Source organism: Taudactylus pleione, unplaced genomic scaffold (assembly GCF_031769625.1).
Source record: "Taudactylus pleione unplaced genomic scaffold, aTauple2 ptg000555l, whole genome shotgun sequence".
Classification (NCBI taxonomy): domain Eukaryota; kingdom Metazoa; phylum Chordata; class Amphibia; order Anura; family Myobatrachidae; genus Taudactylus; species Taudactylus pleione.
This window is the reverse complement of record NW_028284957.1, coordinates 712,538-1,140,000: the sequence shown is the minus strand read 5'-3', so window position 1 is coordinate 1,140,000 and position 427,463 is coordinate 712,538. Positions and strand designations below refer to the sequence as shown.

At 46.3% G+C, this 427,463-nt stretch overlaps 4 protein-coding genes and 1 long non-coding RNA gene across 7 annotated transcripts; 3 read left to right on the top strand and 2 right to left on the bottom strand.

The window, feature by feature from the left end:
• Positions 1-1,145: 1,145 nt before the first annotated feature.
• Positions 1,146-217,778, top strand: ALX4 (ALX homeobox 4). The gene is made up of 4 exons (XM_088452631.1): positions 1,146-1,976; positions 137,180-137,469; positions 192,730-192,858; positions 215,391-217,778. The coding sequence occupies exons 1-4, from the start codon at positions 1,598-1,600 to the stop codon at positions 215,712-215,714; spliced, it is 1,122 nt and encodes a 373-aa protein (XP_088308757.1). The 5' UTR covers positions 1,146-1,597; the 3' UTR covers positions 215,715-217,778.
• Positions 217,779-223,629: 5,851 nt separating this feature from the next.
• Positions 223,630-314,413, bottom strand: EXT2 (exostosin glycosyltransferase 2). 2 transcript variants are annotated; one of them, XM_088452629.1, is made up of 14 exons: positions 314,170-314,413; positions 312,846-313,412; positions 309,943-310,032; positions 288,677-288,790; positions 287,878-288,073; positions 281,199-281,338; positions 278,543-278,636; positions 261,351-261,482; positions 246,469-246,658; positions 239,868-240,034; positions 232,293-232,436; positions 230,471-230,599; positions 229,335-229,417; positions 223,630-225,085 (listed from the first exon to the last, which is right to left on the bottom strand). In XM_088452629.1, exons 2-14 carry the CDS (start codon positions 313,379-313,381, stop codon positions 224,947-224,949), a joined length of 2,154 nt encoding a protein of 717 aa, XP_088308755.1. In that variant the 5' UTR covers positions 313,382-313,412; positions 314,170-314,413; the 3' UTR covers positions 223,630-224,946. The 2 variants fall into 2 exon arrangements, with proteins under 2 accessions (XP_088308755.1, XP_088308756.1); XM_088452630.1 differs by having other exon boundaries at positions 312,846-313,409.
• LOC148482033 (uncharacterized) lies at positions 314,075-319,563 on the top strand. The gene is made up of 3 exons (XR_015871803.1): positions 314,075-314,114; positions 318,042-318,223; positions 318,305-319,563. It is a non-coding gene; the product is annotated as an uncharacterized LOC148482033 (long non-coding RNA).
• An 8,409-nt stretch (positions 319,564-327,972) lies between these two features.
• Positions 327,973-365,939, top strand: ELF5 (E74 like ETS transcription factor 5). 2 transcript variants are annotated; one of them, XM_088452642.1, is made up of 8 exons: positions 327,978-328,035; positions 337,866-337,961; positions 339,322-339,439; positions 352,924-353,157; positions 353,619-353,672; positions 355,540-355,608; positions 363,051-363,246; positions 364,146-365,939. In XM_088452642.1, the coding sequence occupies exons 3-8, from the start codon at positions 339,325-339,327 to the stop codon at positions 364,228-364,230; spliced, it is 753 nt and encodes a 250-aa protein (XP_088308768.1). In that variant the 5' UTR covers positions 327,978-328,035; positions 337,866-337,961; positions 339,322-339,324; the 3' UTR covers positions 364,231-365,939. The 2 variants fall into 2 exon arrangements, with proteins under 2 accessions (XP_088308767.1, XP_088308768.1); XM_088452641.1 differs by lacking the exon at positions 337,866-337,961 and having other exon boundaries at positions 327,973-328,035.
• Positions 365,940-369,547: 3,608 nt separating this feature from the next.
• Positions 369,548-422,492, bottom strand: LOC148482031 (catalase-like). Its single transcript, XM_088452640.1, has 14 exons — positions 422,406-422,492; positions 412,755-412,859; positions 410,895-411,066; positions 409,103-409,213; positions 408,339-408,469; positions 404,951-405,055; positions 398,873-398,998; positions 397,594-397,785; positions 392,442-392,594; positions 391,346-391,484; positions 386,152-386,282; positions 382,716-382,823; positions 378,049-378,135; positions 369,548-369,867 (listed from the first exon to the last, which is right to left on the bottom strand). Exons 2-14 carry the CDS (start codon positions 412,827-412,829, stop codon positions 369,820-369,822), a joined length of 1,578 nt encoding a protein of 525 aa, XP_088308766.1. The 5' UTR covers positions 412,830-412,859; positions 422,406-422,492; the 3' UTR covers positions 369,548-369,819.
• Between the last annotated feature and the right edge of the window lie 4,971 nt (positions 422,493-427,463).

Genomic DNA, 427,463 nt, shown 5'->3' with positions numbered 1-427,463 from the left:
AGTAATTCAGCCATCTATGTAAAGTACATGGTATACAAAGTTAGGCCTGTTTATAGACCTTATATCACTGGGTGGTTGTCAAATCTTACTTGACACCCAATGACTGCAATAGTCAATGCTACCATAAAATATGGGATGGTAATTATGTTACACTACAGCCTCCATAACCCGGTTTAATAATTTGATATCTATTGTCAAATTCTGCTTTGAGTATCCTCATCAGGGTCATATAAACATATAATAGTCATATCTGATTTATCCGGCCAGTGATTCGCTGAAACATGTGGCATAACACATATTATTGCCCCACAGATGGGCAGTTTGGGGTATATCTCATTCTATTGCCCCCACAAACTGGGAACTTTGGTAGTTTATACAGTACAATACTGACTCAGATATTAGAAGTGGGGTAGTTCAATAAATACTGCCCCACAGACTGAGATATTGGATTAATCCATATAATATTGTCACAACATGGGGCATGGGACAAATTATATTGACCTAAGGACTGGTGGCTTGGAGAAAAATATAATACTTCCCTGCAAGCTTGGATCATGGGGTAAATAATATAATAATGCCCTTATGTTAACCATACAATACTGCCTCACAGACTGGGAAATTGGGGGATATAATACAATACAGCCTCACAGACTGGGAACTTGGGTTATATTATACAATATTGCCCCTCAGTTTGTAAGGTAAGGATGTAACAATGTAATAAGACCCCAGAGGCTTCAGCTAAATAAAGATATTAATGCAAACAGATTTAGGTCACTAGAGAAGATAGAATAACTTGTAGTATCCGAACCGAGGACTCACAGGAGTGTATATATTAAATTTGATATATAGTAAATATAACCACCCCCTGCCCCCCACATACACACCAGTCCCTCTTTATTCTGTATTGGGAGCACACAGAGCAAATGAAGTGTGACCTTTTCCGGATAGAACCCCTCACACAGGCTCGCATTCACCTCCTAATAACATTAATGTCATGTGTCTTTTTCCTTATTTTTATCTAAAAGGCTTTTTTATGGAGAACGTTTAATGGTCCATATACCCCGCACCCTCCCCCTGTGTCACCACCCTCTTATTAACCAGACTGAGGAGGATTCCTGCGCTTGGTGAATGGACAGTGAGGCGCATCTTGCGTCTGGATCAGGGGAAAGGTACCAGCTCTGCCTGCAAGTCCCAGATCCCAAAATCCGGGCAGGGACACACAGGGAAAGGGGCAGAGATAGAGCGAGACTGAGAAGGGAAGAGGGGAGTGAGAGGGAGACAGACAAGGAAAAGGGGAGACAAAGAGGGAAACACAAGAGGGAGGGAGCCAGGACGCGTAGAGAAAGCGCACAGGGCGCATTGAGAGAGCGCACAGGGCGCATAGGGAGAGCGCACAGGGCGCACAGAGAGAGCATCGGAATTCAGAGAGAGAGGAGACCAGAAGGAGGGAAAGAGAGAGAGAGTGCCAGTGCTTTACTGAAACTTAGGAGAGAGGAAGCAAGAGCAGAGGGGTAGAGGGAAGGGAGCTAGTGGAGACTCCTAGCGCGCTGGTGCCCCTCCAAAAATTAAAGGACTCATCGGGCCTTTTATTTTAGGAATGAATGCTGATCCATGTGTCTCTTATTGTGAACCCCCTACCATGGATTGTTACTACAGCCCGGTTCCTCAAGGCAGAGAGCTTCAGAGTTCTCCTTTTAGGGCATTCCAGCCCAGTGATAAGTTTAGTCCTGCTTTCCTGGCCAGCAAAGGACAAGGCTTTGGGGACAAGTCCAGGGGCACCTACCAGCCGGAGTGCCAGTCTTTGGATGGCAACGTGAGCGAGCAGCAACAAGGCAACTTTACCAAGTACCAGCCTCACCATTCCCAGCCCCAGCAACAGCAGCCTCATATCTACATGCAGAACAGCTCCTGCAAGTCTCCATCCGACAGCCTGAAACTGCAGGACAGCCCCGGGGACCCTCTGATATCCTGCTACGGTAAGAGAAGCCCCTCCATGCCCCCTGCACCCCCTTCTCTGAGCATGCCTTCCACTTACCCCACATTGGACTTTAATGATAGCAACTTCTCTAAAGTGTGTGGAGAGGTAACACAGGGCTCCCTCCACATCCACAGGGCACCCATCCAGTGCAGCCGTCCGACCTGTTTCATATTACCCAGAGACAACACAGAATTCTGAATTATGGTTGAAATCAGTGTTTTCACTTTCCGCTGTAAACTACAATCCCTTCTCATGTGGTTACATTGTATCAATGGTGTTTATTTCTAATCAGTTTAAGCTTACATTTGAAATATTTGTGTTGTACAAATGTCAATTAAGTTTAAGGTTTATCAGATCTCCCATCAGTTTTATTAGATACGTTTCACTTGACTCCTGGCTTTATAAACGCGAGCACTTAAAATCTAACGCATCCAAACGAATGGATTAATGAAATAGCTGCGTTTTATCTGCTAGTTTAATTTGTAGAATAATTTTGTTATTTATGTGTTTATATATGGGTGGTGGGGGAGGGGTGTATTTGAACTTTTTTATGGTTTTGCATGAAAATCCATAGCAATGGTCATTTCTATTGGTGACTATTAATAATTCTGACGGTGATGTTTCCTGATGGATAATTGATTTTATTTTTAGAAATTATTTATTCAGGCTATTAATATCAGTTTTAATCCTCTGTGAGCCACTAAATGATCCAAATTACCCCAAGGTACTAATTTTAGGCCAGCATCAATTTTACAGCCTTTTATCCTTGATTAGACACATTTACAGACTAGTTTACTTTCTTCTCAAAATTAATGGGGATTACATGTCATTTAACGCGCGGTGCCCCCGTTGGGTGTTTGCACTGGAAAAGGGTTGTGCTTTATTTATAAAGAACTTAGGTCACCCTGCAGCAAAGGTCTAATATCCCCATTGATGCAAGTGACCGACAGCTGCTTACTGCGGTGAGTACACGTTAATGACCAATATTATCATTAATTATAGTTAAGTCCATCACAATAAGTTGAAAATTTTACATGTTATATATATATATATGTGTGTGTGTGTGTGTGTGTGTGTGTGTGTGTGTGTGTGTGTGTGTGTGTGTGTGTGTGTGTGTGTGTGTGTGTGTGTGTGTTTCATTTCTGGCTTTTTAGAAGACTTTAAACTTTTTTCTCCACCTTTATCACATCAAATTTCTATATAAAGAATGGGGAGCCAGCAATGACTAGCGTGCCAACCCCTCACATAAAAGATACTGTTTATAGTCAAATGATTAATAAATCTGTGCAACATAAAACAAGTAGTCATATTATATACACCATGTTTTTAATCTAATTTATTATTTATTGAATTATATTATTATTATTGTTATTATTTATTATTATTATTATTATTATTATTATTATTACTATTATTACTGTTATTATATTTATTACTATCATTATTTTTATAATTATGTTATTATGCAGTGTTACATTTTACTAGCTCCTGACAATAATGTTAAATAGGATTAGCGCTATATGTATTTTAATTGTTCATTTTGCAATAGTTTAAATCCTACTTTTATAACTGCCAGATGAAATTGACCAAAACATTGAAATCTGAATTGATTGGAATTATATGACTAATGAGCAAACAACACTGTTCAGGTTATACTTTCCAACCTTCATAAATCAAGGACACTGCTTAATTGCCAGCGATAAACTAAGGTAGCGCTCACTGTAATATTGATTTGTTGCTGTCAGACGGTTAAATACTGTTTCTTTTCCTAAAACCCACATACTGTAATATGATCCGAGTACTGGCCCCAGATGCCTGGCTTACTACTGATAAATCTGGCGCTTTGCGTTCTCCAGTGCGCACACATGACGCAATAATATTAGTATTTGCAAAGCTAAATATATCTCATGTACCTGTATAAGCAAATAAATATTTTGTTTGTCAGTAGAGATGAAGATAGACAAATCCAATACTAGGACATCTGCGACAATATTTTGCCCAGTTTTCTTTCTGATGACTTCCAGGGTATTTACGCAATTAAAGGACGCAGCGCACAGCTATACCTGCTCTACAAGGGAGACATTCAACAGAAGCAAGTTTGGTGATTCATTTGAAATAAAACGAATATTAGACCAATGTACCTAAAAAGTGATAAAATAATAATAATAATAATAATAATAATAATATTAATAATAATGTAATAAATGGTCTAGATATCATTATCCAGAATCAGAGAGGAGTAGAGGCGAAATCCATTAAAGATCTGTCACAGACAATACATCTCACATTAGTTATAATAAAGATTGGAAAAGTTATGGGTCATGTGACTGCTACATTCAGTTGCCTTAAGTTGTATACAAACATGGATACAGTAACAAGATAATTAAATATTATATAGCTTAATTGATAGCATGTCTATCTTGAAAATGTTTAAATATTTAAGGTTTGTAAAATAATTTGTTAGTTAACCCTTTAAATTCTGTAGTTTTCTATGTTATTTTATTAACACTATACCTAATCTATGCACTTTAGGAGTAGTTGCGGTCATTTAATGATTGTCCACTATACTGTACTCCCCATCCCACCCCTGAGTTCATTAATAGGGGTTATGACTGACTCAGCCATAAAGTAATCTCACATCATCCCAAAAAAAAGAGGGATGTAGTCTTAAATCTGTCCTTCAAACACTCAGATTATTTATTAGGGCATGAAAACTGCTTCTGATTTAACAAAGAAAAAAATTATATATATCCCTCTGGATTTAGATCAGACGGTTTTTATTTAGCTGAGATCTGCCCCAGTTCGTGAAGAAAGGCGTACTATAGATTACAGAAAACTAATTTAAGAGACTGACAAGTTCTCTGAGAGCTTTTAATACAACATAGACAGAGATTTTTAATTATTTATTTAACTAACACAAAAATTCTGTATGCAGATCATAATTTTATGTTCCGAATTAACCAGAAAATTATTGTGTGTGAGGTAGGCACATATTTTTAATTTTACATATACGCCTATTGCAGTTCTAAATACACTGACTATTGAGAGATAGGGTAATATTTATATTTGAGGTTGCATAAAAAATAATTTAAAGAACAGTTAATTATTAGTATGGATTTGGTAAAAATATGTAAGTTATTCCTATATTTTGTAATTTCTCTTCTAAAGTCCTGACTAATTTATTGCTTCACTTTCTATTAATGAATTCATATGGTTGTAGAGCTTTTTGAGATGATTTTAATACAGGTTTGCCCTTAGATCAGTAGATAGGATTGATTTTGTACTTTATAGGAATTATAGAAATGTTTACCATTATCTTAGCAAATTTTTTTTTTCTAGATACTGCTATTTTGGCCTGTTCAATATCTTTCTTCTTTTTTTTTTTAATTCTACCATGATTGTTTGGAGGATCCCACCCGCTGGAGTAAATAGTAAATATATGCCCTTAGTAAATTACAACATAATGTTCATTCACATGTACCTCAAACATACAAAAAAAAAGTAAGAGATATGTTAAATAGAATTGTGGAGGTGGTTGTATACTGTTTACATTTTTTGTGATATGATTGTGCATTGGAAGCTAACACAAGCCCGCCAAGCAGAGAAACAGTTATGCCTTTTGTAAATTATACCCTCTGTTTTTTTCTTTAAAAACATAATTGTTGCAGGCATCTATATATTTTTACTATGGTTCAGAAAGTTGATAAATCACTCTCCTACTTGTATATGGTGGTTTCTTTATTTTTGTTAAAAAAATGCAATAAAAATTTTGCAATTTGACCAACTTTTAAAGTAGTCACACAAAACAACAGCAAATTTGTAACCCAATGTACAGAAATTTTTCTTGGGGCAATATTTGCACTTTGTGCCTTTCTTTGATATCATCCATTCGCACACTGTCACTACATACCATTATTCACATAATTTATAAAGGGATACTCATGACAGTAATAAAAAAAAACAGTTGTCATTTTTTTATGAAAATTAATCTAGCAATTTATAAATTGTTTATATTTACCAAAGTGTCTACTTGATTAATCTAAATTTGCTGTATTTTGAAATAGATTTTTTTTGTCCGCTGTACTGTGCTATTGATACCTTTATTGCACAAATTCAAATAAAAACAGTCCTTAATGTAGGCTGATTCTACATTTAATGTACTTAATGTGATTTAAAGTCTATTCTCTTCTATACATTTTGTTCCTATTACAATAAATTAATAAGTATCTTTAAATTGTTTTTGGCTGTAAGATTTAACAGATTTGTTATTTTTAAAAACATTTTTTAGATCCTGCAGCACAGTAGACAGTTACTGTAAAAAAAATACTCGTAAATTCTGCATCTTTAGTTGTACACCATGTTGGAAGAACAAACTATCTGTTTACATGTACAAAAAGTAGCCACTGCATTTGGCTTGCAATAATCAGTGGGAGACAAATCCAATCAATTATTTAGGCATGTGAGATTTTATATCTGCAGTTCAGTTTTTACTCTTTAGCATATATATATATATATATATATATATATATATAAAGGATATCACATCTACTATACGTAGAGATAAAGCACTCACCAGACTTTTGAAGTCAAAAACATACTTTAAGCTTTATTAGCATGCACATAATCCATAGTTGCCAATGTTTCGGTTGCAACTATATATTTATTAGATTAGCAACTTGCAAATCATTCATGTAAATCTAAGGCATTAGTTTGGCTTGTATGAGAGATAAATATGATTTCTGTGGAATTCCTTATTATAAACTCCATATAAGTGAAAACCGTTATATTTTTCAATGATAAAGCTGACACCCATGCCTTTTATTTTAAAACTTTTTGACCTGATTGACCATAAATAAATAAATAAATCTATAGGTTATTTTATGAAACCATTTTCCATAGATTCACATCTAAAGTAAGGGAAAGTTATTGTCTTTTGTACTTTATACATGTTATCCTTTTATTGTCCCAGTGTAACTCAAATCTTTTTATAGCTGACCCATTTCTGTGCATTCCGTTATCAGGAAGAAGAGTTATTTTATTGGTGTCCACACTATATATTTTAAAAAAATAATTATGTTTTTTTTTATTAAGTTACTTATGATAGTCAATCTCTAGCATTTCACTTGGCTTCCATGACTTTTATTATTATTATTATTATTATTATTATTATTATTATTATATTTATTATTATTATTATTTGAAACCTTTAAAAAAATGAAATGTTATAAAAAATAATCTTTATGGGTTAGTTAAAACAATCAATTTAATTAATTATTATTATTTTGTTTTATCAATTTACATACTAAATGTATATAACAAACATTGAAAGGAAGTAAAACAACCTCCTTGTATTCCTGTGGCATGTTTTTGCTACAATACAAGCTATCAAATGAGATTATTTTTTTTAATTAAGCAGAAAAGACATAAAAAAGTAAATATGTTTAGGACAGGTCATAGGCCGTCTGATTGTTGAAGTCACATTAGTAGTTTACTGTGTCTAAACAACATATGTATACATATGTGTATATATATATATATATATATATATATATGCCAAATCTGCCGGAACTCCTTTATATATTGAACATCTGGTCCCAGTGCCTGTAATAAGAGATATATATTTAAATTCAGTACAGAAAAATCAGCACTCTTCCCAAGTTATACTGTATAACCCTTTCTGAATATTTTGCCACTTTACAAATAATTAATGATAGTAGCAAAAGTGTTGCCTAATAGAAACTCAGCTGTATTGGTTTATATATGACATTGTAGCTCAAGACAGATTCATACGGATCCATTGAGCCTTTATTTTATACCCCTGTAATTTTAATTGTTTGCATCAGACAGAAGGATTTGAAGATCATAAACAATAATCTCAGAAACCTTTTTTTTGCTTTGCAAACCACCTGCACTCCTTCCACCAGCCAAGTCTGTATACATATGTACGACTGCCACAAGAGATATCTATTCCATATGTGCACACACAAGGTAGATATAAATATTACATTAGGAATTAGGAATGTATTGTTGGTGCACGTTTCAAGACAACTGTCTTGTGAGCAATAATATAAAGCACCCCAAATGTTCATGCCCGATTCCTGCCCGAGAGCGGCCTGGAACATATTACCGAACACAGCATGGTATACGATTCAAATCTTGCAAAGAAGGAGGGCAGCACAGCAACCCCCGTCACACAGACATCTACGGGTTTCGCATTAGTAACGCTAGAGATGTTTACACTACTTGAATAAAAAAATCTATATTTTTTTCTTGTAAAAATCTGAAACACTAAAAGACACTAAAACACGAAAATGTGTAGAGCTGAAGAGAGACAGAGAGTGACAATGATTTGAAAAAGATGTAATTGTGACAGACAGCTGTGGGGACAGGGTAAGTTTTGCCCTACAGTTCTGTAAAATTAAAAAAATAAAAGACCAAAAACTAGCAGCAGAGAGATTAAGGGGAACGAAGCTCACATTTCAACTTGTGGGTAAGAAGAACAGCATATCTGCAACTCAATCGCATGGATACAGTGGGTTCAATTTGGCTCTTTGTGGTCGCTATTATGTTGAAGTTGAATAAGCCAGCCTATCAGTCTTGATTGCTGGTAGTGTCACACATCTTGTCCCCTGAATAATTAGAGTCGTGGGTAGGCTGGACAACACTGGTGCTCACCGTGTTACCATCTTACTTACCCATGCGCCACTTATATGGGTATAGTGGACAAAATTAATCACTCTTATACATAGGTCTCATTATCCAACACATAGTCAATCCTTGAATCAAAATAACTGATAAAATAGGAGAATGATGAATGCAGGACACCGAAATGTCTGCCATGGGCTAACTTGATGATGAGAGGCCAGCTCTGTATAAAACTGGGCTGATTACTAACAGAGGTGCTGATATATGGGAAACAATTTACTGTATGTTATGTATGTTTTTTCCGAATTTGTGCACTCTCTTGAGTACAGAGTTTTCGCTTTCTTTCATTAAAGCCACATTTTCTATTGTAAGAAACATAACTGTATACTTCTGGATGTAAATCACTACTTATTGTTAGATTGTTTTTGCCAACTGTTTGCAATTTCCAGATTTTAAATATTTATCTAGGTAAAAAACAATTTCTTAGAAATTTATTTATATTTCACTATTGACCAATTTTAGTGTGCAATTCTTCATTTTACGCATATCAAATGCAATTCACACCTTCTAGTCTTATTGCCTGGATTTTATAGGTTAATATTTGAAATGCTTAAATATTAAAATAAATAAACAAGGTCCATTTACACTGTGCTGTGCATGATGTACTTAGATGAGCCAGCTAAGAAACACTGGCCACTGGAAGTTACTTTAAAATCATAATAAGTGAAAATAATTAGTAATCACTGAGTAATGTAGTTGTGTACATAGAAAAAATATCTAGTACTTTGTCATTTCAGCAGGTTTAAAGGAATTTCTACATTAATATGGTCCTCATAAGGTTTGGCGCGCTTTGAGAGAGGTGTCATGCACAAGCTGAGAAGGTATATATCCAGTCAGTACAAGTGCCTTGTGTAATTTATTTTGCCCCCTAATGGTTTGGCATGAAGCATGTTGAAATCTGGTTACCCACAATCTGTTTTTATTAGGAGGTGATCTGGTGTAGCTATAGAATTTCTCTGACTCAATAACCTTCTAATCTTCCTTATTACTCCGCACAGCTTCATGTTTTTAGGGATCCTTAAAAACAAAAAATTAGTATGAATTTGGCTTCCCTGCCCTGCAGATTCAGGCTTAATATTGTATTTTTATTTAAATAACAGAAACATTTCTCCTTATACAATTATTCGATCACACTTATTAGAACGTTTGAGATAAATAAATATATTATTATTATATTATTATTATTATTATTATTATTATTATTATTATTATTATTATTATTACTACTAATAAGAATTTTTTTGAAACCATTGAAATAAATCTGCAGAGTGCAGGTGTGTGCTTGCTCATCTTGACACTAACTTTGACACTGAGTGCGGGATCTTGCCCGCAAAAAATTATGCAAACCTTGCAACCAATTTTGGATGACATGTTGGATTGGATGTACATGCTATCTCTTGTCTTTAAGCCTGATTCAGAGACGGACACAATGCCAATATTTTCACAGAAATATAGATTGTTAGATTGTTTGCTATTGCGCATGTGAAAATTCACTGCGCACGCGCAGCGATTGCATTGAGATTACTCTCGTACATAGGAATCACTTGCAATGTGAGTGACAGATAGTCAGCGTTTGGGGGTGGATTGAAAATGCAGACGTGTCTGACAGTTTAAACGCTGTTTTATGGGCGTGCATAAATTGCCAGTGAGATCGCCTTCGGAGTATGAGAGCTGCAGCGTTTGCGGCTGGTCAGACTTGACTTACATGCTGCGTTTATCGATAGTACCGATATTTCCTTAAAAAAATTAAATTAAATTGAAAAAAAATTGTGTGGATCTGGCTTGCCCTGCAGAATCAGGATTAAAATTGTAATTTTATTTGAATAACAGAAATTTTCCTGCTTATGCAATTATTCTATCACACTTAATTAGAATGTTTGAAATACTTAAATATATTATTATTTATATTATTACTAATAAGAATTTTTTGAAACCATTGAAATAAATCTGCAGACAGCAGGCGTATGCTTGCTCACTTAGACACTTAGGGGCATATCCAATTGAGTGCGGGATCTTGCCAGCAAAAATCTACGCAGACCATGCAACCAATTCTGGATTACCGTAGGTATGCGCGTTCCCGATACCCTCGCTATTAAATTTTAAAAAATTGGTTGCAGAGTTTTTTTGCCGGCAAAATCCTGCAGGGGAGCCAGACACTTACCGATGTGAGGGAGTGCAGGGTTAGCAGCAGTAGTGTAGTGCGGTGTAGAGTAATGTGTGCCGGGAAGGTGTTCAGAGTTAGGGATAGTGGGATGCAGGGTTAGGGATACTACCTGTCCTGTGCCCAGCCAGTCCATGGAAGCTGTCTGTGACGCTGGAGAAGAGACGGAGGAGGAGGGCAGCTCTGCAGATGGTGAGTACTTAAGGACTAATTAAGTTCATCGGAAACTTACAATTGCTTAATTGGGGTGCAGTGTCCAAATGGGCCCAGAGCAGGTGAAGCCAATTTTTCCTTAAAATGTGGGTTGGAGGAAAAATTGGACCTACTCTGGAGGCAATCCAAAAAAAAAATTTGAACCCTCAAAAATAAAAATAAAAACTTGCACCCTTTTGGATACCAAAAATCTCACACCCGCGGTAAAAATCCTGCAGTTGCGAGATTTTTTTGTAAACTCACACCTAATTGGATAGGCCTCTTAGGGCTTGCTACTGAGCTGGGAGTAAGGTCAAAAAGTAATTGTGCAACTTGGTAAAACCATGTTGCACTACAGGTGGCACAGATGTAAAATGTGCAGAGAGATTTGAGAGGGACGTGTTCTAACTCAAATCTAAATTGCAGTGAAAGAATAAAGCATTTGTGGGCTACATGTAAAAGCCGCCAGTATTTACCCTGCATACAAAAAAACATAAAAAAATATATATATATTTGCACCTCTTGCATTGCAGCATGGTTTATCTATGTGTACAGTTACTTGTTCTTTTTTTATTTACCCCCCGACTTAGAATCAGGCCCATATTGACAAAAATCAACATGTATTTTCTATTTCTAGAACCAGATCTTCAGACCTGACAGCTTGAGGGGTTTCACATTGAGCTTGTTGGGAATGAGCACTGGCAGAGTACACGGGAAAATGATTTGCATGTCATAGAGTAACTGTTACATGACAGTAAAACAGAAAAATGAACTGAGCAGGCAAAATAGGGCAAACTTGATATACAGTGAACTACATGGGAAAGTCATTAAGTAATTCTGTACAGTAGGCAGGGTTAATGCAAATGTTACATTGGAATGTTACTACAGTATAGATGGATGAATAGAGCGAGAGAGATGGGTATTCTTGGTTCCTCGCATATTAAAGTTAAAGGGGTCTATTTACTAAGCAGTGTTATGAGACAGACTGAAGAGTGATAAGTCTGTGATAAGGTGCCAGCCAATCTGCTCCCAACTGTCATCTCACAGGCTGTGTTTGAAAAATGACAGTTGGGAGCTGATTGGCTGGCACCTTATCACTTTTCACTCTGTCTCCTAACACTGCTTAGTAAATAGACCCCACAGACCCACCTTCCGTGATCTAGTCTTTGGTATAGCGCGGGGGTCAATGCCGCTCTTGTTTTCCCTTTACATGCTACCTCTTGTCTTTGTCATTAAATCCATTAGATTTAGCTATCACATATGCCGCAGTCATACAGATCTACTTGTTAGAAGTAAAAATGGCACCAGTGGTACAAGCAACAATTACTAAATGCCTATCAGAAATGTCCATGTTGATGGGTTTCTGATGTCTGAAGGTCACATGAATAACACAGAGGCCATAAATCATTCCACCTAAATCCCAAAGTTGTTTTAGCACATATAGGGGAGTAGGGGGGTTCTAATTTGGCAAGGTCTGCGGAGTGGTGGAAATGCTGGCTCCTTACGCCCACCAACTTCACTATTGTTCCCTTGCAACTCAACTTCAAATTGATCCAAGGATGCTGGAACTGTGGATGACCAAGTCTCAGGAGCCAGGTACATATGGCGCCTTCTGTATGACTCCTTGACATTTTTATAGAGGCAAAATGAGAGCGAAATTTTGGAAGAGCTGTTCCCACTCGTCTCAACCAAATCGTTTTCTTGAGAAAACAGCGCTAATTGTGTAAAAATTGTTATGCAGCAATTTTGATTTCAAGACGCGCCCTTCTCTTTTGCGATCAGCGCAAGTGCACGAGTTCAAAATAGCGAGTTTGAAACATCTCCTCTAATTGAATGGACCCCATAGAAGTGCAAACAAAAGTTAGCGATGTTGGCCTATCATAATTCTGGGGGTTGCGTGCAGCCCCACATCGCAGCGCACTGAGGAGATGATTTAGACCCACTCGCTAGGATGGGATCGCTCGTAGCTGGCTGATATTTGCAATCTGCGCATGCGTATGTATCGCAATGCGCGTGCGCGAACCTATGCGAAAGAACGGGAAGCGCTCGCCCTGCATAGACAGCCCAGTTGAATGAGTGACAGGAGAGGCCGTTTGTGGGTGGTAACAAGGGCAGGCGCCACTAGAAACGGGGGAGTGGAGGTACGAACGCAGGCATACCTGAGTGTTTCAATGCCGTTTGCATACACAAAGTCATCGCACGCCAAGACATAGTGGGCGTACTAATGCCTTGCCGTACGATAGCCTGCCTTGCTGGGCATGCTTTAGATTTGCATATGCTGGGAGCGAGCGAATGCATCTAGCGACCGGGTCTGAATCGGCCGCTGAATTCCGTCACACCTCGCGGCGAGCCCCCGTCTTTCAGCATCCAGAGTGGTTGACAGTTATGCACCGTTTGTGGGTGGGAATGGACAGGGGCGTAGAGAGTCCTGCCGGGCCCAGGTGACATAGGGGCATGGCCTAATTGAGGGAGGCGTGGCCACACCCCCATGAGCACAAAAAAACCCCACAAAAACACATTTTTGCAGCGCCGCAAAGTGGCGCTGCGTGCTGGGGAGGGGGGGTGCTGTGAGCCCCTCAGCCCGGCGCAAAGTCATGGGGGAGTGATCAGTTGATCGCTACCCCCCACAGGCATAGGAGACTGCTGCTCAGTAGCCATGACCAGGCTCCCACTGCAGCTCAGCACACGCTGTGTGCTGGGCTGCTGTGAGGAAGGGAGGGGGAGCTGCGCAGGACCTGGGCCCCCGCCGGGCCCCTCAGGAAGCCCGGGCCCGGGTTAATAGTACTTGCTCTACCCCCTCTCGGCGCCCCTGGGAATGGAGGGGTTGTTAGAAAAACGTGGACGTGTTGCAATCGTCTTATAGGAGCGTCGGATTCAGCGATTGCGTCTTTGTTTGCAGTTTCACTGGTGCTGGCGCATTACTTTCGTTGGCCATTCCGAGTAGCCATAATATTACACAAAAGGCGGATGATGGACTGATCTGCGTCCTATGCTGTGTCTTTGTATGCAGATGCTGCGACTTTTTACGCCAGTGGGTATCCCATGCATCTCCCGGCAGCAGCGACATTTGCATATTTTCACATAGCAGCTGCGTGACAGTTATGGGAGATATCATCTTTGTTCCCTATTATGATCTCAAATGCTATTCAGGAAACCATCGTTGCAGGGACGAACCTTGCGTTAACAGGCTGGCTCTGCGAAGTCTCCACCAGCATTTTTTACGTCCAGCCTAAAGTAATTTTCTCCCCTATCATCTATTGCGCAGGCTCCATCCTCATTCCAGGCATGGCGCATAATAATGCAAATAAAAATTCGATTTTTTTTTTTTATTTTTTTTTTTATATGAATATATACACTGGAAAGGGAATTTAGCGTCTGTCTGGTAGACACAAGCTGATTGGCAGCTTTGATTGCTAGATCATCTGTGAGAGGTTTCTAAAGGGTGTGAAGGGCCCCATACATCAGCGACGGATTGCCGCGATCCTGCGATGCTGCAAGCCGACATCACAGGATCGTAGAAATCCAACATGTTGGATTCTCCCAATTTGATGATCGCAATCAAAAAATTATCGTGATTGTCTAATCGGTGACATTTAACATGTATAATTTCAGAAACTCTGCAACGGATCGCTGAACATCGATGGTGGGCGGTTGGCGTTTCCACCCGGAAGATCGCCATTTCCAATCGCATTACTACATCGCGACAATCCGTCGCAGATGTATGGGCACCTTTAGTCTCTGTAGTCTGTCTCTCACTGGGGAGAGACCTGCAGAGAGAAAGATTCCATTGTTTGTGACTGTGGGTCTCATTCAGTCCCGCTTGCAAGAGGGTCGATGTAGAGGCTTGCGCACGCTCAGTGGCCGCACTGAGCGTGCGCAAGCCCCGGAGCGAGAGAGAAATTCTCTCGCTCCGGGGCTTACTACAAAAGGGACGGCTGTCGATGGTGATCGACAGCTCGCTACGTTTTGTAGGCAGGGTGGGGGGGTGGCTTGCCAAACGGAGGCATTTTGCGAGTGCCTCTGAATGAGGTCCTGTAAGTGCTGTGCTAAATGCTGTTTTGTGAGTTGGACACTATGGGGTCCATGTATCGTTGCATATTTGCAGCTTAACCCCTATAAAACACCCATTTTCGGTTAACCGCAAATATTAGGTTTCCCCTAGATATATATGAAGGAGAGACCGCAGCAGGTACCTCCGATTCCTGCTGTGATCCCTACCTTCCCAGAGGCAGCTGGGGGATGCGATGCTGCCAGATACCTGCCCCCGCAGCTAACTCCATCTGAAGATGGCATTAGCCGTGGTAACCTATGGCCACACGTCGCATAATTAACCGGGAGAAGGTTCCTCTGGAACCCTCCCCCGGCAATGGCGGCCGTGCATGTGCCGTCCGCGGGACTGCGCATGTGCAGCAGCCCGAGCAGCTCTCCGGGCACATTGCAGGGACAGGCTCCTTTCTGAGCCCCTCTCCCTGCTCGTGCCGGATGGTACATTCAGATGATATAATCGCATCTTGCAATGCGATAATGGGTGGTAATGTCATGCCCAGGTCACATTGCAAATACGATCAGTAATAAATGAGAGAGGGAATTGTATGTTAGTAAGAGCCGGACAGGCAAGGATTTATTTTTATGTTTTGTTTATTTTGTGCTCTCAAATAAAACTAGCTGTGGATACCTGAAGCAAGGCCCTGGACTGGTGTGCAATTGGCTGCTGCATGTAAGGTACTGCCATTTACCCCAGGAGATAGCAACCCTAACCTGATCACATTGCCGGGCACATTATGCTAATGAGGGGAGAGGAGTCGGTCGTTAACGAAGAAGATAATTACATTACCTTCACCTTTAAGCCGTTCCTACATAACTGTGATACTTAAAACATGTGGAAACTTTTGTTTCCACATAATTTAAGTAACAGATTTGCTTGTTACAGGGCATAAACTTAGCTATAGGGGCGTAAAGTTAGCTATAGGGGCATAAACTTAGCTATAGGGGCGTAAAGTTAGCTACAGTGGAAAAATAAATGCAGAAACATATTTTGGTATGACTGATATAAGATCTGCTACCTATGATTCTAGCGAACACTGTTGGGATAGGGAAGGAGACTTGGTAATGAAGAAAACATGGCTGTGGTTTGATAAATATCCATGAACTTGTTTGCCGGGTCCGTATGGCTAGGAGTTGGATTGGAAAATGGATATGCATGTGTTTGTTCTTCAGCAAATAAGGGAATGGCGGAAGTGGGACAAACACTACCCCTTCTCAGCCTTTCTGGAGCAATCTCAGGGCCTGATTCAGAGCTGGACGCTCTGACAGAGCGCTCGCTCTGAATCAGGGCCGTCCTTCTTGTTTTTCAGAGCGGTCTCCTGGCCACTCGCATAGCTGTGGGTGACCACCCACAGCTATAGCGAGCGGCCAGGAAGATGGTCGCGATGGTCAAGACCATCGCGACCATCGGGCTTGCGACGAGACCCTTGTGGTAGGGTCTCGTTGCCGCAAGCCCTAGAGTGCTTTTGGCTCTACCAGAGCCGAAAGCACTCCCACTGACATCACTTGTGATGTCAGGGGGTGCCGGGCCCAGACGGTAGGCGTTCCCATGGGAATGCCTCCGTCTGGGCAGCCACACCCCCGGCCCGCCCACCAAAGGGGGCGTGCTGTCACTCAACATCGACAGCACTCCCCCTTTGGTACGAGACCCGGAGTGACGGTTTGCCCGTCGCTACCCGGGTCTCGCACATGCGCACGACGGAGCCGGCTCCGTCGTCCGCATGTGCACTGGGCCACCATCGACCCGCTTGCGACCGGGTTTGAATCATCGACTCGCTTGCGACCGGGTTTGAATCAGGCCCAGTATCCGTGATTCTATGGCGCATATTTATCAAGCTAATTATGACCTTAAAACGTGGAAACGGCTGTTTCTGAATATTTAAACACAGAGTTAAGTGTCGCCAGTATTTACCAAAATAGGAGATGTCTTGTGCTCTGTGGGCCTGATTCAGCAAGGAACGCAGTTTCTAATACGCACGCAATCAGCTGATTGTTGCGTACAGCGCATGCATCGCAGTCATCGAACCAGCCACTGGGATCGTAGTGACTGCGCAGACCCATCATAGAGTGATTGACAGGAAGTACCGTTTATGGGTGGTGACGGGGGAGGGGCGTGCCAGTGCGTTTGAACACCGTTGCAGAGGCGTGCATAAATTAGCCACTGTGATGCCGTACGCAGCCTGAGTACTCATAGCGTGCGCTGAAGTTAGCAATTCCTGAGTAAGGTCGGAGCTTGTGCAAGTGTGCGTGAGGCTGCGATGGTACTCGATTGTACCAATGTTTTCGCACTCTTGCTAAACATCACGGATATGTGTAAGGTAAAGCGGGCGTCCTAATGTAGTGCAGCAGCAGCATTGCAATCGTAATGGATTAGCATACCATCGCAGTTGAACTGCGTGCGGAATGGCTATTGCATTCGCAGTTGCGTTCCTGGCTGAATCAAGCCCTGTGACCGTTAGCCATCCGGATACGGTTAAGGAGCACTGGGGGGGATCCTGGATACAACAGAACCAATGTGCATAGGTGACACTTCAGCTGTTGTGGAACAACATGTCCCAGCATGCCATGCCATCGGAGAGAACATGGGACTCTTGGGGTTTATTCAGTAACAGTGACGATATTGCCCAGAATATTATCGGGCAACATCGTCACGATTTTTTATCAATTATTGATATGTATGTTAGCTATGCAGCAATATTTTGAGCTGGGACAGCGGTTGCGGTAACAGGCTGTCCCTGCGATGTTATAGAAGGCATTGTTTCCAGAAACCGAAAACAATACCTTCTGTTCCTGCTTCTGTGCATGCTCAGTCATGTGCTCGGGAACAGTCTCCGTCCATGCTTTGCAGAGACCGCAGACGGATAAGTCCAAATACAGCCAATCCAAATTGATTGACGTGTGTATGCAGGCTTTATATTATAAAGTATGTACTTTTATATTTAACATTTATATATAAATGTTAAATATAATAGCACATAAATATACATGTATACAGGCTAATACAAAGCATGTATACACATGTCAAACACTTTCGGCAGGTTTAACAGACTCTAGTTGCTCTTACCTGCTGGCGATCACTGCAAACCAGGGGCGGAGACCGGGCGTTGTTACATGATGCTGCTGGGACTTATGGGAGAATTTCCCTCTGTCCCTGCAGTTTTCGGGGAATTTAATGTAATTTTCTGATATAACGCCATTCCAAGATGGCGTTATATAAAGTAAGGATTTTTCGAGTAATTTAACGCTTTCTGCTTTGCAAAAAGCGTTAAAGCACTGTAGAGATCAATGGCTGATCCCTACAGTGCGGTACTCTGCGAGATGGGAATTAATGGAGAAGATAATTGCGCTATCTTCTCCATTATCCCATTGCTGAATATGAATAGGGGAGTTACATTAAAAAATACGGAGATTATGATTTCCGAATTTTTTATGTAAAAAGAAAATCATTGCTGAATAGACCCCTTAGCTTCACAGCAGCTGGAGGCCCCAGGTTGTCTAAGCTCGTTTTAAGTGAACAATTTTCACTCTGTTTTTATGATATACTGTTCCAAAAACATTTTAGCTGAACCTTTTTACACAGGAAATAATCCCCGCAGGGCACTTTCTGAAGCTTTCCTCAAAAGCCATTATGCTCAATTAACAACATAAAGTCTGCTGATACCGTGCCCATATTCATGCAGGCGTAGAAACTGTTACAGCACACGGTGCAGAAAATTTGCGTTGCCCCCATTAATTGTTCTCAGGGCGTCGAGCACCAGTGCTCCCTCTAAACTGACCAATCCAGAAAGATAAAGAGTTAAAAGGTTCATTCAACGAGGAAACCACCCGAGGGGCTGCAGAATGTTTCCTAGCAAGTTTCGATGTTATTATAATTTCCTGATTGCCCAGATTAGACGGAGTAGCGATGATGGCAATGTATGCTTTACGACAAATAACTATAATTATAAAATGCCCAATATTACGGCGAGAATTGAACTTTACACCAAGGATGGAGATATCACGGATCATTTACTACCAGAGAATGCAATGAGGATAAAAGCTTTGTTTTATCTCCTGTGTCTTGTTTTATTTCAGTTCTGTGACTTTGTGCAATGTTATTATTATGCACCCCTCAGTAATATACCACAACAGCCTCTCTGTGATTTGTGTGCACAGTTTGGGGTAGATGTACTAAGTCTTGGAGAGAGATAAAATGAAGAGAGATAAAGTACCAACCAATCAGCTCCTAACTGTCAAAATGGAGAGAAAGTACCAACCAATCAGCTCCTAACTGGCATTTTTTCAAACACAGCATGCAAAGTGACTGTTAGGGGCTGATTGGTTGGTACTTTATCTCTCTCTACTTTATCTCTCTCCAAAGCTTAGTACATCTCCTCCTATGGGCAGTGATGGGAATCGAACCCAAGACCTCAGTGCTGTGAGGCAGTAATGCTAAGCATTACACCAACTGTGCTGTAAATTGTCTTTATTCAATTCACAATGGGGGACCCTGTCTCTGTATCAACAGATGCGCCTTGTAGCATTCGCTCCCCCTGCTCTATCTCTGGCTATGCCACTACTGGAGGCAGTTCTAGTCCTAAAATGCCCTGGGAAGTGGCCACGCCCCATCGATGACACCCATTTCAAAGCCCCCAACCACTTCTTCTTTCCTTACATCTCCAGTCTTATTTCCACATTTAATCCGTCCCGCCCTCTCCCCGCTCATCCAGTGACTGCCACCTCTCCCCCAATATGTTCATCACACCCATACCCGACTCTAGGATTTCTCCCGTGTGCCACCTCTCACTCTGTCAGACTCTCATCTAGCTGCTCAGACTTCATATGTGCCCTAAAAACTCATCTCTGCGCCTCAGCCTACCTGTCCCTCCGCCTAACGTTCCTGCCTCTGCAATACCCAACTCTGCTCTCCTTTTATGTGTCCATCCATAGCCCCTCCAGAGTGTAAGCTCTTGTGAGCAGGGCTCTCTATTCCTCTGTTGTCTCTATGTAAGCATATAATGTGCAGATTAAAATTACAGATGTTTATAAAGTTTTGAACTTGCCTGTTACTGTCCTGTATGATCACCTATGTACTATGTATTTATCCTATATGTTCTTTTGTATGGCATTATGGAACCCTGGTAGCACTGCATAAATAATAGTAATAATAATTTTGCAGAACAGTTTTTCTGAAGGACAGATGGACGGCGAGTGTTTTTTATGCATAAGGCTTAGTGCAACATCGTAATAGGTAATTAGGGAAAGGCTCACCTTTTTGTCTGAAGTCTACATTACTGCTAGAATTATAATTAAGCTTTCATCTATCTTAGATTTTATCTAACAGAACATTTGAACAACTGGGCCTAGATTCTCCTGAGATCCAATGTTGGAAGAATTAACCCCAGTTCCTTTGAATGAGGATTCTCTTGTTTCGCTGGGTTACTTGTTGGGCTAAAATTATTATTACTATTATTATTATTATTATTATTAGTTATTTATATAGCGCACACATATTCAGCAGTGCTTTACAGTCATTCACATCAGTCCCTGCACCAGTGGAGCTTGCAATCTATATTCTCTACCACATGTAAACTCACATACACACCAGGGGTTTTGTGTTGGGAACCAATTAAGGTATCAGTATATATTTGGAGAGTGGGAGTAAACCAGAGCACCAATAGGATAGCCAGGCAAACAAGGGGAGAACATACAAACTCCACACAGTTAGGGCAGTGATAGTAATCGAACCCAAGACCTCAGTGCTGTGAGGCAGTAATGTTAAGCATTACACCAACAGTGTTGTAAATTGTCTTTATTATTACTGGCTCCTCACATCAAAGCTCCACTGCTAATTTATTGGGGGTACCCTGTTACTGTATCAACCTCAAATGTACCTTTTAGCTGCTTTAATAATTGATTTAATTGAATTCTTGCTGTAACGTTCGTTGTCATCTGATATCATATGAAAATAAATCAGTTTAGAAGCTCAGCGTTATTTAAGGGATTGCAAAGTTCGATATTGGCTTCATATCATAATAATATTATTAACTACTCAATTCCACTGTACAAATTAGTGGGGTCCTTCTCCAAACGTTATTAGGAATCTCACTCTGCAGAACCTAAGGTGCGGGATGATTCACCAGTAACAGCTGCCTTTCCTGGAACTACAATTGGTCACTGGTACTCAGATGCCCCCTGGACATAGATCCCAGTAGTAGCACAATGGAGCTACACGCAGACTGGACAGGACAGACAAACACCATCAGGATGGCCGGGGACAGGCCGGATCACTGGGAGAAAGGTCAAGATTCAGGCAATGGGACTTGGCAGGCAGATATCCAGAAACGGTGGTCAGTAAACGAGCAAGAGGGTCAAAGGGCAGGCAGTGATCCAAGAAACGCAGCAGAGGTCATATACAGCAAAGTAGAATATGATATCTCTCAAGGAACATCCAAATGTAAATGTGCCCCAAAGCAGTTAGTAAGATCTGTTTGTTGATGAAAACACACTAATACTTTTCAGAAAATGCCTGTAGCCATAGGGATCATTGGCCCTCATTCAGAGCCGTTCGCTGTTTGCGGTCGTTCGTTTAAAAACAAGGGGTGGCTATTCAAATGATCCGTACGCACATTGCAGTCTGTTCACACCTCTAAGTCTGAACGAACGAGCAAAACATCCGCTCGTTTATTTGTTAAAAACGCCCCCTGGCCGCTCGCATCCTACGTCATGTCCGCTATTTATTAGATTAATCGAGTACATCGACAAGGGTATGAACTGCTCGCTATTCTTGTGGTTGGTGTTTGCTACCACAAATTTGCGAGCAGTTCTGGCTCTAAAATAACCCAGTGACGTGATCAATGACGCTGCTGTTTTAAATATACACACCCATAAAACGCCCGTTTTGACCTTTAAGCACGCCTGCGTTCGGATCTCCACTCCCCATTTTCAAGCACCTTCCCCTGTTACCACCCACATACGCCTCATTCTGTCACTCAAAATAGCAGGCACTCGCTATATAGCGTACAAACGATTTTCGGCCGCACTGACTGGTTCGCGCATGCGTACTAAAAAGCGTACGCATGCGCAGATGTGCAAACATCGCTCGGAACGAGCGTACTGCCGCTAACGAGCGGCTCTGAATGAGGGCCATTGTGCCTTATAAGTAACCAATGCAGGGAAATGATACTAATGATCACATTTGAGTGTATATATCTGTTTTTTTTTTTATATATAACAGCTTCATAATGGGGGTAAGGAGCAATCAGGGAGATTACTAGACTCTTCAGGGAGTCAGGGAGATTGCTATTTCAGGGAGTCCCCCTGACAATGAGGGAGAGCTGGCAGGTATGCCCCACAGTTACCTGGTAGATATTACTGAATGACAGGATGAAAAGTGCGGACGTATCATGCTGGAAGCAGCCCTTGGTGAGAGACTGACATGTCTACCGATGGAAGGTGCGCAGTGATTGAAGCACCTGATTGGACGAAAGTCATGTCCACCCAATCACGTGCTGCGTTCAGACACCTCTCCAGTAGTGTAGCAATTCCAGAGCAGAGATTCCCATCATGTGCTGCGCTGGGGAGTAGTTACTAGTTTAGAAAGGCTTAGTATAAAATGTACAATCCTTCATATAAAATAGTCTCTGGCAGTGGCGTCCCTCCCTGCGGTGACATCCAGTACGGGAAGGGATGCCATGCGCGCAGCGGTGCCGAAAAGGGGGTGTGGCCCCGGGAAGGGGCGTGGCCGTACGGCCCGAGCCCTGGCCCGCGATTATCAATGGGGTGGTGAGGGGTGCCGGAGGTGCGGGCGGCAGTGTTGGCTCCCTCACTGTGACAGGAGCCGAGTGCTGCACTTAGTGCTACCGTTTAGCACCCGGCTCCTGTCACTGGGGGGGGGAGCCTGCACCTTGGTGTCACCCCTCGGCAGGTGACACCCGGGTGTGGCCCGCACCCCCCTTGTGATGCCACTGGTCTCTGGTATCATTTACAAGGAGAAATATTGATTTGTGCATCTATAGACGCCACCATCGTAACTTGCACTAGCCCTATGGCAGTATCAGGGACGTACAGTCAGGGGAGGCAGAGCCTGCCCTGTCATACTCCTGAGATTTGATATAAAAATGATTAGAGTAATACAAAGAAGATATTTATAACTTATAAACATCTCCTTTGTTTATTGTAATCATTTTATAGTTATCACTCACCAGCTTTGTGGAGCTCCCTGGGACTGCAGGGAGAAGAGAGATGAGGCAGCAACAGCTCAGCCTCACTTCTGTATAGTCAGACACTGCTTGCAGAGCTGGGGAAGGGGCCACACCACATGCAGCAAGCTGCACAGAAAGAGAGCTAATAGAGGCATGCCTCTGAGTATGGGGGGGGGCGTGCCTTGAGCACTGATGGACAATTGGATGTGTTATGTGACCAGGAAGTGCACTGCAGTGTTTAGAGATCGGATCTCAGTCAGCAGCAGCAGCAAGAGGACACAGTTATGCAGGTAGAAGAATCAATGGACACTGAAGCTAAGTGTAGTGAGGGGAGAGTTACAGTGAATAGGGCCAGATACAGGCTCCCAGCACTCAGACCAATCTCCATGTGTGCCTCTCCAGCCTTTCACGTCACCGCACGTCACAGGGCAGTATGGCTGTGTGATCGGTTGAGCCTCTCTTTACATGACTACTTTCAATGACACACCTGCAACACTCCCATAACATGCCTCCTGGACCGGAGCAGGGAGGTTTAAGGCATCTCTCCGCCAGGCCAGTCTCAGGGGATATGTGCGTGGGGGACCTGGATAGTCGCTTTGCTCATCTACAATGGATCTGGAAGCTCAGAATTGGTGATTAAAAATATAATAAAAAAATATAAAATATATGGAAAAAAAAATTGAGGTTCAAATTAAGAAGTAATTTTTGCAATGATTTTCTCCTGTTATCACCATCCTGAGATGGCGATAACACAACATATACTGCACATTTTTTATTAAATAGGTTTCCCCATATAAAGTATCAATTTTTTTGTATGTTATACACTCTTTTCACCCTTTGGTAAATAGCCCCATGGCCTAAATATTTCAGGTGTCATATAGCATCAACCTAAAACGATAAGTTAGTAAAATGGTAATTAATCTTTAATACCGTGATTTGTTCTTTCTTTGCCAGCCATAATGATGGCAATTACGTAGAATTTGAGTCATATTTACAGGCATTGGACTATCAGGCTCAGGGGCCTATGTATTAATAATCGCGGTACTGGCGCGGTTATTATCAATCCAACTCTCGCCGTGAATATTTTCATTTTTAATGAAAATATCCTGGCTATGTACTACCGGGAACTCACAGGGACAGCGGTTGCAGTATATCCCCAGCATTTCCCCGGGGGAAGCTTACACTGTGCATGCACACAGCGTCAGCTTCCGGGACTGGTCAGGGCTGCAGGGGGAGAGTTTGAAAGATCTCTCTCCTTCCCCTGGAGCCCCATAGACAAACAGTAGTTATCACTATCTGAAGATAGTGTAAAAACTACCAAGACTAAACTCCAAAAAGCTTTGTTTTTTGGAGTTTAGTACACAGGAGTCAGATCATAGGGCCTGATTCAGGGGGTACTGCGCACGCGCGGCGTGCTCAAGCCCCAGAGAGAGAGAGAAAAGACCTCATTCAGAGGCGGTCGGAGGATGCAAGCGGTCGCTCAGAAACTGGGCGGCCACTTGCATCCTGACCGGCCGCCTCTGTTGCGGTCATTAGGCTGTGGGTTTACACTCACAGCTCTAACAACCGCTCGGGTGATGGTCGCGATACCATCGGGGCTTATGACGAGACCCTAGGGTAGGGTCTCACTTGTCGTAAGCCCCGGAGAGCTTCTGGCTCTGTCAAAGCCGGAAGCTCTCCACTAGTGATGTCAGTGGGGCTTCCCCCAAATGGTAGGCGTTCCCATGGAAAGCCTCCGTTTGGGCTGCCACCCCCCTAGCCCGCCTTCCAAACGAGGCGAGCTGTCAATCAACATTGACAGCTCGCCCCCTTTGGAAAGAGACCTGCTACGACCAGCGCTGTCGGTCGTAGCGGGTCTCACGCATGCGCACGGGGAGCCGGCTCCCTCGTGCGCATGCGCACTGGCCAAACATCGAGGCGGCCATGCGGTAGTAGACCGTACGGCCACCTCTGAATAAGGTCCAAATTCTCTTGCTCCGGAGCTCACTACAAAAGGGGCGGCTGTCGATGTTGATCAACAGCTCGCACCGTTTTGTAGGCGGGGAGGGGGGGTGGCTACACAAACGGAGGCGTTCCCGAAGGAACGCCTGCCGTTTGTGGGAGGCACCACTGACATCACCAGTGATGTCAGTGGAGAGCTTCCTGCTCTGTTAGACACAAGGGTCCTACCACAAGGGTCTCGTCGCAAGCACTGATGGTCGCGACCATAACCTGGCTGCTCGCAAAAGCTGTGGGTGGTCACTCACAGCTTAGCGAGCGGCCAGGAGGCCGCAACTAAAAAAAAACGCCCTGATTCAGAGCGAGCGCTCTTAAAGAGCGTCCAGATTCAGGCCCATAGTCCCCTTTGATAATAATGGGGACTGTGATCTGAAGTGCTGATTAGCACTTTGCGGGAGATTTCTGGTAAATCCCCTGCATTGTGCCATTAGTACATAGGTTCGATACATAAATTTATGCAGAAACTACAGTTTCTGCCTAATTTTATGTAAATACTGGATTGATACATAGGCCCCTCAGTGCCGGATATATATATTATCGCAAACACATTGCCATACATCCCTCCCGCTTTCGTCTGCATACCAGTGGCGCTGTATGCAGGACGACTTACCTGCCAGGACATCTCTTCTGATAAAGAGCTGTCCCAGCGATGTACACGCTTCCGGGTTTATGACCTGAGAGTCCAAATGTACCTGCGTGGCCATCAACCTGGGCGTGCGCCAGCCGCGGGGAACGTAGAGGGGACCCTCGGAGCTCCCAGCAGTCTTCTGAGGTTTTACCACAACTTCCGTCCTGAGTAACAGATTAGAGACAGATACATTTTATGGTGACATTTCCAGACAGTTGTTTCCATTTATATACAATGTCTATCTGAGTCTGTGTGGTCTTATAAAGCAGTCATAGATGTCGTCACCAGAGTGGTGTTACCAGTTACCAGCTGATCAATAGGCTGCAATCACCAGTATATGTGTTCAGTTTGCAGAGTAGCTGCCTTTATTCAGGAGGGGAGATGTACTAAGGCTTGGGGAGAGATAAAGGGGTATATTTAATAACAAGTGATATTCTTGTGATCACTTGTTACTAATCTGAAATGGTGCGCCAATCAATAAGCTCCTAAACTGTTATGTGTTTGGAAAATGACAGTTAGGAGCTAATTGGTTGGAGCGCCATTTCAGATTCGTAACAAGAGATAGTAAGAATGGGATACGTTCAGGAAGTCGGCGGCCGCGATACCGACTGCCGGCTTTCCGAATCCTCAATCCCGGCTAGGGTTAAATGACAGGCGTCTAAAATCTAGACGCCTGTCATTTTCCCGACGCCGGGAGACAGGTGCCCGGCATCCCGATAGAGCGGATGCCGGGCACCGCAAGCGGACAGCCGCGGAGGGGGAGGGTTAGGTTTAGGGCACCCGGGGGGGACTTAGGGTCAGGCTCCCCCCCGGGAGGGTTAGGCTAGGGGGAGGGAAGGTTAGGGTTAGGCACCCCCCCCGGGGGACTTAGGTATAGGCAGCGGGGAAGGGGGGGTTAGGCACTTAGAGGGGGGAGGTTAGGGTTAGGCACCCCTAAGGAGGGTTAGGGGGGTTGGTTAGGATAGTAAGTACTTACCTTAGGGATGATCGGGATTTCCAGTGCTGCCGGGCTCTCCTCTTTTGTCGGGCTGCCGCTGCCGAGAATCGAACTGTCGGCCATGCGGCAGCCGGCATTTCATACCGAATGCAGTAAGAATATCACTTGTTATTGAATATGCACCAAGGTACCAACCAATCAGCTCCCAAAGCCGAATATCCACTACACGACTAATGAACGATTGAACGATAAATCGTTATCGTTCAATCGTTCATTATACTGTGCAGTGGCTATTGTGCCCACACTGAACGATATGTCGTTCAGTGCCGACACCCTCCCTCATCCCCGTACCTGCACAACCTGAAGACATCGCCAGGTTCGACAGTAGGTTCAGGCGATGACAGATGCCAACAACGACCATCGCTGGTCAATCGTTCATTTATATCGTCTAGTGGATACGTGGCTTAACTGTCACTTTACAGGCTGTGTTTGAAAAATAACAGTTAGGAGCTGATTGGGTGGTATTTTATCTCTCTCTACTTTATCTGGGTATTATAAAGCTTTAAAAAAAATATCGGATGGCTTTATTCAGATATTTTGGCAATTTAACGGACAAAGGAAATCGGGAGAGAAAATAACCAGGGTGTGGGAATGTGCAGCTTTTAAAACTTTTTCAAAAAGTTTCAGGATTGTCCTGTGAAGAGGGAACATTTTATTCACAGAATTCACAGAGATAACAGAGCAAACTGCAGTGATCTGCGCTCATCTCCCTCCCATCGACTCTAAATAAGAAACTGTGGTCTGCAAATAAACACGACGTACTCTTGGGGAAAAGGAGTTTATTGCGAACTGAAGACTTTGGAAAACATTTTTACAGTGTTGTTTCAGCGATGTATATTTGGTTCCTGTTTTATGAAGAGATGACATTAGATGATATCACACAAACAGATGTTTCTTCACACTGCTCAAAGTTTCTCATTATAAATACTAACACAGTAATGGCCAACAGGCGGCCCCCGGCTCTTATTATCTAATAACGCTTTTATACTTAAAATTCCGGGTCGGACCTGGAGGTTGAACAGGGTTCCAAACCGGATCAGACCCAGAATTTAGCCGGCACTGATCCAGGATATTCCCGAGACGGCGCCGTTCACGGCGGAGCCAAGTCTGCAGAGACCCGGCTCTTCCGGCATTGAAGTGGACGCTTGGAGATGACGTGGCGCACTCCAGGTCACCGTGACCCGGATCGCGCCGTTTACACTGCAGGGTTTCTCAGGTCATTCCCGTGTTAAACCCTTCAAGTTACCTGGGTTAGATTGCCGGGTACCCCTGCAATAACCCAGGTTTTAGCTCTGGTGTAAAAGGGGTATAAATGAGTGGGAAGGGTGAGGAGCGTGTCTTAGGGTTAGTGGGAGGTACGAGAGTCGTTTTGGGTGGGATCGGTATGATTTATCGCCAGCCATTCAAATCCCAACATGGATGAAAATCCCAAACAGTGATTAAAGTAAGTAACCCTAATCTTTCCCCCCCCCTAAACCTACCCTAAGCCCTCCCAGGGAGCCCCTAACCTAACCCTCCCCACCATGGCTCTTGGCGCCCGGCTTACCTTCGATCGGGATGCCAGGCGTCGGGCTCCCAGCATAGGTAAGGTAACAGGCGGCGGGATTTCAACGCCTGTCATTTAACCCTTGCCGGGATTAGACAGTCGGGAAGCCGGCAGTCGGGATTTCGTCTGTCGGCTTCCCGACTGCTTCCCCTGTGGGGTATATCGGTTCTTATGGGCATATGGGGATGTTTTGGTTGAAATTGACATTATGAGGGGATCTGAGCAGCACATGTTATTTGTAAATATATTGCTTTAATTCATCACCGAGATTAAGGGTTATGGCCCATGAAGTTGCCCACCACTGGTCTTCAACCTTGGCCCTCCAGCTGCTGTGGAACTACACATCCCAGCATGCACTGCCATAGTTTTACCATGCTGTTATATCAAAAAGGTGGCAGTGCATGCTGGGATGTGTAGTTCCACAGCAGCTGGAGGGCCAAGGTTGAAGACCCCTGCTATAGGCAATTATTCTTTTTATAACGCACCCACACACATACATACATACATACATACATACATACACACATACATACACACATACATACATACACACATACATACATACACACATACATACACACATACATACATACATACATACATACATACACACATACACACATACATACATACATACATACACACATACATACATACATGATGAACAATGTTTTATTATTGATCTTTTTGATGCAATCTTTAGCACGTTTCCCAGTGGAATTTGGCTTTACGTGTCCCGATTTTACCCCATCCAAACACAATTGGCACAAAATGTTGCTCATCTATACATAAAGATAAGTAAGATGTGAAAGTTGCCGGAAGGCAGCGCATGCTCTAGATAAAAACAAAAAACACCTGAAGGTGGAAACAACCTGTAATAGCGGCTGCACTATAATAGCTGAAACCAATAGAAAACGGAGGTGCACTTAAAGTGCGTACACACACAACGATTTTTTTAACTATTTAACTATAATGGCGTCGTTATCGTTAAATCGTTTGTAAAATCGTTCATCTTTTTAAGCTGAACGATGAACGATAATCGTTCATGCGCGTTCACGTTTGTAGTTCATCGTCCATTCTGACTGTCCAACAAACGATTTTCGTTCTGAAAATCGTTCATGTTGTGCATGCATGATTAAAAAATCGTTCATCGTTTTGTGAAAATCATTCATTATTTTAGTAACCAACGATTTTAGTGAACGATTTTCATTCACTTTATCAACGGAAAATCTGAACGAAAATCGTTCACTAAAATCGTTGGTTACTAACATCGGTGTGTGTGTATGCAGCCTAAGCCTTGGAGAGGGATGAAGTACCAACCAATCAGCTACTGTCAGTTTACAGTCAGTGTTTAAAAAATGACAGTTAGGAGATGATTGGTTTGTAGTTTGTCTCCTGCTGCTAGAACGTTGCTGCTGGTGAGCAGGAGATTATTATAACTCTGCTCTGTAGAGTTACAGCTCCCCCTGTTCTGCAGACTAAACACAGTTACATCAGCAGGTTCAGGGCCTGATTCAGACCCACTCGCGAGCGGCTGTCCGCTCGCAAGTGGGTCGATGTTATGGACTGAGCATGCGCACGACGGAGGGAGCTCGGCCCTCATTCAGAGCGTGCGCTCTGCTCAGAGCGTACGGCTCTGAATGAGGGCCTATATGATTAAGGACAATCTGTATAAACACAAACACAAGTCTGATCTTTGCAAGCAGGAAATTGACTCTCCAAGCGTGCAATCTACTAGTGGCTTACCAAGGGCGCTGCAGATCAGGAATTCCCAAGCTGACAGTCACCCTCTCCTTAACTAATTCACCTCCAGCACCAGAATACAATGTCCAAGACATGCTGCTGTCTGTCCTGTTCTGCGTCATTTGTCATTCCTTTGAAAGTAAAGGCCTGTTTGCTGACGGTCAGTTTATCGGTGACTAACGTTTCAGAATAGCAACAGAATTTTCATAAAGGGGTCAATCCAATTAGGTGCGAATTGCGAGTTTGTTTCATGAAACTTGCAGACTTCGCATCAATGCGCGCTCCCGAGAACTCTCCAAACCAATTAAAAATGCCTATTCGCATTACTTGCAGCGGAGGGGTGCAAATTGACTGCCAAATGAGATGTGAGAGAAGTGCATAAAAAATTGGGGAGACCATCCTGGACCCCCCAAAATGGATAATTCCGTTAGCAGGATCGTATAGAAGGCTGTATGTGGGCATTAGGAAGGTACTGTAGGTTTTTTAATGGTGTCAAATGGCTGATTTGTGCTTTTTTAATGCAAAAAAATTATAAAACAAACTTTTTTTTTCATTTAATCTCAAACAAATTAAATGAAAAATGCTACATAAAGTAAGAAAAAAAGGTGATTTTTTTTTTTGAGGGCACCTTGAAAAATTGTAAAAAAATTATGTAAAAAATTATATATATATTTTCCAATTAAAAAAAATATTGTAATTAACTTTGAGGTGCCTAAGCTAACGAAAAAGTTGAATTGGGGGCAATTTGAGGACTTTTTCCCAAAAAAAATTACATGTAATTATTGAACTAATTAAGCTAATTGGAAACCTGCAATTGCCACATTTTAACCTTAATATAAAGATTTTTCTTTCCATCTCTCACTCTCAGGGAGGTGTGAGTGGAAAAATGCGAATTCACTCTGAGTGGTTCAGTGCGAGTTGCTAATTGGATTGCAAAATTAATTCGCTATGCGAATTCGAAGCGAAAATAGCAACTCGCAATTCGCACCTAATAGGATTGACCCCCTAGAATAGTAAATTTACTAAAGTGCGGGTCTTTAAGAATGGAGATGCTGCTCATAGCAACCAATCAGATTCTAGCTATTATATTCTAGAAGGTGCTAGGTAAATGATAAGTAGAATCTGATTGGTTGCTATGGGCAACATCTCCACTTTTAAAAACCTGCACAGTTTCAGGGGCGTAACTAGGTATCTGAAGGCCCCATAGCAAAAAGTTTGTAAGGGCCTCTATGTACCACCCTGTGGTGAAAAATTTATATCACATGTAACTTTGACAAGGAATATGGGCCCCCCTCAGCTCTGGGCCCCATAGCAGCTGCACCCCTTGAACCTATGGTAGTTACGCCCTTCCAGTACTTTAGTAAACATACCCCCTAGTCTCTGAGATAGTAATAAGGGACACGGATTGGGAAGGTTGGGGTAAAAGTGTGGGATGGTAGATCATTAAAATTATATAAAAGCTATAATAGTTTGATTTTAAAATTGGGGAACATAAAAGTTTCTAAACTTTGAGGACAACTTAGTTTAATAGCTTTGACAACGTAACAAGTTATTGCATTTGAGGAGGTAACAGTATTTTAACTTTGAGGACGTAAAAGTTTATGAAGTTGGAGGACATATCAGTTTTTAAAATTTTCAGGCGTAATAGTTTATTAGATTTGGTTATAGCTGTCCATCAAATTTGGATCTTAAATGACCACAAATCTATGATACAGGTTTCTTGATATAATTGAGCTATTAATATGATTCAGAAATACACTTAGAAAAGTTCTCACAGATTGACAGGTTTGCCATTGTATTTAAATGTGCCGCGTAGTTTAGTGCAAGACATGATGCAGACGTCAGATATTTTCTCCAAAATTAGGCTGACCGACTTGCCTGTCTGTGGATTACGGGCAACCCCTCTGCTGTGTGTAGAGGACAATCCAACGTTATCTGAACTATCCTGAGATCTGATATATGAGCTGGTATAGTCAAACCCAAAGCCCATGTTTTTCACCTGTACAAAAGTAAGAAAAAATGTTTTTTGTTTGTTTTTGAAAAAAAATCATAAAAAATCCCATAAACATTATTTAATAAAAAAATTGATATTAGACTTTTAAAAAATGATTTACCCAAATAATAAAGCAGTTATTCTGCGTTTCATGTTATCAGGGCAATAAGAATAATTATAACTTTGTCTTTCTGAGTTTTTGGAACTTTTTGGGTAATGCATATTTCTGGATAAGACCCCATGTACGGGGGGGGACCCGTACATGAGCAGTATAATTAAATAATTTACGCTGTTGCTCGTATACTTCAGTCTTATTATATGACTCTGTTGAATTATTAACTCATCCTAGAATACCTGCGCGTCTGCCTGAATTCAGTTCTAAGCGCAATACCAGAGGAATGTCTGAGACTGCAGATGTGGATAAATAAATTGCATATTATTCCCACACCTGGGAGGCTGTGATGAATGAGACTGAGCCCTGCACACTGCACGGCACGTGGAAAGCATTGAGTTACAGGGACCCTGGAAGGGATAGGCTTGATATCACAAGGCCCGAGGAGGCTGAAGCAAATCAGCGTCTCTTTCATATAGTCAGAGATGTCGGTTCTCCTCGTCCTTAGTTATTGAATATCTGAGAGTTCAGCTCTGGAGTCAGGGACTCTCAATTTCTCTCCATTTGCTTCCCATGTGTGATTGACTTTAAAGGAAAAAGTTTTCTTGCCACATCTGGCTCTCTCAAAGAATGAAGGGGTGGGGGGCGCAAAAGCAGAAATCGGAACCTTTTAACATGTGGTTTCCAGTCCTCTGTATCTGTCAGTCTTAACTCTGTCCAAAACTTCAAAACAGGGAGATATATATAAAGCAACACTGGCTGGAGAGAGGGATCTCCGGGGCGCAGCTGAGAGGGTATCGCACACAGCCAAAATCCCTTTGTGTGGTTCACATATTTTATCAATAAGGAAGTGCGGAGAGAGCCAAGAGGGATGATGGAGCAGTGATTACAGACACAAACAAACAAGGTCTCCTGTCCGTCTTTCTGTCCTCCTGAGACGCACGCGTTATTCTCCTGGTGCGCTGTTCAGGCATGCAGAACTGGTAGTGGGTAGAAGCCTGATGTCATATATACCGATAAAGCTGGATCCACGCTACATTCACACACACGCAAGTCTCCTGCTGGAGCCAGGCCCGTAGGGAGGGGTGGACAAATGGTGCCACTGCAAAGCGGAAGGGCAGCACCATTGCTAAGTCAGTGGCACCCTTATTTGGCATGTAGGGTGCTTAGAATGCCAACCCGAAGCTTGGACACGCAGCGGCTAAATAGAGGGTCCTGACCTGGCCCCCTCTTAGTGAACTTATGACATCATGAGGTCTATTTACTAAGCAGTGTTAGGAGACAGAGTGAAAAGTGATAAGGTACCAGCCAATCAGCTCCCAACTGTCGTCTCACAGGCTGTATTTGAAAAATGACAGTTGGGAGCTGATTGGCTGGTACCTTATCACAGACTTATCACTTTTCACTCTGTCTCTTATCACTGCTTAGTACATAGACCCCCATATGTTCTGAGACAGGGGATACCGGCACAGGCCCTGACGTGTCCTATGGCGGCCCTGGCTGGAGCCACACTAAGGGCCAGATTCAGAGGTGGCGCTATCCCCATTCGGTAGCAATTGACCATTTTTTTCAGCGCATGCGTCAGAGCCACAGTGCTCATGTGACAAGATGGTGCTGACAGCAGTAGGGTCTTTTTTATATATATATAAATATATATATATATATATATATATGACGACTCCTGCAGTATTTGCATAATTTCTCAGATCCGCTGCTACCGAAGACGCGGCAGCATCGCAGACCATGCCCACCTCTAAGTCAGGCCCTAAATTCACAGAAACACCACGTCAGAGAGAATAATTAATCCACTTCTGTATAATTCACATTATTTAATATATGTTTTGCATATTTTTTATACAAGGGGTGGTAGGCAAAGAGCGAGCGCTCAATTTAAACAGCCGGCCCCTTTTTCTGACCGAGCGAGCGCAAATAGCGTCCAGCTCTGAATCAGGCCCAGTGTGTCCTAGGCTTCTCACCATCGCCACTGCTGAAATCCCGGTAGTGACACAATGCCAAACGGTAATTAAAGGGAGTTTTAAAGTATTAGGCAAAAGCTGAACATTGTAAAGAGACTTAAATGGGGACAGTGCCCTAACAGCGGAGCTATGAAAATATTATTAATGAATTTCTTTAAAGCTGATACGCCCACATGCAACGCCTTGCGCCTATGGGAATACATCACGATGCTTCATTATTTACACTATTGGTGCACCATACGCCGCACCAACAAAACTTGCACTAGCCCTATGGTACTGTAGGTGCAATTTCTTGATCTGAAGGTGCCATCCTGTGTGAGTGGCTGTGCGCCTCTAGTCACACCCGCATCTGTCTAACTACCCCCCTCTTATTTCCCAGGTTTGCCCACAAAAATACGCATTCCCCATACTTAACGATCTTGGTGCCCCCTCCTCCGAGAGGTGGCAGAGAGGGGGCATGACGGCCGGGAAAGTGGGCGCTGTGGGGCAGGGGCGTTTCTAGAGAGGAGGGGGCCCTTGTGCAGTCTCCGACACGGGCCCCCTCCTCTCCGCCCGGCGGCCGGCAGCGCACTGAGCTGTGCGCCACTGTTGCCAAATCTGAAATGAGAAACAAGCAACTCTTGAGTGAAAAACAAGCCCAAAACAAGCCCAACCCAATCCGATAAAGCCCAAAACATAAGCCCAACGTAAAATGGTGTTACTGGTGTGGGGGTAATTTAATGAAACCACAAACATTGTTTATTGTTCATTTTATTAAAATACATATAAATATTTGCAAAGCACGGCTTTTCCCTGCTCTACGATTAAACTCCACTGTGCGAAGTAAAGCGCAGGGCACTCAGGGCCTGATTTGGCATAGGACGGAATTGCAAAGCCGCATACAAGCAGCTTTGTAGTTCTGTCCTTGCTAAAATGCAAATGCAGCAGAAGGTGCCTGAAATCTCCTTGCTGCATCTGCCATCCCAGGTTGCGACCAAGGTTGCAGTCTGGGATCACCATTGCAACCATCGATCGCGATGGTTGCACCTTTGGTCAGGCTGCGGCAGCTGAAGCTGGCCGTGTTCTGTCATCCTGCAAGGCCAGGAAGTCTGCGTCCATGGATGCAGATCCTAGCCTTGCCACTCCCGGAAAATGGGGGCTACATGCCCTCGTTTCCGGGAATGCAGAAAACAGAGGCAACATGCCCCCGTTTCCAGGAACGCAGGCCATCTCTGCCCTGCAAACTCCTCTGCCTGTCAATCAGGCAAATGCATACAGGTGCCTGTGCGATATAGCGGGACCCGCTCTGCACATGCGCAGAATGGGTCCTGCGCAGATTCCCAATAACTAGTGTGCACTGGTGAATCAGGACCTCTGCGTGGTAAAGTACAGGACAAAAGAGTCATTTACACAAACATATCAAAACAAAATAACCGACATATGGGAAAATGTAACTTCTATTCATCATTTAAACGAGTCATTCTAGTTACCCAAATCTATATAACTACATATACAGAGAGATATACATACAGACAGACAGCTAAACAGAAATGGATTGGTGAAGGAGCTATGGGCCTGATTCAGAGCCACTCGTAAGCGGCCGCTCGTTCGCTCCGAGCGATGTTTGCCCAACTGCGCATGCGTACGGATCGGAATACGCATGCGCGAACCAGTCAGTGCGGTCGAAATTCATGTACTCGCAAAATAGCGAATGCCTGCTATTTTGAGTGACAGAATGAGGCGTATGTGGGTGGTAACAGGGGAAGGTGCTTGAAAACGGGGAGTGGAGATCCGATCGCAGGCGTGCTTAAAGGTCAAAACAGGCGTTTTATGGGTGTGCATAATTAATACAGCAGCGTCATTGACCACGTCACTGGGTTATTTTATAGTCAGAACTGCTCGCATGATTGTGGTAGCAAAAACCAACCCCAAGAATAGCGAGCAGTTCAGTCCCTGTTCGATGTACTCGATTAATCTAATAAATAGCGGACATGACGTAGGATGCGAGCGGCCAGGGGGCGTTTTTTTCAAAATTACGTTCGCATGTTTTGTTCGCTCGTTCAGACCTAGAGGTGTGAACAGACCGCAAACAGCGAACGGTTCATTTGAATAGCCACCCCTATTTTCTGGACGAGCGAGCGCTAATTGCGTCCGGCTCTGAATCAGGCCCTATATTACATTTGCTCACCTTAGTAGTGGGACCTGGCTAACAAGCCCAAAAACAAGCTACCAAAAAAAAATAAGCCCAAAAACAAGCAACAAGCAACCATCCAAAAAAAACAAGCAACTGTGGAAAAAAAACAAGCCCAATTCCGCTTGTTATAAGCGGACTTGGCAACTATACTGTGCGCGGCCAGCACTGGAGTTATAGACTCTAGGCACCAGTCATTATGCGGACATTCACAATGTTGGCACCAGCGTGCGTAGATTGTAGAAAGTGTTTGGAAAGCAGCTCAGTGTTCTGTTAGTTTGGGGTCACTTCAATTAGCCAGGAGGGGGGCAAGCTGCTGTTATTGTAACCTTTTGGAAATGCCGCCAAACGTACCGCAAACCCCTCCCATCACGGCCTGATCTGGCACCAGACTTGTGGATTTTCGATACACAGCTCTATGGGGCTGCAAATAAAAAGCCATGAATCCAGAGGTCCCAACATTGCGGCACATAGACACACTAACGCAAGCCGCGAGGGGACTCGCAACTAATATAATTAACCCGTTTTTGTTTGGAGAACGATAACACTGTGATATGCTGTGTAAGTTATCTTGTCACACACAACCTTAGGATGCAAAATGTGGTATTCCGTTAGAATGTCGACTCTAGAATGTCAACATGTTCAGAATATTGACATTTAGAATGTCGACATATAAAATATCGACATTTCCAAATGTCAACATTGTCAAAACATAGACACCAGAATTTCGACAGTATATTTTAGTGTTATTTTATTGATTTAGGGTCAGGTTTAGGCTAAAATGTGTAAAAATAAATTGTATGTCGACACTCTGGTGTTGACATATTGAATGGCATTATTATCAGCATGTCGTCATTTTGAACATGTCAACATTTTTTTTTCTTGTGTCGACCTAACATCCAGGTCCACATTCAGAACATGTTGACATTTTGGTGTCGACATTCTGAATGTCAGCTTTTCATACCACTCCCCAACATATATACGTTGCTGCCGACGTGTGATGCTGCACTGGGTATGCTGCTGACAGGTCATTACACAGATTAGGTCTGATGCAATAAAGAATTTGCATTGGTGAAATACAGAAGCTGCTGATTTCCTGTATTGCTCCAGCTTTGCGTAATTGTACTTATATTAATAGAATAGCACTATATGCACCAGATGTTGGGCAGACCCTGATAGACATGGGCCAGCCAGGGTGTGATAACTGTAATATAAAACACTGCATTCTGTTTAGAAACTATGGCCCTGATTCAGAGCCGGACGCTCTGACCAGAGCGCTCGCTCTGAATCAGGGCCCACCTCCATTAATATGGAGCGTCCTCCTGGACGTTCGTATAGCTGTGGGTCACCACCCACAGCATATACGAGCATGCAGGATGATGGTCGCGATGGTCTTGACCATCGTGACCATCGAAACTGCGAGCAGAAGCCTGCGGTTGAGTTTTTCAACCGCAAGGCCAGGAGTGATTTGGGCTCTATCAGAGCCAAAATCACTCCCACTGACATCACTAGTGATGTCAGTGGGGCCGGCTTCAGACGGTAGGCGTTCCCTTGGGAACGCCTCCGTCTGGCAGGCACGCCCCCGGCACACCCACCAAAGGGGGCGTGCTGTCAGTCAACATCGACAGCACGCCCCCTTTGATGAGACACTCCGAGCGAAGGAAAGTCCTTCGCTCGTAGGGTCTCACGCATGCGCACGACGGAGCTCCCTCCGTCGTGCGCATGCGCAGTGCGGACCATCGACCCACTTGCGAGCGGACAGCCGCTCGCAAGTGGGTCTGAATGAGGGCCTATGAGTTTTCCAGCAGGTGGATTATAATAATATTTAAGTGCCATAATTGGGGACTAACATATAACATCACAGCAGTCCCCAGAGATGCGAAAACTGAATAAATAGGCGCAACGCCTCAGAAATTGTGGCAATCAGTTGTTATCCACTAAAATCAATGGGATACATTTTTAATTAAAAGCAGCAACGATGCACAGATTAATATACCAATAAATAAAAAATAAATAAATAACACTTGAATAAATAAATTCAGATCACTTGCCACATTGTTACTACCAGGCTGCTGTAATCGCAGGAATGTGCATGTAAATCACTGGCCAGAAATCTGCAAAGATTTCAAAAAGTGTCTTTATAGATAGGGCGTGATTCAAGTGCGATAATCGGCAAACTGACCATGCGTCTAATTCGCACTGCGCATGTGTCAAGGGAAATTACCGTAGCCGCTAACAGCAACTATTTACTCACAGTGTGACTGACAGTCAGGGAGCGTTTATGGGAGGTAACGAGGAGTTCCCGTACGCAAGAAAGATGGCTCCTTCGTCACTTTCCGCGGCCATTCTGCGCGATTACAGGGTTACTCAGAAGAGCGATAATCGAATGATCGGCAATCGATGCTGCGTCTTTGTACGCATATGTTTTGCAAAGCTGCAGGTGGGTGTCTCAACACAATCCTCGGTATCTGCGACATTTGCATATTTTCACACATCCACTACGTACACAGGGGCAGGCGCAGCAGAGGCGGCGGCATTAGCGTACAGCTGTGATTTAGGCCCATAGTCCCCGAAAATGCATAATGAAGACAGTCACCTACTATTGGTCCAGTTCTACAGAACAAAATGTGTCGTGTGATTGTGGAGAAAAAAAAATTACTGCTTCAAATGAAAAACAAAAATGTTCTGCCTGACTGGAATGAGGAATACCTAGGGGGTAAATTTACTAAAGTGAGAGTTTTTAGAAGTGAGTTTTAGAAGTGATGTTGCCCATAGCAACCAATCAGATTCTAGCTATTATCTTCTAGAAGGTGCTAGCTAAATGTTAAGTAGAATCTGATTGGTTGCTATGGGCAACATCTCTTCTAAAACTCACTTCTAAAAACTCTCACTTTAGTAAATTTACCCCCTCGTCTGTGAATTACATACACTGCTTTACACTTTATTATTATTTTTTAAAGCACTGTCTTTATTTTACCAGTGATGTCACATACAACATTTTCAAAGCTCTCTTAAGCAGGGGCGTATCTATAATGGGTGCAGGGTGTCCGCACCGCACACGCTGCACCCATAATATTACTTACCTCTCCAGAGTACCACGTCGGCGCGGGGGTCTGGCGCTGTAAAACGACTGGAAAATGGCCGTGGCTGCCATTTTCCAGTTGTTTGCGCATGGCCTCCGTGGCCATTTTCCCGGTGACCTGTACATACATTATAGACTCTGGGCACACTCTAGTGCCCAGCGTCTATAACTCCGGCGCTGGCTGCGCACAGCTCAGTGCGCAGCCAGGCGGAGAGGAGGGGGCCTGTGTCGGAGACTGCAGACGGGCCCCCTCCTCTCTAGAAATGCCCCTGCTCTTAAGTAAAAAGTGATATATACTAAAACCTGCAGCAAAGGACAGGACAAAGGGCCTGATTCACTACGGATCGCAATTCTGCTTATACGCACGCAACGTAGTTGCTAATATCAGCGGTGATATGTAAATGTTTGAATTCGCAGCCTAACATAAGGACGCCCACTTCCCCTTACTCACACCGATATACTTGTCCAACATAGCAAAACAATCGGTAACATCGAGTAACATCGGACCTATACGCACAGGTAAGGCAGGTCAGACCTCATTCAGGAATTGCTGACCTCAGCGCACGTTATGAGGCCTCAGGCTGCTTATGGTATCACAGTGGCTAATTTATGCACGCCCCTGCAACGCTGTTGAAATGCACTGGCACGCCTGCGTTCACCCGACCACCCCCCGTCACCATCCACAAACGACACTTCATGTCAATCACTCTGCGATGGGTCTGCATGGTCACTGCGCTCGCAGTCCTGATCGCAGCGTCTGGTGACCACACGCGCACTACAATGCGTACGCATCCGCAGTGCGCAATACTCAGCCGATTGCGTGCGTATAAGCAACCCAATCCTTGCTGAATCAGGCCCAAAGTGTTATATTTCATTGTGCACTTTTTTCAAACTTGCGAAGAGTTCTATTGGTGAAATATTATCAGTTGCACAATTGCAGCAAGCTTGTCACACAGCCCTGAGGTCATGAGTTCGATACCCGACCAAAGAATCTTATGTGTGGAGTTTGTATGTTCTCCAGGTGTTTGTGTGGGTTTCTTCCTGGTGCTCTAGTTTACCAATAAACCCTACTTTGGGTTGGTTATAGAAATCTCCATAAAAGTCAAAAGGCTTCTGATGGCGTCACATGGGTAATATGTGTTATGTTTATGTGATGGGTGTTATATGTAATAAACAAAATTCCGCAACAATATATTCCATACAAGTATCCCTAGCTGACATCTGTTCTGCAGTATTTTTGTATGTCACTAATTCAGTACATAGCTAAATTTGGATTTAACTGCAATAAGTAATTTCTATTGTTAACAGTTATTTATATAGTGCACATATATCCAGCACTTCACAGAGAATATATCAGTCCCTTTCCCAGAGGAGCTTATAATCTATATTCCCTATAACATGGACACAGATATTAATACAAGGGTTAGTTTTGTGTCAGAAGCCAATTAACCTATCAGTATGCTATTGGATTGTGCGCATTCTCAGAAGGTAACAGGGTGGTGGGTCCGAAAACGAGGCAAAACGTCAACTTTCATGGGCATATTGGATCTAGCGTGACGGAAAAATTATGTTTAGACTAATTTTCAGATCCGAGCAAATAGAGTCAAATCCGAACTGCTCATCGCTAGTAAATATCAGGTCACTCTCTATTGGGATAGAGGGCCTGATTCAGACCCCCACGCGAGCGCATAGCGCTCTCAAGCGGGTCGATGGTGGCCCAGTGCGCACGAGTGCCACGCGCGTGCGCAAGCCCGTAGCGAGTGAGAACTTCACTCGCTCCGGGGCTCGCAACAAAACGTGGCAGCTGTCGATGTTGATCGACAACTCACCCCGTTTTGCAGGCGGGTAGGGGGGGTGGCTACACAAACGGAGGCGTTCCCAAAGGAACGTCTGCCGTTTGTGGGCAGACCTACTGACATCACTTGTGATGTCAGTAGTGGACTTCCGGCTCTATTAGAGCCGGAAGTCCACTCGGCATTGCGAGTGCTGAGAACCTACCTTAGGGTCTCCTCGCAATCACAGACGCAATTCTATGATTTACACAGATTGAGCAATTATTTGACATTGCACATGCGTGTAAGTCGCACTGTGCATGCGACGCAATCGCTTTGCGATTAAATACACACATTAGTTGAATGGCGTGTGGTCAGCGTTTGGGAGAGGTAACGGGAGGTGGTTAGGTGACCGTACGTGTGTCTGACCATTTAAACGCCGTTCCATGGGCGTGCATAAATTAGCCATTGCTTTTGCAGCATGAAACGAATCTGCGTGTGAGGAGAGCTGCAGTATTTGAGACAGGTCAGACCTGCCGCAATGGCCTCATGTCTGTTCAAGCCGCGTCGATGTTACCGATGTTTACAATGGTACAAGACATCGGGCGCAGATGAGAAGGCAGCAGTGGGCGTCCCTATGCCAGAGTAAGCTTTTCAACTATTAGCGTTATCGCAGCTGCGTTCCGTGGGAAATCGCAGCGGCGATCGCATTAGCGTCCTGTGCGGAATTAGGCCCCTGGCATGTATCCAGCATAGAAATCCCCGTTTTATTTTTCATCGAAAAGCGACATGGTATCCTTGAATTCCTAACGTGCTAAGCCAAGAACAATCTATGGGCGAAACGGTACCAAAATAGGTCCATTATGTCATGAAATTCATAAATGCCCCTTAGGCTCATAAAAAATGACTGATTTTGTAATAGTTTTCAGCACGAAATCACCAGATCTGTTTCATGCTCTGCATGTCTGTAAATCATCGCAATACTTTCTGGATAAAGATATGTGCTTCCATAAATGTTTATGAACCATAAAATGCCTGAGTACCATTCTAAGCTACTTATGTTTGTTCTGATACAAAGAATCATGTCTATTATTTCTGGGTCTCGGCCACGTTCAACATCTGTAAAGTGCAGACACGTGACTAATACGTTTTCCATTTAACCATTCGGTTGACGGTAATGCTCTTGCACTCATATGGTTAATGCATAACGTTTACTGTACGTTACTAAGGACGACGCGAGGTGGGAGTAGCCAGGTGACTGCAGCGAAACTGTTCTGGGATCTTATCGAAACTAGCAAGCAGAGAAATCTGGGCCTGATTCAGAGCCGGTCGCTATTTGCGCTCGCTCGTCCAGAAAATAGGGGTGGCTATTCAAATGAACCGTTCGCTGTTTGCGGTCTGTTTACGCCTCTAGGTCTGAACGAGCGAACAAAACTTGCGGTCGTTTTTTGGGAAACTACGCCCCCTGGCCGCTCGCATCCTACGTCATGTCCGCTATTTATTAGATTAATCGAGTACATCGAACAGGGTATGACCTGCTCGCTATTCTTGTGGTTGGTTTTTGCTACCACAATTTTGCGAGCAGTTCTGGCTAAAAAAAAAACCCAGTGACGTGGTCAATGACGCTGCTGTTTTAACTATGCACACCCATAAAACGCCCGTTTTGACCTTTAAGCACGCCTGCGATCGGATCTCCACTCCCCGTTTTCAAGCACCTTCCCCTGTTACCACCCACATACGCCTCCTCCAGTCACTCAAATTAGCAGGCATTCGCTATTTTGCGAGCACATGAATTTCGGCCGCACTGACTGGTTCGCGCATGCGTATATCGATCCGTACGCATGCGCAGTTTGGCAAACATCGCTCGGAGCGAACGAGCTGCCGCTTACGAGAGGCTCTGAATCAGGCCCTCTGTCTGCTATTCCAGGTTGTACAGGGGGAGATTTCAGTGCCAGCAAATCAGCTGGAATCACTGCTGATTGCAGAGAGAACACATAAGCTCACACGTCAATGGACAGCTCAGCCTGAGCGCTGCCAGAATAGAGACAGGTCTGGAACGTCTCTAGGAATTCATGTTAGGAAAAAAAAAAATCTAGTTTTCATGAGCTTAGGGGTTTTCGTTTGCAACCCAAACTAACAAACAGCAGTGTTACTATGGGGCAAATTTATCAAAATGTATTTGCGGGATATCCCCCATAAACACTCATTTTCGGGAGCTACCTGCAAATTTTAAGCACCCCCAAGATGTATGTTATAATAAACATGCCTATAAAAAGTTGCAGTTCCTCTCTGTCCTCATATATTATGGTAAGTGCTACAAACATTACATTGCTCAGCAGGTTTCTACCAGTATCATATACTTCTACAGTTCTCACTGGATGCTTTTGTTCATTGTCGTTCTGGCTCTGTGATTGGCCTCGCTGACTCTTGCATTGTGGTTCGGATGCCCTCATAGGCCGTTTTTAGTGGGTGCAGATACAAAATGGCCGCCAGGCCAGTTCGGCAGATGGCTGAGGAGGACGTTCGTATGTTGTTGGAGAGAAGTGGAAAATTAGTTTGGAGTATGGTCAGCATCTCGTTGCCCCCACATGTTAGCTTGGACTTGGTGATCTGGCTGTTTTGTCTGAGCGCCACACAGTTAATTCCATTGGTTTACCTTGAGACTCCGCGGCCTTGGTGCAAGAACTGGGCCAGAAGTCGGACCGCCTAACCCCCATTAGTCCTTAAGATGGCCTCAGTATAATGCAGCCTCCAGTAACGTGAACCTCTGAATCAGGTTCTATAACTGACCTCTAATGACTAAGTAGAAGCTTTTGTACTGTGCCGTCATTACTGAAATACTAGTGAGCCCCAGGGATGGCCATTGAAATCCGATGGTTCATGACCATCAGTGTTTTTTTCCGATGGTAAGATTTTTTCTATTTGATTCCTTGTAAGTGATGGTTGTCATCATTATTTACCTTCATTTCCGATGGTCTTTCTAATGGTTCCCCTACGCTATCAAAGCACTGACTCAACGGCAGTGCTTCTTTTGGATTGTGCAAACTAACTTTTCTCATCTCCACCAGTGCACCAGTGTACCAGTGTACCAGTGTACCACCAATGGATCAAACATTGAAGGGTTTCAAAACAGTAGTCACATGCCACTGCAAGACATGATGTAACTAATAGATTTACCAATACAATGCCGCCCTTCCAATGGCCATCCCTAGACGAGCCCCACTCCCCAATCTGACAGTAGCCGTAGGATCACCAATGTGCCTAGTTTTGGAGTGAGATTATTACAACAGTGGTGGAGATGGTGCATTTTTAGGGGCCTTTCTTGCTTTGCGTTAGGAAAAGTCCAATAATACACGGGTATGTGACATAGGGTGCTGACACTACCATGTGCGTTCTGCATGATTTCTTCCATCAGGTGTGTTGGCATTTGAGCTCACACTCATTAGTAGGTACAGTTATGTTTCATTGTCCCGCAAGACCAGTCCCTGCCTTTCAAATGGTTGGTATACCTGCCTACAAATCAGTATTTACCGCGACCAGGGTTGGACTGGCCCACAGGGGTATAGGGGAAATCCGCGGTGGGGCCCCACTGCCTGAGGTCCCCACCAAATCAGGTGACTGGCCACACTCCCTCTGATGGCTGGCCACATCCCTTAAGCTTGGGCCCCTACCACTGCATTCCCTGATTGGCCCTTCATGCCCGAGTCCAACACGTACTGCAACATTCTTGTTCTTTAATGGATAAAGTAGTGTTGTGGGATCATGTAAATGGTATACAATCGGGAAACCGGCTGCCTTGATACCGGCAGCCGGCTTTCCGACTGTCATATCCCGGTGAGGGTGAAATGTCGGGAGTCTAGATGTAGACGCCTGACATTTCCCACCGGCGCCCGGCATCCTGATCGAAGGGATGCTGGGCGCCACGAGTTGACAGCCGTGGGGGGGGGGTTAAGGGCACCCGGGGGGGACTTAGGGTCAGGCACCCCCCGGGAGGGTTAGGGTTAGGCTAGGGGAGGGAGGGTTAGGCTTAGGCACCCCTGGGGGGGCTTAGAGTTAGGCACCCCCCCGGGGGACTTAGGTTTAGGCAGCGGGGAAGGGGGTGGTTAGGGTTAGGCACTTAGAGGGGGGATTAGGGTTAGGCACTTGGGGGGGTGGTTAGGGTTAGGCACCCCTAAGGAGGCCGGCCGGCAGCATTTCATACCGATTCCATGTATATTGGGCACAATTTGGGTGCATCTGGGTGTGAGTTGGATGAACCAGGAGCATGACATAATTCATCCTGATGTTTTGTTATTGGAAATGTCGGTAGGTATGTATTGCTCTCTGGGGTGGGCGCACCAGTACAAATCTAGACCGCTGCATATTTTCACACAGCCGCTGCATACAAAGAGGCAGCAGATGCAGCATTAGCGTACGTCTCTGAATCAGGCCCACAGCTACGTAGAGATGCAGCTCCACAGCAATGCTGGCTGAGGAGAGATAGTCCTTTTGAATCCCTCTGCCCCGTCCAGCTCCTTCCACCGGATACTGGGTCTCTGTGTGCCTGCGGAAGCCCAGTTTACGCAGGTGCACTACCACTGGCAAGTGATACATGGCAGTGCTAAGTTTCACTGGTACGGAAGCAGCAGTTTCACAGATAGAGCCGCAAACACCTATAATCTCAGCTCGGAGAGCACTGATAAAAGCTAAGTACAGTGATTGAGCGGCTTCATAAAATACGGCTGCTAACCCAAACCACAGGCCATGCCAAAGACAATATCATGAATTGTTATTTTGCCAGAGATAAAAGGGATTTTACTGTCATTTCCAATACACACATTATGCACACAGAAGCCACATCATCACCTCCTCACAGGGAAATGACTGTGATCATAATTTACAAGTCTTTTAACTCCGTCACTTCCTAGACTTCGATGTGAATGTGTGAATCATTTGTTGCCATATTATGCCTGTAGTATAAAGTGCACAACATTACAAAGTAATTCCCAGGACCCTGGGCTACTGCTGCTGGAGCATGTCAGCTTGTACAGTATTGGGGAGGTGAGCTCACTACATGGCATTATCCATAATGACTCCTTCAGTCAAGGCTATAGTTCACGCAAGCGCACTAGTTTCACTGCTCCGAAAGGAGCAATGAAAAGATTCAGGGAGACAGATGATTTTCGGATCAGCCGTCTCCGCGCCAGGGCAATGATGAACTGCTCTGGTGCTCACGTTGAGTTAGAATGTTAATTATCGGGGTCCCCGATAATTAATATAATGTATTGAACCCTCAATCTTACAATTATTTTTTCTCTTATCCTCCTCTTCCTACAATAAATGTTAACTTGTAAAGGTTAGAAAATCAGAATAGATACAGTAGCAAGAACTGCACCCAGCACAGTAAGCAATGGGAACTACACATCATACAGTACTTGGTAAGCAATGAAAAATCTTTTCTGATTTCTGGGGACAAATCTCTAAAACTTGGGGCCTGATTCAGACCCACTCGCGAGCGGCTGTCCGCTCGCAAGTGGGTCGATGGTCTGCACTGAGCATGCGCACGACGGAGGGAGCTCCGTCGTGCGCATGCGCCAGACACGACGAGCGAAGGACTTTCCTTCGCTCGTTGTGTCCGATCAAAGGGGGCGTGCTGTCAATGTTGATTGACAGCACGCCCCCTTTGGTGGGCGTGCCGGGGGCGTTCCCACGGGAACGCCTCCCGTCAGAAGCCGGCCCACTGACATCACTAGTGATGTCAGTGGGAGTGATTTTGGCTCTGATAGAGCCAAAATCACTCCGGAGCTTGCGGTTGAAAACCTCAACCGCAGGCTCCGGCTCGCAATTTCGATGGTCGCGATGGTCACGACCATTGCGGCCATCAAAATGCACGCTCGTATAGCCTGTGGGTGGTGACCCACAGCTATACGAGCGTCCAGGAGGACGCTCCATGAAAATGGAGCCCGGCCCTCATTCAGAGCGTGCGCTCTGCTCAGAGCGTACGGCTCTGAATGAGGGCCTTGGAGCGGTCTCTGGAATTTAGGAACAATTCACATTTATAATACTATATTTAGGGGTCTTTTTTACAAAAAGAGATTTTCTGTTACAGTGATAAATATTATTCTTCCATCATTGCAATGGTATACCTTCATAATGCTGACATGTTAAATGTCAGCGTTCAGAATTTCGACACCAGAATGTCAACATGGCTGCGATTAGGGTTAGGGTCAGACTGTGGTTAGGGTTAGGGATACTTACCTTGCCAATGCAATACCGCATGATTCACAATGTCAACATCCTGGCAATATTTACCTCAGGTCAATGATGACATGGTCCATGTTGACATTCTGGTATTAACATTCAGAAGGGGGGAGATGCACTAAGCCGTGGAGAGAGATAAAGCACAGACCAATCAGCTCCTAATTGTCACTTTACTGGCTGTGTTTGAAAAATGACAGTTAAGAGCTGGTTGGTACTTTATATCTTTCCATTTTATCTCTCTTCAAGCCTTAGTACATCTCCCCCTGAAAGTCAATATTTTGGACCACAACCACTGCACAGGCTGGTTAGTTGGTGTCGCTGGCCAGTTGGGGCACAAATACCAAAGATACACATTGCTGCGATCCTTGATAAATAGTCTTACACATGCTTTGTATGGGGAGGCAATGGAAGGATTCAGCCGGAAAAGGCTTTCACTGGCAATATCTAACATGCCGTCCGCCGGTTTGATAACTACATCCCGAATGTACAGAGTATATCACAGATATCTCCCGCGGTCAGCTAAGTAATGCAGAATACCGCAGGCTGCATTATTCTTAATGGGGTCTGCCGTCTTAGGCAACTTACCAAGCTCTGGAAACCTTAGTTTTCTGGAGCTTGGCCCTGATAGCTAACATCATATTCAGTTGGCATTAGCTGATGTACCCTAAAGGCTTCAGTTTTGCTGGAGAGGGATTTGTGCTACACCCTCATGCCTGTTAAATGAAGTCTTTCGCTTCTACATTAGGCTGGCAGCGAATGATTTCACTCTTCTCGGATGCGCTATCCCGGTAAACAGTTTCATAAACAGCTTTGATAGGGAAATAAAAAATAGGTGACTTTTGTGACTTGTCCACCTTTACGTACGAATACGAGGAGGCCCCCCCAACCCACAACATTGGCAATTCTGCAAAACATACACAATCTAAGAAGTTGGGCTGTAAACAAATTTTTAAAATATTTTATGATTCCAATAAGCGCAGAATATTTGAAATCTGTAGCAGCAGGTTACTGTCATCCAGGTTCTCTGGGGGATGGGGTTATAGGTAACAGATAATAACCCAGTTCTGGGCTCTCTTTGTAACACATACTGTCCTGTGCCCAGTCACATACAATGAGATATTTACATAGCCCACTGGTGTCAGCTTGCAGCCCCCCAGGATGCCTCAAATGTGTCTCTCTCTTATGACCGAACTGCAAGAAATTTACTGCAAGGGAAAGACTAAAGCAGCCGTTTTTAATATTATTTACCAGGCATTTTATTGTTGTGACGCGAGTGTCGTTCCCTATCTAGGAAGTAATTTGACATAACTATTAATGAGAGGCTACTGACATAATTTGCTTTTCGTGCTGTCTAATCCAGATGTATTTAATGATAGCAATTCAGCCGTAAACGGAGCCAGTAGTTTAGATGGTCTATTTAAAAAGGAGACGTTTTTCTCATTTATATATTTAGATCTCATCGGAAGCTGGTTGAGACTGAAGAAAGGCCACACATCACCACAAGAGTGTTATAATATCAGGGGATCCGTCGTCCGACATACCGGGCGGTCCGCACACACGGTGCAAGCGGGTGGCCGACCGCCCAATATGCCGGCTCCCCCCTCTCTCATACAATACCAATCCATGGGATCGCACATTGCATCCCCTGATCTTATGGTTCTGCAGAAAGATCAGGGGGTGCAATGTACAACCCCATAGGAGTGAGCTCGGCCCGAAATCAGGGCCATACATGGTGCGATATAGCAGGCAAATCGCACCAATCAGTCGGATCACCGGCTTTATGGCCCCATGTATGGGGCCTTAAATACATATAATTGTTGATGGTGTTAAGAACATACCTTAAATTAGGACAATTTCCTCATTTTTCACATAATGCAACTTGTAATTACATTAGTTTGCCCTGTTAGTCTATTCCGTTTTACATCACTATGAATTATATTTATATATTTCAAAAGAATACACAGAAAACCTTATAATACGTCTTTTAGACCAGAGATAGGCTCCGCAGTTGCTGGCAGTGCATGCTGGGACTTGTAGTGTCACACCAGCTGGATAGACACTCTCCTTGAGATCTACCAGTCCCAATCCTCCTACATAACTTCAACACAGAACCAATCGGCAAAACTAAAGCTTTGTTATGTGCATTGGCAGACTGTGTTATCATTTAAGGTTGATGCCTGGGCAGATGGGTGGACAATTAACGCGTAATTAAAGCCTTAAGGGCCCCATACATCAGTGACGGATTGCTGTGATCCTGCGATGCTGCAACCCGGCATCGCAGAAATCCAAACATGTTGGATTTTCCCGATATGACAATCGCGATCAAAAAATTATCGTGATTGTCTAATCTGGTACATTTAACATGTAAAATTTCAGCGATCCTGCGACGGGTCGCTGAACATCGATGGTGGACGGTCAGCATTTGTACCCAGCTGATCGGCATTTCCGATCACATTGCTACATCGCGACAATCCATTGCAGATGTATGGGCACCATTAGCCCTATCCTGGGTGCAAGAGGTCTGCCTGACATCACCAGCAATTTGCGTACACTTGTCTCTGAATAGCCCGCAGATGTCAGTCTACATTCCCACGGCAAATGTGCTCAGGGGGTCATTCAGACCCGCTCGTGAGCGTCAGGACGCTCGCAAGCGGGTCGATGTTCCCCACTGCGCATGCGCACGACGGAGGGAGCTCCGTCGTGCGCATGCGCGAGACCCGGGGAGCGACAGGCTTTCCATCGCTCCGGGTCTCGCACCAAAGGGGGCGTGCTGTCGATGTTGATTGACAGCACGCCCCCTTCGGTGGGCGTGCCGGGGGCGTGCCTGCCAGACGGAGGCGTTCCCATGGGAATGCCTACCGTCTGAAGCCGGCCCCACTGACATCACTAGTGATGTCAGTGGGAGTGATTTTGGCTCTGATAGAGCCAAAATCACTCCAGGGCTTGTGGCAGGGAGACCCTACCGCAGGGTCTCCGTCGCAAGCCCGATGGTCGCAATGGTCAAGACCATCGCGACCATCTTTTTGGCCGCTCGCATATGCTGTGGGTGGTCACCCACAGCTATACGAGCGGCCAGGAGGCCGCTCCATTTTCATGGAGGAGGGCCCTGATTCAGAGCGAGCGCTCTGGTCAGAGCGTTCAGCTCTGAATCAGGCCCTCAATGTGAACGCCCCAATTACAACCATTTAGCCAGAAGTGGAGATCCGTCTGACTTCCGCGCTATTCTATAGCCCCACAGAGATGAGTAAGTACACCTCGTGAGCATGCGCTGTGCGAAGAATCTCAGATGTGCCCCCTTTGCGTGTGACTGAGTGAGACCCTTAGGGGCTTATTCAGTTGGTTGCGAGGTTTACCCGCATCCTCGCAAGTCCCAGAGGGTGCACTAAAGCAGATTTTTCCTCACGGCTCCTGAGGCACAGATGGCAAATGGAGGTCCTGGTGTCCGGTACGTGTTGTGATGACGTGATCGTGGCCATACCACACATGGTGGAGGTAGGGGCGTATTAAGAGAGGAGGGGCCCCTTGTGAAGTCTGTCTGGGGCCCCCTCCTCTCTCTCCGGCGGCCAGCAGCACACTGAGCACAGCTCCGCAGCAGCGGTTCCTGGGCACAAGTCTGTGCCCAGAGTCTACTGCGCATGCCCAGCTTACCGGGAAAATGGCGCGGCAGCCATTTCCCCGGCGATTTCCCTACTGGCCATGCGGAAAAATGCAGAGAAAATGGCAGCCAGCGGTACATTTTCCAGGCGATTTGTGCAGCGCTGATAGTGCTGTCGTGGGACTGCGGAGCGGTAAGTATTAAAAATATGGGTGTGCCCATTATAAATACATCCCTGGGTGAAGGGCGGGGCCATAATGATGCAAATTGTGTCATCACAGTCTCACCCCACCCACTTGAGACTAACGGGTGGGGTGAAACCCATAGATTCCAGCATTTAGCATGAAATCTAAGGGTTAATGCGCATTACCTGCGGGTTTTCCATGCGGGAAAATGAACCAATGAACCAACAATTGAATAGCTGTGAGCCTTAAACCCGGAGCTTACCCCGCATGGTAAACACCGCAGGTATTTGAATATACCCCATGGTGCTTGTCTATCAACACGCCAGGGCGAAAGTTTCAGACACAAATGACAACACCCCAATCCACCTAGACTATGCCCACAACTGCCCTTAAATCTTGCTCCTATCTTCCGGTATGAAGCCGGAGGACCTAATCCCGACAGCCGGCTTCCCGACTGTCATATCCCGGTTAGGGTCTAAAGACAGGCATCGATATGCCGACGCCTGGCATTAGACATACGGCAGGAGACCGGCGCCCGGCATCCCGATCGAAGAGTTAGGTTTAGGGCTCCCGTGAGGTTAGGGTTAGGCAACCCCCCGGGGGACTTAGGTTTAGGCTAGGGGAAGGGGGAGTTAGGTTTAGGCACTTAGAGGGGGGATTAGGGTTAGGTACTGGGGGGGGAGGTTAGGGTTAGGCACCCCATAGGGAGGGTTAGGGGAGGGAATTAAGTTAGTTAGTACTTACCTTCAGACGATTGGGATTTCCACTGCTGTTGGGCTGCTGGTGTCGGGATTCCAACCGCCGGAATGCGTCCGGCGGTAAATCATTCCTATCTGCCATATATGTAAGCCTTGCCTGTTGGAACCCAAATAATAGAAGTCCAGAAAATTCAGAACTGTTTCCATGTTTGTTAGTTGGATATCCTTATTTAATTTTGAATCGCATGGGGGAGTAGAGGTCCCGGTGTTGGGTGCGTGCTGTAATGACGTGATCGTTGCCATACCACACACACGGAGGAAGACGGGGCCATAATGACGAAAATTGTGTTATGACAGCCTCACCCCACCCACTTGCATACTCCCAGACATTGTGGAAGAGTAGGCGATGACGTAATTCACTGCGCCAAGCTATGGCACCTCCCTCGTCTCTCACCCGGAATGTCGACGCCCATGTGGAAAGTACACTATATTAAGAAGCCACTTAACTGACCAGTATGTCTTACGCAGAAAGCGGGAGAGCGTGAAATGGCGCGCATACGACACCCTGGACAGAATCCACCCTGGGCCCAATTTAATAAACTCTTCCTCCCAATACACAGCTGACATGAGAACCAGACAGAGGATACGGTTACACCTCAGTGATATTAAGGTCTCACACCTCTGTACGGAGACATGCTAGCCTTTGAACATACTCACCAGGTGAGGATCTGTCACCACATCGCCCTTATCTGCTGTGAGATACCTTTATTCATTGGGCCCTTTTATTGCCAGCGAGAAGAGCCAGTTACTTATGGCCTTTCCCATCCGCCTGGCTGTCTCGCGGTAAAATTCAAAGTCTTTGCTATCGGCAGGAAGGGAATCAAAGAGCAGAGTTATGGCCTAGTTAACAGGTTATCACAGGAAGGTGCCCCTGCTTCAGTTCAGTGCTGTCATTCCCCTCTTTAAAGTTAATACATTCCTCTAAAAAAAAAACCTTATTTACAGCTGGCGTAAAGCTGCACCACAGTTAGCTGCAAGACTTCCTTAAAGGAGAACTACAGCCAGACTTATCTTGAAATAACGTACGGCTTCCATTATATCCATAATAAATGAAAAGGGAAATCGGGAGGTATATAGTTGAAGTGGACAATTATTGAGATGTTTCACGGGCACCAAAAATGATTTAGTGACAATTTTATGTTCTAAGCAGCGATCTCAGGGACGGGCGGTAACTGCTTCAAATTGTAATTGAGGACCCGATTCAGACCCGCTCGCTAGGATGCGTTCGCTGGTAGCTGGGCGATTTAAGCATTGTGCGCATGCGTAGGCATCGCAATGCGCGTGCGAGAGATTGGTAAGCATTCGCTCGCTGCGCATAGACAGTCCAGCAGAGTGAGTGACAGGAGAAGCCGTTTGTGGGTGGTGAGAAGGGCTGGCTATTAACAACGGGGGAGTGGAGGTGCGAACGCAGGCGTGCCGGAGCGTCTTAACGCCGTTTCAGAGGCGTGCATAATTAAGAGGCAGCGTCATAGTACACGTCACCTGGCTGTATTTCACACTGAAGTGATCGCAGTGCTTTCGGTAGGGAATAGTCAACCTCAATCGCTGCGTTCGCTTCCGATGGTTCCCGATGTACCGATGGTTGTATACACTTCCTGGAGATGACGTGCGCAAGTGGGCATCTTAAGACAGGCTGGTGGGCGTCTGCATACACAAAGCGATCGCACGCCAAGACATAGTGGGTTGTGCTAATGACTTGCCGTGCGATCGCCTGCCTTGCTGGGTGTGTGCTGAATTTGCATACGCTGGGTGCAAGCGAACGCATCTAGCGAGCGAGTCTGAATGAGCTCCTGAGTTACACCATACTTGCCTACCCTCCCGATTTGGTCGGGAGCCTCCCGAAAATCGGGTGCCGCTCCCGACCTCCTGGGAAGGCAGGCAATCCTCCCGGCCCCGGCGACGTGCCCGCACTTTTAGGTAAAAACACCGGCAGCAGGGGGCCGGTGACGCGATTCGCGCTGAATCGCGTCATCGTGGCTCTGCCCCCGGCTGCACAATGCCATTAATCACGGCATTGTGCAGAGGGGGCGGAGCCACGATGACGCGATCGCGCTGTCACGCCCATGCTCCGCCCCCAACAACACGTCAGGTGCCGGGCCCCGCCCCCTTTTGCCACGTCACGCCCCCAGCCCTGTAAGCCCGACAGCTCCCTCCCGGAAGTAGGGAGCTAAAAGTCGGCAAGCCTGAGTTACACCCAGAGAGCCGGATTGGGGGGTGGCCAGGGGCGGGTAAGCGGAAACTGGATACATTAAATGTGATATAATTAGACGAGGACACATCCCCAGATACGCATTTTAGGCGGCGTGTATCTTGCGCGTGCGGATGATTCATGATGATGGCGACGATGACATCAGCAGCAAGAAGTACCCATTTCTGACTGGCTGGTTGTGTACGGACCTCCCCAGCTGTCCTTCATTTATAATCATCGTTCGTGGCAGCTTATTCGTATTACTCATTTGTCGCGTCCATTTGGACTACCGCAGGAAAGAAAAACGATTTTTAATTAAAACCGCAACCAATTTCGCAGACACGCCCATAAGACGCCCATAAGACGCAGCACCTCCGTGCGTCTGATTAGCCACCTCCCAGTCACCACCCAATGCGAAACATTTCTAATACATTTTGGAGACCGTGCGTCTGTACACTAATAATCGGGACGCCTACGCTGTACGCACGTGCGCAGTAGAAAACATTGCTCCATTGCGTCCAGCACTGGCAAGGTGAGAGCCTAAGAATCAGCCCCGTAACCCTTTCCTGCCTATGTCTTTTTCTTGCATCAGTTTGATGTACGTATGTGTCTGCGTACTTTTGGCGCCAAATACCGGCGTATATAAAACATGTAAAGTCAGGATAAGTACTTCTTGTTATTCAGTGGCAGTTCCCTCATTTATTCAAACTTTAAATAAAACAATGTAAGTGAGGAGAGGTACCTAGGGGCCTTATTCAGCAGGTGCACGTATGAGATAGACAGTCTGCTGCCGTTTGGGGGCGGTGAGGTGATGGTGACAGCCTCCGTTTCCCCAAATGGAGGAGTGTCGCTGCCGTTTTGGGGAAGAGGCCAGGATCTCCGTTGGCTGACGGAGATTTCTTGGCCTCTTTGTTGTAACTGCGGCGGCCGGCTTGCCTGACCCCATGGGTCACTTAGCTGGCCAATGTTATAGCAAATGATCTGAAGCTGCGTTGATGCCTCCTGGTGCATTACCATATTTGCAGGACCTATGTATTATTGAATACTGAGGGGTCTATTTACTAAGCAGTGTTAGGAGACAGAGTGAAAAGTGATAAGAAAGTGATAAGGTGCCAGCCAATTCATTTATAACAACATATTTACTTTAACAGGGGATTAGGCAACCTGTGACTATTTCGTGATTTTAGAGCGACAAGATCCAATGCAGTGCACCAGGCTGGGATTATTAGGGACTGATTCAGAAATGTGCGCAATGCGGATATTGTCACAGGTGTGCGACTATCGGTAAACTGCATATGCTTCTATGTTACACCGCACATGCTTTTATGTTACACCGCACATGCTTCTATGTTACACCGCACATGCTTCTATGTTACACCGCACATGCTTCTATGTTACACCGCACATGCTTCTATGTTATACCGCACATGCTTCTATGTTACACCGCACATGCTTCTATGTTACACCGCACATGCTTCTATGTTACACCGCACATGCTTCTATGTTACACCGCACATGCTTCTATGTTATACCGCACAGGCTTCTATGTTACACCGCACAGGCTTCTATGTTACACCGCACACGCTTCTATGTTACACCGCACACGCTTCTATGTTACACCGCACACGCTTCTATGTTACACCGCACATGCTTCTATGTTATACCGCACATGCTTCTATGTTATACCGCACATGCTTCTATGTTATACCGCACATTCTATGTTACACCGCACACACTTCTATGTTACACCGCACATGCTTCTATGTTACACCGCGCATGCTTCTATGTTACACCGCGCATGCTTCTATGTTACACCGCGCATGCTTCTATGTTACACCGCGCATGCTTCTATGTTACACCACGCATGCTTCCATGTTACACCGCGCATGCTTCCATGTTACACCGCGCATGCTTCCATGTTACACCGCGCATGCTTCCATGTTACACCGCGCATGCTTCCATGTTACACCGCGCATGCTTCCATGTTACACCGCACATGCTTCTATGTTACACCGCGCATGCTTCTATGTTACACCGCGCATGCTTCTATGTTACACCACGCATGCTTCTATGTTACACCGCGCATGCTTCTATGTTACACCGCGCATGCTTCTATGTTACACCGCGCATTTTACACCGCGCATGCTTCTATGTTACACCGCACATGCTTCTATGTTACACCGCGCATGCTTCTATGTTACACCGCGCATGCTTCTATGTTACACCGCGCATGCTTCTATGTTACACCGCACATGCTTCTATGTTACACCGCACATGCTTCTATGTTACACCGCGCATGCTATGTTATACCGCGCATGCTTCTATGTTATACCGCGCATGCTTCTATGTTACACCGCACATGCTTCTATGTTACACCGCACATGCTTCTATGTTACACCGCGCATGCTTCTATGTTACACCGCACATGCTTCTATGTTATACCGCACATGCTTCTATGTTACACCGCACATGCTTCTATGTTACACCGCACATGCTTCTATGTTACACCGCGCATGTTACACCGCGCATGCTTCTATGTTACACCGCGCATGCTTCTATGTTATACCGCGCATTTTACACCGCGCATGCTTCTATGTTACACCGCGCATGCTTCTATGTTTTACCGCGCATTTTTCACCGCGCATGCTTCTATGTTATACTGCACATGCTTCTATGTTACACCGCGCATGCTTCTATGTTATACTGCACATGCTTCTATGTTACACCGCGCATGCTTCTATGTTATACCGCACATGCTTCTATGTTACACCGCACATGCTTCTATGTTACACCGCACATGCTTCTATGTTACACCGCGCATTTTACACCGCGCATGCTTCTATGTTACACCGCGCATGCTTCTATGTTATACCGCGCATTTTACACCGCGCATGCTTCTATGTTACACCGCACATGCTTCTATGTTATACCGCGCATGCTTCTATGTTATACCGCACATGCTTCTATGTTATACTGCACATGCTTCTATGTTATACTGCACATGCTTCTATGTTACACCGCGCATGCTTCTATGTTACACCGCGCATGCTTCTATGTTACACCGCGCATGCTTCTATGTTATACCGCGCATTTTACACCGCACATGCTTCTATGTTACACCGCGCATGCTTCTATGTTATACCGCGCATGCTTCTATGTTATACCGCGCATGCTTCTATGTTACACCGCGCATGCTTCTATGTTATACCGCGCATGCTTCTATGTTACACCGCGCATGCTTCTATGTTATACCGCGCATGCTTCTATGTTAAACCGCGCATGCTTCTATGTTACACCGCACATGCTTCTATGTTACACCGCACATGCTTCTATGTTATACCGCACATGCTTCTATGTTACACCGCACATGCTTCTGTGTTACACCGCACATGCTTCTGTGTTAGACCGCACATGCTTCTATGTTACACCGCACATGCTTCTATGTTACACCGCACATGCTTCTATGTTACACCGCACATGCTTCTATGTTACACCGCACATGCTTCTATGTTATACCGCGCATTTTACACCGCGCATGCTTCTATGTTACACCGCGCATGCTTCTATGTTTTACCGCGCATTTTACACCGCGCATGCTTCTATGTTATACTGCACATGCTTCTATGTTACACCGCGCATGCTTCTATGTTACACCGCGCATGCTTCTATGTTATACCGCGCATTTTACACCGCACATGCTTCTATGTTACACCGCACATGCTTCTATGTTATACCGCGCATGCTTCTATGTTACACCGCGCATGCTTCTATGTTACACCGCGCATGCTTCTATGTTACACCGCACATGCTTCCATGTTACACCGCACATGCTTCCATGTTACACCGCACATGCTTCTATGTTACACCGCACATGCTTCTATGTTATACCGCGCATGCTTCTATGTTACACCGCGCATGCTTCTATGTTATACCGCGCATTTTACACCGCGCATGCTTCTATGTTACACCGCACATGCTTCTATGTTACACCGCGCATGCTTCTATGTTACACCGCACATGCTTCTATGTTACACCGCACATGCTTCTATGTTACACCGCACATGCTTCTATGTTATACCGCGCATGCTTCTATGTTATACCGCGCATGCTTCTATGTTATACCGCACATTTTACACCGCGCATGCTTCTATGTTACACCGCACATGCTTCTATGTTACACCGCACATGCTTCTATGTTACACCGCGCATGCTTCTATGTTACATCGCACATGCTTCTATGTTACACCGCGCATGCTTCTATGTTATACCGCACATGCTTCTATGTTACACCGCACATGCTTCTATGTTACACCGCACATGCTTCTATGTTACACCGCGCATTTTACACCGCGCATGCTTCTATGTTACACAGCGCATGCTTCTATGTTATACCGCGCATTTTACACCGCGCATGCTTCTATGTTACACCGCGCATGCTTCTATGTTTTACCGCGCATTTTACACCGCGCATGCTTCTATGTTATACTGCACATGCTTCTATGTTACACCGCGCATGCTTCTATGTTACACCGCGCATGCTTCTATGTTACACCGCGCATGCTTCTATGTTATACCGCGCATTTTACACCGCGCATGCTTCTATGTTACACCGCACATGCTTCTATGTTATACCGCGCATGCTTCTATGTTACACCGCGCATGCTTCTATGTTATACCGCACATGCTTCTATGTTATACTGCACATGCTTCTATGTTACACCGCGCATGCTTCTATGTTACACCGCGCATGCTTCTATGTTACACCGCGCATGCTTCTATGTTATACCGCGCATTTTACACCGCACATGCTTCTATGTTACACCGCGCATGCTTCTATGTTACACCGCGCATGCTTCTATGTTACACCGCGCATGCTTCTATGTTATACCGCGCATGCTTCTATGTTATACCGCACATGCTTCTATGTTACACCGCACATGCTTCTGTGTTACACCGCACATGCTTCTGTGTTACACCGCACATGCTTCTGTGTTACACCGCACATGCTTCTGTGTTAGACCGCACATGATTCTATGTTACACCGCACATGCTTCTATGTTACACCGCACATGCTTCTATGTTTTACCGCGCATTTTACACCGCGCATGCTTCTATGTTATACTGCACATGCTTCTATGTTACACCGCGCATGCTTCTATGTTACACCGCGCATGCTTCTATGTTACACCGCGCATGCTTCTATGTTAAACCGCGCATTTTACACCGCGCATGCTTCTATGTTACACCGCACATGCTTCTATGTTATACCGCGCATGCTTCTATGTTACACCGCGCATGCTTCTATGTTATACCGCACATGCTTCTATGTTACACCGCGCATGCTTCTATGTTACACCGCGCATGCTTCTATGTTACACCGCGCATGCTTCTATGTTATACCGCGCATTTTACACCGCACATGCTTCTATGTTACACCGCGCATGCTTCTATGTTATACCGCGCATGCTTCTATGTTATACCGCGCATGCTTCTATGTTACACCGCGCATGCTTCTATGTTACACCGCGCATGCTTCTATGTTACACCGCGCATGCTTCTATGTTATACCGCGCATTTTACACCGCGCATGCTTCTATGTTACACCGCACATGCTTCTATGTTACACCGCACATGCTTCTATGTTACACCGCGCATGCTTCTATGTTACACCGCGCATGCTTCTATGTTACACCGCGCATGCTTCTATGTTATACCGCACATGCTTCTATGTTACACCGCACATGCTTCTATGTTACACCGCACATGCTTCTATGTTATACCGCGCATGCTTCTATGTTATACCACGCATTTTACACCGCGCATGCTTCTATGTTACACCGCACATGCTTCTATGTTACACCGCGCATGCTTCTATGTTACACCGCGCATGCTTCTATGTTACACCGCGCATGCTTCTATGTTACACCGCGCATGCTTCTATGTTACACCGCGCATGCTTCTATGTTACACCGCACATGCTTCTATGTTACACCGCACATGCTTCTATGTTACACCGCGCATGCTATGTTATACCGCGCATGCTTCTATGTTATACCGCGCATGCTTCTATGTTATACAGCGCATTTTACACCGCGCATGCTTCTATGTTACACCGCACATGCTTCTATGTTACACCGCACATGCTTCTATGTTACACCGCGCATGCTTCTATGTTACATCGCACATGCTTCTATGTTACACCGCGCATGCTTCTATGTTATACCGCACATGCTTCTATGTTACACCGCACATGCTTCTATGTTACACCGCACATGCTTCTATGTTACACCGCGCATTTTACACCGCGCATGCTTCTATGTTACACCGCGCATGCTTCTATGTTATTCCGCGCATTTTACACCGCGCATGCTTCTATGTTTTACCGCGCATTTTACACCGCGCATGCTTCTATGTTATACTGCACATGCTTCTATGTTACACCGCGCATGCTTCTATGTTACACCGCGCATGCTTCTATGTTATACCGCGCATTTTACACCGCGCATGCTTCTATGTTACACCGCACATGCTTCTATGTTATACCGCGCATGCTTCTATGTTACACCGCGCATGCTTCTATGTTATACCGCGCATGCTTCTATGTTACACCGCGCATGCTTCTATGTTACACCGCACATGCTTCTATGTTACACCGCACATGCTTCTGTGTTACACCGCACATGCTTCTGTGTTACACCGCACATGCTTCTGTGTTACACCGCACATGCTTCTGTGTTAGACCGCACATGCTTCTATGTTAGACCGCACATGCTTCTATGTTACACCGCACATGCTTCTATGTTACACCGCACATGCTTCTATGTTATACCGCACATGCTTCTATGTTACACCGCACATGCTTCTATGTTACACCGCACATGCTTCTATGTTACACCGCACATGCTTCTATGTTACACCGCACATGCTACTGTGCTACGCTGCCCATGCCTTTATGTTACGCCGCCAATGCCTTTATGTTACGCCGCCCATGCCGCAGAGTAGGCATCTTGATACAAACCCCGGTGGCTGCAGCATTTGCATATTTTGTCACAGCAGCTGCGTACGCAGACACCGCAGCGGTGGTATTAGAATACTTCTCTGATCTGGGCAGCACAGACGGTGTAATGGTTAGCATTACTGCCTCACAGCACTGAGGTCGTTGGTTCGATACCCAGTATGACCGTAACTGTGTGGAGTTTGTATATTCTCCCTGTGCTTGTGTGGGTTTCCTCCCACACTCCAAATATATACTGGTAGGTTAATTGGCTCCTAACAAATTTACCCCTAGTGTGTATGTGGTAGGGAATATAGATTGTAAGCTCCACTGGGGCAGGGACAGATGTGAGTGGACGAATATTCTCTGTACAGCGCTGTGGAATATGTGTGCACTATATAAATAACTGATAATAAATAATAAATAAATAAATCTAGGTTCCCTTTTTCCCACAATGAACTGAAGAGTCTGCCACCTGTACACTCTCCCGGGCAAGTCTCCCGGAGTCATCTGTCACCCGCGTGTGGCTGCCCCCTTCCAAGTGGGCGATCCGGGCAGCCGATGATGCGATTCGCCCTGAATCACTTCATCGTCGCCCGCCACCTGGTTCACAATGCCATCATTGTACAGCAGGGGACAGGGCCAAGATGACGCCATCACACACTTCCGACCTGTCCACTTCTGCCAAACCATGCCCCCTGCGGTGCCAGCATTGTACAGCAGGGGACAGGGCCAAGGATGATGCACTCACTCCATCACACACACCTGAACCGTCCACTGCTGCCAAACCATGCCCCCTGCAGTGCCAGCACGGCTGCCGCCCCCCAAGGGCGCAGCCCAAAGGTCGGCAAGTATGCATATGCAGTGACACATGAAATATAAATAGAGGTTAGAGGGGTATATTTATCATAGGCAAAAAGCCCTAAATCTTTTGGAAATATTTCTGAAAATATATTTGTGCAAAGTCCCATTATGAATACTCTCGTCGGATGACACAGACAATAACCTTCACCAGGGGGGGCTCCTGTGATTAACGCATGGGGCAGCATTTTTATCATGGTCAGCAAGAGTATGGCATCCTCCGATAGCTAACAGAATACCGACAAGCGGAATCCCGACACCCATAGGTAAGTATGCTAGCACTCACCCTAACGCTCCCTCCCCGGTGCCTAACCCTAACCTCCCCCTCCCCGGTGCCTAACCCTAACCCTTCCCCTACTGCCTGACCCGAACCCCACTCCCTATCTGCTGATACTCACCTTCGGGATGCTGGCAGTCGAGATAGTGGTGCCGGGATCCCGACGCAGTTGGGATTTCGGCGCCAGTATTTAGACCATCGGCATCCTGCACCCCGGGATGCCAACTACATCCCAACATCGACATTGGGTGGCGATAACCATGGGTGCCCACAGGTAACAAAGAAAAGCTTTATTACTAAAAAAACATCTGGAACTGGAAGCTATAGTTGGGCTTCGGTTCCAGTGTGCATGTGGGTAAGCTGACTGGTGCACGTGCTCATTAGAGTGACTGGCCTGGCAAGCGATAAGACTACTCCTGACGCTGCTGGCCAGCCCTGATGGGGAGATGAGCACAGTTAACCTACTTCACCCCCCCAAAAAAAAGATCTTCTATAGCTTCGATGAGCAGTAAAAGAAAATCTTCTTTCGGATTTGTTTAGAAATAAGTGCATAGCTCTGGAAAGTGAGAAATTGGAGAGAGATAAACTACCAACCGATCAGCTCCTGTCATTTTTCAAACACAGGCCCAGATTCAGAGGCGCTCACTAAGCTGTGGGTGACCACAAACGCTCTGAATGAGGGCGGGACAGTTTTTTTTTTCTTACCCTGGCCTCCAGGCCGCTCGCTAAGCTGTGGGTGACCACAAACGGCAGGGCGGCCTGGCGATGGTCACGATTATCGCGACCATCGGGGTTGCGACGAGACCCTTGTGGTAGGATCTAGTCCACTGCAAGCCCCAGTGAACTTCCTGCTCTAATAGAGCAAGAAGTTCACTACTGACATCACGAGTGATGTGAGTAGGGCCGCCCGCAAACGGCAGGCGTTGCTTCGGGAATGCCTCCGTTTGTGCAACCACCCCCCCCGACCCGCCTACAAAACGGAGCGAGCTGTCGATCACTATCGACAGCCGCCCGTTTGTAGCGAGCACCGGAGCGAGTGTTGTCTCACTCGCTCCGGGGATCGCGCGTGCGCACTGCCTGACCATTGGCCCGCTTGCGAGCTATGCGCTCGCGAGTGGGTCTGAATCAGGCCCACAGCCTGTAACATGACAGTTAGGAGCTGAGTGGCTGGTAGTTTACCACTCTCCATCACATCTCCCCCTATATCAGAACAAACTTATTGCAGCAGCCTGTTCTACTTTATCTGCACCTCACCTCTAGCAGAAACATCATAAAATCTGAGAGATAACTACAGTCAGGTCCCCCCAGCACTACTGGGATTAAATAAATCCTTCCAGGCTCTAGAAACCCATACATCTTCCTTCATTGCGATGTTTGTGGCTGCAATGAATCAGTGCCACCAGATGAGCTGACGATCTAATGTGCCGCTGTGGGCCCAGTAATACAGAAATGACTATCAGAGGTCACACAAAGTTGAGTTTCGAAATCTCGGTTCTAAATCCTCGAGCTCAGGGAGCATTTTATTTCGGCAAACTTTGACCCCCTCCCAGCACATACGTGTAGAACAAGAGAGAGTAGTGAAGCTTTGTACTGGCTGAGAGGGGAATATCGCTTGCGAGTGTTCCTGGGGCTATTGTCACACCTACATCCTGGAAACTGTGTTTTGTGAGTGTGTAACATAATGACGACATTGTGCACTTGGACATAACGTTTTTCTATTGTTAGAGCCCTAATGAGCGCTGTAACTGTGGATCCAGGCTCCCTGCAGGCCACACCTCCTTCGCATGATGTCATGCAGAGGAGGCTGGGCCACAATTGCTCAGGATGCTCCGGTGGACTGTAAGGGCAGCACTGTTGCAGAGATTCTGGCTGCAGGATACTGTTCCAGGCACCCTGCTAGCCAGATGCAGGAACTGTGGGTGAGCAGCGGTGCCACCCACAGGCCTCTGCACTCTGTGCGGTGGCACAGCTCGCAAACCCCTACTTACGGCACTGGCCCTAACCCTAATGGCTTCATAGCCCTATTCAGAAGCCTAAACCTGTAAAGTTGACATAACGACAACATACTGTACCATGTTTTATACAGTATGTAAATCAGTAATCATATTTGCATTTCAGGGACACTGTAAAAGCAACAGAGTTGATGTTTCTTTATTTTATAAGTTATATAGCAGCCAAGTAATGTGGGTAAGATGATGTATATGTGGTATGTGCCCTTGTGAACCAATTAGCGTGGGATGATTTACCATAGGCATAACTGTGCTTTAAAAATATGCTGTACTCTACTAGAATATTTTCTAGCACGTTATAGAATAACTTTCTCCCTTCCAAAAAGTTCCTGCAATTTGTCACACATCCCCTGTAATGCAGCATACATCCCCGGGCATAGATCCCCTGTAATGCAGCCCACATGCCCTGTAATGCAGCACACATCCCCTGTAATGCAGCACACATCCCTGGGCACAGATCCCCTGTAATGCAGTACCCATCCCGGGCACAGATCCCCTGTAATGAAGCACACATCCCCTGTAAAGCGGCACACATCCCCGGGCACAGATCCCCTGTAATGCAGCACATATCCCCTTTAATGCAGCACACATCCCCGGGCACAGATCCCCTGTAATGCAGCAAACATCCCCCGGCACAGATCCCCTGTAATGCAGCACCCATCCCCGGGCACAGATCCCCTGTAATGCAGCACACATGCCCTGTAATGCAGCACATATCCCCTGTAATGCAGCCCACAATCCCCTGTAATGCAGCCCACATCCCCTGTAATGCAGCCCACATGCCCTGTAATGCAGCACACATCTCCTGTAATGCAGCACACATCCCCTGTAATGCAGCACACATCCCCTGTAATGCAGCCCACATGCCCTGTAATGCAGCACACATCCCTGGTAGGTAATGCAGCACACACCCCCTGTAATGCAGCCCACACCTCCTGTAATGCAGCCCACATCCCCTGTAATGCAGCACACATCCCTGGGCACATATCCCCTGTAATGCAGCCGACATGCCCTGTAATGCAGCACACATCCCCGGGCACAGATCCCCTGTAATGCAGCCCACACCTCCTGTAATGCAGCACACACCTCCTGTATTGCAGCCCACATCCCCTGTAATGCAGCACACACCCCCTGTAATGCAGCCCACACCTCCTGTAATGCAGCCCACACCTCCTGTAATGCAGCCCACATCCCCTGTAATGTAGCACACATCCCCGGGCACATATCCCCTGTAATGCAGCCGACATGCCCTGTAATGCAGCACACATCCCCGGGCACAGATCCCCTGTAATGCAGCACCCATCCCCGGGCACAGATCCCCTGTAATGCAGCACACATGCCCTGTAATGCAGCCCACATGCCCTGTAATGCAGCCCACATCCCCTGTAATGCAGCCCACATCCCCTGTAATGCAGCCCACATGCCCTGTAATGCAGCACACATCCCCTGTAATGTAGCACACATCCCCTGTAATGCAGCACACATCCCCGGGCACATATCCCCTGTAATGCAGCCGACATGCCCTGTAATGCAGCACACATTCCCTGTAATGCAGCACACATCCCCGGGCATAGATCCCCTGTAATGCAGCACACATCATCGGGCACAGATCCCCTGTAATGCAGCACACACCCCCTGTAATGCAGCACACTTCCCCCTGTAATTCAGCACACGCCCCCTGTAACACAGCACACACCCCCTGTAATACAGCACACACCCCCTATAATACAGCACACACCCCCTGTAATACAGCACACACCCCCTATAGTACAGCACACACCCCCTGTAATACAGCACACACCCCCTGTAATGCAGGACACACCCCCTGTAATGCAGCACACACAACCTGTAATGCAGCACACACACCCCTGTAATGCAGCACACACACCCCTGTAATGCAGCACACACACCCCTGTAATGCAGCACACACACCCTGTAATACAGCACACACAACCTGTAATGCAGCACACACACGCTGTAATGCAGCACACACCCCCTGTAATACAGCACACACCCCCTGTAATGCACCCCTGTAATGTAGCACACATCCCCTGTAATACAGCACACACCCCCTGTAATGTACCCCTGTAATGCAGCACACACCCCCTGTAATGCAGCACACATCCCCTATAATGCACCCCTGTAATGTAGCACACATCCCCTGTAATACAGCACACACACCCTGTAATGCACCCCTGTAATGTAGCACACACCTCGTGTAATGCAGAACACACAACCTGTAATGTAGCACACACCCCCTGTAATGCATCACACACCCCCTGTAATACAGCACACACCCCCTGTAATGCAGCACACACAACCTGTAATGTAGCACACACCTCGTGTAATGTAGCACACACCCCCTGTAATGCATCACACACCTCCTGTAATACAGCACACATCCCCTGTAATGCAGCACACATCCCCTGTAATGCAGCACACGCCCCCTGTAATGCAGCACACGCCCCCTGTAATGCAGCACATGCCCCCTGTAATGCAGCACACACTCCCTGTAATGCAGCACACACCCCCTGTAATGCAGCACACACCTCCTGTAATGCAGCACACACCCCCTGTAATGTAGCACACATCCCCTGTAATGCAGCATACATCTCCGGGCATAGATCCCCTGTAATGCAGCCCACATGCCCTGTAATGCAGCACACATCCCCTGTAATGCAGTACACATCCCCGGGCACGGATCCCCTGTAATGCAGCACATATCCCCTTTAATGCAGCACTCATCCCCTGTAATGCAGCACACATCCCCGGGCACAGATCCCCTGTAATGCAGCACACATCCCCCGCACAGATCCCCTGTAATGCAGCACCCATCCCCGGGCACAGATCCCCTGTAATGCAGCACACATGCCCTGTAATGCAGCACACATGCCCTGTAATGCAGCCCATATCCCCTGTAATGCAGCCCACATCCCCTGTAATGCAGCCCACATGCCCTGTAATGCAGCACACATCTCCTGTAATGCAGCACATATCCCATGTAATGCAGCACACATCCCATGTAATGCAGCACACATCCCCTGTAATGCAGCCCACATCCCTGTAATGCAGCCCACATGCCCTGTAATGCAGCCCACATGCCCTGTAATGCAGCCCACACCCCCTGTAATGCAGCCCACACCTCCTGTAATGCAGCCCACATCCCCTGTAATGCAGCACACATCCCCGGGCACATATCCCCTGTAATGCAGCCGACATGCCCTGTAATGCAGCACACATCCCCGGGCACAGATCCCCTGTAATGCCGCACACATCCCCGGGCACAGATCCCCTGTAATGCAGCACACATGCCCTGTAATGCAGCACACATCCCCTGTAATGCAGCCCACATGCCCTGTAATGCAGCCCACATCCCCTGTAATGCAGCCCACATGCCCTGTAATGCAGCACACATCCCCAGTAATGTAGCACACATCCCCTGTAATGCAGCACACATCCCCGGGCACATATCCCCTGTAATGCAGCCGACATGCTCTGTAATGCAGCACACATTCCCTGTAATGCAGCACACATCCCCGGGCATAGATCCCCTGTAATGCAGCACACATCCCCGGGCACAGATCCCCTGTAATGCAGCACACGCCCCCTGTAATACAGCACACGCCCCCTGTAATACAGCACACGCCCCCTGTAATGCTGCACACATCCCCCTGTAATGCAGCACCCCCCCCTGTAATGTAGCACATGCCCCCTGCACACACCTCCTGTAATACAGCACACACCCCCTGTAATACAGCACACGCCCCCCTTAATGCAGCACACGCCCCCTTAATGCAGCACACGCCCCCTGTAATGCAGCACACGCCCCCTGTAATGCAGCACACGCCCCCTGTAATGCAGCACACGCCCCCTGTAATGCAGCACATGCCCCCTGTAATGTAGCACACGCCCCCTGTAATGCAGCACATGCCCCCTGTAATGTAGCACCCCCCCTGTAATGTAGCACACGCCCCCTGCACACACCTCCTGTAATACAGCACACACCCCCTGTAATACAGCACACTCCCCCTGTAATGCAGCACACTCCCCCTGTAATGTAGCACACGCCCCCTGTAATGCAGCACACGGCCCCTGTAATGCAGCACACATCCCCCTGTAATGCAACACACATCCCCCTGTAATGCAACACACATCCCCTGTAATGCAACACACACCCCCTGTAATGTAGCACACGCCCCCTGCACACACCTCTTGTAATACAGCACACACCCCCTGTAATACAGCACACACCCCCTGTAATGCACCATACGCCCCCTGTAATGTAGCACACGCCCCCTGTCATGCAGCACACGCCCCCTGTAATGTAGCACACACCCTCTGTAAAGAAGAACATACACCCTGTAATCATACTTACATACTCGTCTGGAATATCCAGGATACTCTCAAATAAGCAGGGAGTGCCATGGACTTCCGGAAAAGTAGGTGACCCTCCTCTAACCCACCTATTTTCTTTTACAATGGGCAGGACGGGGGGCATATTACAGCAAGTTGTGGGTCCATGAGAATGGGAGAGGATAATCTGATGTCATTCTGTAAGAGCCCTGCCCCTATTCATAGACCCACTTATCATGGCAATATACTGTACCACAAGTAGATGGGACCTAATGAAGAAAAGCATTCGGCACTGCCAATGTTAATAATCAGCGCTCTCTCGGTCGGAGGGGAGATATTGTAAGCAAGTATGCCTGTATGCAAATAAGTACAGTAAGTAAAGGTGCTTACACACATGGCGATTTTTAACCCGATCTGGCCGATTCTGACACATCGGAATGACAGATCATGTAAAATAAGCCCAAATCGTGAGTCCCAACTCACGATCACGATGCGATGCACGTCCCCACAGGTCGCACATCGCATCTTTAGATCTGCCGTGCTGTAGGGCAGATCTGACAATCTGAAGTCACGATGCACTGGAATAGTTTAGGAGGCTTTTTGGCTTTTTCAGACCAAGTCATGCCCACGACTGCCGGGGAGAGTTCAGGGGGAAATCGTACACATCGTGGGATTGTGAGCATATCGCTATGTGTGTAGGCACCTTGACAGTGACGTGCGATGAGGTCAATGGATGGGGAGGCACACATGTATAGAAACAGTTTTTATATCAAAACTCTGTAACATGGCGGCAGTATGATAGGGTCTACCCTGACTGCACTGGTAAGTAAGTATGTAACACATGCCTTATAATGGAGCACATACCTCCAGTAGATCAGCATACTTCTTTAGGCACACATCCAGTGGCGGAACTTCCGGAGACAATGGAGTCATTTGCCACCGGGCTCCAGCCCTTGGGGGGCACCTGGCTCCATTGTCCCCCGGGCCGTTCAGGGCACTGCTATGGAGATGGAGCGCCACTGATCGGCGCTCCACCTCCAGTGGCGTCAATACGGAGGGTGCGGTCGCAGCCCCTATTTGCTGGGCGCCAAATGAGTGTGTTGCCAGCGGGCGCCCAGCTCCTTCATTCCCTCCCGGCGGTAGCCGGAGGAACGGAGCTCACTCCTGAGCTCCGCTTCCGGGTCCCGCAATGCACTATGGGAGTGACGTCATGACGTCACTCCCATAGTTCCGCGGAGCGGGCGCCGGGGATGGAAGGCAGCAGCACTGGAGCGGGGTTTCAGGTAAGTATTTTTTTATTTTTTTTTTGTATGTGTGTGCGCTCGCTGGGGGGGGGGCTCACTACAGGGGGTATTGTTGGTGGCTCACTACAGGGGGTATTATTGGTGGCTCACTACAGGGGGCATTATTGGTGGCTCACTACAGGGGGCATTACTGGGGGCTCACTACAGGGGGCATTATTGGTGGGGGTCTCTCTACAGGGGGCATTACGGGGGCTTACTACAGGGAGCTTTTCTACAGGGGGCATTACAGGGGCTTACTACAGGGGACATTACGGGGGCTTACTACAGGGGGCATTACTGGGGGATTTCTACAGGGGGCATTACTGGGGGTTTTCTACAGGGGCTTACTACATGGGGCATTATGGGGGCTTACTACAGGGGGCATTACGGGGGCTTACTGCAGGGGGAATTACTGGGGGCTTTCTACAGGGGGCTTACTACAGGGAGCCATTATGGGGGTTTACTGCAGGGGGAATTACTGGGGGCTTTCTACAGGGGGCTTACTACAGGGGGCTTACTACATGGGGCATTACGGGGGCTTACTACAGGGGGCTTATTACAGGGGGCATTACTGGGGGATTACTACAGGGGGCATTACTGGGGCTTACTACTGGGGGCACTACAGGGAGTTTACTACAGGTGGCTTACTACTGGGAGCACTACAGGCGCCCTTACTACTGGGACACTGCAAAGGGGGACCACTACTGGAGGTACTGCATAGGGGGAACATTACTGGGGGGCACTACATAGGGGGCACTGCATAGGGAGACCTCTACTGGGGGAACTGCATAGGGGGGCGGCAGCTGGGGCTGGCATAGGTGCTGGGGGGGTGGTACATTTTAATTTGGGGGGGCACCAACATTTATCTTGCCTCCCGGCACCTGGGATGAAGTTACGCCACTGCACACATCCCATGTAATTCATCACACATCCACTCATCAGTTTGCTAGAGTGGCAGCCATTTTTTTGTAGAACACATCCTTCTACTTCTCCCCAGTGTTTCCTCCATGGTGGGCGAAAAGTGATGACATCAGTGGTGGCTCCAGTGGTGGGGCTGCAGCGCAGTCCAAAATTCAAATAGGGGAACCACACTAACTGCCATTTCAAATGCTGCCAAACATCGATGGCTGGGGCTCACTGGCAGTTGGTGTGGCTCCCCTATTTGAATTTTGGACTGTGCTGAAGCCCCACCCCTGGAGCCGCCACTGGATGACATCATCACTGTGTTGTACCCATCTCAGTGAGATTGCTAGCAGGGATGGCCATCGGTGGTTTTCCATCTATTGTCACCATCGATGGCAGTATAGGTGATAGCTATTGATGGTACAATAACCATCAATGGTTTACACGAGTCGATGGACACGCAGCCGGGTGCATGGCGAGCCGCGAGCCAATCAAAAAATGGGGGGGAGAGGCTTAGTGGGCCGCCAGGGGGCAAGGCTAAGCTTGTGTCGGGAGCAGGAAAAAAGAACCATCAGGGTCCACTTTGCCATCGATGGCGGAAAACCATTGGCTCTCTGCTGTCAATAGCAAAATCATCGACCATTGGTAGTAAATCATTGATATTTGTAAACTATCTAAGAGTCAGGAAGATCTCCACTATTTCAGGAAGTCTCCCAGACATTCAGGGAGAGATGACAAATATGGTAATGGTGTATTCAAAAAGCAGCTAAAATATATTAAAACTTGTCCACTGAAATGAATGAAAATTTCTTAAAGCTTTCACATATAAGTTGTAAAAAGTTACTGAAGTATCAATGCAACCACTGAAGGCATCAAACAGCCCATAGGAAGGGATTTGTGTAATCAAAGAGAGGGAGCCTCAATTTATTACAAATTATTTATATACAATATAACATTACCAATACAATAAGCCGGTTCTTTTTTTCTGATGGCACTCAATAGTACATAGTACAGACCGGTTTCGGGCGCGTGACCTAACTGTGGGAGGCGTGGCCACGCCCCCTTAGAAAAAAATATATATATTTGCAGTAGGCGTGCTCAGGAGCAGGGGCGCTGTGAGCCCCTTACCCTGTGGTAAATCAAGGGGAGGTGGGCGATCAATGTGATCGCTCCCCCACTCATCCCGGACAGCCTCCCTGGCCTCACTGCAGTCCAGCACACAGCAGCATGCACTACATTGTAAAGACACAGGCTTCTGACAGGTAAGAGGGAGAGAGGGGGGTGGACCAGGGTCCACCGTCAAGCCTGGGCCGGTGCGCCGGTGTCCAAAAAGGGGGCATGACCTTAAAAAGAGAGGTGTGGTCTCATAGTGGATCCCGATGACTTCATTCCGGGGGCAGCCTTGCATCGCCAGAGATGCTGTGCAGCCCCTGGAGACTGTACAGTCTGTACTGTCGGCTCCTCTTTTACGACAGGAGCCGGGTGCTGCAGGAGAATGTCAAACTGCAGCACCCAGCTCCTGTCACTGCAGAGGAGCCGGAACTTTCGTGTCACCCCATCCGAAGGTGACATCCGGGAGTGGACCACCCACCCCCCCTCATGACACCACTGATTACACGCAATTTTTTTTTAATGCATTAGTTCTAGTTCTCTAGACTAGTTCAGAAAACAGAACGACACCAAAAAAAATTCTTTCCGAACCTAATAAAATAAATGTCTAAAGCAGGAAAATTCAACATGCGGCCCTCCAGCTGTTGTGGAACTGCCACAGGTTTGCTATAAGGGCATGCTGAAACTGTAGCAGAACATGCTGGGATGTATAGTTCCACAGCAGGTAGAGAGTTGCATGTTGAATACCCTTTGGCTAAAGACTTGCACAGTGGATGGGAGCTAATATAAATATAGTACCACATTGTAAGTTTATGTAAGTACCGGCACCCATCTTCTGAGCAAAAAAACAAGGTAACAAGCAGGAGAAGAAATATGCATTGATGTTCCTAACATTGGGTGTGTAGTGTCCATGCTAACCTACTTGGCAGGGCACCTACCCTGGAGCCACCAGAGAGGACCTGCTGCTCTCATCTTCAGGGGCGGGGCCAGACTATAGCTGTCATTAGGTCCCACCCCCTTTACAGGAAAACCCCAAAATTCGAGGGTCAGTGAGGTGGGGGTTTTGCTAAATGACGCAAATCGCGTCATTTAGCCCCGCCCCCTTAATACGGACCTGCAAAGCAATGCACTGGGACCCCTACCCACCCATTCACAGGAAAAAAATGAAGTGCCCCTTATACAGTGCCCCCAGTAGTGGTCCTCCCTGTGCAGTTCCCCTTGTGCCCCCAGTAGTAAGCCCCATATATAGTGCCCCCAGTAGTAGTCCCCCCATGCAGTGCCCCCAGTAGTGGTACCCCCTATGCAGCGCCCTTTAAATAGTGGACCCAGTTCTAGTCCCCACCTATGCAGTACCCCCAGTATTTCCCTTTATATAGAGCCCCCAATAGTGGTCCTCCAAAGCAGTGCCCCCAGTGGTAGTCCCCCCCATGCAGTGCCCCTAGTAGTAGTCCCCTCCCCTTGTGGTGCCCCTAGTAGTAGTCCCCCCTTGTAGTGCCCTTAGTAGTAGTCTCCCCCCTTGTAGTGCCCCTAGTAGTAATCCCCCCCTTGTAGAGCCCCTAGTAGTAGTCCCCCTTGTAATGCCCCCAGTGGAGGTCCCCACCCTATGTAGTGCGCCCAGTAGTGTTCCCCCGATGCAGTGCCCCTAGTAGTAGTCTCCCCCTTGTAGTGCCCCTATTAGTAGTCCACCACTTGTAGTGCTCCCAGTAGCAGTCACCCCCTTGCAGTGCCCAAGTAGCGGTCCCCCTCTTGTAGTGCCCCCCACCCCTAGTAGACACACACGTAATAAAAATAAAAAAATAAAACACCTGAATCCCTACTCCTGCTCCCGCCACCGCCATCCACTTCTCCGTCCATCCTCCGGGGCCGGGCCGCTCTGCATTATGGGAGAGACGTCATGAACAGTGGGCAGGCCATGGTGAGGGTGTAGTGTCCTATGTCTGTATAGAGTAGGGATGTGCGCCGGACCATTTTTGCCGGATTTGGATCTGGTTCGTCTTCCGGATTTGGATTTGCCAAACTGCGGTGACTGGATTTGGATTTGGATTTTTTTTACAAAAATTTACGAAAAAAAAGCTAAAATCACATAAATTGGCCTTTTTTTTCTTCCTAGAGTTTTATTAACCTCAATAACCTTAATTTCCGGTCATTTACAGTCAATTTAGACCACCTCACAGTTTAATTTATAGTTTTCAACATTATTGGCCAAAGGTTGCAGCGAGCTGACTGGTTACCAAGCGACAAAGCAGCGACACAGACACCACAGTATAAAGCACCTCTATGACACATTGCCACACAGCAGTGGCAGAAATGAAAAGTAGTGCACCCACCCAGTGGGGTACAGCCAGCAGAATCACAGTACTTGTTTACATAGTGGGCTATGGCCCAAGGAGTCACAGTGCACAATCTTATTCACATTACACCACACATAGGGCTTCATTCAGAGGCGGCCGTACGGTCTACGACCGCACGGCCGCCTCAATGTTTGTCCAGTGCGCATGCGCACGAGGGAACCGGTTCCTTTGTGCGCATGCGTGAGACCCGCTACGACCGACAGCGCCGGTCGTAGCGGGTCTCTTTCCAAAGGGGGCGAGCTTGATTGACAGCTCGCCCCGTTTGGAAGGCGGGCCAGGGGGGTGGCAGCCCAAATGGAGGCGTTCCCATGGGAACGCCTGCTGTTTGGGGGAGGCCCCACTGACATCACTAGTGATGTCAGTGGAGAGCTTCCGGCTCTGACAGAACCAGAAGCTCTCCGGGGCTTACGACAAGTGAGACCCTACCCTAGTCTATGACCATCGCGACCATCACCCTAGCGGTCGTTAGAGCTGTGGGTGTAAACCCACAGCCTAACGACCGAAACAGAGGCGGCCGGTCAGGATGCAAGCGGCCGCCCAGTTTCTGAGCAACCGCTTGCATCCTCCGACCGCCACTGAATGAGGGCCATAGTGTCCCTGATTCACATTACACCATAACGTAGTGTCTCTTATTTATGTTATGACACACAGTAGTGCCCCTTTTACACAATGCCCACAGTAGTAACCCTTATACACAAAGCCCACAGTAGTAATGCCCCTTATACAATGCCCACAGTAGTAGTGCCACTTATACAATGCCCCCAGCAGTGGTGTCCCTTACACAATGCCCCCAGTAGTAGTGCCCCCCAGTGGCGTAACTATAAATTTTGCTTCCCCATGCCAAAAAAGTTTCAGGCGCCCCACCCACCCCCCCCACGCCCAAGATCAAACACACCCAAAGACTACGTTTAAGGTGTGTGGTTACATGATACAGCAACGTGCCTTACACATTATGACACACTAAGTAATGCCACTTATAACACAGTGTGCCACACCAGAATGCCCCTTACAACACATTATGCCACACAGCAATGCCCCTTACACATGCCACACAATAATGCCACATATAACACATAATGACATACAGTAAAGCGCTTATAACAAATTTATGCCACACTGTAATGTCCCTATTTCACATTATGCCACACTGTAATGCCCCTTACACATTATGCCACACAGTAATGCCCCTAAAAGCATTGTGCACACAGTAATGCCAAATACACATTATGCCAACCAGTAATGCCCATTACATACCACATTGACAGATCTACATCACCAACCCTCCTTTCTGCTCCTGCCAGTCCGTCACCTCAGCTCAAGACAGGTTGCACAGTTTTTATGTCCGTGTAGAACCAGATTATTGGGAACATAGTTTATAACCTGTAAACTGTGTATCAAATTAGTGCCCCTTATACAGTGCCCCCTGTAGTTGTGCCCCAAAATGCAATGCCCCCTATACTAGTGCCCCTTATGCAATGTCCCCTGTAGTAGTGCCCATTATGCAATGCCCCCTGTAGTAGTGCCCCTTATGCAATGTCCCCTGTAGTAGTGCCCATTATGCAATGTCCCCTGTAGTAGTACCCATTATGCAATGCCCCCTATAGTAGTGCCCCTTATGCAATGCCACCTGTAGTAGTGCCCCTTATGCAATGCCCCCTATAGTAGTGCCCCTTATGCAATGCCACCTGTAGTAGTGCCCCTTATGCAATGCCCCCTGTAGTAGTGTCCATTATGCAGGGCCCCCTGTAGTAGTGCCCATTATGCAGGGCCCCCTGTAGTAGTGCCCATTAAAGTAGTGCCCCCTGTAGTAGTGCCCATTAAAGTAGTGCCCCCTGTAGTAGTGCCCATTATGCAGGGCCCCCTGTAGTGCCCCTTCTAGTAGTTAGTCCCCTGTAGTGCCCCTTCTAGTAGTTAGCCCCCTGTAGTTAGCCCCCTGTAGTTAGCCCCCCGTAGTTAGCCGCCTGTAGTTAGCCGCCTGTAGTTAGCCGCCTGTAGTTAGCCCCCTGTAGTTGCTCCCCCCCCGCGTGCACACAAACAAACACACACACACAAAAGAAAAAAACACAAACACTTACCTTTATCCCCGCTCTAGTGCTGCTGCCGTCCATACCCCGGCGTCCGCTCCTCGGCACTATGGGAGTGACGTAATTACGTCACTCCCATAGTGCCCTGTGGGACCCGGAAGACGGAGGGAGCCCCATCCTCCGGCTGCCACCGGGGGTTTGAATAGGAGCCGGGCACCCGCTGGTAACACACTCAGCGGGTGCCCGGCAGATAGAGGGTGCAGGGGGTGCGACCGCGCCCCTGCACCCTCCGTAGTTATGGGAGTTCCGCCACTGACGTAACTACTGCCCCCGTCGCCCCCAAGCTACCCAGTGTCTCCAAGCCACCACGGGGGCTGCGGGGGCAGTAGTTACGCCACTGGTGCACCCTATGCAGTGCTCCCAGTAGTAGTATGCCCCCCAGTAGCAGTGCCCCCATTAGCAGGCCCCCAGTAGTAGTGCCCCCATTAGTAGGCCCCCAGTAGTAGTGCAACCAGTAGCAGTGCCTCCAGTAGCATGCCCACAGTAGTAGTGCCCCCATTAGCCGGGCCCCCAGTAGTAGTATGCCCCCAGTAGTATGCCCCCCGTAGCAGGCCCCCAGTAGTAGTGCCCCCATTAGCATGCCCCCAGTAGTAGTATGCCCCCAGTAGCAGTGCCCCCAGTACCAGTTCCCCCATTAGTCGTACCCCCATTAGCATGCCCCCAGTAGTGTGCCCCCCAGTAGCAGTGCCCCCAGTAGTAGTGCCCCCATTAGCATGCCCCCAGTAGTAGTATGCCACCCAGTAGTATGCCCCCAGTAGCAAGCCCCCAGTAGTAGTGCCCTCAGTAGCATGCCTGCAGTAGTAGTGCTCCCAGTAGCATGCCCGCAGTAGTAGTATGCCCCCCAGTAGCAGGCCCCCAGTAGCAGTGCCCCCAGTAACAGGCCCCCAGTAGTAGTATGCCCCCCAGTAGCAGAGCCTCTATTAGTAGGCTCCCAGTAGTAGTATGCCCCCCCAGTAGCAGTGCCCCCATTAGCAGGCCCCCAGTAGTATGCCCCCCAGTAGTAGTGCCCCCATTAGCAGGCCCCCAGTAGTAGTATGCCCCCCAGTAGCAGTGCCTCTATTAGCAGTCTCCTAGTAGCAGTATGCCCCCCAGTAGCAATGCCCCCATTAGCATGCCCCCAGTAGCCCCCCTTATAAACACACAAATAAAAAAGAAAAAAAAACTTACCTGAATCCCCGCTCCTGCCGCCGTCCACTCTGCTCTATTACGCGCGGAGGGAGCCGGAAGACGGAGCTCCAACCGCCTCCCTCTGTGCAGCAGCCAATGAGAGTCTGCCTGACTCTCATTGGCTGCTATTACAAACACACAGCTGCCGCTGGCGGCTGTGTGTTTGTTCTGTGTAGGGCGGAAAGCTATCACAGCATTCTGCCCTATACTAGAGGAGCCCTGACGTCGGATTCTCTCGCGAGAATCCGACATCAGGAGGCTCCCGTTCGGCCCCGAACGGGGATCCGAGTCAGCTGGGGAACACCCGAACAGGATTCGGGTGGACTCGGATCCCCTATGTTCGGAGCAGTTCAGATTCCACAGAATCCAAACCGCTCATATCTAGTATAGAGTTTAATAGATGTGTATTATGGTCATATGGTTGGGGGTGTAGTGACCTATGTCTGTATAAAGTGTAATAGAATTGTATTATGATCATGTACAGTGGTCAGGTCACGTTGGGGGTGTAGTGTCCTATGTCTGTATAAAGTGTAATAGATGTGTATTATGATCATGTACAGTGGTCATGTCATGTTGGCAGTGTAGTAACCTATGTCTGTATACAGTGTAATAGAATTGTATTATGGTCATGTACAGTCGGTAGGTCATGTTGGGGGTGTAGTGTCTGTATACAGTGTAATAGATGTGTATTATGATCATGTACAGTGGTCAGGTCATGTTGGGGGTGTAGTAACCTATGTCTGTATACAGTGTAATAGATGTGTATTATGATCATGTACAGTGGTCAGGTCATGTTGGGGGTGTAGTGTCCTATGTCTGTATACAGTGTAATAGATGTGTATTATAGTCATGTACAGTGGTCAGGTCATGTTGGGGGTGTAGGGTCCTATGTTTGTATACAGTGTAACAGAATTGTATTATGGTCATGTACAGTCGGTAGGTCATGTTGGGGGTGTAGTGTCTGTATACAGTGTAATAGATGTGTATTATGATCATGTACAGTGGTCAGGTCATGTTGGGGGTGTAGTGTCCTATTTCTGTATACAGTGTAATAGATGTGTATTATGATCATGTAAAGTGGTCATGTCATGTTGGGGATGTAGTGTCCTCTGTCTGTATATAGTATAAAAGTTTTGTATTATGATCATGTACAGTGGTCAGCTCATGTTGGGGGTGTAATGTCCTATGTCTGTATAGAGTGTAATAGATGTGTATTATTATGATCATGTACAGTGGTCAGGTCATGTTGGGGGTGTAGTGTCCTATTTCTGTATACAGTGTAATAGATGTGTATTATGATCATGTAAAGTGGTCATGTCATGTTGGGGATGTAGTGTCCTATGTCTGTATACAGTGTAATATATGTGTATTATGCTCATGTACAGTGGTCAGGTCACGTTGGGGGTGTAGTGTTCTATGTCTGTATGGGGTGTAATAGATGTGTATTATGGTCATGTACAGTGGTCAGGACATGTTGGGGGTGTAGTGTCCTATGTCTGTATAGAGTGTAATAGATGTGTATTATGATCATGTACAGTGGTCAGGTCATGTTGGGGGTGTAGTGTCCTATGTCTGTATACAGTGTAATATAATTGTATTATGGTCAAGTACAGTGGTCAGGACATGTTGGGGAAGTAGTGTCCTATGTCTGTATACAGTGTAATAGATGTGTATTATGATCATGTACAGTGGTCAGGTCATGTTGGGGGTGTAGTGTCCTATGTCTGTATACAGTGTAATAGATGTGTATTATAGTCATGTACAGTGGTCAGGTCATGTTGGGGGTGTAGGGTCCTATGTTTGTATACAGTGTAACAGAATTGTATTATGGTCATGTACAGTCGGTAGGTCATGTTGGGGGTGTAGTGTCTGTATACAGTGTAATAGATGTGTATTATGATCATGTACAGTGGTCAGGTCATGTTGGGGGTGTAGTGTCCTATTTCTGTATACAGTGTAATAGATGTGTATTATGATCATGTAAAGTGGTCATGTCATGTTGGGGATGTAGTGTCCTCTGTCTGTATATAGTATAAAAGTTTTGTATTATGATCATGTACAGTGGTCAGCTCATGTTGGGGGTGTAATGTCCTATGTCTGTATAGAGTGTAATAGATGTGTATTATGATCATGTACAGTGGTCAGGTCATGTTGGGGGTGTAGTGTCCTATTTCTGTATACAGTGTAATAGATGTGTATTATGATCATGTAAAGTGGTCATGTCATGTTGGGGATGTAGTGTCCTATGTCTGTATACAGTGTAATATATGTGTATTATGCTCATGTACAGTGGTCAGGTCACGTTGGGGGTGTAGTGTTCTATGTCTGTATGGGGTGTAATAGATGTGTATTATGGTCATGTACAGTGGTCAGGACATGTTGGGGGTGTAGTGTCCTATGTCTGTATAGAGTGTAATAGATGTGTATTATGATCATGTACAGTGGTCAGGTCATGTTGGGGGTGTAGTGTCCTATGTCTGTATACAGTGTAATATAATTGTATTATGGTCAAGTACAGTGGTCAGGACATGTTGGGGAAGTAGTGTCCTATGTCTGTATACAGTGTAATAGATGTGTACTATGATCATGTACAGTGGTCAAGTCATGTTGGGGGTGTAGGGTCCTATGTCTATATACAGTGTAATATAATTGTATTATCATATACAGTGGTCAGAACATGTTGGGGGTGTAATGCCCTATGTCTGTATACAGTGTAATAGATGTGTATTATGATCATGTACAGTGGTCAGGTCATGTTGGGGGTGTAGTGACCTATGTCTGTATAGTGTGTAATATAATTGTGTTATGATCATGGCAAATGGTCAGGTCATGTTGGGGGTGTAGTGTCCTATGTCTGTATACAGTGTAATAGATGTATTATGATCATGTACAGTGGTCAGGTCATGTTGGGGGTGTAGGGTCCTATGTTTGTATACAGTGTAATAGATGTGTATTATGGTCATGTACAGTGGTCAGGTCATGTTGGGGGTGTAGTGTCCTATGTCTGTATAGAGTCTAATATATGTATTATGGTCAAGTACAGTGGTCAGGTCATGTTGGAGTTGTAGTGTCCTATGTCTATATACAGTATAACAGAATTATATTATGATCGTGTACAGTGGTCAGGTCATGTTGGGGGTGTAGTGTCCTATGTCTGTATATAGTGTAATAGATTTGTATTATGGTCATGTACAGTGGTCAGGTCATGTTGGGAGTGTAGTGTCCTATGTCTGTATAGAGTGTAATATATGTGTATTATGGTCATGTACAGTGGTCAGGTCATGTTGGGAGTGTAGTGTCCTCTGTCTGTATAGAGTGTAATATATGTGTATTATGGTCATGTACAGTGGTCATGTCATGTTGGGGTTGTAGTGTCCTATGTCTCTATACAGTGTAATAGAATTGTATTATGGTCATGTACAGTGGTCAGCTCATGTTGGGGGTGTAGTGACCTATGACTGTATACTGTGTAATAGAATTGTATTATGGTCATGTACAGTGGTCAGCTCATGTTGGGGGTGTAGTGTCCTATGTCTGTATACAGTGTAATAGATGTATTATGGTCATGTACAGTGGTCAGGTCATGTTGGTGTGTAATGTCCTATATCTGTATAGTGTGTAATATAATTGGATTGGTGTAGTGGTCTATGTCTGTATAGAGCAGTGGTCGAAGTGGGAATTTCGAAGTGGGGGTATGGACGCGGCTACGTGTCATGAGGGGTGTGGCCACATATGGGCTTTGGAAGGAAAAAAAACACACACACACATTGGAGGCAATTCAATTAAATATGATGTGAATAGCATTGGGAAGGAGTTCCTGGAGCTATTCAATTGTTTCCTTTGCACCTGGAAGTCGGGAGATGCTGGTCAGCACGCCTTAAGCCAGATGTTTACGTGCGATAACTGGCATTTACCACCTGAAGTGCCGGTTGCAAAGCTGTTAGCACCGTGCTAAACTGAAAAACAGCATTGCGGCTGGCACTTTAGTTGAATTTCTGCTCGCACCCTCAGGAGGATGCGAGCATAAATTCTGTAATTAGACTAGCAGCGGGGTCAATTAAATAGCTCTGGGAACCCCTTCCCAGCACTATTCAACATCATGCTAAATTGAATAGCCCCTAATATCACCGATAGGACAATAAAGAAATACATTGGCCACAGGGAAAAAAAACACACACACACATATAGGCTTTGCATGAAAAAAAAGCACAAACACATTGGCGCCGATAAGAAAATGTTGTGGGGTACACAGGAGTGGTGAGTCACACAGGGGAGGTGGGGTACACAGGGGTGGTGATGCACACAGGGGTGGCGAGGCACACAGGGGAGGTGGGGTACACAGGGGTGGCGAGGCACACAGGGGAGGTGGGGTACACAAGGGGTGGAGGGGTACACACTACAGAGAAAGAACTGAAAGCTATTATTATTATTACTCACCGATTGCTGCTCTCAGCCAAGGAGTAGGCTGTCTGACCCCCAACTAGATGGAGTGGAGAGGGACCATCCAAAGGAGTGAGGAGGGAAGCAGGGAGAAGTGCAGGAGCTAGTGGCACCAACAGTTGTACTAGGGAGAGCCCCAGTGCTAGAATCCAGCTCCAGGTCTCCCTCAGCCAGCCACACAGTCGCCCTCACCGCGGAGGACAGTATGAGGGGCTGTCTGGCTGAGACTCCTGGTCCTGAATCCTGCAGGGGTTGGGGAGCGGCGAAGGCACAATGTCTCTGCAGCGAGTTGTGGATGCTGCAGAGACCTTCAATACAGGAAGGGGGGTGTACGGGCTCCCATGCGGGCGGAGGTTACTGGACTCTGCAGCATTGATGCTGCAGAGATCTTCTGGCGGGGGCGGGGAATGGCTCCCGCTACATGCCAGGTATTGGGCAGGCAGCGGCACACTGGCTGAGGCAGCCGCTGCCACAATCTGGCAGGGGACGGGCGGCGGTGGAGGCACAATGTCTCTGCAGCGTGTAATAGATGCTGCAGAGACTGTCAGGCACCAGGCACACGCGGGCAGGAGTTCGGAGGACAGGGGCGGGGGAAGGCTCCGGGTACACACTTGGGATTGCCCTGGCAGCGGCACCTTAAGCCAGTCGCACATACTGTGGCTGGCTATAGGGGCTGTGCTCCAGTGTCAGTCACTTACAGAAGCGGGCCGAACTTGTAGCTTTCCCGCTCAGCCCTCTTCCAAGTTCCAGCTAGGTACAAAAAATAAAGTTTATTGCTTGAAGTGCCGGTATGCCATACCGTTGCATACCGGCACACTTTGAGCACTAGTAGTGTAATAAATGTGTGTTATGATCATGTACAGTGGTCAGGTCATGTTGGGGATGTAGTGTCCTATATCTCTATAGAGTGTAATAGATGTGTATTATAGTCATGTACAGTGGTCAGGTCATGTTGGGGGTGTAGTGTCCTATGTCTGTATAGAGTGTAATAGATGTTAAATGATCATGTACAGTGGTCAGGTGATGTTGGGTGTGTTGTGTCCTATGTATGTATAGTGCAGGCTTGCCTACCTTCCCGATTTGGTCGGGAGCCTCCCGAATATCGGGTGCCGCTCCCGACCCCCCGGAAAGGCAGGCAAGCCTCCCGGCTGCCGCCTACCCCCCCAGACTAATAGTAAAAACCCCCGCTGGTGGGGGGCCCGATGACGCGATTCGCGCTGAATCACGTCATCGTGGCTCCGCCCCCTGCTTCACAATGCCTTTTTTCCGGCCCCCAAAACGGCATCATAGCCCGGCCACTCCCCCCACACAATGCAGGCATTCAGCTCCCTCCCGGAAGGAGGGAGCTGAATGTCGGCAAGTATGGTGTAGTGTGTAATAGAATTGGATTACAATCATGTCCAGTGCTCAGGTCATGTTGAGGGTGTAGTGTCTTTTGTCTATATAGGGTGTAATATATTTGTAATATGATCATGTACAGTGGTCAGGTCATGTTGGGGGTGTAGTGTAATTTTTCTATATAGGGCGTAATAAATTGTATGATGATCATGTACAGTGGTCAGGTCATGTTGGGGGGGGTAGTGTCCTATGTCTCTATAGAGTGTAATAGATGTGTATTATGATCATGTGCAGTGGTCCGGTCATGTTAGGGTTGTAGTGTCTTATGTCTATATAGGGTGTAATAGAATTGGATTATGATTAGAGATGAGCTGATGAGGAATTCCGAACCGCTCCGAACAGGTGGAATCCGAGTATACCCCAACACAAGTTCGGGTGTTCCCACCTGACTCGGATCCACCTCAAGGCCGAACGTCACCTAGCTGATTTCGGATTCTCGCGAGACCCAGTTGACGTTCGCCTCTATAAAAGGTGCGACGCCGAGACCATTTTGTCAGAGAGGAGAGACCTACTGTAATGTGTATACAAGCTCCATGACTGGGCATAAGCCCACTGTAGTGTGTGTATACAAGTTCCGTGACTGAGCTAAACCCACCATGTGTATACAAGCTCCGTGACTGGGCATAAGCCCACTGTAGTGTGTTTGTACAAGCACCGTGACTGGGCTAAGCCCACCATGTGTATACAAGCACCATGACTGGGCTAAGCCCACTGTGTGTATACAAGCTCCGTGACTGGGCATAAGCCCACCGTGTGTATACAAGCACCGTGACTGGGCTAAGACCACTGTGTGTATACAAGCTCCGTGACTATGCATAAGCCCACTGTGTGTATGCAAGCACCGTGACTGGGCATAAGCCCACTGTGTGTATACAAGCTCTGTGACTGGGTATAAGCCCACTGAGTGTATACAAGCTCCATAACTGGGCATAAGCTGACTGTGTATACAAGCTCCGTGACTTTACTGGGCATTAGCCCGCTGTGTGTATACAAGCGCCGTGACTGGGCTAAGACCACTGTGTGTATACAAGCTCTGTGACTGGGAATAAACCCACTGTGTGTATACAAGCTCTGTGACTGGGCATAAGCCCACTGTGTGTATACAAGCTCTGTGACTGGGTATAAGCCCACTGAGTGTATACAAGCTCCATAACTGGGCATAAGCTGACTGTGTATACAAGCTCCGTGACTTTACTGGACATTAGCCCGCTGTGTGTTTACAAGTTCCGTGACTGGGCATAAGCCCACTGTGTGTATACAAGCTCCGTTACTTTACTGGGCATTAGCCCACTGTGTGTATACAAGCTCTGTGACTGGGCATAAGCTGACTGTGTATACAAGCTCCGTGACTTTACTGGGCATTAGCCCACTGTGTGTTTACAAGCTCCGTGACTGGGCATAAGCCCACTGTGTGTATACAAGCGCCGTGACTGATCATAAGCCCACTGTGTGTTTACAAGCTCCGTGACTGGGCATAAGCCCACTGTGTGTATACAAGCTCCGTGACTGGGCATAAGCCCACTGTGTGTATACAAGCGCCGTGACTGGGCATAAGCCCACTGTGTGTTTACAAGCTCCGTGACTGGGCATAAGCCCACTGTGTGTATACAAGCTCCGTGACTGGGCATAAGCCTACTGTGTGTTTACAAGCTCCGTGACTGGGCATAAGCCCACTGTGTGTATACAAGCTCCGTGACTGGGCATAAGCCCACTGTGTGTTTACAAGCTCCGTGACTGGGCATAAGCCCACTGTGTGTATACAAGCTCCGTGACTGGGCATAAGCCCACTGTGTGTATACAAGCTCTGTGACTGCGCATAAACCCACTGTGTGTTTACAAGCTCCGTGACTGGGCATAAGCCCACTGTGTGTATACAAGCGCCGTGACTGGGCATAAGCCCACTGTGTGTATACAAGCGCCGTGACTGGGCATAAGCCCACTGTGTGTATACAAGCGCCGTGACTGGGCATAAGCCCACTGTGTGTTTACAAGCTCCATAACTGGGCATAAGCCCACTGTGTGTATACAAGCTCCGTGACTTTACTGGGCATTAGCCCGCTGTGTGTATACAAGCTCCGTGACTGGGCATAAGCCCACTGTGTGTATACAAGCTCCGTGACTGGGCATAAGCCCACTGGGTGTATACAAGCTCCGTGACTGGGCATAAGCCCACTGTGTGTATACAAGCTCCGTGACTGGGCATAAGCCCACTGTGTGTATACAAGCTCCGTGACAGGGCATAAGCCCACTGTGTGTATACAAGCTCTGTGACTGCGCATAAACCCACTGTGTGTATACAAGTTCCGCGACTGGGCATAAGCCCACTGTGTGTATACAAGCTCCGTGACTGGGCATAAGCCCACTGTGTATACAAGCACCGTGACTGGGCATAAGCCCACTGTGTGTATACAAGCTCCGTGACTGGGCATAAGCCCACTGTGTGTATACAAGCTCCGTGACTGGGCATAAGCCCACTGTGTGTATACAAGCTCCGTGACTGGGCATAAGCCCACTGTGTGTATACAAGCTCCGTGACTTTACTGGGCATAAGCCCACTGTGTGTATACAAGCTCCGTGACTTTACTGGGCATTAGCCCACTGTGTGTATACAAGCTCCGTGACATGGTATAAGCCCAATGTGTGTATACAAGCTCCGTGACTGGGTATAAGCCCAATGTGTGTATACAAGCTCCGTGACTGGGCATAAGCCCACTGTGTGTATACAAGCTCCGTGACTGGGCATAAGCCCACTGTGTGTATACAAGCTCCGTGACTGGGTATAAGCCCAATGTGTGTATACAAGCTCTGTGACTGGACATTAGCCCACTGTATATACAAGTTCCGTGACTTTACTGGGCATTAGCCCACTGTGTGTATAGAAGCTCCGTGACTGGGCATAAGCCCACTTTGTGTATACAAGCTCCGTGACTGGGCATAAGCCCACTATGTGTATACAAGCTCCGTGACTGGGCATAAACCCACTGTGTGTATACAAGCTCTGTGACTTTACTGGGCATAAGCCCACTGTGTATACAAGCTCCTTGACTGGGCATAAGCCCACTGTGTATACAAGCTCCGTGACAGGGCATAAGCCCACTGTGTGTATACAAGCTCTGTGACTTTACTGGGCATTAGCCCACTGTGTGTATAAAAGCTACCTGACTTCAGTTCACAGTGATAATTATTATGGATCACGGTCCGAGAGGAGAGCAGAAACAACAAGCAAATGCTAGCACTGCCGCTGCTGGAAGTCCATCACTATCATCTAAAGCAGATGCTCAAGGGCGTAGAGGCTCTAAGGGTATCTGAAATCAAAAAATCTAGATTTCAGAGGAGTAAAGACAAAAAAAAAACCTCTAAAGACTAGTCCAGAAAAACAGAAAATTGCATCTTGTACCTCTCATGACAATAAAAGACCTTTTCAATTTGACTATAGAAGAAGTGTAAAAAATGTTAAAACCAATAAGGCAGTAGATCAAACTGTGTTTTCAGAAACACAAATGTCAGAAATCCCTGAGGAGAGTCTAAGTGGGTCCTTGAGTGGTATTGCTATGTGTAAGCCTGACCTTTCAGAGAAGCCGCCCTCTACAGTTTCTGTTCCATCTGTATTAGTGGGGATGAGCAGCATTGCCGAGGACATAGAAATTGAGGATGCCACAGTGGAATTGAAAGAGGTTGAGGGGAATATGGCCTGAGCCTGAGCTGAGCGCTCGCAACCGGGTCGATGTTAAGGCCCTGCACATGCGCAGTGACCACACTGCACGTTCGCAAGCCCCGGAGCAAGAGAGAATTTCTCTCGCTCCGGAGCTCACTACAAAAGGGGGCGGCTGGCGATGGTGATCGATAGCTCGCCCCGTTTTGTAGGCGGGGTGGCTACACAAACGGAGGCATTCCTCACGGAATGCCTGCCGTTTTGTGGGCGGCCGCACTGACATCAGCAGTGATGTCAGTGGGGAGCTTCCTGCTCGATCAGAGCAGGAAGCTCCCTGGGGCTTGCGGTTGCCGAGACCCAACCTTAGGGTCTCGTCGCAAGCCCCGATGGTTGCGAAGGTCTTGACCATCGCGACCATCAACCTGGTCGGTTGCTAAAGCTGTGGGTGGTAACCCACAGCTTAGCTAGCGACCAGGAGGCCGCACTTAAAAAAAGAAGCAGCCGTCCTCATTCGGAACGAGTGCTCGCTTCTTGCGAGCGCCTCTGAATGAGGGCCTATATGTGCAGCTGACGCTGGCACTAATGAGGATGTTGAGGATGAGGATATTGTTTGTAGGCACCAGTGGAAGCAGCTCTTGGCTAAGATATGAAGGCCATTGCCATCAGGGCCGCCATCAGGGGGGGACTGCGGGGACTCCAGTCCCGGGCCCGGAGAGAGAGGGGGCCCGGGTAGCGGTGGGGTTACATGCAGTGATGTGCGGTACCGCACATCACTGCTGGAATGCATCGGGAACAGAGAAAGACCTAAAGAGACTTGGTGGCATTTAATACATGGAGCCCGCCGCAAGCCAATCATAGCAGCTCGCGGAACGGCAGCCAGCCAATCAGCAGCGGCCACTGCTGATTGGCTCCAGTTCCGCTAGCCAATCACAGTGGAACAGCATCTAGCCAATCAGCAGTGGCTGCTGCTGATTGGCTGGCTGCAGTTCAGTGAGCTGTGATTGGCTTGCGCCGGCTCCATGTATTAAATGCCACCGAGACGCTTCTTCTCTTCTCTGGCAGCTGCTGATGCATTCCACCACTGACACGCGGTACCTCACATATCACTGCGCTGGCTGTCCTCTGAGCTCCCAGAGTCACGGAGATGGCCGAATGTCCAGGTAAGTTTGGGCTCTGTTGTAGGGAGGGAGTGCCTACTTTATGTATTATGTACAGTGTGTATATATATATATATATATATATATATATATATATATTGGGGTATGGTTCGGCACTCAATATTCTTCAAAAAGAGATATGTAACCTGGGTGCTCGCACAAAAAAGGGTATAAGTGTCCAGGGTGTGCTGTCATGTAACAAGACAGACCACGGCGCGTCACTCCAGGATTTAGAAAATGAAACTGTTTAATCAACGTTTCAAGGCTCTACCGGCCCCGTCGTCAGGAATACAAACACATTCCTGTATTCCTGACGACGGGGCCGGTAGAGCCTTGAAACGTTGATTAAACAGTTTCATTTTCTAAATCCTGGAGTGACGCGCCGTGGTCTGTCTTGTTACATGACAGCACACCCTGGACACTTATATATATATATATATATATATATATATATAGTGTGTGTGTATGTATGTATGTATGTATAATATATATATATATATATATATATATATATACACAGTGTGTCTGTGTGCATGTATGTATATATAATATATATATATTATATATATATATATATCACACACATACATGTGGGTAAGTGCTGTTATATTACTTGCTGTGCTGACACTTACATGCTTTTAATTTAATATATCTAAGCACCAGAGGCTTTTGTTTGTGTATGTATGTTTTATTTATATATATATATATATATATATATATATATATATATTATATACACACACACAAAACATCTTGTGCTTAGATATATTGAATTAAAAACATGCAAATAAAAATGTCAGCACAGCAAGTAATATAACAGAACTTACGAACGATTAATCTGTGCCCCCAATAGGTCCAGCCCTCCCTATCTCTCACCCCCAAAGTAGCTCCGCCCACTTATGCCCCATACCCCAGGGCGAGGGGGGCCCTGCCTAATTTGTCTGTACCGGGCCCCACCATTTCTGATGGCAGCCTTGATTGCCATGTCTGTGCATAGAACCAACAAATCCACATCTTTTGTGTGGAATTATTTTTACCCAAATCTTGAAAACATTTGTCAAGCCATTTGTAGCCTTTGTGGGACCACAGTTAGTAGAGGTACGGACATTAAGCATCTAGTAACCTCCACACTATTACGTCATCTGCAGCGAGCTCATGACAAGTGTTTGATAACATCAGAAACTACTGCTAAAAAAAAAATAACAAGCAGTCCAGCAATAGCTAGATGCCTTCTCTGTACTAAATCCCAGCACCTGCAATCTCTGCCGACAACACCTTCATCCTTAGCCCAGCACAGTAGAGAGTACTTTCTGTCTTGTGAAAGGTGCTCAAACCATTTGAAGTTGCCACATGTGAAGTGAGTGTTGACACTGCTAGCTTGAGTAAGGTGATTCCCCTGATTAGGCTTTTGGAAAATCAGCTGGAGAAATTGAAGGAGGAGATTAAACAAAGTGATTCCACAAAATATGCTGGACTGATAGATCAAGTCCTTTATTCGCTCCGCCAGGATCCATGGGTGGTCAAGATCTTGAAATCTGATCATTCGGTGTCTTTCTTTACAACTGACCCAGATCTTAAAAGATCCACAGCGCACCTGGTGAGCAAGTTGGCAGCTGAAGTGACACATGGCGCTATGATGATGTCTCCTCCTTCAGTTTCTCAAGCAGCAGCCAGAAAAATTCACCTTTTCCAAAATACCCAGTGGTGATGCAGATAAGTCAAATCAACATTTTGACATCTGGTCGGGTCTAAAAGAATTGCCCAACACCAGTGACACCTCTACTGTAACTCCACCTAATATGATTAGCATCCAAAGAATGGTGGAGGATTATTTTCAGGACACCTTCGAATAGTGAAAGAAAAAAAAGGCAATTTGGAGACCCTTGTATATACTGGCTTTGCATTACTTAAGCTGCCCAGCCTCCAGTGTGTACTCGAAGAGAGTTTTCAGTACAGACGGGAACCTTGTCAGCGAGAGACGTAGGAGTCTACTTCCACAAAATGTAGAAAAAACTATGTTAATTAAAATGAACTGGAAATTTCACGAGGAAAACCTTTCCCGCCAATCACCTCACAGTACAGATACTTCTGTAATGGTTGATTCCAGTGGGGATGAATTCAAATTGTGTGAGGAATCAGATGATGTACACACTTATGAGAGTGAGGATGGCAATGATGGTGACATCTTGCCACTGTAGAGCTGTTGCCTTTAACCAATTGGTAGCTTTTTTTGTGGGGGCCCAAACAAACCAAGCACTTCAGCCATAAAGTGGCAGTCCCTGTTGCTGAAATGCTTGGTTTCTTAAAGTGTGCATGTCCATTTTAATATCCAACAGAATGGTGGGCGGGAGGGCCCAAGGACAATTCCATCTTGCACTACCTTTAATTTCTGCCACTGCTGTGTGGCAATGTTTCATAGATGTGCTTTAAACTGTGGTCTCTGTGCCGCTGCTCTGATGCTTAGTAACCAGTTAGCTCACTGCAACCTTTGGCCAATAATGGTGAAAAGAATATTATAAGCTGTGAGGTGGTCTAAATTGACTGTAAAAAACTGGAAATTAATGTTATTGAGGTTAATAACACTCTAGGAAGAAAAAAAAAGACCAATTTATGTGATTTTAGTTTTTTTGACAATTTTTGTAAAAACTCCAAATCCAAAGCCATTCACCGCAGTTTGGCAAATCCAAATCTAAAGCCGGACGACGAATTAGAAACAAATCCAAATCCGGCAAAAATGGTCCGGCGCACATCCTTAATTATGATCATGTACAGTGGTCAGGACATGTTGGGGTTGTAGTGCATTATGTATGTATAGTGTGCAATATAATTGTATGATGATCATGTACAGTGGTCAGGTCATGTTAGGGGTGTAGTGTCCTATGTCTGTATAAAGTGTAATAGATGTGTATTATGGTCATGTAAAGTGGTCAGGTCATTTTATGGGTGTACTGTTCTATGTCTGTATAGAGTATAATAGAATTATATTATGATCATGTCCAGTGGTCAGGTCATGTTGGGGGTGTAGTGTTCTAAGTCTGAATATCGTGTAATAGAATTATATTATGATCATGTCCAGTGGTCAGTTCAAGTTGGGGGTGTAGTGTCTTATGTCTATATAGAGTGTAATAGATGTGTATTATGATCACATCCAGTGGTTAGCTATATTGGGGAAGTAGTGTCCTATGTCTGTATAGAGTGTAATAGATGAGTATTATGATCATGTACAATGGTCAGGTCATGTTGGGGGTGTAGTGACCTATGTCTGTGTAGAGTATAATATATGTGTATTATGGTCATGTACAGTGGTCAGGTCATGTTGGGGGTGTAGTGTTCTATGTCTGAATATCGTGTAATAGAATTGTATTATGGTCATGTACAGTGGTCAGGTAATTTTATGGGTGTACTGTCCTATGTCTGTATAGAGTGTAATAGAATTATATTATGATCATGTCAAGTGGTCAGGTCAAGTTGGGGGTGTAGTGTCTCATGTCTGTATAGAGTGTAATAGATATGTATTATGATCATGTACAATGGTCAGGTCATGTTGGGGGTGTAGTGACCTATGTCTGTGTAGAGTGTAATAGATGTGTATTATGGTCATGTACAGTGGTCAGGTCATGTTGGGGGTGTAGTGTTCTATGTCTGTATAGAGTGTAATAGAATTATATTATGATCATGTCCAGTGGTCAGGTCATGTTGGGGGTGTAGTGTTCTAAGACTGAATATCGTGTAATAGAATTATATTATGATCATGTCAAGTGCTCAGGTCAAGTTGGGGGGTAGTGTCTCATGTCTGTATAGAGTGTAATAGATGTGTATTATGATCACATCCAGGTGTTAGGCTATATTGGGGAAGTAGTGTCCTATGTCTGTATAGAGTGTAAAAGATGTATGTTATAGTCATGTATAGTGGTCAAGTCATGTTGGGGGTGTAGTGTCCTATGTCTGTATAGAGTGTAATAGATGTGTATTATAGTCATGTACAGTTGTCAGATCATGTTGGGGGTGTAGTGTCCTATGTCTGTATATAGTGTAATAGATGTGTATTATGGTCATGTACAGTGGTCAGGTCATGTTGGGGTTGTAGTATCCTATGTCTGTATAGAATGTAATAGATGTGTATTATGATCATGTACAGTGGTCAGGTCATGTTGGGGGTGTAGTGTCCAATGTCTGTATACAGTGTAATAGATGTATTATGATCATGTACAGTGGTCAGGTCATGTTGGGGGTGTAGTGTCCTATATCTCTATACAGTGTAATAGATGTGTATTATGATCATGTACAGTGATCAGGCCATGTTGGGGGGTGTAGTGTCCTATGTCTGTATAGTGCGTAATAGATGTGGATTATGATCATGTTCAGTTGTCAGGTCATGTTGGGGGTATAGTGTCCTATGTCTCTATAGTGTGTAATATAATTGGATTATGATCATGTACAGTGGTCAGGTCATGTTGGGGGTGTAGTGTCCTATGTCTGTATACAGTGTAATAGATGTGTATTATGATCATCTATAGTGGTCAGGTCATGTTGGGGGTGTAGTGTCCTATGTCTATATAGAGTGTAATACATGTGTGTTATGGTCATGTACAGTGGTTAGGTCATGTTGGGGGTGTAGTGTCCTATGTCTGTATAGAGTGTAATAGATGTGTGTTATGGTCATGTACAGTGGTCAGGTAATGTTGGGGGTGTAGTGTCCTATGTCTGTATACAGTGTAATAGATGTGTGTTATGGTCATGTACTGTGGTCAGGTCATGTTGGGGGTGTAGTGTCCTATGTCTGTATACAGTGTAATAGATGTGTATTATGGTCATGTACAGTGGTCAGGTCATGTTGGGGATGTAGTGTCCTATGTCTGTATAGAGTGTAATAGATGTGTATTATGGTCATGTACAGTGGTCAGGACATGTTGGGGTTGTAGTGTCCTATGTCTGTGTAGAGTGTAATAGATGTGTGTTATAAACATGTACAGTTGTCAGGTCTTGTTGGGGGTGTAGTGTCCCATGTCTGTATACAGTGAAATAGATGTGTATTATGGTCAAGTACAGTGGTCAGGTCATGTTGGGGGTGTAGTGTCCTATGTCTGTATACAGTGTAATAGAATGTATTTTGATCATGTACAGTGGTAAAGGACATATTGGGGGTGTAGTGTCCTATATCTGTATAGTGTGTAATATAATTTTATTATGATCATCTACAGTGGTCAGGTCATGTTGGGGGTGTAGTGTTCTATGTCTGTATAGAGTGTAGTAAATGTGTGTTATGGTCATGTACAGTGGTCAGGTCTTGTTGGGGGTGTAGTGTCCTATGTCTGTATACAGTGTAATAGATGTATTATGATCATGTACAGTGGTCAGGTCATTTTGGGGGTGTAGTGTCCTATATCTATATACAGTGTAATAGATGTGTATTATGATCATATACAATGGTCAGGCCATGTTGGGGGGGGTAGTGTCCTATGTCTGTATATAGTGTAATAGATGTGTATTTTGATCATGTACAGTGGTCAGGTCATGCTGGGGGTGTAGTGACCTATGTCTGTATACAGTGTAATACATGTGTATTATGATCATCTACAGTGGTCAGGTCATGTTGGTGGTGTAGTGTCCTATGTCTGTATAGAGTGTAATACATGTGTGTTATGGTCCTGTACAGTGGTCAGGTCATGTTGGGGGTGTAGTGTCCTATGTCTGTATAGAGTGTAATACATGTGTGTTATGGTCATGTACAGTGGTCAGGTCATGTTGGGGATGTAGTGTCCTATGTCTGTATACAGTGTAATAGATGTGTATTATGGTCATGTACAGTGGTCAGGACATGTTGGGGGTGTAGTGTCCTATATCTGTATAAAGTGTAATAAATGTGTATTGAGTTCATGTACAGTGGTCAGGTCATGTTGGGGGTGTAGTGTCCTATGTCTGTATAGAGTGTAATAGATGTGTATTATGATCATGTACAGTGGTCAGGTCATGTTGGGGGTGTAGTGTCCTATATCTGTATACATTGTAATAGATGTGGATTATGATCATGTCCAGTTGTCAGGTCATGTTGGGGGTATAGTGTCCTATGTCTCTATAGTGTGTAATATAATTGGATTATGATCATGTACAGTAGTCAGGTCATGTTGGGGGTGTAGTGTCCTATGTCTGTATACAGTGTAATAGATGTGTATTATGATCATCTACAGTGGTCAGGTCATGTTTGGGGTGTAGTGTCCTATGTCTGTATAGAGTGTAATACATGTGTGTTATGGTCATGTACAGTGTTCAGGTCATGTTGGGGGTGTAGTGTCCTATGTCTGTATATAGTGTAATAGATGTGTATTATGGTCATGTACAGAGGTCAGGTCATGTTGGGGTTGTAGTATCCTATGTCTGTATAGAATGTAATAGATGTGTATTATGATCATGTACAGTGGTCAGGTCATGTTGGGGTGTAGTGTCCTATGTCTGTATACAGTGTAATAGATGTATTATGATCATGTACAGTGGTCAGGTCATTTTGGGGGTGTAGTGTCCTATATCTATATACAGTGTAATAGATGTGTATTATGATCATATACAATGGTCAGGCCATGTTGGGGGGGGTAGTGTCCTATGTCTGTATATAGTGTAATAGATGTGTATTTTGATCATGTACAGTGGTCAGGTCATGTTGGTGGTGTAGTGTCCTATGTCTGTATAGAGTGTAATACATGTGTGTTATGGTCATGTACAGTGGTCAGGTCATGTTGGGGGTGTAGTGTCCTATGTCTGTATAGAGTGTAATACATGTGTGTTATGGTCATGTACAGTGGTCAGGTAATGTTGGGGATGTAGTGTCCTATGTCTGTATACAGTGTAATAGATGTGTATTATGGTCATGTACAGTGGTCAGGACATGTTGGGGGTGTAGTGTCCTATATCTGTATAAAGTGTAATAGATGTGTATTGAGTTCATGTACAGTGGTCAGGTCATGTTGGGGGTGTAGTGTCCTATATCTGTATACATTGTAATAGATGTGGATTATGATCATGTCCAGTTGTCAGGTCATGTTGGGGGTATAGTGTCCTATGTCTCTATAGTGTGTAATATAATTGGATTATGATCATGTACAGTAGTCAGGTAATGTTGGGGGTGTAGTGTCCTATGTCTGTATACAGTGTAATAGATGTGTATTATGATCATCTACAGTGGTCAGGTCATGTTGGGGGTGTAGTGTCCTATGTCTGTATAGAGTGCAATACATGTGTGTTATGGTCATGTACAGTGTTCAGGTCATGTTGGGGGTGTAGTGTCCTATGTCTGTATAGAGTCTAATAGATGTGTGTTATGGTCATCTAGAGTGGTCAGGTCATGTTGGGGGTGTAGTGTCCTATATCTGTATATAGTGTAATAGATGTGTATTGAGTTCATGTACAGTGGTCAGGTCATGTTGGGGGTGTAGTGTCCTATGTCTGTATAGAGTGTAATAGATGTGTATTATGATCATGTACAGTGGTCAGGTCATGTTGTGGGTGTAGTGTCCTATATCTGTATACAGTGTAATAGATGTGGATTATGATCATGTCCAGTTGTGAGGTCATGTTGGGGGTATAGTGTCCTATGTCTCTATAGTGTGTAATATAATTGGATTATGATCATGTACAGTGGTCACGTCATGTTGGGGGTGTAGTGTCCTATGTCTGTATACAGTGTAATAGATGTGTATTATGATCATCTACAGTGGTCAGGTCATGTTGGGGTTGTAGTGTCCTATGTCTGTATAGAGTGTAATACATGTGTGTTATGGTCATGTACAGTGGTCAGGTCATGTTGGGGGTGTAGTGTCCTATGTCTGTATAGTGTGTAATATAATTTATTTATGATCATCTACAGTGGTCAGGACATGTTGGGGTTGTAGTGTCCTATGTCTGTGTAGAGTGTAATAGATGTGTGTTATAAACATGTACAGTGGTCAGGTCATGTTGGGGGTGTAGTGTCCTATGTCTGTATACAGTGTAATAGATGTGTATTATGGTCATGTACAGTGGTCAGGACATGTTGGGGGTGTAGTGTCCTATGTCTGTGTAGAGTGTAATAGATGTGTGTTATGAACATGTACAGTGGTCAGGTCATGTTGGGGGTGTAGTGTCCCATGTCTGTTTACAGTGTAATAGATGTGTATTATGGTCATGTACAGTGGTCAGGTAATGTTGGGGGTGTAGTGTCCTATGTCTGTATAGTGTGTAATAGATATGGATTATGATCATGTCCAGTTGTCACGTCATGTTGGGGGTGTAGTGTCCTATGTCTGTATAGTGTGTAATATAATTTATTTATGATCATCTACAGTGGTCAGGTCATGTTGGGGGTGTAGTGTCCTATGTCTGTATAGAGTGTAATAGATGTGTATTATGGTCATGTACAGTGGTCAGTTCATATTGGGGGTGTAGTGTCCTATGTCTGTATAGAGTGTAATAGAATTGTATTATGATCATGTACAGTGGTCAGGTCATGTTGGGGGTGTAGTGTCCTATGTCTGTATACAGTGTAATAGATGTGAATTATGGTCATGTACAGTGGTCAGTTCATGTTGGGGGTGTAGTGTCCTATGTCTGTATAGAGTGTAATAGATGTGTATTATGGTCATGTACAGTGGTCAGTTCATGTTGGGGGTGTAGTGTCCTATGTCTGTATAGAGTGTAATAGATGTGTATTATGGTCATGTACAGTGGTCAGTTCATGTTGGGGGTGTAGTGACCTAGGTCTGTATAGTGTGTAATAGATGTGGATTATGATCATGTCCAGTTGTTAGGTCATGTTGGGGGTATAGTGTCCTATGTCTGTATAGTGTGTAATCTAATTTTATTATGATCATCTACAGTGGTCAGGTCATGTTGGGGGTGTAGTGTTCTATGTCTGTATAGAGTGTAATAATTGTGTGTTATGGTCATGTACAGTGGTCAGGTCATGTTGGGGAAGTAGTGTCCTATGTCTGTATAGAGTGTAAAAGATGTATGTTATAGTCATGTATAGTGGTCAGGTCATGTTGGGGTTGTAGTGTCCAATGTCTGTATAGAGTGTAATAGATGTGTATTATGATCATGTACAATGGTCAGCTCATGTTGGGGGAGTAGAGACCTATGTCTGTATAGAGTGTAATAGATGTGTATTATAGTCATGTACAGTGGTCAGATCATGTTGGGGGTGTAGTGTCCTATGTCTGTATATAGTGTAATAGATGTGTATTATGGTCATGTACAGTGGTCAGGTCATGTTGGGGTTGTAGTATCCTATGTCTGTATAGAATGCAATAGATGTGTATTATGATCATGTACAGTGGTCAGGTCATGTTGGGGGTGTAGTGTCCTGTGTCTGTATACAGTGTAATAGATGTGTATTATAATCATGTACAATGGTCAGGTCATGTTGGGGAGTAGTGACCTATGTCTGTATAGAGTGTAATAGATGTGTATTATAGTCATGTACAGTGGTCAGATCATGTTGGGGGTGTAGTGTCCTATGTCTGTATATAGTGTAATAGATGTGTATTATGGTCATGTACAGTGGTCAGGTCATGTTGGGGTTGTAGTATCCTATGTCTGTATAGAATGCAATAGATGTGTATTATGATCATGTACAGTGGTCAGGTCATTTTGGGGGTGTTGCGTCATATATCTATATACAGTGTAATAGATGTGTATTATGATCATGTACAATGGTCAGGCCAAATTGGGGGGTGTAGTGTCCTCTGTCTGTATATAGTGTAATAGATGTGTATTTTGATCATGTACAGTGGTCAGGTCATGTTGGGGGTGTAGTGACCTATGTCTGTATACAGTGTAATACATGTGTAATATGATCATCTACAGTGGTCAGGTCATGTTGTGGGTGTAGTGTCCTATGTCTGTATAGAGTGTAATACATGTGTGTTATGGTCATGTACAGTGGTCAGGTCATGTTGGGGGTGTAGTGTCCTATGTCTGTATAGAGTGTAATAGATGTGTGTTATGGTCATGTACAGTGGTCAGGTCATGTTGGGGGTGTAGTGTCCTATGTCTGTATACAGTGTAATAGATGTGTGTTATGGTCATGTACAGTGGTCAGGTAATGTTGGGAGTGTAGTGTCCTATGTCTGTATACAGTGTAATAGATGTGTATTATGGTCATGTACAGTGGTCAGGACATGTTGGGGGTGTAGTGTCCTATATCTGTATATAGTGTAATAGATGTGTATTGAGTTCATGTACAGTGGTCAGGTCATGTTGGGGGTGTAGTGTCCTATGTCTGTATAGAGTGTAATAGATGTGTATTATGATCATGTACAGTGGTCAGGTCATGTTGGGGGTGTAGTGTCCTATATCTGTATACACTGTAATAGATGTGGATTATGATCATATCCAGTTGTCAGGTCATGTTGGGGGTATAGTGTCCTATGTCTCTATAGTGTGTAATATAATTGGATTATGATCATGTACAGTGGTCAGGTCATGTTGGGGGTGTAGTGTCCTATGTCTGTATACAGTGTAACAGATGTGTATTATGATCATCTACAGTGGTCAGGTCATGTTGGGGGTGTAGTGTCCTATGTCTGTATAGAGTGCAATACATGTGTGTTATGGTCATGTACAGTGGTCAGGTCATGCTGGGGGTGTAGTGTCCAATGTCTGTATAGAGTGTAATAGATGTGTGTTATGGTCATGTACAGTGGTCAGGTAATGTTGGGGGTGTAGTGTCCTATGTCTGTATACAGTGTAATAGATGTGTGTTATGGTCATGTACAGTGGTCAGGTCATGTTGGGGGTGTAGTGTCCTATGTCTGTATACAGTGTAATAGATGTGTATTATGGTCATGTACAGTGGTCAGGTCATGTTGGGGATGTAGTGTCCTATGTCTGTATAGAGTGTAATAGATGTGTATTATGGTCATGTACAGTGGTCAGGACATGTTGGGGTTGTAGTGTCCTATGTCTGTGTAGAGTGTAATAGATGTGTGTTATAAACATGTACAGTGGTCAGGTCATGTTGGGGGTGTAGTGTCCTATGTCTGTATACAGTGTAATAGATGTGTATTATGGTCATGTACAGTGGTCAGGACATGTTGGGGGTGTAGTGTCCTATGTCTGTGTAGAGTGTAATAGATGTGTGTTATGAACATGTACAGTGGTCAGGTCATGTTGGGGGTGTAGTGTCCCATGTCTGTTTACAGTGTAATAAATGTGTATTATGGTCATGTACAGTGGTCAGGTCATGTTGGGGGTTTAGTGTCCTATGTCTGTATAGAGTATAATAGATGTGTATTATGATCATGTACAGTGGTCAGGTCATGTTGGGGGTGTAGTGTCCTATATCTGTATATACTGTAATAGATGTGGATTATGATCATGTCCAGTTGTCAGGTCATGTTGGGGGTATAGTGTCCTATGTCTCTGTAGTGTGTAATATAATTGGATTATGATCATGTACAGTGGTCAGGTCATGTTGGGGGTGTAGTGTCCTATGTCTGTATACAGTGTAATAGATGTGTATTATGATCATCTACAGTGGTCAGGTCATGTTGGGGGTGTAGTGTCCTATGTCTGTATAGAGTGCAATACATGTGTGTTATGGTCATGTACAGTGGTCAGGTCATGCTGGGGGTGTAGTGTCCAATGTCTGTATAGAGTGTAATAGATGTGTGTTATGGTCATGTACAGTGGTCAGGTAATGTTGGGGGTGTAGTGTCCTATGTCTGTATACAGTGTAATAGATGTGTGTTATGGTCATGTACAGTGGTCAGGTCATGTTGGGGGTGTAGTGTCCTATGTCTGTATACAGTGTAATAGATGTGTATTATGGTCATGTACAGTGGTCAGGTCATGTTGGGGATGTAGTGTCCTATGTCTGTATAGAGTGTAATAGATGTGTATTATGGTCATGTACAGTGGTCAGGACATGTTGGGGTTGTAGTGTCCTATGTCTGTGTAGAGTGTAATAGATGTGTGTTATAAACATGTACAGTGGTCAGGTTATGTTGGGGGTGTAGTGTCCTATGTCTGTATACAGTGTAATAAATGTGTATTATGGTCATGTACAGTGGTCAGGACATGTTGGGGGTGTAGTGTCCTATGTCTGTGTAGAGTGTAATAGATGTGTGTTATGAACATGTACAGTGGTCAGGTCATGTTGGGGGTGTAGTGTCCCATGTCTGTTTACAGTGTAATAGATGTGTATTATGGTCATGTACAGTGGTCAGGTCATGTTGGGGGTGTAGTGTCCTATGTCTGTATAGTGTGTAATAGATATGGATTATGATCATGTACAGTGGTCAGGTCATGTTGGGGGTGTAGTGTCCTATGTCTGTATACAGTGTAATAGATGTGTATTATGATCATCTACAGTGGTCAGGTCATGTTGGGGGTGTAGTGTCCTATGTCTGTATAGAGTGTAATACATGTGTGTTATGGTCATGTACAGTGGTCAGGTCATGCTGGTGGTGTAGTGTCCTATGTCTGAATAGAGTGTAATAGATGTGTGTTATGGTCATGTACAGTGGTCAGGTAATGTTGGGGGTGTAGTGACCTATGTCTGTATACAGTGTAATAGATGTGTGTTATGGTCATGTACAGTGGTCAGGTAATGTTGGGGGTGTAGTGTCCTATGTCTGTATAGAGTGTAATAGATGTGTATTAAGGTCAAGTACAGTGGTCAGGACATGTTGGGGGTGTAGTGTCCTATATCTGTATATAGTGTAATAGATGTGTATTATGATCATGTACAGTAGTCAGGTCATGTTGGGGGTGTAGTGTCCTATATCTGTATACAGTGTAATAGATGTGGATTATGATCATGTCCAGTTGTCAGGTCATGTTGGGGGTATAGTGTCCTATCTCTCTAAAGTGTGTAATATAATTGGATTATGATCATGTACAGTGGTCAGGTCATGTTGGGGGTGTAGTGTCCTATGTCTATATATAGTATAATAGATGTGTATTATGATCATCTACAGTGGTCAGGTCATGTTGGGGTAGTAGTGTCCTATGTCTGTATAGAGTGTAATACATGTGTGTTATGGTCATGTACAGTGGTCAGGTCATGTTGGGGGTGTAGTGTCCTATGTCTGTATAGAGTGTAATAGATGTGTGTTATGGTCATGTACAGTGGTCAGGTAATGTTGGGGGTGTAGTGTCCTATGTCTGTATACAGTGTAATAGATGTATTATGATCATGTACAGTGGTCAGGTCATTTTGGGGGTGTAGTGTCCTATGTCTGTATAGTGTGTAATAGATATGGATTATGATCATGTACAGTGGTCAGGTCATGTTGGGGGTATAGTGTCCTATGTCTGTATACAGTGTAATAGATGTGTATTATGATCATCTACAGTGGTCAGGTCATGTTGGGGGTGTAGTGTCCTATGTCTGTAAAGAGTGTAATACATGTGTGTTATGGTCATGTACAGTGGTCAGGTCATGCTGGGGGTGTAGTGTCCTATGTCTGTATAGAGTGTAATAGATGTGTGTTATGGTCATGTACAGTGGTCAGGTCATGTTGGGGGTGTAGTGTCCTATGTCTGTATACAGTATAATAGATGTGTATTATGATCATCTACAGTGGTCAGGTCATGTTGGGGGTGTAGTGTCCTATGTCTGTATAGAGTGTAATAGATGTGTATTATGATCATGTACAGTAGTCAGGTCATGTTGGGGGTGTAGTGTCCTATATCTGTATACAGTGTAATAGATGTGGATTATGATCATGTCCAGTTGTCAGGTCATGTTGGGGGTATAGTGTCCTATGTCTCTATAGTGTGTAATATAATTGGATTATGATCATGTACAGTGGTCAGGTCATGTTGGGGGTGTAGTGTCCTATGTCTGTATACAGTATAATAGATGTGTATTATGATCATCTACAGTGGTCAGGTCATGTTGGGGTAGTAGTGTCCTATGTCTGTATAGCGTGTAATACATGTGTGTTATGGTCATGTACAGTGGTCAGGTCATGTTGGGGGTGTAGTGTCCTATGTCTGTATAGAGTGTAATAGATGTGTGTTATGGTCATGTACAGTGGTCAGGTCATGTTGGGGGTGTAGTGTCCTATGTCTGTATACAGTGTAATAGATGTGTATTATGGTCATGTACAGTGGTCAGGTCATGTTGGGGATGTAGTGTCCTATGTCTGTATAGAGTGTAATAGATGTGTATTATGGTCATGTACAGTGGTCAGGACATGTTGGGGTTGTAGTGTCCTATGTCTGTGTAGAGTGTAATAGATGTGTGTTATAAACATGTACAGTGGTCAGGTCATGTTGGGGGTGTAGTGTCCTATATCTGTATACAGTGTAATAGATGTGTATTATGGTCATGTACAGTGGTCAGGACATGTTGGGGGTGTAGTGTCCTATGTCTGTGTAGAGTGCAATAGATGTGTGTTATGAACATGTACAGTGGTCAGGTCATGTTGAGGGTGTAGTGTCCCATGTCTGTTTACAGTGTAATAGATGTGTATTATGGTCATGTACAGTGGTCAGGTCATGTTGGGGGTGTAGTGTCCTATGTCTGTATAGTGTGTAATAGATATGGATTATGATCATGTCCAGTTGTCAGGTCATGTTGGGGGTGTAGTGTCCTATGTCTGTATAGTGTGTAATATAATTTTATTATGATCATCTACAGTGGTCAGGTCATGTTGGGGGTGTAGTGTCCTATGTCTGTATAGAGTGTAATAGATATGTATTATGGTCATGTACTGTGGTCAGGTCATGTTGGGGTTGTAGTATCCTATGTCTGTATAGAATGTAATAGATGTGTATTATGATCATGTACAGTGGTCAGGTCATGTTGGGGGTGTAGTGTCCTGAGTCTGTATACAGTGTAATAGATGTATTATGATCATGTACAGTGGTCAGGTCATTTTGGGGGTGTAGTGTCCTATATCTATATACAGTGTAATAGATGTGTATTATGATCATGTACAATGGTCAGGCCATGTTGGGGGGTGTAGTGTCCTATGTTTGTATATAGTGTAATAGATGTGTATTTTGATCATGTACAGTGGTCATGTCATGTTGGGGGTGTAGTGTCCTATATCTGTATACAGTTTAATAGATGTGGATTATGATCATTTCCAGTTGTCAGGTCACGTTGGGGGTATAGTGTCCTATGTCTGTATAGAGTGTAATAGAATTGTATTATGATCATGTACAGTGGTCAGGTCATGTTGGGGGTATAGTGTCCTATGTCTGTATAGAGTGTAATACATGTGTGTTATGGTCATGTACAGTGGTCAGGTCATGTTGGGGGTGTAGTGTCCTATGTCTGTATAGAGTGTAATAGATGTGTGTTATGGTCATGTACAGTGGTCAGGTAATGTTGGGGGTGTAGTGTCCTATATCTGTATACAGTGTAATAGATGTGTATTATGGTCATGTACAGTGGTCAGGTCATGTTGGGGATGTAGTGTCCTAAGTCTGTGTAGAGTGTAATATATGTGTGTTATGAACATGTACAGTGGTCAGGTCATGTTGGGGGTGTAGTGTCGCATGTCTGTATACAGTGTAATAGATGTGTATTATGGTCATGAACAGTGGTCAGATCATGTTGGGGGTGTAGTGTCCTATGTCTGTATACAGTGTAATAGAATGTATTATGATCACGTACAGTGGTCAGGACATATTGGGGGTGTAGTGACCTATGTCTGTATAGTGTGTAATAGATATGGATTATGATCATGTCCAGTTGTCAGGTCATGTTGGGGGTGTAGTGTTCTATGTCTGTATAGAGTTTAATAGATGTGTATTATGGTCAAGTACAGTGGTCAGGTCATGTTGGGGGTGTAGTGTCCCATGTCTGTATAGAGTGTAATAGATGTGTATTATGATCATCTACAGTGGTCAGGTCATGTTGGGGGTGTAGTGTCCTATGTCTGTATAAAGTGTAATAGAATGTATTATGATCATGTACAGTGGTCTGGACATTTTGGGGGTGTAGTGACCTATGTCTGTATAGTGTGTAATAGATATGGATTATGATCATGTCCAGTTGTCAGGTCATGTTGGGCGTGTAGTGTCCTATATCTGTATAGTGTGTAATATAATTGTATTATGATCATCTACAGTGGTCAGGTCATGTTGGGGGTATAGTGTTCTATGTCTGTATAGAGTGTAATAGATCTGTATTATGACCATGTACAGTGGTCAGGACATGTTGGGGGCGTAGTGTCCTATGTCTGTATACAGTGTAATAGATGTGTATTATGGTCATGTACAGTGGTCAGTTCATGTTGGGGGTGTAGTGTCCTATGTCTATATAGAGTGTAATAGAATTGTATTATGATCATGTACAGTGGTCAGGTCATGTTGGGGGTGTAGTGTCCTATGTCTCTATACCGTGTAATAGATGTGTATCATGGTCTTGTACAGTGGTCAGTTCATGTTGGGGGTGTAGTGTCCTATGTCTGTATAGAGTGTAATAGATGTGTATTATGGTCAAGTACAGTGGTCAGGTCATGTTGGGGGTATAGTGTCCTATGTCTGTATACAGTGTAATAGAATGTATTATGATCATGTACAGTGGTCAGGACATGTTGGGGGTGTAGTGACCTAGGTCTGTATAGTGTGTTATAGATGTGGATTATGATCATGTCCAGTTGTCAGGTCATGTTGGGGGTGTAGTGTCCTATGTCTGTATAGTGTGTAATATAATTTTATTATGATCATCTACAGTGGTCAGGTCATGTTGGGGGTGTAGTGTTCTATGTCTGTATAGAGTGTAATAAATGTGTGTTATGGTCATGTTCAGTGGTCAGGTCATGTTGGGGATGTAGTGTCCTATGTCTGTATAGAGTGTAATAGATGTGTATTATGGTCATGTACAGTGGTCAGGACATGTTGGGGGTGTAGTGTCCTATGTCTGTATACAGTGTAATAGATGTGTGTTATGGTCATGTACAGTGGCCAGGACATGTTGGGGGTGTAGTGTCCTATGTCTGTATTGAGTGTAATAGATGTGTATTATGGTCATGTACAGTGGTCAGGACATGTTGGGGATGTAGTGTCCTATGTCTGTATACAGTGTAATAGATGTGTATTATGATCATGTACAGTGGTCAGGTCATGTTGGGGGTGTAGTTTCCTATGTCTGTATAGTAGTGTGTAATAGAATTAGATTATGATCATGTCCAGTGGTCTGGTCATGTTGGGGGTGTAGTGTCCTATGTCTGTATAGAGTGTAATAGATGTGTATTATGGTCATGTACAGTGGTCAGGTCATGTTGCAGGTGTAGTGTCCTATGTCTGTATACAGTGTAATAGATGTGTATAATGATCATGTACAGTGGTCAGGTCATGTTGGGGGTGTAGTGTCCTATGTCTGTATAGTGTGTAATAGATGTGGATTATGATCATGTAAAGCGGTCAGGTTATGTTGGGGGTGTAGTGTCCTATGTCTGTATAGTGTATAATATAATTGGATTATGATCATGTATAGTGGTCAGATCATGTTGGGGATGTAGTGGTCTATGTCTGTATAGAGTGTAATAAATGTGTGTTATGGTCATGTACAGTGGTCAGGTCATTTTGGGTATGTAGTGTCCTATATCTGTATAGATTGTAATAGACGTGTATTATGGTCATGTACAGTGGTCAGGTCATGTTGGGGGTGTAGTGTCCTATGTCTGTATAGAGTGTAATAGATGTTAAATGATCATGTACAGTGGTCAGGTCATGTTGGGTGTGTAGTGTCCTATGTATGTATAGTGTGTAATAGAATTGGATTGCAATCATGTGCAGTGCTCCGGTCATGTTGAGGGTGTAGTGTCCTTTGTCTATATATGGTGTAATATATTTGTAATATGATAATGTACAGTGGTCAGGTCATGTTGGGGGTGTAGTATAATTTGTCTATATAGGGCGTAATATAACTGTATGATGATCATGTACAGTGGTCAGGTCATGTTGGGGGGGTAGTGTCCTATGTCTGCATAGATTGTAATAGATGTGTATTATGATCATGTCCAGTGGTCAGGTCATGTTGGAGTTTTAGGGGTAAATTTACTAAAGGTCGATTTGATTGTTGATTTGAAGGTCGATTTAGCTAATCTCAAACCGACTCAAATTGAATTTTGACAACTTTGTGTTTTTTCCAGATTTACTATTGTTCGATTTGTAGTGCGAATTGCAAATCGAATTCGATTTGGTTCAGTTTTGAATAGTGATTTGCTGTTCGATTTGACATATTCATTTTCAAATCGAATGGCAAATCCCACTTGAAACTGAACTGCAAATCCCCGACAGCATAGAACTGTTTTATGCTTTCACTTTCAGCATGAGCAGTTCGTTTTCACACAGATACATGCAGACATCAGTGAGATGCCTGCTTGCATCTGACTGTAACAAGCAAACAAATAGTTAAATGTAAAAAAAAAATTACGTGAGGTCCCCCCCCAAAACACAACCAGCCCCGGACTTTTGAAAGCTAGTCCTGGTTGTTTAAGTACAGGGAAAAATTTGCATTGGATTCCACTGTACTTAATACAACCAGCACTGGGCTCTGGGAACCAGTCCTGGTTCTGAACTTACAGGGAAAAAAACGCTTAGGGTTCCACTGTAAGTTCCGGAACCAGCACCGGACCCTTTATAGCGGGGGGCTGATGCCATAGCCAGGGAAGCCCTATCACCGAGCTCCCCAGCTGCAGCATCAGTCCTGACCACTAGTCAGCCCAGGCCAGGGATCCCTAGGGAGTTGGGGACCCCCCCAATAAAGTGGTCCCCCCTCCAGGGCACCCCTAGCCTAGGCTGATAGCCCGGGCTATCTCTGCCACCCCTGGGTGGTGGGTGGCGGGTTGAGTGTTGAAATGTAGTGTAAAAATATATGCTCAGTCTCTGATTTCACTAATTCTCCTTTCCCTCTCTCAGATCATAACCTTATCACCTGCACACTCTCCTCCATTACATCAACCTCAATGCCAAGCAAATCAACCAAACCTACTCAAACCCGCAGAGATATTAATGCTATTAATTTTGAACAACTATCCACCTCTCTGCAACAATCACTCATACCTATTTCTAATTTCGCTTCTCCTGAGACTGCTGTATCACACCTGAACCAGACCATAGAACTAGCCCTTGATGAAGTAGCTCCAGCTACCCATCACATTCCGCGTAGACTTAGACGTCAACCGTGGCATTCCAAATTCACAAGACACCTACAAAAACTCTCACGTAAAGTAGAACGTCAGTGGCGAAAGTCTCATACTCCAAGTGACTTCCTCACATAAAAGACGATCTACCACTCTTATCGTAATGCACTGGATAATGCCAAACAGACATATTTCCAACCTGTTATCTCTGCCCAAGCCTCTAACCCCAAGCGACTTTTTAATACATTTAAATCGCTTCTTACCCCTTCATCACTCAACCCACCTGCTACTATCAGTGCACAAGATCTTGCTTCCTATTTCAAAAACAAGATTGATAATATCCGAAATTAAATGGTATGCACTTCCTCAGCCAGAGTCTTGTTCAACTCCCTACCTGAACCCAGTGGCATGTTCTCATCATTTGACCCAACTAATGAAGATGAAGTAGCTACACTCTTCTTATCCTCCTAATCTACTACCTCTCCTCTTGATCCTATACTCTCACAAATCAGTAAAGCTCTGTCTCCTGTGCTCATTCCACACTTAACTAAAATCTGTAATCTCTCTTTCTCTACTGGTATCTTTCCATCACTGTTCAAGCATGCAGTGATCACTCCCATTTTGAAAAAAAAAAATTCTGACCCTAACTCTCTCAAATTACCGTGCTATCTCCCAGCTACCTTGCCCCTCCAAGCTACTGAAGAGACTTGCCTACACTCGCCTCACACACTTTCTTAACACCCACAACTTATTGGATCCACTTCAGTCAGACTTTCGTTCCCAACACTCCACTGAGACAGCACTGACTAAGGTAGTAAATGATCTGGTCACTGCCAAGGCTAAAGGCCATTATTCTAATTTTTCTAGATCTCTCAGCTGCCTTTGACACTGTTGACCTCTCTCTTCTCATACAAACACTACAATCCATAGGTCTTCAAGACACAGCCCTTTCTTGGTTCTCATCCTACCTATCTAATCGCTCTTTCACTGTTCGTTTTTCTGATTCTACCTCCACTTCGCTACCTCTATCAGTTGGAGTACCACAAGGTTCAGTATTAGGTCCTCTGCTTTTCTCAATATATACCACCTCTCTTGGCAAACTAATCAGCTCTTTTGGTTTTCAGTATCATCTGTATGCGGACGATACTCAAATTTACCTATCCTCCCCAGATTTGTCACCATCTGTGCTGGTCCGTGTCACTGAATGTCTCTCTGCCATTTCATCTTGGATGTCATCTCGCCACCTCAAACTTAATACATCCAAAACAGAATTAATTATATTTCCACCGGCCAATAGCAGTTGCCAACCTGATATCTCTATTACTGTTGACAACTCGACAATCAACCCCACCCCACAAGCTCGCTGCCTAGGTGTGATCCTTGACTCTGAACTGTCTTTTGTTCCCCACATTCAATCTGTCTCTAAATCCTGTTACATACATCTAAGAAACATAGCCAAAATTCAACCATATCTTACGCAAGACATTGCAAAAACTCTAATACACGCACTCATAATTTCCCTCATTGACTATTGCAATAGTCTCCTTATTGGTCTTCCGAAAAACAGGCTCTCCCCACTACAATCCATTTTGAATGCAGCTGCAAGGTTGATCTTTCTCACCAAACGTTCAGTGTCTGCTGATCCACTCTGTCAGTCCCTCCATTGGCTGCCGGTCTTCTACCATATTCAATTTAAAATACTTACACTCACACATAAAGCTATTAACCAAACCACACCACCATACATCTCTTCACTTATCTCAAAATATCTTCCAACCCGACTTCTCCGTTCTGCACAAGATCTGCGTCTCTCATCCCCACGCATTACTTGTTCCCATGCACGGTTACAGGACTTTTTTCGGGCTGCACCCACCCTGTGGAATGCCCTCCCATGCACAATAAGACTTTCCACTAGTTTCCAAACATTCAAGCGTTTTCTGAAAACTCACCTCTTTAGACAAGCTTATCAGATTCTAGGACCGCCCACCTACCCTTTTATAGCTCCCTATCTAACTCTCTTCTTATAGTAAACACCTATCACATCTTCTCTGTCTTCAATTTAACATCTTCCTAACCCTAGGCCAACTTTCCAGTGTGATTGGATTATACAGCCCACCAAGAATATCTGCAAATGGGCTGGACCAATTTGCAATATGTAGCACCTCTCCTTGTGTATCAACACCTATTTCCCTATAGATTGTAAGCTTGCGAGCAGGGCCCTCTTACGTATGTCATGTATGTATGTCTTCTACAACCCAGTATAATGTTAATGTTGATTCAAATTGTAAAGCACAACGGACTTTGCTGCGCTATATAAGAAACTGTTAATAAATAAATATGTTAAACATTGTCTTTACATTAGAACTGCAGGTCCTAGCAAGCCTCCCCCACATGCTGGTACTTGGAGAACAACAAGTACCAGCAGACGGGGCATTAAGGGCCCAATGGGACCTGTAGTTCACCTGTAAAGAAATGTTGAAATAAGCATACACACTACACAGTATAAGTTTAATAAACATACATGCACTCACACATGTACACACACATGTACGCATACTCACCTATGTATCCCTGTAGCATCGGTCCCCTTCTCCAGTAGAAATTCCATGAGGTACCTGTGGAAAAAAAAACATACTCACCATCTCCTATGCGTGGTTTGGTCCTCTTCGGTCCAAAGTAGGCATCCATGGGTCTTCTTAAAATAACAAAATGAAAAATGTGAACTACGCACTAAGTAATAACCATCCTTAACCAAGATGGTTATTACTTCCCGAATGAAGTGCTCAGACTTGGCTTCCACCTTTGAAGGTCCATGTCTGAGCGTTCATTGGCTGAGAGAGGTCAGTCCACGCCTCTCTTAGCCAATGAATGGTTCCCTCCATTGAACTCAATGACGAGCCGCAGGGTAACTCAAATTTATACTGCAGTTCCCACCATTGAGATCAATGGAGGGAGCTGTTCATTGGCTGAGAGGTGGAGGCTGACCTCTTTCAGCCAATGAACGCTCAGACATGGACCTTCAAAGGAGGAAGTCGCGTCTGAGCGCTTCATTCGGGAAGCAATAACCATCCTGGTTATTACTTAGTGCGTGGTTCTTGTTTTTCATTTGGCTATTTTAAGAAGACCTTGGATGCCTACTGGACAAGGGGACCACTCCAGGTAATGTAGGAGAGTATGTATGTATGTATGTATGTATGAAACTTATACTGTGTAGTGTGTGTGTGTGTGTGTGTGTGTGTGTATTTATTTCAACATTTCTTTACAGGTGAACTACAGGTCCCAGTGGACCCTTAATGCCCTACTGTAAAGACAAAGTTTAACATATTCTATTTTTAAACTACATTTCAACAATCAACCTGCCACCCACCACCCAGGGGTGGCGGGGATAGCCCTGGGCTATGAACCTAGGCTACGGGTGCCCTGGAGAGGGGGACTCCTTTATTGGGGGGGGTTACCAACTCCCCAGGGATCCCTGGCCTGGGTTGACTAGCGGCCAGGACTGATGCTGCGGCTGGGGGTCCCGATGATAAGGTTCCCCTGACTGTGGCATCAGCCCCCCACTAGAAAGGGTCCGGAGCTGGTTCTGGATCTTACAGTGGAACCCTATGCATTTTTACCCTGTTAGTCCAGAACCAGGACTGGCTCCCAGACCCCAGTGATGGTTGTATTAGGTACAATGGAACCCTACGCAAATTTTTCCCTGTACTTAAACAACCAGGACTGGCATTCAAACGTCTGGGGCTGGTTGTGTATTGGGGGAAACCTCACCTAATTTTTTTATAACATTTAACTATTTGTTTACTTTTAACAGTCAGATACATACAGGTAGCTCACTGATGTCTGCATGTATCTGTGTTAATTCGACCTGCTTATGCTCAAATCGAAAGCATGAAGCATGTCTATTCATTTGGGAAATTGAATATCGATTTGAAGGTCTATTAGGTGGGCGAATTAAAATTGACTAATAGCAAATAAGGTTGCTCTGTGTGGTTCAATGAAATAGTACCAATATTTTGCCGATGTTCAATATAGAGTCGGTTTGTTGTGAAATTTAGGCTTTAGTAAATACTCAAAAGCAAATCGCATGTCAAAACACTAAAAATGCAAAATCGACCTTTAGTAAATTGTTGGGGTGTAATGTCCTATGGGGGTCATTTAGACCCGCTCGCGAGCGGCAGTACACTCGCAAGCGGGTCGATGTTCCCCACTGCGCATGCGCACGACGGAGGGAGCTCCGTCGTGCGCATGCGCGAGACCCGGGGAGCGACGGGCTTTCCAATGCTCCGGGTCTCGCACCAAAGGGGGCGTGCTGTCGATGTTGATTGACAGCATGCCCCCTTTGTTGGGCGTGCCGGGGCGTGCCTGCCAGATGGAGGCGTTCCCATGGGAACGCCTACCGTCTGAAGCCAGCCCCACTGACATCACTAGTGATGTCAGTGGGAGTGATTTTGGCTCTGAAACAGCCAAAATCACTCCAGGGCTTGTGGCAGGGAGACCCTACCGCAGGGTCTCCGTCACAAGTCCGATGGTCGCGATGGTCAAGACCATCGCAACCATCATCCTGGACGCTCGCTATAGCTGTGGGTGGTCACCCACAGCTATACGAGCGTCCAGGAGGCCGCTCCATTTTCATGGAGGAGGGCCCTGATTCAGAGCGAGCACTCTGGTCAGAGCGTTCAGCTCTGAATCAGGCCCTATGTCTGTATAGTAGTGTGTAAAAGAATTGTATTATGATCACATCTAGTGGTCTAGCCATATTGGTGTGCAGTGTCCTTTGTATCTATAGACTGTAATAGATGTGTATTATGAACAACATAACTGTATTATGGTCATGTACAGTGGTCAGGTCATGTTGGGGGTTGCAGTTTCCTATGTCTGTATAGAGTATAATTTAATTGAATAATGTTCATGTCCAGTGGTCAGGTCATGTTGGGGGTATAGTGTCCAATCTCTGTATAGAGTGTAATAGATGTGTATTATGATCATGTACAGTGGTCAGGTCATGTTAGGGATGTAGTGTCCTATGACTGTATAGAGTGTAATAGATGTATATTATAATCATGTACAGTGGTCAGGTCATGTTGGGGGTGTAGTGTCCTATGTCTGTATAGAGTGTAATAGATGTGTATTATGATCATGTACAGTGGTCAGGTCATGTTGGGAATGTAGTGTCCTATGTCTGTATACAGTGTAATGGATGTGTATAATTATTATGTACAGTGGTCAGGACATGTTGGGGATGTAGTGTCCTATGTCTGTATACAGTGTAATAGATGTGTATTATTTATGATCATGTACAGTAGTCAGGTCATGTTGGGGATGTAGTGTACAATGTATATTTACAGTGTAATAGATGTGTATTATGGTCATGTCTAGTGGTCAAATCATGTTAAAGGTGTAGTGTCCTATGTCTGTATAGAGTGTAATATAATTGTATTATGATTATGTCCAGTGGTCAGGTCCTGCTGGGGGTGTAGTGTCCTATGTATGTATAGAGTGTAATATAATTGTATTATGTTTATGTCCAGTGGTCAGGTCATGTTGGGGGGTGTAGTAGTGTTCCCGCTAGGCTGTTTTAGCGGGGCGCGGCGCCCTGCCCTCCTTCTGGAGGGCAAAAAGCACCCTGCCCTCCAGGAGGAGGGCAAAAAGCGACCTGCCCTAACAGCCTGCGGGAGCCGTTCTCACCCGCGGGACGTAGTGTCCCGCGGGTGGACAAACATGCGGTGATCCGGTCACCGCCGGAGAATAGACGCCGGGCGCATGCGCCCGGCATCTATTCTCCCTTTCTGCAGCGCTTGGGGGCTGCCCGGCATGTCCGTAAGTGCCGAGCACGGCCCCAAGTATGACGAAAAGGGGACGCATCTTATAGACATGCCCCCTTTTCATAACCACGCCCCCTTTTCGGCACGCGCACAAGATTGCCCTCTCTAGCTCTGGCGCCCTGCCTGCCGCCGGAGCTAGAGGGAACACTATGTAGTGTCCTATGTCTGTATACAGTGTAATAGATGTGTATTATGATCATGTACAGTGGTCAGGTCATGTTGGGTGTGTAGTGTCCTATATATGTATAGAGTGTAATAGATGTGTATTATGGTCATATACAGTGGTCAGGTCATGTTGGGGGTGTAGGGTCCTATGTCTGTATACAGTGTAATAGATTTGTATTATGGTCATGTACAGTGGTCAGGACATGTTGGGGGTGTAGTGTCCTATGTCTGTATACAGTGTAATAGATGTGTATTATGGTCATGTACAGTGGTCAGGACATGTTGGGGGTGTAGTGTCCTATGTCTGTATACAGTGTAATAGATGTGTATTATGGTCATGTACAGTGGTCAGGTCATGTTGGGAGTGTAATGTCCTATGTCTGTATATAGTGTAATAGATGGGTATTATGATCATGTACAGTAGTCAGGTCATGTTGGGAGTGTAGTGTCCTATGTCTGTATATTGTGTAATAAATGTGTATTATGGTCATGTACAGTGGTCAGGTCATGTTGGGGGTGTAGTGTCCTATGTCTGTATACGGTGTAATAGATGTGTATTATGGTCATGTACAGTGGTCAGGTCATGTTGGGGGTGTAGTGTCCTATGTCTGTATACGGTGTAATAGATGTGTATTATGGTCAAGTACAGTGGTCAGGTCATGTTGGGGGTGTAGTGTCCTATGTCTGTATACGGTGTAATAGATGTGTATTATGGTCATGTACAGTGGTCAGGTCATGTTGGGGGTGTAGGGTCCTATGTCTGTATACAGTGTAATAGATTTGTATTATGATCATGTACAGTGGTCAGGTCATGTTGGGGGTGTAGTGTCCTATGTCTGTATACAGTGTAATATAATTGTATTACGATCATGTACAGTGGTCAGGTCATGTTGGGGGTGTAGTGTCCTATGTCTGTATACAGTGTAATATAATTATGTTATGATCATGTCTTGTGGTCAGGTTGTGTTGGGGGTGCAGTGTCCTATGTCTGTATACAGTGTAATAGAAATGTATTATGGTCATGTACAGTGGTCAGGTCATGTTGGGGGTGTTGTGTCCTATATCTGTATAGAGTGTAATAGAAATGTATTATGGTCATCTACAGTGGTCAGGTCATCTTGGGGGTGTAGTGCCCTGTGCCTGTATAGAGCGTAATAGAAATGTATTAAGGTTATGTACAGTGGTCAGGTCATGTTGGGGGTGTAGTGTTCTATGTCTAATAATAGTGTAATATAATTGTATTATGGTCATGTACAGTGGTCAGGACATGTTGGGGATGTAGTGTCCTATGTCTGTATACAGTGTAATAGATGTGTATTATGGTCATGTACAGGGGTCAGGTCATGTTGGGGGTGTAGTGTCCTATGTCTGTATACAGTGTATTAGAATTGTATTATGGTCATGTACAGTGATCAGGTCATGTTGGGGGTGTAGTGTCCTATGTCTATATACAGGGCAATAGATGTGTATTATGATCATGTACAGTGATCAGGTCATGTTGGAGGTGTAGTGTCCTATGTCTGTATACAGTGTAATAGATGTGTATTATGGTCTTGTACAGTGGTCAGGTCATGTTGGGGGTTTAATGTCCTATGTCTGTATATAGTGTAATAGATGTGTATTATGATCATGTACTGTAGTCAGGTCATGTTGGGAGTGTAGTGTCCTATGTCTGTATATAGTGTAATAAATGTGTATTATGGTCATGTACAGTGATCAGGTGTTGTTGGTGGTGTAGTGTCCTATGTCTATATACAGTGTAATAGATGTGTATTATGGTCATGTACAGTGGTCAGGTCATGTTGGGGTGTAGTGTCCTATGTCTGTATACGGTGTAATAGATGTGTATTATGGTCATGTACAGTGGTCAGGTCATGTTGGGGGTGTAGTGTCCTATGTCTGTATACGGTGTAATAGATGTGTATTATGGTCAGGTACAGTGGTCAGGTCATGTTGGGGGTGTAGTGTCCTATGTCTGTATACAGTGTAATAGATTTGTATTATGATCATGTACAGTGGTCATGTCATGTTGGGGGTGTAGTATCCTATGTCTGTATACAGTGTAATATAATTGTATTACGATCATGTACAGTGGTCAGGTCATGTTGGGGGTGTAGTGTCCTATGTCTGTATACAGTGTAATATAATTATGTTATGATCATGTCTTGTGGTCAGGTCGTGTTGGGGGTGCAGTGTCCTATGTCTGTATACAGTGTAATAGAAATGTATTATGGTCATGTACAGTGGTCAGGTCATGTTGGGGGTGTAGTGTCCTATGTCTGTATACAGTGTATTAGAATTGTATTATGGTCATGTACAGTGATCAGGTCATGTTGGGGGTGTAGTGTCCTATGTCTATATACAGAGCAATAGATGTGTATTATGATCATGTACAGTGATCAGGTCATTTTGGGGGTGTAGTGTCCTATGTCTGTATAGAGTGTAATAGATGTGTATTATGGTCATGTAGAGTAGTCAGGTCATGTTGGGGTTGTAGTGTTTTATGTCTGATAAGAGTGTAATAGAATTGTATTATGGTCATGTACAGTGGTCAGGTCATGTTGGGGGTGTAGTGTCCTATGTCTGTATACAGTGTATTAGAATTGTATTATGGTCATGTACAGTGATCAGGTCATGTTGGGGGTGTAGTGTCCTATGTCTATATACAGGGCAATAGATGTGTATTATGATCATGTACAGTGATCAGGTCATGTTGGAGGTGTAGTGTCCTATGTCTGTATACAGTGTAATAGATGTGTATTATGGTCATGTACAGTGGTCAGGTCGTGTTGGGGGTGCAGTGTCCTATGTCTGTATACAGTGTAATAGAAATGTATTATGGTCATGTACAGTGGTCAGGTCATGTTGGGGGTGTTGTGTCCTATATCTGTATACAGTGTAATAGAATGTATTATGATCACGTACAGTGGTCAGGACATATTGGGGGTGTAGTGACCTATGTCTGTATAGTGTGTAATAGATATGGATTATGATCATGTCCAGTTGTCAGGTCATGTTGGGGGTGTAGTGTTCTATGTCTGTATAGAGTTTAATAGATGTGTATTATGGTCAAGTACAGTGGTCAGGTCATGTTGGGGGTGTAGTGTCCCATGTCTGTATAGAGTGTAATAGATGTGTATTATGATCATCTACAGTGGTCAGGTCATGTTGGGGGTGTAGTGTCCTATGTCTGTATAAAGTGTAATAGAATGTATTATGATCATGTACAGTGGTCTGGACATTTTGGGGGTGTAGTGACCTATGTCTGTATAGTGTGTAATAGATATGGATTATGATCATGTCCAGTTGTCAGGTCATGTTGGGCGTGTAGTGTCCTATATCTGTATAGTGTGTAATATAATTGTATTATGATCATCTACAGTGGTCAGGTCATGTTGGGGGTATAGTGTTCTATGTCTGTATAGAGTGTAATAGATCTGTATTATGACCATGTACAGTGGTCAGGACATGTTGGGGGCGTAGTGTCCTATGTCTGTATACAGTGTAATAGATGTGTATTATGGTCATGTACAGTGGTCAGTTCATGTTGGGGGTGTAGTGTCCTATGTCTATATAGAGTGTAATAGAATTGTATTATGATCATGTACAGTGGTCAGGTCATGTTGGGGGTGTAGTGTCCTATGTCTCTATACCGTGTAATAGATGTGTATCATGGTCTTGTACAGTGGTCAGTTCATGTTGGGGGTGTAGTGTCCTATGTCTGTATAGAGTGTAATAGATGTGTATTATGGTCAAGTACAGTGGTCAGGTCATGTTGGGGGTATAGTGTCCTATGTCTGTATACAGTGTAATAGAATGTATTATGATCATGTACAGTGGTCAGGACATGTTGGGGGTGTAGTGACCTAGGTCTGTATAGTGTGTTATAGATGTGGATTATGATCATGTCCAGTTGTCAGGTCATGTTGGGGGTGTAGTGTCCTATGTCTGTATAGTGTGTAATATAATTTTATTATGATCATCTACAGTGGTCAGGTCATGTTGGGGGTGTAGTGTTCTATGTCTGTATAGAGTGTAATAAATGTGTGTTATGGTCATGTTCAGTGGTCAGGTCATGTTGGGGATGTAGTGTCCTATGTCTGTATAGAGTGTAATAGATGTGTATTATGGTCATGTACAGTGGTCAGGACATGTTGGGGGTGTAGTGTCCTATGTCTGTATACAGTGTAATAGATGTGTGTTATGGTCATGTACAGTGGCCAGGACATGTTGGGGGTGTAGTGTCCTATGTCTGTATTGAGTGTAATAGATGTGTATTATGGTCATGTACAGTGGTCAGGACATGTTGGGGATGTAGTGTCCTATGTCTGTATACAGTGTAATAGATGTGTATTATGATCATGTACAGTGGTCAGGTCATGTTGGGGGTGTAGTTTCCTATGTCTGTATAGTAGTGTGTAATAGAATTAGATTATGATCATGTCCAGTGGTCTGGTCATGTTGGGGGTGTAGTGTCCTATGTCTGTATAGAGTGTAATAGATGTGTATTATGGTCATGTACAGTGGTCAGGTCATGTTGCAGGTGTAGTGTCCTATGTCTGTATACAGTGTAATAGATGTGTATAATGATCATGTACAGTGGTCAGGTCATGTTGGGGGTGTAGTGTCCTATGTCTGTATAGTGTGTAATAGATGTGGATTATGATCATGTAAAGCGGTCAGGTTATGTTGGGGGTGTAGTGTCCTATGTCTGTATAGTGTATAATATAATTGGATTATGATCATGTATAGTGGTCAGATCATGTTGGGGATGTAGTGGTCTATGTCTGTATAGAGTGTAATAAATGTGTGTTATGGTCATGTACAGTGGTCAGGTCATTTTGGGTATGTAGTGTCCTATATCTGTATAGATTGTAATAGACGTGTATTATGGTCATGTACAGTGGTCAGGTCATGTTGGGGGTGTAGTGTCCTATGTCTGTATAGAGTGTAATAGATGTTAAATGATCATGTACAGTGGTCAGGTCATGTTGGGTGTGTAGTGTCCTATGTATGTATAGTGTGTAATAGAATTGGATTGCAATCATGTGCAGTGCTCCGGTCATGTTGAGGGTGTAGTGTCCTTTGTCTATATATGGTGTAATATATTTGTAATATGATAATGTACAGTGGTCAGGTCATGTTGGGGGTGTAGTATAATTTGTCTATATAGGGCGTAATATAACTGTATGATGATCATGTACAGTGGTCAGGTCATGTTGGGGGGGTAGTGTCCTATGTCTGCATAGATTGTAATAGATGTGTATTATGATCATGTCCAGTGGTCAGGTCATGTTGGAGTTTTAGGGGTAAATTTACTAAAGGTCGATTTGATTGTTGATTTGAAGGTCGATTTAGCTAATCTCAAACCGACTCAAATTGAATTTTGACAACTTTGTGTTTTTTCCAGATTTACTATTGTTCGATTTGTAGTGCGAATTGCAAATCGAATTCGATTTGGTTCAGTTTTGAATAGTGATTTGCTGTTCGATTTGACATATTCATTTTCAAATCGAATGGCAAATCCCACTTGAAACTGAACTGCAAATCCCCGACAGCATAGAACTGTTTTATGCTTTCACTTTCAGCATGAGCAGTTCGTTTTCACACAGATACATGCAGACATCAGTGAGATGCCTGCTTGCATCTGACTGTAACAAGCAAACAAATAGTTAAATGTAAAAAAAAAATTACGTGAGGTCCCCCCCCCAAAACACAACCAGCCCCGGACTTTTGAAAGCTAGTCCTGGTTGTTTAAGTACAGGGAAAAATTTGCATTGGATTCCACTGTACTTAATACAACCAGCACTGGGCTCTGGGAACCAGTCCTGGTTCTGAACTTACAGGGAAAAAAACGCTTAGGGTTCCACTGTAAGTTCCGGAACCAGCACCGGACCCTTTATAGCGGGGGGCTGATGCCATAGCCAGGGAAGCCCTATCACCGAGCTCCCCAGCTGCAGCATCAGTCCTGACCACTAGTCAGCCCAGGCCAGGGATCCCTAGGGAGTTGGGGACCCCCCCAATAAAGTGGTCCCCCCTCCAGGGCACCCCTAGCCTAGGCTGATAGCCCGGGCTATCTCTGCCACCCCTGGGTGGTGGGTGGCGGGTTGAGTGTTGAAATGTAGTGTAAAAATATATGCTCAGTCTCTGATTTCACTAATTCTCCTTTCCCTCTCTCAGATCATAACCTTATCACCTGCACACTCTCCTCCATTACATCAACCTCAATGCCAAGCAAATCAACCAAACCTACTCAAACCCGCAGAGATATTAATGCTATTAATTTTGAACAACTATCCACCTCTCTGCAACAATCACTCATACCTATTTCTAATTTCGCTTCTCCTGAGACTGCTGTATCACACCTGAACCAGACCATAGAACTAGCCCTTGATGAAGTAGCTCCAGCTACCCATCACATTCCGCGTAGACTTAGACGTCAACCGTGGCATTCCAAATTCACAAGACACCTACAAAAACTCTCACGTAAAGTAGAACGTCAGTGGCGAAAGTCTCATACTCCAAGTGACTTCCTCACATAAAAGACGATCTACCACTCTTATCGTAATGCACTGGATAATGCCAAACAGACATATTTCCAACCTGTTATCTCTGCCCAAGCCTCTAACCCCAAGCGACTTTTTAATACATTTAAATCGCTTCTTACCCCTTCATCACTCAACCCACCTGCTACTATCAGTGCACAAGATCTTGCTTCCTATTTCAAAAACAAGATTGATAATATCCGAAATTAAATGGTATGCACTTCCTCAGCCAGAGTCTTGTTCAACTCCCTACCTGAACCCAGTGGCATGTTCTCATCATTTGACCCAACTAATGAAGATGAAGTAGCTACACTCTTCTTATCCTCCTAATCTACTACCTCTCCTCTTGATCCTATACTCTCACAAATCAGTAAAGCTCTGTCTCCTGTGCTCATTCCACACTTAACTAAAATCTGTAATCTCTCTTTCTCTACTGGTATCTTTCCATCACTGTTCAAGCATGCAGTGATCACTCCCATTTTGAAAAAAAAAAATTCTGACCCTAACTCTCTCAAATTACCGTGCTATCTCCCAGCTACCTTGCCCCTCCAAGCTACTGAAGAGACTTGCCTACACTCGCCTCACACACTTTCTTAACACCCACAACTTATTGGATCCACTTCAGTCAGACTTTCGTTCCCAACACTCCACTGAGACAGCACTGACTAAGGTAGTAAATGATCTGGTCACTGCCAAGGCTAAAGGCCATTATTCTAATTTTTCTAGATCTCTCAGCTGCCTTTGACACTGTTGACCTCTCTCTTCTCATACAAACACTACAATCCATAGGTCTTCAAGACACAGCCCTTTCTTGGTTCTCATCCTACCTATCTAATCGCTCTTTCACTGTTCGTTTTTCTGATTCTACCTCCACTTCGCTACCTCTATCAGTTGGAGTACCACAAGGTTCAGTATTAGGTCCTCTGCTTTTCTCAATATATACCACCTCTCTTGGCAAACTAATCAGCTCTTTTGGTTTTCAGTATCATCTGTATGCGGACGATACTCAAATTTACCTATCCTCCCCAGATTTGTCACCATCTGTGCTGGTCCGTGTCACTGAATGTCTCTCTGCCATTTCATCTTGGATGTCATCTCGCCACCTCAAACTTAATACATCCAAAACAGAATTAATTATATTTCCACCGGCCAATAGCAGTTGCCAACCTGATATCTCTATTACTGTTGACAACTCGACAATCAACCCCACCCCACAAGCTCGCTGCCTAGGTGTGATCCTTGACTCTGAACTGTCTTTTGTTCCCCACATTCAATCTGTCTCTAAATCCTGTTACATACATCTAAGAAACATAGCCAAAATTCAACCATATCTTACGCAAGACATTGCAAAAACTCTAATACACGCACTCATAATTTCCCTCATTGACTATTGCAATAGTCTCCTTATTGGTCTTCCGAAAAACAGGCTCTCCCCACTACAATCCATTTTGAATGCAGCTGCAAGGTTGATCTTTCTCACCAAACGTTCAGTGTCTGCTGATCCACTCTGTCAGTCCCTCCATTGGCTGCCGGTCTTCTACCATATTCAATTTAAAATACTTACACTCACACATAAAGCTATTAACCAAACCACACCACCATACATCTCTTCACTTATCTCAAAATATCTTCCAACCCGACTTCTCCGTTCTGCACAAGATCTGCGTCTCTCATCCCCACGCATTACTTGTTCCCATGCACGGTTACAGGACTTTTTTCGGGCTGCACCCACCCTGTGGAATGCCCTCCCATGCACAATAAGACTTTCCACTAGTTTCCAAACATTCAAGCGTTTTCTGAAAACTCACCTCTTTAGACAAGCTTATCAGATTCTAGGACCGCCCACCTACCCTTTTATAGCTCCCTATCTAACTCTCTTCTTATAGTAAACACCTATCACATCTTCTCTTTCTTCAATTTAACATCTTCCTAACCCTAGGCCAACTTTCCAGTGTGATTGGATTATACAGCCCACCAAGAATATCTGCAAATGGGCTGGACCAATTTGCAATATGTAGCACCTCTCCTTGTGTATCAACACCTATTTCCCTATAGATTGTAAGCTTGCGAGCAGGGCCCTCTTACGTATGTCATGTATGTATGTCTTCTACAACCCAGTATAATGTTAATGTTGATTCAAATTGTAAAGCACAACGGACTTTGCTGCGCTATATAAGAAACTGTTAATAAATAAATATGTTAAACATTGTCTTTACATTAGAACTGCAGGTCCTAGCAAGCCTCCCCCACATGCTGGTACTTGGAGAACAACAAGTACCAGCAGACGGGGCATTAAGGGCCCAATGGGACCTGTAGTTCACCTGTAAAGAAATGTTGAAATAAGCATACACACTACACAGTATAAGTTTAATAAACATACATGCACTCACACATGTACACACACATGTACGCATACTCACCTATGTATCCCTGTAGCATCGGTCCCCTTCTCCAGTAGAAATTCCATGAGGTACCTGTGGAAAAAAAAACATACTCACCATCTCCTATGCGTGGTTTGGTCCTCTTCGGTCCAAAGTAGGCATCCATGGGTCTTCTTAAAATAACAAAATGAAAAATGTGAACTACGCACTAAGTAATAACCATCCTTAACCAAGATGGTTATTACTTCCCGAATGAAGTGCTCAGACTTGGCTTCCACCTTTGAAGGTCCATGTCTGAGCGTTCATTGGCTGAGAGAGGTCAGTCCACGCCTCTCTTAGCCAATGAATGGTTCCCTCCATTGAACTCAATGACGAGCCGCAGGGTAACTCAAATTTATACTGCAGTTCCCACCATTGAGATCAATGGAGGGAGCTGTTCATTGGCTGAGAGGTGGAGGCTGACCTCTTTCAGCCAATGAACGCTCAGACATGGACCTTCAAAGGAGGAAGTCGCGTCTGAGCGCTTCATTCGGGAAGCAATAACCATCCTGGTTATTACTTAGTGCGTGGTTCTTGTTTTTCATTTGGCTATTTTAAGAAGACCTTGGATGCCTACTGGACAAGGGGACCACTCCAGGTAATGTAGGAGAGTATGTATGTATGTATGTATGTATGAAACTTATACTGTGTAGTGTGTGTGTGTGTGTGTGTGTGTGTGTATTTATTTCAACATTTCTTTACAGGTGAACTACAGGTCCCAGTGGACCCTTAATGCCCTACTGTAAAGACAAAGTTTAACATATTCTATTTTTAAACTACATTTCAACAATCAACCTGCCACCCACCACCCAGGGGTGGCGGGGATAGCCCTGGGCTATGAACCTAGGCTACGGGTGCCCTGGAGAGGGGGACTCCTTTATTGGGGGGGGTTACCAACTCCCCAGGGATCCCTGGCCTGGGTTGACTAGCGGCCAGGACTGATGCTGCGGCTGGGGGTCCCGATGATAAGGTTCCCCTGACTGTGGCATCAGCCCCCCACTAGAAAGGGTCCGGAGCTGGTTCTGGATCTTACAGTGGAACCCTATGCATTTTTACCCTGTTAGTCCAGAACCAGGACTGGCTCCCAGACCCCAGTGATGGTTGTATTAGGTACAATGGAACCCTACGCAAATTTTTCCCTGTACTTAAACAACCAGGACTGGCATTCAAACGTCTGGGGCTGGTTGTGTATTGGGGGAAACCTCACCTAATTTTTTTATAACATTTAACTATTTGTTTACTTTTAACAGTCAGATACATACAGGTAGCTCACTGATGTCTGCATGTATCTGTGTTAATTCGACCTGCTTATGCTCAAATCGAAAGCATGAAGCATGTCTATTCATTTGGGAAATTGAATATCGATTTGAAGGTCTATTAGGTGGGCGAATTAAAATTGACTAATAGCAAATAAGGTTGCTCTGTGTGGTTCAATGAAATAGTACCAATATTTTGCCGATGTTCAATATAGAGTCGGTTTGTTGTGAAATTTAGGCTTTAGTAAATACTCAAAAGCAAATCGCATGTCAAAACACTAAAAATGCAAAATCGACCTTTAGTAAATTGTTGGGGTGTAATGTCCTATGGGGGTCATTTAGACCCGCTCGCGAGCGGCAGTACACTCGCAAGCGGGTCGATGTTCCCCACTGCGCATGCGCACGACGGAGGGAGCTCCGTCGTGCGCATGCGCGAGACCCGGGGAGCGACGGGCTTTCCAATGCTCCGGGTCTCGCACCAAAGGGGGCGTGCTGTCGATGTTGATTGACAGCATGCCCCCTTTGTTGGGCGTGCCGGGGCGTGCCTGCCAGATGGAGGCGTTCCCATGGGAACGCCTACCGTCTGAAGCCAGCCCCACTGACATCACTAGTGATGTCAGTGGGAGTGATTTTGGCTCTGAAACAGCCAAAATCACTCCAGGGCTTGTGGCAGGGAGACCCTACCGCAGGGTCTCCGTCACAAGTCCGATGGTCGCGATGGTCAAGACCATCGCAACCATCATCCTGGACGCTCGCTATAGCTGTGGGTGGTCACCCACAGCTATACGAGCGTCCAGGAGGCCGCTCCATTTTCATGGAGGAGGGCCCTGATTCAGAGCGAGCACTCTGGTCAGAGCGTTCAGCTCTGAATCAGGCCCTATGTCTGTATAGTAGTGTGTAAAAGAATTGTATTATGATCACATCTAGTGGTCTAGCCATATTGGTGTGCAGTGTCCTTTGTATCTATAGACTGTAATAGATGTGTATTATGAACAACATAACTGTATTATGGTCATGTACAGTGGTCAGGTCATGTTGGGGGTTGCAGTTTCCTATGTCTGTATAGAGTATAATTTAATTGAATAATGTTCATGTCCAGTGGTCAGGTCATGTTGGGGGTATAGTGTCCAATCTCTGTATAGAGTGTAATAGATGTGTATTATGATCATGTACAGTGGTCAGGTCATGTTAGGGATGTAGTGTCCTATGACTGTATAGAGTGTAATAGATGTATATTATAATCATGTACAGTGGTCAGGTCATGTTGGGGGTGTAGTGTCCTATGTCTGTATAGAGTGTAATAGATGTGTATTATGATCATGTACAGTGGTCAGGTCATGTTGGGAATGTAGTGTCCTATGTCTGTATACAGTGTAATGGATGTGTATAATTATTATGTACAGTGGTCAGGACATGTTGGGGATGTAGTGTCCTATGTCTGTATACAGTGTAATAGATGTGTATTATTTATGATCATGTACAGTAGTCAGGTCATGTTGGGGATGTAGTGTACAATGTATATTTACAGTGTAATAGATGTGTATTATGGTCATGTCTAGTGGTCAAATCATGTTAAAGGTGTAGTGTCCTATGTCTGTATAGAGTGTAATATAATTGTATTATGATTATGTCCAGTGGTCAGGTCCTGCTGGGGGTGTAGTGTCCTATGTATGTATAGAGTGTAATATAATTGTATTATGTTTATGTCCAGTGGTCAGGTCATGTTGGGGGGTGTAGTAGTGTTCCCGCTAGGCTGTTTTAGCGGGGCGCGGCGCCCTGCCCTCCTTCTGGAGGGCAAAAAGCACCCTGCCCTCCAGGAGGAGGGCAAAAAGCGACCTGCCCTAACAGCCTGCGGGAGCCGTTCTCACCCGCGGGACGTAGTGTCCCGCGGGTGGACAAACATGCGGTGATCCGGTCACCGCCGGAGAATAGACGCCGGGCGCATGCGCCCGGCATCTATTCTCCCTTTCTGCAGCGCTTGGGGGCTGCCCGGCATGTCCGTAAGTGCCGAGCACGGCCCCAAGTATGACGAAAAGGGGACGCATCTTATAGACATGCCCCCTTTTCATAACCACGCCCCCTTTTCGGCACGCGCACAAGATTGCCCTCTCTAGCTCTGGCGCCCTGCCTGCCGCCGGAGCTAGAGGGAACACTATGTAGTGTCCTATGTCTGTATACAGTGTAATAGATGTGTATTATGATCATGTACAGTGGTCAGGTCATGTTGGGTGTGTAGTGTCCTATATATGTATAGAGTGTAATAGATGTGTATTATGGTCATATACAGTGGTCAGGTCATGTTGGGGGTGTAGGGTCCTATGTCTGTATACAGTGTAATAGATTTGTATTATGGTCATGTACAGTGGTCAGGACATGTTGGGGGTGTAGTGTCCTATGTCTGTATACAGTGTAATAGATGTGTATTATGGTCATGTACAGTGGTCAGGACATGTTGGGGGTGTAGTGTCCTATGTCTGTATACAGTGTAATAGATGTGTATTATGGTCATGTACAGTGGTCAGGTCATGTTGGGAGTGTAATGTCCTATGTCTGTATATAGTGTAATAGATGGGTATTATGATCATGTACAGTAGTCAGGTCATGTTGGGAGTGTAGTGTCCTATGTCTGTATATTGTGTAATAAATGTGTATTATGGTCATGTACAGTGGTCAGGTCATGTTGGGGGTGTAGTGTCCTATGTCTGTATACGGTGTAATAGATGTGTATTATGGTCATGTACAGTGGTCAGGTCATGTTGGGGGTGTAGTGTCCTATGTCTGTATACGGTGTAATAGATGTGTATTATGGTCAAGTACAGTGGTCAGGTCATGTTGGGGGTGTAGTGTCCTATGTCTGTATACGGTGTAATAGATGTGTATTATGGTCATGTACAGTGGTCAGGTCATGTTGGGGGTGTAGGGTCCTATGTCTGTATACAGTGTAATAGATTTGTATTATGATCATGTACAGTGGTCAGGTCATGTTGGGGGTGTAGTGTCCTATGTCTGTATACAGTGTAATATAATTGTATTACGATCATGTACAGTGGTCAGGTCATGTTGGGGGTGTAGTGTCCTATGTCTGTATACAGTGTAATATAATTATGTTATGATCATGTCTTGTGGTCAGGTTGTGTTGGGGGTGCAGTGTCCTATGTCTGTATACAGTGTAATAGAAATGTATTATGGTCATGTACAGTGGTCAGGTCATGTTGGGGGTGTTGTGTCCTATATCTGTATAGAGTGTAATAGAAATGTATTATGGTCATCTACAGTGGTCAGGTCATCTTGGGGGTGTAGTGCCCTGTGCCTGTATAGAGCGTAATAGAAATGTATTAAGGTTATGTACAGTGGTCAGGTCATGTTGGGGGTGTAGTGTTCTATGTCTAATAATAGTGTAATATAATTGTATTATGGTCATGTACAGTGGTCAGGACATGTTGGGGATGTAGTGTCCTATGTCTGTATACAGTGTAATAGATGTGTATTATGGTCATGTACAGGGGTCAGGTCATGTTGGGGGTGTAGTGTCCTATGTCTGTATACAGTGTATTAGAATTGTATTATGGTCATGTACAGTGATCAGGTCATGTTGGGGGTGTAGTGTCCTATGTCTATATACAGGGCAATAGATGTGTATTATGATCATGTACAGTGATCAGGTCATGTTGGAGGTGTAGTGTCCTATGTCTGTATACAGTGTAATAGATGTGTATTATGGTCTTGTACAGTGGTCAGGTCATGTTGGGGGTTTAATGTCCTATGTCTGTATATAGTGTAATAGATGTGTATTATGATCATGTACTGTAGTCAGGTCATGTTGGGAGTGTAGTGTCCTATGTCTGTATATAGTGTAATAAATGTGTATTATGGTCATGTACAGTGATCAGGTGTTGTTGGTGGTGTAGTGTCCTATGTCTATATACAGTGTAATAGATGTGTATTATGGTCATGTACAGTGGTCAGGTCATGTTGGGGTGTAGTGTCCTATGTCTGTATACGGTGTAATAGATGTGTATTATGGTCATGTACAGTGGTCAGGTCATGTTGGGGGTGTAGTGTCCTATGTCTGTATACGGTGTAATAGATGTGTATTATGGTCAGGTACAGTGGTCAGGTCATGTTGGGGGTGTAGTGTCCTATGTCTGTATACAGTGTAATAGATTTGTATTATGATCATGTACAGTGGTCATGTCATGTTGGGGGTGTAGTATCCTATGTCTGTATACAGTGTAATATAATTGTATTACGATCATGTACAGTGGTCAGGTCATGTTGGGGGTGTAGTGTCCTATGTCTGTATACAGTGTAATATAATTATGTTATGATCATGTCTTGTGGTCAGGTCGTGTTGGGGGTGCAGTGTCCTATGTCTGTATACAGTGTAATAGAAATGTATTATGGTCATGTACAGTGGTCAGGTCATGTTGGGGGTGTAGTGTCCTATGTCTGTATACAGTGTATTAGAATTGTATTATGGTCATGTACAGTGATCAGGTCATGTTGGGGGTGTAGTGTCCTATGTCTATATACAGAGCAATAGATGTGTATTATGATCATGTACAGTGATCAGGTCATTTTGGGGGTGTAGTGTCCTATGTCTGTATAGAGTGTAATAGATGTGTATTATGGTCATGTAGAGTAGTCAGGTCATGTTGGGGTTGTAGTGTTTTATGTCTGATAAGAGTGTAATAGAATTGTATTATGGTCATGTACAGTGGTCAGGTCATGTTGGGGGTGTAGTGTCCTATGTCTGTATACAGTGTATTAGAATTGTATTATGGTCATGTACAGTGATCAGGTCATGTTGGGGGTGTAGTGTCCTATGTCTATATACAGGGCAATAGATGTGTATTATGATCATGTACAGTGATCAGGTCATGTTGGAGGTGTAGTGTCCTATGTCTGTATACAGTGTAATAGATGTGTATTATGGTCATGTACAGTGGTCAGGTCGTGTTGGGGGTGCAGTGTCCTATGTCTGTATACAGTGTAATAGAAATGTATTATGGTCATGTACAGTGGTCAGGTCATGTTGGGGGTGTTGTGTCCTATATCTGTATTGAGTGTAATAGAAATGTATTATGGTCATCTACAGTGGTCAGGTCATCTTGGGGGTGTAGTGCCCTGTGCCTGCATAGAGCGTAAAAGAAATGTATTATGGTTATGTACAGTGGTCAGGTCATGTTGGGGGTGTAGTGTTCTATGTCTAATAATAGTGTAATATAATTGTATTATGGTCATGTACAGTGATCAGGTCATGTTGGGGGTGTAGTGTTCTATGTCTATATACAGGGCAATAGATGTGTATTATGATCATGTACAGTGATCAGGTCATGTTGGAGGTGTAGTGTCCTATGTCTGTATACAGTATAATAGAATTGTATTATGGTCATTTACAGTGGTCAGGTCATTTTGGGGGTGTAGTGTCCTATGTCTGTATAGAGTGTAATAGATGTGTATTATGATTAGGGGTGAGCGGGTTCGGATTTCTGAAATCCGAACCCCCCCGAGCCCCCCCGATCCGAGTCCGATCCGAATCAGGCTCGACTTTTCCCGCCTGACTCGGATCTGAAATCGAGGCAAAACGTCATCATCCCGCCTTCCGAGTCTTGCGGGTTTTGGATCCTATATAAGGTACCCGCGTCGGCGCCATTTTCTCACTCGGCTGTGGACAGTGAAGAGGGAGGGTGGGAGTTAGGGCTGTGTAGTGTAGTGTAGTGCTGCTGTTGTCCACTACTTCAAAGTCCATAGGGGCTGGCTGTGTTGTGCTGTGCTGCTGTTGTTAATAGGGGCTGTGTCCACTACTTCAAAGTCCATAGGGGCTGGCTGGACTGTGTTGTGCAGTCAGTTCTCCATAGGGGCTGTGTCCACTCCAAAGTCCTGTGCAGTGTCCCAGTCCTAAAGGGGTGCTGTAGTGTTGTCCAGGGGGTGCTCTGTCCATCAGGGGTGCTCCCCCCAAGTGCTAAAAAAATAATATATTTTCTGTGTTTGTGAATTGTGTGCGCAGTAGCCGCACGTGCATCAACAAAGTAGTGCCAAGCGTGCGCCTGTGTCATAAGTAAAGGGCCGGCTGGCTTGACCGTTAAGGGTGCTGTAACCCCCGAAAGTACACTCCAGTCCAAACCAAAAAAAAAATTATTTTCTGTGTTTGTGAATTGTGTGCGCAGTAGCCGCACGTGCATCAACAAAGTAGTGCCAAGCGTGCGCCTGTGTCATAAGTAAAGGGCCGGCTGGCTTGACCGTTAAGGGTGCTGTAACCCCCGAAAGTACACTCCAGTCCAAACCAAAAAAAAAATTATTTTCTGTGTTTGTGAATTGTGTGCGCAGTAGCCGCACGTTCATCAACAAAGTAGTGCCAAGCGTGCGCCTGTGTCATAAGTAAAGGGCCGGCTGGCTTGACCGTTAAAGGGTTCTGTAACCCCCCAAGTACACTCCAAACCAAAAAAATATATATTTTCTGTGTTTGTGACTTGTGTGCACTGTGGCTGCACGTGCATCAACAAAGGAGCAGCGCCAAGCGTGCGCCTGTGTCCCATAAGTAAAGAGCCGGCTGGCTCATTTCTTAAAGGGTGGTGTAACCCACAAAGTGCACTACTCTCCAGCAAAAATAAAAAAATATTTTCTGTGTTTGTGTGCGCTTTAGCCGCACGTATATATATCAATATAACATAAATGGAGGACCAAACTTTCTCCGATAAAAATAAAATAGGGAAAGATCAAGAACCACTTCCTCCTAGTGCTGTTGCTGCTGCTGAGAGTTGTTCATCATCCCAGAGAGGAAGTAGGAACATCACTACTTTTACTAAACAATTGACCCCCCAACAGTCCCTAACAATGAGGATGAAGTACGACAGCAGTCATCCTGAAGCAAAACGTATAACTGAGGCCTTGACTGCTATGTTGGTGTTAGACGTGCGTCCGGTATCCGACATTAGTGCAGTGGGATTTAGACAATTGATGGAGGTAGTGTGTCCTCGGTTCCAAATCCCGTCTAGATTCCACCTGCATCCTTAAAGCAGCAGCGACAAGCGTGCGTCTGTCTGTTAAAGGGTGGTGTAACTCTCAAAGTGCTCCAAAAAATAAAAAACTATTTTTTTAATGTGTTTGTGACTTGTGTGCGATGTAGCCGCACTTGCATCCTCAAAGCAGCAGCGACAAGCGTGCGTCTGTCTGTTAAAGGGTGGTGACACCCTCAAAGTGTGCTACACAAACAATAAAAATATTCTTCTTCTTTTTTCTGTCTTTGTGAATTGTGTGGGCTGTAGCCGCACCTGCATCCTTAAAGCAGCAGCGACAAGCGTGCGTCTGTCTGTTAAAGTGTGCTACACAAACAATTAAAATATTGTTCTTTTTTCTGTCTTTGTGAATTGTGTGGGCTGTAGCCGCACTTGAATCCTCAAAGCAGCAGCGACAAGCGTGCGTCTGTCTGTTAAAGGATTACATCGGTGACAGCATCCAAGTAGGCATGTCAGACAGTCCGTACCTGTACTGGCAGGAAAAAGAAGCAATTTGGAGGTCCCTGTACAAACTGGCTCTATTTTACCTGAGTTGCCCCCCCTCCAGTGTGTACTCCGAAAGAGTGTTTAGTGCAGCCGGGAACCTTGTCAGCGAAAGGCGTAGGAGGTTGCTTCCACAAAATGTGGAGAAGATGATGTTCATAAAATGAATTATCAACTCTTCCAGGGAGACCAGCCTCCAGAACGTACAGAGGGACCTGTGGTTCCAGCAGGGACGAATTAATACTCTGTGAGGATGAGGATGTACACACTGAAGAGGGTGAGGAATCGGTGGATGAGGAGGATGAGGATGACATCTTGCCTCCGTAGAGCCAGTTTGTGCAGGGACAGATAAATTGCCAGCTTGTTTTGTGGGGGCCCAAACGAACCAATCATTTCAGCCACAGTTGTGTGGCAGACCCTGGCGCTGAAATGATTGGTTTGTTAAAGTGTGCATGTCCTGTTTATACAACATAAGGGTGGGTGGGAGGGCCCAAGGACAATTCCATCTTGCACCTCTTTTTTTTCTTTGCATTATGTACAGTTTGGGGCCTAGTTTTTCAATGCCATCCTGTCTGCCACTGCAGTTTCACGCCTAGATGGGTCACGTGTTTGTGCCGCCCACTCGTGTCGCTTAGCATAGTCATCCAGCTACCTCGGTGCAACCTTTTGGACATAAAAACACTATTGTGAGGTGTGAGGTATTCAGAATAGACTGGAAATGAGTGGAAATTAAGGTTATTGAGGTTAATAATAGCATAGGAGCAGAAAAACCTACAAATTCTGTGATTTTAGCTGTTTTTATGCTTTTTTTCAAAAAAATACAGATCCAAAACACAAAACCCAGAACCCAAAACACGGAAGGGTGGTTTTGGCAAAACCAATCCAGATCCAAAACACGAAGAAAGATCCAGATCCAAAACCAAAACACGAAAAGTGGCCGGTGCACACCCCTAATTATGATCATGTACAGTGGTCAGGTCATGTTGGGGTGTAGTGTCCTATGTCTGTATTCTGTGTAATAGATGTGTATTATGATCATGTACAGTGGTCAGGTCATGTTGGGGTGTAGTGTCCTATGTCTGTATACTGTGTAATAGATGTGTATTATCAGGGGCAGAACTATGGGAGACAATGGAGGCACCTGCCGCCGGGCTCCAGCTCTAAAGGGGCACCTCCTCCATTGTCCACAACATATTCACCCCACTTAGGGCTGTAGCTATGTGCCCGGAGTGTACCGTCACAGCCACCCAATACATGGCACCCCTTCCCGACACAGAAGAAGCCACCATACACTAGTGGAGAGCTCAGTGTCAGACCATCAGCTGCTGCCTTCATCTATCTATAGCCTGTCTGCATGCGGAATGCTACATTACAGTGTCAGCGGCTGTGACAGGGGAGGGGGGGGCACCAAATTATAATTTGGCTCCGGGCGTCTGGGATGAACTTACGCCACTGTGTATTATGATCATGTACAGTGGTCAGGTCATGTTGGGGGTGTAGTGTCCTATGTCTGTATACAGTGTAATAGATGTGTATTATGGTCATGTACAGTGGTCAGGTCATGTTGGGGGTGTAGTGTCCCATGTCTGTATACAGTGTAATAGATGTGTATTATGATCATGTACAGTGGTCAGGTCATGTTGGGGGTGTAGTGTCCTATGTCTGTATACAGTGTAATAGATGTGTATTATGATCATGTACAGTGGTCAGGTCATGTTGGGGGAGTAGTGTCCTCTGTCTGTATACAGTGTAATAGATGTGTGTTATGGTCATGTACAGTGGTCAGGTCATGTTGGGGGTGTAGTGTCCTATGTCTGTATACAGTGTAATAGATGTGTATTATGGTCATGTACAGTGGTCAGGTCATGTTGGGGGTGTAGTGTCCTATGTCTGTATACAGTGTAATAGATGTGTATTATGATCATGTCCAGTAATTAGGTCATGTTTGGTTGCATGGTTTTCCATGTCTACATAGAGTATAACAGCAGTGTATTAAGTGTTGTGACTAGTTCCAATTTTCTCTAACATTACTTTGCTTATAAAGCACAATTTACACGTCATTTTATTAACTTTTCTCAGCTATTACTAGTTGTTACTCCTCTCCTTTAATCTTTTTGTCCTACTGTGAGATCCACTCAATCCTCCTCTTCCATCCTGTCCATCTTCTATCATCTATCATCCTCCTGGTCCCGACTGCCAGTTCCTCCGTTACTTCTCCACCTGGCTGCCCCTTTCCCCCTTCTCAGACCTTGCTTCCATCATCCTTCAACAGGCTTCAGCACCACTATTGATGATCCTTTCAACTGTACTGCTTCTAAATTTCTGTTTGTCATTATTAGGCACCTCTAAAAGAATCTCCCCACCTTCCCACAGTGGTGGCCATTCCTCTGACCTGGTATTCTCCCAACTATGCAGTCTCTGGATTCAAAATGTCCCATTCCCTCTCTATGGCAACAACCTACTTTCTTTTAATGTATCTTTCCCCTTTGGTCAGGCTGCAGGAGCTGATGCCTCTCACAGCCTGGCCGGTGTCCGGTCACGCAAGAGGCCAGGAATCTGCATACGCTGGTGCAGACCTTGGCCTGGTCCCTCCTGGAAACAAATTTGACACACCTCCATTTCCAGGAACGGCACCCAGGCCCGCCCCCCCAAACACTGCAGCACGAACCTGTTCTGCACATGCGCAGGCGTACCTTCCACATCGGAGATATGCGTTCAGCCTCGGATGAATGTACATCCCTGAATGAGCCTCAGAGATCGATGCAAATCCCGCTGCGACTGCGTCTTTGCACGGGGCGACCAAGTAAAAATATGCAAATGTCGTAGCTGCCAGGATTTGTATCGAGAAGCCCACCGGCAGCTTCTCAAATCCAAACGCTTGTGTACAAAGACACAACCATCGGTCGCACATCGAACTTTCGAGTCACCCCAAGGTTACGCAGAACGGCTGACTGTACTGAGACTCCGGAGCCTTTGCAACTGCAGACGAGATCGCAATCTCAGGCTGAGACACGTCCCAAAAATGATCGCGACTCACCTACGTTTGAGTCACCACCCGTCCCATTGCCGCCCACAAATGGTCTCTGCCTGTCAATCAGTTTGAAAAATAAAAATCTACACTGCGCCCGTCGTCGCAGGACCATCGCGGCACATGCACCATGTGACTTATATGCATGAGCAGTAGAAAATAAATCTCCCATTTGCAATAACATTGGCATTGCCGCCGTCCCTGGATCAGGCCCAGAGATTATATTTTTATGCCACTGACCCCAGCAGCTTTTCCTCTGTCACCCATTACATCCTTCTCATCCCCTGACCAGGCTGTCACAGTCGCACTCTACTGCTATGCCCTTAGCTCTCCCCATTACTCTGCTGTCCCAGCTGTCACTATCAGTCTACAATAGTCTTCTTCCCAAACTTTGACCTCCGCACTGACCTGCTCTCTCCATAACGCTCTCACTCTGATGAGCACCCAGGAGGAGACCATGCTCTTCTCTGGACTTCGGGCCTGATTCAGAGTTGGGAATAGAGAGAGAGATAGCACTTAACTGTGAACCTGGACAAACCATGTTGCAATGCAAGGGGTGTAAATACATAATTTTTATTTTGCATGTAGGGTAAATACTGGCTGCTTTTGCATGTAGCCCACAAATACTGCACAGCTTTATTATTACACTGCACTTTAAATGTCAGTTTGGACATCTCACTCCCAAATATAAATCTCTCTGCACATTTTAAATCTGCCCCACCTGCAGGGCAGCATGGTTTCACCAAGATGATCAGTTGAGAGAGAGATCTCTCTCTATTCCCAGCTCTGAATCAGGCCCTTCGTCCCTTTCAAATTAAGGGGTCTATTTACCTTGGATGGAGAGTAAGTGAACGGAGATAAAGGACCAGCCAGTCAGCTCCTAACTGTCACTTCAACATGACAGTGAGGAGCTGATTGGCTGGTACTTTATCTCTATCCAAGGCTTAGTAAATTGACCCCTAATTCTCTCCTCCTACAGCACTGTTCTTTCATTTGTTAAACAAACCTACCCCTATACTCTAATTTCTTCTCAGCACCTCCCCCCTACCTCTTCGACCAATTTCAAATTCCTACTCTCCCCTCCCCTTTCCACTTTCATTACTCTCTCCTGGGCCAGCTCCAGGCCTCCACATAAATAAAAGGCCAGACATCAGCATGAGGTGGTCACACAGTCCGCCATAAATTAACAAATATTAAAATAATTTTTTAGTTTTCTCACAACATTATACATATTTCTATTATAGGGAGACAGCAGGGCTGATAGTGTAGGGGTGCACACGTGCACTTGGCTCTGGTCACACCCATACAACACGGGTTACACCTCCTTCCCTTCTCAGTATAGGTCCTTATACATATTCAGCACCAGGATCATGGGGCTATTATGCCGGCCCTAAAAATGGTGACCTTTCTACCAAAGCTGAGTGACATCACAAAGGCTATTTATGATATAACAAGTTACATAGTCAGTATATTGATCCTGCATGCATTTTGCCATTGCTATCTATTTATCTTTCTATTGTTTAGATTAAAATAAGCTTACATTACAACTTCAGTAGACATATTAACAGATACGGTTGATAACTGACAGTTCCATAGCAAGTCTCATGATTAGCCTATTGAGGTTATTAATCACAGATAGATAGCATTGGTGAAGTGCAGGTCCTATCTATCTATCTATCTATCTATCTATCTATCTATCTAATATCCATCTATCACATATCTGTCTATCACATATCTATCTATCCCATATCTATCTATCTATCTATCTATCTCTCATATCTATATCGTATCTATCTAATATCTTTCTATATGTCTAATGTCTATCTATCTATCACATATCTATCTATCTATCTATCTATCTATCTCATATATATCTATCGCATATATCTACCTATCTCATATCTATCTATCCCATATCTATCTATATATCTATCTATCTCTCATATCTATCTATCTTATATATATCTAATATCTCTCTATCTATCAATCACATATCTATCACATATCTATCTATCTAATATCTATCTATCTCATATCTATCTATTTATCTATCTATCTTATATCTATCTAATATCTCTCTATCAATCACATATCTATCTAATATCTATCTATCTCATATCTATCTATTTATCTATCTATCTTATTATTTTCATATATAAAATTTGGTAAAATAAGCATACCTTACATTGTACCATGTCATATCAGCAAATACAGTTGATAACTGACAGTTCTCTACAAAATGGTGACCTTTCTACCAAAGCTGAGTGACATCACAAAGGCTGTTTATGATATAACAAGTCACATGGTTAGCATACTGAGGTGAAAAGTCACCTCCTGCATGCATTTTGCTCTTACTATTTATCTATAATTTTCATATACAGTATAACATTTAGGTGTAACTAAGCATACCTTACATTGTGACTTGTTATATCAGCAGATAATCAGGTGGCACTCTTGGCCAGTCTCCCGGCAGGTAGGCAGGTCTCCCGGTTTGGCCTCTGCCCCTCCCCTGTTGCGTCCCCCACACTCACCCTGGTCTCGTCCACTTATGAAGCGAAAGTGGGTGGTCAGGGGGGGGGGATTACGTGATTCGCATCACCATAGCCCACCCCCTGCTTTACACTGCTGGTGATACCGGCATTGTAAAGCAGGTTGCTGGGCAGGGATCGGCGTGTACTATAAGTCACTGGTTCCTTGTTCACTTACTTGTTTATGTACTTTGTAAGGCGCTGCGGAACACTTGTGGCGCCATATAAATAAAGGATAATAATAATAATAATACTTTATTTCATTTTACTGCTGACATTGTGGGCACAATAAGAAAAATGACTGAATCCAATTATAACTTATTTACATGTCTCAGGCGAAATAAAATAAAGTAGCATTGCCATGTGTAATTGAAAGCCACGCTAAATACCCCTGTAGGAGACCTGAGAGGTGCAGTCGGTTATATACAAACCAATGAGTGAAGGGGATATAACCTCGTTGTGTAGTCTCCCTACAGAAATGCTATATGACTCCATCCACTCTCTCTGGGAACACCTGGTCAATGTGTGTATGCTTTATCTCTGCAGGCAAAGAAAGTTCCCTGACGTCAAGCAGTGACCCTCCGGGGATGGACAGTGGCTACCTGACCAGTAAGGAGACCACGGGAAAGAGCTCCCAGGACAGGGGGAGCAGTGACCTGGCCATGGACAAGAATGAAACCGAGAGCAACAAAGGGAAGAAGAGGCGGAACAGGACCACGTTTACAAGTTACCAGCTGGAGGAGCTGGAGAAAGTCTTCCAAAAGACACACTACCCAGATGTGTACGCCCGGGAACAGCTGGCCATGAGGACTGACTTAACGGAGGCCAGAGTGCAGGTACAGTGATTTAATGGCAGCCCAGTACGTGCAAAGACGCAGCATCTGCGGAACCTGCAATAAAACCGTGCTGTCGTGTAAGCGGCCTCTATCAGTGCGCTGTGGCCATTTAGACGGCCGGCTTATTCTTGATACAAGGTGAATGTTCCCCCCTGTCTTACTACCGTCTCTGTCGGTTGGTGCTAATGACAGGAGTAACCAGAAACAGTGTTGCTAAGTAACAGACACATTACAATTGCTGACAGTTTGTCTGAGCTCTGACCCCTCCCACCAGTGTCTGTGATGTCATCACCTTCGTGTTCCCACACCTACTGAGCATGCCGCTGACCGGACAACATTCAGAATTATATAATAGATTAGTATAATCTGTGTATTGTGCTGCAGCAGACGGTTACTGTCTTGTTCGGCTGCAGATCACCCACGAGGTCCTGCAGCTCATCGCTTCGTTATAGACTTATCTCTTGTAGGAAAATGATAAGTGGAGCTAAACATGTTGTATATGGAAATTAAACGACTTCTATTAATTTTTAATCTCACAGGCAATGTAAAAGTAATTAATACTAATTTGGGGGAACAGGAAACGATTATCTATATCCCCGAGTCGTATCGCCAAGGGGTGGTGTGTAAATGGTTAACAAAAAGAGAGTTATTTCCTGTTTGACGTAAATAAGGAAGGAGGAACTGTTATATGGCTTCTGTCAAGGAGGTCTCAAAGGGAAGATACATTTTAAAATGATTTTCTAATTAAAGCATCTGTCTGCCGGAGTTTTGTTCCTTGTAGAGGAATACCAGGATGCATCTCTAGTTTGCAGTATTATTAGATAATATCTTGCCTGGGGATTGCACTTGGCACAGTCTTGGTTTATTTGCCAAATTTGTTCAAAGAAAAACAAAAATAGAACAATCGCGCTAATACACAGAAACAAAGAATTTGATGGCAGATAAGAACATACTGTATCTAATAGAGCCCCTTTTTATCTCTCATAACCTCAGACCTGGGTCAGCTGCTGAGAGGGACAAATGTCTCCCTTTACAGCGCCTGGCACAACGTATAGTATCTTTCCCTCCGAGAGGGCGTGGCCACGTCTACCTGATTTGGCCACACCCCTACTAGTACCCAGTGCCGTTCAGCTCTTGTCAGTTTTGTCCAGCACCTTCGCCAGGTTAGTAATTTGTTTCTAAAATTGCACCTAAACTTGCCAAATTTTTCTTTCTTAACACATCAGCATACATGTCCCACACTATTATACCTCTACATACATGTCCCACATTGTTATAACTCTACATACATGTCCCACATTGTTATAACTCTACATACATGTCCCACATTATTATACCGCTACATACATGTCCCACATTGTTATACCTCTACATACATGTCCCACATTGTTATAACTCTACATACATGTTCCCACGTTATTATACCTCTACATACATGTCCCACATTAATATACCACACTATTATACCTCTACATACATGTCCCACACTATTATACCTCTACATACATGTCCCACATTGTTATAACTCTACATACATGTTCCCACATTATTATACCTCTACATACATGTCCCACATTATTATACCACACTATTATACCTCTACATACATGTCCCACATTATTATACCTCTACAAACATGACCCACATTATTATACCACTACATACATGTCCCACATTATTATACCTCTACATACATGCCCCACATTATTATACCTCTACATTCATGTCCCACATTATTATACCTCTACATACATGTCCCACATTTTTATACCTCTACATGCATGTACCACATTATTATACCTCTACATACATGTCCCACATTATTATACCACACTATTATACCTCTACATACATGTCCCACATTATTATACCTCTACAAACAAGACCCACATTATTATACCACTACATATATGTCCCATATTATTATACCTCTACATACATGCCCAACATTATTATACCTCTATATTCATGTCCCACACTATTATACCACTACATACATGTCCCACTTTATTAAACCTCTACATACATGTCCCACATTATTATACCTCTACATGCATGTCCCACATTATTATACCTCTACATACATGTCCCACACTATTATACCTCTACAAACAAGACCCACATTATTATACCACTACATATATGTCCCATGTTATTATACCTCTACATACATGCCCAACATTATTATACCTCTATATTCATGTCCCACACTATTATACCACTACATACATGTCCCACTTTATTAAACCTCTACATACATGTCCCACATTATTATACCTCTACATACATATCCCACATTATTATACCTCTACATACATGTCCCACATCATTAAACCTCTACATACATGTCACACATTATTACTCCTATACATACAGTACATGTCCCACATTATTATAACTCTACATATATGCCCCACATTATTACACCATTACATACATGTCCCACATTATTACACCTCTACATACATGTCCCACATTATTATACCTCTACATACATGTCTCACATTATTATACCTCTACATACATGTCCTACATTATTATACCTCTACAAACATGTCCCGCATTATTATATCTCTACATACATGTGCCACATTATTACACCTCTACATACATGTCCCACATTATTATACCTCTATATACTGTACATGTCCCACATCATTATACCTCTACATACATGTCCCACATTATTATACCTCTACATACATGTCCCACATTATTATACCTCTATATACTGAACATGTCCCACATTATTATACCTCTACATACATGTCCCACGTTATTATACCTCTACATACATGTCCCACATTATTATACATCTGCATACATGTCCCACATTATTACACCTCTACATACATGTCCCACATCATTATACCTCTACATACATGTCCCACATTATTATACCTCTACATACATGTCCCACATTATTATACCTCTACATACATGTCCCACATTATTATACCTCTGAAAACATGTCCCACATTATTATACCTCTGAAAAACATGTCCCACATTATTATACCGCTACATACATGTCCCACATTATTATACCACATTATTATTCCTCTACATATATGTCTCACATTATATATAGAATTAATTAATTGGGAGGAGGGTCCCAGTGGTATTGCTCAGTGTCCCGACATCTTGGCCTTAAAATAAGAATTGTTCCCTATTTTTCCCGTCTTCTGCATCTGCCAGTTAAAATGTGCATTAATTCCCTCCTAGACCTGTGTTATTTTAACCCACTTTAACCAATTTTTCCCCAACTAGCAGCTAATTGCATCTGACCCTTAATATATTGATAGCATATCCCCTCTCTACGTTGTCTGCACCAAGATTTACATGCTTAGTCCTTTAATATTTCTGATATGTTTTGTGATTTAAGGGTATATTTTTCTATTATCGGTGACAGAAATAAATGCCCATTACCACTAATTGCAGCAAAGTACCAATGAAGGTATCAGCTTCCGAAGTGATACTGGCTGGCAGAGGCAGGAACACACATGCCGGCCAACCCTGGTCTCCTAAGCGGTATCCGGTCATTAGGTCTACAGTAAAAAGGTAGACAATGTTTGGGTAGACAATAGAAGTTAGACAGGCAATAGGTTGACAGGGTCTGAAGGTCGAAACACTAAAGGTCGACTAGTAAGAAGGTCGACAGGTATAGAAGGTCGACAGGGTCATTAGGACGACACGCAAATGGTCGACACGTTTTTTTTTGTTTCTTTTTTAGGGTTAGGCACTTACTCCGACAGTTAGGTACTTACCCTGACGGTTAGGGTTAGGCACCAGGAGGTAGGGTTAGGGTTAGGCACTTCCGGACGGGTCGGGTCAGGCACCAGGAGGGACGGTTAGGATTATGCACCAAAGGGACGGTTAGGGTTAAGATTAGGGCTAGAAAAAAAAAGGTGTCGACCAATTCTGTGTCGACCATTTGTGTGTCGGCCTAATGACCCTGTTGACTTTCTGTACCTGTCGACCTTCTTACTAGTTGACCTTTAGTGTGTCAACCTTCAGACCCTGTCGACCTTCAGAACCTGTCAACCTATTGCCTGTCTAACTTCCATTGTCTACCCAAACATTGTCTATCTTTTACTGTAGACCTAATGATCCACACCCTCCTCAGCGAATGCCTGCATTTTCCCCTCTTTGGCTCCTCGGCTATTCTGTGATGGTGACAGTAATAGGGCAAAAGCCACCAGTATTTGTACTGCAACTGTCCATGTTATATAAAGCTGCCTATTCTTTGCATGGGAAAGGTAACTGGTAGCTCAGATTATTTAGAATTTTTTCCATTTTATGTTTATTCAGGAAGCCATGAGTACGAGCAAACCAGACAAAGCACTGTAGGTACAGGGTACGGCAAATTAAGCAGAAAATAAAAAATGGCCCTAATGGATCAGATTATTTTTTATTTATTCCGTACATTTCAACTTGCATTTTGCTGACTTTAACTGCGGGAGGATGGCCACACAATGGACATGAAGTCTATTCAGTCTGAACACTGTGCTACATGACCTCTGTAAGAATTGGCCACACACATGTACATTGGCGCATCTTGTTCTATTGGACAGATATGGCCCTTTGGTGATAGAGGTGAATGGTCAGATCATACAGGGTGCCGTTATTGCCTAGATATATGGTCAGATGTTGTCATCGTCCGTTTGAATTATCATCCATCCCGACAGATATCTGAGTGCCCCCATGACATGTTGATCTGGGTCCGTTTGGGCCAAACTGTTATCTTTCACTGGCCTTTATTAATATACAAGGGTCAATGCATAGGGCTATAACCATGTGTAAACAGATGGCATCGGGTTCATTTAGGAAATGCCGAAAGCCTTAGGGAAACACAATGTAGACCACAGTCCCCATGATTCTCAATGAGGACTGCGGTCTGGACCGGTTTACCAAGCTCTGAAAAGTTAAACTTTTTGGGGCATCTACTTGACAGCTAATGCCATCTTCAGACGGGGATTGTATCATCGCAGCGGGATCTTCTGATCCATCCCTGGCAGCCCACCTGATATCGCAGTTTTGTTCTGCGCATAAGTAGGGCAGTAGCCGAAAGTGATAGCGAACGCAAGGATTGTTTTGCTAAGTAGCTACGAAAAATAATTTCTAATCCCTGCGATTTCTATCACTGGTGGCCACACTTCCACCAATGATAAATAGACCTTTTAGCCTTTTTTTGTTCAATCCAAATAATGATGGGCCCTGTACAACTGGTCATGGAGGGGTTAATCATAGATAGAATGGGCTGAGAGGGGGTCTGGCGGCAGTGGTGGTTCAGTGGGTGAAGATGGGGCTCAGCCAGACTGTGGATAAGGGAAAGTGACTATACGCACTAATCGGTTCTCCTTAGTCAGTTCGGTCTGTGCACTCAGCCTGTTGGGGGACCCATAAGAAGCACCTAAATTGTGGTCCCAATCCTATTGGCAGCCCTGCCTACCTATATCAATGTGTGTCTCACTATTTCAGCCTTCGGCAACCTGCAGTATTTGCTGGGACTTGTAGTTCTACAACAGCCAGGGGTAGGATTTACAGGTTGGCTACATCTGCCCTGACCTTTATCTGTCTTTGAATAACTACATATTTACGGCCTGATTCAAAGAATTCTGTAAACGCGATATTTACATAAATCTCCAATTTATTTTTTTTATATCTGAGCATGCGCAGGAGCCGGACTGCGCACATGGCGATCAGGTCCTAGGACGACGGTCGCAGTACCCAAAATGCTGCAGCATGATACTGTTGGTGTCTGGCCCAAGCAGCGTGACTTTGCCGGACACCCTGCGTAATCTGAGGGTTACTGAGATGCCCGATGGTCACCCAGCAGCGGGTCAGAGCAGCCTGCAGCGGGCGTCTTTTTACTTTGCATATTTTAGCCTCTGCTATTCTGTAAATAATTGTTATGTGGTCTATTCTCCGCCTGCTGCTCTCTACGCACTGTCCCCCATTCCTCCCCCTCCCCCCACAAACCATGGGGGGCTGTGTCAGGGAAAACTACAGGCTGCAGGAAATTAAAGACGTAATACAAACAAGCACAAGTTATCTGACCCTCTCATCCCAAGCTGTTTTCCCAGGACACAGTACTGATAGTGTGCTCCGAGATTCCCCTCAGTGCGTGCAGGGGGGGATCCAGCGGGAAGGGGTGCCATCTGCAGCACTAACATTAGATAAATATCACGGTTTAAATCCTAAACGCACAGTCTTCACAGTCATCCCCTACCTGACCTACAGCAAATCCCACTGTCTGGGTTATATGTACAGTCATTTCTTCTAAGACAGCCCTCAGCCTCTGGCCGTAGTCAGATCACTGAGTTAAAGCCCATTGTGGCACAAAAAGGCAGACTTGTGAAAATAAATGATTAGATTGAATGTACAGCTGTTTGTGGAGCATTCATACTGTGGGAATCGGTATGGAAGGCCGGCAGTCGGTATCCTGGCCGTCAGAATCCCGACACCGGCATTCCGACAGGGCTAGCATACCGACTTGTTGTACGGTATGCCAGCCCTCCCCCTCTCCCTACCCTACCGCTCCCTCTTTGGTGCCTAATCCTAACCTCCCACCCTAGTGCCTGAACCTAACCCTCCCCCTAAAGCTTGAACCTAACCCCTCCCCCCTTAGTGCCTAACCCTCCCCCTAAAGCCTGAACCTAACCCCCCTTCCCCGCACCCTAAACCTAACCCTCCCTCCTTAATGTCTAACCCTCCCCCTAGTGCCTAACCCTAACCCCGCTGCGAACCCTAACCCCCCCCCCGGCTACTTACCTTCGTTATCCAGGCAGATGGGATGTTGGAGCTGGAATTGTGATAGGCGTCGGGACTCCGGCGCTGGTAATATCAGTGCCGGCATCGCGGCCGCCAGGATACTGACTATCCCATACTGTGCATGCTATGCAGATCTGGGCATAAGCGAAAATCCACCTGTTTGGTGGGTAGGGCGGAATGTACTAACCTTGCGGAGTACATCCCGCCATGCTTCGCATTCCTACTGATCACATATGTACTAACATATGCGATCAGCAGCACAAAGGACAGCTCTTCCGATAAGAGCTGTCCTTTGCGATGTGCTCTGTGCCGTGGACTTCCGGGTTTATGACCTGGGAGTATATCTGCGCATGTACAGAGTGACACAGCGGCCGCGGGGCATGCAGGGAGGGATCCGATCGGCAGAAGCCCATAGGCTTCTATAGGGTAACACCAACAACAGCTGGCATTACACTCCGCATCGATGCCATGGCGGCCAAGCGATATATACGGAAAATGAGGTAAAACCCCGAAAAAGGGGGTTTTACAGCATTTTCCGTTTAGTACATTCCGCCCTTTATCTTTTGCACCTAGTATAGGCCGGGTAGCATACTTCCCAAAATCAGCTGGTGGTAATTCCAGATCCGCGGCTATGGCATGCTGGGGGCGTGACTGCCCCACCATCAGTGGCGTATCTATAATGGGTGCATTGTGTGCGGGGCACACGGGCCCCCTGGTCCAGGGGGGCCCCGCACCGCACACACTGCGCCCATATTTTTTTTAAACTTACCTGTCCGAGGTCCTGGGTCGGGTGTCACTGCTGCTCAGAACACCGGAAAAATGGCCGCCACAGTCATTTTCTGGCGTTCTGCGCATGTGCAGTAGACTCCGGGCACACTCTAGTGGCTGCCAGCCACCAGGGAAAGAGGAAGGGAGTGCACACGTGCCCCCTCCTCCCTTAAAACGCCCCTGCCCACCATTGTAGGGGTTCCCCGTGTTGCTGATGAAGTCTTGTCTCATGCACACAGTTGCAATATGTTGATACGAGTTAGCCGAGTGTCTGAGATTAACTGGGATCCATTTTGTAGTGAGTTATATAAACAGGCAGATTGCCTTTGTAATACCTGTATGTGTGATAATAATTCAGTTAGCTGCAAGGGGGGTGAGTTGCCATGGAAACACTGCGACGGCACCTCACCCCGCCCCCTCACAGCCTGATCTCACCCTGGACTCGCAGATCTTTGTATGCAGCCCTATGGAACTACCTAAGTGTGGCCAGTTGACACACTAACTTGCACGGGCGAGATAATTGAGTCAACCCCATAGATCTGATGCAGTATATATGCTATTGTCTGGCTCAGTGATGCAGTGAAATGACATCTACACTACTTTCCATTTAAACTAATAGCAAGTTTTGCTGTGTGGCCATGGGTGTGTGATAACAAATAATACATGTTACACCTTTAATAGCATTGCCAGGCAGATTAGCTATGAGCAGACAAGGCATGCACTGATTTGCAATACAGTTGTCTATAAAATATCTTCCAATTATCTTTATTTACCATTAAGCATGCGAGGCACATGCCTAAGGCACTACTTACTGGGGGCGGAACATCAGACCCCCTGGTAGGCAGCTGGCTTGATGGGGCTGCCAGGGCCTGATTAAGAGCCACATGGTCCTGGGGCTGAAAATGATCAAGGACCTTTACCAAGAAGCAGAGGAGGTGTGACCAGTGTTATGTGGGTGTGACCTGTGCTGTGTGGGTGTGACCTGTGCTGTGTGGGTGTGACCTGTGCTGTGTGGGTGGGACCAGTGACGTGTGGATATGACCAGTGCCATGTGGGTGTGACCAGTGCTGTGTGGGTGTGACCAGTGACATGTGGATGTGACCAGTGCCGTGTGGGTGTGACCCATACTTGCCTACTTTTGAAATGTAGTTTGAGGGAGATCATTTACGGAAGTAGCAAACGACACGCGCGGTGTTGGAGGGCGTGGCCAGCACCGCCAACAAGGCATGTCTAGATCCATCTATTGGTGCATCTATTACCACGTGCCCACACACACAGTAATAGGACCCCCCACCACACCCACACACAGTAATAGGATTTCCAGCAGGGCAGTGGGGAAAGCGGGGGATTGCATATCCATTGCGGGGTAGCGGGAGCTCCCATCTTAATTCAGGAGGCTCCCGCAGAAATCGGGAGGGTAGGCAAGCATGGTGTGACCAGTGCTGTGTGGGTGTGACCACTGATGTGTGGGTGTGGCCAGTGCCATGTGGATGTGACCAGTGCCATGTGGGTGTGACCAGTGCTGTGTGGGTGTGACCAGTGCCATGTGGGCGTGACCAGTGCCATGTGGGCGTGACCAGTGATGTGTGGGTGTGGCCAGTGCCATGTGGGCATGTATACACTCTACACTATCAGCCCCAATGTCTGCCTAAGTACGTAAAAGTAGAACAAAATGCATAATTTGTGAAGAATATAGAAATACAATTTAAATACTTATGATTTATGGACGATCATGTCACCAGCTGGGGAGCTGGTAGTCATCATACTATCATGATAATGGCCTATTCTTATGTAGAGACCTGGGGCTGTAGTCCAATTCACCCCTTTGTTAATCTGGGCCTGGGGGGGTGCTTGGAGGCGGGTAATTCTCTTTTTGTCATTTATTAGACCAACCCTTTCGGCTGTAGTGCGCTGTAGGAGTTGTCAGCTGAGGGAGAAGAGTGTGAGCATATTGAAGCTCGTGCATGTACAATGAGTGAGGACCATGACTGAGTGTGTGACAGGTGGACCCGCGTATGTCCAGCCGACATCTCCCACATCGGGCTTCCCCTGCTAGCAGGTTATAATCACAATGGGAGGAGAGGGCAATAATGTGCCTAGGAACCAGGGCCGGCTCCAGGGGTCGGCGCACCCGGTGCCGGCCTCCTCCAGCGCACCCTAATTTTGCGCGCGACGTCCAAAAATGGAGGCGTGGTCTAATTACCATGGGCCACACCCCTGCGTGACATTATTTGGAGGCGTCTCCGTCTCCAAATAACGTCAGGCTGGGGGGAGCCTTAATAGCTGGGCTTCCTCCAGCCCTCCCCCGTCACTGAATGGATGATGCGTGCATGCGCGCAGCATCCATTCAGAGTCTCCAGAGTCCGGCACCGCCGCACAGCTGCGGCACTGGGGAGTCCCTAACCTCCTGATTTAACCACCCACGGCCCACGGGTGGAACAGTAGTGTTCCGCTGAAATCGGGATGTTGGGGAGGGGCAGGGGCGTAGAGAGCCACGCCAGGCCCCGGTAAAGAGGGGGCGTGGCCTAATTTCAGAAGGCGTGGCCACGCCCCCTTGAAAAAAAAAGCGTTTTGCAGCGCCGCGAAGCGCGCCGGGGAGGGGGCGCTGTGAGCCCCTCAGCCCGGCGCAAAGCCAGTGGGGGGCGCGATCAGTGTGATCACTCCCCCCTTCAGGCATAGGAGATTGCTGTGGCTGCTACTTAGCAGCCGCAAGCAATCTCCACGCTGTGTGCTGGGCTGCTGCAGAGGGAGGGAGGAAGTGGGGGGGGGGCGGCGCCAGACCCGGACCCCCGCCGGGCCCCTCTGGAAACCCGGGCCCGGGTAAACTGTACCCGCTCCCCCCCCCCTCTCGGCGCCCCTGGGGAGGGGTGCGCCCCCTATGGGTGGCGCCCCTGTGCGACCGCTCAGGTTCAACACCCCTAGAGCCGGCCCTGCTAGGAGCGGCCTGACCCCTAAATCTGCCCCTGTTATTTTTCGAAAATGTGCCTACAGTATGGCTAATACAGTACTATGCTCAGTTTAATTCTATGTTTAAATGCAAAAAGCGCACGGTAATGCAGTAGGCGCAGGACATTTAGATACAGCCGCCCATGAAGTGAGGAAATAATGGATTGCCAGCAATTGTTATGGATATCACTGTGTGGATAATGGTGGCCACTATGCAGAACATAAGCGGCGGGGTGAGTCACCAATAGCAGCCGCCATTCCCGGAACTACAATCGGTCGCTGGTACTCAGATGCCCCATGGACTAAAGGCCCCCATACACTATCCGACGGATTTCCGGATCCTGCAATGGGATCGGAAATGCCAATCCCGACCGGCGGCTATCGATGTTCCGCGAGCCATCGGAGGATCAGTGAAATTATACATGTTAAATTTCACAGATTTGCAAATCACAATTATATTTTGATCGTGATCGGCAAATCAGTGAAATCCAACATGTTGGATTTCAACGTCAACAACATCCTCTTTCGGGCCTGCATGCAGGTCCGATGGTCGATATCGTTAGCGGGAGCCATGCTGCCAAATGCAGCATGGCCTCTGCCATCGTTCCAAGGCTGCCGCCATCGCCAAGTGTGTATACAGTGCACTTGCCGATGCAGTCACCCCCGCCAGCTCCTGCCGCTGCCGATGTTGTACACACTAGAAGCTCTGGGCCTGATTCAGAGCCGGACGCTCTGACCAGAGCGATCGCTCTGAATCAGGGCCCTCCTACATGAAAATGGAGCGGCCTCTTGGACGCTCGCATAGCTGTGGGTGACCACCCACAGCTATAGCGAGCGTCCATGATGATGGTCGCGATGGTCAAGACCATCGCGACCATCGGGCTTGCGACGGAGACCCTGCGGTAGGGGCCAAAATCACTCCCACTGACATCACTACTGATGTCAGTGGGGCCGGCTTCAGACGGTAGGCAAGGGAACGCCTCCGTCTGGCAGCCACGCCCACCAAAGGGGGCGTGCTGTCAATTAACATCAACAGTACCCCCCCTTTGGTGCGAGACCCGGAGCGACGGCTATCCCGCTAGTCGCTAGCCGGGTCTCGCGCATGCGCACGACAGAGCTCCCTCCGTCGTACGCATGCGCAGTAGGGCACCATTGACCCGCTTGCAAGCGTCCTGCGCTCGCGAGCGTGTCTGAATGACCCCCTCTGAGCGCTGATTAATTGGGGCAGATGCTGCCTAATTAATTGCTAAGAACTGCTGAGCTGGATAACCAAGGGGCGAGAAGCAGTTGCCTAGCAACCTCAGTACACAACAAGGAAAACAGACAGGCCAGCAAAAGGTAGCAGCCATCCCAGAATTTTCTGTTTTCAACTTTTTCTGCCTGCTGCATTCATTGCATTAGTAATGGGGATTTGTAGGCAGGCGGAGTCTGGCGTGGCTCTCCATGGACCCGTATATCCCCCACACACCTACTCAGCTCTCGGGTGTGAGGACTGTCACCGATCTGACACTGCTGGCCCCTGGTAATCACCGCTCAACCACCATGTCCAATCTGAAGCAGAGGCCCAGGGGGCTCTCCCTGTACCTGACACCATGTGCGTGTCCTGTACCGAACGCCTGATTAATGGCTCCCTGTACAGTCCGCACAGAGCTCATCTAACCCCATACACCTCTCTCTGCGTGAACGTGCTCGTGTGCCGTAATCTCGCTGTCTGTGCTGGATGATAAATGGGCCGATAGGGCGGGCGCAATACCCTTCAGGACAAGGGGCCCAGGACCATCTTTTAATCATACATCATATAGCTACTAATCCTGTGCAATGCGAAGGGATTGCCGTTACAAACTATAAAAATGATCTATCACCGGCTAATAAAAAAAGTGTTGGTTTATGGGCAAAACAGATCCATGTTATTATTTATTGTTATTTGTGCAAATGTAAAGAAAATTAAATTATTTTGTAGAATAAACTTATCGGTTTTGGCCGTAGTTTCGCACACATTCATGGCAATAGTTCTAGAGATTTATTTGAAGTATTGGTTGGTTAGAGCTCGTAACAGCCCCCAACCCCCCCTGTGCTTAGGGAGCGTTCCTCAATATGCTGAGAGCACTGTCCATTTATCACTGGGCTTAGAACATTAGCACATTTATCACCAGCAATATGCTGACTTTACATTACATGACAAGGATGTATGTTTTGCTTTATTTAGTACCGAACGAGGTAGACGGTGCCTCATAGATGTGTACATCAAAGGCACATACTGTAAATAGGATAGCAGATTGCAAAAAGATCCTATGATCAAAACCATTTGCAGCCGGAGAAGAATATGTATGTTAGATTATCGGCGCCCCCAAAACCTCATTGCGCCCAAGGCAGCCGGCTATCTTTGGTGGTCACTCTTCAAACAACTGCAGGGAAATGATTTAGACGATAAATGTAACTAAAGGCCCTTACACGCTACACAAGGGCCCTCATTCAGAGGCGTTCGCAAGAAGCGACCGCTCGCTCTGAATGAGGTCGGCCGCTTGTTTTTTTAAGTGCGGCCTCCTGGTCGCTAGCTAAGCTGTGGGTTACCACCCACAGCTTTAGCAACCGACCAGGTTGATGGTCGCGATGGTCAAGACCTTCGCAACCATCGGGGCTTGCGACGAGACCCTAAGGTTGGGTCTCGGCAACAGCAAGCCCCAGGGAGCTTCCTGCTCTGATCGAGCAGGAAGCTCCCCACTGACATCACTGCTGATGTCAGTGCGGCCGCCCACAAAACGGCAGGCATTCCGTGAGGAATGCCTCCGTTTGTGTAGCCACCCCGCCTACAAAACGGGGCGAGCTATCGATCACCATCGCCAGCCGCCCCTTTTGTAGTGAGAAATTCTCTCTTGCTCCGGGGCTTGCGGGGCTTGCGAACGTGCAGTGATCAACATCGACAGCCGCCCCTTTTGTAGTGAGAAATTGTCTCTCGCTCCGGGGCTTGCGCACGCACAGTGCTGCCGCTGCGCGTGCGCAGGGCATAAACATCGACCCGGTTGCGAGCACTCAGCGCTTGCGACCGGGTCTGAATGAGGACCAATATCTTTAACGATTTGGCCGATTCTGACACATCGGAACGGCAAATCGTTAAAAATGTCTAGTGTGTATGGAGTACATCGTGTAGTACGCTCTCCCGTGGGGTTCTCCGCCTCATCGCCTGATCTTATGTGCAGCATGTATGATCAGGCAATACGGCAGACGATCCCATGTAGCGTTATGTGGGGGGGGGGCGCGGCATGTGGATCCCAGTGCGTTATGTCGACACTGGGATCGTCGGCGACATCGCTGGGTACACACAGTGTATAGTGTGTACCCAGCTTTAGATGTCTGCTACAATGTCACAAATAATCGAGTGTCTAAAACGCACAAAGTAATCGGATCTCATAAGGCACATACATAGTATATCAGGAGGTGAAGGGGATGACTTCTCAGGTATACTGACCTGTCCACTCCAAAAACGTGTGATTATGTCAGTGAGGACAGGGTTGCAAGTGACAGAGGCAGTGACATGATGATGAGGGGAATGGAGGCAGTAGGAAGCCACAGACTGTGAGAGTTATATAGTGGAAGGAGCAGGGTCCCCCAGCAGCACAGAGTATATCAGGAGATGAGTGATGTGTCAGTGAGGACAGAGCTGCATGTGACAGGGGCAGTGACATGTTGATGAGGGGAATGGAGGCAGCTGGATACCACAGACTGAAAGTTATATAGTTGAAGGAGTAGGGTCCCCAGCAGCACAGAGTATATCAGAAGATGAGTGATGTGTTAAGCTGGCCATACACGCTGCAATTATCGGGACGATCCGCCCGATATCGGTGGATCGCCGCGATAATTGTAGCGTGGGGGGGGCGACCGAGGGTTAAATATTGCTCGGTCGGGCATGCTGGATTGTCCAGCATGCCCGTCCGATGCAATATTCACCCGGTAACTGTCGGCCGCATCGGGCAGTGTATGCCCAGCACGGCCGACAGACAGACATTTCCTGTGTTCCTTCCTACGGAAGGAACAGGGAAATGTCTCCTCCCCCGGGGGCGGAGCGCAGATGTCGGGCTATACACTGTGAGATTTCTCACACAGTGTATGCCGCGGACATCTGCGGCTGGCAGCCGGCCAGATAAAATGTCTGTCGGTCTGACAGACATTTTATCTTGCCATGTATGCCCAGCTTTAGTGAGGACAGGGCTGCATGTGACAGGGGCAGTTATATAGTGGGAGGAGCAGGGTCCCCAGCAGCACAGAGTATATCAGGATATGAGTAATGTGTTAGGGCTCTATTTATTAACATTATTTTTACTAAAATAAAGTGAAAAAGGGTGTTTTCACACCCTTGCCACATTATTTTAGTTTCACCTGTAGTTATTACAGGGCAATTGGAGTAGAATTAGTAAAATTCTACTCCAACCCCTAGTATCACTTATTTTTAGTAAAGCAGATCGCATTTCCCATAATTGTAATGAGAAATGTGATCCGACCAGAGTTACTAAAAATAAATTGTAAAAAAATACCGGGGGAAGCCCTGTGATAATAACGCCACCTGGACGTGGCGTTATCCAGGGTCTCCCCCGGTTACCGGGCTCCCACTCTGCTCTAACGGGGAGAGCAGAGGCGGGAGACGGTACCAGTAATCAGCTATGTGGTCTAAACAGACCGCAAGCTGATTGCTGTAAAAAAATGGAAACATTTTTTTTTTACTTATCTGAATCCAGGGACCGGTGATCGGGCCTCCGGTGATGGCTCCTCTCCGGTCAGCTGGTCTCTCATAGTGCACTGCGGCCCGGTCATCAGGTGATCGGGTCCCAGTGCAGTATGGGAGATCGCCTGATCGGGAAGCCCGGAGAAGATGACCGGAGGCCAGGAGGATGCAGGTAAGTGTAATGAAGGGAGGGGGGGGTCGCGGGCGCGTGGGGGTCCGCGATCGCGGTGGGCGGGGCTTAGCGTAGGTGGGGGGTAGCAGCGACGGTGGGTCGGCGCATGCGCGGGCTCTTAGTCGCGGTATTTTTTCCAAAAATACCGCGACTAGAGTGCGGATGGGATCCGCAGGGACAGAGCTTTATCACAAGCTCTGTCCCTGCAAGGGATATATAGTAAATCCCTGTGATATTGCCTGAATTCGCAATGCGAATTCACTCGGTAATATCACACTACAATCCGCATTCAATATGCGGATTGTAGTAAATAGAGCCCTTAGTGAGGACAGGACTGCATGTGACAGGGGCAGTGACATGATGATGAGGGGAATGGAAGCAGCAGGAAACCACAGACTGAGAGTTATATAGTGGTAGGAGCAGGATCCCACAGCAGCACAGAGTATATCAGGAGATGAGTGATGTGTTAGTGAGGACAGGGCTGCATGTGACAGGGGCAGTGACATGATGATGAGGGGAATAGAGGCAGCAGGAAGCCACAGACAGAGGACCTGATTCAGCAAGATTCGCAGTAGCAAAGACGCACGCAATCGATCGATTAATTCGCATTGCACATGCATCGCAGTGTGCGAACTAGGAATTCCGATGGGAAATGCGTTTGCAGAGGCTACGCAGACCCAGAGCACATTGACTGACAGGAAGTGCCGTTTGTTGGTGGTGACAGGGGTGTGGTCGGGCGAACGCAGGCGTGCCAGTGCATTGGCACGCCGTTGCTGGGGTGTGCATAAATTATCCACTGCAATACCATGCACAGCATGGGGGCTCATAGCATGCGCTGAAGTTAGAAATTTCTGAGTGAGGTCTAACCTGCCTTAACTGTGCGTATAGGTCCGATGTTACTCGATGTTACCGATTATTTTGCTATGTTGCCCAAGTATACGGATGTGTGTAAGGGGAAGTGGGCGTCCTTATGGTAAGCTGTGATCGCAATGCAAACATTTGCATTTCACTGCTAATATTAGCGACTGCGGTGTGTGCGTTCTAGCAGAATAGCGATCCTTGCTGAATCAGGCCATGAGAGTTATATGGTGGAAGGAGCAGGGTCCTTTAGCAGCACAGAGTATATCAGGAGATGAGTGATGTGTTAGTGAGGACAGAGATGCATGTGACAGGGGCAGTGATATGATATGAGGAGGGAAATGGAGGCAGCATGAAGCCACAGAGTGAGAGTTATATAGTGGAAGGAGTAGGGTCCCCAGCAGCACAGAGTATATCAGGAGATGCTTGATGTGTTAGTGAGGACAGGGCTGCATGTGCCAGGGACAGAGACATCATGTGAGGAGGGGAATGGAGGCAGCAAGAAGTACACAACACAGATGCAGAATGATTGTAGTGAAAAATGTATAAAATGTATAGATCTAACGTGTTGTTAATATGATATAATAGCAGAATGTAAAGTATTTGTAAGGAGATAATATTGGCAGTAACGCACAGCTGCACATGTGAATACCTCATTCAAACTTTGCATGTGAAAAAGTGCTTAATTTTTTTTCTACAGCTCTGATTACACCACAATGTGACATAAGCTACATTAAACTAGGACAAAACTTGTGTTCAGGACTTCTAGTAGCTGCGGGAGCTCCTATTGGGGGCAGATTGTGCATGTACTGAGTGTAATAGCTGTTATACTGATAGCACAGACGGAGAGAGGGGTTGTCCATGTACTGAGGGCCTGATTCAGAGCCGGATGCTCTAACAAGAGTGCTCGCTCTGAATCAGGGCCGTCCTACCTATTATTGGAGCAGCCTCCTGGCCGCTCGCATACCTGTGGGTAACCACCCACAGCTTATGCGAGCGGCCAAAAAGATGGTCGCGATGGTCAAGACCATCGCGACCATCGGGCTTGCGATGAGACCCTGCGGTAGGGTCTCGCTGCCGCAAGCCCAGGAGTGCTTTTGGCTCTATCAGAGCCAAAAGCACTCCCACTGACATCACCAGTGATGTCAGTGGGGCCGGACCCAGACGATCTCCGTCTGGGCAGGCACGCCCACCAAAGGGGGCGTGCTGTCACTCACCATCGACAGCACGCCCCCTTTGGTGCGCGACCCATAGCGACGGCTTGGCCGTCGCTATTCGGGTCTCGATCATGTGCATGACGGAGCTCCCTCTGTCGTGCGCATGTGCACTAGGGCAACATCGACCTGCTTGTGAGCGCTCAGCGCTCGCGATCGGGTCTGAATCAGGCCCCGAGTGTAATAGCTGTTGTACCGATAGCACAGATGGAGAGAGGGGTTGTGCGTGTACTGAGTGTAATAGCTGTTATACCGAGAGCACAGATGGAGAGAGGGGTTGTGCATGTACTGAGTGTAAGAGCTGTTATACCGATAGCACAGATGGAGAGAGGGGTTCTGCGTGTACTGAGTGTAAGAGCTGTTATACCGATAGCACAGATGGAGAGAGGGGTTGTGCATGTACTGAGTGTAATAGCTGTTATACCGATAGCACAGATGGAGAGAGGGGTTGTGCATGTACTGAGTGTAATAGCTGTTATACCGATAGCACAGATGGAGACAGGGGTTGTGCATGCACTGAGTGTAATAGCTGTTATACCGATAGCACAGATGGAGAGAGGGGTTGTTCGTGTACTGAGTGTAATAGCTGTTATACCGATAGCACAGATGGAGAGAGGGGTTGTTCATGCACTGAGTGTAATAGCTGTTTTACACCCATAGCACAGATGGAGAGAGGGGTTGTGCGTGTACTGAGTGTAATAGCTGTTATACCGATAGCACAGATGGAGAGAGGGGTTGTGCCTGTACTGAGTGTAATAGCTGTTATACCGATAGCACAGATGGAGAGAGGGGTTGTGCGTGTACTGAGTGTAATAGCTGTTATACCGATAGCACAGATGGAGAGAGGGGTTGTGCATGTACTGAGTGTAAGAGCTGTTATACCGATAGCACAGATGGAGAGAGGGGTTGTGCATGTACTGAGTGTAATAGCTGTTATACCGATAGCACAGATGGAGACAGGGGTTGTGCGTGTACTGAGTGTAATAGCTGTTATACCGATAGCACAGATGGAGAGAGGGGTTGTGCATGTACTGAGTGTAATAGCTGTTATACCGATAGCACAGATGGAGAGAGGGGTTGAGCATGCACTGAGTGTAATAGCTGTTATACCGATAGCACAGATGGAGAGAGGGGTTGTTCATGTACTGAGTGTAATAGCTGTTATACCGATAGCACAGATGGAGAGAGGGTTTGTGCGTGTACTGAGTGTAATAGCTGTTATACCGATAGCACCGATGGAGAGAGGGGTTGTGCGTGTACTGATTGTAATAGCTGTTATACCGATAGCACAGATGGAGAGAGGGGTTGTGCATGTACTGAGTGTAATAGCTGTTATACCGATAGCACAGATGGAGAGAGGGGTTGTGCATGCACTGAGTGTAATAGCTGTTATACCGATAGCACAGATGGAGAGAGGGGTTGTTCGTGTACTGATTGTAATAGCTGTTATACCGATAGCACAGATGGAGAGAGGGGTTGTGCGTGTACTGAGTGTAATAGCTGTTTTACCGATAGCACCGATGGAGAGAGGGGTTGTGCGTGTACTGAGTGTAATAGCTGTTATACCGATAGCACAGATGGAGAGAGGGGTTGTGCGTGTACTGAGTGTAATAGCTGTTATACCGATAGCACAGATGGAGAGAGGGGTTGTGCATGTACTGAGTGTAATAGCTGTTATACCGATAGCACAGATGGAGAGAGGGGTTGTGCATGCACTGAGTGTAATAGCTGTTATACCGATAGCGCAGATGGAGAGAGGGGTTGTATAACACCGATGGAGAGAGGGGTTGTGCGTGTACTGAGTGTAATAGCTGTTATACCGATAGCACCGATGGAGAGAGGGGTTGTGCGTGTACTGAGTGTAATAGCTGTTATACCGATAGCACAGATGGAGAGAGGGGTTGTGCATGTACTGAGTGTAATAGCTGTTATACCGATAGCACAGATGGAGAGAGGGGTTGTGCGTGTACTGAGTGTAATAGCTGTTATACCGATAGCACAGATGGAGAGAGGGGTTGTGCGTGTACTGAGTGTAATAGCTGTTATACCGATAGCACAGATGGAGAGAGGGGTTGTTCATGTACTGAGTGTAAGAGCTGTTATACCGATAGCACAGATGGAGAAAGGGGTTGTGCATGTACTGAGTGTAATAGCTGTTATACCGATAGCACAGATGGAGACAGGGGTTGTGCGTGTACTGAGTGTAATAGCTGTTATACCGATAGCACAGATGGAGAGAGGGGTTGTGCATGTACTGAGTGTAATAGCTGTTATACCGATAGCACAGATGGAGAGAGGGGTTGAGCATGCACTGAGTGTAATAGCTGTTATACCGATAGCACAGATGGAGAGAGGGGTTGTTCATGTACTGAGTGTAATAGCTGTTATACCGATAGCACAGATGGAGAGAGGGTTTGTGCGTGTACTGAGTGTAATAGCTGTTATACCGATAGCACCGATGGAGAGAGGGGTTGTGCGTGTACTGATTGTAATAGCTGTTATACCGATAGCACAGATGGAGAGAGGGGTTGTGCATGTACTGAGTGTAATAGCTGTTATACCGATAGCACAGATGGAGAGAGGGGTTGTGCATGCACTGAGTGTAATAGCTGTTATACCGATAGCACAGATGGAGAGAGGGGTTGATCGTGTACTGATTGTAATAGCTGTTATACCGATAGCACAGATGGAGAGAGGGGTTGTGCGTGTACTGAGTGTAATAGCTGTTTTACCGATAGCACCGATGGAGAGAGGGGTTGTGCGTGTACTGAGTGTAATAGCTGTTATACCGATAGCACAGATGGAGAGAGGGGTTGTGCGTGTACTGAGTGTAATAGCTGTTATACCGATAGCACAGATGGAGAGAGGGGTTGTGCATGTACTGAGTGTAATAGCTGTTATACCGATAGCACAGATGGAGAGAGGGGTTGTGCATGTACTGAGTGTAATGGCTGTTATACCGATAGCACAGATGGAGAGGAGGGTTGTGCATGCACTGAGTGTAATAGCTGTTATACCGATAGCACAGATGGAGAGAGGGGATGTGCATGTACTGAGTGTAATAGCTGTTATACCGATAGCACAGATGGAGAGAGGGGTTGTGCGTGTACTGAGTGTAATAGTTGTTATACCGATAGCACAGATGGAGAGAGGGGTTGTGCATGCACTGAGTGTAATAGCTGTTATACTGATAGCACAGATGGAGAGAGGGGTTGTTCATGCACTGAGTGTAATAGCTGTTATACCGATAGCACAGATGGAGAGAGGGGTTGTGCATGTACTGAGTGTAAGAGCTGTTATACCGATAGCACAGATGGAGACAGGGGTTGTGCATGTACTGAGTGTAATAGCTGTTATACCGATAGCACAGATGGAGAGAGGGGTTGTGCATGTACTGAGTGTAATAGCTGTTATACCGATAGCACAGATGGAGAGAGGGGTTGTGCATGTACTGAGTGTAATAGCTGTTATACCGATAGCACAGATGGAGAGAGGGATTGTGCATGTACTGAGTGTAATAGCTGTTATACTGATAGCACAGATGGAGAGAGGGGTTGTGCATGAACTGAGTGTAATAGCTGTTATACTGATAGCACCGATGGAGAGAGGGGTTGTGCATGTACTGAGTGTAATAGCTGTTATACTGATAGCACCGATGGAGAGAGGGGTTGTGCATGTACTGAGTGTAATGGCTGTTATACCGATAGCACAGATGGAGAGGAGGGTTGTGCATGCACTGAGTGTAATAGCTGTTATACCGATAGCACAGATGGAGAGAGGGGATGTGCGTGTACTGAGTGTAATAGCTGTTATACCGATAGCACAGATGGAGAGAGGGGTTGTGCGTGTACTGAGTGTAATAGTTGTTATACCGATAGCACAGATGGAGAGAGGGGTTGTGCATGCACTGAGTGTAATAGCTGTTATACTGATAGCACAGATGGAGAGAGGGGTTGTTCATGCACTGAGTGTAATAGCTGTTATACCGATAGCACAGATGGAGAGAGGGGTTGTGTATGTACTGAGTGTAAGAGCTGTTATACCGATAGCACAGATGGAGACAGGGGTTGTGCATGTACTGAGTGTAATAGCTGTTACACCGATAGCACAGATGGAGAGAGGGGTTGTGCATGTACTGAGTGTAATAGCTGTTATACCGATAGCACAGATGGAGAGAGGGGTTGTGCATGTACTGAGTGTAATAGCTGTTATACCGATAGCACAGATGGAGAGAGGGGTTGTGCATGTACTGAGTGTAATAGCTGTTATACTGATAGCACAGATGGAGAGAGGGGTTGTGCATGAACTGAGTGTAATAGCTGTTATACTGATAGCACCGATGGAGAGAGGGGTTGTGCATGTACTGAGTGTAATAGCTGTTATACTGATAGCACCGATGGAGAGAGGGGTTGTGCATGTACTGAGGACCTCATTCAGAGCCGGATGCTATTTGTGCTCGCTCGTTCAGAAAAAAGGGGTGGCTATTCAAATGAACCGTTCGCTCTTTGCGGTCTGTTCAATCCTCTAGGTCTGAACGAGCGTACCAAACATGCGGTTGTTTTTTGGAAAACTACGCCCCCTGGCCGCTCGCATCCTACATCATGTCCGCTATTTATTACATTAATCGAGTACATCGACCAGCGTATGAACTGCTCGCTATTCTTGTGGTTGGTTTTTCCTACCACAATCTTGCGATCAGTTCTGACTATAAAATAACCCAGTGACGTGGTCAATGACGCTACTGTATTAATTACGCACACCTATAAAACGCCCGTTTTGACCTTTAAGCACGCGTGCGTTCAGATCTCCACTCCCCGTTTTCAAGCACCTTCCCGTTACCACCCACATACGCCTCCTCCTGTCACTCAAAATAGCAGGCATTCGCTATTTATCGAACAAACGATTTTCGGCCGCACTGACTGGTTCGCGCATGCGTATTACGATTCGAACGCATGCACAGTTGTGCAAACATCGCTCGGAAAGAACGAGCGGCCGCTTACGAGCGGCTCTGAATCAGGCCCTGAGTGTAATAGCTGTTATACTGATAGCACAGATGGAGAGAGGGGTTGTGCATGTACTGAGTGTAATAGCTGTTATACCGATAGCACAGATGGAGACAGGGGTTGTGCATGTACTGAGTGTAATAGCTGTTATACCGATAGCACAGATGGAGACAGGGGTTGTGCATGCACTGAGTGTAATAGCTGTTATACCGATAGCACAGATGGAGAGAGGGGTTGAGCATGTACTGAGTGTAATAGCTGTTATACTGATAGCACAGATGGAGACAGGGGTTGTGCATGCACTGAGTGTAATAGCTGTTATACCGATAGCACAGATGGAGAGAGGGGTTGTGCATGTACTGAGTGTAATAGCTGTTATACCGATAGCACAGATGGAGACAGGGGTTGTGCATGCACTGAGTGTAATAGCTGTTATACCGATAGCACAGATGGAGAGAGGGGTTGTGCATGTACTGAGTGTAATAGCTGTTATACCGATAGCGCAGATGGAGAGAGGGGTTGTGCATGCACTGAGTGTAATAGCTGTTATACCGATAGCGCAGATGGAGAGAGGGGTTGTGCATGCACTGAGTGTAATAGCTGTTATACCGATAGCGCAGATGGAGAGAGGGGTTGTATAACACCGATGGAGAGAGGGGTTGTGCGTGTACTGAGTGTAATAGCTGTTATACCGATAGCACCGATGGAGAGAGGGGTTGTGCATGTACTGAGTGTAATAGCTGTTATACCGATAGCACCGATGGAGAGAGGGGTTGTGCGTGTACTGAGTGTAATAGCTGTTATACCGATAGCACAGATGGAGAGAGGGGTTGTGCGTGTACTGAGTGTAATAGCTGTTATACCGATAGCACAGATGGAGAGAGGGGTTGTGCGTGTACTGAGTGTAATAGCTGTTATACCGATAGCACAGATGGAGAGAGGGGTTGTGCGTGTACTGAGTGTAATAGCTGTTATACCGATAGCACAGATGGAGAGAGGGGTTGTGCATGTACTGAGTGTAAGAGCTGTTATACCGATAGCACAGATGGAGAGAGGGGTTGTGCATGTACTGAGTGTAATAGCTGTTATACCTATAGCACAGATGGAGACAGGGGTTGTGCGTGTACTGAGTGTAATAGCTGTTATACCGATAGCACAGATGGAGAGAGGGGTTGTGCATGTACTGAGTGTAATAGCTGTTATACCGATAGCACAGATGGAGAGAGGGGTTGAGCATGCACTGAGTGTAATAGCTGTTATACCGATAGCACAGATGGAGAGAGGGGTTGTTCATGTACTGAGTGTAATAGCTGTTATACCGATAGCACAGATGGAGAGAGGGTTTGTGCGTGTACTGAGTGTAATAGCTGTTATACCGATAGCACCGATGGAGAGAGGGGTTGTGCGTGTACTGAGTGTAATAGCTGTTATACCGATAGCACAGATGGAGAGAGGGGTTGTGCATGTACTGAGTGTAATAGCTGTTATACCGATAGCACAGATGGAGAGAGGGGTTGTGCATGCACTGAATGTAATAGCTGTTATACCGATTGCACAGATGGAGAGAGGGGTTGTTCATGTACTGATTGTAATAGCTGTTATACCGATAGCACAGATGGAGAGAGGGGTTGTGCGTGTACTGAGTGTAATAGCTGTTTTACCGATAGCACCGATGGAGAGAGGGGTTGTGCGTGTACTGAGTGTAATAGCTGTTATACCGATAGCACAGATGGAGAGAGGGGTTGTGCGTGTACTGAGTGTAATAGCTGTTATACCGATAGCACAGATGGAGAGAGGGGTTGTGCATGTACTGAGTGTAATAGCTGTTATACCGATAGCACAGATGGAGAGAGGGGTTGTGCATGCACTGAGTGTAATAGCTGTTATACCGATAGCGCAGATGGAGAGAGGGGTTGTATAACACCGATGGAGAGAGGGGTTGTGCGTGTACTGAGTGTAATAGCTGTTATACCGATAGCACCGATGGAGAGAGGGGTTGTGCGTGTACTGAGTGTAATAGCTGTTATACCGATAGCACAGATGGAGAGAGGGGTTGTGCATGTACTGAGTGTAATAGCTGTTATACCGATAGCACAGATGGAGAGAGGGGTTGTGCGTGTACTGAGTGTAATAGCTGTTATACCGATAGCACAGATGGAGAGAGGGGTTGTGCGTGTACTGAGTGTAATAGCTGTTATACCGATAGCACAGATGGAGAGAGGGGTTGTTCATGTACTGAGTGTAATAGCTGTTATACCGATAGCACAGATGGAGAGAGGGGTTGTGCGTGTACTGAGTGTAATAGCTGTTATACTGATCACACAAATGGAGAGAGGGGTTGTGCATGCACTGAGTGTAATAGCTGTTATACCAATAGCACAGATGGAGAGAGGGGTTGTGCATGCACTGAGTGTAATAGTTGTTATACCGATAGCACAGATGGAGACAGGGGTTGTGCGTGTACTGAGTGTAATAGCTGTTATACCGATAGCACAGATGGAGAGAGGGGTTGTGCGTGTACTGAGTGTAATGGCTGTTATACTGATAGCACAGATGGAGAGAGGGGTTGTGCATGTACTGAGTGTAATGGCTGTTATACCGATAGCACAGATGGAGAGGAGGGTTGTGCATGCACTGAGTGTAATAGCTGTTATACTGATAGCACAGATGGAGAGAGGGGATGTGCATGTACTGAGTGTAATAGCTGTTATACCGATAGCACAGATGGAGAGAGGGGTTGTGCGTGTACTGAGTGTAATAGTTGTTATACCGATAGCACAGATGGAGAGAGGGGTTGTGCATGCACTGAGTGTAATAGCTGTTATACTGATAGCACAGATGGAGAGAGGGGTTGTGCATGCACTGAGTGTAATAGCTGTTATACCGATAGCACAGATGGAGAGAGGGGTTGTGCATGTACTGAGTGTAAGAGCTGTTATACCGATAGCACAGATGGAGACAGGGGTTGTGCATGTACTGAGTGTAATAGCTGTTATACCGATAGCACAGATGGAGAGAGGGGTTGTGCATGTACTGAGTGTAATAGCTGTTATACCGATAGCACAGATGGAGAGAGGGGTTGTGCATGTACTGAGTGTAATGGCTGTTATACCGATAGCACAGATGGAGAGGAGGGTTGTGCATGCACTGAGTGTAATAGCTGTTATACTGATAGCACAGATGGAGAGAGGGGATGTGCATGTACTGAGTGTAATAGCTGTTATACCGATAGCACAGATGGAGAGAGGGGTTGTGCGTGTACTGAGTGTAATAGTTGTTATACCGATAGCACAGATGGAGAGAGGGGTTGTGCATGCACTGAGTGTAATAGCTGTTATACTGATAGCACAGATGGAGAGAGGGGTTGTGCATGCACTGAGTGTAATAGCTGTTATACCGATAGCACAGATGGAGAGAGGGGTTGTGCATGTACTGAGTGTAAGAGCTGTTATACCGATAGCACAGATGGAGACAGGGGTTGTGCATGTACTGAGTGTAATAGCTGTTATACCGATAGCACAGATGGAGAGAGGGGTTGTGCATGTACTGAGTGTAATAGCTGTTATACCGATAGCACAGATGGAGAGAGGGGTTGTGCATGTACTGAGTGTAATAGCTGTTATACCGATAGCACAGATGGAGAGAGGGGTTGTGCATGTACTGAGTGTAATAGCTGTTATACTGATAGCACCGATGGAGAGAGGGGTTGTGCATGTACTGAGGACCTCATTCAGAGCCGGATGCTATTTGTGCTCGCTCGTTCAGAAAAAAGGGGTGGCTATTCAAATGAACCGTTCGCTCTTTGCGGTCTGTTCAATCCTCTAGGTCTGAACGAGCGAACCAAACATGCGGTTGTTTTTTGGAAAACTACGCCCCCTGGCCGCTCGCATCCTACATCATGTCCGCTATTTATTACATTAATCGAGTACATCGACCAGCGTATGAACTGCTCGCTATTCTTGTGGTTGGTTTTTCCTACCACAATCTTGCGATCAGTTCTGACTATAAAATAACCCAGTGACGTGGTCAATGACGCTACTGTATTAATTACGCACACCCATAAAACGCCCGTTTTGACCTTTAAGCACGCGTGCGTTCGGATCTCCACTCCCCGTTTTCAAGCACCTTCCCGTTACCACCCACATACGCCTCCTCCTGTCACTCAAAATAGCAGGCATTCGCTATTTATCGAACAAACGATTTTCGGCCGCACTGACTGGTTCGCGCATGCGTATTACGATTCGAACGCATGCACAGTTGTGCAAACATCGCTCGGAAAGAACGAGCGGCCGCTTACGAGCGGCTCTGAATCAGGCCCTGAGTGTAATAGCTGTTATACTGATAGCACAGATGGAGAGAGGGGTTGTGCATATACTGAGTGTAATAGCTGTTATACCAATAGCACAGATGGAGACAGGGGTTGTGCATGCACTGAGTGTAATAGCTGTTATACCGATAGCACAGATGGAGAGAGGGGTTGAGCATGTACTGAGTGTAATAGCTGTTATACTGATAGCACAGATGGAGACAGGGGTTGTGCATGCACTGAGTGTAATAGCTGTTATACCGATAGCACAGATGGAGAGAGGGGTTGTGCATGTACTGAGTGTAATAGCTGTTATACCGATAGCACAGATGGAGACAGGGGTTGTGCATGCACTGAGTGTAATAGCTGTTATACCGATAGCGCAGATGGAGAGAGGGGTTGTATAACACCGATGGAGAGAGGGGTTGTGCGTGTACTGAGTGTAATAGCTGTTATACCGATAGCACCGATGGAGAGAGGGGTTGTGCATGTACTGAGTGTAATAGCTGTTATACCGATAGCACCGATGGAGAGAGGGGTTGTGCGTGTACTGAGTGTAATAGCTGTTATACCGATAGCACAGATGGAGAGAGGGGTTGTGCGTGTACTGAGTGTAATAGCTGTTATACCGATAGCACAGATGGAGAGAGGGGTTGTGCGTGTACTGAGTGTAATAGCTGTTATACCGATAGCACAGATGGAGAGAGGGGTTGTGCGTGTACTGAGTGTAATAGCTGTTATACCGATAGCACAGATGGAGAGAGGGGTTGTGCGTGTACTGAGTGTAATAGCTGTTATACCGATAGCACAGATGGAGAGAGGGGTTGTGCGTGTACTGAGTGTAATAGCTGTTATACCGATAGCACAGATGGAGAGAGCGGTTGTGCGTGTACTGAGTGTAATAGCTGTTATACCGATAGCACAGATGGAGAGAGGGGTTGTGCGTGTACTGAGTGTAATAGCTGTTATACCGATAGCACAGATGGAGAGAGGGGTTGTGCGTGTACTGAGTGTAATAGCTGTTATACAGATAGCACAGATGGAGAGAGGGGTTGTGCATGTACTGAGTGTAATAGCTGTTATACCGATAGCACAGATGGAGACAGGGGTTGTGCATGCACTGAGTGTAATAGCTGTTATACCGAAAGCACAGATGGAGAGAGGGGTTGTGCATGTACTGAGTGTAATAGCTGTTATACCGATAGCACAGATGGAGAGAGGGGTTGTGCATGTACTGAGTGTAATAGCTGTTATACCGATAGCACAGATGGAGACAGGGGTTGTGCATGTACTGAGTGTAATAGCTGTTATACCGATAGCACAGATGGAGACAGGGGTTGTGCATGCACTGAGTGTAATAGCTGTTATACTGATAGCACAGATGGAGACAGGGGTTGTGCATGCACTGAGTGTAATAGCTGTTATACCGATAGCACAGATGGAGAGAGGGGTTAAGCGTGTACTGAGTGTAATAGCTGTTATACCAATAGCACAGATGGAGAGAGGGGTTGTGCATGCACTGAGTGTAATAGTTGTTATACCGATAGCACAGATGGAGACAGGGGTTGTGCGTGTACTGAGTGTAATAGCTGTTATACCGATAGCACAGATGGAGAGAGGGGTTGTGCGTGTACTGAGTGTAATGGCTGTTATACTGATAGCACAGATGGAGAGAGGGGTTGTGCATGTACTGAGTGTAATGGCTGTTATACCGATAGCACAGATGGAGAGGAGGGTTGTGCATGCACTGAGTGTAATAGCTGTTATACTGATAGCACAGATGGAGAGAGGGGATGTGCATGTACTGAGTGTAATAGCTGTTATACCGATAGCACAGATGGAGAGAGGGGTTGTGCGTGTACTGAGTGTAATAGTTGTTATACCGATAGCACAGATGGAGAGAGGGGTTGTGCATGCACTGAGTGTAATAGCTGTTATACTGATAGCACAGATGGAGAGAGGGGTTGTGCATGCACTGAGTGTAATAGCTGTTATACCGATAGCACAGATGGAGAGAGGGGTTGTGCATGTACTGAGTGTAAGAGCTGTTATACCGATAGCACAGATGGAGACAGGGGTTGTGCATGTACTGAGTGTAATAGCTGTTATACCGATAGCACAGATGGAGAGAGGGGTTGTGCATGTACTGAGTGTAATAGCTGTTATACCGATAGCACAGATGGAGAGAGGGGTTGTGCATGTACTGAGTGTAATAGCTGTTATACCGATAGCACAGATGGAGAGAGGGGTTGTGCATGTACTGAGTGTAATAGCTGTTATACTGATAGCACCGATGGAGAGAGGGGTTGTGCATGTACTGAGGACCTCATTCAGAGCCGGATGCTATTTGTGCTCGCTCGTTCAGAAAAAAGGGGTGGCTATTCAAATGAACCGTTCGCTCTTTGCGGTCTGTTCAATCCTCTAGGTCTGAACGAGCGAACCAAACATGCGGTTGTTTTTTGGAAAACTACGCCCCCTGGCCGCTCGCATCCTACATCATGTCCGCTATTTATTACATTAATCGAGTACATCGACCAGCGTATGAACTGCTCGCTATTCTTGTGGTTGGTTTTTCCTACCACAATCTTGCGATCAGTTCTGACTATAAAATAACCCAGTGACGTGGTCAATGACGCTACTGTATTAATTACGCACACCCATAAAACGCCCGTTTTGACCTTTAAGCACGCGTGCGTTCGGATCTCCACTCCCCGTTTTCAAGCACCTTCCCGTTACCACCCACATACGCCTCCTCCTGTCACTCAAAATAGCAGGCATTCGCTATTTATCGAACAAACGATTTTCGGCCGCACTGACTGGTTCGCGCATGCGTATTACGATTCGAACGCATGCACAGTTGTGCAAACATCGCTCGGAAAGAACGAGCGGCCGCTTACGAGCGGCTCTGAATCAGGCCCTGAGTGTAATAGCTGTTATACTGATAGCACAGATGGAGAGAGGGGTTGTGCATGTACTGAGTGTAATAGCTGTTATACCAATAGCACAGATGGAGACAGGGGTTGTGCATGCACTGAGTGTAATAGCTGTTATACCGATAGCACAGATGGAGAGAGGGGTTGAGCATGTACTGAGTGTAATAGCTGTTATACTGATAGCACAGATGGAGACAGGGGTTGTGCATGCACTGAGTGTAATAGCTGTTATACCGATAGCACAGATGGAGAGAGGGGTTGTGCATGTACTGAGTGTAATAGCTGTTATACCGATAGCACAGATGGAGACAGGGGTTGTGCATGCACTGAGTGTAATAGCTGTTATACCGATAGCGCAGATGGAGAGAGGGGTTGTATAACACCGATGGAGAGAGGGGTTGTGCGTGTACTGAGTGTAATAGCTGTTATACCGATAGCACCGATGGAGAGAGGGGTTGTGCATGTACTGAGTGTAATAGCTGTTATACCGATAGCACCGATGGAGAGAGGGGTTGTGCGTGTACTGAGTGTAATAGCTGTTATACCGATAGCACAGATGGAGAGAGGGGTTGTGCGTGTACTGAGTGTAATAGCTGTTATACCGATAGCACAGATGGAGAGAGGGTTGTGCGTGTACTGAGTGTAATAGCTGTTATACCGATAGCACAGATGGAGAGAGGGGTTGTGCGTGTACTGAGTGTAATAGCTGTTATACCGATAGCACAGATGGAGAGAGGGGTTGTGCGTGTACTGAGTGTAATAGCTGTTATACCGATAGCACAGATGGAGAGAGGGGTTGTGCGTGTACTGAGTGTAATAGCTGTTATACCGATAGCACAGATGGAGAGAGCGGTTGTGCGTGTACTGAGTGTAATAGCTGTTATACTGATAGCACAGATGGAGAGAGGGGTTGTGCGTGTACTGAGTGTAATAGCTGTTATACCGATAGCACAGATGGAGAGAGGGGTTGTGCGTGTACTGAGTGTAATAGCTGTTATACAGATAGCACAGATGGAGAGAGGGGTTGTGCATGTACTGAGTGTAATAGCTGTTATACCGATAGCACAGATGGAGACAGGGGTTGTGCATGCACTGAGTGTAATAGCTGTTATACCGAAAGCACAGATGGAGAGAGGGGTTGTGCATGTACTGAGTGTAATAGCTGTTATACCGATAGCACAGATGGAGAGAGGGGTTGTGCATGTACTGAGTGTAATAGCTGTTATACCGATAGCACAGATGGAGACAGGGGTTGTGCATGTACTGAGTGTAATAGCTGTTATACCGATAGCACAGATGGAGACAGGGGTTGTGCATGCACTGAGTGTAATAGCTGTTATACTGATAGCACAGATGGAGACAGGGGTTGTGCATGCACTGAGTGTAATAGCTGTTATACCGATAGCACAGATGGAGAGAGGGGTTAAGCGTGTACTGAGTGTAATAGCTGTTATACCGATAGCACAGATGGAGACAGGGGTTGTGCATGGACTGAGTGTAATAGCTGTTATACCGATAGCACAGATGGAGAGAGGGGTTGTGCATGTACTGAGTGTAATAGCTGGTATACCGATAGCACAGATGGAGAGAGGGGTTGTGCATGCACTGAGTGTAATAGCTGTTATACCGATAGCGCAGATGGAGAGAGGGGTTGTGCATGCACTGAGTGTAATAGCTGTTATACCGATAGCGCAGATGGAGAGAGGGGTTGTATAACACCGATGGAGAGAGGGGTTGTGCGTGTACTGAGTGTAATAGCTGTTATACCGATAGCACCGATGGAGAGAGGGGTTGTGCATGTACTTAGTGTAATAGCTGTTATACCGATAGCACCGATGGAGGCAGGGGTTGTGCGTGTACTGAGTGTAATAGCTGTTATACCGATAGCACAGATGGAGAGAGGGGTTGTGCGTGTACTGAGTGTAATAGCTGTTATACCGATAGCACAGATGGAGAGAGGGGTTGTGCGTGTACTGAGTGTAATAGCTGTTATACCGATAGCACAGATGGAGAGAGGGGTTGTTCATGTACTGAGTGTAATAGCTGTTATACCGATAGCACAGATGGAGAGAGGGCTTGTGCGTGTACTGAGTGTAATAGCTGTTATACTGATCACACAAATGGAGAGAGGGGTTGTGCATGCACTGAGTGTAATAGCTGTTATACCAATAGCACAGATGGAGAGAGGGGTTGTGCGTGTACTGAGTGTAATAGCTGTTATACCGATAGCACAGATGGAGACAGGGGTTGTGCATGTACTGAGTGTAATAGCTGTTATACTGATAGCACAGATGGAGAGAGGGGTTGTGCATGTACTGAGTGTAATAGCTGTTATACCGATAGCACAGATGGAGACAGGGGTTGTGCATGCACTGAGTGTAATAGCTGTTATACCGATAGCACAGATGGAGAGAGGGGTTGTGCGTGTACTGAGTGTAATAGCTGTTATACCGATAGCACAGATGGAGAGAGGGGTTGTGCGTGTACTGAGTGTAATAGCTGTTATACCGATAGCACAGATGGAGAGAGCGGTTGTGCGTGTACTGAGTGTAATAGCTGTTATACCGATAGCACAGATGGAGAGAGGGGTTGTGCGTGTACTGAGTGTAATAGCTGTTATACCGATAGCACAGATGGAGAGAGGGGTTGTGCGTGTACTGAGTGTAATAGCTGTTATACCGATAGCACAGATGGAGAGAGGGGTTGTGCATGTACTGAGTGTAAGAGCTGTTATACCGATAGCACAGATGGAGAGAGGGGTTGTGCATGTACTGAGTGTAATAGCTGTTATACCGATAGCACAGATGGAGACAGGGGTTGTGCGTGTACTGAGTGTAATAGCTGTTATACCGATAGCACAGATGGAGAGAGGGGTTGTGCATGTACTGAGTGCAATAGCTGTTATACCGATAGCACAGATGGAGAGAGGGGTTGAGCATGCACTGAGTGTAATAGCTGTTATACCGATAGCACAGATGGAGAGAGGGGTTGTTCATGTACTGAGTGTAATAGCTGTTATACCGATAGCACAGATGGAGAGAGGGTTTGTGCGTGTACTGAGTGTAATAGCTGTTATACCGATAGCACCGATGGAGAGAGGGGTTGTGCGTGTACTGAGTGTAATAGCTGTTATACCGATAGCACAGATGGAGAGAGGGGTTGTGCATGTACTGAGTGTAATAGCTGTTATACCGATAGCACAGATGGAGAGAGGGGTTGTGCATGCACTGAGTGTAATAGCTGTTATACCGATAGCACAGATGGAGAGAGGGGTTGTTCATGTACTGATTGTAATAGCTGTGATACCGATAGCACAGATGGAGAAAGGGGTTGTGCGTGTACTGAGTGTAATAGCTGTTTTACCGATAGCACCGATGGAGAGAGGGGTTGTGCGTGTACTGAGTGTAATAGCTGTTATACCGATAGCACAGATGGAGAGAGGGGTTGTGCGTGTACTGAGTGTAATAGCTGTTATACCGATAGCACAGATGGAGAGAGGGGTTGTGCATGTACTGAGTGTAATAGCTGTTATACCGATAGCACAGATGGAGAGAGGGGTTGTGCATGCACTGAGTGTAATAGCTGTTATACCGATAGCGCAGATGGAGAGAGGGGTTGTATAACACCGATGGAGAGAGGGGTTGTGCGTGTACTGAGTGTAATAGCTGTTATACCGATAGCACCGATGGAGAGAGGGGTTGTGCGTGTACTGAGTGTAATAGCTGTTATACCGATAGCACAGATGGAGAGAGGGGTTGTGCATGTACTGAGTGTAATAGTTGTTATACCGATAGCAGAGATGGAGAGAGGGGTTGTGCGTGTACTGAGTGTAATAGCTGTTATACCGATAGCACAGATGGAGAGAGGGGTTGTGCGTGTACTGAGTGTAATAGCTGTTATACCGATAGCACAGATGGAGAGAGGGGTTGTTCATGTACTGAGTGTAATAGCTGTTATACCGATAGCACAGATGGAGAGAGGGGTTGTGCGTGTACTGAGTGTAATAGCTGTTATACTGATCACACAAATGGAGAGAGGGGTTGTGCATGCACTGAGTGTAATAGCTGTTATACCAATAGCACAGATGGAGAGAGGGGTTGTGCATGCACTGAGTGTAATAGTTGTTATACCGATAGCACAGATGGAGACAGGGGTTGTGCGTGTACTGAGTGTAATAGCTGTTATACCGATAGCACAGATGGAGAGAGGGGTTGTGCGTGTACTGAGTGTAATGGCTGTTATACTGATAGCACAGATGGAGAGAGGGGTTGTGCATGTACTGAGTGTAATGGCTGTTATACCGATAGCACAGATGGAGAGGAGGGTTGTGCATGCACTGAGTGTAATAGCTGTTATACCGATAGCACAGATGGAGAGAGGGGATGTGCATGTACTGAGTGTAATAGCTGTTATACCGATAGCACAGATGGAGAGAGGGGTTGTGCGTGTACTGAGTGTAATAGTTGTTATACCGATAGCACAGATGGAGAGAGGGGTTGTGCATGCACTGAGTGTAATAGCTGTTATACTGATAGCACAGATGGAGAGAGGGGTTGTGCATGCACTGAGTGTAATAGCTGTTATACCGATAGCACAGATGGAGAGAGGGGTTGTGCATGTACTGAGTGTAAGAGCTGTTATACCGATAGCACAGATGGAGACAGGGGTTGTGCATGTACTGAGTGTAATAGCTGTTATACCGATAGCACAGATGGAGAGAGGGGTTGTGCATGTACTGAGTGTAATAGCTGTTATACCGATAGCACAGATGGAGAGAGGGGTTGTGCATGTACTGAGTGTAATAGCTGTTATACCGATAGCACAGATGGAGAGAGGGGTTGTGCATGTACTGAGTGTAATTGCTGTTATACTGATAGCACCGATGGAGAGAGGGGTTGTGCATGTACTGAGGACCTCATTCAGAGCCGGATGCTATTTGTGCTCGCTCGTTCAGAAAAAAGGGGTGGCTATTCAAATGAACCGTTCGCTCTTTGCGGTCTGTTCAATCCTCTAGGTCTGAACGAGCGAACCAAACATGCGGTTGTTTTTTGGAAAACTACGCCCCCTGGCCGCTCGCATCCTACATCATGTCCGCTATTTATTACATTAATCGAGTACATCGACCAGCGTATGAACTGCTCGCTATTCTTGTGGTTGGTTTTTCCTACCACAATCTTGCGATCAGTTCTGACTATAAAATAACCCAGTGACGTGGTCAATGACGCTACTGTATTAATTACGCACACCCATAAAACGCCCGTTTTGACCTTTAAGCACGCGTGCGTTCGGATCTCCACTCCCCGTTTTCAAGCACCTTCCCGTTACCACCCACATACGCCTCCTCCTGTCACTCAAAATAGCAGGCATTCGCTATTTATCGAACAAACGATTTTCGGCCGCACTGACTGGTTCGCGCATGCGTATTACGATTCGAACGCATGCACAGTTGTGCAAACATCGCTCGGAAAGAACGAGCGGCCGCTTACGAGCGGCCGCTTACGAGCGGCTCTGAATCAGGCCCTGAGTGTAATAGCTGTTATACTGATAGCACAGATGGAGAGAGGGGTTGTGCATGTACTGAGTGTAATAGCTGTTATACCGATAGCACAGATGGAGACAGGGGTTGTGCATGCACTGAGTGTAATAGCTGTTATACCGATAGCACAGATGGAGAGAGGGGTTGAGCATGTACTGAGTGTAATAGCTGTTATACTGATAGCACAGATGGAGACAGGGGTTGTGCATGCACTGAGTGTAATAGCTGTTATACCGATAGCACAGATGGAGAGAGGGGTTGTGCATGTACTGAGTGTAATAGCTGTTATACCGATAGCACAGATGGAGACAGGGGTTGTGCATGCACTGAGTGTAATAGCTGTTATACCGATAGCACAGATGGAGAGAGGGGTTGTGCATGTACTGAGTGTAATAGCTGTTATACCGATAGCGCAGATGGAGAAAGGGGTTGTGCATGCACTGAGTGTAATAGCTGTTATACCGATAGCGCAGATGGAGAGAGGGGTTGTGCATGCACTGAGTGTAATAGCTGTTATACCGATAGCGCAGATGGAGAGAGGGGTTGTATAACACCGATGGAGAGAGGGGTTGTGCGTGTACTGAATGTAATAGCTGTTATACCGATAGCACCGATGGAGAGAGGGGTTGTGCATGTACTGAGTGTAATAGCTGTTATACCGATAGCACCGATGGAGAGAGGGGTTGTGCGTGTACTGAGTGTAATAGCTGTTATACCGATAGCACAGATGGAGAGAGGGGTTGTGCGTATACTGAGTGTAATAGCTGTTATACCGATAGCAAAGATGGAGAGAGGGGTTGTGCGTGTACTGAGTGTAATAGCTGTTATACCGATAGCACAGATGGAGACAGGGGTTGTGCATGCACTGAGTGTAATAGCTGTTATACCGATAGCGCAGATGGAGAGAGGGGTTGTGCATGCACTGAGTGTAATAGCTGTTATACCGATAGTGCAGATGGAGAGAGGGGTTGTATAACACCGATGGAGAGAGGGGTTTTGCGTGTACTGAGTGTAATAGCTGTTATACCGATAGCACCGATGGAGAGAGGGGTTGTGCGTGTACTGAGTGTAATAGCTGTTATACCGATAGCACCGATGGAGAGAGGGGTTGTGCGTGTACTGAGTGTAATAGCTGTTATACCGATAGCACAGATGGAGAGAGGGGTTGTGCGTGTACTGAGTGTAATAGCTGTTATACCGATAGCACAGATGGAGAGAGGGGTTGTGCGTGTACTGAGTGTAATAGCTGTTATACCGATAGCACAGATGGAGAGAGGGGTTGTGCGTGTACTGAGTGTAATAGCTGTTATACCGATAGCACAGATGGAGAGAGGGGTTGTGCGTGTACTGAGTGTAATAGCTGTTATACCGATAGCACAGATGGAGAGAGGGGTTGTGCGTGTACTGAGTGTAATAGCTGTTATACCGATAGCACAGATGGAGAGAGCGGTTGTGCGTGTACTGAGTGTAATAGCTGTTATACCGATAGCACAGATGGAGAGAGGGGTTGTGCGTGTACTGAGTGTAATAGCTGTTATACCGATAGCACAGACGGAGAGAGGGGTTGTGCGTGTACTGAGTGTAATAGCTGTTATACAGATAGCACAGATGGAGAGAGGGGTTGTGCATGTACTGAGTGTAATAGCTGTTATACCGATAGCACAGATGGAGACAGGGGTTGTGCATGCACTGAGTGTAATAGCTGTTATACCGATAGCACAGATGGAGAGAGGGGTTGTGCATGCACTGAGTGTAATAGCTGTTATACCGATAGCACAGATGGAGAGAGGGGTTGTGCATGTACTGAGTGTAATAGCTGTTATACCGATAGCACAGATGGAGACAGGGGTTGTGCATGTACTGAGTGTAATAGCTGTTATACCGATAGCACAGATGGAGACAGGGGTTGTGCATGCACTGAGTGTAATAGCTGTTATACTGATAGCACAGATGGAGACAGGGGTTGTGCATGCACTGAGTGTAATAGCTGTTATACCGATAGCACAGATGGAGAGAGGGGTTAAGCGTGTACTGAGTGTAATAGCTGTTATACCGATAGCACAGATGGAGACAGGGGTTGTGCATGGACTGAGTGTAATAGCTGTTATACCGATAGCACAGATGGAGAGAGGGGTTGTGCATGTACTGAGTGTAATAGCTGGTATACCGATAGCGCAGATGGAGAGAGGGGTTGTGCATGCACTGAGTGTAATAGCTGTTATACCGATAGCGCAGATGGAGAGAGGGGTTGTGCATGCACTGAGTGTAATAGCTGTTATACCGATAGCGCAGATGGAGAGAGGGGTTGTATAACACCGATGGAGAGAGGGGTTGTGCGTGTACTGAGTGTAATAGCTGTTATACCGATAGCACCGATGGAGAGAGGGGTTGTGCATGTACTGAGTGTAATAGCTGTTATACCGATAGCACCGATGGAGAGAGGGGTTGTGCGTGTACTGAGTGTAATAGCTGTTATACCGATAGCACAGATGGAGAGAGGGGTTGTGCGTGTACTGAGTGTAATAGCTGTTATACCGATAGCACAGATGGAGAGAGGGGTTGTGCGTGTACTGAGTGTAATAGCTGTTATACCGATAGCACAGATGGAGACAGGGGTTGTGCGTGTACTGAGTGTAATAGCTGTTATACCGATAGCACAGATGGAGAGAGGGGTTGTGCGTGTACTGAGTGTAATAGCTGTTATACCGATAGCACAGATGGAGAGAGGGGTTGTGCGTGTACTGAGTGTAATAGCTGTTATACCGATAGCACAGATGGAGAGAGGGGTTGTTCATGTACTGAGTGTAATAGCTGTTATACCGATAGCACAGATGGAGAGAGGGGTTGTGCGTGTACTGAGTGTAATAGCTGTTATACCGATAGCACAGATGGAGAGAGGGCTTGTGCGTGTACTGAGTGTAATAGCTGTTATACTGATCACACAAATGGAGAGAGGGGTTGTGCATGCACTGAGTGTAATAGCTGTTATACCAATAGCACAGATGGAGAGAGGGGTTGTGCGTGTACTGAGTGTAATAGCTGTTATACCGATAGCACAGATGGAGACAGGGGTTGTGCATGTACTGAGTGTAATAGCTGTTATACTGATAGCACAGATGGAGAGAGGGGTTGTGCATGTACTGAGTGTAATAGCTGTTATACCGATAGCACAGATGGAGACAGGGGTTGTGCATGCACTGAGTGTAATAGCTGTTATACCGATAGCACAGATGGAGAGAGGGGTTGTGCGTGTACTGAGTGTAATAGCTGTTATACCGATAGCACAGATGGAGAGAGGGGTTGTGCGTGTACTGAGTGTAATAGCTGTTATACCGATAGCACAGATGGAGAGAGCGGTTGTGCGTGTACTGAGTGTAATAGCTGTTATACCGATAGCACAGATGGAGAGAGGGGTTGTGCGTGTACTGAGTGTAATAGCTGTTATACCGATAGCACAGATGGAGAGAGGGGTTGTGCGTGTACTGAGTGTAATAGCTGTTATACCGACAGCACAGATGGAGAGAGGGGTTGTGCGTGTACTGAGTGTAATAGCTGTTATACCGATAGCACAGATGGAGAGAGGGGTTGTGCGTGTACTGAGTGTAATAGCTGTTATACCGATAGCACAGATGGAGAGAGGGGTTGTGCGTGTACTGAGTGTAATAGCTGTTATACAGATAGCACAGATGGAGAGAGGGGTTGTGCATGTACTGAGTGTAATAGCTGTTATACCGATAGCACAGATGGAGACAGGGGTTGTGCGTGTACTGAGTGTAATAGCTGTTATACTGATCACACAAATGGAGAGAGGGGTTGTGCATGCACTGAGTGTAATAGCTGTTATACCAATAGCACAGATGGAGAGAGGGGTTGTGCGTGTACTGAGTGTAATAGCTGTTATACCGATAGCACAGATGGAGAGAGGGGTTGTGCGTGTACTGAGTGTAATAGCTGTTATACCGATAGCACAGATGGAGAGAGGGGTTGTGCGTGTACTGAGTGTAATAGCTGTTATACCGATAGCACAGATGGAGAGAGGGGTTGTGCGTGTACTGAGTGTAATAGCTGTTATACCGATAGCACAGATGGAGAGAGGGGTTGTGCGTGTACTGAGTGTAATAGCTGTTATACCGATAGCACAGATGGAGAGAGCGGTTGTGCGTGTACTGAGTGTAATAGCTGTTATACCGATAGCACAGATGGAGAGAGGGGTTGTGCGTGTACTGAGTGTAATAGCTGTTATACCGATAGCACAGATGGAGAGAGGGGTTGTGCGTGTACTGAGTGTAATAGCTGTTATACCGATAGCACAGATGGAGAGAGGGGTTGTGCATGTACTGAGTGTTATAGCTGTTATACCGATAGCACAGATGGAGACAGGGGTTGTGCATGCACTGAGTGTAATAGCTGTTATACCGAAAGCACAGATGGAGAGAGGGGTTGTGCACGTACTGAGTGTAATAGCTGTTTTACCGATAGCACAGATGGAGAGAGGGGTTGTGCATGTACTGAGTGTAATAGCTGTTATACCGATAGCACAGATGGAGACAGGGGTTGTGCATGTACTGAGTGTAATAGCTGTTATACCGATAGCACAGATGGAGACAGGGGTTGTGCATGCACTGAGTGTAATAGCTGTTATACTGATAGCACAGATGGAGACAGGGGTTGTGCATGCACTGAGTGTAATAGCTGTTATACCGATAGCACAGATGGAGAGAGGGGTTAAGCGTGTACTGAGTGTAATAGCTGTTATACCGATAGCACAGATGGAGACAGGGGTTGTGCATGGACTGAGTGTAATAGCTGTTATACCGATAGCACAGATGGAGAGAGGGGTTGTGCATGTACTGAGTGTAATAGCTGGTATACCGATAGCGCAGATGGAGAGAGGGGTTGTGCATGCACTGAGTGTAATAGCTGTTATACCGATAGCGCAGATGGAGAGAGGGGTTGTGCATGCACTGAGTGTAATAGCTGTTATACCGATAGCGCAGATGGAGAGAGGGGTTGTATAACACCGATGGAGAGAGGGGTTGTGCGTGTACTGAGTGTAATAGCTGTTATACCGATAGCACCGATGGAGAGAGGGGTTGTGCATGTACTGAGTGTAATAGCTGTTATACCGATAGCACCGATGGAGAGAGGGGTTGTGCGTGTACTGAGTGTAATAGCTGTTATACCGATAGCACAGATGGAGAGAGGGGTTGTGCGTGTACTGAGTGTAATAGCTGTTATACCGATATCACAGATGGAGAGAGGGGTTGTGCGTGTACTGAGTGTAATAGCTGTTATACCGATAGCACAGATGGAGAGAGGGGTTGTGCGTGTACTGAGTGTAATAGCTGTTATACCGATAGCACAGATGGAGAGAGCGGTTGTGCGTGTACTGAGTGTAATAGCTGTTATACCGATAGCACAGATGGAGAGAGGGGTTGTGCGTGTACTGAGTGTAATAGCTGTTATACCGATAGCACAGATGGAGAGAGGGGTTGTGCGTGTACTGAGTGTAATAGCTGTTAAACAGATAGCACAGATGGAGAGAGGGGTTGTGCATGTACTGAGTGTAATAGCTGTTATACCGATAGCACAGATGGAGACAGGGGTTGTGCATGCACTGAGTGTAATAGCTGTTATACCGATAGCACAGATGGAGAGAGGGGTTGTGCATGTACTGAGTGTAATAGCTGTTATACCGATAGCACAGATGGAGAGAGGGGTTGTGCATGTACTGAGTGTAATAGCTGTTATACCGATAGCACAGATGGAGACAGGGGTTGTGCATGTACTGAGTGTAATAGCTGTTATACCGATAGCACAGATGGAGACAGGGGTTGTGCATGCACTGAGTGTAATAGCTGTTATACTGATAGCACAGATGAAGACAGGGGTTGTGCATGCACTGAGTGTAATAGCTGTTATACCGATAGCACAGATGGAGAAAGGGGTTAAGCGTGTACTGAGTGTAATAGCTGTTATACCGATAGCACAGATGGAGACAGGGGTTGTGCATGGACTGAGTGTAATAGCTGTTATACCGATAGCACAGATGGAGAGAGGGGTTGTGCATGTACTGAGTGTAATAGCTGGTATACCGATAGCGCAGATGGAGAGAGGGGTTGTGCATGCACTGAGTGTAATAGCTGTTATACCGATAGCGCAGATGGAGAGAGGGGTTGTGCATGCACTGAGTGTAATAGCTGTTATACCGATAGCGCAGATGGAGAGAGGGGTTGTATAACACCGAAGGAGAGAGGGGTTGTGCGTGTACTGAGTGTAATAGCTGTTATACCGATAGCACCGATGGAGAGAGGGGTTGTGCATGTACTGAGTGTAATAGCTGTTATACCGATAGCACCGATGGAGAGAGGGGTTGTGCGTGTACTGAGTGTAATAGCTGTTATACCGATAGCACAGATGGAGAGAGGGGTTGTGCGTGTACTGAGTGTAATAGCTGTTATACCGATAGCACAGATGGAGAGAGGGGTTGTGCGTGTACTGAGTGTAATAGCTGTTATACCGATAGCACAGATGGAGACAGGGGTTGTGCGTGTACTGAGTGTAATAGCTGTTATACCGATAGCACAGATGGAGAGAGGGGTTGTGCGTGTACTGAGTGTAATAGCTGTTATACCGATAGCACAGATGGAGAGAGGGGTTGTGCGTGTACTGAGTGTAATAGCTGTTATACCGATAGCACAGATGGAGAGAGGGGTTGTTCATGTACTGAGTGTAATAGCTGTTATACCGATAGCACAGATGGAGAGAGGGGTTGTGCGTGTACTGAGTGTAATAGCTGTTATACCGATAGCACAGATGGAGAGAGGGCTTGTGCGTGTACTGAGTGTAATAGCTGTTATACTGATCACACAAATGGAGAGAGGGGTTGTGCATGCACTGAGTGTAATAGCTGTTATACCAATAGCACAGATGGAGAGTGGGGTTGTGCGTGTACTGAGTGTAATAGCTGTTATACCGATAGCACAGATGGAGACAGGGGTTGTGCATGTACTGAGTGTAATAGCTGTTATACTGATAGCACAGATGGAGAGAGGGGTTGTGCATGTACTGAGTGTAATAGCTGTTATACCGATAGCACAGATGGAGACAGGGGTTGTGCATGCACTGAGTGTAATAGCTGGTATACCGATAGCACAGATGGAGAGAGGGGTTGTGCGTGTACTGAGTGTAATAGCTGTTATACCGATAGCACAGATGGAGAGAGGGGTTGTGCGTGTACTGAGTGTAATAGCTGTTATACCGATAGCACAGATGGAGAGAGCGGTTGTGCGTGTACTGAGTGTAATAGCTGTTATACCGATAGCACAGATGGAGAGAGGGGTTGTGCGTGTACTGAGTGTAATAGCTGTTATACCGATAGCACAGATGGAGAGAGGGGTTGTGCGTGTACTGAGTGTAATAGCTGTTATACCGATAGCACAGATGGAGAGAGGGGTTGTGCGTGTACTGAGTGTAATAGCTGTTATACCGATAGCACAGATGGAGAGAGGGGTTGTGCGTGTACTGAGTGTAATAGCTGTTATACCGATAGCACAGATGGAGAGAGGGGTTGTGCGTGTACTGAGTGTAATAGCTGTTATACAGATAGCACAGATGGAGAGAGGGGTTGTGCATGTACTGTGTGTAATAGCTGTTATACCGATAGCACAGATGGAGACAGGGGTTGTGCATGCACTGAGTGTAATAGCTGTTATACCGATAGCACAGATGGAGAGAGGGGTTGTGCGTGTACTGAGTGTAATAGCTGTTATACCGATAGCACAGATGGAGAGAGGGGTTGTGCGTGTACTGAGTGTAATAGCTGTTATACCGATAGCACAGATGGAGAGAGGGGTTGTGCGTGTACTGAGTGTAATAGCTGTTATACCGATAGCACAGATGGAGAGAGGGGTTGTGCGTGTACTGAGTGTAATAGCTGTTATACCGATAGCACAGATGGAGAGAGGGGTTGTGCGTGTACTGAGTGTAATAGCTGTTATACCGATAGCACAGATGGAGAGAGGGGTTGTGCATGCACTGAGTGTAATAGCTGTTATACCGATAGCACAGATGGAGAGAGGGGTTGTGCGTGTACTGAGTGTAATAGCTGTTATACCGATAGCACAGATGGAGACAGGGGTTGTGCATGTACTGAGTGTAATAGCTGTTATACCGATAGCACAGATGGAGAGAGGGGTTGTGCATGTACTGAGTGTAATAGCTGTTATACCGATAGCACAGATGGAGAGAGGGGTTGTGCATGTACTGAGTGTAATAGCTGTTATACTGATAGCACCGATGGAGAGAGGGGTTGTGCATGTACTGACTGTAATAGCTGTTATACTGATAGCACCGATGGAGAGAGGGGTTGTGCATGTACTGAGGACCTCATTCAGAGCCGGATGCTATTTGTGCTCGCTCGTTCAGAAAAAAGGGGTGGCTATTCAAATGAACCGTTCGCTCTTTGCGGTCTGTTCAATCCTCTAGGTATGAACGAGCGAACCAAACATGCAGTTGTTTTTTGGAAAACTACGCCCCCTGGCCGCTCGCATCCTACATCATGTCCGCTATTTATTACATTAATCGAGTACATCGACCAGCGTATGAACTGCTCGCTATTCTTGTGGTTGGTTTTTCCTACCACAATCTTGCGAGCAGTTCTGACTATAAAATAACCCAGTGACGTGGTCAATGACGCTACTGTATTAATTACGCACACCCATAAAACGCCCGTTTTGACCTTTAAGCACGCGTGCGTTCGGATCTCCACTCCCCGTTTTCAAGCACCTTCCCGTTACCACCCACATACGCCTCCTCCTGTCACTCAAAATAGCAGGCATTCGCTATTTATCGAACAAACGATTTTCGGCCACACTGACTGTTTCGCGCATGCGTATTACGATTCGAACGCATGCACAGTTGTGCAAACATCGCTCGGAAAGAACGAGCGGCCGCTTACGAGCGGCTCTGAATCAGTCCCTGAGTGTAATAGCTGTTATACTGATAGCACAGATGGAGAGAGGGGTTGTGCATGTACTGAGTGTAATAGCTGTTATACCGATAGCACAGATGGAGACATGGGTTGTGCATGTACTGAGTGTAATAGCTGTTATACCGATAGCACAGATGGAGACAGGGGTTGTGCGTGTACTGAGTGTAATAGCTGTTATACCGATAGCACAGATGGAGAGAGGGGTTGTGCATGTACTGAGTGTAATAGCTGTTATACCGATAGCACAGATGGAGAGAGGGGTTGTGCGTGTACTGAGTGTAATAGCTGTTATACCGATAGCACAGATGGAGACAGGGGTTGTGCATGCACTGAGTGTAATAGCTGTTATACCGATAGCACAGATGGAGAGAGGGGTTGTGCATGTACTGAGTGTAACAGCTGTTATACCGATAGCACAGATGGAGAGAGGGGTTGTGCGTGTACTGAGTGTAATAGCTGTTATACCGATAGCACAGATGGAGAGAGGGGTTGTGCGTGTACTGAGTGTAATAGCTGTTATACAGATAGCACAGATGGAGAGAGGGGTTGTGCATGTACTGAGTGTAATAGCTGTTATACCGATAGCACAGATGGAGACAGGGGTTGTGCATGCACTGAGTGTAATAGCTGTTATACCGATAGCACAGATGGAGAGAGGGGTTGTGCGTGTACTGAGTGTAATAGCTGTTATACCGATAGCACAGATGGAGAGAGGGGTTGTGCGTGTACTGAGTGTAATAGCTGTTATACCGATAGCACAGATGGAGAGAGGGGTTGTGCGTGTACTGAGTGTAATAGCTGTTATACCGATAGCACAGATGGAGAGAGGGGTTGTGCGTGTACTGAGTGTAATAGCTGTTATACCGATAGCACAGATGGAGAGAGGGGTTGTGCGTGTACTGAGTGTAATAGGTGTTATACCGATAGCACAGATGGAGAGAGGGGTTGTGCATGCACTGAGTGTAATAGCTGTTATACCGATAGCACAGATGGAGAGAGGGGTTGTGCGTGTACTGAGTGTAATAGCTGTTATACCGATAGCACAGATGGAGACAGGGGTTGTGCATGTACTGAGTGTAATAGCTGTTATACCGATAGCACAGATGGAGAGAGGGGTTGTGCATGTACTGAGTGTAATAGCTGTTATACCGATAGCACAGATGGAGAGAGGGGTTGTGCATGTACTGAGTGTAATAGCTGTTATACCGATAGCACCGATGGAGAGAGGGGTTGTGCATGTACTGACTGTAATAGCTGTTATACTGATAGCACCAATGGAGAGAGGGGTTGTGCATGTACTGAGTGTAATAGCTGTTATACCGATAGCACAGATGGAGAGAGGGGTTGTGCGTGTACTGAGTGTAATAGCTGTTATACCTATAGCACAGATGGAGACAGGGGTTGTGCATGGACTGAGTGTAATAGCTGTTATACCGATAGCACCGATGGAGAGAGGGGTTGTGCGTGTACTGAGTGTAATAGCTGTTATACCGATAGCACCGATGGAGAGAGGGGTTGTGCATGTACTGAGTGTAATAGCTGTTATACTGATAGCACCGATGGAGAGAGGGGTTGTGCATGTACTGACTGTAATAGCTGTTATACTGATAGCACCGATGGAGAGAGGGGTTGTGCATGTACTGAGGACCTCATTCAGAGCCGGATGCTATTTGTGCTCGCTCGTTCAGAAAAAAGGGGTGGCTATTCAAATGAACCGTTCGCTCTTTGCGGTCTGTTCAATCCTCTAGGTATGAACGAGCGAACCAAACATGCAGTTGTTTTTTGGAAAACTACGCCCCCTGGCCGCTCTCATCCTACATCATGTCCGCTATTTATTACATTAATCGAGTACATCGACCAGCGTATGAACTGCTCGCTATTCTTGTGGTTGGTTTTTCCTACCACAATCTTGCGAGCAGTTCTGACTATAAAATAACCCAGTGACGTGGTCAATGACGCTACTGTATTAATTACGCACACCCATAAAACGCCCGTTTTGACCTTTAAGCACGCGTGCGTTCGGATCTCCACTCCCCGTTTTCAAGCACCTTCCCGTTACCACCCACATACGCCTCCTCCTGTCACTCAAAATAGCAGGCATTCGCTATTTATCGAACAAACGATTTTCGGCCACACTGACTGTTTCGCGCATGCGTATTACGATTCGAACGCATGCACAGTTGTGCAAACATCGCTCGGAAAGAACGAGCGGCCGCTTACGAGCGGCTCTGAATCAGTCCCTGAGTGTAATAGCTGTTATACTGATAGCACAGATGGAGAGAGGGGTTGTGCATGTACTGAGTGTAATAGCTGTTATACCGATAGCACAGATGGAGACATGGGTTGTGCATGTACTGAGTGTAATAGCTGTTATACCGATAGCACAGATGGAGACAGGGGTTGTGCATGCACTGAGTGTAATAGCTGTTATACCGATAGCACAGATGGAGAGAGGGGTTGAGCATGTACTGAGTGTAATAGCTGTTATACCGATAGCACAGATGGAGAGAGGGGTTGTGCATGTACTGAGTGTAATGGCTGTTATACCGATAGCACAGATGGAGAGAGGGGTTGTGCATGTACTGAGTGTAATAGCTGTTATACCGATAGCACAGATGGAGAGAGGGGTTGTGCGTGTACTGAGTGTAATAGCTGTTATACCGATAGCACAGATGGAGACAGGGGTTGTGCATGCACTGAGTGTAATAGCTGTTATACCGATAGCACAGATGGAGAGAGGGGTTGTGCATGTACTGAGTGTAATAGCTGTTATACCGATAGCGCAGAAGGAGAGAGGGGTTGTGCATGCACTGAGTGTAATAGCTGTTATACGGATAGCGCAGTGGAGAGAGGGGTTGTATAACACCAATGGAGAGAGGGGTTGTGCGTGTACTGAGTGTAATAGCTGTTATACCGATAGCACCGATGGAGAGAGGGGTTGTGCGTGTACTGAGTGTAATAGCTGTTATACCGATAGCACCGATGGAGAGAGGGGTTGTGCGTGTACTGAGTGTAATAGCTGTTATACCGATAGCACCGATGGAGAGAGGGGTTGTGCGTGTACTGAGTGTAATAGCTGTTATACCAATAGCACAGATGGAGAGAGGGGTTGTGCATGTACTGAGTGTAATAGCTGTTATACCGATAGGACAGATGGAGACAGGGGTTGTGCATGTACTGACTGTAATAGCTGTCATACCGATAGCACAGATGGAGAGAGGGGTTGTGCATGTACTGAGTGTAATAGCTGTTATACCGATAGCACAGATGGAGACAGGGGTTGTGCATGTACTGAGTGTAATAGCTGTTATACCGATAGCACAGATGGAGACAGGGGTTGTGCATGCACTGAGTGTAATAGCTGTTATACCGATAGCACAGATGGAGAGAGGGGTTGTGCGTGTACTGAGTGTAATAGCTGTTATACTGATAGCACCGATGGAGAGAGGGGTTGTGCATGTACTGACTGTAATAGCTGTTATACTGATAGCACCGATGGAGAGAGGGGTTGTGCATGTACTGAGGACCTCATTCAGAGCCGGATGCTATTTGTGCTCGCTCGTTCAGAAAAAAGGGGTGGCTATTCAAATGAACCGTTCGCTCTTTGCGGTCTGTTCAATCCTCTAGGTATGAACGAGCGAACCAAACATGCAGTTGTTTTTTGGAAAACTACGCCCCCTGGCCGCTCGCATCCTACATCATGTCCGCTATTTATTACATTAATCGAGTACATCGACCAGCGTATGAACTGCTCGCTATTCTTGTGGTTGGTTTTTCCTACCACAATCTTGCGAGCAGTTCTGACTATAAAATAACCCAGTGACGTGGTCAATGACGCTACTGTATTAATTACGCACACCCATAAAACGCCCGTTTTGACCTTTAAGCACGCGTGCGTTCGGATCTCCACTCCCCGTTTTCAAGCACCTTCCCGTTACCACCCACATACGCCTCCTCCTGTCACTCAAAATAGCAGGCATTCGCTATTTATCGAACAAACGATTTTCGGCCACACTGACTGTTTCGCGCATGCGTATTACGATTCGAACGCATGCACAGTTGTGCAAACATCGCTCGGAAAGAACGAGCGGCCGCTTACTAGCGGCTCTGAATCAGTCCCTGAGTGTAATAGCTGTTATACTGATAGCACAGATGGAGAGAGGGGTTGTGCATGTACTGAGTGTAATAGCTGTTATACCGATAGCACAGATGGAGACATGGGTTGTGCATGTACTGAGTGTAATAGCTGTTATACCGATAGCACAGATGGAGACAGGGGTTGTGCATGCACTGAGTGTAATAGCTGTTATACCGATAGCACAGATGGAGAGAGGGGTTGAGCATGTACTGAGTGTAATAGCTGTTATACCGATAGCACAGATGGAGAGAGGGGTTGTGCATGTACTGAGTGTAATGGCTGTTATACCGATAGCACAGATGGAGAGAGGGGTTGTGCATGTACTGAGTGTAATAGCTGTTATACCGATAGCACAGATGGAGAGAGGGGTTGTGCGTGTACTGAGTGTAATAGCTGTTATACCGATAGCACAGATGGAGACAGGGGTTGTGCATGCACTGAGTGTAATAGCTGTTATACCGATAGCACAGATGGAGAGAGGGGTTGTGCATGTACTGAGTGTAACAGCTGTTATACCGATAGCACAGATGGAGAGAGGGGTTGTGCGTGTACTGAGTGTAATAGCTGTTATACCGATAGCACAGATGGAGAGAGGGGTTGTGCGTGTACTGAGTGTAATAGCTGTTATACAGATAGCACAGATGGAGAGAGGGGTTGTGCATGTACTGAGTGTAATAGCTGTTATACCGATAGCACAGATGGAGACAGGGGTTGTGCATGCACTGAGTGTAATAGCTGTTATACCGATAGCACAGATGGAGAGAGGGGTTGTGCGTGTACTGAGTGTAATAGCTGTTATACCGATAGCACAGATGGAGAGAGGGGTTGTGCGTGTACTGAGTGTAATAGCTGTTATACCGATAGCACAGATGGAGAGAGGGGTTGTGCGTGTACTGAGTGTAATAGCTGTTATACCGATAGCACAGATGGAGAGAGGGGTTGTGCGTGTACTGAGTGTAATAGCTGTTATACCGATAGCACAGATGGAGAGAGGGGTTGTGCGTGTACTGAGTGTAATAGCTGTTATACCGATAGCACAGATGGAGAGAGGGGTTGTGCATGCACTGAGTGTAATAGCTGTTATACCGATAGCACAGATGGAGAGAGGGGTTGTGCGTGTACTGAGTGTAATAGCTGTTATACCGATAGCACAGATGGAGACAGGGGTTGTGCATGTACTGAGTGTAATAGCTGTTATACCGATAGCACAGATGGAGAGAGGGGTTGTGCATGTACTGAGTGTAATAGCTGTTATACCGATAGCACAGATGGAGAGAGGGGTTGTGCATGTACTGAGTGTAATAGCTGTTATACTGATAGCACCGATGGAGAGAGGGGTTGTGCATGTACTGACTGTAATAGCTGTTATACTGATAGCACCGATGGAGAGAGGGGTTGTGCATGTACTGAGTGTAATAGCTGTTATACCGATAGCACAGATGGAGAGAGGGGTTGTGCGTGTACTGAGTGTAATAGCTGTTATACCGATAGCACAGATGGAGAGAGGGGTTGTGCATGTACTGAGTGTAATAGCTGTTATACTGATAGCACCGATGGAGAGAGGGGTTGTGCATGTACTGACTGTAATAGCTGTTATACTGATAGCACCGATGGAGAGAGGGGTTGTGCATGTACTGAGGACCTCATTCAGAGCCGGATGCTATTTGTGCTCGCTCGTTCAGAAAAAAGGGGTGGCTATTCAAATGAACCGTTCGCTCTTTGCGGTCTGTTCAATCCTCTAGGTATGAACGAGCGAACCAAACATGCAGTTGTTTTTTGGAAAACTACGCCCCCTGGCCGCTCGCATCCTACATCATGTCCGCTATTTATTACATTAATCGAGTACATCGACCAGCGTATGAACTGCTCGCTATTCTTGTGGTTGGTTTTTCCTACCACAATCTTGCGAGCAGTTCTGACTATAAAATAACCCAGTGACGTGGTCAATGACGCTACTGTATTAATTACGCACACCCATAAAACGCCCGTTTTGACCTTTAAGCACGCGTGCGTTCGGATCTCCACTCCCCGTTTTCAAGCACCTTCCCGTTACCACCCACATACGCCTCCTCCTGTCACTCAAAATAGCAGGCATTCGCTATTTATCGAACAAACGATTTTCGGCCACACTGACTGTTTCGCGCATGCGTATTACGATTCGAACGCATGCACAGTTGTGCAAACATCGCTCGGAAAGAACGAGCGGCCGCTTACGAGCGGCTCTGAATCAGTCCCTGAGTGTAATAGCTGTTATACTGATAGCACAGATGGAGAGAGGGGTTGTGCATGTACTGAGTGTAATAGCTGTTATACCGATAGCACAGATGGAGACATGGGTTGTGCATGTACTGAGTGTAATAGCTGTTATACCGATAGCACAGATGGAGACAGGGGTTGTGCATGCACTGAGTGTAATAGCTGTTATACCGATAGCACAGATGGAGAGAGGGGTTGAGCATGTACTGAGTGTAATAGCTGTTATACCGATAGCACAGATGGAGAGAGGGGTTGTGCATGTACTGAGTGTAATGGCTGTTATACCGATAGCACAGATGGAGAGAGGGGTTGTGCATGTACTGAGTGTAATAGCTGTTATACCGATAGCACAGATGGAGAGAGGGGTTGTGCGTGTACTGAGTGTAATAGCTGTTATACCGATAGCACAGATGGAGACAGGGGTTGTGCATGCACTGAGTGTAATAGCTGTTATACCGATAGCACAGATGGAGAGAGGGGTTGTGCATGTACTGAGTGTAATAGCTGTTATACCGATAGCGCAGAAGGAGAGAGGGGTTGTGCATGCACTGAGTGTAATAGCTGTTATACGGATAGCGCAGTGGAGAGAGGGGTTGTATAACACCGATGGAGAGAGGGGTTGTGCGTGTACTGAGTGTAATAGCTGTTATACCGATAGCACCGATGGAGAGAGGGGTTGTGCGTGTACTGAGTGTAATAGCTGTTATACCGATAGCACCGATGGAGAGAGGGGTTGTGCGTGTACTGAGTGTAATAGCTGTTATACCGATAGCACCGATGGAGAGAGGGGTTGTGCGTGTACTGAGTGTAATAGCTGTTATACCAATAGCACAGATGGAGAGAGGGGTTGTGCATGTACTGAGTGTAATAGCTGTTATACCGATAGCACAGATGGAGACAGGGGTTGTGCATGTACTGACTGTAATAGCTGTCATACCGATAGCACAGATGGAGAGAGGGGTTGTGCATGTACTGAGTGTAATAGCTGTTATACCGATAGCACAGATGGAGACAGGGGTTGTGCATGTACTGAGTGTAATAGCTGTTATACCGATAGCACAGATGGAGACAGGGGTTGTGCATGCACTGAGTGTAATAGCTGTTATACCGATAGCACAGATGGAGAGAGGGGTTGTGCGTGTACTGAGTGTAATAGCTGTTATACCGATAGCACAGATGGAGAGAGGGGTTGTTCATGTACTGAGTGTAATAGCTGTTATACCGATAGCACAGATGGAGAGAGGGGTTGTGCGTGTACTGAGTGTAATAGCTGTTATACCGATAGCACAGATGGAGAGAGGGGTTGTGCGTGTACTGAGTGTAATAGCTGTTATACCGATAGCACAGATGGAGAGAGGGGTTGTTTGTGTACTGAGTGTAATAGCTGTTATACCGATAGCGCAGATGGAGAGAGGGGTTGTGCGTGTACTGAGTGTAATAGCTGTTATACCGATAGCGCAGATGGAGAGAGGGGTTGTGCGTGTACTGAGTGTAATAGCTGTTATACCGATAGCACAGATGGAGAGAGGGGTTGTGCGTGTAGAGTGTAATAGCTGTTATACCGATAGCACAGATGGAGAGAGGGGTTGTGCGTGTACTGAGTGTAATAGCTGTTATACCGATAGCACAGATGGAGAGAGGGGTTGTGCGTGTACTGAGTGTAATAGCTGTTATACCGATAGCACAGATGGAGAGAGGGGTTGTGCGTGTACTGAGTGTAATAGCTGTTATACCGATAGCACAGATGGAGAGAGGGGTTGTGCATGTACTGAGTGTAATAGCTGTTATACCGATAGCACAGATGGAGAGAGGGGTTGTGCGTGTACTGAGTGTAATAGCTGTTATACCGATAGCACAAATGGAGAGAGGGGTTGTTCATGCACTGAGTGTAATAGCTGTTATACCGATAGCACAGATGGAGAGAGGGGTTGTGCATGTACTGAGTGTAATAGCTGTTATACCGATAGCACAGATGGAGAGAGGGGTTGTTCATGCACTGAGTGTAATAGCTGTTATGTTAGATGGAGAGAGGGGTTGTGCATGCACTGAGTGTAATAGCTGTTATACCGATAGCACAGATGGAGAGAGGGGTTGTGCGTGTACTGAGTGTAATAGCTGTTATACCGATAGCACAGATGGAGAGAGGGGTTGTGCGTGTACTGAGTGGAATAGTTGTTATACCGATAGCACAGATGGAGAGAGGGGTTGTGCATGCACTGAGTGTAATAGCTGTTATACCGATAGCACAGATGGAGAGAGGGGTTGTTCGTGTACTGAGTGTAATAGCTGTTATACCGATAGCGCAGATGGAGAGAGGGGTTGTGCGTGTACTGAGTGTAAGAGCTGTTATACCGATAGCGCAGATGGAGAGAGGGGTTGTGCGTGTACTGAGTGTAATAGCTGTTATACCGATAGCGCAGATGGAGAGAGGGGTTGTGTGTGTACTGAGTGTAATGGCTGTTATACCGATAGCACAGATGGCGAGAGGGGTTGTGCGTGTACTGAGTGTAATGGCTGTTATACCGATAGCACAGATGGAGAGAGTGGTTGTGCGTGTACTGAGTGTAATGGCTGTTATACCGATAGCACAGATGGAGAGAGGGGTTGTGCGTGTACTGAGTGTAATGGCTGTTATACCGATAGCACAGATGGAGAGAGGGGTTGTGCGTGTACTGAGTGTAATGGCTGTTATACCGATAGCACAGATGGAGAGAGGGGTTGTGCGTGTACTGAGTGTAATGGCTGTTATACCGATAGCACAGATAGAGAGAGGGGTTGTGCGTGTACTACGTGTAATAGCTGTTATACCGATAGCACAGATGGAGAGAGGGGTTGTGCGTGTACTGAGTGTAATAGCTGTTATACCGATAGCACAGATGGAGAGAGGGGTTGTGCGTGTACTGAGTGTAATGGCTGTTACACCGATAGCACAGATGGAGAGAGGGGTTGTGCGTGTACTGACTGTAATGGCTGTTATACCGATAGCACAGATGGAGAGAGGGGTTGTGCGTGTACTGAGTGTAATGGCTGTTACACCGATAGCACAGATGGAGAGAGGGGTTGTGCATGTACTGAGTGTAATGGCTGTTATACCGATAGCACAGATGGAGAGAGGGGTTGTGCGTGTACTGAGTGTAATAGCTCTTATACCGATAGCACAGATGGAGAGAGGGGTTGTGCGTGTACTGAGTGTAATAGCTGTTATACCGATAGCACAGATGGAGAGAGGGGTTGTGCGTGTACTGAGTGTAATAGCTGTTATACCGATAGCACAGATGTGCGTGTACTGAGTGTAATAGCTGTTATACCGATAGCACAGATGGAGAGAGGGGTTGTGCATGCACTGAGTGTAATGGCTGTTATACCGATAGCACAGATGGAGAGAGGGGTTGTGCATGCACTGAGTGTAATGGCTGTTACACCGATAGCACAGATGGAGAGAGGGGTTGTGCATGCACTGAGTGTAATGGCTGTTATACCGATAGCACAGATGGAGAGAGGGGTTGTGCATGCACTGAGTGTAATGGCTGTTACACCGATAGCACAGATGGAGAGAGGGGTTGTGCATGTACTGAGTGTAATGGCTGTTACACCGATAGCACAGATGGAGAGAGGGGTTGTGCATGTACTGAGTGTAATGGCTGTTACACCGATAGCACAGATGGAGAGAGGGGTTGTGCGTGTACTGAGTGTAATAGCTGTTACACCGATAGCACAGATGGAGAGAGGGGTTGTGCGTGTACTGAGTGTAATGGCTGTTACACCGATAGCACAGATGGAGAGAGGGGTTGTGCGTGTACTGAGTGTAATAGCTGTTATACCGATAGCACAGATGGAGAGAGGGGTTGTGCATGTACTGAGTGTAATAGCTGTTATACCGATAGCACAGATGGAGAGAGGGGTTGTGCATGTACTGAGTGTAATGGCTGTTATACCGATAGCACAGGTGGAGAGAGGGGTTGTGCATGTACTGAGTGTAATAGCTGTTATACCGATAGCACAGATGGAGAGAGGGGTTGTGCGTGTACTGAGTGTAATAGCTGTTATACCGATAGCACAGATGGAGAGAGGGGTTGTGCGTGTACTGAGTGTAAGAGCTGTTATACCGATAGCACAGATGGAGAGAGGGGTTGTGCGTGTACTGAGTGTAATGGCTGTTATACCGATAGCACAGATGGAGAGAGGGGTTGTGCGTGTACTGAGTGTAATAGCTGTTATACCGATAGCACAGATGGAGAGAGGGGTTGTGCGTGTACTGAGTGTAATGGCTGTTATACCGATAGCACAGATGGAGAGAGGGGTTGTGCATGCACTGAGTGTAATAGCTGTTATACCGATAGCACAGATGGAGAGAGGGGTTGTGCATGTACTGAGTGTAATAGCTGTTATACCGATAGCACAGATGGAGAGAGGGGTTGTGCATGTACTGAGTGTAATAGCTGTTATACCGATAGCACAGATGGAGAGAGGGGTTGTGCATGTACTGAGTGTAATGGCTGTTATGTTAGATGGAGAGAGGCCTCAGTTGCTGAGATGATGCTGGGACTTTTATAGCACAAACATATCATTTGGTACCTTTACCTGTTACCTTACTGTGAGCGTAGAGTTGGATCCTGAGCATGATCTATGTTTCTGATCTGTCTCCTAGGTGTGGTTCCAGAACCGGAGGGCGAAGTGGAGGAAAAGAGAGAGGTTTGGGCAGATGCAACAAGTACGAACTCACTTTTCTTCTGCCTATGAGCTGCCACTACTGACCCGAGCTGAAAACTATGCCCAGGTAATTCTTCTTCCCATGTTACCTATCCACTGAGCCAGATACACAGGCAACATGCACCCAGCACCTGTCCACAGAGCCACATGCCCAGGCAACATGCACCCAGCAGCTGTCCACGGAGCCACATGCCCAGGCAACATGCACCCAGCAGCTGTCCACAGAGCCACATACCCAGGCAACATGCACCCAGCAGCTGTCCACAGAGCCACATGCCCAGGCAACATCAACCCAGCAGCTGTCCACTGAGCCAGATACACAGGCAACATGCACCCAGCACCTGTCCACTGAGCCAGATACACAGGCAACATCAACCCAGCAGCTGTCCACTGAGCCACATGCCCAGGCAACATGCACCCAGCAGCTGTCCACAGAGCCACATGCCCAGGCAACATCAACCCAGCAGCTGTCCACTGAGCCAGATACACAGGCAACATGCACCCAGCACCTGTCCACAGAGCCACATGCCCAGGCAACATCAACCCAGCACCTGTCCACAGAGCCACATGCCCAGGCAACATGCACCCAGCACCTGTCCACAGAGCCACATGCCCAGGCAACATCAACCCAGCACCTGTCCACTGAGTCAGATATTATTATTATTATCCTTTATTTATATGGCGCCACAAAGGTTCCGCAGCGCCTTACACAGTACATAAATGAGCACACAAGAAAAACAGTTAATACTAATACAAAACAATACAGGACAAGGACATGGTTTCTAAACATTGCTGCATAACACAAGCAGCAGGACATGAGCATCCAGGTTTTAGGTGCCGTTGTGGGGAGTTAGGAGTAAATTATACTATAAGTAGGGGGAGGAGAAGCACATGAGGGACGAGGGCTCTGCTCGTGAGAGCTTACATTCTAAAGGGGAGGGGCAGACAGACAGGGGCGACACAGATGGGGTAGATAGTGAGGAAGGAGCATGGAGCAGTGGGTTAGGATATGTACTGCGGTATGTGTGTGTATAAGATGACCTGATGTTATGTCAGAATTAAGTCCTTCATTCATCTGTCTCTATGACAGAAAATAGATTTTAATTATGTGTTATTTACATGAGAGATGTACAAAATAAAGTACTAGTGCTTTAATTATTGTGTGTTACATTTTAGCATCTAAATACATCCTGATAAAAATGCAGCTATTATGGGACCGTCCCACCATCCTAATACAGTAGTGAATACTTTAGTCCCAGCTGGTGGGTCCTATGCCATGCTCCTGTGAGTGGGTGCATCTCACATACTAGACCCACCCACAAATGGGTGCAGCCATGCCCTACATGCTGTGGTCCCACAGGATGTTGCAGTACCCAGGCCCAGAATTTCTCTTGGCAGCCATGGAGGTGACAGGCAGAACCACGTGGGCATAGTGTTGGGGTAACAAGGCCATGGAGGGAGGGAGGTGGCTGAGAGTGGAGGAACAGGAAAGGCGGGGGAAAGAAGCAGAGGGTTGGAAAGCAGACTGATGAGATAAAAAAGGGGAAACAGCAAGTGGAGGAGACAAGAGGGGGAGGATGGGGGTGGATAAAGCACAGGGTTATGTGGGCACTGAATATGGGGGGTGTTTGAAGTAAGGGTGTTCATTCTGTGGACGAGGTAATAAGTGAGATGAAAACTGGAGTGGAGTCTGTGTGATATAGAGACAGTGTGATGTAGGGACAGTGTGATGTAGGGACAGTGTGATGTAGGGACAGTGTGATATAGAGACAGTGTGATGTAGGGACAGTGTGATGTGCAGACAGTGTGATGTAGGGACAGTGTGATATAGAGACAGTGTGATATAGAGACAGTGTGATGTGGAGGCTGTGTGATATAGAGACAGTGTGATGTAGGGACAGAGTGATGTAGAGACAGTATGACGTAGGGACAGTGTGATATATAGACAGTGTGATGTAGGGACAGAGTGATATAGGGACAGTGTGATATAGAGACAGTGTGATATAGAGACAGTGTGATATAGGGACAGTGTGATGTAGGGACAGTGTGATGTAGGGACAGTGTGATGTAGGGACAGTGTGATGTAGAGACAGTGTGATGTAGGGACAGTGTGATGTAGGGACAGTGTGATGTGGAGGCTGTGTGATGTAGGGACAGTGTGATGTAGGGACAGTGTGATGTGGAGGCGGTGTGATATGGAGACAGTGTGATATAGGGACAGTGTGATGTAGGGACAGTGTGATGTAGGGACAGTGTGATATAGAGACAGTGTGATGTAGGGACAGTGTGATGTAGGGACAGTGTGATGTAGAGACAGTGTGATGTAGTGACAGTGTGATGTAGGGACAGTGTGATGTAGGGACAGTGTGATGTGGAGGCTGTGTGATGTAGGGACAGTGTGATGTGGAGGCTGTGTGATGTAGGGACAGTGTGATGTAGGGACAGTGTGATGTACAGACAGTGTGATGTAGGGACAGTGTGATGTAAGGACAGTGTGATGTAGGGACAGTGTGATGTAGGGACAGTGTGATGTGGAGGCTGTGTGATGTAGGGACAGTGTGATGTGGAGGCTGTGTGATGTAGGGACAGTGTGATGTAGGGACAGTGTGATATAAAGACAGTGTGATGTAGGGACAGTGTGATATAGAGACAGTGTGATGTGGAGGCTGTGTGATGTAGGGACAGTGTGATATAGAGACAGTGTGATGTGGAGGCTGTGTGATGTAGAGACAGTGTGATGTAGAGACAGTGTGATGTAGAGACAGTGTGATGTAGGGACAGTGTGATGTAGGGACAGTGTGATGTAGGGACAGTGTGATGTAGGGACAGTGTGATGTAGGGACAGTGTGATATAGAGACAGTGTGATGTGGAGGCTGTGTGATGTAGGGACAGTGTGATGTAGAGACAGTGTGATGTAGGGACAGTGTGATGTAGGGACAGTGTGATGTGGAGGCTGTGTGATGTGGAGACAGTGTGATGTAGAGACAGTGTGATGTGGAGGCTGTGTGATGTGGAGGATGTGTGATGTAGGGACAGTGTGATGTGGAGGCTGTGTGATGTAGGGACAGTGTGATGTAGGGACAGTGTGATGTGGAGGCTGTGTGATGTAGGGACAGTGTGATGTAGAGACAGTGTGATGTAGGGACAGTGTGATGTGGAGGCTGTGTGATGTAGGGACAGTGTGATATAGAGACAGTGTGATGTAGAGACAGTGTGATGTAGAGACAGTGTGATGTAGAGACAGTGTGATGTAGGGACAGTGTGATATAGAGACAGTGTGATGTAGAGACAGTGTGATGTAGGGACAGTGTGATATAGAGACAGTGTGATGTGGAGGCTGTGTGATGTGGAGGCTGTGTGATGTGGAGGCTGTGTGATGTAGGGACAGTGTGATGTGGAGGCTGTGTGATGTGGAGACAGTGTGATGTAGAGACAGTGTGATGTGGAGGCTGTGTGATGTGGAGGATGTGTGATGTAGGGACAGTGTGATGTAGGGACAGTGTGATATAGGGACAGTGTGATGTGGAGGCTGTGTGATGTAGGGACAGTGTGATGTGGAGGCTGTGTGATGTAGGGACAGTGTGATATAGAGACAGTGTGATGTAGGGACAGTGTGATATAGAGACAGTGTGATGTAGAGACAGTGTGATGTAGGGACAGTGTGAGATGTGGAGGCTGTGTGATGTAGGGACAGTGTGATGTAGGGACAGTGTGATGTAGGGACAATGTGATATGTAGGGATGTGTAGGGAGTAGGACAGTGTGATGTAGGGACAGTGTGATATAGAGACAGTGTGATGTGGAGGCTGTGTGATGTAGGGACAGTGTGATGTAGGGACAGTGTGATATGTAGGGACAGTGTGATATAGAGACAGTGTGATGTGGAGGCTGTGTGATGTGGAGGCTGTGTGATGTAGGGACAGTGTGATGTAGAGACAGTGTGATGTAGGGACAGTGTGATGTAGGGACAGTGTGATGTAGGGACAGTGTGATGTAGGGACAGTGTAATGTAGAGACAGTGTAATGTAGGGACAGTGTGATGTGGAGGCTGTGTGATGTAGGGACAGTGTGATGTAGGGACAGTGTGATGTAGAGACAGTGTGATGTAGGGACAGTGTGATGTAGGGACAGTGTGATATAAAGACAGTGTGATGTGGAGGCTGTGTGATGTAGGGACAGTGTGATATAGAGACAGTGTGATATAGAGACAGTGTGATGTGGAGGCTGTGTGATGTAGGGACAGTGTGATATAGAGACAGTGTGATGTGGAGGCTGTGTGCTGTAGGGACAGTGTGATATAGAGACAGTGTGATGTAGAGACAGTGTGATGTAGGGACAGTGTGATGTGGAGGCTGTGTGATGTAGGGACAGTGTGATGTAGGGACAGTGTGATGTAGAGACAGTGTGATGTAGGGACAGTGTGATGTAGGGACAGTGTGATGTGGAGGCTGTGTAATGTAGGGACAGTGTGATGTAGGGACAGTGTGATGTAGGGACAGTGTGATATAGGGACAGTGTGATATAGGGACAGTGTGATATGTAGGGACAGTGTGATATAGAGACAGTGTGATGTAGGGATAGTGTGATGTGGAGGCTGTGTGATGTAGGGACAGTGTGATGTAGGGACAGTGTGATGTAGGGACAATGTGATATGTAGGGATGTGTAGGGACAGTGTGATGTAGGGACAGTGTGATATAGAGACAGTGTGATGTAGGGACAGTGTGATATAGAGACAGTGTGATGTGGAGGCTGTGTGATGTAGGGACAGTGTGATGTAGGGACAGTGTGATATGTAGGGACAGTGTGATATGTAGGGACAGTGTGATATGTAGGGACAGTGTGATATAGAGACAGTGTGATGTGGAGGCTGTGTGATGTAGGGACAGTGTGATGTAGGGACAGTGTGATGTGGAGGCTGTGTGATGTAGAGACAGTGTGATGTAGGGACAGTGTGATGTAGGGACAGTGTGATGTGGAGGCTGTGTGATGTAGAGACAGTGTGATGTAGGGACAGTGTGATGTGGAGGCTGTGTGATGTAGGGACAGTGTGATGTGGAGGCTGTGTGATGTAGGGACAGTGTGATGTGGAGGCTGTGTGATGTAGGGACAGTGTGATGTGGAGGCTGTGTGATGTAGAGACAGTGTGATGTGGAGGCTGTGTGATGTAGGGACAGTGTGATGTGGAGGCTGTGTGATGTAGAGACAGTGTGATGTGGAGGCTGTGTGATGTAGGGACAGTGTGATGTAGAGACAGTGATGTAGGGAAAGTGTGATGTGGAGGCTGTGTGATGTAGAGACAGTGTGATGTGGAGGCTGTGTGATGTAGGGACAGTGTGATGTAGAGACAGTGATGTAGGGACAGTGTGATGTAGGGACAGTGTGATGTAGAGACAGTGTGATGTAGGGACAGTGTGATGTAGGGACAGTGTGATGTAGGGACAGGGTGGATAAAAGTTGTTAAATGTTAAAAAATAAAGATAAAAGAACAGTGCTGCTAATGTATGAGTGCAGCTCCAAAATTGATATATAAATAGAGGTGTGTGAGTAGTGGGTGCAGGAATTAGTTATTAAGCAAATGATTAAAGTGGACAGATGTGACGCAATGGGAAAAGGCAATACAAACAAGAATTTATGTAGTATGAGGGCAAAATTACAATGTACCAAGTATTTGCGGGCGGGGTGGGGGCGGAGCCACGCGAGCGCGTCATTTTGGCCCCGCCCCCGCTACACACTGCCGATAGTACGGGTAGTGTGAAGCAGGGGGCGGTGCCAAAATGACGCGAATCGCGTCACCGCCCCCCCTTCGCTGCTGGGGTTTTAGAAGTTATTGCAGTGGGACAGGAGGGATCCGCGGCAGCCGGGAGAATTGCCTGCCATCCCGGGAGGTCGGGAGCGGCACACGATTTTCGGGAGGCTCCCGACCAAATCGGGAGGGTAGGCAAGTATGACTCAACCCCTGCTCAATGAGCCAGATAAACAGATAGCATGTAACTAACACCTGTTCACTGAGCCAGATAAACAGGCAGCATGTACCCAACACCTGTCTACTGAGCCGATACACAGACTGCATGTACCCAACACCTGTCCACTGAGCCGATACACAGACTCCATGTACCCAACACCTGTCTACTGAGCCAATACACAGACAACATGTACCCAACACCTGTCTACTGAGCCAATACACAGACTGCATGTACCCAACACCTGTCTACTGAGCCAATACAGAGACAAAATGTACCCAACACCTGTCTACTGAGCCGATACACAGACTCCATGTACCCAACACCTGTCCACTGAGCCGATACACAGACTCCATGTACCCAACACCTGTCTACTGAGCCAATACACCGACAACATGTACCCAACAACTGTCTACTGAGCCAGATACACAGACTCCATGTACCCAACACCTGTCGACTGAGCCAATACACAGACAAAATGTACCCAACACCTGTCTACTGAGCCGATACACAGACTGCATGTACCCAACACCTGTCTACTGAGCCAGATACACAGACTCCATGTACCCAACACCTGTCTACTGAGCCAATACACAGACAAAATGTACCCAACACCTGTCTACTGAGCCGATACACAGACTGCATGTACCCAACACCTGTCTACTGAGCCGATACACAGACAAAATGTACCCAACACCTGTCTACTGAGCCGATACACAGACTCCATGTACCCAACACCTGTCTACTGAGCCGATACACAGACTGCATGTACCCAACACCTGTCCACTGAGCCGATACACAGACTCCATGTACCCAACACCTGTCTACTGAGCCAATACACAGACAACATGTACCCAACACCTGTCTACTGAGCCAATACACAGACAAAATGTACCCAACACCTGTCTACTGAGCCGATACACAGACAAAATGTACCCAACACCTGTCTACTGAGCCGATACACAGACTGCATGTACCCAACACCTGTCTACTGAGCCAGATACACAGACTGCATGTACCCAACACCTGTCTACTGAGCCAATACACAGATAAAATGTACCCAACACCTGTCTACTGAGCCGATACACAGACTCCATGTACCCAACACCTGTCTACTGAGCCGATACACAGACTGCATGTACCCAACACCTGTCTACTGAGCCGATACACAGACTCCATGTACCCAACACCTGTCTACTGAGCCAATACACAGACAACATGTACCCAACACCTGTCTACTGAGCCAGATACACAGATAGCAGCATGCACCAAACAACTGTGTACTTAGACACCCACACAGACAGCATGCACACAACACCTGTCTACTGAGCCGATACAAAGACTGCATGTACCCAACACCTGTCCACTGAGCTAGATACAGAGAGCAGCATGCAACCAACACCTACATTATCATATGTTATCTGATCATTGACTATTATTTATTTTTATTTATATTAATGAAGGAGAGGGGTGCACTTTATTGAGCAAAAGAGGGCAACCCATTTCCAATTAGTCACTGCCTTCCTTGGAGAAATATCTTGGTGGGGCTGCTTACTGGCCAGGACAATGTCATGTTCCCTGCTACAGAGAGTGAGAGAAAATGATGAGGCTGGATGTCAGCCTCCTGGGACTTCTGACTGCCTGGTCATTTTGCATTTCATCACCGAGCAGAAAGAAAGGAGCAGGGAGGGAGAGGAATGATCTGCAGCCGGCAGAGAGGTCAAATGTTTGATGAGCAGGAGAACTGCTGGAATTCCAGGCTCTGCGCTCTGCTCTCCCTGCCACATCTGGAGGCTCTGCTCCTGCATTCCTTCTCTGCATACTCCCCTTCTCTTATCCCTCAGGGATGGGGGGGGTCCGCTCTCTGAAATATGAACCGTAGCCTCATTGGACATAGGGGGTATCTACACAATCTGACGATGTCACTAGCCAACACAGTTGCCGACATCTGTCACTTTATTCATCTTCGGTGAAATAGAAGCAACATTTTCACCCGTCAGTAAATAATATTTTCAGGTCAGTAAAAAAAAAAATTGCCTCCCTTCTGACACCACAATAATACACTAATCATTTTAATATAGTGTGGGCATCCCTGAAGGCCAACCCTTCCCCCGAAATGCCAGGTTAGGTGTATAAAGCATGAGCTTTGCTTAACTGCTTTAACTTCTGTAAGAAAATATGGCAGTGTGCAGTGAGCAACTCCAGAATCATTTTCTGCTGCATCGAATTTTGAAAATCAAGAAGTAAAAACAAACAAACAAAAAACAATTTACCTTAAGTACAGTATAGATCCGGAACTGACTTACCTGTGAGTGCTCTTGGGTGATTTTACATCATTGTCGAATTTCTTTCATTTGCGCAGATGGCCCAGGTTTAAGATTTGTCCTGGACATTTGCGATCTAGAAGATGTCCCCTTTATGTATCACAAATTCACAAACTTTAAACGTGATGTCATAATGAAGAACCAAATAAATTTTTATCAGAAGCTGCAGTAATAAATCACAACAAAAAAAAGTTTCATTTTTAAAACAGTTCCATTGTTGTACTAATTATAACATAAAAGTTTAAATTATTTATTTTATATATTTTGGTATCATAACATTTTGGGTAATAATAATCCTATAACCATATAATAGTAGTATTAGTAATAATAATAGTAGTATACTTTAGTGTAATTAAAATATAGATAGTAATTATATATGTATAAAAAGTTCCCGTTTTAGGTTTTGTTGTTGTGTAACATAATTTTAGCATCATCCAATGAATGCATTAAGCATTAATGTAGCCCTTTATATACCAGAAATGTGTTTAGGTCATTCAGGGTTATATTTTAATCGAGTGGTTTGTAGAAGTAAGCCGGGTTTCCAGTTACCGTCCTTAATGCATTCTACTTTCCAGCGATAAAAGCTGGAGAAAATGTAAGAGCTTGGGTTCAATTAGCTTCAACGATTTCCACATTACTGTTAGTCATACACTTACATATTTAAATTTGTAGGTTAATGTAAACATTGAGCATCGCTAATAAAGTTGTAAGCAGATATATTACACGATCATGTTCAGTATTTTTACCTGTATTTAATTTTTTCACAGAAAAATAAAAAGTCAGGTACAGTGAGGAAAGTTACTGTATAGGTGTAAGGCACTGTTTCCCAACCTCGGTCCTCAAGGCACACTAACAGTCCAGGTTTTAGTGATATCCTTGCTTGAGCACAGATGGTTTAATCAAAATAACTAAGGTACTAATTAAGACACCATTGCTTAAGTATGGCTATCCTTAAAACCTGGACTGTTAGTCTGCCTTGAGAACCGTGGTTGGGATCCCCTGGTGTAAGAAGCTATTTACTAGCATGATGCTAAAATGCGGCCCACCGAGTCTGCACTTGTGGCTCCTGGCTCCTCCATACTTTGTTGTCATGTTTGATTGCTATAACCTGGAAAGCTGGATTAAAATGCCTACTGATATGTTATTACAGATAGGTGTCTCCTTCATTGATCAAATGTGTTACTTTAATGTATTACTGAGAGTAGGCATAATGTGCAGACGGGACAGTCAGGATACCGGTGAGAGCTATCCCGCCTGCCGATATCCCGACACTTACATCCCGACATGGGACTAAAGATAGCCATCGAAATCCTGATAACTATCATTAGCCCCAATGCAGGGTGGGGGGGTTAGGTTTAGGGACCCCCAGGGGGACTTAGGGTTTGGAAGAATAAGTGCAGTTGCTTCTGTACATAATACAGAGTAGGATCAGTACATGAGAATAAAACACAACATACAGAAGAGTAAGGGATAAGAATAAGTGCAGGGGCTGCTGTACATAATACAGAGTAGGATCAGTACATGAGAATAACACACAACATACAGAAGAGTAAGGGATAAGAATAAGTGCAATGGCTGCTGTACATAATACAGAGTAGGATCAGTACATGAGAATAACACACCGCATACAGAAGAGTAAGGGATAAGAATAAGTGCAATGGCTGCTGTACATAATATAGAGTAGGATCAGTACATGAGAATAACACACAGCATACAGAAGAGTAAGGGATAAGAATAAGTGCAATGGCTGCTGTACATAATATAGAGTAGGATCAGTACATGAGAATAACACACAGCATACAGAAGAGTAAGGGATAAGAATAAGTGCAGGGGCTGTTGTACATAATATAGAGTAGGATCAGTACATGGGAATAACACACAGCATACAGAAGAGTAAGGGATAAGAATCAGTGCAGGGGCTGCTGTACATAATACAGAGTAGGATCAGTACTTGGGGAAAACACACAGCATACAGAAGATTAGGGATAAGAATAAGTACAGGGGCTGCTCTACATAATACAGAGTAGGATCAGTACATGAGAATAACACCCAACATACAGAAGAGTAAGGGATAAGAATAAGTGCAGGGGCTACTGTACATAATACAGAAGAGTTATGGATAAGAATAAGTGCAGAGGCTGCTGTACATAATATAGAGTAGGATCAGTACATGAGAATAACAAACAGCATACAGAAGAGTAAGGGATAAGAATAAGTGCTGTGGCTACTGTACATAATACAGAGTAGGATCAGTACATGAGAATAACACACAACATACAGAAGAGTAAGGGATAAGAATAAGTGCAATGGCTGCTGTACATAATACAGAGTAGGATCAGTACATGAGAATAACACACCGCATACAGAAGAGTAAAGGATAAGAATAAGTGCAGGAGCTGCTGTACATAATACAGAGTAGGATCAGTACATGAGAATAACACACAACATACAGAAGAGTAAGGGATAAGAATAAGTGCAATGGCTGCTGTACATAATACAGAGTAGGATCAGTACATGAGAATAACACACAGCATACAGAAGAGTAAGGGATAAGAATAAGTGCAGTGGCTGCTGTACATAATACAAAGTAGGATCAGTACATGAGAATAACACACAACATACAGAAGAGTAAGGGATAAGAATAAGTGCAATGGCTGCTGTACATAATACAGAGTAGGATCAGTACATGAGAATAACACACAGCATACAGAAGAGTAAGGGATAAGAATAAGTGCAATGGCTGTTGTACATAATACAGAGTAGGATCAGTACATGAGAATAACACACCGCATACAGAAGAGTAAGGGATAAGAATAAGTGCAGTGGCTGCTGTACATAATACAAAGTAGGATCAGTACATGAGAATAACACACAACATACAGAAGAGTAAGGGATAAGAATAAGTGCAATGGCTGCTGTACATAATACAGAGTAGGATCAGTACATGAGAATAACACACAGCATACAGAAGAGTAAGGGATAAGAATAAGTGCAATGGCTGCTGTACATAATACAGAGTAGGATCAGTACATGGGAATAACACACCGCATACAGAAGAGTAAGGGATAAGAATAAGTGCTGTGGCTACTGTACATAATACAGAGTAGGATCAGTACATGAGAATAACAAACAGCATACAGAAGAGTAAGGGATAAGAATAAGTGCAGGGGCTGCTCTACATAATACAGAAGAGTAATGGATAAGTATAAGTGCAGAGGATGCTGTACATAATATAGACTAGGATCAGTACATGAGACTAACACACAGCATACAGAAGAGTAAGGGACAACAATAAGTGCAGAGGCTGCTGTACATAATATAGAGTAGGATCAGTACATGAGAATAACACACAGCATACAGAAGAGTAAGGGATAAGAATAAGTGCAGGGGCTGCTGTACATAATACAGAGTAGGATCAGTACTTGGGAATAACACACAGCATACAGAAGAGTAAGGGATAAGAATAAGTGCAGGGGCTGCTCTACATAATACAGAGTAGGATCAGTACTTGGGAATAACACACAGCATACAGAAGAGTAAGGGATAAGAATAAATGCAGAGGCTGCTGTACATAATACAGAGTAGGATAAGAATATGAGAATAACACACAGCATACAGAAGAGTGAGGGATAAGAATAAGTAAAATGGCTGCTTTACATAATATAGAGTAGGATCAGTACATGGGAATAACACACAGCGTGTAGAAGAGTAAGGGATATGACTAAGTGCAGAGGCTGCTGTATGTAATATAGAGCAGGATCAGTACATGATAATAACAGCATACAGAAGAGTAAGGGATAAGAATAAGTGCTGTGGCTACTGTACATAATACAGGGTAGGATCAGTACATGGGAACAACTCACAACACACAGAAGAGTAAGGGATAAGAATAAGTGCAGAGGCTGCAGTACATAATACAGAGTAGGATCAGTACACGGGAATAACACACAGCATACAGAAGAGTAAGGGATAAGAATAAGTGCAGAGGCTGCTGTACATAATATAGAGTAGGATCAGAATATGAGAATAACAAACAGCATACAGAAGAGTAAGGGATAAGAATAAGTGCAGGGGCTGCTGTACATAATATAGAGTAGGATCAGTACATGGGAATAATACACAGCATACAGAAGGGTAAGGGATATGAATAAGTGCAGAGGCTGCTGTACATAATATAGAGTAGGATCAGTACATGGGAATAACAGCATACAGAAGAGTAAGGGGTAAGAATAAGTGCAGTGGCTGCTGTACATAATACAGAGTAGGATCAGTATACGAGAATAACAAACAGCATACAGAAGAGTAAGGGATAAGAATAAGTGCAGGGGCTGCTCTACATAATACAGAGTAGGATCAGTACTTGGGGAATACACACAGCATACAGAAGATTAGGGATAAGAATAAGTGCAGGGGCTGCTCTACATAATACAGAGTAGGATCAGTACATGAGAATAACACACAACATACAGAAGAGTAAGGGATAAGAATAAGTGCAGGGGCTACTGTACATAATACCGAAGAGTTATGGATAAGAATAAGTGCAGAGGCTGCTGTACATAATATAGAGTAGGATCAGTACATGAGAATAATACACAGCATACAGAAGAGTAAGGGATAGGAATAAGTGCAGGGGCTGCTGTACATAATATAAAGTAGGATCAGTACATGAGAATAACACACAGCATACAGAAGAGTAAGGGATAAGAATAAGTGCAGGGGCTGCTCTACATAATACAGAGTAGGATCAGTACTTGGGAATAACACACAGCATACAGGAGAGTAAGGGATAAGAATAAATGCAGAGGCTGCTGTACATAATACAGAGTAGGATCAGAATATGAGAATAACACACAGCATACAGAAGAGTGAGGGATAAGAATAAGTAAAATGGCTGCTTTACATAATATAGAATAGGACCAGTACATGGGAATAACACACAGCGTGCAGAAGAGTAAGGGATATGAATAAGTGCAGAGGCTGCTGTATGTAATATAGAGCTGGATCAGTACATGATAATAACAGCATACAGAAGAGTAAGGGATAAGAATACGTTCAGTGGCTGCTGTACATAATACAGGGTAGGATCAGTACATGGGAACAACTCACAACATACAGAAGAGTAAGGGATAAGAATAAGTGCAGAGGCTACTGTACATAATATAGAGTAGGATCAGAATATGAGAATAACACACAGCATACAGAATAGTGAGGGATAAGAATAAGTGCAGGGGCTGCTGTACATAATATAGAGTAGGATCAGTACATGGGAATAATACACAGCATACAGAAGAGTAAGGGATATGAATAAGTGCAGAGGCTGCTGTACATAATATAGAGTAGGATCAGTACATGGGAATAACAGCATACAGAAGAGTAAGGGGTAAGAATAAGTGCAGTGGCTGCTGTACATAATACAGAGTAGGATCAGTACATGAGAATAACAAACAGCATACAGAATAGTGAGGGATAAGAATAAGTGCAGGGGCTGCTGTACATAATATAGAGTAGGATCAGTACTTGGGAAAAACACACAGCATACAGAAGAGTAAGGGATAAGAATAAGTGCAGGGGCTACTGTACATAATACAGGAAAGTAATAGATAAGAATAAGTGCAGGGGTTACTGTACATAATATAAAGTAGGATCAGTACATGGGAATAACAAACAGCATACGGAAGAGTTAGGGATAAGAATAAGTGCAGAGGCTGCTGTACATAATACAGAGTTGGATTAGAACATTAAAATAACACAACATACAGAAGAGTAACGGATAAGAATAAGTGCAGAGGCTGCTGTACATAATATAGAGTAGGATCAGTACATGAGAATAATACACAGCATACAGAAGAGTAAGGGATAAGAATAAGTGCAATGGCTGCTGTACATAATACAGAGAAGGATTAGAACATGAGAATAACACACAGCATACAGAAGAGTAAGGGATAAGAATAAGTGCAGGGGCTGCTATACATAATACAGAGTAGGATTAGAACATTAAAATAACACAACATACAGAAGAGTAAGTGATAAGAATAAGTGCAATGGCTGCTGTACATAATATAGAGTATGATCAGTACATGAGAATAATACACAGCATACAGAAGAGTAAGGGATAAGAATAAGTGCAGTGGCTGATGTACATAATGTAGAGTAGGATCAGTACATGAGAATAACACACAGCGTACAGAAGAGTAAGGGATAGGAATAAGTGCAGGGGCTGCTGTATATAATACAGAGTAGGATTAGAACATGAGAATAACACACAGCATACAGAAGAGTAAGGGATAAGAATAAGTGCAGAGGCTGCTACACATAATACAGAGTAGGATTAGTACATGGGAATAACACACAGCATACAGAAGAGTAATGGATAAGAATAAGTGCAGAGACTTCTGTACATAATACAGAGTATGATCAGTACATGGAAATAACAGCATACAGAAGAGTAAGGGATAAGAATAAGTGCAGAGACTTCTGTACATAATACAGAGTATGATCAGTACATGGAAATAACAGCATACAGAAGAGTAAGGGATAAGAATAAGTGCAGAGGCTGCTGTACATAATACAGAGTAGGATTAGAACATGAGAATAACACACAGCATACAGAAGAGTAAGGGTAAGAATAAGTGCAGTGGCTGCTGTACATAATACAGGGTAGGATTAGAACATGAGAATAACACACAGCATACAGAAGAGTAAGGGATAAGAATAAGTGCCGTGGCTGCTGTACATTATACAGGGCAGGATCAGTACATGGGAACAACACACAACATACAGAAGAGTAAGGGATAAGAATAAGTGCCGTGGCTGCTGTACATAATACAGAGTAGGATCAGTACATGGGAATAACACACAGCATAGAGAAGAGTAATGGATAAGAATAAGTGCAGAGACTTCTGTACATAATACAGAGTAGGATCAGTACATGGGAATAACACACAGCATACAGAAAAGTAATGGATAAGAATAAGTGCAGAGGCTGCTGTACATAATACAGAGTAGGATTAGAACATTAAAATAACACAACATACAGAAGAGTAAGGGATAAGAATAAGTGCAGGGGCTGCTGTACATAATACATGGTAGGATCAGAACATGAGAATAACACACAGCATAAAGAAGAGTAACGGATAAGAATAAGTGCCGTGGCTGCTGTACATAATACAGAGTAGGATCAGTACATGGGAATAACACACAGCATAGAGAAGAGTAAGGCATAGGAATAAGTGCAGGGGCTGCTGTATATAATACAGAGTAGGATTAGAACATGAGAATAACACACAGCATACAGAAGAGTAAGGGATAAGAATAAGTGCATGGGCTGCTGTACATAATACAGAGTAGGATTAGAACATTAGAATAACACACAGCATACAGAAGTGTAAGGGATAAGAATAAGTGCAGAGGCTGCTGCACATAATACAGAGTAGGATTAGTACATGGGAATAACACACAGCATACAGAAGAGTAATGGATAAGAATAAGTGCAGAGACTTCTGTACATAATACAGAGTAGGATCAGTACATGGAAATAACAGCATATAGAAGAGTAAGGGATAAGACTAAGTGCAGAGGCTGCTGTACATAATACAGAGTAGGATTAGAACATGAGAATAACACACAGCATACAGAAGAGTAAGGGTAAGAATAAGTGCAGTTGCTGCTGTACATAATACAGGGTAGGATTAGAACATGAGTATAACACACAACATACAGAAGAGTAATGGATAAGAATAAGTGCCGTGGCTGCTGTACATAATACAGAGTAGGATCAGTACATGGGAATAACACACAGCATAGAGAAGAGTAAGGGATAAGAATAAGTGCAGAGGCTGCTGTACATAATATAGAGTAAGCTCAGAATATTATAACACACAGCATACAGAATAGTGAGGGATAAGAACAAGTGTAGGGGCTGCTGTACATAATACAGAGTAGGATTAGAACATTAGAATAACACAGCATACAGAAGAGTAAGGGATACGAATAAGTGCAGAGGCTGCTGCACATAATACTGAGTAGGATCAGTACATGGGAATAACACACAGCATACAGAAGAGTAATGGATAAGAATAAGTGCAGAGACTTCTGTACATAATACAGAGTAGGATCAGTACATGGGAATAACAGCATACAGAAGAGTAAGGGATAAGAATAAGTGCAGAGGCTGCTGTACATACAGAGTAGGATTAGAACATGAGAATAACACACAGCATACAGAAGAGTAAGGGGTAAGAATAAGTGCAGTGGCTGCTGTACATAATACAGGGTAGGATTAGAACATGAGAATAACACACAGCATACAGAAGAGTAAGGGATAAAAATAAGTACCGTGGCTGCTGTACATAATACAGGGCAGGATCAGTACATGGGAACAACACACAACATACAGAAGAGTAAGGGATAAGAATAAGTGCCGTGGCTGCTGTACATAATACAGAGTAGCATCAGTTCATGGGAATAACACACAGCATACAGAAGAGTAAGGGACAACAATAAGTGCAGAGGCTGCTGTACATACAGAGTAGGATTAGAACATAGGAATAACACACAGCATACAGAAGAGTAAAGGATAAGAATAAATGCAGTTGTTGCTGTACATAATACAGGATAGGATCAGAAAATGAGAATAACACACAGCATACAGAAGAGTAAGGGATAGGAATAAGTGCAGTTGTTGCTGTATATAATATATAATAGGATCAGAACATGAGAATAATAGCCATCTTACAGAGTAAGGGATAAGAATAAGTGCAGTGGCTGTTGTACATAATACAGAGTAGGATCAGTACATGAGAATAACACACAGCATACAGAAGAGTAAGGGAAAAGAATAAGTGCAGAGGCTGCTGTACATAATACAGAGCAGGATTAGAAAATAAGAATAATACACAGCATACAGTTTACAGGGTAGGAAGAGAACATGAGAATAACGCACAGCATACAGAAGAGTAAGGGATAAGAATAAGTGCAGAGGCTGCTGTACATAATATAGCGTAGAATCAGATCATGAGAATAACACACAGCATACAGACGAGTAAGGCAAAAGAATAAGTGCAGGGGCTGCTGTACATAATACAGAGTAGGATCAGAACATGAGAATAACACACAACATACAGAAGAGTAAGGGATAAGAATAAGTGCCGAGTCTGCTGTACATAATATAGCGTAGAATCAGATCATGAGAATAACACACAGTAGAGAAGAGTAAGGAAAAAGAATAAGTGCAGAGGCTGCTGTACATAATACAGAGTAGGATCAGAACATGAGAATAACACACAACATGCAGAAGTGTAAGTGATAAGAATAAGTGCAGAGACTTCTGTACATAATACAGAGTAGGATCAGTACATGGGAATAACAGCATACAGAAGAGTAAGGGATAAGAATAAGTGCAGAGGCTGCTGTACATACAGAGTAGGATTAGAACATGAGAATAACACACAGCATACAGAAGAGTAAGGGGTAAGAATAAGTGCAGTGGCTGCTGTACATAATACAGGGTAGGATTAGAACATGAGAATAACACACAGCATACAGAAGAGTAAGGGATAAAAATAAGTACCGTGGCTGCTGTACATAATACAGGGCAGGATCAGTACATGGGAACAACACACAACATACAGAAGAGTAAGGGATAAGAATAAGTGCCGTGGCTGCTGTACATAATACAGAGTAGCATCAGTTCATGGGAATAACACACAGCATACAGAAGAGTAAGGGATAAGAATAAGTGCAGAGGCTGCTGTACATACAGAGTAGGATTAGAACATGAGAATAACACACAGCATACAGAAGAGTAAGGGGTAAGAATAAGTGCAGTGGCTGCTGTACATAATACAGAGTAGGATTAGAACATCAGAATAACACACAGTATACAGAAGAGTAAGGGATAAGAATAAGTTCAGTGGCTGCTGTACATAATACAGGGTAGGATCAGTACATGGGAACAACACACAACATACAGAAGAGTAAGGGATAAGAATAAGTGCAGTGGCTGCTGCACATAATACAGAGTAGAATCAGTACATGAGAATAACACACAGCATACAGAAGAGTAAGGGATAAGAATAAGTGCAGAGGCTGCTGTACATAATACAGAGTAGGATCAGTACATAGGAATAACACACAGCATACAGAAGAGTAAAGGATAAGAATAAATGCAGTTGTTGCTGTACATAATACAGGATAGGATCAGAAAATGAGAATAACACACAGCATACAGAAGATTAAGGGATAGGAATAAGTGCAGTTGTTGCTGTATATAATATATAATAGGATCAGAACATGAGAATAATAGCCAGCTTACAGAGTAAGGGATAAGAATAAGTGCAGTGGCTGTTGTACATAATACAGAGTAGGATCAGTACATGAGAATAACACACAGCATACAGAAGAGTAAGGGAAAAGAATAAGTGCAGAGGCTGCTGTACATAATACAGAGCAGGATTAGAACATAAGAATAATACACAGCATACAGTTTACAGGGTAGGAAGAGAACATGAGAATAACGCACAGCATACAGAAGAGTAAGGGATAAGAATAAGTGCAGAGGCTGCTGTACATAATATAGCGTAGAATCAGATCATGAGAATAACACACAGCATACAGACGAGTAAGGCAAAAGAATAAGTGCAGGGGCTGCTGTACATAATACAGAGTAGGATCAGAACATGAGAATAACACACAACATACAGAAGAGTAAGGGATAAGAATAAGTGCAGAGTCTGCTGTACATAATATAGCGTAGAATCAGATCATGAGAATAACACACAGTAGAGAAGAGTAAGGAAAAAGAATAAGTGCAGAGGCTGCTGTACATAATACAGAGTAGAATCAGAACATGAGAATAACATACAGCATACAGAAGAGTAAGGAAAAATATAAGTGCAGAGGCTGCTGTACATAATACATAGGATCAGAACATGAGAATAACACACAACATACAGAAGAGTAAGTGATAAGAATAAGTGCAGTTGTTGCTGTATATAATACAGAGTAGAATCAGAACATGAGAATAATACACAACATACAGAAGAGTAAGTGATAAGAATAAGTGCAGTTGTTGCTGTATATAATACAGAGTAGAATCAGAACATGAGAATATCACACAACATACAGAAGAGTAAGGGAAAAAAAAAGTGCAGATGATCAGATGGATCAGAACATGAGAATAACACACAAGGCCCCCTGTATTTTGGGTAAAACTAAGTTGTAGCCTTATATATATAATACTATAGTGAAATGTGGAGTTACTTGGTAATCACAGAGCTAAACTCATGGAATCCTCAAATAACTCCCGGTGATCATCACCCCACTTCAGTAATTGCCCCCACTGTGTGGGGCATCATGTTTCATGAAAACTTGTTTGGCACTTAGGGTAGATCTCTATTAGTATTCAACTTTATTATAGCCTAAATATTTCTTTATGTGGAATCTGCTGTTTAGATATCATCAACTTCTTTCTTAATGATATAACTGTCTTAGGCCCATAGGTGAATTTGTCATCCACGATATTCCACTGCTGTGACTAGCGCTGCTGCTGTTACAGATGTATTAAGTTTTGCAATGAGAATTCCACTAGGACCCCATGTGTTCAACTACCGTTAATATCCCCATTCCCTAATGCCGGCCATCATCTTTATCATCCGCTGTAGGAACAGGCTGGAAGTTTTAGAACTACTTAGGGACTTGTTTTAACTTGCATTAAACATTTTTTTAAAAAGTACATTTTTGCAACCAGCGTAGTATGCTGACGACGCATTTCATTACTCGCCAAGAACTCTGTGATGATTACATATACATCTCCACTGACTAGGCAGTATATCTACTAACTACTGTACAGACAACGTATACAGTTATTATTATGATTGACAGTTACTTACATATCGACAGCGTATTCCGTTGCACTTTACAATTGGGAATAAAACAGTAATAAAAATACTGGCCAATAACAGACCAGTTGTAATCCCTGTGCTGGCCTCACAGCTTGAAACCATTACGTCATGATGTCATCATGATGTCACAATAAGGGGGCGGACCGCCAGCACCAGGAAGTACAGCACTGCAAGTGGGTGCACAGGCTGCGTGATCGCAGTATCCAAAGGACACTTTGGGCAGCACTACAGCCAGGCTGTACCCTGCAAACCAAATGTAGGTGCCAAGGGGTATCGATGGGACTCCCCCTAGGGCCCTGTACCTTAGGCAATGGTGCCACATGCACACCCTTGCTTATGTCCCAGTAATGGACAAAAGCGGTGAGAGGTGCCTGGTATCTACTGTTCAAAGGACATCAGAAAATAGTAGTCTCTTCATTTTATACACCTTGTGCTTCACTTTTGTTTTATATTCATGACCAATGTAAGATGCCTATTTGGATGGCGAGCGTTGGTTAATATGGGGTGTTCGGCAAGATTTCATTTGCAAGTGTAATACACATTTTATTTTTTACATGTCTTTTTTTTTTATTTTATGGGTATAGCACACACAGCAAATACACCCTTGCCCCTGGCAATCGCATGGGAACACACCCACTGCTAATTGCATTGGAAATAAATACATTTTAATATTTGTTAGTGATCGCAGTACACTAAAGCTGGGTACACACGTAAAGATTTTCTGTCCAATCATCCAACTAGTTGATTGGTTGGAATGAAAATCTGGTAACGTATGGGAGTAACTGATGATCAGCAATTTGCTCCTAAATGCCAGAAAACAGATGAAAATGGCCGTCAGACAAGTTTGTTAAATGTTTCATCTAAACTATTTGTTCAAACAACAGTTCTTGTCCATGTTTGGGAGCAAATTGCTGATTGTCATTTGCTTTCATACCTTACCAGATTTTAATTCCAACCAATCAACTGGTTGGACAGATAATCTTTACGTTTGTACCCAGCTTAACACCTTGATGTGATGGGAGATGTATTGGTTCCCATATTCTCAAATTCAGTCCTCAAGGCACCATTAACAGTCCAGGTTTTAAGAACATCCATGCTTGTGCACAGATGGTATAATCCTACTGATTGAGGTACTAATTAAGTCACCTGTGCTTAAGGATGGATATCCTGAAAACCTGGCGATGCTCTAACCCTGCTTCAGCCAATAATGTGTGCTTGCCCTGTGGGTCTGTAAGGGATGAGCGTTTGTAGGTACCTCAATAACCTTGTGCAAAGGTGCACCATAAGTATCCCTCCGACTATTCAATGGTCCCCATCAGGGAGGGGGAGTCCAGGTGGGAGGTGCAGACAATCCCATCATTGCAGTTCCACCCCAGCTGTGCAATGCATTGTGTATCAGATGGCTGGGCCACAATGACTCAATTCACCAAGTCATCGAACTCTGGTCCTCTCCTTTGATGGAATGTGGGTCGATCTACTCTCCCAGGAGGGCGGGAGAACATTCCCAAGATTTCTGTATGCGAGTGCCTCAAGTGCATAAGTATATATATAATACTTATAGTGCACCTTGTACAGGATGATCTGATTTGTTTGGGACATATTACACCATCTTTCACATGAAAGCAGCAATCCCATGAAAAAATTCTGGTTTTTAACATAAAAAACTGGCAGGATATAAGTAGAAACATTACAATTATTTTTTCCTTGGTTTGTTTCTTCAGACTACCATTAAAGATGGATAATTCCGCAGTTTCCACAGTGTCATGTGACTGCCAGTGTAATAAGCTTTGGAACACCCTCATCGCTTGGTCTATATTCTCCCCCTCCTCCCTCTGCAATCACATGACATGAAAGAGTCTGTAGGGGCGATTCCATTTTTTTGCTGGTGGCTTTTTTTTTTTTTTTTAAGATGCCCGATGGACCAATTCAATTGTTGCTCCATCGGGGCGTGATAGCCGGTGGTGCCGGCATTTCTGCTCGCACCCTCAGGAGGGTGCGAGCAGAAATGTTGTGAGAAACCCCCCGGATAGGGCACTCTAACCGCAGTTAGCACGTCCTAACCAAAACTTTAGACGGCTTTAGCTGATGAGGGCGATAATTAATGAGCGCCCAGAACAATTGAATTGCAACACTGGGTGCTCATTAATTATCACGTCATAGAAAAACCCATTGAACCGCCCCCACATGACTGGTGCCCATACTTCCCTGACCTCTTGAGAGATTTTGGAAAGGAAATATGTGGTAAAACACCTAAGAAAAAAGTATGGACACCAGGTGAATGCTTAAAAGTTGCTTTTCTTGCTACTTAAATAAAAAAAAAAAAGAAAGTTTGTTTGATTGACGTTTGTAATAGCGACGCGTTGACTTTTTGTTGCATTGCACTAATGATCGTTCTGTCTTTTGCCTCCCTGCAGATTCAGAATCCGTCCTGGATTGGGAATAACAGCGGGGGTTCTCCAGTACCCGCTTGTGTGGTGCCATGTGACACCGTGTCATCCTGCATGTCTCCCCACGCTCATCCGCACACTGCAGGTGGAGTCTCAGAGTATCTCGGGGTACCAGGTCCTGGATCGCACGTGGGTCAGACACACATGGGCGGCCTCTTCAGCAGCGCAGCTGTGGGACCTGGGATAAATGGTTACGACTTGAACGCTGAGCCTGATCGCAAGAGTTCCAGCATTGCGGCGCTCAGGATGAAAGCCAAGGAACACAGCGCAGCCATGTCTTGGGCTACATGACAGTGCTACCTGCTGCCAGCCAAACACTGACGCTACACCAGTCTCATGGCGCAGACTCATGATGTATAATGGGGATGCCTGCTACTTAGTTTCCCGAGGACTAGAAGCTAACCTTGCCAACTATGAAAAGCCCGCTTCTGACGAAATGCTGGGATTGCTACAAAATGGGTTTGCATATGTGGGTTAAATAAACGGACAATCCAGATATAGATGTGGTTAATAAATCAGGGATATTTCAACTTTATGCCAACGCAGGCTGCAATGCATTGAAGCTTCTAATAGTGAAACCAAGTATCACAGAGTGCATTAATAACTTCCTCCTAATACCCACTGGCTATTCCCTGTTCATTTCTCCCCCTCTGGTAATGCATTGTGGGCCCCTCTGAAAGCCGAGGGAATAACACAACATGCCAAGGTGTATTGAGGAGCTGGTACTCTGCCCAGATCATCAGCCATCACTACGAAACTCAGGCAGAGTTGGCACGTACCTTAAGGTTATATAATTTCCCAAAGAGCCCAAAAGAAAAAGCAACAGGCTGGTTAGGGTCTAGCTGCCAATTTATGCAGATGCTGAAGTTTATGTTGTTGGGTTGTTTTTTGTTCTTTTGTTTGTAACATTTGGAATTCGGATTGGCGTGTGTCTGTGCGAGAGTGTGTTTTATATTCATTTTGCATTTCTTAGGAGCGAGGAGTCTGACAAGTCTAGGCTGCAATTATCTGCTCACACCCCAAAGTACCTCTGCCAAGGAGGTAAATGGTGACTATCACAAATTCAAGGGGGTCAATTCATTTATCCGCGAGTCGCCGGTTAAGGAGCATATGTATCAAAGCTTGATGGGATATATATATCACCAACCAATCAGCTTCTAACTTACATTTTGCAGGCTGTGTTTAAGAAATTATAGTTTGGAGCTGATTGGTTGGTGATATACAGTATATTTCACAACTTTATCTCACATCAAGCTTTGATACATATGCCCCAGACTCGTTGATGTTCTGTCCACAACATCACAGGGGTGTGAAGGGAGCGAGATGAAGCACCTTTTGCTGCCATTTCCACGTAGTTGCAACGTTATCTCGGCCCCTTTTCGCAGCTAAATGAATTGACCCCGTGGAGTGAATTGTGAGATAGTACCGGACCCCAAACCAGCTCTTCTTCCTTGAAATGTCTACGAATTGTAATATGCAAAATGGATGCAATATTCACAAACAATATACAATGTAGAAGTGATTGCAGAACATATTTGGTGCTTTTAGTTAGCACAAGGTAAACTTTTTCCTGGGGAACCACATATGCCTGTGGAGGGTAGTAACGGGGGGCACCGGATGATCCCTTTAGGCGTCAAAATAAATAAATTGATCCCACTTATTTTGATCATGGCCGCTGCTCTCATTTTGGAGCCACACACAGAGAGAGCTATCCAGCCAATATGCCGAGACGGCTTTGTGCGTGGAGAGCTTAAATGCAAACTATTGTTCTCAGAGAGGTTCCCCCGCTGTGTCCTTCAATAAACTTTCAGAGTTCAGAGCCAGATTAGCCATTGAAACCTGGAACACATAAAACACACATGCGGAATGGTTTCATCTGGGCTCAGATGCATTGCCTGCATTGTAACAACTGTGGGCGAGTCAGCCGGTACCCAAATTCAACGCAACAGATGGACGCAACGGGGCCCGTCTGCTTCGGTCACGCTCCTGCAGCATCGCCGCTAGTTGTTGGTAAAGCGAAAATAGAAGGAACTCTGGCCCTGATTCAGAGCCTTACGCTCTGACCAGAGCGCTCGCTCTGAATCAGGGCCCACCTCCATAAATATGGAGCGTCCCCCTGGACGCTCATATAGCTGTGGGTCACCACCCACAGCCTATACGAGCGTGCAGGATGATGGTCGCGATGGTCTTGACCATCGCCACTGCGAGCAGAAGCCTGCGGTTGAGTTTCTCAACCGCAAGGCCAGGAGTGATTTTGGCTCTATCAGAGCCAAAATCACTCCCACTGACATCACTAGTGATGTCAGTGGGGCCGGCTTCTGACAGTAGGCGTTCCCTTGGGAACGCCTCCGTCTGGCAGGCACGCCCACCAAAGGGGGCGTGCTGTCAATCAACATCGACAGCACGCCCCCTTTGATCAGACACAACGAGCGAAGGAAAGTCCTTCGCTCGTCGCGTCTCGCGCATGCACACCATCGACCCACTTGCGAGCGGACAGCCGCTCGCGACTGGGTCTGAATCAGACCCTCTGATCTTAGGTTTTGGGAGTTCTGCGCAGCCCAGGACTTACTCGAGGAGTCGATGTGCGTCCGATGTTGCGTCGAGGGTGGTGTTTTCTAAACCCTTGGAGGATCTGGACACAATGCAGATTGGGGAAGTGGGCGCAGAAACCTTTGCTCAGTCCGTGCACGCCATTTCAGGTGGGGAGTTCTGTTGGCAGACATTAGCCTATTTTCGCGCATAAATGACGAGAGCGATCGCAGCTGTGAATACACACTTCTGAATGAGGCCCTAAGTGTTCTCATCGCCATCTACATTCAACATCCTCTTATATTCCCAGCTATTTGGAGAGACTCCAAGAAACCATTTCTGCTCTCCGCGTTTCACTGCACAAAGCCCGAAGTCAGCTTGTAAATTCCCCACCCACCACGGCGACATTAGCTGTCTCCTGCGTTACAGCACACAAGACTTTTTGTAATCACGTACAGGTAAGCTCTTCGATTTTGCTGGGTCAGGTATTATCCCATCTGATTCCACAAACAGAATTCCTGAAAACATGAGCTGTTGGGTGTACTTGAGGACTGGAGTTGAGAACGTGGAAGGCGGTGCGTTTCAGAAAACGGAGTTACTTACATTGCCGACTGTCATACGATGCTGCATTTTCGGACAAAGCAGCGGATCACAGAAGCCTGCATTGGGCGTCTATTCACCTAAGGCCCCTCCTGCACCCTTCGCATAATTTCGCACCGCGTACAAAGTCGCATCGGATGCGCAATGCTGTCCACCTCAAAATCAGCCCCTCAGATTGCTTTCTGCGCTTGTGCAGTAAATGCACCACGCCCGTACTCAAAAGCAAAGTGACAGCTGTCCCAGAAAGAGTTCCCTCTTAAATAACCGCGATACTGGAAACAGCGGTGATAACAGACGTAAGCTATCGGGCACTTGCCGTAAAAATATCAATAAGTAGGCCCCCCAACACTTTAAATTAAAAACAGGTCAAATAAACGTCCCTTCACTGCATTCTAAAACATTATAAGGTGGCTCAACCGATCGCTCCTGCGTTACTGAGCGCTAACTCTACAACGGACTGGAATGGTAGAAAATTGTATTAGCAAAGAATAAATAAAAGTAATTAGAAGCGTGCGTTTCATTTACATGCGGTTTTAGCAAATTAAACTAGGCAGATGCGTTAACGAGCCCCAGCAGAGAGAGGTTTTCAGCCCTTGTACCTGTACATTTCGCTCTGTTACAAGTAGCCGTCTTATGTAATGTTTCAGTCCTGCCACAAAATTATTATGTAACCGGTGAACATTTGTTTGGTTACTACACCCCATATACTGTCCCTTCAGGTCCGGGCCATGGAGCAATCTTGCAGGATAGGGGAATGTAAAAGAGGAGCCTCAACCAAAAGTCTCAATGAGTAAACAAATTAACCTCTTATTAGAAAACATGGCTTGTAAGAAAGTAATTTTTTCGGTAATCAAAGTCCAGTTGTCATATTGTGTAGGTAGATTGTCACAGATCTCGCCAGGCCAAGCGTTCATGTCCGCGGGTGATGGCGAAATTGTATTCATTATCAACAGTCTTTTGTTAAGAATCCTGGGGTCTATGTTCTAAGCCTTAGAGAGAGATAAAGTGGATGAAGAAAGTACCAACTAATCAGCTCCCAACAGTCACAAGTTGTGTTTGAAAAATTATAGCTATAAGCCGATTAGTTGCTACTCTCTCTCCAAGGTTTAGTACATAAGATCCCCATATAATGTATACAGGATACAAATTCAAAGCATATCCTGTCTAAGTCTCCCGACCCCCTGAAGATGGAACTCAGGTCAACCGCCAGCTGTGCCCCAACACCGGCTCAATTTAAATATGATCGCTCGGCCTTCATTAATTCTGCAATGGATAAAAACAAAATATTGCTATTCTGCATCCTTTTGTCAGTGACTTTGCCAAGCAATGATATTTTTTTTGCACAGCAGAGAGAGTAGCAGGAGTATACGGAATCGGTATGATTTACCGCCAGACGCTTGTCCGGCGGTTGGAATTCCGACAGCGGCTGCCGGACATGGGTGAAAATCCCGATCGTCCCTAAGGTAAGTATTCGCTAACATAACCTCCGCCCCCCTAACCCTCCTTAGGGGTGCCTAACCCTAATCCCCTCTACCCCGCCGCCTAAACGTAAATCCACCGGGGGGTGCCTAACCCTAACCCTCCCCTAACCTCCCGGGGGGTTGCCTAACCCTAACTCCCCCCCCGGGAGCCCTAAACCTAAACCCGCGGCTGTCCGCGCCCGACATCACTTTGATCGGGATGCCGGGCGCCGGTCTACCAGCGTCAGCAAATTGACAGGCGTCTAAATTTAGACACCTGTCATTTAACCCTCACCGGGATAAAGCAGTCGGGAAGCCGGCTGTCGGGATTAGGTCCGCCGGTTTACCGACTGCATACCGATTATACAGACCCTACATGAAGGCTAGAGGTGTAGTCCCACTTTCTCCACGATACTTACACTGCTAGATACAGTACCTTAGGGATATGTAATCTTTGTGACTTGTCAGGTCTAGTTGTCCTTTTATTACAACTTGCTTAAAGTCAACAAAAACTATGAGAACCTTTGAATTCATCTAGTTGGTTGGGACAATGATTTTTTCATAACAACACAGAGGGAAATCATGATTAATTAATGGCGGCCACACACATGCAGATCTGGTTGGCCAAATTACCCTTCCACCCAAACTCGGGAAGGTCAGGATTTGATCTGTAAGTGCAGTAAATTGGATCATCCGATGACCTCCATCAGCAGGGGAGGGAGGACTGATGAACGATGGCCTACCGCTATTCACCATTTTTACACTAGTTTAAAGATGTGAAATTTGCACCCATTTTGGACCCATTGCATCCTGAACAATTCTAACTATTATATTTGATTTAATAGAGGCATTACTGTTGCAAGCTTTTGCATAGGCTTGAAGGTTTAGCAAGATGTCTGCAGGCCTCTATACAGAATAGTAAGGAAAGGGTTGGATTGGACACCTGCACAATGGAAAGGATCCTCAACGGACCTATTAGCTAAAAGTCAGAAATCTGCAGCAACTCGGTGGGGCGACTCCTTTAAATACTACTGATTCTGAAGAGCAGTTCTGCATTGCATAGAAAAATAATTAAAAAAAATTGAGTGGGGGGGGGGGGGGGGAGCAGAAACTAGGGCGTGAGTGGGGGTACTTGAGTGGGTGAGAGAGGACAAAACCTCAGTGTAATGCCGTTCCTCTTTATAAAGTTTTGCTTGCGTAACTATTTGCTTTTTGCCTAACAAGACTGGGTTGAACACATTTTAACATTAAAGTATTAATTAAAAAAAAAAAAAAAAAAGTTGTATATAGGCCCTGTTGCCATCGCTATATGTATTATGCCAATGAGGTATTAAAATGATGGTTCTTAAAAAATAAAAATCTGAAATATATTTTTATTTTTAACCCCATGATAACGAGGAGTCATCCCTTCGTCAACCCTATGGGAGAGGAGTGTGTAATAAAACAGTCCATGTACAATGCATCTTGCAGGCCATCGTAACCAGATATCAGCTTCCATCAGCTTGGCTACATAAGTGTTAAAAAAAAAAAAATTGGATTTGGTGGATATGGTTAAAGCCGGTCTTACACAAAGCTGGTTTTGGCTGAGTCACTGAAGTCGCTTTAAGACACACCCTAAGTAAACGGATTTTATGGGGAGAAGAAACGGCGCGTTTGGTTTTCGTTATGAATCCCAAGCTGTGACTCCGGATGTTGGGCCAGCTAAGGTTTAAAGAGCTTTGATGAATCTGCTCTCCAAGTATGCAGCAGTAATCAGCACCTCTCTCTGCCCGGTGCTCTCCTCCTCCTCCTCCTCCACCAGACTTGTGACAAACAGGTAATATATGATTTCAGAGGTCGGGGAACAAGGCTCAGAGCTACTGACAAGGCACAGGACGGACAGGAGAGGCTTTAGATTAGTAACAGGAGGAAAAGTGGGGTCCTGCTGTTAGGGAGGCGGGGAGACCCCCAGAAACTCTACATACTTTTCTAATGAGAAGTTTCAAGAGTTTTAAAGGAGAAGGATACCCTTTATTTTAAATGCTGTACCTTCTATATATACACAGAAGTTATTACACGTTATATTGCACCAGAAATTTCCGCTGCGCTACACAAATAAGATAACTTTCTGAGGGTTCATCGGCTCCTGCTACCGCGAAGTTTACAGACTCATTTCTGTACCCCAGGCAGACAGAAGAGCCAATCTGTGCAGAAGCCGCTCATGTCGGTATGGGGACAATGGGACGGGACCCACATGAATATTATTATTATAGTTTACTTATATAGCGCACCATATTATGCAGCGCTGTACAGAGAGAATGTATGTGTCATTCACATCGGCCCCTCGTCCCACTAAGGCTGAGAGTCTACGGGGGAGATTCTCCTAAAGAGAACAAGCAACCTATCAGATTTTAGCTATCATATTATAAAACGCACTAGCTAGAATCTGATTGGTTGATATACGCGACAACTCTATTCTAATCTTTCGAAAGTTTTATAAATCTACCCCAATTCCCCATTACACATCCACTAGTTCTCAGGAATTTAACTCAATACCCCATGACTGCGAGGCAACAATGCTGACCACTGCGCCACCATGCTGCACATACAAACTCTATCCAGCAACTTTGACCACTGTGCCAGCATGCTATCCCTATAACTTGGGCATAAGCTTTAATCACTGTATCATTTAAGTTCCCAGACATTGCATTGTGACCACACAGTGGGGTCAATCCAATTAGGTGCGAATTGCCAGTTGCTATTTTCACTTCGAATTCGCATAGCGAATTCATTTTGCAATCCAATTAGCGACTCGCACTGAACCAGTCAGACTGAATCCGCAACTTTCCACTCGCACCTCCCTGAGGATTAGAGATGGAAAAGAAAATCTTTATATTAAGGTTAAAATGTCGGGATACTGTGCTGAACCCCTTTGGACACCCCCCTAATGACTAATTAGGCAATAGGAAGTTTCCAATTAGCTTAATTAGTCCAATAATTACAAGTCATTTTTGGGGGTTACAAAAAAAAACACAAAAAAAATCAAATTAGTCCAAAATCTACTTTTTTCGTTAGTTTAGGCACCCCACATTTAATTCCAATAATTTTTTAGTTGAAAAATTACTGTTTTTATAGATTTTTTTTTATTTTTCAAGGTGCCCTCAAAACACCCTTTTTTCCTACTTTTTTTTTTGCATTTTTCGTTTAATTTGTTTCAGATTAAAAGGAAAAAAGTTTTGGTCTATCATTTTCTTGCATTTAAAAAACACAAAACACACAAATCAGCCATTTGACACCATTTAAAAACCTACAGTACCTTCCTAGTGCTCACAAACAGCCTTCTATACAGTTCTGCTAACGAAATGATCCATTTTGGGGGGTCCAGGACGGTCTCCCCACATTTTCATGCATTTCTCTCACATCTCATTTGGCAGTCAATTCACACCCCCTCCGCTGCGAGTACTGCGAATAGGATTAATTGGATTGGAGAATTCTCGGGAGCGCGCTTCGACGTGAAGTCTGCGAGTTTCAAGAAACAAACCTGCTACTCGCCATTCGCACCTAACTGGATTGACCCCAGCGTATCAGAGAGGATTCTACAACTACCCGGGAACTTATTACAATTAATTCATGTTGGGGATGATTGTTGACACATTTAATTTGAGTCACACATATAAATTAATCACTCTCATAATAAAGATCAAAGGAGATATTCGTTTTAAATCAATATTCACATTTACATGACAGCTGAAGGCAACAGAGGTGGTCAATTTTTTTTTTTTTACATGGTCAAAAACATCTCTTTAATGTTTGAAGCCTTCATAAGAACACCAGAAAGTTAATAAGGAACAGGAATGTAACGTAGGTGAAGGCTACACAGCTCCAGCTGACAATCCCTCATCTCACTGAACAATCCCGTCAGAGGTGTGCCGACCCGGTAGGCATTTACTTCTTCCGGTGGTATAAAGCAAACGTATTCTAGGAAGTGACCGTGGTCAGTAAAAATGTACATATAACAGTTTCAACGATAAATCATAGACCAAAACTGAACGGAAAAATAGCAGCTTCATGGTCTGTGTTTTGGCCATACCGATGAATTCAAATAAAAAAGCAAAAAACAAAAAACAGCTACACGCTAGTAGAGACATCAACTCACTGGGAAGCGCTAAAAATAGAGACGTCCTGTAGCCGATATAAAGAGACGTTTAATCACAGAAAAGCGCTAAAAATACGTATATTAGCATAAGCATCCTTTGATGTTCCGGCAGGCTGTTTACGGGACAAAAAGGGGGCAAAAAATTCTGAGTAGAGGCCAAGGTGGTTGTGTACGGTCACCAAGGTATGGGTCCAACTGATGTGCGTAGCTCACGGTCTGCCGGGAAATACAATCATTTATTTGTATTGCACGGGGGTCCATTCAGGAAGCTCCACAGGATTCAAAGAATGAATACAGTATGTAAGAATGTGTACTAGCAAACAACATGTTTGTTAACCAGAAAATCACAATTATAATCTAAAAATATTAAAGCAGCAGCAACTCAGACAGGAACAATTGCACAAGGGTTACAGGAACCGTTCGGCTGACGTGACACTAGAAAAAGGACATTTCGGACATCAGGCCGTGATCGGCGGGTCACGCCTCTTTCCTGCCGCGGCTCGCGTTTTCAGCAGGCTTTTAGCTAGTATACAGCGAGACACAACTAGTAACCGTATTACACAAAGACTCGTCCTCCAACCGCTGGACACGTTACATTATTCACGCCTAAGACTTGTGCAAAACTGCTCCGCAGCATTTGGCTGCCAGTCATGAAGTGTTCTCTGAAAGGTAAAATTGCCTGAGGGTGCCTGCAAGCCAGCATTCGTCCATAGAGTCTGAGGGCGCAATGTGATGGCAAAGGCGACGGGGGACCCTGCCACCAGTCTCCCGGTTACAGGTGCCGCCGTCAGTCTCCCGGTTACAGGCTGCCGATGTTGGGGAAACTCTTCAGCTTCTCGGGGAAGTCGTCTTTGTAGAGTACAGGATCTGCACGATGTTCCACCACCTTCAGGGGCATAGTGCCGAACACGGTGGCAAATTTATTAATGCATTCTGACCTGTAGGTTGATGGGAGCAGAGAACACACAAAACTATTTATGACAGGAACCAGCAAATAATCATTTTATTTATATTGTATTTCAGCATCATACAGAATTTTTGTGCGCAACAGCGCCCCTATTTCGGTTCCCAATACTTTGTGAGATGTCTAGTACCTGCAACTGATACAGGCTTTCTGATACACACTGATATACAGCGATACACACTGATATACACATATACACACTGATATACACACACTGAATGTGACCTATAATTTATGTAGAATTGTAGCTTTTGCTTTGCTCCCAACTCATAATCCTCCCCAATGGCTGCTCTGACAGACAGAGAAACAGCCAATGTACGGAACACAACCGCCTTTGGTACAGGGAGGATTCCCCCGCACCCCAGCATGACGGAAAGCCGTCTGCATAATATTTGGAACAGAGCTTTCACGGTTGAAGTGTGAGATATTTTGCCCAGTCTCCCAGAGAAAGCCATCTGCTCCAGCTCTCTTATCTGCAGGAGATCCATCTCCAGTCACACGTACAGGAGAGATCATTACTCTGCGCACATGACACTCTCCTGGCCGCCGTGCAACCCCTTAAATCTCCGACCCGTCCCTGGATCATTGCTCATTGAGCCTCGAGCACACGCAGCTCCAGGGGATGAGTGAACCTGCATTTCTGCTAGATGTGCAAAGTAGTATGAAATGTTCCACAGGCTCCCTGCTGCCTCTCACAGATCCCTCATACCGCAATGTGCGCTACCCAGTGGCCAGGCATCATTTTCTGCGCGATAAAAATACTCTTTATCCACTTTTTTGTGTCCCTAAATATGGTGCAAACATGAGGGAAAAACCTCTGGTGCCTCACCCTCCGCCTCAGCTATGACCCCTTACGCGCCTCACCCTCCGCCTCAGCTATGACCCCTCACACTCCGCCTCAGCTATGACCCCTCACACTCCGCCTCAGCTATGACCCCTCACACTCCGCCTCAGCTATGACCCCTCACACTCCGCCTCAGCTATGACCTCTCACGCGCGTCACACTCCGCCTCAGCTATGACCCCCTCACGCTCCGCCTCAGCTATGACCCCTCACGCTCCGCCTCAGCTATGACCCCTCACGCTCCGCCTCAGCTATGACCCCTCACACTCCGCCTCAGCTATGACCCCTCACACTCCGCCTCAGCTATGACCCCCCCCTCACACGCGTCACACTCCACCTCAGCTAAGACCCCTCACACTCCGCCTCAGCTATGACCCCTCACACTCCGCCTCAGCTATGACCCCTCACGCGCGTCACACTCCGCCTCAGCTATGACACCAATCCCCCCCCTAACGCGCGTCACACTCCGCCTCAGCTATGACCCCTCACGCTCCGCCTCAGCTATGACCCCTCACGCTCCGCCTCAGCTATGACCCCTCACGCTCCGCCTCAGCTATGACCCCTCACGCTCCGCCTCAGCTATGACCTCCCCCCTCACGCGCCTCAGCTATGACCTCCCCCCTCACACTCCGCCTCAGCTATGACCCCCTCACATGTCTCACACTCCGCCTCAGCTATGACCCCCTCACATGTCTCACACTCCGCCTCAGCTATGACCCCTCACGCGTCTCACACTCCGCCTCAGCTATGACCCCTCACGCATCTCACACTCCGCCTCAGCTATGACCCTTCGCGTGTCTATCTAGGCTATGACCCCCTCATGTGTCTCTCTCAGCTATGACCTCCTCATGTGTCTATCTCAGCTATGACCCCTCTCGCGTCTCTCTCAGCTATGACCCCCTCACGCGTCTCTCTCAGCTATGACAAGCTAGTGTCTTCCGGTGTCCTACAAAACGTACGTCATTATGGAATGCCCATGTAGTTTACAAATAAACACTTAATTATGATGTCATCATATGAACAAACTAGAAATTGTATCTCTGGAAATTTGTTTTTATTTTGATGTGAGAATACGTCGCAGGAGGAGACAAAAGGACAACGCTCTCGTTTGTACGATCGCGTCCCCTCATCGTGGTGCGCTGGGCGCTGCCTGAGAACCGGCGTGCTTTATTTCTCTCTACAGCCGCCTAACACTAGATAATGAGCACTAAAACTATATGGATGGAGTAAAGGATAGTATAGGAAGCCCACTGTAAGCAAACAGTGGCTGCAGCCCCCTTATCCCAGCTGGACAGGCCATTGGGACGGAAGGGGCCCATTTATCACTAAATATTTGCGGCTTATTCCCCGAAGACACCTATATTCGGGGGAAAGCCACAAATATTTAGCATCCCCTGAATGTTTTATGGAGGCATCGCAGCAGATCTCTCAGATATCCGCTACAGGCTATGGGCTACACATCACACAGCTAGCCAGGAGGGCATTCCATAGGCACCTACAGGTGTGGTCAGGAGACCGCACAAGCGCAGGATTCTCGGCACAGAAGTCCCTGTCCGCGCTTTCTCATACATCCCTGCGCTGTGATCGCATCCTGCAACGCCATCACGGCCACTAAGATCAGGACCAGGTGGCATTGCAAATGCTATGATTACTAGATGGGCCACATACACAAACACATACAAGGATTTGCCAGCTGTAGGGGCAGATAAGGGGTTAACCTGACAGGCCAGGCAGCCGGCAAGAGACCTGCACAGGGGATACACATACTATCATTCCCTCCTCTGTGTCTTCCAATCCTCCCCAAATTCCTGCCATTCCTGGAGCTGTGTGCCTGACAGAGCATCAGGAGAGCAATCAGCCCTGAACCCCAGGCTCTAGATCAGGTCTGGATAGCGGCACTGCAGGCACATGGGCAAAGATTAAGTCCTCCTAAACTCCCATGTGGTTGAAGCAGTCATTTAATCTCTTAACCCCCTCAGAGCGAGGCGTTTCTACAGCATCTGCCTGCCCAGCCATTCCTCCCAGAGCAGCAAAAGCTCCCAAACCTTCCTGCAGGTTTATCCCCAGCTATGATCTGATTACTGCAAGCTGAATACACATATTTATACTATGGGGGGGGGTAGAATTCAATTATCCGGGTGTAAATTTTCCACGGGCTAATTGATCCCCTGGCGCTAGTCAATTAGCCCCAAAGGCTGCACTTAACAGGGATTTGTTTTCAGGTCCCATCAGAAAGCGCGTTAACGAGCGCCGCAACCTTGTTAGCGCATAGGTCTGTGAACTTATAATGGATTTATGTGTTTTAACGCCAGTTGACACGTTAATTTAACGGGTGTTACAAAGGAGCTCGGATGAAAAAGGGGGCTGGACTTAAATAGGCCCAGGTAGTAAAGCCCAGGCCTTCCACCCTTTTTCACTCCCGTTAAAATAACGGGGCAAATTGAATTCGCCTCTATGCCTTTGGCGATAAACAAACTTACAACATATAATGTGAAATGGCAAAACAAAAGTGGAGCTCATAGATTGAGCAATGGGGGAGGGGTCATTTAAAAATGGCCCCTTTATAACACGCAGGCGTGTCTGTGTGACATATTGGGGGCTTAAAGGAAGGTGCTGGTCCACAACAGCAAAAATATCGCCACAACCTCTTTATTGCTTTATTTATTTACCCCAATGATTGAACAACTTTGGTTTATGTGGTTATACTGTATGGGCGCTTGACAGATTATTTTGGGGAACTATAAGGGCTCTGTAGAAAACTTCTGAAATGATATTATAGTTTATTACCAATTATCTATTTAGCGCGCACATATTCTGTAGCACTTTACACTGAATATTTTTCTCCGTCACATCAGTCCCTGCCCCAGTGGAGCTTGCAATCTAGATTTTCTCCGAATCCAATTATCCTACCAGTAGTATGTTTTTTTCGGATTGTGGGAGGAAACCATCGCACCCACATTAACTCGGGAAGGACATACAAACTCCATACTGATAGGGTCTTGGTGAGAAAGGAACCAAAGACTTCAGTGCTGTGAGATAATGCTAACCACTACACCAACTGTGCAGCCCAAAATGCAATGTTCTGTATTTGCACTCTGTTCTGCAAATCAGAGAGGGGGATGTTTGCCCCCTCAGACCTAGGCAGAGAGGAGGGGGCCAATGAATATTTAAAGCAACGTCAGCTGGGAAATAAAATGACAGTAGAGAGGAGTAGAATATGACATTCATCCCTAAAGTACAATGAACCATCACCTAACTTGCTACAGTGACAAGAAAATTAAATGGACTCTTTCAAAACACCTATCCAGACACATTAATATATTTCAGGATGCTTTGCAGATATGTACCAGTAATTACAGGGCAGCACCAGAGCTACTTACCTTTCCACCATGTGTGTCTGATCCAGCGACAGCCCGTCGATCGCTGTACACTCGGGACATTTAAACTTTTTGCGCGGAGTAACCTGTAGGCATGATGGGAAAGGGAACAATTGTTTACTGAATATTTCTTTGCTAAAAAAAAAAATATCGGCCGCCCATTGAAGGCTATTCGGATTGGGTAGCTCAGCGCTAAGCCAGGGACCCAAGGAAAACAGACAGCAGGATTTGCATGCCCCCCCGCTGTGCATAGAGAGAATTGGTGATGACAAAGCCCTTTAATTCTCTTTTAATGACTTCTCACACCGCCAAGGTCCCTGTCTAAATATCATTTGCTCGTGTGGAGTTTTCCCAACTCTCTGCGGCTTCTGTGTAACCTTCACCTAACACAACAGGCCGGCTGAGTTCTCCCCTTACCAGCATCAGCACGGAGTAATCCCTGAGAGATGAATACCGACAGCCCTTTGGTCCTTTAAACCATTCGCATGAAGTGTCAGGAGCCAAGGGTCACCCACCTAAACTGCCGCTTACAAGCGAAGGGATGCCCGCAACAGCACCCGGATGATTCAGGCTGCCGATGACACCACGGGAAATGAATGTGTGAAGGACTGAAGATCAAAAGGAAGGCCGCTATTCACCAAGATACCCCGGTAATGCCGGGGGATTGGGGAAGATGATTGCAAGATCACTTTTAAATTAACATTCACGAGGGGTGAAATTTGTAATTAACATTCCTCTAGTCAGCTGTCTCTGGGCAGACAGATGGTCTTCTATATAGGGCACCCAGTGATTCCACTCCTAACACCTGACAATGGTTGTTCTTGGCGACTGCAGAACCCTGCTCAGAAACAGACCAGAGCTGCGTTAAACTGCGAAGACGTCAACAAGTGAAAATGAGAGCAGGTCAGGGCACAAAAGCTTAAAGGACAGTCCCTATCTGGGAGTTATAGCATGGAGCGTGGTGATCTGCGCAATATGGAAAGCAGAATCTGTGCGGTGCCTAGCCCTGTGATAGAAGACGGGAGCTTTAAACATTATTAATCTCCTAAAAACAAAAGCGCAACGTTACAACCGTTGGCTAGCGCCGTAGCTCAGCAGATGCTGGAGAGCCTCATGTATCAATAAGTGAATGGATTCACCTTTATTGGAGCTTTCCCAGTCACGTTGGCCACCAAGAAATTCATAGCAATGTCTTCGCAATTCATATGGGCGTCCACCCAGTTCTTGATGTCTCCTGGCATTTTGTAGGTGTACAGGTAATTAAAATACTGCCGGGAAAAGCAGGGCAAAGAGGAAGAATAAATGCTCGGGGGGTTAGGCTGTCGGCAATATTTAATTAAAAAAAATTAAATATACAATCAAAAAAATCTATATTTTATTTTCAAGCATTTTACAGTCAACAAAACAGGGAAAGCGTTATAAGCATTCAGCGTAAAGGAGGGCCAGGGCCAGCAGTAAATGCCCAAAAATGAAACACACTTAAGGCAATAATGCTAAAGATTACTACTACAAAACAAAATGTATCTCCTCTAAATTATAATGATATTCTGAATTACCAAGGAATCCCTTGACTACATGAAGCAGGAATGGGCAACAGACAGGCACTGGGGCCACATGCGGCCCGACCGAGCTTTCACCTGCGCCCCCTAATTCCTTCCTGTCTTAGTGTCAGATCTGTACGTTATACCTTGAAATAGTTGTGTTAAAGGTATGTAGACAAGAAGTCGGCAGTCGAAAATGCCGACCGTTGGCTTCCCAACTGTAAAATCCTGGCATGGGTGTAATGATAGGCGTCGAAATCCCCACGCCTATCATTATCCGCCCGCCGAAATACCGACGCCCGGCATTATGATCAAAGTAAAGCCGGGCGTCGCGAGTGGACAGCCGCTGGGGGGGGGGGGGGGGTTTGGGTTTAGGGGCTCCCTGGGGGACTTAGGGTTAGGCACTCCTCCGGGAGGGTGAGGGTTAGGCATCCACCCTGGAGGTTAGATTTAGAATGTGGGGAGGGTGGGTTAGGTTTAGACACCCCTTGTTAGGGCTAGGCACCCCTAAGGGAGGGTTAGGGTTGGGGAGGGGGGGTGGTTGGGGGAGAGCGATAATGTACTTAACTGCCCTGTCAGGATCTGCGCTGTTCGAGCTGCCGGCGTCGGGATTTCAACCGCCGGGCTCACGTCCGGCGGCCATACATACCGATCTCGTGTTAAAAGCATGATTATATGTTAATATACATCAGTTTGTATTTGATTGATTAAAAGTTACGTTCTACCATATTACTGAGAATAAGGATACCGTGCTGCTTTTTTAAAGGTTAAAGAGCCGCCCCTACCGATTGCCTATCACCAGCATGGCCGCAGGGAGGATGGTGGTCTGTATAAGTCACTGGTTTTGCTGAAGTGATTAAACAACAACTGGAGGATTATGATCCATGACAGCCGATCTAACAGATGCTTTTTACAGGAGTTTGTAGTTATCTTAGCGGCAACTGTACATACTAACACTATGAGCATTTCTTGAAGGCGTAGTGCCCATTTAAAGATCTCTTCAAGTCAATTTAAACATACAGTCAAATAAATGTGCGGGGGACAAGAGTACAAAGTGTACTTACTCTAACCCCACGCATTTCACTGCCAAGTACCATTTCCCTGATACTGTGCATTTACCAACTTCCCTGCGCGAACGCAGGAATTGTGTCACATCACTCTGGGAACGACTTAGTGCATAGTAACTAAGCGACTAATGTAAAGAGAAACACTGGCCCTGGCTATGCACAATTCTTATCCAGTTGTGACACATATCAGGTTATCAAAAAGTTACTACGACCTCGACATTAGTGCTTAGGTTGCAACCCAGGAACCAGCCCATTGTAGGATTTTATGTATTACATCTAGTCTGTGTGTTACTAGGTCTGGGCTGACACTGAGCTGTCAGACACTATAATACCATACAAGCGTCTGTAATTACCTTGTGATAGAACGCTGCCCCAGTCAGGACCATAGACACCTCGTTCGTCCACTCTGACTCGTATTTCCACTTGCTCATCTCGTGGTCCCACAGGTGCAGGCGTCCTGGGTATCCCACCAGCCGGTCAGGAAACTCTCGCCATACCTTTATAATAAATAAAATCACTCAACAACAGCTGCCAATCAGAGGACGACCTACGAGAAGTCACCTGTCCCCAGCAAGCAGCGTGGACAATTACTAGCGGCTGGTGATGGATCAAATTTGGGTGTAGAATGTTATAATCAGGGCACCAAGTCAGTGATTGTAATTGAGTAGCTATAATGAGCCTCACCCCACCCCACCCCACCCCACCCCCAAAGAACGACCTCGTAGCAGCTTCTACCAGCTTCACAGCGATCACTGCCCAATGACTAGAGCGCGCGCCCCACCTTGCACCAGACATAGCTCTGCCCTGCCTAAGAAATGGAGAGACATCAGCGATGCACTGGAGATACTGCTGGACAAGGAGAAACAGGCAGAGCCCTGGCAAACGCCCTGGGACTCGGAGTACGTCTGAGTAAGAGGGGGTGTTGTGAAGGATTTGTTACGCTGTCGCAGACAGACGTGTCACCCCCAGAGTCTGCAGCTGGATACAATCAGACCCCCATCTCCGACACCTCATCCATAACCCCGCTGCTGACAAGAGGATGAAAACTACAGGAAAATGAGAACAGGCTGGGTGATCATTAGCAGCACCCCGAAATGTTCAACATGCTACTGGCTACATTAAAAGAGCTCTGATTTACAGTCTCGGAGCAGAACAAGGAAAAGGTCAGACGATACGTTCGGATGAAGAATGAGGGAACGGCCGGGGACAGAATAACCCTTCGCACAAGACTGAACTGGGAAAACATAGAGCCACATAAGCAGTCCTGGTACCGCAGACACACCGCCATGGTAACGAAGAACACCCATTCTAATCACACATAAACCATGCTCTGACACAATTTGCGGTGACTTTTGCGCCTCGAATGTACGAGTAAAAATTTGGTTGAAAAAAAAAAAAATCTCTTCAGTGAGCGTTTCTGAACCACAAAAAGTTACGTCCAAAACACAACATATCCGTGTTTGACGTTACAAATATGTATCACAGAGTAAAACACACAACAAATCTCTGTCGCCTCCTTGTCACCTGTAATCAGGGAATTACCTGCAGCAGTAAGAAAGGGGAAAAATTGCTAACCCCACAATAACTATACTAAAAAGGAGACAACAGCGCTGGTATTATAATTATTCAACAAAATAAATACAGTTTATTATAATATTATCTAGTGTGGTACCACTTGAAACAAATGTAAGAACAATAGTACATACGGGTTGTAGTAAATATACCGACGGCTGGGAAGTCCCAACGTCGAAATCCCAACTTGGGACTGTTAGCTCTTAGCCGCGGCGAGGGAGTGGGGGTGGGTTGAGGGTTAGCTTCAGGCACCCCCCCGGGACGGTTAGGCTGTGGAGAGGGGGGAAGTTAGGTACCACTGGGGGGAGGTTAGGGCTAGGTCCCCCCCACCAGGAGGGGTAGGTTTAGGGTGTGGGAAGGGGGGTTAGGTTTAGGCACCCCCGGGGAGACTTAGGGTTAGGCACCAGCCCGGGAGTTTTAGAATTAGGCACCATCAAGGGAGGGTCAGGGCTCGGGGAGGGAGAAGGGTAGGTTTAACTTACTTACCTTAGCCATCGGGATTCTTCATGTTCGGGCTTCTGGCGTCAGTATTTCACCCAGCGGCTATTCAGCCGCCAGGATTTCATACCCAACCCATACATACAGATCATAAAAATTAGCATATACAATACATTAAGGCTCTCATAGATCCATCTTGAATTAAAGATCTTATTGCAGTATAAACCTTGTATAAAATTAAGAGTTATGGTAGACTTACCTTTGTTAACTCTATTTCTTCGAAGTCCATTGGATCCACGGGGATACCATATGGTGTGTGTGGTTTGCGAGATCTGGGCACCAAATCAGTCAAAGCCTTAGCTCCCAGAATGCACCAGTCCTCCTCCACATATGCCCTGCCCCCAACCACAGGCAGACAGTTTTGTAAACAAGCCCAAGGAATGAGCAACTAAGAGGAGAAGGAAGAACAGAACATTCAAGAAACTCTCTCCCAGGAGATGAAGGAATCAGTGATCAAGAGATAAAATACCCAATGAGGCCAGGTGCGTCAGGGTGGGTGCCTTGTGGATCCTATGAACTACCAAGAAATAGAGTTAACAAGAGGTGAGTCTACCATAACTCTTAATTTCTTCCTCAGAGTCCATAGGCCGGGGATCCACATGGATACCATGGGGATGTCCCAAAGCAGTTTCCCCTAAGGGTGGGGACGCTCATGAGCAGAAAGGAGAATTAAATGCCCAAAGGAAGCATCCTGAGAGGCAAAGGTATCAAAGGTGTAGAACCTGAGAAAGGAGTGGACGGAAGACCACGTGGCCATCTTGTACAGTTGCTCAGCAGAGGCGCCACGTCAAACCGTCCTTGAGGGTCCCACAGACCGAGTAGAATGTGCTGTAACCCTGTTTGGAACAGGAAGATTAGCTTGCATGTTGGCCTGAGAGATTGTCATGCGGAGCCATCGAGCCAGAGACTGTTTGATAGTGGGCCAGCCTTGCTTGTGAAAGCCGTACAACACAAATGAGAGAATCTGATTTCCTAAAGGAATTAGTATGATCCACGTAGATCCAAAGACCACATCCTAGGAGGCTTCCCCTGCAGAGAGATCCGAGGACTGGAAGGCCGGAACCACAATCTCTTCATTCAAATTGAACTGGGATACCACTTTAGGGAGGTACCCAGCTCTAGTACAGAGGACAGCTCTGTCCAGCTGAAAGATCAAGAATGTGGAGCCACAGGAGAGCGCTGCCAAATAAGATACCCTGCGGGCAGAGGAGATAGCGAGGAGAAAGAACATCTTCGCTGTCAGCCACTTGAGGTCCACTGAGTCCAGAGGTTCAAACGGAGGAGACTGTAGAGCCCTTGAGAACCAAGGACCAATCCCACGAAGCCACCGGAGGGACAAAAGGATGTTGAAGGTGGAGAACAGGAATGTTCTAACATCAGGCAGGGGGCGATCCTTCGCTGGAACCAGATTGGCAGAGCAGAAACCTGAATTCTAAGGAAGGCCGAGGTCTAGGCCAGCACCCAGGAGACCCTAAAAACTGTAGGGTCATAGCCTCTGGGGGAGCACCACTGAAAATAAAACTGCCCTGAGCATCGCCTGGACCACAAAGCAAGAGAAACCCTTGGCTCTTAAGAGGGATGACTCAAGAGCCACGCCGTCAAAGTCAGACGAGGTAGGACCGGGTACAGGCAAGGACCCTGTGCTAGTAGATCCTGCCATAGAGGAAGTGGAAAAGGAGTGTCTATGGAGAGACACCGTAGGTCGGTGAGCCAATGTCACCTGGGTCAGACTGGGGCTATCAGTATCACTGTGCCGCCTTCTTGCTTGAACTTTCAGAGAACCCTCGGGAGGAGGGAGATCGGAGGAAAGAGGTATGCGAGATTGAAGTCCCACCTCACTGCTAGAGCGTCCATGAAGCAGGCTGAAGGGTCTCTGGTCCTGGACCCGTACCTGGGGACCTTGTGATTGTGACATGAGGCCATGAGGTCTGTCTGGCAGGCCCCATTTGTCCACCAGGAGTTGAAAGACATCCAGGTGGAGAAACCACTCTCTGGCGTGTTTGTCCTGACGGCTAAGGAAGTCCGCTTCCCAGTTGAGGACTACGGGGATGAACACTGCCGAGATTGCCGGGAGATGACATTCAGCCCAGATCAGGATATTTGCTACTTTCCGCATTGCTGCCCGACTTCGCGAGCCTCCCTGATGGTTCAGGTATGCTACTGCAGTCGCGTTGTTGGACTGGATTTGGACCGGGCCTGCCCCGGAGAAGGTTTTGCGCCCAAGTGAGTGCTCTGTACACTGCTCAAAGCTCCAGAATGTTTATGGGCAGGTGACTTTTCTGGGTTGTCCACCATCCCAAAAAAGGTATGATGACCGGTTAACGCGCCCCATCTGCGAAGGCTGGCATCTGTAGTGAGAAGTTCCCAATTTGGAATCCAGAAGGGACGACCCCTGTCCAGATGGGGCTTCTGAGTCCACCGTGAGAGGGAAAGCAGAACCTCAGAAGAGAGGAGGATCGTCTGGGAACAGATCAGATGATACTGCCCATTCCACCTGGAGAGAATCAGTTGTTGAAGGGGCCTTGGGTGGAACTGGGCGTATTCCACCATATCGAAGTTGGATACCATGGACCCCAGGACCTGTGAATAGATACCCTCTGATTGTGGAGCAAGTAACGCAAACGCAAGTGCAGTGCCAAAATTTTGTCCGCTGGCAGAAAGATCCTGTGTATTCAAGAATCCAGGAATGCCCACAGATGTACAATTCGCTGCGTTGGAGATGGGGAGGACTTTTTCCAAATGATAAGACAGCCGTGAGTCTGTAGGCAGTCCACGGTTAGCTGGAGATGACGATGTAACACAACCGGTGAATGTGCCAAGATTAAGAGGTCATCTAGGTATGGCAGGATTCTGACTCCCTGGCGCCTGAGGTGGGCCGCCATAACTGCCATTATTTTGGTAAAGACCCAAGGGGCTGTTGACAGACCAAAGGGCAGTGCTCGAAATTGGTAATGTTGCTGCAGGACAGCAAACCGTAGGAATTGTTGGTGGGTTGGAGTAAAAGGCACATGCAGGTATGCATCCTGAATGTCCACAGAAAACATGAAATAACCAGGCTCCAGTAAAGCATCCCGAGACCATTCATGTGTGGGGTTGCTTCTCAGCCAAGGGAGTGTGCTCACTCACAATTTTGTCTAAGAACACAGCAATGAATAAAGAATGGTACCAAAACATCCTCCAAGAACAACTTCTCCCAACAATCCAAGAACAGTTTGGTGACGAACAATGCCTTTTCCAGCATGATGGAGCACCTTGCCATAAGGCAAAATTGATAACTAAGTGGCTCGGGGAACAAAACATTTACATTTTGAGTCCATGGCCAGGAAACTGGCCAGACCTTAATCCCATTTAGAACTTGCGGTCAATCCTCAAGAGGCGGGTGGACAAACAAAATCCCACAAATTCTGAAAAACGCCAAGCATTGATTAGGTAAGAATGGGCGGTCATCAGTCAGTATGTGGCCCAGAAGTTGATTGACAGCATGCCAGGGTGAATTGCAGAGGTCTTGATAAAGAAGTGCCAACACTGCAAATTTTGACTCTCTGCATAAACTTAATGTAATTGTGAATAAAAGCCTTTGACACTTATGAAATGCTGGTAATATTACTTCAGTATACCATAGTAACATCTGACAAAAAGGTCTAAAAACACTGAAGCAGCAAACTTTGTGAAAACCAATAATTGTGTCAGTCTCAAAACTTTTGGCTATGGCTGTATATGTCAACAAATCATCTGATGGTAGAAACAGATGCAGATCGATGAATAGGGAAGAAAAGCCACAAAGTGTAGTATAAATAGAAATAAAAAGGCTTATTCCTTCGCATGAGAAGCCACAGAGGATGCGGGCCAATATACTGCAATGTCACATCTCCGGACAGCAATGGACAGACAGCGTGGAAGGCGGTAAGGGGCACAATTCCCACAGAACCACACAGTCTGGCAGCTGGCACCAACACTGCTATTGCCCAATTCACAAGGGGACTGTAAGGACTTCTAAGAACAAACCCCAAGCCTGTCCTGCTGGCTTCCAAAGAACAAATAGACTTCCCAGTGCATACTTTGCGTCTCACATCACAAGTACACAACTGGCACATTCGGCTCCCGTCCTCAAGGCGAAATAAAACAGATTTTTCTCGTTTTCCCTCCTTCCAGTGAACGGAAGTTTATTTTACGCATTCTCAATAAGCTAACACAGATAGCACAGGGCATCGCGGTTTTACGATTACAGCGGAACGCCACCTTCGGATTTGTTTCTCTACGTTAGCCTCAGATATAATCAAGGAATAAGCTCCGGTCTGCGCTAAGCTAATCACCAGAACAATACAAGTCTCTGAAGTCAGAGCTATCCTTTACTACTTGCCTGGAATCAGATACGATCACGCCAAGCTGGGCTTTCTCAGAAGTGGCCGCATCTGATATGAACAGTCAGAAACGCCCACCGGGCTACTGAGAGAAGATAATCTTCCAGCAGCCGCCAATCTCAGATGGACCTCCCGGCCTCTCTGCATCCTTGTATCCTCACCCAGCATCTGCCGTGCAGCAGATTGACAGAAGATTGGGTAGCCCGGTGGCACCGGTCATCCGGCGGCTGCTGAGAGGGGCAGCGGCCGGGGAAATGTAAAGCCACGATTATCCGATATGTCATTCGATGGTTTTAAAACTATTGAAATTAATGTTATACGTTAAAAAAAAAAAAAAAAAAAATTATATATATATATAAAAAAATTTTTTTGCCATACTATCCCTTTAAACCAGAACACTCATGAATTACACAGGTTCTGTGGCTGATTAAAAGCAGGTCAAATATATGTTCTTGACCAAATGTAATACATTAAAAAATAAATAATTATTAAATAATTTAATCAATAAAAACAGACTGCAGGCTTAAATGCTTTGATCAAATCATGCCAAAATCCCCTTGGTTTTATTTGCTATACATATAGATTTGCAGTATATTATTGTTAGTGCCGATAGCAAAAGTTTTTCTGTATTATATATATATATATATATATACATACATATATACACACACACACACACACACACACACACACACCATACTACCCCTTTAAAACAGAACACTCATGACTCACTCAGGTTCTGTGCTGTTTAAAACCAGGTGAAATGTAAACTTGAAGTCAGCCAGCCACAGAACCTGTGTAATTCTTGAGTGTCCTAGTTTCAAGGGGTAGTATGGTAAATATATTTATATAAATATATATATATTTTTTTTTAATAAAATCGTGTTGGATGAGTGTCAAATATATGTTCTTGATCAAATTTAATGAAAAAAAAAAATATTTAATTAAAAATAAATAATAATAATTACATAATTTAATCAATAAAAAAAAAAAAAAGACCATTTCTGAACAGTTTTTGGAAAAGCTATTAGCCAGTGAAGTGGTTAAGCTCCCTCATTGCTCATTTTCCATTATTATTCTATGCTATATCTTTGCACTTCTTGTAGCGAAGGTTTTTGTGGGCAGAACCCCACTTTGCAGCCTATAAGTGCAACCGATTAGGATTGTTTTATGAACACTGTTCCAGCCCACAAGATGTCTGCATCCTCTGTGTTTGGCACACTTCAATGCACGGCAAAGGATATCGACCTAAGACGATACCTCCATGGAATGAAAGGATAAATTCACTTTCATGGACATAATAAATAAAATATTTAAAATTATAAAGACTCGCAGGATTTTTTTTTTGCCCCAAAAATGTACCAATTTATAAGCAAAATTCACAAAACCTACGGGTCCATAAGGGTGTACCTGTGGTTTAGCTTTTTAATTTACACAAATTAGAAGTCGTCGCATTCTTCACTGTTTGAACAAAAAAGTGGCAGATTGGGATCTTACCTCATAACCAAACTGCAACTCGTCCGATGTCAACATGATGATGTCATCGTCAATGGCCAGCACCGCCTCTGTTTCAATCTCATCATAAGGAAAGAATCGGTTACTCAGCTTGTTCTCTAGAGTTCTCACCACTTTCAGTGGAACGCGGATCTTGGGCCAGAGACTATCTGTAGGAATGAAAGTCCGCAAGATGAGGCTGCATTACTAGAGAGTAAACAAATTACTGCCTCCATTCCCCTCCTCACATCATGTCACTACCCCTGTCCTCACTAACACATCACTCATCTCCTGATATACTCTGTGCTGCTGGAGACCCTGCTCCTTCCACTATAAAACTCTCAATCTGTGGCTTCCTGCTGCCTCCATTCCACTCCTCGTTCCCTTGCCAGTCACATGCAGCCCTGTACTCACTAACATAATCACACAAGGTGACTGCCTCCCTTAAAATCAGCAAACTCATCTCATGAAATACTCTGTGCTGCTGATCTGTGCTTTAGGTTGGTTCATGGATGTACACTAGATGTTCTTTGGCCTCAGTTAAATGCACCTTAAGAAGTGTGAAAGCCTCAGCACTAAGGGGCCTATTTAGAAACATACACAGAGAGAGGAGCAAACTTTGCACTGAGTCAGTCTGTCCTGGTCTTCCTCCATTTCTGGAGCACAGCTATACTCCCAGTGGCGTCACACCGAGTCCCTCCATATAGCACCAAGCTGCCATAATCAGACAGGAGTAAGACAGACAGGAGGGCTTTGTGGGAAAATAAATGAATTAAGGGACACAGCTAAAAACGACGACCCTGTAAACAAGCTAAGAGCTTCCAGATGACTCTGTACAATCTGAACAGAAGGTAAGAAAGCATCTGTGATATGATCATTACACAATCATTGCTTAATACTTACATTAGACAAATACAAGTTGCAGAATTTAACGGATCTCTAACACAGATCATCAGGGAACTCAGGGCCTGATTCAGAGCCGAACGCTCTGACCAGAGCGCTCGCTCTGAATCAGGGCCCTCCTCCATGAAAATTGAGCGTCCTCCTGGACGCTCGCATAGCTGTGGGTGACCACCCACAGCTTATGCGAGCGTCCATGATGATGGTCGCGATGGTCAAGACCATCGCGACCATCGGGCTTGCGACGGAGACCCTGCTGCCGCAAGCCCTGGAGTGATTTTGGCTATATCAGAGCCAAAATCACTCCCACTGACATCACTAGTGATGTCAGTGGGGCCGGCTTCAGACGGTAGGCGTTCCCATGGGAACGCCTCCATCTGGCAGCCACACCCCCGACACGCCCACCAATCAACATCGACAGCACGCCCCCTTTGGTGCGAGACCCGGATCGACGGAGAGCCCGTCGCTATCCGGGTCTCGCGCATGCGCACGACGGAGTTCCCTCCGACGTGCGCATGCGCAGTGGGGCAACATCGACCCGCTTGCGAGCGTCCTGCGCTCGCGAGCGGGTCTGAATGACCCCCTCAGATCCTAAGCTCATACCTAGACGATCCCAGCGAACATTTACAATGTTTTCCTAGAACTGTTTGTTTAAAAAATGGGTACAGATAGAAAAGATCCTTAAGCCTCTCCTCATCTGCATTTGCTGAGGAAGCTGGGAGCTGCCATACCGATTGCTACGTATCATCTGTTCCATCAGAAGGTCGCCCTGCAGTGGCCGACTAATAATGAAAAACTGCAGAGCGCAGTAGCAAGCAGGACATCTGTGCCAGCGGAGTTCGGTATATCATGTCGACATGGCCATGATAGAAACATTGAGCATGTCAACATGTGCATAACGTCGACACTGACCATGTCGACAGCGATTTAATGTCAACATGGTCAGAATGTCAACACCATTTTTTGATGAGAGTCTAACGCTAACCCTCATGCAAATGACGTTGTCGTTTTCCATGTGTCGATATGTATTATGTCGGCATTTTAACCATGATTGCATCCTGTAACAAAGCTTCATGTACTCAGAGGAGTCTCTCATTTCACGCAGGAATCCGATAGACTCTGCCGAGTTAATAAGACATCGTATAAACGTATGCTGCTATTATAATGTCACGTCAAATCCTACTGAATGGGTTTCAGCCTGTACAGAGGCTGGTTAGTGAATCACAATTCCCCCTCGCTATCGTACATTACATCAGGATAAATTTCCCAGGCTTCTTTTTTTTTTTTTTCTCTCATTAAACTTTGAAAAGAAAAAAGGAAAATAAATGACTGTGCTAGAAAGACGGGAGGCATCAAAGAAAGTAAATTAAGATAAATACGCTCAGAGCATCGCTGCGCTGCAGTCTGTGTACGCCACGGTCCCTGCAGCTTTCTGAGTCTGACCGCACTATTTATTTAAATGAAATTAAAGCTAAAAAAAACGCAGAGACCTTGAACTCTCTGCAGACGAAGCCAAAAGGCAGGCCGGCTAATTATCACTCTTGTCGGCTACCGCGAGCAGGCAATGAACCTCGCCGAGGCCTCTGGTGGCGCAAAGCGCTATGCAGTCTGCCTCTGTGATCACTCTCTATTTACGTACGATTATCTGTCTCTCACCAACATTCCCCCCGGCCTGCTGTGCAACACTATCACTTTACACAGGCGTCCCGGCCATTGCTGCAGCTTACAGTGTCCTAAAACTTCCTGAAAACACTTTTTACTACTGTAAATCTGTTCTGGTTTCTCACATGTGACGAAGGAGGGAGGGTTTATTTATTTATTTGTCGGAGGGTTGAAGGTGGAATACCATTAAGACAAAGCCATCCATTTTCCCAGCCCAATTACAGGGAAATAGATGTGGTCATAAAAAGGTGATCTTTGTAGAGTAATAAGGAAGGGTCTTATCTGCCACTGTCAAGATTATTGCTCACTTCAAACCCATTCCTCAGGCTTAAGTCCTCAGATACATCCTGCCTATAATGGTCGCCAAATGACAGCAGCTATTGATGGGTGAGGTCACTGTAGGGATGCGGGCGGGTTGGGGGGGGGCTCTCATCTAAGACCCCTGCACGCTCTCAATACACTATAGCAGCATAATCTGCAATAAGGCACATTTTTCGCTTGCTGAATCTTATGACGTCACCAACTCCACCTGACGGCACAGACTAGGAAGATATTTTATATATGGATGCAGAAGAGGAATTCGGCAGGGAGGATGGCGTGTAGCCTTGTAATAATGTAGTCACAAATACTGGATCATTACACACTAAGGGGTTGATTTAAATAGCCGGCTCGCTAACTGAAACTGCTATCTTCACACACACGGCATGAAAGTGCTATCGTCACACACACGGCATGAAAGTGCTATCGTCACACACACGGCATGAAAGTGCTAACATCACACACACGGCATGAAAGTGCTATCATCACTCGCACACGGCATGAAAGTGCTATCATCACACACACGGCATGAAAGTGCTATCGTCACACACACGGCATGAAAGTGCTATCGTCACACACACGGCATGAAAGTGCTATCTTCACTCGCACACGGCATGAAAGTGCTATCATCACACACACGGCATGAAAGTGCTATCATCACTCACACACGGCATGAAAGTGCCATCATCTCACACACGGCATGAAAGTGCCATCATCTCACACACGGCATGAAAGTGCCATCATCACACACACGGCATGAAAGTGCCATCATCACACACACGGCATGAAAGTGCCATCATCACACACACGGCATGAAAGTGCCATCATCACTCACACACGGCATGAAAGTGCCATCATCACTCACACACGGCATGAAAGTGCCATCATCACTCACACACGGCATGAAAGTGCTATCATCACTCACACACGGCATGAAAGTGCTATCATCACTCACACGGCATGAAAGTGCTATCATCACACACACGGCATGAAAGTGCTATCTTCACACACACGGCATGAAAGTGCTATCTTCACACACACGGCATGAAAGTGCTATCTTCACACACACGGCATGAAAGTGCTATCTTCACACACACGGCATGAAAGTGCTATCATCTCACACACGGCATGAAAGTGCTATTGTCACACACACGGCATGAAAGTGCTATCATCACACACACGGCATGAAAGTGCTATCATCACTCGCACACGGCATGAAAGTGCTATCATCACACACACGGCATGAAAGTGCTATCTTCACACACACGGCATGAAAGTGCCATCATCACTCACACACGGCATGAAAGTGCCATCATCACTCACACACGGCATGAAAGTGCTATCATCACACACACGGCATGAAAGTGCTATCTTCACACACACGGCATGAAAGTGCTATCATCACTCGCACACGGCATGAAAGTGCTATCATCACACACACGGCATGAAAGTGCTATCTTCACACACACGGCATGAAAGTGCTATCATCACTCACACGGCATGAAAGTGCTATCATCACACACACGGCATGAAAGTGCTATCATCACTCGCACACGGCATGAAAGTGCTATCATCACTCGCACACGGCATGAAAGTGCTATCATCACACACACGGCATGAAAGTGCTATCTTCACACACACGGCATGAAAGTGCCATCATCACTCACACACAGCATGAAAGTGCCATCATCACTCACACACGGCATGAAAGTGCTATCATCACTCACACGGCATGAAAGTGCTATCATCACACACACGGCATGAAAGTGCTATCTTCACACACACGGCATGAAAGTGCTATCTTCACACACACGGCATGAAAGTGCTATCATCACACACATGGCATGAAAGTGCTATCATCGCACACACGGCATGAAAGTGCCATCATCACACACACGGCATGAAAGTGCCAGTAATGGCAGATCCCATCTCAACCCAAACAACACAAATCTGAGAGTTCAGGGCTATCGTAAGTAAAGTGACCCATACGTCTGCCGGCCATTTCCCCGATCAGACTGGAACCGCCCGTGGGAACTGCCAAGCGCCGACCATCACTGTTTGCCGACCTTGTCGAGGAATTGGGGGAAATTCTCCATCTTAAAAATCCCTGATTTGCTGATCCCATATTTTGGTTGGGATCAGTATATCAGGGAAATTGGACATGTTGGATTTCACCGATAACCTGACCCCAGCGTCTGGAGATCGGGGAATTGCCCCCAATGCATTGCAGATATATGGGGGTCTTAGCTGCATATCCGCATGTTTACTCATGGAGTGAGCCGAACCGCGGCAAAATGAAATCAACCCCTTAGATTGCAAACGCAATGGAGAGAGGACCTTCCTGAACAATAGTTTGTTGAGCTGAATAGTAATAAGGCTGAATGCGTTACACAAGACTTTATAGATAACTGAGAAATAAAGAGCATCTGGTAACATAGAAGCTATGACCGCTCTTGTTGTTTAAAATTCTAACATTTCCTATACAGCCGAGTGCAAGCATTAGTTCTCTGTTATCAGCCAGCTCGCCCTTGGAAAGGCTCAGAGTCACTTATTATTATCATTTATTTGCATGGCGCCACAAGTGTTCCGCAGCGCCTTACATAGTACATAAACAAATTGTAGACAAGCGACTTACAGAACAATACAATACAGGACCAGGACATGGATAATATACATTGCTACATTAGCGACCACAACACCCAGATAAGCAACAGGGTGTAAGCACCAAGTGTTAGGTGCCCTAGTGGTTAGTAAGAAGTAGATGAAACTAATGTAGGGAGAAGCACAAGAGGGTAGAGGGCCCTGCTCGTAAGAGCTTACATTCTTATCAAACCTACAGGCAGGAAGTCCAGAGCGTGTGGGCAAATAGAGACTTGTATTCTTTACTTGCCATTAAACATATTGGATGACTGTAATTAGACTCTCTCTAAAGCGGTACGTGATGATGCATGATGAAATGTCGACAGCTGCAAAATGTTGACATACAACATGTCGACATTACTGCTAGGGTTACCTCGAAAATGACTGATGTTGACATTTTATCAATGTGGACGTGTTATCTGTCGACACTTGCTCGTGTCGACATTATGAATGACATGGTGACTGTTGACCTAACATACCGAACCCCATAATACACATCAAAGAAGCGGAAGTCATAGGACATTCAGCGTAATGAATAAAGGGAAGCACATCACCCCAAGAGGTCCGGAGACCTCCCGGCCTAACTGTAGAGGGGTGTGTATTGTGTTGCTACTGCCCAACATGTGTCGGCAGATTAAGAAAAGGACTGTGCAAATCCTGCTAAGGCAAAGTGCACAAACTCCCCCCTCACCCCTTCCAAAAATAAACAGAAAACAAAAACTCTCCGGTAGGACACACCAAACTACAGGCTTATAGAGGGGTGCACGGAGCAAGGGGAGTACTGTAGGACAGGCTCCGGCTGAAGCTATAAGTCTTGTACTGCCTTCCAATGGTTAAAGAACAGACAATCTGCACCGACTAAAGACCAGGCAACTAAAAATTCTATCTCCCCCTACGACTTTAGCTTTGCCTCATACTATAGGTTTAGTTTTGATACGTTTGTGAAACTTTTACATATCTGTCCTTTAATATTAGATACATAATGTACAGTGTCGAACCTTTAAAATCCACCAAGCAAATTTACAGTAACGGGTTACTCTGCGGTGAGATGCTCGCAGCTGCTCACAGGCCGGGAGGCGATTACCTTCAGGCGGGCTCTTGTTCTGGTTATTCCACACCACCAGCAGCTTGGACAAACTGGGGACCTTGGACACCTCCGTGATGACTCGGAAGAGACTTTCAACCCGGTCGTAGGTCAGCACCACGGCGGTGAACCCCTGAGACTGAGGCGGGATTAGGGGCAGGAAGAGGGGGTTACTGACGCTGCTCCACTTCTATAGGGACAAAACAAAAAACACAGAATGAGGAGAATGGACGTGTTAGATGCTAAAATACACAGTGACGAGTCCTATACAAACAGCGACATGGAAATCCCTTCGCCGCAGCTGATCGAAATTACTAACAGGAGCAGAGATCCTTTTCATTCAGGAAACAAGGAATGAAATATAAAATGTAGTTTAGGAAACAGTATATGGATATGTGTGTACAGCGGTGTAGTGAGACCAGGGGAACCTTGTGAACAATTCACCAGGAATATAACCGGTTAGTGTATACTGAATCTGTACAGAGAGTAACAAGGGAGCTCACCAATAAGGGAAGTGTCAGGTTGTAGGTGAGAAGATCATCAGTGACATATTGCACGGTCAGGCAGCGGCCGCACTGTGAGCCAATGGGCTCATGTAATACAAACTTCAATTACGTTTATTCCGACTCTCACAATAACACTTAAAAATGAATAATCCGACCTAAGATACTGTTAAATATACTGTAAGCTTACATCATCACATAGGTTATCTATACATAGAATAAAATAGGGTCATTGGTAGGCGTCTGTCTAATGTTGGCCATGCACCTGCGCGACCAGCTTAAGATAAGATTCCCATACGATTCCCCGAAGCTCCCTGGCAGTCCCGACGGCACGATTTGTTGTATTTTCATTGCACACGATCTGTCGTACGATCAATTGTGTGCCTCACGCCTTCATCAGGGATAAGTCATTGAAATGACATGAATGGACGCACGATGCATCGCATGCACAAAATAAACAGTACGATCTGCACACGAAACGATAGATAATATGGGCTGCACATCTGATCGTACGATCCATTTTAGGAGCTGTGGGAGCGCACATCGGATCTTATCCTACTCCAAAAATACACGATTTCTACACGATTAATCATAAGCTTCGTAGGAATTCCAGCAATCGGCCCGAAATCGTGCAGGTGTATGGCCAGCATTAGTGCTCGGGCTAATCTCAGGAACCACTGGACAGATTCTGATGTAGCTGTCTCTATTCTATAGAGCATTTGTGGAGAAAGATTTAGGTGTATGACACTTTAATGTATGACAAAAGGGAGCCGAGCAGTGATGATATTAGTGAAACACGTCAATGAAAACACGGACGTCTGAGCGCTTCCTTGGCTTACGCTGCCTAAACCGTTAAAGATATATCATAACGATGGATTTATTTTATACCATGTAGAGATTGATACGTATTATCAGATTTCTCCAGAAAAAATTGATTTAAGTTCTGTTTGCTGATACAAAATTTTAGTTCTTCCATTTTTTTTTACCGTTTCTATTTCATTTATGTGACAAACGATTCTTTAATTTCAAACAAGTCCAATTCCCGGTCATGGTCTGCTTTGGCATGACAATACATAAAGCACAGGTACAGACACGTAACGTGGCAGGAGTCCACCTAAGTGGAGACTGTTTTGCTCATGGACAACTGTAAGTGGCCCTTTTCCGTGTCATGTCAAAGCTAAATCTTTACGTGTTTATGTCAGGAGGAAAAACAACTAATGTCGTCTACAAGGCAATCTCATCAGACCTCGGTTAAAAAAAAAAGAAAAAAAAAAGACTATCGCTAGTAATAATAGCACCTCTCAGTGTTTTTGCGTCTGCAGCGATCACCAATAGTATCAGTACTTACACCTGCCCTATGCTGAGCGCAAGCCATCCGTCAGAAACAGGCGTCCTTATGTTATAGGCAAGCCTCAGAATAGCACGGAAGTCTGGCTACAAGTCTACAAAACAGATCCCGCGTTCGTTCACAAGATGGCCGCACAGTTGACATCCAGGAACGCCCATTTCACAAACAGAGAGAACCAGCTGCGCACAGACTTCCGTCAAGGTGGGTATGTCCGCATATATGTGGTCCAGCACATGCGCAGTTTGCTATTTCCGTCTGACTCAGAATCAGACCCAGGTTTTGGAATGCAGAACAGCTTCTCGGCAAAAAAAAAAAAAAAAAAACCACACTGGCACACATATGCATATGTAACATGAGTATGATTTTAGCCCTGCAAGTATATGGTGTGTATATATGATGGGTATATAATGCATCCTACAAGCCCTACGACAGCATCACACAAATATATCTTCCGGATTAATAAAAAATATCAAACTATGATGCCATTAAAGAGGCTGGCCTCCTTCACATATTATGCTGTACATGATGTCCTCTCCTAACTTGTACTTTATCCTTTTCCCTACTAGATTCTCTGTGCTTTTCAGCAGGTTTCTCTGCATCATCAAGCAGACTTGTTCTTTTCTGGTGCCCTGGATCCGGCATAAAATCTACTTCCTGGTCAGAATTTTCCCCCATTTGCAGAACTCAGAAAAGTTGTGTCACAAACCTGATGATATAGGCATGGCTGAAAACAACAAAGGAAAGCTAGATAGAAAAGGCAAGAGAGCATACACAAACCACCAAGTTAAAAAAAGTCATCCGAAGGGTCAATAAACGTTCTTGATATGAAGCTTGTAAAAGAGCGCTGGAGATTCTCTTAGCAGCCAGAAAATAGAAGTGTAATCAGTAGGTAATAACACAGATGACCTGACTGCGTATCGCATCACATTTATTTCTGAACTGCTAAGTCTTAGCTATCACTGTCTGTGATAATATAACATGAGGAATGGGGGGGGGGGGTGACTTGGAAGTGGCATGGGGAAAATACAGCTCATGTTAGACATCCTCACTTGGTTTCCATGCCCAGTGGAAATGCCTTCTCTGCTCCCAGCCTGGCAAAGGCTAGCCCGCACATCTGACGCTGGAGTTTTTGTTTTTTTTCCTTGGGAAAGGAAATGGAACGCGGTGTAGCAGAGACTTAGCACTGACACAAAGTGGGCACGGAGAGAGCATAAAGGTAAATAAGTCGGCAGTATAGACAGATTAAATAACTCAAACAAAACTACAGTTGTTCTTTGGCATGAAAAATGGCCAAGGAGTCCATTAAAAAGTTCTTTGGGAGAAATAAGAGTGCGTTTATAAGATTCGTTTTACAGACTTACAAGATTTGAATTTTAATTAGGGCGACCCTGACTTTAAGCCTCCACTCCTGAATCCTGCCAAAGAGATGGAACCCAGAGGGGTTGGCAAGCCAGGGGACACAGTCTGTTCCTAATAAGAAAGCGAGCAACGGTTGTGTAGACAGGGAGAGGGGGTTCGGAGTACTTCGCTTCCTAATGGGCACCATTGGACAGGAATCAATAAACACATAGGTATGTTGACTTTGAAGAAAAAAATAAAAAAAGACACAAAAACAGCATTATGGTCAAATAACTGAATAGTAAACAATAAGCCAGAGAATGCGATCCGTGCGCGGTTCTGTGGCCCGGGGACGGAGGCTTGTGAATCTGGCACTGGTTCCGATTGGTGACAAAAAGGCAGCACTACTCAGTCTTGTTGCTTTGTGAATGGACAGTCCCAATTAGCAGCTCAAATGTCTTCTCTTAATCGTCTTGTCGGTAAAATGATACTTCCAGGAAAATTTGTAGTCAGTTAGCTCACTTTATTTTCCCATAAAGGCCTATTATAGCGATTCTCTGGCTGATTCAGAGACGGGCGCAAATCCCGTTGCGACTGTGCTTCCGTACGTAGCGACAATACGCGACAACTCAGCCACAGGTTTTGCGCACGGAAATGCCCACTTCCGGCATCGGACATCCGCCGCTCATGCACAAAAGCGGCAACATGGGAATCATTGGTAGCATGGGGTCGGTCTCATATGGAACGTCACAGTAAGTCTATGATGTCTCAGGACACAGCCTCCTCCTAAGACACCGGGGCCTGTGCAGCAGCCTAACTAGAGCTCGCCCAGAAAACGGTCCCGACATGCCTGCGTTGTTATAACCACCCCCGTTACCTCCCCCCAAATGATGACTACCTGTCACTCACTTCGCAAAGAAATTCCCTCTGCGACTACATACGCTAATCCATCCTGCACCATTGATGCATGCGCAGAGGCGAAAAAAAATAAAAAGGTGCGCTGCGTGCAACATCGACACCGTCCATCTCGAAATCCGTCACTCTGACCCTTATTTTTGCGTCTCTGTCCCACGGAGTGTCAAAGTCGCAGTCCCGATGGTCTGCGCACAGAGTCGCAGCACAGAATCGGATGCAGTGTATGAAAATGTTAGTGGGCATTCCTGGGAGGTAAAAACGAGGGGGGGGGGCAAGCGAAGCTGATGTCGCTGAAAGCGGCTTAGCGTCACACAGGAGGCCATACGCGTAAGGAGAAACCTATCATAGGGCTGGTGCATGTTTCGATGGTGAGACCGATGTCGCATCTAAAATACGCACAGTGATAGAAACCCTATGTCCTGAGACGCTGCAAGTGGGCGACTGTTTGAAAATCGGAGGTGGCATTAGCATAAAGACGCAGCCGTCTCAGAATCAGACCCTAAAAGTGCAATGCGGACTTAAGGTCTATTTAAAAAAAAAAAAAAAAAAAAAAAAAAAAAAAAACAACCTCAGGCTATTTATAATGATTTGCTAGATACACGCTAACAGAATGCTTCTGCCACTTACTATTAAAGCAGACTCCGCTTCAGGAATGTGCGTCACAATCTATACCGACACAGCAAGCGCTGTACCTATCCCTAAGACTCCCCTGGGGGTGCCTAAATCTAACCCTCCCTTCCCGCACCCTAAACTTAACCCTCCCAGGGGGGTGCCTAACCCTAACCTCTCCCAGTGGCGCCTAACGCTAACCCCTCCCTCCCCCTAGTCTAACCCTAACCCTCCCCAGGGGATGCCTAAACCTAACCCCCCTCCCCACGGCTAAGTGCTAAGATGCCCTGACTTATCTCGATCGTTCCAGCGCCCTTCTGCATTCCGGCGTTGGGATTAAAGATAGGCGTCGATATTTCGACAACTATCTTAAGTCCCCAGTCTGGCTTTCGTTGTTGGGATTCAGACCCGCGGAATCACGGCCCCCGGGCTATTAACTACATCCCATAGGGACTATATTTTCAAAAGTATACCTATGTGGCCTCTTCGCACATTTCACCCTTGTTAAATACCCCTCTCCCCCCACCACACACACACACACACACACACACACACACACACACACACACAGGCTTTCCTGCAAGTGATGAATTTAGAAGACACTCTTGTTATAAATTTTCATAACGGTGCTAGTAAGTCTGTGGGCCTGATTCAGAGCCGGATGCAATTAGCGCTCGCTCGTCCAGAAAATAGGGCTGGCTATTCAAATCAACTGTTCGCTCTTTGCGGTCTGTTCACGCCTCTAGGTCTGAACGAGCGAACAAAACTTGCGGTCGTTTTTTGAAAAAATACGCCCCCTGGCCGCTCGCATCCTACATCATGTCCGCTATTTATTAGATTAATCGAGTACATCGACCAGCGTATGAACTGCTCGCTATTCTTGGGGTTGGTTTTTGCTACCACAATTTTGCGAGCAGTTCTGGCTATAAAATAATCCAGTGACGTGGTCAATGACGCTGCTGTTTTAATTATGCACACCCATAAAACGCCCGTTTTGACCTTTAAGCACGCCTGCGTTCGGATCTCCATTCCCCGTTTTCAAGCACATTTCACCCGTTACCACCCACATACACCTACTCCTGTCACTCAAATTATCAGGCATTCGCTATTTTGCGAGCACATGAACTTCGACCGCACTGACTGGTTCGCGCATGCGTATAACGATCCGTACGCATGCGCAGTTGGGCAAACATCGCTCGGAGCGAACGAGCGGCCGCTTACAAGCGGCTCTGAATCAGGCCCTGTGTGCAAGGCTCACCATTTACAGTACCACTGTTTGCCTTCTCTTCCCCAATCGCTTTATCTCCTGCCCAAGCTCTCCTGTTAGTCTTACTGATCTGTTATAATACTCTCATACAGAGATCGTTATGGTAACAGCAGGGACAAACGCCTGAGTTTGTTGAATGCGTGAGCTGAGAGATACCATGTAGCATGTATGTTCCCTGGGCACACACAAGTATAGAGTATGAACGGAAACCCTAAACCAGTGTGGTGCCCAGTGCTGGTGGTAGTCTGTCTGGTGTCGATGAGCTCCAATCTCCCAGACATCCAAGTCACTTTCTTGTCTAAGCAAAACAAAAAGCAGCTTCTGAATTCTGTATCTGAATTTGCCAGTGTTTCCAGGAAGATGGGGAAGGTAATTGCACTCTGCATTCCTCACTCCCAACATCACATCCAGGGAGCTGACACTATAGATTGGAATTCCACATACTGACACTGATACTTATTGCAACACTGGAAATAAAATATGGGACTAGTTGCAGCTTTACTCCCTTTTTTATTATTGCTAGGATTATATAAAAATGTCCCTAAGAGTTAAAGAAAAGGTTTTCAGAAAGTTACCTCCCACCCTCCATACTCCCAGCATTGGTAAATACCTAATCAGGGCACAGGGGCGTGGCTGCAGCACGATGTGGGTGTGGCTACATGATAGTGGGAGTAACCTAATTTCATCCTACTAGGGATGGCCGTCGCAAGTTACCATCGATGGGCATGTGCCGTAGAAAACTATTTAAAACCTGAATAGCATGCATTTGTGGTAACTAATCGCAACACTGGCATCAAGGGAAAAAAAAAATTCTGTTGAATCAGGGACATCGATGGTCGCCATTACCAGCCATCGGTTTTCGATGGCCATCCCTACAGAAATACCATTTTGGTATGGAAAAAAATGGGAGGCACTCTACTGCAATGCAAGTGGCAGGAAAAATATCCCCCAACTCCCTGCAAATCTGGACAAACACACGATCCTGGGACTGCCTGCCCCTGCCCCCGCCAAATATGGACTGTGCCGCAGAACCCACTGTCATGTTTCACTGAGCTGGGTGTCTAAGGGAGGGACCGAATGATGTAGGTCAGGGAACTTTTTTACCTTTTACCCCAAAATGTATTTAGATACGCCAAAATTACCCCCTTGATTTGAAAAGAACGTAATCATATAGTAGTGCCCCCATATAAAGCCCCTGTAGTAGTGCCCCCATATAATGCACCTGTATTAGTGCTCCCATATAATGCCCCTGTAGTAGTGCCCCATATAATGCACCTGTATTAGTGTCCCCATATAACGCACCTGTATTAGTGCCCCCATATAATGCACCTGTATTAGTGCCCCCATATAGTGCCCCTGTAGTAGTGACCCCATATAGTGCCCCTGTAGTAGTGCCCCCATATAATGCACCTGTATTAGTGCCCCCATATAATGTCCCTGTAGTGTCCCCATATAATGTCCCTGTAGTAGTGCCCCCATACAATGCACCTATATTAGTGCCCCCATATGATGCACCTGTATTAGTGCCCCCATATGATGCACCTGTAGTAGTGACCCCATATAGTGCCCCTGTAGTAGTGACCCCATATAGTGCCCCTGTAGTAGTGCCCCCAAATAGTGCCCCTGTAGTAGTGACCCCATATAATGCCCCTGTAGTAGTGCCCCCATATGATGCACCTGTATTAGTGCCCCCATAGTGCCCCTGTAGTAGTGACCCCATATAGTGCCCCTGTAGTAGTGTCACTTGTACAAAAAAAAACCACTTACCTTAATCCCCGCTCCTGCATCCGCCGCCGTCCTGTCCGCCCGGCTGCTCCTCGGAACTATGGGAGAAACGTCATGACATCTCTCCCATAGTGCGCATGGAGAGAGCCGGAAGCTGGAGTTCAGTAGAGAACTCCAGCCTCCAGCTAACGCGGCGCTGCAGGGAAGGAGCCGGGCGCCCGCTGGTAATAACATCTCAGTGGGCGTCCGGCTTAGAGCCTCCCTGCGGCACAGCCGGGCATGCATATGAATCACTCTATATTATAGAACGATTTCATATGCATGCCCGGCTGTCCGTCCATTACCCCCAGGAATTTCATTTTTACCCCATGTGGGGTAATTTACCCCTGTTCCCGACCACTGGTGTATGTCAGGTGTCAGATTATGCACCTACATTATATTTACCAGCTGGAGACAGATGGTGACCATGGCCAGTGTATCAGGGCAGTAAACGTTGTCTGAGGGCGGGTTCTGGAAGATAACTTCGGAATATCATCACTTTTTTGTTTGAATGATTGCGAAATGAGCTTCAAATGAGGACACATTTTAAAACTGTTGAACTATATAGTCTAGTGAAACAAATGTTATTAGAATACAGACCATCAAGTCACTAATCCTATTGATATAACCGAGTCATGAGGCATGAAAGTGCCTCATGCCTCAATGATGTTACCAGAGAGTAGATAGGCTGAATATTAATGCAGATGAACAAATGTCCTACTCCACAGAATGTAGGTGATGAATACACTTTAAACTCGCTGCAATCCCTTTAACGAAGCCGCCCAACCAACAGCAAAGAGATCTAGTCCCAACAAGTCCTGCCGCTTTCATAGAGCTCAGGATGATGGAGAATGGCCCTATATTCTGAAATATTCCAATGCATAGGACCTTGCACCCTTTGGAAGAGTACAGCGGGCAACATGCCACACTCAGATTCAGGGAGCAAGGAGCAGAGACTGAAAATGGATGCGATTCGGCACATCCCTGGTACCTCCCCCCGTACACAAGGCCTCTATTGTCCGGTTTATTGACGGACTCACCCTGATGCATATTCACAAGTATGGCTGTACATATGGAACCAGTCAGCAGGCTGTGCCACTACCAATTATACTGTTGTGGAACATGGTATAAACAAGTCAGACTTCAGAGCACCTTGCTGTATGATGTGACCCAGAGCACCCCCCTCCGTCTCAGCACATTATTAACTCGTTCAGCGCCGAATGCGGTTTCTGGAAGGTCTGCTAACGCCATCTTTTTTTTTTTTTCCGATAACCGAGCCAACATAGATATATAAATAATAGTCTTAAAAAAAAGAAATAAAAAAAATTGTGTGTTTGAAATCATTACAACAGTAATCTACAGATGGAGCAGACTGTATGCCTACATTTGCTCTCTTTTAATGTAATCAGTGGTGATGTGCAATGAAGTCGACTCCACCAGTACAAGCACGCACGAGAACACCTTTGCATCGGCATATGCTGCCGTTTACAGGACGGCCTATTTATAGACGTAGATTTGAGACGCTGCATTTAGCTAAGCAAACGTAAGGTGCAACAGCTAAGGGTAGCGTCTAGGTTCAGTTGGAAATTCATGACGGCCAAACGCACTTCGAACAATGCTACTTTTATCCAGCATGTTGGATTGGTGAATAATCATTGCATACTATAACCCGCTAATTATATGCTAGTATAACACCCAGCCTAATTAGCCTAATGTGTGTACCCTGCCCGTTACTTTGGGTACCTGCTAGCATTCAGAGTTGCAAACAATTTGGAGCCTTGACCAGGAGATAGTAAAGTACTGTACAATTGTACCCATGGTTGAAACCAGCACTTGTGCCCCAGTAAGAGGATACAGACCATGGCAAATAACAGGTGCGACCCAAATGCTAGATATCCCATCCACAGGGAGCCAGCAGCTGTCTCTGATACCACCTGCTGACCCTGACGGGACACCGAGGACGCAGCGAGTGTCGGGGTATTGGATGCTGGTGTTCTGGGCAGGAGACTTCCAGAGTGAAACAATGGACTGGATCCTGCTCCGAAATGAAAGGGTGCCCGGAAAGAGCAGCCGCAGACCTGTGCCTTGCTTACAGACAGGAGGACCAGGGGTCCGTAGCCAGCGCTGCCAAAATCATTAACACTCTGACAGCCGGCGCAGGCGTGCCATTAAAAGCTTCCCGTTAACGAGAGCTCCTGTAAAGGAAACACTTTCAAATAGGCCTTTTAAGGTTTATTTTCAAGTGCTGTCAAGGGCTGACCCCCTGCCTGTGTGTCTGCTGTCTGAGACCTCTTGACCTTCTCCGATTTGATAGTCAATAATTCAGCTGGGCTGGAAGGAGGGGGCTTTAAAGGGCGACGCTTGACAGAAGGTAACCGGCAAATTGGTCAGTTACAAACCCATTACTGTGGCGTACCTATTTCTTCATATTCTTATTGCAGCTCCATAGCGTATTGGGCACTTAGAATGAGCATTTTTGACATAAAGGACACCATTATGTGGCGGTATGCCCGGCGCGGCACGGCCGTATCGGTCCTCAGCCATTTGCCCCAGGTTAGCGTTCAATCGCACACCACTGCTGCACGCAATTGCCAGGGGCAGAGTCCAAGGTACCCGCGCATTGTACTTTTGTTGCCTTAGTGATACGACTAAGACACATACAGATGTGTCCACATACTTCCTTGCGCGTTAAACAGTCCTTCTAGTGGCGAAACGCCGTCTTTTCGTGCAACATTTTACCTTTAAATTAGTCTTATTCACAAAACGATAAAAATACGAGACACAAGCAGCTTCTGCTGATTAAAATGATATGCAGCATGCCTATAGTGTGTCTGTGTGTGTCAGCATGCGGAATGCTACGTTACAGTGTTACAGCCACTGACACCGTGACACAGCATTCCGCATGCAGATACACCCGCAGTCACACACACAATATAGGCATACCGCGTATCATTTTAATCAGCAGAACTGCGTGTGCACCCTTTTCGCATCGCTTTGCGAATTAACCTCATTTGAAGGTAAAATGTTGCATGAAGAGACGCGCAGCGCCCACACGTTATTTGTAACGCGACTTGTAGCGCACGGAGGTAATATGTATGTGGACACATCTGTGTTCAGTACAAAACTCTGAGGCAGGAGGGGCTTAGTCGCATTATCTGTGGCACGCCAAACGGGGCTACTGGCCGAGATTTGATGACGGATGTTTGTGGACACATCTGATTTCTAACATACACTGAATGAAAGATAAAGGCTGGGAAGTCCACGTAAAACTTAGGCCAGGGATGGACAAAAGACATCTACTATTTTGGAGCCATTAACATCGAGCATACCACGGACAAGAGAAGGTGGACAGCAGCAGGCACATTGCTCGAGGTAGCCAGGGGGTTTGTCCCTCTCGTCTGAGGCTCGCTCCTGTGTTGTGGGACTACTAGTATTTCAGATCCACTACAGCTGCGCAGACGCCGGTTGCCTAAGTCTGATCTGCAGCTATAAATTAATAACAAGTACTATTATTCTATTATCCTCAGACTGATGACTGTTCAATGACAGCTGGAGTTCTAGATGTCCCATGTCTGACAGACCGTTCATGATAGCAATCATTGTTCAGCCATTTACTAATGTAAGAAGTACATATAGCTGTCAGCAAGGGCATGGAAGTTACACACACACTGCCGCCCCTCCTACCTCCGTGTACGCTTTCATCCCTCTCAAACAAGAGAGCGCCAACCTGCCCTGTGAACATAGCGTCATGACGGATGAAGCACCCGGCTGAGTTTAGATTCTCTTGGTATGTTGATGTTTTTTTTTTTTACTTCTCCTCCTTTTTCTTAAATACCAACCCTCAACCACGAATGTGGTTTCAATTATGAATTACCAGACCTTAGAAAAAAGGAAAATCTTGATTTATTTTATGTTTTGCTCCAATTATGCACAATGTATTTCCACAGCATACTCTGAGAAAGAATGTCAGCATGATTCTCATCCTGCGGTGGTTAAAGGCCATGAGCGGAGCCGGATTAACCCCTATCTGGCCGAGGCGTGACGATTTCCTCTGCCTGCCAGCAGAGCATTACTTGCAGTCTGGCAGAGAATGGGCCGGATCAGAGCTCGGACAGGGGAATGGAACCCGCAAAGCAAGACAAAAGGTTCGGCCACTTTCAGACTTTAGCGTTTATGGGCGACAAAATGAAGTACAACTACTCCCATTCGTGGGGCCCTACGGAGTATGACAATTATTATTGTCCCTTTATAGGAATCGCATCAACATATTCAATTCCAGCAGACCCTGTTTCAGTGGAGCTTACCATCTAATTTCACTATCACGAAGCTGGCGAGGCACTTGGGGGCTGGGGAGACACTAGGGGCTGCAACTAGAAAGGCAATGGGGGGCTGTAGCAGGAGCAACACTGGGGGGCTGGTAAACACACTAGGGGCAGCAGCTGGAGAGACACTAAGGCCTAGAGAGGCACTGGGGGGCTGGGAAGACACTAGGGGCTGTAGCTTGAGATGCACTGGGGGGCTGGGAAGACACTAGGGACTGTAGCTGGAAAGGCACTGGGGGGCTGGAGAGATACTAGGGGCTGCTGCTGGAGACATACAAGGGGGCTGATTGGAATGAGAAAGACATTGGGGGCTGGAGAGACACTGGGGGGAGGTTTGGAGAGACAATGGGTAAAGAGGCTGAAGAGAACTTCATTTTGCCCTACACCAAAACGGATACTGTTCTGTTGTCTTATATGGTTGAACCTCTGGTATATGAAGATTACATTGATTATATTCCTACACAAACAGGAATCTTCTAGACCATGTGATTTCCTGCATAATTACCGACTGAAGTCACCGTCTGCCCAGGGAGGATCAGTTTCTTCAGAAGTTCCCCCATTGCACCATGTCACCGCAGGCCCCTGCATCTATACACACAGTTTTACTTACCCCCGCCCGAAAATAACTTTTTGTTTAATTTAAATATACATCCTAGCCATTTGTTTATATATACTCTCGCCTGTATTAATAAATGGTGGGAGACAGAGCACGCACCAATCCATTACGGGGCCACAAGACTAGAGCTGCATGGGTGCGGCTGCCCGGCAGCGTGACCTCGCCACACAGCGACATCACGGCCTGCTAAGTAGTCCTTTTGTGCCTCTGATAATAAATATCAGATGATCCCATCACCAGGCCCAGTCACTGTGTGCCATGTACAGGAAAGCCTGGATGCCTGCAAAACACATCCGTGTAACGAGACAAGACGCTAACACAGATCATGAGGGTCAAGTGCCACGGTGCCGTCATCGGATGGGTGAAGGAGGAGAATCACGCTGCGAGCTGGAAACCGGCCACCATCAGTGCTCGGACCAAACTGTGCTGGAGAACACTTTTCATCAAACGTCCGACCCTGTTCTGTTCAAAACCTCCACTGTACTCTTTACACGGTTTGATCAATCTCCCCATTAATGGCGACAGACCGACACAATCTTTCCCTCACGCTTTGTAAAAATCTAAGGGGAAGAGAATTCCCTTCACATGGGAAGAACCACCATCTTCTACCCAACACCTGTGTAGTCAGAAATTCCAACTTAGAATTAGGAAAGGCAGAAGGCCATTTACCCACAACAAGTCCTACAGTCCAGTGGTTCTCAACCTCAAGCATCAAGTTTTCCCCAACAGGTCATGTTTTCAAGATTTCTGTCTGTGGAACAAGGTGGGATAATTAATGATCCAGCAAAATAGATCAACTCACCTGTGCATGATTAGAGAAATCCTCAAAACATGACCTGCTGGTGGTACCTGGGGAACCCCGATATAGAAAATTAAAGATCAGGTTTAATTAGTTTAAAAACATTTTACATACAAGACGGGGACCCTGAAAGGAGCTTAGAAAAAGTGTGCAACACCCAGTATTAAGACTGCAGAGACTGGGGAATAAAGCGTTACTGATTACGCAGCATTCCAAAATGATGTGTATGGACAATGCACATTATATACTATATATAACATTTGGGATCATGGATTCCCATAATCAGCACATTTCATACTTGGGTCTGCTCCATTCAGTGACAGGTGAATGTCGACATTGAACATGTCGGCACATGCATAATGTCGACATGTGAAATGCTGACATTCTGCATGGACCAGCAGGAGAGGGTTAGGATTGCGCTACAGGAGGGGAGGATTAGGACTTGGCACTAGTGGGAGGGTTGCGGTTAGGATTAGTCATACTTACTGCCGGAAGCGACGCAGGATCTGCCGAAAGTCATCCTAACGCCACTGCTGGACCCGGAAGACACCAGACCCACCATACCTGGAGTCACCATACCAGGTAAGTCACTGCTAGACCACCGGGGATGTTTTTTTATCGCCATTATATTCATTGAAAAATATCAACGTTGTCAATCACAACATACTGCATGTCAATAATTCTCATGTCAACATAATGAATGTCGACAAAATATACCGTCTAATGGGGATAACGCAGCTATTAAAGCTTGTGCGCCAATAAAAAACTGCAAGCTTACATTACACCGTTTAATATGAAAACAAAATAAAGCTACAAGTCCATATGTTAGGTTTCATCCTATACTGACACCTTGCGCGCACACATCCCACGGACGCCGGGATGCAGTTGGCCAAATGAGGATTTGACGTATGCCTAATATGAACCTGAATGAAACGCACTGATTAAGTTTAACATATGCTTGAAGTAGAAAGTATTTGTCTATATAAAGGAGGACATTGCTCACAACGCTACGCAGATTGGTGAATTCACCGCACACTATGCATTAATGGTTAGGGGTGGAAACCATCTTAATAAAAAGTGGAGGAGAGAATGAACTTGTCCTAAATGAACCAATGAACCATGAAGCAAAGTTAAGCAACAGACTCCGAAACATAAACTGCAATTACCAGCAGGCAGGTTCCATTTTTACGTGTATCATTTTATTCCAATTTGGACCAAAAATCTCCACAGAATCGATTTCACCGCCGTATACCCTCCACCCTCCCCCCACCACCCCTTAGTGTGTTGCTGACATTTGTAGATTGCAGCAACACACCCACAAACACACGGTTTCCATCAAGTGACCTCTCTTCGTACATCTACATACGCGTACATGGATAATGTTACAGGTAGGAACCTTACCACGGACAGGGGGTCGTTCCACTCTTCATACGATCTCGCCGCGTACGGGTAGATTCTGTCGTTGATGATCTGGAGCGTCGTCAAAGCGATGGATTTCATCGTCCTGAAATATCCTTCCCAGAACCAACGGGCCTGAAAAACAAAAAATTGAAAAAAAGTAAAACATTTATATTGGAATTAATAGTGACCGAATTATCTCTCGAAACACCTGTCACCTACTCAGCGTGGAGTGGGCGGCCATTTTGTGACTTGATTCGTGAGACTGCAGCCAAACCAGTGACATCCCTGAGGTGTTTAGCTCACAAACCTGTAAGCCACTTTCCGAGTAAATAGCAAGTTAAGAAACACCGTACCGTCTGGTCTCTACAATTGCAACAGACATCTTTGTGATACGCAGTACAGTTCTGTATTTAGCAATGCATCCAATTATCCCCCCTTCCCCTTTGCACTGATAACCGTAATAAGAGTGTTTGGGGTACTTAAGTAGTTTAAGTCGCAGCTTATTAGCGTCTTTGTAAAAGTGGTGAATAATGGTATTAAGCAGTGTTTTTTGGTGAAAATAACTAGTCCAGTCAAATTTGGGGTAGTTGAAAATGGGTGCTAGCATATTATGTCTGTAAAGTGAACTTTTAAAAAAACTTGAAAAACCACCCTCATACATGCACCTGCAATCCCAAAAACACTTGGTCCCTCCTTACAGCACTCCAAGAAGTCTTTTTCGCTAGTTTTTATAGCTGTCCCCCCACTTTTTACTTTTTTGCCCCCAAAACGAAAAGTACTTTTTTGGGGGGTGTTCTGAGGTAATTTTTTGGTTGATTTGTCCTTTGGGGGGGGCTGTCCCAAGGGTTCTGAAGCTGCCTACACACTTAGCGATATTTTACACGATTTGCCCGATTCCGTCGCATCGTGACGACAAATCGTGTAAAATATGCCCCCAAATCGTGCGTGTCCACTCACGAACACGATGTGCGTCCCCCGCAGGTCGAACATCGCATCTTCAGAGCTGCTGTGCTGTAGGGCAGATCTGGCAACCTCAGTCACGATGCACTGGAATAGTTAGGAGGCACGATAGATCGTTTGTCACATTGGATAGTTTTTAACACCAAATCGTGCCCACGACTGCCGGGGAGCTGCTGGGGAGAGTTCAAGGGGAAATCGGACACAATGTCGGATCGTGAGCACATCGCCAAGTGTGTAGGTACCTTGAGTCGTTTCCCCACGTTTGTACCCCAAAATAACGATTTTGCACTTTTTTTCACCTGCTATTCATAGGAGATACTTTTCGGCCTATTACAACGCATTGACTTCCCGCTTAGGCTAAATCGTCCTGAAATTGAATATGAAGATACTTTGAAAACAGGCGGAAAGTCGGAATCCGCGGAAACTTACCTCCAAACGGCACTTTTCGTCTCTAGACGCAAAACCTAAAAAAATTTTTTAAAATAAGTAACGCTACTCCTCTCGGAGCTTCTCAGTTGCGCCCAGAGTCTCACACTGTATGGCGCAGACACGCCAGTGTATGAGAACATCTGTATATCTGGAGATCCTATAGGGGATCCACGAAATGTTTACGTCCCATGTTTATTTTCCCCTCGGTAACATTCTCCCGAGCCCATCGCCATTCTGGATGTTACAGTGGTGTACGCAGGGCCACAGAGACTGACACTTCCACAGACGTTACATGACATGTGCTGAAATCTTTCCTATCTAACCGCTGCGGAAGGAGAGAATAAAATATGTTTTGCTTACGGATCAGCGTGTTTGAATATTACATTGTAACCAGAGTTCCAGCAGTCATCCTTTCTTTCCCAGAATCCCGGGGCCTGAAATCCCACTTTGCCAAGCATCATACCTTCGGGGACCCTGACCTCATGCTGCAAGCCTCTTTAGTTACAAAAAGTTTGAAGGAGAGGGGGGCCCCCCTGACAGGCTGAATATCAAATAAAGTGGTTTTAATTTACAGCCTCCAGGGTTTAAGAATGGCCCTGTGGAAATTATACATGAAGGCGAGCGAGAGTGTGTGTGGGGGGGAACGCAGGAATGGGGGGCTCCATGTTTTACCGGCAAGGCTGAGAGCTACAATTCGTACGCGATATCCAAAATAAGTCTAGTCTGACAATCGTATTGGAGTAAATAGACGGCTACCCACAGGGTAAGCCAGCAAGACCCCTAAATCCCTAATAAAGATCCGCATCTTTACTGCAAGTAGCCAGTTTCCAGTCGGTCTCCCATTTTATAGAACATCACACTCCTAGTCAAGACTGTCAATCAAAGGACGTGAAATAACCCAGCGTCTAAGTGTTTATCAGTCGCAAAAAAATCAGAAGTGCTGCAATCAGCAAGACAATGGCCCGAACTCTATAAAGGACTGTAATTGTACTGGGAGCGGTACAATAATGATGGGACGTCATGCAGAACAGGCGGAGACAGCTCCCTGGGCCAATCACGGAAAGGGCTCTCGTAAACCGTCCGATATTAGGATAGAGCATAAAATCCCGAGGGAATCTTTCACGAGAGTACACAGGGAAAATAGAGAGAGAGGCAGGAGAAGCCATAAAGATTAACAGCCCATCAAAGCACCATTCCTCTGCTCTGTGGTGTTGTTTCATGGTCTTTACAAGCTTTGCAAAATCCATGAAAAACAACAAAAAAATCTATATTTACGAGACAACGGGAGATGTAGTCAGTAGCATGTACCATACATGCACCATCGTTTAGTTCTACTAATTGCAATGCAAAAAAAACAAAACAAGAATAGTTTACGGTGTATAGGACTGCGAGCCAAAAACAAACAAAAGTGTGTGCAATAAGGAAACAGAAACATAAGAGAAGCCCCATTGAAAAGGAACTATTTGTTCATAAATAAAGCTTAACGCCTGCCGTGCAGTTCAGACCAATCTGACATTACATTTACATTATACAGTAGTTAAAGAACATATCATTGAGAGAACAAGCTATAAGAATGCCCCCCTTCCTCTTTGTTCTAAATGCTTTAGGCATGATTTAGACCAGCTGTTAGAGTGGGCACAAGTTCCTAAGACATTGAGGTCATGTGATCATTCAGAGCCAGTGTGCTGACAGCTGGCAGCCTGATGATGTCACGGGATGTTTCCGCAGAGCACACTGAGCATGCTCCTGCCAGTACATGGATTGTTCACACTCTTTAATGCTGAATGATAATAGCAGAAGGCTATCTTTATATAGACATGTAAAAAGGAAGCTATAGAGGCGACCATACAGCTGTAACACACGGAGCTGAATAGTAACAACAAAAAAACCAGAGCTAGCAAACAAGAGCATGCACAAAGCTGAGATGAATCTCCCACCCCACTATAGGCAATGCACGCAATTAATCTCGGTAAGCTGAATTTGCCACATTACCAGACCGAAAAGAATTATATTCTAACGCTACAATGACCCAAAGCATTGAGCGAGACACATTGAAATGGCATATTTTATTTATATATATATATATAAATATATATATATATTAATTAAATATACACATATATATATTAAATATATATATTAAATAAATATATATATATATTAAATAAATATAAATATATATTAAATATATATAAATAAATATATATATATATAAATAAATAAATATATATATATATATATAAATAAATATATATCTAGATCTAGCTACCGTATCTCTCAGCAACAGAGGTAGAGCAATGTCGCAAGATGAATGGGTGAATATTGCAGTACCCAGATAGGCAAACCTGGCAGGGGTAAAGGTGCCCATCCACTTGACATTTTGACCGGCGATTGCACGATAACGACGTTGTTATCGTGCAATCGTTTGCAAATTGTCGACAAATCGGGCACTTTAAAGTCGGAAAAGACCAGCGATGCCTGCGCCCGCTGGTCGTTTCCGACATCTATCATTGGGCAAACATGCTGGATAACCTTCCGATATCGTCAGGTTCAGCATGCTGCCAGATGATTGATGAGCCTGCACTGAACGTCTGCTCGTTCAGTGCAGGCTCCTCACAGACTGACAAACCACTGCACGATTACATGGTCGTAATGGTGCTCTCGTTTCTCCGTCGGCTAGTGGATGGGCACCTTTAATAAACTCGTGACCACTATTAAAACAGGGGTATTAATACTTTTGCACCAATTTGTGGTTTTTTTATTATTTACTTATTTGTAAATAAATCTTTAAAAGTATTTTTGAACAGTAAAAGATAATTTTAGATTGATCAGAGCTCATGAATAAATCCAGTTTGAATAAGTGATAAAAAAAAAAAAAAAAGACAGGGTAAAATATTTTTATAGTCCCTGTATATAGCGAATATGAAGCCAGACAGAAAAAGACAACGGAGGCGTATTTATAACATGGCCTCTTCCCAGATGCTGGCACGGGAAGATTTCGGGGGTGCTGACAGCTCCTCTCTTCCCTGATGCTGCACTTCAGGATCGGTGGGAATACACAGTGGTCATGAAGGTGATGGGGAGGTTATTAAATGGCAGGGGCTGTCCAAAGTTGGACGACCCCTGTAATGTTTGCATATAGCATGGTTGTTTTCGGTATGTCCAGTCAAACATATAGGGCCGTATTCAATTTGAAGCGAAGAGCAGTTTTCGCGCGTTTTTAGCGAAAACTTTTCGCAGATGACGTCATTTTCGCCTGTTTTGGTTTTACTCCGCACTGAATTTGAAAGACTTTCCACCTAGGCAGAAAAGTTTCGCCTATGAATGGGAGGCGGAAAAAAGTGCTGAATTTTGGGTTTGGGGGTGCAACGTTGTGGGAACCCCCGTGCAGCCTTTAGACAGTCCCCCAAAGGTCAACTGTGTCAAAATTAAAAAAAAAAAAAACACTTAAGGACACCCCAAAACATCACTTTGAATTTGGGGGCGAAAGAAGAAAATGTTGGGGGACAAAGTTAAAAACTAGCAAACTTGACTCTGGGGGGGTCCCCAAGTATGCCCCAGGTGTTTTTTACATAGCAGGTGCTTGCGGCAGGTGGATTTTTCACGATTTTTTCAAACTTAACTTTAGCAACTTTTAAATATGCTGACCCCCATTTTCAAGTCCCCAAATTTACTGGGATAAGTTATTTTTTGCAAAAAAACCTCCTGAATACTATTCTGCATCACTTATTAAACGGGCTCAATAGCTGCTAAATAGCGTTTTTGTATAACACCAAATACCTTCAGCAAGCCAAATCGGGGGGTACCATAGCTAACCCCCATGTCAGAGCATCTTTTGGGGGGTGTCAGGCTGATTTCCCCAAATCTGACAGGACTTTCTGCCTGTTCAAGATTCGCCGGGTCCCGTTTTCGCGTACTTCCATATTGAATGCGGGGGTTTATCGCGCACGGCCGCGATACTTTTCCGCCTACAATAGACGCGATGTAGGCGAAAAAGTATTGCGGATCCGCTCTAATTGAATACGGCTCACAGCATGGGAATACTTGTTTATTCGCCAGACAGTTTTTCAAAACATACATATTATTTACAATAAATGTTCCTTTACATTGGCACCAATCTCAATACAAGATGCTCTAGTGTAAACAAAAGACCCACTGATTAAATAATAAAAAAAAGTCTGCTACACTGGAGGCAGCCATTTTAAGGGCGGTACTAATATTCTCCAGCCTATCAGGTCATAGGAAGCAGTGACATCACTGAGACTGGGTGACTTATTCCTGAGTGATGCTGCTGGTTTCCCTGGTTCCAAGTACTGAATATATCCATCATATGGTCTATCCAGCAATATATTATTATTATTATTAACATTTATTTATATATCGCCAGCACTCTAGGCATATACAGGGGTCTATTTACTAAGCCTTGGAGAGAGATAAAGCAGATGGAGATAAAATACCAGCAAGTCAGCTCCTGTCACTTTACAGGCTGTGATTGAAAATGCCAGTTAGGAGCTGATTGGTTGGTACTTTATCTCTCTCCAAGGCTTAGTACATAGAACCCACAAATAACCAAGGCCAGGCTTATGTACTCTCGATTAACTACCCTCTTGGAATCACCAAGTTTAATTGACTCTAACTGGCAAAGAATGATGACCGAATCTTACCGTATAAATCGCCGCGGCCTAACCTCAGAAATTTAAGTATAAATACAATACAGAAGTTTTAAAAAGCGCAAGGAAAGAAATTTCAAAGACGTTGTATTCAGACTACAGATTTAACAAACAGGCATTAGAAATCCAAAGGCTAAAATAATAAGTTTAACGTAGCGTACACTGAATGCTGCTCAGTGGTTGCAGTCGGATGAATGGCAGCAAAACATATCAGCAAAGATAAAATAAATACATTTCCGGACTAAGGAGATAGAACTACAGAAGACGGTCGCAGTTCAGCCTGTACGTGCAAGACGGTGGGACTAGCTGAAGGATATACATATATCCAATATAAAATATAAATGTTTGCCCTATTCTGTATAAATGATGCCATTACCCTGCTTATTTATAGTTTAATAAGTGTAAAAGAGGATTAGTATAACCACTGCATAAAAACATACATTTTCCATAGACGCACAATGCCGGATAGGATTTACCTGTGGGCTACATGTGGACCCTGAAAACTATGGCCTTATCCTATCATCTGTCAGGCTCCAGCGCAAACGCTTGTCTGAGCCTATTTTTTTTATTTTTTTTCGCAAAATAAACAGTTTTCAAGCTCCGTAGCCCTTTAAACGTTCTGCGGCTTTGGCGCTGAGCCAGCAGTCATCCATCACTGCCCAAACCTGCCTCGTTAGGCAGCTCCTAATTTGGCACGGCCGGTCCCAAGCTTGCAAAAGGTTTGGGTTTTAAATTAAGGGCTGCACACTTTAAATATTCAGCGGCAAATCAGAGGTGACGTTTTACATGCAGCCCGACCATAACTCAGACGGGTTATTTATTGCCTCTTGGCTTTCTCTCCCCCCCTCTCTTTCTTCGGGGCTGTGATTAACTCTCCCGGTGTCGCCAGGGGACAGCGCAGCCCCCAAACTGACGCAGGGTGCTCATTCCTCCTGTTACATAAGCCCTGTTTTCCTTCTTAATTCTTTTTTTGTGGGGATCGCTGGGCCATCACCCCACCCCTCTCTCCGCCAGCTCAAAGCAGCGTGGGTCAAAGACTAGTGCAGGCATATAATAAATATTGAGAAAGATCTAAGGGAACGTAGTGGTTTTCTTTCCTACTTATTAAATTCAATCCCCTGGTGAAAGTCTTGCTAACGACTGCAGGGCCTCCGCACTAATCAGTGGCACGTCCTCTAAGACAGCAGTTCCTTTAGCTTCACCATTAAAAAAACGTTCTATTATGGAGGACATAGTTTATTGATGTTCCAGGGGCCTCCAGTTCTCTACTGACCGATGTTGGGCCAGCGAGTGGACATCTCTGATGTTCTGCGGAGACCTTACTTGCTTGTTACATCATAACTATCGAATGATCACATTCACCAGGTAGTAACGCAACATCATCGTCTCAACATCACAGTTTTTATTGGAATATTTAAACTGCAGGTGTTATACTTTTGGAATAATAATTACAATTCCGTTTCGGTGAGATTACCCGCCGCCCATGATAGGGAATATTTATAATGGAACGTATTCGCAGTTCGAAACGTTTGCAGCAATGAGAGACAATTTAGCAATACAGTGATGCCGGGATATAGGACCTCATTCAGAGTCGGTCGAAGCGGCCGCACGGTCGTACGCCACCGATGTTCACTATACTGCGCATGCTTAAAGTTCGCAATGCGCGTGCGCAAACTAGCCGCTACGATCAGAAATTTCTCTCTCCTTGAATACAGCCAGGTTGGTAGTTTGAGTGACAGATTGAGGCGTTTGTGGGTGGTAACAGGGGAAGGTGCTTGAAAACTGGGGAGTGGAGATCCGAACGCAGGCGTGCCGAATTATGCGAACGGCGTTTTATGGGAGTGCATACGGATTATGGGAGTGCATAATTAACAAAGTAGCGTCATGGCACATGTGACATGGGAGGTTTTTACACTGACATGATCGTAGAGCTTAAAAGAGAGTATGGTCAACCTTAAGCTCTACGACCAGTTCCGATGGTTCTTGATGGTCTCGATTAATCCTTATATGCCCGGAGATGACGTGTAATGCGTACGAGAAGGGGGCGTATTTTTTTGTATTCTGGCCGCTTCCTCCCCTTGGTCGGCCAGCTACCGATCCGAACTTAGGGACGCAACTTGCGAGGGAATCATTTGCATATCCGGCTCCTTTTCACGTACGACCGCTTCAACCAACTCTGAATGAGGCGATGAGTCAAACCCTAGCTTTTTGTTTTTACCAAGGAGCAAGCCATGGCTTCCAAGTCCTCTCCCGTACAGAAGTCTCAGTGCGTGCGCAAAACTAGTCGGAGAAAAGGAGCGCGCAGGATGACGCTTTTCACATCTGGATATAATTTGACGGCATTGTGATTCTATGGTGGGCTATGGGAACGGCGGTGTACAGGCGGGAAGAGATCATTTTGCAGACAATCGGCATTCTTCTGTCCGTATATATTTACTGTTCACAAAACGTATGAATCCCATTCAGATGTTACGGTGAATATAGGAGATTTACTACGACGACGTCTACGCTTTTGTTGTCATAAATGCTTCCCATATTAGAATCTGAGGATCGCAACTTAAGGATTGCAAGTGCGATTGCAATAGCGATTAAGTACGCAGTCTCACTGCTTAAGTATGCTAATCCTCTGCGATCTCAGCACAACATAAGGACGCCCACCTTAGCTTACACACATCCGTAATGCTTAGCAAAACTGTGAATCCATCGGGTAACATCGAGTACCATCGCAGCCTCACGCACACTTGCACAAGCTCAGGGATTGCTAATCGTCATCGCACGACTGACTGAAAGCCCAAGCTTCGCATGGCCTCGTAGTGGCTAATTTATGCATGCCCCTGCAACGGCGTTCAAAACGCACTGGCATGCCTGCGTTTCACCGACCACTCCCCCGTCACCTCCCCCAAAAGGTACTTCCTGTCAATCACTCTGCGATGGGTCTGCTTAGTCACGATCGTAGTGAAGTCTTCGTGCGCTGCGATTCATACCCATGCAGTACACCACAATCGGCCGTCTCCGTGCATAATCGCATTTGCGATCCTTGCTGAATCAGGCCCCGAGATAGTCATGTGGCGGCGGCAGTTTCCGCAAAATTTTGGGGAAAATTGGGCTAATACATAACCTCCATATATTTCATTCTAAACTCCCAGTAGCAGAATAGCGCAGGTTCGGTGTCTGAACATAAAGCATATTACACAACTTGCATTTAACCGACAGATCAGATTTAGCAGTAACTGTGCTCTGGCAGACAATGTATTTGTGAATTAACAGAATTCTCTTCTGGTTGTGAGGCCTATCGTTTGCATGTACACAAATGCGTCGGTACTTCTGTAACGCAGGTCCACCTGTAAATGACCTTGCCCATTGGAGGTCATTGGGATACAGTGGCAAATGCAGGATTTTCAGAGGGGGGTTTCCAAATGCTTAATTTTAGAGGGAGTGTGGCCAGTCCATGAAGAGGGCAGAATTAGTACTCAACCAGCTTTAATATGCATCATACAAAGTATATTGTGTGTAATAATTCCAGCATATACAGGACCAGTGATCACATAATGCCATTAGATGCGGCAGTAGGGCCATCCTGCCTGAGCTGAATGTATTTATTTTGGATGTGAGCACCATTCCAGACTATTGGAGCAAGTCCGGGAGCCTGGAGGAGCAGCAGAAGAACCTAGCACTGCCCTGGACCTACATGTACATATTGGGCTCTATAGCAGTGCATCTCTAACAGTGCATGTTTTCCAGATCTTCTAGTTGGTGCACAGGTTATTTATTACTGGCTGATACATGTTAAAAGATCCACAGTTGGTGGTAATTATTTAATTTGTGATACTGAGAAGAACATGCAGCACTAGTAACAATCTACTATTTCTATTGTGGTCATGGTGTGGGCTGGGGAGGGGGGGTTTCCAGGCAGACGGAAACCCCCCCTGCGTTTGCCTATGGGATACAGCTTCGGATTGGACAGATTACTTTAAGTATCAGTATGAAGGTTTCTTCCTACAAGTGTTCAGAGCCTCAGTAATGAAATACCATCAATTTTCTTCCCTACCTGGAAAGTTCAAGCACAGAGATAAGAGCGCTTGAGGGAAGGGAGGGCGCAGGCAGGACCACCCTCTTCAATGAACCGGGCGTGCTTCACGCATGAAGAGAGAATTCAAGATAACTTGAGAAGGTGCAATAAAAACTTATACGCACTGAACAGGACGGAATTCACTGAACAAAGTCCTGCTCGAGATATTAAAAGATGCTGGTCCCTGGCCTTTATACCGCTATAGTCCGTCGTACACGTGTTTCCGATCGCATGGCCCCCAGCCGCGAGAGCCGCCATCATCACTATTAATGGCCCTTGCAGCTTCCCCATGCTAGGTGCAGAGGACATGACTGCAAATGTAAGTCTCCGCAACAGGCTCCTATTCATGATATTGCTAAACGTGTAATATTTACCGACTGTCGTCGCTCCCACCATCGCGTCACTTGATGCCTAAGACCTGCCGTGATGATCTCTCGCCGTGAGCGGCGCTGGGCTGTACAGATTGCAGATATAGGCAACACAAACAGCCTACAAGTTAGAGACTGTGCTGTAACAAATTAAAGAGACAACATGCCAATGTAATGACTTACACAAGCCAGGGCCAGAAACATGGCAGCATGGAGTAAGCAACCGCTAAATGATTTTCTCATTGATGCAAAAAAAAAAAAAAACATTATACAATCCATCATCCTTTAGGAGTATATTAACTCATATTTTTATGGTTTACGCCCCCCCCTTTAAAAACAAATGCATTCCTTCCCCATGCAAATTATTTGCCTATAGAAAAATGCCGGTGCTTTAAAAAAGGGATTGTATTCCTATAATGTTGGAGGTTAGCGCTTTGCAACTGTGAATCCCGATGTCTCGGGGGCTAAAAATGTCCAGGGACAATTTAAAAAAAAAAAAAAAAAGACCATCTCTCAAAAAGCACCACGCAGAGAGGAAAGTATGAGATTCTCCCGCTGTCGGCACCCCGCCGTGCGGAGACGTTACCCCTAAATGATACAACGGGGCCAGGATGGGAGAGTTGAAAGGATAGCGGGTCCCTCGGTTGCTTCACTTCAGAGTCTTGCGGGGTTAGAGGTTACTCAAGCAGAATCCACTGGCCAAATGAAAGCTTGTTTGCAGAAGCCGCTCTGCAGATAAATCACATATCTGTTTACACCTCGCTGGGGCCCCTGACCCACACATGCTGCTCTTTTCCTCAGATACTGTTTCACTTGTCAGAACAACACTCCTGTCTTACCTGATGTGAGGGGCATTGCCCTTTCCAGTGGAAACTTATATTTCAAGAGCAATCAGTAGCAACGCAAGGTCAAACTTATTGTTTTATTTTTTTGCTAAATGTTTTTCTGTTTCTTTTATTATATCCTGAGAATCTAAAGGACTATTCAATGGCGAATTTAAAGGCAGGCCAGAGTTTCACATTCATATGTATCAAAGTTTGGCTATTACGGAGCTGAAATGATACGTATAAAATAAATGGGTTTGAACTGCACTAGATATGTTCCCTGGGCTTTTTTGCTCCTCTGCAAGAAGTTTTTTATGTTAGGAAGTAAATGTTGCTCTAACTGGGCAGGCAGAGTGTGAGTGACAGCTTGGCAGACTTGCTGTGTCGACTGGTGGTTTCATACAGTTGGGGCCAGTGATATCACAGCGACTGCGTATTGTCAGGTTTTCGACACGTAAGACCTCATCGGGACAGTGTAGCGAGACTTGGGAGCGCGCATATCATGGGTACTCGCTTGACGATGTACCCGATATGTCGCTCCGATCAGCGGGATCAGACGACATATCGTCTGGTGTGTACCCAGCTTTAGGCCATCTGTAAGAAATGGGGAGGTGACCGTTAATGATGGAGCTGGGGTGGAATGAAGGAGAAACAGTGAAGAACGTTGTGGAGTTCTAGAAGTCAAAAGATACAAAAATGAATACTGAACGCGCAGGATTATCGGTTTGGACAGGAAAAAGTGCTAACAACGGGTGTTCTTCCCAGCGGATACCAAACCTCTCCCCAATTAGTCCTAATACTACCCGTTGCACCTAGTATAATCTCCAATTACGTTAGCCGATTTCTGTTCTCACCTCCATAGGAATCGGCTATGAGAAACTTCCCACAAAGCCGCAGTAAGTTCACAGCTTACGGAACCTGGCCCATGGACTGTTGTAGAACGGCCTGCGGTACGGTCAGCAGAGGGCGACAGTGCCCACAAGCCTGACCATCCCAGCAGTACTCCCTATACTGACTCCAAGCACTGTACAGACTCAAACCGCCATGCCTGTCCACTGCGCGACGTTAGTAGAGTGCTGAAAGCACAGTCCTGATAGAGATGTGTCCTCAGCCTATTTCTACCTTATTGCGCCACTTAGACGCTCTATCAGGGTAAGCGATATCTGGACTTTACTTATGTCTGCATTTAGGGCCTGATTCAGAGCCACTCGTAAGCGGCATCTCGTTCGCTCCGAGCGATGTTTGCCCAACTGCGCATGCGTACGGATCGTTATACGCATGCGCGAACCAGTCAGGCGGCCGAAATTCATGTGCTCGCAAAATAGCGAATGCCTGATAATTTGAGTGACATGAGGAGGCGTATGTAGGTGGTAACAGGGGAAGGTGCTTGAAAACGGGGAGTGGAGATCCGATCGCAGGCGTGCTTAAAGGTCAAAACGGGCGTTTTATGGGTGTGCATATTTAAAACAGCAGCGTCATTGACCACGTCACTGGGTTATTTTATAGCCAGAACTGCTCACAAAATTGTGGTAGCAAAAACCAACCACAAGAATAGCGAGCAGTTCATACGCTGGTCGATGTACTCGATTAATCTAATAAATAGCGGACATGACGTAGGATGCGAGCGGCCAGGGGGCGTAGTTTCCCAATAAACGACCGCAAGTTTTGTACGCTCGTTCAGACCTAGAGGCGTGAACAGACCGCAAACAGCGAACGGTTCATTTGAATAGCCACCCCTATTTTCTGGACGGGCGAGCGCAAATAGCGACCGGCTTTGAATCAGGCCCTTAGTGTCTTTGTCGTATCATAGCTGCAGGGTAGCGTACGATGAGCTGAGGGTCCGAGCTAAGCAACGTATTTTCCAGTATGTGTAAACTACTAAAGAGACCGCTATGACATTGCAAATCAGCCCCCCCCTCCCCACATCCCCAAGAAAGCCAAGCGCACTGGCGGCAAACATCGGAATATGCTAAGCTATCATTGTGTACAGGATTTGCCTGCAAATTCAGCTTAGATAGATGTATGTGGATCTGTGTGGCGATCTGTATAGAGACGTACTCTGCGTATGTGAGACCACAGCGTCCTCCGTCCTATCCCTCCAGTCATAAAAGAATCACAGCTACACAGGCATATATATATATATATATATATATATATATATATATACGTGAGCGTCTAGTTTTCTGGGTGCAGAGCGATTTTATGCAATTTATGCTATGCAATCAGACACATAGGCCCGTATTCAATCTGAGGCGAAAAAAGTCTGGATCCGCCATACTTTTTCGCCGATGCCGTCATTTTCGCCTGTTTTGCTTTTACCCCGTATTCAATTTGAAAGACTTTCCGCCTAGGCGGAGAGTCAATGCAACGTACTAGGCGAAAAAGTTTCGCCTATGAATAGCAGGCGGAAAAAAGTGCAGAATTAGGGTTTTGGGGTGCAACGTTGCGGGAACCCCCCTGCAGCCTTCAGACAGTCCCCCAAAGGTACACTGTGTCAAAATGTTTTTAAAAAACACTTAAGGACACCCCAAAAAATGACTTTGAAAAAGGGGGCGAAAAAAAAAAGTTGGGGGACAAAGTTAAAAACTAGTGAACTTGACTCTGGGAGGTCCCCAAGTATGCCCCAAGTGTTTTTTTGATTGTGCGTGGTTGCGGCGGGTGGATTTTTCACGATTTTTTCAACTTCACTTGAGCAACTTTGAAAATATGCTGGCCCCCATTTTCAAGTACCCCAAATTTGCGGGGATGTTATTTTCTGGGAAAAAAAAATAACTATTCTATACTATTCTGCACCACTTATACAAAAACGCTATTTAGCAGCTATTGAGCCCGTTTAAAAACACCAAATACCTTCAGCAAGCCAAATCGGGGGGTACCACACTGAACCCCCATGTCAGAGCATCTTTTGGGGGGTGTCAGGCTGATTTCCCCAAATCTGACAGTACTTTCCGCCTGTTTCAGTTTCGCCGGGTCCCGTTTTCGCCTACTTTCAAACTGAATATGGGGCAAAGCGTGCACGTGCGCGATACTTTTTCGCCTGCAAAACATGCGTAGTAGGCGACAAGTCCGGCCCGCGAAAAAGTATCGCGGCTCGGCTCAAATTGAATACTCTGTATTAAGTAAGAGCAAAGGGTTAATACGGAAGAGACGGTTATTTATCTAAATATAACCTCCCTCTTTATAATGGCAAAATTATTACAAGCCATAGATAACCCCAGGTATACAAAAAGTAACAGACAGCAGTGAAATAAATCACATAAATGTATAAATGTCTGATGGTTATGGCCAAACTGCAATGAAAAGTACAAAACAGCAGGCATAGGGGTTACTTCCTATCCTATCCTTGATTAAAACAAATCACAATAACCGTAGATGTGCACCGCCTACACCGTAAATGTCTGTGAAACTTTATTCCACGTACCCTTTTACGTTCTGTATAAGTAACCCCTGATATGTGCACGTACACCTACAAACCTGTTATGTTTTCATAGCTCTCCAATTTGTTTTGTTCATTTTTTTGTATCTTTACTATTGAGGAAAAAACTTATTACAATGGTTAGATCCTCCTTATAAATACATCAGATATTCCCGTATCTAAAATATAAGACAAAATATAAGTACTTAAAGCCAATAGAGGTTGCGTCTGATTTGTGTCTTTGAGGAATTTGACTGTCAGCTCTTCAGACAAAACTTTAGGTATGAAAGGCCTGGTAGCCACCTTGCGTTTGCAACACTGCGATGAGAATCAGGTGACCTTACAGCATTCACCTACTTCTCCCTGCTCCTTTCTGGTTACATCTGTTCTAGTAACAATTGTGCAGAATGCTGCCGATATGTTATTACAGATTGGCGTCTCTTTTTCATTAAATGTATTGTTTTATCTTCTTACGGAGATAATGGAAACGTGCAGCTCAGTAGCTGATTTGACGATCCCATCCCTTGCGGAGTGTATTGCTGGCTGTAGTACCACATCTAAGGGTATCCGCATTTTCGATATGGAAGGCAGCTTGTGTGGGTCATTGGCTAAGATCCGCATTGCCGTTTTATATAACGGGGATACAATAATGTTTGGTCAACGCTGATATTATAACTGCACTGTGGAGAAATCTTAGAGAAGTCAGTTTAGGGCCACTCCTGGGCTCAATGCGATGTTAGGTCAAAATTTACCCCCATACGCAAGAAGTCTGCAAATGATCAGCTAGGAACAATACAAAACACAGTGGTTCCTCAGTTGTGTGTGTGGAAACGCTGATTATAGGCAGGCTGTGTGCATATTAAATGTCCTTACAGACCAACACATGAAATTCTAGGGACATCTACAGGCAGCTGAGGGAACTGCAACAAACAAAGCAAAATCCAACTCAAATATTTTGACATGTTCCAGAGAAAAGTGAGCTGGTCTGTCTTCCCTCTCATTGAATGGCAGGCCAGTCCGTACTTCGAAAGCCATTAAAAAGTTGCTCACTAGACATTGCCAAATTTCTGTGAAAGTCTATGCCACATCCCCAATCACTGTCGACGGCAATAATCTGCCACGTTAAGATCAACATACGTTGAAGAATCTCTTACCACTTTTGTACAAGCCACTCTCAGAAATGCATGGCCCTGCCATATGGTAAATATCAGACTTCTCCCTTACTGGGAACACCCCGACAAAGTTACATGCAGCCAGGTGCCGGACCATTGCGCTTTAAAGATATACACACACAGTCCTTAGAATATCCTGCTCAACGTTGTATAAAAATAGGATTTAAATCACTGGTAGCAGAATAGCAGCAGCCGGGCCCTCGCCACAGGAGTACACGGGTATACCATCTGCCCATCATGTTGACTGTTTGACAGAGGGCTTGGGGGGTAGTCAACTTTGCTGCCCACGATCCCCTATTGCTCCTGAGGGTACCAAGGAGGCTGCATCCTTACTTGTCACCCAATAAGGTTTGGAGATCTGTGTGAGCACTGTAACAACCTCTCTTGTAGTCGTAGCCCAGACTTGCTCCACCATAGCAGGGTGCGCACGCTCAGGCCAGCACGGCCACTGGTCCCCTGCCTCACATGCTTTGCACAGAGCATCCACCCTGACCCGGACACCAGGCAATTTGGGGCAATATATGACGCAGCCAAAAATCTTTGTCACTGTCCCTACTGCAGGCTGAGCCTTGGAGATACTGCCCTTCCCAGAGACAGATAATGAGGAGAAGGAAGGATAGGACAGATGCAGACTGCACGGCACAGGAGGGTGCGGAGACCCAGCACCCCGAAGCCCCTCACTCACTACTTCACTGCAGGTCAAAGGGTAGAGGGGGAGGAGAATGAGCGGCTTATGCGGACTGCTACCGGAAAATGGCCACCTCCATACGAGCACAAACTAAGACTGAGAATCCCAGACAGCCAATGGGGTATAAAGGGGAGGAGCCTGAGTGGAAGTTCTTATAGTGCCCGGACTCCCCACTGCCACAGCCCAATGTACGGACTCCCTGCTGCCACGCCCCAAATGGACTGGCCCCCCCCACTGCCACGCCCCAAATGGACTGCCCCCCCACTGCCACGCTCCAAATGGACGGCCCCCAACCTGCCACGCCCCAATGGACTGCCCCCACCACTGCCACGCCCCAATGGACGGGCCCCCCCCACTGCCATGCCCCAATGGACGGGCCCCCTCCACCGCCACGCCCCAATGTAAGGACTCCCCACAGCCACGCCCCAATGTACTGGCTCCCCACTGTACTGGCTCCCCACTGCCACGCCCCAATGTATTGACTCAAGTGTCCCCCAAAGGATCCCTGGAGAAAACAATTTTTGGCTAAAACAGCGGGGTTACAACCCCCAGAGAGAGGTCAGGGGTCATGGTGTCCTAAAGCAGCACATTCCTCACCTGTCTCTGCATCTCCTCAACTTGGCGCTGGGGCAGGCCCTGCAGGATGTTGTACATTTCCAGGATCTTCTCCTCTGGGATCACCACAGATGCTCTAAAGTAATCAAAATCAACAATAGTAATAAGATTCAGTAATAAAAATAATAAACACATGAGGTTCCCCCAATTGTAACAGTAATGGCAAAGAAAGGATATAAATATAGATGATCATTTCGTTTTTAAAAACATTAAAAAAAAATTAAAGTTTTGTTTATTTTTAATGGAGGAAAAAAAATAAAAAATCACCCGTCTGCGCCCGTCTCTTACCACACAATTATGAATACTGAATTCAGCTGTAACATTGCATTGTACCTCCGCAACCATTCAGCAACGATCTATTTAGTAAGACACAGAAGGGGAGCGCCTGACTGGAGGAGATTGCCATTAACAGATGCAGCCTAGAGGATGCCGACACCTTTGTGCTGAATATTCATGAGAACGCAGCCTCTCGGAAGGGAACATAGTGCCTCATGCCTCAATGTCGTCACTGGTTCCAACAAGCTGCATTCTCATGAATATTAGTTTACCCCACAGGTGGCCTCCATCCTTTGTATGCAACATATTTAGAATTCCCCGATAAGATTTTAATAATCTTAATACTGTACAGTTAGATCCCAAAACCTTTCCCTGAATTTGAGTATAGGACACTCGTGTGACGATCACGTACAAGTAGGGAAACAGAGCGGGGCTGGGCAAATGCTAATACTAAATCAAAGGAAGAAAGACCGTACATTGGTAGCCGGACCACTCAGAGCACTGTAATCTCTCCTGGAATTGTAGAGTTAGTTATGTATAGATATTAATACACAGCCGTCACATCCTCAGGAGGGGAAGCAATCGGGAAGCCGACTGCCTAAATACCGGCAGCCGGCTTCCCGACTGTCTTATCCCGGCATGGGTGAAATGCCGGGCGTCTAGATGTAGACGCCTGCATTTCTCCGATGCCGGGAGACCTGCGCCCGGCATCACGATGCCGCGGGGGGGGAGGGTTAGGTTTAGGGCTCCCGGGGGGGACTTAAGGTTAGGCACCCCCCCGGGAGGGTTAGGTTAGGGGGAGGGAGGGTTCGGGTTAGGCACCCCCGGGGGGGACTTAGGGTTAGGCACCCCCCCGGGGGACAGGTTTAGGCAGCGAGGAAGGGGGTGGTTAGGGTTAGGCACTTAGAGAGGGGATCAGGGTTAGGCACTTGGGGGGGAAGTTAGGGTTAGGCACCCCTGAGGAGGGTTAGGGGGGTTAGGTTAGTCTATACTTACCTATCCACGATTGGGATTTCCAGCACTGTCGGGCTTCTGCTGCTTCGAACTCTGCTCCTGTCGGGCTGCCGCTGACGGGAATCGAACCGCCGGCCATGCGGCCGACGGTATCTCATACCCATTCCCTCAGGAGACACACGGCATGTCACTCCTAGCTGACTCTTAGTTTATCCAATGTACAGATGTGGCCACATACATCCAGCCTCCATTGGTTACAAGTCGCGTTACACATAACATGTAAGCGCTGTATGACTCGGTAGCACCAACCTTCTGTTTGTGCGACTATTTTTCTTCAAATGCTTCTTATTCGCAGTGTGCAAATAGGATGTACAAACACCTTCTGCTGAGTAAAATGATTAATGCCTATATTCTGTGTGCAGCTGCGGCTGTATCTGCATGTGTAATGCTACGTTACAATGTGCCTGATTCAGACCCGCTCGCGAGTGCTATGCGCTCGCAAGCAGGTCGATGGTGGCCCAGTGCGCATGCGCACGATGGAGTCGGCTCCGTCGTGCGCATGCGCGAGACCCGGATAGCAACGGGCAATCCGTCGCTCCGGGTTTCGTACCAAAGGGGGCGTGCTATCGATGTTGAGTGACAGCACGCCCCCTTTGGTGGGCGGGCCTGGGGAGTGATGTCAGTGGGGCCGGCCCCAAACGGAGGCGTTCACATGGGAACGCCTCCGTTCGGGGCCAGTCCCACTGACATCACGAGTGATGTCAGTGGGAGAGATTTCGGCTCTGATAGAGCTGATAGCACTCCAGGGCTTGCAGCAACGAGACCCTACCACAAGGGTCTCGTCGCAAGCCCGTTGGTCGCGATGGTCAAGACCATCGCGACCATCTTCCTGGCCGCTCGCTATAGCTGTGGGTGGTCACCCACAGCTAGGTGAGCGGCCAGGAGGCCGCTCTAAAAAACAAGGCGGCCGGCCCTGATTCAGAGCGAGCGCTCTGTCAGAGCGTCCGGTTCAGAATCAGGGCCAGTGTTCGTGACTGTGACACAGAATATACGCATGCCGCATTTTAATCAGCAGAAGCTGCTTGTGCGACCTATTCGTATCGCTTTGCGAATAAGATGCGGCTGAAGGTAAAGAGCCGCATGAAAATACGCTCGCGCGATACCACGCCATAGCGCGACTAGAAGTGCTGTTTAAGGCGCAGGGAGGCTAGATGTATGAGGACACATCTGTAGTGCTGAACACTGCCCGAGCTCCACCGATCCTCTTGCTGTATTCTAGACAGCTCGTCCATGGCTCAAAACAAACTTCTACCTTTTGCCTGAGTTCCCATGATACACATTAGGCTGTAAGCTGCTACAGGCAGGGACAGCTCTTCTCGCAAGTCATCAGCATTCTAATCAAACTTACCTTTTCCAATCTAACACCTCAGAGAAGGGCAGTACATAGGAATCAGCAATGATGACGGGGACACAGGCGGCCTGCAGAACATCGCTGAGAATCGCCTGTCCTAGGCGGGCGCCACGGAGGATCAGGCAGAACGTAGCTTCCTGCAAATACAATTGTTGCTCAGTGTGTATGTAAAATAAAAAATAATTATTTAATATATATATATATATATATATATATATAATATGAGATATGGTAAGAACTTACCCTTGTTATCTCTATTTCTACGAAGTCCATAGGGTTCCACAGGATACCTTGGGGGTATAGGTGTGACGTCAGTCGCAGGGCACCAAAGAGTTAAGCTTTCAGCCTCCCAGGATGCACTAGGTCCCCCTCCTATACCCCGCCCCCGGGCCAAGGCACCTCAGTTAGTTACCAAGCCATAGGCCGGAGGAGGAGAAGGAAGAGAGAGAACAAAGATCTGGACACATACAAGAATCACATTCTCACCAGAGGGAGACGGAAAACCGGTGACCAGAGCAAAGCCCATCTGCAGCACAGGTGCGACAGGGCGGGAGTCCTGTGGAACCCTATGGACTTCGTAGAAATAGAGATAACAAGGGTAAGTTCTTACCATATCTCATATTTTCTACTTCAGGGTCCATAGGGTATCCACAGGATACCTTGGGGATGTCCCAAAGCAGTATCCTTTAAGGGTGGGGACGCTCCTGTGCAGAAAGGAGAATCCGCCGCCCGAAGGAAGCATCCTGAGAGGCGAAGGTGTCAAACCTGTAATACCTCACGAAGGTATGGACAGAAGACCACGTAGCAGCCTTGCAGATCTGAACTGCCGAGGCACCACGTCGAGCTGCCCACGAAGGACCCACAGACCTAGTGGAATGAGCCTTCAGAGAAGGAGGGACCGGTAGGCCTTCATGAAGATAAGCTTCAGAAATAGCCATACGGATCCAGGCTGCCAAAGTTTGCTTTGAAGCAGGCCAACCCTTTTTACGGAAGCCATAGAGGACAAACAAAGCGTCCGACTTCCTAAACGAAGAAGTGCGGTCAACATAAGTCCTTAAGGCCCGCACAACATCCAAAGAGGCCTCACCCACGGAAAGACCCGGTGAGTTAAAGGCCGGAACAACTATTTCCTCGTTAACATGAAACTGGGAAACAACTTTTGGAAGAAACTCGGGCCGAGTGCGGAGCACTGCCCTGTTCCCATAAAAAACCAAGAAAGGGGGTCTACAAGAAAGAGCCCCTAACTCAGAAACACGTCTGGCCGAAGCAATGGCCAGAAGGAAAACAGTCTTAGCTGTTAGCCATTTAAGATCCACTGAGCCCAGTGGTTCAAACGGCGGTCCTTGGAGAGCCCTCAGGACCACAGCCAAATCCCAAGGCGCCACAGGTGGAACAAAGGGCGGCTGAATGCGGAGAACACCCTGCATAAAGGTGCACACATCCGGGATTGTAGCAATCCTACGGTGAAACCAGACAGATAGGGCCGAAACCTGTACCTTCAAAGAAGCAAGGCGAAGCCCATGATCTAGTCCCGCTTGCAGGAAGGCGAGAATCCGAGACAGACGAAACTCCCGCGGTGCATAACCTCTCGGTCGACACCACTGGAAGAACGTATGCCACACGCGATGGTATATCCTCGCGGAAGACGGTATCCGAGCTCGTAACATGGTACGCACCACAGAGCTGGAAAACCCCCGGGACCTCAGCATGGCAGTCTCAACAGCCACGCCGTCAAAGACAGCCGAGTCAGGTCCGGGTGAAGGCAAGGACCCTGAGACAGAAGGTCCGGTCGTAGCGGCAACCGCAGAGGACTGTCCACGGACAGACCCTGAAGGTCTGAGAACCAGTGCCGTCTGGGCCACGCGGGAGCTATCAACAGGAGCGTCCCTCCTTCCTGTTTGAATTTCCGGATTACCCGTGGAAGAAGGGAGACCGGAGGGAACAGGTATGCGAACCGGAACGTCCACCGGACAGAGCATCCACCAGAGACGCCCCTTCGTCTCTTGTGCGAGACCCGTACACCGGCAACTTGTTGTTGTGCCGGGACGCCATGAGGTCGATTTCTGGAAGACCCCACCTGTCCACCAGTAGTTGAAAAACGTCCGGGTGCAGGGACCATTCCCCCGGATGAACGTCCTGGCGACTTAGAAAGTCCGCCTCCCAATTTAGCACTCCCGGGATGAAGACCGCTGATATGGCCGGAAGATTGCGCTCCGCCCAAACCAGGATCCGAGAAACCTCTACGAGAGCCGCCCGACTGCGAGTTCCTCCTTGCCTGTTTATGTAGGCCACGGTGGTAGCGTTGTCCGACTGGACCTGCACCGGGCGACCCTGGAGAAACCGCTGTGCCTGCTGGAGAGCATTGAAGACCGCACGGAGTTCCAAGATATTTATTGGAAGCTCCGCTTCTGTCGGCGTCCACCTGCCCTGGAACAAGTGTGGACCCGAAACTGCTCCCCAGCCCCGAAGACTGGCGTCCGTTGTCAACAGGACCCAATTTGGAACCCAGAACGGACGTCCCTTGTTGAGGTGGGTCGTCTGTAACCACCACGCAAGGGACAGGCGAACCTCCTGGGTGAGCACAATCATCTGGGACTTCAAAGACTGAGTCAGCCCGTTCCACTTGGACAGGATCAGGTGCTGCAGAGGTCTGGAGTGAAACTGGGCGTATTCCACCATGTCGAACACCGACACCATGGAGCCCAGTAACCTCATCGCCGAGTGTAAGGACACCCGGCGGCTGTGCAGGCAACTGCGCACCCTTGACTGTAAAGCAGAGATCTTGTCCTCCGTCACGAAGATCCTTTGCTGTCCCGAGTCCAATAAGGCTCCAAGATGCAGAATCCTCCGAGACGGGATTAGAGTGGACTTCTGCCAGTTGATTAGCCAGCCGTGCCGTTGCAGCAGTGCAATGGTCAGGTCCAAGTGGCGTAACAGGAGCTCTGGAGATCCTGCCACCAATAACAGGTCGTCCAAATACGGCAACATGCGGACTCCCTGCAGCCGCAGAGAAGCCGCCATGACTGCCATCACCTTGGTGAAAACACGTGGTGCTGTTGCCAGGCCAAAAGGTAACGCCCGAAACTGGAAGTGGTCGCTGCGGATTGCAAACCTGAGGAACTGTTGATGGCGCCAAAGAATAGGGACATGCAGGTAAGCGTCCTGTATGTCCAATGACACCAAGTAGTCCCCAGGTTCCAGCGCCAGAATGATGGACCGTAGGGTCTCCATCCGAAACTTCGGGACCCGCAAAGACTTGTTGAGTGCTTTGAGGTTGAGAATCGGACGATATGACCCATTGGGTTTCTGTACCAAAAATAGATTTGAATAGAAACCCTGGCCCCTCTGGGAGAATGGAACCGCCACTATAACTCCAGCCTGGAGCATAGTGTGCAATACCTTCCGCAGCTCCGTAGCCTTGTTCCGGTCTGATGGGAGACCCGTGGTGAAGAAGCGAGCCGGGGGTCTGTGCCGGAAGGAGAGGGCGTATCCGTGGGAAACCACCTCCAGAACCCAAGTGTCTGTCGTAGTGGTCGACCAACACTGGGCGAACTGTAGCAGGCGGCCTCCCACCCTGGGATCCCCCAAAGGGAGGCCCGGACCGTCAGGCCGCAGGCTTGTCATCTGGCTTGGGGGCCGGACGTCTGGTACTCCATGCCTGCTTCCGGGGCTTGACCGATTTCTTAGGGCCAGCCTGTCGAGGAAACGACTGTGGTTTGGGCCTGCCCTGGGCCCTAGATGACCGAAAGGACGATGGTCCCGAACCAGAAGGAGCAGCGGCCGACGGGAGACAAGCAGATTTGGCTGCCGCCAGCGTGGCCACAATCTTATCCAGATCCGGACCGAAGAGAATTTCTCCGGTAAACGGCAACGCTTCCAGACCTTTCTTGGAATCTGCGTCCGCCTTCCAGGATCGCAGCCACAAGGTGCGACGAGCAGCTACCGCTGCTGAAGAAATTCTAGACACCAGAGTACTAATGTCTAGAGCCGCCTCGTTGATGTAGGTGGCCGAATCACGGAGATTGCCAATCAACTCCGCCTGTTCGGCCGGACAGTCGGATTCAAAAGAAGCCTCTAATGAATCCGCCCAGCGCTCCATCGCTCTGGCAACCCAGCAAATGGCCATAGCCGGCCGTGCTGCCCCCCCTGCAAGGGAATAAGCGGACTTCAGGCAGATTTCTACCTTGCGGTCCGTAGCATCCTTAAGGGAGGACATGGATGGCATCGGCAATGTGGCACTACGGACAAGACGGGTCACGTGAGAATCCACCTGTGGAGGGGATTTCCACTTAGCAAAATAATTATCCGCGAACGGATAAGCCACCGCCAGGCGTCTCTGCGGCTGGTATCTTTTGCCAGGTTGTTTCCACGCCTCCTCTAAATGGTCCACCAACTGACCCGAAAGAGGAAAGACTGTGGCATCGCCCTTCACATCTTTGAAAAAGGCATACTTAGATTTAGCCGCTGGGGGAACTTCGTCCTCAATCACCAAGGCTGTGCGGACCGCCCGAATAAGTCCAGGAATATATACTTTGGACTTAGCATCAGCGTCCTTAGTATGGAGAGGTTCCTGATCGTAAGGATCAAGAATCTCCCCATCATCAGACGTCCCTTCGTCATCCTCATAAGGAGCGGACAGAGACGCCACCGGCCTTTTATGAGGCCGCATCACAGACTCCCCTTGCAACACATCCGACAAGAGCTGTACAGAACTCGTCAGGGAGTTAACCCACGCTGGCTCCTGAGAACCCGGGAGCGGGGAAATAGGGAGACTGTGGGGTACCACCAATTGTCGTGGGAACCCCTGCATGGGTGACAACACCACAGGCTGCTGGGACAAACCCCTCGGAGTAAACGCGGGCTGCGGAGCTAACTGGCCCACTAAAGCTGTTAACGCCTGAGCGAAACAAGCCCAGGGCGGCTCCTGTACCGGTGCTGTAACCGTAATAGGCCGCGCCATGGACAAACACTGCCGGCAAAGGCCCTCCGCGCTACCCTCCCCCTCCGCTAACGGTACTTTGCACGTGGTACACTGTAGCCGGAGGGGAAAATCACTTTCAGACATGATGGCACCACGTATGTGACCTCTCTCACCAATTAAGTATTAAATAGGCGAGAGACCACCCTGCAGCACCGCACCGCAAGGGCTTTAGCAGAAGAACAGGGACAGTAATAAAGCTGACAGTTTAGAGAAGAAAAGTTACAGGCAGCAGCGCTAGCACAGTCACATACAATGCAGAGAAATAACAATTCCTGCACTAACAGCGCTGATCACTCAACTACACAGACACAGGGCCTGGTAGGACACAGCGCTGCATACACAGACCTGACCACAGCGGAGGAGAGGTATGCGGGGGGACCCAGACCACGATGCTTCCGTCCAGCGCTTCCAGCAGCGTTCACCATGCGTTCTGGAGAAGATGGCCGCCGAGGAGCAGAGAGGAGGCTGGCCTGGGGGAGGAGCGCTGCCACAGGACCAGTCGGCAGCATGCAGAGAGGGCTGTGTGCAGCGGGGGAGGCGCCGGCTGTGAGACAGGGAAGGCGCGCTCCCCTGGCATGCATTTAACCCCTGGGACGCCGCAGCGCTACCGCTCTGCTGCGGTCCGCTGTCCCAGGGGGTAGTGGAAGCGCAGGTTGGTCGCCTGGCTCCACGCTGCAGCCAGTCCCCAGGGAGCCCCCTGCCTGGGGACTTAGGACCATGTGATCAGCGGGGACCCACCGCGGGACCCCGCTGCTTACCTCTGTCCCCCTTGAATCCGGCCATGGTCCGGAGCATCTGGGGTCACCGCTAGCTGTGACCCCAGACGCCCACCAGCATCCCCGGATCAGTACCGGCGTTCTGGTACCGGCGGGGTGTAGGGAAGACAGCATGGACGTCAGGACTGACTGTCCATGCTGTTCATCCAGATGTGCAGCCACAGCTGCATGAAGAATAAGCTTCAGGGGCTCTTCTAGCCCCCACTCCAACAGGTGCACCCGACTCCGGCCGGGCACCAAACTAAACTGAGGTGCCTTGGCCCGGGGGCGGGGTATAGGAGGGGGACCTAGTGCATCCTGGGAGGCTGAAAGCTTAACTCTTTGGTGCCCTGCGACTGACGTCACACCTATACCCCCAAGGTATCCTGTGGATACCCTATGGACCCTGAAGTAGAAATATATATATACACACACACACACATATATATATATATATATACATATATATATATATACACACATATATATATATATATATATACACACATATAGAGATAGATATAAAATATCTATATATATCTGTATATATATATAGATATCTATATCTATATATATCTATCTATATCTATCTGTCTATATATATATATAGATATCTATCTATCTATATATATATATATCTCTATATCACACCTACACACACATCAATCCTAGTATAGTGAGTCATCTAGTGGCAGATGCCAGAATTGCAGGCATTCAGTCACAGGAAGATTACACAAAATAAATGTTTATTTGATAGTATTATCCTGTAACCAGCGTCTTCTCTGTTCAGTCTGCAGACTATTTCTGCCAGTTTGGGGTACTTATTCTGATCATCCTTAAGCTACACGAATCTTATTCATCAGAAGAAATAGGCTACACTATCCTCCCTCTATATCCCACCAATGTGAACGGTCTCCGAGTATAATAGATCATCATTTACCTGTAGGACTTGAGGGTAGTCGTATACATTGTTCTTGTGGCAGCGTTTGCGGTGAGGAGAGGCGTCATCGGAGAGGTTGCTGCATTTGTCAAGGACCAGCACCGACTCGCCATTCTCTGCTCGAATCGTCTCTAAGTCGGCATGAAACTCGGGGTGCAGGGCGGTCTGGGAGGAAAGGAGGAAGAACGTGCGGGGGCTGTAGAGAGGAGAGAAGAGGGTTACACGTTGGAGGCAGATCGCGCCCTGCTAAAGACGTGACATGCCCAACAGTCCCAAAGTCACCCAGAGGTGCCCAGTTACAATGTGCAGCTTTCTCAGTATAATATTGAAGTATAGATTTCTTAGGGAGTATTTAAATACAAAAACAAATGAGCAAAACCCTTTGTACAAAGAATAACGCAACATTCATCTCCATGAGAGCTGCCAAACTACAGCGCGAAATTAGGGCAGGACGGATGTGTGGTGAAGGAGGACCGGCGTAAAGAGCGAATGTATCTCGGACTTCTGTAAACGCGGAGGATTATCAGAGGTGACAATTACTTTGTGTTAAGAAAAATTAAAAAAAAGGTGGTAACTGTTTTTTTGTCACTGTCCCTTTAAAGCAGGTGTCTTCAACCTTGGCCCTCCAGCTGCTGTGGAACTACAGATCCCAGCATGCACTGCCACCTTTTTGATATAACAGCATGCTAAAACTATGGCAGTGCATGCTGGGATGTGTAGTTCCACAGCAGCTGGAGGACCAAGGTTGAAGACCCCCTGCTTTAAAGGTTACATCACGGCATGAGGGTATGCGACTTACCCAGGGGCTCGCTCAGGTAAGTCCACCTCAGACAGCTGACTGTACACCGGAATACTGACATCGTACCCCTGGCGGTATGTCCATGTTGAGAATCCCCCACCGGCCAGCACCGCTCTGGAAGAAGAATAAAGTAGGATGTGAGAATAGAACATAACTTTAGTTTATTGGTTCATACTCTCACACCCTCGTGCAACTTTTACAAACTATGTAAGTTTTTATCGCTTTGGGATTTCACCCTTTATATCTACAATTTATTACCAGTTATTTATATAGCGCACACATATTCCGCAGCGCTTTACAGAGAATATTTGGCCATTCACATCAGTCCCTGCCCCAGTGGAGCTTACACTCTATATCCCTATCACATGCTCACACATACACACTAGGGTTAATTTTTTATCTTGGCAGCCAATTAACCTACCAGTATATTTTTGGAGTTTTGGAGGAAACCGGAGTACCCGGAGGAAACCCACGCCAGCACAGGGAGAACATACAAACTCCACACAGTTAGAGCCGTGGTGGGAATCAAACCCACCACCTCAGTGTTGTGAGGCAGTAATGCTAACCACTACACAGTCTGTGCTGCCCAATGCGGACTTCTTCACTTGCTTCCTCTTTGGAAATGACGCCTGGTCAGCTCTGTGCTATACAAATTGCATAGATACAATAATATCCACGTTGAAGCTGTTTTTATTTATTTTCATTATATTACAGGGCAACAGACAATGACAAACCTGCCTAAATAACAAATGCTTCAGTGAAAAACACAAAAAATAAAGCAACATTGCAGGCGTGCAATACAAACCAATATATCCAAGTGCATCCCAAGCTGGAAAGTCCCTTTGACTTTATTTGAACCAGAAATTAGCTTAGATTTGGACATTAATGTTCTAAAATAAAAGTATAAGGGTAGAAAGATCAGTTGTGGATTGCACAAGTAACAGCATCTGGAGCTGATTCCCCTCCCTGCACAGGTTTTGGTCACTTCTGAATGAATACAACCCTCCAATGCAATGTGTCAATAAAGTTGAAAAAAAAAAACATCGGATACGGTTCTCTAATTCAACTTTATTGACACACGGCACTGAGCAATGCTTGTTCCTCCAAGAATCAGTGGGGGGGGGGGGGGGTTTCATGCCTTTATCTTGCTAGTTTCCACGCGCATTGAACAATGTTTTGTTTTTGTTTTTTTACCGCTGAGGACATCTACGTGAATCTCACCTTGAACAGGTAAGTCGCACTGTATTCGGTTTATTGCATCAAACACCTGAGCACGACCGTAAGAAATCCTATGTGTTCTAACAAACCTCATCTCAAAAGGGTGAGTGGATTATTATGAAGAACTTTTTGGAAGCATTACACACTGTGGTGATGTGGAGTTGAACACAAGTCGGGTTTGCGGGACGTAGCCTGCGTTTTTTGCCTTGAGCACGCTCCCATACTGAGCGCACACAACTATGGTGATGCCAAGTCATATGCAACTCGGTCACATTTCCAATTGCGGCTAAAGGGGCATAACTGGTTGGCAATGGGGCGATCGCACGTAGGTAAAGTCCTCTGAGTGTGTGTGGGCTATGCAGATATTCGCAATTACACCTGTTTTCAGGCAGATTTTTTGCAGAAAGAAGAGACCTGGTGCAAATGGGCACGGATAATGATGGTTATGAAACCAAGCGTAGGGAAGGGGGCGGTCCGGCCAGAGAGATGGGTACAACTCTGCTTCAACGCTTCTTAGCTGCGTTTTGTTGTAAAGCAGCAATAACAAGAGATATGGTAAGAACTTACCTTTGTTATCTCTTTTTCTGCGAAGTCCATAGGGTCCACAGGGTGACCTTGGGGTATAGCTGGATCCTGGATCCTCGGGCACCACGGATTTAAAGCTTTTAGCTGCTCCCAGAATGCACTTGGGTTCATCCTCCTCTATACCCCGCCCCCAAGCCACAGGCACCTCAGTTGGTAAGCAGCCCAGGCCGGAGGAGGAGACGAAACAGAGAGAAGGAAGACTGGAACACACAAGAACCATACTCACAGAAATGGGAGACGGAAAACCGGTAACCAGTCACACAGCCCATATGAAGCCAGGTGCGTCGACCCTATGGAATTCGTAAAAACAGAGATAAAGGTAAGTTCTTACCATATCTCTTGTTTTCTACTTCAGGGTCCATAGGGGTCCACAGGGTGACCTTGGGGATGTCCCAAAGCAGTCCAACTAAGGGCGGGGACGCTCCTGTGCTGATAGGAGAACCCGGCGCCCAAAGGATGCATCCTGAGAGGCAAAGGTGTCAAACGCATAGAACCTCAAAAAGGTTTGAATGGAAGACCAGGTGGCCGCCTTTCACAGCTCGACAGCAGAGGCACCACGGCTAGCAGCCCAAGAAGGGCCCACAGACCGAGTGGAATGAGCCTTAACAGAGGCTGGAACAGGTAAACCCTCCTGCATATAAGCCTCAATAATAACAAAACGAATCCAGCGGGCTAGAGTCTGTTTGTTGGCAGGCCAACCCCTCTTGTGAAAACTAAAGAGGATAAACAAAGAATCCAACTTCCTCACAGAACTAGTCCGGTCCACATAAACCTGGAGTGCATGGACAACGTCTAAGGAAGCCTCCCCAGCCGAAAGATCAGGCGACTGAAAGGCTGGTACAACAATTTCCTGATTAATGTGGAACCTGGAAACCACCTTAGGCAGGAAATCAGGACGAGTGCGAAGCACCGCTCTGTCCTGATGAAAAAACAGAAAAGGGGGACGACAGGAAAGCGCCCCCAAATCCAAAACCCTCCTGGCAGAAGCAATTGCCAAGAGGAAAACCGTCTTAAAAGTTAGCCACTTGAGCTCCACTGACTCCAAGGGCTCAAAAGGAGAACCCTGTAAGGCCCGAAGAACCACCGCCAAATCCCACGGGGCCACAGGTGGCACAAAAGGGAGGCTGGATTCTTAAAACACCCTGGAAAAAGGTGTGTACATCCGGCATAGCAGCAATCCTGCGATGGAACCACACCGACAGAGCAGACATGTGCACCTTCAGTGAGGAGAGACGTAATCCTAAGTCCAAACCCGACTGAAGGAAAGCCAGAATACGCGAAACCCGGAACACCTGGGGATCATATCTTCTGGCCTCGCACCACTGAAAGTAAGTGCGCCACACTCTGTGGTAGATCCTCGCGGAAGCAGGCTTGCGCGCCCTCAGCATGGTGGTAATAACGGAGCTAGAAAAACCCCGAGACCTCAGGACGGCTGTCTCAAGAGCCACGGCGTCAAAGATAGTCGACCCAGATCCGGGTGAAGACAGGGCCCCTGAGACAACAGGTCCCGTCGTTGAGGTAGGAGGTACAGAGCGTCGATGGACAGGCTCCGCAGATCGGAGTACCACGGCCTTCTGGGCCACCAGGATCAGTGTGCCTCCGTCCTGCTTGAACTTGCGCAGGACCCGAGGCAGCAGAGATATCGGAGGGAACAAGTAAGCCAGGCGAAACAACCATTTCACCGACAGCGCGTCTATCAGACTTGCGCCTGCGTCCCTTGTCCTTGACCCGTACACGGGCAGCTTGTGATTGTGACGGGACGCCATCAGGTCCAGCTCTGGCAGCCCCCACTTGTCCACGAGAAGTTGGAATACCTCTGGATGAAGCGACCATTCCCCGGGATGCATGTCGTAACGGCTGAGGAAGTCCGCCTCCCAATTGAGGACTCCCGGGATGAAGACTGCCGAGAGAGCTGGAAGATAGCGCTCCGCCCAAGCCAGGACGCGGGACACCTCCGACATCGCAGCTCGACTGCGAGTCCCTCCCTGGTGATTGATGTACGCCACCGTGGTGGCGTTGTCCGACTGCACCTGAATGGCCCTTCCGTGAAGAGCGGTGCCGGACGACTGCAGGGCTCTGTACACTGCCCGCAGTTCCAGGATGTTGATGGGAAGAATCGCTTCCTCCGCCGACCAACGACCCTGAAGTGACAAGGAGCCTGTCACCGCCCCCCAACCCCAGAGACTGGCATCTGTCGTGAGCAGAACCCATTCCGGGATCCAAAAGGGGCGCCCCTCGAGGAGATGAGCCGTCTGTAGCCACCAGGCCAGGGACAGACGCACCTCCGAGGTCAACACCAGCATCTGAGAGCGGATCCTGTGTGGCAATCCGTTCCATTCCGAAAGAATCAGCCTCTGCAGGGGCCTGGAATGGAACTGGGCAAACTCTACCATGTCGAATGCCGACACCATGGACCCCAAAACTCTCATCGCTGAGTGCACCAACACTCTGCCACTGCTTAGACAACTGTGAATCCGCAGCTGTAAGGAGGAGACCTTCTCTGGAGTCAGAAAAATCCGTTGCTGACGAGAGTCCAGCAGGGCCCCCAAATGAACCATCCGCTGTGATGGGATGAGGAAGAACTTCTTCCAGTTGATCAACCACCCGTGCGCCTGTAGACAAGCGACCGTCAGGTGGAGATGCTGGATCAGTACCTCCGGGGAGCTTGCCAGCAAGAGGAGGTCGTCTAGATACGGTAGCAACCATATCCCCTGGCTCCGAAGGTGAGCCGCCATGACCGCCATCACTTTGGTAAATACCCTTGGTGCCGTGGAGAGGCCAAAGGGTAGAGCCCTGAATTGGTAGTGGTTGTGGAGAATAGCAAACCGCAGAAACCGTTGGTGCGATGTTGCTATAGGCACATGGAGGTAGGCGTCCTGGATATCCAGGGAGACCATATAATCCCCCGGTTCCATCGCCAGAATGATGGAACGCAAAGTTTCCATCCTGAATTTGGGAACCCTGAGAAATCTGTTCAGGGACTTCAAATTTAGGATGGGGCGATGAGAGCATTGGATTTCTGCACCAGAAACAGCGTAGAATAATACCCTATCCCACGTTGAGATTGTGGTACGGGTATAATGACCCCCGCCGTCAGCAAGGCCTCTATGGCTTCCTGAACCTGCAAGGCCTTGGTTTTGTCCTGAGAAGGACTCATGCAAAAAAACTGGCGAGGCAGCCTGAGCCGAAAAGACAGGGCGTACCCCTGGGAGACCACTTCTCGCACCTAGGCATCCGTGGTGGTATTGTGCCAGCACTGGGCGAATTGAAGAAGTCGGCCTCCCACTCTGGGGTCCCCCAGAGGGAGGCCCATCCCATCATGCAGAAGGCTTATCTTCTTGCTTGGAAGAAGGGCGCCTAGCACTCCAGGCTTGCTTCTTTGGCTTTGAGGCGGTCTTGGTTGCGGACTGCCTCGGGAAGGACTGACCCTATGCCTTGCCCTGAACCCGAAAGGAGCGAAAAGCCGAGCTCCGGACCTTAGCAGGTGTCTTAGCTGAAGGAAGGAAGGCTGACTTGGATTTTGCCAGGGTATCTACTATTTTGTCCAGGTCCGGACCAAATAGTAACTCTCCATTAAAAGGTAAGGCCTCCAAGCCTTTCTTTGAATCAGCGTCTGCTCTCCAAGACCTCAACCACAAGGATCTGCGAGCAGACACTGCTGCCGCCGAAACCCTAGAGGTCAGCAGGCTAGCATCCAAAGATGCTTCTCCAATGTAGGCATCTCTCATCTGTCCTAACAACGCCCTTTGGACATCCGGAGCTTCATCCGGAAACGTATCCTCCAAGGCGTTGGCCCAACCCTCAATGGTCTTTGCCACCCAGGAGATGGCCATGGACGGCCGGGCTGCAGCCCCTGAGAGAGAATAAATAGACTTTAGACAAGTCTCCACCTTCCTGTCCGTAGGATCCTTCAGCGAGGATATAGACGGCAACGGCAAAGTAGCACTCCTGATGAGGCGTGTTACATGGGAATCAACCGCAGGCGGAGTTTCCCATTTCTTACAATGCGCCTCCGGAAACGGATAATTGGACGCCAACCGCTTCTGTGGCAGGAATCGCTTACTGGGCGTCTGCCAGGCCACCGCCATGTGATCCGTCAACTGATCAGACAAGGGGAACGCTGCCGAGGTAACCTTAGCTTTTTTAAAACTAGGATACCTCGACTTGGGAGCGGGTGCCTCATCCTCAATCAGAAGAATGGCCCGCACCGCCCTAACCAGAGCCCGTACATTGATGGAAGACTTAGTGTCTACCTCCTGGACTGAGGCATATGAGGCTGAGTCATCCTGCACCTCACCATCATCCGAGGACCCCTCAGAGTCCGAAAAATGAGCAGCCTGTGCCATAACTGTGTGTTTAGACGCCCTGGAGGGCACGTCACTGCGAAACATCGACTGAAAAGCCGAAGATGCTGCCGCCAAATCTTGGACAGTGTGGGAAAGCGCATCCACCCAGGGTGGAGGAGCTGCCACAGGAGCCTGAAACGGCACCACAGCCTGCTGCGCCACAGGGGTGGACTGTATATACATTGGCAACCCCGCATAGGGACCAACAGGCTGAGACCCCGGAGGAGTCTGCAATAATTGTGGGACACCCGGGGAATGGAGGATGGTAGGCTGGGGCAACGCCCTAGTAGGGATGGCAGTCGGGACCGACAGACGGTCCGCGATGGACACCAGCACCTGGGAAAACATCGCCCATGGTGGCTCCTGCGACATAGGAGGTTTAGACGCACCAGGGATCGCCTGGCACCGTCCGCACAGGCCGTCCTGCGACAAATCCTCCCTATCCACTCCTGCAGAACAGCGCCTGCAGGAGAACAATACCGGAGCCACGGAGTGCTCAATCTCCTCCTCAAACATGACAGACTATATAATTAAATATACAGTTATGACATAGGAAGAAAACGTGCGCACTCACCAGTGTTCTGGTCAACAGCCCACTATATGGCCGTGTAGCACACAACTGTATGTGACGGACCTCACAAATACGTGATCTATATAAGTGAGGTCAGTAGAAATGCCCCTCCCCCGCACACCTGTAGGACTTGTAGGAGAAGGAAAGGGATAGGTATAGGCTGACAGTAAGTAGAAATTAGCACAGACAGGCAGCACTAGCAAAAGTCACATACCATGCAGGAAGATATACTCACTGCACCTTTCCACTACAATCAACCTGCCCAGATTCAGTGTCTGGGAGGGCTATAGTGCTGTGTACACTGTCCTTGTCGGGGGAGAGGTACACAGGGGGACCGGTCCGCGTGCTCCCCGAGAGTATCTGCGCTGCCACAGAGAAAATGGCTGCTGGAGACCTCAGAGGAGGAGTGGCCGAGTATCTGCAGCTCAACGACGCCAGACTACGAGCTGAAAGGCGCGCTGAGCTGAGGGGAGGAGCCGCTAGACAGGGAAGGCTTCCTCCCCTGGCTAGCATATTAACCCCCAAGGTTGCCGGCATCCCGCTTGCCGCTTTATTCACCCTGGTGGTCTAGTGGTCTGGCGGGGTATGCCTCCACTGGAGGGGGAGCCCGCCGCCACCGCTAGCGCACCCCGGTCTGTCCCCTAGAACCGGGGGCATGGGACTGCATTTAAGAGGAACCCGCGCACCGCCGCTAATCAGGGGTGCGCGGCTTACCTTGCTCTCCCCGGCGTTTCCGGCAGCAGTCCCGGGGGAAACCAGAGTCCGGCTAGTACAGACTCTGGCTTCCCCTGCCGCGATCCCCAGTTCAGTGCTGGCGTTGCGGCGCCAGCAGGGAGGAGCGGCAGCGTGGGCATCTGTACAGACAGCCCATCGCTGCCACTCTGGAGAACAAAACTCTAGTAAAAAAAATAAATAAATTTAACGAAGTTTAAAAAAGCTTTAGGGGGCTGCTCCTGCAGCCCCCCCCGCAGGGTGACCCGACTCCGGCCGGGCACCATCTTAAACTGAGGTGCCTGTGGCTCGGGGGCGGGGTATAGAGGAGGATGGACCCAAGTGCATCCTGGGAGCAGCTAAAAGCTTTAACTCCGTGGTGCCCGAGGATCCAGGATCTAGCTATACCCCAAGGTCACCCTGTGGGCCCCTATGGACCCTGAAGTATAAATCTATACTAGTCCAATGGCGCTGGTTATTCTTGTGTCACGCTGCCCTGAACCGCACATATAGGGGCATATTCAATTCCGGAATACCGCGGGTATGCGCGCTCCCGCTACCCGCGGTATTCATTTAAAACAATAGTGGTCGCGGGGTATTCAGTTCTGAAAACCCTGCGCCGCGTAAAATGACAATGACAATGCTGGGAGACCCGGGGGCTGATGGGAGGAGCAAGGGCTGCTGGGAGATGTAGTTCTCCCAGCGCCCATTTTGGGGGGGCCACACACACACACTCACATAGACCACACACACAGACATACTCACCACTGCTGCAGAAGAGCCGGCTCCCGACGCTGGATACAGAAGACAGCGCTGAGGAAGGTGAGTAATTAAAGACTAATTAAGCTAATTGGCAACTTCCAATTGCTTGATTAGTCCTCAGGGGGGGTGCCGCGGGGGTGTCAGAGCAAGTCCCGGTGATTTGCTCTGGAGGTGCGAGAGAAAAAAACTCCCTGAGCGTGTTTTAAAAAAAAAAAAAAAACACGCACCTAATAGAATAGCAAAAAACATGCACCAGCAGGAAAAACCTCGCAGGTGCGGGTTTTTTGCTATTCTCGCACACAGTTGAACGTGCCCCATAATCTGCCAGTTGTAGGGAGGTGACGTAACGTGTAAGATATTAATGTGCAAACATCCATTCAATATTTGTAGTTCCCGATTCAGTGCGCTGAAGACCACTGCGTACAAACATTAATTACTACCTTCCCTGCCCGGTCACCTGCAGCCGCCATATTCACCTGCGGCTCTCGCAGCAGCCTGTGCACAGCAGCGATAGAAGTCGCCCTTCTTAAGAATGCCAGGACGTGCCGCTTAGTCGTTTGGAGAAGCTACGTGAATGCCAGCATCGGTATACAGGGTACCCGTGCTCTGTACTGTTGTTGTATTAGCGATACGAATAAGATGCATATTTTGTGAAAGAGTTCGCAAAGTTTGTGCCAAATAGCCCCTTCTGGCGAGATTGGAGGATAGCTGTATGTGGACACATCTAATGGTGGCTTCGGCCATAACATTACTACATAGAAGATGAAAGAAATGTCCATGTGGGAATGTAAATGTGGGAATGTGAAGCACAGACTGATAATAACACAGCAGTCATCTCTCATATGTTGTGATAACGTGTCCCGTGTGCTTGGACATACCACGGTCAGCCTGACAATAAGCTCCTGTCATCACCAAAGCATTTTCCATCCCATTACACCTAATGGCCATAATTACAGCACTAGAAAACCAGCAGTGGGGTCACAGACTATCAATCTGCAGCCTGATTCCCTCTAATGAAGCTGCAGGTTGGCTGTTAACGCAGACAGTCCTTACTGTAATTAATATCTACCAAGGACGCCACGTATCGGGGGTTAGGGGGAAGGATAAATTGAATGATCGCATTCAGGACCAGATTCAGACCCGCTCGCTAGCAAGCGGCCGCTCGTTGCAGACTATGGCCCTCATTCAGACCCACTCGCAAGCGGGCGCACGTACGTTAGGCGTACGTACAAAAATATTTAAATTCAATGGCTCGCTCGTATTTTCGTTCGCATCTAAAATTCCTCCCTAAACTCTGACGACCCCTCCTCTAACTAACGAGCGTACGAAATAGCGAGCGTACATCCCCGAAATGGCTTGAAAGGAACGCACGCACAAGTATAAACAGGAAGTGGCCTTGTCAGATGTCGATTACCTGCTCCTTTATTCTGCCTACCTCCATCAATCGTATCATGCCAATCAATGTATCAATTAGCTTAATTGTTTGTTTTTTTCAACACAATGCAAGAAACTTTACTCTTGTCCGTGTTTGTGTTTACCCGCAGAATACGTACGGATGAAACATTCGCTTTTATTGTTCAAAAAACATGTGAACCACAATTAAACAATTGTACTATTGCTGTGGATCCCCGCATATTTCCCTGGGTTCATTTCTTTATTTAAATTTGCTTACGCATGTCACTGCATCAAGCCTATCATAACTCTCCAGAGATTTCTGGCCCTGTCGAACACATGACTCATACACTAACCAATAAAATTGCTCCTGTTAATTTCCAAAATACATTAGCCAATCAGAAAATTTTTACACACTTTATCAAAAATGATTTTTAAGAAAAACACCATTGCCATCATGAGAGCCTCCGCATTCACCAGGCGCGAGCTGCTGGTGCTTACGGAGGTCATGGATCGCCGGATCACCAGCCAACCTCAACCCATGACCAACCGGCAGAAGCGCTCCGCGTATGCGGAGGCACGGTCCCGCCTGCGGTCCTTCGGCTCACGCCGCAACATCGGGCAGCTGGAGCGCAGGTGGTCCGACCTGCAACGGCGAACGCCCCGCTTGCTGGCATGCTTTCGCATGCAGATCCTGGCAAGTAAGTGTTATGTATTGTGGTTTTAATGTTTGTGTTTGTGGGGCAAACTGCGTGTGCATGTTTTCCTGTCTGTCCTATTTATTATTTGTACTCATATCTGCGTGTGCATGTTTTCCTGTCTGTCCTATTTATTATTTGTACTCATATCTGCGTGTGCATGTTTTCCTGTCTGTCCTATTTATTATTTGTACTCATATCTGCGTGTGCATGTTTTCCTGTCTGTCCTATTTATTATTTGTACTCATATCTGCGTGTGCATGTTTTCCTGTCTGTCCTATTTATTATTTGTACTCATATCTGCGTGTGCATGTTTTCCTGTCTGTCCTATTTATTATTTGTACTCATATCTGCGTGTGCATGTTTTCCTGTCTGTCCTATTTATTATTTGTACTCATATCTGCGTGTGCATGTTTTCCTGTCTGTCCTATTTATTATTTGTACTCATATCTGCGTGTGCATGTTTTCCTGTCTGTCCTATTTATTATTTGTACTCATATCTGCGTGTGCATGTTTTCCTGTCTGTTCTATTTATTATTTGTACTCATATCTGCGTGTGCATGTTTTCCTGTCTGTTCTATTTATTATTTGTACTCATATCTGCGTGTGCATGTTTTCCTGTCTGTCCTATTTATTATTTGTACTCATATCTGCGTGTGCATGTTTTCCCTCTATTTCTGATTTATTCATTCTACTGCTATTTGGCTTATTTGTTGTTTTTTTTTTTTTTTTTAGTTTTGTTGCCCGGATTTGTCCATAAACTAACCGCAATTTCTTTGTCATATTTTAGGGGGACAGCCAAGACTCCGCCGTCACCGTCCGTCCAGACGGCGTTCCCGGCCACTATCCCCAACCCCCAGCCAACACTCCACCCCAAATCTTTCCCCTATTCCCCACTCCTCCCCATCCTTCCCAGACCCTCTCCCGGAAATGTCGGGCCTCCTTCCCCTCCGTCCCACTTCCCCCTCTCCTCCACCCACCCCTCTTCCAATTACCCCCTCCCCGGAGTCCATCATAACTCCTCCCCATTCTTTGGGTAATGACGGATCCTCCGAGGAGGATCATGGAGGCATTTCCGGAGCTCCCGTTTTGGCTCCCGGTATGTTTTTTTTTTGTTTTTTTTTAAAGCACAAACTGTTTGTATGTAATCATGTGTCGTGCCTTTCTTCGTGTTTTTGTGGCTTGACTTTTGGTGATTTTGAAGGTTTGCCTTTACCTCTTCCTGGTGATTTCAACATACACATATCATACCTGTGGGAATTTGTACCTAGGCCTTGTATTTTTGCCAGCCCCCCCTTTTTTTTTTTTTTTTTTGGGTTTAGGAGTGATTTGGTTGTGTTTTTTTTTTTTAATGTGGATTCCCTATTGTTGTATTAACCCACACACTTTTCTCACCCACAGAGGAACAGAGGCGTCGGCAAGAGGTGGCGGATTGTGTGGGGCAGATGCGGCAACATGTCATCGGCATTCTGGTTGCCCTCGACCGGCTGTCTGGCCTCCTTCGGCAGTAGTTTTTTTATTTTTGTTATATTTTCAAAATAAACTTATTCAGACAAATATACGTTGTGGCTCATTTTTAAAATCCAAAACCAAGATAGTTTAGCATGACATAAGTAGACTGTTCCTGCAAGGATTTCCCTTTTTTAAAAGTTAGATTGTGTTTTGTCTTTGTATGTCAAACAGACACAAGAAACACATAACAGTAACAATGTCATTTCCCTTTTTGGGTGTAGTGTCAATTACATATTTCTACATTTTACAGGTTCCTAGTTGGTGCGCAAGCTGCTTAGGCCAATCTTACAAATCCCAAGGTTGGGCCAGGCTTCCTTTTGGTGTGGATTGGGAAGCTAAAAACATATTTCAGTTTAGCTCAACTGGCGTCAGTACTGGATTACCCCTTAGTCAAATGTAACTTGTGTTAACCTGGTTACACTTGCTGTTAACGTCCCAAAAAAGGAAGACCATTTCACTCTCCAAACATTTATTCACAACATAACAGAGAAAACAAAGTGGTCACTCCCAAAAAAAGAACACACTGATAAATTCAAATACAACACATACCAAGAAATAATTAAATAAAAACAAAAAATCAAGAACTGGTTGACGAAGGACCATGCCAACATGATTCCACAAACATGGCGTTGCGATATGGGTTCCAGAATATATGCCCAAAAGGACCAGATCCAGGTTTGGTAAGGGTAGCAGGAAGTAGTGAGTGTTGGAGTGGCAAAGATTATGTGAACAAACAGAAGATGGTGAGGAAAAAAAAAAAAAATTAGATGTTCGCAAACAAACACAAACACATTAGGTATAAACACTGTAGTTTTGTTCAAACTTACCTAAAAAATCTGGCCACCACATCATCGCGTATGGCCCCCCCACATACTGACCTTCGACCAACCTCGGGGGGGCCATCCTCAGGTAAGGCATCCTCTGGCTGCATTGGGACACCACTCCTTATGGCAATGTTGTGAAATATCCCACACAGGACCACAATTTTAGACACCATATCCGGCACATACATGAGCTCGCCACCAGAGCGGTGGAGGCATCTGAATCGGCCTTTTAAAAGGCCGATACAGCGCTCCACCACTTGCCTGGTGGCTGTAAGTGCGGAATTATACGCACTTTGTGGCCCTGGTGTGGGAGCCAAATAAGGAGTGAGCAGCCAGGACATGCAAGGGTATCCACTGTCTCCTGTGAACAAAAATATACCACATCAGGAACACTGTGTATCAAGCTTAACATTGTTATGTACTAAAGGTCTCCACTTACCCAGAAGCCACGCATCACCAGCTTGTAGGTTGGTTAATTTCTGCCATATCCCTGATTGCCGGATGACGAAGGAGTCATGAGCACTTCCGGGTAATTTAGCATTCAGGGACAGGATCTGGAGGGAGGCATCACATACCACCATTACATTCAGGGAGTGATAGTGTTTACGGTTTCTAAATATTGCCTCCAGCCGTGCTGGAGGCTGAAGTGGTATGTGAGTACCATCCACAACCCCTATGATGTGTGGGAAGCCAGCTATTTGGTAAAAATTGGCCTTGGCCACACTAAGGGCACCCATATCCAAAGGCATTTTAATAAAATGATGGAGGTGCTTGAAAAGTGCCTCCAACACTGCCCTCAGGATCCGGGAAAAGGAGGATTGGGAGATGCCCGCCACTATTCCCACCGTTGTTTGAAACGATCCTGAGGCACAGAAATGTAACACCGCCATAAATTGCGTGGTGGTGGTGGTATTGCTGTTGGACTGTCAATTGCTGTTGGACTGTCAATTTGCCGCTCAAGATCACTTTCTATTAATGAGAGAGTGTCTATGATGATTTTGGGAGGTAGACGGTAGCGTCTTAAAACCTCATCATCGGGCATTCCAAAAAGGGTGACACGTGTTCGAAATATCTGGGGCCTTGCATGCCTACGATGCCTACGCCTGGGACGAGTTTGAGGTTGGTCGTCTTCCGGGAGCAGGGCCAGAACAATTCGCCCCAGATCTACCTGAAATTCAAAGTTTACAATGTAAGGCTTTTGAGCCACCCCAAAAGTAACATAAAACAACTTAGCTTTCTGATACCATCCATAGCTGCTTACATGCCGGGGTATTGTCATGATACGTATAAACTGTAAAAAAGCCAAAAATGAGACATCAAAAATTTAGAGGGTGAATTTTTGTTTGTCAAATTGTTGCAAGCCAACACATAAAATAGGCGAAACACACATTTGGCCATCGATGAAAACGACATTGCACACCGTACGTCAAATAGGGTTCAAATGGACCCCAAAAATGGAAAAGGGAAAAGCAAAACTGGTTTACATGATGAATAAGCCTCGAAAAATGCGTTAATTAGTTCGCAAATGCAAGTCACCACACCAACAGTTAAAAATGCGTTAATTATTTCGCAAATGCAAGTCACCACACCAACAGTCAAAAATGCGTTAATTATTTCGCAAATGCAAGTCACCACACCAACAGTCAAAAATGCGTTAATTAGTTCGCAAATGCAAGAAAAAAAATGGACTTACCCAACTCGAATATATAAGATTTCCAAAAAAAAGGTCTTTGGGTCCGAAAGCCAAAACAAACTAAAAAAGATGAAATTAGTGTAAAAAAAAAAATAGCTAACCAAAAAACAGAAGTAGACACCAATTGGCCACAAATTAGACTGCACAAAACTTACCAAATCAGGAAAGGATGGGGAAAAAAGCAAAAAAATGCGAACGGAAAACCAAAACAACTGTAGCAAAACCAAACAAAAAACCAACTCTGCCAAATCCTCCAACCGCAAACAACCAAATCCAACCAACTTAACCGCCAACAATCCAACAACCCAACCTCGACTCCACACACACCAAGCCATAAATAGTGTTTATTTTCCCGCACAAATTAAGGATGAATCATAGGGACGCACAATCAATGATGCGGCCGCAAACAAAGGACGCATGTATAAATACGTCACGAAATCACATTGAATTTCTGGTTGATTTCATTCTGGAAGCAGAGACATGGCTTCAGACCAGGGAAACAATGGCCAAAAATCCGGCGGTAAGGCCTTCATGCATTTTGTCTCAATGATTATTTTAAAACATAATATTGGGCAAGTTGTGAAGTGGCTAAATCTGCATATTTACCCAAATAGGTGAGGAGGATGACATGGAAGAGACTGCTGGCCCCAGTCAACCCGCCAAAGCTGGCAAAAAAAAAAGGCAGCCACATTTCACAAGCAAGGAGATGGAGGTTTTGATCCAGAAGTGCGTTGACATCCTGCCCCAGGCAGCCAGGAATATGAGCCAAAGCCAGAAGTGGAGAATGTGGGAGGAGGTCGCCGTTGCTGTCAATAGGGTGGGTGATTATGTCCGTCTAGCCCGGGATGTCAAACGGCGGTAAGTAAACACTTTCCCATCCTATAAACAAACCCCATTGTAAAAAAAAGGATAATGGTTCCAATTTCATTCCACAGATGGGCAGACTTCAAATATCGTCTCAAGCAAAAACTTGCCGACAGGGCTAGGCATGCAAGGGGGACAGGTGGGGGTCCCACCCCTGTGTCATTGGAGTTGACAGACTTAGAAGAGCTGGCACAGGGGTGTGTGCAGGCTGTGGAGGTGTTTGGCGTGTCCAACATGGATACGGACATGCCAGACTTTGCGGCTCCTCATGTTGGCCAAGGTAAGTCTTGTGATGTCACCAACTCTGAAATGCTATTGTGCCAATATGTAGATTCTAATGTGAGTCTTTTCGCAATTTTCCTAACAGAGACAGAGGCGGATGAGTCTGCTCCAGAGGGGAGCCTTGGCCGCAGAATTTCTGCTGGCTCTGCAGGGGAGGAACCAGTACATCCGGCTGAGGACCCTGCAGAAGCCAGTCCAGGGCGTGCCCCCTCGCAGGCAGTGGGCCTCCTCACAGAACTCAATTTTAAATCGGATTTCCATACGGAGATTCTGCAGAGGATGGACGCCAGTCTGATACGGGTGGCTGAGGCCCTGGAGCAAAATGCTGCGGCCAACGTGACCATTGCTCAGGCCCTGGCGGAAAATACCAGGGCCAACATCCGCATCGCCGATGCCCTGGAGCAGCTCGTTCGCCAGCACATGGTGGAGCCGACCTCCCTTCCTGCCGGAACATCCGGATCCTCCACCTCTGGCACAACATCAGCCAATCCTCCAAATGTGCCTAGCCCTGTGCCTAGTCCAGAGGCCACAACATCTGCCTCTGGACAGGCCAGCCCGATGGCATCCCGGACCCAGTCTGGCGCCCACCCTCACCCAGCCAAACGGGCGAGAAAACGGTGACAGCAATGGCGACTTTTCCCACACTCCTTCTGTGCTTGGCTCATATTCCTTTCTGGTCAAAACTTCCCTCTCCTTTCTTGTGAAATTTTTTTACATTTTGTATTTACGCTTATGTTAGCAGTTATGGTTTTTTTTTTTTTTAACAAATATCTTTGCCACAAAAAAAAGGCAACAAAATATTAGGCCAATTTGTTTGTGTTTAAACAATAAATTTAAAACAAAAAACTGACATTGTATTGTGACATTATTGTACAAATGGGTTACATTTAATCCTGGCCCTAAAGGCAAAAACTGACCCTCTTAAAAAAAAAAAAAAGGCCTCTTTAAGGAACGTTTCAAAAATCACATAGCGATGCAAATTCCACAGTAAACCAAAAAAAAGGGGAGATAATTAAAACATGATGACATTATTGTTACAATAGGCCATAACCAACAAATTGTGGCCAAAATAAAACACCCAAAATGTACGCTAATTGATTGTGTAATCATGACATTAGCAGCTCTGATTTCCACCTGCGTACGCTTTTGTGCTATCCCAATAAACTGCTTTCCAAACACATACCAAGCCGGTTTTCAATCCAACACTAATTACTTTACTGACCAGCCGCGATTAATCGCAGCACCATCGTTGAGTCCCGGGACGGAGGAGAAGGCCATCGCCAATGTGGTCGAGTAATCCTGACCCTAAGCTGTGCGAGCATTTTGAAGGGAAAGCGGATGTTCCAGTGACGTATGAGACGGTCCGAACACATTTGACGTTCGCATCTGCTAATGTATGTACGCCCCAAAAACGCCTCGCCACGCCTGCGTTTTTTCATCTCCACCCCCGTCAACACCCAAAAACGCCCTGTTCTGTCAATCACATTTGATATGTCACTTCCTGTACGCTATTTTAGGAACGAGAGAAAAAAAACTCGCAATCTGCCGTACGCACATGCGCAGTGTAACACCGACGCATGCGCGGTTAGTCAACATCGGAACGCAACGAGCGTACTGTTGGTAACGTGCGGCTCTGAATGAGGGCCTATGTTCGCTAATGTGCGCATTCGTGTAGTTCGCGTGCGCAAACTAGTACGAGCGATCGGAATGTGCTCGCTCGCCCTGCAAAGACAGCCCAGTGGGATGAGTGACAGGAGAGGCCGTTTGTGGGTGGTAACAGGGGCAGGGCAGTAGTAATGGGGGAGTAGAGTTGCGGACGCAGGCGTCCCTGAGTGTTTTCACGCCGTTTCTAGGGCGTGCATAATTAATACGCAGCATCATAGTACACGTCACCTGGTTGAATAATAAACTGAAGTGCTTGCGGTATGGTAGAGTCAACCGCAAAGGCTGCGGTCAGATCCGATGGAACCTGATGTACCGATGGCTGTATATATTTCCTGGAGATGACGGCTAAAGACAGGCTGGTGGGCATCTTTAAACACAAAGTGATCGCTCGCCAAGACATAGTGGGCGTGCTTATGCCTTGCCGTGCGAGCGGCTGCCTTGACGTCTCTTAGCTGAATTTCCATACGCTGGGAGCGAGCATACACATCTAGCGAGTGGGTCTGAATCAGGTCCTCGGTCATTAGGCAGAAAAGTAGCCACGTGTGTAAAAAGTAAGTACACCCCAGGATTCAGTAACTCATAGGACCCCCCTTAAGAAACAATATCTTGAAGTATTATATGGATATTTGAGGATTTGTAACCCAGACATCCTTACAACGAGGTTTTATCTTACGGATGTTTGAGGACAAACTCTTGATGTCCCACCTACAAAAGCTTAATGGGGTAGAGGTCTTGGACTTTCAGTTGGCCATTTCGAAGCCTTAATTCTTTAATTGTTCAGCCGCTCATTTGTAGATTTGTCGATACGAGGAGAATCCCATTGTATGACGCAATGTCGGCCAAGCTTTGGATGTCAGACAGGTGGCCTCGTGTCTTCCTCTAAAAAAAAAAACCTCAGGTATAAAGAGGGACTCATGGTGAACTTAAAGACCGCGAGGCGACCAGGTCATGAAGATGCACAACAACCCCATATCTTCTCTACAATGGTGTTTGCCAGTTGGAACGAGGTTCTCAAGGTGACAAAGTGTTTGATCTTCAACAAACATAGTTTTGTGCATTAACAGCGCCAATTTGGTCTTGTCCGTCCAGAATTCTCATGTCATCCTTATATGCAGCAACTATGAAAGCCTAAACCATACTGTGATATTTTTGGGGAGACATGGCTTTCTCCTGGCGAACCTTCCATGAAAGCCACACTTGTTCAGGCCATTACTTGATGGTAGAATCATGAACTTCAACATTCACTATGTTGACAGTGGCCAGCCGATCCCTGGACATAGTGCTGGGCTCCTTGGGAGCTTCATACTGTCTGACTGTTGAGTGAAATTGCTGGGACATCAAGTCCTAGGAATATTGGCAACAGCATCCAATTATTATAACTAATCTCTCTGAAGAAGGATGGACGTCTCACTTCAATGGCCTTATAACCTTTCCTAGACTGATGGACAGCTACGAGAACATTCTAGGGGGCAGATTCAAGTACCCGGCATGGGTGCAGCTCCAGGTTTAACGGCCAGAGCTATTCAATTATTCCGTGATAAACCCGCGGGTACTAGGTACTTACCCATAGATTCCGCATTAAGGGACTGACTCAGCACGGATCGCAATTGCAACTGCGTACGCAGATCGAGAGATTGTTAGTCACTGAGCGTGAGTATAAGCTGCACTGCGCGTGCGCGGCGATCACACTGCGATTACGCACGCAGATAGGAGTCCATCGTAGAGTGAGCGTCAGGCTGCGAGCATTTGGGAGTGGTGACAGGCGGAGGTGGGCAGAGAATTGCAGGCGTGCCTGTCCTTTTGAACGCCGATTCATGGGCGTGCATAAATTAGTCACTGCGATTGCATAGTAATCATTGCGTGCGATGAGACTTGCAATTTCTGTGACGGGTCAGACCTGCAGTTATTGTTCGTGACAGGTCGATGTTCTCCGATGGTACCGACGTATACGCAGGACTGTGAGGTATTACGGATGTGAGAAAGCAGCAGTGGGCGTCTCTATGCTGGCTGAACAGTGATGACATTAGAATATCTTCACTGCGAGCAATTACGCAGCTATCAGAATTGCGATCCGTATTAAATCAGTTCAGGAATCTATGAGTTTCCCCGTACAGTAATTCCCAGAGGGCGCGTTTAATGCAGATTTTTCCTCGGGGCTCCTGATGCTGCGAGGGGGAATCTGCATTAAGTGAATCCTCTGGGACAGAACGTGCGGGGATGCGGCACCTTATTGAATAGGTCAGGGCTGACAATTAGCCACGGAGGTTTCTTCTCTCCTTGGGAGTGTTGTTAACACCAACCTTAATATTCCAGACCGAACTGCCCAAAATTTTCCTTTTATACAGAGGTGACAGCGCTTCAGGACAGATAATGGCGCGCACCTGATAAGCGCCAGCGGGCTTAAATGACCTACCTTACGGATATGGAAGCAGTAAAGGAGTACTTACTTTATCACACATGACTTCTGGACAAAATAAAATAACAAATAGCATGACTGCCCCCGTGTGGACAGTTATGTACTTGCTAGTAAATTCTAAAGTATAACCATAGCCGGATTAACAACAGGTGCGCATCATTTAACATGTCGACACCAAAAATGTCAACATATTGTTATTTATTATTTTAGCCTAGCCATAAAAAAGAAAACAAGTGTCGACATTTTGCCGTAGACAGGTTTAATGTGGACATTTTAACCATGTCGATCTAAATGCATGTCTACATATTCATTGACGACTTAATGATCACTTAAATCATCTGTCGACATTCAGAACCTTTTGACATTTTGATTGTCAACAAGTCGCCTGGATACATAGCTGTGGTGCTGGGAGTATTTACACACTATCATTGTTAATAATATCTCATTGACAATTTTATTGGTAGGGGCCCCCACGAGTTAGTTGCCCTGGGACCCCACAAACCGTAATCCGGCACAGAGTATAAAAATGAAATCTGGCGTGATTTAAAAAAAACAAATAAACCGTCTATATGGGGGGGGGGGGGGAATTCAATTCAACGCGAACTGAAGAGCGCCGGGAGGGAGCTCCCGGACCTATTCAATTCAGTGCGCTGTTATGTCGGAGAATGCCGGTTCTCGCGACTTAACAAGGGTGCTAAGGCGCCGTAACCGGCATTCTCTGACTAAAGTGTCGGGCGTGCGGCTGTTAGTGCCGCGCTAAGCAGTAAAATAGCTGCGCGCCCGGCACTCTTGTCGGATTTCTCCTCACATCCCCAGGGGGGTGCGAGAAGAAATCCTTTGCCCGCCCAAACAGCGCGGTGTATTGAATAGCTTTGGGAGCCCCCTCCTGCGGCTATTCAACATCGCACTGAATTGAATTCCCCCGCTATGAATTAACATTTTGAAATGTTTTAAGGTGATATATATATATATATATATATCAATTATTCAGTAAGGTGTTTTAAATAAAGAATAATAAATTATTATTTATAAATGGCACCACAAGGGGTCCGCAGCGCTTTACAGAGTACAAAAACATTAACAATATGAACAAAAACAGGAACGAATGTGACATACAAGACAGAACATTGCAGGACTTTGGGATCAATTCAATTCAACGCTCCCGGAGCTATTCAATTCAGCGTGCTGTTTTATTTGGGAATGCCAGATCTCGCGCCCCTTGCGCCTTAAACGTGATGTTTAGTCGCGAGAACCGGCATTCTCCGACTAAACTGCGATGCCGTTTCCGGGGCACTAAGGGCAGAAAACAGCATCGTGCCAGGAGTTTTGTCGGATTTCTGCTCGCACCCCAGGAGGGATGCGAGAAGAAGTCCTTCGCTGCGCGCTGAATTGAATAGCTCCAGGAAACCACGGACACTGTTTGTAAACATCGCTGCATCAGCCGTCGCAGAATCCAAATAAGCTGCAGGGCGCAAGAACCCAAAGGTTGGGTGCAGTTGTAGGTAGTGGGGAGATATTGTGGTAGAAGAGAGGGAAGGAAAAGCATATGAGGGAATAGGGACCTCCTCATGTTAGCTTACAGTCTAAAGAGGGGGCAGACAGACAGGGGCGACACAGAGGGCAAAAACTGTAGATACATATAGAACCCACATAAAAGAAGAGAATGCGATCAATCGAGAGAGACTCGTTATTCCAGACTGTTTATGCAGATTCTTTTTTTTTTTTACCTGTCTCGGGGAACATCTAAAGCCGTGTTGTAGTCCGGGGGGCCTCCAGGCAGCATGTTGAATAAGAGATGATTTGTACCTCGGTCCCACCTAAGAAGTCGGCAAATAGAGACACGTGATACATTTTTGGGAAGAACCTACAACATTACACAACACTTGTCATCTCTAAATTGTTGTACTGAAGTGGGGAAGTAACTCTAGAACAAAGTACAAGGCTCGTTCTCTGTGTCCCCATTCTCACCACCACGCAGACTCTCTGCAGAACAAGACAGTAATGTTACGTGCATCAAGTCACCCTAATCCTAGAGTACTGATGTGAAGTGTTAGAGCATTTATGCCAGCAAACGCTGCTGGGTGTAACTGACTGTAGTATTGGTCAATACCGTTCATTCTAGCACCATGCACCTGTAACAACCGCTGTAGTTCCTCTTTCCTGCCTGAGGTGTCGCTCTCCACCCATATACACACACACACATATATATATATATATATATATATATATATATACACACATACACACATATACATACCTGTGTATATATATATATATATATATATACACACATATACATATATATATATATATATATATATATATTCTACTATATGAGAGCTAAAATTTGTCCTTCTGTCTTTCTGTATAAATCCACAGTTTACAAGCCAAGATCGTGAAATTTTACATACGAGCGTATTAAAACATGGAGGAGGCTACTAAAAAAAAAAATTGAAATCGAAATTAATTACTGTTCATTTTTAATTAATTAAAAAAACCACAATTTTTGCACAGCATACGTCCTCTACAGGTCAGGTACGGAATTAGAAAAGGATTTAGTTTATCTACTATTTTTTCTTTTCTATCTCTACTATCTACTATCTAAGGCCCTCATTCAGAGCTGCTCGTAAGCGGCCGCTCGTTCGTTCTGACCAATGTTCGCACATCTGCGCATGCGTACGGATTGTAATACGCATGCGCGAACCAGTCAGTGCGGCCGAAAATCGTTTGTTCGCTAAATAGCGAATGCCTGCTAATTTGTGTGACAGGAGGAGGCGTATGCGGGTGGTAACAGGGGAAGGTGCTTGAAAACGGGGAGTGGAGATCAGATCGCAGGCGTGCTTAAAGGTCAAAACGGGCGTTTTATGGGTGTGCATAATTAATCCAGCAGCGTCATTGACCACCATGTTTTTTTTTTTACTCAGAACTGCTCGCAAAATAGCGGTTGAAGAAACCAACCACAAGAATAGCGAGCAGGTCATACGCTGTACGATGTACTCGATTAATCAAATAAATAGCGGACATGACGTATGGTGTGAGCGGCAAGGGGGCGTTTTTGTCAAAATTACAACTGCAAATTTTGCTCGCTCGTTCAGACTTAGAGGCGTGAACAGACTGCAAAGTGCGAACGGTTCATTTGAATAGCCGCCCCTTTTTATAAAACGAACGACCGCAAATAGCGAGCGGCTCTGAATCAGGCCCTAAAAGCGAAAATTTTTCCTTCTGTCTTTCTATACAAATCTACAGTGTACAAGCCAAGATTGCTCATGGTTCTACACCTAAAACACCAAAGAAGAATAAAAGCATTGTCCAGTTTGGTTTATTGTTAGACGCAGATTTGGACACCATTCTTCTTGGGCCATCTGCAAGGTCAATAATAAAAATATTAAAATTTTATTTTTGAATAATTTCATAATTTGATTTTATAACATGCATTTTGCTACATACTAAGGAATTATGGAATTTTACTCTGTAGCATATAATCCAAGTCTCTAAACATCATTTACTATGGCTCTCGCGTGGAATTTACAGTACCTTTTAAATGCTGTATGAATTTATTAGGATGAGCGGGTTCGGTTCTCAGAGAACCGAACCCACCAGAATTTTCGGGGATGCGGGGCGATCTGAGCCAAGCTCGGATCTCCCTGCCTGCCCCGGATCCCTCACCCGAGGCGAAACCTTGCAATGCCGCTGACGGGTCGGGAAGTTTTGTATTGAGCGGGTTTACCGCTGATTGGCTGAGAGTCGTGACAGACTGCTCTCTCAGCCAATCAGCGTTAAGCTAATTTAATATGCACACAGGAAGCAAATGAAGATGGCGCCCGCCATTCCTCGCTGCCCGACACAGCCGGCACCTCCACTGGCAGCATTCCCCGCTGCTGACACTCCTGCAATGCTACCCCACGTACTGAGGACACCGTTAGCGACCCCCCACTGTCGACACTTCCACACTGAGGACACCACCAGTCCCCATTCACGATCACGATGCGATGCGCGTCCCCGCTGTTCGCACATCGCATCGTCAGATCTGCCGTGCAGTAGGGCAGATCTGACAATCTAGGACGCGATGCACTGTGACAGTCTGGATGCAGGAGAGATCGTATGAAGATTGGACACCAAATTGTGTGCAGATCGTGGGGAGATCGTGTGCAGAGCTGCCGGGGAGAGTTTCAAGGGAAATCCTACACAAATCGTACACATCGACTGATCGTGTGCAGATCGCTATGTGTGTGGCCAGCTTAACATTGAAGCGCCCAGTTCTTTCTCCTCTTTGATCTACAATGCAAATTAGCCTCATAAAAGCAAACTGTTCACAAAGGTTTAGCGCAATGGTGGAACCACATGGGGCCACAAGTTAGGGGTGGCCCTGTAATGCCGGATCTACCTTCAAGAGCTAGTGCACGCTCAAATGAGGACACCGCTCTGCCCTGGGCGTCTAGCATGGTACCATCGAGGACCTACCCAAATTTTACTATTGTGCTGTGCTTGGAAATCCGACCCCTGGTTTACCGCACTGTTGTCTATTGTCACCAAATCTCATAAAAACCATCAGACGTAGTTGACAATACATAACCTGCTCATTAACATGACACCGATAGACCCTCTAATTGTGCGGAGAGTGTTTGTATACCTTGGAAGTTGCGCCAGGGCTTGTGCCGTCTCCTTAACGCGCAGGTTATTCTGACTGAGAACATCAATGGACGGCAGGAAGAGACAGGCCCGGTTTACATCCTCGGTGTAGAAGTCACTTTGAGAAACCGCAGCCAGCAACTGGTTGTACTCACGGGAAATCGTGCTGCCCACCGAGCCCCCATACTCGTCCATGTATTTCTTTAAGGGGTATATATAAACTTTGACCTTGTTCTTCGGGTTGAAGCCACAGCGGTACACATCAAAGCAGGTGTGCATCCGGCAGCTCAGGTCCCCCCTTTCGGGTAAGGGGCTGTCTTCGGGCAGCTTGACGGCGGGTACATCATGGACACTCCTCTTCTCAGGACTCCAGTCGCTGGACTGTTCAATAGTGTGAGGCCAAAACTGGAACATGCCCGTGGCAATGAGACCCAACAGTACCACCGAGAAGAGAGCAATGTAATAAATCCTGTGCTTGGACTTCATTCTGGGGATGAGGACCGGACCCCGTGTGTTATACTTAACCGAGGCGCACATACTGGACCTCGCCGTCCCTGACCCTGCGCTGCTGGCAAAAGGAAGCAAAGATTTAGCAGATGTTAGAAACCACAAACTCCCTCTGATCTAATCACAATATAGCAGCTATAAGGCAAGCAAGTGATAAAGGCAAAGCTCACTGGGGCCAAGACTTAAGGTCCCCGTACATCAGAGATTGACTGCAGCAATCGTGCAATTTGCAATCGAATGTGTATAAAAATCTTTCCCTTTTCCAATCGATTGCAGAATTGCCACAATCGATTGAAAAAGGGAAAGATTTTTATACACAATCGATTGCAAATTGCACGATTGCTGCAATCAATCTCTGATGTATGGGGGCCTTTACAGCGAAAACATCCACCAACGTTGGGGTTGATGCAAGGTTGAACGTGAGTCCATTTCTGCAGAGTAAGTTGCGGGGGGTTTTTTTTGCTCTGAGCACGCGCCAGAAGTAAGTGTGCGCAACTACGGTCAATGCAAACCTAATGCATATCCAATTGCAGCTTAAGAGGCATGCCTGGGCTGTTTGCTGGTAATTCAGCAACGATTTAATGATGGAATTGCTGGATACGCAGGGTTGTGCAATAGGAACAATTATTATGCATGGTTTCTAATGGATCGTTTGCACAGGGGAGGGGGCATGGGTGGATTTATTTTTGGGGGGGAGGGAGAAAAATTATAGGCAGAGAGAAAGAGAGAGGGGGGGAGAGATATACAACATTAATATGTACAGGTGAGTGTACTGTATATCCATAAGATAAAGTCTGGCCTGAAGCCCCGGTTCTCACCTCGGACCCCAGTAGCAGCAGCTCCCGGCCCCGGGCCGCCCCCCAACGGATCACAGTTACAGCCTCATCCCGCAGACACACACACTCGCTGCTGCATGCGGAAATAACGTCACCACCAGCCGGAGACTGCACAAACTGAGAGCCCCTCTATCTACGGAGCCCTGTGCAGCATAGGCTTCTCCGCTCCGACCTGCCTCCACCAACATGGAGGCCAGCAGCTGCGGGCGGCGGCCATGATTCCGGAGACCAGATCTCTATCTGTCAGCGCGTTTCCTGTGACTGGGGGGGATAGTAGGAGGTGGAGGAGGAATGTCAGACTAGTGTCAGTGTAGGCCCAGTCAGGCCACATGTGGATGCTGTGGGACAGGCCTAGCCGACCTGTGGCTCTCCAGCCGTTGTGAAACTACAAGTCCCAGCATGCAGTGCCACACTTTTAGCATTCCCTAGTAGCAAAACTGTAGCAGGGAATGCTGGGAGCTGTAGTTTCAACAGCTGGAGAGCCACAGGTTGGCCAAGTCTGCTGTGGGGGGAACAATACAAAACATACAAACAATAGACCAGGCCTGGTCAACCTGTGGCTCTCCAGCTGTTGTGAGACTACAAGTCCCAGCATGCCTTGCCAGAATTTTAGCATTCCCTAATAGCAAAACTGTGGCAAGGCATGCTGGGACTTGTAGTTTCACAACAGCTGGAGACCATAGTTGCCAAGTCTGCTTATAACAAGCGGAATTGTGCTTCTTTTTTTTGCAAGTTGCTTTTTTTTTTTTTGAAAGTAGCTGCTTGTTGCTTGTGTTTGGGCTTATTTTTTTGTGTGCATTGCCGAGGCACCCCTAGAGGTAAGTAAATGTGTGTGTGTGTGTGTGTGTGCTTTGCACTGGTAGTGACTGAGGGAGGAGGGAAGGTTGTGTCGGGGGAATAGAGGGCAGTGGACGGGGTGAAGTTGGAGGGGGCAGGCAAGAAGGATAGGTAAACTAGATGATAGAAACGAGGCAGGTACATGGGGGCGAGTTAAAATGACTGAGGCTGTTAAAAAGAGGGGATAATGGAATTAGACAGGTGACCGGAATGAAGGAGGTAAAGAAGATGGGTGAGAAAAATGTAGAGAAGAAGAAGAGTTAGGTAAAGGAAAGGTGGGTACACACTAGACGATATGTCGCCTGATCCTGCGGATTGGGCTGACATATCGTGCACATCGGCCAGTGTGTAACCACTATGCACCACCCTGCGTACTCCTGCGGGTCGTCCATCGGGGTCGTTCCATCGGCCTGCATGTAGGGCCGATAGAACGACCCAGATGCCGATGCTGGCATAGTGGATGGAGCCGGTGCCCGACATATCGGATGTTTGGACACCACATCGTGCAGTATGTATCGCCCGCCTGATATATATTGCGTGGTTGGGCGTCGCATAGCTGGGTACACACATCGGCACGTGTGTACCCAGCTGAAGACTGGCAAGAGAATGAGGTATGAAAAGAGGGAGGAAGTAAAAATATGGAGGCTGGTGTAGTGGGAGAAAAGCAATATAGGCAGATAATAAGGCTTTGCACACACTAACATATTTAGGTTAGAGAAGAGGGGAATAAAGGAAGTTATCGTTCGTTCATATCGTGCATTTTTCGGTGCCCAACGACCTGCGATGCGCATAACGATATCGTCCATCACCCGTGCATGCAGCCCAACCTGGTTGATATTGACCAGGTTACTATAGGGACCCGCGGGTCGTTGGGCATCGTTGGTGGGTTGGTGATGTGCTGGATGATCGATATCCATCATCTAGCACACCCGGGAGATCGTTCAACAATATCGTTATCGTAGACGATCGTCCCGTGTGTATGCTATTTACAAAAAGATGTTTGTCACATAGTATTTGTAAAAAGTAGGCAAAACAGAATAAAAACAATTAGTTACATATAAAAAAAAAAGAAACATTTGTTGCAAACACAGCAGAAAAATAGTCAGTGGGTAGAAACTCGTATGGTAAAAATATTCAGAGGTCATAAAAAGTCCTGCTATCTTTCTGAGAAGTTCTGGTGGCGTGTCTTATTTAATTAAATGAAAAAAGTGTGTTCCCAGTACAGAATATTAGAAGGTCGGGTTCAGGGCACTGTATAAGGGGCACTACTGAGGGCACTGCATAAGGGGACCACTAGTGCTGGCACTACATAGGGGGGGCACTACTGAGGGCACTGCATAAGGGGTACTACTGGGGGCACTGTATAAGGTGCACTACTGGGGGCACTGTATAAGAGGCAGTACATAGAGGACCACTACTGGGGGCACTGTATAAGGGGCACTACTGGGGGCATCTATATATTTATTTGTGGCTAGATGTTTTTTCTGTAACCAAGAATTTGGAAACCCCCTTTTCAAAATCCTACGTTTACCACTGTCTGTCCCGTCCCTAACCACCCAAGCTCACCCACCACGCAGCCCCGGCAGGTAAAAGGAGGGAGCTCAGTTCTGGGGGGGCTGCTGTCACATAATGGTATAATGTGTAAGGGGCATTACTGTGACATAATGTGTAGTAAGGGTCATTACTGTGACATAATGTGTACTCTTAAGGGGCATTATTGTGGCATAATGTGTTGTAAGGGGCAGGGGCGCCGAGAGGTGGGGGGCGGGTACAGTTTACACGGGCCCGGGCTTCCAGAGGGGCCCGGCGCCGCCCCCCCTCACTTCCTCCTCCCTCCCTCTGCAGCAGCCCAGCACACAGCATGCACACATTGCGCCCCCTCCGCATTGTTTTTTTTCCAAGGGGGCGTTGCCACGCCTCCCGCGATTAGGCCACCGCACCCTCTTTACTGGGGCCCGGTGTGGCTCTCTATGCCCCTGGTAAGGGGCATTACTGTGTCACAAAACCACACATCCTTATTGTACTCTATGTTGTTTTGTTTTTTTTTATTGTTGGGGGGGCGCCAAATTACTGTCTTGCCCCGGGTAACAGAAATCCTAGTTTCTGCCCTGGCAAACTTCATCATGGACACCTTCAATGCAGATGTTTGGTTTTCAGATTTTGTCGCCAGGACTCAATTACGGAACTCTCTTCCTCTTTCTGTCCTCAAATAGTTTATACCTTTTAAAGAGGCTTTGTGCTGATTTCTCTTCATTGAAGAAACGGTTCCTCCAGAATTTAGAGGTAAATTGCACCCCATGTTCCCATTACGATGTCCTTGAGGAACCTGTGCAACCTGAAGATTTCCCTTATGAATGCTTCAGCCAGTTTCAGGGCTGAGAGTAGGCCTTTTAGTGGGACGAAATGAGCGACTTTAGAGAATCTGTCCACCATCACCCAGATGGTATTTAAGCCTTGGCAGGATGGTAGATCAGTAATAAAGTCAATGGAGATATGGAACCAAGGACACTGATAGCGGATGCAGGGAACCCGAGGGAGAGTGAGGTGGGACCTTGTGTTGCACACAGATAGGACAGGCTGCAACAAAATCCTTGACGCTTTGACTGTAGACCACCAATAATTCCTGAGGATTAGCCCCAGGGTTCTTTTCACACCCGCATGACCGATGAAGTAAGAACAATGTACCAATTGAAGTAGCCTTGAACGAAATTCAGGTACTACAAATGTCTTTCCCAGAGGAATCTTGACCTTGTTGGTTACCACTACAAAGCAAGCAGGTTTCAGAATAGGCTTATCATCCCAAACTTTGTTCTCCTCAGCGAAACTGAATGGCCCCAAGACAAGGCGTCAGCTTTGGTGTTTTTGCTACTCGGGCGGTAAGTGATCACTAGATTGAAAAAATCAAAAAATAATGACCATCTAGACTGACAGTAGTTTAAGCAGTGAGCTGTTTTGAGGTATGTAAGGTTCTTGTGGTCAGTATAAACCGTCACAGTGAATTTTGCTCCCTCCCACAGGTAACGTCACTCTTGCAGGGCCAGTTTGATGGCTAACCATTCCTTGTCCCCGATGGCATATTTTTACTACACAGCTGATAACGTACGAGAAAAGAAGCCACAAGAGTATCACCTCCCCTTTTCATCTCTTTGCGAAAGCACAGCCCCAACCTCAACTGTAGAAGCATCCTCCAAGAAGAAAGGTTGGTCACAGTTGGGATGTCTTAGAATTGGTGCTGAGATGAAACATTGGTTTAAACTGGCAAATGCTTTTTCTTCCTCAGGAGGCCATACTCTGGTATCTTGACCCTTCTTGGTAAGAGCGGTGATAGCAGCTGCAATAGATGAATAGTTCCTGATGAACTGTAGGTAGAAGCTACAGTAACTTGGGAAGCGTTGTATCACCGTCAACCCAATTGGACGAGTCCAATTGACAATGGAGGAGAGTTTTTCTGGGACCATCTGGAGACTGGAGCCTGAAATGATAAATCCCAGGAACGACAATAAACATTTCTCCAATTTGCAGTAGAGCACTTCACATACATGTCTCTGATGGCTTGCCACATCCTCGGAAAATATCAAGATGTCATCCAAGTACTACATTCTTGTATAACAAGTCTTGGAAAATATTCATGTACTTTTGAAAAACAGCAGATGCATTGCTTAATCCAAAAGGAAAGGCATGACCAGGTACTCGTAGTGGCAGTCACAAGTGTCTGCTATCAGAGTGAGAACCCTCTTTTGGCTAATTCTGTGATGTGTAGCCCATAGGTTACAGCTGCTAACGCCATCTTCAGATAGCATTAGCTGTGGGGCCAATCTCCTGAATGTTTGGCATTCTGGAAGATGGTAAATCTGGCAGCATCGCATCTCCCTTAGAAACTTATGGGGGATGCGGCTGCCAGTGGGAATGGATGAATCGCAGCAGGTATCGGAGATACATCAGGGGGAAATGTAAATATTTGTGGATTAAGCTACAAATATACAATGATAAATGGGCTCCTTAGTCTCTTAAAAGGAATGTCTATTTACTTAGTGACAGTTATTTATATAGCACTTATATTAAGCAATACTTTACAGGCAATATTTAGACACCAGTGGAGTTTATAATGTACTTGTATATATCATACAGTCAAACAATTTTGTCAGAAGCCAATTCGTTTACCAGCATGTGCTTTAATTGTTGGAGGGAAACAGAGCACCAGGAGACACTGAGAGAAACACAGAAAAAAACATACAAACTCCACACAGACAGTGTCCTGGTAGGCATCAAAACCATGATCCAGACAACAATGCTGATCACCGTGCATCCTGATGCCTATATGCAAGCTGAAGACTAACTGAATTAAAGGTATCCTTCTGGGGAATCCAAATGGGACTGAAACCTGGTTATAGAGAACAGCTGAGAGTCCTGGTGCTGTATTCATTAAAACTTAAAGAGTTGCAAGCAACTAGGAGAAGTCTAGAATGCTGTCAACCTCTGTTCCCCTGGCTGAATGAAACTAAATGAAACTCTTATTGAGCCATATTGATATTTTTTCATTATTGTGGTAGAGGCAGTCTGAAGAAGATCCACTTGGTAGAGCCATTAGCTTCTGATGGCATAGGCCTCAAGATGAAGCTAGGCTCTAGTAATGGCAGGGTTCATTGATCCCCACACGCATCAGAACACATGAACTGAAGATCTGGGTAGTGGCTATCACCTCTTTGGGTCCACACACCAACCATAGATAGCAGCCAGGCCAATAGCCCCTGGCCAATAGCTCCAATACGCATTACTGGTGTATCAGGTGTCCATTTGACAACCCATGAACAGTGGGACAACAGGCCATGGAGCAGATTGCTGCTTCCAAGGGCTCTTGTACCAATGTTAATGGGTTAATCATGGGTTCACTCCAAAGGGTGCCCCAGTTGATATTTGACAGAAGAGGGCTAGTTGTCCTCTGGTGAGTGGGGGAAAGTGGAGTACAGTCTCTTGGCTCAGATCTAGGACTATGCATGCCTGTCTTGTGTGGCTGCTGAGCCAAGTCCCCTTTCACCATTACTTGCCGACTGTAAAAGCCATGCAGGGGAGTCGAGATAGGCGTCAAAATCCCGAAACCTATCATTAGCCCCACGCCGAAATCCCGACGCCCAGCATACCAAAAGTAGCTAAACCGGGCATCGGGAGCTCTTAGTCGCGGGGGAGGGGGGCTAGGTTTAGGGAATCCCGGGGGGACTTAGGGCTATGTACCCCTATGGGAGGGTTAGGGATAGGCTAGGGGAAAGGGGTGTTATGGTTAGGCACCACCGGGGGGGGAAGTTAGGGATAGGCACCCTCCCTGGGAGGGTTGGGATTAGGGAGCAGGGAGGGGGGTTAGGTTTAGGTACCCCTGGGGGAAGGTTAGGTTTAGGCACCCCTGGGGGGAGGTTGGGATTAGGGAGCAGGGAGGGGGGTTAGGTTTAGGTACCCCTGGGGGGAGGTTAGGTTTAGGCACCCCTGGGGGGAGGTAAGGGAGGGTTAGGGTTGGGGGGCGAAAGGGGTAGGGATAGCCTACTTACCTCCCCTGTCGGGATCTTCATCTGCCGGCCTTCCGGCGTTGAGATTTCAACCACCAGCTGACATCCGGCGGAATTACATACCCAACCCCTTTTATCCAATAGTGTAGTGTCTCCTTGTGACTGCTTTGGGCTATGCACAGATATGAGTGTCTGTTATCACCAAAATGTTCCATACTATGGGAATCTTTATGATCAGAGAGTAACTTGTAGCTGTGAATGGGTCCAAAACTCCTGTGTCATGGAGGTTTGGAGCCACTTTTGCGATTGTCCATGACAGCAGGGAATACTGGTCCCAGGTTCTGCTGTCACAGATAAGCACATGGCGGCTGGCGCATACGACGCTGACTGTGTGACCTCTGCTGTTTTTGGCACAGACTACAACTAAAACTATAGTGTTATTTCTAACAAATAATTGTCAGTGTTGAATTTTGTTTATTCTTATGCAGTCTTCATAATATTAAAGCGAAATTATAGGGATATTATGGATAATGGACTTGGATCTACCTGTAACACTACTACTCCTATCCTAACTTACACTCTTCACAAAGACTTTACAATAGCCTTGGGGTCTGTCCAGTGCTGCTCATAACTGATCTGCTAAAGGCCTACACTAAACTTTAACTGTGTACTGAACTGATGACCTGCTACTACCATAACCTCCTTCCACTCACACTCCCCTCCATCCAGTGTCACTAACACTGTCATCCATTCCTGCTTTCTTTCCCATGTCTCACTACTTCATAGTATCGCCCTATTAATATTTACCCTGTCTCCTGCACTGTGCCTGGTCTCCAGCTTCCTTCACCTCCGCTATCACTCACTCAACTCCTCTACCAGCCCCTGGCTTCTTCTTCCACTTTCATTCCTGTACCAGCCTCTAGCTTCTTCCTCCACTTTCATTCCTGTACCAGCCTCTAGCTTCTTCTTCCACTTTCATTCCTGTACCAGCCTCTAGCTTCTTCCTCCACTTTCATTCCTGTACCAGCCTCTAGCTTCTTCCTCCACTTTCATTCCTGTACCAGCCTCTAGCTTCTTCTTCCACTTTCATTCCTGTACCAGCCCCTGGTTTCTTCCTCCACTTTCATTCCTGTACCAGACTCTGACTTCTTCCTCAACTTTCATTCCTGTACAAGCCCCTGGCTTCTTCCTCCACTTTCATTCCTGTACCAGCCTCTGGCTTCTTCCTCCACTGTCATTCCTGTACCAGACTCTGGCTTCTTCCTCCACTTTCACTCCTGTACCAGACTCTGGCTTCTTCCTCAACTTTCATTCCTGTACCAGCTCCTGGCTTCTTCCTCCACTTTCATTCCTGTACCAGCCCCTGGCTTCTTCCTTAACTTTTACTCACCCTCCAGCACCAGCCCATGGCTTCCTCCTCCACTTTCTCTTACCACCCTGTGCTATCCCTACTTTTTCCTCCACTTTCTCCCAGCCTCCAGTGCCAGCTCCTGGCTTCCTCCTCTACTCCCACCCACCCTCCTGTACAAGCCCATGGCTTCTCTACTCTCACCCCTCCTCCTGTACCAGTCCCTGGCGTAACCATTTTCACTCAACCTCCTGTACAAGCCCCTGGCTTTTCCACTCTCACCCACCCTCCTGTACCAGTCTCTGGCGTAACCATTGTCACCCACCCTCCTATACCAGCCCCTGGCTTCTACACTCTCACCCACCCTCCTATACCAGCCCCTGGCTTTTCTACTCTCACCCATCCTCCTGTACCAGTCCCTGGCATATCCATTCTCACTCACCCATCCTCCTGTACCTGCCCCTGGTTCATCCTTTCTAACCCATCCTCCTGTACCAGCCCCTGGCTTATCTATTCTCACCCACCCTCCTATACCAGACCTGACCTCTCTACACTCACCTACCTTGCTGTACCAGCCCCTGGCTTCTCCACTGGCACTCACCCTCCTATACCAGCCCCTGGTATCTACACTATCACCCACCCTCCTGTACCAGTCCCTGACATATCCATTCTCACTCACCCTCCTGTACAAGCCCCTGGCTTCTCCATTCCCACCCACCCTCCTATACCAGTACCTGGCTTATCTATTCTCACCCACCCTCCTGTACCAGCCCCTGGCTTATCTATTCTCACACACCCTCCTGTACCAGCCCCTGGCTTCTCTACTTTAACCCATCCTCCTGTACCAGCCCCTGGCTTATCTATTCTCACCCACCCTCCTGTACCAGCACCTGGCCTCTCTACTCTCACCCACCCTCCTATACCAGTACCTGGCTTCTCCACTCTCACCCACCCTCCTATACCAGTACCTGGCTTCTCTACTCTCACCCATTCTCCTGTACCAGCCCCTGGCTTCTCTACTCTCACCCATTCTCCTGTACCAGCCCCTGGCTTCTCTACTCTCACCCACCCTCCTATACCAGACCCTGGCTTCTCTACTCTTACACATCCTCCTATACCAGCCCCTGGCTTCTCCACTCTTACACACCCTCCTATACCAGTACCTGGCTTCTCCACTCTCACCCACCCTCCTATACCAGTACCTGGCTTCTTTACTCTCACCCATTCTCCTGTACCAGCACCTGGCTTCTCCACTCTCACCCACCCTCCTATACCAGTACCTGGCTTCTCTACCCTCACCTACCCTCCTATACCAGTACCTGGCTTCTCTACTCTCACCAATTCTCCTGTACCAGCACCTGGCCTCTCTACTCTCACCCACCCTCCTATACCAGTACCTGGCTTCTCCACTCTCACCCACTCTCCTATACCAGCCCCTGGCTTCTCCACTCTTACACACCCTCCTATAACAGTACCTGGCTTCTCTACTCTTACACACCCTCCTATACCAGCCCCTGGCTTCTCCACTCTTACACACCCTCCTATACTAGTACCTGGCTTCTCTACTCTTACACACCCTCCTATACCAGTACCTGGCTTCTCTACCCTCACCCACCCTCCTATACCAGTACCTGGCTTCTTTACTCTCACCCATTCTCCTGTACCAGCCCCTGGCTTCTCCACTCTCACCCACCCTCCTATACCAGTACCTGGCTTCTCTACCCTCACCTACCCTCCTATACCAGTACCTGGCTTCTCTACTCTCACCAATTCTCCTGTACCAGCACCTGGCCTCTCTACTCTCACCCACCCTCCTATACCAGTACCTGGCTTCTCCACTCTCACCCACTCTCCTATACCAGCCCTGGCTTCTCCACTCTTACACACCCTCCTATACCAGTACCTGGCTTCTCTACTCTTACACACCCTCCTATACCAGCCCCTGGCTTCTCCACTCTTACACACCCTCCTGTACCAGTACCTGGCTTCTCTACTCTTACACACCCTCCTATACCAGTACCTGGCTTCTCCCCTCTCACCCACCCTCCTATACCAGTACCTGGCTTCTTTACTCTCACCCATTCTCCTGTACCAGCCCCTGGCCTCTCTACTCTCACCCACCCTCCTATACCAGTACCTGGCTTCTCCACTCTCACCCACCCTCCTATACCAGCCCCTGGCTTCTCCACTCTTACACACCCTCCTATACCAGTACCTGGCTTCTCTACTCTTACACACCCTCCTATACCAGTACCTGGCTTCTCTACCCTCACCCACCCTCCTATACCAGTACCTGGCTTCTTTACTCTCACCCATTCTCCTGTACCAGCCCCTGGCTTCTCCACTCTCACCCACCCTCCTATACCAGTACCTGGCTTCTCTACCCTCACCTACCCTCCTATACCAGTACCTGGCTTCTCTACTCTCACCAATTCTCCTGTACCAGCACCTGGCCTCTCTACTCTCACCCACCCTCCTATACCAGTACCTGGCTTCTCCACTCTCACCCATTCTCCTATACCAGCCCCTGGCTTCTCCACTCTTACACACCCTCCTATACCAGCCCCTGGCTTCTCCACTCTTACACACCCTCCTGTACCAGTACCTGGCTTCTCTACTCTTACACACCCTCCTATACCAGTACCTGGCTTCTCCACTCTCACCCACCCTCCTATACCAGTACCTGGCTTCTCCACTCTCACCCACCCTCCTATACCAGTACCTGGCTTCTCTACTCTCACCCATTCTACTGTACCAGCCTCTGGCTTCTCTACTCTCACCCATTCTCCTGTACCAGCCCCTGGCTTCTCTACTCTCACCCACCCTCCTATACCAGACCCTGGCTTCTCTACTCTTACACATCCTCCTATACCAGCCCCTGGCTTCTCCACTCTTACACACCCTCCTATACCAGTACCTGGCTTCTCCACTCTCACCCACCCTCCTATACCAGTACCTGGCTTCTTTACTCTCACCCATTCTCCTGTACCAGCACCTGGCTTCTCCACTCTCACCCACCCTCCTATACCAGTAACTGGCTTCTCTACCCTCACCTACCCTCCTATACCAGTACCTGGCTTCTCTACTCTCACCAATTCTCCTGTACCAGCAGCTGGCCTCTCTACTCTCACCCACCCTCCTATACCAGTACCTGGCTTCTCCACTCTCACCCACTCTCCTATACCAGCCCCTGGCTTCTCCACTCTTACACACCCTCCTGTACCAGCCCCTGGCTTCTCCACTCTTACACACCCTCCTGTACCAGCCCCTGGCTTATCCACTCTCACCCACCCTCCTATACCAGTCCCTGGCGTCTCTACCCTCACCCACCCTCCTATACCAGACCTGGCCTCTCTACTCTCACTCATCCTCCTGTACCAGCCCACGGCCTCTCTACTCTCACCCATCCTTCTGTACCAGCCCCTGGCTTATCCACTCTCACCCACTCTCCTATACTAGCCCCTGGCCTCTCTACGCTCACCCATCCTCCTATACCAGCCCCTGGCATCTACACTATCACCCACCCTTCTGTACCAGCCCCTGGCTTCTCTACTCTCACCCACCCTCCTGTACCAGCTCCTTGCCTCTCCACTGTCACCCACCCTCCTGTACCAGCCTCTGGCTTCTTCAGTCTCAGCCACCCTCCTGTACCAGCCCCTGACTTCTCTACTCTCACCCACCATCCTGTACCAGCCTCTGGCTTCTCCAGGCTCAGCCACCATCCTGTACCAGCCCCTGGCTAATGCATTCTCATCCACACTCCGCGGAGTGTGACAGAAACCAATAACTACATTTGGGTGCAGATATCCAGCACTTCCAGTGGAGTTGGGTCCAGTTGAGGTATCCGGAAACCTCCATCTGCTATACCTACAGGCTCATTGTTACTGGATTTCTGGTACGCCTCCACCTTGCACCTTTTAGAAAAAAAATGTGTGTGTTTTTACTAGAGAAGTGCGGGTTCGGTTTTATCTGGTTCTTATCGCCAAATTATCGCAAGTTTGGATTTATCTTATTGGCTATCCAAAACACGTGACAGCCTAAACGGCCAATATGATGCCGTTTTTGAGATCCGAACATATCCGAGTAAAACCGAACTGCACATCTCTAGTTTTTAACCATTTAAGGTGGGCATATTTCTATGTATATGTGAAAAACAATTCATTTTGGGGGCGATTCAAATGTTTTGCCGGCGGCTTTTTTTTTAAGACGCCCGACAGAGCAATTCAATTGTCAGGGCGCGATAACCGCCAGCGCCGGCATTTCTGCGCGCACTCAGGAGGGTGCAAGCAGAAATGTGTGAGAAACCTCCTGGCTAGGCCGCGCTAACCGCAGTTAGCGCACCCCAAACCAGAATTTTAGACTGGTTTAGCCGTTTTACACGGCTAAACCTCGTCTCTTAGGCGGCGAAGAGGGCAATAATTAATGAGCGCCCATAACAATTGAATAGCAAAATGGGCGCTCATTAATTATCACGACCTAAAAAACATTTGAATCTCCCCCTTTGTGTGATAAATTGCACTGTTTCCCAAATTCTGCTCTCCCTATTACGAGGAGAGAATTTTTGCTTTATTTCTCTGCAGTAAATGACATAGCGCATTCGAGTGTATCTATTCTTGTTATTGCTCATAGGCGGTCAGTTCTGAATGAGGGTGGCCTCTTCTATTTTTAAGTGCGGACTCCTGGTCGCTAGCTAAGCTGTGGGTTACCACCCACAGTTTAGCGACCGACCAGGGTGATGGTTGTGATGGTCAAGACCATCGCGACCATCGGCACTTGCGACGAGACCCTAAGGTTGGGTCTCGGCAGCCGCAAGCCCCAGGGAGCTTCTGATCGAGCAGGAAGCTCCCCACTGACATCACTGCTGATGTCAGTGCGGCCGCCCACAAAACGGTAGGCGTTCCTTAAGGAACGCCTCTGTTTGTGAAACCACCCCCCGCCCCGCCTACAAAACGGGCTGAGCTGTCGATCAACATCGACAGCCGGCCCTTTGGTAGTGAGCTCCAGAGCGAGAGTTTCTCGCTTCGCGGCTTGCGCACGTGTAGTGCGGCCGCTACACGTGCGCAGGGCCTAACCATCGACCCGGTTGCAAGCGCTCAGCGCTTGCGACCGGGTCTGAATGTGACCCATAGTCTGTAAGTGTCTTAATTATCTCCTTGTTTTCTCCAGACATACACTTATGCCCGGTATTTCTAGTAGATGAACGACTAAAGGTTTTGGGGGGACTTGTAGTTCCACAGCCACTTAAATGCCATGGACTGCTCACCCCAGATTTCTATGGTGCTCACTTTATTAGGATATTATGTAGAGGTCACTGAGCAAAGATATTGAGCATGGGGGCTCACATTCCCTGCAATTAGTGCATACAGTACATACACCGCCGCTCTGTGGTACACAAAGAATTGCAGCAGTTTCAACTTACTGTAGATAAACCATGTACAGTGCAGCTTTATTTTTTTTATTATTTAAATGATAATAGTTTCACTACATTTAATTTATATTGCACAGCGCTGATGGCAACAGCTGCCAGGTCTTTGTATGACACAGCGATGAAACAAGGCCCAAGGTTGTGAAATCCCTGGCATCATCCTCTTCTCCTGAAACGACAATTCCCTGGTAACGTATGCAAATCAGACACCTGGGGGCCAGGTAAAAATCCAGACCTGCGATTACCTGGAAGCTGCACCTATCCGTCATTCTCCTACACTGGTAGATTCTGTACGGACAGATCACCGCATTCCAGCATGATCCGTTCCATCCTGGGTCCCTGGCAACCAAAGGGTTAAAAGTTAGAGCCAGATGATTTAAATGGGTCTTTTAATTGTTTGTTCTTGTCTTTCTCTTTTTGTTTTGTTTTTTCCATTGTTTTTAAAATAGATTGTCTTCTATGAGCATTTTATGTGGGGTGGGCACTGATAGAGACCCGGTAATGCCAGCGGTCCAAGGAGATCTTGGAATGAGTCTGTGTAATATACTAAATAGTCACCAGCCTCAGTCACCCTATACGTCACATGAAGGGTGTGTTTTTAAACCTGAAGAACAGACCTAACCTGTCTACAGGCATGCAATCATCTATGTGTACATCACACAGCACCACAGTCTCTGGCTGTACCCAAAGAAAGCTGCTGACTTTTCCTCAGGCTCTCCGGAACCTGTATGAACCTCTGCAAGGTGAGAATCTGTGTCCATCACCTTCCCTGCCAGGATGTCCAGCGATAGGCATAGCCCTCAGTGGTTTAACCCCCACAAACACCATAGAGTTCCACTAAGTAGTAAGGACATACATAGGAAAACTCTATAGATGACCACAGGAAGACCAGCCTCAGGTGACAAAATGAGGGAGATTTATCAACTCTTTTGAAGAGGACTCGGCAACCAATCGGATTCTAGCTATCATTTTATAGAATGAACTAGATAAATGATAGCTATCAGCTGATTGGTTGCTATGGGCAATACCTTCACTTGTCCTCATTAGAAGTTTTGATACATCTCCCCCTGTGCAGTTGCTTCTACACATGAGATGTCCCCTCAGAGCTTAGCATCCTTTCCCAGAATCCTCAGCGCGGTAACAAAATGAACAGTGAGTGGATTATCATCATCCTTTTACAATATAACCTACGCTGATCTATGCAATACTCGTATCATCCCAAATGTGGATTTTCCATCATTCATTGGCAGCACACACTACAGAAATAGATAGGCACCCTGTAGCTCTCCAGGGGCATGCTGGGATCTGTAGTTCCACAACTGGTTGTGTACCCAATGTAAAAACATGAAGTGTGTGCTGCGTTTCTGTATAATGACCGTGACTGTAGTCTGGCAGCTGCTGTGTATTTTACATATGTTGTGATACTGTCATAAAAGGCTACAGATTACATTCCTATCTTATGAATCAATAATTATTGGTATCTGCAAATTGGATTTGATATTTTATTGGAGGTCAGATACGATTTAAATATGACAATGTGGAGAATATTTTGGCATAGGCGCTAGGCACTGTGTACTGTGACAATAAACAAATAACCATAGACTAAATTATTATTATTATTATTATTATTATTATTTTATTATTATTAATATATGATTATTATTATTATTATTATTATTTTATTATTTATTATTAATATATGATTATTATTATTATTATTATACTCAGCACAGTTACATTCCCAGGATTGCAGTTATTGTCTATATTTTGCTGTATACGTTCCACTATGGGTACGATGAGCATCTTTCTGAAGACTGATTTTTTTTAATTTTTTTTTATTGTATGTAAAAAAAATAAATGGAATATTTAAGGGACACTCATTACATTGTGTATATAATAATAATAATAACAACTTGTATAATTATATTTTATAAGTAGATACTACTTGTTGTATTGATGGAGTAGATATTCCGGGATCCAGTCACCAAGATGACATTGTTGAATATCCATATCGATATTCAAAATGTCAGTCGACATTCATGATGTTGACATGGTTAAAACCACCAATGTCGACAGATGAAAAATGTCAACGTTTCAGCAATGCCAAACTTACATCAATGTCAACCTGCTGAATGTCGACACGATAAATGTCGATATAACGACCAAATTGATATTCTCATGTTGGCATAATGAATGTTGACATTCTGACCGCAGACATAATATACTGAGCCCGATGTGCCAGATTGGTAATATTTCTGCTTCATCGCTCTTCGCTGTGAATAGGTCACTGTCCTATCACTAGTTACCTGCTGACTTTCTCTATAGCTTAGTGGTCTGGGTCAGTCTGTCTGAGTAATGAGAGGTGAATAACACCAGGGAGACGATAACTTGTCCTGTCGTTAAGAAACTTAATAAAAAATTCACAAGATAATGCAAAGCCTACTTTGTTACTTATTTTGCAGATAGACTGCGGTATAAATATGTTTCCTCCTATTCATGAATAACCGTTGTGGCAATAGCACAATTGGGAAATCACTGCAATGAGCTGTTCATTTTAATACATAAATGATCATACTATTATATGTCTCCTGTATACGCGAGCCAGATTTAAGGAGAGGGGGAACAATTTGGGTTGGTCCGTACACTGGGCCTGATACAGAGCGAAAAGCTGAGAAAATATGCGAATGTTTACATAGCTTATCCGGGCATTGGGACGCCCACTGCTGCCTTCTCACATCAGTCCGACGACGTGCAACAGCGTAAACATTGGTAACATTGACGCACATCGTATGATGGTTTTTCATCGGTTTTTGGGCGGGATTTTGAGATCAATGGGGATGGGTGGAGGGTTCTTTTTAGCAGCTCAAGACCAAGCTTTAGTAAATCCTGTATTTTGAGCTTAAAACCTGTCATAAAATCGCATTGGATCCCATCAGTTTCCAAACCCCTTGCCAAGCGCTGCTTAGTAAATCTTACCCAAGGTGTCATCCATTTATATGAGGAGAGGAAACGCACTCGCAGCAGAACCACACATCTATAGAGGATAAGAATGAGCTTTGAGTGGAGTGTGTAGAGTAAATAAATCAGTATGTATAGTAAATGGCGGTAGCATTTAAATATAGATTTAAAAATGATATGAACATTTCAAATATATTTAAACTTTGTCATTTGTTACTTATAATGCTCTGTTTTCACTCCTATTTACTATTATTACTCCTCTACATGAATTTTAATACAGACAGTATCTAATGTTTATGTAAAATAAAATGTACTTTACAACCGTGTAAAGTGACACATCAGCAAGGTACAAAATCATATAGGGATCTATTTATCAATGGGTTCAATACAATTAATTAACAATTAGTTAAATAACAATACTGTTCCAAGCAATTTACCATTGCCCCATAGTCTGGAAGGGATGGGTACAGAATCTCGGCGGATGCCTACGGCAACATCCCGACAGTCAGAAACCCAACCCACTTAGGTAAGTGTTCTAACCCTAACCCCTCCCCCCGCAACTTAACTCTAACCCTCCCCTATCGCAGCCTATCCTTAACCCTCCTAGTGCCCAACCATAGCCCCTAAACCTAACCCTCCTCCTCCTAACCCTAATACTTACCGTTGGGATTCTGATGTCGACATCCTGACCGCTGGTTTGAAAACTACTGTACATCCCGACAGGACAGCTGCGCCTATGAGTAACTGTCCTGGCGAATCACACAAGCTGTACTGTTGCTGTTATTGACAGCGCAAAACCTTCCACTGCCAGGTCCTGCCCCGTCTGTGTTCCAGGTCGTGTGCATGTGCGACTTTAGGTGACGCATACACGGCGTGAGATCTAAGGCGGACATTCATCAAACCTTGGAGAGAGATAAAGTACCAACCAATCAGCTTCTGTCATTTTTCAAATACAGCCTATAACACATACTTACCTACCTTTTATCATCTCTTCCCGGGAGAAGCCCGGGTAAGAGAAGCAGCAGGGGGCCGATGGGGGCGGGACCTAACGATTCGTGTCATTAAGCCCCGCCCCCTCACTGCTAAACTGCCGCGATTGGGTACAATTTACATAGGGGCGGGGCCAAATGCTGATTCATGCAGAATCACATCTTAAGTCCCGCCCCCTTCACGGAGACCCGCGATCGCCACGGGTATTCTCCTCATTCTGCCCACTTCACTAGGAAGTGGGCAGAATGCGGGAGAAATGTCTACCCATCCGGGGCTGCGGGGGGTTACGGAATGAAACGTAGAATTGCGCTAATCACGCAGAAACTTTTTTTTTTTGCTCGTGCTAACCATGGCGTTGATAAATAGGGCCCCCTAAAGTGTTATATGCATGTATACCATCTTTTGGTGGGTGGGAGTGATGTATAAAATATGTAAATAGTTTACTCACTGTATGGTTGGTTATTTATCCACATTGCTTATTTTACTACGTTTACTGTGGGCTGGATGTATGTATCTGCACCTTATGGCTAAATAATGCCACAAATGACGCATACAGCGGGTGCTGTTATATGCGTTAGAGCCACATGTAGATTTTGGTAGCCAGCTTGGTAATGTAGCCATAGAGATCTGTACATCAGAAACAGCGGCCTCCACAAAGGGACAGTTGTAAGGGGAAGAGTGACTGGTAGTACGGCGCGTTGGGTATGGGTCAATGTGTCTACATTGTCTAGATAGACAGTGTTTAGGTAGACAATGGAAGATAGACAGGCCATAGATAGGGACTGAAGGTCGACAGGTACAGAAGGTCGACAGGCAGTAGGTCGACGGGTACAGAAGGTCGACAGGCAATAGGTTGACAGGTACTAAAGGTCGACAGGCAGTAGTTCGACAGGTACAGAAGGGCGACAGGCAATAGGTCGACAGGTACTAAAGGTCGACAGGGTCAGAAGGTCGACACATTAAAGGTCGACTGGTAACAAGGTCGACAGGTATGAAGGTCGACAGGCAGTAGGTCGACACTCATATAGTCAAATGGTCGACACTTTTATTTTTTTAAGGGTTAGTGTCAGGGTTAGGCACTTATGGTCGACTAGTAACAAGGTCGACAGGTATGAAGGTCGACAGGCAGTAGGTCGACACTCATATAGTCAAATGGTTGACACTTTTTTTTTTTTAGGGTTAGGGTCAGTGTCAGGGTTAGGGTTAGGCACTTACCCTGATGGTTAGGGTTGGTTAGGCACTTACCCCGAGGGTTAGGGTTAGGCACTTACCCTGATGGTTGGGGTTGGTTAGGCACTTACCCCGAGGGTTAGGGTTAGGCACTTACCCTGACGGTTAGGGTTAGGCACTTACCCTGACGGTTAGGGTTAGGTACTTACCCTGATGGTTAGGGTTGGTTAGGCACTTACCCCGGGGGTTAGGGTTAGGCACTTACCCTGACGGTTAGGGTTAGGCACTTACCCTGACGGTTAGGGTTAGGCACTTACCCCGACGGTTAGCGTTAGGCACTTACCCCGACGGTTAGGGTTAGGCACTTACCCCGACGGTTAGGGTTATGCACTTCGGGTTAGACACCAAGAGAAGGGTTAGGAATAAAGATTAGGGCAAAAAAAACAAACAAAACCATGTGTCGACCATTTGCATGTTGACTATATGAGCGACGACATGTGTCGACCATTTGTATGTCGACTATATGAGTGTCGACCTAATGACCCTGCCGACCTTCTGCCTGTTGACCTTCATACATGGCGACCTTGTTACCAGTCGACCTTTAGTGTGTCGACCTTCAGACCATCGACCTATTGCCTGTCGACCTTCAGTCACTGGCGACCTATTGCATGTCGACCTTCTGTACATGTCAACTTTGTCAGCAGTCGACTTTTAGTGTGTCGACCTTCAGACCCTGTCGACCTTCAGTCCCTGTATGTCTATTGCCTGTCTATCTTCCATTGTCTACCTAAACATTGTCTATCTAGACAATGTAGACCTAAAGACCGGATACCCACATTTCCTCCCTTCCCTGCAGCGCTATGAGCATTCCTTTTGCATTTAAACTTGCTACATATTTCTAGGACCTTTAGAGATTTTATTTTTATCCAAATTATGATTAAGGGGTCTATTTACTAAGCAGTGGTAGGAGACAGAGTGAAAAGTGATAAGGTGCCAGCCAATCAGCTCCCAATTGTCACTGTTTAGTAACTAGACCCCTAAATATTGTGCTCCCTTTTGTTTCCTTCATATGGGTTAACACGTAATTTTGCAAACATATGTCTGTTGGCATCAGACTGGTAGCTCAAGCCTAGGGGTAATCTATATGTAGAGGCAGCAGATGGCTTCCAGGAAACAGATAGTTTGGCGTTGGCATTAGGGATGTTTACAGTGACTCTGGTTTCCTTACACCTGGTGGAGATAGTTTGCATATTTAATTGCTCCCTATTTGCTGATAACACACACAGGATATTACTAGTAATTTACTTGTTAATTGAATATTTTCAAAAGCTCTTAGCTAACTGCTTACTGAGTAATTGATATGGAATGGGATTGAAATGTTGGCGGCTAAACCCCAGTTCAAATCCAGACAGTGGATGCCCGACAAGATCAAGATCCCGACAGGGGCAGGTAAGTACCATAACCTCCCCTGTACCCCCCTAACTCTCCCTTAGTGGTACCTAACCCTACCCTCCCCTGTACCCCCCTAACTCTCCCTTAGTGGTGCCTAACCCTAACCTCCCCCCTTAGTGCCTAACCCTAACCTACCCCCGGGGGTGGCTAGCCAGGGCCTGCTCCAGGGGTCGGAGCCAGGGCCGTAGAGAGCCCAGCCGGGCAAAGGTAATGGAGGGGGTGTGGCCTAATCGCGGGAGGCGTGGCCATGCCCCCTTGACGCAAAAAATAAAGAATAAATTACTTTTGCAGCGCACGCTGGGGAGGGGGCGCTGTAAGCCCCTCAGCCCGGCACTAAGCGGGGGGGGCGCACGATCAGTGTGATCGTTCCTCCCCATAGCCATAGGAGACTGCTTCGGCTGCTGCAGCAGCCGCGAGCAGTCTCGCACTGCTGCTGTGAGGGAGGGGGGGGGCGATGCCGGGCCCCTCTAGCAAGCCTGGGCCCGGGTATACTGTACCCGCCCCCCCTCCTCTCTGCGCCCATGGTCGGAGCACCCTGTGCCGGCTCACTATGTTGCGCCCTGACATCATGCGCGACGTGTGACTGAAAATGGGGGCATGGTCTAATTACCATAGGCCACACCCCCTACATGACGTTATTTGGAGACGTGCCCGCATGGCACGCCTCCAAATAACATCAGGCTTGGGGGAGCCTCACCAGCTGGGCTTCCCCCAGCCCTCTCCCGTCACTGAATGGATGCCGTGCGCATGCGCGCAGCATCCATTCAGACTCCGGGGTCCGGCACCGTCGCACAGCTGTGGCAGTGGGGGTCCCCAACCTCCCAGTTTGACCACCCGCAGGCCACTTCGGCCCATGGGTGGACAGTGGGACAGTACTGGGATGTTGGGGAGGGGTGCGCCCTCTGTGGTTGGCGCCCCTGTTCGACCGCACTGGTCTAACACTCCTAGAGCCAGCCCTGTGCCTAACCCTAACCCCCCCTTACCGCTCCCTAAACCTAACCCTCCCGGGGGGTGGTGCCTAACCCTAACCTCTCCTTGGGGGTGCCTAACCCTAATCTCCCCCCCAAAACCTAACTGTAACCCCGCTAGACTCCCTAATCCTAACCCTCCCCCCGCGACTAAGGCTAAGGGAGCTCCGGACTTACCATCGTTCGGGATGGTGTCCTCGCCGTTATTTTGGCCGCTCACTATAGCTATGGGTGGTCACCCACAGCTATGCGAGCGGCCAGGAGGCCGCTCTTAAATTCAGAGGGACGGCCCTGATTCAGAGCGAGCGCTCTGTCAGAGCGTCCGGCTCTGAATCAGGGCCTCAGTGCGCTGCCGGCCTTTGGGCAGAGAGGAGGGGGCCCCGGATGGAGACTGACTTCATACGGGCCTACTCCTCTCTTAATACACCTCTGATTGCCCCCCATTTGATAGTTGCGGGGGTAGGTGTGTGGTGCCCCCCCCCCAACATTCAGTGATGTGTGATGGTGTCCACTGTGAATTTTTGGCGAACCTTTTTCTAACCTTATAGAGTAAAACCGTGATAGTGTTTTGCTACACTCAGGTCTGTCTCGGTTTATTTGCAGAGGTAACACTATTTGGCTGGAGCCCAAGGGGAGGGCACCAGCCACTCTGCCCCCCTTACATCTATTAGCACAGGTGGAGCCGGAGGTGTCTGATAATGTTATAGTTGGCCAAGTGTCAGAGAAACACGTTTGGCTCAGTGTCTACAATCACAGGTCCTCATGCGTCTCCTGTAGCAGGATGAGTGACTTTGTGTAAGAGGCGGCAGCATTCCTCTGTGCTCTGCAGGTGAGTCTCCCCGCTGCAGGTACACTGTGACACTGTGTTTAATCCTGATATCAAAACATCTTGGCAGTGAGTGGGTGTGTGTGGCGACACTGGGCGTGTATGTGTGCAAAAGTCGTGTTGATGTTTGGACAATGCGGTGTTTGTGTTCTACATCTCGATAACAATCGCAGGGGAGGATCTGGATGTTATTGTGGAGTCACCTTCTTACCCCAAATCCACCCTTGTTTACAGTCTCGGAACATGTGGAGTTCACTGTGATCATGTAAAGAGTTCGGTGATGAAACGATGAAGGAATGCTCGGTAAAATGACAAGACGTCTCCGATACTGGACAGACGTACACTTATTTGCTGCCTTAGGCATGGCAATATGGAACTCTGGGCCTGATTCAGAGCCGGACGCTATTTGCGCTCGCTCGTTCAGAAAAAGGGGCTGGCTATTTAAATTGAGTGATCGCTCTTTGTGGTCTGTTGACGCCTCTATGTCTGAGCGAGCGTCCGAAACATGCGCTCGCTATTTTGTAAAGACGCCCCTTGGCCGTTCGCATCATACATCATCTCCGCTATTTATTAGATTAATTTTCCTACCGCAATCATGCGAGCAGTTCAGGCTAAAAGACAACCAAGTGACGTGGTCGATGACGCTGCTTTGTTAATTATGCACACCCTTAAAACGCCCGTTTTGACCATTTGGCACGCCTGCGTTCTGATCTCCACTCCCCATTTTCAAGCACCTTCCCCTGTTACCACCCACAAACGCCTCACTCTGTCACTCAAAATAGCAGGCATTCACTATTTTGCGAGCACACGATTTCCGACTGCACTGACTGGTTGGCGCATGCGCATTACAACCCATGCGCAGATGTGAGAACATCGCTCGGAGCGAACGAGCGGCTGCTTACGAGCGGCTCTGAATCAGGCCCTCTGCTGTGTATTATAAGGATAAGGTGCATGATCATCTCCCTTAAACTGATTTACATACAGTAAAAAGAGACAACGAAAACTCTTTCCAGAGGATTCGGTAAATATCTAAGAACAAAGGGCCTGATTCAGAGCCGGACGCAATTAGCGCTCGCTCGTCCAGAAATTAGGGGTGGCTATGCAAATGAACCGTTTGCTCTTTGCGGTCTGTTCACGCCTCTAGGTCTGAACGAGCGAACAAAACTTGCGGCCGTTTTTTTTTATAAATACGCCCCCTGGCCGCTCGCATCCTACGTCATGTTGCTATTTATTAGAGATTAATCGAGTACATCGACCAGCGTATGAACTGATCGCTATTCTTGTGGTTGGTTTTTGCTACCACAATTTTGTGAGCAGTTCTGACTATAAAATAACCCAGTGACGTGGTCAATGACGCTGCTGTTTTAATTATGCACACCCATAAAACGCCCGTTTTGACCTTTAAGCACGCCTGCGTTCTGATCTCCACTCCCCGTTTTCAAGCACCTTCCCCTGTTACCACCCACATACCCCTCTTTCTGTCACTCAAATTATCAGGCATTCGCTATTTTGCGAGCACATGAATTTCAACCGCACTGACTGGTTCGCGCATGTGTATAACGATCCGTACGCATGCGCAGTTGGGCAAACATCGCTCGGAGCGAACGAGCGGCCGCTTACGAGCGGCTCTGAATCAGGCCCAAAGTTAAGAGTTCAAGCGATTCATTCAATAAAGTTTCTGTGAAGCACAAACAGATCAAAATTTAGAATGTGGAAAACCTGTTCTTTTAGGGCAGGGGTGGGGGAACCTTTTTTCTGCAAAGGGCCATTTTGATATATATAACATTATTCGCTGGCCTGGTGCAGGCCACGCCCCCTCCATGTGACGTCACACGGGGCCGGGGCCACATTTGCCGGTGATTACAGCAATGCCCGGAGCATCCTGAGGACGCTCCAGGTGGCACTGTTACATACATTCTGGCTGCAGGATGACATTCTAGGCATCCTGCTAGCCAGATGAGGCTAGCATAAAAAATCTCAGAGGGCCAGACCAAATGATTCCGGGGGACTTATATTGCCCCCGGGCCTGAGGTTCCCCATCCCTGTTTTAGGGGAACTCATTTTACTGCAGTTACAATACGAGGGGCGTGCAATAATTTCCGGATGCACAAAACACATTATATTTACAAACAAAGTGAACATTACATTTTTGTATTCAGCAGAGGAGTCTATGCATGCGCAACTTTTTTGTTCATTTTTTTTATTGTAGAGTTATAAATTCGAGACCGCGCCTCCAGTCTTGTGTCAGCCGGCTAAGCTGCAGCGTCGCACACACGCAGTAGTATCCAGACTAGCTGGGTAAGCGGTAAGTTCAGCATTATAACTGTTGCTTGGCGATATTTGTTAAGTAAATTGCGGCAATACCAGATGTTGTATATGCGGCGATTGAAAACCTTTATTATTACCGAATATTGGTAAATAGAGGCCCATGAACCTTTACAAAGAGGGGGAAAAAAATCATGTATGCACCAGTTTATTACATGTGCCGATCGGAGGTCTCCATCCACACTAAGTTTCTTCGATGTCTGATCCATGTGGAATGCTGATATAGATAGAGCATGCACAAAGCATCCATGTTGTGTGGCGGGGTTGGGATTCCGGCACCGGGATTCTGCCACCCGATGCTGTCTGTGTGCCGAACCAATATCATCTAGGAGTAATTTTATCAATTCCCAGTACGGACGCAGAGCTGGGTGATACAGAGGACCTCATTTAGAGTCGGTCGTTGTGGCCGCTCGGTCGTAGGGGAAAGGGGCCGGATATGCAAATGAAGTGATCGCAAGTTGTGTCGCTAAGATGAGATCATTAGCTTAACGACCGAGGGTAAGAAGCGGCCGTAAGACTAAATAACGCCCCCTTCTCGATCACAACACACGTCATCTCCTGGGATATAAGGATTAATCGCGACCATCGGGATCCATCGGAGCTGGTCGTAGAGCTTAAGGCTGACCATACCCTCTCTTAAGCACTACGATCTAGTCAGTGCAATAACCACCATGTCACGTGTGCCATGACACTACTTTGTTAATTATGCACTCCCATAAAACGCCGTTCGCATAGTCAGGCACGCCTGCGTTCGGATCTCCACTCCCCCGTTTTCAAGCACCTTCCCCTGTTACCACCCACAAACGGTTCATTCTGTCACTCACGACCTGGCTGTGTTCAAGGAGAGAGAAATTTCTGATCGTAACAGATAGTTTGCGCACGCGCATTATGAATTTTTACGCATGCGCAGTTTAGCGAACATCGGCTGCGTACGACCGAGCGCCCGCAATGACCGACTCTGAATGAGTCATAATGATTGGATGATGATGAACGAGAATGTTGGTTAATGTGCTTGGAAGATGACATATTATCAGTCTGGGCACATATCTTCTTCCAGTCATAATAACATGCCAGAGGGGCTAATCTACAGCGCCTCATTCAATTATACCCAACCGGCCGCATATGGGTAGGTCCTGACATACTGCGTCTAACTCAGAGATGCACGTAATGCCTATGGTCACGCAGCTGAGCACATTTTTCTGTGATTAATCATCAGTAAAGAGAAAAGGGAAATATACACTTATTAGTAAATAATTAGACTATTGTTACCATATCATACACAATGCCATTGCCCCACTGTCAGGATAAGACCTTGACGTGTTGTTTTTTGCATGTTACAGGGAATGATAGACTCTGCTACACACGGCGCGGTTATGCCATCGTTTACCGAGCCCCTGTTTTCCTGGACAGACCTTTTCTGCAGTGACCTGTACCCCACATATAAAGATCCATCGCCAGGTAATGTGCAAGGTGCCCTCCTCTTACATCTGATATTGATTAGTGCTGCCTGTCTGTGTCTTTATTAAATGGGTATAATATCTCTAGTATAATATCAATGAACAGTATAGCAATAAAAGCAATAGCGGGACAGTACGTGGTATCACAGCACAGTTTGTAGTGGTCTCAGGAGTATTTATGACATCTCGCAGAATAAAATGGTACATTACAACATGGGGCATTGCCCTATTTTACATAGGGGGAGATGTATCAAACCTTGAAGATGGATAAAGTGGAGAGAGATAAAGGGGTCTATTTACTAAGCCTTGGATGGAGATAAAGTGAATGGAGATAAAGGGGTCTATTTACTAAGCAGTGTTAGGAGACAGAGTGAAAAGTGATAAGAAAGTGATAAGGTACCAGCCAATTAGCTCCCAACTGTCATTTTTCAAACACAGCCTGTGAGAGGACAGTTGGGAGCTGATTGGCTGGCACCTTATCACTTTCTTATCACTTTTCACTCTGTCCACTAACACTGCTTAGTAAATAGACCCCAAAGTACCAGCCACTCAGCTCCTGTAATTTTTCAAACACAGCCTGTGACATGGCAGTTAGGAGCTGGTTGGTGGGTACTTTATCTCTGCTCACTATTATCTCCATCCAAGGCTTCGTAAATAGACCCCAAAGTACCAACCAATCAGCTCCTAACTGTCAATTTTCAAACACAGCCTGTAAACTGACAGTTAGGAGATGATCGGTTGGTACTTTATCTCTCTCCAAGGTTGATACATCTCCCCTTTAATCCCTGTATAACTTCCAACAGCCACTTATTTGTGGGACGATAAGAAAATAATGAACCCACTTCAGTAAACTATAAGGACTGCGGCTTTAGCTGACAAATTATCCCAGTGATAAGGAATGACTTTTGGGGGGCAATGTATTAGGGGCCTCTTGCCGGGACAGTGGCTGCAACCAATTTTGGTAAAGAGAAAATAGCAACGTGAAATCTTACATTCTCATGTCACTGCCAGATTCGGGTCTGGCCTGCCTACTGCGCATGTGCGCCAGTTGTGCCCCTTATGTGCAAGCGTAGGCTCCCGGAGAGGGGTCCGAAAATCCATATCTGGGGAAATATATTTGAGAAAGTACTGTAGCTCACGGGTTACAATGGCTAACGGCATTTCAAGCTGGAGTTAGCTATTGGTTGGTATCCAGCTGGAGATGACCGCAGTGTCCATTGAAAAAAAATGGGGACTGTACTGTAGTAACCTGTGTTTCTTAACTGAACGCATGAGATATCCCTGTTTTTTCCTGGATTCAGCCATTGGTAAATCACAGGGATACTAAAATCGTTAGGAAACTACTTTTACCTCTAGATTTAACGGGGTGATAATAAGCACCAGCGGCTCCTTCCCTTTTGGATGAGGGGGCTGCTCGCGCTGCGCTGTCAGTGCTTAGACCTTTTTCACTTTCCACATTGATAGAATGGAACCTGGGTGTTCAGCATGGACTTTATTACATGCCACACCAAATATATTGTATATGCCGTAGAATCTTAGTTATGTAAGCATTCATAGGCGGTCGTTAGATGCAAGCGGTCGCTCTGAATCAGGGCGGCCACTTGCATCCTGAACGGCCGCCTCCTTGTCGATCGTTAAGCTGTGGGTTAACACCCACAGCTCTAACGACCAACATGGGTGATGGTCGCGATGGTCTTGACCATCGCGACCATCGGGGCTTACGACCAGACCCTAGGTTAGGGTCTGGGCACTCGTAAGCCCCAGGGAGCTTCCTGCTCTGTTTGAGCAGGAAGTTCCCCACTGACCTCAGCAATGACGTCAGTGGGGCCGCCCCCAAACGGTAAGCGTTCTGACTGGCAAACGGGGCGAGCTGTCACTCAACATCGACAGCTCGCCCCGTCTGCTACGAGACCCCTAACGACAAACGCCCGTCGTTAGCCGGGTCTCGCGCATGCGCTGTGGGGCAACATCGAGTCGGTTGTGAGCGCTCAGCGCTGACGACCGACTCTGAATGAGCTCCACAGTACAAGTAAGCAGACTAAAATCTGCCTCTATACTATCTACACTGAGGGGTGTTGTCTTTTCTCTACAATTACCTGCTTAAGAGATACACGGTTGTCCATAAAGGATTCTCTCTATTGTAGAAGTTTCTGGCTTTGGAACTTTCCTAAATCTTAAAATGATTGGATAATTATTTAATTGATTTGGCCCCATTGTGTGTTTTATTTCATATGTACGAATATTTGGAGCACACCGGGAGACAAAGGAGATCTGTTGAAGAATTACCAATTTTTGGATCTCTCATGATCTGCTCTCTATATTACAACAAGTCCCATTATACTGTTCCTCTGCAAAGAGTGATCAGGTTATAAGATACTAGCTGTTGTCTCCTGGGCTACTAGGTTTTATTGTGTTTGGCATAGTGCTGTGATGTAGTTATTGTGTGATTATCAGGGGTGTCTGTGTTGTCATCATGAGGTGATATGTGATGAGTCAGAGTAACTATGGGAAATCACAGAAGTGTTGGAGGCTGTGGATGTGTGTTATGCCGAAACTCTTTTGGAAGTGACATCACTGACACAGAGGTGGGAGGGGTCAGAGCTCAGACCAACTGTCATTACATGCCAATGTGATGACATCATTTGTATCACTCTTTAGCTATATATACAGTATAGAGAGAGAGACAGAAGGAAATTAGGCGGCACTCACAGACTGGTCATAACTTGAAAACATTGGGCCTGATTCAGCATGGATCGCGATTGCGATCGCAGCTCTGCAATCGCACGCAGTGCTGCTGCGAAAATATGCTAATGTCTGCCACCGCTCAGCCACCATAGAGACGCCCACTTCTGCTTTCTCATATCCGTAATACCTCGCAGTCCTGCGTACACATTGGTACCATCGAGGAACATCGGGCCATCACACAAAATTACAGCAGCTGTGACCTGTTTCAGAAATGACAAGTCTCGACGCACGGAGTGAGCACACAAGCTGCGTATGCCGTTGTAGTGGCTAATTTATGCACGCCCATGCAATGGCGTTCAAACGGAGAGGCACGCCTGCGTTTTTCTGACCAGTCACCGCCCCCAAACGCTGACGTCCCGTCACTCATGCAAATGCTGTCATTGTGCACACGCACTGTGGTGTATATGCATGCGCAGTACGCACCATCGGCCGATCTGTGTACGCAGTTGCAATTGCGATCCATGCTGAATCAGGCCCATAGTCCTTTATTCCGACATTTCATGGACAACCCCCCGTCTTCAGAGGCATAAACATCCTATATACCCTTAATGAACATTCAATTAGTTTCACCTGGTACTCACCTGCTAGACGCCGCCATCAGCAGTCCCGGGCCACTCGCTGGGAACAGACATTGTGGCCACAATGACATCATGAAGCGGCGCCCAACGGTACAGGGCTACCAACAAAACACAAACAAGTTGCCTAGCAACATTCGCAATGAATCACATCATCGTGGCTCCGCCGCCCCCGCTCAACAATGCCACTAATCTCGGCATTGCATAGCAGGGGGTGGGACTATGATGACGCATCATCACTCCCTCAGACACACCTACTTCAGACGAGCCTGGCCGCTCCCAGACACTCCCTCCTCCGCCAGGCCCCGCCCCATCAGTGCCGACCTGACTGCCTCCTTCCGTTTTAGAGGAGGAAGCCAAAAGGTTGGCAAGTATGGGTTAATCTGACTGCAGGTGATAACATTGCCATCAGTACGTCATAATAAAAGCCTCGGACATAGAATATGGCCATGGTCAGATTGATTTATTTAGCCAGTTTCTGTGTCACTAAAACCATAACTATTGCTAACCACAACATGGAGACTGCCAGCTTGTTCATTCAAATAACAGTCATTCCTTTACCTGCATGTTACACGCAGAGCCGTAACCCTGAGCTACTATTAATTAGTATGCATCGGCGTTGACCTAGGGGGATGGGTACGGGATACCAGCGCTCGGGATCCCGGCGGTCAAAATCCTGATGCTGGCATTCCGTCAGGGTTAGGATACCGACACATGTCGGTCGGCATCCTAACCATACCCTTCTCCCTACCCCTCCCTCCCCACTGCCTAAACCTAACTTCCCCCTACCCGCTCCCTAAACCTAACCCTCCCCCTAACCCCAGTACTTACCTCCGGGATGCCGGCACCAGGATTTTTGACTACCGGCATCCCCTTTGTCAGGATACTGAACATATGCCGACTGAGGCCACCTGACTGATTAATACTAAAGTTTGAATGGGTATTTCCATAAACCCAGGTTGATGATTTTGGTCTCAGATGGTTCTTTTCTGTGTAACCTACTTGTCCCCAGGGGTAGATGTACTAAGCCCTAGAAAGTGATAAATTGGAGAGTGATAAACTACCAACCAATCAGCTCCTAACTGTCATTTTCAAACACAGCCTGTAACATGACAGTTAGGAGCTGATTGGTTGGTAGTTCATCACTCTCCAATTTAACACTTTCCAGGGCTGAGTACATCTCCCCCTCTTCTATGTGCAGCTTGTTTGTATCCTGGGTTGCAGAGAGGGGGGGTACTGATTACCCGGGGGCCGGCATTGTTGTAGGGGACATTGTACCCCCTTTGCAGTTCAGCATAGTAATTTTTTGTTATTTTTGGGGGGAGGGGTGTGTGGCCACGTCTCCTGGATTTGGCCACGAAATGGGTTCTGCAAGAAATGGGCTCTGCATTGTACAGTGCTTATCAAGGACTGGGCTATATAAGGCACATTTGTCTGGGGCCTGGGCTCTGTATTGTACAGTGGTCAATGTGATTTCCCCTGTTTAAGCCACATTTTCAAACCATTTTTCACACCCTGAGCTGAACTTTAAATGTTGTCCCCTGGCACCGGTGTACCGTCATTTTATTAACACTAAAACTGTGAAATTGGTATGTAAGAAACAATAAACACAATGGCCCTGATTCATAGCCGGACTCTCTGACAGAGCGCTCGCCCTGAATCAGGGCCGGTCTTTTTTTTTTTTTAGAACGGCCTCCTGGCCACTTGCATAGCTGTGGGTGACCACCCACAGCTATAGCGAGCGGCCAGGAAGATGGTCGCGATGGTCAAGACCATCATGACCATCGGGCTTGCGACGAGACCCTTGTGGTAGGGTCTCTTTGCCGCAAACCCCAGAGAGATTTCGGCTCTAACAGAGCCGGAATCTCTCCACTGACATCACTTGTGATGTCAGTGGGGCCGGCCTTAAACGGTAGGCGTTCTCATGGGAACTCCTCTGTTTGGGCAGCCACCCCCCCCCGGCCCACCCACCAAAGGGGGCGTGCTGTCACTGAACATCGACAACACGCCCCCTTTGGTGCGAGACCCGGAGCGACGGATTGCCTGTCGCTATCCGGGTCTCGCGCATGCGCACAACGGAGCCGGCTCCATCGTGCGCATGCGCTCTGGGCCACCATCGACCCGTTTGCGAGCGCTCAGCACTTGCGACCGGGTCTGAATCAGGCCCAATGTTCAAACAAATACTGGATTACAATCAGTGCGCTTCAAAAATTGGGAAATGCTGCAAAGGGTGCTGGTGTACACCCTAAGAAAAACACCGTATGATATGCAAACTAGAAAGAAGGATAAACCCTGCGCAAAACCTCTGATTAGGGTTCAGTTCTTAAGCAAATCAATGATAACTTTGTCCAATTAAAACAGTTCAAAAACAACATGAATCCAATGTTCATAAATACGTGGTATGAAAACTTTCCAAACTTCCAGAGAATGAATAAATAAGTAAATCTTCTCAGTCTGCCCATTCAATTTGATACTTCCTCCTCTTCACACAAAAGAATAATACTTCTTGTTCCTCAAATAATAAAAGGGAACAAATAGTGTGATACAATTTTATCTGAGTGACAAACTTTATATATAAAACCATTGTGAGGCTGCGTACCAAAAGACCAGGGCCCTCATTCAGAGGCGGTCTCAAGAAGCAAGCGCTCGTTCTGAATGAGGGCGGCCGCTTTTTTTTTTTTTTTTTTTTTTAGTGCGGCCTCCTGGTCGCTAGCTAAACTGTGGGTTACCACCCACAGCTTTAGCGACCGACCAGGTTGATGGTCGCGATGGTCAAGACCATCGCAACCATCGGGGCTTGCGACGAGACCCTAAGGTTGGGTCTCGGCAACTGCAAGCCCCAGGGAGCTTCCTGCTCTGATCGAGCAGGAAGCTCCCCACTGACATCACTGCTGATGTCAGTGCGGCCGCCCATAAAACGGCAGGCGTTCCGTCGGGAACACCTCCGTTTGTGTAGCCACCCCCCCACCCCGCCTACAAAACGGGGCGAGCTGTCGATCAACATCAACAGCCGCCCCTTTTGTAGTGAGCTCCGTAGCGAGAGAATTTCTCTCTCGCTCCGGGGCTTGCGCACGCGCAGTGCGGCCGCTGTGCGTGCGCAGGGCATAAACATCGACCCGGCTGCGAGCACTCAGCGCTTGGTGTCGGGTCTGAATGAGGACCTTCTACGTGTTCCAAAAATAAATCCATCCATTAATAAGGGACATATTTGTACAGTTCGTTTGCCATCCACCGCGCTATACACGTGGAACGCATGAACTTCCGTTCCGTCGGCGCAAGTCCTTAAAATGTGTATCTTAAAAGAGACCTCATGCGTTCCACCCCTTATTGCTGTGGAACGCACGTGCCTCTTTGCGGACGAGGTGAGCCGTCCAACCTGTAAGCATCGGAACCTCATGTATTCCAACCTTCCGGGGACCGGACTTCGACGACTTCCGCCGGAAGTCTTCCGTCATGAACAGGGTCTCATGCGTTCCAGTACTCGGTGTGGAGCGCAAGGACTATCTTTACAGCAAGCTGCCATTTTACCCATAATGGGTGGAGCGTCGTGCGTTCCACCGCATATTAATCATACCGAGTACTGGGATACATAGGTGAGTATGTGTACATGTGTATGTGTGTGTACATGTGTGAGTGCAGTGATGAGACAAGTGCATGTGACATCACTCATTGCAGCTAGGAGACCATTGGATATAAATATTCCCTTCCCACTATTAACACATCGCTAATTACTAGTCTGATGTGAGCATGAAACGTTTGCCATGTTAATCACCTTGTTGTCTGTACTTGCATGTTATATGTGTACTTGGGGATTCCCCTTGTGCCAAATAGGCAAATGAGCAGTACAGGCTTATGCAAGCCGGTAAGAGTCACCTAGATTCATACATTTATCACTTTTATAGCTGTCATTATTATTATTAATGTTATTTTTTTTTAAATTAACATTTCTTCATATAGCGTCCGCATATCCAGGGCCAGTGCAAGGTTTCTTGGCACTCTAGGCATTTCTTCAGCCTTACGCCCCCCCCCCTGCCCTCACCCTCGATAGCTGCACAAGCCCTTATACAGTGCCCCCAATAGTGGCCCCCCTATGTAGTGCCCCCAATATAGTGCCCTTTATACAGTTCCCTCAGTAGTGCCCCTTATACAGTGCCACCAGTAGTAGTCCCCCACCTATGCAGTGCCCCTTATATAGTGACCCCAGTAGTAACCCTCCCTATGCAGTGCCCCCAGTAGTGGTCCCCCCAATGCAGTGCTCCCAGTAGTAATCCCCCCAGTAGCAGCCCTCCCACAGCAGTACCCCTAGTAGTAGTCCCCCCCAGCAGTAATCCCCCCCTATGTGGTGCCCCCAGTAGCAGCCTGCCCCAGCAGTGCCCCCAGTAGCAGTCCCCTCCCAACAGTGGTCCCCCCAGCAGTACCCCTAGTAGGAATCCCCCTCTATGCAGCATCCCCCAGTAGTGGTCCCACCAGTGTGTAGTGTCCCCAGTAGTACCCCCAGCAGGGCCCCTAGTAGTACCCCCAACAGTGCCCCTAGTAGTGTTTGTTGTCCAGTCTACTACTCGGCCAGGGGCAGATTTACGGGTCAGACCTCCCCTAGGCACAAAATTAATGGCCGCACCCAACGCCCCCCCCACCCTCCCCCTCCATCCCCAGTGTATTATTTTAATTATTAGTTTATATGCCCTAATTTGGTGATTGCAAGTATAATAATATATAAATAATATATAAAATAATATAGTAATAATGAAACAAACCATGCGCTATGATATTTTGTTTTATTTGTCCTTATTTACACTTATATACTAAGTAGGACAGGTTACAGGGGCTTCTGAGGTCCGCCCCTAGCAAGTGGCACCCCTAGGCACCTGCCTCACGTGTCTAATTGGTTTAGTGAGAACAGGTTACGTTTAGTATCCCGAGAAAGGGGATGCCGGTGCTTAGAAGACCGGCGCCAGAATCCTGACACCTGTCTGAATCCCGGCGTCGGCATCCCGAAGGTAAGTAGCAGGGTTAGGGGGAGGGTTAGGGTTAGGTACTAGGAGGAGGGTTAGGTTTAGGCACTAAGGGGGGAGGGTTAGGTTTAAGCACCGGGGTGGGGAAGGTTAGGTTTAGGCACCGGGGAGGTTAGGTTTAGGTACCAGGGAGGTTAGGTTTAGGCACTAGTGGGGGAGGTTAGGGTTAGGCACTAGTGAGGGAGGTTAGGTTTAGGCAGCGGGGAGGGGGAGGTTATGTTTAGGCACCGGGGAGGGGGAGGTTAGGATTAGGCACCGGGGAGGGGGAGTTTAGGATTAGGCACCGGGGAGGGGGAGATTAGGTTTAGGCACTAGGGCGGGAGGTTAGGTTTAGGCACCGGGGAGGTTAGGTTTAGGCACTAGTGGGGGAGGTTAGGTTTAGACACTAAGGGGGGAGGTTAGGTTTAGGCACTAGTGGGGGAGGTTAGGTTTAGACACTAAGGGGGGAGGTTCGGTTTAGGCACTAGTGGGGGAGGTTAGGTTTAGGCACTAGTGGGGGAGGTTAGGTTTAGGCACTAGTGGGGGAGGTTAGGTTTAGGCACGTGGGGGGGAGGTTAGGTTTAGGCACCGGGGAGGTTAGGTTTAGGCACTAGTGGGGAAGGTTAGGTTTAGGCACTAAGGGAGGAGGGTTAGTTTTAGGTACCGGGGAGGGGTAGGTTAGGTTTAGGCACTGGGGAGGGAGGGTTAGGGGTAGGGAGAGGGGGAGGGTTAGGATATCGACAGACAGGTGTCGGTATCCTAACCCTATCGGGATGCCAGTGTCAGGGTTAACATGTTACAGTAACCGTCACTTTATCTTTCCACTATCCACAATAGCACTAATTGTGAGAGACAGTCACTCCCATTATCACCGCCGTCTTCATTCTTTAGAAGTTACTTCTCTGTGCTTTGACCTTCCTCAGAGTCTCCGCTACTCACTTTGTTACTATTCACTGATGGGCAGTTTGTCATCTTCTTTGAATTTAAGGCCACTTATTGTGTTCCAGAATGTGCACTTGTCATGGGTTTGCTTGGCCGTTTTGTCCATGTCTCCTCAAGTTCTTTATTCCGGGTGTGTGACTCATCTTCACTGCTACCACCCCCCTCCCCTCCAGGGACACTGAGGCACAGGAGATACACAAGCATTTGTCCCAAAAACGTGTACCCAACCGAGGCGTTCATCTCTTACGTGTCTAGTTTTGAGTGAGGTGGGGCCTATAATCAGAACGTTCACAGCAGCTCAGAGTATTCAGGGGGAGATGTATCATGCCTTCTAAAATAAACTTCCGAGTGTTGCCCCTAGCAAGGTGAAGTTTCCCATAGCAACCAATTAGATTGTAACTTTTATTTTATAGAATATATAAAATATATAAATGGTAGCCGCAAACTGATTGGTTGATATCAGCAACTTCTCCACTTGTAGTTTTGATTCATCTCCCCAACAATTAGATTACAGCACAGGTTTTCAAACTTGGTCCTCAGGACCCCAAACAGTGCATGTTTTCCAGGTCTCCTCACAGAATCAAAAGTGAAGTAATTAGTTCCACCAGTGGAACTTTTAAAATGTGTCAGTGAGTAATGAATACACCTGTGCTCCTGCTGGGTGACCTGGAAAACGTGACCTGTGTGGGGTCCTGAGGACTGAGTTTGAGAACCTCTGGATTAGAGTGCTGGTTTGCAGGAAGCAGCGATTTGACGCTCAGTGGTGAAGCCACCACTGTCATGAGGGCCTGGAGGAGCTGGGGCACTTGGCACTGCAGGATCACCCACCACTACCCCCATTCTGCACTCAGGGGAATATATCTTGCTGTAAATCACTCATTCTTTTGTTGAACATGAGGACATACTCATATTGTCCCCCTCGAGGAGAGCGCCCAGTGCGGAGATGAAGCTGGTCAATGAGGGGGGCTGGGCCAGAGGCTTCTTGATGCCGCAAGTCGCGGGTCCGTGAAGGCAGGACTGGGGGCAGGAGTGTTGGGCATGCCTCCAGAGTGATGGAAACAAGGACATGCCTTGAGGCCACATCACATGCCCCTTTTTGGGCACCCGTGCAAACGTCGCAAAGGGTGCCGAATTTTAACTCCCATATGTTGGGATTCGGGAAGTATGCTATAGGGCTGATTCTGAGTTGGGAGCAGAGACAAAAAGCAAGTAACCGTGCTGCAATGCAATTGGTGCAAATGCATTTATATTTATTTGCATGCAGGGTAAATACTGGCTGCTGTTGCATGCGGTCCACAAATACTGGGTAGCTTTATTATTACCAGGGCCGCAACTAGGGGGGGGAGGGCTGGAGGTGCACCGGATGCGCCACTGCACCCACGTCCAGTGTCCTCCAGCCCGGCGCCGCAGGGAGGCTCCAAGCCGGACACCCGCTGAGATGTTATTACCAGCGGGCGCCCGGCTCCTTCCCTGCAGCGCGGCGCTAGCCAGAGGCTGGAGTTCTCTCCTGAACTCCAGCTCCCAGCTCTCCGAATGGGCACTACTCTCCCATAGTTCCGAGGAGCAGCCGAGCGGACTGGACGGCGGTGGACGTTGGAGCGTGGTTTAAGGTAAGTAATGTTTTTTCTGTAAGCAGGGACATTACTATGGGGGCATTACCATATGGGCACTACTACAGGGGCATTACAATATGGGCATTACTATACGGGCATTACTACAGTGGTATTACTATTTGGGCATTACTATATGGGCACTACTACAGGGGTATTACTATATGGGCACTACTACAGGGGCATTACTATGGGGGCATTACTATATGGGCATTACCTCAGGGGCATTACTATAGGTGCACTGCTGAAGGGGGCATTATTATAGGGGCACTACTACAGGGGCATTTCTATGGGGCAATTACTATATGGGCATTACCTCAGGGGGCATTACTATTGGTGCACTGCTGAAGGGGGCATTACTATGGGGGAATTACCAGTGGGGCGCCAAATTACTGTCTTTCCCCAGGTGACAAAAATCCTAGTTTCGGCCCTGTTACCCTTATTACACTGCAATTTAGATTTGAGTTTGGACACTGCCCTCCCAAATCTAAATCTCTCGGCACATTTTAAATCTGCCCCAACCTGCAGGGCAGCATAATTTGTTCCAGGTGCAGAGTAACTTGCTGTATTTTAAACTTTACTCCCAACTGAGAATAAGCCCCGATGTGTCTGTGACCAATGAGTTACACTGTGATAATGGCAGATGCTGACACCTGCTGGCCACACTGAAAGTTTACAGCGCAGGGAGAGTCAGCCATTTCTGCCCAATGCAGTAGCACAGAATAGAAGTATTATATATATCTATATATATTTTAAATAGAGATGAGTGGTTCGGTTTTACTTATGTCCGGATCTCAAAAACGATATCATATTGACTACCCGGCTCTCACATGTTTTGGAAAACCAATAAGATAAATCCGAACTAATCCCATCTTGCATTATTTTAGCCAAAAATAATAAAAAAGAGAGTCAAAACCGAACGGCTCATCTCTAATTTTAAATAATTTTGTTTATGTGAATGTCAGTTTTTGTTTTTAATTGTATCTGTTACTTTTGCCAATAATGTACCTTTTGCAGGAAAGAATTGTAGGTTCTAATGATGGTGTATGTCCTGATAGCTATGTCAGACACAGCACTTTATTCCATAGAAAGCTATACGTACTGGTATGTGCTATGGCTGGTCGTTTAGAACACATCGGTGCCACGGATGTTGTAGACCAGGGGTGGCCAAACTCGGTCCTTGAGATCTACCAACAGTTCACGTTTTCCAGGTCACCCAGCAGGTGTACTCATTACTCACTGACACATTTTGAAAGATCCACAGGTCTAGCTAATTATTTCACTTGTGATTCTGTGAGGAGACCTGGTAAACGTGAATTGTTGGTAGCTCTCGAGAACCGAATTTGGCCATCCCTGTTGTAGACCCTCCAACACAAGCCTTGCCACCAGGAACACAATCCTCTTCTTGTGGATGTCCCACTTAGCTTGTGATTGCTGTCACCTGTGATGAAATGATTAATTTATGGTGACTACAATCATAAACTAAGTAGGTGGGAGGTCCAGGAGCAGAGGATTCTGTACCTCGTGGAAGGGGTCATGTTGGAGGGTCTGTCTGTTGGTGAATTGTAATCAGGAAATGGCTTGCATTGCCAGTAATGTCCATTGTTAGTAACGCTCCTATCCATTGATCAGACAGATCAACTCACAGACAGCTCACCAGCAGCACAATCTCTTCTATAGCCTAGGGTGACCATCAATACTAGTCATGACCGTCGAATGGTTTACCATCAGTAGTTCCATTGGTACTTTACATCAATGGCAGCAAACCATCGATGGGAAAGCATTGATGGATTGAACCATCGATGGGCATCACTAGCTTGGGGGCATGTGAATGTGGTGGGCCAATCAGAGAAGGAGGGCAGTACATGGAGGGGTCAGGGCTAATCACCATGCCCCAAGGGAAAAGAACATATGCAAATCCCCAATGGACCTCTGCCATCAATGGCCAAGTGATCATAGTCGATGGTTTTCCTAAAATGACACCAACTATTCCCCTGTATGCCACAAAAAGGTCTGGTTGGCCAGAGTAGGACACATATCTCTACAGTCTGGCAGCTGCGTGGATTCAGCCAGGATAACATGCTTGTGTATATAGTACATAATTCCTACTGTAGAGACCCAACTGGAAATATGCAATTAGTGTGTTGCAGTCTTGGGTACTGGTTTAAGATGGAGAAGATCTCACTGGGTGTGATCAGAGTCCGATTAAGACCCCATGGTGGTGAGGCAGAAGCTTAGAGTGTCTAATGGATGATCTGGCTCTGGGTGTGAGTTAGCTTGGACACATATGTTCTTACCGACATGAATATGTGACAAATTTAGATACATATCAAAATACCATATTATCCAGATCTGGGGTTTCCTGGTCCCTATTGTCAGCATCACTGTGCAATCTCGACTTCAAACTAAAGCTTATCATGTGCCAGCATGCCAGGTTTTCTATCCTTAACAATCAGATTGGCTTTTGCTTGTGTAGGAGAAGTCCAAACCTGCCACAATATTGGCTGAGCGTAATTCAGTTGTTTTGTGCCAGTGTGAGTCCACTTTTACTTTTCCTGAGGAGTCCAACGTTTTGTCCTGTGAATTTACCATTTCCTGTGTCGGTACTTGTCCTGTGTACAGGAGTGCCCTCTCTGTGGATATCTCTACCCCCGGAGCACTGGACCAGGCACCACGTCTGTGAGTGGCTTCAGTACTGCTGTGACAACTACAAATTGGACGCCACCTGTATCCCTTTCTCTCAGTTCAACGTGACGGGCCAAGAGCTCTGCAGCCTTACCAAGGAGGACTTCTCAGAGGCTGCCGGGGCGTGCGGCCATTATCTCTACAGCCTCCTCCAGGACATTCGCACACATGGTAAGACAGGGCGACCAGGAGGGTTCCATAGCCTGATCTATTCCTGCTCTATGCCAGAGGCTTTATAACTCAGTCCTCAAGGCCCCCTAACAGTCCAGATTTTCAGGATATCCATGCTTAAGCCCAGGTGACTTAATTAGTGTCTCAGTCAGTTTGATTATACCATCTATGCACAAGCATGGATATCCTTAAAACCTGGACTGTTAGGGTGCCTTGAGGACTGAGTTTGGGAAACACTGCTCTGTACGGTTACTTCACCTTATGTCGGGTTATGTTATTTTGTTGTAGTTTTTCTATGTGTTGTTGTTCGGTTGTATTGTTTACCCGTGTACAGCGCTGCACATACCTTCCTAAAAATAAATGATGATGATAAAAATAATTCTGATAATATACAGAATGGGCAACAACCTGTGTCACATATTTTCAAAAATAACCTGGTTTTCCTGTGTTGTTTTGTACAGGCGTTCATATCCTGACCAGGACAGAGGAAGCGCCACCTCCCCGCACCGTTGAGCGTAAGTGGCACAGCTTTTTTTTTTCATGCGTATTTTACAGGCTCCACCATTTTTTAGACTGGCAAAGAGACCTGATCTGTGCCTGGGCTGTCAGATTTAACCTTTTTCTACACATTTTATTTTACTATAAATGTTTTGTGAACCACATGCATGTGCATTTATAAGTGTCTTCTGTATCATTCTGGATAAATAAATGTATTTGTATGAATTACAGCCAGCAAGCTGATTACTGTGTATAGCAGGTGAATATTTAGCGCCCCATGACTGGGTCATGGAAAAGGCCTGGACTGACCACTCCCCAGTAGAATGCACTGATCCGATTGTTGGAGATATGTGTGTACAAGAACAGCCCAATTGCTTAACCAGTATAGTGGTTTTATTGAAGGGATAATGGCCCTCATTCAGAGCCGTTCGCTATTTGCGTTCGTTCGTTCAAAAACAAGGGGTGGCTATGCAAATGATCCGTTCGCACATTGCAGTCTGTTCACGCCTCTAAGTCTGAACGAGCGAGCAAAACATACGCTCGTTTTTTAGATAAAAACGCCCCCCTGGCCGCACGCACCATACGTCATGTCCGCTATTTATTAGATTAATCGAGTACATCGTACAGCGTATGAACTGCTCGCTATTCTTGTGGTTGGTGTTTTCAACCGCTATTTTGCGAGCAGTTCTAAGTTAAAAAAAACCAAGTGACGTGGTCAATGACGCTGCTGTATTAATTATGCACTCCCTTAAAACGCCCGTTTTGACCTTTAAGCACGCCTGCGTTCGGATCTCCACTCCCCGTTTTCAAGCACCTTCCCCTGTTACCACCCACATATGCCTCATTCTGTCACTCAAAATAGCAGGCCCTCGCTATATTGCGTACCAACGATTTTCGGCCGCACTGACTGGCTCGCGCATGCATACTAAAAACCGTACGCATGCGCAGATGTGCGAACATCGCTCGGAACGAGCGTACTGCCGCTAGCGAGTGGCTCTGAATGAGGGCCAATGTGTACAGCCGTACTCACTGTTACACAGACTGGTACATGGAGCGGAGCGGTGCTGGCAGCTCAGCAGCCGGTGAGTGTATGCTGGAAGCGGTGCAGGGATGTTGAAAAAGCATTCTGGGCAGTAGTAATACCGGGTCTCACTGGCGCTAAGTGGGAGACTACTGTCTTCCACTGTGACACTCAACACAGTAACAAGATGGCGCCATGCATGCACAGTACTTAGGTCGGTGGCCATCTTGGAATAGGGCACGGCACCTCCTTGTAGGATCCACATGGAGTCTATGCAGCAGCGCTCTACATTCTCAACACCTATAAGCTAATTTTATATGCATTTTTTACTTTTATTTTATGTCAATTATTTAGTCCCACGAGTTATGGAGAATGTAACTGAATATAATCCAGTGCATGGAGCAGTACCATATCTAGGTGTCCAAGCTCCTCAGGCAAAGTGAAGGACCTGACTAACTAAAACTTCTACTCGTCTGTGTTATGACGTTCCGCGCACTAATGCGGAACCAAAAGGCAGGCCTGGGGTAATTAGCAGAGAGCCTTCCCCAGCCTTGAGCGCTCCCAGGAGTTTAAATTTTTCGGTGGCTGAGCAGAATTCCGCTCCCCTTCCTCATTCCTGGCAAGTGCCATCCTGTCCCTCCGGTATATCTGTAATTCACTAGTTTGGCCTGACAGAGTTTTTATTCTGTTAACTTCCAGTGGATTGGGCCACATTAATATCTTATTGGCTACTATGCCATGGAGCTTTTTTTATCAAGTAAGGTTTGATGTGCGAAATAATAACGTCTCTATAATTATAGTAAGAAACAGGATTGTGTTATAAAATGGGAAAACAAATTAATGTATTTCTATATACCTTTCAGGTGAGGATAAAACGTACTCGAAGCCAGAAACCGTGAAAAAACACAAATCTCCCAACCAAAGTCGGCCTGGTAAGAGAGCGGGAGCTGGTCCCTGCACCTGACTTAGGGCCTGATTAAGCAAGGGACGTAATGGCGATAAAATTAAGCAGATGGAGCGATTATTTGCCATTGCACATGCGTGTAAGTAGCACGCGTTGCGATTGCTTTGCAATTACGTACGCACAGAGAAAGCATTCGCAAAGCAAGTGTCACGTGGTCAGCATTTGGGGGAGGTAACTGGAGGGTTAGGGAAACGCAGGCGTGTCTGACCGTTTCAATGCCATTATGTGGGCGTACATAAATTATCCATTGCGATTACATCCGCAGCATGAGACCTCCCTGTGCGTGAGGGGAGCTGCAGTGTTTGCGGCTGGTCAGACTTGCCTTAAATGCTGCGTGACCGGCCAATGTGCATCGATTTTAGCGACGTTTACGCAGGAGAGTGACATTGGACGGATGAGAATATACTGTATACAAAATGCGCATAGCGTTCACCTATATGCGTTCTATGGAGTCAGTCTTACTCGCGTGATGTTATGGGGTATCTGAGATTGCTTTGCATGGAAAAATATACGAGGGAAAAACAAGAATGTACCAATGAGAAATATATATATATATATATTAGGGGTGTGCACCGGCCACTTTTCGTGTTTTGTGTTTTGGTTTTGGATCTGGATCTTTCTTCGTGTTTTGGATCTGGATTGGTTTTGCCAAAACCACCCTTCCGTGTTTTGGGTTCTGGGTTTTGTGTTTTGGATCTGTATTTTTTTGAAAAAAAGCATAAAAACAGCTAAAATCACAGAATTTGTAGGTTTTTCTGCTCCTATGCTATTATTAACCTCAATAACCTTAATTTCCACTCATTTCCAGTCTATTCTGAACACCTCACAATAGTGTTTTTATGTCCAAAAGGTTGCACCGAGGTAGCTGGATGACTATGCTAAGCGACACGAGTGGGTGGCACAAACACGTGACCCATCTAGGCGTGAAACTGCAGTGGCAGACAGGATGGCAGTTTGAAAAACTAGGCCCCAAACTGTACATAATGCAAAGAAAAAAAAGAGGTGCAAGATGGAATTGTCCTTGGGCCCTCCCACCCACCCTTATGTTGTATAAACAGGACATGCACACTTTAACAAACCAATCATTTCAGCGCCAGGGTCTGCCACACAACTGTGGCTGAAATGATTGGTTCGTTTGGGCCCCCACAAAACATGCTGGCAATTAATCTGTCCCTGCACAAACTGGCTCTACGGAGGCAAGATGTCATCCTCATCCTCCTCATCCACCGATTCCTCACCCTCTTCAGTGTGTACATCCTCATCCTCACAGAGTATTAATTCGTCCCTGCTGGAACCACAGGTCCCTCTGTATGTTCAGGAGGCTGGTCTCCCTGGAAGAGTTGATAATTCATTTTATGAACATCATCTTCTCCACATTTTGTGGAAGCAACCTCCTACGCCTTTCGCTGACAAGGTTCCCGGCTGCACTAAACACTCTTTCGGAGTACACACTGGAGGGGGGGCAACTCAGGTAAAATAGAGCCAGTTTGTACAGGGACCTCCAAAGTGCTTCTTTTTCCTGCCAGTACAGGTACGGACTGTCTGACATGCCTACTTGGATGCTGTCACCGATGTAATCCTTTAACAGACAGACGCACGCTTGTCGCTGCTGCTTTGAGGATGCAAGTGCGGCTACAGCCCACACAATTCACAAAGACAGAAAAAAGAAGAAGAATATTTTTATTGTTTGTGTAGCACACTTTGAGGGTGTCACCACCCTTTAACAGACAGACGCACGCTTGTCGCTGCTGCTTTAAGGATGCAGGTGCGGCTACAGCCCACACAATTCACAAAGACAGAAAAAAGAAGAATATTTTTATTGTTTGTGTAGCACACTTTGAGGGTGTCGCCACCCTTTAACAGACAGACGCACGCTTGTCGCTGCTGCTTTGAGGATGCAAGTGCGGCTACATCGCACACAAGTCACAAACACATTAAAAAAATAGTTTTTTATTTTTTGGAGCACTTTGAGAGTTACACCACCCTTTAACAGACAGACGCACGCTTGTCGCTGCTGCTTTAAGGATGCAGGTGCGGCTACAGCCCACACATTTCACAAAGACCGAAAAAAAAGAACAATATTTTAATTGTTTGTGTAGCACACTTTGAGGGTGTCACCACCCTTTAACAGACAGACGCACGCTTGTCGCTGCTGCTTTAAGGATGCAGGTGCGGCTACAGCCCACACAATTCACAAAGACAGAAAAAAGAAGAAGAATATTTTTATTGTTTGTGTAGCACACTTTGAGGGTGTCACCACCCTTTAACAGTCAGACGCACGCTTGTTGCTGCTGCTTTGAGGATGCAAGTGCGGCTACATCGCACACAAGTCACAAACACCTTAAAAAAAATGTTTTATTTTTTGGAGCACTTTGAGGGTTACACCACCCTTTAACAGACAGACGCACACTTGTCGCTGCTGCTTTGAGGATGCAAGTGCGGCTACAGCCCACACAATTCACAAAGACCAAAAAAAAAAGAACAATATTTTAATTGTTTGTGTAGCACACTTTGAGGGTGTCACCACCCTTTAACAGACAGACGCACGCTTGTCGCTGCTGCTTTAAGGATGCAGGTGCGGCTACAGCCCACACAATTCACAAAGACAGAAAAAAAAAGAACAATATTTTAATTGTTTGTGTAGCACACTTTGAGGGTGTCACCACCCTTTAACAGACAGACGCACGCTTGTCGCTGCTGCTTTAAGGATGCAGGTGCGGCTACAGCCCACACATTTCACAAAGACCAAAAAAAAAAGAACAATATTTTAATTGTTTGTGTAGCACACTTTGAGGGTGTCACCACCCTTTAACAGACAGACGCACGCTTGTCGCTGCTGCTTTAAGGATGCAGGTGCGGCTACAGCCCACACAATTCACAAAGACAGAAAAAAAAAGAACAATATTTTAATTGTTTGTGTAGCACACTTTGAGGGTGTCACTACCCTTTAACAGACAGACGCACGCTTGTCACTGCTGCTTTAAGGATGCAGGTGCGGCTACAGCCCACACAATTCATAAAGACAGAAAAAAAAAGAACAATATTTTAATTGTTTGTGTAGCACACTTTGAGGGTGTCACCACCCTTTAACAGACAGACGCACGCTTGTCGCTGCTGCTTTGAGGATGCAGGTGGAATCTAGACGGGATTTGGAACCGAGGACACACTACCTCCATCAATTGTCTAAATCCCACTGCACTAATGTCGGATACCGGACGCACGTCTAACACCAACATAGCAGTCAAGGCCTCAGTTATACGTTTTGCTTCAGGATGACTGCTGTCGTACTTCATCCTCATCGCTAGGGACTGTTGGAGGGTCAATTGTTTAGTAAAAGTAGTGATGTTCCTACTTCCTCTCTGGGATGATGAACAACTCCCAGCAGCAGCAACAGCACTAGGAGGAAGTGGTTCTTGATCTTTCCCTATTTTATTTTTATCGGAGAAAGTTTGGTCCTCCATTTATGTTATATTGATATATATACGTGCGGCTAAAGCGCACACAAACACAGAAAATATTATTTTATTTTTGCTGGAGAGTAGTGCACTTTGTGGGTTACACCACCCTTTAAGAAATGAGCCAGCCGGCTCTTTACTTATGGGACACAGGCGCACGCTTGGCGCTGCTCCTTTGTTGATGCACGTGCAGCCACAGTGCACACAATTCACAAACACAGAAAATAATTTTTTTTTTGGTTTGGACTGGAGTGTACTTTCGGGGGTTACAGCACCCTTAACGGTCAAGCCAGCCGGCCCTTTACTTATGACACAGGCGCACGCTTGGCACTACTTTGTTGATGCACGTGCGGCTACTGCGCACACAATTCACAAACACAGAAAATAATTTTTTTTTTGGTTTGGACTGGAGTGTACTTTCGGGGGTTACAGCACCCTTAACGGTCAAGCCAGCCGGCCCTTTACTTATGACACAGGCGCACGCTTGGCACTACTTTGTTGATGCACGTGCGGCTACTGCGCACACAATTCACAAACACAGAAAATAATTTTTTTTTTGGTTTGGACTGGAGTGTACTTTCGGGGGTTACAGCACCCTTAACGGTCAAGCCAGCCGGCCCTTTACTTATGACACAGGCGCACGCTTGGCACTACTTTGTTGATGCACGTGCGGCTACTGCGCACACAATTCACAAACACAGAAAATAATTTTTTTTTTGGTTTGGACTGGAGTGTACTTTCGGGGGTTACAGCACCCTTAACGGTCAAGCCAGCCGGCCCTTTACTTATGACACAGGCGCACGCTTGGCACTACTTTGTTGATGCACGTGCGGCTACTGCGCACACAATTCACAAACACAGAAAATAATTTTTTTTTTGGTTTGGACTGGAGTGTACTTTCGGGGGTTACAGCACCCTTAACGGTCAAGCCAGCCGGCCCTTTACTTATGACACAGGCGCACGCTTGGCACTACTTTGTTGATGCACGTGCGGCTACTGCGCACACAATTCACAAACACAGAAAATAATTTTTTTTTTGGTTTGGACTGGAGTGTACTTTCGGGGGTTACAGCACCCTTAACGGTCAAGCCAGCCGGCCCTTTACTTATGACACAGGCGCACGCTTGGCACTACTTTGTTGATGCACGTGCGGCTACTGCGCACACAATTCACAAACACAGAAAATAATTTTTTTTTTGGTTTGGACTGGAGTGTACTTTCGGGGGTTACAGCACCCTTAACGGTCAAGCCAGCCGGCCCTTTACTTATGACACAGGCGCACGCTTGGCACTACTTTGTTGATGCACGTGCGGCTACTGCGCACACAATTCACAAACACAGAAAATAAATTTTTTTTTGGTTTGGACTGGAGTGTACTTTCGGGGGTTACAGCACCCTTAACGGTCAAGCCAGCCGGCCCTTTACTTATGACACAGGCGCACGCTTGGCACTACTTTGTTGATGCACGTGCGGCTACTGCGCACACAATTCACAAACACAGAAAATAATTTTTTTTTTGGTTTGGACTGGAGTGTACTTTCGGGGGTTACAGCACCCTTAACGGTCAAGCCAGCCGGCCCTTTACTTATGACACAGGCGCACGCTTGGCACTACTTTGTTGATGCACGTGCGGCTACTGCGCACACAATTCACAAACACAGAAAATAATTTTTTTTTTGGTTTGGACTGGAGTGTACTTTCGGGGGTTACAGCACCCTTAACGGTCAAGCCAGCCGGCCCTTTACTTATGACACAGGCGCACGCTTGGCACTACTTTGTTGATGCACGTGCGGCTACTGCGCACACAATTCACAAACACAGAAAATAATTTTTTTTTTGGTTTGGACTGGAGTGTACTTTCGGGGGTTACAGCACCCTTAACGGTCAAGCCAGCTGGCCCTTTACTTATGACACAGGCGCACGCTTGGCACTACTTTGTTGATGCACGTGCGGCTACTGCGCACACAATTCACAAACACAGAAAATAATTTTTTTTTTGGTTTGGACTGGAGTGTACTTTCGGGGGTTACAGCACCCTTAATGGTCAAGCCAGCCGGCCCTTTACTTATGACACAGGCGCACGCTTGGCACTACTTTGTTGATGCACGTGCGGCTACTGCGCACACAATTCACAAACACAGAAAATAATTTTTTTTTTGGTTTGGACTGGAGTGTACTTTCGGGGGTTACAGCACCCTTAACGGTCAAGCCAGCCGGCCCTTTACTTATGACACAGGCGCACGCTTGGCACTACTTTGTTGATGCATGTGCGGCTACTGCGCACACAATTCACAAACACAGAAAATAATTTTTTTTTTGGTTTGGACTGGAGTGTACTTTCGGGGGTTACAGCACCCTTAACGGTCAAGCCAGCCGGCCCTTTACTTATGACACAGGCGCACGCTTGGCACTACTTTGTTGATGCACGTGCGGCTACTGCGCACACAATTCACAAACACAGAAAATATATTATTTTTTTAGCACTTGGGGGGAGCACCCCTGATGGACAGAGCACCCCCTGGACAACACTGCAGCGCTCCTTTAGGACTGGGACACTGCACAGGACTTTGGAGTGGACACAGCCCCTATGGAGAACTGACTGCACAACACAGTCCAGCCAGCCCCTATGGACTTTGAAGTAGTGGACACAGCCCCTATTAACAACAGCAGCACAGCACAACACAGCCAGCCCCTATGGACTTTGAAGTAGTGGACAACAGCAGCACTACACTACACTACACTACACAGCCCTAACTCCCACCCTCCCTCTTCACTGTCCACAGCCGAGTGAGAAAATGGCGCCGACGTGGGTACCTTATATAGGATCCAAAACCCGCGAGACTCGGAAGGCGGGATGATGACGTTTTGCCTCGATTTCAGATCCGAGTCAGGCGGGAAAAGTCGAGCCTGATTCGGATCGGACTCGGATCGGGGGGGCTCGGGGGGGTTCGGATTTCAGAAATCCGAACCCGCTCACCCCTAATATATATATATTTTTTTTTTTTTTCCCTCGTATATTTTTCCATGCAAAGCAATCTCAGATACCCCATAACATCACACGAGTAAGACTGACTCCATAGAACGCATATAGCTGAGCGCTATGCGCATTTTGTATATGTCTGTTTGTCCGCAATAGAGAGTTTGGGTCTCTCTAGCGCTCAGCAGCTCCCGACACAGGACTCCGTGGGTGTATCGTGCGCATATCACACACTGGCCCTCATTCAGAGGCGCTCGCAAAATGCGAGCAGTCGCTCTGAATGTGGACAGCCGCTTGTATTTTGAAGTGCGGCCTCCTGGTCGCTAGCTAAGCTGTGGGTTAACACCCACAGCTTTAGCGACTGACCAGGTTGATGGTCACGATGGTCAAGACCATCGCGACCATCGGGGCTTGCGAAGAGACCCTAAGGTTGGGTCTTGGCAACCGCTGATCGAGCAGGAAGCTCCCACCTGACATCACTGCTGATGTCAGTGCGGCTGCCCACAAAACGGCAGGCGTTCCTTAAGGAACGCCTGCGTTTGTGAAAACACCCCCCGCCACGCCTACAAAACGGGGCAAGGTGTCAATCAACATTGACAGCCGCCCCTTTTGTAGTGAGCTCCGGAGCGAGAGAATTTCTCTCTCACTCTGAGGCTTGTGCATGCGCAGTGCGGCCGCTGCGCATGTGCAGGGCCTAAACATTGACCCGCTTGAGGTTCACTGTCTTTTTTACGGATATGAGAAGGCAGCGGTGGGCGTCCCTATGCTTGGGGAAACTTTGGAAGCATTAGCATATTTTTTCGCAGCTGCGATTTTGCGTGGGTAATAATAACAGACAAACAGAGAGCTAAGAGGGCCCTGCTCCCAAGCTTACAACCCATAGGGAAATAGCCAGATTGCAAAGGGTAATTCTGTCTCCGGACTATACACTGTCTGCTCCCACAGAATTCCCGTCCACAGGTGTCTTCCGTCTTCCAGGTATACACAGCTCTCACCTGTGGGAATTCCTCCGGGACCTCCTCCTGTCGCCTGAGGACAATGATGGCGTATTGGACTGGGAGGATCGGGAGCAGGGAATTTTCCGTGTTGTGAAGTCCGAGGCCCTGGCCCGGTTGTGGGGTCAGAGGAAACGTAACGACAGGATGAACTATGAAAAGCTCAGTAGAGCCCTGAGGTGGGTGTTGGCCACATGTAGAGAACAGAAGGACAAGGGGGCAACAGCCCGACTAGTTTTTGTTTGGAAATATATAATGCTGTGTACAACGAGAGCACTTCCAAGTAATATACCATCTGCCTGTCCACTGGGGGTGCTGTTCCATTATAGTTTATGGATGATATTCCATATTACCATTATGGCAGAAAATGTGGCCCTTTATACAAGTAACAGAAATGTTCCATGGCTACTTCCTCTAGACCATGGGTGGGGAACTTTTTTTTTTGCTAAGGGCTATTTTGATTTATAAATTATTATTTGTGGGGCCGGTGCAGGCCATGACCCCTCCGTGTGATGTCACACGGGGGCGGGGCCACAATTGACGGTGATTACAGCAATGCCCGGAACATCCTGAGGATGCTCCGGGGAGCTGTAAGGTCAGCGGTGTGACCATCTGAAGCTTCCTAAGGTCGCTCCAGGCAGCACTGCTGCATAGATTCTGGCTGCACGGTGCCATTCTAGGCACCCTGCTAGCCAGATGAGGCTAGCACACAGGTTCTCAAACTCGGTCCTCAGGACCCCAAACAGTGCATGTTTTGCAGGTCTCCTCACATAATTACTAGTGAAACAGTTAGCTGCACCTGTGGATCTTTTAAAACGTGCCAGTGAGTAATGAATACACCTGTGCACCTGCTGGGTGACCTGGAAAAAGTGAACTGTGTGGGGTCCTGAGGACCGAGTTTGAGAACCACTGGGCTAGCAGAATAAAGCTCCGAGGGCCTTACCAAATGATTCCGGGGGCCTTATATGGCCCCCGGGCCTGAGGTTCCCCATCCCTGCTCTAGACCAATGTTACCTATGGAGGGATAGAAAGTGCTACTAGGCCTAACATCACTGACATGTCCATAATGTATTTGCAGGCACTACTACAAGACGGGGATCCTGGAGCGAGTGGACAGGCGCTTGGTGTACAAGTTCGGCAAGAACGCCTACGGGTGGCACTGACCCGTTATGATGCTGCACAGTGGCCGTATAGGGGGCACAGGGACCCTTGCCGTGCCACAAAGATGTAGATTCCATGAATCAGTTTTCTTTCAACGAAGCATCGCAACCCACTCGCACAGGAATATGGCCCATGATGAAGGGGCTTACTCAGTATTATCCATTCTTTCTTCACTTCATGCACCAAATGTGCAGCATATAGGACGAGGTGCAAAGTAATAAGAACTGGCCACACTTGGGCCACCGCTGGAGTCCACAACTGGTAGCACAAGAGTGTCGGCAGTTACCAAGTGTGCAGAGCTGTGGCTGCTATGGGTCTGCTGGTGAGGAGAGGATAGACTGGCATCCCTGGGCCTTTCCTCAGAGTTAGCTGTGCGACCTGCCCTGCAGTGATATTATTCGTGCTCATATTATACATTGCAGAGTGAATGTAGATAACACCAGGCTCTGACCACACCCTCCGACTGTCTGAAGATTGTGAACACTAATAATAATGATTATATCATCCTTCGCTGCTTCTGCTGGTAGACCTGTCTCTCTGTTGAACATGTAGCTAGTATCCTTGGCTTCACTCGATGCTTAGCAACCATCAATGGTCTGATGGTGAAGGTGAGAGTATTTCACTATTGATGGGAGGCCATCGATGGTGACTGTGCATGTGCCATCGGTTAGCCTTCTGGTTCCACGATCTTCAGCCTACTGACCTACCATCACCCTTCTGTATTAGGGTTTACGTACAGACCTTTATGGAAAAACTCAACCATTGCATTTTCAAAGTGTCTGCTTGGTTCCATGCTTGAATACATGTTGCTTCGTGTAGTTCATTTCATAATATTTGTAGCAAATCCTGGTTATAAATCAACCCTAGTGTTAAGTGGAATTACAAAAAAATTTATATATAAATGGCAAAGAGCTGAAAATAAAAAGCTGGCAGGTAACTGCAATGACCGTTTATATCCTGGTTCAGGGAAAATATGCAAAAAATTTTTTTATTTTTTTTTACTTCTGTCGGTGATGATTATTGATGATTTAATAAAGAATGTCTTCCATATATAATATGTGTATCATATGGACACAGGTCCCGACTGGTTTTCACAAATTCCTGTGTGCGAATAGAGCTTCCAGTACTCCAGATGATAATTATTCTACTTACGAAAGTGCTTGTTTATACTTATAACTGTCCCCATTGGATAGGAGTGGCCTTGCAGCATAGAACAGAAGATAAATAGCAGTTATCAAAAGACAAATAGACTCCATGGTGTATAATTACTAAAGTGTGGGGTTTTAGAAGTGGAGATGTTGCCCATAGCAACGGCACTCTGTATGCATGAGCCGATAGTAAAAGTGCCCCTCCGAGCACCCCTGTGCTCGGCGGGTGTAGAGATCAGCAGCAGCAGGGGGACTGATGATCGGTCCCCCCCCTGTCTCACGCTCTGCTAAGGTTAGGGGGCGGGGATAAGTCACGGGTGCTAGATTATATTACTAAAGTCAGCCACAAGAAAACTATTTTGGGTGGAATACATTTTGGGTCCCACTGTAACCGCTATCCTCATGGCAGTGGACTGTAGCTGAATGTTTTATAAATCTCTGTAGGTCCTGGTGTTACTGTTATTCATGTGACTCATTTGCTTCTGTATAGACAAACACAATTTGTAAATGGAATTGTATGTAAAAAAAATGTGAATACAGTTTTTACAAATATTTTTACGCAAAGCCGATTAAATATGGCGTGCACCTGTTGTATGTGCGTAATGTGGTGTCTGTATGAGATGTTCATGGTTTTATCTGCTGAAAACAAATCATCCAATCATTTCCTCATTTCTCTCCAAGATTTGATACATCTCCCCTTGTGTGTTCATCATCATTGTGCATTATAGTCGAGATGTGTTGAATTGGTTTCCGCGGTTTGTGTCGCCTCAGTGTGTACCTTAAGTATATGGGCTTCACTGTACCATCAATCTCTGTCCATCTAGGAGTCAATTCTGTTTTTTTGGTGTATTTATAGGTGATTTTAAGTCAATTTTGTATAAATAAATAGTCAAGGCAAAATCAACTATAAAATCACCTACTGTAGAAAACCGAATTTAGCCCAAAATCGTCCATTGACCAAATATCGGTACTTTCCCATAGAAGACTACAGGACAGGATCCCCTAATTTACTAGCAGTCAGACTGGAAATCGACTTCCAATCTGACTTTAAAAGCCCCCAAACAATAGAACTGCCTGAGGCAGGCGAGTTAGGGAGAAGCATGCACAGATCACGATGATCTGTGCAGGCTTCTCAGAGGGAAACAGTTTAAAATTAAAATAAATAAATAAAACTGCGTGGGGTCCCCCCAAATCCATAACCAGCCCTGGACCTTTTAGCCTGGTCTGCTCATGGAAAATCAGGGGAAAATCCAGCGTAGGGTTCCCCCTATATTCCATTAACCAGTACCAGGAGGTCGGTCCTCTCAGGTGGAATTGCCCAGCAGCCTGTCCGTGGGCTCGCAAACAGATTCTTTTATGACCGAGACCTTGGACTTCTAATACAGAAAAGACCCGACCTGCTTCAGGATGTACAGTAGGTTAGTCTGTAGTGTCAGTGCGGGTGAGTGAATGGATGAATGAATGTGTAATGAAGATGTATAATATGCAGAGTGTGATTACTGTGCTTTTTTTAATATTTTTTCACAGTGGGGATACAGGTGCCACCGGCCTGCTGGCACTAGTAGTTCTACAAGTGACAAATGGCAGGCTGGCTGGTACCTGTAGTTCCCCTGTGAAGAACAATATCATTACATAAATTAACCCATTACCCCTGCACCCACTGCCACCAGGAATCAGAGAAGAGGTCAGTGTCTTGACCAGTTTGGGTCTGGTTAATGCTTTGGCAGGAGGATCCCACGCTGTGTGTCCACCCTGCTGTGGCATTATCACCCGGACTGGTTCAGCCTGGTGCTGGTAAATGGAAAATACGACGGTTTTTCCCCCTCCGTTTATCCACAACCAGACTAGGCTAAAAGGTTCAGAGCTGGTTATGGGTGTAGGGGAGGGGGCATTTCAGGGCTTATTTATTTATTTTTTTCTTCAAATTTACTTTTAACCCTTTTTTTATCCCATAAGAAGCATGCACAGATCATAGTGATCTGTGCAGGCTTCTTTTTTAACATGATTTAGGTCAAAATTGAGTAAAGGTCGATTTTTGGTTTTAACATGACACCATAAATCGACGGATAGCCAAAGAGCTAATTGGACACCCAAAATTGACATCAAAGTTGGCCGATTTTATATCAAAAGTCGACCTTCAGTAAATGTTGTCCCTAGTCTATTCCTAACTTCCTCTTGGAGTGGGCAAAGTATGCGTCAGCCTATAACAGGAGGCAACCTGTGTCCCGGCTGCAGTGCCAGCTAATGAAATAGCTTGGTACATTGGGCCTCATTCAGCAAGGATCGCTGATGCGATCACTGCTGCAACCACGCACACAGCTCTGCTGCGAAAGCTTGCAATCGCAAAGCGCTCACACGGAAAACATGCAGACGTCCACTTCCCTTCTCTCACATCCGTAATACCTTGAAAACCTCAAACATCGGAGGCATCGAGTACCATCGGCCCCTCACACAAAACTACAGCAGCCCTGACCTTACCTCTAAATTGCTAATCTCGTTGCCAGGGCCGGATTGAGAGGTGGGGGGGGGGGGGCCGACAGGGGCGGTCGTCCCTAGGCCCCCACACAGAGGGGCCTCCACTACCGGCGCCCGCTGTCTGCACCAACCGCTACTGTAGTGCATGCAGACTGCAGTGAGCGAGATCCACACTACAGGGTAACAAACACACAGCCACCTGCGGCGGCTGTGTGTTTGTAATAGCAGCCGGTGAGAGTCAGACAGACTCTCATTGGCTGCTGCGTCAACAGAGGGAGACGGCTGGAGCTCACTCATGAGCTCCGCCTTCCGGCTCCCCCCGCAGCGGGTGATGACGTCTCTCCCATGGTGCAGGAGAAGAGCGGGCCAGGACTCGGAGTGGACAGCTGCAGTCACGTCAGGAGCAGGGATTCAGGTAAGTTGTTTGTTTGTTTTTTCTTTGTGTGTGTGTGAGGCAATGGCACTGTATAGAGGGGCCGCTACAGGGGTCACTGTATAGGGGGGCCGCTACAGGGGTCACTGTATAGGGCGGCCGCTTCATGGGGTCACTGTATAGGGCGGCCGCTTCATGGGGTCACTGTATAGGGCGGCCGCTTCATGGGGTCACTGTATAGGGCGGCCGCTTCATGGGGTCACTGTATAGGGCGGCCGCTTCATGGGGTCACTGTATAGGGCGGCCGCTTCATGGGGTCACTGTATAGGGCGGCCGCTTCATGGGGTCACTGTATAGGGCGGCCGCTTCATGGGGTCACTGTATAGGGCGGCCGCTTCATGGGGTCACTGTATAGGGGGGCGCGACTACTGGAGGCAATGCATAGGGGGGCTTACTACAGGGGGCACTGTATATGGGAGACTACTACTGGGGGCACTGTATAGGGGGGACTACTACTGGGGCAATGCATAGGGGGGACTACTACTGGGGCAATGCATAGGGGGGCTTACTACAGGGGGCACTGTATATGGGGGACTGCATAGGGGGGGACTACTACTGGGGGTACTATATTGGGGGCACTTTATAGGAGGACTACTGGAGGCAATGCATAGGGGGGAAACACTACTGGGGGAACTGTATAGGGGGACTACTACTGGGGAAACTATATAAGGGGCACTGCATAGGGGGGACCACTACTGGGGGCAATGCATAGGAGGGACTACTACTGGGGGAACTATATAAGGGTCACTGCAAAGGGGGGACCACTACTGGGGATACTATATAAGGGGCACTGCAAAGGGGGGACCACTACTGGGGGAACTGTATAGGGGGGACCACTACTGGGGGGACCACTACTGGGGGAACTATATAAGGAGCACTGCATAAGGGGCACTACTACAGTGGGCATTGCAAGAGGGGCATTACTACTGGGGGCATTAAGGTGAATAGAAAGAAAAAAAATGTTCCTAGGGTGACAAGAAACAGAGTTTGTTGCCCCTGGACCCCCACAGACCTTAATCCGGCCCTGCTCGCTGCACGCATTGAGTACTCAAGCTGCGTATGCAATCGCAGAGGCTAATTTATGCACGCCCCTGCAACGGCGTCCAAACAGACAGGCACGCCTGTGTTTCTCTTCACCCCCACCTCCGTCACCACCCCAAACGCTCACTGCCCGTCAATCATTTTACGATGGCTCTACGTGGTCCCAGTGATATATAAACTATAGGCACTTTATTTTATAATGGTCTCTTGAAATTCGTTAAATTGTAGTAGAAAAAAACAAAAACTTATTTATTCATCAAAATTTCCAAAAAGCTTAAACACTGTGCAGCATTCAAACTGCTGTGGCCAGAAGGACACACTGGGCCTTGTAGTTCCACAGCAACTGAAAAGTAAAAAAATTGCGGACTCAGCAATGAAACATTCAATGTTCTTAAATACAAACTCAACAGCAATCATTTCTCCAGCATTGCAGGGGTTACGTCCTTATCAGAAGCGCTAAGCTTTTCTTCCTGACCTTCACACATTCACGTCCTTTACTTTGCGTTAGGACACACACCCCGAACGTAATTGTGCAGAGGTTCCTAAATTAGAGCGGGAAACAAAAACAAATTAGGATTTTACAAAAATAATGAAAATGCATTATGTGTGTGTGTAATATATATATATATATATATATATATATATATATATAAATATTTTAATATAGAGATGTTCCTATTTAAGAGTATTTACTGTACAACTCACTACTCATATGCATGAACATCTATTTGTTGTTTTCAAACTCAAGCCCTGATTCAGAGCCGCTCGCTCTGACAGACCGCTCAGGGCCGGACTATTTTTTTTTTTTTAGCCTCCTGGCCGCTCGTATAGCTGTGGGTGACCACCCACAGCTATAGCGAGCGCCCTGGAAGATGGTCGCGATGGTCAGGGTCTCGTTGCCACAAGCCCCAGATAGATTTCGGCTCTAACAGAGCTGAAATCTCTCCCACTGACATCACTCGTGATGTCAGTGGGGCCGGCCCCAGAAGGAGGCGTTCACATGGGAACGCCTCAGTTTGGGCAGCCACTCCCCCGTCCCGCCCACCAAAGGGGGCGTGCGGTCACTCAACATCGACAGCACGCCCCCTTTGTTGGGAGACCCGGAGCGACGGAGTGCCCGTCGCTATCCGGGTCTCGAGCATGCGCACGACGGAGCCGGCTCCGTTGTGCGCATGTGCACTGGCCCACCATCGACCCAGTTGCGAGCGCACAGCGCTTGCGACTGGGTCTGAATCAGGCCCTAGGTCCCCAGGGCTCCAAACAGTTTGCATTTTCCAGGTCACCCAGCAGGGGCACAGGTGTACTCATTACTCATTGACACATTAAAAGTTCCACAGGTGGAGCTAATTGTATCACTTGTGACCACGTTTGAGAACCTGCGATCTATGGAACTTGTCAGCACTGAAGATGATTGGAATATATCTGTGTTACAGTTATAAATACATGTGCTGTAGAACTACACGTTCCTGGAACTTAATGGCTGACAGAGAATACAGCTAAGTAAGCATGTAATACTGCAATCACTTATACCGCTTTTATACCGAAATTCTGGGTCTGACCCGGAGGTTGGAACAGGGTTCCAATCCGGATCAGACCTGGAATTCCCCGGTGCTGACCTAGGATATTCCCGAGGCGCCGCCGTTCACACCGGAGCCGGATCTGAGGAGACCCGGCTTTTTCCGGCATTGAAGTGGACGCTTGGAGTTGACGTCATCTCCAATTGCCACTGAAGCCAGCCAATCGGCAGGCATGCGGCACGATCAAGGTCACTGTGACCCGGATCGCGCCGTTCACACTGCAGGGTTCACGGCTTATTCCCGTGTAAAACCCTGCAAGTTACCTGGGTTGGATAGCCGGGTAACTCCACCCGGGAATCCAACTCTATCCCCTTTTACACCAAGGAGCTACCCGGGTTAACCCTGCAATAACCGGGGTTTTAGCTCTGGTGTAACAGGGGTATTATCAGGCTATGCGTGTACGTGTGAGACAATGAGGAGGGCGCTTTAAACTTCACACTTGATTGAAGTTTGTTCTCACTTCCCCTAATTTATACCCCTTTCACATGGCAATGCCGGGTCGCACCTGGGATTTTGTTCACAGGTTCATCCCATGCGCGACCCGGCTGTTACCCCTTTCAGACCGGCAGCTCGACCCGGGTCGATGACATCACCATCATCACGTGCTGAGCCGGCGCTTGCTTGCTGTGCGTAGTGTGAACGGGGTACTAGTGGTAATTTTAGCCAACCTGTGGGAAATGGTATATATGACCTCAGGAGTGCCAAGAGAGGAGGCTAGGCATGGCTTGGGGGGGTTTGGCGAGCAGCTCCCCTGGCCCCCTCAGGAGCTGCTTTGCCGTGGCCACATGCCCCTGACGCTCCTGGGCTCACAGTTTGTCCCGGTGGCCCTGTATGGCCTTGGAGTCAATATGAGACCTGCATTGAAAAATTTAATTTTTTATACTTTTTTCATTCAAACAATTTGGCTATGTGCAGTCATGGTGTGATTAGAGCCCTGTGGGTGGCACCATCACTGCCCCTAGGCACCTGCATGCAGGGGCGTAGGCAGGGCAGTGCGGGCATAGTGTGACCTCCGGGCACTGAACAAGTCAGATGGCGCCGGCTGCCATGATCGGAGCTCAGCTCCATTCTGGCAGCATTCGGAGGCAGCTTCTGCTCATTCACAGAAGCTCATTTGAAGTAAAATAAGGGGGAGCTGACGCACGACCAGCCGCAGCAGCGCCCCCTATGGGCATTTGCCATGGGCACTCCTCACCGTTCTGCCTCCAGCAGCCAATACAGGAACTGGAGCTGGTAAGGGACGGCCGGCAGTGGCTCAAGTTAACAAATATGTATAAAGACTAGAAACATATATATATATTATATACTAGCTGTTGCCTGCGGCTTCATCGACGATGAAATTGCTTCTGCCATTTTCTTTTATTTGAGGTATTATAGTAGTATTGCTTTTCATAAAGGCCCTGTCGCGGGAGTGACCCATGTGACCAGCTGCGCTATACAGACTGGTGGCAGCAGCGCCTCCACCCAGAATAGAGCTGCAGTGTTACTAGATGAGGTGGAGCAACTGCAGGACATGACACAGCCAACGTGCCTAGGGTCTCATTCAGACCCGCTCGCAAGCGCCGATGCGCTCCGAAGCGGGTCGATGTGGAGGCCCTGCGCACGCGCAGCGGCCGCACTGCGCGTGCGCAAGCCCCGGAGCGAGAGAGAAAATTCTCTCGCTCCGGGGCTTACTACAAAAGGGGCGGCTGTCGATGGTGATCGACAGCTCGCACTGTTTTGTAGGCGGGGCTGGGGGGGTGGCTTGCCAAACGGAGGCGTTCCTGACGGAACGCCTGCCGTTTGGGGGCGGCCCCACTGACCTCACTGAAAGCTCACTGGGGCTTGCGGAAGACGAGACCCTACCACAAGTTACTGGCAGCCATTTTGCGGTGACATTTTGTCCTAGATTGATACTCTCTCAGTAGTTCCTCCTTTATTTAAGTGTTTTTTTAAAACGACTACTGATATGGACTTTAGATTACATCTTCCAATAAGGTCTTGAACATTAACATCTTCAGAAAAGGAATCTGAACCACATGTTCAGGTAAGGACTATATAACAGATTTTGGCCTGTCACCCTGAAGGCCCCCATACATCAGAGATTGATTGCAGCAATCGTGCAATTTGTAATCGATTGTGTATGAAAATGTTTCCCTTTTTCAATCGATTGTGGCAATTCTGCAATCTGCAATCGATTGAAAAAGGGAAAGATTTTTATACACAATCGATTGCAAATTGCACGATTGCTGCAATCAGTCTCTGATGTATGGGGGCCTTTACCCCTTCATACACCTCCCTCCTTTTTATCTGCAGTTTTTAATTTAGAAACAATGGATAAAGCAAATGATTAATCTGATATGACTCTGCACGGCTTAAGATGCCACACTTGTCCAATCCTCTGGGGATCAAACTCCAGACCAGACTGTTGACACAATCTTACTGTAGACCTGGACGCAGTTTCAACACCCAATTAATGCCTACACACCTGTCTAATTTTGCAGCAGATCTCAGATCTACGTCTGCTGAAACAGTCTGCTAAAAGGATTGTGTCACAGTACATGCACCGTCCAATCTTTTAACAGACCAGCTGTAACGCACAGGCAAGAGCGTAGCTACCGTAGGTGCAGAGAATGGGGCTGCTGAGGGGCCCAGGCCGCCTCTGGGGCCCGGCCCTTTCCCTGCTCTGAGTGACACCGCCATCTCTTGAGCTCAGACTTTTCTAGTCTCACCAGAGTACTGCTGCAGAGCGTCTGCTGTCACTGGCCCAGCCGCCTCCATCTCTTCTCACTGACTGATTTATACCCTTCTTATATACCACATGATATCGTAAACATTTAGGATTAGGGAGACTATATAAATTAATACTATATATTAATCAAAATTAATTTAATCCTGCATGTTAGCTAAGTAGGCAGGTAGTACAAATATTAGATCATTTACGATCAAATTGGATAAACTGCTAAATTATTTGCACATGGGGGACCCTGTGGAAATTTTGCTATGGGGCCCCCATAGGTCTTGCTACGCCCCTGGAGTGAACACTTGCTGCTGGTCCTGGTACTTAGTTCTGAACCTATCTGCTGTGCTAAATATACTAAGTGACGTCTCTCCCATAGTGCAGAGTGGGCTAGGATGACGGAGGTAAGTGTTTTTTTGTGTGTGTTTTATATGAAGGGCACTGCATAGGGGGAACTACTACTGGGGGCACTGCATAAGGGGAACTACTACTGGGGGCACTGCATAGGGGGGACTACTACTGGGGGCACTGCATTGGGGATCATTACTAGCGGCACTGTATAAGGGGCACTACTGAGGGCCCTGTATAAGGGGCACTATGGGGCGCACTGTATAAGGGGCACTACGGGGGGCATTGTATAAGGGTGCATTACTGGGGGCACTGTATAAGGGGCACTGCTACAGTGGGCAATGCAAGAGGGGAACTACTACTGGGGGAATTAAGGTGCATATGGAAAGGAATTTAACCAGAGTGACGAGAAATGGTGGTGCGTCATTCCAATGGCCACCGCCCCTAGTGACATGTGACCACACCCTCCGGGAGGGGGCTACCAGGTCGGTGCAGCACGGAGGGTGGGGGCGGCTAAAGTGGGCAGAGCGGGAGGCATGTTGGCGCGATCACGTCATCGCGGCCCCACCCCCGCTTTATAATGCCGATATTAAAGGCATTGTAAAGCAGGGGGTGGAGCTACGATGATGCGATTCAGTGCTAATTGCATCATACCCTCCCCGAACAGCCCACTTTCACGTGGGGTCGCGGGGGGGGGCGCCAGCCATTCTGGTGGACTAGCCTACTCTTGCGAGGTGACTGGAGCAGCACCAGATTTTCGGGAGGCTCCTGGCAGTCCTGGGAGAGTAGGTAAGTAATAGATAATGTGAGATGTGGGAGGTAGGCTGATAGAGTGATGGGTTGGGGTGAATGTACCGCAAAGCCACTAACCAGCAATATTGGATTGGAGTATGCCTGACCTGATCATGGCAATAAGACAAGGATGTGACAGTGCTAAGGGGCCTATTTATCACAAGCTACATTTCATATGCAGATGGGATGTGATAAACTCGCATTGAGATATGAAAATATCCTGTGCAGGGACAGACCTTGCAGGAATGCTCTGTCCCTGCCAATCCCCTCCGCACAATTCTGTCCCTGCCAATCCCCTCCGTACAATTCTGTCCCTGCCAATCCCCTCCGCACAATTCTGTCCCTGACAATCCTCTCTGCACAATTATGTCCCTGACAATCCCCTCCGCACAATTCTGTCCCTGCCAATCCCCTCCGCACAATTCTGTCCCTGCCAATCCCCTCCGCACAATTCTGTCCCTGCCAATCCCCTCCGCACAATTCTGTCCCTGCCAATCCCCTCCGCACAATTCTGTCCCTGCCAATCCCCTCCGCACAATTCTCTCCCTGATAATCCCCTCCGCACAATTCTCTCCCTGAAAATCCCCTCCGCACAATTCTCTCCCTGCCAATCCCCTCCGCACAATTCTGTCCCTGCCAATCCCCTCCGCACAATTCTGTCCCTGCCAATCCCCTCCGCACAATTCTGTCCCTGCCAATCCTCTCCGCACAATTCTGTCCCTGCCAATCCCCTCCGCACAATTCTGTCCCTGCCAATCCAATTGTGTCCCTGCCAATCCCCTCCGCACAATTCTGTCCCTGCCAATCCTCTCCGCACAATTCTGTCCCTGCCAATCCAATTGTGTCCCTGCCAATCCCCTCCGCACAATTCTGTCCCTGCCATCCTCTCCGCACAATTCTGTCCCTGCCAATCCTCTCCGCACAATTCTGTACCTGCCAATCCCCTCCGCACAATTCTGTCCCTGCCATCCTCTCCGCACAATTCTGTCCCTGCCAATCCTCTCCGCACAATTCTGTCCCTGCCAATCCCCTCCGCACAATTCTGTCCCTGCCAATCCCCTCCGCACAATTCTGTCCCTGATAATCCCCTCCGCACAATTCTCTCCCTGATAATCCCCTCCGCACAATTCTCTCCCTGCCAATCCCCTCCGCACAATTCTGTCCCTGCCAATCCCCTCCGCACAATTCTGTCCCTGCCAATCCCCTCCGCACAATTCTGTCCCTGCCAATCCTCTCCGCACAATTCTGTCCCTGCCAATCCCCTCCGCACAATTCTGTCCCTGCCAATCCTCTCCGCACAATTCTGTCCCTGCCAATCCTCTCCGCACAATTCTGTCCCTGCCAATCCTCTCCGCACAATTCTGTCCCTGCCAATCCTCCCCGCACAATTCTGTCCCTGCCAATCCTCTCCGCACAATTCTGTCCCTGCCAATCCAATTCTGTCCCTGCCAATCCCCTCCGCACAATTCTGTCCCTGCCAATCCCCTCCGCACAATTCTGTCCCTGCCAATCCTCTCCGCACAATTCTGTCCCTGCCAATCCTCTCCGCACAATTCTGTCCCTGCCAATCCAATTGTGTCCCTGCCAATCCCCTCCGCACAATTCTGTCCCTGCCAATCCTCTCCGCACAATTCTGTCCCTGCCAATCCAATTGTGTCCCTGCCAATCCCCTCCGCACAATTCTGTCCCTGCCATCCTCTCCGCACAATTCTGTCCCTGCCAATCCTCTCCGCACAATTCTGTCCCTGCCAATCCTCTCCGCACAATTCTGTCCCTGCCAATCCAATTGTGTCCCTGCCAATCCCCTCCGCACAATTCTGTCCCTGCCAATCCTCTCCGCACAATTCTGTCCCTGCCAATCCAATTGTGTCCCTGCCAATCCCCTCCGCACAATTCTGTCCCTGCCATCCTCTCCGCACAATTCTGTCCCTGCCAATCCTCTCCGCACAATTCTGTACCTGCCAATCCCCTCCGCACAATTCTGTCCCTGCCAATCCTCTCCGCACAATTCTGTCCCTGCCATCCCCTCCGCATAATTCTGTCCCCGACAATCCTCTCCGCACAATTCTGTCCCTGCCAATCCTCTCCGCACAATTCTGTACCTGCCAATCCCCTCCGCACAATTCTGTCCCTGCCAATCCTCTCCGCACAATTCTGTCCCTGCCAATCCAATTGTGTCCCTGCCAATCCCCTCCGCACAATTCTGTCCCTGCCATCCCCTCCGCACAATTCTGTCCCTGCCAATCCCCTCCGCACAATTCTGTCCCTGCCAATCCTCCCCGCACAATTCTGTCCCTGCCATCCCCTCCGCACAATTCTGTCCCTGCCAATCCTCTCCGCACAATTCTGTACCTGCCAATCCCCTCCGCACAATTCTGTCCCTGCCAATCCTCTCCGCACAATTCTGTCCCTGCCAATCCAATTGTGTCCCTGCCAATCCCCTCCGCACAATTCTGTCCCTGCCATCCCCTCTGCACAATTCTGTCCCTGCCAATCCTCTCCGCACAATTCTGTCCCTGCCAATCCAATTGTGTCCTTGCCAATCCCCTCCGCACAATTCTGTCCCTGCCATCCCCTCCGCACAATTCTGTCCCTGCCAATCCCCTCCGCACAATTCTGTCCCTGCCAATCCTCTTCGCACAATTCTGTCCCTGCCAATCCAATTGTGTCCCTGCCAATCCTCTCCGCACAATTCTGTCCCTGCCAATCCACCCCGCACAATTCTGTCCCTGCCAATCCTCTCCGCACAATTCTGTCCCTGCCAATCCAATTGTGTCCCTGCCAATCCTCTCCGCACAATTCTGTCCCTGCCAATCCCCTCCGCACAATTCTGTCCCTGCCAATCCACCCCGCACAATTCTGTCCCTGTGAGTTATATCACCGGCATTTTGTGGAAGTATTTAACGGGAAGAGTACGGACTCCTCCTTATAGGACAGTGCAGCCGTTTATCTCACCGGCAGCATAACGGAGCCATAAGTCGCTCCCAATTATCCCTACATGATGTTTATTATTTAAAAATGTTAAGTAAAAGAATAAGAAAAAGTAGTTACATGAAACACTTTGCATAAATATTCATACCTCCCAACGGTTCTCTGGTGTTTGCGGCAATGCATGAGAGTGGAGGGAAGGGGGTAAGGGCAGTCTGCCCCCTGTCTCGATTCCCAGCGCTCCAAAGTTGGGAGAGATGAATATAACAAGTGAAATCCCATTGTATGACCCCACAGAAAAACAGTTCTACAAATAAATTCACAAATTACCACTTAACGGGACGTAGACTCTACAATACCTTCTTTCCAGAAGAAGCGTTGTACTTGTCGAGCAGGGTTTGGATACGGCAGCCGTAATCTGGGTCCACGTCGCTGAAGTTTTTCACCTAGGAATTAAGAAAAATAAAAGATTAGGATTTATGATGCAGAGAATGTACTAACATATTGCAGCCTGCAGGTGTCACTGTTGCACTACAATGTAACTATACCTAGGTTTTGCTGTGCAGAATGCAGACTTTTGAACCTTAGATGAGTAGGACTTATGGTAATGCAGCATGAGTCATCACGCCTCCTGCATGCATTACTGATTCGAGCTGCATCCAAGGATGCAGCATCGGACCCTCTACTATCCCATCGGCTGGCTGAGTGACCATGGGGTCACACAAGCCAGCCGGCGCAGATGCACAACGTACATCGGTGCCGAGTGTTACAGGAGGGGAACGTGCACAACGTACATCGGTGCCGAGTGTTACAGGAGGGGAACGTGCACAACGTACATCGGTGCAGAGTGTTACAGGAGGTGAACGTGCACAACGTACATCAGGGCAGAGTGTTACAGGAGGTGAATGTGCACATAGTACATTGGTGCAGAGTGTTACAGGAGGGGAACGTGCACAACGTACATTGGGGCAGAGTGTTACAGAAGCTGAACGTGCACAACGTACATCGGTGCCGAGTGTTACAGGAGGTGAACGTGCACAACGTACATCGGTGCAGAGTGTTACAGGAGGTGAACGTGCACAACGTACATTGGGGCAGAGTGTTACAGAAGCTGAACGTGCACAACGTACATTGGGGCAGAGTGTTACAGGAGCTGAACGTGCACAACGTACATTGGGGCAGAGTGTTACAGGAGGTGAACGTGCTCAACGTACATCGGTGCCGAGTGTTACAGAAGCTGAACATGCACATAGTACATTGGTGCAGAGTGTTACAGAAGCTGAACATGCACATAGTACATTGGTGCAGAGTGTTACAGGAGGGGAACATGCACAACGTACATCGGTGCCGAGTGTTACAGGAGGTGAACGTGCACAACGTACATCAGGGCAGAGTGTTACAGGAGGGGAACGTGCACAACGTACATCAGGGCAGAGTGTTACAGGAGGGGAACGTGCACAACGTACATTGGGGCAGAGTGTTACAGGAGGGGAACGTGCACAACGTACATTGGGGCAGAGTGTTACAGGAGGGGAACGTGCACAACGTACATCGGGGCAGAGTGTTACAGGAGGTGAACGTGCACAACGTACATCGGTGCAGAGTGTTACAGAAGCTGAACGTGCACAACGTACATTGGGGCAGAGTGTTACAGGAGGTGAACGTGCACAACGTACATTGGGGCAGAGTGTTACAGGAGGGGAACGTGCACAACGTACATTGGGGCAGAGTGTTACAGGAGGGGAACGTGCACAACGTACATCGGGGCAGAGTGTTACAGGAGGTGAACGTGCACAACGTACATCGGTGCAGAGTGTTACAGAAGCTGAATGTGCACAACGTACATTGGGGCAGAGTGTTACAGGAGGTGAACGTGCTCAACTTACATCGGTGCAGAGTGTTACAGAAGCTGAACGTGCACAACGTACATTTGGGCAGAGTGTTACAGAAGCTGAACGTGCACAACGTACATTTGGGCAGAGTGTTACAGAAGCTGAACGTGCACAACGTACATTGGGGCAGAGTGTTACAGAAGCTGAACATGCACATAGTACATTGGTGCAGAGTTACAGGAGATGAACGTGCACAACGTACATCGGTGCAGAGTGTTACAGGCTGGGAATGTGCACAACGTACAATACATCGGTGCAGAGTGTTACAGGAGGTGAATGTGCACAACGTACATCGGTGCAGAGTGTTACAGGAGGTGAACGTGCACAACGTACATCGGTGCAGAGTGTTACAGGAGGGGAACGTGCACAACGTACATTGGTGCAGAGTGTTACAGGTTGGGAATGTGCACAACGTACTTCCGTGCAGAGTGTTACAGGAGGTGAATGTGGCCTTCGAGGGGTGCAAACCATCGATGGTTCACCATGGAATGTTTAGTGCAATCAACAGTAATCACAGATGGAACCACCGATAGTGACCATCCATGGACAGCCCACTGATGGCCATCCCTACCACAGACAGGTATACAGTGGGGCAAGCACGCTCCCCAGCAGCACAGAGTATAGCAGGAGATAAGTAATGTGTTAGTGATGTAAGTAACATTATGGACTACATTGAATTTTATAGTGGAATTTTGTTTTTCAAAAGCGCTGAACATTGATCTTTTCATTTTTTTGGCTTTTGGTCTATAAAAAAAATAAAAGGAAGGGACAGGGGTTATAGTGGGAAGAGAGGAACAACTGGGGTGGGGGGCAGTAACAGTCTTTATCTACACCTAATATTACTAGATGATTAGTGCTGAGAGTGGAAATGTTAAAACAAAATAAGACTAAAATTTCAAATGTTCCAAATCATTTCTTGTTTATCCAGCAACATGTTAAAGTTTTTTTCTCCATTAATCATTATCCACTTAAGTTTATTGTTAACTAATTAAATATGAAGACTGAGCATGTGATTTGGCCATTACCACCATGTCTGTCCAGAATATGCGGCCAACAGACTTGTGGGGAGACAATCAATGGATTTATGCAACAGATCCTGCCAGGGTCATTTTAGTGAGTTCACAAAAGGTAACGCAATATAACCTTCATCAGTGTCTCTGTGTCACCAGACAGGACTAACATTTAATATCGCCCTATCACAGTGTTGGCTAACCTTGACACTCCAGCTGTTGTGGAACTATATATCCCAGCATGCCCTGCCACAGTTTTAGCATGCCCTAATAGCAAAACTGTAGCAGTGCATGCTGGGTTATGTAGTTCCATAACAGCTGGAGTGTCAAAGTTAGCCAACACTGCCCTATCAGATTGCTGTCCTATAGTCTAATGGAAGAGAAGACATAAAAGACACCGATTGATCGTCTTACAGGAGACCATGTATCGCCTTTGGGGGGAGATTTCTCAACGCTTGGAAACAGATAAAGTGGAGAGAGATAAATATCAATCAATCAGCTTCTAACTGCCATGTTGCAGGCTGTGCTTGAAAAATGACAGTAAGGAGCTGATAGGTTGGTACTTTATCTATATCCAGTGCTTAGTACATCTCCCCCACAGCCTGTAATGTGACAGTTAGGAGCTGACTGGTTGGTACTTTTGTCTCTCTCCACTTTGTCTCTAAGTACATCTACCCAAAGTCACTAAGACTTTCCATAAACTATAATCTGCTGCCCTGCAACTTATTCTGTACAGTCACATATATGGGTGCGGATTAACAGATAGACAGTACAAAGGTAGACAGGGGCGAGATAGACACGAGGGGGTAAATTTACTAAGATGGGAGTTCTATTAAGAAGTGATGTTGCCCATAGCAACCAATCAGATTCCAGGTTTTTTCTTCTAGGAGGTGCTAGATAAATGAGAAGTAGAATCTGATTGGTTGCTATGGGCAACATCACTTCTTAAATAGAACTCCCATCTTAGTAAATTTACCCCCAGATGTTTATACAGTCAATAGGTCGACTGGGACAAAATGTCGACATGGACAAAAGGTTGACACACTAAATGTCGACATGTAAGAAGGGCGACAGGTACAAATGGTCGACATTGTCAAAATGTCAACATGAAAATGGTCGACACAAAACAAAATGGTCCTTCTAATTTACACAAGGAGATACATTATCCCATATAATCATTTTATAATGCACATTTTCCAATCATTCTCACTTACTGAAATACACTCACATCAGCCAATCAGGAAGCTGCTCAGGGAGGGATAGATACATTGTATGATACAAACACACAACATGCACAAACACATCAGCCAATCAGGAAGCTGCTCAGGGAGGGATAGATACATTGTATGATACAAACACACAACATGCACAAACACATCAGCCAATCAGGGAGCTGCTCAGGGAGGGATAGATACATTGTATGATACAAACACACAACATGCACAAACACATCAGCCAATCAGGGAGCTGCTCAGGGAGGGATAGATACATTGTATGATACAAACACACAACATGCACACACTTCAGCCAATCAGGAAGCTGCTCAGGGAGGGATAGATACATTGTATGATACAAACACACAACATGCACACACTTCAGCCAATCAGGAAGCTGCTCAGGGAGGGATAGATACATTGTATGATACAAACACACAACATGCACACACTTCAGCCAATCAGGAAGCTGCTCAGGGAGGGATAGATACATTGTACGATACAAACACACAACATGCACAAACACTTGCCCAACGCAATGTGCAATATTCTCAGGAAGGAAGTTTCTCAACAGGGGAAGAAATACGTGTCATCTGCTCTCATCACTATCTCTCTCTCCAAGGTTTTGCTACTTCTCTCCTCCTTGCAGCCAGCATCCGGCATATTAACTTTATTGGATCTCTAGGCTACAGACTGCAAGTTTTCTTCCAGCTCACCACCCGAGTCCTGCTCCCAGTAACGGACACATGGGAGAGTAGCAGTGATGTGGACAATAAATGTAAAGCACATAAATAGTTTTACCCCCAGGGGATGTTTGGTGCTTTTTCAAATGACATCACAGAGGTTAGGATGGAGGAAGTTACAGGATCACATGTGGATAGTTTGGGGTGAGCGATATCGTGTCACTTACCGCTCTCTCTTGAATAAAGATCTGAGCGTCCTTCAGGTGCCCGGCAATGTTTTCGCACAGTCTCTGCCGATGGGCTTTGTTTAGCGTCCTCTGGTAGAAGTTTCGCACCTGAAACCAAATACGATGTCACTTATGATGTCACCATACTCCCTAATGCTCTGATCTCACTGACCACGGTCGGCACTGGATCTCTTTCTCTTTATGTAGCCAGAAAACCAGGTTTACAGCCGGTAGGACCATCATGGGAAATGTCTTTATAATCTATGAAATGAAGAAGACCTACAGTGCCTCTTTCTGTGCCAATGGTACTAGCTGGGAAATCAGCGTAATGATAGAGGCACAATTTATTTTGTTCCGATTTTGCAATCGGCCTGATTCAGAGATGCCTGCAAGCCCACCCCTATCCATCCGCCTGTGGAAGTAGCCATCATTACTACCAGTGCAGACCCCTAAGGCGCAAGCGTAGCAATGAGTGTACGCCAAGATCGCTGTTGTGTACGCGATCTCATTCATTTGAGATGACGGTGGAAAGCTATGGGCGTTCCTGGGTGGTGCCTGGGAGGAGGCCTGAAATTATCGCAATAAAAGGGCGCCTCATGGGTGTGTCAGTAACGGCGGCTGTGTTCTCCAGCGCAGAACCACAGAGGCCATGTTTAGTGAAAGTTTCAAAGGAGACACTGCGCCAGGCGTAGGGCATCATAAGTAGAGATGACTAGTTCGGTTTTGACTCAGGTCTTCAGGATAAGGCAAAACATCATCTTTCCACTGCCCACGGACATTGAAAGTAGGCGTCTCAGGGCGTGCAACCTCCAGCGCTTGCAATTACAGAAGGGGAAGGCTGCATCTAGCATTTGCATGTTATCGCAGCTGTGAATCCAAAAAAGAAATTGCAGCCTGGTATATATAATAGTGTCCATCACTGAATCAGGCCCTAGAGAACAATGTGTAACAAACAGTGGGCCTGATTCAGAGCCGCTCGTAAGCGGCCGCTCGTTCGTTCCGACCGATGTTCGCACAACTGCGCATGCGTACGGATTTTTTTAATACGCATACGCGAACCGGTCAGTGCAGCTGAAAATCGTGTGCTCGCTAAATAGCAAATGCCTGCTATTTTGAGTGACAGAATGAGGAGTTTGTGGGTGGTAACAGGGGAAGGTGCTTGAAAACGGGGAGTGGAGATCCGAACGCAGGCGTGCCAAACGGTCAAAATGGGCGTTTTAAGGGTGTGCATAATTAACAAAGCAGCGTCATCGACCACGTCACTTGGTTGTTTTATAGTCAGAACTGCTCGCATGATTGTGGTAGGAAAAACCAACCACAAGAATAGCAGTTCATACGCCGTCCGATGTACTCGATTAATCTAATAAATAGCGGACATGACGTATGATGCGAGCGGCCAGGGGGCGTTTTTTTCAATATTACGTTCGCATGTTTTGTTCGCTCGTTCAGACATAGAGGCGTGAACAGACCGCAAAGAGCGAACGGTTAATTTAAATAGCCAGCCCCTTTTTCTGGACGAGCGAGCGCAAATAGCGTCCGGCTCTGAATCAGGCCCAGTAACTCCACACAAACATGGTGTTGCTTAAGTAGAATAATCATGTCAGTTACTGCAATTTACAGGAATAATTCATTATATTTGAAATCGGTCTTCTAACTGCAATTGTCTGCTCAAAATGCAGGAATTCACTCTGCTGCTGCCATTTGACAGATTCGTAAAGACTAACACTTTTAGAAACCACAAAAATGCAAAACAGGCCACCAATTGTTTCCATGGCTACAGAGTGTCGGCATTAATCTGACCAATGGCGTTAGCAGTCTGTTTCTGCATTTTAAGCAGATAATTTCAAGCAGATATTTTATTTAAGGTACAATGGGGCTGATTCATTACGGATCGCACAAGCTCTGACCTTACCCAGGAATTGCTAACCTCATCGCACGCAATGAAAGTCCAAGCTGCGTTTCAACGACCACCCCCCGTCACCACCTCCAAATGGTCACTTCCTGTCAATCACTCTGCGATGAGTCTGCATAGTCACTACAATCAGAGTCCCGATTGCCGTGAAGTCTTCACGCACGCGCGCTGCGATGCATACGCATGCCGGGAACGCAACAATCGGGCGATTTGCGTGCGGAATTGCTGAATCAGGCCCTGTATCAGGAGTTAATCTAGGGCCTGATTCAGCAAGGAACGCACTGCTGTGTTCGCACGCAGCCGACCGATGTTTGCAATCAACGCATGCGTATAAGACGCAGTGCGCGTGTGCGAACTAGGTGCTGCAAAGGGAAATCCGATCGCAGATAGCACGCAGACCTACCACTCAGTGATTGACAGGAAGAACCGTTTGCGGGTGGTGATGGGGTGTGGCAGTGCGTTCCAACGCCATTGCAGAGGCGTGCATAAAATAGCCATTGCGAGACCCTACACAGCCTGAGTTCTCACTGCGTGCAGGAGATGTAGCAAAGATTGCGGCAGGTCAGGTCACACACTAATTGTGCGTATGGGTCCGATGGTTACCGATGTTACCGCTATCTTGCGGACTATTCAGGCTGTGAGTAAAGAGAGATAGGCGGCATTCCATATTGGTGGGTGCCTGCATGTTATGCTGCGGTTGCCGTGCGTATGCAGTAATTAGCATATACACGCAGCGGACGAGCGCGTGCGATGGCACCATTGCGTTCCTTGCTGAATCAGGCCCTTAGGGCCTGATTCAGAGCCGCTCGTAAGCGGCCGCTCGTTCGCTCCGAACGATGTTTGCCCAACTGCGCATGCGTACGGATCGTTATACGCATGCGCGAACCAGTCAGTGCGGCCGAAATTCATGTGCTCGCAAAATAGCGAATGCCTGAAAATTTGAGTGACAGAAGGAGGCGTATGTGGGTGGTAACAGGGGAAGGTGCTTGAAAACGGGGAGTGAGTGGAGATCAGAACGCAGGCGTGCTTAAAGGTCAAAACGGGCGTTTTAAGGGTGTGCATAATTAATACAGCAGCGTCATTGACCACGTCACTGGGTTATTTTATAGCCAGAATTGCTCGCAAGATTGTGGTAGCAAAAATCAACCCCAAGAATAGCGAGCAGTTCATACGCTGGTCGATGTACTCGATTATTCTAATAAATAGCGGACATGACATAGGATGCGAGCGGCCGGGGGGGCGTAGTTTTCCAAAAAACGACCGCAAGTTTTGTTCGCTCGTTCAGACCTAGAGGCGTGAACAGACCGCAAAGAGCGAACGGTTCATTTGAATAGCCACCCCTATATTCTGGACGAGCGAGCGCTAATTGCGTCCGGCTCTGAATCAGGCCCTTAGTTTGTTGCAGTGTTGAGAGTATTTGTAAGTAGAAATCTTAAACATTGTAGCAGGTGCCGGCACATAGATTTATTCTCTGTCTACGTTTATATGAGATATGGAATATGCTGCCATTAAATTACTCCTCACCTGCGACACATTATCTTCAACAGTGCTGTCATGGCGATCGATGTCTCCTGAGGCTGAGAGAGGGCTCTCCTTGTGCTCGGTGACATCGCGAGGAGACATGAAGCTGTTCGGGTAATAATTCGGAACACTGCCTAGGTGAGAAGAGAGATTTGGTACATGTTGGAGTTAAAGCTGCCTGGAAGGCTGGACCAATATTGATGAGAATTCAGCCCATCCATCACTATGGAAGCTTTTCTAGATGCCAAAATGATGCCGCTAGTTCTAGTGAATTGACAAGTTGCGTTGTCAGCAATATTGGTTCAGACCACAAAAAGTACGGGACCACCCTTAAAGGGCACAGAAGGAAGCCGCTTTGGAGGCCTCGGAGGTTGGCAATAGGAGCAAGCCCAGTACTACTAAGGTCTATAGTGCCACTGGACACAGCTTTCAGCACTCTGAATGTTACTGATCTCACACAACTGTGCAAACTATTCACTCTGTTAGATCTCTATTACCAAGCAGATTGCAGTAATCTGTCTGCTAGATGTTGCTTAAAGTGTTCCCGGTGGCTCTACCACCTAACAATGTCAAACACATAAGCAGGGGACCAGAGCCGTAACTAGACTTTTTGGTGCCCTGTGCCAGAAAGAGCATTGGTCCCCCCCTCATTTTTCAAAGGGACATAATGCACCCAAAAAAGGGGAATGGCCTCATGGGGAAGGGCCAGGGAGGAGATAGAGGAGGCCAGGAGATGCTGGGGATGAAATAAGAGGAAGCTACAAGTGAGAATGATAATAAACAGAAACTTGACAGGCCCAAACAGCGCCCCCTGAGCTGTGGTGCCCTGTGCGATGGCACCGGCCGCACTACCCTAGCTACGGTCCTGCAAGGGACAATGTGTACATTATGTGTTAGGGTTTGAGGATTGCTCTACACTGCCCACCAGTTTGAGGGGTCAGCACTACACCTATCATTGGGTTATGGGATTCTTTTCCGCACCAGCCACTAGACCTAATGTTGTCTTTATATACTAGCCACCAGATGAGAGGATTTTTTACTGCCCGCCAGATGAGAGATTGTCTTTACTAGCCACCAGATCAGAAGTTGTCTTCACTAGCCACCAGATCAGAAGTTGTCTTTACTAGCCACCAGATCAGAAGTTGTCTTCACTAGCCACCAGATCAGAAGTTGTCTTTACTAGCCACCAGATCAGATATTGTCCTTACTAGCCACCAGATCAGAAGTTGTCTTTACTAGCCACCAGATCAGAAGTTGTCTTTATTAGCCACCAGATCAGAAGTTGTCTTTACTAGCCAGCAGATCAGAAGTTGTCTTTACTAGCCACCAGATCAGAAGTTGTTTTTACATACTGATGTGAATGGCCAACTATTCTCTGTAAAGTGCTGCGGAATATGTGTATATAAATAACTGGTAATAAATAAATAATACTAACCACCAGAACGTCATCTTAAAATTGAGCCACCACACAGCGGCACCATATGTAAAAATAGTTTCTTACATACAGAGCCGTAACTAGACTTTTTGGTACCCTGTGCCAGAAAGAGCATTGGCGCCCCCTCATTTTTCAAAGGGATATAATGTACCCAAAAAAGGGCCATGGCTTCATGGGGAAGGGCCAGGGAAGAGATAGGAGAGGCCAGGAGATGCTGGGGATGAAATAAGAGGAAGCTACAAGCAAGAATGATAATAAAAATAAATTTGACAGGCCCAAACAGCGCCCCCTGCCCTGTGGTGCCATGGCACCGGCCGCACTACCCTAGCTACAGCCCTGCCTACATACAACACAGCTGTTTCTGAAACAGAGCCAACTCTGAACTGGATGTGCTGTACTTCCACCCAAACTCTCCCTCTGGGTACTCTCCATGGAGAATGCCTGGGCGAAGCATCCCAGGGGAGTTAATTAGAAGGGAAAAGTAGTAATGCAACCACTATTCCATATCTGCCTTAGTACATAGAGTCCACAGAGTAACATAAATGACAGTATACAATCCTGGCAGTGTCTCCGCTTGTTCATTCTGACACACTTGCAAACACATACTAACAACTCCAGCAGGATGGTGGATATATGAACAGGTCTGGAACTCTATACTGCAGATACAGCAAGGACATTCTATGGCTTCCATGATCTAACCACTCATTGGCATCTTCAGGAGATGGAGACCGTCTTCACTTCCCCTGATGGTGCACTTTATCTGGTTATAGGCTATAGTTATATAGTCAAGGAGCAAATTTCTGAACCACCGTCTCACTTCAGTAAATCTTCTGGCCTTCTAAACTTCCACACAGAAGTCCAGATAGATGGAGATGTTAGCGGTTTCATATTGGAGTCGGGGCTTACACCATGCTAACGGAAGGATGAGTTTCTTACCTTTATGGTTGAAGAACTGCACGATTACTATTATATTACAAGAAGTAGAGATGGGTGGTGGGATCTCAGTGGTGAAGCAGGATGTAGGGGCCTGTTGTGACACGTAGGGACTGATTCTAAGTTGGGAGCAAAGCAAAATGAAAAAAAAAAGCAAGCAACTTTGCAAAGCCCTGTTGTACTGCAAAGGGGAAGGGGGGCGTCAAATTTAAGATGTGCAGAAGGAGTTAGATTTGGGAGGGGTGCGTCCAAACTCAAATCTAAATTGCAGTATAATAATAAAGCTGTCCGGCATTTGTGGGCGTTGGTTTAGCCCCACCCCTTCCCGACAGTCTGGCGATTCTCTGCATTTTGCCGCAATGGAGGCAAGGCCTAATGATGGGAGGAGCCTGGCCCCAGCCTCGGATTGGCCAGCTGCATCTCCTCTCCAGGCTTCTCCCAGAGATGAGAATCATATTCATAATGAAGGCAAGTATGCTTTACTCCCATCTCAGAATCAGTCCCGTAACCTCTGCCTTCATCACATCTGCAAGGGATGGTTCAGGTTCAGGATACAACATCGCAGTACGACCCGGTGAGCAGGCCTACCTAACCCAATGGGCGGATTCTGTGACTGGGCTTTTGCTTCTCATAACTTTTTATGTAGCGCTTTCTGGTGGCGTTATACCACCACTCTCCTATCCCGAACATTTCCCCCACACGTAGAGGTGATCAGGAAAGGGAACGGGATAGCATCAATTATGGCTAAACTATGGTCTGCTTCTGGCACAGCCGTCTGCCTACCAAGCACCCCGCATGTGGCCACGCTAGTAGCTCTTTAACAAGAGGGGAGGAATGTTGCTGAAGGCTCAACCAGACATGTGAAATGCAGATGATACAGTTTTCCTGTACGCAGGCACTGATGATCGGGCATGTGACATCTACCAATGACCCTGCACTGTATACTTTGGAGAGGGAGCGATCTTATGACTGTTATACAACATGTACAATTAGGTTACAGATACTGAAGTAACCAGATGGGGGAGGGGGGCAATGAGATTCCGTCTAAGGATAAATGCACCAGAAACGGGGGGCAGAAGACAACAGACCTGGGGGCAGTGCACTAAACTGTTGGCAACTAGACATAAACAGCCCAACACAGCACATGCTGGGAGTTGTAGTTCAGGGGATGTTGCTTTTTCTAACGTTGCAAGCTGGAACAATTTCTAGAATAATCGGTTAAATTACAGATTAGAACATACCCAAACATACATATGTAATGCTATAAAGACCTAAAGCAAAACAAATGATAATGCTGAAGATGATATAGAGAAAAACTTTTTGAAAAGTGTCCCTAGCATGGCAACATACATAACTGAAAGAGACGGTCAAGATCTAGTTTTCTAATTTTGTGACACAGTCGATTCGTTTTTTTTTAATCTATATTTTTATGCAACCTCGTATGTTGTCCTTTTGTTGAAGGTTAAATCTACATGTACAAATCCTCATATTAGAGCGCACTATGCCCTGAATTATGCAACGATGAGGCTTACACCACGCACTGCAAAACAATCAGAGATAACATCTGAAGTTCATCTAAACAGACGTCTAGGTTACAGAACACCAGACCCTCCAACACAGGGCCGTAGCTAGGGTAGTGCGGCCGGTGCCATGGCACAGGGCACCACAGGTCAGGGGGCGCTGCTTGGGCCTGTCAAATTTCTGTCTATTATCATTCTTGCTTGTAGCTTCCCCTTATTTGATCCCCAGCATCTCCTGGCCTCTCCTATCTCTTCCCTGGCCCTTTCCCATGAAGCCATGGCCCTTTTTTGGGTGCATTATGTGGCTTTGAAAAATGAGGGGGGCACCAATGCTCTTTCTGGCACAGGGCACCAAAAAGTCTAGCTACGGCTCTGCTCCAACATGACCCCTTCCACTAGATACACAATGCTCTGCTCCCGGGCTTCCCAAGAGCCTCATTTATCAAGGAGTTTTATCATTTACAACGAGTGATAAAACTCATTGTGTAGGATAATGGTGCTCCAGCCAATCAGCTCCCAACTGTCACCTGTTTGAAAAATGACAGATGGGAGCTGATTGGCTGGAGCACCATTATCCTACACAACAAGTTTTATCACTCGTTGTAAATGATAAAACTCCTTGATAAATGAGGGAGGCCCTAAACTTATGATTGCGGTCAGCTGTGTTGGACAATTTCTTTGATGAGAAGGGTGTTTATACCACAGGTGATGCAATAATACATTGAGTGGAGGCTGGAGCACTGTGTAATGTATGGCTATATGGCATTATTACACATGGCACACACACATCTATTAGTATGAAGACTAGCCCTTACTTGGAGCATGTGTAATGTATGGCTATATGGCATTATTACACATGGCACACACACATCTATTAGTATGAAGACTAGCCCTTACTTGGAGCACTGTGTAATGTATGGCTATATGGCGTTATTACACATGGCACACACATATCTGTTAGTATGAAGGCTAGCCCTTACTTGGAGCATGTGTAATGTATGGCTATATGGCATTATTATTACACATGGCACACACATATCTGTTAGTATAAAGGCTAGCCCTTACTTGGAGCATGTAATGTATGGCTATATGGCATTATTACACATGGCACACACACATCTATTAGTATGAAGGCTAGCCCTTTCTTGGAGCATGTGTAATGTATGGCTATATGGCATTATTACACATGGCACACACACATCTATTAGTATGAAGGCTAGCCCTTACTTGGAGCATGTGTAATGCATGGCTATATGGTATTATTACACATGGCACACACATATCTGTTAGTATAAAGGCTAGCCCTTACTTGGAGCACTGTAGATACACATTGGACCATCCCTCTGATAGTTGCAGACATTCGCCCCCCGTGGGCTGTTGACTGGTATATGCAGATAGTTTGGGCCCAGGCGATACCGGTGGGTGTCCGGGTAGGAGAAGAGACGGCCCTGCAAGAGGCAACGGTTATGTCCAAGGTTAATTTTCAGGCTTATTAGTGCTCTATTTAAGAACAAGCCATGACCCCTTTGGCATTCACTAAAGGAGCTTTGACCACTGTTCATCCAGCTTACCCTGTACGTGCATTGCACAGACTGATGTCACTCATGCGCTTTAGTCATTACACATTATACTGCCGGCAACCCAATGGACGATACCGCTAAGGAGGACGAAAATGATGGGCATCACCAGGCTGGTAAGTAATGTTCAATGCCGGCTGCATATTAGTTCACTGTGATAGTAAACTACATATACCGCAGACATTTAGTATCGGTGCTAAATGGAACCCTAAGAGGGAAATCTTATCAAACCTTCTAAAGAGTGAAGAAGTTGTCCATAGCAACTAATCAGCTCCTACCTATCATTTTATAGAATGTACTTGGTAATGCTACCTCAAAGCTATTTGGTTGTTATGGACAACCCGCCACCTGCAGAGTACTACACACATAGGGGGACATGTATCAAGCCTTGGAGAGAGATAAAGTACCAACCAATCAGTGCCTAACTGTCAGTTTACAGGCTGTGTTTGAAAAATGACAGTTAGGAGCTGATAGGTTGTAATTTTATCGCTCCGCACTTTATCTCTCTCCAAGCTTTGATACATCTCCCCCATAGCAATCCCACCCTTTCATCTGCAGAATATTACACAGAGAGTAATCCCACCCTTTCATCTGCAGAATATTACACAGAGTAATCCAACTCTTTCATCTGCAGAATATTACACAGAGAGTAAGTCCACCCTTTCACCTGCAGAATATTACAGAAAGAGTAATCCCACCCTTTCATCTGCAGAATATTACACAGAGCGTAATCCCACCCTTTCACCTGCAGAATATTACAGAGAGTAATCCCACTATTTTAGTGTCAGTCAGAAAACCCCATAGAGAGTGATAGCACCATTTTCTCACCTGCAGCATTTTATCTGGGCTTGCCTCTATGCCAGGGGGCATGTTGCTGGGGTCAAATGCAATCTGCTCCACTTCTGCAAAGTAATTTTCAGGGTTCCTGTTCAGCACCAGTTTTCCCACAGGGATGAGAGGGTAGTCCTTATGGGGCCAGACCTGGGGAACGTACAGTGGATGACAGTCAGCTCATGTTGTTTACACACACAGTAACAATGAGGAAAAGCTGGTTACAGACGAGTCCTGGCAGCCAATCTGTGCTCTAATTACAGAGAAATACTGTATAACCTATGAGGTCACTAGCAGTATGGGCAGTGTAACCATATTAAACTACTGTACATTATAAAAGGTGAATAAGCGCATATCTGAATCCACAAGGACATCAGCCAATAGCCCAGATCCAGTCCCAGGGATATTATAATGTACGCGTAATATGGTTACACTATTTGGTAATCCGTATATACCTAGGCTTACCATACTAACCAGTTTTTAAACCAAGACACTCATGAATTACACAGGTTCTGTGGGTGCCTGTATTTAACATGGTTTTTGAATCGGTCACAGAACCTGTGCAGTTCATGAGGGTCCCGGTTTAAAGGGAGAGTATGGTAAGCCTTTCTATACCTAAACAGGATTCTGATGTTATTACAGAATAATTCTGTCTGAGAGTACTGGCCTATGGGGCTGTAATGATTTACATATCATGTAAGCTGTGATTGTATTAGTTATTGGTACGGGACCACGTTATTGTTTATGCTGACATATTGCACTAGGGAGCGCCCTTGTTTTCTTTATCTGTCAGGATCTCAGGACCTGATTCAGACCCGCTCACTAGGAAGCATTTGCATGCAGACAGCCGATGTTTGCATTCTGTGCATGCGGATGCATTGCAGTGCACGTGCGTGAACCAGTGCGAGCGATTGGGAAGCGTACGCTGGTCACACATAGTGCATAATTAACAGGCAGCGTCATAGTACACATCACTTGGTTGTATTTTCACACTGAAGTGCTCGCAGTGCTTGCGGTAGGGTATAGTCAACCACAAGCACTGCGTTCGCTTCCGATGGTACCCGATGTAGCGATGGTTGCATATACTGCCTGGAGATAACGTGCGCAAGTGGGTGTCTTTAGACTGGCTGGTGGGCATCTGCATACACAAAGCAATCGCACGCCAAGACATAGTGGGCGTGCTAATTCCTTGCCATGCGATCGCCTGCCCTCCCAAATTTGCATTGAGCGAGTGAACGCATCTAGCGAGTGGGTCAGTGTGATCACAAAATGCTGACACCCCATATTTGTGGGACTGTACTGGGCACTTTGGAGGTCATTCGACGCGCAATACCGATGTTCATATACTTTATGCGTCTAAGGGCCTGATTCAGACCCGCTTGCGAGCGCTCGCAAGCGGGTCGATGTTGCCCAAGTGCGCATGCGCGCGACTGAGGCGGCTCTGTCGTGCGCATGCGCGAGGCCCGAATAACGACGGCCAAGCCGTCGTTATGGGTCTTGCACCAAAGGGGGCGTGCTGTCGATGGTGATTGACAGCACGCCCCCTTTGGGGGACGTGCCAGGGACGTGGATGCCCAGACGGAGGCGTTCCCATGGGAACGCCTACCGTCTGGGACCGGCCCCACTGACATCACTAGTGCCAAAAGCACTCCAGGGCTTGCGGCAACGGCAACGAGACCCTACCACAGGGTCTCGTCGCAAGCCCGATGGTCGCGATGGTCTTGACCATCGCGACCATCATTTTGGCCGCTCGCTATAGCTGTGGGTGGTCACCCACAGCTATGCGAGCGGCCAGGAGGCCGCTCCAAAAAGGAGCAGGGATGGCCCTGATTCAGAGCGAGCGCTCTGTCAGAGCGTCCGGCTCTGAATCAGGGCCTAAATCCCTAAAAAGCTGTGCGCACATGAGTCCCACGTGTTAGCGCATAAGACCGGCTAAGCGTCTCTGTCTCTGGAATGTATTGGGCGTATCCTGGCCGGTGGCTATGCAGATGCACGGAGATATTTATTCTTATGGGCATGTTATGAACGTATCGCGATTCAGACGCTTACCCGCAGACATTGGAGCAAGTACTCGGACTAAAGGTGCCCACACATATACCGATGTGCTCACGATACGATTTTATGGCCAATTTCCTCATGAACTTTCACGGGAGCTCCCTTGCCGTCGTGATCACGATTTGGAGTTAAAAATGTCCAATCTGACTAAAGATCTATTTTGCAGCCAATACATTGTATCCCAGATTGGCTAATCTGCCCTACAGCACGGCAGATCAGAAGATGCGATGTACGACGAGCGGGGACGCGCATCGGCATCATGCTCGTGAGTATAAACTCACGATTTGTACTTTTTTTACCCGATTCGTCGTCACGATTCGTTGAAATCGGCCAAATCGTGTAAAATGTCGCTATGTGTGTGGGCACCTTAAGATTTTGCCCCTGGTAGGACACACATTTACTAATACTTTAAAAAAAAAAGTCTGTTAGTAAATGTGTGATTTTTGGGCCTATTCATCAACCGATAAATGTCCCATAACCATGCGGAAATGCTAGTTTCCGCATATTTAGATTACAGCGCCATTCATCATCAGGGGTCCCAAATGGACCACCTGATATTCAACAAACTCCGAAAACTGAACGTTCCCCACTCCTTCCTATGGGAAGGAGTTCCGGGGATGCGAAGAGGGATCCGAGCGGATCCTTCCACCGCCTTCTCACTAAGACGGGGGAGAGGTAAGTAACGCAGCTACTTCTGCTCTGCGTTACTAACCACTGAGACATCAGCTTTTCGCAGCAGCTGTCCCTGCACTGGAGCAATGATGAATTGCTCCGGTGTAAAGTTTCCCCCGCTGCGAGTTGAATACTTAAGTGTCCCTTGCAGCGAGATGAATAGTCCCAGAAATACAACACCGAAGTTGATTGATTTTGATTGATTTTCATCCATATTAAATCGATTAAAATCGACCTTTACTAAATATACTCTTTATTGTTTATTACTGTTGTATATGCCCCCAATCAGCAGAGAGACTTTTCTCAATGTCATGAACTACCCAGCTGCAGCGTAGCTTGACCATCGCGTAGTCTTGACCATCGCGACCATCAACCTGGCAGCTCGCTAAAGCTGTGGGTGGTCACCCACAGCTTAGCGAGCGGCCAGGAGGCCGGCTCATTTTAGAGATGCGGCCGCCCTCATTCAGAGCGAGCGGCTCTGAATGAGGTCCAATGTACTAAGATAAAAAGGGAGCCAGACAGGATTCAAACCAGGATCCTCACTATGCTGCATATAGAGTAACCTGTTAGCTCACTGATCCGACTTGCATTTTGCCTGAGTTAAGATACGTTACAATCATCCTGCTACAACATTCATTTTACTAAAATTAAAGATAGCATTCATTGGTCTCCACCATACAGACTTTCCACTCACTGGTATAATTACTAAGTGTCGGATTTACAAAGTGGCAGATTTTCAGTGTTTTTACCCACAAGACTTAAAAATGCCAATACGTAATACTGAATGTAAAACCGTGTGTATTTGGACAGAATAGTATTTTAAATCCTGCAGGCAAAAGCTGACGCTTAGTAAATATACACTATAGGCTGCAGAATGGAGGTCGACAAAAATGGCTGTACGTGCTGTAAAGGAGATAGGTGAACGGAATTTAATACCCATCTCCTTTACAGACTTGTAAGAAAATTTTTCACATAGGATGCTCCCTCTTTAGAACGCCCTATCAGTATCACCACTAGAGGTGTGGGAAACCTAATGGGTTCCTAAGGCTATTCGTATTTGGCGGCTGGTGCATTAGGGCGGGATGTACTAAGGGCGAAAATGCTGTAAAACCCCCCTAAAATGTAGTTTTCGAGGGTTTTACTGCATTCCACAAATGTACTAAGCGCATCACATTCCGGTGCTTTGTTCCAATGGGTAATGCCACCTGAAGGAGGCATTACCCAATAGAATCCTATGGGCTTGTTGGTGGGACGCTTCCCCTTAGGAGGGATCTGATTGGATCCCTCCCATCACCGCCCGCGGCCTTCTGCGCATGCACAGAAGGACCCCAAAGGAAGTCCCTCTGTCCGGAGTAATCTCAAAGGACAGCTCTTTTCGGGACCTAGGTTGTAACTAGGGTAGTGCGACCAGTGCCATGGCACAGGGCACCGCAGGGCAGGGGGCGATGTTTGGGCTGTCAAATTTGCACAGGGCACCAAAAAGTCTAGTTACGGCTCTGCCAAAGACAGGGGGGATGTATCGCATTGCGGGATGTACTGTATCGCATAGCGGGATGTACTAAGCATCGCTTCCATGATGCATTACATCCCGCCTCTGTTCGGATACATTCCGCGGTTTATTACAGCGGTATGTTCCTAGAAATGGGATTTACATTGCAAAGGACAGCTCTCCCGATAAGAGCTGTCCTTTGCAATGCCCCCGGACAGATGGACCCAGAAGTCCGCGCATGCGCAGAAGGGCGCTGGCCGCGAGGGGATGATGGGAGGGATTTCTCAGGGTAAGCGTCCCGGTAAGAGGCCCACAGGCTTCTATTGGGTAACGCCACCTGCAAGTAGCGTTACCTACCGGGACAAAGCACCGGAATGCATCTCATGCTGGTGCCTTAGTACATATGTAAAATGCGGTGAAACCCCCGTTTCTGGGGTTTTACAGCATTTTCAGCTTTAGTACATCCCGACCCGTGTCATGTAAAAAAAAGAATGGACATAAAAAATGTGTAGGGTATACAAGAAAATGGTCTTTGAAAATCACCTTAGCAGATTTTAGGATATGAAAAAAAAAAATGTAATACATTAGTGGACGTCTTATTTAATAGATGTATAGTAATTTCCCAATTAAGACAAAAAACGAATCCTCTCGCTGCTGCACCAAAGTGGTCCTGCTGTTATTAGCGAAACACATGAATATGAAATCAGCCTAAAGGCACTGATACAGGGCGCAGTATTTTATCCTTTCACAAAATAAAACGTTTACTCGGTTTTTTTTTAATTCTCTTTGTAAAGATAAGTACAGAAAATCCTCTTTACACATAGACAATGAATGAGGTGAAACTTAAATTACTTGGCACATTACAGGTGAAATCCTATTATTTGATGAAGTCATGCACTAGTAAACTGTACACACTTTACCAAACGTACTTACTTTGGTGAGGTCGAACGGATTGAAAGAACATTTCTCAGCCTCCTTAAATGTCATGACCTGGATGTACATAGTCCATGACGGGAAGTCCTTCTTCAGAATGGCCTGGAAGAGGTCACGGATCCCGTAATCGGGGTCACTCACCACCAGGCGGTTTGCTTTTTCTACCGACAGGTTCTTGATTCCTTGGTTAGACTACAAAAAATTCCAAATGTTTTTCAACCCCAATATTTGGAAACCACAGCTCTATTCCTTCCACTAAACAACCAATTAACAAGCATCGCCCACAATGGAGGTGAAGACTGTCAGTATGGCATAAACCTGTGATGCATAGTGAAGGCCACTGGAATTAGCTATAATCAACAGTATCAAATCAATAATGACACATTCTAATTGCATTCCAATGTGTTTCTCTCCCTTTTCTTTTAACTTAGGCCTAGTGACAAATTGAAGGCTACCATGTGCCCTGACCAGTTGTGGATGCCCCTCCCCTGAAAACGGCTAATTTATGCAAGTTAACGGGGGAGGGGCATAGACAATCATCAGGAAAGAGGAGCTGATTCAGACCCGGAACGCTAAGAAGCGTTCGCTCGTAGCTGCCGATGGTTCGCATTGTGTGAATTCGTATGGATCGCAGTTCGCATGCGCACACCACTGCGAAAGATCGGGAAGCGTTCGCTCACCCAGCATAGCCAGCCCAGCTGAATGAGTGACAGGAGAGGCCGTTTATGGGTGGCAACAGGGGCAGGCCACTAGAAATGGGGGAATGGAGGTGCGAACGCAGGCGTGTCTGAGCGTGATAACGCCGTTTCAGAGGCATGCATAATTATCAGGAAGCATCATAGTACACGTCACCCGGCTGGTTTTTGCACTGAAGTGCTCGCAGTGCTTGCGGTTGGGTCAACCTCAAGCGCTGCGACTGCTCCCGATGGTATCTGATGTTCCGATGGTTGCATACACTTCCTGGAGATGACGTGCGCAAGTGGGCGTCAAGACAGGCTGGTGGGCGTCTGCATACACTAAGTGAATGCACGCCAAGACATAGTGGGCGTGCTTATGCCTTGCCGTGCAATCGCCTGCCTTGCTGGGTGTGTTCCGAATTTGCATGCGCTGAGAACGAGCGTATGCATCTAGCGAGCGGGTCTGAATCAGGTCCAGAGTGCCGTGAGAGACCTTTACAGCCATTGCTGGCGGAGGTTGATCCAGTGGTGGAGCCTAATCAATGATCATCCCCCCAGCCTAGACGTTACTGATGTGACATTGATATTACCGTCAGACCCACCTTATAGTGGAATTTACAGTACACCGCTTTTCCTTCAGCATTCACCAGTTTGAAAGTGTGAGACCCATAGCCATTCATAAACCGGTGCCCATCCGGAATACCACGGTCGCTGAATAGGAAGGACACCTTAGCAATGACGAAAAACAAAAAAGGATATTAATAACGAGAGCAAGGTGCGGACGTTCCCTACAGTAATATAGATGATAGTGCCCAGTGAACACAACACAATCCAGCCCTCATCACAATAGATGAGGGCTGGATTGTGGAGGGCTGGATTGTGGACACCACCTATAGGTGCTTTATCATGTATTACTGGTTTGTATTCTTAATATTATGGCCACTTATATCTTTAAAAATGTATATGTGATTTCAACGCAGCTTTAAGAAGGATTGAACGCACGTAAACAAAGTATAAGGACTGTGGAGTAACATGAAGAGTTCCAGGCTGGGCGTGGAACCTGGTTTGCTTCCAGACTGATCTCATGTTATGTAAAATGTTATGTAGGATATCTAATCAAGGCAGGACCAGCACTGGCCCATTGCCCGGAGGTTTATTAGACAAGTTTGTAGTGTAAACACACATTTATACTGTGCAGAGAGCCGCCAGTTATACAGAGAGAGGGAGAGGGAGAGGGGGGGGGGGGAGGGAGAGAGAGAGAGAGAGAGAGAGAGAGAGAGAGAGAGAGAGAGAGAGGGAGAGGGGGAGAGGGGGAGAGGGGGAGAGGGGGAGAGGGGGAGAGGGGGAGAGGGGGGAGAGGGGGAGAGGGGGAGAGAGAGAGAGAGAGATATGCTACTGTCAGAGTGAGAGCTGTCAATTACAGAAAGAGAGCTGCCAGTTACAGAGAGGGAGAGAGAGAGGGAGAGAGGAAGAGAGGGAGAGAGAGATGCTACTGTCAGAGTGAGAGCTGTCAATTACAGAAAGAGAGCTGCCAGTTACAGAGAGGGAGAGAGAGAGGAAGAGAGGGAGAGAGAGATGCTACTGTCAGAGTGAGAGCTGTCAATTACAGAAAGAGAGCTGCCAGTTACAGAGAGGGAGAGAGAGAGGGAGAGAGGAAGAGAGGGAGAGAGAGATGCTACTGTCAGAGTGAGAGCTGTCAATTACAGAAAGAGAGCTGCCAGTTACAGAGAGGGAGAGAGAGAGGAAGAGAGGGAGAGAGAGATGCTACTGTCAGAGTGAGAGCTGTCAATTACAGAAAGAGAGCTGCCAGTTACAGGGAGAGAGAGAGAGAGAGAGAGAGAGAGAGAGAGAGAGAGAGAGAGAGAGGGAGAGACTACTTTCAGAGAAAGAGCTGCCATTTACAGAAAGAGAGCTGCCAGTTACAGAGAGAGAGTTGCTATTGTCAGAGTGAGAGCTGCCAGTTACAGAGTGAGAGCTGCTATTGTCAGAGTGAGAGATGACAGTTACACAGAGAGAGAGAGATGCTACTGTCAGAGTGAGAGCTGACAGTTACACAGAGAGAGAGAGAGAGAGAGAGAGAGAGAGAGAGAGAGAGATTCTACTGTCAGAGTGAGAGCTGTCAATTACAGAAAGAGAGCTGCCAGTTACAGAGTGAGAGCTGACAGTTACAGAGAGAGAGAGAGAGAGAGAGAGAGAGAGAGAGAGAGAGAGAGATGCTACTGTCAGACAGCTGCCAATTACAGAGTGAGAGCTGCCAATTACAGAGAGAGAGCTGCTATTGTCAGAGTGAGAGCTGACAATTACAAAGAGAGAGAGAGAGAGAGAGAGAGAGAGAGAGAGAGAGAGATGCTACTGTCAGAGTGAGAGCTGTCAATTACAGAAAGAGAGCTGCCAGTTACAGAGTGAGAGCTGACAGTTACAGAGAGAGAGAGAGAGACAGAGAGAGAGAGAGAGACAGAGAGAGAGAGATACTACTTTCAGAGAAAGAGCTGCCAATTACAGAAAGAGAGCTGCCAGTTACAGAGAGAGAGTTGCTATTGTCAGAGTGAGAGCTGCCAGTTACAGAGAGAGAGTTGCTACTGTCAGAGTGAGAGCTGCCAGTTACAGAGAGAGAGAGAGCTGCTACTGTCAGAGTGAGAGCTGCCAGTTACAGAGAGAGAGTTGCTACTGTCAGAATGAGAGCTGCCAGTTACAGAGAGAGAGTTGCTACTTGCTGAATACTAGCTATTCTTCGTACACCAAATTATTCTTATCACCCACGTTAAGGGAGATATTTAGTGTAACTAATTATCTTTATACTACCATTCAGAGCATGGACTCATGGCCATTGTACAAGTTCTTCTCTTCTTTATACTGCATTTATGGCGAGGGGATTTACATGCCGATAGCCAGTTTAGGGTGTGTGCCTGTAGGTCTAAATGTAAATGCTGACAGTGTTAGGCCTACACCCCTAAGTTTTAGTGATTGTATGTTAGGACTCGGAGCAGGTCTTTATAACAGTATTGCTGTCAGTTATATTGTCATATGCTAAACCCTCGTCATCACTGTTTTGTAAGCGGTGATAGTAATGTGATTGTATTCATCTTCAAGATAACCCTACTGTACAGCCATGGCCAAAAGTTTTGAGAATGACACAAGTATTGGTTTTCACAAAGTTTGCTGCTTCAAGGGTCTATTTACTAAGCAGTGTTAGGAGACAGAGTGAAAAGTGATAAGGTGCCAGCCAATCAGCTCCCAACTGTCATTTTGCAAACACAGCCTGTGAGATGACAGTTAGGAGCTGATTGGCTGGCACCTTATCACTTTTCACTCTGTCTCCTAACTGATTAATAAATAGACCCCTCACAGTGGTTTTAGACCTTTTTGTCAGATGTTACGATGGTATACTGAAGTAATATTACCGGCATTTCATAAGTGTCAAAGGCTTTTATTGACCATTACATTAAGTTTATGCAAAGAGTCAATATTTGCAGCGTTGACCCTTCCTTTTCAAGACCTCTGCAATTCGCCCTGGCATGCTGTCAATCAACTTCTGGGCCACATACTGACTGATGGCCGCCCATTCTTGCCTAATCAATGCTTGGAATTTGTCAGAATTTGTGGGGTTTTGTTTGGCCACCCGCCTCCTGAGGATTGACCACAAGTTCTCAAAGGGATTAAAGTCTGGGGAGTTTCCTGGCCATGGACACAAAATTTCGATGTTTTGATCCCCGAGCCACTTAGTTATCACTTTTGCCTTATGGCAAGGTGATCCATCATGCTGGAAAAGGCATTGTTCATCACCAAACTGTTCTTGGATGGTTGGGAGAAGTTGCTCTTGGGGGATGTTTTGGTACCATTCCTTATTCATGGCTGTGTTCTTAGGCAAAATTGTGAGTGACTCCACTCCCTTGGCTGAGAAGCAACCCTACACATGAATGGTCTCAGGATGCTTTACTGTCGGCATGGTAGGGGGTATATTTACTAAAGTGAAAGTTTTTAGATGTGGAGATGTTGCTCATAGCAACCAATCAAATTCTACTTAACATTTAACTGTCACCTTCTAGAAGATAATAGGTAGAATCTTACTGGTTGCTACAGGCAACATCTTCACTTCTAAAAACTCTCACATTAGTAAATATACCCATTTAGTGACACAAGCAATAACCTTAGCCACTTTGGAAGGAATTAAATTCTGCACATTGGGTCGCTGGACATTATGGTACACAACCATTGCTAATTTTTCCTTGCACTTCTATGAGGGAAAATTAGTTAAGATACTGGTCACAAAATCCCTTCTTCTGTAGGTACTTTCTGGCCAGCAAGCTGAATTGACCCCCCCCCCCCCCCCCACCATGCATCTGAGGGCTAGTTCCTTTTTAGATATCATGGACCATTGAGTCACTATCTTTCAATTTCCTTGACTGTTAATGTACACGCCAAATGGATCATCTCTTTTACCTGGTATATGTGCATGAGTGTGTGAGATTCAGGGGCGGATTGGGCCGCCGGGACGTTTCCCGCTGGGCCGGCCACATTGTTCCCTTTAGGGGCTGCCACCCTTAATTTACCACCTAGGCCACCACAACTGGCCGGGCTGCCGAGATCGGAGCTATGTGCTCTGATCGGGCAGCGCACTAATGTAAACAAATAAAATGGCCGACGGGGGAGCTGCTGCGCATACCCAGCAGCAGCTCCTCCCATAAGCCTTGCGGAGCCCGTCGGTTACTACAGACGGCTCCGCCTACCGCTCGTCAGTGGCCCGCCCCCTCTCCGGCTCCTTCCCTGGCCTGCAGTGCACGCACAGGACCCGGTGTGACCTGCTGCTGTCCTGCCAGTCTGCAAAAACCAGCTTGTGTAAGTTAGCCTGGCTCTGTATACATAGTATGGGTCAGTCCCTATAGTGGTCTGTGGACGCCCAGCCAGCCGTTCAGTGACTCACCCTCCCCCGGGCCTCCACTCCCTGTCCAGCTGTGTGTGAATATACAGTCAGTGTATATATATATATATATATATATATATATATATATATATATCAATATAGATAATACATGTGTGAGATATATATATATATTTATATATTATACATATGTGTGATATATATATTGCTTTTCATATATACATATAATGTATATGGTAATTATGTATATTTACTTTATATGCACAAAATTTACTTTATATACTATTAATATACCGGTATACAGTCCAGTATTGCAGTGTCATATAATGTTTAAGGTCCGGCACTCCAAATCTCAATGTAGCCTTGGCCGGTGTAAGGTGCGGCACTCGGCGCAATTACAGGAATAGACAAACGTTTAAGTGTTAGTAACACTATTGTCAGCATTCTGACGATAGTGTTACTAACACTGAAACGTTGATCGTATCCGTTTGTCTATTCCTGTAATTTCACACCAATTGCCACACCTTACTACTGCTTATATATATATATATATATATATATACACATATATATATATATATATATACACACAGTATATAACAATGGCAGTTACTTTTCTGGCAAAGCTTTTGATTCTGAGAGGACAGCATCCTGCCCCGTCACCAGAATCCGCCCCTTGACAGACCCCACCTCTCAATAGACTCCACCCCCATTAGGGCTGCTTCAAGAAATTTCCCGGGCTGGTTTTTTGACCCAATCCGCTCCTGGTGAGATTTATCACCAGGTCAGACGCTTACCCCAGATCAGCTTGCCGCTCTGTCCAGCACCCCAAAACTCTGTTGTTTCCCAAAGCTACCTCGTTTTCCAGCACTCCATCGTTCCCTAACCCTTAATTGTTCCCAAACACTCCATCAGTCCCCAACACTTCATAGTCTCCAAGCACTCCTTCAATTCCCATTCTCCATAATACCCCAATAATCCATCGTATCCCAACACTCCATCGTTGCCCAACATTCCCTAGTTTCCCTAAGACTCCATCATTCTCCAACACTTCATCGTTTTCGAGCACTCCATCAATTCCAAACACTCCTTTGTTTCCCTCACATTCCATCATATCCCAACACTCCATCGTTCTCCAACACATCATCGTTTCCCAACATTCCCTCGTTTCCCTAAGACTCCATCATTCTCCAAGACTTCATAATTTTCGATCACTCCATCAATTCCCAACACTCCCTTATTTCCCTGACATTCCATCATATCCCAACACTCCATTGTTCTCCAACACACCAGCGTTTCCCAAAATACCATAGTTTCACTCACTCCCTTATTTTTGTTGTACAAAATAGATGTTTGGTTACTAGAAAGTAGGGATGTGCAGGCTCGGATTCGTTCGGATTTTCCCTCCAAATTCTGATTTTTCCTGCCAAAAATCGGGTCTCAGAAGAGGCAAAACATCATCTTTCATGGACAAACATCATCATTCCTGGACAAAAGTCCATGAAAGATGATGTTTGTCCATGAAAGATGACGTTGTGCCTCTTTCTGAGAACCAATTTTTGGCGGGAAAAAGACGAATTTGGCGGAAAAATTTGAACTAATCCGAGCCTGCACATCCCTACTAGAAGGTAAGAATAAAGGACATTAAAAAAAGAAGAAAACTAACAATAATTTCCCCCCTGACCAACGTTGCCATAAGCATGTGCGTAGCTAGCCTAGAAAGGACTAGAAAGGACTGATCTCGCTGATGAGAAGACATCAGACCTCTATGGCATTGATGGGATAAGGATACACCACCCACCTGGTGCAGACACTCTGGGCGAAGGCTCCAGAAATCCCAAACCATGTCTGCGTCCTTCAGGTAGGTCTGCGGGTTCCTCTTCTGACTGTGGATGAAGGACGGAAACTGCAAAGAAGGCATCATATTATACCGGGTAAGCATTCAGAACACCTTACATAATACTTAACATCTCATAACCTGGAAGTGAAGTTATGCTCTATCCATTATTTTATCAGTGCCAACCAAATAGAACGTTATTATTATTATTATTTCTTACATCATACGCTGTTCTCTGTGCAAGACCCATAGGAAATGTTACACAAATAAGTCCGTTGTATAGACCTATATTACTAAGACTGAAATGTATTATGTTTGGGGTGCTAGTCCAATCCTGCAAGCAGACATATTCTTACCAACTAATCATGGAATCGCCTACACATGCTAAAATTAATATATAATCATTATTACTATTATTTAGAAAGTGCATGTATTATGCAGTGTTTTACAGAGACTATTTAGACGTTCCATCAGTCCCTGCCCCAGTGGAGCTTACAATCAATGGGGGTGATTCAATTCAACGCGATGTTGAATAGCGACGGGAGGGAGCTCCCGAAGCTATTCAATACACCGCGCTGTTTTGGCGGGCAAAGGATATTTTCTCGCATCCCCCTTTGGGATGCGAAGATAAATCCGACCAAAGTGCCGGTCGTGCAGCTGTTTTTCTGCATAGCGTGGCGCTAACAGCCGAGCGCCCGGCACTTTGGTCAGAGAATGCCGGTTACCGCGCCTTAACACCCTTGTTAAGGCGCGAGAACCGGCATTCTACGACCACACAGCGCACTGAATTGACTAGCTCCAGGAGCTCGCTCCCGGCTCTATTCAATTCACGTTGAATTGAATCGCCCCCTATATTCCCCATCACACGGTTACGCACGAATGGGTTCATTTTTGACATAAGCCAATTAATGTACCAGCATGTCTTTGAAGTGTAGGAGGAAACCATAGAAATCCCCACACAAACATGGAGAGTACATATAAACTCCTCACTGGTAACTCCCTGGATGGAACTGAACCCAAGATCTCAATGCTTAGACAATAATGCTAACCACTGTGCCACTGTGCTGCCCACTTATGACTTGGTGCACAGGTAACACTATAGAAGAAGGTGCAGTAGTTTGTAGCAACAGCACAAGTTGTCATTTTTACACTGTTAGCTTTGCATGAATGTACATATGTGTCCTTTTTGTTTTTACTGTAGCTTCAGACACGGCAAATAGTCCCTCTCGGCGTGCCAGGTCCTGTTCCCGCCTTTTCCGCTCAAAGCGTGCTTCTTATTTGCTAATTAAGACCACTGGAAGTGACAGAGCTGCTGGCGTACACTGACCGCTGGGACGTGCGGCACTTGTACAGCTGTGTGTGACTGAGTAGTGGAGCGATTATTTGCTACTGTGCATGTGCAAATAGTCCTAAAAAAAAGCTATACATGGTACATGGAGACCGCTGTGGTGTACGGTGGAGCTGGCATTAGATCTGGCAAGGCAAAACCATGGCCGTTCCTGGGCAGTGAGTGTGAGGTGGCCTGATGTGAACACAAAAAAAAAAGTCTATGTTACGGGCGTGTCGTTGGTTTGTCAGTGATAGCATTTGCGTTCCCAAATGCAGAGCAACAGCCAGGGGCGTTTCTAGAGAGGAGGGGGCCCGTGTGCAGTCTCCAACACGGGCCCCCTCCTCTCCGCCCGGCAGCCGGCAGCGTACTGAGCTGTGCGCGGCCAGCGCCGGAGTTATAGACTCTGGGCACTAGAGTGTGCCCAGAGTCTATAGTGTATGCACAGGTCACTGGGAAATTACCCGCGGCGGCCATTTTTCCAGGACTGCACATGCGCAAACGACGGGAAAATGGCCGCCGCGACCATTTTCCAGTCGTTTTACAGTGCCAGACCCCCGCGCCGGCCTGGGACTTCGGAGAGGTAAGTAATATTATGGTTGCAGGGTGTGCAGTGTGGGGCCCCCCTGGACCCAGGGGCCCGTGTTCCCCGCACCCATTATAGATACGCCCCTGGCAACAGCTACAGCGGCCATGTTCATACAGAATTCAGAAGGAGGCACTGGGCCCGCCATAGCCTGGTGCAAGTGTCGGTGGTAAACGAGGTGGTGCACTGATGGTGGCATGTTCATAACAACTGGCAGAGTTGCGATGTCCACGGCCATTGAAAGTGGGCATCTCAGGGCTAGCACTCTGCGGCGCTCACTAGTACACAAGGGTACGGCTGAATGTAGTATTTTTATATTATCGCAGCTGCCACACCACAAAAACGCTCAGTCGCGGTTGCAATAGCGCTCACCTCTAAATCAGGGCCTGAATCTGTGTAAAAAAAGGGCTCCAATGCGAGCAGCCGCGGCTTCTTTATCACGCCGAGTTCCGTTGTGCTTCATTGGTGGCTTGTATGCGTACTGTATTACCAATTCCTGTGCGGTTATAGTCGCACACCAGCATTTCTGGTACGTTATGAGCGGCTTTTATCTGCATCGACTAAGGGCCGTATTCAATTAACCGCGAAAAGTGATGACTGCGAAAACCGGAAATTAATTTGCCTCATTCACCTGTTTTGCCGCAATGTTTTCGCTGTGCGCATCCCCACTTTTCGCCCTATTCAATTGTCAAACAAGCGAAAACGCAGATAGGCGAATGTTCTCTAAAGCAAATTTTTTGTGGGAAATCAGCCTGTACCCCATAAAAAGCTGCAGTGACCCTGGGAATCAATATAGAATAATACTAGTAGCCCTAATAAAGCAATGTTTGTTTGTTTTTTCTGGGGGGGGTCCAGAAAATGAAGTACCAAGGTTAAATTTGGGGTACCTGAAAATGGGTACTAATATATTTTGATGTCTCCAAAATTAAGATTTAAAACATCTAAAAAAAAAAATGCAGCTGCTACAGCCTCGAGTAATCCACAAACACCTGTACCCACCACATAGCCCCCCAACGTACCAGACCCCCCCCCCCCCTTTTTTTAAATTTCTAACACTTTTTTCATGCCAAAAAATGACATGTCTTTTTTTGAGGTGAATTAAGTAATTATTTTTTCCCCCCATATTAGGCATTAGGGGAGGTGTCGAAAGGTTTCTGAGCCAAGTCCCCACATCTGTACCCCAAAATATGGATTTTGGAGAAACATTTCCACCTGTTATGGCCTATGGAGATTTTGCCTAGGCAAAAACTCTGGGGAATTGAATATGGAGATAATTTGAAAACAGGCGAAAAGTGAAAATCGGAGAAAACTTTTCTCCAAACGGCACTTCTCGGGGCTAATTAAATAAGGCCCTAAGACGCAAAATTGAAAGAAAAGTACGGTACGCTTCTCCTCTCAGAGAGTCTAGTACCGCGTTTCTTCAGCAAATCACCACTAACCAGAATGGGGTCCCGGATGAAGAATATAGGGGTGTTATTGCCAACCAGATCCCAGATTCCTTCTTCAGTGTAGAACTTTACTGCGAATCCGCGAGGGTCGCGCACGGTGTCAGCAGAGCCAGATTCTCCAGCTGTGGGATGGAGAGGTGGATTAATAACTGGGTACTCCAATCATACATTAGGGCTGCTAGACTACAATTTCAACAGTTTGATAATTGGCAATTCTATGTAAGCAGGACCCCACACAGGACACATTTCCCAGGTCACCACCAGCAGGTGCACAGGTGTACTCTTTACTCACTGACACATTTTAAAAGACCCACAGGTGCAGTCATTATTTTAATTGTGATTCTGTTAGGAGACATGGAAAACATGCACTGTTTGGGGTCCTGAGGACCGTGTTTGAGAACCTGTGCAGTAGATGCAGCACTCTCTAGATCAGTTGTTCTAAGCTTCAGGCCTCAAGTACCCCCAACAGGTCACGTTTTCTGGATTCCTTTAACCATGCACAGGTGAGTTAATATAATTTTACTAGGTCAGTATTTATACCACAGACAGAGATCCTGAAAATATGACCTGTTGGAGGTACTTGAAAGGTGGAGCTGAGAACCACAGCGCTAGGTGGACACTAGACATTACTTGACCACTATACAGCTCGGACATGGCCATCAAATAATGGTCAGGCATAGCTGTCATCTATGGCTAGGTTGCAATGCCAGCAGTGAAGTAGGGTCAGTGTCCTCTATTTATCCCTTGGGTCTTACCTACGGTTGAAAATCTGACAGCAATATCTGTTCTTTTCTGGACGTGCTCGAATACTTTGGCCTTAGTGAATCTTGTGATGTCGTGGGTGACTTCAAAGTATCCGAAGGCTCCTGGATCGCGGTCAAACACAATACAAAGAGGGAAATATTCACAATGGATAAAAGACACAAAAATGTGACGCCAATAAGCTGTTCCCTCTAACGTGAGCAATATAGAGATGATAGTGTTATATACTATACTCAGTAAGAAAAGCGCCCGCTGTTTTAATTCTGCACATGCGTCCCATTGGTTAACACCGGGTGTTGCATGTCGGAATTGGCTGGAGATCCACGTAATTTCAGAGGCGTTCCTAGGGTGGTGGCTTTTGTTGGCTGGTGTGTCGGCAGGTGTGTCTGTGTCAGGAACCATGTTCTGTCGTACATTCTGAGAAACCATACAGTTGGTGCGGCTGATGTCCGATTGATGGACGCACATTGGCTGATTTGTGCCGCCGCCGGTGGGTGTCTCAATACGATGCCCGTTGACTGCAGCATTAGCATAAAGACTGCAGATGCTTCCATCTCAAAAAAACCCCTATAACAGTTTCAGATTCAGTTAGGCGAAGGGCTTACCCCACAGCTAACTGAACGCGCTGCCTGATTGAATTAGCTACGGGAAACCCGCATGGCGTGCACTGAGCCCCAGAGGGTGGATGTTACATCGCGGCCTCAGGAGCTGCGAGGACAAATCTGCGTTAATATGTAGACTTTGCATTTTAATGTGCGATGAAACCCGCAGATTCCAGCACTTTGCGCAGAATCGATGGGTTAGCGCACGTTAACCCATGGTTTACCGCACGGGGAAAATACTGACTAATGGAATAATTCCAGGCATGGAATCCAGAGCTTTTCCCCATAGAGAAAACCCTGCGCCTAATTGAATTTCCCCCTCTAGAGTGTTATACTTTAAAATCACTGGTTTTCAGGGTTTTTTGGGGGGCAAAGTTGTAAAATGCTGCCTGATGTATTAGGATCATAGGGGGAGATATATCAGACCTTCTATAGAAGACGGGTGCAGACGATTCCCATAGGAATATGATTTTTAGTAAATTAGCAATCTAATACTATATATATTTTAGAGTACCTATTGTTCCCTTAAGATTTATTTAATATTATATTTTTAATTTATTTAAAAAATCATGTTATTTTTTTAAATTATTTCTTTTACTAATAAATAATATTAATACAAGTACAACGTGGGCTATGCCTCCGGGACAATCTCGCTTGTTTTCGTCTCCTCCCCATAGAGCTGCCAGTAAAAAACATGCACACGCGCCAAGGTACATTACCGCAGAATGATTGACAGTCAGGGACTGTTTGGGGCAGGAAACGGGAAGTGGCGGCAAAGAATGCAGGCATGTCTCCACCGTTTCGGGGACATGTAACGCTCTGTGTCTGCGATCCCATACGCAAGAAATATGGCTCCGGCAAATCAATTCGGACGGCCAATTTGCACAAACTCACTCAGCACTGCGACAATGGAATGACCCATGCTGCGTCTTTGTATGCAGATGCTGCAACATTTTACGCAGATGCTAGAATTTGCAAAGCCCCAGGTGGGCGTCTCCGTACATCTCCCGGTGGCTGTGACATTTGCGTATCTTTGCATAGTAGCTGCGTACACACTCCCAGCAGCAGCGGCGGGCTTAGCGTAAACTCTGAATCGGGCCCCATAATGGCTGGAACGCTGCGCAGCTGACTGTACCTTGTGCGGAACTCCTGCAGCCCCTAAATGTTATCCCTAATTCCTCACCTGCTCCTTTAGCATGGACGACTCTTTCAGGGATCCTCTCCCGATCAAAATGCGCCATCTCATCCAAAAACACGGCATCCTGCACTAACAGTGGCCCCCGGGGGCCAACAGTTAGGACATTAAGCTTGTCACCAGTTGGAATGCCTGCTCCTGTGGTCAGGACAGAAGAGACCTGGACAGATACAAAGAATACAATTGATTATTGAAGACACAAGATAGCCATTTATATGGGTGTAAAAACACTAATGGGGTCTATTTACTAAGCAGTGTTAGGAGATAGAGTGAAAAGTGATAAGTCTGTGATAAGGTGCCAGCCAATCAGCTCCCAACTGTCATCTTACAGGCTGTTTTTGAAAAATGACAGTTGGGAGCTGATTGGCTGGCACCTTATCACTTTCTTATCACTTTTCACTCTGTTTCCTAACACTGCTGGATAAATAGACCCCTAAGGGCCATATCCAATTAACCACGGTAAATTACCGCAGCTAATTAGCTCGCCCGGGGCTCACTTGTGGCTATCCAATTAGCCCCGAAGTCGGCCTGACAATGGCACTTATCAGGGTTGTTTTTCAGGGACCTGATGTGTCCCGAAAAATAATCCACGATAAGTGCAGTTTTTTCACCCAAAAAAGGGTGGGGTGAGGACACATAGATCCGCAAGCTTATCGCGGCTCCTATGTGTTAATGGGCGAACTATCCTATTATTTCGCCTAAAAAAATAATAGGATAGGGAGAAAAGAAATATTGGCGAAAATCAGGGATAATCGGCAAAAAATCCCCGTTTTTCGCCGACCGTGGGGATCAGTTAGCGCCCGAACAGTGTTCGGGGCTAATTGAATATGGCCCATAGCCGGAGATGTATTAAGCTTCCATAGAGTCGAGGAGTGGTCCAGTTGGGAAGGTTCCCATGGCAACCAATCAGCTTCTAGCTATTGTTTTATGGAATGTACATGATAAATGCTACTTCAAAGCTGATTGGTTGTTATGGGCTTGTACACCCTTTGGCAGGTTTGATACATCTCCCACATTTAAAAAATTTACTAAAGTGCGGCATATTTGCCTGCTCGTGGACCCGCGAATCTCAGACTTTTCCGGGAAAGGGAAGGGACCTAATGATGTCTACAATAGTCAGTAAGTATGAAGTGCAGGTGTTTAGAAGTTCCCATTCTCCATAATACCCCAATAATCCATTGTATCCCAACACTCCATCGTTGCCCAACATTCCCTCGTTTCCCTAAGACTCCATCATTCTCCAACACTTCATCGTTTTCGAGCACTCCATCAATTCCCAACACTCCTTTGTTTCCCTGACATTCCATCAAATCCCAACACTCCATTGTTCTCCAACACACCAGCGTTTCCCAAAATACCACAGTTTCACTCACTCCCTCATTTTTGTTGTACAAAATAGATGTTTGGCTACTAGAAAGTAGGGTTGTGCAGGCTCGGATTCGTTCGGATTTTCCCACCAAATTCGGATTTTTCCTGCCAAAAATCGGGTCTCAGAAAGAGGCAAATCATCATCTTTCATGGACAAACATCATTCCTGGACAAAAGTCCATGAAAGATGGTGTTTGTCCATGAAAGATGACGTCTTGCCTATTTCTGAGAACCAATTTTTGGCGGAAAAAAGACGAATTTGGTGGGAAAATTCGAACTAATCCGAGCCTGCACATCCCTACTAGAAGGTAAGAATAAAGGACATTAAAAAAAAAGAAAACTAACAATAATTTCCCCCCTGACCAAGGTTGCCATAAGCATGTGCGTACCTAGCCTAGAAAGGACTAGAAAGGACTGATCTCGCTGATGAGAAGACATCAGACCTCTATGGCATTGATGGGATAAGGATACACCACCCACCTGGTGCTGACACTCTGGGCGAAGGCTATAGAAATCATTAACGATGTCTGCGTCCTTCAGGCCGCTCTCTGACATCGTCTTCTGACTGTGGATGAAGGACGGAAACTGCAGAGAAGGCATCATATTATACCGGGTAAGCATTCAGGACACCTTACATAATACCTAACATCTCATAACCTGGAAGTGAAGTTATGCTCTATCCATTATTTTATCAGTGCCAACCAAATAGAACGTTATTATTATTATTTCTTACATCATACGCTGTTCTCTGTGCAAGACCCATAGGAAATGTTACACAAATAAGTCCGTTGTATAGACCTATATTACTAAGGCTGAAATGTATTCTGTTTGGTGTTCTAGTCCAATCCTGCAAGCAGACCAACTAATCATAGAATCGCCTACACATGCTAAAATTAATAATCATTATTACTATTATTATATGGCAATGGCGAATGCTCCCACAGTCAAGCTCCGACAATATAATATTTTCGGAGCTTGATGAATACTGTCCCCATACTAGTGTATGGGGACAGCGGGCCATTCCGCAAAAGGAAGGTAAGTAAGAGATATCTATGATACTAGTGTAGGGGGCGCTCCGGGAGAAGAAGGTAAGCAGGAGATACCTGTGATACTAGTGTATGGGGACAGCGGGCCACATTGGGGGAGAAAGATAAGGAGGAGATATCTGTGATACTAGTGTATGGGGACAGTGGGCCATTCCGTGAGAGGAAGGTAAGTAGGAGATATCTGTGATAATAGTGTATGGGGACAGCGGGCTACATCGGGAAAGGAAGGTAAGCAGGAGATATCTGTGATACTAGTGTATGTGGACAGCGGCCATTCTGTGAGAGGAAGGTAAGTAGGGGTATCTGTGATACTAGTGTATGGGGACAGCGGGCCATTCCGTGAGAGGAAGGCAAGTAGGAGATATAGGTGATAATAGTGTATGGGGACAGTGGGCTACATCGGGAAAGGAAGGTAAGCAGGAGATATCTGTGATACTAGTGTATGGGGACAGCGGCCATTCTGTGAGAGGAAGGTAAGTAGGGGTATCTGTGATACTAGTGTATGGGGACAGCGGGCCATTCCACAAGAGGAAGGTAAGTAGGAGATATCTGTGATACTAGTGTATGGGGACAGCGGGCCATTCTGGGAGAGGAAGGCAAGTAGGGGTATCTGTGATACTAGTGTATGGGGACAGTGGCCATTCTGTGAGAGGAAGGTAAGTAGGGGCAGGGCCGGATTGAGGGCCACATGGGTCTGGAGCTGAAAATGACCAAGGGCCTATTATGAGAAGCAGAGGAGGTGTGACCAGTGCTGCATGAGTGTGGCCAGTGCCATGTGGGCGTGTACACCCCTATACCCAATGTTTCCCTAAATATGTAAAAGAAAAAAATGCTTAATTTTGTGAGGTAAATAGAAATACAATTTTACTACTTATGATTTATGGCTAACCGTGTGGAGAGTAGATGGCCAGTCAATATCATGTTGTCATGACAGTGGGCCTATTTTTATGTGGAGGCCTGGAGCTGTAGCTCCATCCGCCCCATTGTTAATCTGGCCCTGAGTAGGGGTATCTGTGATACTAGTGTATGGGGACAGCGGGCCAATCCAGGAGAGAAAGGTAAGCAGGGGATATCTGTGATACTAGTGTATGGGGACAGCGGGCCATTCCGGGAGAGAAAGGTAAGCAGGAGATATCTGTGATACTAGTGTATGAGGACAGAGGGCCATTCCGGGAGAGAAAGGTAAGTAGGAGATATCTGGGATACTAGTGTATGGGGACAGCGGGCCACTCCGGGAGAGAAAGGTAAGCAGGAGATATCTGGGATACTAGTGTATGGGGACAGCGGGCCATTCTGTGAGAGGAAGGTAAGTAGGAGAGATCTGTGATACTATTGTATGGGGACAGCGGGCCATACCGGGAGAGGAATGTAAGTAGGGGATATCTGTAATACTAGTGTATGGGGACAGCGGGCCATACCAGGAGAGGAATGTAAGTAGGGGATATCTGTGATACTAGTGTATGGGGACAGCGGGCCATACCAGGAGAGGAATGTAAGTAGGGGATATCTGTGATACTAGTGTATGAGGACAGCAGGCCATACCGGGAGAGGAATGTAAGTAGGGGATATCTGTGATACTAGTGTATGAGGACAGCAGGCCATACCGGGAGAGGAATGTAAGTAGGGGATATCTGTGATATCTCCTGCTTTACCCTCTTGATGAATGGCCCGATAACTTAACTTAATTTTCACAATTGCAGGTGAAAATGTGCATTTTCATCTGCTTTTGTAAAAATTAAGTGATGATGAATAGGCCCCCATGCCATGTGGGGATGGGGTCTGGAGTATATTATTAAGGAAGGGGAAAACTTGACATCTCTTTGCGTAAACTTTATTGTTGTTTTTTTCTTAATAATAAACCTTTCAAAATTGCATATAAGACTTTGTTTTTCTTGCAGCCCACACACTCTTAGACCCGGAATATTCTGCCCGGTTGGGATTTTGAGTTTGACACGCCTGCACTTGTAGATACATTGGCTCTGATTCAGCAAGGATCGCTATTGCGATTACGCACGCAATCGGCCGATTGTTGCATTCTGCGTATGCATCGAACACTCCATTGTGATTGTGACTGCGATTGCAGTGACTACGCAGACCCACTGCAGAGTCATTGACAGGAAGTGCCGTTTGGTCGGTGGTGACAAGAGGGGGGGGGGGCAAAACACAGGTGTATCTATCCGTTTGAACGCCGTTGCAGAGGCGTGCATAGATTAGCCACTGTGATGCCATCCACAGCTTGTGTACTCACTGCGTGTGATGAGGTTAGCAATTTCTGAATAAGGTCAGAGCTTCTGCTAGTGTGCGTGAGGCTGCGATGGTACTCCATGTTACTGATGGTTTCACAGTCTTGCTAAGTATTACGGATGTGTGTAAGGTCAGGTGGGCAACCTTAGGTTGTGCTGTGATGGCATAGCATCGCAGAGGATTCGCATACCATTGCAGTGAGACTGTGTGCGTAATCGCTATTGTAATTGCAGTTGCGACCCTTACTGAATCAGGCCCATTATCCCTTATATAAATTTTATAATGCACATTTTCCAATCATTCACACTTCCTGAAATGCACACACTTCAGCCAATCAGGAAGCTGTTCAGGGAGGGATAGCTACATTGTATGATACAAACACACACTTCAGCCAATCAGGAAGCTGCTCAGGGAGGGATAGATACATTGTATGATACAAACACACAACATGCACATACATCAGCCAATCAGGAAGCTGCTCAGGGAGGGATAGCTACATTGTATGATACAAACACATAATATGCACACACTTCAGCCAATCAGGAAGCTGTTCAGGGAGGGATAGCTACATTGTATGATACAAACACACACTTCAGCCAATCAGGAAGCTGTTCAGGGAGGGATAGCTACATTGTATGATACAAACACACAACATGCACAAACACATCAGCCAATCAGTAAGCTGTTCAGGGATCGATAGATACATTGTATGATACAAACACACACTTCAGCCAATCAGGAAGCTGCTCAGGGAGGGATAGATACATTGTATGATACAAACACACAACATGCACAAACACATCAGCCAATCAGGAAGCTGCTCAGGGAGGTATAGATACATTGTATGATACAAACACACAACATGCACAAACACATCAGCCAATCAGGAAGCTGCTCAGGGAGGGATAGATACATTGTATGATACAAACACACACTTCAGCCAATCAGGAAGCTGTTCAGGGAGGGATAGCTACATTGTATGATACAAACACACACTTCAGCCAATCAGGAAGCTGCTCAGGGAGGGATAGATACATTGTATGATACAAACACACAACATGCACAAACACATCAGCCAATCAGGAAGCTGCTCAGGGAGGGATAGATACATTGTATGATACAAACACACAACATGCACAAACACATCAGCCAATCAGGAAGCTGCTCAGGGAGGGATACATTGTATGATACAAACACACAACACGCACACACTTCAGCCAATCAGGAAGTTGCTCAGGGAGCGATAGATACATTGTAAGATACAAACACATAACATTCACAAACACTTGCCCAACACAATGTGCAATATTCTCAGGAAGGAAGTTTCTCAACAGGTGAAGAAATCCGTGTCATCTGCTCTCATCACTATCACGTATTGCTCCATAGTGCAGCTGCGTTTGATCAGAATTACCGTATAACTGCCTACTGCAGCCGCCCCTGATAATAGCAGCGCACACTTACTGATAGATTAGAGGAAAAACACTGCTAGCAACCTTACTGTTTTTATTATAATCGGTTTTTATTATAGTGCCAGCATTATTCTGTAGCACCCTTATTTATTAAGGTAAATATTTTACAAACACAGACGTTTACGGAAGAGTGTCGCATTTTATAGATGTCAGAAATATCTGATTCTGCCGCAAAAGCATTAGAAAATAAATAATTACCAGTCTCGGAAAAACTAAGGGGGAGATTTAATAAAGCTTGGAGAGAGAGAGAGAAAATTGGAGGTAAATAGCACCAACCAATCAGCTCCTAACTGTCATTTTTCAAACACAGCCTGTAGAGTGACAGTTAGGAGCTGATTGGTTGGTGCTATTTATCTCCAATTTTATCGCTCTCCAAGCTTTAGTAAATCTCCCCCTATAGCTTGGCCACTGTTATCTGAGGTCATTGTAGCTTTTTGACCCCAGTCTACTAGCGTAAACCTCCACATGCACGGCCCAGTGTCCCACGCCGCCACTCTGCAGCACGGCTAGCGGAATCAGCGGTAGTAGGGAAGTGTTACAGGGACCATCACTATGTCTCAGGATCGGTACAACTTCTCAATGGAGCCTTATTCCCAACAGGAGATATTTGATATGTTAATTAAAATGGACCCTATTTAACAACGAAGGCAAATACGGCAGAATTTTAGCTTAGTATCACTGTGATACTAACGAAAAAGCCACTGGTATTTACCAATACTTAGCCCTCCGACGAGGTCCCGTGAAGTCCTCGTCCTCAGCGAAGTTCTACGCTGGGCTGCCGGCAACAACTACCATCATTAACCACTAACTACGCTGCTGGATTGTGGATTAAACTTTCTAGGTATCCCTGATTTGGGAAGCAGAAAGTTGTCCCTATTTATTACTCAGACAGAGCAAGGAAGCGATTAATGTTCCCTTAAACAGCGACAACTTGTTTCTGATCAAATCAATTTTGACTCTGATGTTTGGACATTTTTATTAACACCCACTAATCAAGACAATACTTAAGCTGGGTACACACGTAAAGATTTTCTGTCCAACCATCCAACTAGTTGGTTGGTTGGAATGAAAATCTGGTAAGGTATGAAAGCAAATGACAATCAGCAATTTGCTCCCAAACGCCGGAAAATGGACAAAAACTGTTGTTTGAACAAATTGTTTAGAACAGTGGTTCTCAAACTCGGTCCTCAGGACCCCACACAGTTCACTTTTTGCAGGTCACCCAGCAGGTGCACAGGTGTACTCATTACTCACTGACACATTTTAAAAGATCTACAGGTGCAGCTAACTATTTCACTTGTGATTCTGTGAGGAGACCTGGAAAACATGCACTGTTTGGGGTCCTGAGGACAGAGTTTGAGAACCTGTAGTTTAGAACAAACATTTAACAAACTTGTCTGACGACCATTTTCATCTGTTTTCTGGCATTTAGGAGCAAATTGCTGATCATCAGTTACTCCCATACGTTACCAGATTTTCATTCCAACCAATCAACTAGTTGGATGGTTGAACAGAAAATCTTTACGTGTGTATGCAGCATGACACCTAAACCTTCATAAAAACGACTACTGAGAACACTTAACAAGTGATCAAAAAGAGACAGTTACAAATACCCAGTGGGTGTAATTCATTAATTTTTGTGAATATATGAATTGCTAAATTATTGGTCGGTACAAATGGATTGTGCTACTTAATATGTGTATTTTTTTATTATCTGCTCATACATCTATTACAGCTGGATCCATTTTTAAGTTAGTTTTCCTGTTTTTATTTATTGTTATATATTTTATTACATATTCTGTTTTTCTTATGATAGGCTTATGTCTCTTTATATGGGAGGTCTCATTCCTAATATGTGGTTATTATCTGTGGTCAGCGTTCCTATATCTTTCTTTTCTGAGTGTTTATGCCGGTGAGGATTAGCACCTCACAATCAGTAGCCGCAGTCCACTTCTAGTACACGCGGGATTTTATTATATCATATCTGAGGTAAATTTATTATACTCAGCACCTAAGTGTGTGTTTTGCTAGAATCCTAATACTGCCAGCAACGGGGCTCAGCGTAATGCGCACGCGCGACGCTCCATCTGCGCATGTGCGTGACACGGGGACCCCACCATGCCTGGAAGACTTCGCTGAAGCCGGAAAGGCACCACCGGGTTTCCATTGCGGCAATGGGGACCGCATCGCTCTCGCCATCTAAAAGATGGCGAGAGTGATGGTGTGACAAACAGTGGTAGGTAATCTTAGATTACCGCTGTTTGTTAAATCCAGAAAGGGTGGAACAACCCCTTTAGTGAGCGCTAGAAGTGTTATGCTTCATTGTTAAATAGGGGCCATGTTGTATTGCCGTGATATGTGGCGATAAGAAATGATGGTTAATGTGGGACTATGAGGTTTGTTAATATATTGGTCCTTGGGTGTTACCAAAACAGAAAAGAAAAAGTATTCCTATCACGGGGCACTCAAGAACAAACACATATAATTGATTTCTAAATCCACATAACCACCAGATATAGCAACATTAGTGAACCATGTTATACCAATTTATTAAAACTTAACCTTTAATCAATCCTTGGATTGGATACAGCAAAATATATTTTATTTTTATGATTTTAATATATTTAAAACATTTCAATCTTAAATCCACCCCACAGTATTTAATATTTATAGTTCATTTGGACTAGTAGTAATATGTCTCTCATGAGCGTCTGTAGACAACGGACTTCTATTATATCAACAAGTATGATGGCTCTGGTTATGAACAACCAGAATTAGTATCTTAGTTAACACATATTAGAATCTTAATATTGTAGGCATCATTCATATGGTGAAATACATATAGCAATCTTCAGCTTAATTATTGACACTAACGTCTCATGAATAGCTCTAAAGGCCAGATTATAGGTGCCCACTGATCATAGTCCTATAGTCTGACAGACGCCCATAATATTTTACTTATACCCCTTTTACACCAGAGCAAAAACCTGGGTTTTTGCTGGGTCTACCCGGGTCGCAGCTCAGTGTAAAAGGGTTCCTGAAAAATAACCCAGGTCAAGTGACCCAGCAATCCAACCCAGGTAGCTACCAGTGTTGGACCCAGGATGGACCTGAGTAATGGTGCAGTGTAAACGGTTCAACCCGGGTTATCTGACCTGGGTCATGCCTAAAATGAGCTGATTGGGGGTTGTGGGGCATTCACCTCCCACTTTTTATGACCTCACAGGTTTAGCAGGGCAGTCCAGAGTTCAGTGTGAACAGGGCTGACCTGGGAGTAACCCAGATCGAAGCTGCAGCGTAAATGGGTCTGACCTGGGTCTGACCAGGGTTGGAACCATGTCCGAAAACCCAGGTCGGACCTGGGTTTTTGGTGGAAAAGAGGTATTAGTATAGTGAGGATGGTTGAACCTAAGCATATGCCACACCCTTAATCAATCCCTGGATTGGATGTGGCAAAATGTATAATATTTAAAAACATACAATAAAATCATTGATTCCACCCAACAGTGTTTTATATGTCTATGTTACTCGGACTAACCACATAAATGACTCTATAATTAGATGTCTCTCCCGAACGTCTGTAAATAGCGGATGTGCATTGATCACCCTTTATTATGTCTCTATATAAATAAAGTTATTATTGGTATCCTTATTACTATAATCCTAAGAGATCACTTATTACCAATGAGGGGTCAATATCAATCTACTTATCAATCTTATTCAATATAGCCGATCTGGCATATAGACCAATAAGGCATTCATCTGGCAACAAGTAAATATATTTTTGACACATATGTTTTGCAACCATGGATATAAAGTATTCAGTTACATCAGTGTATCATTCTGAACTAATATATCTCTCATGATTTTCATACAAAAGTAGTGATACTAACTGCACTTTCCCTAACACAGGTTAACGTGTTAGCAAGGGGTTAATTCCTTCAGACATTAATCCTGTATTCCAATAATGTTGTTAAAAGATCACAAGGCAGGTTGTATTTTACAGAGATATATCCTACATCAAAATGATTATTAATGAAAGCCTCTTAAATATATTTAATGTCCCATATGCAGTAATCTTAGGCTCAGTATCTGGCATAAATGCCTCTTAGAAAACTCTGAAGATCGGGTCACACGCGCCCACTCCGTACCTGGCAATGATGCATCTTAATTGATACTAAATATCGGGTCACACACGCCCGCTAGTCAATTAGGTTTGGTATCTGGCATAGGTGCCTCTTTAGTCACTCTGAATATAGGGTCACAGGTGCCCGTTAGTGAGTAACCTTTAATATTACGAATGTTCATTCATTAGCATCTGGCACAAATGCCTCTTATACCCCTTTTCCACCTAAATTCCGGGTCTGACCCGGAGTTGGAGCTGGGCAGAAGGGTGGTACTCTGGGTCGGGGTGAAATATTTAGTGAGGCCGAGAGGGGGGGTTCATGAATTTTGCAAGCTTGGCGGCAGAGATGAGTGTCTGGTTTGGAGGCTTCCAGATATCCCAGCCATGTTGTGTATATAGATATTAATATTTAAACTCTAATCTGTAATACACAGGGCTCCCACACTTACCCCACCCCAGCTAATCTCAGGCTTCCATCCACCGTTAGAGACAGACAACACGGCTCATAGATGAATAATCCTAACAGAAAAGCTAAGCAATACATGGCTCTTTTGCTCTTTTAGAACTACATATCTCAGCATGCCTGCCAGCATCTTGCATTGCATGCTGGGACGTGAAATACCATGAAAGCTGGGTAAGCCCCCAGTTAGCCTCCCAAGTACATAAATCCTTTAATCTAACATGTATGAATACACCTTGCCCTGTGTCAACATACCTGTCATAAATTCTATCCTGAAAAACTAACTGTAAGCCCTGTAACACACCCATCTTTGTCCCTCTACAATGGGAACCTGCATTCCTTACACAGCACAGTCACATTAACGATCACATTACATAGAATCACAACGTTCTGACATATACAGCTGCATTATATTCCAGTATTCTTATAGCATATATTAATTCTCTCTGTCGTTACGTTCCACCTCCTGGCACAGATCATGGGCTGGACGCCTCGTTTTAATACAATACTCTCACCCTCAGGCTAGAAATAAAAGTCATCTGCCCCGAGCGTGACCCAGCTCTGGCACCCAGGCATTCCACCCCTTCACCCACACTTAGCACAAACACACAGCTCCATCTCTCTACACTTGGCACAGAAAACAGCAACTGCTTTGCCCACACTGGCCCTTCAGGGTCTCACGTGTCGGTGGGCATTCCATGCATTCTCCTTAGTGGAAAGATTATGGCTGCATCTGGAGCCAGAACTGGCAACTTGCCCTAAAGGTGCCCAGTTAGATTGTGGTACCTGGGTGTGTTGTCTGGATGGATCCACAGCGAGTGCCTCTTTGCTGCAGTCAGGTCTTCAGTGTTTGGTACCTGCACAATTGAGGAACCTTAAAGTTTAGAGTAAATTTGGAGCCCCTCCCTTCCTCAGAATATTTCCTGCACTCCCTCCCCAAGGCCTGAAGCCTATAAAGCTCTTGTGTAATCCTTGCCGTTACTTACAGACGACACTGTGCGCAAACAGTCGGATAGGATAGTACAAGAGCAGACGGCGTGTATGTAAAGTCAATTTAAACCCCCAAAACTACAAACATTTGTTTTAAAACTCCATGTATGTACTTATAGAGGCACATGATATAAACCGCTGTTACACTGACTTCATAAGGATCTCTGAGGGAGCTTTGGGCCTGATTCAGAGCCGGACGCTCTGACCAGAGCGCTCGCTCTGAATAAGGGCCCTCCTACATGAAAATGGAGCGGCCTTATGGATGCTCGCATAGCTGTGGGTGACCACCCACAGCTATAGCGAGCGTCCATGATGATGGTCGCGATGGTCTGCCGCAAGCCCTGGAGTGATTTTGGCTCTATCAGAGCCAAAATCACTCCCACTGACATCACTACTGATGTCAGTGGGGCTGGCTTCAGACGGTAGGCGTTCCCATGGGAACGCCTCCGTCTGGCAGCCACGCCCCCGGCACGCCCACCAAAGGGGGCGTGCTGTCAATCAACATCGACAGCACGCCCCCTTTGGTGCAAGACCCGGAGCAACGGCTACCCCGTCGCTAGCCGGGTCTCGCGCATTCGCACGACGGAGCTCCCTCCGTCGTGCGCATGCGCAGTGGGCTAACATAGACCCGCTTGCGAGCGTCCTGCGCTCGCGAGCGGGTCTGAATGACCCCCTTTGTTCTGTCCATAGGGCCCTATATATTATGTATCTGGTTTTTCACCATTAAGCTTATAATTGAACTTCAACTTGCAGCGCACAGCCCCGATTTATCAGAGATATTTATAACGCTTTGATGGGACAGCGAATCTCAGAACAGGCCGCACTGGCGAAAACGCTTCCCCTACGTACGCAGGGGACTTGCAAAAACATGCTAATGACTCAGTCGCCATCTTGTGCAGAGAGACGCCCACTGCCAGTGTCTCACATCTGCAGCTTAACGTACAAATACCTTGCAAACATCGGTCGCACATCGGAGCAAGACTATGCTGTCTCTGAATGATCGTCTCACCTAAGACGCCGGGGAGTCTCCCGCTGCATGTAAGTTCACAGAGGCTCACTAGGGCACGCCCAGAAAACGGTCCCGACACGCCTGGGTTTTTCTAGCCACAACCTGTAACCTGCGACCGCTGTCGCTAACCAATCGCGAGCGCAGTGCGACTTTGGCACATGCGCAGCAGCAAAAAATTGTTCCACTGCGGCCGACACCGACATTGCGTCCACCCAAATAATCTACGCATTGCCGCAGCTGAGATTGAGCAACACTGTACAGTGCAGGGTGCAGTAATGATCAACTCAAAACTGGAGGAATCATTATCCAACATGTTCATTGTGCTGAAGCCAGGAGAGCGCTACTCAGCAGTCTCCATATTGCTTCCTTCAGGGAGGCTTCATTTCCTAACCAAGATGGCCGCCGTCTGTACTTCTGCACCATCTTGACACTGTGTTAGAACAAGGACGTGTTAACACTTAGCTCAGTGAGACCCTGTAATATGCTGCGTCCACAGTGTTGTTCACCACTTACTTCCAACACACAGTCACCGTCTGGTGGTCAGTATGCTCTGCTCCATCCTGAGAGTCTGTTACATGCATAAGTGTGAGTGTGGCTGTACACTGAAGTTACTGCTGAATAAATCACTCCACTGGTTAAGCACTGGGCAGTTCAGTCACTTCAGGGTATCATCCGCTGGTTTGTGCATTAAGGGGGAGATCTAATAAAGCTTGGAGAGAGATAAAATTGGAGATAAATAGCACCAGCCAATCAGCTCCTGTCATTTTTCAAACATATCTCCCCTTCAATACCAAATGGATGTAAGAATGAGCAATAGGGAAATGTTTTCCGCTTTGTTTGTTTTTAACAAAGGCCGTTTGGTGAGAATAGCTGGGAAATGTAAATAACGTGACGTTACGTGAGCATCGGATGCATGAAGAGTGGATGAGAGTCATAGGATATAAATAATACATCTCTGTGCTGTATCCTGACCACCCCAGAGCATGTTACAGCACGCTGCATACTTCTGCCTGCTCTAGGTCTGCCCATGAGATGAACACGCGATCACACATGTATTTAAGGCCAATTCACACAGTTGTCTTACACAGGCACAGTTTTGCCCCATGTAAGCTCTGCGGTCCAGTTTTCCTGACATTTTGATGAATAGACGTAAGGTTATAACAAGGGAATATTACTAGATTTTTATTATAAACTATTTATCTTTCCAATGCAGCCAGGGCTCTGACCCAGCTCTATGTACAAACATCTGGGATATATTAGAATTGTTTGTGGAAGATCATCTCTTCCCCTTTTGCAGCTGGTTCACTTCTCAGAGAAGGAAGCAGAGTTTACGACAGACTGAGGGGGGCGAGCTTACCCAATTTGTCTCCACTTCCCTCTCGCCTGCAGGGACACAATGGCGTCTATTATTCCACATTCCCAATGGCTGGGAAAAAATGTCACAATGGTTTAGGCGTAATTACAGCTTTACGCGCCTTATTCTGAGACACATACAGCGGCATCCGTGTCTGCAACTTTATGCTATTACTGCTATGAGCCCTTCACTGGTGTACAGCCGGACGCCTGACTGAGACGCCCACCTTGAGCGCCTTCAGGCGCGGCAATCATATCTGTTGGGTGGTTGTGTTTTTTGCACCATCAAAACTTGCACCAGCCCCATGCTAGGAGCAAATTGTTAATCAGAGTAAGGCCTCCAATGTGACCAGCCTGTGTCACTCCCATTACACGCCCCTCCGTACATCTGCATAGCCGCCTCCCACTCACATTTCTGCGATAGTGATCTCAATTGCAAATGTGACTCTGGGCGCACAAACCCTGCACACGGATTCAGTAGGATTTACCGTCGGCCGCATCCAAATCCCGTCAGCACTGAAAATCCACTCCTCGCCCGGCTTGGTAAGCCGGGTGTCGGGCTCCAGACGTAGGGAAAATGACAGGCGTCGAGATTTCAACACCTGTCATTTAACCCTTGCCGGGATTATACAGTCGGGAAGCCAGCGGTCGAGATTCCGTCCATCGGCCTCCTGACTGTTTCCCTCTGCACAGATGGGCTGTAGTGAGGGAAAAACACTCGTACTGTAACCTATTGAATAATTGTAACCACAATTACGAATGCAAACCTAGGACCAATCATGGAACCTCAACCTGTGTGCACCCGGGCAGGTGTATCGCCTCCCACCCCTCTGTATCTTAAATACGGTGTATACTTCCATTGTCTAGTTTTTTTCCCCTTCTCTCTCATATGTAAAACAGCTTTATAGAAAGGTTTTACAGACTTCTATCTCTGCACAGAACCTTATGACTTGGCATGTGGCCTCTTCTCTGGCAAAGCCCCAAAAGTTTCCAGTTAATGCAGTGACTCGGGCGTTTCATTGCCGCCTGAGAGCAAAAGAAACAAGTTTATTTTGCATTTAATCGCCAACAGATACAAAGAAATCGTGCCCCACCCTCTACCAGCGCCCCATTACCAGCCTTGGTAACCCTCCAGTTTCCTCATTTTAACTCAACCCCCCACCCTGCGATCTCTGCCAGGGTCACAAGCGGGAGGTGGGGTAGATGGCTCAGCGGGTGGATGTTATGTTATTGGCTGATAGTGTTGTCTCCATTCCTCCACTGAGCTATCAGCCAAGACGGCTTCCAGAGATTAATTAGGTTAAAAGGGAGCCACTAAATTCGTCAAATATAGCAGGATTGAATAATCAGTAATAGTGCACCTTATATAAACGAGAACATGGCTATCGGCAAAAACAGGGACTTCTGAACACGCTGTTATATTGACAATTTGATGCTTTATGAGAAACACACCACGGTTCTTAGTTATTGGTTTGAGCCTATGCATGTATTCTGGGTGTGGATAGACAATGTATAGTTAGACACCAGATGTTAGACAGTCAATAGTTAGGCAGGGACTAATGGTCGACACACTAAAGTTCGACATGCAAGAAGGTTGACAGGGTAAAAAGTTTGCCATGAAAATGGTCGACACTTTTTTTGATCCCTAATCTTCACCCTAACCCTCCCACCTGGTGCCTGACCCTGACTCTCAAAAAAAAAAAAAAATCATCATGGTGACCATTTTCATGTTGAACTGTTGACACTGGCGACCTTCTTACATGTCGAACTTTAGTGCGTCAACCTTTTGTCCCAGTCTAACTATTGACTGTCTAACACAGTGTTGGCTAACCTTGACACTCCAGCTGTTATGGAACTACATAACCCAGCATGCACTGCTACAGCTTTGCTATTAGGGCATGCTAAAACTGTGGCAGGGCATGCTGGGATACATAGTTCCACAACAGCTGGAGTGTCAAGGTTAGCCAACACTGGTCTAACAGCTGGTGTCTATCTAGTCATTGTCCATCTACAGTCCGGAACCCATGTATTCTGCATCCAGCCACTGCATTGAAGCTACTTCCCAAGTGGGCATTCTCAGGGGTTTGATGATGAATTCCCACTTCCGCAAAGTGCTGTTAATTGTGGTTTTAAACAGTAGAGGACCAGATGCAGAGAACCACATGCCACAACCACAGCACCACACCCTCCGCACAATGAACATAACGGCCCCATCGACTCTCCCACAGGGTGTGTAAATAAATAAATTTTGGCAAGTGGTGTTAAATGTGCTTCAACGTCATGATCAAAACAGACTTTTCTTTGCCATCGGCAACACATCAACACATGAATGGTCTCGGGATGCTTTACTGTTGGCATGACAAAAGGATGAAGACTTTGAGGATGGCCTGGTGTCAAGAAAGGCAGCAAAGAAGCCATTTCTCTCAAGGAACAACATCAGAGACAGATTGAGGTTCTGCAAAAGGTACAGGGATTGGACTGCTGAGGACTGG

What these genes read in the sequence shown, in the direction of transcription:
- ALX4 (XM_088452631.1), top strand. Translation starts at nt 1,598, where the DNA reads ATGAATGCTGATCCATGTGTCTCTTATTGTGAACCCCCTACCATGGAT. An exon ending in CCCTCTGATATCCTGCTACG is followed by an intron (nt 1,977 to 137,179) that starts GTAAGAGAAGCC and finishes TTATCTCTGCAG; the next exon opens with GCAAAGAAAGTTCCCTGACG. An exon ending in TAACGGAGGCCAGAGTGCAG is followed by an intron (nt 137,470 to 192,729) that starts GTACAGTGATTT and finishes TCTGTCTCCTAG; the next exon opens with GTGTGGTTCCAGAACCGGAG.
- EXT2 (XM_088452629.1), bottom strand. Translation starts at nt 313,381, where the DNA reads ATGTGCGCCTCGGTTAAGTATAACACACGGGGTCCGGTCCTCATCCCC. An exon ending in TTAGATGTTCCCCGAGACAG is followed by an intron (nt 288,791 to 309,942) that starts GTAAAAAAAAAA and finishes TTCTTCTTCCAG; the next exon opens with AGCGGTGCTGGCCGGTGGGG. An exon ending in TTGAGGAGATGCAGAGACAG is followed by an intron (nt 261,483 to 278,542) that starts GTGAGGAATGTG and finishes TTTGTTTTTCAG; the next exon opens with GCCCGTTGGTTCTGGGAAGG.
- ELF5 (XM_088452641.1), top strand. An exon ending in ATATAAAGATCCATCGCCAG is followed by an intron (nt 339,440 to 352,923) that starts GTAATGTGCAAG and finishes TCCTGTGTACAG; the next exon opens with GAGTGCCCTCTCTGTGGATA. An exon ending in TCCCAACCAAAGTCGGCCTG is followed by an intron (nt 355,609 to 363,050) that starts GTAAGAGAGCGG and finishes TCCGTCTTCCAG; the next exon opens with GTATACACAGCTCTCACCTG.
- LOC148482031 (XM_088452640.1), bottom strand. Translation starts at nt 412,829, where the DNA reads ATGTCAGAGAGCGGCCTGAAGGACGCAGACATCGTTAATGATTTCTAT. An exon ending in TCATCCGGGACCCCATTCTG is followed by an intron (nt 405,056 to 408,338) that starts GTTAGTGGTGAT and finishes CCTTCTTTGCAG; the next exon opens with TTTCCGTCCTTCATCCACAG. An exon ending in GCCCAGATAAAATGCTGCAG is followed by an intron (nt 391,485 to 392,441) that starts GTGAGAAAATGG and finishes TGCCTCTTGCAG; the next exon opens with GGCCGTCTCTTCTCCTACCC.